Source organism: Manacus candei, unplaced genomic scaffold (genome assembly GCF_025592945.1).
Source record: "Manacus candei isolate 608988 ecotype Guabito, Panama unplaced genomic scaffold, ASM2559294v1 h1tg000005l, whole genome shotgun sequence".
In the NCBI taxonomy this organism is placed as follows: domain Eukaryota; kingdom Metazoa; phylum Chordata; class Aves; order Passeriformes; family Pipridae; genus Manacus; species Manacus candei.
Window position 1 is genome coordinate 5,139,508 of NW_026138053.1, and position 525,702 is coordinate 5,665,209.

Sequence of the window (525,702 nt, forward strand, 5' to 3'; positions counted from 1 at the left end):
CCAAAGACTATCCAGCAAACTAACTTAGAAGAAACAGGCAAGAGGGCAAAGGTTGCCACGCTGAGTATGTGCACAGTGAGATGACTCAAGGCCATGGAAGAATTATTTCATAAGAATTAAAAAAAAAAAAACAAAACACCAAACCAACAGTTGCCTCCTCTTCTGGACATCTGTCCCAAGAACATGTCCACAGGCATGTATTTCCTCTGCTTATATCCTACAGACTGCCCTGGACTGTGTCAGCAAACATTTAGGAACCTCTGCTAGATGCAAACCTGATATGCATAATTGTATTTCTAGACGTTACTTCTGCTAAAAGCCTTGCTTTTACATCTTACATGGTATAATGTGCTAGAAGCACATGCTCAGATGCATCTTTTTATACTGCTAGATTCTTTTAACTGTAACTCAGAGAAAATACTTGAATACATAATAGCTTAGATCTGAATCCTGTCAGGAAAGCTCAAGGAAAGCACAATGCTTGGAAACAGCAAGTCAATATTTGGAACAGGCAATACTTTAAATTGTTGGTGTGTTTGAAATATATCCTACTTTTTGATTACATGTCCTCCTCACAGTGTTCTATAAACATGAATCAGCTACAGATCCCTGCAAAATCCAGCCTTATCCACAATTTGTCAAATGAGGAAAAAAAAGGGAACAGAGAAATAATTCGCTTACTCGAAATAATGTAGCAAAATGGGTGACAAAGAAAGTGAAAGGGTCAAAGGCCTTTTCCTAAGATGTCACCTTCACTGAAAATATTTTCCCTGCTCTCTTATGCAATTAATTAAAAATAAATAATTTTAGCCAGGCTTTCAGGCAATTCTCTCAAATCTTGTGTAACAGACTGTGCACACGAAGACCAAGGCCCTAGAAAAGACTGCAATGCAGTGTTTTAGCCTATATTCCTTTGTCAACAGGGGCTTGATCCTTTTGCAGGAAGGTGGTATATAATAGTAAAAAGATCAAATATCAAGCAAGGGAAAGCTTTGTGAGAAAAGATGTGCAGACTGGTTGTACTCCCACAGGAGCTGTGAAAGACTGACAAGAAATAAACATCAATTCCACTTTCTCATGTATAGCTAATTAACAGACAGAAAATGTGGCAGCAGAGCCTGTTTCAGTTCAATCCTATCTTATGCTCATTCATAGTGCAAAGGAAGCCCACCCTTGATATCCCAGATTTCTATAGTATTCTGGTGACACCAGACCATTCAGCCCAAGGTCACACCATAAACTGGCAGCACTTTTTAAAACAGAAGACCAACTTGTCTCCTATTTATTCTTCAAAATAGAAATACAGTATCTGAGGCTAACAAAGCTTCATCATCCAAAAAACCAAGCCAACACATGCTCTGATTTTGATCTACCAAAATAAACAGTCCTTTAATACATGTCATAAACCATTCCTAACACACATCCACACATCCATGGATGGAAAATCACTTGCTATTATTGTAAGTTATTGCTATATTAAAAATAAAAAAATATTCCTATCTGCATAAACAGTTTATGGTTTCATTATCTATGTTCCTCCTATGATCCCATTACCTTCACTAATGAGTGTTTCTCTCTATTCACAGATAATATCTTTAGCTATTGCACTATAAAATAACTGGTTAAACCCTATCACTGATTACCTGAACTTCTTGCCAATGCTTCTTCTGCTTCAATTAAAGTCTCTAACATGCCTTCTGTTAAGTTGGGACATTTTCCAATTACAGCATAGCCATTCCAGATATACATCATTTCCTAGGGTCAGGGAGAAATGACAGCATCATTAATTACAGTTCTGCCTAAATGTAGTTGTCAAATACTTTAGTTTATCTCTGCATGATGAAAACGTTACAGGTTCCTTAAATAAAGTCAGTTTGTCAAAACATATTTTCTTTGTAACTGAAAACTTGTTACACGGGTTTTCAGAACAAATTAGCTCTGGGAGACAACTAAAGAGTTGCTTACTACACACAATACAAGGGAGATTGCTTGAATAGAATGCAAACACCATCTCACTTACAGATGAAGCAGGTAGCAACAAACCAGACTGGAAACATTCAGGCACAAGGTTAACTGTCCCTTCGTTAAAGTCTCCTCTGGTTTTTCAGTTCTGTCCTAGCCAGGGCAGTAATAACCACAAATAGCTGAAATGTATTGCTTCCACAGAAAAATATGAAATCTCAGGACAGCAAAACAAAAGAAAAAGAAAACCAACCCCCCTAACCTTTAAGCCAAGATTCAAACAAAACAGCAAAATTTTAAAACTGAACTGTAAGCCTCTTACATTTCTCAGGTTTGTTTGGTGTACCCACAGAAAGCAACTTCTTTATTACTCAACTGTTCTAAAAGTATATTTTACTAAAAACTATTGGTTCAATTCCTCTTTGTTATTGGGGTTCTCTCTTACAGTATATGACCAGATCAAATGTGCCCATTGCCACTGGCAATCATAAAGGATGGAAATGTTACATAGGCTTATGACTGGCCCTCATGACAAGTTGTTTAATGATAGATTCACAGAACATCCTGAGTTGGAAGGGACCCACAAGGATCATCAAGTCCAGCTCCTGGACCTGCACCAGAGCACCCCAAGAATCCCACCATGTGCCTGAGAGTGTTGTCCAAATGCTTCTTGAGCTCCAGCAGGTCTGGGGCTGTGATCACTGCCCTGGGAAGTCTGTTCCAGTGCCTGACCACCCTCTGGGGGAAGAAACTTTTCCTAACAGCCACCCTAAACCTCTCCTGACTCGGCTTCATGCCATTCCCACGAGTTCTGTCACTGGTCACCAGAGAGAAGAGATCAGCGTCCAATCTATTTATTCTATTTATTTATATGACCTAGTCTGTGTTTAAATTAAAATAAAATTTCTACATAGAATAACTGAGTTATGTAACTACAGTACAAAAATCTGTCAGGCTAGAATAGCTGAAACAGCATGTTAACCCCAGTCACTGCTGCTTTCACCATCTGGTCTCTATTGATTGGAAAACCTGTGCTGAGCTTACTGTACCTAGTGCAGATTCATTAACATGGTTTTGAAACAGAAGTATTCAAACCACATTCATTCCTGGGTAAATCCTCGAGCTAAGACTTGCTTGAGAATTCGCTCTTCTCAGCAAGCCCCTTGATAATGAAAAGAAAAATCCTGGAGATGAGATTCTGCCCCCAATTCCACATCCATAAAGTGCTTTTATCTGTTCAGCTGCGGCACCTGCTGCCTCAGAAACGCAACTGCACAGCGGCCAAGGACACAGTGCCCGGCTGCTCCAGGGAGAGATCCTGGTACAGAAACCTGCTCTGCCAAAATCCCACTAGGATAGCCCAGCCAAACCCCAGGTGCGTGTGCTTCTTCCTCTCTGAAACCTGAAAGGCACGTCAAAGTAACCTAATTATTTCTCTCACTTCAGCCTTATTAGTGGAACGTGGCCCCCAGTGAATACCCACGCTCTGCTGTAACAACTCTATTTCTTCAGAAGGCACAGTGTCACATCCCCACTGGTGGGCTGTGAAGTGGCTACTCACTGGGGTCTCCAAGAAGCTCTCATTGTTCTGGCATTTTTTAAAGAGTATTTACTAATTATCCATCTTTTTCTCAAACACAACAGCTCAAGGCACAGCAGAGGTTAACACCACTGCACTTGGCAAACCTGTGGACTCAAAACCCTTTTATGTTCTTCTACATGTTCTTTGTAGACAGATTTTTTTAAGTGCACCATGAACAAGGCAGTGGGTGCCTCATGCAGCTGTTCTCATCTGGCCACAGGGAACTGCCCAGCATCACAGGGCAAAAAAAATTAAACAAACAAACAAAAAAATCTACAGTTGCAATGGCTCTCTGAAGTGGCCAAAGGATCGTTTCATCCCGGCACCCGTGAGGAGCTCTGGAGAGCAAACTGCAAACATTCAGGGGCACATTAAACAGATGCTTACAGGCAGTCCCCAGTTCTTGCTTTGTTTCCTTGACACCTCCCCTCACTTGTACCTTAAAGTCTTCTGTTAGTAAATGACACGTGACAAAAGAGACCCAGGGCAAAGTTCCTCAAAAGGGAAGCAAAAGAAAGCTGTTGGGAGCACGCTGGTCTATAGCTGGAATAATGAGTTACACATGCAACACATTTACGTGTCACAAACAACTGGCTCAGTTCCCTGTGGCTGGTGCATGCCCCAGTTTTACAGCATTCCTCGCATTCATTTGGCTTTGCTTTGGGAACATTCCAGTCTCCTGCAGAGGTTTTACCTTAGAAACATGGAAAGACACTATTCTAATTATCTCGGGTTTATTTCTATAAATTAAGATGTTGAAAAGGGTACGTGTGTGGATACCTCTAACTTACCAAAGGTGGAACAGGCAAAGGAACAGGGTTTGGAGAAAGATACCGTCGTGCTTTCCGAATTGCAAACTTTTCTGTAGGCAGAGATTTCCCTGCAATTTTCAGTTTCAGAGTGGGAACAATCCTGAAAGTATAAAGGAAAACACAAGGAATTTTCCCTCTGTGAAAAAAACCCAAACATTCAAACTTAAAGAAAAAAAAAAAAATCAAACCAAGGAGAACTTAAAAAAGCTGTTGCACACTGGGCTATTGCTACCTCTGGGAAGCTGAGCAATACATACTCACAGAAGCTGTCTTTATGCAGGGCACATTTATGTCTAGGCTTCCTCTTTAATGAAGCAGGAGAAGGACTCTTCCCCACTGAAAGATTAAATTAGATGATGCACCGAACTTAAAAAGGGCTCATCTCTCTTCACAGACTAAGAAAGAGGCAAGCCAGCTTCTGTAAGTCTTCCTCCCATTCTCCCAGACTTAAACTATTCACTTTATAATGGATCCCCAGTTCAGTAAAATCTGCTTGTAATGATTATAAAAGACAGAGAAAACCTGAAAAGTATCATGTTGTAAGCACATTAAAAAAAATAAAGATATTTAGGTTTTATATAAAAATTGTAAACCCCAAAGTAATCAGATTTTCTTTGCCCCAGCAAGATTTAGGCATTTTTGAGCTTACATTAACACAGTGAGATTATCACTCGCATTTAACTCTTTTTTTATTCCTCTTGAACTCAAAACCCAAGAATCAAGTAGTACTGATATTCCCACTAAAGGAGGCACACATCTTGCAGCACAATTCATTGAAGGTTTTCACATCTTACATGCCATTTTGATTAAAGGAAACAACTAGAAAAGAATGTGACTATTACATGGAACAGCAGCAGCCACTGTATGACTGATAGATCTCATACCCTTTCCCTAAAGTATTTCCAGGCCAGGAGGAATCTGTTGTCTGAACTCAGGGTCCACTTTAGTCTAAAGGACATTTAACTCTGCCATTTCTTACCAATCCAATGCTATTTGCACAGATCTTCAAATCTGCACAATGAATATTTTGCCTCTCTTCCCCCAACACTGTGGTGTGAAAAGACAGTGAACTGTTGTAACTGTGAGCTTGCAAATTTTACCTAAATAATTCAGCTTCGCTGTCTCCAAAAGGGCTGCAGTCATCTGGTCCAAACATACTGAGATAAGCAGCTTTCATGTAAATATAAGTAGCCTGCAAATGCAATGAAGAATATCTATAAAGAAAAATGAATTTACAGCATCATCTTTATTGATATAAAGCACAAACCAGCAACAAAGTGGCAGTTGCTGCTTTTGCTCACAATCTTATAAAAATTTAAGCAAGAGGTATTTTAGAAATTGAATACAGAACATTGGTTTTAAATCACGTATGTCTTTGTTTACTTTGTATCAGCTTATAGTTTCTGTCCATATTCCAAGAACAAATCTCGTGCTTGTGTAAATAAGTTTTTAATACTCTTAAGTATACATGCTAGAAAACTTACAAAAAGGTCATGCTCAGAGAAAAAATTAATACTATACAGTCTATGTGTCCAATCACAATTTGCTATCATATCCTAAATTCTAGGTTCTAGAGTTCTAGAGTCGTTCCCTGTGGACTTCAGGAGAGCAGACTTTGGTCTCTTCAGGAATCTGCTTGGTAGACTACCATGAAATAAGGCCTTGGAGGGAAGAGGGGCCCAAGAAAGCTGGTTAATATTCAAAGATCAGCTCCTCCAAGCTCTGGAGAGATGAATCCCATCAAAGAGGGAGTCAGGCAAAAACATCAGGAGGCCTTGTGGATGAACAAGGACAAACTCAGACACAAAAAGGAAGCCTACAGAAGGTGAAAGCAAGGACAGGTAGCCTGGGAGGAACACAGAGAAATTGTCTGAGCAGGCAGGGATCAGGTTTTTAGGAAGGCTGAAGGCCTGATGTCTGGCCAGGGACACCAAGAGCAACAAGGAAAGATCCTATAGGTATGCTGGTGATAAAAGGAAGACTAGAGAAAACGTGGGCCCTCTCTGGAAGAAAAAAGGAGACCAGGTTACCCAAGATCTGGGGAAGGCTGAAGTACTCTGACTTTTTTGCCTCAGTCTTCATCACCAAGTGCTCCAGCCTCACTACCCAAGTCACAAAAGGCAAAGGCAGAGAGTGGGAGAATTAAGAACTGTCTGGTGTAGGAGAAGTTTGGGTTCAAAATCATCGAAGGAACCTGAAGGTGCACAAGTTCATGGATCCTGAGGGAGCTGGTGGATGAAGGTGCTTAAGCCACTGTTCATCATTAGTTGGGAAGTCATGGCAGTCCAGGGAAATTCCCACTGACTGAAAAAGGGGAAATGTAATCCCCACTTTTAAAACAGCAAAAAGGGAAGATGAAGGGAGGAAAGTTACCAGGATTCTAGATAGAAGAGCTTCTCCCTTTCAGATGTGCAGGGTTAGGCACCACTTCTAATTAAACTTATTATCCTGGAGGCACCGCCATGGCTCGCCCCACTCATCACCAGGAGAGCTCATATCCATAATGTGATGAAAGAAATGGCAACTTGTGCCATTAATTGCACTTTGTTGATGACACAACCAGTGAATACACAGCAGAACCTCTTCAACAAGCTGATCTTCATCTCCCAGCTGGGCCCAAAAGATTTCTGCTTGCCCACAGTCTGTTCAGATTTGAATGTTTGCAGTTCACATCACTCTATAAAAACCACGGAGGGCCAGGTTTTACTTTACAATCTCTATTGTTGAAGCTACAGAAAGTCAACTCGACTGAAAGTTAATAGATACTACAGGGCCTTTCACCCTTCTGCTCACTCACCTTTGACCAAGTGTTCTCTTTGCTCAGGAGGTCTGCATAGAAGAAAGCCATCTTCCACTGGCGTTTGTAGGTGAAGCACCACATCAGCTCCCAGTAACACATGTGATGGAACTGCTTCCAGTACTGCTGAGCCTCGCAGCATTCCTCATACCTATTGACTGCCTGCACACAGACATTTCCAAACACTGCCTTAGTCATGTGTAAGTGCACAAACAGCAGTGCTGTAACAGACACTGGGGCTCCAGGATCTGCCCACATGGCTCCTGCAACTTCCAAATTATTAACAGCCCAGTATTTCCCAAAATCACATCTGCTGGTTTCACACACACAAGAGATTCTTGGTTACACAGTCATCAACTTGCTAACACCATTAGCAAGTTTACCCTGCCACACATCTCATTCCTGGAAGTTATAAAAATTCTAAGCATAATCAAAATTAATGTTTGTGTCTAGGGAAATTAGGAAACCGAAGGCAGAGGACAGATGCTCAGCTGACATTTATTGCTGTGGTTCCACGGATTTCAAGGGAGCTACTGCCCTGCACACCAGCTGATACCCTGTCTCAGAGTATTTGGGACATGCATTCTCCATCTCCATAATTCTTTTAAGTCTTGTATGACTCTCCACTCAGACTGAAGGCAAAGGATTACCACTGGGTCTTACTAAAGGCACAACTTGCTTCAGGATAGGAAAGACAATGAAAAAACTGTGTCATTAATACTGGTGGACTAGATTAGCACCACAAATTGAGAAGGGTAGTAAAATGAGGTGGACAAACAAGTTAGTCAAAATAATTTTCAAAATTCCTATTTGTAATTCATGAACTACAAATTACATATAGGCCAAAGCCACAGGAAGCATTGGCCAAAAAGGAAACATCACTCCTGGAGGAGTTTTTCCAAAGCTTTTGAAATTTAATTTCCCAAGAGCAAAACGATTACTTACCGCATCAATATTACCCTTTAGTGTTTCTATCCTGCCTGCAAAAAACAGGAATATGGCTCCCTGTAATAAATAATAATAAAAATACAAGTATTCTGTAACAGTTTTCAAGCTGACCATACAGTCTAGATCTTTGTTATTTGGCAAGAAAACATTAAACAATCATACCAAATAAATTAGGATTCATTTTACCTTTGGATAGCGAGCCAAGTAAGGCTTAAGTAGTCTTTCTGCCTCCTCAACATTTCCTTTTCCTGTCCCTAGAACGCATAAAAATGCAAGTGATAAAAATAGTTAGGAAACAAAGAGAAAAAAAAACCAGGAATGCAAGGTACTGATTATCCATCCTCAACTGGTCAACACGGTAGGTTCCTCTCTCTGCTAAGTAAGGCATAAAAACAGGTTGGTGCTGCACTAAGGAAACAAGCAGGAAGCCCCAACAACATTGCTCTTACTGACTTGAAAACCCATTTGTAGACAAACATTTTGTAGAATGTTTTAGCAGGAGATAACAGAGAAGTATGTGTCAGTGGGAAGCTATCACCTCCCCCAAAAATTCAGGGATGACATATAAACATGAACAATGAATCCATCACTTACAGCCATTATTTTAACCTCCCAATTAATGCATCTGACTACTGAAGTCAAATTTAGCTCTCACAGCTTCCTTGGCTATCCCCATTATCTCCCTTCTTATTTGTTAAACAAACCTCCATCTTGAAAATTAAGACACTCTCTTCAGTTATAATCACTATTTTAAAATGACCCACAAAGGAGTTACATTTAATCTGGTTACGAACAAACAATTCACCAACAAATAAGTGATGGAATAGTCTTTTTCCCCCTCGTGTCCCACAAGAACTAATCAAATCCAAGAGTTATTATAAACAATCTTACCTAACACAAAGGTCATGAAAGTATGATAGCAAAGCAACAGCATGGTACACAGCACCGACCTAAAGCTGTATGATGATGCTCCTTCTTGAAGCTGCAGCAGACCATGTTCCTGTGCAAACAGAGAGAGGGGGACAAAGCATTGGAAAAGATACAGAGCTGAGTTTTGCTAATTTAACTTCTGCAGTGTCATCTTCAGATTGCTCACTCACCAAATTCCCAAAAAGGCACTGACATACATTGCTTACACAGCAGTCGAAGGTTAAAATACACATATTAATTTATCTAATAGTTTTTCATGGAATTACTGTGTAACCTGGAAAATACCTGATGACAGAGCAGCAACTTGGGATGTATTACATGGTTAACGTAAGAGAATAAGAGAATTTATCACCACCATCCAAGTTCTGCTAAACAGCATTCCAGAGAAAAACGAAGAGTTTTTAAAAGCAAGGCAAACCCCAAATATCACCATTGTGCAGTGTATCCATGTTTGTTGAGGTTCACTAGACAAGCAAGTTAAAGGTATTAAGGAAAAAAAATCTGCAACTAGCAGAGCAAAAGATATCAGGGCAAAAAGATGTTTTTAAGCATACCAAGAACAAAAAGAGCTTTGCAACAATTATTGGCCCACTACCACCAGTGGAAAAATACAAAAAGAGTATTTCTGTTCCCTTTTGGAAGAACTAAAGCAATCAAGTATAACGCCACATTCATATTCAGTGACAGCATGATGGATAACCAACTTCAAGGATTCAAGTTCCTGAGGCAAGAGCATTTATCAGCCCATTCCAGGACTGGTTCCATCATATCAACAGCAAGATTATAAATATGCAAATGTATCAAACATGAGATCTGCCTATTAGTAAATATGCACAGTAAGACATCCACTGTGTGCTGGGGAAAATTCTGTCTAACAGTTACATGATCAAAACAGATTTATGTGCTTTGTGTGCCCTTGCTGACTGAGGGGTGTTACACTACCACAGTTTTATCGCTTACTGTGTAAACACTGAAGCCTGTAATCATACTTTCATTTTCATCACACACATATTTTTTCACTTAACTAGTGTAGTTAAGTGTTTTCACATGAATACAGTTTTTTGTGGTTTTTTTTTTTAATCTTAATTTACAACATTAATTACTGTCACAGGGGAAAATACAACTCATATTTGCAGGTCTATTATAACATCTAGTTGGGACAAAATAATGAAAATAATGACTTGCATGACACTACAGAAGAAATTAAAATACAGTAAAATCACTACTGAAAAATCAATGACTTAATGGAAACCAAGCACTTTGCAAAATAAAACCCACTTCATTTTCTTCTGAGAGCACAAGTTTAATTGATACAAATAAGTAACAAAACATGATGTATTGAACTTCTGCAAACTGCCCAGATGAAAACCACAAATATTTGGATTTTTTAAAAAATAGCACTTTGAGGTAGAAGACAAAATATTCTATGGAATGAATTTTGGCAGAAAAATATTCCAAAGTAGATTTCCAAAGTACATTTTTCTGCAGTGAAAAGTTTCAAGTTTGATATTTCTCTGAGCCTTTACTGACATTGGCCTTACACTATTTGGTCTCTTCCACATAATACAGAAATACATATGAATGCAAATAGCACTAAGAATGATTCAGAAACAAATTCTGTTAGTCATACAGAATAATTTAATCATTTGTCAAAGTTGATCTCACATATTTTAGACTCAAAAGCGTGTTCTATCAGAGCCAAACACAAAGTTATCATCTGTATGGACAAGGAACAAAGCCACACCCTGGACAGCAGTAACTGGGAAGTAAATGGGTTAAGAACATTGCCCATTCATCAGAACAGGGCTGCAAATCTGACACACTTAAGCCCAAATTCTCAAACTGAGTAGTTACACAGGCATGGGAAGCTCACCAAGCAAGTCAGTTCACTTTGTGCTATGTCAATAATCCTATTTTGTCCAGAAGAGGTATTAAAGAGTGTTTACTTTTCACTCTGCCACTCGAATATCCCAAACTTTCTATATTAAAGTTACAACATAATCAGTAGACACAGATTGAATAAAAGAAATATAGAAGTAGTTGTTATTAGTATTACAACACTCGCTTGCAGAAAACGCTGCAACAAAGCTGCTTCTCCTCAAAAACACTCTTGCAAATTGCTGCTGTTAAAATCAGATCCCCAGGAAGGCAGGAAGATGAAGGGTTGTCCCTGGGAAACATGTTTTACATCCCACACTCAGTCAGCTGGCCTCCCTAGGCTCCCTCTGTGGCTGGCTGAGACAGAGGTAGCTCCTCCAAGGAACAATTTGGCCCAGAAGCCTGGGTCAGACATGAATCACCTTTTCAAGTACACACCCTTTCTCCACAGGGAGCCTCCAGAGATTAGCCAGCAAACCTCATCAGCCAAGGGAGGTGCCATGAGCTGGGCACTGTGCTGCTCACCGGGATCAAACTGAGGATCTCAGAACCAGAGCACAAGCAGCAACTACCTGAGCCTAAGGAGTAATTCTGTAAACAAAGTGTGCTCACCCAGTGACTGGCACCAGTGAGTACATTATATTTAATTGTTAGGACACACCTTCTAACCATAAATAACCCATAACTACTTCCCACACCTATGTCACAAATGATATGAGCAATCCCAGAACACTGGGAATGAGCTTCCCAACAAAGTCTATTACAGGGCATATAAAACAGATGTCAAGCCATTAAGTGTTTGTAATTTCTCAAAAATGACATTTTTGTAATTGCTCTAAAATGATATTAGCACATTTGGGTTTTGTTTTCACACAAAACATAAGCTACTCTGAAGGACATAAAGTATAACACAGAGCAGGGAGCAATGACACTTCTTAGGGACAACTGTGATCCAGTATGGGAATTCTCATCTTTCATCCAAGTTCCCCATAACATCCCACAGTCTCTCAATTCCCAAGACTGTCACTACATTATATTACATCAGTATCTTATTGATTCAACCCTTGTCCCAAAACATCCAATGCTCTGTCATTCAGGAATTCCTACATGAACAGTGGGGAATCCCACAGCGGATGCAGGACGAAAAAGGACAGTGCTCAAAATCATTATCAGACAACACTGAAGCTGGTTCATATTTATTTCAGCTGTTACTGACTAAAATCCATCTACTCTCCTGAAGCAAAAGCTCTTGAATGTTATTTTTAAATCACTCTCTTTTAATTAGGGATCTTGACAATGAAAGCAGAGCAAGGTCATCATTCATGTCCCATGACCTGATCACGTAACTGCAGGCTTAGCAAGGAGGTTGGATACTACTAACAGTTTTACAACAAACTGGCTAATTAAGCTGGTACACAAGGCATTTGAATGTATCCCATGAAATAATTTCAATTTAATCTTCATTTAAAATCTGAAGAGTCCAAAATGCACTTCGAAAAAAATGCTTAGTGGGAAACTGGAATTAAATTTATTTCAAATTGACACATCAAACGTATTCTTCAGCTCAGCTGTGTTGGGAAAAATGTCCTCCCACATAAAAGAAGTATAATTTGAAAGACACTCGTTCTATCTAAAAGCTTTCCTGCCTTCCCCTGAAATCATGCTGTCATCTGACCCTCTGACAAATTGCACTTAACATATGGTAGGCTCATGTCAAACTTCTACAATTTAGCAGCACAGCATTTGTAATTGTCTATAAAATAAGAACAAGGGTAAACATTAGCCTGAGACCTGGCAGAGGACTCAGTGAGAAAGGTTCAGTGCTTCCATGGGAGATAGTGCAAGGACTCTCCTGCTCTCCCCATGAGAGGTTAGTCATCCTTAAACACAGAAGTCCAGATAGAACACACACTCCACCTGCTGCCCAGTGAGGCAGACATGCTCCCAGCACAGTGTGTGTGACACACACCTCTGCCCACAAAACATTTCTCACAAAACTGGACAAAACTGCATTGAACCTCAATGCCCAAATGCAGGGCCGATGCTACTAAACACAAATAAGCCCATATTTTGACTAATGATGGAAAGGAAAGGAGCCTGAATAGTGAGATGGGCACAACCTGGCACATCTTGGACTGGAAGGGAACAAACACGGCCTCAGGCTACTTTTAATACTTTCTTGATCTTATCCCACCTACTATTCTGAGGCTCCAGACTGCTGTTAAGTTGATCATGTTGTCCACAGTGCCCACAAATCGCTTAGGAAGTAAAGGAGCTTTGGGCATGTCCTCATTTACTATCCAAAATGACATGTCTGAGAGACAAGGAGAGTCCCTAGGGGCAAATCTCCTGGCTTCGAGGCAGATTAGTCTCCTGGAAGATAACACAATGCAATTTTTTTATCCGGTTTTCATAAACACATGACCCACACCAAAATCAAGCTGTCCTCCAGTGCACTGCAGCTCTCTCAGGTAATCTGCAAACAGCTCAAGGCACAAACCATAACTTTTGCACAACCTGATGCTCACAGTGAGCACTTCATGGAAAAGAGTAAAATATCAAACACAGTGTATTCAAAACTCCTTTCTCCTGGATGGGTGCAACACATGACACACAAACTTCCCTCTCCTCCTCTGTCACTGCTTCTTTCACCTTCTAGACTCTTGTCTACTACTTCTTGTTGTAAGCTTTGTGAAATCACCACTGGAAAGGATTGCACATTCAATTGCAATTTTGCTTTTGGCTTTAGGCACCTGTTAAATGCAGAAAGACTTTTTAAGGCTGTTAAAATAAGTGACCATCAATGAGCCTTGATCAACACGTCTTACTCCTTTCTATGGTGTGTAGACAGCAGTTTTTGCTTAAATTTGTGGTAATCTAGGTCATGCTTCAGTGAGTTATTAAAAAAACTGTAATAGGAGCTGACTCATCAACACAAATATCAGCTCGCTCATAGTCATACAAGAAACCCCAAAAGAAAACAACAAACTCAATTAGAGGGACAATTTTCACCTGTAGTAGTAAGATGAGTGTTCACCAAAGTATTCTCAGAGCTTTGCTGGTACATGAATCACCTTTACAGTTCTAGGAGAATATTTTGCTTTAGATGCTCTTTGTTATTTTAACTGACAGGTGAAAGTATTTGATTTTTGCCTTTACTGTTTGTGAAATAGCTCCTGGAAATTTTTAAGTTGTAATCCACATTCTGCTCCTTGCTTTTAAACAAGACATTTTATTTTCAGATATTAGACCCTTCCTGTAAACTAATTAAATGATGATGACAGTCATTGACCTGTCAGGTAAGGCTGCAGCTCTGATAAACATTTTTTTCTTGAAACTTGTTTTATAAATAGAAAGCATTATAAAAGGCAAAAAAGCACTTACTCCTTTAGACAAAAGAATTTAGGTACCACACTCAAGTTAACAGTTGCTATTAAAGCAGAAATTAAATAAAGAGTTTTTTTCCCCCCCAGTCTTTGAAGTGCAATAGTTCAGACAAAAAATAAAGGAAAACTGAGCTGCACAAAAGCATCAGTGTAACAGAGTGCTTGTGTGATACCAGGGTGTTTCAGAGGGTTACAACTAATGGGAGGAAGAAGAGATAAACTCCTGTCTCCATTTTTAAATTTAAGAGTGAGAGGACTGTACCAATAATATTTAGCTCACATTTACCTTGTTTCCAGAAAATCCAACAAACTCCAGTAATCTCAGGATCCGTGCAGGGAACATGGACAATGTCTACAGTGAGAAATGCAACAGTTATGCAGTAACTTTCTGTCTCTCAGCTGCCTCCCACAATTTTTTCAAAGACAAGAAATAATTATTAAAAGTACTAAAAACATTTCTCTATGACAAATTCCTGAGTAAATGTATCCACCTGCTATATTTTAAATGCAATTTAAACAGAAATATCTGCTTAATATAGGGACCCTGTGTCCCTGGGATTCCCTGCACAGAAACATGTTTACACAGCACATTACTCCAGTATTTGGATGTTTCAGAAATTCTGGGTGCACACCACACAGTACATATTTGTCCTTGTGCAGTAAATCTAACATCTGGGCATGTGGCAGACTCACATAAAGCAGTGCAAGGAAGGGGAAGCACCAGGCACTTTCTGCAGCCCGTCCCCTGAGCAGTCACATCACCCCTCACCACCTCTGGGTCAATGCCTCTCTGACACACCAGGAACCATCTTGTAGCATTTGATCACCTGCTTTCTGGCCAGAACACAGGCAACAACAGCCAACAGTGGCCTGAGCAGGACCTCAATCCATCCCTTCATTCCTGTACCCCACCCCACCAACTGCCCTGCCAACAGCCCAAGCTCTCCAAGTGTCAGTTCCACAGAAAGTGGAACTCAGCCAACACAGGCAACTTCTGCTTCTGTGCAAGGCTTCTCCTGGCCCTCATCCCACATTGTGGGCAGCAGTCTCTGTATTTCTAAAGAGCATTATTATCTGATTTTCTTAGACCAAAGACTGTGATCCTGCACTGTCAGCACACATTTATGTTTTAACCACACGATCAGCAACACTGATGTCAGCGGAGCTTCTCAGGAATTCAAGTTAGGGTCACTTCCAGGAGGTAGCAGGACTTCAGCTCAGGATAAGAACTGTTGGTACGTACCAGATTAAATGCTCCAACTCCAAGTTTTACACCTCCCTCAAAATGAAGATGGTTCTCTCCTTTGACATAATGTGGGGACTGTATGAGACTGTCCAGCTCCCTGAAAGTGCACAAGATTCTGTTACATTTCAGTAATTACAATTCAGTAAGAACTGCAAAAGTTTTCTGCTACTTTTAATTCACTGTCATTAAGCAAATGTTTCATTCTTAATTTTTGTTTTATTTCATTTCGTCTTTTTTACAGTGTCTGCTGACCTTTCCTCCCTGAAAGAGAGTTTCAAAAGCTGTGGCTTTGCAACATTTATACATCCTATTTTTTCAAGTTTGCTCTTGTTGCAGATTATCAAGCAGTTCTGCTGACAGCAGGGAAGGGAAAAATGCTTTTTTATATCAGAAACTACATTGAAAAAATACCAATCAGTCAAAGCAAATAGAGCTTCATTTCCATATTTCAGTGTTTTCTCTGTTGCACCACACTCTCACCAAAACTGCAACCAATTATTTTTTCCCACACCGAAGGTAGAGTACAAAAATCATAACTGCTGGTGTCACATAAAAACTTTCCCTTTGTTAAGATACAGCTTTCCTTAATATGCAAGTTGTTGTTAGCATTTTTATTAGCCTTCTTTGAAGAAGAACACCCAAGAGTTACTACATTCATTAACATTTCGGTTTTATACAAACTATAGCTGGTCCTGACAGAGGCACAACTGAATATGCTTCCCACGGTGTACATTTTAATGGAATTTTTAGATTTTACTACTGCACTTCAAAATCATTTGCACATGTTGAAAGTGGCTCTGCATAACATACCTGGATGAAAAGAATTCTGCCTAAGCAGATGTTCTTGGCTTGCAGACACTAAGTAATGAGCATACTGTGAGTTCAGATAAGCAACCCTGCTTATCATTTGCAATAGCAGGCACCTCCTCTTTAGAGCAGAACTGGTGTACTTAACAAGATTAAAAGTCCAGCTCACCAAATATCACTCAGACAGTGGCATATGCTGGGAAAAGCATCCTCTAAGAATTGACTGCTCACAGACCTCATGATGTGGGGAGACTGCATCTGATTGCTACACTAAATAGCCTCTATTTCCTGCAAATTTGTTTAATCTTTGTTTGAAGCCATTTATACTTTACATTGCAAGCTCTTTGGTTTCTTGTCCTTTCATTTTATTTTGGTTTTATGCATTTATTATGGAATTACTTGTGCTTCAGCTACTGGTTTCAAATGTTCCAAAAAGCTGCAGCTACAACTATAAAAGAAAGGCCATTTCAACATGCCTAATGACTGTGTTGGAATATTTGACCAGCAGCACTTTTTACTGATAGAGTACACTTAATCACATCACCACTCTGACTCACCTGTATGTTTGGTAACTGTTTCGGACTTTGATGCCTCCCTTTATGAAGCTTACCATATTCTCATCCTGTTGGAATGGAAACACATTAGCAATATGAATTTGCAAGCATTATAAAGGTCTTTTGTCTTCTTGAGGTGAACACATACCTGGAACATAACCAGCATGACACAGACAATATAAACCTCTGAGACACAACACATGGATTCAGGATTTCCTTTCTGTATTAATATATTTTTTACTCCGCTTAGACACAGGCACTTTATTTTGATGCCTTCTGTGATCAGTTTAGCCCTTGTCACCTTTGGACCATCTGAATTTGCATTAATGAACACAAGGACTGTGCTAGTGAATGTCACCTAAGGTACATGCATTTGTGGCTCTTTCAAAAAATAGCTTTCTCTCATTTGTCCTTCAGCACAGTTCACACGGTGCCTAGTGTTGAGCTAGGAAATGCTCACAAGTAACTGCCCGTCCTCAGGAGTCTACAGAATATAGTTTCATATCCCAAAAAAGGAAACAGGGTCAGCAAGGTTACACAGGATATGCTCTTTCTGGCCTGAATACTCATATATATGAGATGGTAACATGTTACATTATAAGCTATAACAAACTGAGAACTTACAGAAAAGTGTATCTGAGAGACCATTAAAGATTCTTCTGTCTCCTAACTTCCTGGTGGCAATTTCTTGCCTCACTCATCATGTATAGTCTGTCATTCTGGTTTGTTTTAGTAGCTGCTGTTACTTTGAGACAGAAAGTCTGTATGTGTTTTAACAGAAGATACCATCACAGAAAAATCATAAGGAGCTATCTGGAGCAATGTGGAGAAAACCGCATAGATTAGATGAACTAATCCCAGTACAGCAAACACCAGGGGGTACAGAATACCTTACCATGTGTAAAGGTTCAGTTATATTTTCCTTTGAATGGAAAATGGAACAAGGAAAGAAGATGGTTTTAAAATGTTTATATTCAGAATGTTCATTACACCAACAAGAATAGTCAATGTGAGAATTGTCCAACCCTTGTAAAATGCTGAGATTAATTTTTATGTGTTTTCAATCAGATTTGGTCACTTACATTAAGCATCAAAATTAACCCCCTTCAATAACTGTTGGAACCAAATGCCTTTGTTTAATTTTTAGAACTAGTTCATGTGTTCGTGAAAAATTAAACACAGAAGAGGACAAGAAATTATTTTCTTATTCTTAAATCCTCCATATATCTATACACATTTTTAAAAACAGATACCGGTGAAAACAGTGCTTAAAACCAAGAGACATTGCTTTAAAACACTCATTTCTTACAGGCACTTCAAAAATCTCGCTTCCATGGTTTCAGACATCACCCAAATTGCCCCCTGTGCTAGAGATCCCAAAGGAAAATGGAAACACGTAGCTACACCTTGGCCATTTCAAAGTCCATCATCAGCACTCTAGAAACTATAAAAGCTCCTCAGGTTATGGGTGTTACTATGAAGCAGTAGTTTCTAGTAGAGGGACACAGCAGATTGCTGAAAAACGTTACACGGTCCATAAACTGTCACAAGCAACATAAATCAGAGCCCACCTGGCAACTCCCAAACACTATAAAACCACCACCTGCATTCCATTTCCTACCAGCACCACTGAGCCAAGAAACATTAGGCTTTTCTGACTGTGACTTTTATTATCCCCTCAATAGATGAAGAGGCCCACTTTTATACAGCAAGTACAGTCAAATCAAGAATAAAAATCAGTTATTTCAAGTGCGATGAACAATTTAAATTGCATGCTGGAGCCCAAGTAAGTACTGCTAATGTTGCTCCACCAAACAAATCAAGCTTCATTAGTACAGAGACAAAATTAAAAGAAGAGGGAGGACTCCCCTTTTTTAAAAAACAAGCAGCACTGTTAAGGAGAAATCATGTGTGGAGCCTAATAGCTATGCAGTTCAAGAACACACCAGTGGGAAAGCAGTCTTGGGAAAGCAAACACCAGCCAGACTGAAGCAAGAAATTCACTCGTATTCCAGCACAGCTTCAATGACCATTTCTTCTTTTATTTTTTAAAATCTGATATCCCAACACACAGTGTTTGAAAAGTGGTGCTTACTGCAGTCACATTTCACACGAGTGTGAAATGAGAGGGAGTAGAGAAGGGTGTCATTGGACACTCAGCACTGTTCCAATATCCAGACTTGATCCAGATGAAACAGCCTTACACCACCAGGTTAAACTACAGTCTTCTACCAGTTCATTAGTTTTAAAATAGGAACCTGTATGGTATGTACTTTTTTCCCCCCACAAGGCACACAGGAGTCCATACCTGGAGGAATGTGAGTGCTGCTCTCTGAAGTAAACATTCAGCATAGCAAATTTCTGCATGGATTTCCTCTAGTGTTGCACAGAGAGGAGAAAAAAACAAATCAATCAGTCAAAAAGTAATAAAAAAACCCTTAGCCCATTAATATAGGAATAAGATCACAAAGCTCAAACTGAGAAAAATATTATCCAAATTTGATGTAGTGTTTCTGTTCCAGACTAGTGATGTAATTCCAAACAGAAATGAAACACAGTTACAGAAACTTTGCGGGAATTTATCTGGTGCTTTCTATGAAATTCTGGATCTAGTACCTTTATAGCCATTTCAATACTTCTTTTTAGGTATGTCTTTACCTGGCAATTTTTGGGAGTGCTGAGTCAGCAATCAACAAAACCAGTGATTTTGGATGTGCTTATATATTCAGATTCACACACCGAGTGAACACTTACATCTGATTCAAACTGCATAAATAAAAAAAAAACATTATGCATGTGAGAGATAATATTACCTTCAGTAAAGTGTTCAAGGCTTTGTCTATGTACAAGGTTGTTGATAGAATCAGCTACTGTAGATTTCTTCCTAAATCTGCAGAAAAAGTCCATTTGGTCATTCTGAACATGAAGCATCAACAACAGAGAACAACAGTATCTTTCAGCTGGTCACCCACACAGTCACTAACACACCTCTAGTGCTCAGCTCTCTGTCATCTCACCACATACACAAACTTCAGCATATTCCACAGAGAACTCAGTCAACATGGTCCTCCTGAGATCTGTTTTACCCTTCATGCATGGAAATATGTCTTGATGAAGGAAGGGGATAAGGGGATGATTTATTTTGTGTGTGTATGGGTGCACGTCCATGGGGGTGCAAAAGCAGACTCAAAGACAGGGAACTGCAGCACAACCATCGCCCATGGGAACATTCTGCAGTGTCTGCACATTGTAAATAACAACTTCCAGACACTGCAGAACCAGGACTACAGATAGGACTGAAGTCTAATTGACAAGAAAAATCAGATATTGTGGTAAACTGAAGTTTTCAAGGCTAGACTGCTGAACACTCTAATTTGTGTGCTGTGACCTGCTAAGTGACTCTCCTCCAAGTGGGAAGTTGGACTAGATGACCTCTTGATGTCCCTTCCAACCTCCGTTTTCCTATGATTTCTATGAACTTACATTTCCTTTTTTAACCTGTATGTCTTTCAAACCTTTACCGAGCAGTAACTATTTACTGACTGAATTGCTCCAGTCTTACCTTTGACAGGTGGCTTGAGCTTCCTTCATTGTGTTTCCTGCATTCAGTATGTCCTGAGGATCAAATGTCATCATAGCCTGCATTTCCAATATGGTGGCATAAGTCAGGGCATGATACATGCTGTCTTTAGTTCTGAAAGCAAACACAAGGTGCAAAGCACAGCTGATTCGACTGAACTGTTGCTTTGAAAAAATAAATACAAATCCAATTTCAGAAATGCCTGATGGGAATGAGGTCTAAATCAAACACAAAGGACATGCAAAATAATTAAGAAACAGTAACAGATTGAGATTTCTACATGAAATCATGGCTACAGCTCTCCAGTTTCAACATGTCTGCTAAAATGTACCAATTCTGAGCTGAGGGTAGGTATTTAACAAGTAAAGCACAGGAATTAACCGCATGGCTCACCATTCAGAGACAAAAGAGGTTTTTTTTAATGGAATATCTAATGAATACTGCAACACATGACACAAATCCAGATGCTATTCTTCTATTTTGGGGGAGTCACTTAAGACAGACTCAAGGAGATAAGTAACACAATACTATAACCGTGGCCAAAACAGACTCTTCTTGAAACAGATCTTCCCACCAGAGGCATTAGAGTCTATGTCAAATATTATAGTTTTTTTCTCTTCTCCCCTTCTGCCAACCTTCCATCCCAATCTGTTCAACTTAAATATTATTCTTTGGGGTTTCAGATAGTGCCTCTTTTGCAGAAAGTAAAAAACTTTGGCATTAGTGCAAGTAAAACAATTAATTCCTATGTGCAGCCATTGCTGGCATCTTTCCTCTGACAGGGCAAAGGGTTTATACTTTGCACGTATTTAAAGCATTCAGCCAGTACCCATGTCTGGTATAATCCTCTGCAAATGTCTTTGGGCACTGAGATGTAATAAAGATGACTTTAGAAATATGTTGAAGGGCAAGCTCAGATAAATTCCTGACACAGAAACTCTCTGTAGGCCTTGCTAATCCACCCCTGACAAACAGCATGACTTAAGACAAATACTGCTAAGGAGCAACAACTGCTATTTTAATTGTTTACACTCTAGAACGGATCAGATAGCTCTGAATGGCAGGGAATACTCAAAAATACTTTCAGTCAAACAAGGATATCCTTTCCACAAAATCTCCACCCTCAGCACACCTGTTCTCAATACATCTACTTCAGGTGTTTCTCAAAACGAGCAACTCCATTTTCTTTTCCTTTCAAGGAGAAAGTGGTGAGCCAGCACTGTGTCCTTGGCAAAAACAGGGCTGCACTGAGAGGACTGTTGCTGTCAGCAGGATGAGAGAGGGGGTCCTGGGGTCCCTTCCAACCTCAACTACTCTGATTCTGTGGTTTTACTTTAAGGAGAAAAGCCAGACTTTAAAGACACCTCAATCCATTTAATTCTGCCCCTGGAAAAGCACTTGCCCCCCCAAGTTTTAATAACTGAACTGCGTGGAAAGACATCTTTAAGGATAACTTCAGACAACCCTACATTAAGCCATGAGCTAGTAACTCACCATTGTGACTTGGATGCCTCAAAGTTTTCTAATAATTCATATATTATTATGCCTTAATTAGTTTCCTCAATGGAGTACAACACCCTTAAGTATCCTTAGGAGTCCCTGATGTTTGATTACTATTTTCCAGAACTAAAAAATAAACCTTGTCTACAACTAAAGCAACCCCCTCTCATTGACGTTAAGCAATAAAATCACCAAAGAAAAGTACAAGTGATGATAAATCCTGACTTCCTTTGTATATATATTTTTTTGAGATCTAGGGGTTAAAATAATACTTAACAGACAGCATTAGACAGGTACCTGGTGCTTCCTTTGCTTCATACCATTAAGGGCTACTTTTTCCAATACACATGGCACAGACCAGGCTGGCTGCACTGAAGAATTTTGCAGTGCACATCTTTAAACTTCACTGCAGTCTGTGCTCTGTGGCTGCCCTTAATTCCTACTGGCCCTCACCATCTAAACCAATCTAGCAGAAGAGTCATTTTGAGAAATCACCTAGTGCCTTAAGTGCTATAAACCGCATGCCATGCTCACATCCATCTCATTTGCAAGGTAAGAAGAACAGAGAGATGACAGAGAAATTAGTTTAAAATCCAGTGGAGTCAGGACAGCTCTGTCTTGGCCTCACACATCATGATTCTTTCAGTACACTGATAATGAAAAGTAGGGGAAAAAATGAACCTACTACAAAATGCCAGCCTGATGAAGTGTTCCTTTTCATTTGATTATTCATCAGCCTCAGTGCAGAAAAACACACTTCACCTTGTATTCACTGAACTAAAACCCTTCCAGAGATTTAAATTCAAAGCACAAGGGAGGGAGTGAAATAGTACCCTTCCAAAATTACAGACATTTTCTTTCAAAATCAAAGCAAATAAATATTAAATTCACTAAATGCACTAAAAGGTAAATTGGTACTATTCACATTTATGTGGTGAAGATTTCTCTATCCAGTAATTTGTTTCTGATACCAAATCGCCCCTTCCCTAATCAATGGTTTCATCTATGTTGCTTCTAATATTTGAAGGAGACAGTAATTAATGTCTATCATTAGCCAACTGGTATTTATCAACATTCAACTTTTTATTTTCCAGGGGTTGGGATGCTGGTAGAAATGCAACCAAATATAACTTATCTATGTTATTTCTCCTAATCATACAAATGAAGTTGCCAGTTACATCCTGGTGTATTGCCGGGAGTTTTAAGGCCTGAGTTTTATATGGGTGGATACAGAATGAAACTTGATAGCTTTTAATTTTCCTTCTTTTGATTCCTCAGCAGCACTTTCCTCAGGACATTGTTGGAGTTAACAAGCCTGTATGACATCAATACAACTAATATTGTGATTAATAACTTATCCCAGTAGTTGGTATCACATGACTGAATAAGAGGATTATAAGTAATATCTTTAAGCACTTATGGAGTTCTGCCACATGCTTCTTCTCCAACTTTGGTGCAGCCTGCCCTTTCTTGGAGCTGGTTGGAGAACACTTTTATTCCTGCTTGAAAACAAGTGCTTAAGTGAGGACAGTGATAGCCCTCCAGCTGAAGTCAAAAAGCTGACCTCAGAATTAACCTGGGACTATTAATCTTTTGTGAAAAACGAGAGTGCCCCAAATCTTTTTTGTCTAAGCCATTTTCCAAAATTTGGAATCTAGTAAGTTCTTCCAGCTAAGAGGAGAAACCAACAATTAAGTCAGGTTTTGGCAGCAATTAATTTATGAACTATAAAACTGGTCTTCCAGACTCCAGGTATAAAAAGATAGAAAACCCTAGAAAAAACGACCTTTTTCATGTTCTTGACATTCTTCACAGTAAATAGCTAACTCAAGCTTTCTGCAGAGCTGTGCAACATATTTATCCAAACACTGTGTAGGGCTTCATTTTACCTCTGTGTGCTTCCCCTTATTCTTTCACCATTCTCAGTTAAATAATCACACCCTCTCTTTGTGAGATCAGTTCCCAAAGAAAGCTCCTCCACCCCACTGAACAATCTCATGTTTGATTTTGTTCTATAAGGGCAAGAACATTTCACCACACCATGAAGACAACCATTACAAAAGGCTGCCATTCCTTAGTAACCTCTTCAAACTTTTTAAAGATCAGAATATACAAGATAACATTTAATATTGTAAAATGGGCATATATCTAAAAATTTCAATGATAGTAACAGACAGTAAGAGAGCTCTACTATTCCACCAAGATTTTCATAACTACCTAAGCAGTAACACAATCTCTTCACACCTACCTGAGATACTCCCACATCAGATGACTGAATTTACCTTTCAAACACAGTCATTCTAGAATTAATACTTCACCAAACAACATCAAGTGCGTTTTGGAGTCCATTTTCAGAATAAAGTCAACTGCCTGGAATGAATCCTTGTCATATTGTTCCTATAATAGTGCAAGCAGCAACACACGTGGTGCAGCTCACCCAATGGTCCCAATAATTCTGTCATGAATTTATCTTATTTACCATTGTCCCAATTTGATTTGACACCACCAAACCATCAGGTGATTATGCCCTGCTTCCCTTTAAGATAATTATTAAAATATTAAGCATTTGTCCTGGGAAGGGAAGGGGACACCTCACCAGAATCAACTCTTTAATTTATTATCTGTTTGCAACGACACAAGGGCTAAAATCCAGTCAACATTTAATCAATTTACTGTGTCTTAGGGTTGAGAAGGATGATGGGATTTTTTTTCCCCACTCCAGTGACTGACAGTTCCAGTGTTACTCATGGTTACAGTTAATACATCATATATTGAAAATCACTGCTTGGTGACTGAATTTAAGGAATTTCTTAAGAGTTCTTAGATATAGTGTAAAAACTCCATATAAAAGATTAATTTAATCTTACTACAGAAAGCACAAGATAATCAGAACCCACTATTGTACAAAGATTGCTAATGATAATAAAGAATATTGACTCTAAAAGCTAAAAGGTAGCTCAGGAAACAAGAAAGGTTATATAACACGAAACCAAAACACCAGATGTATTTTTCTATGAAATTGGATCTCTTCATTATGATGGATTTGCTTTTCTAACAGGAAAAAAAGAGCTTTACCTCAACACAAGTCTAGACACCATCCTCAGATATTTATTTTTAAGCTGCTAGGAAAACTCTTCTGATTCTAACTCTCATACATTGCCAAATCTGCTGTTACCTGCACATGGTACAAATTAGTTGAAAATACACTTATTGTGGAAGCCAAATGTGAGTAATTTAATGAATCTGCACTAATGTAATACAGAGCGGAGTATCTCCTGCACCGTGTTAAAGCCGCAAAAATCTATGATACGAAATTCTTCACAAGCATATAAAACCTGAAAAGTATTTCTCTAAACAAAGATGGTATGTTTAGGGACTGTGGAAACCAATTTCAAATCTCAGCACACTAAAAGAGAACACCAAAGAACTGATGGCTCCTAAAGAAAACCCACAGTACTACCATGTGTGCCCTCTCTACAACTCTTCTCATTCCTTAAAGAGGTGGACTGTGTCCACAATGGATATCATCTGTGGGGAAATTTAGCATCCTGTTTCTTCACTGCACTCACAAAGATCACAAGTCTGTATTTCCCTCACTGACAGAGGTAACAGAAACATAACAACAGGTTAACATGAAAAATTATTTTCAAAATGGGTCTGCAGTGTGGAATACAGTCAGGCACAAAAACAGAGTATCAGCTCATGAACTACACTCTGCAGAGCCCAGCTAGAGCTGAATGAAAACCATATGCAACAGAAGAAAAATGGATTTACAGAAAAAAATGAGCCACAACCTCACTAACTTTTGCAGTGTTTTGGAAACCCCCTTCAATAAAATATCTCCTTATTTTATGCTAAGCACTGACTAAGCATTTCCAGATGGGCACAGGGGCTTTACTGCCAGAATTTAATGAAAACACAGTTTTTCTTCTTACTGCTTTTATTATATCTTCTGATGATATATAAACACTAAATAACACTGTGAATAAAGCCAGCATTATTAATACAGCTGACACTACAATTTATCATTAATGTCTTTCCCAGAATGTCCTTACATGGTTAAGCTACAGATTATGGCATCAAATATGAAGCTGATACCTCAGCAAAGCAGATATGTGGTATTCACTGTAGTTACCCAGACACATAGCAATTACCCACGAATTTTACTTGTTTCATATTCCAGTGTCCTAAAAGAAGGTATGATGTAATTTGCTGATGGCACAAAAATAAATGGAGCAAAGAGGGTGGATGGGTGGAGGGAAATTTAAATTGACCACAGACTGCAACTAGCCAAGAGCACAGGTAACGTCAGGACAGGGTATGACAGATCACAGGCAACAGGTCTGAGACAACAGATTTCAGAAACTATTTTATGATCTCACTGCTTGCAGCTGGGCCACTCATTAAATGTAGGGCTGCAACATAATTAGGAAACAGGGTGCATGACCACAACACTGAATTGCAAAATAAGCTGTGAGAAGGTTTCTGCAAATGGTTATTAAAAAACAATGAGCAAAAATAAGAATTCATACCTAATGTGTCTCAAATCTTCAATTCATGGTCAGTTGCTTATTTAGACACAAAGCTATAAATTTTCAAATTCTCAGAATATGCAGAAAAATATGGGAAAGGAGGTAAAATCAAAAGGTGACAGAGGATGGTTTTTATTCTTGAAGGAGCAAGAATCTCACATATTGCACTATAGCTGAGGGTGTCTCTGGACATCAATTCCTTCCTTCTGGTAGACACTGTTGATCAGTCTTGTTATTTACCCACCCAAGTGTAAAGCACTTATCTGTCTTCCCCAAAACTTAACACATCAACTTACCATCCCCTTCTGAACAAAAACCATAAAGACTTATCAATTATTAACAGAAAATCAGCTGTCTAGTCACAATCTCCTGAGAGATGGTGAAGCAAAGAAAAATAAACAGAGGAAAACTAGTAAAACTTATCAACTTACTTTGCTTGTAAAGAAGCCAAAGCATCTGAGAACTTGTTGTTAAGAAATAAATCCAGAGCTGCCATACATTCACGCAGTGCCACGTTGAGGTCTGATGTAGGTGACCTGCCAGAAGAGATAACAAACTCAGTACATCTGTTCTCCTTCTACCAGTGCATTACTGCTACATTTGAACCCCCCTTCTTCAGTTCCAGCCTTATTCCCATGCATAATCTGCTATTCCATTTCTAGTGACAGCCAAAAATGCAAGTGAATTCCACTATGTTTGTGGATTTTTTTTTTAAAAATCTATGCTCTTACTAACTAACATGTGAAAAGCAATTCTAAGTTTTCTATTTTCTGAAAGTAAGATAAAACTGCACCTACTTTACATAAGAACCTGGACATGCAGAATTTGCCATGTGGGAGCAGAGCAACTTGATGAGCTCAGGTACCAGAACACAGGAGCACAGGGTGATGATGCACATCTGACTGTAAGGCTTACAGACCACAGGCTGGTGACATTATGATCATGCTGTCACTTTAAGGATGAGACACTGTCAGTCTGCAACAGATTATTATACCAACTGCTGCTGGAACATCTGCATTAGCTCAGCTCATGTGCAGGATGTTCCTGTGCAATTGACCTCTACAAACTCACAGGTGGGTTAAAACCTCACATTGTGCTTGCCCCTGGGAACATCACTGTCCCTACAAAGTGCCTCCACACTCAAAGAAAAAAAAGCTGCTGCTGCATCTCAGAGTCAGAAGAGTCTCAGTGCCTTAGTCTGGCTGTACTTTTCTCCTTTACAACATTCAGATGTCAGCCTGACCCATCACAAGGGTTCTCAGCTGGTCTTTAGGTTACTGGCAACAGGATAATACAGACCAGCTGAGTTAGTTTGGCCCAAGTTCATCACCACCAGAACTGCTGGACAAAAAAAAATCCACAGAAGAAACAATAAGGCCTTGCACTAACAAAGTTAAGGTCACCTGGACAGTTAAAACATCTGCATTTAATGATCAAAGAGCTATACTGCACTAATATGTTGTATACAAGTCTGTACAAAACAGCCTCCAACAAAATACAAACAAATCACCATCATGTTCCTGACTCCAAACAGCTCTAACTAATGTGATCTATCTTGTGACTTGGAAACTGTGTTAGTTCCTTAAAAATGGCACAACACGGACTGCTGAAAGGAAAAACAGAAAGCAAAGTCCTGATATCATCTTAAGGAAAAGGCAGGGGAGCACAGAACTAGCAGATAACATCAGTAATAACCATCCACTGCAGCAGTGGTTTGGTTTTGGTTTTAAGAATAATGACTGCAAAGAAATAAAGAGCATAATTGTATATATGAAAAACTGGACTGTAAAATTGAGAGAAACATTATGTGACTTTGTTCATAGTGCCTGTTGTCATCACATTTCAGATAAAATGCAAATCCTTCTGTACCCAAGACGCTCTTCAAGTGCTTTGCAAATATTGATTAACCAAGTCTTGGCATCCATCTCATACAATATGCAACATCATGTCCGCCCAACTATTCTGAGCCCTACTTAATAATTAAAACTTTATCAATTATTGCTTACATGTACTAAAACTCCTATCTTCTTTTTTTTAAATCTGTGTCCCTGAACCAAATAGCATATTTAACATGATATAAAACACATTCTCATCTGCTTTAAAATATTTAGACTAGTAACATTTTACCTGGGTTTTTTATTTGCTTGTTTCTTGTCATGCAGGAGAATTACCCCATTCAATACAAATAAACCTTTTCAAAATATTCATTTGAAACAGGAGGATGACAAAGAAACAAATCACTGTTGAAGCTCAAAGCACAAATAAGATATTCATTACTTGGCATCTTTTCTGGAATAAGAATTAACAACACAGTGCCACCCACAGCAGCAGCAAAAACACAAGCTGCACGTTTCCCTCATGCTCCAAGGAAACCTGCCATCGGCTGTAGCTCCCAAGTCAAGGGCTTTAGACCTGAGCACAATACACACCTTACTTAAATGCTACAAAAATCGTCATTTGTCGCTGTTAGCAACAGGGAAGAAATACTTTAAACTCGAGAGTGCTCAGCATTTTAGCAAACTGATTAGTCATGCTTCGGTGGGCTGCAGATTCTCTCCTGCTTCCAGCAGCAGGATCAGGACTGCCTCTAAGCCAAATGGAAAATGCTGTGTGCTGCTCCTTACCTTTCTGCTGAGTCTCTTGCGTTTTCTGACATAGTCATTGCAAGCCCACTCAGCGTTCAGGCACGAACATCCAGCAGCACCCGGTGCCACTGAGCCAGCTGTGAGTGGCAGTCCCGCTGCGAGCGCAGGGCAGCGCCTGCTGCGGCACCGCACTCCCGATTGGACACTACGGGTGATACCACGGGAGTTGGGAGCATCGCCAGCTCACCGGCAGCATCCTACAAGGGAGCAGTCTGGATGCCAGCCCGTGACGCGTGAAGTTTGTCTATCGCTGGATCCCACTAATGGAGGAGGTGCTGGCGGCTGCCAGCGTTATCTCTGATCTTACAGACCTGTCTGCAGTGAGCAGCAGCATCACCACCTTTCATTCAGCACAAACCAGGCAGAAGCCAAATATCCCTGTAATTACAGAGCTGAGACAACAAGAATTACTGCATGTGGCAGTAATTGGAGCACATCAGAATCCTGCAAACCAGAACGAAAGTCAAACGAGACCAGCTGACAGGCAGGAGAACTGAGGCAATAACTGCTGCAAATGTGAGAAGCACACAGGCAAGAGAGACGAGCAAGTAATTCTTCCCAGCAAGGATTCTCTGCAAAACAGGCTTCAACCCATCAGCCAAACTACTGCTTTTTGTTAGTTCCTATGCCTTTGGGAGGAACTGACACTCTCCACGCTCTTTGTAAAAATCTCTCTTTATTGCCATGGAAAACGAGGAGAGTTGGCATTAACAATTTAATCCGTGGAGTGAGCTGATCTGGTTGATTTTGCCCAAAATAAAACAGTGTACGCTCCCGAACCGCTTTGCTGGCACATCAGCAGTACTGGCCCTGTCCATAACTACAGGTAGCAGAAGCTGCTCATAGTCCTCTCAGTATGACAGCTGGACTGTAAAAGTTGATCAGCTGTGATCTACACAGATAAATTAATTTCTCCAAGAGCATATAATGTAAAAAATTATCCACCTGCTAGATTACACAAAGCAGTGCCAATAATGAAGACATACATTGCTGAAGGAAGACCCAAAAATGATAAACCAGCAAAGGATAATTCCAGGAAGATACTCTGAATCCATTAACATTGCTGATTAAATCTCTTGCTGATTTTATGGCATCCTCTACAGGAAAAGCCTGTGCTGCATTTGGTATAAAAATTATTGTAACAGATCCACAGGCTGCCCCATTAATGACTCTATTACATTTTCCTAACAACACTATGTACCTGGGCCACAGCAGGAGATAAAAGACATTACCAGGGTTTATTTCCCCCCCAGTTGAGAATAAGTACTGGTTACAACTTAAAATTAGCTAGGTGCTTCCATGGTAGGATCATGAGCTACTCTGAAAAGATTATTCATCATTCTCACTAGCTTATTGTACAATTTCTAATTAATATTGTATTCCCCAAATAGACCTTAAAGCCCTGTATGGTGAAGGCTATGGCTGTTTCTGCCAAGTTCTTCCAGACTTGAATTGGCAGGTTTTTATTTGAATACCACTTCTCTAGAAACAATTATATGCTCAGACAACCTTCAGCATGAAACCTCTCCTTCCCCACACATAGCTCTGTCTTCTTTTGACTAAAGAAAACAAATCTAAAAAAACTAAGATCTGAAATGTTTCCAAATTTAGGCCATTTTCCCCTTGGGTTTACAAGGTTCTTTCCTTTTTTTGCTTGTTGGCAGCAGGTTTTGCAAGGATAGTCATATGGTTCTCCTTGTGGTTTTATTTATGAAATCTTCATTCCCTGCCCCTCCTTTTCAAAATAAAAGAATTATGTTTTCCGTGGTCAAAAGGAAGGGGATGGAAGACTTTTTGAGCATGGCAGTTACTTTATTTATGCATAATTTTACTTCACTGTGTGCACGATGTTGACTGTTTTCTTACTGTAAGTTTGCAGTGCCTAAGCTTTATGAATTGTCATTGGGTTTTACAGACTTCTTCAATAAAAAAAAACACCTTGAACCTTGCACTGTGCAAAATGGTTAACTCCTCAGTCAACCTATGTGATTATCAGAACTTTACAAAAAAGGTAAGTCTGAAGTTTGTGCCTTTATAGTAATGCTTTTATTAGTAATTCAAAAGCTCCTTCAGTACTGTGAAACACTGAAAGCAAGTTAAATCAGTCATATCCTAAAAGATTAATGCATTTCTCTGCCAAATCTGCCTTATCTGCATAAGTCAGCTGAGGTAGTGTGCAGGGGTAACTTCAGGTGGAGGAAGGGAATAAAATACAAAGAGTCAAGCAGCGTTGAGCTAAACCACCACTTCATGAGAAACCAGCACATGGCAGCCCACATGCTGGGGCCTCTGTTCCCTCCATTATCAGGAGACTCCTGGAGTGGAGAGCAGTGGACACACACCCTGTTTCCCCAAATACAGGTTAGTCCCAAACAGGTACAGCAAGTGAGATGCAAGATCAGAGAAAAGCATCTGATGAAATTATTATATTCCTATCCCAAAGAAACTTCAAAGGAAAATCTCTGTGATCACACCACAGATCTCCTGTCTCAAGGCCCTGAGCAGCACGATCTGGCTCAGTAACAACTGACACTGCTTTCACCTTATTCAGAAACAGTAACAAAGCTACTCTAGTGAATGCAGGGTTCATGGATGCAACACCTCTGCCACATTGTTGCCTTCTGCTCCTGCTGTCCCACTGAAACCCTTTTTTTTTTTTATTACTGTAATTTCAGCTCAAAAGTTTCCTGATAAGTAGTTTTGAGGTATTTGCTCTTTATTCTATTTTATATTCAACAGTTTGGACAATATGGTGTTTTGGCCTCCTTCACTCCCTTGGTATCAAGGGTTCTCTGTGTAATATACAGTTTCAATTTTTGCATGATAATGTTAATCTTATGTTATTAAAAGGAAGCACAAACACTCACAGTGGTGATAGAAACATTTCTGCATCTCTTTTAAGCCACCTGGCAGCATAACTTACAACTATGATGGTGGAGAGCTAAGTATGTACAAAGAAGCAACAATGAGCATTAGATTATCTCTATCATAGAATCATTAAGGTTGGAAAGGACCTCAGAGATCGAGTCCAACCCTTGACCAAAAACCACCATGTCAACTAAACCCTAGCACTAAGTGCCACGTCCAATTTATCTGTACAAAGAGGTTTAGAGGGCTGCTTTTTGCCATGTGGTCAGAAAAAGAAAGCAATAAATTCTTAAACAATCTCTTTACAGAATATTAAATGGAACTGAAAAGAGATTAGTCTCACATGCCCAAAGCATCTTCATTTTATCCAAAGAGAAAGGAGGATTAAAACCATATTAAACCATAAAACCATATTGCTCCCTACCAACACTGTGCCCCTCGGGCTACCAAAACTTCACCCATTCGCACACGTGTGGAGCCTCCCAGAGCACATTTCAAGGTCTGCATTTCAGTACTGAGGTATCTTCCCTGTCAGCCACGCAGCAGCCACTCTGGTGGTCACACTCCCACCACCTGAGCTGGGACCGAAGCCCCTTGGCAGCTGCATCCCCACACTCACGGTCAGACCAGGTTTCCTTACCGGCTCGACTCCTGGTTTCCCATAGCAGTCTCAGATGTGCCGATGCTTAAAATAACCTAATCTTGGTGCTACAGATAAATTACAAAATAACAGCACGAGCTGGTGCCTCTGAGGAGGGACCCGAACAAAGGAACTCCTGGGCTTTTATACCGTCACAGCCTAAGGGCGGGGAAAGGCTGAGGGTCATTGTCTCCTCCTGTATCTCTGAGCACGCGGTTCCCTGGATGGGCCACCGGTCCCCGGGCCCTTTGTTGTGCAAAGGGTCGGCAGTTCACGGCCTCTTGGCCGGGGCTGAGGGCTCCTGCCCCCCAGAGCTCAACCTGCAGCTGCACCCAGAGCTGCTGGCACCGCATGGACCCTCAACAGACCCGTCCAACACAGGGACACAACCTGGCTGGCTCATCCGTGGGCCACCACGTGTGTGGGAAGCACCACCATTGCTGACACCAGGATGTCCTTCCCACCGCTTGTTTTCAGAAAGATCACCACTGAATATAAAAACGCTTGCCATGAAGCCATTTTCTGTTCTCCTAATGCTGGATAATCAGAGACATTAGGAGATACCAGGGTTATCTCCTTTAGCCTTTTCAAGTTTGCCAGGTCATTCCTAAATCAACTACTACTTTTCTAAATAGATGAGCAATGTGCTGTAAATGTTATGAGGCTGAAAAAAATGCCTACATTCAAAGAAAACAAAAAGCACATCGCTTGGGAAGAATTCTTTTCCTCTTCTGCAAACATTTCCAAACCCACATGAGATCAGAAATAATCTTGGATGAAAAGAACAAGTAAGCAGTTCTCACAATAATTTGTTACTATTCAGTTTTCAGACAATACAGAAATTTCTTCCTAATTCAAAAGCAAATAAGTTAATGCAAGAAAATTAATTCTACCGTATCCCTTCCTGTCATATGTGCCAAGCTGGTAATACCTCAGCATTTATCTTTCTGAGTTCTTGAACAGTTTTCTGGCCCACGACTAAGACTCCTCGGCGCTGCAGAAATGCCATGACTTCAACAACAAAGCAACTGGAAAGGTTTCAATATTCATGTTCTTCAAATATTCTGCATAGAGACACAACAGTGATGCAATTCTGGAATTCAGGATCTCTCAGTCGGTATTTCAAGTTGCACATGGAGCATGACACCATTTATTTTTGAGGTTAACTCAGCTCTCAGACCACTGAGTTATTGATGCCTCAGCAATGTCAAAGGTCTTTTGCTAAGAAGACACTCAAGCTTTTGGCCCTTCTGTTCCAGCAAAGGCTCACAAAGCAAAGGGATGTGGCAAAGCAGACAAGCGAGCAGCAAAGAGACAAGGGAATTGGCAGACTTGTTCTGCCCTTGGTCCCACCATGATTAACTTGGACCAAGCAGGATCTAGGTTGCAATACATTCACAGTTCTCATCCTGTATTTGAACAGGCAAACAATGCAATAAATTCATTAAGATAGGTTTGTTCAGACAAATAAAAAGTATTGGTGTAATTTCTGCAGTTCCCTTTCCTTGTTGTACTAGCAGGACTGCTCACAGAGGGCTCAATGCACCACTGTGGGTGATTACTTCCAGTTAGTAGAGCTGCCTGTATCATATAGAATGAAAAAGACACACAATATACTCTGGCAAATTACAAATTATCAACCCAAGCATCCTGCAAATTGCACTAACCTAATTGGAACGTACAAATTAAAAATTACCTCACACAGGGTCAACACTGAAATAAAACAAATATACTCTGCATTTATAGGATAGCTGCAATTAAGAGTAAATTTTAATCAGAAATCAGACCACATTAATACTTAGCAAGCTTTAATAGTTCTTCTTTTTCAACTCAAATGCTCTATAACCTTTGTCACTTTGAAGGTCACAGGATTCATAACATGTTTTTTTTAAAGGTCTTTAGACAACCTTACAATACCCCTTGCTCTTTTCTCCAAGTCCTCTAACTTCTCACACTTTTATTGCCTCCAGCCAACCTACACTTCTGATATAGTTACCCTCAATTTTTAAAGGTCTAACTCTCATCTTATTAAAACTGATGAGAAATCCATAAGAGTCGCACTAGACCACTGTCATGCAATGGTATTGAGCACATTTAGGTACTCAGGAAACAAACAGAAAAGCATGAAGGAAAAGGGAAGTTCACCCTGCCACGTTCATGGTAAGAAGCCACAAAAAAAAATTTCTGAGATTTGTTTTTCTAAAGACTGCAAGATCAGGGTAGAGGTCTGTATTACTTCTGAAATAAGACTCAGGGAGAATTTAGGGAGGGATGTTATGTAATTTCCCCTTTTGGTTGAATTCTGCATTACCTAGCAATGCTAAAGGCTGACTGATAGGTAACAGGATAGTTACCTGTGCATCTTCAGCAATTTGTAAAGTCTGGTTTGTACTTGTTTACGCTGACTTAGACTTCACTTCTTTCCAACTTCAGTGGGGTGATGAACATGGAAAAGATGAAATACACATTTTGGCACAAAAGGTATTTTCCTTCAATACCGAAGCTGAGCTGAAATGTTTATTGGTTTGGTTTTTGGTTTTGTTTGGTTGGTTGGGGTTTTTTTGGTTGTTAAATCTGTGCAAAGCACAATTCCACTGCTGAACAGTACCTTAGGCTCTCATAAAAATAATATATAGGAATGACACAAAATACTTGAACAAATAGGGGACTGTTGCTTTGACTTTAATCATTGCTTTACATGACATTTCAGATTATGTTTCCTTGAGAGCTTTCAACAACCTGACTTTATACTTCAGAAGTCATCTGCAAAGCACACTTCACAGTACTTTGACCAATAACAATGCCACTTTCTCTCCAATTAAATAAAAATTCAAGCACAGCACTTCAATGCACCTTTATAACTCTCTTGAACCTGCCTACTGAATCAATACTCAAGAACAGAATAAAAGTACTAGTAGCAAGTTGTCTTGGCACTATGCACTGCTAAAGCCATTTTTGAAGAGTTATTCTCTGGCACAATGGCTTCAAGAAGAAAATGGTTATTATTCTCTCCATTTCAGAGCACGGAAACAACTAAGCAAGCTACTTGAGGATAAAAAACCCAAGAAATAAAAAACAAAAGAAACAAGGCTGAATTTGAACTTAGAACCAAAACAGTCTGGGATTTTTCTGTATTTTTTCCCTTTCTGACAGGAAACATGGATTGGTCAAAATTAAAAACTTTGATGCAGATGCAGTGAGAAGATTTCATCAGCTCAGGATGGCAATTTATTAGTTAGAGAGAAAGGTAAAATGACATGTATGTTCACCACTGCATTCTGTTTCATTTACATTTGAGCTTCCAGCCATTAAGTCAAGAATATCTGAATGACCATCCTAACATTCAGACTGCCTGCTGACCACTGTTTTTTCAGAAAAGATGACTGAAAGTTTTATTATCAAATTGAAGACAAGAGCTGAAAATCTGCAAAATGGGAGGTCATTTTTTGTCACCCCTACTCCAAAAATCTGGTGTTTACTTCTCAGTTCCAACTAATCCTCTAGACCATTGTGTCCTCTAACTATGACCTAATAATCTCAATCCATTCTCAAAACATACCTGAAGCCTAAGAAACCACAAGCCCTGAGAAAACATTGCCTAGGCGCTTAATGGTGGGTTTTAAAGGAGTGTTTTAACTAAAATGAGAACTGCAATGAGGAAATAGCATTATTTTCCCACAAATTAGCCAAAATCCGGATATATATGTTTTCAACACTTTGTAGCACAGTAAGTGAAACATCTGAATGCCTTTAGATCCCGGTGCAGTGTCACCCTGGAATGGGAGAGCTGGTTCCAGTAGATGGAGCTCCAGAAAGGCAATGAGGACTCAAGTTCTCCAACAGCTTCACTAACACAGACTTTCGGGACAACCTGCCCAATCTAGACAAATTCACCAAACTCCTTCCTGCTTCTCAATATTTTTGCAAACATTCTTCCCCACATTCAAAACCTCCAGAAGGACAACACAACCAAAGCCTGTCAGCCTGCTGCCACTGTCAGCACAAACACAACACCTGGAGGTCATTTAATGATGCAATTTAAAATCATTACTGCAAACACAGGGCCTACCTTTCCACCCTGGAGTTAAAAAAAAAAAAACCCTAAAAAAATCAATGGTCCAGTAAAGAATTATTAAGACAGAATATGGCAACAAAATTATATAAAGCTCCTAAAAAAAAAAAAATCACAGAATCATAGAATAGCCTGGGTTGGAAGACACTTTAAAGATCATCTTGTTCCAACACCCTGCCAAGGGCAGGGACACCTTCCTCTAGACCAGGTTGCTCAGAGCCCCATCCAACCTGGCCTTGAACGCTTCCAGGTATGGGGTTATATATATAAATACTAACAGACATGTCATTTTGGATCATTAGCAGGTCTAACAGTCTGGATTTTAAAATCCTATAGGATTTTGCTGCTTTAAATGCCACTAGACCACCTCCTTTGGTCTCTGTAATAACTCAAACATTAATATCAATGCCGTCAAAAATGAGCATAATTGAGTAGCTTATACAATCTAAAGTTTTCCATCATGATTTCTGCAGATGAACTAAAGTCTCGGGTTCATGTTTGCTGTTTTCAACTTAAAGATAAAGGGAGAGCATGCAGGCAGAAACAGAGCACACCACCGCTCCCAACACTCCATGAAGAACCATGAACGGACCCATTACCACTCTTCAAGAAAGCGATTTGCTGACCTGTCCAGAACTGCACTCTTAAAAGCTTCTACTCCTCCAGAGATTATAAAGCAGATTAACACAGAAGTCTGATGTCAAATGGAAAATCCACAAAGAGACCTTTAACGCAGCCATGTCTAAAATTTAACGCGCCGTCATCACCAGGGAAGAATGTTATTTACAGACTGATTCAGCTTTAGAAGAAACGATTCTCTCACACGCACACAAGGGAAGTTTATGTATTTTAGGGGCAGTGGGAGTGCACACCTGGAATGGAGAAAGTTATCCACCTGCAGCTCCTTCATGAAGGCGAGCAAGAAGGTGTTGAGTTACAGAGTAATTAATGCCAGTGTTGTGCTGTCAAGGTGTGTTGCAAGCTGTTCAAACAGGAGCTCAAGGAAAAGGATCTGGTCTTCCACGCTCTTCCACAGACATGACACGCTCTTCAACACCACTTTGAAGCCCAAAGTCAATTTGCATATAACTACTGAAGGGCTCCTGCTCAGGAATGTAATTAGCTTAAGCTAATGCTTTTGTCTAAGGAGAAAGTAAAAGCCCTGAAAGTGCAAAAACCAGTTTGTGCCCCCGCAGTCGCTGCGGTCGGGGCGGGGTGGGGGGTGGTGGTGGTGGTGTCAGCGAGCACACAGGTGGTCAGAGCCGGCTGCTGTGTCAGCCCGGTGGCCACAGCGGCCCGAGGGGTGGCCCGGTCCCCACCTGGGCAGCCTCAGGCCCGCGAGGATGAGACGAGGCGGCACCGACCGCCCGTCGGGAGCAGTTCAGCGGGGCCAAACTCGACTGAGCGCCCCAGACCCGGGGAACCCTCCGCCCTCGCCCCCTGCAGCACCCGGACCCTCCCTTCGGGGTGGGCTCATCCCACCACTCATCCCGCCCGGCACGGAGCATCCCCAGAGCGCCGGGGGAGGCGGCGCTGCCCCCCGGGACCCCCGGCCGGGCCCCCGCCCCGCCCCAGCCCCGTACCGGGCGCCGGCGCCGCCGGCCGGGCAGGAGTCCATGGAGGCGTCGCGACGGGCAGCGGGAAGGGCGGGCAGGGCTGGCGCTGCTGCTGCTGCTGCTGCTGCTGCTCCCGGCGGCCGCCGCAGCCGCCTCGCATGGTGTGGAGCGGCGGCAGCCGGAGCTCGGCGCATGTTCGGGCAGGGCCGGGCCGGGCCGGGCCGGGCCGAGGGGCCGCCCCCGCAGGTGAGCGGCTGCGGCAGCGCCCGCCCCCGCCGGGATGGGATGGGATGGGTTGGGATGGGATGCCCCGGGGTGACGGTACCACCGCAGCGCTCGGGCGGGACCCGGGCGTGTCGCCCCGCACCGGTGCGAAGGGCTCCGGGAAGAGCTGAGGGGAGGGCTGTGTACTAGAATTGGAGTCGTTCATTTCCCTCTGAAGAAAGAGCAGGAGGAAGATCTCATTCCTATTTAGCCAAAGTTTTAAGTTAGCCTGAGCTCTGTACCTGCTGCCACGGCGGGATGTGCCTGGGTGCACCCCCTGCCCCCAGCAGAGGGGTCGGCGAGTTGTACCACAGGTGTAGCACCCCACAGTGCTCACACCTCAGGTGGGTCAGGCTGTGAACAGATTATTTAACAATTTAATTTAAATTATTTAATTTGTTCATCAACATAAAATGAACAAGCAAATAAATATTTCATTTAAAAATGTAACTTACCTCTCTTGTTAATGAAAACTTAACCCGCTGAAATTGCAAGTAGATACACAATACTGGAAAAATTGTTTTGCTTTGGCCATTACATATGTTATAATCGTATCAATCACACAACTTCGGGGTTACGGGGATAAGAGTTCAGAAAAGATTAACAAAAGAAAGGAGCCTGTGGAAGGAAATGAACAGGGGAGAGAAGGCAAAGGTATACACGGCCGAGGGAGTGGCAGGACAAACAGAAGGACTGGGTTGACATAAAGAAACAATGGGCACATTAACAGGAACAGTGGGTGTAGAAGGTTAAAAAAAGAAAGAATTTATTAGCTGCACACTGACAATGTGGCTCGTGATGTGAGGAACAAGAAGGAGGTGGCAGGCCTGCCCCACACTCCAGTGCTCGGGGAGCAGCTGCTCCCACAGAGGAGCCAAGATAAGTGACGGGAGCACATCCATCGATTGAGGCATGATTCCTTAGTCTGACAACAGGCAAGACGTCATGATTGTCTTACCTAAATCAAACATTTATCTCAGTGACAAGCACCTCAACAGAGCTGTTCTCATACACATGCACAACCACCTTTCTCAACACAAAACACCTGTTTACATAAATTTAATTTTTTGAATTGTGAAGCTCGTACGTTCCAGCTCACAGCTTTCAAATGAAGCAAAACTTCCCGTGTAGTTCTGTGCTTCAGACACAGACCATTTTCAATAGCCAGACATATTTAACCTCAAGAATATTTTTATTAGTAACCACCCCTGAATATACTCTAAATTGCTTTTTACAATTTTTAAGAGTTCTATGTTGTAGTGACAAAGTTAAAAAAAGCTAAAACGGACAAATCTGCATCATTAGCTTAACTGCAGTATGAATTAGTCATTCCCTGAGGCATATTATTGTATGTTTGAGAATAGCTGTGCTTTTATATCTGACAGTAAAATAAATATTTTAAGATAAATGGATAGCATATTATGCAAAATTAGAGACTTTAAATATATGAGTATAACATTCAACAAGTACTTTACATGCAGTTTTCAGCATTCAGGATCACTGGTTTGAACCTCAACCGAGTTATTTATTCAGTAAAAGTTATTACTAGGCCCAAAATGAGATTCATACTCCAAACTCCTCAGAACTGTTTTGAACTCAAAGACCAATGCTCTATTACAGAAGAGCATTTAAAACCAAGGTATTAAATAGAACTTCAGATAAGTACAAAAAAATCTACAAGAAGGATTTTACCTAAAAATCCACTGAGTCTTTCAAAATTAGTTTTTTCTTTACAAGTGACTGCATCTGTTCATGTAGCATCCCAGGAGAGACTGCACTCTATAGAAAACAATCCTAATGACCTTCTGGCTTTGAATACAAGAAGTTCAATGCTACAGAGCAGAATAAATTATGAGTCTGGCCACACAGGAAAACCAGTCTGAGTGGATCAGGATGAGTCTGTCTGGTGCAAACCTGAGACAGCTGACAGTCTGCAGTGTTACAGGATCTCTTACTGGGACAGACCCCTGAAGCCAAAGGTAAGAATTTCTCCCTGTATTATCAGCAAACTAAATCCTCAAGCAAATACCTCGTTCAAAGCAGCACTTCTGTTAAATTCTTGATCTATTTCCAGTAATTTGTATAGTCCTGGAGTGCAACTGGCTGCTTATACCAGCAAAGAAAACACCTTATAACATCTCTCCTACCTACAGGATACCCACAAGTAAAATGGGATAAAATTCCTTTTACTCTGCACAGGATTGTCTTTCCAGATTACTGCAGTTGCACAATACACTATCAGACCCATTATCACTTAGAAAACAGGAAATGGGTTAGCATTAAGTGGTTTGGCCAAACTCATTTACTAAATCAGCAAGATAACTAGAAACAACATCCTGACCTCAAACAATGCAGCATTTTTCCCTCTACCAGCTACCTGATCACCTGCTCTAAAAACTAATGCTCTTTGTTTTCAGTTACAATCTAAGATCCAGGTAGATCTCTCCATTTTAGCACAGCAGGAATTTTGAAGTATTCTGAGCAAGGAACAGCAATGCAGCTGGTGTTATTTATGTGGTTTTTTGCTATGCCTGTTTCTGTAGAGGTTGTGGATGAAAATGACTGATACTACTGACCTAGACTTGATGGCTTGTCACCTGACAAATTAGAAGTTCCTTTCCATTCTTCCTGGGATAACAGTCATAGGCCAAAATTTACTGTGAAGCTTCCCACAAAAACCCCCAATGAGGAGTTCTCATACTCATCTATAGCCTATAAGCACAAATGGAAAATATTTCTACTTTCTTTTTTCCCCTCTCCTTGACTTCTCCCCCACAGGAGAAATTCCTTACCATTACACTGTCTTCCCTCCCTTTCTTTCCAGTTCTGCAGCTTTCTTCATTTTAGTCTCAGAGCTCCCTGGAAACACAACTCTGCAGAGAACTCAAGAGGTCAGTAACACTCACATGGGCAACTAAAGCTCCACTCTACCTACCAGAAGTGCAAACTTCAAACGTGCATCAAGAAGGATCTTCAGTTTGGGAAAATTACTGTCTACTTCCAGTATGAACTGCTGACTCTTTTCTTTAGTTTGACATTGCCTTTTGTTTTATAATTGTACAAGGCAAACAAATCCTCTTCCGTTCTGTCAGTATTGCAAAAACAGGTTACACGTCCATGCACACAATGGCTTCGAAGATTCCGGCTAAAGCATGACTGAAACATTCCAATACTGAACTCGTAATTCTGCAAAATATTCAAATTCTGAAACAGCCAATTTAAACTTAAGTAGGTGAATTAAACTGATGACAAGTTACTGTGGAAACAACAGGAGGCAACACAGTTCCGACAGCTGGATGCTATTTCTGGAAGAGGTGACCCACAGCGGGGGCATCAGGCGGCAAAGGCCAAAGAAATAAGTTAGTCCAACATTGAGGTCCAACACAACTCTGCTCAGCCCAGTGTGTCAGTTCCTTCATTAAGCACCATTATTGCCATTGTGTTCCTTGTCAATACTTCAGAGTGATGCAACAGATTTAACATAAATCCCCGTACACTGTCCAATACAGTTTCTAGTTTAGTGGATTCAGATAACTTGCCTTGGAATTGTAACTGTCAAGTGTCCAATGCATCTGCCAGACATGAGATAATCTCTCTAGAGTTCAAAGGTATCCTGTGAATGCAACAGAAACTTTTATATGACAGAACATCATCATATAGGAAGTCAGACAGTGAAAAGAGGATATCAAATTGTCAAGATGATTAGCAACCATCTTCAATTTCATCATAAAGAGTGAAATGGACTGTACACAGTTTGGAGGGGAAAGCTGGTTGAAAGCAGCACAACCAGAGGCAAAGTGCATCTGAGATGGAAACTTGACAGGAGACTTAAGAGAAAAAGAATGGACAGCCCACAGATGGCTTCAAATAGCCTCAAGAATGTGTGTGAACCTGATAAAATTAATGAAAATATTACATTGCCTAATTCAACTGATATCTCATTAAAAGAAAATAGGCAAAGAGATTTGGGTCCACTTAGATGAGTATATTAATTGATATATTATACTGTAACAAAAGGATCAAAGACACATGTAAATGGTTGTTGGAACTCCTAAACCTCTGACCAAGCCCTCTATGCCTTGACATAGGGGGACACATTATGCTGACAGACATATTCAAAAGGATCATATGTGCTGGGTCAAATTAAAGATCCCTTGAGCCCTGTATGTTGGCAGCAGCCAGTAGAGTATGCTTCCATATTTTCACAGATAAACCTTAAGTATCTAAACATTTGGGCTCTGTAACCCCTGTGCAGGCAGAAGACTCTACTCTTGCCCCCTCCTTGGACAAGAGAAGTCCAAATTTTCTTTGAAGCCGCCACAACTCCTGATGAAGCAAGTGACAGCTGGGGTTAGTGTGCACTTCAGCTAACCTTGAGATTCAGGCAACTTTTCTCTCTGAAAATTAACCCACTCCCACCAGGCTACAACCAGAATATCTTATATTGCACTACATTCACTTGTTGCTTTACAGATCACAGCACCCTCTTGAAAAAATAGGCAAACAGTTCACATTTATGTATTTAAACTTTATTTCTTCATAATTACAGGCTATTGTTAGAGTTTTTAAACAAAAGGGAAGTCTATAAATAGAGGCTAATCCCACCTGAACATGTTGTTTAAAAAAAACAGTTAAAACTTCATAAAGTAATGCCATTTTAGCTCACAGCAGTGGTTTGTTGGTAGTCTGAGTAAAAGTACTATAGTCAGAGTCAGTAACATGAAATGTAACATCAAATGACTCAAAACTTTAAATTCCGTAAAGGAAAGCAGGAATATATATATAATATATACATATAATATCGTGTTGGTCCACTGAGTATACATTTTTAACAAAAGATAAGAAACTATGTAATCCAGTTAAGCATATGATTTGCAAGATTAGTGTACACTCATTACAAAGATGTATAAGATAAGTTATAACTATTTAATACTTGCAAAATTTTAAGTTACTTTTTTTGAGCAGGTGTTTAAACGCTCATCTCCCAGTGCAAAAGAAAAACCATCCCAGTCAGGTTACTCATTTTTCCTGAAAAATTGAAAACCCTCAAACTCATGCAACAGCAGCATTGATAGGTAATGGGAAGAGCTTAAATATACTGAAACATGGCTGAGTTCTCCCCGTTTGCCCCAGTGCTTTGTGTTGAAACACTTCAATTTCCTCAAAAGAAATACCACAGATTAAAAGTGCAAGGAAAAAAATACCCTCTAGATGTTTATGCTGCTGCCATTGATTTTTCTTAGACAGGGCACAAGATTATTCTTTTTGGAATTATTTTAATGAAACTGATTTTCCAAATAGAATTCTTTCAAAATGAACAATAAGTTATTTCCATTAAGTTATTTTCATTAACATTCTATCAATCCTACTCTGACTCAGTGACCATTCAGAAATCATTCAGTTTAAGGTGCAACTATCAGTTGGCATTCAATAAATTACATATACAGAAAACACTGTTGTTAAAAAAAAAATAGAAATCAGACTACCAGTTTTTTCTTTCTATTCTCAATCCTATTTCAAATGGAACTTATTAACTTGCCAGTTCAGCTGCATATTTAACAGGCAAAAGTGGCTCAAATAGCAGTGGGGTCTCACAATTTGACAGTCACCTTAGCCAACAGCAAATGCACATGAATCTTCAGCTTAATTGCCTTATAAAACAAAATAACAGGTCTGTCTTAAAACCTATGACCATGCAAGTAAAAGCAAAGAAGGTTTCAGAAAGACACATTCTTTCTGATGTAGACTCCATGAAGATAACGTCAAATCCAACGTAAAATCTTCAATGAGGAGAAAAATCTATGTGCATACATATAAAATAAAGCACTCCACAACTCTGGCATTACTAAAACCTCTTTAGAAGGATAAAAGGTTTGCAATGACTAACTGCTTGATGGGAGACAGTCAGCCACGACAGAATAATTGCTGTGTTCGCTTTATGCTCAATTACCAACTGCTGATAGATTACAGTCAAACCACAATCTCTCTATCTGCATTTTAAACTGATTTGCTTTCAGCTGGGAAAAATACTTCGTTCTCCTGAAAACTTGAGAGAAATTGAATGCTAAACTTAACAGTTATTCAAACAGTAACCAAAAGGATTGAATTTAGCAGAAACATTCACATCACTTTCAGAAATTTAAAACCTTTCATAGTTTCTTGTATATATGCATTTTCTGATTAACATTTAAATAGGTTAGGTATTCAGGAAAAGGGACAAAACAGTTTACGTGAGATAAAATCTTATTCTAAACTTCATGCTTCTGATATTTCAGATTTACTGAGTGCAATAGCCAGTTCCAAGTCTTCTTGCTCTTGCTGTTTTAGTCTTGCCAATCTTTCTTTCTCTTCTCTCTCACTTTCTCTCTTAGCCCATTCAATCATGTCTTCCTCAGTAGAATACTGCATTTTGAAAAGACAAAATAAACCAGATTAATAACACAGAGATAACTAGGAGTGTCCAAGCCCTTGGTTTAAGCAACAATTAGAGTTTTTCAATAATTGTATATATTCTAATCTTCAAAATATTACTTGTTTTTAGTTGTAATACATTATTAAGATTGGCTTAGTCTAAGGTTTAAGAACTGCATTCAAGCCATCCAACTGATGTATTTTAATGAAATATGCCATGTTTCAAAATTCAGTATTAAGTTTCAAAAATGTTACTGGGCAGAAAGTGCTATAATTCAAATACAGTTTTATTTTGGATTAAAAAAAACCAGTCTATACAAAAAAACCTAAATAAATCAGAACATTTTGCAAAACACCCCCCTATTCACAGTATTAGGCCATCCTGATTTACCTTGCTTTCATTAGGGATGATTTTTCCAGGTGACAATAACTACAAAAATTTAGCTGTAGACTGACTGTTTCTAAATGTGTACATGAAAAATACTTCTGCCAAGAAGTAATAAAATAATAAAGTAACTGTACAGTTAGAAGCTTAGTAGTCATATAGAGAAAGGTCAGCATGATATGAGAGGGGAAAAAAAGAGATTATTTCCATGTATATTGTTGTGAACGGAACGTGAACTAAATATCTGCGGTACAATGATGATAAATTAGAGCCAGTTAATCTTAAATAGAGTTTAAGTAACTTAAATAAATTTATCTTAAACAAAATACAAAAGATTATGCTAAAGTTTGTTTCTAGTAAACATGCAGAAAAACTAAGAAGTAGGTGAAGTCCATGTGTTCATGAATGTCCCAACATTAACTCTGAAAGGGTTATCATATCATACTCCAGCTACTCTTTGCTTTGAGATCCTTCTCTGGGAAATAAATGTAGAAACACTTAAGTTTTCTCCACAGTTTACTCAATATTTTCAGTAATTGCAGCTTGGAAAGAATATTTTTTTCCTTCACAAAGATAATGAACATTTTTTACTTTCTCTATACAGTCTCCTCCAAATTGGCTTCTCAGTCCCTCTAACTAATACCACAGATCAATAACATTTCAGAAATTATCATGCTACAAGACACACCAACCAGTGCAAGTCTATTTTGAGAGCCTGACAATCCTCAGTTTACTTCAATCAAGCACATAGTTTATTAGGCCTGAACAGAAAAAAAGCAGTATGGTCAAGATACTGTAAATGCAAATTGCATTTAACAGGTATCAGGCTTGAAAGTGAGAGGATGCCTTTCAAAAATCCTACTTGCAAAAGCTCAAAAGAAAAAAATAATATATAGGCATGCACAAACCTTTAGATTTGCTTCTACTGCTTGGACACCACGACTTCTATGAAATGAATTCTGGTTATAAAGAGACACTTACTACTTTTTACTTAATTGAACATCAGTCTGGAATTTACTAGCCACTCAAAACTCAACAAATTATATTTCATTAATATACACTGTTAAGAGGCTGTTTATCAATATTTCAGTACATTAAAATTACGACCAAACAGTTCAGTGACAGCTAAACTAAAATCACATTTTGCTTTACTTTTAATTGGATAGTTAACAGTGTGCTTGTTATAGACATATAATTTTATCAGCACATGCTGATAAAATGGATAATCCCCAGAACACAGATATTTTTAAAGTCCTATTTTCTAACAGCTAGGAGGCCTCCATGAAAAAAACCTCATAAAACAATGCAATTTAAACATCAGTTATAACATTTTGCAGTACTTTGTTTTAGGACAGCCTCAGCTGTAAACGAAATGTAAACACTGTTTTAAATGGAAGCAATATCCCTTTTGTACATGGGATATGTTTTAATGTTTTAAATTAGACTGAAAACTTCAGTGTGAACATTTCAAAGCTGCCATTATAGTGAAACAAACGTAAAAAAGTGTTTACTCACAGTACTGAAGTTTGCAAAATTGTTGGGGTCAGCCTCTTTACTGATGCTGGTGGGAGCAAATGGATCACAGAATAGATTTGCTTCTTGTTCTTTGGGAATGTCTGGGGTGGGGAAAGGCTGAAATGGATCGCTCGGTTTAAAGGAATCTGAAGAGTCTATTTGATTGATAGGTCTTTTCCCTTAGATTAAAATGAATTTAAAATGAATTTAGGATAGCAGGTAATAATATGCCAAAACTTGTAAAAAAACCCAAAAAACAACCACAATTCAAAAGCTACTTGGGACGCAACCTCTTCCCATGAACTAGTGGAGTTGTAATTTCAGAGGAAGGGTTGACAGTTTAAAAAATGAGGGTTCATAGTTTCTGAAAGGGTAATCAGGTAAAAAGGAACACATGTATGTTAATGATTCAGGAACACAATTATATTTTAATTATTTTGGCAAAAGAATTCCTAACAGTTTTGAGCATCTATTCTATCAGCACAGTATTTTTTTCTGCTCATCAACTATCTGTGATCATTCCAGCATTTTTTTATTATTTGTTTGGATGAAGTTAACATAATTTCATTCAGAGACCAGAAATTTATTATCATATATCTCAGTCCTCAAAACTCCATGTCCTCTCACTATGCTAACACCAGGAATGAAAGAGTATCACAACAGACAATCACAGGCTGAATTATCTCAAGTTCTGCAAGTGATTCCAGCACCAACAATGGCTGTATTTTAAAAGTTGCTTCTGTTGCCATTTTTGATTAAAACTCAGAACTGAACCAAAGTGTTTATTATTTTGCATATCACTGTTACAAGTTGGTCTAAAAATTCTTTCATAAGACCAAAAGAGATTTTAATTTGGATTTAAAGAATACCCCCTCGGGAATGTATGATTTACTTAGACACTTCCCAGATAACCTTGCCATGATAGCTCTCACTCACTGATGATGTTCTATCTATAACTGATGGTGACATTGTGGCTGCCCCATCCCTGGAAGTGTTCAGGATCAGGCTGGATGGGGCTTTGAAGAAATCTGGTGTAGTGGAAGTTGTCCCTGCCCTTGGCAGTGGGGGTGGAACAAGATGATCTTTATGGTCCCTTCCGACTCAAACCGTTCTGTGATTCTATGATTCTATTACTGGCAAAAAAATACATCTTTCTTGAATGATGTGGGAGAAGCACTCCAAATGACACCCAGGGAATTTTATTTCTGCACAGGAAAGATTAATTATTGTAAGAATATAAAATATGCAATCTCTAAATCTTCCCCAAAATCAAGAAATGGGGGTGCTTATCAGTACCTAGAGAGGCAACAGAATTCAGAGGCAACAACCCTTCTACACATTTTCCTGTAGCATGAAGAATTAAGAGGAAGATTTTTGGGCATTTCTTTGAAAAAGCATAAAAAAGGGAATAATTAAAGCACAAAAAGGGAAAAATTAGAAATAAATACACTTAAGCATCTCCATTTTTTATTTCCATTAGGAAATCAATTTATTTGAAATGGCTATCAAGATAACCACATATTTAATTGTGCATATCAAAACAGGCTGCTTTAGTCATCTACTGTTAAGGATGCTGCTGTTCTGCCCCTAGAAGCTTGAATTCCAAAAGTGCACCACGTCACAGCCATTCCCATACAACCAAGTCAGAAATCCTTTTTCTCTTTAAATAAGGACCAATATCAAACATTCAAATATCATCACTTTCCATGTCAGCTGTTTTAATATTATTTACAATGAAACTGATGACTTGCAAGGCATTGGCATGAACCAGATCTCACACCAGCTTTAGAAACTAAACACATGAATTTAAAATTCAGTATTAACACTCCTATATCTGTGTTCTGCTTTTGAGGAAAATTGAATACTTCTTTAGGTTTCATGCTACAGTTTTCCAAAACACCTTAAAATTCATCCATAGAGTGTAATAGTGAAAAAAAATGATGCAGTAGAGTTTTTAAAGACAACGAAACAGAGGACAGAAACTTAAAAAGGAATACTAGTAACATACTAGTAACATGGTTTCCTATCTTGGCAAAAAAAATTGAGTGTGAGGAGTCCGTTGTAACATGAGGTTGTTGCAACTACAAGGTGTTGTTATCTTTGATAATCATGGTCTTTTCTGGATAGCAGAGTGGTTTGTGCCATGGAGTATCCCAGAGGACTCCACTACCACTGAAAACAGCCCAGGAAACTTGAGTTTATTACTGTTACTGCTAGAGACCTCTGGCAAGGCCACCTGGAAAAAGTTAATCTAAAAAGCTGAGCCAGTCATTTAACTCTATTTAATTAATTTTGCATTAAACATGGAGGTTTTGCTACAGATAAAACACAATAAATTCTCACTTTGAACATAATTTAATGCAAGATTCACAGTGTAACACTATCAGTAACCTTTTAATTTACAGCTATGCTGTGTTCTGGCACATACTCGTAGTAAGTTTTCTTTTTTCCTGTTTTCTAAATCCTTTGTCTCTTCAAACAAACAATGATCCCAAACACCATGCAAAATTTAACTCTGAGGAACTGACCAACAGATCAGGAACGGACCTGTTCCACATCTTGTTCATTCATTTTAGATTCAGACCCTTCACCATCCCCTCGTTGTTACTGTCCTGCTGCCAACACTCAGCAGCTGATTTTAAACCCTTCTCCCTGTCAGCTCTTACCAGGTGGTGGTGGACAGGGCCTGGTGGGAGTTCCTGTCTTAGGGGGCAGTGCAGGAGGAACATCCTCATTTTTAGCTGGTGGTTCCTCAAATAAGTTTTTAGTTATGATCACGCTGCTGACAGAGCCTGATGTGGAAGAGCTAAAAGGATCCTCGTTGTTGGCCTTCAACAAAGAAAACAGCGACATACACGTTTTCAGTGCAATGCTACTATACACTTTCTTCAAGAATAAAATATTAATTCAGAACTGAAAGTCTGGGCTAAGACAAAAAAGAATACTTTTGTTTGTTTTTACACATATCATCCACATACTCCAGAAGGTTGAAAATGAAGAAAAATCAGGAATGGTTAGTGTGTACAGCAATATAAAGCTGAATGCAGCTAAATATTCAAAAGTAATACTTCTGCAGCTAAGCTCAGCAAATTTAAAAATAAATACATAAATTATAGTATCACTTCAAAAAGAGAAAATACTTATAAAGCCACAAAGATTACACTGCATTCTTCACAGTGGAACTGCAGGACAAGAGAATTTACTACCAAGACCTCTTTTTCAAGAAAGTCAGCCTTTATAAATTTAGTAGTGGCAAAACTGTAATGAAATTGTTGGTAGAGAGTGTAAGCTCTGTCTTGTCACTGCAGTTTCATGCATTTTCTGTGGTAGCAGCAGCTTCACATTACCTTTGACAGCGTGCTGAAGTCAGCAAAGCCACCTTCAAAGGATTCGCTTCCAAACAGGGAGGCAAAGGGGTCTGTAGCTAAATACACACAAATCAAGCACACAGAATGATATTAAAAGCTAAACATGAAAAATGTTGAAAAAAATCCCACTACAAAATAGCAACTGTTACATAGTTTGCAACATAAACTAATTCAAGTGAAGTATTTTATGAGGTGAGCACTTCAGGTTATTAAGTAGCTTTTACAAAAACTCTGAGTGTCAGCTTCCAATTGTGAATAACAAATCTCCTGAACAGGGAGTAATTCAAAAGAAATACTGGTATTCTGTTTTCCTACGTTAAAAAAAGTTAAATTCCACTGAAAGTATAAGATAACTATACTACTGGATGTTCTGCTGAGATACATGTATGTATACACACAAAGGGACTTTTTGTGTGCATGCACCCATAAATATACATATATATATATAGACAGATTATATATATATATATGTGAACATGAACAAGAGTTCCCTTCTGACTGCAAGCCCACTCATGGAATCAAGTATCTGAACTTCTTATCTCAGTCTAATTCAGCACTACTCTTTCATTCTCATGTACCTCAAAATACATTAGAACTGCTATTCTACTGTAGAGCAGGAAGTGCCATACTCACTTCTGCACCTCTAGGAAACATCATCTTCCCTACAATTAAACTGAACAGGTTTACAATACAAAATCACATGTGGATTCATGTTCTGGATTATCACTTGTCAGTGCAGCTTGGGAAAACAGGAGACAAGAGTCTTCCCTAGAACATTTTTAGCCCTCAGATGAGAGAGGGTTGTAGCAAAACAAAAGGAGCAAACTGTAGCAGTAAAAATTCTTGATGAAGCAGTTACTCTATCCCACATCTCCTCTCATAGTACAAAGTTATCTTGTATGTTACTTAGAAGTACCAAGAAACCTCTGAAAACAACTCTAGTGGGAAGCAGTGTGAACCATCCAAATAGTCCAAATACTTAGATGAAGATTTTGTACCAGCTTTAGGTAAAGCAGAGGAACGTTTTTTGTGGAATCAGTCTTCAGTGACACAGGCTACAGATAAAGACTCAGTTCTGGTTTATAAAAATTCCCCCTCTGCAAACTGGCACCTTATGTCACACTTCATAGGAAAATTCAGAAAATACAAAAAATCCCTAAAATGCTTTGTTGCAAATTCAGTTAAAAGACTAAAAACAAAAGTACATAAAAGCAAATAAAAATAAACCCCAAGAAGTCTGATGTGTATAATCTACTTTTACCTAGATCATTTGATGTAGTAACAGTTGTTCCACCAGGAGCAAAAGGGTCATTCTTCTTTGATATCTCTGTCTAAAATAAAAAATTCCTTTGGAGGGAAATTTGTTTTTCAGCTTAAAAGATTCCTCAATCTAAGAATACAATCACGATTTATTTTAGCTTAGAAGTTTTAAGATAAAACATTCTGGAAGCAGCTTTTATCAGCATCAGAAAACCAGTCTGTTAACAGAAACTCCTCCTCACTGTTTTGATTAATTCTTTCAAAGGATGGAAAAAAGGTACAATATGTGCAACATACTTGGTAACAACTAATGCAAGAGTTAAGAATATCTACCACTCATTTTAGTCTCAGATTTCTACAATCAGAGCTATCTTCATGAAGATACAACTACAAGATAACAACACTCCAGAGGTGTGTTGTAAAGCATTTAGGATGAATGCATCATTTCAGTGCAGAGGTACAGATCTCAAGAATCCACTGGTAATCCCACAGCTCTGACCTCTTTTTTTTTCCCCTCTTTTCTACTTCACTTATTATCAGACTGTAATATGACCAAGAATTGGTTATATTAGAATATCAAGACTTTGAAAAGGACAGTGGGCCAAGTATTGAAGATTCTTGAAACCTAATTTTCCAGGTTGGATGTGTAGGCTGTGGTGTGTAATGTGACCTTGAGATCCGCATAACATGCACACCATGGGGAGGGACAGGACCACCACTGTCAGGTGCAGGGATTTCTCACTCTCATGGCTGCTGTGGGTGCACTTATCTTGCTTTCTAATCAACATGTATCTACATTTTATATATGTCTATGCATATTTTATACACACACAAAATTGGAAGTGAGGTATGAACAGAAACAGCAGTGAGAAGGAAAGGAGATGGCAAAAGAATGGAGACAAACAATGACATGAAGAATTTTAGCTGCTGAGATTGTCTATCAGCTTTAAATATTATATATTCAACAAGTTCTAGTTTGCACCAGAGAGGGTATTATGCCCAACTCTACCTTATCAAAGGCTCAAGACTATTCAATAACTGCTCAGCTATAATGTGGACAGCTAAAAGTTACATTGAAGTACACTTGAAAGAGGTACATTCAGTAAGAAGCTCCAATGAGGGTTTCAATGAGGGCTTCAATGACACTCATTAGAAAACCCCCCAAAAAACCCAAACATACAGCTACAGAATCATGTGGCTTTTCCACAGGGAAACCCCATACCACATCAGATTTCAGATAAAATACAGAACATACTTCTTGATCCTGTCAGCTATGGAAGCAAAAGTCAAGTCTCTCAACACGACGTGGTGAGGTTAATCTTGGGTTTCTTTCCAGGTTTATTAAGTTCCACCAAGTATCAACTGAGCTTAATTCATTATTGTCAAATGGTCTTAGCTGTGGAGCAATGAAGCTCCACAATGGAACATTTTTTTAAATGTTTTTATTTTTACTTCTATTTCATCTGTGACTATTTCTAGAAACTAGGACACAAAAAAGACAAGACAGAGTCAGGGGATCAGAGGTAACCTTTATCTGTATGACTGGTGAATATCAATTTTTTAAGGCATGTCTGAATGTACAAAATAGGTTATTTTGTCCAAATCACATATACAACAAAGTAAAAGGTATGATACCAAACTTACTGTGATATTATTACTGTTGTCTGCAGTGCTAAATGGATCAGTGCCAGCAGTCACAAAAGGGTCGGTGGAGGATTGTTTGAAAAAAGAGTCAGCTGCAAAAGGGTCTGAGCCTTTGAAGGGATCACCACCAAAGGGATCTAAAAAGTAAACATCTCCTTAACATTTCTGCTTGCTTTCCTTAGCTCGATATCCTAAAAACTAAACAATATATCGCTTTTTTCATACTGCCACAAAATGACACGTTTAAGATCAAGGACCTTTGAAGTATGAAATTCATCTGTGAATAATTTGTATTCTGTGATTCAAAACATCAGACAAGCCAAAGTTTTCTGCACGTCATGAAAACAGTGGTTCAGTTCCTAAATCATCTCAGCATATAGGTTCATTACCAAATCTCCTGAAAATGAAGCATTTTTACAGAACCTAATGTTTATCAAAACTCTCCTGGCCCTTCTCTCCTTTATTCCCCAGATGCAATCAATATTTCTTATCTGGCACTTGGTGCTCAGTGTTGTTTTGTTATTGCCTTCCCACTGGTTATTTTGCCTTTTTTTTGCCATAAATTCAGGTGGTAAAAGAGCTCCACTCAGGGTTGAGCAAATAATGCAATGACATTGCCTATAAAGTCAGTTTAAAGAGAGACTTCCCAACTTTTCTGTACTTAGTTCTAAAGGAAGTTGGTAGGTTAAGAGCCTTTAAAAGAACAGTCCTACTTTTTTGCATACAAAACAGGCAGCAAGAGTTTGGGGCCTTCTGTTTACCACCTTCACATACTTAAATCCCAACTAGGGGTACTTTCAGCAACAAGAGCGAAGTTCAGTGGCAATGGGCTTCTCTGAGAAGCTTTAACAAAGTGGTCAGCTGCTACTACCATATATATCCTACAGTGGCTTTTTGTGGCATTTCCACCTTTTTTTCTCCTCTGAAAGTGGTGACACTTTCCCCTACATACTAGTAGGAACCATTTAGGTTTCATTCTAGTAGGAACCATTTAGAAAAAAACAAACACGTTGGAAGTTACAAAGTTATTTACCAATTTTTCCAAAAGGGTCATCTTTGAAGGGATCACCTGTTTAAAAAAAAGGCAAATATTCATTAAGCAGCTTATTACAATCACGAAACACACACAAAAGCAGCCATCCAAGCTGCATTTCTGTTGGCTGTTGCCCACAAACACCCACTTTAGGCAGTATTTACCACTGCAGGCTAACTACTGGTACGAGTCCCAGTTTTGATTAATTCTCACAGGCCCTGTGGATTGTAGCTTCTAAGTGTTCTTTTCTGTACTGGATGCATGATTCCAATTACATCATTTCTACTTCCTCATCTATATCTGAGAGACATAAATACTGCCTCTTAGCTGTAGATACCTACCCTGAACATTCTGAGCACACAAAGCCCAAAAAATTGGCTTCTAACACACAACCCTTTCTCCTTGAAAGAAAGGCCTTACCATAAGTAGGACCACTTCAACATAAACAAAGATCAAGCAATGTCTACACAGAAACATCCAAGCTGTTTTAAATTAGTTTAATTTACTCACTAAAAATATTAAATCTGCACTGACATTCTTTCAGAAGCCAAGTGATCTGAAACAAATTTAGCTTGTTTTCCCTTCAAAGCGACACAAGCTAAATTGATCAGACCATGTTGATTCTGAAAGTGTGTAAAATCATATTAATGTGGCTGAAAACATCTGCTTCAGCAGCTAATTCAAATTAACTCCTCTTCTCCAACTGGCTCCATATAGGCAGATCATGTCTTCCATAAAAAATAAAAGCAGAGCAACAGCATTCGTCAGTGGCAAGTTCTTAAAATAAAGCTGAGCACTTCCCCAAGACGAACAGATGGTGCAGTTCCACATTACCTTTTCCTGAGTGCCAAACTCACCATAAGTAGGCCACAGCCATTCACTCCCAACCACCCACACCTCCCCACACCACAACTCAGTGAACCCTCCACTGACCCGTTTGTGGATTTGTGCTGTAAATTAGATTAGTGCCACCACACGTAATCACACCAAGGCCCACACCTTTAAGGCCAAAAAGCCACCAGGGCAGGGGGAGGGAGGGGTTGGAGTAAGAGAAGCACTCAGGAAGAGCAGTGAGGGAAAGAAGCCTTTTCACAGCTAATTAGAAAGCCCAAATGAAGGAAGGAGAAACACCCCAGAACACTCATTTCTATCATTTCTATTTTTGTAATGCTACTGACTCCACACTCCTGTCACTCACACATCTTCAGATTTGTTCTATAAAGAACAGTTTCAAGGTGAGGATGAGACTGATGTGTTCACAGAGGACCTGTTTCTGCAAGTCTGCACTTAGAGAGAAATATTTACTTACTGCCAACAAAAGGGTCAGACTGGAAGAACTCTAAGCTGGCTTCAGAAACTAGATCAGGCAAGGGATGAGATTCAGCATCAAATGGATCTTCCTGGGCAATGCAAAAGGAGAGAAAGGTATTAAATTTTTAAGACTTGCAGGGCGGAAACACTTATGTCATCTCCTGTTACCATTTAGTGGTTTCTTAAAGCTTAAAGCAAAGAGACAGCTGGAATTCAAAATTCATCAATGGAGAGAGCCAAAATATTTCTCAGCAACCTGCATGCTACAGGAGACAAAATGTTTTCATGACATCACACTCTAAAAGCAATAAGAAGTAACAATTTATTTATTTGTTTATCATGACCATGATCCAAGCCTGAAACAGTTAACCAGGACCTTTTTTAACTTACTTCTTCCTCCCCAAAACCTGGACAAACTCACTTTTTTGGTAATAGTTGCAGTTGGGGTCTCTTTCTCTTCTACAACAGAGGCTGCTGTTTCAGGACTATTCCTTATCTGTACAAGGATAAAAGCAATGCACCATAAATAAGTAAATACAAGACTGCACAAAAAAATTTTAAGTATTAAACAGAATCACAGAATATACTAAAGCATACTTCAAGAGGTTCATAGTTATTATAGAACATCCTGGAGTGTTCCATAAAACCTGTGAAAGTTTTAAAAAAATAAATCAATCAAGAATCTACTGAGACATAAGGAGGAACATTTAAAGCAAGACAGTTTTAGATTTTTTGTACTATTCCTTATTTCATTCTTGTTCCACCAAATGGAGACAGTTGCTCTCCTTTAATGTTAGTTCTACTATTCAATTTATGATATTTGCTTCAGAGATAAATACAGGAAAAAAATTATTGTCGCTTTGCAGGCAAGCTAAAATTGTCTCCTTTTCTGCTTATGAAATTTCAGATTGTGGAAACACAGTACCCCAGAAAAATACCCTGAAATTTCACTTGTGCAAGTGTTTAAAAACATAATCAATCTTGATACATTCTTAACTTATTCCAACTTCCCAGCTGCATTGCATCATGAATAAGCAGGCAAAACACTACTCACTGGAGACACACTGTTTGTTTGTTCCTCTTCTGCTACACTTTCTCTTTCAGCATTCTCGTTAAGGTTTGCAGTTTCACTGCTGCTGTTGCTAAGACTGGAATGATCCACAGTCCCATTAACAAGTGTACTATGTTGCTGGGAGTGCCAACTAAATTGGTTGTTTTCCAGTTCTTTCAGCTCAAGAAGTTTTGTCCGCACCTGTAAGCAGAAATAAATGTATATGCATCAGTATGGCATCAGTATGGGAACACATGGAAGCCAGTTTGTGACCATCCCCTCTTAAATATAACATTAATGATATGTCTGAAATTCTTTTTTTCAAAAGCAAATATAATACCCCCCCCCCGTTCTTTGCATCAAAATGTGAAGTGCGAGGGATAAGCAGAAATTGGATTTAGCAGAGGTGTAATGTGGTTGAAGGACACACCTGAGAACCTTTTGTCAAGAAGCAGACTGCAGCACTGGCAACATCAAGATTAGTTGCTTTGTTTCTACTCAAACTCATAAGAAAAGTTGCAAAGCTTTCAGGGGCTTTTTGTTTGTCTAGTGTTGCTGGAGGTTTTTGGTTGGGGTTTTGTTTGTTTTGTTTGGGTTTTTTTTTGGTGATTGGGTGGGGTTTTTTTTAGTTATGTACTTATAACTACCTTAAACTCTAAATTAAAAAGGCTGTTCTATTAGAACTCTCATCTTCCAAGAAGGAAAATTACATATTTGTCATCTTCTCCTACATGACTTTCCAAGTGTAAAAACTTCCTAAGCAGACACTTCCAATCACACCTTATTATTTCAGTGATGTGCTTAATGCAGTGCCTCACAGCAAACATCTACAACCAACCTGCCAGTTAGGAAGGAATTACTGGACTTGGCAGATTATGCAGAAGAATGAACACAGTTCAGATATTTAGGTGCCTAAAGCCCACTGAATTCTGCAAGGTCAGTCACCTAACAGAGTTTTCGTGGCCTTGCATGTGTCACAAGTCAGGTGACAGCAAAGACAACACCAGGTGTCTTTCAAATACACTGACTCAGACCAACCATGAGATAATCTTGCATAAAGCACCAAGGCACCTATTGTTCCTTATTTATGAGCCAAGAGCAATAAAATTAGGAGTACTGATATAAAACCTACTAAAAAAAGATCTGTATTACAGTCAAGCATAACACATCAGTCTCAAATCTGTTCATTGCAAACACCTCTTACCAGTATATAAACATTGAAATAGTACAACCTTCCCTCTACCTGTGATGAAACAATAGAAAAACCCATTTGTTTACTTCTCAGTTTCTAAAACTAGAAGCCAAATTTAAAAATGATGAATGTTACACAACTCTTCAGCAGAAGAAAGTGGTCTTGCATGAACTCTAGCAGTAGAAGTTTTTTTAAAAAATAAACTAGAAAGTTACAGATGTCAGTTGTGTGAAAAGTCAGGCATTTCTAGGGTTCAAAGCTCACAGGTAGGCTTTGCCTTTTGTTTTTAACTTGATAACAATGAGAGTGGCTAATACATTAGACAGGTGGCAACACAGAGGAGAACAATGAGGAAAGGGTGTGCAAGCTAATGCACCACTGAAGTAATAACAAATCACTGATTATAGACAGAAACTGAAAGTCTTCCACACAACAGCAGACACTTCAAAGCATAGGGCTTAAAACCAGGGCAGCCAAGTCTCTGCTTCTCAGTATCTAATCTCAACCCTTCTTATTCCTACATTCACTTTACTTTCCCCCCTTCAACAGTGCACTAAGTAAATGTTATCAGCAATTTTATACTGACTTCACATCAATTAAAGCATAGTGAGAATGTGCCCCAGGCCATGGCTGAGCATGAAAACTTAAATAACCAGTGGACACAGAGAATTTAAGTCTTCGTTATCCATTTTTCACCCATTACATTAAGACAAATTATTTTCTAAGTATAATAAATTAATCCCTTTTATTAACAGAATTTGGAGAAAAATCATGAAATATCTTGAGTGACTTAAATCAGCCTCCAAGAATCCTAACAGCTACTACCACAGAACACATTGTAAGTAACTGAAGACATGAGCAAACAGTGAAGAAAAAAGAAAGCTACGCCTTCCCCTCTAGACAAACCACACTAAAGGTTGGCAGCTCAAACTATTTTTTGGGGGGTGGGTCTTTCACACTGCCTTACTGAATTAATTTCCTGTTGTGAATCCTGCAGATGTTGCTGAAGAGGTCCCAGCTGTGCTTTCCCAGACTCTATGCAATGCTCAAGCTCTGCAGTTTCTTGCTGCAGGCGACTCAGCTCCTCTTGGGCTTTGGTCAGTTCATCTTCATAGGCTGAAATCTTTGATTCCTGGCTTGTTATTTCAGCCTTCAGCATGGCAATCTAAAGCATGAACAGTACTTCAAGTTAAAAAAAAACCAAACAAAACATCCCACACCCAAAAAACCAATCAACACTTCCAAACACATCTAATACTATTATTTATGACCAGAAAAAGTAAAAATCTCATAGCTATTGCAAGATTATAGACCATACCTGAATGAATTATCATACCTGATAATACCTGATATAGATCTGATACAGATTATAACTGAATGGACAGTTAATTCTCTGTTGGTCTCAACTGTTTTTCTGACCAACACAGACATTTTTAACAATGAAAAGATAATTTTAGATCTTAAGGAAATATAATACCTTTATGTTAGGAAAAAAAATTACGTAAGAGGTTATTTTTTAATCAGTAAGAAATCAGTTCCAGTAATTAGTGCTTCTAATTACACTTGCATTATACTTTTGAATTGTTTGTTTGCTTTTAACTTTATTTGTGTGCAAGTATATCTCAATATGTTTGTTGACACACTGATAATAAATTAGGAGGCCACTGAAGTGAGTGATGTATTTGCTATGCTCTGTTGCTCACAAAACCTTGACACTCAGGCTATTTATTTGTTAAAAGCTTCTTCTCCTGCCCCAACGACCATAACTCTGAAAGGCTGAGCTGTTCAAAACAAGGCATTTACTCTTCCAAGGGCCTTGCCCACCAGACCTTACCAAGTGGGCCTCCTCTGCACACTTCTGCCTGATGTCATTAAGTTGCTCTTCCAACTTGGCCTTCTGCTCATCAAGATCATTAAGGGTTTCCTGGGCTTCCTGTTTCTGAGCTTGCAGCTTTTGCAGATTACTGCTCTCCCGCTTTACTTCATCTTGTAGGTCCTGTAATAAAACAGATCAGCTTTACATTTGTTCCCTCTCTACTAACCGCTGAAGTCCGCAGCACACACTGCAGTACTAACTTAGATTTCAAAGTATCAACATATTATCTTTCAGAAGCCAGCACTGACAGCATGTCTGACAAGCAAGTATTCTCAAATTCTAATTTTACGACATAAAAATAATCAGGTTATTTGTGTTTTCTTTTCTCACTGAAGTACTGAGGATCATGCATCGAGACAGGTTAACAGGGGTTCATTTTGAATTTAGAAGTAGTCTTTATTCAGGACTGCTACATTGTCTCTGTCCCATGTTTCAGCAATATGTTTTACTGAGTTCCTTATTATGGACATGGACCTGTTGGAGCGAGTCTGGAGGAGGCCATGAAGGTGCTCTGAGGGCTGGAGCACCTCTCCCTATGAAGACAGGCTGAAATAGCTGAGGTTGTTCACCCTGGTGAAGTGAAGGCTCCAAGGAGACTTTAGAGCCCATTCCAGGACTTGTAAGAAAATTGGAAAGGGACTTTTTATCAGGGCATGGAGTTATAGGACAAGGGGGAACGGTTTCACACTGCCAGAGGGCAGGGTTAGATGGGGTATTAGGAATAAATCCTTCCCTGGAAGGGTGATGAGGCCCTGGCACAGAGAAGCTGTGGATGCCCCCTCCCTGGAAGTGTTCCATGCCAGGTTGGATGGGGCAAGATGGTCTTTGAGGTCCCTTCCAACCCAAGCCACTCTGTGATTCTATGATAATAGAAATTCTTTATTCTGCTCCTTCCCCCTTCAAAAACACATAGCCAAAACCAGGAATTGGTTTTAGGGACATTGTGAAAGACCAAAGCGGTGCATTATTAACCCAAATGCACTGCCTCCTAGGGCATTCCTGCCTCTAATTTTAAAAAAAATCAGCCAAAAACTTATTTTCCATGTAACAGTACTGGTAAGGAATTCACATTTCATACAACACAATATGGCATCTTTTGATTTACGAAACAGCAGCAAGTATGTGTCTTGTGTTCTAAGTACTTAAGTAGCATCATGTGGTAAATAGTTCATCATTTCTGAGCAACAAGAATGGTTATACTTCAAGAAGCTGCAGAGATAACACTGAAAAACATGTCAAGGAAAGAAATTAGGATGAAGAAAGAATCGTCAAAGTCAAGAGGAAGAGATAATACAGGGAGATCAAAAAGCATTAATACAAAAGGAAAAGTATTAGATGAAAAGAGAATATTGCAGCCTTTCTGAGAAAATATGGTAACTGAAGGAAGAATCATCAACAACAGTAAAAAATGAATAGAGATAAATAAAATTAAGGAGGATAGGAAAACAAGAGACATGAAATTCTGATTAGATCATACATTTGTGTGTTGCTCTAAGCTACGATCCTGCTGTCCTTTTTTAGTGGTGTTTTGTTTGGGTTCTTTTTTGTGAGGGGGTAGTTCATCCATGTGTGCTAACACCTCCCATAATGAGGACAAAAAAGCCAGACAGAAATAGAAAGGCATATGGTGCAAGTAGTCAGATGCTAGGGAATTAGGTAACCTCAAGACAACTGGAAGACACATCATAAATGCTTTTATGTAAAAAACCAAAGCCAAAACCATGCAAAAACCCCCCCAAACCAAAACATAGAACACCAAAAGCCCCCCACAAAACCCCCCCAAATCAAATTTGAAGTTCAGTAAAGGGTATGTGACTGGTGTACAGCAGCCAGCCTTGGTGAATTACTGGTTATTTCTAATCCATGAAAGACAAACCAGCACACAAACAAAAAGCTCTTACAGCAGCTACTGACTTGGATAATTGGGACATTCTTGATCCATTCATTTTTTACACTGCTTTGAAAAGCAAGTATCAGCTGACACTTAACGCAAGCAGTGGGGGAAAAAGTAACAGCTTAAAGAGATTTCAGCTGCTTTTTTGTGAAAGGAAGCAAGAATTCACATACATCTAAGCTAAATATAGGTCATCTCTACTCTTGTCTGTCCTAGGCACAGCAGTAGAGAAGCACTGAAGAGACCTGACTAAGCCTGATGGCTCCCAAAAGAGAAAAGAAGGAAAAAAACCCAGCCAAACCCCAAACCCACAATGGTTTTTTGTTCACATATGTTCAAATTAAACGTTGGAGTATACAAAGAATGGGTACAATATTTAAAGATACCTCTTCATGAAGCAAACCAGGCTCCAATTAAGCTTTGATTTCAAGGAACACCCTCAGCATAGAAGCAGCAATTAATGTTCAAGCACTGAATGAGATTTCATGGAAAAACCATGAACATATTTGAGGTGGTATAAACTGGCATTCTGATGGTAACAGTAATCCTTGCATTAGATTTATGATCATTATAACTCTTGGTGCTAAAGTAGCATAGGATAAGGGAAGTTTAAGGATCTGTATTTTTGCAGACAAGACAATGGATTTAATAGCTTGTCAGTCTGTACTTCTCCAAATAATTCATGTGCTAAGAACTGTTAAGTCTCAAAGAGGACAGAAAAGTTAAACTTCACTGACTTTCCAATGGCATTGGTGCACTGCAACAAAGAATAGAGAAATTCCAATGCTGAGAGGGGTATTTGGAGCATGTAACTTTAAGAAAACACCACACTCAGTCTATGCTACTAAGGCACTGGTATTTTAATAACACATTGAAACACATCAGCATGCTATGTTTTCCTGAAAACTTTCTCTGTCTTTGCTTTTTTGTAGCTATTTACATAGTATGTAAATTATTTTATAGAAGAAAAAATATAGAAGAAAAGAACTGTCATTCTTTCTCTCCTTCTATACAAATCAGTTTGATTCATCACTGACCATAGCTATATTTGACATTATAATTTGTGTCCATGGAAGGAATTCTGGTATCAGAAAGTCAGGAGTGTGATGCCACAAAACTAGCTTGAACCAGGGTGGAAGGTTAGAGAGTACTGTTTTTGTACACCATCTTTGAAATGTCACCATTAGAATAAAATCAAAAATAAAAAAGCATGAGGTAAAGATATCCTTAGTCTGCCACATTATTTTCTGAACTTCTAGAAAGTTTGTTGAAACATGCAGGTCCTCCAACATTCAGGAGCAAGAAAGGGACCAGAGGTGAAGGACCATCAGCTTAAATAAATGCTGCAGCCATTTCCTGTTTGATCCTGAATAGCTTGTGTGATTGCTAAGAAGGTTAAAGAACTGAGACAGCTGCTTCCAAAATTACTGTTCAGGATACAAAGGCTTAACTCGATGCAACTGATTCTGTGATGCTGCTGACTATCAAACACTGAACACACACGATGACACTGTAACATTCAAGGTAAGGTTTTTATCTACCTTTAGTGCAAAGACACCAGAGAACTCAACATGAACACACACAGATTCCAGCACACACTAACAAAATCATCTTGTGTGCAAAACCAGGAACAGCCATGGGGATTTTTAAGTGTGAAAGGCAATCTGCAGGGTGGGGAGGGGAATGACCGTGGCACACAGGGACAGAATCACAGGCATGGGCAACTTCTGCACGAATTCCTGCAGCTGCTGAAGCTGCCTTCCAGCATGACCAACAGGCCAGCACCTGACTATCTCCAGAGGTCAGACTATTAATTATCATCCAGGCTTTAAGGATATTAAATAGCCAAACACCAAATTCTCAACTGTTTTAACACATTAGCTCCTTTTCAGCCTAACCAAAATTAAAATGCAGAGATCGCTTGCACTATTTGCTCTTAACCAAATAAAGATTATTTTAAATAGTAGATTCCTAAAATAAATTTAGAAATAAATATAAGTGGTCAGATATCACACTGAAGATTTTTTTTTTAAAGAGCAATTTAAAATTTAATTGAAATATTGCTTTGCAGTACTTAATTTAGAGCTTGGCTAGACAGTCAGCACCCTAAACACTGATGCTGACTGTATAATTTCTAATGCCTGTAAAACACTTGTAAATTTAAATTTTACAATGTCATCCTTTTACATAAAAATCAACAGATTCTTTTTAAAATTCACTTATATTAGACAAAATTAACTTGAGGCAACATTCCTCCCAAGCTGGTAATTACTGAGACTCATAAGAAGCAGCCCAATACACAAGCCCTTTTAATTGAGCCACTTAAGTTTATTAATTAATTTACAGTGCTACAGTGTCCTCTTTAGTTTTAATTATACAGTAGATAGTCTTTTAAAAGAAAAAAGGGAAAGAAAGAAAAAAAATCTTTTCTTTTGTAATCTTTTTCATTTAAAACTCCATGCAGGCTATAGAAGCTCACACATTTATATAAATATACACACCTACACCAACCCACAGTCATGTAGAAAATACACTTCAAAATACATTCTTTTTCTTAGCCCCAATTTTTTTTTTTTTTACTGGATAAGTGACATGATCTAAAGATTCAGTAATCCCACCGTCACTAAAGCAGCACATGGTGCAATATCAGGTGTCTGAACAATAATTCAGTGTTTTATTTACCTGGACCTCACTTGTCCTCTGCTTGATGGCATCTTCTTTCTCCTTCAGGTCTTGCTCTACATTATTCTTTTCCCTAGAAGACCAGCAAACAATGCAAGAATACTTAAGAACATCAGCTACAGCAGGTACAGTTATCCAGCCCCCTAAGCCTGTATCTCTCTTTAAATACATAGTGAAACATTAAACACAAAAGATGTAAGGGATTTCTGCTTTCCAAATTATTTACAAGACAGAAGCCCACATAAGGGCTCTGCATAAACCCCCCTGTCTTTCCACCAACTGCACTCCAGTGATAAGAATGGCTCAAAAATGGAAGGGGGCGGGAGGGAGAAATCAATGAAATACTGTCTCCAGTGATCTCACTGTTGCTATGGAGCACTTGTCTAATGAAAACTGCTAGGAAAAGTGGGAGGGATTGCATCAGATTCCATCTATTAACCCCTGCAAACACAGCAATGCCTATGCTCACAGCAGCTAGGAAACATTTCCAGCAGGCCAATCGAGCTGATTGATGCCCTTTGCCTGTCAGATTTTAGACCCTTCCCTCGGGAAGCTCATGGAGAAGCAGGAAGGCTGGCTTGGCTTGCTGGAATCACGACCTGCTCAGAGACTCCACACGTAGTGATTTGCTGTGTCATATCAAGCCTGTCTCTACAGGCATTTATTCAAGTTTAAAAGTGACTACTGATGACAGGGGAATTATCATCAATAAATTCTTGCTAGTCAGACATAACAATAAGAAAGGGAAAAAACCAACATACTCCTCACAAGTGTTACTATTATTAAAAAAATCAAGAGTATCTCTCTCTAGACAGCATATGGAATCTTTTCTCCTTTCACAGATGCAGAAAAACAGTAAGCTCTACAGTTTTAACATTATCTTCTGTACATAGATATTTACTTTCATAAAGATTTTGTTAATAAATTAGCACACACATGAAAAGTTACAATTCGAACAATAAACTTAGCATTTCTAAATCTATCAAATTACATTACCGGTACATATTAAAATTAAGTAAATTCATATTTTAATAGCAGCAGATTGTTAATCTAAAACTATTTATTTTATTGTTTACTCCTATTTATACAGAAGAAAATATTTCTGTCTCTGAAGTAAAGCAAAGCTGAGGAATTTTTGTTTACTGCTAAGCCATGTACAATGGAAATTAAAAACAATCCAGATGTCAGATCTCAAACGAACATTTGCTCTGACAAATAATTACTGTAGATTATGTTCTGCTATTACTTATCTCACTATCTGATTAAAGAGCAACTTCCTGATTATGCCCAAAGGGAAGGTTTAAATGGGAGAAAAAGGAAAGATGTGGAAAAAGGAACTTTGAAGAACAAGGGTAGTTATTGTTTTGAGTGCGATCCTTCAAGTTTTGTAAAATTCCTCACTCTCCATTCCTCAGAACACGGAAATTCTAAACAAATCTTTACCTTCTCGATCACAGCTATAGCACACCCCTCTAGCTCAGCAAACTAGTATCTGTAGTATAGTTGTACTTAGATATTTAAAGCACTGCAACACAGGGTTGAAACAAGCTCTGTTGCTTTTGTTTCCATAACCTTCCATGAACAAAGGGTCTCAGTAAAGCACTTCCACAGATCTACATACAAGTCAGGCTGAAAAACACCTTCAAGCCCTCAAACACCCATTAAGCACAGCAGACACACAGACATATTAGTCCTGACTGAAGATAAAAGAGAATAATCGACTAGGAAAATAAATACTTGTTATTTTTCCTGCTTGGGTGTGAAAACTGAGCAAGAAATAGAACTGCAAGCAGGTATGTATGCTTATTATACAGCCTTTCCACATTACTGTCACTGATGTGCCTAAGAGACTGTCAGAGATGCAGATAACTTTCCTTTTATTTCAACAGAAGCCAGGTACCTAAACCCTTGAAATCTGGACTAAGCAACAGGATACAACACCCACCCACCGGCAGCTTACATGAGCCAAATCAGATCACAAACAATGAATTGGAAAGAATCAAGTGAAAGAAGTATTGTCAGGCAGAAAAAGAAAAGCTTAGGCAGCAGTCTCAGGCGAAGCAAAACAAGCTGAGTGTATATAGTCTACACATAACACATCCCCTCCTCCCCCCAGTAATGCCTCTTTGTTTCAAAGAAAAGACAACACAGACCTACTTAATTCACTAATTCTTCTGAATGCCTCCATTTCTTTTACAAACTATCTGGTATGCCCCTGTAGGAATGCTCAGCAACTGAAAGAACCAAAAACAAGTCACAAAATTGATTTACTGGATATGACAGATTTCCTGGATCATAAAATCCCTTAACACATCAGCACTTGAAAATAAGCAAAACCAAAAACCAACCCAAAAAGAACTGTGGTCTTGCCAATAAAGGACACTTGTAACCTACAATTCAAGTCAATTATTGAAAGCAATACAATTTCCCTATGGATTTTAACAGTAGTCAGGCCAGAAGAACCTTGTATCAAATACACTAAAAGCAATGACTAATTGATGGTTTCTCCCATGCAGATGCTTCATGATTTACCACCAAATAATCTTAGTAAATCCCTAAATTTAATACTAATTTGGGAATGGAATAATTTATAAATGGGAGCCAGCACATTACAAATATTTGTCATAGCTGAGAACTGCAGTCCCCCTGTCACAGCAGAGGTATTCAAGCCACTCAACCCCAGCCAGGCTGAATGACGGCCAACACTTATCATCACCTTAGTTACAAAAGCAAAAAAAAGGTATTTTCCATAATAAAGAGACAGATGACTACTCTCAGAGCTGGTAGAGTTATCTATTCTCACAGCTGCCCAATATTTCTTATTTTCACATACGTTTGTCATTTTGGGAATCCCTAATGTAGCAGTACTTCAGTTTGGCAATGCCAGAAAAAATGCCAAGGGTTTGCCTTGTTTCTTCCACTCTTTGTTCCCTCAAACTTCACAGCTGCAACAGCTCAGTTACTTCCAAACCAGAGGTTAGAAGAAATGAGCGATCCTACATTAAAATTCTTTCATTGCTTGGCTAAGATGTAGATCAGCTTCATGGCCCTTCTGACCTGGTTTAAATTCAGGACTCAATTTAAATATGAGTGTTGCTATCCAGCACATGTGAAGGATGGCACCTCTGGTGAGATATCCCAAGTTAAGCTCAACTACTTCACATGCTTAGAGGGCAATGTGGTACTGGTAAAGCTTGAAGAAATCCCACCAATCTGTGGGCAGTAGATAGTTTTGAATGCATGACTGCAAAGCAGGATTTGCTGGGGAAGAAAAAGGTTTTATAGCCCTAAAAAGAATATTAAGAACATCTGGTCTAGCCTCCCACAATGCTGATCAAAAAAAGCTTCAAATACCTTTCTAAAAATACAGTGCAACTGAAACAGAATTTAGAAACAGCAGTGCTAACAGGTTCAAAATGATGCGGATCCCACAAGGTCCCTAGGCAAATCATTCCCCCCATCAGAGGGGAATTATCCTCACTAGGAAGTGTTCTGCATTTTATTCTTCATCTGGTTCTCAACCTACACTTCCTGACATTGTACTTATAAAATTAGATTACAAAGCTATTGGCTACCAGAAATCTTGCCCACACAAACTGCCAAGCCACAAAGACATCACCTCTGTATTCTTTGCTCAGTCTTTCCCAAAGCTGTTTTCCACCCATTGTCATTCTTTTGGCCATTTCCTCTCCTGCCTTTTTTTTTTTTTCTGAAGTGCACTTCAAAAATAGATTAAATTTCTGTTACTGGGTCTCAGAAACACAGCTCTCTTGGATACTTCTCAATGGAATCACAGACTAGAATTCTTATGCGTTAGGTCCAACAGCTGAACAATGTATCTTGTTTAATAATGAACAAAAATAACTTCAGTTTAAATTACATTTTTATAGGACAACTATCAATTCTGAGAGTGTACTTCACCACTTATAACAGAAATGTGGATTACACTAAAGATGAAAAGTCTCCTACATTTACCACACTGTTAATCCTGTTCTGTTCTGAACCTCTAAATCACATAAATTTCCCCTCTCTAAAAATAAATACATATTAATAGTTGCCCCACCATATCTTCAACAATCTAATGTCACTCTAATGTGCCAAATGTTGTCAACATATATTTGCCACTGCAGAAATGAAAGCAATGACTTTTCAAAGGCCATGGTTCCTTCACACCTCACAGCAAGAAAAGAAAAGAAAACAAGTCTGAAACAGCCTGGGTTGCATGTCAGGCTGCAAGCCCACCTACTGAAAACCAACCTCATCTAAAAATTCATGCTAGCCAACAATTTATTTCCCTCTAAGATAGTAACAGCAAATATACACTGTTGTAAATCATATTTCAGGTTAATAAATGTACGTGTTCAAAACTGGAATTAATATAACCTGAAGAACGAAGGAAGGCAGAGCAGGGAGAAGTGAGGAAGCAGTGGGAGTAATAAGACAGAGAATAAGCAGCTGAAGTGAAAAACATTTATGCATTTAGGAAACAGACTGTGCTTTGACACATTGCCAAATTAAATCATTCCTGCAAGTGACATGAATTAGAGAGGCAGATTTCATCATGACAAAGCACCCTCACTTAAAAAATAGGAGAGTTTACTGTTCTTAATAGAATTTCAGTAGATTTATGATAGTAACAAAAAAACGCTGAAGAAAAATACCTGCTATGTCTGAAGAGTATGACGAAGACTACAGAAAATATATGGATTTGATTTTCTTAGTCACTTAGTCATCTTAATTACCTTAGAAATAATCAATGGAACCCAAGGGTCTGAAGACATCAAAACAATTTTTCTCAGTGCTACAGTTTATTTTACCAAACAGCAGACAAATACCTCCATCTTTACCACCATCAAGACCTTAGCAGAGGTCCATACACAAAGTCATCTTCCCAATTCCCACCCTGCATACTTCATTTTTTTCATCTCATTTCCTTACAGCCATTAAAAAAAAAGTCCTTAGAATCCCTTTTACAAATCAAAGACAACTAATACCAATTTATATCACGGTTCCAGCATCTTAAAGATCTGCTCCATTCACATCTACCAATTAAGAGGAACAACAGAGAATATTTCCACCTCAGGATGCTGAGATAGGCAGCTCTCTGAAACACGCCCTGAGGGCATGAGGGACAGACCCTTCACAGTCTTGCTGTCACTAAGTGCACTCATGTGAGTGAACAAAGAGCAGAAGTGTTAAGCAGTACTACAGACATGCTAACCATTTATTTCAGCAAAGCAGACTATTACCACCTGCTTTTCTCTCATGCATTGAATTGGTTTTTAAAAAACAGTAAATAGCACAACTGAATCTACGGCAGCTATGACTATTCCTCCTCTACATACCTCTGCAGGTCCACAATTTCATTGTTCAATGTATCAAGTTCTTTAATTGCAGAAAAATCTGCTACAGAATTCGGTCCTTGAGTATTCTGAAAGATAAAAAATAAATACTGTAAGTCTATAGCTTATGCTGTCCAACAAGTATATTCACTTTACTTTTACGGCAACATGAGCTATCCTCTTGTAACAACTGTTGGTAGTGTTGTATTTCAAACACTCAGTCTCAGAACACCCCAAACAGTACAGATGCTACATTAACAGTACACAACATACAGCCAAAGCACACAGAGACTTCAATGAGTTTGTCTCCTGCAAACCCTTGAAGACACCTCGCACAAAAGCACAGGACGACTTGGTCATACAAAAACCTATACAGTCTAGTTCTAAAATGAGATTGATCTTACAATTAATGTTTAGCTGGCTTCCTAGCATTCATTTCAGAGAGGTTTATTTACTATTGTATTTCTATTTCTTCATCTCAGTGACCCTCATGCTGCAGAGCACAGTTCAGCATGAACCTCCAAAGTACTGAATGAAACTTCGACAATACAAAGTCATAGATAAGTTGAGTTTCCATTTACTTAATGTCTTTATAACACAATGACTGTAATACAAATTATGTTTCAAAAAAGTACACGTAAATGGCTAGAGAACAAAAGCTGAAGACACAAATTAGCAAATGCTGAAATTGTTCTACTGTGCCTTATCACAACATGAACATGTTTAGAAAGCCAGTCACTGTAACTACCTTCTATAAATACATTAGTTCCTTCAAGTCCTGAATAAAGTCTTCCAAGTCAAACACAAAAATCAGAGGAAAAATATACACATATAATTTAAAAAGGCAAGTGATACTCTCAAAATAACACAAAAGTTTTTAAATGCTGAAGTTCTTCTGCAGATAAATCAAGGTGCTATTAACTATGTGTTTATTCAAGTTTATAGTCTGGGAAAAAAATAAAATAATGAGAGCCAAGAAAAGACCTAAACAGTAAATCTGAGCACACAGTGGCTAATAATATTATTCAGCAAAACTATAGATTATTCATGCATATTTTACTAGAAGAAATGGTATTAACTGTGAATAAAATCATAAAAACTTCCAAACATACAGCTACTCTTAAAACTGGTTAGTGTACAGCTTCTCAGATGGGCAAACTAGCTATGAGGTGATCCTGTTCTAAAAGAATTACACTGGAGTTTTGCAGCATTGCTCATGGCATTCCAATGAAAGTTTTTACTTCTAGGACAGGGGCAAAAGGAAGACATGGAACTATTAGCTACAAGTACAATGCCTCCTTCTCTCACCAGTCAAAATAAATCCTGCACAATGACACCGGCATCAAATTTGAACAAAACGTAGTTCAACCTTATTTTCAATCATTCAGGAGAACAGGTGTAGAGGAGAATATAAAAGCCAGCATTTTAGCTTCAATATAGAAGTTAACAAAGACAAAGTTAGAACTATATGCTACTATTCACTACACTGCAAACATGCATGCAACAACACTTTGAGTTTTTAACTCAAAATGGTAATAACAGTAAGTTCTTGACAAAATTCTTTGAGAGGACCTTGCATGGAAGTTTAAATTTTATGGCTTGTAATGCAAGTGGTGATTACAAACAGTTCTAGGTAAAGAAACACAGGAACAAGTGTTAAACTGCTGCTGTATCCCATCCATGGGATCTGCATTCAGGCCTCAAAATGGAAATAAAAGTTACACTACTGTGGTAATAAAATTCTGTAAGGGAATCAAACATTAGGTAACAGCAGCATGCATATATATGCAATTTAAACACCTATCAAGGATCACAAGTTAACTTTCCCTACTTCAAAACCACAATGGAATACATTTTACATACTGATATTTCTGCTACCACCTTTATATTGGTCAATTCAGAAGACAAAGCCTAAATTGTTTTTTGGGGGGTTTTTTACAATGTCAGCCACACCATATCAAGAAAACCAGCACAACGCCTATCTCTGCCTACTGCTCTTGTAATCTGAGTTCAAATCTTGAGCAATAATCTTGGGCAAAAAAGTTCTTTCATATCAACAAGACAGCACCTCTTTTGAAAAAGCTCAAGACGAGTTGAAGGTTCAGCTCAATTTAGTAAAAGCAATTCTTGTTGAGGCTTTACAAAGCTAACAAAGCTAACTTACCTTCTTTCACAACAGTCTTATCATTTATGTGAGGAATGAAAAGAAAAACCACATTGATGTCTTTGAGAGTGTTTTAAAATCAGTTTACACAGAATAGCAGTAAGCAACACTGATCTCATCTAATGTGTTCTAATCACTAAATTTTGTGCAATATCACCAGTAAAACCACGGTTATTACTCCTACTGATAACTGCCAGGGGGCTACTGCTCTGTCACCACCTCCCCAGCAATTTCACAGGTGTAAGACACAGCAATTTCTCTTTCCAGCTTAAGCAGCACATGCTGCCAACAGGAACAGCCACAGAGGTCTGGGTTCAAGGAAGAACCTCAGGGTTCTTCCAGATGAACAACACTGGAAATCACCAATAACTTGAGATTGGAACACACTGTGACACTTCAGAGAAGTGTTGTGATAGTTCAGTGACTATGAAGAGTCTTAGAAGGATGTTCATTATTCAATCAACAGACAGTAAATATTAGAAAAGCAAAGATTCTCTAACCTTGAGAAAGCAGAGTTAACAAACTGACAGAATAATAAGGATGAAAAGCAGAGTGGTGCAGAATGGAAAAAACAGTCCAAACTAGAAAAGAGACATAGAAAGGAAAGCAAACATACAAAAAAGATTAGTAGAGTTGCAAATAAAGCAAATTACTTTTTAAAAACAGAATGTAAAAACAAATTAGATACCAGTTACAGAAACTCAAAAGTAGCACCAAATTTTGAGTTTCGTTTTTTCAGGTGTGAATTTTTCATTCTGTTTAAGAAAGCTGTAGAATTGGATCAATGTTTTGCACAACCAAGAAAAGGTAACTCACATCAGACTTCATGATGTGTAAGTCACATCAGAATTTGTGATGACCACTACTATTCCAGTAACTACAACTCGAACTGCTCAGGTACAGTCTACTGCTGGATTAAGATAGATGGCAACCTATGACTATGAAGGTACCTAAACCATCTGTGAAGTATAAAGTGGAGGAGCATTTACTTCTAAAACTTTAAATACATAATTCTAAACTTTTAGTTCACATTGTTTCCAAAGGTATTAAAAAAGATCAACGTAAAAAAGGTAACATTAGGGGAAAAACACTGAACTTGTGCATGTCAGATGCAAACTGAAATTTCTTTAAATAGGCAGGATTACTCTTTCAAAAGAGAAAATAATGCTTTCTCAACATAAGATCTCTCCGCTTGGTTGGCAGGCATAATAAATGACAGCTTCGTTTTGAAACATGGACGGAAGTTTTTTGTCAATTCTTTGCACCTAAAACCTCTTTTCTTCTCCATATTATGATAAATTTAAATGTATGTCAGTACTTGAGGTGCTTCTTGTATAGCCTTTGAAATTAACATTATTTGTTTGAGATTTATACCAAAAATGCCAAACACATCCTTACCTTCTGTAAAATGACACCTCTGTCTGAAGGTGGAATCATCTCTGGAGTCAGAGCCTGAGGTGGATCAATGCCCTTTGTTAACTTCTGATTAATTAAATAGAAAGCCAAAGCAAACTGTTCCTTTGAAAGCTTTCCGCAGTCCTTGGTGTCACAGAGAGCCCTGCACAGAGATGCACACAAAATAAATCAAATCCTCATTTCTGCAAGTATAGCCCTGCCTATTGTACTTGCTGTCATTTAAAAATGTGAAACTTACAAGTCTACATCTCCTCTTCTAAAAGAAAACAATACAGATGTAAGGCATGGTACCAAACAGGAAACATCACTCAAGCACACACAGCCACCTTCTGTTTTCATGCTGAGGCCCACAGCTCTGGCCTGGTGAAAGGCAGAATCAGGGCTGTAGGTCACTAACAATACCTGAGTATTTAAGGTCCTCCTAAATTAAAAAACTTTCCACAGGCAACACAAGGTTATCTAAATTTTCCTACATTAGAGGAGATGTTAGCCACACCTTGGGGAAAAAACAAAGGTTGTTCCTATCAGAGTGACCTGCAATAGCTCATAGCAGGGAAAGAATTAAAAAAGCAGTGAGTGTAATGAATGCATTGCTGTAATGAATGTAATGCTGTAATGAAGGTACAGCTGTAAGGAAAGACAAGTAAGTGGTAGAGTGAGATGGGACATAAATCTTGCATGCTATGAATTTTATACAGATGATTCCTTTTACCAGTATATGGGTAGTATCAGTGATTAGAGACACAGCACCACTTTGATTCTTAAATACATGGGGTAGCTGAAGTGCAAACATCTGTTTGTAAAAATCTGTGTTCAGGCACTTTACCTCCTCCCTTAAGATATGGTGCATAGCATAAATCTGTTTTCCCCCCATTTCTGTCCAAAAGCAGAAGCAATAAGTTATCACTGATTATGCAAAGGCCATGCTATTATATACAAAAAGTAACTTACCCTTTCAAAAAAAGTCACCATAACAAGAAGAGAGAACCATGCCATGATCTAAACAGCTGTCATGGAAAAAACCTACCAGATATGTGCAAGTAGAGCAGAAGGCAGTCCTGTCTTCAAGAATAGTTCTCTGGCTTCCACACCTGACACAAATCCATCCATGTCCTTGTCAGTTTTCACAAAGATCTCATCGTACTTAATTTTGTCTGCAGGCGATACAACCCACTGAAGGGGGGGGGAGGATGAAAGGGAAAAAAAACCAAAACCACAATACTAAGATAGAGGCAGTTCTGTTTTCAGAGTTACATAATTCAAGAACTACAGAACAGATTTAAAAAGTGATATAGGTGCCTAGTTCATAACCAGTTTTATCCTCCAAAATAGAGACATGTAGAGATCCACAAGCACCTCCAGAAGCAAAGTGTTTACAGCAGTGAAGCACCAAGGCTGGCTGGAACTGCTCTGCCTCCTTGCCTATGCAATAAAAGCATTCCCTGGAGCCCTGATCTCCTCCCAGCATGGGGCTGAGCCCTCATCACTGTGCTCAGTCACAGTCCTGCTGACTGCCTGGCTCTATCAATCTTGTCCCCTTTACACAGCTGGAGAGCTTTAGCTGGAGGGACTGGAGAGCTGCTCGAGCCCAGACTGTTAATAGCTGGCGCATTCTAATTGTAGAATTTACCTCTGAACAAGGTAAAGATGGGAATTAGAGCCATTTCTGTTACTTGAGCAATTTTTCACAATACTCAGCTAATATAAAAATGTTTTTTTAGTGAAAATGGCTTCAAGTGCATGTATGAATGCTAATTAATTTCAGCACACATGGACACTTAGCAGATGACTCCCAAATGGAGCTGTGCACAAAACACACTGAAACTCCTCCAGAATGGCACTGTTTTGTAGTACATACAGCGAGATTTACCATCAGACAAGTAGATTGCCAGATTAAAACCTTGGCATCTCTAGAATTAAGGTGCCAGTTTCCTATTGATTACTCAAATATGGGTACCCAAATGTTCATCAAGCAGCATCTGATGCATTAAATACTACAGCTCTTACCTTAGATACCCTTACTACTTTTTTTCTTAGTTTGAATATAACAAGTTACAATCTTGTTGGACTGACAAAATTATAATCTTCTTGGAAAGTCATTTCCCAAATTCTGGAGTCTAAAATCACGAGGAGTAAATAAGATAGCTGGGGGGGCGGGAGGCATCAGGCTTCTTAATAATCATGTTCAGAACAAACATTAAATCTCCTGTGTATAGGTGGATATGCTGGACCTTTGGTTTCTTTTTCCCATTGCTTGTGCTTATCTATTCCATTTTCATTCATGTCTTCTCCAAATTGCACACACTCAACTGCACATACATGTCTGCCACAATTTGTTTTAAGAACTTGTCCATATTCAAATCAGTGTTCAGCCACAAGACTTTAGCTCTGCAGATGTGTACCTGGGCTACTATTTTTTTTGAGCTTGATGCCTTGAAATAATTTATTTTAAAATTACCTTCAAAATCTGTACTAAATAATATTCTTGTATCCAACCGTTTATATCTGAAGACACCTAGGAAAAGCTGAACAAGATAAATCTCACACCTCGCCATCTGGTCTTCCCAACAGCCTCCTAAAATTCTTCAACCAGGGTAAGAAGCAAACTAAAAACCTGTAGCAAGACTCTTTATACAGGCAGCCTCCAAAGAGCAGAAATCTTAAATTAAGAACAGAAATCTTTTAATCATCAATAACTTCAGAACTATACCTGTGTTAATGGTGTTTTGGCAGCTAAAATGCCTACAGGTGGCAAGGACTGATGAGACTCTTTGGTGGATGTTGAAGATGGAATTAATGGCATTGCTCCTGGAACACTAAGAGGTTTTCTCTTGGATGGTGGCACCAAAGCTGCAGGCAAGGACATTGGCACTGGTTCCTTCTCCAAAGCACAGTACACCAAAAACATGGCCTGAACAAGAAAACAAGGTGTTTGGATGTAAATATACAAGAATTAAATCTCTCTATATATACAGATTAAAGAATTAGTTAACAAATATCTTTGTATAATTTTTTCATTATGTTTCTCCTTTACAAGCCCCTCAACTAAACTGCAGCTTGTTGCATTCTGACTGTGTCTCAGTACTACTTTCGTTTCAGGTTCACTGCTTAGCAAATGAAGTTCAGTATTTTTTAGAACATTAAAATGATTCTCCTAAATATTATCAGGCTTGTACCATGACTTGTGGAATTTTATTTGAGAGAAGACTTCAAGTACTCAATATTAATGTACCACCATTTTCCCAGGAATTGCTCCACTTAGCATCTATTCTTTTGTTGTGGTCATCTCTTATTTACCGCTTCTTATTTCAGCAGTCCTGGCATAAATAGTGTTAAAATTCTAACCTGCTAAGAACTTCTGAAGAATTTATATATAATTTCTTCACAAAATTTTTTCTCAAGGGTACCTTGAGGCACTCAAGTTCTATAAATACTGAAGGTTAAGGTAAAACTTCCTCAGTGAAAAACACTCAGTGTCTCATGGGACAGCAGATCTCAGGTGTAAGTTTTTAATGGCTCATTTAGCCCTCAAAGAAAGTTACTGCTGTGTACTGAGAGACATTTAACAAACTGACAGAAACATTAAACAGTACTAGAACTTGATTGAGGTCTCCAAATAAAGATAATAAATGAACCACACTGTCAAAAATTAATACACAAGGCATCTATTTTAAACTCTGCCATCAGTATTTCAAAACCCCAGGAGGCAGAGGTACTTACAACTGCAAACTCATCTCTGTCCAACATTCCATCACGGTCAATGTCACTCAATTCCCACACCTGCCAAAAAAAAAGCAGAATGTAGGGATGCTTGCCTGAACTGCAGCATCTTCCTATTTAAAACCTCATTAAAAACAAACGTGAGAACAGCCTCCCTCCACCATATCCCAAGTTCTATTGAGATTAACAGCAGTAGTTTTCAGTGAGCAACCTACACTGTAGTAAGAGGTGATCTATCCAAATATCAAAGGAAATTTTACTTAATTTTTCAGTTTAACAGTTGCACATGTGTGGCCGTTCCATAAGATGGCATTAAATAGTTTAATAGTTAATTTAATAGACTCATTACTACAAACCTTCAATTTGAAAAACAGCTATTGCTGAGTGCAGCACAGGCATTATTTGTGAATTAACAATTAAGAAGATATTCTTACTCGTCCTAAGATATCCACTGGCAGTTTTGAGTTAAGGAGTACAGGTTTCACCTTATCCCCTGACAACAGTCCATTCACTGGATTTAGGCTGTCAAAAATAGCATCATACTTGGCTTTGTCTTCTGGCTGTAGGGGCAGAAGAAAAATATTACTTATGCAAACAGTCACACTCGTAGCCTAAGAAGCAGCAGTTCTTTCACAAGTACTTTTTTCTTTTTTAATAAACACACACTGCAGTTCCTGATGCTTATAAGAAAATATGAAAAAGATATTATTTTAAAATCAGCTAGAGACTCATCCAAAACCCACTGAGATTTCTCCTTCAATTATTTTCATGGCTTCAGGTCACTATTCCTTTTTTTTCCCCCTTTATTTCAAGTTTCTAAACATGAAGAGATTTCCCAAGGGTTAAGTGTTCTTATCAAATTAGGTCTTGTAGCCCAATTACAGATTTGACATGAATGGTAACTATCACACTTTATAAACTGTAACTACCAGTAGCATTAAATTTTTCTCAGAAAGACGTTTTCTTGCAAACCAGAAAACAGTTCTTGGTAACAGTCTGATATTCAGTTTACCTTAACAGCCCATGGTAGATCACTTGATGCTGTTCCACTGAGCAGCAAAGGACTACTGGTATCAGTCTAAGGAAAAACAGGGCAGGGAAAAAACCCACATTAAAAGAGACATGATTCTGAATTTGCAAAACCACTCCCTTATTTGAGAAGGTGCTTCTCAAAGCCAGAACTGCATTTTAGTCACTCATACCAAAATTTAGAGTAAAAAATTTAAAATGTTTCTTCCGTTAAGAACAACACTAATAGAGCAAATACCATATATTTATTTTTTCTTTCAAATTACACATAATTTTATATTAAAATCCCCACCAGAACATGTAGCATCTTATTCCACATGGCTTAATTTTCCCCTGTTGTAGGGCCCCACTGCTCTACAACTTCACCCTCTGAAGTGTTTGGTATTTATACCAAACCTTCCTAATTGTTCACTTAAAAGCAGTTCTTACTAATGAGTTCATATGTTCAATTAAAAGAGAAATCTTACAAATCTTGGTGGAGGAACAGGCAAGTTAAGACTATTCAGGGAAACATCCAATCCATTCTGTGCACACGCTACAAGTCGCAAAGCCACAAAAAATTCCTAAAGATAAAAATGAAATTTGGAAGGATTTATAATATGAAAATACTAAAATTTCAGAAGAGTTAAGAGCTTTCTAGTATTGTTATATACACAAAGGGTTGCAAATGGCTCCAAAAAACCCAAAATTGTCTGGCAGACATCACAACCTCCTCCTTTTGCCACCGTGGGATGGAACAGTTCCCTCTCCACAGACTGTTCTTTAAATCAAAGAGCAACACACATTAGAGCTTGTCTGTATCACCACTGATAAGTAAAGTCTGCCTTCACACTGCTCATTGCCACAATTTGGGCAGGACAGCTCCAAACAGAATGTACTAATGTAAAGTCCACCAAAATTAGATAAATAAGAATTTTGGAGATTTTACTAGAATTTTAATTTCTGCATTGTTTCCCCCAAGATTAAAAGGAAGAAGTCACCTTCTTAGTAAATACAGTACATTAAATCTTGAATTACTTCTCAGCATATTGTACTGCACAGCTACACAGTAGCCCATTTTATGACCTGAAGAGAAGCTGATAAGGCAGCTGAAGGCTATTTCATTTATTGTAGCTTTTACTCAGGTGGGAATTACACAGCTAATTCCAATTAGAAAAATCTGGGGGGGAAAATCAGTTAGAAAAACTGCCTGAACCAGAAATCTTAACTTTTAACTTGTATTATGAGTTTCTAATGGTCAGAGTAACCTAATACATCACAGAAATAATCATACCTGTTTGTTCAGGATACCTTTGCCATCAGTATCAGCTAAGTCCCAAATCTAAAACACAAAAATAATAGAGACAAAGTGTTCACAGCACTGAGAGGAAGCTGGCAAGTTCTCACTCTATTTAACAGTGCATTCTTGGAGGAAAGTTCATGTCTTAACTTTCATGGTAGCACTTACTTGTGATGACAAATTTAAATATTGTTTTAATTTCCACCACAAGCTACAAGGGAAGATCACATACCACTAAATATTTTAATTTACACAGGATACTAACTGAAGCAAGAGACAGGATAATTAAATAATTGTCATTAAATACCTTTCCAAGTACCAAATCTGTCAATCCAGACTTTTTCAAGAAAACAGCTGCATCAGAAGCTAACACTCTTCCAGCATTAGCAGAATCAACCTGGGGAAGAAAAACACCTTACATGAAAAACTCGCTTTTGAATTGATGTCTTTACACAGGCTCTCAAAAAGCTAGCAAAGAAGAATGCTCAAGTTAACAGTCACTTTGAGAACAATCTTCAGGCTTTTTGTCAAAAGCAAAACTACCTTTCATTAAAAATCATGTTACATTGCAATTAAGACATTTTGAACTAGCTGCTCCAGATTCAACATTTATAGGCAGACTTTGGAAGTTGGTATCTTAAACACTGCCAAATTTAACATATATTATGCATATGTACCTAAGCATCTTTCACCCGTGTTTCACTATGGTCCAGAAAAACACACTTTATCCTAAGACTCAGGGAGATAAAAATTTTGCTGGATGACTGAGTTTGGGGCAGAAGCAAGGAAGGTAACCCAAGGTAACCCAAGTCTCAAGCCAACACCCCAACAAAAGCACAAATCTTACAGGTTGTCAGTGAAGCCTTAGATTAATTCCACTTAAAAACTGATAAAAACACACCAATACATATGCAAGCAATCAAGTGTTCACTGCTCTAAGCTTCTAACCATCGTTTATGTCTGAATTTCAAGGTCTCCAGTAGTAAGTTTAAAGGACAAAGCTCAAGAATTTCTCAAGCAGATAGGGAAGGTTGTTCATATTAGGCCATCACCTGAATTACCTAATTAGCCCTTCGTAATCACAGGTTTCTCTTCTTGATTCCTGAAAAAATTTGACTTGTAAGGACAGAAATGTCCCAGAGTTTGATTACATTTCATTGTTCAGCTCTGCATTCATTACTGTTACAGTCTGGAAAAGAAAGCTCTGCTGAAGATCCCTTTACCACCCCACCAGAGGGAAATACTCCCTATTGGTGGCAGTTAAGGCAGACCAACCAGCATGCACTTCTCCCTGCATCAACAGGGAGATCATTAAAATACATAGCTATTACCTAAAAACTTTTCAAGTGGAAAAAGCAAGCAGAAAAACCTGCATCACCTACATGGTGATGTAAGGACAAGGGAAATAGAGGAAAAGCTCCAAGTCTTTGAGAGTCTAAAGCAAAAGGATGCTTAAAAAGGGCACAGTATGGAGAATAGGACTCAAGGGTATCTTCAGTCAATTCAAACTGTTGCCCTGAATACATCACACAGGTAGCTTGAAGATGATGCTGCACTGCACCATTTACAGTCTCACAGCTTTGTGTTTAAACAAAGACTATATTCAATATTGTGTTTGGAACGTCAGACCAACTGCCCAAGTTCACAGGTGCAGCACTCACAAGGTGCTCAAAGTAAACAGCTTCCAAAGAGGGGATTAGAACTGGCTGGTGAAAGCTTGGAGAATTTATCATTTGGAAAGAATGCTGCAGCAAATCAAAGTTGTCTGTAGACACTTCTGAAAGGGAATAAAACACTCAGAAAGCAATCCCAAAAGTGTCATTCAATGCAAAAGTGAAAACACCTTTTGTTTTCAACATAAGTAGTACGATTGTAATTAGGAGAGGTTTTTTCCTGTAAGTGAGGATTCCCTGATAAGGGCAATAAAATTACAAGCACTACAGCCTTGTAGTTAGGCTGCTTCTCAGATTTTTAAAATATCCAATTCAGTCAGTATGGGAGAGCTGTTCATCTTATAGGCAAAAGCCTGCCACAACACTGCATGAAATCCCCCTTTTCAGTGGAGTCAACCTTGCACGTAAGCACACTAATCTTGGCATCCACTCAGAAAACCTCCAGCCCAAGACTTCTCTTTCAGGAAAGTCACAAAACACCACAGTATCAGCTGTGTTTACTTTTTATTTCCCTACGTCCAACCCAGAGGAAGGTGACTTTAAGGGATTTAAGTAGGCTTCTGATTTAACCCAATATGGATATAGTTGCTTTTTTGTATCTAAATTTCAGTAACTATTTTTTTTAAAGAGCTGATTTCAATTTCTTTACAAATTACTGAGTCTTGAATGTTGGGATGGGGGTACTTATGTTTGAATATTACACTGAGAAGACTGCTGGTGTTTTGTCAGTTATACACCAGCTTGGCAGTTTTTTCCCTGATATGCAAAACTTAGTTTTCAAAGCTGTATCATTAAACAACTTCCTTGTTGCACCCTGTCTTTTGTAAGGCCAGGAATTATTAAAAGTCATAGACAAACACCTGATGTCATTAGGTCACAAGGTTACAGTGAGCAGTACTTCAGGTCAGGATTCATCAAGAATTCAGCAGCAGCTCAGGCACACAGCTTTCCTGCCACACTGCATCATGTGGTTAAGTAACTTCCTACTGCTTTCTGACCTGTATTTAAATTTATCCTTGAACCTCACACTGTTTTGGGAGTCAGTCTAGGAAAGGTTGAAGAGAAAAATAATTATTTGAAAGAAAAGTGTCCCTATTGAAAGGCTGAGATTCCAATCTCATTCTAAGTACAAAGGCCAGGATTTGCACCCATTGCACAACGCATTATGCCAGATGAATTACTTTAAGCTGGAAGTGTACTCAGCATCAGAGCTATTTCAGGTGAGAAATTTATTCTCACATTGCATGGAATGCTCTGAAGTACTTCTGGTATATACTGAAGAATAAACCCACTCTACCAGCACCATGGGACAGAGTGAGAAATGTCTTTCTAACATTTCTGTTCTGAAAGCTGACATCTCCTTATCTGAGGAAGGAAAGGCAAAAGTTCTTTAGTGCAACTGAAAGTCTTCAGACATGGTAGATTTGAAGCTACTCTTTAGGATAAATGCAGAAAAGAGTTCAGCTGAGCAAGTGAGAAAATTAATCCTCTGGAAAACAAATCCATTGGCACAACTTCACTAAGAGTAACATCATGTTTAAGGAATCCCCATTCCTGTACACTGCTGAGGCTGCTGGACAACAAACAGCACTCCAGTTTCACCAGGCTGTCTATTCCAACAAATGGAAGATGCTAAGTGATTTAGAAACCAGTATCACATTTGAACTTCAATTCAGTTTCTTTATCCAGTGTTTTGCTTCACATTTCAGTGGTTAAACAACTGCAGTCAGGAGGAAGAGACAGACAGGCACATGGCAAAGGTGGTGCATGACAGTGAGAGTCAGAAGTACTAGGAAACCTAATGTGCCTTTTCTTGTGCCCTTACAATGATCATCTTATAATGATATGGGATTCTCCTGAGGCTTTTAATCCAATGCCTAGAGATAAACACACAGTGGATTTGTCCATCAGACCGAAGGAAAACTTTGTGAGGGTGATACAATCTCCTTCAGCCACCAGGAGCCACCTGAACTTAGAGTGAGGTAAACTCTCTCCCCTTGTTTATTAATGTCAAATCTGCTACTCTCCTGTAGTGGAGAAAAACCCTTATTAAAGTACAATGGAAAGCTCAAACTTTTCAGGCATCGTAGCCTTTAACTGCTGTTTTATGAACTTGGTAATGGGACTAATCCTCTAAACACAATCCAAAAATAGAGCATGGATAGAAATCACGGTCTTGTCTCTTCCCCAACAGATAAGCTTACATTCTGATGTTGACACCCAAGGGAAGGTCCTAAATAAAGAGGTCATACACACTATATCCTGCCTTAGGACAAACAGACAGGAACACTACCAGTTGCACAAAGTTAAAAACCCCTTCCTATAAGGTTGTTTTTTTACAGGTTTCATTGATTATTCATTAGATCAATTAAAAAAAACCACACCTATTTTGAATTGTTTCATCCAGTCATGTAGTTTACATTTCCTTGAAATTTTTTATATCATATTTGTACAATAAAGCACATTACACACATGATAAAAAATATTGCTATTACAAAGTGGGTGGAACAGCTGGGGTTTTTTTTAATGTTTTTATAGCAATTAAGACACCTTAGTATTGCTGGGCCAAAATATAAAAGACAGGTGATAAATACAAATTATATTATATTTTATTTCTGTATATTTTTATTTTTCCATTATAAAGCCAAAATATTTGTATCTGTTGAGTGAAGCTGAAAGAACTACGGGCATTCTTTTTGCATTCAGTGGCCTTCTATCCAAATTTCACTCCTTACAATATCCTGTCAGCACCTCTGGGGATACTCCAAGACAGATGCAAGTCTTCCATGATGCTGCACTACAAACACAAGAAATGCAGCTTCACTTGAAAAAAGGAACAAAGAACATTATCTATACAGCACTTTCAGAATTTACTCCATTCCAAGAGCTCACAGTCTGTTAGAACTGTAAAGTGATGTGTGTCACTTGGCAGTTGCCTGGCAAATTGAATAAGTCATCTTACAACCAATATTAAATTTATACCAATATAGCTCAGGCCTAAGTTAGTTACTATACAATTATATTTTAAAGCAGAATAGTGCTCCTTGAACTTTTATTGTTCACACACTGTTGGCCAGCCTGAGTGCATAGCAAAAGAATATCAATTCTTTAAAATCAAAATGAGGTTTGTCCTGTCAACCAGAACATACATACCTGTCGATAGAATTTCTCATACACGGGATTTGCACTCGATAGCTGTAAAAGAGATGAGAGAGAAAATTAACCCTGAAGATCCACATTTCAACTCCCCTCTCCCTGGGCAAATAAAGATATAAAACACTTTCTACTGGTCTTCAAAGAAGCTTTAAGATTTTATATAATTCTATCTATTCTGTAAAATGATGAGGACTGCCACAACTCTTCACGCTGTAACTTTTAGAAGACTGACTTCTTGTTTTGCAGTGACACCAGCCCAGCTCAGATTACCATCACCGGGTCACCAGGTGAGGCTCTGTGAAACAGGAACTCTTGGGCAACATTGCCCACGGGCAAAAGCAGAAACCTGAAACGACTCAGGCTAGGAAGTGCTCTCTAATATTAGAGTACAATAATTTTATTTTGCTCTCCACTGCATCAGTGGAGAATTTAGCGTCATATGCAACCAGTCGGTAAAATCTTCAGTTATCTAAATTAAACCCTGGATTCTAAATCCACAGCAACAGGCCCACAGTAAAAGACAGTAATATTTTAACATTGTTTTTTGTAAATTGGACTCTTGTCAGGGACAACTTCTGCCTGCATTCCACTGCCACCAGGCATTCAGTGCTCACCTAAACTTAAGTGGACAAGCATAATACAGCTTCTTTGGAAAAGTCTCTTTCTTTATGAATTTATTTTTAAATCATTCTTAGAAACTCTAAAAAAGCCTAAGGCCTGAAGCAATGCAAACCCATACATCTTGGCCTACACCAAATACCCTTGCCCAGGGGATTCCCAAGAAATGAACTGTTAGGGTTACCTCTCTTCCCCAACATAACATCAGGCACAAAATCAGATACTATTTTCATGAAGTGCATGCTGCCTAAACCACAGCTGCATGACTGGGTGCATTTATGCAGAGGATAACCCTAGAATTACCACAATGTGTTGCCCTGACAAAGTCAGTTGTGAACAACTGAGCATAATACAAGTTAATTACACAATACACACTAAAAAAGCCCAAAGCACATAACTTCAAACATCATCCAAAAACAGTCTGTATAAATGGTGAACAGTTAAATAAAACGACATACATTTTCCTACAGCAACAGCAAATACAGTTGCTCTTTTGGCTAAGTACTTATACCTTCAGAGGTGTTCAAAGATTATTATAAGAGGAAGTTTGGCAGAAATCAGAGGTGTAGTGCAATGCTGATCAACCACAGAATGTGTGCAGTATCACCAGAACATCCTGAAAGACAAACTATACAGGATAGCTAGAAACAGCAGGAGAACTTCTATTCAGACCTTGCTATCTGCTTATTCAGCAAGCATACTGCTCCAGAGACACTCAGTTTCTGATTTTTCTGGGGGGTTTTTTGTTCATTTTTTTGGGGTTTTTCTTTTTGGTGTGGGGAGGAGCTGAAAGCCTGACAACAGGGACACACAACTGGTGACAAAACAACTGGTGACAAAAACAATTTGTTTACTGGGGGGTGGGTGGGAAATACCTCTCGCGTAGGCAGACAAGAAAAATTACATATGCTGGGAAACCATCATTGGTATTCACTGCAATACCTCCATTTTTATAGCTTAACCTTGCTCTGACTTGGCTCTGGTACCCAAAGACTTTTATTATTTCAGCCAACAACTAAGCATGCATTTACACAGCCCTTAAAAATAGCCTGACAAAATATATTCAAGTTTTGACAGCCCTCAGACTACCATAACACCAATACAATAAACAACTTCCAACTGCTCTTCAGCACTCCAAAGCACGTTGTCTTTTCTCACCTAAACCTCCCATGCTGTAATTACCAACTCACCTACACCTTGCACAGCAACCTAGAGGTTAGTTCTCTCTAACATTCAGGTATTTGATTAAGTACTATTTGTTAGAATGTAAAAGTCTAAGCACAAAATTAAAGCTCTGAGCAGAAAACTAGAATGGAGCTGGCCAGTGCACACACACTGGAACCATCAATTCTTGTGCATCATCCCTCTTGCTCAATATCACCCTTTGTTCAGCCAAATGTTTCATTATTACAGCCAAACTGATCGCTGTCACTCCTGGACAGGAAACACCGTGTTGAAGTCCTGCAATGAAAACATCAAGTGCAAAATAATCTTTTCACTCAGTACTTAAGAGTATGAGCCAATAATTCTTATTTATTTCATTACTTTTTCCAATATTAATTTTAACATCAGTATCACAGCAGTAACTGGAATTTCCTGTGATGCTGCATAGAATAATAGTAGTAAAAAGGCTTCCCAGACTATTTTACTAGTAACAGACTTGTTTTTCCTTCAAAACACAACCCACAATAAACCAACAGATGCAAACATAGTCTAGGATATTCTTCTGAGATAAGAAGAAAAATATCGTTCAACACCTTTTTTCCAAGTGCTGCCATAGAATTTACCTGGCAAAATTCTTATTATGGGGTTTGTAACAACCAATTGCAGAGTAAATTCAAGTTGTTGTAAATGCAAAAAGGAGGGAGGGAGAAAAGGTCAGATTCCACAGCATATAAAAATAGCAAGACATTATTATGACTCCATTTCAAAGTTGATCACTTCATAAGGGTAACGTGTGTTGTAGTAATTACAACCTTTGACACAAACCTATGAACTTTAGAATGCTAACCTAGCAAATAAAAAACACCTTCAGGGACACCCGTCTTTTTCATCTTCCGTTGTCAATCAAGCTTTTTTATCCCCATGTTTTCATCCCTCTGGCACACTTGCATTTAGCTGTAATAAGATACTATTACCAGCCTGTCCACCCCATCCAGCCACAACCTTCCTTCTACAGAAAAGTTTAAAAACAAACTGACAAACAAAAGTTTTCCACTGAGAAAAACAAGAACAACTTTCCCTTCCGACCCCAAAGAGATAGATGGGGAGAAACAAGCTATTCTGTCCTGATTAAAATCCAAAATACAGTATTGTATCATGATGCAAAGCTCTAGGACTCATTTGAAGAGTTTCCAGGACAAACAACACAATTTGGTCATAAATGTTTTCCATGTAGTCAGCCAGTCAAAAAACAGGTAAGTTCAAGGCAAGTTGGTTTCCTCACAATGCCCTTTCCAATGTCATGGTAAAGCCTTCTAGCACTTCCAATTATATAGCCAAGAACATCTTCTACAGCAATAACAAAGGTAAAAATAAGAAGATATTTACTATAAATTTATATTAAATACTCCCATGTACTTCAAAATTCAGCACTTTCCTTCCCATTGAACAGCTGAAGCATGAACAAGGACTGCTGGCTTATCTCTGCAGAGATGTCTGCCACTGCATAATTAGAAATGGTTCCATTTAATTTTCAAATTGCTACAGAAGATCTCCACCATCTTCTAATCAGTACTGAACAAAGCCTGCATAACATGAAAGAGTAGCTCCACTGCCTTTTCAGATGCAGCCACCCTCCAACGTGGTGGATGCGATACCAATCAGAAAAAATTAAGTTCTCTCTGCGTCAGGAGCAGTCGGCCTCCTCTACGTGCAGGTTTAAGCACACACATGCATACTCAGGTTTCTTCATCTTTTGGGCAGGACAGAAAGAGGAATGACAGGTCCCTCACTCCACTGAAAAGAATAAACTAATATCTTAATTTGATCATTTTGTTGATTCCTTAAAAAAAAAAATCAGAAGTTTGCCAGAGACCTCAGAATCTACATTGTACATAACACGTACATTACTGTGAGGGTACCATTCATACTGCAAGTATTTAGATCCTGTGTATTCCAGTAATAAGACGTTAATCCTGGCAACGTGTGCACGAGACAGGAATCCATCCAGCTCAGCCTCAGCTGTAATACTCCCATGTTTCCCTTCAACAACACAGCACAGCATTCTGGACTCTGCAACACAACACTGAAGTTTAAAATGAGACTTGCACCTAATTAGGATACAAATTGATATTACATGACTTTGTCTTGCCTACCAAAGCATTTCACAATGACTTTAGGACCACTACCACATTTCTCACAAAATGCATTTTATGACATCAGGAAGACAAACACAAAAAGGTATCTTCCTGTTCTCCCTGTATCTTCTTTACAGTCCTTCCCTGAACTGTGAGCTTCCCCCTCAATCACACATGGGCAGTTTTTCAGAATAAACCACGAGTTCAATTTTCAAGAGCAACAAGAAGTTTTTGAATGTCTGTGTTAGATCACCTTTCAACAACCATCTCTTCCCCACTCTCAACATGCATTTTCTGCATCTTCAGTTTTCTGTTCTTCCTCCCTAAATTCCCCACATGAAATAGGCCAGAGATCATTCCTGGAAAGTCAAAAAATACAACTCTTTATATTGCTTCCAGCTTAATTTGAGTTTTCCAATAATAAATGACAATCTGTGAGATAGGACAGGTCCTTCTCATTGCTGGTGCTTGCTTGTTTCCAAACTAAAGGCAGCCACAACAAAACATTCACGTGGCAGAAGTTCCCTTAGAAGTTCCACATTAAATTCACAGTCATGCTCAGACCATTACACTCCCTGAGAACAAGCAAGTGGCAACAAGATGTTGCAAAATGGGTTCAAAATGGGGAGATAAAAGATACTTCAGATTACTAATAAATTGGAGAGAGGAGGGGGAGATAATCCCCTTCAGTTTGCAACCCTGGTTCAAGCATACTTGGTGTAATAGATTCCACTACAGCTATGCGGTCCTGAAGCATTTTTACTTATCAGCCAACAGAACACAATTAGCACCAAAAAGTTTCAAATCAGTGAAATTACAGCTTTGCTATTCAAATAAAGGATGTGCAGCCCTCTCAGACACTGCAGCTGCAAAATCATGCGAAAATACCCTCATCTCATTTGGAAATACCCAACGTCCCAGCCCTGCTAAAGCACTGTCAAACCAAACACGGCAAAGGGAACAGAAAATCAGACATGATTGTGAGCCTGAGTGCAGGTTAATGTTCCTCTTACTCTCTGTCTGTGATGTACAGCAGAACATACTGCTCTGCACACTTTTACTGCTGGTGTCAGTAACTGATCTCAGTGCAGCCATCGCTACACTCCCCACCCCCATGCTGGCATTTTCACTTCCTCATGCTCATCTCAACAGATTCAGGACACTTCACCATTTGTTAGGACTCTCCACAACCCTGATAATTCCACAAGTTAGAACCTATGTTGAAAAAAATTATCTTTAGGCTTGCTCGACTTTCTAAGATGAGTCTTATGCAATGCAAGACGGAAAAAACCAAACAAACCAAAAAAAGAAACCCCTACACAAATGCTCAACGCACAGAAATAGCTTCCTCAGTTTAACCACTGATGTAAGCTGCAGTCACAATGGTTTTAAGGATACTGCCGATTTTTCTGCTTCTGTCAACATTATCACACTCGTATTTAGTCCCCCTTTCATGTGACCAAAAATAGTAAATAAATTCTACAATGAAAGGATTACACAGCCTGTAAGCAATAATGTCTTGCTGTAGAACACACCAGAGCAGACACTCTGCTCCTCTCCCTAAAACAAGAGCCAGAACAGCCCATGCCTTTAGATCAGCAGAACGAAGGCTGCTGCTCTGTGAAAACTTCTGTCCTCTTCAGTAAGCAGATGTTTTAAACTTCTTTCTTTGGCATGAAGACTGTAGAAAAAGAGACTCAGACAAGGCTAACTTAGCAATTTTAATATTAAAGCAAGCTCTCACAAAACCTGCCATACTTCAAAACTCTGTACCTTTAGACCCTTAAAGACACAATTTTCTCCACATATTTGAAGCTCACATTTAAACCAAACTATCCTTCTTTCTTTCCTTGAAGTGGTTGATAATATTCTCAAAAGTCAACTACATAAGTAACTGCAAATTGAGCAGCCTTGCTGCCAAATTCCATGTCCTTAAGCAATTCATGCTTATGTACCAGCTTTACTTTCTGTGAATGTCACAACTGATTCTCAGACTGAAGCATCCCAAGGCAGGAGGGTGCACCAACAGGCCTGTCTCAGGCTTATGTCAGGTAAGAGTGAAAATTTTTCATGTCACTGCTAAATGAAATTAAAAAGTATCAAAAAGTGCAGTTCATTAGCTATCGCAGCTCTAGGGAATAAAACATAGACCTAACAGTGTAGAATAACCTGCGTGAAGCGATTCTATTACCGTGGGGGGAAAAACGCAATCAACAAAGATTGAGGTGATGTGAGATCACCCGAGCACGAAACGCTGCCAAGAGCCTCCAAGTTTCAGGGCCATCACCTGCAAAGCTCTTCACCGTGAGACACCTGTGCGGGCAGTACGCGACAGCGGTGTCCCCACACCGAAACCACAGTAAAATGACTTCCAAGGAGCATCTTCGGAGACGTGTTTCTGTGACTACAAGGAACGAGACTCTGCCTCCCGGGCTGACCTGGCCATGTCCCCGGAGAGCCCCCGCTGCCGGTGTGTGGGGAGGGCAGCGCGGCGGCCGCGGGGCTGCCCCGGGCGCGGGCAGGGACAGGGACAGGGACAGGGACAGGGACAGGGACACGGGCACCTCAGCCCGGCGCTGTCGCCCTGAGCACCGCCCGCACCCGGGGTTCGCGGGACGGGCTCGCTGCGCTCCCACCCAGCGCCCCGTGTCCTACAGAGACAAAAGGCGGACCGCGGCCGCCGCAGCCCCGCGCTGTGCCCGCCCAGGGCCGCTCCCGCCCGGGTCTCCCTATTCCCGGGCACAGGCACCTGCGGCCGGGCGGCACTTCGTTCCCCGCCCGCGGCGCGCCCGGGTCGCGGCTCAAGGCTGCCCGCCCGCCGCCCCTCGCTCGCCTTCTCCCTCCCTCCCTCCCTCTCCCACACACACGGACACACCCCCGCCCCGCCGCCACCTGACAGCGGCGGGGCAGCGCTGCGGGGCGGTGGCGGCCGCACAAAGCCCGGGCCGCCCGGGCAGCCCCGCGCCGGTCCCACCCCGCCCCGGCCGCAGCCCCATCCCGGTACCTGTGCCAGGGAGAGGCGCGCGGCCATGCTGTTCCATCCCCCCGGCCGGGCCGCAGGAAGGACGCGCCGCGGCCCCGCCACTCGCCGCTCAACTTCGGCAACTTCCCCAGCCGGCCCCGGGCAAATCCCGGCACCGGATCCACGCCCGCCCGCCGGACGGAGCCGGAGCCTCCCCCGCCGGCTCACGGCGCCGCGGCCGCCAGCAAAACCGGGTGCGGAGCACGGGCGCTGGAGCCGGAGCCTGCTCGAGGCGGCTGCAGCAAAAACCCGGAGCCTGAACCCTCGGCCTGGTACGGTGGCCAACATTCCTGCTCCTGGCCTGCCCTTACCTTCCCTGTTGGCCCTGCTTCTGCTGGAGATGCTTCCAGCATGTTGAACGGTTACGGTTCTCCAGTCTAGTCATGACACAGGTGGGGGAAGTCCCAAAACAGGAGGTGCACCAGGTCTGGGTTTGGTTGCAACACGTTTGGGCACAGGGCCCAGGAGGAAGTGGCGCGTGAGCCCAGCAGGATGTCCTGACCCGATGCATCCTCTCCTGGCCCTGCAGCAGCAAGGAGCAGCCCTAGGCTCAGCCTCCTGCCTCCCTCCACTCACTGGAAATCAGATGCCTGCCCAGGCAACTCTTGGTTGTATATGTCCTTCTCCTGACTGTTTGTACTCAGGGGAACGGTGGGTCTTCTTGGAGGGGGAAACCAGAAGAAAGGAATGAGCTATCCTTATGACAGGAGAGACTGAGACAACACAGGCAGCAAGAGAACGAGGAGCAAGCTGGAGTGGGGAGCAAACTGCACCACATTCTCCAAAACTGTGAGAAATTATGGTGTATGGACTGGCTCAAAACGATACTCGTGTCACCACTTATTCACCTGCTCCTCCTGTACCTGCTCACTCCCACACACTGAATATTTCACTCCTACTCTGAGCTCTGCCCTACCACAGCACACATCAGTCACTGAGAGCAGAAAGAAAATGTTCCTATTTTTATACTTCACCCCAAGATGGATTAGGCACAAACTTAAATTTGCAATACACATTGGGAACAATAAGGGAAAATCACCAGAAGTCATACTTGATGATTGGAAAGGTTTCCCAACATGCTTTGTTTTCTTTCTTTGTTCTTAATTCTCTACCACCGCATTTTTTTCGTTCTCCTCAGCTCAGTTGCATGCTCATACCCCACCTCTGCATCCCATCATTCCTCAGCTGGCAGTCATCCTGAACTGCTCATCAGCTGTCATGAAACATGTGGAATCCCTCCTTCCCACCTCCTCTCTAATAAAGGTTTTATAAAAGTACTGCTTTACCGACCTGCTTCTCAGTCATTTTTTCAACAAAAGAAAAAAGACATGGAGGGGAAGAATATAAAAAGCAAACAGAATGGACATAAAAATATTCACACCATTCACATATGCACTGTCACGTCTCTACTCCACGTAACACTTATTCTCTCCCTAGAAAACACCACAGGCTTTTATAATTCCAGGCTGATATTTTTCTTCTTTGATTAAAATAAGAACACTATCCCACCATAATTAATACCTGGAAATTAAACTGGAAGATTGTAAAACTACAGCTGTGTCTCCTGGGGACGGCAGTGTTTGAGGCCATCAGTATTTGGGAGGGGGCCTCTCGGTAGGGATTTGGAGGTCCAGGGTTTCCGTCGGCTCCCATGATCTCATGTGTGTGCCCTTTGCTCTTGCAGTTGTTTTCTCAGTCTCCCAGTCTCCTTTCCAGGACAAGGAGAACGGCTACAGCTTGGCAGGGACTGGTGGCCTCTCAGGAGAGAGGTTACACCCAGGCTGATGTGTTCTCACTGCAAACAGAAGGCAAATGTAAAACAGGGACCTGGGACCCAGCTCTGGAGTTAGAGGCTTGATGTGGAGAGCTGCTATGAGGAGGATTTTTTCAGTAGGCTGTCTGGCTGAGCAGATGTGTTCTTGCTGCTGTTCCCTTTCTCTCTGCTGGGTATTGCATCAAGTGTTTCCCATCCAGTCCAGGACTAGACCCTCAGGTGCAGCGAGGCTCTGGAATAAGGGTGCTCTGGCCAAATGAACGCTCCCGAGCAACAAACCCCACCATTTTGTCCCTCAAACTGTGAAGTGTGCAGCAGTCCACTGCTCCAGAGAGCCTTTCCATACTGCTGTGGAGCTCTCCTGAGCAGAAGCAGCAGTTGCACTTGCAGCTTAGGAACTTTAGCAGGCAGTGCCAGGTATGTGGTTACGTGCCTTCATCCTGGCAGTGCCTACAGCACACTTGGCTCCTCTGAGAGACAGGTGGACTTTCAATCCTCACCCATGACCACTCTGTCCACAGTCAGAGGGCAAGAATAACTCATGATAACCACTGTGGCCTCTGCAAATTAAAATAATAATGAGTTTCATACAACCAATGTTGAATTAGTGTGGTCATGTTGTTCTTGATCATTCTGTGCATCTCACAGACAAATTGTCCTGGATGCCTCCAACCACCTGAGTTAAAACAACCAGCTCAGAGTCTCAGATATCTCTGTAACAACTACAACAGCACTTGTCAGCCTCCTGACAATAAATGATTGTACTGCAGGTTTGTACAAATCTACAATGACAGCTCCCAGAAGGAAACAGCTCTCTGCTTCTAAGCTGGAGCTGAAATGTCATCACTTGACATCAGGTCATAAAACTGGACTTCATACTTATTTTCTGCCAAGAAAAAAATTACAGCCACTAAAAACTGTTGGTAGGTTTGCAAAACAATGCCCTCCAACTGCCTTTCTGGTTCAGCCATGAGCAGCTCACTAGGGCTTGGCTAGGGCGGAAGATCTCCTGAACTCTGGAATTAGGGGACTTTCCAACTGTACCTCTCCTGCATTTGCTCCTCAGTGGAAATCTCATTTTTCTGTCTCTCCCTTACAGACCCCACAAATACTGACCTTTTGCAATATCTTCTGCACTGAGTATTGTGTTAGGAGTGGTAGGATTCTGTGCTGGGTTTTTGGGAAAGCTTGTTAAGAACATAAGAAAGTTAAAAGGTCAATGAAGTGTGAGAACTTAAAGTAACAGTTTCATCTTATATCTTTTCACTTCAACACCAGTACTCTTGCAGGAAATGTGTTTATCTGTAATTTGCTCTGTAATAACTGCTATATGTTGATTTTTTTGTCATAAGATCCTCTATTACAGGACGCTTGATACCAAAAGGACATGGAAAACAGTATTAGCATGCTAATATTTGTAAGTATAATAGGATTTCCTATGATTCTAAGCACTGACATTTTGACAAATGGGTACCAGATCTCAGTGATTTTTATTGTTTCTTTAGAAGGACAATGCATAAGGTTGTGTCTACACTGGACAGACAAGTGACTGCTAACAAATCAAACCCAGCTAAACGGTTAGTGAAGGCTGGGCCTTGCTGCAGTGCAGCAAGCACAGCAGCAGCATAACCATTTTGGTACAAATCCCCACGGTAAGACACTCTGTAAGAGGATAAAGCAACTTATTCTGGTACAGTTGAATTTGAAACCTGTGCTGCAGCAAGACAGTATAGAAAGGCCTTACATCAGTCAGAGTCAGACACCAATGACCTCTGTGTTTCATAAATCTCTTATGATCACCAAATGTGTTTGTTAGTAAAGCAAACACGCCTAAGAGCATTTTAATCATATCCACTGGTTTCCCTGGAAAAAGTGTCCATCCTTTCCTTTCTTATAGCCTTGTTTACCCTATGGATGAGCACACAGGAAGCCCAAAACATCACACAGGCATTTAGTATGACTTGTTCTGCTCGTTCTAGGAAAAGTGTTACTACAGCCCATGAGCACTGGAGGTTGAGAGGAATGACTCACTCCTGCCTCCTGCATACCTGAGCATGGAATGACGTACCCAGCCCTTTGGAATTCCAGAGCAAAGCAGATTAGTAGCTCCAGTATTGTATATACAGAATCAGGGATCTAAAGGTCAGAAGGATTAAACCATTTTGAGTTTTTCAGAACTAAAGGAACCATGTGCATGAACACACAAAATCCTGGCTTAAAAAACAGCCACTGTTCTATGGTCAAAGAACACAGCATAAGGGGACCTGCTCACAGGTAAACAGAGACTGTCTCACATTGCACAGGGTTCAGAGAGACCAGCAACACCCATCCTCCTGATCCCAAACAGCATTTTCCCACACCTGGATTATTGAGAGATCCCTCCTGAGAAATGAGGAAGATCATCATACAAAACTTGGATGACCTTTGGACTGAAGGCACCTTTTATCAGAAATCTCAGGGTACTTTCCAGGAGTAGTGGCACAAGCTGGTTTAGGGAGTCACGTCTGCAGGTGTGCCTTTAACTAGAAATCACCCCAGGATATGCTTTATGTGCTCTTTACATTTTATACACCTGCAAGTTTTCTAGACAGGGTTACAGATAGGCTGGTATGCTTTAAGGCTACACAAGAACATTACAATCATACAGCCTGACTCTGTCTGACCTTCCTACCATAGAGATCTGTTAATTTATGGGGGTTTTTTTGCATAAAACCTGTAATGCATGAGTCCTACAGTGTATCTTCTAGCAGCATGTCTAGTTACTAGAGTATGGACAGTGATCATTATGAAAACTGTAGAGGAATGATCTGCTAATTCCTCTCGTGCTGTGCTCTTGGCTTCTTAAGGTGGTTTGTGGGCTTTCAAAGTTTTAGCTGCCTTGAAAGTGTTTCAAAGTGGGTTGTGAGATGATCAAATTTATATAAAACTGTAACAGTATTAAAGAAGCACAAACTAGGATATTAAGGTAACTGCATATTTCTTCACCTCTAAATTGTTTTCAGATGTTCAGAAATACTTTAATATATCTGAATTTAACTTCTTCATCTGGCAGAAACAGAGCATACTATGGAATAATTGTACCTCTTTGTTTATGTAAAATGGTGTCATTTATACTGCAAATATTCAGAATCCCAAAGGCGAAAATTATTTTTGAACTGTGATAACCAGAACAAACAATCTTGAATTTTTATTAAGAGATTGGACTGCTATAGTTGAAAATAACCTGAATAGGGCTTGAGTGAATCTCTTCAAAACAATTACATTTGATGGAAGAGATGGCAAATCTAAAATGCAGCAGTACAGACCCATCTATGCCATTTTAAAACATACACAATTTATCTTTTCATTAAGACTGTAAGCATATTTTCTCAACCTAATTTATATGAACCAATTTCATGGGGCTACACCTCATGCTGCAAAAGAATAAGAGAAAATGTTGATATACACAAGAGGTCAGCCTGACCTCTATGTAATTAGCTGGATGACAGACAGCAGAGTGGCATTTTTAGTCCAAGACCATATTTGAAACCCAGAAAAATCTTCAGTAGGCATTAATTAGACATGATGTCCAGCTAATGTAGCAGTTGGAGATTTCACTGCTCCTTGAACAGCTTAATACATGTTCTGACAGAAACAGAACAAGCAATATCACTGCTGAAACAGCATCAGTCTTCATTATAAATTAAACACATCAATATTGTAGTGTGTGCTGTATATTAAACCAAAATGAGGGTTGAAAACTAATATGTTTACAAAGTAGCAGGCAGGAAGGCTCCTGCCACCAGTTTCTTCTGCTCCCTGTTTCCATAGGTATGTTGTCTATACTATAAATCCAGGGAATGTATGGCTTGCCTTTCTGAAACAATTATAAGATTATTATTTTTTTTTAGAAAATATTAAAAAATATAATCTACATACTGAATTCCCAACATTCCCCTAACCTAGAACTAGTTCACTCTGCACTTCGTAAAGATCATTAATTAATTTCAGAATTATAAGATACAAGAAGTAATTAGGTAAAAGAGCATATTATTGACTATTTGATAATTTTTCTTCTCATGAAATTGTTTGTCTGTAAGACAAACTCATGACTATTTATGACATGATGCCATTTTTATAGCATTATTGTAAATCTTGATACTAGCAGGTGTTTCTTACTGAGACTTTCCTTTCCTGTCCTCCTAATTATTTTTATCTTCTTATATATTCTTACCTTCTCAATTTCCTTTCTTATTCATCTAGTCCTTATTACAATCATAACAATGTAAATGGTTTGGGAAATACTAAAATAAAACAACACTGATGCAATAATGTTGGTCATGAGACAAAAAAAATAACTATCCCAAACCACAGTAACCTACTACCTGCAACCCAGTTTTCCAGCTGAGCAACAATTCAGGCACTAACAGCAAAACACACATTCAAGACAACACAATATTTGTGTTTAATTTTACAATAGTAGTTAAAAATTTTCTTAAACTTAAATCATACAAAGGAGACTGCAGGTTGCACTTTGTGAAATCTATCAAACACCACATTGCAATGTTCTTTCTGCAGGCAGAAGGAACTTGGTGTGAGTCTTTAGGAATCTCCACAGACACTCCTTCTGCTGTACTTCCCCTTCTCAGAACCACAATCCTGCTGTATGGCCATAAATGAGAAACCACCATGTGGATTATTTTTGATTTACAGCTCTGCAGCAGGGAGAGGAATCTCTTCTGTTACTTGGCCAACTATTGCACAACACCAGCAGGCAAAATGTTCCCTTAAGTGCAAAACATATAATCCCACTGGTGTCAACATGTAAGAGTAAGGAATGTTGCCTTAAAACCTCTCTTTGTTTTTTGGACTACTGAGTAATTGATGTGCAATTATATTTTTTCGTTCTTCTACATCAGTTTGGTCCTATGAATAACAGAATGTAACTTGACCGATGAAATAGCACCTAAAATATTTTCCTTTATGAAAAATGTTTTAAACACATAAATATGACTGCTAAATATCAAAGACTGAATATTCTCTTATTGCTGTAAAGCACGAGTGCAGTAAATATTCACAATTCAACATATGTTCTCATTTGGCTAAACACACAATGCAATTGAAACACAAAATATCCTTAAAGATAACCAAATTATTTGCTTAATGACTGATTTTTTTTGTCTAACTGGTTTTGTTTGGTTTTTTTTAAGACTGAGTTGCTGAAGTAATGCAGCAGTGATTCAGCCTTAATGGAATAGTTTAAGGTGTGCACGTGTCTGGTCAGATGCAAAAAGGTATTAATGGAATTTGAACTCCACCAGCCGACAAGGACTTGCTCACCTCTGTGTCACCTTATGTTCCTATCCTGTTATCTGTAATAAAAGATATTTCATCAGCTTCACCTGTTCAGCAGGTGAAGCTGATATATCTATAAAGAGATATAGCTATAGAACAGCTACAGCTATGAAAGTCTGGTGACCATGCATTAAAAAAGTTTCTTTAAGTGAGTTTTAGTAGCCCTTTAAAAAGGCATGGAAAATACCTCCAGTGTAATAATCACTGTGACTGTGAAAACTACATCATGTTCACAACTGGTTTTCAATCAAACTTGCTCAGTTTACAAATAAAATTACATTTAAATATCTTCTGGTCTTAAAAATGCACCACAGAATCTGGAAGACTCTGTTAACTCCCACTGTTATTGGTAATATTAATTTAAATAAAATGCACAAAAGCTGAGAAGCAATTGAAGAATGTATAGCTATCTACAGCAGATTACCAAAATTATTGATGATGATGTACAACTATCAAACCACCCAGATTTTTCAGATTCCCATATCAGTTTAATTTCTCAAATCAGTTTAATGACAAACAAATTTGACCTTCTTTAGAAGGACAACCCCCCCCCAGGTGCTCATGTGACAAATAGATATGAGGTATAAAAACAACACAAAGAACACTGAGGTCCAAAGGAGATAAGTATTGAGGTTTTAGGTATAAGACAGAGGAAGAAGCCATATAAGCTACGTAAGGTTGGATAGCTGGATGAGCTTTGCACAAATAGAGGATGTATTCTTCCTAAAAGAACCTCCATGATTCAAAAGGCATTCAAACTACATCCAAAACTGAAACATTCTTGATTGTCAGTCTCTTCCTGTTTACTGAAGATACAGAATTTGTTCCTGTTTAAATCAAGTTTACCCCAATGATCTTCCTTACAGAAATATCTGTAAAAAATAATTTCATGAATTTCTGTCTCCTTTCCTTGTGATAGCATTAATGATGGTAAATTACATACATACAGACGAGCATGAGAAAAAAATTACTCCAAATTCATCAGCAGAGCTACTTAATTAACTGTAAAATGAATATATAGATGAGTTACTTAATTTAACTCAACTCAATTCTTATAAACAGGGAATAAATCCCAGACTAAAAGTTAGCTATGGGTCTCCTACATAGGACTACAGAACAAATCCATTAGCTAGATGGTACAACTGCCAGCCCAAAAATACAAACCATACAGGTACCTTGTAGAGATCAAGGTGAAGAAAACCTATATTGTTGTATTTATAAATACAGGTATCTAGTTACTAACTAAAAGAATGAAACAGAAGATCTTGGGCAGGGGTTTGTGGAGGTTTGTTGTGTGTTTTAACTCTATTTATCATGTTCATCGGACAACAAATTGGAGCAGATCCTACAGTCAGGAGGCTTGAAAGGAGAGAAGTACTCAAAGATTGCTTCAGGACATGGATGAGGAAACTTCTGATAAAGTCTCTGACAGAAGCTTGGATTGCTTCCTTGGGTTTCTAAAGCACTACATGGATATGTTTCCAATCAGGTAACTGGAAAATACTGTATTTTTAATCTAATTCCTACTTCCAGAAATGTGGTAGAGGCAGGACAGGCGGCTTGGCCCATACGACAACTGGCACAGAGGAAAGCATCCAGATGGCATTAGGCTAAAAGAGTTCTCCTGCCCAAAACAGCACCTACGTCCTTGGCAGCTTCTAAAACCAGCACAGAATCTGGCTCTCTCCCCTTTACCATTATTATACAGCCTGACTTTCATACATATCTGCAGTTCTGTCCCCTGCCATTATGGCTTTGCAATCACTTCACAAACTGCTCATATGGGAAAAGCATTTATTCTACAAACAGGATTCAAAAAAGGAAAATTTTCATTAGACTTCTTTTTTCTTTCAGGTACCTCAATTTTGTAACATTGATGGAATAATGTTCATCAATTCCTGTAGCTCTTTTGGGATTAATAATTTAAAAAGCAATAGAACTTAATACTTGAGTGAGCAATGTAATATAAAGATCTATTTTTGAGCAGATGAGCAGATAAAACATATTACAAAAACTAAAATTCCTAAAATTTTAGGTGTTGCACATCTAATTGCACAAATGCAATTATGTGATTAAATGAACTGTGTGTGCCACTTCAAGTAGGAAGAAATATTTCCAAGCACCTGACTCAACCTAATATCATAACTAAGTCTCTTCATGCATATTGAATAAGATCTGCCCAAACAATACAATATATCTACATGTGGTCAATGCTCTGTTCACAATTTATTATAAACTATATTGCTTAACTCTGATCCTCATCTCCAGAGTTCTCAAACTTTGCTGATAATGCAAACAGTCTAGGGAGTTGACTAAAGCAAAAACTTATAAAAAAAGAAATAAAATTATCTAGAAGGAGAATCTGTAACAAAATTACATTTATCCCTCCAGTCTCCTGGCTGGTTCTAGATTTACCATTCCTTCCATCACTGCCAAAGTTGCTTCTTATACACAACTGCACAACTGCTATCCAAGTCCAAAGTTTTAGTGAATTCCATGAAGAGCAGATGGTCTTCTGTCAGTATCTCAGTATCTACTGCTTGCAAAGAAATCTCCTCTATCTCCAGCTAGCATGAAATTCAGCAGCTGCAACAATGCTGCACAGTGCTGATGAGAGGGAAGTAAAGTGTGTTCCCCTGAAAACTGGACAAGGAAATGCCTAAAACTGCAAGCTGACTGAAAGAGTAAAAGGAATTGAGTCAGCATTCTGGGGAAAGGAAGGAAAAGGGAGGGGTGGAACAAGCAGTATATTCTTAAAAAAAAAAGTATGTTCAAAGCAGATGACATGAAAAAGACAAGTGCTAGTAGCATGCCATAAATAATATGAAATTTACCTAATGCACCATTAAAGTTTATGGATCAAATCCTCTTTCCTGGCCAAGAAGTACTTAGTTGGTTATAGCATTCTGATTCACTACCCTGTTCACCTCTAGCACTGTGATGGGACCGGAGATGATTCATTAATGGAGGGAGCCAAATTGCAGCTTCTCTGCCCTTAAATCCCTTTAAGAAATGGTTTAAGTGGGTTGTAAAGCTGGTTAATATATTAGCTCTTAGTCCAGTAACTTTTCAGTCCAGAGAATTTCCTGAACCTTAGGTGGTTCTGTCTTGTTTTGCCCTGACAGGGGCACAGGACAGTGAATGTGGACTAAGGCTTTCCACTTCTAACCTCCCTTGGGTTTCTCCAGCTGTATGAATGCTTCAAGTTGTCCTAAATAAACAGAGTTCATTTAGATGTGTCATGCACATGTACATGCACGTTCATATTCACAGATCACTAAACTGCAAATCCAATTGCAATTTCTTGTGTTCAGGGGAAGTGTCTCCCTGGGTGCAGTGTGCCCTCCGAGCATTCATAATCTGAAACAGACGGCTCAGCAGATCAGCTGCCAAACACACAAGGCCAATTCAAATGCCATCCAAAAGTAAAAACGAAGTGGGATAAAAGTTTTCCTTGTCCCATTTTAGATTAACAAGGCCTATCTCCTTTCTTATTTTCTGCCTTGTTCTAGAAAACAAATTCAGTTTTACCGGCTACCAAGATTTTATAAAACATTTTCCAGTTTTTTGTTTGGTTTTTTAAATAAAGCTCCAGACCCTGGAGTTAAGAGCTTGCATGAGTTATTTGAGCTTTAATTGAAAAAAAAGCCAACAAGAAAACAGCAAAATATAGGACCTTTCTGGCCTTTAAGGTTGCCAAGAAAAGCTTGAAAATTAAGGTTGAAATGAACCCTGAAGGTTCAGAAACCAAAATTCCTTTTTAACATATGCTTTGGTTGGAAGAACTTAAGCATACATAAATAATTTTCAATGCCTGGAATATAAAGTCTACTGATTTCCCATTTAAACAATCTGATACATGGCACCAGAGAGTTCTTCCTAGCCTTTCCACAGAGCCCTCTGCCCAAGACACAACTTGCCTAAGCGAAGGCATTGTTCCTGCTGGCATTATTGTGCCTTAGGCAATGCCTTCACTGTAAAGTCAACTTAATTTAAAGCTACCATATGTCCTGATTTTCCCATATATGCCATTTTTTTCCATCTGGATTTTTTCCAGGAGGGTACACACACATACAACTATGAACATATATATATATATTTATGTCTATTATTTTGTCCATCTCCCAAAACTGTATCTAGGTGCCTGAATTTCTTAACATCAGCAATCCTGACACAGGATTATCGAATACATGCAAAAACCCCAGAGAATGGCAGATTTCATACTGCAGAGTTTCTCTGTACATGAAAAAAATCAAACATTTCCAAAAAGTAATTACACAGTCTGAGCACTCACACTACAGAATATGCCCATGTTGCTGCTGGGAACAGAAATGACAGCCATTACTTCAGTCAGCCAAGCACTACATGCTGCAGAGTATTACCTATGCTTCACACTGCACCACCAACACCACACTGATTATCCCCTGAAATGTCTAAAGTACTACAATACTACAGCTAAGGATTTGTGGGTGTAAAGGAGTAAAGCTAAAAACCACAAAGAAATCATACGTTAACTCCACAGTCAAGACAAAGGGTTTAAGATTGTTCCACTACCTATAAGAAAAAGAACACTGTCCTCCTTGTGCTTTAGAAATTCAGTGCAATCAGTAAATTTAATGCAGTGACTCTGTAGTAATTAAATGTATGAGACATCACCCCTGATATTTAACAGATTAAATTCCCATCCAAAAGTGCAAAGTCAAGTAGATGCAACATTTCACAGACAGAATGGGTTAATGTTATCAATCTGTAAGTGACAGTTGGATCAGGGAAAACTGTGGGTAGGATTTTGTTTTGTCTAAAATTGTCAGATATGTAAGCCAAAATCTGAAAGACTGACAAGACAACAGCTCACTTGCTACTGGTTTTGCTGTATTCAGAAGAGCTGCATCTTTTCTCTAGTTGGCAGATTAGAAACAGCATAATTAGAACTAGTCAACATAAACCAGAGAGTGTAATACTAATGGAACACTCAGATCCTCCTCCCTGCTTATGGAGTACGGATAGCAGAGCTTAACTGTAGGTATTTACATGCTTTAATCTCTAAGTCAATGTGATAAATTTTGCTCTTAATTATGTACATGTAACCACATCAACACCAAAGCAACACACAAGTATGAACAACTTTTGTCCTGTTCAGCCTGAACTGGAAACACCCGACTAAACCCGTGCTTTCCTTTGTTGGTAACTTATTTCCAAAGGCTTAAGGCTGCTGATCTGCAAACTATATTGCACAGTTGACCAATAAATTAAAACAACTTCTTGGGTATACCTCAAGTAAACACACCACAGTAAGAAATTACAACATCCTAAATATTACCAACCTCAGTTTATCTAAGAAAATCAAAGTTTCACTGTACACTGCAGACTATTTTTATAGTTAGACTTCCTTGTAAGTACATTCCTCACAAGTTTATTTTCAAAAACTAATTCTCTTGGGCAATGGAAAACAAATGATGTAACTCTCCATTTTGCCAGCTGTCCAGAGAATTCAGTTAACTCCAGCATTTAGAGATTTTAATATTAATGTTACTGTAGCATTTGCTTAGGAGTTATGTTGCAGTTACTGCTCAAATTAAATAGTTTATCAGGGCACTGGGAAGTTCACAGACTGAACTTTTGAAACTTGGAAGTGAATAAATGCAACAAGGCCTGGATTTTCTTGGCTTACAGAGTGAGGAACAGAGCTGCCCTGTGTGTGCTGCTGCCTACGAGCTGAGTAGGATTTCCTTTGTTTCAGGCCATGACATCTGGGTGTATTTCAACAGTTCTGAGCAACTTCAGCTTCAGTGAAAGTCAGTAAAACTGTTCATGTTAGAGAATGGGTAAAATAAGGTCTGACTACTGAAATGAAAAATTAGGCTATGATATCATTAAAGATCCTCACAGAAATTCCACTCTTTTACTGGAAAAAAAACCCTAACAACCCAAAACCCTCCTTAAAAGGATTTCTATACAGTTCCCCAGTGAAAATAACTCCCTTAATGAAAATAAGAACATAATATAAAAATAGCAGTAGTGGCTCAGAACAAAGGTCTAAAAACAGCCTAAACAGCCCAGTGTCCTGTCTCCAGCAGTGGCAACAGCCAGTACCTATGGAAAATGGTAGGAGTGGAATATGTAGTGAGACTGCCCTGAAGTCACCTGAGCTGGAGTTAATTGTTGTGAGTGGTTGCTTTAGTCTAGACAGCAGCTTAATGTGTCCTATAACACATCCCAGGCTTTAGTCTTCATAGTGCTAAGGTTGGAATCCTAGCCAGGGTGTGCTAGGGCTTTCCCTAATCCTTGAACCTGGGATTTCTTCCTACTGACACCAAGCTGCAGGAGGTGCTGCTGTGAACCAATTCTCACTTATCTGGAAATCAGATGTAGCTGCATTCTGCATGAGTCTGCTCCTTCACACATAGATGGAATAGTCTCCTGACAGCTCCCAAGAGCTGTCACAGTAGCAAAGCACCCATCTGCTTTCTAGATCAGGTTCAAGTGCAGATAAGGATTTTGGGGAGCAATCTGAGTTTGTTCTGCCAATTCTGGTGGCTACTTATTTTTCTTCTACTAACTCAATTCTCCCCTTCTTTGTTCATTTCTCATGGAAGAGAGAGAGAGCTGAGTAGGACAAAAAAAATAATTTCTGCATTTTTGATTTCATCAGAACAAGGAGGAAGCAAATCCTTTAAGTAGGCTCCAAAAAGGATATTTTAATTATCGAATAAGAAGGAAAAACCTTCTCCAATTTTTGATAGGATAAACCTTGCTACTTTTGTGTCTCATACTTATACAAGAAACAGTAACCTAAAAGAAAAATCTTTTTGGCATCCCAAAATGAAAGTAATATTAATTGAGGGCTTAAACTGTATATAGGACTCCTCCTACGTACAAATCCTTAGAGTGATGCTAGACCTAAAGAAAAATGATTTTACCGTAAATTCCAGAAGAAAATGTAGAAGGAGACAGAAATTGATTCTAAACTTTGTTTTAACAGATATCCTTTCATAGTTTCAGCTATGAAAATAAAACAAGCACTAGAGGCACACATTTGATATTACTTGTGTTTTATGATGGATTGCTCAGCTCTATGTCTCCTTGACTTAACTTCTATCCTTCCTTTCATCTCCTTAGATTTCCCACCCAGTATCCTAAAAATTAGCATGGTCAGACTTCTATTACTTACCTGGACGAAAAAAGACGCCCCCCCTCCCAAAAAAAAAAAAAAAAAAAAAAAGAGACAGAGAGGGAAAAAGATATTTTTTCCTCCAAATTTTAATATGACTTTGTACCAGAGAGCATGGATACTGTTCATAACAGCCTAATTGTATGCATATATTTTTGGGACCTATTGTATATGTATATACACTAGCTTTAAATACTACCCTTGATATTGCTGTATCTATGAATAACAAATAAATATCATGTATAAAGAAAAATAAACACAGGATATAATCCTTATGATTAGGGACAATACTCTAAAATATTAACTGAGTTCTTACCCTTTCCCTTGCTGAATTTGCTACACATCAAACTCAACTGTAAAAGTCTAATTTTTGTGAGATGATGATGATGTATGTATTGCATTCTCGCAGAACTGACTACAAAGAGCCAGTAACCTTATTTGAAACACATTAATAAGCCAAACACCATGAAAAAAGCGAAAGCTTTGGGAAAAGAGATTATCCTTATTTTCTTTTTGTACCAGTGGGCTGCATACCACAGCTGCAGTGAAGGGAACATTCCAGTTGAGCAGCATTCCTCCATATCTTTTCAAAGTCCCTGTGGAGGCTAAAGTAGAAATCACTTATTTGCGGTTGAGAAAATAGCAGGGACTTCTGCATTAAATTTTAAATGAATCCTGCCCAGAGGATGGTAAGATGCTTAAATGAAATGATGAGAATTCCCCATCTCAGCAGTGCATTAGGACGATAAAATGGGATTCAGCATGCTGTGAATCCTCAACTCCTGTACTCAGCAAAGAATCATAGACTCATACAATATACCAGGATGGAACAGAGCTCAAGGATCATCTGATCCAATCTTTCTTGGCAAAAGCACACTCTAGACAAGGTGGCACAGCACCCTGTCCAGCTGAATCTTAAATGTGTCCAAGGCCTGTAGATCTCAGGAGGAAATTATGATGTTATAAGTTTTATAATAAGACTACACAAAGATTGCAGTGAATTGTTCACCCTGCAGAACTCATTCCAGCATTTTTCTAGTTGCTAGATTGATATCCAGATTACCAGAGCTCAGCTGGAAAACAGCTTGTATAACCATTTCTTCAGTATAAAGCCTGGGTAATTTTTAAAATTATTTTGGACTAGATCTATACTATGTCGAAGTTACAGCATTTTTTAGAAGTTCCTTTCCATGTTAAATTTATATTGCTGTTAATGCCTACACCTCTGAACACTGAAAGATCTCAAGTGTGACTGGAACATGTGGGAGGAATTCTCTGCCCTCTGTTTAAAGTGAGTGCAGAAGATATCCACATTTCTTAATGGCAAAGCCCCTCAGGAAGTTCAGAAATGTACTTAGAGAAATATTGTGTCCCAAAATGTCAGGTTACACCTCCTGTGACTCCCAGATAATGTTGTTATGTCAAACTGTCCCCCAGAACTTCAATTTACTCTCATGAGAACACGCCAAAATTCAAGTTTTGTTATTGTTGCAGAGCTACTCGACTTTCTAGTGTCCTTAAAATGTGCTTCCTTGTAGACCTTGTAACAGGATTTGGTCATTAAGTGAGTCACTGGAATGGCTTAGCCGAGTACCTTCACGCCCCGTTTTTTAACACGAGCTGCAACATCTGACAAACCCCTCCCAGTCCTGTCAAGTATCGGTGCCAGCGAGGTGAGTCAGCTGCCTCTTTGCTGCATCATCCCCCTGACACACAGCACTAGAGGGGATTAAACAACTTCAGGCAAACCAAATCTTAGTTTCAGACTCATCCCTATCTATTTTAAATGCAGGCCTTTCTTAAATGGTGTCACATTTTGGCTGAGCATATTCCATTCCCATTTGGGGAAATGGCTCCAATATGCTAACACTTTCCAGTGCAGCTCTCAATGTGCCATGAAAAGATGAGAATCTGCAAGCTAATAATCTTTAAACAGTTCAAAAAGAAAAGTCCCTTCTCCTGTGAACTTATACCAAACACAGCAATAAGCAGAAACAGAACAAGGCTTCTGAGACCTGATGGCTTTAATTCCATACAACCTGTGGCAATTTGATTTTTCCCAGTGTACACTAATATGGAGTCATTTAGAAGGCTCAGAAAGGTCTGCTTACCCCTCAATGAGGTACCTCATCCCTGACCTAAAGGAATTTATGACAATTCATTAAGACCAGCTAGAAACATGATGAAAATGGAAAGATTTGGGAAAATTTATTTCTAAAGGCTTTTATTTCGTAGAATCATACAGGTATTGGCAAGAAAGGTGCAAGAGAATTATCTGTTTGCTTCAGAAAGCAACCACTGTCTTCCTCCCACTGTCTGGCTGATTTTTTTAATAAACATTTGTATTAAAACCCATGACAGTGTAATAAATCTATTCAGAAAATGTACTTACGATGGCACTTACTGTCATACTTGATTTAATTATCCTCTCTGAAGAATGACTGCTTGTAGGGTGAAGGTGATTCTCTCCCATCTATCTTCCTCTCCATAACACCCTAAATCAAACATAATTCTGAAGAAATAAAATAAAAAATGTTTAGGTTCTGACATAGTTCTTATTCTTATTGTAGTTAGGATGTGCATAGAGGGACTAGAAAATACCTTTAAAAGACAACAACAGGAGACTGAAGATGACACAGAATGTTCCATCTTCTACTTGATTGTACTTGTTTAGTGCCTTTGTTACCCATAAAAAAAATAAAATGGAAGAAATTTTTACTTGAATGAACAAATAAAAGACATTAGTTACCAACAAGCAGAAAAAGAAGCATTCACTATCAGGCTAAAACATAATTTCTTAATTATGATGATTGTGTTGTCAGTAGTTGACACACAGTGACCCGATAGGACAAGCAATACAAAATTAAACTACCAGCACATTTCTGAAGTGGGAAAAGAAAATGAAACAAAATGTTACTTGTTCTCTGCTCAAATGGCTTCCTTATGTTCCTCAAAACCCCAAGCAACTGCAGCTGCTGGGAGAACCTAAAGCCACTTTCACTGCTGCCAGTCACACTCCCAGACACCCTTAAGGAAACCCACAAGCCACAGCTTCATCACAGACGTTCTTGAAAGTTAGTTCAGCAATAATGTCAGGAAAATTTACAGCACAAAAGCATTTCCCTCTTAAAGAATCAGACATCCAGTACGCTCCTGCTTCCCCGTTCCCTCCACCCTGGTCCTTCACTGGTATTTGCTTCAATCTGCAGTACCTTCCTTTTGCCTAGAAACCATACAGATTTACACTGTAATGGCCATAACTGTAATTTATTTGACAAAGGAAAAGGTCATAGAAGTTTTTAAAAGTAGGGTGCAAGTTGGGATGTCCTGGAAAACACAGGAAGGACTGGGCATATCTCAGGTTTCCCCCTACACTTCTGCTGGGACAGTCTGAGTATTCCAGAAGCCACTTCATGGGCTAAACACTATGGCTGGTCAGGAAATCTGTCTATGGCTGGGATACCATGGAAGGATAATTTAATTGAGGCCTCTGTGTGGCAAGAGGATGGTGCTGGACAAGATTTTCAGCTGATGGAGCAGTCTGTGAAACAAGGTAACAGCTGCTGCCTTCTCCTCTGTTCTGTTGATCTCAGTAGTACGTTATTCTCTCAGATGACAGTAAGTACTAAATGTTACAGAGGGAGACATACTGCTCTGATTTGTGTCAAATAGGGAGAACATCACAATAAAACTGCCTATAGTTACAGAAAATAACAGCTCTTTGTTACTGTTCCAGATCGGATTCTGATGGAACATGCTAAAGCAAAATAAATTCTTCTACTAAGGAAGTTACTCACTCACTCCTATTTGAAGTCATTTTTTAATTGAAAATCATTGTTGCTGATGATTTAAAATACAAAGCATATAAAGAGAGATTATACCACAGTTTGTGGCTGACTTCAGTTTGATTTGTTTAAATGAACTAAAATGGTTGCACTTATCTTTCAAAAGAATTCGAATGGGCCCCTAGAATCATTATCAGAAGGATCTAACTAATTAAGCCTAATCCCTCAATAATGCCCTCATGATCCATGTTCAATACATAGGGGTGTAATCTGATAGACACAGAAGACAGAGCATCCTGGCATGCCATGAAAGTACATAAACCTGTATGATATTGTACCCTGGATGCCCATAGGTAATTTCTTATGTATTTATTTTAATTTGTGTTGGGTGTTTTTGAAAAACAATGATTCTCTGATCTCTGCCAAATTACCTAAAGAGAATATCCACATTACATTACTAAAAGAAATCTTGAGTTGAATTCCCCTGTAATACCTGTTAACACAACTTTTCCATCTACTCTAGGGTTTTTAAGGTTTGGATAAATTGAGCTAACTCAAATACATGTTTTTGCTAGTGGAGACAAATCTTTGGCACATCTCCCCTCAAAAAAAAAGCCGAAGAGAACAAAGAACTAGTAAGATATTCAGCCCAAGTTCAGCAAATTCATCCTCTGGCAAACCAAGGTAAATAGAAAGCTCATCTGTGGAGAATTTCTCATTGCAGATGCTCTGCCTACACAGTTAAGCCAAGGGGTTTTTTTGCACGAGCTCTTTGCATTGTTTCAACTCCTGTGGTATAAAACAGCCAAAGTAGTGATCTGAGATAATAAAGCTCCATTCCAGCTACAGCTTTAACTGGCAGCACTAGTAATGTTCTGGCACCATCTGATGTTTTTTGTTTTGCTTGCCTGGGTATAATCTCTAGGCAGCCAGGCTTTGTTTAGTCAGTGAAAACTAAAGAACAAAACAGACTACTAAAGTCGTATGCAGATTGAAAAAGAATGTTATCTAAATTAACAAGATGGGTTTCGATACCAGACTGTGTACTAGGTACCTTAAACTGGCAACCTTGTGCCTAAACACACCACCAGGTGACTCCCAGGGGCATCATAAAGTCAATGCTCTTAATTCCAATCGGTAACAAGATAGTAGCAATGTGACCTCTAAAACGGGGAGACAATTATATATATAATACATAGATAGATAATCTAAATATTTCTTATTTTTGCAAATCAAACACACTGCCTTTGAGTGATTCTTTTTCACAAAAGGGGCGATTTTCTGTTAAATTTAGTTTAACTTAGTATAAGGTTGCAGTGTTGTGAGACACTAAAGCTCCTTCAGCCATACTATAAAGGCATTTTGATATTAAAATAATAAAAAAGGGCTATATGTGGGGAAGGAAAAAAAGTTATTTCATGGACATGTCTCTAAAGACTGCATGACACAAACCTCATGGTAAAAGCACTATTTCTGCTGCTTCATTGTTGATCCCCAGGAAGGAACATGAGTATCGCTGTAGGTCCTTTGAAGTTTTTATGTTAAAGCACAACTTCAGTTCTTTACTCAAGTCAGAAGAGACCATTGCCAAAGCCATGCCTCGCACTGAACAACAGATTTGCAATTGTCTGTAGCTCCTGGGGAATTCATTCCACATTCTTGGATGAGTCCACAGGAAAGCTGTATCACGTTCAAGCCTTACCCTCCAAAGGCTACCTCAAGAGCTGGATGTTTTTCGTACGCTCTGGCCATGCAGCCCCTTCAAAGGAAGATCCTCAGACCCCACTGTTAAGCCCACTTTGCCTTAACACTTATGGCACTTTGGTCAGGAAACAACCGAGAGGCAGAGGGACAAGCACAACAGCGAGAGGAGCTAAAAGGTTCCAAATGGTGCCAAGTGCTTTAGAGAAGGAACGACGAGGTTCCAAGTATTTTAGGGGACAGGGTGACGCCCTCCCGCCCTCACACATCCGCAGCGCCGCGCCCTCACCGCCTCACAGCCCTCTCCCGGGCCGCGAGGGGAAGCCGCGCTCCCTCGGGGGTGGGATCCCTTAGGTAGCACCCCTAAATCCCAAACCCCAATCCCCAAAGCAGATCTCCTCACACCACAGCCTCCTGACTCCCGCCCTCCCCTCACGCCCGCCCTGGCCCCGCCCCGCTGGCGCGCAAGCCCCGCCCCCCGGGCAGTGTGGTCCGAGGCCCCGCCCCCTCGGTGCGTGCCCCGCCCCCTCCCCGCCCGGCGGCTGCCGAGCCGCTCCCCCGCTCCCCTCACCGAGCGCGCGGCGGGGCCGGTCCGGTGCCTAAGATGGCGTCTATCATGGAGGGCCCGCTGAGCAAATGGACCAACGTGATGAAGGGCTGGCAGTACCGCTGGTTCGTGCTGGACTACAACGCCGGGCTGCTCTCCTACTACACGGTGAGGGGCGGCGGGCGGGCCGGGCGGGCGAGGAGGCGCCGGGGAGAGACCGGCTGGGGCGCAGGGTGGGGGCGGGGAGGGGACTCGGGGCGTGCGGGCGCCCGGGCGGCCAATGAGGAAGGAGGAGGCGGCGGGAGCGGCCAATGGGAGAGGAGGAGGCGGCGGGCGCAGCCAATGGGGCGGCGCTGCGGGGATGGAGCGGCGGGGGCGGGCGGCGCTGTTATTGTTGGCGGCGGGAGCGGCCGCGGGATCCGCCCGGGCAGTGCCGGCGGCTCCGGGGCCTCGCTCCCACCGCCGGCCCGGGAGCCCGCTCAGCCCCGGCCGGCCCGGAGCCGTGCGCGGTGCTCGCCGCGGGCTGCTGGGTCCCGCTGCTCCCCGCCCTGTCCGGCGGGAGCTCGCCCTCGCCCCGGTCTGGGGGCTCAGCCCAGCCGGGGGGCCCAGGGCGGGGCCGCCTTCCCGCAAACAGCAACGCCCGTCCCCGGGGGCTCGTGCCTGGGGGCCGCGGGCTCGCAGGTGCTTCCCGGAGCCGGATCGGCTTTCCTGATTTCCGTTCAGGACTTGGCACTTCCAAACACGAACTTTTTAAGTGCTCTGTATTAAGAAACGGCGATATTTTCCTTCACTTTTTTTCCTTTTTTTTTTTTAATAACTCCTGACAGATCCAGCCTTGACGGCTTCTTCAGCTGCTTAATTCACGTTTTTACATAACTTACAGATATTGTAATGGTACAAATTCGTTTTATCGAGGATGTGCCCTGAACTGAGAAGGCTAACTGGGTGAGCCACATTCGTGCACCAAAGTTTTCTTCTCATGGAGTAATTAGTGTGTCAGCCTGAATAAAACACGTACAAATTAAACCTGTAGTAAGCTGTAATAGATTTACAGCAAATACCTTGAAGTATCCTGCTGTCTGTGAAGGTATGTTCATACAGAAGCACATAAAACTTTAGTCCCTAAATCTGCATTTCTAGGAGAGAACTGGTCTCCCCAGATCCAGGAGTTTATGAGGCTCTTGGCATAAAACAGTTGCTGCCTCCCAAACAATTTTGTTCATGTACATTTGAAATCCCTGACCTGGAACGTGGATGGAGAAATGAAAGTGCTTTTTTAGTTGCTGTTTAATGGCTGCTCAAATGTCAGCTCTGTGACAGAGATGAATTAGTGAGTGTGGTCTAAGTTGTAGTCCAAGGTGCAAAGTCATTTAATGCTCAGCTACAGAAATAGAAACATTTGTTGATGACTAGTGTGTGCAATTGTAATCCTGGTTATTGCACAGACTTTCATTACAGGGTCTTCAGTTGTTTAATAAAAATTCTTCTAATTCATTATTTTCTATAATTAGCTATCCCTATATATGCATTACACTTTTATTTTGCATAATTTGTTATGTTCTCTGTTAGTATAAGAATTTCTAGTTCCTTTTTTTAACTACCTGTTGTAAAAAATTCAATTTAGATTCAAGGAATAAAATCATGTTCTCTGCTTTATATGCCTTTACCACTAAGAAGTGACTGCAGTTGACATTTCCTTTAGATTGCTTTCCTCATCCATGTGCTGTCTTTTCTGCACATATGTCTGTGGAGTACTTGTCATGCCGTTCTCTAGACATCTGAAGTCATTCTTGTACCTAAGGGTGTGTGTGGTGCTGAAAACTGCCTGCCAAAAGATCTGGTTTTGCATCTCTTAATGTGTGCTGGCATGACTGCTCCCAGGGCTGCAGGATCAGCTGGAGCAGGGGTTGAAAGAGAATTTGGATTTAGTCCTAGTTGATCACATGCCTCACAAGAACTAATATTATCACTGAGAAGGTGGAAGGATACTATTTCCTTCAGCCTCACCTTTAGTTTTAGAGTAATAACTCCTGAATGGTAGTTTACACGGCTCATAAAGAACATAAATTTGGAATGTTAGCACGTTTAGGGGCTTTTTTATATGGGGAGAGAGCCTATTGTGAGTCTGTATATGCAGCACTGTGTTTTGAATTAAAGGCCGGTCAGGTACGCAGGGCCATGTGCTGTGTTCCCTCTGAGCCAGTTTCAGTCTGAAGCAATAGAATTGCTTTGCTCTGCTTGTGTGAGTGTGACTGGGCAATGTTTGAGCCTCTGTCCGTCCCTTCCCATGGCTGTAAGGCGTGGGTGGGGTGGGCTGGGATGGTTTCACCCTGGCTGCATGATGCAATCTGGACCCAGTTTTGCTGATAGGACGGATTACAGGTGTCCGATCAGCTTGTACCTGCTCATCCCCTCTCCAGGCTCCTCAGCCCATTTCAATCCAAAAAGCTGTGCATGCAGGGAACAGTTTCTCCAGCAGATCCAACAGCCTGTTAACCTTTGGCAGGGGAGCTATGGAAAAATGCAGGGTAATAACTCCTGACGCTGCTGAACTTTCCACCAGAGCCTGATCCACAAATATATTTCTTCATAGGCCTGTTCTTGCACTGTTGTATTTAGTCATTTTTGGTAGTTACTTAAAATAGGCTGCAGAAAAATGCCCTTAATGTGAAATAAACATTCAAACAGAATTAGTGTGCAGTCGTATTGCACTTCTCTGGGGAAAAAAGAAAAGGGTTATACTTTGTCTTTTGGTAAAATGAATAAAGGGCAACCTAAGTATGTTTTGAGTACATAGAGCAAAAGCAAATGAATTCAATTAAATATCCATTTCTAACGTGATTAGAACTTTAAAGGAGCAAGGCAAAAGATTTTACATCAAGTCTAACTCAGAAAAGAAAAAAGAGAAGTTAATGTTCACACTTATTTCTGTTTTCATTCGTATATTCCTTCTTCTCTACTTACTTGTATTGCAGTAAACACTAGTAGTACTAGTAGCAAATGTTTCTCACATGCATTTATAAGCTGTTTCACAAAGGACTTTCACAATGCCAAATTGTTTGCTTTTTTCCCACTTCTTCTGTAATTCAGCTGGTTTTTGCTCTTTCAAAATAGCAATGTTCATCCTCAAATTTGCTTAAAATTACATTTGTGTGAAGGTATTTATGAATTCTATATTTCAGAGAGTATGATCTGGACTCATCCAAATGCTTTCTTTACATGTTTTTGCTCAAATAAATGATTGTGTGGTATCACTAAATGGTCACCTTTTTTAAGAGCAAAATATGAAACAAATGATGTTGTGCCATTTTGGATCAGTTGGGCCAATGGCTTGACGAATTATTTCTTTTTCCCCCTCAGTAGTCTCTGATTTGTGAATTCACCAGTGTTTTCTCTTGAAGGGGTAGCAAATAAAAGTCTCCTGAAGCATTATGGATTTTCAGTGTATAGTTGGCTGCACTGACAGTACTTAACAGAGTCTCGAAGTGGCTCATTCCTGCCTTCTGCTGGCACAGGAGCTGTAAAGTTGTTCCATGAACTGGCTTCCAGCTGAAAAATAGCTTTGTACTGATTTATTTTTTTCAGCTGAATTTGTTCTGTCGTTTGTTTTGTGCATGTCAGTGTGAAAACGTGTGATGACATGCTGGAAGAGAGCATGAAGACAAAGGAATGGCCAGGGAGGAAGAGGGAGTTGAATGCAATTTGCTTTTTGTTTGTGTTTTCTGGCCGAAGTGCTGTCTTAAATACACATCAGCTACAGCCTTGATAACCCTTGGGAATCCTGCAGAAATAATCCAGAAAACCACTCAACGAGTAAAATCTGATTTAAATTCTTAGTTTAAGTGTACTCTTTAAATAAATATTTAAATTGTATAATAAATTGAAAGCAGAACTGGCATAGCTGTGCAAACAGTGCTAAACCCAGGGCCAGTACAGTGGAAGGTCAGTTCCTTAAAGTATTTTAAAACTTTGTGGATATTTGACATATGGTGGTATTGAAAGGAGAACTGATCAAAATGTTTTAGGCTTAAACAGCTGCCTTGCATAGTGAATGAGGGTTGCCAGAAAAAATTGTCGTGCATGACAGCTCCATAGTGTGTATTCTTGAAACCAAACTGGGGAGCCTCCCATCATCTTAATGGTTCTTGCACCAATAGATGCCTAAAGAATCTATTTAAGTGCTGGTCTTTTGTTAATCATCCCATCAAACTACGTTTAAAACATATGCTGGGTGAATGCTTTCAGGAGCAAAAACTGTGTGAAAACACTCGTTAGGAAGAGTGGTTCTGGTAGTATAAAAATATTTTTCCCCCGCATGCTTTTTAAAGATTATTACTAGTTAGCAACTTTAATACTGATTGTACTGTACTTGTACTATATTGAAGAACTGCTTGTGCATTGTACAACTCAGATATTGAGGAGAGGGACTCAAATTTTGGAGAAGTTTCATGAATCTTTGGTGGTGAACTAAAAACAAACCTTGTTGACTTGATTTCAAATGATGCCTCTGAAGCTGGAGTCATGGCTCAGTGCCCCTATGGTAGAGACTTACAGTTGAATGCTTTTTCTAAATACAGTTTCTCAATCAACAGCTACGTGCAAAAATCCCAAGAAAACAGGAAAAAAATACATCTGCTTTTGCACACACATTCCTTCTGAGGTCTCTGTTTTCCATTCTCAGATCAAGTGACACTTTTTTCCTGTAATAACTTGATTTGCAACATGCCCTGCAAACAGCTCAGTGAATCTATTAAAAACAGACAAAATTATATGCAAACTAGGAATAATAAAAATAATTCTGAATTTATGGGCACAGGATAAAAAACATTGATGGCTATTATGCAAAACTAAATTGAGTGCAACCCCTAGCATTTCCCATCCACACTGTAAACATATTTTGCCTATTTTGTTCAAAAGTATTTGATGGGTTAATGTTGTACTACTGGCACTCCAAACCACATGTCATCTGTCCCCTCAAAGCCAGCCTGTTGTTGGCTCCATTAATTTGATGTAGTTGGGTGCTTGTGTAGGATCTGGGGAGTTCATGGGCACAGTGGGCAAATCAGAATTCTGAGTATAGATCATGTGCTAACAGTGGATCAGTAATAAATCTGTTCACTTACCTGCAAAATCTCATCTATTGCATGTTTTTATGTTTTCTTAATTAGGCATGCAGAATAAAACCACTAGCAATGCAGAGGATCAGTCTTTGTTGTTGTTAGATTACAACTTAATTTAAGGTTTCTGCTATTTTAAAGTTCTTGATGCAGGTTGTGAATGGAGCTGAGACTAATGAGCTGAGACTAGTTGTCATGTGAGAGAGACAATTTAATGAATAAGCTTCATTTAAAATAACTAAGAATTATACAGAATGATCTTTTAGTAGCAATTATAATATTTAGAAACTTGAAAAGGTCAGCCTGGTGATCAGCACCTGGTCCTGTTGTTGCTATAGGCTGTTTAGTCTGTAGCTGTGCTTTTTGGGGGAGAGGCTGAAGGGAGGGTCCTATGATTGTGCTGTATCTCTTACACCTTTATTTAACTAAGGCTTCACATGTATTAGTTATAGAATTCTCTAAGCAGTTTATGCTCTTCTGTACCAGGACCCATAAATTGTTGCCTTCCCGATTTCATAGATACATGGCATCTGTTCATCTGTTGGGGTTGAATGAGCCCCAGTGGCACCCTCAGTTATCCCTGCAGTGTTTGGGTTCCTGCTTTATGGCTGCATCCACAAAAGTCCCGTCTTTAGCTGCAGAAACAACATGGCTGTGAGATGCTGTCCCTGGGCTCAGGGAGCTCCTCCTCAGAGACTGGCGTGTGCCTTGCAAGGGAGCTGAAGGAACGGTGGGCTGGGAACAGCCTGTAAAGTCTTTAAATTGTTGAGCTTTATTTCAGCTTGAAACATGAGGGTTGCCTTAGCATTAGATGAGAAAAACGACTATTATGGAAAGTGATCCAAATTAAAGCTTCTCTTTTAGATGTAGCTAAACCGCAAAGATCTCTGTTTATAAATAAAATACAGCTTGTTCCAGGTTCTTCATCCCTAACAGGAAATGAATGTCCCAAGTGGTTTTGCTCATCTGTGTACTTATGTTAGCGATTTCCATGACAGCACTGTGTGAGTCACAGATGCACCTCTTCAAGTTCTGTGCACTTCTGCGCAGGCAGAGCTCGTGCCTCAGGACTTTTGGAGGCAGAGGGCAGCTGGGGTTTATCTGAAACCTTAAACTTCCCATGCAACAGCTAAAACTTAAATGAAAGAAATAGTAGAATTTCCAGATAGGAAGGAAGGCTAGGGGCCTTTGGGAGTTAGGATTCTAATTTTGTTTTGGTTTGGTTTTTATAGGTAGACCCAGACATTGTTTTCATTTCTCTAAGAAGTTGTAGGTTACCTGAATTGCCTTATGCTAGATCAGTTCTGTATGTGATCAACTTCACTGTGTGGATGTAAAAGAGAAAGCAATAAAGGCCATATTATTTTGGGAGATACCTACATTCCCCCTTCAGTAATACTGTATAGCTTTGTTCATTTGTACAAATTTTTATTTGAGCTTCAGCTGAAATTTATCTCATATTGCTGTTGATTGTAGCTCATTCAAGTCCTTTATCATCAAAATCAGTACAGTGTGTATTGAAAGGTTTTGGAAAATGTAATTTTGTCTGGCTATAAAACTGATCACTGAAAAAAGACAGCTGCATATTAAAACTTTAAATATAAAAAGAAGGTAAAATGTGGCTTTTTTAATTCATTCAGAGATGTCCTTCTGCTGTATGAAATGTTATTCAATGAAATGAAATCACTCCTCAAAACAGTTATGGGCTTTATTTGTCCAAGAATACTTGATGAAATATAGGACATATCGGATAACCTAATTTCAACCAAAGGGTAACAAGGGAAAGCTGAAACTTGTTTAAATTATATTTTTTATAAAATCCTAGTTTTGGAGGTGGGGAGCAAATCTAAAATGTCAACTGAGTTCTGTTTTAAAGTCTTGTGCTGCAGCAGTCAGTGCAAGGTTTGCTGTCTGCCAGTGAGAGAATCCAGCATTTTGTGTGATGACAGCTCTGTGCTTTAGTGCTCAGGGAATTCAGATACTGCAATGATGGGTGCTTTATTCCAGTCAGGTAAAATGAATTAGATTTACCTCTTCATTATAATTGGTATTAAGCATGTAAATCTTTGTCTGAAGATGGTGACATTTTAAGTATATAGGCCCACATTCTGACCTGTGATTTATCTTGTGAATCTTTTTGCAGACTGAGAACATGATCATGTTGAAACTTAATTTCCATTCCATTAAAATGTGTACAAGAAAAAGGAGGGCTTTGACTGTATCTTTTGCACTGGGTTGATAGTCAGCCTGCATGGTGGAAATGAGGGCTGTAGGGATTCTGCCTTCCCTTGCTCAAGGACAAGCTCTGGAATTCCCTGCACTTGCTTGGTTGAGGGTCTAAACCAAACCAAACTGAATGTCTCCTCTGCTGCCTTTGGTTTTCCTGCCTGTGCCCAGCACAAGGAGCTGGGAGGGCTTTGCCTGGTGTGCGTGATCCGGGCAGCCAGACCTGATCCGGTTCTTGCGGCTGCTGCAAAGTTGCAGCCTCAGTCCAGATATTTTCTTTCCTGCTAGGATTATGCCAATATTTCTTTCAGAAACCACCAGAGGGAGTGATAAGCTCTCTGAAGTGTCCTCCCATTTTAGGAGAACTCTCAAGACAGTGAATATAAAAAGTAAATGTGAACTCTAGTGAGATATACCCTGAATATACACAGTTTCTGATGGGAAATTATTGGAGAAACTTTGTTACTAGATCCTTTCTTGGATTTGAGGTTTAAAAAACCCCTCCAAGACCTTCTCTATGTACAGGTTTTTATTCAGGAAATCTAAAAATAAATTATGTATCTGCAGAATACATTATGGATGCACTGCTGGTCTTTACTTCCATTTCACTTTAACCAGCTAACCTATATTGATGTGAAAACAAGTAGATTCATACTGATGGTTTCTAACATTCAGAAGACAGCTCTGATAAATTAGAGCCTGAATTGAATGGGGGATCAGCAAAAACATTATTTGAAGCCCCGAGTGGTGTATTTTTACATTATCTTTAGTGAATAGGACTTGCTGTGACTGCTTCATGCTTTCCTTGTAGCTCTATCTCAAATATGTAGAGGATGAAGAATAATTTGTTATTGTTAAGACTCATACTTCTTGTCCTGTCTTTTTTTTTCCTACTGATGTCAACAATATTTCATTGTCTTATGGCTTCAGCGAAAATAGGTCTGGTGATAATAAAATCAGTGTATTCTCTTGATGGAATTGCTAATATACTGTTGGAAAGAAGTGGATATTTCAGAAGATGACAGCAAGAGAATCTGTTCATGACAGTGGCAGCTGTTGTTTTCCTGACTTGAAAGAATGTAGTTTGAATATCTGGATGGTAAGAGAGAAGGGGTTGTATTAGACAGGACTACCTTTTAGATGAGGCTACAATGTCAAGTAACTTATCGTTTAAAAAATGGATATTCTGTGTGTGTGTGTGTGTAGTTAAAAAACAGCAGATGTTTTGAGTTTATCAGAAAACTGAATATTTAGGATGACCTAAATGTTTTCTTTTTCTTCTTTAGCTTAAATAGTTTGTGTGTGTGCTGCTTGGGCTTGCCTCTGTTGCCCAATAGCAATGGTTACTGACAAGTCTGCCTGAGTCAGTGGTGGGAATAGCTGAAAGTTCAAGTATCACAATTTCAAGCTAGAAGTGAGTTGGCTGTTTAGAATTCCCTCTTTGGGAGGTTGGGAGGGGTATCAGTGCTTCAAACAGATACTAAGGAAGAGATTCAGTGATTTAGCTGCAAGGTAGGTTAGTCTACAGGTTTGAGCACTGGTTATGGACATGGGAATCCTGTTTTCTGACCTGGGCTCTTACTGCTTAAATGGCTTTAAACATAACTTTTCTAACTGTAGTAATGAAAGTGGTCTGTACTGCTAGGAAGTAGGCATAGAAACTTGTCTAAAAATGGAATTTGTATCTGCATAAAAGGGATATGAATCGGGGAAACTTTCTGACAGAGATATAATTCCATTTGTACAATTCTGCCTGCACAGCTGGATTTTCTTTTGTGGGCACTTTTCTGAGAGTAAGAGAGAAAAGAGGAAGATGTAAATCAATATACTGCTCATTTTTAGTATTTCCCAAGTCCTTTCTTCTTCACTACTTTTTACTTTCTATATAGGTATGGACTGCATCTTATAAGTATTTCATGAAGGTATCTAGAATACTTCTTGAAGAGGGATATTGTGTTCTTATATTTTAAGGATTAGTTTTCCATACCATGGTATGTGTGAAAACTAACCTATTTTGTAACAGAAGTTGCATCTCATTTAATCAGTCAATAAAACATTATGCAAAAATCCTTTTCTCCATTGCTTTGAATAACTTTCTTCTTACTGTGTTTGTTAACCCACTGATCTGGGTTTTTTTCTGTTTCAGTCGAAAGACAAAATGATGAGAGGCTCACGCCGAGGGTGTGTTAGACTCAGGGTAAGTGTTGTTTTATTCAGTACTTAATGACTTACTGTGTATAATATGTCCTAATGGAGAGAACTGCAAGGAGACTTTGAGGTTTGGGCTCTGTTCCTGACTCTGCAAAATACTGAAATAGTGACAGTATTTAAAGAAAGAAACCATAAGAGGTCAAGTGATGTGCTGCGCTAATTATGTTCTGTAATTTATATAGTGTATAGAAACCTTATACATTTTATGATATATTAAAAAACATTCTATGACAGAGTAAGATGGGTAGCATATTATGAAAAAGTTTTTGCTTGCAGTTCTCATTCCTCTGTGTGTGGAGGTATATATGTATTATATATGTATATACATATTGTTCTGTGGTACAGGAGTCCTTGTGTCTTTCTGATTTGCCTTTCTTCTCTTACTGTGTTCTCCATCCTGCCTGTTTGGACACTCCTTAGGCCTGCCAGTTGACTCTGCTGGAGCTTAGTGAAACACAGGGGGACTGGAAAGGGAAGGGACAGCACTGCTGGCAGAGTTTTTGAAATATCAGCTGGGGGTGGATACAGATTGGAGAAAAGAGGTAAAGTGATGCAGACTGGGAAAGCTGCACATTACCTGTTTGAGGCACTTAAGCTTGGGACATTTAACCTTAAGTGCTGCTGTTGTAGCTTGAATTGGTAGCACTGAAGTGAGGTGGGAATGCTGCAGTGTCTTTGCATGTGCCCAGTTTCTACCTTGTGCTCATGCACACACTGAAAATATTTCTTGCACAAGTCCTTTTCCTATAATTTTTCCCATTTCTCATAGAACCTCTGGCTCCAGAATGCAGCAGCCTTGTGAAGAGCTGATGTAAACAGGGGGAAGGAGTCAGGAGGATAATGGGTATGAATGAGAGCATTTTGAGTCTTGAAGTAAGAGAAGTCTAGGGAAGGGGCTCTGTGTCTGACCAACACTGTGTTGAGTATTGCAGCAGAACTCTGCATCTTTCAGTTACTCCTTCCTTTTGTTGTTGCCCCTTTCTAGTCTTTCTGTGGCCTTAATACAGGGGTATCTGCAGTCTTCTGAGACTCAGAGAATCTCCATTCACTTGGATTCCAGATTACTTTTTTTTGCACTTTCCCTTGTTCCATTTATTGATATTTTAATTTAGTATGTCTCTAAGAGTAATGTAAGCTCAAACCATTGTCTAGAACATGACATTTCCAAAGATTCACGAGGATGTTTTTTGCCTTGGGCAGAAAAATTTGGTCTGAAAAACCATGTCTGCTTTAATAGTGCTGTGAGCCTGTCAATGTGGAGGTTGGCCTCAGCCTGCCAGTTTAGGAAATATTAAAAGTGAACAGTCTGTTCAATATTGCATGATCCATCTTTATATGTATTTAGCATGAAACAATCCCTTTATCTTCCCCCATCTGCCACTCTTCTATCACAAATTATTCTTTGGAGTTTTCTGAAGACTTACTGACTCCCCCAGCCTTTCTCTGAATATGTGTGGGGTTTGAGACTTTTTTTTGTGAGGGAGGAAGGAATCTTTCTTTTTTCTGCTTTTGTACAGCAGCTTCTCTGGCAGATGACAGTGATACTGATAGCTGAACAGATGGGTTTTTGCAGTCTGAAATTCTATCAAAGAGGTTTTCTGTTTAGAGTAATTGTTGAGTTGTTACTGTAGGTGTGAACATAAACAAACGTAATTTAAGCAATTTGGCTAAAATACTTCCTTTTCTCTTGAGTGGATTTTTAAAAGCTTGTTCCTCACCTTTTTGCTCTTGAAACACATATCATAGGCCTGAAGCTTCATCTTCAAATTCTGTTGACTGTCATAGTGTACTTAGAAAGATGCATTTATAGAGTGTCATCTGCACTATGCTTAAGTCCTAAAGTTTTCTGGAATATACACTTAAAATTGCACTCTAGTTTTTTTCGTTCCTGTTGTCTGCACAACAGCAGAAGCATGTTCTGTGCTTTTGGCTCAGACCCTTTGCCTCAGTGTGGCAGTTGCAGTGTGTGCCCTTCATGCAGGTTTGTGCTGAGGTCACAGGCTGTGGAGAGCTCTCCTTGCTCCTCAGTTTTCTCCCACACTCAGGATGGGGCAGGACTTGGCTGTCCTAGTCTATGTTTAGCCTTACATTAGTTTTACCTGTATTCTCTGGGGAGAATATCTTGGTCGTGTTCTTGGTGTCTCACTTACAGATTTTTGATATCTTTAGCCTGGAGAAAAGGAGGCTCAGGGGGGACCTTCCCTGAAAGGATGTTGTGGCCAGGTGAGGGTCGGTCTCTTCTGCCAGGTAACAAGTGACAGGATGAGAGGAAATGGCCTCAAGAGGAGGATTATATTGGCTATTAGGGAAAATTTCTTCATTGAAAGGGTGGTCAGCCATTGGAACAGGCTGCCCAGGGAAGTAATGAAATCACCATCCCTGGAAGTGTTCAAAAGATGTGTTGGTGTGGCACTTGCTGATATAATTTAGAGGTGAACATGGTGCTGCTGGTGCTGCTGGTTAACGGTTGGACTTGATGATCTTACAGCTCTTTTCCAACCTCAACCATTCTATTGGTTGAGGAAATTTATATTATACAACTTGCAGTGATCTTCAGATTTATTGCGTAGCAAAACATGTACTTAAAGTGCCAGACATTTTTTTTGGTATTGTTATGTTTAATAAAACCCAGATGATTCTATCAAAATGAATCTAACCCATCATGTCATGTCACTGGCACACTGCATGGTTGCCAGATAGTCTCTGAATGTAATGGCTGGTCATCTGGTGGTTGTTACATCCTAGCACTAAAAATATTCAGAATTATACTGGCTTGAGTACACTTTTTAGGGGCCTCTTTTATAGTGAACACAGAGCTGTCCATGAAAAGCCTGTATGGAAGATACTCTTGGAGAAGTTAATTGGTACATTTTTGGCCACGGAGGGAAGAAATAAAGTAGTTTGGAGCTATCCTTTCCTGCTATATAACCTTGGATTACATATGATTGGAGCTGTTTTTAAATAGAACCTCTTCCTGCCACTCTGTCTTGTGGGGCCTGTGGTAGTCCCAGCCATGCATGAGCTGGTCCTGTTGGCCACAGTCCTCATGTAGGGGCTCTGAGGAATGTGTGTGGGTAAGATTGACTCAGATCCCTCTGTCCCCAAGTCTGGATCAAAAGAATCCTTAGATTTTGGCCAGCCTGGTGATACCTGACCCCTGCTCTGCAGCTGCTGTGTGATACCTGGCTGAGTGAAATGAAGCACTGCTTGGAATTGACTGACAGGTGCTGGTAGTACTGTTACTCACTGTTTACTCTGAGACTAAGGGCAGAATTTACCCTTTCAATATGGGCACCTTCCAGTGCTGGCTGGCTGTTTTGTGGGAGGGGGAAGGATACAACAGATCCTGATGCTCTGTCTCCTGGAGAACAAGAGAAACTGAGTAAACCCACGGGTGATTTTTGAATTAAATTTTATAATTTATTGGAATTGTCAGAGGCCTGGAATGGTTCTTTCTTCAGTGTTATCTTCTCTTGGGTGAAACTTATTTATTAAATGTTGGGGGTGGGGGTGGGAATGAAAATGTGGTTAGATTTGTAAATAGCTAAGCACAGATGGCCTTTAACTCCGTAATTTATTTGCATTTCCTTCTAATAATTCATGAAGAATTAGAAGACAGAGCTAGTTGATTTTGATATATCCTGATTACTTACTGTTAATATTTACTTAGGGACTGAAAATTAGATCATGCAGTGTACCAGTGACGTGACATGATGGACCAAATTCATTCTGCTAGAATGATTTATTTTTTATTACAGAGTGGCAGATAAAATCAGGTCAAGAGCTTCTTTTTGTAGAGTATCTATGAATTACTATTTTTATACATGGAAAGTATATATAAAATATTGTTCCTCACTCTTCTTTAAAATGTAAGTTGAAATGTAGTAGAGAGCTGCTGCAGCATAAAACCACCTCCATTACAAAAGTAAAAGATGCATATTATTATCCAGAAAATAAGCTTTACGACCCTTTACTGTTTTTTTTCTACAACTAAAATTTTATTATCTTAAAGAACTGACTGCATCCTCTGACTAAACAGAGAATCTTTCTGCTCTTTACTGTCTTCGGTTGGCTTCTAATTTGTCAAAGCTTTTTAAATTCCAGTGGTGTAGTGATAGAGTGTGTGCTGCTGATGTCACTGCTTGCCTTATCAGGATTGTGTTCTTTGTTTCACAGGGAGCTGTGATTGGTATAGACGATGAGGACGACAGCACCTTCACAATAACTGTTGATCAGAAAACCTTCCATTTTCAGGGTGAGCTGAAAGAAGAGATTGTGTTTTTTTTTTCTTATAATAGATTCCACTTGCATTTGATGGATGATTTTAAATGTTTGGCAACAGAACAGCATGAATGAGCACAGTGAGAACATTCTGGATCCAGGGGTGCTGCAGGTTAGGCAGGGATTTGCATCTGCAGTGGATACATATGTGCTAGAAAGAGACTGTAGCTCTGGCAGGATTTAGAGATTAATAATGTAAAGAATAAATCACTCAAGGGGAGGAAGTAATGTGCTTCTGATTATGGGTTTCGCTTACAAAACATTTCTGATCTTCGTTATCAAGATACAATTATGCATTTCTGTATGAAGAGAATCAAGACTGGTCTGAAGGTTGCAATTTGTATCCAAATAGAACTTAATGCTCGCTTACGAGGAGACTAGAGGCAACATTTGGCTTAACGGTGGAGCTTTGCTTCAAGATTTACCAGCTTGCATTCATTTCATCTACATTTCTGTGTCTTGTCTGCCAGTCACCATTTCTCTGCTATTATCCTTTTATTCACATTTCCTAACACCAATGCCATCTGCCACTGCTATGTTTCGTCATTGCATGCTATGGCTCACCGGTAGAAAGGGTAAGGTCCTGTATAATTGTTATGTACTCCTTAAATTATTGTATCTGCAGCAGTAGGGCAAAATATTGTGCTAATATTGACTAGAGAACTTCTGCCTTCTGAATGTTAAAATCCTGGGGAAGTGTGATGAAAATATTTTGCAACTAACATTTGTTAGTCCTTTTTGCTTTTCCTCTAAAATGTAGTGACTAAATCATTTAATTGCTTTGCATGGAGCCGAAAATTGTAAATATCCAAGAGGCACATTTGCATTTAAACAGTCATATTAAATATATATATATATAAATCTAATCAATTCTATAACTTGGGTTGTACTGTATATATTTTTAAATCAGTGCTTTGCAAATGGGAGTTGTCATTAATACTGTTGTTTTTGTGAGACTGTTTCTAATGATAAATATTAATTGTACACCATATTGTCACTGGCTTCTGTATTCCTTGTGCTACAGTTCTTCCTAAATGCTGCTGCTGTCTGGCTTTTCACTGCATTAAGCCTCATAAACATACCTTCATAATGCTGAGCTCACAGTAATACTTCAATCTACTGTTCCCAAGGATAGCTGATAAAATGCAAGCTAATTGCTAATGCAGTAATGGAATGCTGTACTAGTGCAGTCTTTCAGTACTGTGAAGCTAAATACTGCTGAATATTTGAGAACTTGATACAGGTAAATCTAGAAATCTCTCCTCTTTAGTTACTAAGATAGACCTTTTTTAATAGATCTCATTTGTTTTATGCTATATTCTCCTTTGGGTGATCAGATGTCTTAAAACTGATAGTATATGATACAAGTAATGTTCCACTCTCAATAATATTGATAATTTTTGAACACCAGTTTTGTCACATAACATCTTGTGCTTTATAATCTCAATTTCTCTGCATTTCCTAGGATCTATGTATGCTCTTTTAATGTACAGCTAAGATCTTGTACACTGTTTTCTGTATTATGCTTTTTCTGTTAGCATATTATGAAGGTAACGTTGCTGATATCCAGGAAATTGTAATGCTACAAGCAAAGTGTTAACATATGTGGCTTTATTGTAAAAAATGTAAAAAGACAGGTAAGATATTAGTGCTGAGATATTTCAGTGTAAAAAAGCTCAGCAGAACTATATCTGTAGTTCTTACAGCCACTCTAAATGTATTCTCACCTCATGCAACCCTTATGTCATATTTATAGAAAACATTTTTTCATTATATTAAATTAATTCAGTGTTACACAGGCTTATATAGGATAGATTCTGGGAATAATTCAAGAAAACATACAGTATTCCTAACAATTTCTTTCTAAGATTTTTTATACCTGATCCAGATAGAACGTTTCTTCTGCAGGATAGTCATAGCTATAAATACATTCACCCTTTACAAAAGAAGTCTTCTACAAGAGAAGACTGCTGCAGAAATGGCAACTTTTTTAAAGATACAGTCACTTCTTTCTTCCTTACTGCCTCCTTCATTCTCAAAGTCAGCCAGGGATCCAAACAACCTGGAGCCTCCCTGGGAAAAAACCAGAACTTTAAAAAAACACGATTTCAAAGATTTGCAGATCTGTATCTAAGTTAGGGTCCCATCTGCAGTAGAACATTTTTTCTTTCAGGCTCCAAAAGAAAACTGTTTACATTCACTCAGACTTTAAGTACTGATTGGTAAAATTTTGCTGGTAGGCAGTGATAGAATTTGAATTTGGGAAAAGAAGGAAAACCTTAGTACTGGATTAATTGATTATATCTTAATGTGCACATCTGACTTAACACTCTAGAGATGTAAGTAATGAGGTGAAGGGCAAATAAGTCATTTAAAGTGTCTGATCAACTTCTCACATGGATGTTGATCCCATATGTGTATGTGTGTAACTGAATTTTCAAAGTGCTAAATCTCCAGCATCTCCCACTAAGATTTGCCTGTCACTGGATAATGATAAATTTTGAGTCTTGCTCGTGTATAGTTCATATTTTATTGCTGCCTCTGTGAGTCTTCCTCTCTTCTGTTCTCAACTGTGCTTCCTAGTGGCCACCCCTGTACTGAACATTGGTAAAAATTAAGAACTTTTTATTACAAATACAGTGTAAGTTTTGAATGATGACTGGGTACATCCCAAATGGGATCCATATATTTATTACCTGGTTATAAAAGAAAAAAGTGAATTGAATAGATATTGGCAGTAAAACAAACAGCATGTTTTGGTTTTACTGTCAGCTTAACTTTAGCTCTGCCAGAGTGCCCAGCAGATTTTTTTCCCCTTTATGTTATTGTTATGGACAGCTGTATTGATATCTGTACACACTGGAGGGTGAGTGGTGGCAGAATGACCTCAGAAATTTTAAAAGGTATTTAAAAGTTATGTATTTTATCTCCCGATTGGTCCTCCTTTGGTCATGCTATATATCCAGTTTCATGGTTTGCTTGTCAGGCTTCTGAATTAGGCAGATCTCAAAGCATTCCCTTGTTGGTTTGTTCAGTTAGATGCAAAAATCCATTCAAGTTGCTATAAGATATTTGGGATAATGCTCTTAGTTTAATTTACCTTCCTGTCAGAAGCTCTTTCTTGATAATATATTTTTCCTTACTGTAGTACATGTTCCATAACCTTCAAACACTGTGGGGAGTTTGTTTGGTTTTGTTTTTCTTTTAACATCTTCATATCATCACCAGACTATAAGCTCTTTCCATTTGGAAATGCAGCTCTTATCTCCTTCATATCACTTAGCTGTTCCTTCTGCTCACTGGGATGCTTGTGGCTTAAATTCAAGAGTGGGAACATGATGTTCAAGAGAGTCCAGCAAGGTTATTGTTGTATTTCTTCCTGATGTTTGATTTGCTGTCTAACCTGAAGCCATAATAGCTTTTATTTGGACTGAAATCCTACACTAAATGCACACTATGTGCAGAAAAAAGGAATTCAGATTTTTTAACTCCTACCTGAAAAACCCAGCTCTTATTTTTACAGCCTGCAGTACAGTTCCTTGGAAGGCGAATCAGTTTTGTCTCCTGCTTTGTGTAATAAAGGATTGAAAGATTGGAAGCAGTCCAGTGCATTGATCTGAGATTTTGCTTTAGCTTTTGTCTTTCCTTTCCTATGCCTGCCACAAAAGTATCTGAGAAATCAAGCATGAATGTTGCTGTGCAACTTATTCTCCTGTTACATGAAAGCTGTCAGCTGCTAAAGGTAGATTTCACCTTCTTTCCCATCCTTCCCCAGTTTTTAGCTTGATTTATGTCTGCCTACCATCCCAGCTGAGGAAAAAGGGAGATATGCACAGCAAGAGGCCTTAATGTTACAAAAGCAGGGAATTTTTGTTAATGTGGGAGACAGTTATTATTAAGGATATACTGAGGTCCACAAAGGGTTTAGTTGCTGAGCTGTATCAGAATTTGAGATTTTAAGTATTTGTATTAAGTATCAAAATTAATTATAGTGGTTCTATACCTGTGTTTCCCCACTACTTGGGAAAATAGTCAATATTTATAGTCTTCTACAAAACCTTGACATTGTCCACCAAATAGATGACAGGAAACTGGTTGCCCTTGTGGTATGAAGAGACACTTTAGTCTATCACATTACCCAATTTAAATAACGATTCATAAATTGCAACCTTTTCCCAAAAAAGGTTTTGAGAACTTTTTAATCTGATATTAAATGCCTACATTGCAAAAAAATGCCTAGTGAGAGATTTTGGTGTGAAATCCTGGTCTGTGCTGGTTTCCTCAGTGATGTTTAGTGCTGTGACTGCATCGTTTGTCCTAAGCTAATGTTTGCAGGGTCTTTTAGGGTTCTGGTGATGCTGCAACAGTGAATTCCCCTATGCTATGCTCAACTGTGCTTTTATATTGCAGAGGAGGATGAGCAGCTATGCTGAGTAAAGCTTCCAGCCTTCTCTTCATACATGTAACACCAGAGCTGAGCTACCTGTCCTCCTCCTTTTACCTGACCAGGTCTGGGCTGCACAAAGGTCTGGGCTGCACAAAGTTCTGGGCCTCATCTCATCCTCCACTGACTGGCAATACTGCAAAAATAGAGCTTTTGCAGTGATTTTTCTGTCCTTCCCTCTTTCTTCCATCTTCCCCCTTTTTGCTATTGATGTATTACACTGATACTTTGAGCAGTTGGAACTTGTGACCAGAGCACAGAGAGCGGTGCATGGTTGTGCTTTTCCTGCTTCACACAGCTCCTTCTTGCACCTGCAGCATCCTGTATTATAATTGTCTATACTCATCCCTAGAGTTTCCCATTTTTAATGGGACTCTCTGCACTCAGTTGTTGTGGTCATACATAAACACTTCTTGGATTTCCATTTCTTGAGGTTGAAGTTGCAGATTTCAAAATGTATGTTAAACTTCAAAGTAGCAAAGAAATAATACCTTGAAACAGTGTCTGTGTGAGGCATCCATTTGTTTTCTCTTTTCCTTCCTCTGGAAGAAAGAGTATATTTATTGCTTGTTACTTTTGGCATCAGTATGAGTCTGTTATGTGAGTATCTATTGGCAACTATTTTGGAAGGAGAGAAACAGTTAGAAAAGGTCTCACTCTAAGGAAGGGAGGGATACTGAATGGTTAAACACTCATTTCCTTCCGTGTTAACATGACATTCCAAGTAGTAATAAACTTGAGTTTAACCTGTTAAATTGAGAGCTATTTTGTTGGCTAAGAAAATAGCTATATTTTTCTTTTTCTATTTCAATTTTTTTAGTTCAAACCAAAATATGGTTTCTACCTCACATTAGTAGCTTTTGAGCTCTATCAATGTGATCTGCAATGGAAGAAGTTCTTTACTGTGAGGATGGTAGGCACTGGAACATGTTGCCCAGAGAAACTGTGGCTGCCCCATCCCTGGAATGTTCAAGGCCAGGTTGGACAGGGCTCTGAGCAACCTGGGATAGTGGAAGGTGTCCCTGCCCATGGCAGGGGGTTGGAATGATATGATCTTTAAGGTCCCTTCCAACCCAGGCCATTCTGTGGTTCTATGATTGATTTTAAATGCAAACATACCTTAAAAGCCATTTTCACTGAATATACCATATGAAATATTATTTAGTGTTACTATTATTAATATTTAAATATTATTCTCTAGTGAAAAAACAGATACTTTCAGATTGTCCTACGTTGAGAATTGTTTAATTACAAACTTACACATTGTGCATGAATTTCCAGAGAGAACTAATAGCAACTTGACTGTGTATTTCCTTTGTCACACAAAAGGTATGCAAACATACCTTTCCACCCAAAGGTACATTTATGGGTTGATTATAAAGCTTACTAAAAAATCTTTTGAGCTTAGGTAACAGTGAAAGAGCAGTTCAGTTGGTTTCTTGAGATCACAGATTAATCTTACTAATGCATTGTACATGGGAGACCTTTGGATGCTTTTATTTTGGGCAAATCTAATGACATCGTGTCTTGTGGCTGCACAGGAGTCTTCTGTAGGGACAGGGAGATCAGGCCAGTCAGACACCTGCAGAACAAAAGAAGGTTGATTTATATGTGTGGGTGGAGAATGGCATCAGGAGGAGAATAATGATTGTGACAACTCCAAAACTGTGGTATAGAGGAAATAAGGTTCAACTTACTGACAGATGTGGGAGCTGCATGTGTTAGAAGGGTATTTGTAAGCAATGAAATTAGTGTTTTGGTAGGCTTGTATGAAATGCTGCTTCATCTTGCATGTTTTTCTATGGTTTGAAAGCCCTTTCAGTGACTTTAAAAAGCAATTTATTTAGTCATGGAACAGTCCTTTGATGTGTGACTTTTCCACCTCATTGAGCACTACTGATAAAATCTCCCACCAATGAGACTGGTGGCAAAAATCCTATTGATCTCAGTATAGCCAGAATTTCATCTCTATCATCTGGTTATTTGTGTGTAAAGATACTACATTAGTTCTGCATTTGGCTGAGAAAATAGAGGAATTTTGCATACAAATCAGTGGAAGTTTTTTCAGAATGAAGGCTGCATAATTGACTCTATTGACTCTGGGCGTAATAGACTTTTCTTACTGAGTTCTGCCTGTAAGTAGGTCACAGTGAATGAAAATAAAATATGCATTTCATTTTTTGACAGTGTGATGTATTTGTAAGTAATCTAGTGATTTTTTTTTTACTAGTTCTTGAGGTTTTTCTTTCATCCCAATGCCCGTGTAGATGAACACAAAAAAAATAAGCACCAGTATGCTGATTCTGAGGTGATATGTTTTGTGTATTCTGTCTTCCAAGTACTGCTGTGCATGACCTAGAAATGCTGGTGGGAAATGCTGTATCGTGGAGCAGAGTCGTTTAACTTGTTTATATCTAATCTTTGGATGCCATCAAAGCTTAGGCTGGAAAAAGTAATCTGTTTTATGCTGTACTTTAACATTTGGTATACGTTATATAAACACATATAATCTCTACACAACAAAGTAAATATTATAGGAACTCCAAATTACAAAATTTATTCTCTATTTGGGAAATTAATAGAGGCAGAGAGCATTTAACGTAGTTGCATTTCATTTGCCTTCTTATCCTCATAGAATAGAACCTTTTACAATCCCTGCCATATCTGACATTGCAGTTTGGGAAAATCAGAGATAAAGGGCTATTTTGTAAAACAAAAGGGAGTTTTAAAGCACAATTTTTCTGAATTGCAGAAATTCCTCAGTAGAAGCAGTGATTCTTGGTTTTAGTATTTTTTTTCACTCTGTGATTTTCTCTTTGGTCAAATAATTGCTTTTCTTTCTTTGTAACACCTCTAGGAAACAGTTTGGATTTTTTTTTAGTATAAAATGGATGTTAAAATATCTTTTGAATAAGCTCAACCAGACAGATCACAAAAAAAGGCACATCTTTAAAAATATTGTTACCAAACTCACTGTAATGCTATGACATGCTTTTCAAGTGTGTTTCACTGAATTAGTTATAAATAGGACTGTGATCATGTTAAGTACCCCGTGGTTGTCTCTGATGTGCCTGAGATGTCACAGTAAATTATACAGGTGCCTTTCAAAGGATGCACCACAGACGCAGAGGAGTGAGGGGTTAAGCATATGGAACAAACTGTAATCTAGCTCATAAATACTAATTCTATTGAAAAAAAAGTAGAAATAGCTTAACCGACCTAATCACAGTAAATTTGCAATGTTTCAGCCACTAATGATTCCAGTCCCTTGCATATAGCAGTGATTATGCAGCTCTGTGTGGATTTAGCTTGTTCCACATGCAAATGTTCACTGCTAAATTGCAGTAAAAACTGAATTAATAATTCTGGCACTTAAAAAAGAGAAAAGCACAGGTAGTGCTAGTGTCCTCTCAACTGCAGATATAGCATTGCTATTTTTGTGGATAGTTGATGCCCTAGTACAACTTGAATTTCAGCTGACCAGATAATTCTTGCATTAACCCTTGAGACTAAGAACCACAATGAATATTCATGTAGTGCAGTGGGCTCCTTTGTTTAATTTCTAATTAGCATTAAAAACATTAATCACTTATAAACAGCTGAACTAGCACTTATATGTTTTTAAGTGCTAGCTATTTCCTCACATAGATGTCTCAGTGTTTCTTATTTGTCTTTTGTCACACTCTTATTCTAGAGTCAGCCTGGGGAAAAGCAACTTGTTTCTCTCTCTTGCCCCCTGCCCTTCTTTTCTTTCTAAAAATTTTGTGCCAGGAGAGACCAGATATCATTCCTCCATTTTTTAATAAGCACAGATACTAGTGTAATTCTTTGGAGTAGATAATAATTGGCTTATCCTAAATATGTTCTTGTCCCCTACCTGCTGAAGAAAGCCTCCAGCATTTGCAGATGCAGAGTGGATATTTTGTTGTGTGCAGCACTAACTTTTTACCTGAAAATATATTAGAGCTTTTTCTTTGGCCAAAGTTGCCTTCTTTAAATGAAAACCAGCTTGCATATCTAGCTTTCCCTACAGATGGGTGGATAATGATCTCTGACCATTGTGTGTAGATTTTTCCCATAAATTGTTTCTGAGTGTGTTGGCTAATCTCTTTTTTGAATGTCCATTGATTTTTTTTTTCATCAGTGATCTTTTGGCAGCTGTTCAGTTCTAAATTACTTTTACCATTAGGGAGCTTTTACTTGCACCTAATCTCACAGCAGCCATTTTGATTAGATTTAATATAACTTTTCTTGCAGCTCGCTTTACTAAAAACTGCATCCTACTGTTTTCTCCGTGGTTTCTTAAAAGATTCTATGGAGGAGAGCCAGGAGGATCTGCTGTTGATGATAGATGGTCTGAAAGTTAATCCAGTGTTCTGCACAGAGAGTGCTTAAAAGGTTCTGATGCTGTGTGTTTTCTGTGCAGTAAGCAGTCTTCTTGTGGCAGTGTTCCTGGATTTATCGTGGCCTGAGTAGCAGGATTGATGAGATTCATGTTCTCCCTAAGGATTGATCATGCTATGCCAGAGGTTTGCAATGTCTAGTATATGAGGAAAAAATACAGCTTTTCTCCTTCTGCTGAGCCCTGGTAGAAAGAGCTATAAAGGGGTCATTAGAGGAATAGAAGCTTCAAAAATGTAGTTTATTTATGAGCATGGGAAAGTCAGTTCCGTGTTTGAGCCGTAGGGATTGGTTGGTTTGTAGGTCTCCCCTGGTGCTGTGAGGCCTCTCTGTTCTGCTGCGGGTTCAGATACAAGTCATGATGTGATAACCTTTATTAATGGGCTACTGTATATTGAGATTAGTATTTAGCTAATACAGTGACCTCTTTTTGCTGCCAGTATGGAAGATCACAGGAATTCTGCTGCAATACAAGGATTAATTCACTGGTCTGCAGCTTAATTGTTTCTTTTTTAGTTTCAATAATCATGGGAAAAAGCCTTTAACATGAGATTTTTGTATCCTGTGAGTTACTTAGGAGCTCCTTGGTACCCCAGTTCTCCAGTAATATTAAAAAAAAACAAACACAGAAAACCAGAAAAACAAACAGAAAACACAACCAAGAAACCTTACACACACTGAAATATGTTAACCACTGTCATACATCTCAAATACTGATAGATACAGGTAACTATATATGTTATATATGTATTGACTGATAAAAGATGCATCAACTTAATTAATATGTCTGGCAGGACTAAGCAAAGGGGCCTGTTCTTGATTAGCAGAACCAAAGAAGCTAATAAGCATTAAAATTGATTCTAATTGACTTATTCAGTAATTGAAATTAAAGAGTAAGATATACTGTGCAAAAAGAGCAGGGTGTTTGTGTGTGCATGTGTGTACATAATGAGAAAAAAAATTAAAATTGTAATTTGCACATTGTAGGATGTATTTGGGCTAATGCAGTCACTGGGCAAGGTTCACGGGGCCTCTGTCCCTCCCTCCTGTCTGCTTTCACTGCATAATACACTTGTCCTCAGCACCTACTTCAGCTTCTCAATTAAAGTACAGATCACTAGTGGGTAGAACCCCGTAAATTAGAAGTTATCTCTAGTGAGCTTTTGAGAGTATTACAGATGGCAAATCCAGCTTTTTAATACTTGCTGCAGTCCCTGCAGAAAAGTTATTCACCTGCTGTTCTAAGTAGCATTTAATTACTTTAACTTCTTCCTGCAGACTTCCTCTGTGCATCTGAAAGCACTTTGGGAAGCCACTTTCCTTTATGTCTAGTTTTAATTTGTGCAGGTTAATGGTATTGTTACCAGAATACCGGTGGCAATTGATCGTGCTTTACTATTTTAAAAGAACAATAAGTAGGGATTGACTGGGAAAACGTGTATTTTTAGGAAAAAAAAAACCCTAGACAAGTTTCAAACTTTTACTTTTACTTTGTATGTACTGGAAGTTTTGACCCACTGCTTTGTGAGGCCACCTCATTGGTTAGGCTTGGACTAAATTTCTGTATTAAAAAGACATTCTTACCTATCTCTCACATACATTGTCAATTCTTTCCTGATGGTTTTGTTAACTTGGAATAATTAGTGTATATATACTGAAGTAAACACAATGCACTGTGTTTATCTTGATACTGTTTTCTTTGGGGAATGTAGAAAAATCTGCATGTTTTGAAGACCTGTGGTCTCAAACCTGGATAGGTTTGAGCTGCAGATTCCAAAGAATAAAAGCAGTGGAAACATAAGAGTGAGAAAGGGAACATTGAAACAAAGCATTTTGAACTGGAGAGTACATTTCAGTATAACCTAAAAATATTTCCTCTGAACTCCTTAACAAATAAGTCTGATAGGAATCTCAGCCCTCTGATTCATAATAGGGGCTAGCTCACTTAAGCTTTCCTTGCTTTTAACAGGCTTCCTGTTTCTTTTAAATACCATTTGAATGAGGAACTAGAAACAATTGTCAATAACTATTCTAAATCCATATATAGGCCAGTTTGTTTACAGTCTATTTAATGCCTGTGGAATTTTCTCTTCGTTCTTTACCTGGAGTCCACTGACTCTCTGCTCCTGTGTTTTTTAAACATTCTTAGAGCACAGCAAGGAACTCTTTCAAAGTAGTGAAGTGAAGGTGGTGTGTCTGTACAGGAGGTAGGGGTGAAGAAAAGAGGTATCTGGGTAAAAAAAAAGTGATGATAGTCCTTAGTCTGTTTCAATCTGTTCTTCATCTTGCTCCTCCAGCTCCTCTTCTCTTTTGTGCCCCCAGTCCTGTAATCCCCCTTTAATCATCACTTAATATATTGCTTTCTTAATTATCACTGTCTGAAACTGAGAATCATAATACTCTTTTATATATATAATATATGCTGACTTGGGTTCTTAATTAAAACTGTCTGGTGGTCTATTGCAGAAGTATGAAAATGTTCTTTTGTGTGTTGTTAACATATAATTTAGGTTTTATTTGGTTTTAGAGTAGGATTGTCTTGAGTTTAAAAAATGTTTATTATATACTTCAGGTTATTCTTTGTGCTTCATTATTCACACTGGTGATCTGTTAGAGGTGTTTGCCCTGTCTAATGAATCCATACCTGAAAGGCTAACTTATTCCGAGTTAGTGTCCACACTGAAGTAGAATTAATGGATAATCTATTACAGGTTGAACAGCTTCTTGTAAATATGAAAATTCAAAGAGGATTTAATGAATTAAGTGAGGACTGTCTGTGCAAACCCTCTTTGATATTACAGCCAGACAAGAGACAGAGCTGTAACCACTGAAGAATTTGTTGAACACAACAAACTGTGCCCTTGGCAACTTTCCATATTTAGTGTGGACATCAGATCTGTTTGTGTATGGCTTTTAGGATATAAGACTACATATAATTTATATCTTTTTGATACTTTTTCAGCTCGAGATGCAGATGAGAGGGAGAAGTGGATCCATGCTTTAGAGGACACCATTCTCCGCCATACCCTCCAGCTTCAGGCAAGTTTCACTTTCACTTTTGACTTGGTTTACTTTCTTTTTTTCAAAGCAATGAATGGCACAACTGCTAATATCAAACAAGTCCTATATAATATCTGCTTGTTCTATAGCCTGTACCATCAGATACAGTAAAACATCAGTTTGGGTATCTGAGATTAGGTTCAAGTCTGTTACTATTTTCTTGTCTTACTATCATGAGAAGTTAGTATAAGACTTCCCTTTATTAACTCATAATATATACAGTTAGCATTAACTCATATTTTTTTAGGATTTATATTTGTAATAAGGTTCCAGACTTAGTGTTATACATGTAGTTTGGAGTTTTTGAGTAAAACTGGGAATTAGTCCTTTTTGGGTCGAGCCTGTTGTGTGCTTGTACATCACCTAATTTTGAAATTAAAATGAGACAGCAGCACTGAACCTCTCTGGATGACAAGAGTGGTAAATAAATAGCTTGTGTTTGAATCCAACTGTGTAAGCTGAATATCAGTAGTTTTCTGGTCCTAAGGACAGATGAGTTGCAATGGGGATGGTTCTTAACACTAGTTATCTAGTTGTACATGTTGGACTAGATGATCCTTGTGGGTCACTTCCAGCTCAGGATATTCTATGATTCTATGATCTAAGATCAGTTTCTGGAAATGTTCCAGACCTGGACATGTCTATAGGACTTGCTAAACATTTATTTTTGCCCTGGGGAGAAACCCACACTCTCATGAAAGAGATTTTCTCATACTTGGTTTGTACCACAAAGGTGTCTGATGACAGTGTAGGAATCTTAAAGCAGGTATGCACTATTTGTGTTGAATAAAGGTTTGGGGTGCTTTTGGAATACGGCAAGAGAATTAGATCTCTTAACATTTGACCCTGCGTGAAGAAATACATAGTAAAATGCCCTAATATCACATAAAGAAAAGATAGATTTAGATGACATTTGCCCAGTGTAAAGAGTTGGAACAAACCTGAATTTGTCCTGTCCAACTTTAAGCACTTGTGCAGTCCCAGTCAACTTGCCTGTTAAAGAGTGGCTTTCCACCTTTTTTGATTTATAAAAGACCACTATAAATTTTCTACTGGATAGCAGATCCCTGGGTAAGAATTCCTGTTTGACAATCAGCTTTGTATCCCTAGTAACGTGCCATGGGTATTTTACAAGTAATCTCTCCATCTGGACACAGTAGCTGACCAGGGACTGAAGAACCCCAGACTGCAGTGGGTGTGAGGAGAGAGATTATCTAGGGAACAACATGTGGAGGTAGAAGAGCTGAGCCCCTTCCCAAGGGATGCCTCTTTCCCTGTCCTTAGTTTAGAAAGTGAATACCACATGAGTGGTTTAGGGTCTAAAATGAAGTAAAAGGAATCTGTGCCATTTCCTCCACCAGAAGATTTTTTTATGGCTTGGAGGTACAGAGCACAGGAATGAAACACCAGAGTATAGATTGGTTTTATCAAAATGTACACTTCTATGCTCTCTAGAAATGGTGAGTGTAGTTTTACTGGCAGAAATAGATTTCATGATTGTAACTAATAATGGAACTGTTTCCCATTACATAACTGTTGACACTCCTTGAGTTTTTCAAATGAGTAAAGCATATTTAGATAAAAAAGCCTAAGGCAGTAATTTATCTAGTAATGTTCGAGGGAATAATTAGAAGTTCAGAACTGCTTACTAAGAAACATCTCCTCCTCTCTCGTAAATATGTTTACCATTGAATGTGGTATGTTGTGGGCCACTGCTGTGCGCTCACCACTCGTTTTCATGAACCTTCCTCATCGGTCACGTACCATTTCTGTTTCTGAGGCCCTTGTTTGTGTAGTAGCTGGAACAGCGTTCAGTTACACCCCCACTCGGGAACTTCCAAGGTTTGCCATCTCCACAGATGGCTGAGCAGGCACTGATTTAAGAATGAAATACATCCTTGCCAAACCTCATTCTTTTACTGGTTAGGGAGAGGGGTCTCCATTGCTGTGGGAGGTACCGGTGGGACGTGCAGGCGGAGCGCACAGGGGACGAAGTTTCGGGGGGTGGCTGCTGGGCCGAGCGCAGGGCAAACCCAGGCACAGCCCCCGCAGTGTCTCCACGGCCGGCGTGGCCCTGCTGCGCTCTACCAGCGGCCGCTGCCCCTCCCTCCCTCCCTCCCTTTGCTCCGCGGGGCCGGGCCGCCCCCTCGCCAATCTCCGGCCGCCTTGTTCGTGACGCGCGGCGGGGCCGCGGCCGGGGGGTCCTGCCCTTCCCTTCCCTGCCCTTCGCATCCCGCCCCTTCCCGGCCCGCTGGAGGCGGCACGGCGGGGCCCGGCGGGCGGGCGGCCCCGCTCCTGTGCTCGGCTCCGCTCCCCGCGCGTTGCCCACCGAGGGATGGCCGGTGTGAGTAGGGGCGGCCGGGCACGGGCGCGGGCACGGGCACGGGCGGAGGCGGGTGCCGGGGCTGCGGGAGCCCCCCGGGGCACACCCTGCTCGGGGCAGCCCCTCGGCGCCTCTCGGGCGGGCGAACGCCCGCCCCTCTGGCCGCGGCGGCTCCAGGAACGGGCGGCGGGACCGGGAGCGCGGAGCCCCCGGGATGGCGGGACCGGGAGCAGCGAGCGCCGGCGGGTCCCGTGCGCCCGCAGGGATGCTCCCAGCCGGATACAGGAGCCCCGTGTACACAAACACGCCTTGCCCTCAATAGCGTTTAAACAAAACGGCGCTCGGTGTGCTTTCGCTTTCCTTTGGGCAAAAAAAGTCAAACGGTTTCTTTGGGGATTATTGGCTCAGCGGGATGAGGGGTTTGAGTGCCGCGGCACAGATTATTTTCTGTAAGGGCATTTTCTTGAGTTCTTAGTTTCTGTCGCAAACAGAAAGACATGTGATTGTCTGTCATACAAAACATTTATGCATGTGGTTTTGTCCAAGATAATGTATCTTTTCTGAGTCTTTTTTTTCCCGTATTTTCGTGCTGCTTTCAGTCTGCCTGTTCTGGGATGAGAGTATTCAAGTTCGGAAAGTCAGACTTAAAAGTTGCTTTACATCTGAAATGTGAGAAACTGTACTGAAACCCAGGTGGTTCGTGTGTTGAGTCTACCAAATCAGGAAGGATTACGAGTTAATGCGAGGTGGAAAGGTGAAATGGTGTCTGCGTGTTCTCTAGTCTGATTAGTCTTGCTGATTTTATTTTTGCCTAAATGTTCTACTGTGTTGTCCTTCAGGCTTTATAATAGAAACGCTTTTGAAACATGTAATAAAACACACTTCTTCTGCACCCCCTTTCTCCCCTGCTCCTCAGAGCCTAAACTGGCAAGAGTGAGCTACAGGCAAGGAACTGAGTCATAAATACACAGAATGAATAAAGGGAACCAAGCTGCCCAGAGGGCTGACAATTAGTAGTGTTGTATCCAAAGGGAACAACAATAGGGAGGAAACATTTCAGATACGCTTGTAGCCTAATTTGGCTGAATTTTGAAACTAAAGTCTGTTGTTCTGCTCTCTTTGTTTTCCTATGTACTTATGGTAAAGCTATTGCGAAAAATACACATAGTTGTTCTGGTATTAGCTTTGTCTGTTGAAAAGTCCTTGAACAGATGGTGCAATACTACTGGAAGTACCATTCTGAACCCACCAGTGGTTTTCCCCTTATCCCCCCAGGTTGTTGCTGCTGAGGCATTACCAGGCCAGTAGTTTTGCAGTGGCAGCACATCAGTTGCCTCATACCCACAGAAGATAAGAGGGAGGGTGTTCATGGGGTGAAGGTATATTGTAGCTTAGGTTTGTTGTTTGAGCAGAGGTGATAAGATATGTCAAATTTTCTTTAGTTCCTCAGCAGCATCTTATGTCAGCCAGCAGTCCCACTCAGACAGGACATGCTTCTGGTTGTCCTGTTTAGTGTAAATACCCTGCTTTCCTCACTGTCTTTCAAATGGCACCCTAGTGTTACAAGTACTTTTTGGTTCTGGAATTCTCCAGTGTGAAAACCCGTTGCAAGATAACTGGTGTCTTACAGGACCACAGTAACACAGTAACGTTCTTATTTGATCTACCCTAAACTAGTTCAGCCTCTGAGTGGACTCTGTACAGACAAAGGAATTGAAATTACTGTCAGTACAAAGGTGAGCAATTTCTTACCACTAAAAGTGAAAGGAATTAAATAAAAATTAATTGCTCTGTAGCTCGACAGCTCCATAATTTAAATAAGATGTTTACTTCCTCAATAGCAGACAGTAGAGTAAGAAAACTATTCTGAGAAGTGGATCTGTGATAGTTGCTATGAAGAGTGATACAATGGCTTAAACACCAAGTTACACCAGGGCTTCCCAACATGTGGGAGTTGGTACTCCTACTTTAAGCTGTCCTGTCTTACTTGTAGCAAAAAGGAAGAGGCAATGTAGCAAGAAGACCTGAATTTGGAACTGGATTCAGAACTGGCACAAATTAAAACTACTTTTCCTACTGCACTCCCTTTCCAAGTTTAGTTTTAACCTCAGTTAGTTTTCACATTGAGTTGCTTGTGTGGCAAGGTAAGTGTTTATGCTGACTCCAAAGAAAGAGCAGAGTAAAGGTGAGAGTAAACAACAGGGGAACTGATTTGTTTCCCCTTCGTTTATGTTGGTGTCACATGTTTTTGAAACTGTGTTCATAGTAGGGGATCACTTAGTATTACATTAACCAGGATTTTTTTATGACCTTTCTAAAGCTGCAAACAAGAATGAAAGGTAGAGTAAAACTTTCTTATATGTATTATTCTCTTAAGTATATTATATTGTTATTCCTTGGCTTTTTAATGCTGCTTCTAGTGTGAGTCAAGAATTCTTGCAAAAAACTAAGAACATGTTCTTTTACATTAATAATATATCTGGTATAGATGTATTTCGAGTGCTGCTGGAAGGGCATAGTGTTGGCAGGCATGTTGCTGTTTTCAGATTTTGCTAACAAAATAACTATTGATAGTGGGTAACCACCTTAGAACATATGCATTGTCTATGTTGATTATAGATCAATGAATAGATTATAGGTAAATAAAGGGTAGTCTGGGATATACTTAGTATTTGTGAGGTTTCAGAATTGTGACCTATGCTTTAAAGACAGAATTTTACATCAGTGTGTAAATACTTCTGGTTTTTGAACTTTCTATTTTCCTAGGAGACCTGATAATATCTGTAACTACACAGTGTTTGCCAAACATGTTGTGTTTTGCAACACAGAATTTTTCTTATAAGAATTGCAGTATTCTGACTTCTTGGAAGGCTCGTATGCTTTCCAGAACCCATATATTTGCTTTTAAACTAATCTTGAGACATTTACATTCTGAACTTTAAATAGTGCTTAAAAATCTAGCAGAGGAGAAAGAATAGGGTTGTTTTTGCCACAAAAGTGCTCTTGTTTAGTGGCTTACGAGTAGTGGTCCTTACAGGCAATTTCCTACTTGACAAAATCAAAGATGCTGTAGACAGGGGATGTGTTTTTGATGAGATGTTTTCCTTCCATCCACAACATTCTTATTGACTTCTTTAAACTGACTTACACAAGAATTTTTAGTTGGACTTGGAATCCTAATTAGATGAAGAATGTAGCAGAAGTGTCTTCAGAAAGATAAGAAAGTCTGCTCTGTACAGCTTTCTCTCTTCCTCCCCCAGCAGAGCTATTATTGTAATGCTTTTATTCAAGAAATGTATTTGAATTTTTTTGGTATGCTTCTTCTAAGGATGATGCAATCTTTTCATCCTATCTGAGTTTGAAAGAACTGGTTTAAATTAGGCTGAATTACTTTCCAGCATGGACAAGTTTTGAATGCAAATGCATTAGTGGTATGTGTGACTCCTAATTTGGTGGACAAGGAAACAACATGTAAATTCCCTTAATGCTGGCAGTTCTCTTGTGAAAATAAGGCTCATAATATGTATTTTCAATTGTGCTATTTTGTTGTTGCCCTCTTGTTTACCCCTTCCAAAAAAAGGATTGTGTTTGAAGGGACTAATATGGCAGGACTGTTAGCATGCGAGTTGTGTACTCAACCCCAGACCATCACGTAAACCCTTTCCTAGGATGACCATCCTGTCTACTTGCCCAGCATTACTAGGGATCCCACAGATTCCACTGGGAGACCTCTGACTGGGATCTAACCCAGTGTGCTGCTGGGCTCCACTTCCTCCTGCCTACCTACAAACACTGGGATTGAAATGTGCCCTGTAGAGTCTGGTCCTTAAGTTTTGATATGTCCTGAAAGGGAGGGTCATTCCAGAAGCTGTAGGAGGAAAGAAGGGATGAGGGAGAGAATGCTATGATACCTTATTCTCTTTTAACCAGTTGTTAACAATAGGGGGTTCTTAATGGGGAGGAGTCAGACACCAAACACCTTGTTTGGGAGGTGGTGGGCAGATGAGAAGTTTTTTAAATCACTTGCTTCTGCAACTGTTTTGTCTGGTAATTGTTAATTCTTTAAAACTTACATGGACAGAGTCATTATTGGAGGGAAATAAATTGTACTTACCAATAAATGTAGTTATTCAATGGAAAAACAAGTTATATCACTTCAGATAAGTACTGACAGCAAGATAGAATCAGTGTATTTCTGAAGATCTAAAATAGTCTGGGTTCCTTTTCTCTTCCATAATTTGAATTTTAGAATGACAGCATGACTTTAGCTGGAGAAGACCTCTGTTCCAAACACCCTTCTCCTTGTGAGACAAACTTGTACGTTAGATCAGGTTGTCAAGGGTCAAATCCAGCTGAGTTTTGAACTCTGCCCTCCAGGAGTTGAAAGTTCAACAATATCTGCAGGCAACCTGTTTTGTAAATAGGTGAACAGCATATAATACGGTTTCTCATAAAAATTTGATTGCTGGTTCACATGTAAAATTCCTAATTTAAATGTTTAACAAGCTGTTAAATGCCATTCTATGGCATTTAGACTCTGCTCACCCATTTCTTTTGAAGCCTCATTTCCTTCATGGCAGGGAAGAAGAGAAAGGCTCTCCTTTTTACTTATACCGTGTCTTTGGGTAACCAGATAATCAAGAAATAAGAATTTATTATGCAAATCTGCACTTTGTATATCTGCTCTGTCTAACTTACTGCTAGGTTTGAAATACTGATTGATTTTGTTTGCTATTTATGGAGGGGATTTTCTGTGCTGTTGCTTTAACTTTCCAATTATCATTTGGTTTTCGATTTTAAAACTATGTGAGAACTTAAAATTATTAACCTAATCTCATATAACAAAGACTAATGAATTTGCTCACTAGGTTATCAAATTTCATCTAAACAAACCAAGAGTAAACTAGTGAAGTGCTACAACTTTAAGTATCTTTGCTTCTTTTCAGAATTATTTTCATGTTTCATCTCTCTCCTCTGTCAACTTGACACTGTACTTGATTTTATGGCTTTCTCTTTATGTTGAGTGCAGTTTTAACTTTCTAATAGAACTTTTTAGGTTACAGTTTTCACTCTGCTTGATGTGGATGTCTGCTCAGTTGTAACACTGAATGTTTTGATCAGCTTTTCCCATATTGCTAAGAGCCTAAAATTTAAGAATGGCGTTTTATCTTCAAGCCACCACTAAAAATAACAGATAGTTACATATCAGTAGTCAAAGAGTGATCACTGAAATAAAAATCAGCATTTCGATGCAGCATCCAGGTAATATGCACCATAAACTATATTTCTGTGTATAGTATCTTCAGCAGAAATTTTCTGTATAGTTCATGTGGGTTTGGTATGTGAAACCTGACCTCCAGAATTTTTAACTGAGCTTGTAAGACCATTTGCTGAACTGATGGGGTTGGCTGTACAGACAATTCCATTTTCAGCAAGAAAATAGAAGACTAATTTCATATGGTTTCAGATGTAGTTTCAGTGTAATTTAAACTTGACTAGTTTGAGAGAGTGTCAAAAGTTGCTTGGTTGAGAGGACTTTCTCTTCTGCCTATTAGAACTTTTTTTGGCAACTCATTATACTGAGTGCTTTCTGTTTTTTCTTAATTTCTAGTCATTAACAAAACAGTTGCTTTCTTTTCCTCTCTTCTCCTCCCTCTTCCTTGTTTCAAAACACTGTTCCTAAATTTGTCCTGTGTGGACTGTATAATATGGGGTTAAGTGTATTTTCTTCATGCTGGTTTACGAATTAAATGGATTGATTTACTCATGTAGAGCTGTTGTCAAGATCTGGGTATTAGTCTGCAGCACAGTTTAAGATTTGGCCAGTGAGTAAAGAATGTATTTTCCAGTTGGTAGATTGGTTTATGTTTTAGGCTGTGTGTGATGCTGTGCACACAGCTGGATGGGGGAAGAGCAAATAATTCCTCTACTGCACACAAGTGCTGGCACCTCTAGAGAACCATAAATAAAGCCCTTAATATGATGGCCTGATATCATACAAAAATTAAAGAAACTGTCTGTTCTGACAGAGCAAACAATGCCAAACAAAACGTTGTGCTAATATGGAATTTTAAAAATACAGATTGCCCATCATCCGCACACGAAATACTTTTTCCCCACTGGCTGATCTTTACATGTTCAGACTCCTGATGTTCTCAGCAGTCAAAACAGCACAGTTCATGTTTCATAAGAGTTTGAATGGAAGTTGTCACGTTTGAGATCAGTGTGAGTACTGTGCAAGGATTTAGGCTAGTAGGAAAATTGTCACTGCTGTGATGTTTCTGTTATAACTGATGTTTGCTTCTTTATCCTTCATGGATTTTTTTTTTTCCTCCTATGTATGTTTATCTTGCAGTGTACAATTTTTTTCAAGCTGGGTGTGCTTCAGTATTTATTTTGCAGTTCCATTTGCATTAAAGGTATTATATAAATAAACCTTTCTTTAGTGTGTTTACTTAGTATATGTGCGTGAAAGCAGAAGTAATACATTTCAAGAATCCTCTCTTTTCTTTCCTCTAATTAAAGATGTGGTAACCCAGTGGGAATTTGTTTGGGTCTTTAAGTATACGGTGTATCAATTTAAAGGTAGGGATTATATGCAGAAGTGTGCTCTGAGTTTAATGAGAAAAAAATTTCCAAGCAAGAAAATATAACAGTAATCATTCTTGTGGCACTGATACTTTGTCCTTGGCAGTGTATGTGCAACAGAATCTCAGAATCCAAATACAGTGATAAGGATGCAAATCATTACAGCTGTAAAGGAACTAGGGCAGCCAGGACTAACAGCTTTGAACTTTTTGGCTCAAAGGTGGGTCCATGTTTAAGAAGAGATTTAGCAGTGCTTAGCTAAAAGCTGTGGGTTGAGCAATACTGTCTGAAGTGTGAAAAGTGGGTATGGTTTGGGCTTCCCTAACTAAAATGTATATGGAATCATAAGACAATCTTCAGAAAAACTTGAACTCTCCTATATATTTTACAAAGAAACTTTAATCAGTGTAATTTAAGAGGATTTGTTCAATCATAAGTAATGAAATACTCTGGCATGTGATGATTATACCCCCATTGAAAATGTGGAGCAATTTACTGCTACTGCAAATAGAAGCCAGATCTGTTCAGCTGTTTGCTTGTGTCTGCACGTGGCAGGAGGAGAGGCAAGGCAACATTTTCTCAGTCAGATGGCAGGCAAAACCATATTGTTGTTAAGATTTTCCTCCTCCTAAATACTAATTAAATATTTGATTTTTGTTTGTTTATTTATTTCCAGGGTGTGGATTCAGGATTTGTTCCCAGCGTTCATGATTTTGACAAGAAACTTACGGAGGCTGATGCTTATTTACAGATCTTGATAGACCAGTTGAAGGTATGGTGACAAAGTGGTGTATTTACTGTGTTGGGGGTCTGCTTGCCAGGGTGGTTTCAAGGTCAGGTTGAAAGGAAGCTCAACAAAGACAGTCAGTCATGTTTTGTGCTTGGCATATGTTCTGGTAAATGTGGGATGCAGAGAGATCATCTGGCTGACCTGTGAATTGGAGAAAACACACCTTTTGTATATATGAAGTCTGATGATGATAGAATTTTATTTCCTCTTCACTTTCTTAGTATGTTACATAAATTCTAACTAGTATTGAAATAAAGACATTTTTAATGTAGGTGTAAAAATTAAAAGTTATGAGTTAAGGGCTGAAAGAAGGAGTTAAAAAATTAGAATAGCTCAAAGAGATTTATATAAAATGGTTTACAGTGGCTGAAAGATTCTGTTTGATATATACCTTTATGGAAATGGCAAAGATGGGTTAAGCTTAATTGGAAAACGTAATTAAATCATTGTGTTGCTCCTAGCATTTTATAATCTAGAAAAAAATTTGTCAAGTAGTGTGTAAACTACAGCTGCAGGTAGTTTCAGACTGTTGTAGTAATGACAGATAATCTGTGCCTTGTCCTTGAGAGAAAACATTCTGTAGGAATGTTGTACAAACACAGTTCTTTTCTACTTTTTATTTTAAGAATAGATGGGAACGTGAGGAACAATGAGGTCGTACCTCTCAGTACACCTGGTTGAGAAAAACAACGCCTAGGACACTTTTTCCCATGACTCAGCAGGTTAAAATTGCTGTTGAGTTTGCTTCAGTTCTGCTGGGTTGGATTGTTTTTTTCCCCTGATATCATGTGCAAGTATTGCATGTGAGATATTCAGCAAAAACTCAGTTGGAGAGTAGGGCCAAAAATGAAGGCAGGGAAAAGAGATGTAAACAGAATTCAAAGCTGCCCTGAGGAGACTTGCTCAGGAGCTGCCTTGGTCTCCCACTCTGGAGATGTTGAGCACACTTCAGTGACAGAAGGTATTTAAATGTTTACACCTTCTAATTGTTATTTCAGGCCATCTGGGGGGAGGGGTATAGGATTTAATTAATAATGAAAGGAGAGTCAATTTGAGGATGGACAGAGACCAAGATCACAGTCTTTTTTTAGAAGCAGAAATCAGCCCTCAAGGGAAAGGGAACACATGAGTAGGTTTTAGGCAGGCAGTGAAGAACTGCAGCTCGCTTCCTAAAAATTACATCCTCTTCTCTGAGCAAGGGTGGGTGTGATGAACTTTGGAGCATTACTCTTAATCTTTTCTCTTCCTTGAACAACTTCATGATTACTTGTGTATGCACCTCAGAGGCAACTGTTAACTGTTTTGGCTCAGCTTAAATGCACATAAAAGCTTTTCAGTAAGAATTTGTTTCACTTTGCTTAGCTGCATCTCAGATATGCTTCCAAATCTTACATGATTGGAATCATGTACCTGGAAGGGTTGATGGGGGTTGAGGCTGTTTTGGTAAATGCTTCATACACCCCAAAAGTCTTTGTTGAAATAGAAGAAAGGCAGTTGGAGGTGTTTTGATGAGTGTCACTTTTATTACTTAACCTCACCTTTTTGTTCAAACCATGGTAAAATCATGCCAGGCTCAACTGTGAGATTTGGTCTCTTGCAGGACGGGGTAATGTGAAAAATTAGTTACAAATTTGTTATATCACAAATGCTGTAAAGAAATATTAGAACAAAACTGCTTTGGATCATAATACCAGGGTTCTATGACTTAAGTACTTATTAAATGCTTTTGGTTTTCAAATGTCAGTGGTTTTTTATATGAAAAAATAACACTTCCAGTATTTTCACAAGTATCTCTTTCTTTCAGCTCTTTGATGAAAAACTCCAGAACTGCAAAGATGATGAACAGAGAAAAGCAAGTACATTTTGTCTTAAATATTGCTTGTTTTGCTTCATCAGATGGATTTGTGCATCAATTTGCTCTAGTCTATAAAAATATAAAGTACAGTTCAAAATTATTGAGTTGTCACAATCAGTTAAAGCAATTTGAGTAACTGATAACATTTGTGTTGTGAATAGGTTGAAAACAGACATTTTAGTAATACTGGGTGTCACAATATCAAAAAAGATTTCGGTCTGGCAGAAATGATTACTCCTCTGCTTGCTATCCAACAGTTGAAAGCATTTTAACTTTAATTTGCTATTTTTTTAAATGTTTAACAAGGATGAGTGTTTAATTTTGATAGGAATTACTAAGGTGTTCTGAAAAAAAAAGTATGAATACTAAGAATCATGTATTTCCCATAGTCAGTGTGCATCCTGTGTAGGTCTGTGACTACTGTGGCACATGATAGAAGTCTGAGAGTACCACAATTCATTCACCTAAAGTGAGGATGCCAAGAATGTACTAGTGGGGACCACTACTTTTTTAATGAGGTTGTAATTCATTAAAGTGTTGTGTATTATTTTGCACTCCCCCCGTTTCATTTCAAAGTCAGGTTTGTAGGCCTGAGTTCAAGCACTGTTCAACAAAGGCTGGCACATACCTTTGGTGGTGTGGGTTCAGCACTTAAGTGTCCTGCTGGTTTCATATATTAATTTGTGTGGTGTGGAGGAGGGATTTCACAGCTCCTTATGAAGGGTTTATTACCGAGGAGTTGCTTTCTTTCAGCCAGTGCTGTAATTTCAGTATCACAGAGTAGGGAATTCTTTCATGTGTACAGGCTTTTAAAATAACTTTGAAGTACTTCTCTGTCAGTGGGTTTAATCTGTGGACAACTGACCACGAGAGTAAGATCTAAAGATTTTGTATTTCTCCTTTGGTGTGTTCTACTGGAAAGACTTGTCCTTTGATTTTGACCTCCCTCCAGATGCTACTTTGCAGATCAGTCAAGTATTTTCTTTTTCCCTGTGACAGTGCTCCTAATCCCTGGAGGCTTTCTGCATGTTGTGCTGACTTCTTTCTTTATCTCTGCAAGGTATCTGTGGAACAGACAGGCTGACTTATTAGAGAAAACAGGAGGCTCATTTAGAAGGGGTCAGCTTCCTCTGGTTTTAAATCTTGATGAGGGTTGCTACTACTATGGATTCCATTTATTCTCTATTAAAAATGAAAAAGACTTGGCAAAGCACTTTCTTGATCATGTCTCTTCCTGTACTAAAGCAGCTAAGAGGTTTTTTGATACGGTATTTAGCAGTTTTCCTGTTTGTTTATGGAAGTATGGTTCAGCTGTCTGATCATAAACCGAGTGTAACCTGCAGGATACTTCCATCCAACCCATAGTTCTTTCCTCTGAGGAAACAAGATTTGGATATTTGAGTGCTAAGTGCTTTCAAGTAGCTGAGTGCTCTTCTGCAACTGTTTATGGCCAGGGATTTCAAACCTGAGCTATTGTTTTTTCAAGTGCACAGAGCACTGGATGAACTAGTGTTTACTTACAGAACATTTGGTCTTTTAAAGATGATAGTGTAGGATATAGATGTTCTGAGATGCCTCAAGATCTCTTGGATATCTTCCTTCTGAGACTGGTGATCTCTTGAATTGGAAGAAGGCAGTGCAGATGTAGACTTGATGGATTTTGAAGTGTAGATTATCATGAATTCCCTGTGCTGTATTACTACTTCTGGCAGAAGTAGAGCCAGCAGTGTATGGTGGGATCATACACAACTTGCAGTGCTGCCAGTTTTGTTCAGTCTGCTGGTGGGGTACAGTTTGTGTACTGGATTGTGTAGGAAGGAAAGAAAGGTGTGTGAGCTGAGGGTACTGGTTTCAAGGTAGAGAGAGGACCTTGCTTTCTGACAGTGTTTGCAATGTTATTGCTGGGAATTCAGGTGAGCTTTTCTGTTCAGGGGTTGTGTGGTGATCTTGACCACACATATCGGGGGAGAATGAAACTGCAAAGCACCCAAAAGCGTGAGAACAGCAAAGAGGTGAATATTTGCAGGCTGGAATAAAGCTGACATTACTTAGCAGGATTTGGAAAGGAAGTGTAGCCTGCTTAAGCTGTTTGGTTCAAAACAAGTGCTTTTTGTGAAGTAAATCCAAGGCTGAGCACACAGATTTAGGTTGCACCTTACAGATTTCAGCTGTGAGTCAGCTGCCCCTATGTGCCTGTGCTGCCTCTCTGTGCTGGATGAGCTGATCCCTCTCTAGTCACATGATGGTTGAATGAGGCAAAAATCATGTTCAATGAGATAAAATTAGCCTTCTCAGTGATTTCATAAAAAATCAGATGTCAAGGAGGTGCAATGAGCAGCAAATAGATGGAGTAGTTTTGGCAGCAGCAGCCTGCAGTTTGATTAGATTAAATATGGCATGTGGCTGCATTCTGCAAATGTAAATCTGCAGGAAATTGATGTTTCATTTGAAAATATGTGTATTCATTACCTAAAACAAGGGGAACTGTCTTATTAAAATTTTATCTTCATCAGTTTTCAAAGACTAGGGATGTTGAAGAGGGAAAATTGTGATAAATGTTACTGTAAATTAGTAAATTGTACTGTTTGATTATTTTTTTAATTGATAATGTTTTATCTTCAACATAACTCTTTTTACCTGCTTATGATTTTGCTTACAATTTTTTATTGTCTAAATTATCAATATTACTTACTTTAAACAAGTTTAAACAAAAGATAATAAGAATAAATTTACAAGGGTTGTTGCAGTGTGTGTACATAGTAGTGTAGTTCTGTACAAATGGTGAGATGAGATGGGATAAAAGCATTCCCATAACTTTTCCTCCAAACCAACCACTCTTGAAAGCATGGAGGTTTTGTTGCAGTGATCATCCACTTGTTTTTCCCTCATCAATGTCATATCTATAGTGTGTTTGTGTAACATCTCACATGAGCAGAATTTACAAACTTTATTTTGTGCCTGCTTACATCACCATTCTAGAATAACACTTTGCCATGAAAATCCAGGAACTTCCATATCAGCCTTTGCTTAGCCCTAAAGAATAGAGCTGGTACTTCATAGAAGGCTCTTCCCAGGGGCTGAGTCTGTCTGACTTGCCTGCATTGTTCTCATGATTTTATGCACAGTATTCCAGTTCCATGTGCTGTGTTCTTGCAAGATGGTCATAGAGCACAAATGTGAAAAATACTTGATCAGTATGTATTATTACTACTAATTAAATTGGTCAACTCACAAAGAATTCGTTTCCACAGTGTTAAAAAAACAGTTGTATAATTTGTAGAAAGGCCTTGAAAACCTGGTTGTCCTGAGGTTTTTCCCATGTCAGATCCTCTGTGTGATCTTGGACAAATTTTGTCTGTACCTGTGTGTAAGAACAGCAATGTCTTAGTGTCTTGTTTGGAAAATTACAAATTGCATCATGTGGCCTGAGATCACTTTCATATTTTCAGCAAAGATGATTTCACTAAAGGGAATGAGATCACAGTTTGTTTGGTGTATAAATACTCTATGACATGTTGGGGAAAAGATAGGTAAAGAATGATCAAAACTCCTACAGTTGGCTGTAAAGCTTTGAGACTGAATGATTTCCTTCAGCTGCATCATCTTTCATCTGAGAATATCTGTGTGCTCGGGTACCTTGCCTATTCTATTTTGGTGCTAAAAGGCTCAAAACTTCACTGCTGTCATATTTAAAATGCTTTTTTTCAATATATGTTCGTAAAATTTCGAGTGGAAGTATAGTAGAGACATGAAAAACAAAAGCAAAGGGATTTTTAGCCGTTGGCATGTTCTCTGCTAGCAGCAGGAGTAAATAGAATATAACTTTGGGATGTGACATCCCTGATATGCAGTTTCCTGGATCAGCATGGTCCAGTCTTTCCAGTGGGGAAGTCTGAGGCTGGGTGCTGTTTGGCCACCTCTTGCCAATTAATCCTGAGGAAAATGTGCAGCATTTTCTGAGAAGATTGAGAACAGAGCATAACTGAAACATTTCCCCCGGGTATTGGCTGGGAGAATGTCACTGCATTTGTTTTCTTTTTAATCCACAGATTGGGACTGTTAGTGCCTGTAGATTTTTAGATGTATGTTGCTCTCTTATGGTGTAGAATTCGGCTTACAATGCCCAGTGAGGGAAAAGATTCCTTTACACACTTTGATTATTCAAGAATCAAGAAGTTTGTGACTCAAATCACATGAGACACTTGTGTTAATCAAAACAAAGAGGTCCTGGAATTGCATTAATAGAGGTTCAGTGCTGAGTCCAATTTAATAATTTTGCCTTCTGCAGACAGAGCCAAGGACATCAACAGGATGCATCTGCTCTTGAAACAGGTCACACTGATGTGTAGAGTGGCATGCAGATGCCTTTTGCATGCCTGAAGTGCAGTTCCACACAGGAAATATTTATGAACCAGTGTTTCTAGATAAAATTAAGTAGGCAGATTTCCAGATGCACTTTTACTGGAGGCTTAGAAAGAGCAAGAACACGTATGCACTGTTATTTTCTGTGATTTGTTTTAAACTGTGCTTAACTGCATATGTTTATTGGACTTGAATGATGGTCATGTCATGTAATACTGTTAAATATGCCACCATGCAGTACACTTTATAAGGATACAAACTGAATTTAGAGAGAATCTTTATGCTGCATTTCATTTTTTTGTTGATGTTATGCAAAAAGGAAGTGTAGACTTTAATGGGTAGATGTGTATAATGTCACTGCTTAGAAATTCCTAGCCTTGTCATCTTTAAGCTTTAATTATCAGTTTGACTTCTGTCTTGTCTTGAAAATTGTGTCTATATATGGAAATACTCTTTAACATGTTGGTTAAGGGCTTTTTCCCCTCCCCCAATATAAGATTAAAATATTGTGTTTATACAGTATTTAGGTCAAACCAGATGCTGGAAATTTTTTCTTTAACCACACTATTTTGATTTTTATTTTACAGAAAATTGAAGGTCTCAAAGAAACAACTAGTGTAAGTTTCTTTAATTTTTATAACTATTATATATAGATTCTGAAATTCACCTTGTTTTCTTGGAAAAGTTTTTAAAGCTTTTTTACAGAAAAGTGGGAACCCATGTTAGGTCCAACAGTGTGGTGGCAGAGGCAGCATGATTCTGGTACTGTATTCAGATTTATGTCCAGCACTTTAGAATCATGGAATAATTGAGGTTGGAAGGGACCTCTGAAGGTCTTAGTCCAACCCTATGCATGGAGCACCATCAGCTGGTTGCCCAGGACCAAATCTAGTTGGGTTTTGAGTAGCTCCAAGGATGGAGGCTCTTACAACCTCTATGGACAACCTGTTCTAGTGTTTGATCATCCCTAAAGGAAAAAAAAGATGTTTTCTTCTGTTTAAGGTGATGTTCCTGTTCTATTTGTGGCCATTGTCTGTTGTCCTGTCACTGGGCACCACTGAGAAGGGTCTTGTTCTGTCTTCCTTTCACCTGCCATCCCAGTCAGATACTGATGTCCATGGATAAGGTCTCCCTGAGCCTTTTCCTCTCCAGATTAAGCCAGCCCAGCTCTCTCAGCCTGTCTCCCCAGGACAGTTTACCTGCCTGCAGGGCTCTGAAAGTCTGGGGCTGACTTCCATTTCACCCTGAGAGCCTGGGCTGTGTGTGACCTTTGGAAACTTCAGTTTTCTGCTGCTGTGGTTTTGTATCTGGGGAAAAAAAGGGGAAGGGTTCTACAGAAGTGAGTGTCCATTTAGTTCTCACCCAGTATTTCAGCTAATATTCTATATAACCAATAACAAAATGTTAAGGGGTAGTAATACACATTTTTTTTCCTGTTATTTTTGTTTTCCTAGAGCATGGTAGAATCAATAAAACACTGCATTGTGTTGCTACAGATTGCTAAAGTAAGTACACTGTAAACTATTTTGAATTTTAATTATACAGCATTAATCTGTTTGAAAACAATTGAAATCTAAAAGTGCATTCTGTATGATCCAGGAGATAAATATATATTTAAAACCCCCAGTATAAGTTGATTTATCCTAGTATTTTAATGAACTTTCTGAAATACTGAATTCCATAGCAGACAGTCCTGTTAATGCTTGTGGTAGCAGTCGTGTTGGGGACATGTTCTCTCAGATAAACTTGTTTTTGCAGTTTGCTGTTAAGCTAAAGAAGAACTCAGACAAACATAAGGGTGACAGAACAGAAACTTAAGAAAACTCTTCTTTCTGCTTCATTTAAGAATGTGGCTAACAAATAAAAAACATAATGTAAACCATCTAAACTGGTTTGGAAAGGTTTGTCATAGGTCTGAAGTTCATGATGATGTTGGAACTTCTTGAAGTAAGATTATATTATTTGAGAATGCAGTATGGGTAATGCACTGAACACTTTTCACCTAAATGTTTTGGTAGTTTTTAAAATTTAGTGAGATTTGGATTTACTGTTTTTGTCAAGTTCTGCCCTTGCAGGTTTAGCATACTATATTTAGGATATGTTAATTCTGAGCTGATTATTTATTTCTCGTGACCAAAGTGAAGGGAGATGGTATTTTGCAAAGAAATTAATTTATGGTACTTTCAGAATTTCAGGCTGATTTAATCAGAACACATTCTGATTTATCCAGAGATAAGCATGGGCTCTTCATGTAGTCTAGATCAACTGTTTTTTGTAGCTTTCAAAAGCAACACTGCTGTTTGTCTTCATTCAGGATGCCAGATATGTTTTACAAAATTTTGAGCACAGTGAAAATTGAATTATTTAGAATCTTTCACTAAAAGGATCAGTGCCTGTTTTGTGAAATTCAGATTTCATATTAGTAATTTAAAAATTCTGAAGAAAATGTTTGTTAACAGGTTTGTACAAAACCAAAAATATTTTACAAGTAGTAGGCACACAGAAATAGTTTTGTGCCTCATGAATTTAGAACTAGAATGGTTTATTTAACATGCAGTGATACTACTTAAATCCTTCACTGGAATGGCAGCAAGAAAAGCCTTGTCAGTACTTCATAATTTGCTGTTATTTAGTACTGAGTATATTTAAAAGTGTTTTAGCACAATGAATCCAATAGACTATATGTTGTTCTTCAGGGATTTGATGGAGTCAGTTGTAATATGCTAATTTTCTTAGACAGCCGTGTGTGACCTGCTACATTGAAGTAGCTGTTGGAGAAACTGTGTGCAACAAATTACTTGCTCATTTTTCGTGAATTACTATATAAATTAATTTAATAGTTCTTACTTTCACAAGGGTTTAATTCCTATGAAATTTTACTCTTTCTTTAAAAAGCTCTGCTATGTAAATAGCAAAAGTGAAAGTGCAGAATTATAATCTGCTTGTCAGGTTCTTGATCAGAGCTGGTAATAGGTGGCTGTGTCAACTTTCTTTTTTCTGTTGAATATCAAATCCTATTTCTGCTATGTTTAAGTTTATTAGGGGACAGACAGATATGGCTGCTTGTCTTGCACTGATGCCAGGTGTATTTTGAAGTTGTTTAGGTGGTTTGCTGATAATGGACAAAACTGGGACTGGCAGATGTAGTTATTTTAGATCAGGTTCAGTACTTTACTGCTCCAACTGCAATGTAAGTATAAAGGTAGCTGGAGTTTGGGTCCCCCAAAGGTGCTAACACTTACTTTCTATTACACTAAAGCAGACCTTGAAGTCCTCCTTTCAGCACCAGTAAATGTTAACCAGTGTAAATAGATGAGCTTATCCAACAAGGAGTGGGGGTTTATTGTTTGGGGTTTTGCCAAACCATGTCTAAAGCTCTTGTGGAGCTGTTGAAGAGAAGGTGGTTTAAATGGGTGGCTTATGCACAGCTTATTGGAAGATGCTGATCCTGATTCAAAGAAACCTTTGGACAATCTGAAAAGCACTTTTATTACGGCCAGGGAATGCAAAGGGGCAGGTGTTCTCCCCAGTGCACTCCCCTGAGCCAAGAAATACCATAGCTTTTTATACAGTTTGAAAGTAGCAAGTTTAAAATTATCTTTACACACACACTTTTGCAGTCTGCCTTATCTAAATAGACATTTAGTTTTACCTCCTATTCTTACCATTATAGAGTAGTTACATAAAGTTTTATCATTTCAAGCAGTTTCAGGTTCCCCACCCCTCTCTACGTGCTAAAAAGCCTTCCCTATTCTCTAAGCTATTTTATCTCAATTGCCCACAGTTTGGGCAGAAACTTTTAAGCAGTTTTACATTTTGCAAAGTCACACTTACATCGCTAAATAGCTAAATTTTATTTCATTTTCTATTTCAATCCACATATAGTGAAAAACACCCTCTATACATTTTCCAACTACTTTAATAACCTTTTTTCTGCTTCATCTCTGCACATTCTTCTTCTCTCTCTCAGGCTACTCTACTTGTTGACTATATGGCAATTCTGTTGTCATTCCCTCCCACCTTCTCTATAAACTCTGTTGGTATCCTGATTTCCTACTGCTGTAGAAAATTTATAATGCAGGGATGTTTGGTTTGGGTTTTTTTACAGTTTTGCAAGCTGTGTGTGTATGATGCTTTCTGTATGTACAAATGTATTGTACCTGACTGATAGCTTTCTGTTCTTCAGTATTGAACCTTTTAAGATTCTGCAGGTTTTTCCCCAAAGTATAAGGCAAGTGTGGCTGCTGACTTACACTGCTGAAAGTAAATCATATTAACAGCACCCTGCACCCCATTTTTACTTCTACAGTGCCTTTCTCATTAGGAGACAGATTTGACAATTACCTTATGGTTGTCTGTGTACCTTGATATTGTTACCACTTCTCTATATACTCAGAACACTTCTCTGTTCCAAACATGCAGCCATTTATCGTTTGGATGATTTTGGTATATTGGGGCAAAGCTGGATTTTTTGTGGTTTGAGTCTTGTTTTGTTTCTTCTTTTTAATTGTGTGTTAAGTTGATATGTTTCATGGACTTTAAAACAAACCTCCCCTAGGATTTGAACAGTTAAATTTTCATCAAACTTAGTGATGAACCAAGTGTGTGATCATGCCACTGGTACTGAGGTGACTCATGACATTTTCAAGTAATGATATAAACACCAGCCAATTAGGAATATGTTAGAATACATACATTGCTTATCAAAAAGCAATCAAAATAACCCAAGTGGGGTGGACAGGTGGAGTATTTGCCCTGTGTTGTCCCCTTTGTGTGTATGGCAGTTGGAGGTGTCCAGCTTTGCTGATGTGTGCTGTAAAATACATGTAATGGTCTGCCAGTGATGTGGTAAACCTCAGTCTTAGAAATATATGTGTTTTATGAAGCAGCTTCTATAATTTAGATGTTTTGTTTGGCATCTGTGCCTTCTCTTTCTCACTCCATCGTTTCTGGCAGCCTTGCCTGCCTAATTTTGTGGCATCTCTGCCTTCCTTACCTTTTTCATACTGCTGATGGTGCATTACTGAGATGGGGTAGCAAGTGTCAGTACCAGTGCAGCATCTTCGTGGTTTATTTTGTAGGTCTTAGAGATTGATAACACAACATGGAAATTTTATGTGTTGGAAAAAAACCCGTATTTTGAATCCAGTGTTATTCTTCCTTGTTTGTTTGTAAATTTGCAACCCAGTGGAACTCTTTGCCCATGGTGTCATTTTTATCATGTGAAGCCTTCCTTAAGAGATGTCAACTAGCAGACATGGAATTTGAACAGCCTAAAGCCAGCTATATAAGCTAAGAAATAATGTATTAAGTATCAAAACACAAGTATGTGCCAAATTTCTTAATACTGTTTACAGCTTTTTTGTTCTCTTATTCCTCTTATCTCTAGCAACTGGAAATCCAGGGAAATACTTTGCAGACAAGTCTTAAGATTTACACTGGGCAAAGTTATGGATTGATACACTTACTAATATGACCTTTGCAGCAGGAGGGAAGAGACTTGGCTTAGTGTTCAGTAAAATTTATCCTGTTACTGGTACAGTGTTAAAACTATGCTGGTTGTAGATTGGCATTAACTTGGCTGCTGCTTATGTCATTTCCCCTGATGACAGGTGTTTTCCATACATTGCCTGCTCTTTCACATATGCTTCTAGGCAAAAAAAAAAAACCACCAGAATTGGAGATTTTTAAGTAATCTAATATTTTAAAATCTGGTGGATGCCAAAAATCAAAAGTTAAAAGCTTTTAACTGAGAAGGGCAGATCTGCCTTTCTAAAGCAAGAAGTGCTTTGAAAACTTGATCTGTGTCCCAATGACAGCAACAGAACTTCATGTTTCAGGGACTCATTGGTGCTGCAGACCATATTTGAGAGAGCTTTTACCTATTTGGGAAGAACCCACGTTGTAAAGCATAATCGTGCTCTGCAGTGGAGAGTGGGTATTTCTGTGGACAGGCCCTCAGAAAATGCTGATCTTCAGAGGTGCAGGGACTATGTGAATTGTGTCTTTGAAGTTTAGTTACTCGATCACATGATGAGGAACATTTTATGGCTGAAAATGTAAACATTCCTGAGAGAAACTCACTGTTCTCGCTTAACACAGAACTGATAAGTCATGCAAGATTGTTATGTTGATATTTTTAACATTTTTTCCTTAAGGACCAAAATAATGAGGAGAAGCACGCAGATGGACTTATAGTAAGTTTAAATCTAATCTCTATCTCCCTTTAATTCTGCAGAACATGTGAACAGAGACCTGAATTTCCACTCACTTTGCAACATGCTTCTTCCTTTCTCTGATTTACTGCTTCAAGTGTCTTGTTAAAATTCCTGTTGAGTCCTTAGCTCCTGAGGTTGGCTAACACCCTTGTCTTTAGAAAATAGAGTGGTCAGTTGTATATGGAATGTCTTAAATGGCAGTGTTGTGACTGAACACTTAGATAAAAATCTGCCGTGTGAACAGATGAAAGGGAATTTCTGAGATAGAAATAGTTTTGTGTTCCATCTGAAGTATCTTTGTGTAGGAAATAGATGTGTTCTCCGTGTGCTTCAAGTAGTTTGTCTTTTCTACAGTGCTGCTCCTTTGATGCAGAGTTGTGTTTTGTCTGTCTAAGCAGTGTTTGTTCTTCAATAGAACTTCTACATTTTTAGTGTAACTTCTGTCATTTTTGATTTTGGTCACATGTGATTTCCTTCATTCTCTTTTTGTCACTTGAGTACATTTCAGATACTTTTAATAGGAGATTGGTTTCAGTAAAACATAACTAAAATAATCAGTGTGTTCTCATTACAGCTGACAGTAATTCCCAGGCTTTATTTATCCTTCCATTACAAACAGCTTTAGCAGGGTTTTCTGGTATGAACTTTGAAGTAAAGCTGCACATATATATATTTTGGTTTCATGCTTATTGTAAATAAGATGATTACCTACTTACTCTGTGGATAGTCCCAAAATTCAGGTCTTAGTGTAAGGGCATAGGTTCTGTGATGTGCCCTGGAAAAGAGAACTTATGCAGGTAGATGTTTCCACAGGCAGAGGTCACCTGCAACTCAGAAATTTCATACAGATATTACAACTTAATATAGTCTGAATTTGATTAGCCACTAATATCATTATCTGTGGGTTGTATTATGGGGAGAAAAAAATATTTCTGTAAGAATATATTAACTGATGCATCAGTGATGGTGAAGACTAAAATTTCAATGCTGTTGAGGTCAATGTGAGCTTGGGCTAAAGGTCAGGATTTCACTTTAAACTTAGGCAGAAACATGATCAATGTTTGACACTGTGGTGAGATGACAGTCTTGTTTCTGTGTGGTTGTTAAGCTGTTATTAAACTCAGAGTAGGAAACTTTCAGGTCTGCCTTTGTCTGCTTCTAACCCATGAAGGCTTCCCGCAAAATATCCAACAAGAAATTCCAGTTCATGTTGCAGTACGGGGAATTGTTAAGGATAAAGTTACAATCCTGCACACAAAATCAGTGTTACTTGGTTCTTTCTTTCCTTTGTCACACCAGTGTTCTGTATAACATGGATTAGTTTCCCTAAAAAGTAAGGGAGGCAGAGATAGCAATAGCATCCTGTGTATCATAGGACAATCTTGATTTTTGAGTCTTAGCTCTGAAGATGTGGTCGTGGTTTTAAACTATGAACTCTATGGGACAGGGACCTTTGTTGCATGCATAATTCCACAAGCAGGTGAAGTAATGTTTAAGTGACATTGATTTTATGCTGGAATACAATGGAGTATCAGTATATGTACAGGATTATTTGTATATTGGTTAGTAACACCAGTTAAAATGTAGAAAGCTATTTTTATGCCTTTTTTTAATGGAGCTTTTTGTAGAGATAAAGAGGCAATAATAGGTTTGTTTTCAATTAAATAAATCCTGTGCTATAAAAAAAAATAATAAAACTCGTCACTGACTTTTAGAATCATAGAATATCCTGAGTTGGAAGGGACTCACAAGGATCATCGAGTCCCAACTCCTGGCTCTGCACAGGACAGCCCCAAAAATCACACCATGTGTCTGGGAGCATTGTCCAAATGTAGGATGAAGTTCAGAATTACAGTTAACCAGGAAAGGAGGCAAGAATGAAGTCTGCCTTTTGTAGGAAAGGCAGGAGGAAGGTTAAAATGAGCCCATTTCCCTCGGTTTGAGTGCAAATAGAAATTGAAGACTAAAAGGAGGGAAGAACAGTTGCAGATGCTCTTCTGTTTTAAATATTGATTTGAAAAAGAGGATAGAGATAAACATACAGACTAAATTTCCTAGCAAACTGAGGCAGAGATTTTCACAGTTCTGACATAGATGGAGGGTTTTAAACTGCAAGATTTTTGGAAAAGGTTTTTATGTTCCTTTTGTGCAATTAACAACCCAGATGTTCTGGTTGTTGTGTGTAAACATATATAACAAACAATGCTTAGATGATGGATTAAAAGATGCCACAATTTAGATTTCCAAGGGGTTCATTGAATAAAACCCCAGACCATACACTGAAGTCAGTGACTTTTGAGTGTTGAGTTGACCTGGTGCTTCATTTTCCAAGTGCTCACATTTAGAAATGAATTGAAATGTCCTCTGCAGAGCTGCACTGAACACTCTGAGCTTGCTTTGGGAAGAATTTTGGCAACAAAGCCGTTTCATGGCTGTAAACATGCTGATGATTCTTGTTTTGGTTTATGGGCTGAATTACTGTGGTCTGGACAAATTAATTTTGGGGGAAAAATATTGTTTTAAAAATGCAGATTACCTGTCCTAATTTTTACCGGATAATTTGCATCCAACTTTCCACTCTTTGCATGCAATATTTAATAATGGCCATTGGAAGGCATACCAGAAGCTAGAACTTGAAACAAGAATTCTTTATAGGATGCTTTCAAATCTGTAGCAAGCTCAATTTAGTGTCAAATCTGTGTGAAGAATCAAAATATTACCGCTCTGAAAGTATTTCTCATGTCCTCAACTGTCAATTTTTGTTTTGCTCTCTCTCTCAGGAATTCGCTATTCTTGCATTGGGGCATTTCTCGTGCTCACAATGTTCTTGCTGTTTGTGCTTTGTTTTATTTGTTTTAATTGAGGGGGGGGGGAAAATAAAAGTGCTTTTCTTTCTGTTGCCTCAGAGCACCATCAACCCCGTGGACGCGGTTTATCAGCCCAGTCCCTTGGAGCCGTCGGGGATCAGCGCGATGCCTTCCCAGGCGGTCATACCTCCAGGTAAGGGGGGGCAGGAACAACCCCAGGACAAACATTTCTGAGCAGAGCAGGTGTGACTACAACCCAGACAGAGAGGGGACAGGTTCTGTGTCACACAGGCACTTAGTGGGGCAGAGGAAGGGGAAGGAGCGGGAGGGACACGGAGCTTCCTCGGCCATCAGGTAGATCTGCCTCTGGTTCTGTGGATAAGCTGATGTCTTTTGCTTGCCCTGAGTTACATTTCTAAAACACTCTTTTAGAATAAATGAAACAATACTTTTCAGAAATATAAATGATTTTAGCTAAATAACTGCTTTTTTTTTTAAATGCCACATTTTCTAATAAAAACAGGAACAAGATAAAAGCGGTGGAAACACGTATTTTTCTGTCTGAATGGCTTTTATAGAAAAGAATTTAATTTTTGGAGGTGAGGTGAAATAACGTGGAATCCCCTCCTGAATTTTGGGTTTAACATATCAAACTGTCCCCTAGAACCTGCTCAGCTGTGCAAGTCAGAGCAGCGACCCTCCTCTTTGCCAGTGGGACCTGTAGTAGCATCGCTTGGAAATCAGACTCCAACACCAAATAGTACAGGTACAGTTCTGTGTAACTGTCTTATTGAACTACAGAAAACAACCCCTGAATATGTACTGCCTGCAATTAGTTATTAAGACAACTTTTTGTTGGCCTGCATCTTGCTTTTAAACAACACCTATTGCAGTGTTGTGTTAAAATCAGTTATCCTGCTCTTTCTCCCTGCCATGTACACACAATACATATGAGTATTACCAGTTTCCCTTCATGTCTCCAGCATTGCAATCTTACAGTAATTAGGGCGAGTAATTAAATGTCTTTAAACTTTACTGGTGTTTTGTGCTGTTCATTTGCCTTGTGACCTTTCTTTTGTTATCTGTTAAGTGTAACTCAGTATGAACGTGATAATTATTGCTTCTAATTTTTTAAGTTCCTTTTCTGACTTCACATCAGTTATTATTGATTTGAACAATCCTATTTGTAAGTTACAGCTGGTGGATTTTGAAAGAATTTGTGTTAAGTTTGTAATTTTTAATACTCCACAGGAAGTGGGCAGTCAGCACCAAGCAGCAGTCTCACCTCTCCAAGCCATGTCAACCTATCTCCAAATACAGTCCCAGATTTTTCTTATTCAAGCAGTGAGGATGAGTTCTATGATGCTGATGAATTCTACCAGAGCAGTTCTTCCCCAAAGCGGTGTCTGGAGTAAGTAGCTGACTGTGTGCAGTGTCTGCTGAAAGCAGTTTTTATCTACAAGGGCAGGGCTTGTCTGCTTGTAGAAGCTAAATAAGCAATTAACCCCGACTGACTTTAAAAAAATAAAAGGGAGGCAAAAAAGCCACTTTGTGTAACAGTGAGAGTACCCCCTCCCTCAACCACAGACAGATGTCTGGGAGGGAAGCAGTTTCCTCCTCTGCTCCTTCCCATTCCATCAGGTATAAATATTGACAAACTCGAACATAAACCAAATTTGGGAAGCCACCAGCTCAGAGCTGTAATCTGAGAGCAAATGCATTTCATGGGTGTTTGGTGCAGCCCTTGGTAAATGGCCAATTCCCCCTCACATTCAGTAAAGGACATTTTTGAAGGTGATACCCTGTCCTTAAAAATCTCTATTTACTCTTCTTTTTCTATGAATTGGAAAACTAATTTTAAGAGATGGTACACATTTCAAAGAGGCATTAGTCAGCTGTTTTCTGCCTTCAGGTGTTGTTAGCTGAGGCTGAAGGCTTTCCCAGTCCTTCAGCTACAGTCCATTTTAAGGTTTCTGTGCATTAGCATGCAGCACACGTATTAATGTCTGTCACTGCACATATATTAATGTCTGTCGCTAAAGTCCTTGTCTATGAATTTCAAATCATAATAATTTGGTCTGAATTAGTTAATTATGAATTGTGAGAATGTATTACTCTTCCTTAGATCTTCAGGGCCTGCTGCAGTCCTGACTCGGAGCAGCACAGGCAGCAGCATGAAACGTCCAGATACCACAGAGTCCCTCAATTCTTCCATGTCCAACGGCACCAATGATACTGGTGAGTGGCCTCTGTGAACTTCAGTGAGGAGACACTGACTGTTCATCTGTGTGTGAGCTCTGTCAATATATGAATGATCATATATGTGTGACAAGGTACTTAGGGAAATGATTTATCTACTGATTCTTTGCTAATGGAAGATTGATGAATTGTAGGATTTAAAAGCCTTAGTTTTTGATGGCTGTATATGTGCTAATTAAATACAGTCTGTCTTTGAAGGTTTAGAGAGGAACAAAAGCAATTTGTTCTTTCTAGATCTCTTCGATCCTCCCGATGACCGAGAGGATGATGGGGAAGGAGAGTCGGTGGAAGAACACAAGAGTGTTATCATGCATCTCCTGTCACAAGTTAGACTGGGGATGGATCTAACCAAGGTAAACTGGCTGGGTGTTCACGGGAAAGAGAGGGGGAGTAAACCAAATCAGTTCATTGTTATATAACAATTTAACTGCATATTTGTTGTAAGAGTTAGTTAAGTTGTGATGTCTTTAGCGTGGTATTTTTCAATTCAAGTTCTTACTGGAAGGGGAGAAATAAATGCAGAATAAATATATCCAGCTGTTAAATCTGTTTGGGAAAGTAGTTTGCTGTGGAAAGTGGCAGTTTCTCTTTGAACCTAATTCTTGGAGTGCCTCTGAAGCTGGGATAAGAGGAATGCTGTGTGCAGTAGTAATGTTGCTCTTGCCTTCAGCTTCCTAGAACAAAGATCTACAAGATCCCAGAGTATGGTGACATTCAATAAAGCATAAATAGAAGGGGGAAGCAGCCATATAGTGAATTGCTTTGCTTAATTGGGATCTTCATGAGTAAATAAGTTGCCTTTGTCTTTTGAAAGGCTACATGTAGATCTGGCAAGTAAAGGGTTGGATTTTTCATGAATGAGATTCATGCTAGTGTCTGTCTGAAGGCTGAATGAACAGCATTCTGAATGTCTTGGTCTTTCTAGGCAGCTTGGTTAAATTTAAACAATTCCTGGCTGAAAAAGGGTGGGAGAGATCAGTTCTCTCATTAGTTTCCTTAAGGGGATGACTTGAACTGTCCAGTGTGGAACACACAGTAGATGATAAAAAGATAAAACTTTTCTGGGGAAACAGCCAGCAGCTCACAAGCAAACTGCAGCAAGTTTCTGGCAGTTCTGAATAGGAGTTGATCCAAATTGTGTCTGTTTTGGGAATTCCTGGAGTAGCTGAAAATTACTGATCTCAAGCTGCCAAGAAGCATCATGAACATGGACCTTGTCAGCAACAGCAATCAACAGTGAGGCAGGCAGCAGATCCACAGGAATGGAACCTGCCATGCATTTGGGAGGCAGTAGGGAAGAGATTAACCTTCGTCTTGATAGAGACACATAACAGGATGTGACTGCATGAATGAGATTCTGACTGTAACTGAAAATTGACAGTGGACATGTAGATGAAATTAAATAATCAGTGAGACTGTAATTAAGAACAGCTTTTGATAAGCTCAGCCACATAGGATGTGCTCTAAGTGGGACTAGAATACATGTAAAACAACAGTTCCTCTTAAATCTTGGGTTCTGTAGAAGATGCCAACTGACCTGCATATGTCAGAACTCATTGCTAAGCTTGAGCTCACAATCAGCTTAGGGCACACAGAGCCGTGGGGGCTGTTTGCTATTTACAGTCAGTACAGTTGGCTGGTGTGCAGGATGTTCAAATACCTTCACCTGTAAGACTTGTTTTTCTTCACTCAGGTTGTTCTTCCAACTTTTATTCTGGAAAGAAGGTCCCTGTTGGAAATGTATGCTGACTTCTTTGCACACCCGGACTTGTTTGTCAGGTATTTGACTTTTAAGTAAAGCATTAACTGGTTCTGATATTGTTTATGGCCCCTGTGGGCTGTCGAAGTAAGTTGGTAGTTTTGAAGAATATTGCTTGGGTTTTGATATAAACTTGAAAAATGGTCAAAGCAGGCAAACTCCTGGTTGTGAAACAGCCAAGCATCCAGAAAGCTTTCCTGTGTCCAAGGTAGCTGCTTCTGTTTCATTTTGCCTGTCCTTCTTTTCTCTCTCTTTGGCCTGTGTAGCATCAGTGACCAGAAGGACCCAAAGGAGCGGATGGTTCAGGTGGTTAAATGGTACCTCTCAGCTTTCCATGCAGGAAGAAAAGGGTCAGTTGCTAAAAAGCCTTACAATCCCATTCTGGGCGAGATCTTCCGATGTCACTGGGTGTTGCCAGGCTCCGAAGGTGAAGATGACATGGTTAGTTCCTTGTGGTGTGTTTTGTGATGCCTAGAATGCACATGGGCAAATCCCAAAGCTTTGTTAACTTCCTCACTGAAATGGCCTGTGCTGTGTTTTAAGTAGCAAATCAACAAAACTTAAATGTTGAAAATATTCTTTTTTCCTGAGCTGTTCCATAGCACTGATTGCGAATTCCTTTCTTTCCAAAGTTCTGATTTTTTTTTCTTTAATTTTATTTTTTAAATCAGTACAGCCTGGTGGTTTTTTTGTTGTTGTTTTTCTTTTTTGGCTCCTCATTTAGGCTTTTCTCACCTTGGGAAGTTGTAAATGATGATGTGGGAAGTGCTGTTGTGAGATACTTCACGTAGCTTCAGTGTAGTATATCTAATTAAATATGTGATTGTTCAGATGTAAACCATGTATTTTTTTCTATTTAATTTGCTTCCCACCAATTTATTTGCTCAAATCTTTCTAATTTCTGAGGTGAATGTTTGCACTCCAATTTCCTGGCATAAAGGCAGTGTTGTATTTGTGCTTCCATTGCTTCTAACCGTGAATTACACTTTGCATTCTTTGCCCAGGAAATGAATGTTGCTTTATGGTTTTGTGGTACATGCAGTCTGATCATTATTAATATGCAGATCACACTATCTCAGAAGCAAAAATGAAAACTTTTTCTGCCACTTAAATATTATTTTGTAATTGGGTTTATACATGAGTCAGATTAACTGTTTTATTTGAGGACAAATAAATACATTTATACTTAAAAACAAGAGAATAGAAACACTGTTCTTTAGAAAGCATCATAGTTTCAGGACTAAGGGGTTATTGCCCATCAGCAAACTGACAAATACATTAAAATCACTGCAATACATTTTTAGAAGCTTTTAAACAGGGAAGCAGCTTCTCTTGGAAGTATCCAGTGTTTTGTAAGCACTGTCAGTGATGGAAATCCTCTGTCCTGTCCCACAGGAGCCGGTTTCGGAAGGACCAGTCCCTTGGGTCAGTAAAAGCAACGTAACCTTTGTGGCAGAGCAGGTCTCTCACCATCCTCCAAGTAAGTTGACAGTGACTTTGCCAGTAGAGGTGGATCCAGTAAAATCAGCTCTTGGTTTAAATCCGAGATTTTCATTTTCTCTCCAGGTTTAAAAGCTGAAAGTTATCTCTATAAATTGTTTTGCTGAAAAACTAATTGCAAACTCTCTTGCCACATAAGTATGAGATATTTCCTGATGAATGATTTGGAAACAATAGTATCCATGTCTTGTGCTGCTGTTTTTAATCCCTTTTCCTTCAGTTTCAGCATTTTATGCGGAGTGTTTTAGCAAGAGGATACAGTTCAATGCTCACATATGGACCAAGTCAAAATTCCTAGGAATGTCTATTGGGGTTCATAACATAGGGCAAGGTATGTGTGTGTAAATTTACAGTAGAAGAGATTTACATTCTGCAACTAGAATTTTTCATAATTATTTAAATTCATAATTTATATTATGCATGAATTATTTAAAGTCGTATTAAATGTAAGGAACGGTTGAATTTATGCAACTAGAGCTTATGTGTCTGGGAATCAGAGATTCCTTCCACACACTCTTGTGTGCTGAAATCACAATTTTTCCCACAAATACAGCCATCCCTGCCTTCTCCAGAAGCTGGGCATTCTCAGCATTCGTGAAAAATAAAGCTCTTCACCTTTCCTTTCCATGGTACCTGCTTGTAATGACATGTTTCAGGAGATCATTATGAAAAGTTTTGTAGAGGTTTTTGCTTAATAGTTTTGAAATCTATTTTTATTTTTCTCTACTAGGATGTGTCACATGCCTAGATCATGATGAACACTATATTTTGACCTTTCCTAATGGCTATGGAAGGCAAGTAAATGCTCTGTTTGGTGTTTTCATTTTTAATGCCTTGTGATATTTCATGCTTAATATTTATCAGTTGAGAGCTTATAACTGTGTACATACACTTATAATTGCAGGTCTATTCTCACTGTGCCATGGATAGAACTTGGTGGAGAGTGCAGCATTAGTTGCTCCAAGACAGGTTATAACGCTTCCATCGTCTTCCACACAAAACCATTTTATGGAGGAAAGAAGCACAGAGTTACAGCTGAAATTTTGTAAGCAGGTTTCTTCATATCACTTTTTTTCCTCCTTAAATTCTGATTTTTTCCAGGACAGTCAGGAGTGTAGAATACTGAATACAACAACACACAATAACTTACCTCATGATCACCTGTCATGGGTGCTGTTTTCCAGCCAAATTTGTGAGAGGAAGCCTGCCCAGGCCTGTGTGCTGCCTTGTCCTGCTCAGAAACATCCTCAGCTGATTGCCAGAGAGAACTTTTCTCTCCTGAGTTATCAAAAATGTCTTCATCACTACCTCTCCTAAAAATACAATACTGCAGCAAGCCTTGGAGTGCTGCTGTTCACAGTGTCAGTCACAGCTCTGCTGCAGGCTTTGACATATTTATTGATACCTGTGGTCTGGTGGATTTTGGTCAATCCCTGTGCACACACCCAGGGCAGAGAATTCAGTGGAGATTCCCATCGTACTTGGAGATGTGCTGTGATGTCAGTAAGTGGATGCTGACACAATGAGGTTTATAACTTGGTTTTAAATCACTTTTGGCACACTGAGAGATGCCACGTGAGAACTGGTGTCTGGGTTTCCCAGTGGTCTGGGGAAAGCAGCTCTGTGAGACTGCAAAACATCTTTAAGCTTAAACTTACCACCCTAATTCTGTTTGGAAGGCCTGTGACTAGTTTCCTAACTCCAAATGCAGATCCAGCCTTTGGGCAAGGCCTGACTTACCCTTATCAGTGCTTCCTTTTAAGGTTTATCCAATTAATTCATGGCAAACTGCTCCAGAACCCTCATCTCTTTTGTACTGGTGATGGACACTTTTAAGGGCTGCTATAAACCAGACTGAACAGCAACTGGGATAAAGTTCTGATCCTTTAGGATCTTTCAGTTCCTGTAATACAGCAGAGAAATGACTGTTTGTTTCTCTTTAGTTCTCCAAATGACAAGAAACCCTTCTGCTCCATTGAAGGAGAATGGAATGGGGTCATGTATGCAAAATACTCAACAGGGGTAACACAGCTTTATTTCTTTGTTCTTTCCCTTTTCATCAGAAACAGATTATTGTGCTTTAAAAGGCTTTGGGGGAGGGGGTTGTTGCATTTTGGGTTTTTTTTGTTGTTGTGGTGGGTTTTTTTGTTTTTGGGGTTTTTTTTGACAAACATTATTAGTTGGGAACTCCTGTGAGGCTGCCCAAAAGAATGCTGGATTCAGGATAAAAGCCCTGAAGTTACTTTGTTCATTTATTCTTAAGGAAGCTTGACTTTTATATGAAAACAGAATCTAAAGAATTGCTGCTTTTCATGTCTTTCCTGCCAACAGTATACTAGAGTGTGAGGATATATAAATTTAAAGTCTAGATAAAGACCTGAATTGTTTTTTTTTCTTTTTTTCATCTCCCACTCTAGGAGAATGCTGTCTTTATAGATACCAAGAAAATGCCTACAATTAAGAAGAAGGTAAGGAAATTGGAGGACCAAGACGACTTTGAGTCTCGCTGGTAAGAACTTCAGTTAACTGGGCAAATTAAGGTTTTATTTTAGATCCAGTTTGCACTACAGACTAAGGGTGCACTGACTCCAGTCAGTGCAGGGCCAGCTCTGCTCTCCCTGAGCCTTTGCTGCAGCAGAGCCAGGTACAGGCAGGCTGGGGAGTTAAGGGGGAAGAGACCTGGAGTTCTCAGTCACATCCTTATCAGGACCAAATGTTCAGGGAGGTCCAGAGAGCTCCACCCTGCCCTCCTCACTCCAGCAAACAATGCAGTTCCACTCAATATATACTGGGGGCTTTTCTGCCCTTTCTCTAAAGTGAGACCTACCTTGACTCAAACAAATACTACTGGCTCTTAGTCATTGCTGTGCTTGTACAACTTGTAGCCCTCTGCCCCTATAAAGCAGTCTCCATTCCAATTTCTTTTCTAAGCTTATGGAAAGATGTAACCTACAACTTAAAAATCCGAGACATCGACGCGGCCACGGCTGCAAAGCACGCGCTTGAGGAGCGGCAGAGAGCCGAGGCCAGGGCCAGGAAGGAGAGCGAGACCTCCTGGGAAACACGGGTGAGCTTTACTCCAACAGCACTTGTTCCTTTGCACTTGAGTCGTGAAAAGCTTACCTGTGGTTATTCCTTTTTCCCCAGCTATTCCATGAAGATGGAGAGTGCTGGGTTTACGACGAGCCGCTGTTGAAACGACTTGCTGCCAGTAAGCACTGAGTGGGTTCTAAAGCCAGAAAACAGTCAAGCCTTGGCTTAGCAAAGTTTACACCCGATACCAAGACAGCCGTCAGTTATCACGTACGTACCGATGGGAGAGCCTGACCCCTCCAGCTGCAGTGGTTCCTATCTCAGGGATACTGGACTTACTGATGCAGAGAAGCAGTTAATTAAACGGGAAGTGTCTTGGCTGTGCAGCTCCGTGCAGGGACTCGCTATCCTGGCAGTGTATCCAGGCTCCTGCCCTGCTCCCAATGCTTCCATAGCAGGGAGATGCTGGGCCGTGGAGCACAGACACTGTATAACCACTGTGAAGGCCATGGCTTTGGTATCAGTTGCATAATATTCCTGGGTCCTCCATATTTAAAAAGCAAGAAACAAAATGCAAGACATCATTTAAATCTCGCTGATGTTTGCAACGTGTAAATATGAGGATTCCTCTGATGGGACAGTTTGTTAGAAAATGCTACATAAATGTTATCTTCCACCTGTATGATAATCAAATCTTTTGGCATTTCAGTGTCTTGCCCAAAATAACTTTGTTATTTTGAAATTGAAATGTAACCATAGGTAATTCTACCCAATGCATCTTAAAGCTTCATAAAATAGATTTTTCAAACTTCTCTTATGGACTTTTTATTTATTTCATAATAAACCTTTGCAGCAAGACTGTTTTTCAGTTGAGTCATGATAAATTGATTTATGTGAAATGTATTTTTTTTTTTCCCCACTGAAATAATTCTTACAGCTAAACCTACTTCTTAAAGTAGTTAATGAACAAGCAAAAGGAGCACAATTTGCAGCACCCACAGGAGAATTATTCTGGACTCTACATCCAGCCTTGCCAGCACTTCAGGAACCTCTGCACTGCTGTGCTTTTGCTTGCAGTTAATAGTGGTTGAGTAAGTAGCTACATGTAGCAATCAAACCACTGTTCTCTCCACAGTTACATCTAGTTTTTATTTGATTTTATCTCAATGTTGTCTATGTTGGACATACAGAAAAACTAAAAAAGCAGTGTGAGATGGAAGCCTGAGGCTTTTCTTCCCCTCCCACCCACTTTCCTGGGTGGATTCTTTCCTGAGGAGCTGTCACTGCTGCAGCACTGCAGGGATGATGCACCAGCCAGTCTGAACACAAAGGCACAGCCCACAGCTCCGGACAGCTGGAGAGGAGAAAGTGGATCCGTGTGGAAGTCGGGGCCTATTCTTAGTGAACTTGGGAGATTGATGAGAGAGGTTGGCTGGAAACTTACTGGAGGAAAGTTTCTGAATGGGCATCTTCATCCCAGCTACCACTACAGCCCTGGTTTAATAAAAACAGGTCTGTAATGTTTTAAGTTGCAGAAAGCACCTGTATTACACAGCAGTGCAGGGCACGATGTCAGTTTTATTTTAATATTTTATGGTAAGGGAGAACATTCAGAGTTGATGTGTAGGCTTTGATGTCCTTGATGGAAGTAACGTCACTCATCAAAGAAGAGGGGGGCAATAAAGTAAGATGAGGTATTTCACCAGATGAAGAATTCTGTCCTGAGACAGCTGTAACCTCTGAGTCCCCTTCATGTTTTCCATATCCAATCACCTGGAAAAAAGTAACCAAAAGAAAAATTTGAATCTCATTCAATGTTCAAATTAAATTCAGACACTGAAATGCAATTCAGATAATTGGAAATGTAGAATATGTGGATAACCACCATAGTAAAAATTATATTACAGATCTTCCCTCCCACACCCTTACTCTGAAATTGTCACAGTTTGGCCTTCCAGAAGTTGGCAGCACAGAGCTGACAAACACTCACGTGTACACTGAGCACTTTCCTCTGGTTGCTTCTGTGAGCTTGGAACCAGCTGACCAGGTCTGATTGTGTAACAGACTTGAGAGCTTCAATCTGAAACCCACAGGAATGAGGTTTTAGTAGCACACTGGTGATTTAAGTAATTTTAAACATAAAAATGGTTTCTCTACGAACTCTATCCTATTGGATAAAAGAACCTTTTTAAAATAACATGCAGTTTTAGAATCAGTGTGTCACAGTAGCATAAATCCAATTTATGCTTTGCATTGGAAACTGCTGCAAAAAACAACCTGCTTTTTGTGTTCCATTTGGCATCACTTAACACAACCACAGCCACCCACCTCACGGGCCAGCCTGTCAAACAGGTACTGCTGGGTCACCACTTCATTCCAGTTCCTGTCCACTTCTTCTCCAAGGTGGGAATCTTCACATTCCTTCAGTTTTATCAAAGCTGTAACCTACATTGGAAAAAGACCAAACAATTAGTTTCAAACGGTTTTAAAACTCTCTTCATTTACCATCACATTCACTGCAGTTGGAAGAAAAGCCAAATTACATTAACAAGGTAGTTCAGTAGTTTCAAACTTGAATGTAAATGGCCAGAGAATGAATGTTTAGAGAACACTACAGAACAGAGAAAGAGGCATGATTTACAAGTGAGGCCTTTGTCCAGAAAACCTCAGAAAATTGCCAGATAGTTGTAACTGAATTTTGCAGTTCAAAGAAGAGCTTTTCAAGATGAAATTTTACCTGGGTGTTAAAAGCCTCTTCGGTTAAATCCTTGATTTTCTCTTCAAAGCAAGAAAGAAACTCCTCTATTTTCCTGTCAACCAATTCAGAACTAAAAGAGAGTTAAATAATTAAATTAGGAAGGGAAAAAAAAACAACAAACAAAAAACCAAAACCAACAAAACAATCCTGGGGTGTAAAGTAGCAGAACAGCCCCCTGACAGTACGGGAAAGTTTGGGACAGGTTCTCTTCCCTTGTCTCCTGAAAAGCTCATAGCTGAGAAAACCCAGTGTTCAGTTTTCCCCAGTATCAGGGAAAAAAGCCAGTGTTCTGATTTTTTTCTGTATTAAGTATTATTCAAACAGGGGCTTCAGGTAACCAGGCAGCCAGAGGAGCCACTACCCTGATGCTGTGGTATCCCCAGCTGCAGTCCTGAGCCTGCACATACTTATGGTGCATTGGATTAGGACTGAAAGAAAGAAAAACAATGTGATGTGATGGATCCCGAGGTCTCTGACACATTAAAACCTTCCCTGATGACACAGATCTCAGTAATGGAATTAGAGGCAGCAGTCCTCTCTGCTAATTAAACTTTCACTGACACAGCATTATTTTTCACAAGTTGCATACCTTTCAAATCACCCTTCACCTCTGGCAGGTCAAATACCTGTAATTCACCCCAGCTTTCAACAAAACCATAATAGTACTGTGTCTGCTGAAAGTGAGCCACAAGAACAGCTAGGCAGGATTTACAGGATTTGAGCTCTCCTGGCAGGATGGCTTCCAAAGGGCAGTGGGATATTTTACTGAGTCTTGGGATTACTTTTCCCTATTCAACTTGGGACTGCTGCAGTTTTCAGAACCTTAAGGCTATTGCTTTATTCAGGTGTTGGTTTTGAGTCAGGATTTTGTAACTGTCAGCACTGTCCCTTCTGACAGTCCCTTTGGGCTCTGACCTAACTCTCCTCATAGAATTAAGAAACCCCTCCCTGGCCTGAAACAGGCCAACTCTGAAATGAGAGCAGGTGCTCAGGTGTGACTCCCAGGGCTGGGAGTGATGAACATTCACCACAGAGCACTTACTTGTATTTAGTTGCCTGGGTTGCTACTGTGACAGAGAAGCCAAGGATCCCAGAAGTGTTCCTGCAGGTGGGGTACACGTGGTAGCTTAAAAGAAAGGATGAAACAATAAAGTTATTCCACAAGCACAATTAACTTTTCATTTACATGACAAGCTACAAGTTAAAATTATGTTGGTACTTTTGACAGAAAAATCTCAAATCTAAATGTTCTGCATCACTGCACCTCAGTGTTTGCTCATCTTTAGGAAATCCTTTTAAGCTTGGCAGAGTATTTGTGTCCCTGCAAACTTAATTCAAGCAGAGTGACAGACCTAGAGCTGTGAAAAGCCTGTTCCAGTTTCCTGAGGTGGTAGGGTGCCTCCAGGGAGGCTGCTCTGCACCACAGAGCCACTGTGAAAACAGCCCTGGGGAAGGGGAAGCTGATTGTGGAAGTGGAAGGAACAACTTTACGCTGAATAATTCCAAGTTAACCCACTGGTAATAGATGCAATTCTTACAGGAACCAAAAGCAACTTGGCCTGCAGCTTGTACTGATGGATGCTCTTGGTTTTGAGGTATGTTGCTGTTTCCATTACAATAATTCAGGAATTAGCCACTGTGCAGGAGGGATTTCCAGAGTAAAAATAAAATACCAGGGAACAGCAAAAGCAGGAGTGTAGGAGGAGGTGCAGGAGGATTCCTCCCCAGTGAACTCACCCGAGGGTCTGCTTGGTCCTCAGGAAGTCAAAGCAAGGCTCCTCCATGTGCATCTGGAACAGCACAAAGTGTTACACAGAAGTGACACTCCCCTGAAGCCCCTTGTGGGCTCCACACGGAACCCGGAGCACAGCAAGTGCTGCCTGTGCAGCCACAACCACTGAACTGAGAGGGCTCAGCACGGTGGGGTGGTAGCTCAGAGAACAGTCCCATCACTGCACAGTTTGGGGACCCCAACCCAAACACTCAGAGCTCAGTCAGAGGCAGCAGTAGGTACACACTGTCCCCTTGGGACCATTTAGCCCCATGGCCTTGGCTCCAAGGACTGTTTTCAGGGAAGAGTTAGGAGACACAAACACTGACTTACCACAAGCAGCTCCATAAGGGTGTATTCCCTCAGGTTCCTGGCACCTGACTAGAGAGAGAATGAAGAATTTAGGGTGATTTCTCGGATTTAAATGCCACAGTTCAGGTCAAGGTGACAGCTGTGCCACACACCTCAGCCTGAACTGCAGCACTGAGTGACAATTCACAGCAGGGACAAATGGGAAGTTCTGGTTTTCCCCAGGGGCCTCAGGAGAGTGGAGAAGAGATCATGAGATTAGAGGTGGGGACACCAGGACCATGGCACTAACCCAGCTATGGGCACTGGCACAGCCTGGGAGGGGAAGGTGCTGGTTTCAGGGAACCCCACACACTGTGAGAGCCCACCGGGGTTTGGCCACAGCGGAAGGGGCCTGTGCTGACATGAGGTGTCTGTGTCCCCTCTGTAACATTCCTGCCCACAGCTGCCAGAGGGAACAGGCCAGCACACTCCAAGCACACCTTACCTGGTAATAGACTGTCACCTCAGAGTTGGCATCACCTTTGTTGAGGGTTTTCACCTTACACAGCAGGTGGGTATTTGGCAAATCCACCACCCGGAACTGGACAGGGCAGGGATGGGCCAGGGGAGCGAACTGGAGTTTTCTGAGGGAGCACAAACAGCAAAGTGTCAAAACACCCACTCATGTCTTGGCCAAAACCAACATAACACCCAGATACTTCCACACTTGGTCTGACCTTATCTTCCCCTTCCCCAAAGCAGAACTATGTCTGCTTAAACTGCCATGGTTAACAGTCACCTCCCAGAAATACTGGAGGGAAGAAGGAAGTTTCTGCATCACTCCATCCTCCGGAAAAGACTCTTACCTTGATTATAGTTTCCACATAATAAGCAATTCAAGAGTCGAGATACTCACTGAACAACATAATTCAGAAAATCCTTTGCTTCCTAGGGGAGAAAACAAAAACATAAATTTTATTTAGGAGAGAATTATTACCCCAGTTCACAACCTCACACCACAGTGCTGCACTTCAGAGAGTGACCCCCAAGCAAAGACCAGCTGAGCTCTGTTGTGCCACCTCCATCCCTGTCCCCTTGCCTTGTCCCAAATCCTTCCAGACTCCTCTGCACCACACTGCAAAGAGAAAGAGTCTCCACCCTGCTTTTTGCACTGTAACTTTGCCAAAAGGAGAAGGCACGAGCCAAAGAGATAGCACCAGCCATCCCAACAGCAAAGGGTGGACATAGGAGGGGATCAACCCTCTCCTGTGCATGAACCTGGAGCTCTGGGAAGGAAACACTACAGGTATCTGAACTCCCAAAGAGCACATTTTCTTTAGGAGACTTTAAACAGGTCAAGGACAAACACCACCAGCTGGCACAAAATTCCTGGCACAAATTGTAATTGTGGGTTTCTCTCCCATGCACACAATGACACTGGATACAGGGAGCTAAGCCCCATTCCACCCTGTTTTATAAAGCCTGACAGGCCTATGTGTGCCCTAATCCCAGGATAGAAGCCTTCAGTAAATACTTCAGGTCAAGACTGACCTGTGAGGTTTGACCAAACTGTACAGGCACAATCCAATTTCCAGGATAAATGCACTTTGAGGGAAGCCTCTTCCTGGGGCACCACTGTGGAAATTTCTCAATATCAAATATATCCATACACCAAGCAACATAAAAAATGGTGGCAACAGGAGAAACAGATTACAGGTATATATCTACTATATTTTTCCCTCTACACAATTTAAATCCAAATTCCTGGAAACTTCTGTTCAAGCTGACAACTATGGACTGCCCATTGGCCCATCCATATGAGCACTCCTGAAGTGGTAGAGGAGAAACTGCCCTGGCCCTAAAAGACTCCAGACTGCCAGTAGAGAAGCAGCAACCAGCTGGGGGGTGAGGTGAGTGTGTTACAGCACATTTTAAGCACCAGTGAGTGCACAGCAGCTGCAGGGCTGTGCTTACTCTGCTCGTGAAGTTCCCTTGTACAAGACCCTCCACGAAGAGCTGGGACTTGAAAGCCCTGACGAAGTTGGAGAGGGACTCGATGGAGAGGCCGTTCATCAGCGTCTGGTACTTGTCGATCATGGACCACCGGCCGTGCTCCAGGATCAGGAGACGCACGTCCCTGCAGGGCAGGAAGGAAAACAGAACCACGGGACGTCAAGAGCTGTTCGATGCCAGAGATCCCATTTCTGACTGAGGGTTGTACTGGAGACAGGGAGAGGGTCCCCAGGAGCCCATGGGCTGGCTGTGCCCTCCCTCAGCACCCACTGCTGGCTCCAGGTCACTTCGGAAGAGCAGCTCCCTGGGTGTCCAACCTGACCCCATGTCTGATACACTCCTGGAGCTACAAGGAAACCCTGGAACAAGCCCCTGTGAGCACAGAGCAGGGATCCCTGAGCTCTTCAGCTCAATCTCAAACTTGCTGTGCAGCTACTGTCTGCCCTCTCCCAGAACTCACTTGGCCAGAGTCTCAGGTTTGATGAGGATGTTGAAGTATGTTTTCTTCAGCTGCTCTGTTATCATTTCAAAAACTGCTGGAGTAAAGCTGAAGTCAGACAAGTAATCAATGATGAGCTGAAATAGAAGCTGTAAAAGAAAAATTTTAAGCTGAGGTTTTTTGGTTTTTTTTTAAGAAGCAATTTCAACTTTATCCTACATAATAATATAAAATCATCCCTATTTGGTCAACATAAGAGACATCCAGTGTTACTAAAGCACATTCCTCAATTCTGCCAGATGTTCTTCACTCAACAGTTCTATCCCAAATGACAGTCAGTTTCAGAAGGACAGCATTTTTACACAGTGAATAAGCTCAATATCCCAAATCAATAGTAGTTTCCACATTCTATTGGAACAAACATAGCCTGGAACTCCAACATTTCTGTATTCAATATTCCAGTTTTTCCTTTGACAGCTGACTAGCACAGCGACATCACAACAGAGATGTGATTAAAAAAGAGAATATTCAGTCCCTGCTGTTTGCCTATTTGGCTTTTTCTGTTAAACCTCACATTAATAGGTGTGACAGACCACTGACAGTCTTATTAAAGCTCCAGTCAAGCTCTTGCAATGAACATTGGTGACTGTCTCCTCTGAACCACTAAGTCCTCCCATGTCTTACATGGCCAGCATTTAGGGAATGGGAACAGGGATTCCCCAATCCTCTTAGCAAGCCAGCAAAGAAAATCTGCACCCTAAATGAGTATGTTCAGAAGCTGGATCTCCAAAGTCAAATTGCAAACAAAACCTGTTTTCAGACGCCCTTCTCAGACAGCAAACAACCACAGCTTATAGGTGGAAAGGCTCTAACACTCTCTGTGCACGTGGAAGACTCAAAGCTCTTTTAATAAGAAAAGCTGTTAAAAGTGTTAATGAAGATACAGTCCTTAATTAAAGGAAGATTTCTCTTAAGTCAGCCAAACATCGGTAATTTGAGCTTGTGTGAATTTATGCATGTAAGCACAAGAAAAAGCACCACATTTGCTGCATTACCCTTAACAGAGACACAAGTTTTGCCATTTAAAATACCCCATCTAAGCATTGAAAGCTCCAGCTGCTCAGAGAAAATGCACACACACTAAAAAGCAGAAGGCATAAAAGGCATAAAAGTATTGAGAAGATGAGAACTTACAGGTAGTTTGTGATTGAAGCCTTTCACCCGGATGACTAAGCCATACTCTCCAGCCACCAGCTTGTATTCCAACTGAGCTACGTCTGCTTCATAGGCTGGTTCTCCAAGGTTGTGGGAAAGGATGTTCACAAATGTATCAAACAAAACTATGCTGGAGGGAGAAGAGGGCAGAGAGTTAATAAGAAAGAAATAAAGGATGGAATAAAGATAAAAGTCAAGCCCAATGAGTTTGATGGTACACACAGTGAGTTCTTGGATGGATACTTGAGTAAAATGAGATTCAAAAAGATGCTTTAAACAAACCCAGAAACAAAAGGCAGGTTTCCCTTTGTCCAGAAAGCACATGACACTATTTAAAAATTATTTGGACATTCAACTGTTCCTTGTAATGTATAAGATTCCAGCTTCAAAAGATTTAAGATTTCTCCAAAGTAGGAATGCACTTTGCAATGTGCCAATGCTGAAAACACTGAATAATCACAGAAAATGAAATTATTGTACTTTGTGTAAAGGAATGGGGGGCAGTCTTCAGTTATGCTGAAGACTTGAGTAATAAGATGATTTTTTTATCTCTCAAGATAATAATAATAATAATCTAGAGCAAATCAGGCTACACAACATGGAAAATGCAGTCCCTGCTCCCAGGTTTTTGCTAGTGCCCGGATTCCAATTTGAAGTTCAAACTAACAATGCCCCAAGAAAACAGATTTATAAAGGCTTTCCCAAAACATGCAGGCCTTGGCAGGCTTATGACAAATGAAATTGGTTCCAAATGGCAATGGCAGGCTGAGACCAACGAAGTGCAGCACACACAGAGCTGCAGCCAAGGTCTGCCTGACCCACAGCTGGTTTCCAGTGCTGCCAACAGCCCCTCCTGCAGGTTCCCAGGCTGCTGGTTCAGGACAAGACTGTGGACTGCTCCTTTCAGGACCAGCTCCTTCTCTAGACACTTTGTTCTGGTACTTGCACTGCTACTGTTACATTATTTTTTCCCAAACAAGCCCTGGGGAACAACACACCATTGAACTCCTACACATCTGTTTGCTACAGACAGGACCTGCTGCAGAACCACCCTCACCAAACTGCAGATAAAACCACAAGGAAAGTGTAAGAACATGAGAAAAGGACACCTTATTCTATTCCTGCTTAAAATTAATGTCTCTTCATGGTTTTTCACTAGGTATGGTAATTTAGTTACTCTGCAAGATAAGCATAAATAATATAATCCTCACTTCTCTGCAGATTGCTGTATCAATGGAGAGATCAGATGGAATCGAACATAACCTGGGGTGGAAAAAGAAACTTAAATGAGCAATTGTGTAATAAAAAGTGACAGCTTTCTAAAGCCAAATGTATTTGAGTCTAACGAAAATGGTCATTGAGCTGTAAGAATTTTTTTTTCTTAAATATTGTCATCATTAAACATCTTCTCTTTCTCACTCCAAAAATCTTCCCTTAAAAACACCAAACATTAGAGAAAAAAGCTGTGCTTTGCAGAACACTAACTCACATGGCATGACCAATATAAACAGAAAAACTCCATAAACCTTCTGTCTAAGAGACACTAAAAATTGTGACATTATGCTTGAAAGCAGCAATATATTTTCCACATTTGTCTCAGATCCAGGCTATATTTTTATATTATATTTATTTTCATGTGTTCTTTCCTTCTCAAGCCCTTGTCTCAGCATCATATTTTGTCTGTCCAATCCTGTTCACAGCCAGTGTATCTCAGCGATTCCACTTTTCAACCAGAGGTATCAGCAGGGTTCCTTTGTTGCAGGTACTTTACCTGCTTCTCTTTTATTGTAGCTAATAAACATATCAAAGGGACCATGGAAGAGCTGACAGCAAGCACTTAGTTTAAATGGTGATTCGCCTTCAAATAAATTCCAGCTGGTAAAAACAGGGACTTGCTATTCAGAAAGCCCTCAGGCATTTACCTTTTGGGATTTTGAATTTATCATCCTTTCTGTACCAGAGACAGCCTTGTTGTGTGCTGAGTGTTTTGACTGGATATTCTGTCTCAGGGCAGTCAGCAACTTTCAAAGCAAAGTCGGTGGCTAACAAAAAGAAAAACCAAACCAAAGTGGGTTAGTGGGTTTCACACACAACACAACAAAAATGCACCAAAGCCTTATATATCAAAAAATACCCTTTTCCCCTCCAGTTTTCTAAATTATTTGTGATAATGCTTTCCTGGACCCAAGGAACACCTATTTTTCAGTTCCACACCAGAATAGACGCTCAGAAGCAGTGCAGGAGTGGTGATACTTCATTCCATCCAGGACACAAGTTCTGGATTTCATTTCATTTGGTTTTGGCAACAAAGCCAGATGGTATTTAGATGCTTTCAAAACCATCAGGACTTAGCAAATAAAACTGCTCTTCTAAGGTATCTGGAGCTCTTTGTTAACTCTCAAGGCCTGCTGTTATGGATACATCATCTGTAAGTTTATACCTTAGAAAAATTCAGTTCTCACCCTTATAAACAAAAGAATATGAAATGAAATCCATGTGAACAGAGTGATCATGGTTTTTTAATTTGGAAAACCGGGTTGATGTTCAGATGGAAATTAAGATTGTTTCTAAACCACAGTAAATTCTCAAATTATTAGGGAAGAGTTCATTCATGCTCAGGTGCCTTACCTATGTATTTATTTTCTTCTGGAAGGTGTAAATCCTGATTTAACTCAAAGTCACTGGCCCATAAATCACTCCAGTACTTGTCAATATCTATTAAAAACAAGAAATGCATTCAGTTCAACAAGCAGGCAATGCTATCCTATTTCCTAAGCCAGTCATCTCATCTCTTTGCTGTCTCTGTGAAAAGTACGATGGGAGTTTCTTAATGTCACCTGGCTCATTGTGCCTCCTTCTAAATCCATTCCTACAAGATCTTCTGGAGCAGGACCGAAACAGTCCTATTAAAAAGCAAATGAAGCCTGCCTGCATTAGCAACCCAGCTACCACCACACCCTGTGCTTCGTTGTTGGGGTTCTTTCCCCTGTTCAGGACCAGAGTGGCAGCCAAGTGGAGGGCTTGGAGGGCTCACTGGGACTTCTGCCTCCACAAACAACTGCAGACTAGGGAGTGGGAATCAACTGCCACCAAACAAAGAACAATTATTGAGTGGCACAGAATATTTGACTAATGGTGGGCTCAGTAAAGCACTGAGGATTCAATTCCCTGCTTCCATTCACTTGTATGTTGTGTTGTAACCCTTTTACTGTCTCTACTGCATGAATCAGGCACTGCCTGAGTTTCTGCTGCTGTTTTACCTTCCACACTGTACTGTGTTCCAAACCACTTCTCTTTGAGGTGACACTGGCCTTCATTGGCAGCAGACAACAAAACCAGGTTGGCTCTCTCCGGGCTGAGCTGCTCCAGGGCAGCAGCAATGATCTGCAAGTTCAAGACAATATTGCAGCTCAAATGCAACTCTGGCTCTGCCTGACCCAGAAAAGACTTCTCAGTACAAACGCAGGAAGAATAAGAACATAACAAGCTTACCAAACAGGAGATTTGCTTTCTGAATACAAAAAGTGTTTCAATTAATACACAACCCGTGCCCACATTATGGTTAATTACAAATGCCTATACACATGCCTCTATTATACAATATGCCCCATATTTTCCTTACATCAAAACATATAATCAGAGTTCAAAGCATATTTACCTCAGGCTTGTATTCAAACAAGAGCTGGTCTCCTGTCAGAAAATCCTCCTTCTGAAACAACTGCATGTTCTCACAAAGGCTTTCCACATAGTCAACAGGATCTGTCTGTAAGCAAATAAATAAAGCTATTTGTCACATAATTAGAAAAACAAAATATCAGTTTTCTGTTCTGAGAAGAGCTTGACTAGTCAGGGATGTTGAGCATGAGTTGGATGCTGTGCTTGTTATGGCATTTAGTTTCAGTTATTGAATTAAATGTATTTCATAACCGTATCTAATGCTCCGTCTCCTTTGAGAATTAGACAAATCATCTTGGTAGGAAAAACCTTGATTATGCAGTTTACAGTCATGGGATATACTAGGTTAAAGACCCAGCAGAATGCACTCCTTGCCTCCAGGGAACACAAGCACAGTCCTGCAATTCAAGATGCTCTTACTTTCCTGTTGAACTCAATGCATTCCATGGTTTCTAATAGTTATTGACAAGTACTGGAGTGACTGAAGTCAATGAAGTGAGGCTTCTCAAATTATCCAAACTGTGTTCTCTTCTTTAAAATTACAGCATAAGAAAGTGAAATTAGGAAAAAATATTGAAAAGCCCCAAACAATTTGCAGAGCATTAATAATGGGCATAGAACTTCACACACAAGGGCCTAATGACTAAAACTGAGAGAGAGCCTACCTAGCAGGTAGGGAATGAAATAGCAACACTTAATTCTGTTAGGGAAAAAGCCACAATACTTCTCTGCCTACAATACATATTCTTTCAGCAAAATGCAGCCTCATTAAGTGCACAATTTATTTCTGGTGGAACAGAACTTTGAAAATGTGTTTCAAAATGACAACGAAATCCTTTTCATGGTTTACCTGCATCAACACAAAACTGGATAAATACCTGTTCCTGGTAGTGAAATTCATTAGCTTCAATCTTCTGTATTTCTTCCCATACTCTGCAAAGGAGGAAGAAGAGAATAAGAGTGGATTTTCTCCATTGTTCCACAACATTTATTAGGAATCAGAAAAAAGCAATCTTCTAGGAAAGGCATTAAAGGTGAGTTCAGTGATTCATTCAGGTACAAGACACAGAAGCCAGTATTAAATGTAATTTCCTTTCATCCAAAATGGCCTTTCTCAGCTGGCTGTTTTCTGAAGAGGAAGAGAATTAACTACAAAGAGTCAAAATCTGATACCAAATTAACATAAAGGTTGACATCAGAACACCACAGTCCTGACTTCCACAGATGTGGCTCAACAAATTTAAAAAATAAACACAAAACTGCACCCAACCTGGTGCAGTTCAGCTAGTTTCAGCTTACTAACATCAGAAATCAGATCACAATAATTCAAACTAAAAGTACCAAGAGATAAGCATAAACATTTAGAAAATTCCTTTTTAAAACTTTAAAACTGACATATTTTCCCCAAGGACAAGCTTTACTACTGATGTTTATGCTCTAGTAACTCTAGAAAAAGTGCAAACACTACAAATAGCAGACTAATGGAGAAGGATAATGTCACAAATATCCGAGGTAGTGGCAAACACTTGCCTTTTATCTGGCCCCCTCTTCTGCAGCATCTTCACATACTGAAATACAACATGGGCCACCTACAGACAAGAAAGGAATAGTCATTTTCCCAGACATTAGGAAAAAGGTAAGAAAATCAAGTTGCAGTCAAACATACCTCATAGAAGTGCTTGTAACCTTCATCAGTCAAGGTCACAGAAATGCTGAAGATGGAGTAAGTGGAGTTCTGTTCAAATCCTGTCTCTCCATTTCCTCCATATAATGCAAGAGCCCAAAATCTATGGAAGAGTTAAAGGTACTTACTAATTAATCATTTCAGCTTTATTTGAGCTTAGTTACAACTAGAGTATCATAGCTTTACTTCAGTGGTTTTCAATCCATCTACACTTTACACAAGGATCTTCCAACACAAAGATGTGAACCTCAGGATACAGAATTTAAGAAAAACAGTGAAAAAGCTAAGCTACCTTTTGGAGATCTCAAAGACCAGTCACAGATACTGCTGATCCATGGATCACAGACAAAAATCCATGCATTTTTTACTTGAGTCTACTGTCAACTCACAGAATACCACTAACAAAACACTGATACAAAAAGGCTGCTTTTATATCTATAGAAAATACATATATATACACTCAAAATAGAGTTTATCTATATTTTAATGACAGCAAAGCATTTAATAACCATGCTTTAAAAATACATACTTTTTCCTAAGGAAAGAAAGAACACTGCCTTTGCCTTCATGTCCCACCAGCCAGGAAATATAATGAAGAGGTTTCACCCTAAAAGAAAGTTTGCAGGAGATTAGATGCCAGGAGGTAACACATTTCCCAGAATGAATTCAAATCACCAGGCTAATGACTAAAATATTCACTGTCTCTTTCTTCATGGCAAGTTTTGCATTAGGATGCAAGGCAGCATTAGGATGATAAGCTAAAAATGTGGGAGTTCAGAACATAATGACTGATCTGAGTCAGTGAGGAATGATGTTAAAATCAGCCATGTACAAATTCCACTCTACTAAAGGAACCATATCTGCATCAGTTTAATTCATTTTTAAAATGCCTGCCTAGCTGAATCAAAGTACTCTGTCACACAAGTAAATGTGATTCTTTGGTTTTTTGGGAAAGGCAATATATTATTCACAGCATAAACACAGTAGAAGCATAAAATGCAGCACCAGCATACCTGTAATACTGTTCTTGTGGGGGAAGTGCCCAAGTGATGGTCAATGAATGAACTTTCCTGATTGGAACAACTGAACACAAATAACCAGATTGAATATAAATACACATGAGTAGACAGAGATAAGAAATTTTACATAATGCAGAAAGAATAGTTAAAAGTTATTCAAATCCACATAGAATTATTATACAAAGTATCTGGATCACGCAGAGAAAATCTGAAGTCAAGTATTCAGAACATTTAAATCTATTCCAACTTACCTCTGTAAAGCTTGTGAAATTCTGGGGTGTCAAAAGGCTGAGTCAGATGGCCAAAGCTGGGTTTGGGTAAACCACTTAAAAGCAAAATGGAAGTGTGATGTTACTGGCAAGGATTAAAGCCTACACTGAGATATTCAAAGACATAAGCACCACAGCTCTGACAGGACACCAGAGAGCCTGAAAATGGCCCTTAACCAAGGGTGCAGCTCAGGATCCACCCAGCAGTAGAGGCAACCTGGCCTCACCTGTACTGCCCACACAGCAGAGTCAGTAACGAGATTTGGGTACCACATCAACACCTCCCTTTCCTTCTGTACAAGGCAGCACCAGCAAAAAACTTCCTTTTGGAAAGCCAAGTACAATAAACAACTTCCTAAGTTCACCCTGGATTCAAAGAACCCTGATGAATTGTCTTGTAGGGAAGGAGGAATGAGGACAGGGGTGGTCAGGAGAGACAAATGTGTCTCTGTGTGGTATTAGGCTTTCATAAGTGCATTTCCAGGCACCACAGAAACAAACACCTTGCAAAAGCAGGAAATGGAAGGGGAAATAAAATGCTTTTCAAGTTAGCAAAGCTTTTCCAGAACTCCCTCTTTTAGACAGCACATTGCAGTGAACGATTAAAAAAGATTAACTTCTAACCCATTGCCACTCTAAGGATGACACTGAAATTCCAGATACGGTGTTAATTAATTTTGCTTCTAATTATTTTTGACACAAAGCAAAGATAAGCAATGTAAAATGATAATCTAGGTTTGAATGTCTTATCACAAAATCAAGGTATCAGCACATACTAAGCAAGTTACCACCATATAGCTCACAGCCTAAATAATTGTTAAGCAGAAACAAAGTCTTCCTGGCACAATTAACTCTGGTCTTTAATTTACAAAGTTGCCTTTTTTTTTCCCCCAGATAAGAATGTTAATTAACAAATAGTCATTTTCTTAGTTTCTCCAGTAATGGATTTTTTCTAATGCCATTTTAAGAACAGATAATTTTATCATCTGTAATGTCTCTATGCATCAAAAGAGTCTTACTTATTTGGGATCTCAGAGAAGATTTCTGTCACCCACTTTTCCAATGTATCCAGTGTTTCTAAAAAGGAGAGAAAAAAAGAAAGACAGAAATGTAATTTTCTGAAGATCTAAGACAAAATCTTATCTCACCAGTTCAGTTATTTTAAAGAGGCTGCAAGACAGTGTATTTGAAAATTGCAAAGTTCTAAATTATAAACTTCAAAGCTGTTGGTTTGAGCCAATTCTTAATATTCAAGGTATCTGTGGTCATAGCTTTGGGTTTGTATATAATGCTGAAATCCCAGGCTGATACGAATGGGATTTAAAGTTCAGTAGTGTCTGGAGTGACAGTGAAGAGGAATTACTGTCTTAGGGATCTACAAAATCACCAATACTTGCAACTCCTTCAACCACTCTCCAGATTATACACAGCAGTTTACCCACTCAAATGCAGTCCTGCAGTGCTAAGGTTTTCTTCTCCCCATCCTCTTTTTTTAGAAGAACTGAGTCAATAACCAGAAGTTTAAGTTTTAAAATAAAAACTTGGAAATTGCTGGTTTAAGCAAGCATTCTGAATTCCCAAAGTGATGCTGCATATGGTTAACAGCAATAAAAAAGGCTGGATGAGATATGGGGAGGATTCACAGTTTGTTTTAACAGAGACAAAACCACAAAGTTGACCTGACTGGTTATCAGTTACCACCATTTTCCTCTCAACTACCAGAAGAAACACTGCAGCCCACCACCAGTTTAATGATTATTCATCAATGCCCTAAGTAGTTTACTGTCTAGACAGAAAATAAAAAGTAAAGGAGAAGAAAAGAAATCCTACCTCTATTATTACCATGTCCATTTTACAGATGAGAATTGTAATCACTTTTAGCATTCAGTAAAACCCCTCCCTAAGAACAAACCTAACTTGAATAACTTCTAAGAAATTCTTCTACTCTCAGCAGAAAAAAACCACAAGTCTGAAGCTCTTTGCTGAAATGAAACTCAAATCCATTTGCATAGAATTTTTCAGTCTGTGTGGGAAAAAAATGAGAATCTCTATCCCTCCTAGAGAAACAAGACAACTGGAAGACAGAGTTTCAGTCTCTCACCACTTACTGTGGAGGTTTACTGTTGATGGCAGAGAAATCAGTAGCATTAATTAATTTAACTGATCTGACTCTTCATTGCTACAAGATTATTTTTGAAATGCTATCTTCGAGATTTTACCTTCTGTGTTAATGTGGAACTATTCAAGACCTTCAGCTAAACGACTCTCAAGAAGTGGCAGGATGACAATAACACAGCACAATTGCTCAAGACTTGTTTCATTTGGAAATCAGGCTAAAATCTGCATATAAATACCCTCTGCAGGACTGGACAATCCACTAGAATGGTCTGGGCTACAGCTGAACTGGTTCCAAAAGCACTACAACAGCAGCAATGAGGCTGTTTTTTAAGGAGCAACCGATGTTACCTTTAGACTGGACAACTAAAGTCATGTAGTGAGCAGAGTAGTGGCGCTGCCAGAATTCCCTCAGTCTGGTGTAGGTATCAATATTATTCATTTTGGGCTCATGTTTGAGTGTATCTGCATTACCTGGAAACATTAAAAGGTAGGTAGTTAGTTATCAAAGACCAGACATATCAAGAACTTATTTTCCTCCCTGAGTCATGGTAAAGCACATTAAAAATACTTAGTAGAAATCTGGAGTTAAAAGAATGTTAATTGAAATTTGATACCTTCCAATTTCTAGTTCTTACTGTAAAGCCAGTTGGTATTTCTATGGCAAGGAAAGACAGAGTCCTCTTGCATTATCAGATCACCCAATGTGTGTTGCCAGCTATTCCCTCAACAATGGAACTTGCAGAACAGCAGAGGGAAAAAGAGGGGGAAATATGATGTTCAGTGTATGTCACTATGGAATTTTATAAAAATTATCTACATTTCAAAGCTGGCCAACTCTAATACCCATCACACAGCAATTTACACAGCATGAGGGTGAGGGAACTGGGACTGTATTGTCCCAGAGAGGAAGAACACATTTCCCTTCTGCTCCCCTCACATGGCTGTTAAGGTGTAACTTCTGCAAGTTCAACAGTGAATTACTTATTCTGTAAAGCCTCCTTAGACACATATCCAGAAATAATTTATCTTTCCAGAAAATTTTAATAGTAAAAAACCAAGTCTAAGCAAGACGGAGATGACTCAGAGAGCACCACCTTTATGTTAACAGAAAGCTACATGATTACACACCTCGGGCAACCCAGCTTTAACATCAGCAAAAAGCAGTATCAGAGTGAAAACTATCTTAGAAAGGAGACAGCTGCTTTTATTTCCAACCATTTTACTGTAAAATGAATAATTGCTCTAATACATCTGAGCAAGGCTAGTGTTTGCTGTGATAAGATAGTTCATGTCAGTGCATCTAACCACTCAAATTTTTAAGTGGTTAAAAGTTTAACTATTATCACTACTTTATAACATAAATACAGGACTTACCCCAAAAAAATTTCTTCATAGGATGTCCAGGCCTGGCAAGACTCCCAAATAACATCTCTTTTCTGTTTGCATCAGAGGGCCTTGCTAGTTGATACTCTATTAATTTAAAGAATTTGCAGTGACATGCATCAACATTTGAGGTCATGTTTCCCCAAAACAAAGCAAAAATCCCAGCCAAACTGATAAGAAGATACACCACAGATGCAGCCTGGAATTTGTTTTAATGTATGATGAAATAGTGAAATAGGCTGAAAACAGGACTTGCTAGCAGTAATAAGAGGAAAAACGTAGTTCATTGCTGAGAAGAAAGAAAAGGATAAGAAGGAAGTGTATGTAAAGCCCTAACTTGTCCTGTCTGAATGCTCTCAATATGTTAAATTCAATGGGGACAAAAGGCCAGAAATATTATACAAGATCAGGCCCTGCAGCAAGAGCCAGAGAACAAATACAAACCTGCTACTACCATGCATCACACAGAACAAACTCTAGCCTGGTAATAAGAAATTGAAAGCTGAGCAAGATCGTTTCCAAAAATGCAGTTTTACGTTCGGTTTACAATAATCTAAATATGGGACTCTGCCAAAATCAAGAATTCACCCTCCTGAACTGCATTTTCCTGTTGCTGTTTTTGCTGGTAATAAGGAACAAGCAGAGCAGAGCTGAACACTAATTCTTCTGTCTGGGTTATCACACGGGCAGTTCAGGAGCTGACACCATTCACTGGGCAGCACATTCCCCCTGTCAGTCCAAGGGAAGGACAGGTTTTGCACCATGAAGGTGTAAATTGGCTTAAGCTGTTGAAGAACCACACCTTAACTCAAAGGCAGGTCCTTGTTTACACTGACACTTACCTAAATTTAAAGATCAAACTGCCCATCTTTCCTTGCCAGAAGACAGATGAAGATGATGACTTGGAATAAACATTTGAACCAGTTGGTATATCTGCCAACAACACTTTTTTTCTAAAACAGTGAAGTTCTATAGGCGATCTGGGAGTATTCATCACATATAAGGAAATCAACACTCTACTCACTTCTGTGCCTTGTTTAATTTCCTTCTGGGAAGCGATTTTGTAGTTATTCAAGCATTAGAATAAGAAGATAAGTAAAATCACCTCAACTTATTGTATTAACTCCATATATGACCGGAGAGAGCACTGGGATTATGCTGGAGCCAAAGGCATGTTGTTCACTGCAGAGCATCCAAATGATCATGTAAGTGCCCTGCCAGTTACTGCCAAACCACTTCAAATTATTAATTTCTAATACAAGAAATGAGAGGGTAAACTCTCACAGTGATGGCACTACATTCAGTCTTTCTCCTCTAACAACCACCACAGAACTTCAGCTGAAGAGTTTAACCTCTCTGACAAGTTAGGTGAACTTGACTGAAGTGCTCAGAAGGGTAGTTCAACACAGAAACCAATAAATAGTGTTACAAGGTAGGTTTTAAGAAGATGGGCTAAACACACAGGAAAAGATTCTCTTACTTACCACTGTCTACAGCCTCCACTTCTCGATCTATTGCATCCCTGATCATTAATGGGTGAATAAAGAACTGTGCCCACCTACAGAACAGAAAAATTCATATACTTTTCTTCAGGGTCTATTAGGCTAAGGCAAAACCCCCAGTAGTTAAACCCAACATCTACTCTTTTGGTTTCTAAGGTTGCTTGTATTACAAATGATGCAATTCTTGACTGCACTGTCTTAGAGAAAGATAAAAGCCCATTTTGTGATACCATGAGAAACCAAAGAGCAGGGCTTCCAGGCTCCATAAAGTGGGACTGAATTGGTTGGATACAGCATGATATGACACTAATGGGTGCAGGGTTATCTGCCTTTACACTCTAAGAATGCTCACACCATTTAAATAATAAAATAGTAAATTTAAATAATACTTGGTAAAATGTGCAGACGCTTGCTCTTGGTGTCATCACAGGAATGTTTTTTGATCAAAGTAAATTTGCAGTGGAGTCTCCTCTCCTCCTGAGATATTTTACAGCATCAAGAACATTCAGCTGTGCCCCCATGAATAAGTAATTCCTCTCACTGAAGGAAACCATGCCAAGAAAACCATGTGGAGCTCTGCTGTCCCAACATATCCCACAGCACAGAAGAGCAAGTTAAACACTTTCTGACAAAAGACACATACAACAGTGATTAACCTGGCTTGGGTTAAATGTCTCCTTTTGAGGCACACATTGTACTGTTACTTTAAAGGCTGCCATCCCACCCATCCTGAGGGATCGCACTTGGAAACAAACTAACAGAATATGAAAAAATAGTAACTCTAATCAGGACAGATATTTCAAAGGATGAGTCACTGCGATTCTGGGAGCACTTCCCCTCTGATCAGTGGTCACATTGCATAACATTTCTTCTATCATCAATGCTACCAGTTTAAGGGTGCCAAAACAATCAAAAAGCTGTATGCATCTAAGACTTACACATGGATTCGACATAATCCCACAGTGGCTACACCAGCATTACCTCAAAAAACAGCAACACACCCTGTGGGAAATAGTATTTCCACATATTCTGTATCACTGCTGTAGCTCACCAACAGCCTCGCTCACCCCAAAATGAAGAACTGCAAAACTACACCCAAGCTCCTGAGGCACATACAAACATTAATTAACACCTAACCACCATTTATATAAAGTCACCTGTCCAGGGCTTCTTTGAAGTACTTCCTCTGCACATCAAACTGGAAGACGGTCCGCTCGCAGTCGGTCGAAGCGTTGTCACCGCCCCCGTGTTTCTTCAGGAACGCATCGAACCCGTTCTCATCTGGGTACTTCAAACTGCCCATGAAAACCACTGCAACAAAAATCAGCAACATTACCCACATGACATTAACTGGTTATTCCTATGGCAACCCCTACTCAGCACAGTGTTACCTACAACTGACCCGAAGCTCACCCACAGGGGGTAACTACCAAATACCAACAGCCTGTGTGATGTGCCCAGGAAATGCTGTACTTTGCCTCTAACTGTGCCTGGCCTCAGTCAGGCAAGGACAACATTTTGTGATACATCTGGACAGAAACTTTGTGTGCCCATATTACTAATTCATCACCTTTGACTATGGAGATAAAGGTCTGTAGCTCCAGCCTGGTTTATAAAGCCATGGCTAACATGGTTCCCCTGAATTTTAACAGATAACAAAGAATCTTCCTACAAGCTAATGCGTGGCTTGCCAAAGGGTATGAGACACCTTCTCCCATATTAAGAGTTCCATGCTAAGTCAGTATTTTTATAAAATCACACACTCATGAAAATAAATTCTCAAATAGCCAAAATAGGAAATTATATATAATATTAAATATTACAGACATCCTGAGCTACATAGCACTCATTTAGCACTGAAGCTGGGGAAGATGAAATAGGAGCAGATACATACTATGTTCCAGGAAGTGTGCTAATCCAGGCAGATCTTCAGGATCAGAGAAGCTGCCAACAGCAACACAGAGGGCTGCTGCAGACTAGAGAAAATACAACACTCTCAGTAAAAGTGACTTCAAGGAACATTTCAGGAAAATGACAGAAGTGTAAGATGAATCAATCAGGACAGGCACAATAAAAAGGTCTAGTCTGAATGCCTAATCACAAGGCTTCAGACCTCAGGAAAGCTCACTATATATTTTTTCAGCCTACAGCTTAAAGTACATACCTGCTTTTCTGAACAGCCTCTCTTTCTTGTCTCTTCCTTTTCAGCCAGCTCTTCTAATTCACTGTCATCAGAACCATTGAAATCCTCATTATCTCCATTACTGTCCTCACTCTCATCCCCCTCATCACAGTCCTCATCATCAAAACCTTCTCTACCATCTTCGATCTCAGCTCCGGAATCATCATATTCATCACTTCCCTCTTCAGATTCATCCTCATCATCATCATTGTCCTCTTCCTCCTCCTCCTCCGAAGATGTTGGGGCACCATCCAAGTAATTCAAATCCGAAATCAAAAGTGCACATAAGCCATTTTGCAGCTTGATATACCTGAAAGAATAATTATTTACAATGAATACGTTCATCTCCTAAATCTGAATTTTCAGAATCACAAAAGTTTCATCATTTCCTCTAATAGTTCTGTGCTCTTCAACCGAGAGTGATTTCCTAATGAAAATCTAAAGGTAGCTAAGACTGTGAGTAGTTTTACAGCAGGAAAATAAAAAACTCTTCTGCTATTCAACAGCTGTAAGAATGAGCAGTAGTTCAGGGCAGCAGCAGAAGCCCTTCACCCCATAAGGTCAAACACACTGATTTTGGCTTTTTCTTCTTCCTTTGTGAAACTTTTAAGCTACTAGCACTCACTTCATGTACTCAGAATAGGCAAACCCAAACTTCAATAGTCTGTTATGCTTGTCAGGCTCTCAGAAACAAATATTACATGACAGAATGAAGATCTTAGTCCTTGCCTCTAAGTAGGTCCCAGAGACTCCATTTGATTTTATTTGATCAATGTTTGTATTAAATGGGGTCCACAGATCTACAGGCATGTGTTAGCAAGGACAGAGCTCCTCTGCAGGCTCCATTAAACAAGTCACAGAGGGTTGGCTGGGTTACTATCAAGAAGCAATAAAGAGTTCTCTGTGTGTGTGTTTACACAGAATTTTTCATATGTGTGTGCATATATATGCAGATAAAACCCCACAAGCCCAGTGTGCACCACTCTACAGCTTTTCATACTGGAGACTGCAAGCACCAATGCTCTGCACTACAAGAGCCCTCAGCAGTATTCATTTCCCATCAGATCTGGAGTAGATAGTCACAACTGGTCAAATTAGCCAGAGCACCCCTCCCAGGAGCTTGCACTGGCTAGTACACAAGGTGCAGAAAGGAAGGAATGCTGGATCCAGAAAATACTTCGTCCATTCTCTGAACTAGTGTGATATAGACAAGTGGTATCTAATCCAGAAAAAAACCCCAAACCAACAAACCAGAAAAAAAACAAACCCAAACCAAAACAAACAAAAAAACCCCAAACAAAAAACAAAAACCCCAAACCCAACAAAACAAACAAACAAAAAAATCCAACTAGAATAAAACAAACCCATGGTCACACCCCACACTCCCAGAAAAATCTGAGTTCCAGAGCACAGAATCACGGACTAGTTTGTTTTGAAAGGGGCCTTTTGAGGTCATTTAGTCCAGCACCTGAGTTAATATCAGATCAGAACTCTGCAATGTGGACTACTACAGCTCTTGGACTACTGAGTCTATGCAAAAAAGGTAACAAACAAATGTTTAATAGTTCATGAATCATGACCAGTCTCCAAGGGGAAGTGACAGCGTTTGCTCTAGGCCAGCAGGAACACGCCCAGTTTGCTGCAGGACTGCTGAGCAGGACAAGTCTGCTCCAATCCAAGGCAGGAGTGCACTCTGGTTCATTCAAACTGCAACACAGAGCGTGTAACCTGCAGAGGTGCTCTGACCAACTGCAGGAGGCACAGATAGTGCACATCCACGCTAATGTCTGGGAGCAAAGTTAATCCTCCATACATTTTGAAAGCCTGCCTGCTAACCATTTCCATCATGTCCATATGTCACACTCCTGAATGTACAAAGGGGCCTAAAATATACACTGTACACTCTGAGCAGCTCAGAGCCAGAGCCCCAGACAGTGACAAGCTAAGGCTGCAGCATCTTCCAGCCCAATCAGCATCTCCTTCTCCTCCACAACAACTCTCTGCCTCAGGTTCTCCCATGGAGAACACTGGCCTCCCAGGGATCAGTCACAGAAAGCAGAGAACAGAATGGGGCTATTCTCCCAGAGGAACAGTGTGCCATAAAGCTGCTCAGCCAGGTGTATCCAGTAGCTCTTGTTGATCCTTTCCACATACCCCCTTTAAGCTCATGGAGTAGATTATCCTAATTTGACATTACTCATCTGGAGGCTCGTGGGTGTTGCACACAGGACAGAAAGCACCAGCATCAAGGACAGGACTGAACCAGTTGCTGGTGGAGGCTCTCAGATTTCACTCCAGGACAATCTAGAACAGTTTAGGTCATACTGATCAGAGGCACCACCGACATAGGTGTTCTTTACTTTTTCCATGTTTCAGTCCAATGGAAAAGGACAAATGTAACCAATACATAAGTATCCATTAGTATGCAAATCACAGTAAAAAAAACACAATCACATAAGGTAGAAATAGAAGCAAGCACAGTCCAATTGCTTTTTTGAAGGACTATACAGGCACTGATGCAAATAAGGCTTAAATATAAAATAAAATTCAAATTCTTAAACGTACTCTTTAAACATCCTGGGTAAGTTTAAACAGGATTGTTCTCACACAACAATTTTTCTTATATTAATGACAATTGTTTAGAAGTTAAGATTTAAATACATACCAGTGTATGGTAAACACTGAGAAATGTTGTAATTTCCCAAATTACAAGCAATACAAGCCCATGAAATTCCACATGTAGATGACTTTAAATAAAACATATATTTCTGGTAAATACAACTACCCAATTACAGCTCTAATGAGCAAACCTAACTCTTATTATGACAATTATTTTGTCCCAACAAACTCACTTCTGAAAACACATCCTGCAATCTCTGTCAGAGCTCTTTTGGTTTTTGTGATCACTGTATCTGAGAAGGTAAAATATGACATTTTTCACTAAGTTAAGGCTGATGTCACCCTTATCTTATAAGCAAACACACTCTCCAAATGTCTATGTGCAGAGAAGGTTCCTGAGCATCAAATAGGGTAGTGACAGCCTTCAATGGATTTCCCAAGCTTCATTCACCAGTGTGCTGCTTCAGGTAGCAAAGGTAGAAGTTCCCTGAGCTGACAGCATCTGTAGCTGCTAGTTTTGCAGGAAGACAGTCTGCCACAAAGTAGCAAGAGTAAGAATGCCATCAGGAGAGGCAGGCAGAGGAAGCAGCAAGGAAGTAGGGCAAGAAGGGAGGGAGTAAGTTTCTCCCTAAGCCAATGGGCATAGTCATCTTCAGGCAGCCAGCAGGGAATTTCACTGTCAACCAATGTCACTGCAAATCCAAAACTCAGTTCCAGGCTCAGGCAGCAGATTCTCCATTGGCTGCACAGATTAGACATCAGGAAAAGCAAAGATTTAAAAAAAAAAAAGGCAATTCTAACAAGGGCTGGATCATCTTCTGCCTAACAGAAGATGAAGCGTCCCTTCAAGAATAAACTGTCTTACAGCATCCAAAGAGTTCAATCCCAGCTGGTTCTCGTCTCGTTGCTGTGTCTGGGCCACGGACGCTGTGAGCTGTGCTCAGGGAAGGTGATCCTTCTAATCACTTCCCGGGGTATTACTCGGATATATTCAAATAAAAACACAAGCAAAACGGCAGCCTAAAGGCACTGTGCCTCAACTCGCAGACATGTCTGTGTTAAAACTTGGAAGCTCATTTAAAACAGGAAGAGTTTTAGAGGCTGTTTTAAAGTCGGGATCTGCTCTGAAAATACTTCAACCGCATTCTGCACTTCAGCTGAACGCTTTCGGCGAGGGGCTGCGAACCAACAATTAACTGGGAATTGCTGTGCCTGGCGAACCCCCTCGCCAGGAGCCGATCCCCCGGCCTGTGGCAGCCCCAGGCCCGCTCCCGCACCGCCCATCCCCAGCAGGAGCACACCCGCGAACCCCCAGCCTCCTTTAAACAGACAGGCCCCCATCTCCCCCCGGCACCGGAACCAGCCCGAAGCCCAGCGGTGCCCGGGACACGGGGCAGACCCCGGCCCGTCCCACCGAGCCTCGTCCTCCCCCGCCGCCCTCACCGGTACTGCTTGGGGTCACTGGGGGACTTGACGATGTCGGGGTCGCCCAGGTTGTGGCCGGGGCCGCCCGCCCCGCGCTCCTCTTCCTCGTCCCCGTGAGGCGAGCGGCCCCCGGCGTCGCGGCCGCCCTCCGCGGCCTGCTGCTGTCCCACGGCCAGCTCGGGGCTGCCGTAGCCGCACGTCGCCTTGTTCCTGCCGGGCATGGCGGCGGCGGCGGTGCCGCTGCCCCACAGCGGCCGCACAACGGCCCGAGCCGGGCGCCCACCCCCCGCCCGCCCGCGGGGACCCCCGGCCGCCGCCCGCCCGCTCCGAGCGAGGGCGGCCGCCAGAATGCGCACGCGCATGGCCGCGGCGCGCTCCGATTGGCGCAGAGGCGGCTGCCAGGCGTGAGGGAAACCATGGGTGGGGGAGAGGAAAGAAGAGGAGGGGACATACGACCCCGTTCAGGAATTAGAAGCAGCTCGTGGAGAAATCAGAGCAGCGAGGGTGAGGCGGGAGGACGGAGGCAGATGGCGGGGGCTGCTCGCTGCGCCGTCGGGTTCCTACATGTGCGCCCGCCCGCCGGCTGAGCTGCCCCCCCCCCCCCTCTGGCGTTGGAATAGTCCAACAGCAGGCTGGTGGGAGCCGGCGGCTTCCTCTCATTGCCTTCACCGATTGGTCCGCCCCGCTGTCGCTCACTCTGGCAGGACCAATCAGCTGGCCCAGGCCGGGTGTGGGGCAGCGCTGGGCTCGGAGCGCGCCGGGTGCGGATGCTCCGGGCTGTGGGTTCCCGATGTACACACTTAAGGTGTATCCCGAACAGCTTAAAGTCTGTACCCGTGGCTGCTTCATAGAATAAAGCTCTATTCTTTACGTGACCACTTCAGCAGGTCCCCGCGTTTCCCAGTTCCCCGCGTTTCCCTTCACCCTCCATCCAACTCCAGTGACAACGGCAATGCCGCTTTGCCTCTTGGCTTGGATCTCCTGGCACACACTGCCGAGTTCCTGTGGGGAAGCTGCCAGTGCAGTTATCAGAGCCCTTCTGCACCTTCTGTACCGCTGCACACCTGCCCGGCTGTGCTTCCCTGTAACACCGGGTTTCCCGGTGCCCGTGCGGGAGCCGGTGTTGCTGCACAGGGGGATGGTGAACGCCAAGGAAAGGCGTCAGAGGCCAACAAATGAAGGCTCTCTGAGGTACAGGGGTGATAATTCCAGCTGAATGCCTACCTGATACTTCAGAGCTTTATTCCTCCACAAGATGGAAGCCAAGACCCATCTCTAATCCCAAGCTTTCCTATGTTTCTCGCTGTATCGTACAAGCCAAAGAGATGCTTGTGAAGAGCAGTCACATCTTGCTTTTCACATTCGAATACCTGTTTTTATCTTGTAGCCATGCTGTTCTACCAACACTTGCTATCCTGGGCCACTGCCATTCAAATGGAAGGCTCCATACAAAACCACACCACAAATTTTGTGTTTGTCTTCAGTGCAAGCAGGTTTTTGTGCAGGTTTTGGTTCAGTGCAAGCAGGTCTGTTACCTCCCCTGCCCTGACAAATCTCTGTCTCACCTTCTGCCATTACCTCCTACAAGTTAATACAAGTAACAATTCCTACTGACTCACTGCTGATATTGAAATCAGACGCAGGCCATTTAAGGCAAAAGGCTTTCCCTGTATTCCTTCATAGCAAATGTGAGATGAAGAGATACACAAACCACATATTAATGCAGAGATGTGTCAGTTGCCTGTGATGATTTGATTCCTTATTTGAAATAAACTCTGCAGAATTTCTGCATCAAATACTAGGTTTTTCTATGTATGCAATGTAGAGCAGGATAGAATTCCTGTCTTTTCAAACTGCCATGTAGCTACTTGCTGGTTTGTCCTGTGAAAAACAATTCTGCCCATCCTAGCTTGAAGGGCATGGAATGTACTTGTATTCTTTAAAAGAACCCATCTGACTTGACTGGAACATGGTGAAACACAATTATATATTGGGTAAGACAGGGAAAGGTCCTTTTTGGTAGGGAAAAAAAACCTAAGTAAAAGAGAAGAATTGAAATTCTCTTTCTGCTGAATGCATTTTCTGCTACCATTGAGTTGCTGAGCTAACAAATCATTATTTGCACTAAGGCACTCAGTTATATCTGCACAGCTCAAAATCATTGCTACCTACTGTGGATTTTTTATTATTATTTTTGCTAGTTATTTAAATTGCCCTAAATCCTGCTACTTCTACAATTAGAACACAGCACTGCCCATTTATTGGCCAAATAATCCTTGTAATCTTCACTCTGCTTTAAACCTATACAGTGATTCCAGATTGCCAGGGTCAATCATCACCCTGCCAACCAAGATCAATGTAGTTTGAAGCATTAAAAGGATTTCTTCTTTACACATGCCCAGGATTGCCTAACGCAAGTGATGCAGCTGACACAAGCTCTCTGGCCACACCCAGTGACTTCATTTCTCTTTATTTTGCAGTTTCAGGGGTTTAGATACAACAGCCACAATCCCAGCACTGCACAAATCACACGTTCAGGACTAAATCACACGCACCCAAAACACGTCACAGAAAAGATTTCCAGAAGAAACACACAAACAGAGGGATGAAACCCGTAGCACAATGAGCTCAAACTACCCCAAAGTAGTTGCATTTTTGTCCGAATTTTGTGCTTTTTCTTCTTAGAGCTATTACACTTTGAGATAGAACAGAACAAAATTACAAAAGCACTTACTAGTGTCATGATCCAGCACATTACAGTGCAGAGGGCAGGTACTCCACTCCAGCTCCTGACATCGGGAAGTCCCCTCAGTCAGAGAAATTCACAGGCCAAAGGTAAAGCCATAAAACTTTTCAGAATTTTCACCTTAAACTTCTCTCCACATCCACTTAATTTAAAAATATTTCCTCCCTTCAAAGAATGAAGCAACAAAAAAATTGTAGAATAACTCTTAAGAGGATATCTTTGTCATTTTTAATTCATAGTTATGTTTTATTAATCAATCTTCCTCTTTTTTAAAGTTATACTTCGTGGCATTTGAATCTGAAACCAGAATAACTATCCCCACACACACATCCATTTATCACAAAATTTAAAAAATAAATCAACAACAAATGCAGAGAGAAAATCTAATAATATTGGCACTAATATCTATAAAGACTCATATTTTGGCTCCTGGTATTTTTATCGCTCTGAGACAGTGCTATTCCAAGTCTTACAAGTCAGATTTTGCCTCCAACTAAGCATGGAGCAGCCAATTCCTCCTTTCCTTCATCCTGCAACAAATCCACCAGCAGGGAGTTGATAAGAGTAGATCAGACCTGGAGAGGTAAAATTACAGGACGTGGGAAAGGCTGCAGGACAGTCAGCTCTTGGGATTCTAGAAACAGAGGATTAGGGACATGAAGGTGCCAAACACAGCAACACTCCCAGCACCCTTCAAGCTGTTACTAGTGATGGGGGAGAAGTCTGGAGGCAAGGGGAGCCCTAGAAGGGCTCTCACTCCTTCACCCAGCACCAGCCAAAGCACAGGGTAATGCAGGTATGGCTGCAAGGCCTCCTCCTCTTCCCCTGCCTGGAAGATTTGATTCCTTCAGGTGTTCTTCCTCTATTTAGAGACTTGACACAAAATCCACCCCCTTTCCTCTTTGCTCTCTGAAGGACCTCACACTGTCAGACAGACATGCTCTGCTTTCTGCTCCATCATACAGGAAAACTGAGGCCCATGTCTCCAGGACAGCAATGACAACTCTCAAAATACCTGGGGATTGATTCTTTTTTTTTTGCCTTTATGTTAACAAAAAAGTATAATCTTGCTTTATAAAAGATTTTCCCCCATTTTCTTTTAGACCTGGTCCCTCTTAATTGGTTTTTGTGCTTCCCACTGTTCTTGACAAAAAACCTCTGCAATAGAGGAATTTATAATTAAAATGCAACATTCTCCATGGAAATAACATTTGAAACACCAAACAATTATTTTTCTTCAGTGTAACTCACATCCACACAAGGTGCACTTACAATAGTTTTTCAGATTTTTAAATTATTAGATGAGGAAATACATAATATTAACACTTCAGCACATTAAACAAACATACCAGTTTCCTACAACAGAGACTTCTGCCTTTGGACTACATGATAACGCACCACCACAAATGAAAATGTAAAATTTAGTCAGGAAGGGAGAAGGACATTTCTCAGAGTGAAGGGTCACTAGCATGAGCAGTTCTGCTGCGAAGGGGGTGGGTTATCTGTGAGTCTCATGCTCCTTCCAGAAGTGCCCCTGGAATTGTCTGATTCTACACTCTCCGACATCTTTTCACAGATTATATCCACGAGACGCTCAAACACCTGCCTCACGTTGATGTTTTCCTTGGCACTGGCTTCAAAATAGTCAAAACCTGTGGAAAAAGTGAGCAGAAAGTATCAATAGAGGCTGATGATGATGATGATTTTTAAAATACCATTTTTTCCAGAATGCACCTTAAGAAAATGAGATGTTACATAATTCTTAAGCTCTGTTGATTCCCATAATCTCGGAATAGTGAGCAGAAATTCTTCTAAAATTTATCAAGCATCAGTGAGATGCTATCTGATATTTATCAAAGGGATAAATGGATCCTTACTATCACCCTGGTAAGCACATCTGCAGATGATACAGACCTGAATAAACCCAGGGTAAAGGAGTCGGATTCTCCCCCTTTTATCCGTGAAGTCCCCTGGGCTGCAGCTGGTGACATGCCACCCCCAGCAAGGGGTAAGGAACCTTCCTAGGCTCCACACACCCCTGCCCAGGGCCAGGCTGGCTCTACCAACCCCTGCTGCAATCTGGCAAGAGCAGAGGCCAGAACGAGAAGGAAGATTGTGATTTCATTCCTTCTGCTGACCAACCTCTGCACTCAGGAGCAAAATGCTCCATGATTTGGGTCTTGTTTCTTCCCATTCTTTGTCTGTTTAGATGGAAAGCTCCTCAGGGTGATTGATTCTTGCACAGCACAGAGCACTGCCCTGACAGGAGGTTCAGCACCACTGAACTACACCCAACTTTAATTCCAGTGTCCAGTCACCGGCTCTTCACTGCAGTGATGAGCACGGATCAGATCCTCAGACACTGACCCTTTCTGATTAAAAAAAACAAACAAGCAAGGCTGGAGTTATGCCACGAAGGGGATGGCACAGACAGCTCTTCCTGCTGCTCCCTGCTGACACTCGAATCAGCCTCCCCCAGACAGCCCAAAGCCTGCCCCAGCAGCAGGAACGCGCTCAACTGTGAAGCATTTCCTTATCTTTCCAACTCCAGGGGCCTCAAGGGCCAACCAGTGCTTACAGTGGCTGTTGCTGCTGTTCTACCAGGTTATTAAATTGCCAGCAGCAAGAGCTGAGGCACCATGGAGAGTTTCTTTTGCAATAAGCTACATTCTGTTGTGCTGCATTTTGGGGATGTTCCACATTGCATCAATTTCCTTTGACTCTGCCACAAACAAAGGGAAAGATAATTTGTTTTAACTGATTAGTCTGCCACTGCCGGTAGGCTGAGTCACCTCGATGTGTGAGATAAGTAGGTATCCACCCCATTCAAACCCTTTTTAAAATTCAGGGGACAACCAGTGAAGTGATGGTGGAGCTGTTTGCCTCTTAATTAACAGGGGTGGCTCTCCTGCACAGAGTGTTGTCTGCCACTCTTGTGTCTTTGATGGTGAATAAAAATATACATAAAAAGCACAGGAAATCAGAGAACTGCACTTAGATATTAGTCAGTCCAACACTGACATCTCTTTTGGTTCAGTTCATGATCAGGCCAGGAGCAATTCCTTAATCTGATTAGGGAATTATTTCAATGATGTTAATGTCACTATACAAATTTAGATCAACATGCTGAAGGATAACCTTTATGTGAATCATTATGATGAACTGTAGCAGTTTAAGCAGTCGATAGCCAATTAAAGAGATTACTCCCAGCTAACACACAAAATAATTTCAGATAATGCTGCACACATTAACGTAGTTGCTATAAGGAAAAACTGACTGATAAAATCAGATCTATTTTTCAGCCCTTTTAAAAAGTGTTTAGTATTTTGGGAGGCTATAGAAGAGCAGGGCTGGGACAGCACTTCCCAAAGGATTCATTAGCTTTTGGGTTGCTCTGCACTGGAGTGTGTTTGTCCAGGGTGAGCTGGACAGACACGAGGACAGGTCAGGGGCAGAACTGGGGATTCTTCAGCAAAACAGTTTCCTACTGATGGATTCAGTTGCTATGGTAACTCTATGTGTGTGTGTGGTTTGAAGTGTCCCATACATAACGGATTCAGATTCTAGATGCCAAGTTTGTAATCCAACAAACAGAGGAATTTTGGGGTGAGAAAAAAAAAATTAGATGTCCAAATTGGAGTGAGAGTTCAAATAAAACTTTCTATTTGGTGTTACATTGGTCGGGACAAATATTCAACTACTAACAGTGTAATTATTCCTGCAAAATATGTGGACACACTTGCACGCACAACGTTTCTGAGAGTCTGCAAGCCAGGAGCCAAGTTTATTCACAGTAATATTTTCAAAAGCAAATTAACTTCTGATGGGTAAAAAAGAGCCCATAACTGATTTTGTAAACTAACCATGTCTCTGTTTGCTTTGATAGTCCTACATGTAAAGATGTATTATTACAATAACAATACTGATGGCTTTAGTTTGATATTTGCTCATTGTTTTTTTAATGATGGCAGTGCCTCAAGGCTCAAGTCACTGAATGGGACCCCTTTGTGCTTGCCATATGTAGAATTTACACTGGAAAGCTCTAAACCTGCAGGATTTTGCAGACATGCCTTTTTTTTTTCACATGAAACACGAAAAAATAACCTGATTGCTCTTAACTCTTTGTAACAGTGACCATCTTTTTGTTAAAATTTAAATTAATTTTTTAAACAGGATTTACTTGCTACTTTGAATTCTTTAACAGAAGATAGCAGCATAGTTAAATCTTAACACAAAGCCCTGATTCCATATTAAAAATATCATATATGCTATAACAGATAATGAAAAATGATAGATAAATACATGATAAACTAATATAATCTTATTTTGCTGTTCATTCTGAAATTTTCATTGCAATAGCAATTTCCTCTCAATGGAACTGTTTTGCTTTTTCTATCCCACATCAACAACATAATGTCATTTCCTTACCTAGATAAAGAAGCCTAGTACATTTTTAAAATATGTTTTACTCAATTCTACAGTCCTCATGTATAAACTCCTTTTTTTTTCACTGTTTAATTAAAAAAATAAATTCTTCAACAAAAATCAATGTTTGCATTGATTTGCAATGAGTACACGGGACTTGGAGACCTGGAGACAGAATTGTGTTTATGAAAACCTTTTCTCTTTTCATTCTGCTGAGCTAATAAAACCTTTTCTGTTCAGACAAACTTTATCTTCCTTCCATCCTCAGACATTACCTTTACAGATACAGCAACACTACAAGTATTCTACCAAGCACATCTTGGCCTACTGAGCATGAAGCAAGTAAAATATGGATCTGGAATATATTACACTTCTTAGTTGTGAGACTATTATTAAAGTATTACTCCTGAGGGGACTTTTTATTGTACAAACTAAAAAGAACACGGTATAAGGTAGTAGAGGGAAAAAGAGGTAGAAAGAAAAGCTTTCCACGTACCGAGCTGATCCGCCAGGTGTTTCCCCTTCTCCACAGGAACAATCCTGTCATCCTCCATGTCACATTTGTTTCCAACCAGGATCACTTGTGCATTGTCCCAGGAGTAAGTCTTGATTTGTGTGGCCCTGCAGCAGGTCAGAAAAGACTGTCACATTCCATCAGCTGTGCCAAAATAATCATATATTAAATATAAAAACAAGTACCATTAATGACCTGGCTTACACATAAAGGAAGGATGCAGACTCTGTAGTTCACAGCACCATTCTGTTTTACTGCTCCTTAATTTGGTGTGACAATAAAGTTTCTTGTTAAGACTTTGCAAGTGTTAAAAGATCATGAGATCCAGATAAAAAGCTGAACTGAAGAATTTTTGAAATCTAGGGACAAAAAAGCTTATTCTCCTTCAGCTGTCTTCTGTCAGAGGAATGGCAATCAATTACAGCTCTTCAGGATAATTGTCCCATAGAGAGAGCCATACAATAGATGCACACTTCATGCTGGATTTACAACTTCTTATAAAAGACAAAACAACAATAATTTAGAGTAGACAAAAAAAGATGCTCATTTGCTGCAGCACATTTGCTGTAGAGTTTTAGGAACACCATAAATACAGGTGGAAAGATCAAGTCATCTTTGCTTGAACAGGAAAAGGGGTTCATGGAGGCTGAAAATTGCATAGAAACATGGAAATAATTGCTAAAGAGAAACAGAAAGGTACCAAATCAGGAAGATATGAGATCAAGGCAAGGCTCTGTGAGCTAATATTTGAACCCAGCAGGATGAAGTGATACTTAAGGCAGGGAACAGCAGATGCAACGACAGACAGCAAGTACAGGACCAACGCTAACTTCAGTGGCAGAGGGGGCTTAGGAAGGAGCACTCAGGTGAACTTAGAGACTCTAGTGGAGCTCACTGCGGATCCCAAGTTGGTCTCTTTATAGTTTTTCCATGATGAAACTGAAGATTTTCCTCCTGTTTATCCTGAGGGCCAGTCCTCTCCCACCATCCTCGGGGAGGTGCCCCAGGGCCAGCAGCAGAACAGTATTAGCTTGGGGGCGTTCACTTTCATCCAGTTTTTCAGACCAGCACAACCTATTTGATCTTCTCCAAGTCAGCTCTATCTTTTCTGATTCTCTCCTTCCCAAAGGTAATTAGGCTGCTCTGCCAGAAGCAATACACTCCTTCCCAGCTCCAGCCCTCCTCCAGTCCCTAAATCACCTTCCACTCTTTGTCCCTATTAACCACCAAACCAAACTGGACACTGCACTTTCAGGCAACCCTGCCATTTTCTAGGAGAGCCAGGAGTCCTCTCAGATTTTTACTTCTGTTTAAGTTTGCTTGAACTCCCTTAACAATAAAGCACTTGATTCCTTCTTCTTTGAATTAGCAGGAGCCTCCAGCTCTGATCTACTAATGACAATTTTTAATTAGTTTGAGTTGCTTACTTGCCTTTTCCATGGAAAGAAGCCAGTGGTGTTACTTCACAGATAACTATGGAAAAGGGGGTCATTTCACTGTGCAACTTGCCTTGAAGAAGGAGCAGCCTATTTGGATTGCACTGGAAAACATAAACCTAACCCAAGCCCACTGCACAAGCCCAGACCCTTAGTGCAACACCCAAAAATAAACAAAGTCTCCGTGCAATGAAATTTTTTCCTCTTCCTAGTGCCCTCCTGGAAAGGCACTCTCTCCAACCCCAATTTTGGCTCCTCCAGTTTCACCCTTTTGAGTGACTCCAGGTAGACAAGCCCCATGGGAGCTAATATGAGTCTGTGATGAGCTTATGTGGGATTCTGGGGTTTCTCAAGGCTCATCACAGAAGGGGGTGACTGCAGAAATGAGCCAAAAGCCCAGGAACATGAAATCTCCCCAGTCTCCATAAGCAGTGGAGAGAAATAAAGTCTTCCCAGGTTCAATTTAAAACACCTATAAGCAGGCTCTTCTTCTGACTCCCAGTTCAACCTCTGGATACATTTCAGCCCCTGGCATTGGATGGGGACACAATGCCAAATCTCAACTATTTAAAGAGAATTACTTATCAAAAAGAAGCAACCTGCATGAAGGATCCCCCACAGAAACATATCCTTCTTGTTTTGTACAAGCTAGAGAAAAACCTCTTACAGAACACCAATATTTACTCTTATCAGGCATAAAGATCAACCAACCAAAAAAAGTTATGAAGAACATCTAAAGGTAACCCTGATGCCATCACAAAAATGGCAGCAAATTTCCAGAAACTTTTGGAAAGACAAATTACTCAACAACAAGGCTCGTGCAATTGAGATGTTTCAACAGCTATCAGGGTGAGCCCAATATACACACTGGGAGAAAGGTATTTCTGTGACAAAATAAAAATGCTGTGCCTTGTTTGTGCTGAATTCCCCAAATTAACAATAAAACACATTTTCTGTGCTTCACATGTGAACTTAGAAGAAAAATAGTCTCAGGTTCACAGTTACAACAGGAGGTATCAACAACCCAATTTAGAGATCAGCTTTAAAGACAAATAACGCTGATGATTTGTGAACCCAGCTGTCACTTATATCTAAGTTAAATTTTACCAATTTTTATTTTCCTTCTATGAAATTGTCTAGATTGTCCAAAGCAGAGCTTGCATAATATTTTCTATTTACTTTACATTTTCAAATACTGAATATATTGTAGTTCCAGTACAGTTTCAAACGAGGTATAAACCACTGATTTATCTACACACAAAACTATCAACCCAGTGTCAAATAACAGCTATCAAAGGAGACTACTAAAAAAAAATCTAGAAACTGAGCTGAAAGCCAGGAAAGCTAATTTAACCCTTTTACTCACCCTACAGGAAATACATCTTATATTCAAACAAAGTAATTACTTCTTTTCAAATATCAGGTAAACCCTATCTTTGCATTTGCCCATTTATTCTTTTTCTTGTAAAATAATCTGACTGAACTCTTGCCACACTGCAGTAAGGAAAATCACTCAGGCTTAATATTTTAAGGCTTCTCATACATGTTTTACTTTTTCCAGTGAACAGAAAAACAAGTCATGTTCCAGGTATTCCCAAATACATTTAAATTGTGTATCTTTCTCAGCAGCTTTAAGAAAATCATAATTAATTGATGTGATTGATGTGAATGAAAGAAAGACTCTACTTCACATTCATATACTACCTGGAGAGCTTGTCTAAATACTGATATACAGCCACAATCCTCCTCATTCAGGAGAAAGGGTGACTTCACTTGGTTTAGGAGAAGTATGAGTGACACAAAGCAAACCAGGATCCTCTTTAGGACATCTACCCATAAGAAGGGTGAGGTAAAATGATCTCCCAAGGGAGAAATCATATGGCAGACTGGAAGAGATATTCTCATTTCCCTTGTGGGCAGGTGAGGCCCGATCAGGAGGCTGTTAAAACAGTCATGTACCAACGAACCAAAGACAAAGGCTCTGAGCTAAAGGAGCTCAAGGAGGAGATATCTTAATTTTCCAGGAAGAATACAGTTCCTGACTGAAGACCAGATCCAGTGTAATTGGGTTTTTTATGCATAACTATATCATGCAGCATGGTGGGAGAAAAAAACCCACCAAAAATCCTACCTATTTGCTATGCTAGAAAATGGCAGAGGCTGGTATAGCAGCACCAGCATCAGACAAAAGCTTTTGTTTCCATTTCTTGTGCCTTCTGAAGTTTAGAAAGCAATTTTGCAGGCTGGAAAAAACCATCTCTCAGCTGCATGGCCACTAGAGGACTCTGCTGGCCCAGCGTTGCTGGCTTTGCTACAGCCCTCATCTCCTCTCTAGTGGACCAGCTTCAAGAAGGAAAGAAATGTGTCGATTTTATCCTCCCCACAACATAGTTTGTGCTCAGAATCTTAAAACTGGTTACAAAGATTCCTGACACACAGAGTGAAAATACACCGATGGTTCACCTCTGTCCTTTGGCTGACAAGGTGCTCTTAGCAAAGATATTCCTGCAGCTCCCGTGGCACTGGAAGACGTGAAGTCAAATTGACAAAACTGACCTTTCCCAATTCTTACTCTTGCATCAGTGCCTGTGAGGGAACAGACCTTAGACCACTTCCAATACAAACCTTCAGGTTAAACTTCACCTGCACAAACTTCAAAATAGTAGCAGGTCAAAGATTGAGATCTGGGGGTTTTTTTGCTAAGTTAAAACTGATAAGTAAAACTTACTAGAGCAGAACCAACATTCAGACAGGTAGATGAGCTGTGTGGTCATGTATATCTTGTTTCACCAGGGAGCCAAGCTGAAAACATTCATAGTTTAGTGAAAGATAGCCCTAGCTCACATACCTGCACTCCTATGGAAAACATCCCCATGCACACACTTGCAGAAGAAGCTTCATCTGAGCTTGGTGGAGCGTGCCACATAGAGGAAACTGGTTTTGGCAAAACCTTTGGGTTTGTGTTTCTAACAAGGAAAAAATTATTCCTCTATCACCAGCTGCCGCAGGACAGCTTAGGATGCTTCTGCAGTTCACCTTCTGCAGCCTGGTTCATGGTACTGAGACGGGTTGAAATTATTATAAACAACAAACCACATGGTTGCAGCTTTTGAGTTACAGCCTAGATTAGAGGGTACAGAATAAGTGTTCAACAGACAGCCAGGCTGAGCTGGATGCTCAGAACCAGAGCCACAGCCAGCACGTCAAATTCTCCCAACAGGTCACCCAGATCAGTGCAATTCCATCAGACTTGGGAGATCCCATTAACCGCTGCACTGCCTTTTTTTGCACCCTGACCACTTATCTGCAATACACAGCAACCGGGTTACAAGCAGAAATTATTGAGGGGACTCACAGGGCTACTGCTTCTGAGGATAAATGCAGCCTTTCCCCAGATCCCTGAGATCTGAAGAGAACAACCACTGTTAAACTGAATTGTTTTAGCAGCGTAGCCAGAAACCTCATAAGCCCAAATAATGCATTAAAGGATTAATTTCTTTATAATAAATTTAAACTTTTAAAAGCAACAAGTTCTATAGCATGCTCCAATATTTGAATTATAACGTTTTTATCAAAGTGAAGCTGTAGAACTTTTTTGAAGGAAAGTTTATAAATCAAATTACTTATCCCAGAGTTTAGATGAAGAGGAAAGAACATGGTGATGCAAAGCATTATAGAGGGTGGGATGTCTCATGTTCTCAACAAACAATTGTGAGGAGAGAATTGAGCAAAACCCAAACAAACCCAACAAAATCAGTATTTCGTACCAGTCCTGCACTGCATTGAAGGAGTCTTCACTGGTGATATCATACATGAGCACAAAGCCCATGGCTCCTCGGTAGTAGGCAGTAGTGATGGTCCTGTATCTTTCTTGTCCAGCTGTGTCCTGGAACAAAAAGGAATATTTAGGCTTTAAGACTTCAGTTCTCAGAAGTAGGAGTTGTAATTAGGTCCTATATCTACACTAGGGCAACCACTTTTTGTTATACATTTTAAAATTCTCATTTGCTCCCAACTGAAACGAACTCTACTTACATTTTAGCATTAATTAGGCTTTTGCATCAACCATGATTTGTTAAATGCATTTTGACATATGTAGTGTTAAAAAAAATACCAAAGATGCCAACTCTTTAATTGTTCTTCTCTGCCTCTGCCTCAGTGCAATAATAAAACCTTACCAGAGTTCACTGAAAGCTGACACCTCAAAGCAGAGGCAAAAGAAAACAGTCCAGGACTGTATCGGGGAAAAGACATTTACATGTTGCAATTCAGTGTCACGGTCAGGAAAATGTTCTTGAAAGAGATGCTGGGGCTGACTCAGTTCTTACCTCAGGTTAGAGATAATGATTAAAGTCCTGATGCAATGAACTTTACTATATAAAGTTAATTTAATGTGGAATATCCCAATCACAATGTCTGAGGTGCACATATTAATTTGAGAGTTACTAATCCTCTCCTGCTGGTTCAGCTTAATTCTCTTTACCTATAGAGCCCTGCAGAGTACCTCTACCTGTGTTTGTCATTTCTATGTTCGTCATTTCTGTGTTCAGCCCGGCAGCACAAAGGTGAAACTCTGGCATATACAACAGAAGAATTCTGAAAGACTCATGACAGCTAGAAAACATGTCAACCACCATCTGTTGGATGCCAATAACATTTATTCTTCACATTTTGCCTGCTTTTAAACTGAGGGATATTTCTACTCCAAATCAGCAGTTCTGCAGTCAGTCCATTCCCTCTGGAAAAAGGAGAGAAGTCGCAGGCTGAACATATCTCTCATTCAGGAGATATCTATCAGTTGAACAAAGACATTTCATCCATTTTTTGGCAAATGGCAGCTCTGTGAACAGCTGCAGGGAGGCAAAAGGCCTTGCCTTCAAAGCACGTGCTCAGCATGAGGTATTGACTGCTAGTTACCGTGCTGGTTTAGCAGTTCTGAAATGAGCAGTCCTTTAGTCTCCCAAGACCCACACTGAAGAAAGCATTTGCTGCCACTGGTTTAAAATGTGATTAAAGTTCTCTTCTCTGGAGAAAAAGACCCTAAAGGACTTATTAACCATGTAACTAGTTGGAAGAGTAAAATAAATCCATGTAGAGCACTCTTGCAGGAGTACAGAGATCAGACACAGCACATCACCACAACCCCAGGAGACAGTGGGTGGGAAACTACTCATCTTTAAAATCATCTTGCCCATTGTTCCCATACATGCAGCTTTGTTTTTGCTGCATGTGAGGCAGTGTTGGCCCTGCCAGAACACACGCCAGTCAGTCTGGGATCACCTGCTGTTCTGCACCAGAATATCACAGAGCCTCTCTGTAGGAGGAGAGCGCTTGTAAATAAACTCCTGACAGCTTGCTTAAAAGGCTCTGCCTATTGCACTACTGTGAGAACATCCATAGCTGTAACACACTGTGCATTTCCCAGTGGAGAGACTATGCAGCATGTATCTTGCCATTTCTCCAATTCTCAGGAAAAAGAAGGGATTTTTTCCTTTAAACTTGTGCATTTATTTCAAGAGGGGCTAGTCCACTGGCTAATCATGATGAAGCATCATACACTGCCTGAGAAAGAGTTTTCCTGTTCCCTCCTGACAAGAGGTACCAGAACAAGGTGAACTACACCTTGCAGCCTGAGCAACCTTTTCCTCTCCTGCCAGTGGTAAATCCACCACTCTTGTAGTCCCTGACAGCACATCCTGACTTGGCTGCTGAACAGCCATGACAACTATATCCTACCTATACTTCTTCAAGCAGGAAGGTCTCAGCAACAATAGTGTTGTTCTTTTATTCAGAGAGACATAATAGTTGCTTTATTTTAGCCTGATTTTATAAAGACATGAGGCTTATTAAATCATCAGTGTCCACACGTGCACTTTTGATCAAACTTAACTGAGGGGAAATGTTTTCAGATGTTCCTTACACATGTCACAAAAAATAGCTGGTAAGGTGAAGAGAGATCTTAAGCATACCTTAGCTGGGAAGAAAGCTTAAGTGCAATGATCTTTTTCCGATACCAGCAGGAGAAAGGCTCTCTTTGTGCCTCATTAGGAGAAAGCCCTAAATCAATATTAGTAACTTCACAGATTCTGTAACCAACAAAACCAAACAAATCCATAGGAAGTCTGGCTTCTTCACTTCTCATGCCCACACCATTGTTGTTTTACACCTGCATTCCCAAGTTCTTCTCTCTCCCAGATCTCACCTAGTATTTTCTCCTCTGTGTTAAACTAGTGCTCATTTTGGCTTAGGGCATGAGGCTGTGACTGGGCAGTAAGTGACTGCAAGACACATTGTCTGGCTACATGTGGAATAATTCGGAAAGAAATTAAATTTGACAATGGCTCAGAGCAAGGACTTAGCTCTGGGGACATATGTCCAGGCTGTCCTGGGAAGCAGCCCCAAGGGATGCTGAGGGTGACTTCCAAAACCTGTCCTGATACCATCTCACTGCCTCAGCTCAGTGAGGAATTGGACTCATCTGAGATAAAGGCAAATTATTGCCTGAAAGCTCTGGAATTTAGCAAATCTGGTTTGTTGATTGCAGTATTCTGCCTGTGACCCCCCCTGTGTGGGGGGCAGGGCCCCAGTTTATACAACAGTGAGAGATGGGGCTGCAGGAGGTACAGAACCCCAAAGGGCTACATGCATTTACATGGTCATAACCTGTTCTCTGGTGGACAGTGCACTTAACTCATTAGAAAGGTAATTTGCATATTCATACACTTAGGTGCCTGCCTCCTCAGGTTATCAAAGGGAGCGTGTTGTGAGGGAAAGGCATCCTATGTTTCATGGTATGTAAAGTTTATTGATAACCTTGCCCTGGTAGCCATGTGGCAGAATGCAGAGATGTGATTCACCTCCACGTGAGTCACTGATGCCTTCCTCGCTCTGTTTGACTGTACAGGTACGGAGCATGTCATCTCCTCTTACAGGCTTGTAGTTGCATTTCTCCAAATGCATTTGAATTGTTGTTATATCACCCTGAAATTACTTTTTTCCTCAGGTTACATTAGCTTTAGACAGCGATAAATTGGCTTAATTTTCTCGACTCACACCGTGAGCAACCCCCTCACAGACGCCTTGACTGAAATAAAATAAAATAAACTGCAAAATCTGAACTCACTTTCTTCAGCATTTACAATAATTGTCCTTACCTCAGTTTAAACCACCACAAACCTTAGCTAATTAGGCATTTCAGGTTTTCACATTCAAGTTGTTTATCCAATGAAGGAGAAAATAACTGACAGAGATTGCTCCCCTCCTCCCCCCCGCCAACTTGTTTGCAAGATTTCCAGGTAGACCACAAACTCATCAGAAGACAAGTAGATGAGGCACAGGCAGGGATCAGCAAAGAGGTGATGTAGCACTAATTAAGAGTCTAGCCAAATGCCTGGGAAGAAGAGCCTGAGCCTTCAGCATCCAGAAGCCTGCTAGGCTGTCCCTGATGAGGAATCAGAGAGCTTGGCTGTAACCAAGCACAGAAGCGTCTCTGTGAGGTATATTTACACCAGTATGCTAACAGCTCTGTTCTTCTGTAGCTATTGTGTGTGCCTGTCTTTGATACAAACAATTAAAAACACCCACAAGACCATTAGTTGGGAGCTCGAAACAGAAATTTGAAGGTTTCGCATTAATGAGCAATCAAAATTCAGTGTTTATTCAGAGGAGAAAAAGACCTAAATGTATTAGCATTGTGTGCAGATGCCCTCCAGTCACGAGATCCATCACATAAACATTTACAATAGAAGCACAACCAGCTTTTCTTAAATTTACTTGGCTGTCTCAGCAGAAACTGCAAGGTACTTACACAGAAAACATATTTGAGTTTTTAAATTATGACAGATGCCCTTTGCTGCAGGTCTGAAAAATCAGAATCCATGATTCTGAACCATCCTTCTTCTAGTGAAGATTTCCAGCTAGAAGTTCTTTGTTCCAAATAAAATGTCACTGAAACATCTAATCTGTACTGAATTTAATCCCCTTAGCACCATGACTTTTCTAGCAGTGTAAGTGACAAATAGCCTCTAAAGAAATAAACCTTTCCAATTTTTTAAAGGATTATGGTTTGATTTTCATGGGGTTTGGTTTTTTTTTAAAGAGGAATAATACTCAAGAGTTGCTTACAGTCCAGCTAGTTGGCAACATTTACAAGATGCACGTACTTAGCACCATCACTTAGGCTGCTCAGAGTCAGAACAGAGGTCACATTCACCCCAATAACCAGCACCCAGCACAATCTGGGGCTTCATCAGTTATGAAGGAGTTTCTTCTTCCCTGCTGTTCAGTGTCACATTGTAACACCTACGCTATAGGTTTTTGCACCTTTTTTACCTTGTTTGGAGTTTGGTCAGCCTTGGAGACGCGATAATCCACTTCCCAGTCCCGTAGTTATAGAGGCAACAAGTTGTTAGACATCAAAGTGTCAGGGAACATCTGACTCCTGCAAACACAGCTCAGTTCTCAGCAAGACTGGCCACCTCAGCTACCGTTCTCTACCTGACAGATAACCTGAAAAAGCAAGAAATAGAGGCACATCCCGAAGGCAGAGGGCTGTTTTTCCTCTATCTGGGGCTCAGTAACACTCGAGCCCTTTACATCAAGACCTGTTCACTTTCCCTTCTGCACGGATGAGGAAACATCTGTACTCCCGTGGCGCTGTGCTGGTGTCTCTGCTGTGAACAGTGAGGGTGCCACTGTGCCATCAATAACTCCATTCCACCCCACTCTGTTCCCATCTCTCCAACTGTTCATGCAGTCCTTTCCACTGCTGCCTTTTTCTGCCTTCCTCACTGGACTGAACTGGCTGCTCAAAGCAGCCTTTCATTACCTTTCAGAACTGTTGCAATATGAAATGTTAAAATTCTCATGACCTCCAGCAAATCTAGTTGTTTTGGTCACTGTTACTGATGTCTGCTGCAAGGTGGCTGGTATGTCCCATCCCACTACTCTCCTGTCAGGACATGCATTTCAGACATCTGGGACTGAGCCTTCCTTAGCTGGATGTTTCCCCAGTGCTGAGCACAGAAGGGATCTATTCTGCCATCGAAGTTCCCGGATGTTACATTCCCACATGCACATTTCCTTTGAAAAAGTAGATTTTTGAGTGGAAGCCACCAAGGATCAGATAAACAAAAGTCACCTTGAGAAAGAGGAAGGGGAAAAAAACAACCCACCCACCAGGTACCACAAGAGAGAGTCACCTTGGACAGACTAGGATGTGTCATTAATAAGAGAATGTTAACACGGAGCTTAGTGTTCCTGCTGGCAGCTAGAAATAGGAACAAACAGGCAAGCAAGATGAGTCACTGGTTAAGACATGGAAAAGATGTGATGTCATGAAAAACCTGTGAAGTTTCAATTGCTGCCAGGAGCAAAATAACACCTGGTTCCTTCAGAACTCAGCTCTAATTAAAATGCTCCAGTTCAACAGATCACATTAAGCATGTGGGGTTTTTTTCTCTCATTATTGAGTTCTCCCATTGCCCAAGAGTCACTGGAACCTTCTCAGACATATTTTGCTACCTTGAGAGCCAGTTTCATTTAAACAACATGTCAGAAAGCATTTCTGACGTGAAAAACCCTGTCTTTTTTGATAAAAGGCTCTATCCTTGCAAAGTGCTTTTCAAACATTCCCACATTATGGCTGTTTTCACTTCTACTCTTTAAAAGCTGTAAAACCAGTAGCCTTGGATAACTTCAGTACTACCAGTTGCAGAAACTTCACTTTTCCTATCCTATTTTACTTACCCTGTACAGAAGGTTCTACCTCCCTCTTTTCTCTAACATTGCCACACTAACTGCTCCCACCAGAGAGAGAGAAATTTTTTGAAAAGAGACTTTTAAAACATACAGAGTCTACAAGAGCTCATCAGTGTCTGGTCAGTCATCAGAGGCCTTGGTCACGTCCAACACACACACTTTTGAAGTTGTTGCCTGTAACTCAGTGGCTGAGTGTCCCTTCAAGGTGAGGCACCGCACTTCCCTTTCAAAGTACTTTTGTAAATGAAGCTGATGGACAAGGAGGAAAGGTTAATCCACCATTAAAACATTTCTGGTGGTAGGGGAGCACCAGCTCTTTTAACTTTTCTCAGCAACTCCACACCATGTAAAACAAAAAGTGAATCACTGAAAACGCAACAGGCTGCATTTGCTCAGCAGAATGCAATTCCCACACTGGAATAGGGCCAAGGTACTGTGATTGACACCACTGCTCACGACCTGCTAAGATGTTAAAAATATTATTTCCATTTTCCCAGGTGCCTTGAGATTGTAGGGAAGATTAGCAGCAGTTGCCTTTCCTGATCTGTCAGAGAGTAAGGAGGACTGGAATAGGGCTCTTGCTTATAAACATTATCTGCTCTTCTCATCTCTTTGTAGGTTGAGTTTTTCTGTTAGAGTATTTAAAAGCCAGTGCCTGCAAAGCTGAAATCACATTAAGAGGTACACACAAAGACTAAGTACATTGTGCATATTTCCTAAATTCTAAGTCTTGAAAAGTATTATTTTTCATTACTTGGAATTAATATGAGGTCAGTCTTATATTTTTGATTCTTCCTGATCCAGTTACCTTGATAGAAAAATAAAGAAATGGCAGTAGTAAAAATATGTAGCATCCACACCACATACCTACCTCAACTTCCATTTCTTTAGCTGCAAATAAACAGTGAACAAAGTTCAAAAGGTATATGATGCATTTGAAAGCCTATGCACTGTGGGCAAAAGTGATAAAACCATCAATGACATGTTTAAAAAAAACCCAAATCATTTAAGAAAATGTTAAGAGGCTGAGATTGTAGAATAAGAAGCTTTCTGGGCACTGAATGCATTATTATCATAGAATATACTGCTGCTTTGGCTAGATCTTTTCAGTTGTCCCACGTATATCCTTTAATTCTGTTAATCAGGACTGTAAGAACAGCTGTACAACACACAGATGTCTGAGCAATGTTAGTCACTATAAGCATTATTAATTAGCTGCTGTTGAGAAGCAGATAAATTAATCACGGCCAGAGCACTTCAGAAGCAGCACCAGGCTCCTGTGAATGCACCACCGTGGACATCCTAAATGGTCCTGCAGGGCAGTGGATTGACGTGCTTCGGTGCAGCTCCCACCGCGTGGGTCGCAGCAGCACTCTGCTCACCCCAGAGATGTACAGCAGGAAGGGAAATCTCAATACATTATGAATCAGCTGCCAAAAGAACAAGCGCACAATCTGCGAGGAGGAAGTTAAGTGATCTGCGGCTCAAATCTGTTTGAATTCGGTAGTCTGGTCCTTTGATCTGGAAAGGAACAAGGGCAGGTGAAGGGAATCAGCATCGCGGTGCTCCCGCCCTCCCTCCCCCTCTCCAAGGCACGCAGGCAAAACGGAGCAAGTCCCTGCTCTGAGAGCAGCCGAACAAGACTCAGACAGACTTCCCGGAGCCTGTTTCTGGGTGATCAAATGTCATGGTAACCGGCGAGAGAGCCAGGCAGCGAGAGGGGCTGTTCGCGGAGCCAGCTCTGCTCCAGGATGGGCATCGCGGCGGCTCCCGGCGGTGGTACCCACTGATGGTACCCACTGATGGTACCCACTGATGGTACCCAGTGATGGTACCCGGTGGTGGTACCCCGACCGGCCCCCGGCTCTGGGCAAGACCTTCACTTAAACTCATTTACAAAGCAAATATTTCGGTGTTTAAGAAAATCAATGACTTCGTTCCTGGAAGAGCTGTTGGAAATCCTGATGGTAAAAAAAACTTGGTGCTCTGCTAGGAACATCCCTCCTAGGGCTGGTTCTTATCAAGGGAAGATTTCAGCTTATTTAGTAGTGGATTAGGGCTAAATCTGAGCCTCATACTTCACAAAACCCCCCTAGAGATATTATGTCAAGGGGGTCAATTCTAAGACAAAGTGCTCAGAAATTCTGGGAAGCTGTTTACGATATCTTTGAGATTAAAATACCAAATTGAATTACGACCGTGAGGCAAGAAAATGTACTTTAAATTGAAGGGCAGCAGCTAGACAAAAATAAAATAACCAAGCTTAATTTATATTAAGAACAACATGCCAATAAAAGTAAAATATAATATTCTTTTAAGGTCTTTACAATCCTAATGTGTAATTTTACAAGATTTGGTGGAAGTGAAGAGCTGACGAGGCAATTTTCAATTTACTACCTCCCAAATTAGGAGAAAACCCCCACTGCTGAATTCAGGTGAGCATTAAACAAAAATATAAAGACATTGAAGGTTCTAGAAGTCAAGAAGGTAGAATGAAAGCTAAAAGACAACAAAACCCAAGAACAATTTGAACCTTGTAAATCAGAAGGTAAATAAAAAGGGAAAGAAAAAAGTACTCACTTCAGTGGAGTTTGAAATACATTTTCTAAATGCTGGAATTTGCAATAACAGATTCCTCTATCTCATATGTTTTTATTTGACAGAAATGTGCATATACTTTGAAAAGCAATTTAATAAATAGATCTGAAACACTAGTGACATGAAGGGGGGGTTGTTTAAATTCACAAAAAACATTTTAAAAAAATCAAATGGAATTTGAAACTCTCCAAATAAACTCACATTTCTGCTGAGAATATAAAGGAAGACTTTCAGCTAAAGAACAGCTATTTTGGAGTAGTCCTAAGCATCTTAAAATACAGGCTTTGTCAGCCACAAGAGTACCCGCATGATGATGCTCAGTAATAGCACAAGAAAAAGAAAATAATCTTCTACCATTTCCCGTAGTGTTTTCTATTATAACCACACAGACCAGATGTTAAACTCAAAATTTCATTGAGCAGCAGCTGCAGAGGGCTCCTGAGGCAGCTCAGAAAGCAGTTCTAGGGTGCCCTCGGGGCTGACGTGGTTACAGCAGATGCCTTTCAAGGTGTGAGGTCCTTTTCCACACTGTTTTAAGTTCACCCACCTCTGTGGTGATGACTCCTCCTTTCCATTTGGAAAGAGAATCCCGAGCAAATGCTCCTTGACATAGGTGTGAGATGTTTTGCTGTTTGGTAATTTTACTGTTTTATTTTCACTAATCACTTCATTACCACAACACCTCCCTGCTCTGTCTAGGCCACCAACTGCCTCTGGCCAGTGGACACATCCAGGGCCTAAGTGGCTCAAATCTTTCTGATGAAGAGCACATCTTCATATCTACCTTTTTAAGAAAGATAGAAGAAAATCACAGCAGATTTTCCAGCTGAAGAAAATGTTACTGGCATTCTAAAATGCCTCCAGGGTCACCTGTCCCCTGCCATTCACCACCCAGTGGGACTTTGGTCAGGCTACCAAGCACAGTCTACTGCTTGTACTTACTAGGACCGCTCAGCTCAGCCCAGATTTGGGGAGATGCTACTTGGTGATTGAACTTTGATATATAAAATAAGTCCTGAATTGTAAGGTCCTGCCTGCATCCAATGACCTCAGTGAAGAATCCTGCATAGGCAGAGGTCCTGACTCCTCTCAAATCAGACTAAATTTTCAGATAAGAGGAAAAGAAGACACAGCATTTTTCCACGTAATCTGTTTCTTGAAACACAGACCTCAGCCCAAGGAAAGAAGGCTGTAAAAAGAGCTGTTAATGACAACTCCAAACTGTCTTATTTAAAGCTAATAAAAATCCTGTGTGCAACAGGAACAGCATGAGATCATATTTGTACAGAACACTAAACATGGGTGATGCTGCACAGATCAACAAAAATATGGGTGGCATTAGTCTTCATTATATTCTAGCAATTTTATATTAATATAGCTTCATAAAGTAGGGAAACTGCACAGCATCACCCAAAGCAAGCAAAGGTCTATCAACAAATCTGTAATTGAAGCAATCACAGTATCAGGCACAATCTAAGCACAGGTTCATGCATTATGCTGCTTCCCAAATCACTCAGGCCCTCTGCCAGCAGAAAATTGACAACAGGCTCTCTGGACCACCGGCTCAGTTCAGCAAAGGGCAATTCTACACTCCATTACCGTCACATTTCTACAAACACTTCCCAGCTTAGCAGTGAATTTGTCATGTTACATTGGGAAAAACACATGCTGAAATATTTATCAAATGAAAGCAGCTTCCTTAGCAAGAACAAACCTCTGGGCAGACTGAGCTCCCCTGCTTTCACGTGTATCTATGTGATTTGTCTGCAGAAGGTGTAACAAGTTGATGTTTTGAGGAATACAAGTTATTTACTGTGGCAGAGATAAAAAGAAGGCTCTTAGGATTTTTTTCTTGGTCCCAGCCCAGTACAAATCACATCTCTTGACTGAAAGGGTGGAAAAACAAACTTTGGAGCAAAGCACAAGGCATAAGTGAGTGGAATTAGGTCTGCCAATGAGCTAAAGACATTTTCACAAAAGAGGGTATGACTTCAGCAACAGCATAACTGCTTCAAAACACTGTGAAACTACAATTAAATGAATTGTGCTTTCTGCCTATTGCTATTTTGCCTTACTCCAACATCAAAGAATTATAATTCAACCCAATTTCAGAAACTGTAGAGCAGCAGGGGAAGCTTTGGTGTTGGCTGTCTGCAGATTACCCTAATGCTTTATCCTAAGATCCAGGCAGCGAGTGACAGTATCTGCAGAACAGAATGATTTCTGGTCCTGCAGGGAACAGTTCCTGTTTCACTGCTATACTCATACCAAAAACACCATTCTCAGAAGAACGGAGTCCAGAGAACAAAATGTATCCCCATTGAAAGCGTTAATAAAATTAATACAAAGAACTGAAAGGAAAAAAACCCTTCTCTCTTCACACGGCACCCAGATCTACTTTCTCCATCCCATACACCAAAGGGAAGTAATTTCCCTTTACCAAAGGTTTTCTTTTTTATCTTCTGAGCCAGTTGAAAAATTATGAAAGCCACAATAATATGTGTTCTTTTGCTAGTTCTTCATACGGAGCCTGAAGGGAAAGCTGAAGACTTCATCCCTGTCATACCAGGACAAGCTGAAAGCTCCCATAAATCTTGGACAACCTTAGCCAGGCCCTCTTGGCAGGCCATGTGGTAACATCAGAGCTCATCTCCTGCCAACTCCTGCAGCTGAGAGAAGGGAATCCTAAGATCCAATCCTCAACAAGGAGGTTTTGCCACAGTTAAACAGTGCTTTGTGCCAGCCTTCCTTATGCTTAGCGACTGAAAATTTCCGAGTTCCAATTATCCTGATAAAGCAGGGCATAAATAAATATGCTGCAAAATTTCATCCGTGGTATGTACTCTTCCTGGAGTCAAACAGTCAGACAATAAGTATTAGATGATATAAAGAATAAACACTGTTCTAATCTCAAAGTGTCCTACCACATCACTAATGGTATCAAATCAAATCAGCCCTGCATTCATTAGGAATCAACAGACAGCAAATGTTATATAAAAACTCTCAGATAAGAACAGGCAACATTCTGGTACATGTTTAGTTCCTTTTAATTAGTGAACAGACTAGCTGCAGTCTAGCTCTTGAAATGAGATGTAAACATAAATGACCTCCACATATGCCCCATCTTTCAAACCAGCTTATTGACAGGAGCTGCAGGAACCACCTCTCACCCACACTTGCTTCAGTGATATGTCCAATTGTCTGCTCTTCAGAACTGGAAGAGGTTTTTTTGTGTGAAAAGAAGAAAAACAACAGGTATTAAAGGTGCATCTGGCAAACAAAGAGGTTCATCTCTGTGCCCATGAAAGGAAACAGGAGGGATGATACTAGAAATAAACCTCATGGTGAGGTGAGACACCTCCCTAAAAAGGGACAAACTGAAATAAACCAAAAGACCAGCAGAAAAAGATGATGGGAGGGCTGGCTTATCATGAACCATTGGAAAGGCAAGATGATGAGTTAAGTACAGTGATCATCCCAGGAAGTTACAAGGCTTGTTTCAGAAAAGGCACAACAAGGAGCTTCTTTGGGTAGGGTCAGGTCTCTTCAGCTCTGACAGAGGCCAGCAGGACCAGGTCTTCAGGAAGTCTCTCCTTCAAGCTTGGATGCTTGCAATTCCCACAGAACATTAGAAACTACAGATGATAAAGTGGTATTATCCTTGTCATACTCAATAAGACCAAAGAACTCTTGTTGATCTCACTGGGTCTAGGACTTGTGCCCACTTCACAAATTATATTTTAAATAGAGAAGGAAAACTCTTCAGTTATGATTATTTGGTAATCATAGACTTCTGCTTCTGCTGGTGGGTTGGGGTTCTTTTTGTCACTGGGGTTTTTGTTTGGTTGATTTTTACATCTTTGTGTAGAGTTTCTTCTGTCATTTCCAGAGGGTTTGGCCAAATTCAGCACTCACAGAGTCGTGAAGAAACCTGGTAAAACTTAACACATTCAAAGTAAAAGGTGCATTTAGTTCATTCTCTGTTTGTGTCCAAGAGACTCAGGTCAGGATTTGATGCCTTGTGACATATGTTTCTAACATGCAGCATCATCCTCCTCTTGAAGCTTTTCCATTTTGTGACCATAATCTGAATGTTTGACAAGTTCATAGCATGGTAATGCAGATTTTAGTACACAGGATGCTCTAAGAACTATAACTACACTCTGGAGAGGCAGAGTTGTCACCACCTCTACATCCATGTGGTTACTGAAAAGCCATTTCTCAGACATCATTCTCAGTTTTCAGGAGCAATGGATGGAAATACAACTAATGAAATTATCTAATGAAAACAGAAACTCAATCACAGGCTTCACATCGTGTCTCAGTTAGACTGGGCTTAGGTCAGAATTCTCGGGTGTTAACAGGATTCTTAAAACAAAGAAAATGAACAAGTGAAGGAAAAAAATCAACTAGGCACAGTTGAAATGCTTGTAAGTAGCATCTTTGTTTTACTGAAGGGATTGCAGAGGTTCAATAGCAGTATATAGCATCAGAGAGTTTTCAAACACACCGTTATAACAAAAGGGAAAAGAAGAAACTCAGAAAGAATGTGCTATATTACCTTGATATTGCCAAGGTAAACAGTTTTACAATCTTGTAAGAGAGATTAAGATCACAAGTTACCAGGGTACCATTGTTCCTTCCAGCTTCATGTTTTCAACACAAAATTAAATCCTTTAAAGGCAACACGGAGCTGTACTTTCTCCACTGCAAACTCATTCATCCTGTTCTGTGGGAAGCTGCAATAACCAGCACAGGATTTTCCGAATTCTTTTGTTCACAGGAGTCACCAGCTTGTTATTCAAAACTCACAATAGTTACAATTTGAAAGTGAAATAATCTCTGGACGCACTTTTCCAATGTAACTTCAGACAAAGCACCTGATCCAGATTTTGCTCTCCGGTATGCTGCTGCAGAAGCTGGAGCTTCCTGGGTTTGTCTGATCTCAGCTGAGATTAGCAGCTGATCTTCCATTTCTTCACTTGCTCAACAGCAACAAAGCCCTGCCAATTACAGAGCATGTTCCTGTCACTGCAGATGGACAGTGCCAGAGGGGCAGCTCAGAAAACGAGAAGAGAAAGCATGTCACAGGGTATTAAAGCGAGGGAGACAAGGGCACATTGCCAGGGCCTTTTAGGAGACCTGCTGAGTTTTTGTGAGAACAATTCTCTCTTCGCCAACCTTTTACCAGCAAGTATTTTTCTCCCAACTACAGAAACATCTTTCTGCCTCCATTGATTACTTCTGGCTACTTCCAGTGCCATTGATCTACTTCTGTCCCAAACTGGCTTTGCAGAGAAGACCTGAATTTTTGGGGCGTGTGAGAGAAAGACATCTATAGACATGAGTATGACAAAGCCATGTCCAGGACTAGTTTGTGTTCTTCCTAAGGAATGAAAAGTTGATATATAAAAGAAAAAAAAAACAACAAACAAACAGAAAAAGAAAAGAAGCACCAGCCTAGAGGTAGCTATTCATTCATACTGAAATACAGATTGGAGGTAGCTATTCATTTATACTGAAATACAGACTGGAGGTAGCTATTCATTTACATTGAAATACAAGTGGTTTTGGCCACAGAGAATTAGATTTCACAGTGTATTAAGACTACACTTCATTTGCCTTTACAGCCCCTCCACTCACTCTCCTGAATGAATACAGGTGTTAACTCACAAGCTATCCCTTCCAAATATCATCTACAAACTGCCTCACAGACACATCAAGGCTGTCATCTGCTAAATTCAGGAGGAGATACCACCCTGCTGCCTGACAGGAGCAGATTAAATATCAACAAACCTCTTCCTGATCTTAGCAACCGTGCTAAGGTCCCATGAATCACTCTCACAAATCACACGGTGAAAGCAGAAAAGCCAGGTTGTGTTCTGTGCCCAAGGCGGACACCCCACTTAGCTACAGAGCAACACTTCATAAGTCAGTGGGACTTTCTGCTTCACATGGGTGCTGTCTCCTCCTCTCAACACATCACAGTGCCTAAAGGTAAGAGAACTCCGGAGTTCTCAGAGTGCTGCCAACAGTGCAACGAGCACTGTGATCACCTGGGAGCTGCTGGGGGAGAAAGCAGCTGCAGCTCTGACACCTGTGGGCTTCTCCTACCTGGGATTTTCTTCTCCATGGGGGACGGTTTCCCGCCCAAGCACAAAGTTCAACCCCGCTAAGGAACCTCTGGAGGTGGGGGAGAAGCAGAGCTCCCCTCCTCCTGCTGCCATTCAATACGGGAGGCTCTGGTCTACCCAAACAAATGTTATTTACATGGCTCACCTTGGTAGCACAGGCAGTGTGATTACTCAAGTGCTGCATGAGAAACCCCACACAGAGATAGCTGTAAAGCATCCCACTCTCTTTCCTCCTCCTGAAGCAGCTGTGTCTACAGTGATTATTTGCATAAGTCACTCAGATCAGTTGCTATCAATTACTATGCTGTGGATTACCATTTAGGGTTCTTATACAAATAAGGTTTTATACCTCCTTGATGAAGTGGGTATTTTTGGCTAGGTGGAAATCACTCTGGGGCTTAGACATCAGTCGTGTCCAGAGAAGGGCAACAGAGCTGGGGAAGGGTCTGGAGTATAAGGAGCAGCTGAGGGAGCTGGGGGTGTTTATCCTGGAGAAAAGGAGGCTCAGGGAGGACCTTATTGCTCTCTACAACTCCCTGACAGGAGGTTGTAGCCAGGTTGGGGTCAGACTCTTCTCCCATGTAACAAGTGACAGGACAAGAGGCAATGGCCAGGGGAGGTTCAGATTGGATATTAGGGAAAATTTCTTCACTGAAATAGTGGTCAGGTATTGGAACAGGCTGCCCAGGGAAGTGACAGAGTCATCAGCTCTGAAGACATTTAAAAGACATGTAGATGTGGCACTTGGGGACACGGTTTATTGATGAACGTGGCAGTGCTGGATTAACGGTTGGACTCGATCTTAGAGCTCTTTTCCAACCTCAATGATTCTATGATTCTACGTCTCCCATAAGGAGAACTGCTGACCTGCTATGACACAACTTCATTTACTGATGTTTGGAGAGATTTTTATTTCAACCCATATTCGTAAGGGTGAGTCCAGTGGAGCTGGTTGTTCTAAGTTGTGTATTTAGAGTGAAGCATGTTTGTTTAGCATTTGCAGGATCACAATATCGATAAGCTGATAAGATTTTTTGAGAGTGCAGGAGGAATAGCTACATCAAGGAAAGAGTTACACTTCTTTACAAAGAGCAGCACTTCATACCTTGGTTGATGTATACCCACACAACACGACAGGAAGGCTTCCTGCCCATAACTGAATGCTCACAAGCAAAAGTTTTTAGCCTCAGGTTGGTAATGTTGCATCCAACAATTTCCTTTCTCTAAAAATTCTCCACTATGATATTATGCTTTTTTTCACTAAGCAACATGTACACAAACACCTAAACCTAACAGGTTCCAGTAAATTAAAAACTAACAGACCAATTTCAAAGACACTGGTCCAAGCTGGTCGCCTAGACCTCATATACCTCTGGTGGAGTTCAGCATTTTATTTGAACAACCTCCTTCTGAAACTTTTTAGATTCACCTCCTGATCCACAGGCAGGAGTTTTGCTAAAAAATGGCACCAGGCTACCCTCTTTCACCACAAAGTGTGGTACCTGAAGGGAGCACCTTGGCATGGGGGTGCAAAGCCCCCAGACTCCACCCTACTGTCTGGTTAGCAGGGGTTTTTTTTTGTTGGTTGGGTAGGGTTTTTTTACAGCTACCAATGTTACCCATTTCCTAAGGCAGAAATTCCTAGCTAGAAATACTCAATGTCCTAATTTGTACTGACAGGAGAATGTGTTGTCAAGCTGCAATCAGAATAATGCATCTCCTCCTGTTTGTCAAGGAGTAACCACTGAGGAAAATTTCAGAATAGCCCAACACATTTTTCCTGTTCTTTTCATGCATATGATACAAGCACTATGTATCAACTCTGCTAGCAACTGAAACAGTCTTTTAGACACACTAGATTGTTTCTCATTAGCATATCCTCCCATCAGTAATCAAAATCAATCAACTTAAATCAAACTAATTTTCCATGTGCTCTGTTAAAAGGTATACCATATGCTGTCTGAAATGTATAACAAAGCAAGACTGTGTTGCTGTAGGAAGCTTCTTTCTGCAGCTACATCTCACAGCAACATTGGGTCAATTTCCATTAAAATCCTAAGAAAATCTTTGTTTTAACTATTTTCAACCAGCCTCATGAAGCTCCAAAGGATTAATTAACTGACTTGCTGGAATTAGTCATTAGTGGTGCATCACAATACCTGCTGTCTCTGTGGGGTTCCATCGAGGGTTAAAGACAAGAACTTACTCTCTGATCAAACAGGACCTCTGAGAAATCACAATTCACAAGGCATACCCAGAGTCTCAGCTTCAGTAGCATTTGCAAGATTTATATGATGGTATTTAAGTCATCGCTTACTCTACCCAGTTAAACATCTGGCTGCTGTCAGATTTGCAAGGTACGCCGAGCTGGAATGCACCTGCTCACAACACCAACTACTTCTTAACATCATTTGTATTACAAGAATGCTTAGGACCCCTTCATCATGAAGCCACTGCTGAAAGGTCACTCAGGCTGGTGGAGCAGCACCTCCTGTCTCTGTCCAGGAGGATCAGGAGTGAGCACCAACAGCTCACAGCCAGGGGCCTGCAGGAACCACCACCCCAATCAGCACTATGGTTACCACCTCCCTACTAGACCATCTACTTTGCATTCCAGAAGACACTGGGTGGGTAGCCCTTCACAGCCCTGTGTTTGGGTTTTACCCCACAGTTAAGCTGCAGAACTAATAACAAGCGTAAGATGACACACCACCAGTGCGCTCAGCATCCCGAGGGACCAGGGGAGAGCTGAACCACCCTACAGTGCACTCAGTCCTCAGCCTCCCTGCTGCTCCTGCTAACAAAACCAGCTATAGAAGACTGTCCAGCGTTGGCTGGGAATTGTACAGACAGCCTGTTTTTATATTAAATGCATTACAGTTATTTTAACAGCCCTGTTCTAACCTGATTTCAAACAGCAGGAAGCCATTCCTTGCCTCTCCACTCTCCTTACTAGAAGCCTCAATTTGTACTTGATGAGATGACTTGTTTTTCTCTCAACTGATCACTGTCATATGCCTAACCAAATGTGTCAAGCAAAGTATTAGAAGGGATTCATAAATGCTAAACCTCTAAGAGGCTTAGGAGTGAGAAACATAATCGAGTGTCACTGCTGGAGGCAGAGGAGTTGTTTAGGAATTCTGATAAGCATCAATTCAGCGGATACTCATTTTTATCCTAGTTAATCAGAAACAGGAAGCTTCAGGAAACCAAAATGCTTCTCTGGCTCTGAGCTCACTCACTATAGGGTAGAGAAATCATTATGGGGTAAAGAAATCACCATGCCAGCTCAGATCAGCAGCTGAAGTGTTTCAGCATCTGGTCCTGAATAGTAGAAGCTTCTGATCCAGTGATCAGAAAAGAATGTTTCTAGAATAGACACAAAATTGCAGTGAAGTACAATTGCAGTGAAGTTTACCAACAGGAGAAACAGCTTCTTAACTTAGAAGCCAATCACCAATAAACCAGCTTGTGGTGGACCACCTCTTCAATACTAAAATATTCCTGTGTAACTGAAACACTAAAACCTCTCCTCCTTCTCCATGCAGAATCAGACAAATTCCACCTACTCTTTTTATGACGATGCTCTCAATTTAAAACTTTTTCTTAGCCCTATAGTTGTAATTTAAAGGACTTCACCCCTCACAGGTCCCTCCCTCACTGATGAAACTGTGATAAGATGCTCTCTGATCATTCTTACTCAGGAGCCTTAGAAATCTACAGTCATCACATACATAAGGCAAGTTATCTCCCATCTCAATGGCTGATAAATTTTAAGTCACATCATCTATCATTACTGCCAGCCTCTCCCTTTCAATGGTAACTAAGGAGTCATGGTAGAAGGACTGTAAATTCATGGGGTTTGGTCCCCCTCCCAGAAGGAATCTGTGGCTGGAGACTGAGCTCTGGGATGGGCTCACTTGGTGTCCCCTGCAGCTGGCAGCAGCACCAGCCCCTGGGACTGTTCTTTTTTGGTATTTCTACTCACACACCACCATGCAAGGGCTTTGTGAGCCAGAACCTCTTCCTGTGCACTCTCCTCAGCTTCACAGCAGAAGTACATTTCACACTGAGTACCCAGCTAGACAGCCCTGCTTCACTGCTGTGCTGCTGAGCTCCTGTTGGCTACCTGCAGGAAAATCCAGTCTGTACTTAATCTCTAAATTTGAAGGAATATTTCTTGTTTATTTTCATCCTGACTGCGATATTTCATGCACAGATACATGCTGTGCCACCAATCTGTAAACTGTCTTCCCACAGAAATCTGTCAAAAGGTCTTCACAGCATTGGGAAGGCAACTGAGCCCAGCAATACAGATATCTGATGGAGGCATTCCCTCTGCTGTCCTGATCTAGTTAACCAGCAATCACATTACCTTGCTCCTTCAATACCTCTGGGCTCACTTCAATTCACTTTGGTCTCTCTCAACTTGACACTATTGTATCTGTTGCTGTAAGATCCTCTCCAAAATAGAGTTCAATTTGACAAAGGGCTAAACATCTTCAACTTCTGTTTCACCAATGGAAACATACCTTTGCCCAAAACACATCTAGACTCAGAGGGATCACTGCAGCACTATTAATTTACAGTTAGTTGCAGGCTTATAGTGAACCATCTGAACGGAAGTAGGATAAAGTAGTCAACGAGAACATCAGTTATTAATCAATTTTTAACTGTCAAAACATGCACACATATAAAAATATTCTACACTAATAATCTAATAGCAAATTACTTCCTTGTGGTTTCCACAAGGAAAACATCCCTTTCCTTTAGTCACTTTTTGCACTCTTCTCACTACACCTATAGGAAGCTTCAATAGCACCATCAAATCAATATGGATGCACAATCTGCAAGCACTTGACTTCAAAAACAGTATTACTAACTACTTTCTACAGGATAAATGTTTCATGTTATCAAAATAATTCATAAGACATATTGAATTTCATGACTCCTTGCTGCTTTCAAAATTCTGTTTTCTGCCACAGACAATCAAGAAAAATCTCTAAATAGGTTCATAGTCTTCTGATCATTAAAAAAAATACTTTGCAATGTTACTTTGAAGGAGGAATTCTGCAGAAGTAGAGCTGGAGAACTGAATTATATTACAAGTCGAAAAAGCAGAGAGCGTGCTGCCATTCATTTTAGTCACTTCCAAGCTATTTTGTTCGAATCCGCTGAAGGCAAATTTCAGTGTAAAGTATGAAAGCTCAAGATCATCTAGTTACTAAGATGAATGCCTGTTAAATCTTCAGTTGGGACTATTGCCTTCATTTATAAAAACACAATTTCTTCTCCAACAACAGAATTAGCATAAGTGCTTACAGTCTTGCTCACAGGATCCACCAGCCATATCTTCTTTCTTATTTCAATCTGAGATTGACGTCAGCAGCATTCACAACCTTTTGAGAACTCATTCTCCAGTTTCTACTTAATTTGATGTCTTGGAACATTTATATGACTCACAAAATTTGGTCTTTGAAGCTTCAGGGCACAAAGATGGAAAGAAATCCAAAGGGGAAAAAAAAAAAGATTGCATTTAGTATAGTAAAATAATAGTAAGGAAAAAGAGATGGATAAAATACAGTCAGGTGTTATTTTTGGCAAGGGTTGTTTAGCAAAAGAAGCACAATTTTCATTACTCAATAAAACAAAGGAAGACAATTTTCTGTTCCATTCATTACTCAGAGTGAATGAAGAGGTCAGTCATAAGAGCAATATTACACTATAGGATTTTGCAGCAGCCTGTCAGAATTGAGCTATACTTTGGAACCACCAAAACTGAGAACCAAGGTATCAAACATCCTAACAGAAAACACTCCTTTACACAGAACACACGTCTGACTCCAGGAGAAAGCTTCTCTAGAGTCAGAAGCCCCTGTTGAAAACTGCTCCAAATTAAAAGTCTGAATTCAAAGGTCAATCTGTGCTATGCAGAAGTGTAAAACTTGAGAAAAGCTAATTTCTGAGGAGTAGGAAGTAATCACTGATGCCAGCGCATATTTCATTCCTAAAAACCCCTGACCCTTTCTCTGCAAACACAGAGGTGCTCTACATCATCTGGATGAAGGGAAGACTGTGCAGATGGGGAGATGGATTCCTGATTGTGCCTCACAGGGAGACAATCTACTCCAAAGCTTCCACTCTCTCAGGTGGAGGGTCTCTAGTTCCAAAACCGGGTCTGTGCAAGTCCTCCCCCTTTCTGAAAAGAGAACACTAGTTATATGAATCCCTCAAGCCTTGATGCACTGTCAAATTAATACCCTTATTGTTAATAATCAAGAATTTAATAGATGATATCTTAAAATTAACATGTCTGGGGAATCATTTCATTTAAAAAATAGAGATCCAATGAGTCATGACTACAAAAGTCACTCAGCATCTCTGTTTGAGAGACTATTTTGAACAAGTACCTTGTTGAGCAGACAGATTTTAACAGAACACACATGACTCACCTGTGGCATGAGGGCAATTAAATCTTTATTAATTTTTTTTATATCCATAAAAGAAGTATATAGGAAGTGAAAAATATCCTACTTCTCCTATTTCCTGAAAACATCCCCAGAGTAGTTAGCAAATATGATAGCCTGGGTTTATTCTCTATTTCCTGCACAAAAAAATACATTAAGAAAAGAAATCAATGCTACAATGCTTCTTGGCCATGTAGACTATAGTTAAAAAAAAAAGAAAAAAGAAAAAGAAGAGGACCACACTGCATGGATTCTGATGTAACCAACAAAACAAATACAACCTCTTCTCTGCCTTTGTATTAGGTGATAAAAAGCAGTTTGGTTTTGCATTGTGTTTTTTGGGTGGGGTTTTTTGGTTTGTTTTTTTTTAATCTGTGGTTTTTGAATCATCAAACTGACTGCACTGTCTCTCGCAGTTGTAGGGTAATACAATATTACACACTTAGAGGATGCATTTTCAGGGAGGATAAACAGCTGCCATTCCAGGAAGTTTAAAACTCTGGAGATTCCAGCTGGAGTAAAAGGGATGTGCAGGTTTGATATTTCCAGCACCGGAGTGAATAAACACCTTGCATGCAGTTAGTGGAAAATAAAGCTGTTCATTTCCTTCTGTTTGAGCACTTGGGTTCTGTAAATGGCAAGGCAGGTGGCTACCCTGCCATCACTTAGCAACACCAGGTTTTGACACGCAACTGGAGCTACTGCACTTTCCGATCTCCCGGCCGTATGGAGGGGAGAGGATTCCCACAGCATGTGCTGCAGATGGGAGAACTGACAAATGACTGAGCCAACACCACAGTGATGCAAAGGTGCTGTTGTGTCTAACTCACAGCCAGATTCTGCAGGTACCACCAATTCGGGTGAAATTTCACATTAAAACAGTAAATATCCTGAAGACCAAGGCCATTTCCAGATTTAGGTGAAAGATTATTCAAATTACAGTTTTGCCATGACAATGGTGTGGGTGATTTCTGCTGAATTTGTTCCCTTTAGATTTCTTGCAGTGTCTTGATAGAATTCTAAGTAACTCCTATGCATGTTTACATCAGAAATTTAGCAGAAAAACTGAAGTAATTTCAAACATGTCCAAGACTTGAGATTGATGGCCACAGCTTTGAACAGGCGACTGTGAAGTGGGGCATGTGCAACTCCAGAACAGTTGCAAGTGCATCACAGAGGCAGACCTTTATGCAGATTCTTCCCTTGGAAGAGTTTGCTTTTCCCTAAAATCATTAACCAGCAAAAGTGAAAGGAAACTATTAATTTTACACTTCCAACCCCAAAGCCTCAAGGGAGACCAAGTAGTTGTGACAAATTTACCTTACTAAATATCTTTGCAGTGGTGACCCTTCCTGCATGCTGTTTTCAAGATGAAGGGCATTCTTACAGAGGAGGAAATCCATTTTACTAGGATAAGAAGCCCTAAAGAGTTATGGAGTTGCAGCTGTTGCATAATTATAGCACAACACTTGGAATGAGCATCAGAATAAAAATAATGTTCATTTGGAGTTCCTATAATCGGCCAACCCATTCAGTTCTCTTCTGTGCTTCACAGTGTGTATCACACTCAGGAAAACAACCCAGGAAGGGGGTTTGGTGAGGAAGGGTGTATAAAAACAGGCTGAAGAGCTTTGCCAAATGCATTCCACCTTCTTTACGTCAGACAGCACTAAGCCCAGACACCAACCATCTCCCAGGAAGGCTGGAATCCACGTGGTGTTCATGCAGACCAACAGTTCTATAACAGTAGTTCCATCCCTGCAGAACCCAGACCTCCTGGGCTTGCCACTCAGAGCCACTCCTTGCTGCTTAGCAAGGCAGTGTTTGTGAGCACTGCTTTGGTTCTGTTTTCCACTGTAATTATGTAATCAGTAAAGGCATGGGGGTTTTTCTTTTCATGGTCCTGCTTTGGTTCTGCTCAAGTTTCACGCCAGTTTTCACTGCACTCACAGTTTTGGTAGTTCTATGGTCCAGCAAGGGCCACAAGAGGGTAAGAAAATATAAAGTTTAAGGTCCATCATTCCACTCTTAAACGTGAAAGACTTCAAAAAGGCATTCCTTAATTACCCTTGCCTGGTTGTAAACTTCCAGTCTTATTGTTCCATGTAATCAAATGATGCACCTGTGTGCTTTATTATAGCCAGAATATTTCTTCTCCAAAAAGCAAAGAAGTAAACTGACTTTCTCTCTTTTCCCCAGCTCTTCTTGTTCACTCTTAGGCACAACTCCATGATTTCAAATGCTGTTATGACAGTACTCAGCAAGAACTATCCTTACAGTTGGTGCAAGAGTGCTTACAAAGGTGCTCTCTGACCTCATCAAGAGCAAGCCAAGGTGCACAACACAGAGCCAAGAGAAAAGGACAGGAAAAGTGGCATAGTCTTCCAGAAATGGGTACAGCATGAGGCTAAAATGCACAGTGAGGAAGCAATTTAGCACTTGGTGGTAACTTCAATGGGAATGCATTTTTTAGCCTTTCAATAATGTAGGACAATCTTAGAGTTTAAAAAAATAATCCAAAACACGTTTGATGGGAGTTATTTCTCTTTCTTCCCTCAAAAAAAAAGAAGAGACCTGCAGTCCTGGGTAAAGGACTTTCCATGGACTTATCAAAGCTGACTCATGCCAGTCTACCACAATTTGGCACTTGGAGCACTTGCTTCCTCTCACAACTGGGAAGGCTCAATGCCTGCTGGCAGGCAGGGGAGTGGGATGCAGTTACCATGGCACTGGAACATGCAGCAACTTCACAACTGCCACAGCACTATCACTGACAGAGGGACCAAAGGAGAGGAAGCAGCAGGTGAATCTTTGAATAAGTAAATAACTAAAACCAGAAGCATGGTGAGTATTCTGCCTCATAAACATCCTATGCACAGATCCCCTGTATGTTCTGTTGTACTGCTCTGGCTACAACAAAAGCAGAGCAGCAGTCAGACCTCACAGGCATGAGCAGCCTATGTGCACACACATATCTACACACACTCCTCTCCCCCCATGACTTTCCCCTCTAGCACTGGTACAGATGTCTCAATCAGTTTGTCAGAGAGACCAGCCAGCCAGAATCTGGCTGGGAAAATACCATCTTTGAGCCTCCTTTGAGTAATAAACAAGTTTAATCACTTGAGTCTTATACCATGTGAAGGTACTTCAGGTAATGAAGCACAGCAGCTCATAACATAGTGTGTTTGTCTGCTCCACTTACACCTGCTCCCCCCAAAGTTTCAAACACTCCTGCCACCTCCTGTTTCAGTTTCTAACATAAATTAGTAGCAAAGCACTGAGTATCTGATTAGCAAATAAATGGATGCAAAGCAAAATTGGCAAAAACAGAGGAATTTTCAAACAAGATGCAAGTGCACAACAGAAGCACAGGATGCCACGTGTGAGCTGAGCAACACACTTGGGACTGGCAGCTCCATTTAGAGGGAGGAACATCTTAGCAATGCTGCAGAGCTCAAACTGTGACAGAAACACGGGATACATTAGGATGCCTAGGGTACACTTTTGGGCTGCAGTGGCCCTGACCATAAAATTCAAGGTGCTAAGCTGCTACTGAAAGGTATAACTAACACCAAACAGGATTTATGTTTCCTACTTTGTCACTCTCATTAGTATTTGCTGGGCAACTAGAGCAGCTCACCAAGATCTAGGTTGAGATCAGTGTCTCCTTGTAAACTTTACAAGAACTTCCAGTTCTCCACAGTGCAGAAATGTGCTGCTTTTTTGTCCTGTTTCTGGTACTTCTCACCAGTGTTTCTTTCTGTCATACAGGTCTGCAGAGCCCAATGCCTCCAACACAGCTACACACAGCAGTCAGCTGGGTGTCTGAGCACACTGTGGTTACACTGCAGCTTCAGTACCACTTAACCATGATAACCAAGTAAAAAAGGCCATTCTGGGGACCTGGTTATTAAAAGGAAAAAAAAAACCACTACAGATGTGTTAGATTGTAGATAGGGAACCAACACCACCGTTTTCCACGTGCTGGGAGGATCATCACACATTCCCCTTCCTAACAAATCAACATGTGCTTCAGGGGATACTCACACGACTTTCCCTCAATGTAACTGAAAACAGCCTTGCCAAGAGAAATACAGCAAGTCAGCACTCAGCATCTGGGAGCTTAGTTCACACTGTTTAATGAATCAGGATGATGCTGAATAGCTGCTCAACAGAAAATAAATCATGAAGTACCCACTGCTAAACTCCCAGGTAGTCCAGTTGTGCTACAGGGTACAATCTCTCATATCAGAAAACAATGGGGGGGGGGGGTTGGTTTCCTGGTTTTAGCTCTAAAATCAGCTGTTCAGCATCCTCGAGTGTTGCATAAACATGACACTGCAGCAGACAACACAATGCATTAAAGTTATAAATGTGAAGCCCCACAGTCTTTTTTGACCAAATGTGACATAGTTTAAGTAGTGCTCACTTGAGACAAATACTATGAGAGCTCATAAATTCCACCCACTGTATTATCTCATAACTGATCACAGCGTAACCAAGCATATTTAAATATAGAATATACCTAGTCATTATGCAGAAGATAACATTGTGAAAGAAAATAATAATGAGAGTGATTCTGATAAGACAAGGACAACAGGAAAATGTTTTGAGGCACATGAGTCTAAGACCTATGTAAAATGATTACAAAATATCTATTCTGAATTTCGGGTAAAAAAAAAAAAGCATTAAATGCAAAACATCAGGAGCACAGCAACCCATTTGTCCTCTCAAATATTAACTGCCTTACTACACCAACTGAGTAATTTCCCTTGAAATTTCCCACATACAGCTTCTCCTCTACTGGACAAAGTATTAACATCGGCCCATTTTCTCTAGAAAAGGTCCAAACCTTTGACCTACCAACAGCTCTTTATCAGATAACACAAACACACTCCACACTGCTCCTGGATACAACCTGAGACCTCTGAACACAATTTGTACCTTTTTTATTTTACTGAAATGCACAAAGCAAGGGCAAATGCTCCATATATGCAGTGACTCTGCAAAGCTGGAGCACAGAAGGAGATACTACACCTTGCAGTGAGAGCAAATCCAATATTGTCAGCAGGAATAACTGCAGTGGTAACAGAACTTAGACTGAAGTTGAATTTGGCCTTCACTATAATGCAGAGTTATAATGAGACAACAATGGGATTAAGGTGATTAACTATAAACAGAAATAAACCCTCCATGTCAACTGTTTAACTGCAAACACAGCAATGCCTTGCTCAGCAAGCTTAGGCTGTTCAATAAATTCAATAGTGTGAGGGATAACTAACCACTCAGGGGTTTATTTTTTAAGTTTTTCTTTTTCTCCCTTGTATCACTCCTGCAACTCTAATCTTAAAGCCCATTCAGAGTGGCATGAGCACCAAGTTCTTCTCAAAGCAGCAGTGTATTATTACTTGAGATGTAACCAAGACCTCGGAATTGAATTATAGACACTGTTATTGCATCTTTTCTCCAGTCAAATATTCTGCATTGTGTTTTAGCATCAGAAGTAGTGCTTTATGTCCACTCAACCACAATGATTCCCATTCCTGGGACCCAGTAAGTCCTTAATGCTGCAAATAAAATGTAATTCTTGACTCTCTTACAAGGATCAACCTATTCTTTTCACTCTCATGAATTTTTCCATTTTAGTTCTTTGTTTAAACAGCAAATCAGAGGATTTTACAACAGCTGTGAATTTACTGAGCAGAATCAGGCCTCTCAGATCCTTGGGGACACACACTGCTATTGCATCTATACGTTAAATTACAGAACCTTATTATCTCTTTTTTTAGAAACAAGTTTTGTGCAAGCATTCAAGCTTAAAGTCAGTGCTTGCAAGGAACTCAGCAAAACTATGATGGGAATGGGACGTCTGGGGAATAGATGATTCTCTCATCTGAAATGCATAATTAGCTTTTGGTTAAGTGTGCAATTAACATTAAAATTTACAATCAAATATGATGGTGTTCTAATTTTACCTCCTGTAAATGGAGAAAAAAAAAAGACTTAGTTACCAGTGTTACTTCTGTGAATCCCTTCTTATGAGATGAGCTGCTCAGTAACATCCTGTCATCCACGCGACAACTGATACAAAAAGCTTTTAAAAACACTCCATATTTGCCTTCTGGACAGCTACACAGCATGGGGTTTATTTTGGTTTGCACTTTTCTGTTTTGTAATGGTAACTGCCACTCAGTATAATTAGCAGTTGTCATATTTCGGTTCTTAAAGATCCAGAAAAACCAGAGCGATGTTGCTTTGTACCCTCTCCCCAGCTGTGCCTGAGAGCTGTAACACGTGTTCCACACATCCACTACAGCTAATCTCACACCCCAACATGTTTCAGCAGTTAAGACATGGAAACATTTTTGTTAATGGGAATGAAAGACCTTCATCCTAGTAGTGTAATTCCGATAAGTAGCAGCTTAAGAGAAAAATCATACTGCAGTCTAAATATGCTGCCTCTGAACATCACAGCCTTTTTAGCTGAAGCTAAATTTAATTGTATTTGCCTTTTACAAGGGGGGTTGAAAGTAGTTTCAACTGTAACATCAGCTGCCAAACCCTGTATTTAGTTCTGTTTATTATTAATCATGTAAGTGGTCATGTTATGTGCAGTACGTGCAACAAAACTGAGAGTCCCTTGTGCAGGGGGCTGTACAAAAGTGTAATGGAAGTGTAATCAAATGCCTCACACAAAGTATGTATTGTGTGGTGTGCAAGTGTTCTGGGTTCAACACTGCTCATGACTTTCCATCTGTTATTTTATGTTACTGTGTAAAGAGTTCATGTAATTAATGTAGCCTGGGCCAGCATTTAACCTCAGTGCTGTACTGCTCATGAGTTCTGCTGGTATTTCTACCACCATTATTAGTGGTACCAACAGACACACAAATGCACAGAAGAAGGGGGGGGGAAAAAAGAAGAAATCTCACCTTGCTCTCACCTAAAACTGAAATCACTTTTATTCATTCACCCTGCTTCCATTGGGATCTGGACAGAGTGGCCCTCTCTAGCTGCTAGGCAACCTGAACTCTGCATTAAGTATTAGCTGTTTGCATTTGCTAAGAATATAATAATGTTACCTTTGAGGTTTATTTATAATAAAAACCATACCTAGCTGAAAATATAATAGTTTTCCTTCAGTAATCAGTAATTAGCAACTCTGAGAATACAAAATTGTTGGTTAAGAAAGAAATAATCTACATGCACACCCCATGGCTCCTTACAAATCAATCACAAGGAAGATTCTTTATATGAAAGTATTATTTCAGGTGGCAGTGGCATAAAAAAAAAATCTAATCCAAGAATTACATTTATGTAGATATTAGAATATCTATATATCTATATATCTATATTAATATATTTATGTAAACAATCTTTTAAATTCAATATTTAAAATATTATAAAATCTCATCCAACCACAAAATTAACTGTCTCATACAGTTACTTTATATAACACCACCAGTTCTAAACAAGTCCGAAAATATTTGAAATTAAAACAGTCAACTCATCTTGGAGTTGTTTAAAGAAAGAAAGAAAAAAATAAAGGCCTGCAAAGCATTATTTCATGTAAGCCCACTCTGGACCATTTTACTTTTTTGTTCTCTAGCAACAGCACTGTCATTCTACCTTAAAAACATCATGAATATCTTTGCTATGTGACATTCCTCTCAAGCTAAAGAGATATTCCTTTCAAGTCTTTTCAAAGCAGACCATTTCCCAGCCTGCTTGGTCACTGCCACAACTGATAGGGCTCTTATTAAAATATCAATTTGGGCAATTGAGGCGTTAATGTCAACAAGGCAAGAGGCCCATCAATGACATCAAAATTAAACAGAGGAGCACTCTTTTTTGATCATTACATTTGACAGCTTGTCAAATCCTGATTCACAAAACACAGACTTCCTCAAATCCAGCAAACACAAAAGTGGGACTTCTGGCTTTAAAATGCTCCTCAATTTCTGCAGGAGATACAAAAGCTCGAGACAGGCCAGAAAGACATTTACTAACACAGCTGTCAATCTTCACACGCAGCTGTTTGGCACTTATTTTTCTCAGCTTTAAGAAAACCCGAGGAACTGTTTGTAGCTGGAGTACTGCGTCTGAATATCCTCTCTTCTGTTCAACACAGGCAACACTCAGCATAGAAAGTCCCGCTGATCACTGATCTCTCTGGATCACAGCACAGCAGCAGCAACTTCCCCCTCACCTTGAGATTTGCAGAGCACAAAACAAGGTTATTTGGCACAGCCCTTGAGCACCTCGAGTCTACCACAGCTGTGCACACTCGAGAGCTCCACAAGCACCCCGAACTCAGAAGGACCCGGCTCTGCAGACAGAGAGCATCAGAGGTTCCCAGAAGTGCTTCTCTCTGAATTCTGTAAAGACATCTGAAGTGGTTAAATTAAGCACTTGTACTTCTCCTTCTTCACTTGGTTTCACATTAAACCTGGCTTAACATCAAGCTCACGAGGAGCATAATTTAAAAAGTCAATACAACTGGAAAATTGTAGGTCAAAGCAAAGTGTTCACTGGGGCCACATAGTCCTACACTCATAGAAACTCAATAGCAGCTGTAAGTAGTTTTTTAAAAAGTAATTGGAAGATGGGTTGGTAAGAAAACTCTTCCTTCCTACACTTAGGAACACATAATTTTGGTATATTAATGGACCCCACTATTACTACGTGTACTCTGAAGAACACATTGAAATTAAACATATAATCTCAGGATGGGCAGGAGATAAACAAACACTGTGGTTTTAATAGAGGTACACGATGTTTTTGTTAAGGTCCTTGAATCATAACTCACATAAGGGACTCATGCAATGAGCACAGAAAGAGAGAAGAACAGAACACGAGTTACTGTGGAAACTGTCAAACACTGAATGAACCTTTTATTAAAAATAAATGTTAAATCAACAGTGTTGTTGGTAACTCCAACATTACAGGTCCTATAGATAGCACCCTCTGAGGAATCCACCTGACATCTCTTTCCATAAGAAGTTTAAGGTTATTAAAGCCTTTTTCCCCCCCAAAGCCTTCAAACAGATTTAATTAAGATTATTGCTTAATTCACTTTAATCCTGGAATCTCTGAAAAAAAACCCAAATATTTTATGGTGCTTTCTGTCTTGCTTTTACACAACTTATTAGAAAATTCCATGTTCCAAAATTAAGAAAGACCAACTGGACGAAAACCATCTTTAGTTGTTTATTGGGCCTGAAGTACAAACCTTTTTATTACCAAAACCCTAAATTAAATCAAACAGCTTCATGCCAGGTTATCTACGTTAGTTTCAATATCAGCATTTTTCAACACAAAAAGGATCTTTTATTAAGTAATTTGTTGTAACTTGTATCCAGCAACCCAGAAATAAAACGAATAATAGAGTTGTAGTTAAAAGAAAAAAAAAATCCTCATTTTATAAGCTCACTATTTATTGTGACAATTCAAGTTCACCACAATAAATTAAAAAAACCACGTGATTACTATAATTTTACATTTAAATATAATTATTAAAGATTAATTATAAATCCAGTGTATGTAAATCAATTACAAAACCAAGCTCTTAGCTGGGGCAGATTTGGGTAGAAATGCTTGGCACTGCTGAGCAGGTACAGGAGTTGCAGGAAGATACAAGTATGTATGTAGAGGACATAAACCCATAGTAGAAGTTATGTATAGAGTTCACTCACTGAGCACTCATTGAATTTCTGCTCGCTGAAAAAGTGCTATTAAAGAGCTCCAGACCTGCATAGAGTTTGTTGCAGTTTAATAGACACTGACTTTTGAGATCATAGAGCTGCTGCTTAAGACAATACCAGGGCTCTGACCAGCAATACAGAGAACTCAGCTCACTGCAGGAATGCAAAGATACAGCCACACAGAACTTAGGAACAACCAAAATCTACAGCAATCCAAAAATCTACTTCCAAACAAGCTATTTTTTACCATCATATCTTTGCTGGGATTAATATAAAGCATTTTTGAACACGCTGGCACTTACCCAAATCTGCAGCTTCACCCGCTTGTCATTTCTGTAAACTGTTTTCACTTTGAAGTCAATCCCTACTGTGCTAACGAAGGCTGGTGTGAAAGTGTCATCAGCGTATCTGAAGAGGAAGGATGTTTTACCCACGCTGCTGTTGCCAATGATCAGGAGCTTGAACATGTAATCAAAATTTTGGTCTGAAGTATCTTTCTGCCTGTATCTGGCATCTGTTACTGAAGCCATCTAAGACAATGACAAACATGGAAAAAGAACAGATTTAAGAGCAGTTCAGCATTTGTTTTCCTTAACTGTGTACCATATGTTTAGGTTACCTCTCTACTTTCTGATGTCATAACCACTATATCTGCTGAATAAAGAGGAACACACTTTGAAATCTTCTTTTAAATCCTGGCTTTAAATGTCTATTATTCACTTGTACAGCTAAGATTCCCAAGCCCAAGAAATACACCTGTTGCACTGCTTTGTGTTGAACAGAATAACAGATGGCTATTGCAGATTGTTCAAATACTCGTGGGGAAACAGCATTCTTTACTCCTGTGGCAAGGTGCCACTTCTGTTGCTCCAATAAACTGCAGTACTGCAACCAAGAACTAAAATCTTTGACAGTGCAGCCAACCGTGCAGTTCATCAAGCAGCCTGCAAGGTAAATAAACCTAAATAATTCCTTTTATTACTTCTGTGGAAAATCTGCACTTCTAGCACATGCACCACCACCATTTTAGCCTTAGAAAAGTTCTGTTCTCAACATTTACAGAAGAAAAAAAAAAGGCAAGAGGATAAGATGAAACACCAGGAATTTCAGCTGAAATTTTAACTCTATCCAACACCCATCTACTATCAAGGCTGCAATTGAAATGAACAGCACCTGCATAAAATATGAGGGCTCAGTGTGGCTGCAGGCAGCATGTGGAATGGATAAATTATCCCTTTTATTATGTGGTTGTGAGAGTTGTGAATTTTAGTGGAATGGGGAGGGGGGAAGATGCAGCCTCAGAGATCCCTGTGACCCTGAACTGGATTCAGAAACCAAAAAACAACAGCTGAATCTAAAATATCAGGACTCACTGAGCAACCCTGGCTGCTTTAATGAACGCAGCCCAGACAGTTCATGGGAGAAGGCAAGGCCCTGACTTTTCATCTCTGTTTGTACAGAGCAGAACACAACTACACAGACCAAATTACTACAAAGGAGGAAAAGGAAACTTTACCTTTTACTACCTATACCACACTTTTAATCTCTCATGCTGTTTCAAACTTTACCCCACATCAAACAACCAAAGGTCTTAGCTCCTTTTAACGACTCACAGGGTTGGCAAACTGGGGCAATGACAGCACAGGTCTGAGCAGCAGCTACTCATCCAAAGCAGGACCTGTGCTACTTGTGTGCAGTATCAGAAAGCATTGGGTGGAGACCCAAGACTCATCTTTCCCCAGCATTCAAGGAAATAATTTTCCCCTCAACTCAGATTCATAGGCACATTTGGGAACAAAACTCCCTCCAATGTCTATTCTCACCATGTGGCCAAATACTTTCCTTCTTACTAAGTCTCACCTGCACACAGGACTTCACTCATTTACTGAAAAAAACGCCAAAAAACCAAAACAAACAGTTCAAAATTCACTGTAATTAAACAGCTATAAACCAAAATACTGTCCAAAGGCAATTTAAATGGGGATAATAATTTAACTTAAATTCCCCACAGATGGGAACCGAACCAAACCCAACCCAGTTTAAACTTCAATACAATATGCAGGACGGTTTATCTCTAATTAAACACATGCACCTTTCTCACACAGAGAAGGGCTGGTGCAGCAGACATTTCGTTCACAGATTGCATTAACAAGGATAGTTTCTGAAGCAATTTATCAGTAGCTCAATAGTGAACAGCTGCACTGAATGCAATAAAATCTTCCCACAAGTGTTTCTCTGTAGGATACAAAACATTTTGATACACTCTTTTCTGAACTTCAGCTGCTATTCTGTCAGATTGCACAGCTCTTTGAAACACTCCAGAAAACACAGGAACAAATCTTCTTCTCATCAGTGTACCAGAAAACAGCTCTTCCACCCATGTGTTGTGTTCACAACAGAAATTTCTAAAATGAAGAATTCAGCATCTGACTGACTTCCATGCAAACACTCAGGCCAATGCACTCACTGCCTCCTTAATCTCAGAAATCTCAGCTGTAAAGATTATCTATCAGGTTGATTTGTACCATCACCAAGCTGGAAGACAGTGAGAGTTGTCCATTTCAGTAATTTATCTTCCCCGTACACATTGTAGTTTCCACAAATGCCATTGAGAACACTCGTGCACTCAAGTGAAAAAGAAAAAAAATAAATAAAAAAAAAATCTCTACTTCTCCATTCCACTCACAGAGGCTTGAAAAAAGTGAGAAGCCCTCACCACTTGAAGGCTGGTCATTTAAAGATTCAGAGGCAGACCTTTAACAAAGAAGTATTCCACTAATCATACAGGAATCAATATCTTCTTTCTACCTCTGCTTTCACAGAATCCATCCGCACACTCCAAGTTGATCTTTTACCTGAAGCACTGCTGCTTCTATTAACCCCTCTAGATTGCTCTAATCAGAAGTGTACCTGGCTAAGAATGTGACTTTCAGATGTCAGTTAAGAAAGCAATTACAGAATGTGGCCAGCTCGAGCAGCTTTGTTAGAAGCACAACACGGAAAATAAGATCAAATGATACTTGCACGGAGTGCGGGGCTGTTGTCATAGAAGCACAACACTCGCTGGCCTGTGCCTGCCTCTGTGCTGCGCTGGAGATGTTGCAGGTCAGCGCCCTGAATCACCAGAGGCAGCATCAGAGCACAGAGATTTCAAAGAAAATTCCAACCCCTTGCTTAAATTTGACTTTTCCCTTCCCCCACCCCAGTCAATAGAGTGGAACTGAAAGGACTTTTGCTCTAATTTCTGATTACTCCTCTCATGGTAGATCATGACTGAAGATGAACTCCACCAGCATTTGGGCTGAAAGTGTTCACAGGGCTGCCCCTGAATTGGTGCTGAATTCTGAAGCCAGGAAACAGCAGACCTTCCTCCCGTTCTCCCCTTCCTCTTCCTCACCTATTGTCTCACTCCTACTCCAAGCACTCCCTAGTCATGCCAGTCCTGTACCCCACAGAGAGCTGGTTCAGAGCACAGAGAGATCCCAGTTAAAAATAAATCTTCCTACAACTTCTGTTCTGCAGGGCTGTTTGTAAAGTTGGTTCAGCTCCTGATCCAGCACAGCTGAGGGAGCCAAGCAGAGGGGACAGAGCAGTGGGAACTGATGGCAGTTGCTATGCTACTGAGAGACAGGTCCATGGAATCACATCTCCTGCAGGCCCTCAGCACTTGGAGGAGGTTCTGCAGCAGCAGCAGAGGGGAACGATGACAATGGGCAGCTCCCTCCAAATCATCCAAACAGCCATTGTTCTCAGGGGGTTGTATTCCCTCCTTGGTCCAAGGCCATTTAGCTGGCAGTGTAGCCCCCTGCTCCCTGGGCACACAGGGACATACACGGTTCATTCAGGATGGCTCCAAATAGAGTAGCATCTCTGCTGTCTAGTGTTCAGTTGCAGAAGATCAGTCAAACACAACTGGCATGCAGAGGGCAAAGGAGACGCTTGTGAATGTTTCCATTTTGACTGCCTTGGAATAATCCTTAATAAAATACCTGTACAGGAAAGGTTTAGCCGCATTCCATAAAACCCATTACACGGGAGAGGAAAAAGCTGCCAATCAGATTGTCCTTGAGGACACTTCAGTATGAGGCCTTGCATCATTTAGTTCTCTGCCCGCTGCTTTGTAACTAAGAGCATACTAAAATTGACAACCTTTTTTCCCCCATGTGCTTTAGTAATGGGAGCAAGGTCTCAAACACATCCACTTCCAACTAGTTTGTGAAAATAGGCAGTTACGTAGCTATGAGATACCTTATTATTTCCCTATTGAGAAAAAAGCCTGCAGTGTGAGCTCATCTTTTATTAGACAAAGAAACCACGTAAGAGCAGGTTGCTGCAAATGCTCTAAAGCAATAAAATCTTAATCAGAGCTTATTAGCCACCAAAGAATATGTTCCTCGGTCAAGGCGGCTCTCCTGCATTTAGTTTCTATTTTGGTCTAATGAAGTTTAAAAGAAAAAAAACCTATTGCCCTAAGACACCTCCATGGGAAACCAGCCTTTGCTGCTTTCAGTGCTCACTGAAATGTGTCATACAGATGGATTCACACAGCTGTGCTCTTCAATTTGTGACCAACATCATGGTGAAGAATCAAAATAGTTTGTAGTGAAACACCAAACAGCATAGCATTCCTGCTCTTAGAAATCACTAGAAGTGGTCACTGCCACCCCTGTTGGCAGTGACTGTGGGCAGTGGCTGCGGGCATTTACTGCCCACAGCCAGCTTCAGTAAAATACATGAACTGTCCAAAGTGTTGGCTAGAAATCAAATGCTGTATCTCACCATTCATTTACTTCCAGGAAAAAAAGCTAAGGTTGACTCCAAGTGCTGCCAGCCCCTTGAAGTTTTGGCTACAAACTAATGGAGGGTGCTCTTCTCTATCCTCTCACAGCCAAGAAACAAGAAATCCAATCATTCCCATGGAAGTTACACATCTCTATTAGCAACCAAATGAGTGTGTTCACAGACATGACCATTTCCATGTCTCATTCTCTCTCACAACATTGTGAGAGTTTGGAAAAAAGTCTCCTTGTCTTCTGTCAGTCACCTCAGTTAACCATGAAACATGGTCACACTGATGCAACTTATACTTCAAACTACCCACTAACAAATTCAATTTCTTATGAACCTGTGTGTTCTGGACGTTACAGCTTCTGGGCATTTCTAGCAGTAAAAACATATTTTAATATGTCACTGCTTCATTTTTAAAGGTAAAACTTAAATTTCCTACGTATGTTTTGTGTTACACAGGACCAGTAACAATTTAAATGTGACTGTTTAACTGTTTCATCATCATCTGCCAGCACAGACACATTTTTTTGTTCAGGCAGATGAGAAGATGGGGTGAAACCACCCCCCTATATTTCTAAGAGTCAAAGATCTTATGACAGCTACTCCAGGCTGGGTCCAGTTTCTCTGTGTGTATGTCTGTGTTTTCAGCAATTGGGCCACTCTGTTTCTCCTGACACTCTTTTCACAGAGCTGCCAGTGTTAAATCATTCCTTTATATCAGAGTCCAAACGTCTTTTTTCCTACTTCCACAGTACTGTTTCTGACTTCCAGTGCTCAAGGTCAGCCAAGAGAGAATATCTAAGAAAGAAGTCGATGTCTATCAGTCTAGAAGGAATAAATGGTAACAGCAGACAACAAGAGAAGGGGCGCAGTCACGAACACAGCTGTACCTGTTGGACTCCTGGCTATCCATAGGCACTTAGGAGTGTGAGAGGAAGGAAAGAGATTACTAGACACACTCATTTGGTAAAGCAGAAATAATGAGCCCAAGTAAAGGTCAAAGTTTAAAAAAAACCCACATGCATTGTGCTAAAGTCAAATAGATCGCACACAGGCCAAGGCTCTTACAGAAACAAAGGACAGCAGCACTGCAGACAGCCCTGAAGATGCTAAAAGACTGTGGAAACTACTGTGTAAGTTATGTGGTAGGGAAGCAACAAAAAAGAGTAGATAAACCAAAAGATTTCTTAATCTCTGATATTGACAGTTTAACAGTAACCCCCGAGAGATGTTACTAACATGCAGTTTAACTTCTTTTTGAAAGAGTGAATATCTTGTAGGGTTTTATTCCCCAAAAAGAGTCTTTAAAAATGTATTTAAATTAAAATATTCTAGTTCACAAATTATACATCTATGTTAATTTTCTATTATAAAAACTCATTCCTTTATGTGCTCTGTCATTGGAAAATAAATATTTTTGTATTATTTTTCAGAAATTAAATTCTGAATCGAATTTCTATCAAGCAATGGAAATTTTTTACAGCCAATGTGTGTTGTCCTAGGAATAAAGCTCATAAAGGAAATAAGGCCATGACCTTATGGAGTCTTATACAAATGCTGTACTACAAGAGAGATTTATCAGAAGCAGAAAACAGAGTGTGAGCAAGTAACAAAACTGCTAATAAATATTGCAAGCAAGCGATAGTTACCAATTTAGATCTATAATCCATGAGACAGATGAAGGCTTTGCTGTGAGTATATGAATCAATAGAGTGGTCACACTGTTGAACCTGCGATGTAGAAGCAAAAGGATTAAAATGTTTGTGATAAAGGTGGATAATGAGAATATTAGGGAATAGTAGGTAGGAGACTAATGGGTAGGCAGGTTAGGCTGGGAGCACACTGCTGTGTAAGGTCTGAGCTTCCTTCTGGGAAGAGGAAAGTCCTGTAGTGTACAAAGAGAATAGAAACAGTGCTGGAGTTAGTGACAGATATTAAGATAGCAGCAGATATTTGGAGCCATCAGTTTAAAGTTTATTAAAGGGAGATTATCTTGATTAAGCTAAAATAAAATTTCCAGATCAATCTTACAAGTGGATGGAAAACCTTAAATAGGAATCATCACACATTTCCTGCAGAAAGGCAGCAAAGCAAATGGAACCAAGGAGCAGCTGAAATATATCTGTACACATTGGTGTTTTGCACAAAGCCTGGATAAAAGTCTACTGTGCTGCAAAGGCAACTGCAATAGGACATGGAAATGTCTGCAACTTACAGCACATCTATACACAAATAACTGCCTCAAAGTAATAGTCATTCTGGATTTAGAGCAGAAAAACATAACAGAATTTAGTAATCTTTTTTATGGCTAATACAATCTAAAGGCCAACTTTTTCTCTGGTGCATTGCCTCTCCAGTAACCAGGGCACACCACCTTTTGTCATTAACTTACATTATCTTGCCTCGTAGAGACTGACAAAACACGTGGGCAAACTCAGACCTTATGTAAACGAGCTGCAGCCACCTATTCCAGGTGAGAACTTGGATCAAAAGCAAATCCTTTCTCACGACCCACACAATTGAAAATCCCCTCACTTGGCAACAAGGCTGCACATTGCTCTTGCCCAAAGTATTGCACATTTTCTGGTATCGGTTACATTTCCTCCTCTTCTCATACCCCTGCCTTCTGCAACAGCTGCTCACTGTGACAGCCTCTGGCTTGCACTTAGTACCATCCAGAACTTGATTTTGGGGTGTCATCTAACTAACTCAATTGATAAATCTAGAACAAAGATAATTCAACTCTCTACATAGAAAGTCTATGTCTATTACTTTAAAAATATGAACTCCTCATCTTGTCAGCAAAAACTAAAATGCCTTTATTGATGACTCTAGAAGTCTCTACAAGAAGATGTTTGTAGTGGATTTGATCTGGAATTTACATGCTACAAATAAGTTCAATATATGCATGGCAACTGAAAGATAAAAAATCTCTAAGCAATGTCAGTGGTTATTTATTACTATTACCCATTTAGATTTGGGAACAGAGGCTTTAAAAAGAGCTTTAAAAAGGTTTTCAAGAACTTTCTGGCTGTGGAACGAGAGTCAAAAACCAGCAGATATCACCTTTTTGCCAACAACTCTCTAACTTCATAACTACCTTTAGTTCATCTGCAGGCTGGGACTGTCGTTAGGAAGATTTCCTCAAGCCAAATGTCTCTGTGTATCTGGAGCCAGGCCTCTCCCATTTCCTGCACAACGTTCAACATCCTCAAAGTCCATTTTAGAGCCACAACAAAACTCTCAGGAAGGAGGAATTAGTCACTCTAATTTTACAATGGTAAAAAATGTAAAGAAATCGAAGTTCCCACTTTTTTACTCTGTTCTATGAGTCTTTTTTTGAGTGTTTGTGACTCTTTTATCACCACATGGTTCTGTGACTATTGGCAAACATGCTACGCCAGAAAATAGAGAAAAATATCCCCTTGTAAAGGGGAGGCACTAACTGAGCCCAGCTCAGCTCTCTCCCGAGGGATGCACAGAACAGGGGATTTATATCCTCCTTACGCACCAAAGAGTGGATGCAGAGATTTCCACAATTCCCTGAATATTCCATTGAATTCTGGAACCCCAGGAGCCAGCCAACTTCTAGGCCTACAGAATCACTAGCTGAGGCTGACCCCAAATCCAGAGAACAGCATGCACCAAAGAGGTTGATTGCTGTTACAAAACTCACTATCACTAAAGCCCTTCCCTCCTGTCACAAACATTGCAGCGATGGCCGAGACAACAGACTTCAGTCTCCTTCTCATGGGCTCTCCAGCCTTGCAGCTCTGCCTCAGTTTCTCCAAGAAGGAACTGGAAATAGTGAAGTACTCCCCAGTATCTCACTGCTGAACACGCTGACAGTGACCTAAAAGAACTCTGGGCAACACACCAGACGAATCTGTATGAGCTCTGCTACAAGACACATGCGAGTAAGTCCCTGCTGATCCTTCCCCAGCTGGAAGGCAAGGCACAGCTACATTCTGCAGCCCTCCATGGAGAAAGCCATGATCATGCCCTCTCACAGTGGTGGAAGATAAGGAAAGTTCAGGTACCTGATGGAACTCATCCTATCTGTGATGAAACTCATCCTACCTGGGGCTAGAGTGAGACCACCTGCAGATTCAGGTAGACACCCCTCCACCAGCGTGCAGGAGACAGCACTACAGATTTTTCTGCATCACTGGGTCTGAAACCTTTCACTTACAGGTAAAAGCAAGCTGCTCTCCTGACCAAATCAGGTGACCAGAGACTGGTATTGTCCTGTAGAAACCACCAGAACCACACAGAGACAGGGCCAGCTCAGGATGCCTCTGCAGTGCTGAAGTTTAATTTGCTGCCTTTTATCCTCCTCTTTCAAGCAGAAAACTGGTGATGAATAAGTTAATTCATTTCTCTGTGCTATGATGTTCTCCATGCTGCAAAGTAAGCCACCTGCTAACTGGGATTACGACAAGCATCCCCCATTTCCCCTGTTTTAATTAGCTAATACTTCCAAACATAAATCGTAATGCTTACGTCAAATATCAAACACTATTGTGCTGCACTAAGCTAAGCACACATTTCCAGGAGCTCTCTAAATAGGCAGAACTTGAAGCACAAGATACATTTTTACAGCGAAAAACATACCTGAAATGATCAGTTCAGGATACTTCTCAGCGTTAGCCATTGAGAAATGCTTCAGAAAAACCTGCTTCCTCAGCCAAACCAGTAACAAACAGACATGGATCTGCTGGGGAGGGCCAAGTGGACTGCCCTTCTGTGGAACTACAACCAGCCAAGGTGATCCAAGACCCTGAAATGTGATGCTGAGACCTGCCCATTTTAATCTGGGATGACATCAAAATAAAAGGAAGGTAGAAAAAACTATCTCTGAACCATTCACAAGTCAACTAACATGACTATTACATGACAACAACAACTATCACGTTAACAAATACTAAATGTATTCCTTTGCTACACCTAGATGTAGCAAGAACTACTGTTGTAAAACATAGAGCTAGTAAGTGTTCTAAATTTGTTACCTGAAAGTGTATCAGATCTGCAAGGGGGACAGTAGGATTTTGTCAAAATTGCAAAGGAAGCTTGATTTAAAGATGGATTTGTCTCTCTTCTGACTTACACTATAAATTCTTCTGATAAAACTGTCCTGAAGACAGTGATCATACCAAAGGCTCAGTGAATGCATATGCAACCACTTCCAGGATAGCAAACACAAACAGCAGGAAATAAAAGCCTTTTAGTTATATACTTCCATACAGCAGCGTATGGATTCAATCTTGTACTCACTATAAACCAATACCAGTTCTCCCATGATCTGGGTACAGTTACACAAATCCAAATTAGAGTTCCAGTGACATTTTTACCTTGGGAGGAAAAAAAAAAACATTTATGTTTATTTGAACCCAGACCTAATCTAGGCTACTGTGAAGCCCCACAGACTGTTACTTGCACAGCTGAGAGTACAGCATTGGATCACAAATAAGTAATGGGAAACAGCAGGAGAGGTTGAACCCAGATTTGCCACCAAAGAATTGTACAAAAACACGTATTCTGAGGCTGCATTCTTATATTGTCTCAGGACAAGGGAAAATCCAGGCTAAAATTAACCCCCACTTTTTATTTTTTTGACAGGTTAGACTCAATTTAGGTCAGATCAACCTGATGCACTGCATAAGCACACAATATGTCATGCTTGTAAGAAGGAAAGGACAGCATGAAGGCAGAGCTGTGGGAAGCAAAAAGGTGGAACCACTCATGCTGGTGTTGGTGATATTGCCCTGCAGTCCCACAGCACAGCGTTACCCCCTGCATCAGATGAGCAGCACTGCTGGGCTGCTGGGAGCACGGAGAAAATACTGGGGAAAATAAACGTGTATTCTCAAAAAGTATGGGGAAAAAAAAGTGTGTTTTTGTACAGCAGATACTGGCCAAACTGGAGAGTTTTTATGAACTAAATTAGAATGATTGATCCGTTTGGCTTTGTGCAGTGGACTCACTGCCCAGGGCCGTAGGGCAGCGTGGGTGGACACCCAAGTCCGGTGTTGCGCCCGCCAGCAGCTCTGTGGTGGGGGCTCCGGGCGGGCTGTGCAGTCCGACCCCCCCGGGTCTCTGCCCTTCCCCAGCAGCGACAGCGGCGCCGCGACCCCCGGCAGTGCTTTATCGCTGGGTAGTTGTGTTGTTACCTGCTCGCACTCCCCAAGCCGAGCAATGCCCAGCGTGACGGGAACGGGCGGGTCACACACCAGCTGGAGAACAGCTGGGAAGGCCCCGCTCTCCAGCCTTCCCCCCGCGTCCCCCCGCCCCGTGCTCAGGATATTTCAAAGATAAAGGACTATTATATCGCCTCGCTTTGCTGGGAAATGTTTATTTTAGAGCTGGAAGTGCTATTGCCCTCTCTGCCCCGTCGCTCCCGAGAGCCTCCCGTCACACCGCACCTCGGGGGCGCGGAGCGCCCGCTGGTTCGCACCCACCGGCACCGCGGGCACCTCCTGCCCCCTGCCCCGGGGCCGGGCACCTCCTGCCCCCTGCGCCGGCCCGCGGAGCCCGGGGACAGCCCCGACGCACGGTGCGAGGAGGGTGGAAAGAGTTTTTGAGTCCCGGCGAGGGCGATGAGACACGGCGAGTCCCCGCCGGCAGCCCCCTCCCCGGTACTTCCGAGGGGAAGGCAGCGCCCCGACGGCGCGGGAGGATCCCTGTCCGCGGGGCCGCGGCTCTTACCTGCGGTGGAGAAGCGCCGAGCCTAGCCGAGGTAAGCGAAGCCAAGCCAAGCCAAGCTAAGCCGAGCCGAGCCGTGCGGGTCCCGCGGCCGCTGCTCGCGTGGCGCAGCCGCCCCCCCGCCGGTACCTGGGGCGGCCCCGGGGGCGGAGCGCGGCGGGGCGGGGGTGGCGGCCCCGGCTGGGAGAGACGGCCCCGGCTGGGAGAGACGGCTGGGGGACTCCGCCGTGCCCGGCACCGAGGAGCGGCCGCCGGTGGAAGGCAGGCAGGCAGGTGAGCAGACAGACGGACAGACAGGCAGGCTGCCCGAGCCCTCGGTGGCCTCAACCAGGTGCTCGCCCTCCGCCCCGTGCTCCGCTCCTGGGGATGAGAATCACCTCAGTCGTTCCTAAAGCCCCGGTGGCAGGGAAGACGTCCCGGGTACCACCCTAATTTGCCGTCCTTGTCTCACTTTCCACACGGTCTGGAATTGTCATTAGTAGAACTGTTAACTCTGAAGCCTAGTGATGGCACCTGTGGCATCAGGAGCTACATCTGAACTGATGAAAAGGCAGGAAAGTGAGGCATTGATTGCGATCTGTGTTTGCATGAAAGAGGTCTGGTGAAGGAGTTGCAGCAGACCCTCTTAGCTTTAAAATCCTCCAGACCCCAAGTTCAAATCAGAGACCTGATTGTGGTCTGTTCCTTGCTGGGAAACCTAAAAAGCTTTCAGAGATAATCCCCTGGACAAAGAGAACAAAATAATGGGCATTTTAAATGTATCTCTGACGTAACTAATGAGGTGCTTCCCAACCGGCAAGCAAAAATGGCAGCACGTTTCCCACTGCCAGGATTTAAGCAAGTTCCTAAGCACAAAGACAGGGTTCTTGAGCAGCTCTGAGAGAGAGAGGCACTTTGTAAGGGGATGCCAGAGCAGGAGCCACTTGAAGATACTGGATTTGCAGGGTTTCTGTAGTCAGGGAGAACCTTTGAACTCAGTGATTTAAAACTGGGGGCTACAGATGCCTCTACACTCTTCTACATCCCTCAGAACACTCCACTCAGTTCCCTCTCCACTCAGTCTCATTGTACTGTTGTGTTTGATGTGCAGCACTTTGACTCAGCTTGGACACTGCCCACACAGGACAGCGATTGTTTTGTCTACTTGTAAGAGCCTTTAGCACATCTAGTGATATTCAGCATCTGATCTTCAGTGATCTTTGGACTGGCTTGTATGTCAACCAGCCCTTGGAGCTACTTGAGCTTTATAGCAGTTCAACCACTTTAAAGGAGTCTAACAATTGCTTTTATTGCTTCATTTTTACCAGGGCAGTTGAGTAGTTGATGTGGTAGTGCTATACAACTGGCATACAACCAAGGTGTGCATTTTAGGAACAATCACAGGAACACCTCACTGCAGATCAGAGGTGCCATGCAGCTGCTCCATGTTACTCAAGCCCGAGCTATCTACCAGGCAGCTCAGGGGACAAATCTACCAAGCATCAGAGTGATTTTCTACCTTCATCTAGAATGACAATGTTTATTTGCCATCAAAACCACAACTCAAATTATTGTTATATAAGCCAGGCCCGGATTTAAGCCTTAAGTAAAATATCAGCTTTGTGTAGGCAACTAAATAATCAACAGCATAACAGAATCCCAGGTTCATTACAAAAGGTATTTCAAAGACAACCTAACAGGCTTGACACCAACAAAAGTCTTTCTAGCTCCTTGCAATCCTCTTGTTGCTCTGGGAAAGGTGATCTCCGCCTTTTCCAAAACCTGACTTCATCTCTACCCAACATAGTGTCTGCAGTTATGGAGATAATGCTTTTCCCTCTGCCTGCTGCCTGATCCTCAGTGTAGAGAACTCTTGTGAGCCAACAGCCCTATAAAGCACCAACACAGAAGGCAAGTGGTCATGAGCAGGTACCTGTACCTTTGATGCAACGGGCTCACTTATGACTCAGGCTCACTTGGGCATCTGCTTAGGGATCACCTGGTTTCACGTCCCATAATCGCAGCCACAAGCACAGAGCCACTGTTCAGCCTAATTTCCAAAGGCTTTTCCAGATTTCTTGCCACCCCTGAATCCCAGTGTTTACAAACAAGCCCTTTCTCCATCAGGGATAACCAAAAGAAGGGATGCACCCAGGTAATTAGGAGACAGGAGAATTTGTAGTGATTTTTTCTGTCTATCACTTTGTTTGGCCATGTTTCTATAATTTATGGAGAGAATATATTTTGCTCTCCTGGTGCACTTCCCTTCCAGGTTTTAACATTGTACAGTCATGAGCTGCTTACACAACTTCCAGTAAGGGAAGCCTGTGTTATTTTAGATTTATAGATGAGGAAATGAGGGAACAGGAAAGAACTCCCACAAGCTCACGGAGGTAGAAGGGAAGAGCAGATGTTGTGCTTTATCTTGTTTTCTGACGTGTGGATCTATCTCACTCTCTCACAGCAGTACTGAGAGCACATTTATCAAGCACAACACATATCTACTATCCTCCCAACATTTTTAATTCAAGACACTGCATCCTCACACAGTGCAATCGATCTAAGGAAACCATTTTAATATTTTTAGTTACCTCTTTTCTAAAAAGGGATTTTTTTAAATTAATGTATTTATTTATTCTTAAAGCAAGAGCAGCACCAAAACACTTAAATCAAGGATGAAGGTCTGCTGTGTGTAATGCTGTAAGAAGTAATAGTAGTAATGACCCTGTGTCTAACAGATTCATTGCCTAAGTTCATTATAAGCATTGGGCATACATAAACAAAACTGTATCCCGAAGTTTGGGATCCCACAGTTTGCACACGGAGTGGTGGTTTCAGCTCACTACCAGCTGTTATCAAGGGAAGCCAGAGAAAAACATGCCAACCTCCAGGAGAAAAAAAAATCCTCCTTTTTTGAATAGCACTCACCCGGGTGCTTCTTTGCCTCGGTGTGGAATAAAAAACACGTATAGCCCATGCTGTGCCCCAGGATGTGTGCAAATTCCATTCTCTTTAACAGGGCTAATGTACCAAAATCCTTACAAATGGCATTTTGAACATTGTTCATAATATCAGAAATAGCACAATAAAGTGACATCCAAATTTGACTGTGCTGCCAATGCAGCTTCTTTCATGCACAGCATGTTGTGTTGTGACCTGAAACACACTCAGAAAGCAGGGGGAACATCTGCAGTTCTTATCAATTAATATTTCTGCAGCATGTCTACCTACACCATGCTGTGCATGTGCAAAATGGCCAAAAAATGAATGTAGACCGGCAAATTATGTCTAATCAGCCAGTTGCTACAGCCTTAGCCAAACTCAGTCCAGACTGTTCTACCCCTTCAGCTTTGCCCAAGCTCCTCTCTCTGCTTCTATGGGCTTCTCTCCCTTGCCCTGACTTGGAGTGGCAGCAATGAGAGAAAGGGGAAACTCTAGGAAGTTGTCTCCCCTTTATCCCCCACATAACAGCAGGGACTTGTGAAATGGAGGAGGAGACAGCTGTGTTGGTCACAGGAATGCAGAACACGGGAGCAGCAACCACCCACTCGGTGATTCCATGCCTAGAACATACCCTGCCTGCTCCCTGCACTTTACCTGATGGGCCACTGTGCCCTGTCCTGGGATGACTGCCAGCCCAGGATGGTGTGTAACTGCCTCTCCTACTGGTCTGAGTCTGAACCTGGAATGCTGTAAGCACAGGTCAGCCAGTTTCTGCTTCCAATATAATTATGAATAGAGAAGTTTGGGGCACCTATTTTGTTTTCATCCCTAATCAAAGGAACCTTCTGCAGATTTAGCCATCACAAAATCGTGTCATGACATTTTTCACAGCCTAGAGAGGATCACTCAGGCCCTGTCCCCAGTGCCTGTGACAGGTCACAGGAGCTGGCTGGGAGTTGTCAGTGGAGATTCCTCCTCCTCTGCTGACGTGGTAGCACCGGGCTGGCGCTGTGGGAGTGAATCACCAGCTCTGGCAGGAGTGGTGCTCTTGGGACAATGGCAGGCCTGGGAACTGTGCACAGCCACTCCTTACTCTGGACAAACTTTGAAAGGAAAAGCAAACTGAGTTTATTTGACTAACTGCTTAACAAATCAGCACCTGTTTCTTCAAGGAGGAAAGCGGGAATGAGTTAATATGCCAAATAGTTTTGAGAAGAAGTGACTTTTACCATTTTGACAGACCTTCATTAATTGTTTCCTGGTTCCTTCCAGGCAGCAACCTCCCCTATCCAGTCAGTGCCAAAGACAACTTACACAGCTGCCTGGAAGGGGGATGCAACCATTTAGAGAAACTTCATCTTTGGCTTTGCTGTCTTTGAAACGAGCATGGATTTGCAGTGAAGTTCCCCTTTTCATCCCACACTCTGGATAGAGCTCTGCTCAGTGTAATTCCACCATTAGTGTTTTCTGAATCTCCATCCTTAGGTCTCAGGTTTTGATCCACCTATTGCACAGTTGTCAAGGAACAGCCCTGAAGTGGTTTTCCTGGTTGGGCAAACCCCATCAGGCGTAACACCAGGTCAGCTGCAAAGAAATACCACAGCATAATGCAAATGCAAATCCTCTTGCAAAAGCTAAGAGAAGTTTCATCACCTCCAAGGATATATGACCTTGTATTCATAGGGGTTTAATAATACTTCAATTCAGAGCTATTCATTACACAAGCTTTAAGGGAGGACAGTGAATGAAGCTCATTAGCAGTTGGATGCAGGCTGGATACGATGGCAGGCAGACAGCCACAGGGACAAAAGTGCATTTGAAATAGATGATCCCTAAACTCAGCATGCCAGGATGATAGACAGGACACTCTGGACGTGCTGGCATTCTTGGTTGTTGAGCTTTTGTTCCCTGCTGCTAAACATGGCAAAGGAAAGGTTTCTTGAGTCTCTTCCTTAGAGCCTGTTCAGCCTCAGGTGCAAAAGCAACCTCTGCTCCCAGGCAGCCAGATGGCCAGCTGCAATCCAGGCACTCCCTAATTAACTTTGGGTTTTTTTCCTCTGTGGGTTGTTTCTGCGAAAAAGGGAACTGACAGCATGTTTGTTTACAGGAGATTGATTTGGCTTGGCAGTTCCCTGGTCCCTACTAAGAATTTTGAAGTGTCTTTGGGTTTTGTTGTCACCTCACAGAAGGAGGAGAAGCTGAGAATCCATGGGGATTTCTAGGATGCATCTGAAGAAGTTATGTAAGTATGCAGGTTTACTGCAAGTCACACACAGATGGGCAGCAAATGAAACAAAGCTGATGGGGGCAAACTAATCTGAAACCTTAGTTACTGTGGAGTGCTGAGCTGCTGCAGTGTATAATTAAACACAACTACAGCAGACACTAACCTGCAAGCAGGTCCTCTAAGCCCTGTGGACTTGCTTGTGTCCATAAAGTCACTCAACGTATATAAAAAAACTGCTGGATGGATCCCTCTGCACAGAAGAAAATGCCAGCCTGATCTAGATGAAAAAGAAGAATAATTTAAAGAATCTGCAGTAGGAGTGAGCAACTAAAATGTCCAGGTACAAAGCTGACAGGTAGGAAAGACAAAAATATTTAGGTAACAGATTAAGTTCACCCTGCAATCCAGACATGTGAAACAGCTTTTACAGGAGTTAACTAGCTGCCCCTAGCAACCACGTGTGGCAGCACATATGTTGTGTTCTGCTGAGACCTCAGCTAAACACTGACCAGGCCAGCAAGTGCCAAGCTCCATCTTGCTACAGAGGACAAAAACAAAGTCTAGGAAAGAGCAAGTCAAAGGGAGGGTGGGGAAGCTGTGCCTGCTCACCATGGCTAAACATACAGAGGGTAGAGAGGATTAGTGAGAAAGGAGGCAGCCAAATAACAAAGGAAAAAGGATCACGGAATTTTTTTTCCTTCCAAAGTAGCAAGTCTGGAAGGCATAAAGTGCTGAAGGAGAGGAATTGTGTGAGAGAAGACATGAAGGAGAGTAATTTTGAATCAGGTTGGTCTTAAATATAAAGGATGAAGCACAGTGCTCACATCTGTCTCTAGGTGAAGAACTTCTTAAAAATTACTTTGAGGCCATGTTGCTTCTGACATCAGAGTGTTTTGCAAAGAAAGGGACAATTGATGTTCATCTCATGGGCTGTAATTTCGCTGCAGAGATAAGACAGGGGCAGAGCTGCTGCAAAGCTGTGCATGGAAAATCGCAGAGGTCCAGCCTGCTATTGTGCACTAGAGATTGGTTTTTTAATGATGATTTGTTGGAGATGAAAATGCAGAGTCCTCCCCCTGGTGGCAAGTAAAGAAAGCCATAGCAATGACTTTTTTAATCATGTCAATCTAAGGCTATAAATGAAATGAGCATCAGATAGGACCAATTTTTTATTAGGTCAACCGATACAGCTGGGGGGAAAAAAGAAGACAATTTTGCAAAATGCAGATCTGTTTTTTAGGACTTACATAGGTTTACTTTGAAGGCTAATACAACTTGAGAATAGTTACTGAGTTCAATTTGATCATTAATTTATTAGACCATTTGCAAGAGAAGCAGAGGATAAAGCCTGTAGAATAACTTTCAGCAGCTGATCAGGGTAATTGTGATGTGCAACAATCCCATTATTTCCACTGAGTCCTTCTCTTATAGTGGCCAATTGAGTTTTGGTGGCTAAAATCAGACACCAGACAGACTGGTATGCAAAGTAAAATTCTTAATGCTACTGAACAGTAATAATGGACTCAGTAGACAAGTTGGGTTTATTGTATATACAACAGTTTTCCCCACTTAATGTCCACAGATAGTTCTTCAGAAAGTATCTGTAGAAAATGATCTCTCTGTGGTTTTTATGGGAAGTTATGGCAAGTGCCTTTGGGACAGGAATTTTTGCTTTAGATGACTAATCCGGTGGATGAGGGGAGAGCAGCAGATGTAGTTTATTTTGGCCTTACTATGGCTTTCTACACTGTCTCCCAAAGCATCTTCATAGACAAACTGATGAAGTACAACCTAAATAAATGGGCAGTGAAGTGGATGGAAAACTGGCAGAACTGCTGGGCTGAAAGGGGCTCGTCATTAGTGGAGTACCCCTGGCTGGTACTGTAACACCTTCATTAACTACCTGGATGAACTGACAGAGCCCACTCTGAGCAAACTGGCAATGATACAAAGCTGGGGAAGAGTGGTTGATAACCAGATGGTTGTGTTGCTATTCAAAAGGATCTGAACAGGCTGGAGAAATGGGCAGGGAAGGTTGTCAGGAAGTTGAAAAAAGGGAAATGCAAAGTCCTTCACCTGGGAAGGAATAACCTGTGCACCAGTAGAGTCTGGAAAACAGCTTTCCAGATGAGAATATGGGAGTCCAGGTGGAGAACAAGCTGACCATGAGCCAACAATATGCCCACGTGGCAAAGAAGCCAACAGCATCCTGGGCTGCCTTAGAAAAAGTGTCCCCAGCAGGTTGAGAGGTGATTTTTCTCCTTTCCATTTCCCTTTTCAGTTCCAGTAGATAAACATTAGGTATCACCTTGTCCTTGACAGTATAGGCAGTGTAAGAATGGCTGAATTGTAATGACAAGGAATCTTCTTCAGCTGAGACATTCAACATTAATAACCACTGCAATATAAACAAAAATATATCCCCCTCTGCTTAAGAACAGAAAGTTATGCCCTTTACCACAAAACACTCTCTGCATGCTTATGTTTAAAAAGGTTTATTTTTTTTTTCACCCTGGTACAAAAATACAGTACAATGTGATGGCAAGGCATTGGCCAAAAAACATTCAAAGAATAAAAGGGGAAACCCCGTAAAGCTTCAACATAACCCACCCTCACTTGATGGAACAATCAAAAGGTGAGTGCATAAGGAAAAAGTTAATTTTCTGCCCAAAGGCAAATAAAAGTGAATCACACAGTTTTACACAAAAATACGTTTGCAGAGCTGATAATTTCACATGCTACTTGGACATTCATGAAATGTATTCTACTGGGTTACTGGCAGAATTCGTGTTTTGGGATATCTAGAAAATACCTGGCCTAGGAAGATGCCCCATTGATGGCAATGCCCAGTAAAAACAATGGGATCACATAATACCAGTGAGAAAAGAGGAATTCAACCCTGATTAGGTGTCAAAATGTTGGCTGCTACTAGTTTTTTCAATCACATTGTTTGTCCTCAAATAATATTCTTCCCTACACACCTCCCTTTTAACACCAAATATTAGTGGTTGCTCAAACACACAACGGGATGTGTTTGCACATTACCTAGTTGCAAATAATCATCACAGTGCAAACTTCCAGGCAGGAGGAGAAAACACTGTGACTGATGCATGTGTGTGAACTCCAAACAGGGTTTACCCTAACATTGTTGACAGGAGAATTATGTCCCTTCAGTGCAACTACATTCTCAGTCTGTTCAATCGTTTCCTTTTAGAGTTTTGAAGCAGTGAAAAATCATCATTTATCGTATCCATTATAGTTCATCTCCCAGGTGCTTTTGTTTGAAAGCATCACCTGTCAGCTTCTCCTGGGCCTCCTTCATCCCCTGGACAACTGAAAGATTAGATAAGAGAGATACCAACTATTAATCTCATGATGCAAACATCAAGGTGGACTGGTAATGAAAGTTATTTTAAAACAACAGTTATAGAACGTATATCTACAAATTAACCTGTGGGGAAAAAAAACAAACCACCATCAAACAAAAAAAAACCTCCAGTCCTGCACCATTTCCTCACCTATGTGTAGCTGGATCATGCAAATTCCACAATTTTCCATGCCACAACTGGAGACAAAGTTTAGGTCCTACAGACATAGCAGTATGTCTTAAGGTGAATTACAATTCTGAATATGGTTCCTCAGGCGTTGGAGAACCACTCACTCACACTGTACCTAACAGCTCCCAGTTATGCTGTAAAGTACCATCATTTTTCTCCTCTAAACAGTGAAGGTGTGTCCTCACTAAAAATGCAGTTTCAACTACTTTGCACATACCTTGATCAGCATTGGTATAGAAATACTTGTAGCTGGGGTTTCCTCTCTCATTTATGATTTCTGGATGGACTTTTCCACTGGGATCTATGAAACAAGAAATCCATCAGGAAGTTTAGGTGGTAACAATAAGAACCCAGTCCTGTGAGTGGACACAAGAGCTGCGGGTGCCTTACCCATGAAAAGGATTCTGGGGATATAACTTCCATCAGGACTAAAGGCTTCATCCTTGGGCTCTTCGTCATCCTACCAAAGCAAGACAGAAGAGAAGGAATGTATTAGCAAGATATCTAACAAAACACAACACTGCTTTTTTAAGAAACAACTTATTGCCTTCAGATTCCTGTTACCCTGAGCAATTTACATCTTGAACAGATGCCAAGTAACTGCAGGATCTTCCACTCTCAACGAAAGTAAGTTATTTTTACCTAAACAAGTATCCTCTGTGAAAATAATAATATTTTTTTTTCCTGTTAATTTGCATTACACACTCCACTTTGGTGTAGGAATGTTTGATAGGTAATGAGAGAATAAACATAAATTCCTTTATTGCAGCAACAGAATCACACAAGGCACAAACTGTTAAAGAGACAATGGCAGAGAGCCAGGTTTATAAATAGAATTAAAATAACCAGACTGAAGAAAACTCTTTTTAAAACAATGAGCCGTATCAATCAATCCTGAATGCCTATTCAGGAGTGCAGGATTTAGGATGTACACCAAACAGGATGTAACCAGTAAAGTCGGATTCCAAATGCTTAATTACCAGGCAGTAACATGGACACAGATCAGAAGACAGCCTACCTCAAGGTTGACCATAACAAAATTATGGGCAAGTTCAGAGATCTCCTTGGATTCAGCAAACTTTGGCTTTAAAGCTAATTAAGGGGGGGGGGGGAATAAAAATAAAGACATATGTAAAAACAGTGGAAAATATTTCAGATTTTCCAGCAGTATCAAAATCTCCACCCCTCCCTCTGGAAAGCTTTTCAATAAGCAGTGAGTAAATGGTATGTATATATCAAACTATTCAAAGCAGGGCTAAGAGCAGCAGGTGACTGAAGCAATTCTTGCTGGGCAGCCATGGGATGAAGCCTGACATCAAACATACATGGCTGTATATGAACCAACGGAACAGAGCAGAAAGCCTGCTATAAACCAGTATTGCCACTCAACTGCCTCATCCTTTAAGCTTAGCCATGACCCCCAGCTTGTTTTTTTGCAATGGCAGTGCCATATTATGCTTCTCCTAATGAAATAGTTACCATTAGCTACAGTCTGAATGCAAAGCTCATGTTTCTCATGGCTACGTGATTTGCATACCAAGATTCATTAGAAATTTCAGCAAGCTCTAGTATTAAATACACTTACCTTTGCAAGCTCCACACCAGGACTTGTGGATGATAACCATAAGAGGCAAACCACTAAAAAAAGGAAGAAAAAAAACTGTCAAAGAAAGCTTCCAGAAAGCCTCTAAACCAAATTCTGTTACGTGTACATTTTAACAATCAGGGCTTCCTCAAAGGCTCGATGTAACAGAAAGTAAGTGAGATGTAAAGAGATTCTGCTGTGTTCTAAGCTTGGCTTGCAAAAAGTTTTCCCAGTCTTAAAACATGTCATAAAATACTTTATTGTAACTGCTCACATAGAGGAGACTTTGTCTTTGGAAGACTTGCTCTTATTAGTTTAGATTCCTCAGACGCACAGCTGGTCATGCATTTTTTTACTGGATTACTGGAAATGGTTAGTGACACCAGCTGCTTGAGAGATCTTGGGATGGATTTTTGTGGCTGCTTATGGCAACCCAGTGGATGACAGTCACCTACCCATCCTCCTCCCCATTACAGCCCACATGTTTCAGTCACCTCCTGTGATCAAGACCCCACTGAGCAACCATTGAACCCAGTAACCCTTTAGCTGTAAACAGATATGAAAGGCAATCTCTACTTAGCAGCATTCAGTTATGATCTTTAGAACCAGAAAAGGGTAGAGAGGAAGGCATTAACATTTAGAGTCATTCAAAGAGAAGTTTGTGCTTTATAATTAACCAATATGTCATCACCTTCACATTGGGCTCTGTTTGCAGTAAGGAGTATGAACACACATTGCCCTAGTAGAGCTTGCATTGCATCCAGTGTCCCTGAGGATGAAAAACCACTTTTTTCTTCATTGTTTCTACAGAGTCCCAAATTGTTTTGCCTCTTTCTTGAGGACAGGCTGATTTACGTCTGGAAAATACACATTGTTCTTATCAAGGACCAGTGGTTCATGTCAAAAGAGTTCAATCATCTGGCAATTGGTACTGCAACACACTTTTTTTTAAAGAGAAATTTTCAAAGCAGATTTTAAATTTAAGTGCTCACAGCCTTGAAATACCAATTCTTAGTGAGAACTCACAGAGGTTTGAAATAATGAATGTGTTTTCTCAGCTTTATTCTCTTTACTTTGACTGGTAAGATAAACTTATTTACATCAAAACATTTTTGTAGTCAATTCTCAGTTCTGTAATGCATAAATCCCCCAGCAGTTGGTGTGTCAGACTGTACTATTTCCTCCCAGGGAGCACTACACATACAATTAAACCAAAATGACAATTTATGAGAATGAGGCATGAAGCATCCACCAGAAAGTGAGAAGTTTATCTGAACTGTACCTATTGTATCGCAAACCCCAAATTATTGGAAACTAAATGCAAAACTAAGCTACCCATCCCAGCTGGTATGGACCTACGGGTTTCAACAAGAACAGACACTGTCATTTTAGCTCCTTTTTCCTATGAGAGAACTCATTCTTAAGCAATTAGTGTTTTTAAAGGTGTTTAATGGTGACCTTGCAGAGAAAAGACACGGCGAGTTATTTCAATAAAATAGTCCTGCAGATAAATTAAGAGTTTAGTCCATTTAAGGCACACATTTTATTGTTAAACCTCTTTTGAGTTTGCTAAGCCAGCACCCTTTTGCAGTGTAGAGCTGCAAATCTCTCTTGGGTTCAGTCAGATTTTTTGAAACAGTCACATCCTGTTCTAGTTCTGGACCTGAAGTCTCTTCTGCAGTTTGACATTATCTGGAGGCAGCCCTGGAAAAACAATCTTCTTATTCAAGACATACAGTCATCACCTTTTGCGCTTTCACGTTCAGACACTACTATATTACTGGGGTTTATGTCTCCACAGGAGACTTCACTTGCTTGGGGATGCAACAGCTGCTCTCCTTTTTGACAGGGAGAATTCAGGGGTGTGGGGAACTGTATCCCTACAGATTCTCTCAGAAATAGCCTGCTTGGCTGCTGTGGGAACACAGCACCCAGAGCTGCTGCTGCCAAATATCCGATACACGACAGGTGGGATCCAGGCTCTGCGGGGTCTGCGTCTAGAAGGCGTGTTCCTACTGTCGCAAGTACTTCGACAACCACGGCCACTGCCACTGTTTCACTGGATGCTGCGGCTCAGGTACTGCAGGAACATGCTGGCCAGCTGGGGCATGTTCTCATCGCTGGGCTGCATCTTGGTGTAGGTGATGAACTGCCTGCGCAGCCGGCTCAGCTCGGCCAGGCTCACGGGCCGGCTCAGCACCAGCCCCTCGGCCAGGCCGGGGACGCGGACCGTGTCCCCGGGCAGCGCCCCGCCGCTCTGCGCGGCCATCACTGCGGCCAGCACGTCCTGGGTGACGCGGTCCAGGCGGTGCAGGAACTCCCCGGACTGCAGGGGCTGGGCGCGGGTGGAGCGGTGCGGGGCCGGCGGGGCGCTCTCGAACAGCGCGGCGCGGATGTCGCCCAGCGGCAGCGGCTCCTCCCCGCTCACCGTGAACAGCGGCCGGTCCCAGCGGCAGCCCGGATCGGGCTCCTCGAAGGGCGGCTCGTCGGGGCCGCCCCCGCCGCCGGCGCAGTGCAGGAGGCAGCGCGCCGTGCCCGCCTGCCGCGCCGCGCAGTACAGCTCGTAGCGGATGCTCCGCAGCTCGTTGCCCGCGTCCACGATCACCACGTCCCGCCGGCTCAGCCGCCGCTCCACCTCGGCCCGCAGCGCCGCCCGCCCGCCTTCCGCCTCGGACACGACGTGCGCGGCCCGCTCGGGGCTGCCCAGCGCGGCCCGCAGCTCCGCCGCCCGCCGGCTCTTGCCGCTGCCGGGCCGCCCGCACAGCACCACCAGCGGCATCGCCCCGCCGGCACCGACCCGGACGGGCGGGAACTGCTTCCGCCGGTCACACACACCCACACACGGCCCGCCCGCCACCGCCAGCACCCCCGGCCCCGGGGGGCGGCACCGCCGGGCGGGCTTCTCTGCCCGTGCGGGCTTCTCTGCCCCTTCGGGCGTGCGGAACCGCCGGGCCCCCGCCTCTGGCACCGGGACACCGTCCTGGCAGACATGCGGCTTAGAAACGCGACCGTACTAACTGTAGGAACGCTTGATCCCTGCCCTCGTCCGCACGGAACTTAACAACGAGACGTCTCCAGCATCCCCCGACACATCCACGCTGCGCAGTTTATAAAATTCAAATTGAAATCTTGAAACGTCCCAGCTCACTGGCTCTGCTGGATCTCAGCTGATGTGTCACAGTTAATTTCGTATAATTTTCGTATTATTTTTCATCTCCTCCTGACCTAAGGTCAGACTTAGGAAAACAAATCTACTTTTTAGGTTTATATTTTCTTCGTTATTAGTGGTTTCTCCCAGTCCTTCAGTAATGCTCAAATGCTGCTGAACTCAAAACAGTGAAAGGGTCTGTGCTTCCAACAGTGAAAGGAGAGGGTGTGGATTACACCGACCCCTTCCTGCACAGTCTCCTTGAGCAGGAATGCTCATCCTGCCTAAACCTGAGAGCTCACAGCTCACCGTGCGCCTCCCGCCCTCCTCTGTCTCATTTTGAAGCTTCCTCTGCTTCATTGCAAAGTAGTGCTACAACTACACCTGTAAATACGGAAATAATATTTTTTTCAAAAATATCCAATTATAGAAACTTGTAAGACCTCTGACACTGTATCGTCTGGGTTAATTTGGTATCTACACTAAAACGATGGATCAGTTTGAGAGCTGAACTCAAACAGCAAACCTGGAAGGAATGAGGAATTTCTGCTCATGTCAGTATTGTCAGATTTAGGTTATAAATTTAAAATACAAATAGAATTTATAAGCATACCATTTCCTTTCTCACATTTTAACAAGAAACAGAAGAAATTCTGAGGAAAATAATGTGTCAAAAAATAATTTTTTACCTTCTAAAAGACTGTTATTTTTAGAGTTTAAACTTAACCAAATCAGGTTCTATCAGTTCACTAGTTTGAAACTTCCAGACTTTTTCCTGCAGATTGGAACAAAATAACTTATCTCAGGCTGAGACCTCATCTATACAGGCATAAGGAATTTTAGGGAAGCTCTCAGCACTGCTGAGTTCAAGGGGATTGAGCACTCTATACACATTCATTTGTGGGTTTGAGAACCATACCTTTCTTTACTGTGGGAAAAAATTATTTTCTTCTCATTTCAAAGACATGCTAGGGCTTTGATGATTTAATTACACTGCAGTGATTAAACCTAGGTGGTGCCTCAGCAAAGATATCAAAACTCTGTATTTTCTCTCTAATAAGCTGTAGGGATCTGAAGTCTCCTAAACCATCTTCATTTTTGTTAATAATGACTCTTCTGTGGTTAAATTTAGGATTGATGCAGAACCTTTGTGAATGCTTTTAAAGACACTTTTCTGTATTTAAAACTAGCAAACATACCTGGCTGCTGCCTCTTTCTTCCCATCTTCTAGTGTTCTCCAATGAATATGATCTCCAAAACCTGCCAGAGAGAAGGGTTTATAAATGCTGCATAATTTAGTGTGTCAGCTAACAGAGGAAAACAGTCCAACCCTCAAGAGTATTTTCAACTTATTTTATATTCTTTTTTTGAAAGCCAACTACAATCCCAGTTCTGGAAAGACTTCTGCAAATACTTACAACCCACAGTCGTATGAGGAATCCCACTGAAATTAATTAACAAAAACATACCATCCTAATGAATATTTATATCTATATGCAAACGACATAAAAATCCCCCAAACGAATATTAAAATTGAAGGGCCTTCTGATTATTCTCCATTATTCTTCAATCTATGAACATTTATTAACTGACGAGTGACAAATTAAACATGTCAGCATTTGGCTTCCTAAATCCCACCGAATGTGAACTAAAGCAAAACTTAAAAATTCCTAGGCCAACATATGATCATTAATTGCTCTAAAACTATTATGCTAATTATTACTGCTGATGATAATTGAAGAGTAAGAAAGAACACCACTACAAAGATTTCTGAATGTTAGAGTGACTGAATGGCACAGGAAATATTTTATCCCATATCCAGATAACAAGTCTTGTTGTGTCAATTGACACAAGAGTGAGTCAGTGTATGTTTAACAGCTGCAAAGCAGGGACTGCCAGGGTTGGGATTTTTTAGTAGCCAGCAAAGCACATGGCCAAAAGCCACCTGGAGAGCTGAGATGAAAGAGATCCGGGAACTGTTTGAAGAGGAACACCCTTGGAAGACCTCCTCAGAGGTCTTATGGCTCCAGTAATTAACAATTAGTGCACTGGATGCTCAAACATCAGCCTTGGCTTGCCCCTTCCCATTGCTGAGGGTTTGGATTAGTCAGCAACCCCCAGGGTGCTGAGGGGAGCACATTTCGGGAGCTACACAGAGGCCAGAGCCCCAGACTGTCCAGTGCTGACACAGGGAAAAGTGGACATTGTAGACAACTATGGCAAAGAAGCTGGAGAAAGCCTAAAACAGAGTCAGCAAATCCTTGTGGCACCTTAATTCAGTATCCGGGAGGTGTGGACAGTTGGCACAGCATATTGCCTGATCTTCTCTCCTGATATGAACCACTGTGAACACATATGATGCAACACATCAAACAGATGAGCTCGCAGGGAGGTGGGGATGCCCTGTCCACGTCCAATCACACCCCAGCTGCTCAGGCAGCTTTGGACACAGGGCTACTTTTGGACAAGCTCAACGTACCCAAGCAAAAGCCAGTTGGATTAGCAGAAGTCATGTTTATCCAGCATATTGACACGTCAGCTATTTCAGTCAAAGGCCAAAATGTTAAAATAGGGAAAGCCTTTTATTGTTCTAGCTGGGAAACACTTTTTGAAAGCTTTTCTATACTTAAACCAAAATCCCATTTGTGGCAAGCTTCAGTATGTTTTTAAAACAATTACACAACACACTACGGAGCGTTTCTTTTGAATGAAAGTCATCTGGGGAATTAAAGGAGGATGGCTGGCTGGGATCCACACCACAGAGCTTTGCTGTCATTGATCGAATTGGTTACTACCGGTCCTGAGGAGGAGATTTGCCTCTAAGGCAAAGCCACCACCTGGGGTGAAGCTCAGGCGCTGGCTAAACCCGGCTATTAGACACGGTAATTAGTCAAGGAGCCTCGGTGAGCCAAGAGAGGAGTGAGGAGCGGTCATCGAGGGCAAGGGAAGCCGAGGGCGGAGGGAAGCGCCATTCATTGCCTGCCAGGAGCCGGCGGGGGCTGGGCGGGCACAGCGGGCACCGAGGGCTGCCCCGCAGGGCTCCGCGGAGCCCCTCGAAAGGGCGCTCAGCCGGGACAGAACCACGACGGCGGGGACGGTTCAAACCCCCCTCACCTCCAGCCCCCAGACCCGCGCTCTGTCCCCCCGCCCCCCGACGCCGCGGGCTGAGGGACCGGACCCGCGCCCGCGGCCGGGACACGAGCTGAGGAAAGCCCGAAGGAAGCGTTTTCCTGACCCTTTCCGAGCCCTCCCTCGGCGGAGGCGGCGGAGGCCGCCAGCACCAGGCACAGGCAGAGGACGGAGACGGCCACGGGCTGAGCCTTCATGGTGTCGGCGCGGGCAGCGGCAGCACCGGGTACAGCCCCACGGCTCCGCACAGCACAGGACCCGCTCAGGCGGATTTTTTTTTTTTTCTTTCCTCTTTTTTTTTCCCGTTTTTTTAAAGCCCAGGAAGTGACATGAGGCGGATGTGGGCGGTGCGCAGCCCTCGCCGCTCGGCTCGGAGGTGCCGGGGGTGGCACCCAGCGGGAGGGGATGGTGTGGGGTGTGAGTCGCCTGGGTTACTGCCCCTGGACAAGCCCAGGGTTATCCCGGCGGGAGCAGGCAGCGGGAGGGGTGTGTGTATATGGGGATCCGGGTTTATTTTCTCCTTTCCAAAATAAACGCTTTTGTCGCGCTGCTCTCCGGAATTGCCCACCTGTCGGGAAGGCAAAACCGACCGCAAAGCGCCGTGCGTGAAGGAGGATTCGCTAAGGGGGGTAGTGGAGCACGTGGTGACGCCTTTGGAGCCGCCGCGCCCCGGGTTTGGGTCACCAGCCACCGCTGCCTGACCGGGGGCACCCGAGACTACAGCGGGACACCGCTCCCTGCCCCAGGACACTGGTTATTACCCCAGGCCGCCATTCCCTGCCCCAGGGCACCGGGTGTCTGTCCCCCCCCCCCCGAGACTACAACTCCCAGGAGGTCCCGCGCGTCCCCTCTCCCGCCTCTATGCAAATGAGACTGGGCGGCTCCGCCAATCGGGGGGGCGGGCCGGCGCCGTCACGTGGAGGGGAGCTTCCTTTCTCTGTGCGCCTCTCTTTCCTTTCCCGGCCGCCATCTTGTTCTCGCCGCGTGTTGGCCGCGGGGGCTCCGCCGCGCTCAGGTGAGGGGTCTTGCTGCACCCGCGTCCCGGCGGCCCGCCCTTACCGTGCCCCCGGTGGCCTGGGGCGGGGGACTCGGTCCCGTCCCCGCCCGCCGCGCTGGGCCGTTCCCCGAGGAGACGCCAAGGGAGCGAGGCCCTGCGGCGGGACGATGTGCGGGGGCTGCCCTGGCTCGGGAGGCCCCGGCCATACAGGCTCCTGAGGGATCAGCATTGAGCCCCTCTCGCTCCCCGTGCTCAGGGGGTGCCCGGCGAGCCGCCCCGAGCCTCTTCTCCCGCCGGTGCTGATCCCTCTCTCCGGCACAAAGCACACGCGGAGGGGGCTTCCCCATCATTCCCGGGATCTCTGGTCGCTTGCTGGGGCACAGCAGCGGAATGCGTTCCTTACGGGAACCCATTACGGGAACCCATTACGGGTTTTTTTCAGGGTTTGCAGTCTTTAAAGGTCCCACTTGACCCGTGGAAGAAGCCACTGGACTGACTTCCCAGTCATTGAATGGGATGCAGGGCTTCCAGAGGTTCCTATGGGAAATCCGTCCAGATCTGAACTCACGGGGTTCAGAGCTCACTTATTAGTTACAAGTATCAGAGATTCATTATATGGAAGTAGTATTCGAAGTAGTTTAGTGATGAATCTCTCCCTGGACTCTCTTAAAGATAAGGGTGTTTCCCAGAAGCAGTTGTGCTGGTTTGGGTCTGGTTTGAGTTCAGTTCAGTGCTTCCGAAAGTAAATTGGCACTCTGGGAATTTACTGATGGGGAATGAAGTGTCTTGTTGATTTGTCTTATTGTGTCACAGACACTTCAGCTAAATGGCCTACTACAGGACCACTTCAGATTATTTAGGTTTTAAAGCTTTGTTTGTGTGTTTTTGTTGGACTCAGTGTTTTGGGTAGTGTTCTGTAAGTTTCGAAAACCCACCGCAGTCTTAGGAGTGCTTTGAAAATGGACTGTGACATTTTTTTTTCTTACTATTTTGATTGTTAACTTGGGTTTTGGATCTTCTTGTTATTTTTCAGACACATCACTATGAACCAAGAAAAACTGGCCAAGCTTCAAGCACAGGTCCGAATAGGAGGAAAGGTAAGAAACCCCCCAGAGATGCTTTTCAAAACATAGGCTATAGTTCACAGAAGGGGAAAAACTATATTTCTGAGACTTGACAGATATGTTTTTTGTGTGATCTGTATCATGGTGCTTCTACCTGAAATGCAAGTTTCTTTCAGTTCCCAACTGCTGGATTAGCAGTTTCCAGGGTGTAAGAGTTCTGTTAATTCAGTGACTTGTTGTGACCTGTGGAAGCTCCAGCTGAGCTCACCTGTTGGGTGTTCCAGTTCTGCCCTTTCCTTCTTCCTGTTGGGGATTTTCAATGTCCACTCCAGGCACTAACTCTGCATTGAGCTTTGTTTGTCTCTGAGCCAGCAGGTAGTTAATCTGACCAAAAAAAAAAGGCATGGAGTTTGTTCAGTGCGGGGGCCTCATCCCCTGCCAAACTTCCACAGAATTTTGCAAAGTAGAAGTTCCAAAATTGCTGTTAAATCCCTGTATTTGTGCTTCGTCCTGGAAAAAATAGAGTTCTTGGGGAAAATTTCTTATATTTTACTCAGTAGTAAATAGTATCTTTGTAATCTGGCTTGTAGGAAGGGAAAATACTGCTGCTATTTGGTGTCTTTTGGTCCTTTACATTTAAGAAAAACCTTAAAATTGAGACTGATGGCTAAAGCTGTAGGTAAAGGGAAATAGGACTATAGAGGCATCTCATAACTTGGAAGATGTTGCTCAGACTGTGGTAGGACTTTCACAATTAGTGTTGAGAAATTTTGGGCATAGCTGACTGTTGTCTCTTGATTGTTTCCCAGGGAACAGCTCGCAGAAAGAAGAAGGTGGTGCACAGAACAGCTACAGCTGATGACAAAAAACTTCAGAGTTCCCTCAAGAAACTGGCAGTAAATAACATTGCTGGCATTGAAGAGGTATAGTGATAAGTGTTTCCTGTTTGAAATTAAATTCACTGTATTGTTTTGGGGGTCATGTGGTGGGTTTTGCTTTTGTTTTTACAACAGGCTTCCAAGCAAAAACTTACAGGTCTGTTTATTGATAGACAAAGTTATTTGATTGATTGTTGTCTTGGTGAAATGAAATGCGTGTATGTACCTGGAGAAAGAAGGGAGAAGGTTCTGCTGGCCACATAGTGGTTACAGAAGGTAGTAAGCTATGTGTTGTGTGTGTGTGTCTTGCAGTCATCACAGAACAAAACTTCTCTTTGTTCTTGACTTTTATAACCTGATTCCCTACTCAGAAGAGCAGTAAGTGTGCGTGTTCTGTGCAGGCACATCCAGGGCAAGAGTTATGTGGTGTAGAATATAAAGAAAAGTTTAGAAATACCTGGAGTAAGAACTTGAGTCCATATTATTAAAATTAGGATCCTTTACTACTTTACAAAAGTTGCTGGAATTGTTTGCAGTAGTTACAGGAGATGATGTTTCTTAAAACACTGCAGAGACCCTACAGAAGCAGCTTCTGTGCTAATGTAAGTGGGAATGTGAGGGTATCAGATGTTCCTTGAATACCTCTAATTGACAGGTATGAATGAAACATGTTTTCCATAACACTGTAGGGAGTGACACTCATACATGGGAGGAGGAGGTTTTCCTCCATCATGAACTCAGTATTACTGTAGTGCTTGGTTAAAGAAGCACAGTATTTAATCTGTGATTAATTAATTTAAGCAGGATTGCAAGGTGCCTGCAGAGGTCACATAGTGCATTCTCTCTTCCAAAGGCAAATGCAGATTTTACTGTAGCAGCCTGGTTTTGCCTGTAGATTTTCAGTCCTCTCTTGCATAAACACTTATTTCTCTGTTTTCTTAAACTCAGTGTGTATATACTGAGCCATGTGAACCCAAAGAGTACACAGTTCTGGGTGTGTGTTTCGGTTTCCTTTTTCACACAAATCTCAGGATCTTTACTTAGACACAGTTATTAAGGATTTTAAATGTCTTGATGTGAAGACAGTGCAAAATGTTTCTGCCTTGATAGCTAGAGACAGAATTGCAGTATGTTGTGTTCAGGTGAACACAAGTTGACCTTGGTAAGCTTTGTGTAAAAGAGTTTGGAGAGGATAGCAATGTTGAGTCAAGCATGAGTTACTCATCTGTGTGGCTTTAAAAGGTTTTTAAGTAACAGGATGACTGCGCTTGAAGCCTTTACCATTTCCTTATGTGCAAAGGACAGGACATTGTTTAGTTTTGCAGGAAAGCAACACACCTGGTTTTCCTGTTCAAAACATATTTTGAACCTCTTCTGCTGTGTGAGGATTGAGAACTTGGATGTTTTTATATTTTAAATCTCTTATTTCTCCCTGTAATTTCTGCTAAAAACCTTGCTTATTAATTTTGTCACATGAGTTTAATACCACTGTTGTGTTGGATGGGTAGGACTTTCCTCCTTTGGTCAGACAAAATTATTTTCCACATAACCGTAGTTTAGCCATGCCCAGAAGAAAAACCTTTTTAACTGTCCATGCTGTCTGCCATTAAGTTAAAAAACACAACGTAAACCCATACAAATATGCCAATATAAACTGACAAAAGGTGCAAAGCAGGGCACTACACTGGCCATAAATCTTAATTCTTGGTGATTCAGAAGACCAGGAAAGAAGAAGAGAGCAGAATCACTGTATGATGTCCTTAGTTTTATAAGAGTCATCATGGAATTACTGGAATTTCCTGATAGGTGTCACAGGTACCTGTGAAAGGCAATGGCTTAAACTGGTGTGGCTGGGCTTTGTTGTTGGAGTTTTGAGCCTGTGAAGAGTCACCACAGAGCTGAAGGGTTTGGCTGGTTTGTTGGGGGGTTTCCCTCCCCAGACGTTCTTCACGTTAACACGTTTATACCTTGCGGTCTAATAATCTATGTGTATTTTTTTGCTTTTGTTAAAAATACACATAAACTGCATTACAACATATACTCCTTATGTATTTATTAGTATTCGGGTGAGTTCATTTTATGAAGGAACCATAGCTGTTAAATTCTGCCTCATCATATAGTATGTATGAGCCCATATTTTACCATTAACTTGTATTTACTTCCAGTTTAGGTGGTATTAATTCCAGGTGCTTTTGTCATGGTTATGTTATTCTCTTAAGAGGAGTGGTAGCTTTGTAATTTTTTATATTTTAGTACTTTAAATCTGGATTTTAATGATCACGCTCATTCCACAAGATGCTGCAACACTTTGGTAAATGTTATTACTATATTTAAACAGGTGAACATGATAAAAGACGATGGAACAGTTATTCACTTCAACAACCCCAAGGTTCAAGCTTCCCTGTCTGCCAACACTTTTGCAATTACTGGTCATGCAGAGGCTAAACCGATCACAGAAATGCTTCCGGGCATCTTAAGCCAGCTTGGTGCTGACAGCTTAACAAGTCTCAGGAAGTTAGCTGAACAATTCCCAAGACAAGGTAGGTCTTTTGGAGTCTTTCATAGCTGGTTTAAAGAACATACGAAGCACACTTAAAAGTTTTAACCCAAATTTAACAACAGTACGTGACTTCAATAAAAGTGCACACACCCTTGATTACTTTATATTTACCACTGTTGAGGAAGTGTAGGGTGGGGGAAAAACTTTTCTTGTTGATTCAAGATTATATAGGCATGCCCTGATTTAAAAAAATAGGTAAGTCTGGCATGCTGTTATTGCAGGTGTACAACTATGTATGGGAGACTACTTAGGAAAGCAAGTTCACGTTTTTACTTGGAAAAACTCAGCTGGTTCTTTTTGTCAGGGAACCGACTCTGTTTTCTTTGTTCCTGCAAAACATATTTCTGTTGTGATTATAGAGTAAGGAATATGTTCTTCTACTCCTCAATTCCCTTTGGAATTCAACCAGGACTTAAGAAATCTAATTAAAAAGGAGAGTTTTGATTGAAAATTTAAAAAATCAAATCACAGTTTTGACTGTGATTCTTGATTTTTCTATTTATTTTAAAACCTTGGGAGCATGAGGGTGTGTGTATATGTGCTATAATTATTATTGTAATTTTACAGTTCAGAAATGAAGATTAGGGACAATTCCAGTTAAGACTGTTCTGGCCATTAAGATGACTGTAGTTGGACACATTGCAATAGTCTGTATTTGGAACTGGATTATACATCACCTGTTCTAATGTTTTCAGCAAATAGTTATTCTTTCTAAATGAGTTTCAACTTCTTCCACGTTTCATGTTCAGAGTTTAAGTGAAAGTAAAGGGTTTCTTTTTCTTTATTAATAAGTAAAATACCTTTTAAAATTCAGAGGGGTGGATAATCATAAGCATATTTCATTTGATGCAACCTCAGTACCAATGCATGCTGTACTTTCTTTGGATAGTACAGTGAGGAAAAAGTACTTTATTTTTCTAGTTCTTTCATTTCTCTGTTACTTGGAGCACGATCTGTGACTGACAGAGTAGGTTTAATGCAGGACAGCTGATATGGAAATACTTTTTCCTACAGTTGTGGCCCCTTGGTAATTGAATCATATGATATGTTGGTCACTGATTGGTACCACATTGTTGTTGTGTTGAAACACATGACACCAGTTAGATTTAGTCACACTGGGGGTTTTCTATATCATTTGATCTTTTGCAAGCTCTGCATGAATTACCCCATAGCATTTGAAAATGGCCCTGCCAATACTTTGGCATAATAATGTCCACACATAGGCCTTTTGGTCATGCTGTTAACTGTCAATACCTGGTCATTTGTGTGCTTTTCACTATTGGGGAAATGCTTTCTTTTTTTCACCTGTGTGGTTTTTATTGTGTCATGTGAGTGTCCCTAATTCTGTATCATGAGAACTCAGCACCAAGTTTCTTTTTACAGTGTTGGATAGTAAAGCACCAAAATCTGAAGATATTGATGAAGAAGATGACGATGTCCCAGGTAGGCACATACACACTTTTATGTCCATTTAATGTATAAATATTTTGATTCATACACTGAGATATTTAGCTCTTGGTGTGATTATACTCCTCACTTGCTAAGAGAGGCTTCATATATAGGGCAGCATTAAAACATGGCTTTGAAGTCCAGCTTCGGAAAAAGGGTTTACTTTGTGCAAACATCTTAATAATTAAGTGAAACTAGGTTAAAAGACCTTCAGTGAGATTGAGCAGGTATCTGAATATCCAAACAGGGTTTTAGGGCTGCAAAATGACACAATTGGTATAGTTATCGGGTTGTTTTCAAATCAGAGACTGGAGTGGGGATTTTTATTTCTATAGTAGAAGAATAAAAGCTTATGTCACTATCTGAAAGTAAAAAAAATATGGTAAGTTCTTAATATGACAATGAATAACTGTCTTATTAATCACCACATCCTGCTGTATCTGTCAGTATGGTGTGTTAGCTAAAACAACACACTTGTGGATCAGAGGTTCAAATCTTCATGCTTTGGCACTGCTTTATTTCTTTGTGACCTTGCATAAAATTCAATTCTCTAAAACTTCAGGCATTCTTTAAAGAATGCAGATGCTTGAAACCCAACTACAGCTAATAGAGCACCTCTGAAAATCAGATCTTAATCACTGAATATTAGAATTTTCACTGTCTGAGTGTTCCTGTGTTTCTAGTTCTTTGTATGTGTCCAAATGATATTTTCTAAAGCCTTTTGAAATCTGCCCATAAGAAAATGATTTCCCTGAGTGTAGTTAAGTACTACTTAACCTCTCCTATAATATATGCATTTTCATTAAAGGTAATCTTATTGGGCATTACTGTATTAAATATCTTCATCTTTTTCAGATCTCGTAGAAAATTTTGATGAAGCATCAAAGAATGAAGCTAACTAAAACATTAATAGTTCTGGAAGCTGGCATGGACTAGATTTAAGAAATCAGCTATGTGGTTCCAAAGTTTAAAGAAACAGAGAACATCATCTGTTAATAGTTCAGTAATATAAATATTTTGTATTTTTATGATGCTGTTTGTTCAGCATTTTCTGTCAGTTGATTTTGCATTTTGCACTTACTCCCAGGATCTACTCTTTTGGTCAAAAAAGAAATGTCAGTGCATTTTGAGGGGTGTGTGTATGTGTGTGGGTGTACGTATAGTGGAGAACAAATTGGAGAACGCTTATTTAACCATTTCCCCTTTTCCTTTGGAAGTAGAAATAAAACGAATCTTCAGCATTGCTACTTTTGAGTACCACCAGATAGCGCACAGAAGGTAGTTAGGGTGAACTTTTTGTTCACATTTTGTGACCTGAAGGCATTACACCATTAACACTTGGGGTTAATTTGCTGTTAACTATTGTACTTGCGGATGTTTCTCAGTGTACACATTTGTTATCAACCCTGTGTTGATCCCAAATGATACCGAAGATGAGCTGTTTCAGCAGCTTGTTTGGTACAGTAACTTTTTTAGAACCTGGTCTCAGAAAAGTGTGCTTTTCTTAACCTTCTTCAGCTTTTTTTTTTTTTTTGTCTCTAACCTTTTGATACAAGCTGATATTTGACTCTTTCCGTGTAGGCTTAGCAGTGTGTTCTCCTGTTGGTTACTGGAGTATTTCCCAGTCAAAAGAAAACCAAACATTTTGGTTCTCTACTCTTGGGTCACTTCCTAAGCTTGGAGGTCTGGTTGGTAACAGTCCAGTGCACCAGTTTTACACAGTAACCGGTTTTTGCTTGAATAACTTCAAGCTGTTCTCTTGGCATGATTGCATTTACTAGCAGCTGATGATCCACTGTCATTCTTAGGGCACTAGGAATTAAATGCACTGTGTGAGCAATGCCTAGGGTGGGAGGAAAGAGTTGTTGACACTTTGCCTTGCTTCCTACTGGGCAGTTTGTGCAGTGATTAGCTCTAAAGGGATTTTTTTTTTTTTTGCCTGTAACTTACCTTGGCCTATAACCTACCTCTAGGTTTGGTGTCATCTATGTAGTAGCTTCTTACAAAACACAAATGCTCCTCAGGCATGAGGAGGACATTGGGAAGTACTGTTGGTACAGTGCAGTATTTATGACCTTTCTTTAAAATGCTTAATGTGAACCTGTTTTTTCAGAGGCTCTTTCAAGGTTCTTGATGTAATGTGCATTACAGTATAGTTAGACATCATCGTAACCTCTGTCAAGGGCAGCTGTGGCTTAAGAAAGCCATTCTGGTTTTGTTTTTTTCTACATCTGTCACTTAACTATGGCTTAATTGGAACATATCAGCTTTTGATGTAGGCTCATATGCTAGAGAACTGTAATAGTCCAAGCAAACAGTCCATGAGTTCTGGAGACTTCATGAAACCACAGAAGTAGAACTGTAGTGGTTTGTCCTCTGAACTCCTCGGTTCGTTTTACAGGCTCCGTTCCGTTTTTCCTGTTATATTTTATATACTACATGGATCTTACTACAAAATAAAAGTACAAAAGAGGAAATGCTTCCTCCTGTGTGTTGTCTGCTCCTCCCACCAAGGGCAGGTGGATGCAGCAGCTGTTTGGAACAGCACTGCATTCCTTGTGGCAGTGACTGAGGAAGACACATGCAGGACTGGGGAGGATTCCGGTAGGGCTTTAGGATTTCACACTCCCTATACCCACTCCTGTTTTCCCTATGGTGATGAATGAACCTTTGGTTTGTTGTATGGCTGATCAACTGCAGATGATTTGTGTCTATAAGGAGGAGATGTCTTCATTGGTGTGTGCCCAGTAACATGGAATTGCCTTCTGCTGCCTCTGCGAGCCCAAGCAGTAAAGGAAGGACACGAAGCAACAGGTATTTGCAGTGTTCTTCCATTTGCTTGAGAGGCGTGAGCAAAGACCCTTTCAAAGTAGCAACTGTACTGAGATGATGTATGGGACATCCCCTTCCTAAATACTAATCAGATACTGAAAATTCCTGCTCATTGGTTTCTGATGTAGGAAGTATGTCAAAAGTAATTTTGAGAGAGATTAAAAGTAAGCCTTGGAAACAATGATTCCATAAGTTTATATAGCTGAACTTTCTAATTCCTCCAAAATACTCACTTAGTTTTTTGCTCTTGGTCATGACAATTTATGTGTTAAACCCTCAGTTTTTCCTATGTTGACAACCAGTAAACTAACTATGCTAGCTTATGTAGTTCTATTCAGTTTTTTCACTGTATCTGGAAACAGTCAACCACTTACGATTTGCTGCTGGAAATACTAGAGCTTATCAATCATTAAACTGATTTTAATTAAAAGTAGCCCATCAAGGCTGTTGTGGGAAAAACTCTTTTTTCTTTGTATTTATTCATGGTATAACACAAACAGTGCTTGTACATGCTGATGGAAATGCAGGGTTATTAAAAGTAGTTTCAGGGAGTGTTGGTAAATAAAAACTCCCCACACAAAAGTGAACATGAAAATGTTCTTTGCTTGGCTTGAAACTGAAATATGTTGATAACTTGCTCGTATTTGTCAGCTTCCCATGGGAACAAGGAGTTGCTATGCGCTCCCTTCTGTCAGGATCTTCACAAGTAATGTTTTGCATTTGGTGTGTACAAGATGAGATCCAGAGGTCTTAGAGCTGATTTAATTACCGAGCAGTATGTTGATTTACCAGTGTCAGGAAGGAACTGAAGAAGCTATAGCAGCACAGTAAAGCTGTGCTGTATGTAAGAGATGAACTCAAGCCTCTCCTGAGGAATGTCCAGGAAGGATCCTCCTAATGTTCCCTGGAATCAGAGTGTGCTGCTCCAGATGGTAGGGATGTACAGAGGGGCTGAACAAACTGCTCCTTAGGTGAAGGTGAGTGAGTGAATTCTTCCACTGGCACTTCAGATCAGTTTGGTTTTATTACTTGAAGACAATACTGGTTTCTTCAGCAAAGTGAACAGACTTTATTTTGGAGATGCAGATTTCACTAATTCAATGATCCATGTTTTGTACTTGAGCAAATGAAGTGATGCAGAACAGAAGCACATCACAACAGCAGCCACAGCAGCTTTGCAGGAGTGATAGCAGAAATGCAGAGAATGGTTATTCACCTTCAACTGTTTGCTTTCCCATCAAGTAATGTTTTTTTATTCTTCACTTTCAATGACCTCTTTGCAGACACTGAAGAACTTAATGGATTTATTCAGGAACATGAGGGCTGCAGTGTCAATCAAGAATTCAGGTAGCCAAGTGGAGCAAGCAAAGAGACTAATTCTAAAATCAGTTGTCTTGGTATGTTTGGGTGGAAGCTTGGGTTGATTCCTAGGGCAGGGTTATTGGGAATTAAGCTTTCATTCACATCCAGCTCTGTGCTGGGCAAGAAATAACACTTGTACATCTTCCAGTGCCTTGGGTTGCCTTTATTCCAGCACTGCTCTGCCTCCTCTGTGTACTTTGTAAATAATTGAACACAAAGTGGATGTTTCTTAAGAGAGCTACATCTCTGTGCAATTGGTATAAAAAGGCTACTTCTACATAATAAACACACGGTATTCAGTGGGCTGTCAGTACTATTGAACACCCTCTCACTACACATCAGGCCCACAACTTGCTCAGATGCTGTTTTTTCTTGACAAATGGTGTCTGACAGATCCTCAAATATTGGGTGGCATTTCCTTGAACTTTGCATTTACAGGTAGATTTTTGTAGCTAAGCTAAATTAGTTGCCTCCTTGAAGTAAAAGGAGATTATCTGCTCATTTGAGTTCTTGAAGCTGTTTTGATATTTTTGATTAAGTATTGATGCTGAGGCAAACATTGAAACAAAAAATCCTGTTCCAAGGCCCTTTGACCTTTCAGTGCACGTGTCCCAGCTGAATAAAAGGAGTTAAGCAACCTCTTGCCCTCCCTTGCACCACCCTTGAGGCAGCTATAGTAACTGCTTATGTCGAAAGGTAATATTAGAAAATATTTAATATATTTTTAGATTATATTTAATGCAACTTAGCTGACAAAGAAGAGCCAGTGCTGAGACCAGCTCTCCACAGATATTGGGAAATGTGGCACAAACTCCATTTTGAGAACAGCAGATCTCATTTTGAGGCCATGTGTGAAGCTGGGAATTTCCGAGTGATGCAAATTATAACCAGATACAGGTAAGTGAAGACTTAAAACCTCAGCTGATTGTCATCAGGTTACCAGGCCTATGCATACCAAGAGTGAAGTTCTCTGAAAAGCTTTCACTAATCTCTGGCTTCTCTGCTGCCAATGGGGCAGTCTTCCCCTTCCTTTGCTTTCTCAAGCTGATGCCTGAGGTCAGCTGGACCAGCTTGCTCTGAAGCTGTAGCTTTGGAGCTCCTCTCATGTCCTTTGCTCACCCCCTGCCAGGCAGTGTTCAGTCTGTGTGAGATGAAGGGTGAGGGGCAGTGATTGCAGGCTCTGTTTGGGCAGTGGGGATGGGCAGCAGCAACCAGCCTCCAGGCTGCACTGAACTGGCCTTTCAGCCCTTCTGCTGCTGCTGCCTCTGCTGCTGAGGCTTGGCTTGGCAAGACTGGGGGCAAACCTGTGCTGCTGCTGCTGCCAGGATCCTACTGAGTTTGGGGAAAGGGAAGGATTTGCTGTATTGGTGACCATGTGGTCAGATACTGGAACTTGCAGCATGTTTCTAAACTTGACATTGTGAAACAAGGGCTCAGACCAGTTCACTGAGCCTTGTGAGACACAGGCACTGCCTGCACCATGGGCTGATAAACTGCAGCATGTGACCTCAGTGTGCCCTATCATCCTCTGCTCCAGCCATCCCTCTGCTCCACAGCCTTCCTCTGAGCCCATTTTGCATGTCTCTGTTTAGATGAATGCTGATTTATTGCAGCAAGCTGTTGAAGTTTTGATTCATCCTGCAGGTTCTTGTTCACTGAAAATCACTTTTTAAGTTACTTGCCGAGATCTTTAATAAGGAATTTCCACTTTTGTGACAAGATCTGGTTTCAAATGGGTTCTGGCACGTGGTGTTGAATTGAAAATAGCTGTAACTTGCTTACAGCATTGTTAGAGTCTCCAGGGATAATGATGCAACTAAAGCTTCTGCTCTGTTCATTTTGAAACTCTTGCTCTATTGCTGGAGACTCTGCTCTGTGTGATGGACAGTTGTAATTAGTGACACTTTTGCATGTTTGCTGTTTCTGAAAGAAAGCAAATAGGGCCTAAAATAATTTTTACTTTGAATAAGGATTTCTTCCCCTGTATGTCTTAAGTTTCCCACAGCCTGCTTCCTCAGCTCCACTGAAAGACACCATGTTTTCTCATGATCTCCTGCTGGATGTTTGGCTAATTTGCTGAGACTTCTATTTTGAAACAAAAGTGATGTTGGTCTTCTGAAAAACAGGGAATGTGTTACATTTTCTAGTCTTTTTTGTGTCACCTTTCTCTCAACCACTTTATTTCTGTGTTGTTGTAAATTATTAACTTTTGAACACAGAGATATTGTTGCCTCTAACTCTTCTCCTGCCCTTTGAGTTGCAGGGTTGCTTTTATTGGCAGCATGCACTGAGAAATCATGTTGGCCACTTACAGCCCTGAAATTGTAATAGTTTATCCCATTACATGGTGATTTTTTCCAGCTTGGTTCTCCTGAGAACCTTGAAATGGGTTTTCCATAAAAACATTCCAGCCACTCTTTTTCTTTTAAAGGCTATAGTCAAATTTGAAGGGATAATCTGGCCATTGTTTCTTGTGGTATACATGTTCTACCCTGATGATTTTGTAAATTATAGAGGATTTTTATTTTTATAATGCAGTCCGGGTCACTGAGAACTGGGGGAAGGAGCTTGCTCGTTCTTTGGCTGCAAGCAGACACACGTCATTAGCATCTTAACTGATGGAAACTTTTCCGTGAAAAATGCACACACTCTTAATGCTTTTAATCTGCACAAGCACTCCATGAGTTTGCAATAAGCTGTAATAAAAGGTTTAGGTGTCTTATACCTACATTTCCTCAATGGCTCACAGTACCATCCTCAGGAATGTATTCCAAGTGCACTCTGCTTTGTGACTGGTTGTTTTGTCATCTTCCTTTCTCTGTAGCTGTTGTGAGTATTGTCTGAGAACCAGAACTGTTGAATTTGGACTGACAGCACAGTATGCTGCTACTTTTAAACTGCTTGGGCCCTCGTGTTCATTATGATTCAGGATGGCAAGTATTTGTCAGGAAAGAACAAATGAACTAGAACAAGAATTCGCTTGCATTGAATAAATACGGTGAGCAATTCTTTTTATTAGTTCCTCTACTGAGACGTTAATCTGTGTTAAAATTTGTATGAGATGTGCCTTCAATTCTCACCCTTTTATGTTAACACTTAGATAAACCAAGATAGGAGAGAGGTGATTAAGTGCTTGTCCTCAACTATTCTTGCCCTCATAAGCAGTCCCATGAAAAATTGCTGTGGGAGGAATTACATGTATTGTCTGCTTGGACAATAAAAACAAGCTTTAACAGTTGTTCTTACCATAGTTAAGTAATCCTGTTAAAGCAGAAACATTTGCAAGTTTTATACTCAGGATGTCTTTCTGGTTTGGTAAAAGCAAAATAAAGGGCAGATTTCAAAGATGCCAAAGAGCATTTTTGTTTCTCTCCCTCCTCTCCAAGAAAGCAGCTTCCTGATGTATATACTTTTATTCTGCCCTATTTAATTCTGCATCATAGTCAAAATTGTTTGCAAGGGTTCTGGCTGGCTGAAATGAGGTACCAGGCTTTTTTAGCAAACTCGGAGCATTCAGCTGACTGAGGGACAAACCTGAACGACATACAAACATGTCTCATTGAGATGTTGAGGAAAGAGCTGGTCAGGCCTTCCCAAGTGTCTGACTCACAGCACTCCACAAAATCTCAATTGTGTGATTTAGCAAGTCATAAATAAGCCTGGGGTGGGTTTTTTTGTAGGCCTAATTACACCTGGTGAAGCAGTGTCCTTTTGCTCGAGCGGGGAGTTGCCACACTGCTGCAAAGGCAAAACATGGCCAGGAGAACAGAAAGGGTCAAGCAGAGCCATGGAGTTCCTGGGACAAGCAGGAGCAGTGTGTGTACTTGTGACCCCATTGTCTCCATGTGCACACTTCCTGGGATGTGGTGGTGGGGTTTGTCTGTGATGGTAAGTCTGAACCATTCCCTGTTTGCCAGCACTGCTGACTCAATAAATGACACAGTCGAGGTGAGCATGTGTTTTGTGGATTTTTTCTTTGTTGGTATGTTGGGTGGTTGGGTTTTTTCCCCCCCTCATATGTATTAGTGAAAGAAAAATGAACTGCTGGGGCAGCAGGCACACCTACCTGGAAGAGTGAGTGACTATTCAGCCAGATCTTTACATAACACCAGTGATGTTACTGCTTCTTTCATTCAGTTTTTTTGACTCAATGCAGAACCATAATGGTTTGGAAGGGACCTTAAAGGTCATGTAGTTCCAACCTCCTGCCATATTCCAGTGTCTGTGGGATTCCAGGCTCATCCAGTCCATCTTCAACACCTGGCAAATGGGAATTTTAGGTATGTTTCTTTGAATAAGGAACACAGCACAGGCTGGCATGTGAAGCATTTGCTAAGCCAGTGCAGCTGCAACTGATGGGATATTTTCTACCATTAGGGGAAATGAGTGTAGCCAATGCCATTCCAGCCATTGCTGGGCTAATACTTGAATCTCAGGGATTGCCTATTAAACACTGAAGGTAAGGGAAGAACACAGTTGCCATTAGTGTTGCATCAATGTATCGTGTCACGGGCCTTGCTCAATACTAATTCCTTGTTACATTATTTTCTGTAAAAAAAACAGAATGAAAGACAACCCTTTCCCTTAAACCTCCACAGGGATTGTGTAATGAATGAAACTGGTTTTCAGTAATTATGAATGGCAGTAAAGTCCACTTAGAGGGGTCAGGGATTCTTCCTTACAGAAATGACTGTAGTGTCCCAGCAGGACATGGACAACAGAATCCATCCCACTTATATTCCCTTTGAAGCAGACATAAAATTGTTTAATAATCACCATTTTGTGAAAGTTGCATTGAGATGTTTGTCATCCTGGCAAAGGGAACCATCCTTGTTTACTAAATGGCATTTTTACCAAGCTGAAATATTTTCTCAATCAAAGTCTTTAGTAGTAGGGAGTGCTTTGAACTCAGCTTAGAAAGCTCATTCTTTCTAGTATTTGAAGCCTTTGCCTATTACATAAATTACAGGCTTAATGAACTCCCCTTTGTCCCACATGTACATTATCTTGAAATTGTCTGTCTTCCCCAACCCCAAATTCATTAATCACCTGCACGCTGCCACAGTCACAGAGCCATGAGCCTGCCACAATTCTGCCAAATTTTCATCTTTCTTGTTTGTAACCTTGTCCTTCCTATTCAAGCCCTCTCTCTGAGGTATCCATTTCTGTGTTGCCATACCGGACAAAGTTCTGGCTCAGTTTTAGCTTGGCTCCCTCATTCGACCAAGAGACATTATTAGATGCTCAGCTTTTTGCAAACTATAGAGGGAGATGTTTGCTCACCAGGTGGGTTTTTTTTCCAGTGTGAAGCACTCATTTACCTTGGAGGAAAAGGAAAATCACACCAACTAAACAGAACTTTTCTTTCTGGCTGTCCAATAAAAGAACCACCTCGTTACTGAAGGGAGAATGAGGGAGAGGGGTTTAATTTCAAGATATTTGACTTCTTTCTGCAGTTGGGTACTGTTCTTACCCTTTGGTGCTCAGTTCAGGCAGGAGTTTTCCATCCAGTCTGCTTTCGAATTTTTTCTTATTTTGCTGTGCTACAGTTTACATAGAACTATTATATAATTTATACAAAGTCATTTCTTTTAGAAGACTGTCCTATAAACAGAATGAGGGATTTGGTATCAGGTATTATGAATGGGTAAACCAGTTCCACCATTTTCCAAGTTTCTTGAAACATAAATCCCTCTACAGAGAATTTTCTCTAGTGTCATATGTGGTACTTGAGAACCAGTGAAGGTGACTTATTTCTGAAGGAAAAAAACCTTTTTCTAAGCTTTTTCCTGTTTCATAGTTGCCTGTGTTGTAGCAGCCTGGAGGGAAGGTGCCAGTGCTGGAGCCAGGCCCTGTGTGTGCCTGTAATGACCACAGGCACTTAAGGCTCCTGTTCTATAACACTTCAAAATTATACCAATTTCAGAACACAGAAATTGTCATGTGAACATGATCTTCAGAGAGTAAATTAAATGGGTTATAACTGTCTTCCCTAGTGAATTTATGGTGTGGGGAATTTCATGTCAGCTCAGCTGACTGCCTCATTTTTCACTATGGGTTTTCCATTTTCAGTTAAGCTGTTGCTATTTAAAAAGATGACTTCCATGTCATTTGCAAAGCATGTAGAAGCTGGAGGCAGTTCAGCATTTTGACACTCTTAATTAACTGATGGCCTGTCATGAAAGTAGGGTGTAATTAAATGATATAGTAATTTTGGCCGTGCTGCTTTTCAAACTATTTTTATATCTCAGCAGAATAATTCAGGTGGTGACATCATGTCAGTATATGTCCTTCTCCTTCCTCAATGCCTACTCAAGAATTGTTGCTCATGGTTCAAAATAGCTATAAGACAATAAATTCCAACCAATTCTTGGTGAAAGAGGAAATAGAAATTAAAAAAATTTCCTGTCCCAGACTGTGGCCTGTCATCCTGTTGGGGTCTGTGAAGATGAGGTGCAATATGTGACAACCTACACATCCTGTAGGAGCAAATCACACATTCGGAGATCTGCGGAGTTTCCAGGACAGTCCAGATGGGTTCATGAGAAATGACGGGAGAAAATAAAGGTAATATTGATTGCTACAGAGCCTGAGCCTTCGGATACTGCTAATGATTTGAGTAAGATTGGATTTGGATTTGGCCCAAAATACTTTTGGCTAGTGAAGATTATACTGTCTTCAGCTAGAGGGGCGGGTGTTGAAATGGGAGTGCTTTTACTGGGTAAGCAAACATAGTTTTATGGAGGTATTCCAGGAGAGACATGTCCCTAACGCAGCCTGACAGTGTTACTGTTCAGAAATTAATGGGATTTGCCAGGAGCCAGTAATACCCACTACATTTTGAGCCAGGTTCTTTTGATGTCCATTTTCTGATGTGCTGCCCTGGGGAGATCTGCCATCTATTCATCTCTTCAATCCTTTAATAACATCCCTTGTGCCAGGAACATCAGAATGCTGAATGCCGTGACTGAGACGTTACTATGAATATGCTGAAGATCTTTGCTGGGTGTGCGATGAAACGATCTTTGGGGAATAAGTGAAACAAAAGAGTGTGTAGGATATCCTTTAATTCAATGAAGAATGTGGGTGGAGAAGTAATTGAAATGAACAAGATGCTTTGGATTTTCCTTAATGCCTTGAATACTTCGGGGTGTACTTAAACCTCTGTGTGTGTGTGTGTGAACCGTTTTCTGCTCAAAGAACTAATGAAAGCAGGAGCCCATGTTTTTTAACCTGCCCCCATCACACCTTTTCCCTGAGGTGTGGGCACTGTATTCCCTGTGGCAGTTTTGAGAGAGGAGAAATAACCCTACAAAGGATTTTAGACTTGTGTATGTCTGAGTGACAGCCACCTGCTGCTGAAAGCTACTGGAGTGGCTCCTTCCCTCTCCTTGCCCTCAGCAGTGGCGGTCCTTTGTGACCTTCTATGGCAGTCACCAGTTGCCTCTTTCAAGTGTGGTTAAACCTGAGCAACATATTCTTGAATTATTTAAGGGGAAAGGAAGATGTGCCTGCGATCTGCAGCACAGGTGTGTGAGCCTCTCTCCTTCCAAAGGCAGCTTGAAGTATTTTCTGCACAAAGGATGGTGTTTTTGATGCCCACTGCACCCACTGTCACTAAGAAGGAGTAGGGAGGAAAAGCCCAGGATGCCAGCAGCAGATAAGCCAAGCCATAAGGCAACAGTGTTGCCTGCAGAAGTGATGCTGCCAGATTCCTTCAAGAATAAAATCCCTTTTGTTGGAGTTGGACTCAATCACTCCTTGAATGGTTTAATTACAAAAAAACATTAACCAGAGCTAGAGAGTCAGGCATGTCTATGGATAGCAGCTATTCATTTATCTCTAGCACAACAAAGACAGGAAATGCTTAAGATAACAATGATCCAACTACATCTATCACTTCCTTTCAAGGAAGTTTCAGTTCCTTTCAAAAGAAAACCCTTTGAATCTAAGAAGACCTAAAGACTACACTCATACATATTAGATCAAACCCTTCTCATGAGCATTGAAAGAAAAAAAGATACTATACATGGAGGTCTATACTTTTGTTGTCTTACATCCTCAAAAAAAAGCCCCTCAAACAACAAAACCAACCAGACTGGAAGTATGTAACTGCATGATCATAGACGTTGTCAACTCTACACTTGGGCTGAAAACTTTTTCTGAAACGTATTTCCTACTTCCACCAGAAACTATGAGCTTCAAGCAGATTGTGTGCCTTCACTGCTCCAGCTGTCCCTCATCCTCTGCCTTCCCCTGCTCCAGCACTCATGCTGCAGAGAAACTTGTGATTAAAGAGAAATAGAAAATGTCACAACCTTCGCAGAACAAAGAAGGATCAGAAGGAACGTAGTGGAAATGAACAGAATCAAGGATTGTATAGAGGAAGATCGAAGGGCATTAAGTTAAATTCTGCAGTAGGGCATTTACATCTGATGAAAGAATATATTTTTGAAGTACCTCAATTAGTTCATGGAACTCACTGCTACAAAACGTCACAGATTAAAACAGGATTTAAAAAGGATTAGATGTTCTTCCCTATAAACTGTGTATCCATTTATATTAGTTAGGTACAAGAATGAGCTGATTTATTTCATTTGAATACTGAATCTATAAAAAAATCTGACAGCTGTTTTGGTCATGGAATATAGTTATGTTGGAAGAAACAAAAGACTTCATCAGAAGATATCACTTCAACATTCATAATAATGGGTTATTTAATAATACCTATGTTGATTTGATTTTTCAGCAGTAGATTTTGCACTGTATATAATTAAAATTGAGTCAAGTTTGAATTGTAGTGTTTTGATTTCTCTAAAATTGTTTTGTTCTTAGAATTTTCCTTGCATCTGAAGTGTTGACATTCGAGGGAGTGGATTTCTGTTCGCAAAAACAGTCATTGAAAAATCCTCCACAAAACATCCTCTGTGCTACTGTTTGCTGGTGGAATTCCTTTCTGCTGTGTCTGATGCAGTTTGTCCCCAGCCAACATATTGACTAAGTCTTGCCTCTAGGAGTGAGTGCACCAAGCACTGAGGACGTTCACTGAAGCCCACACAAATGCCTGAGTCTGTTATTCATGAGCTTGTAAGCTCCCTTGTAGGCTCACAGTTGGTCTGGTTTTGGAGAATCTCTGTTTAAAAATCACCCATTCTTCACCATTGTGTTTCCTATGGGCCATGAAGCATGAATACCTTGGTGGGATGTATGGAAAAGTGAATATGGCTTTTTAGAAAGGGCTGTCAAGAACTTAGAAACTTCCTTCTGGAAGTAGTGAGGGGTGCTGGTCCCTCCCTCCTCACCAATGTATCATGCTTAAGGCAGATTTTTTTTAGACCAAACTGGCACAAATTATGACTTTTATCTAAACAATGAGAGTCACAATTCTCAATCCACCATCCTCTGGCACAGTGCCAACATTACTCCTGGAATACTATTCTCTTTGGAAGAGTTTTATATGACTGAGGAAATTAAATAATACCACAGCCCCGTGACATCCCAATAAACATGAGATAGGATGCAAAATCAGGAGGTCTACAATTCCAGTACAAACTCTGAAAGGCATTTTTTGAGCAATGGGGAGCAGATTGCTGAATCCTCACGAGGCAACTAGCAGGTTTCAACTATTTGTAAGTTACTTTTAGATCTTCAAATGCTAAAAACACATCTGTCAGCATTTTAGGAAGATGAAGTTCTGAAGATGGAGTTACTGTCTCAAACTCCCATTCATTTTTGAACCTCAAAGTTCTTTTGTTTCGTTGAACCAGAAAGCACATATTTAGGTGATGATTTCATATCTTCCAAATGATAGCTTTTCATGTAATCATCATAATAACACTTCCCATGAGAGACTCTCCAAGTGGCTTCACAGACCTTCCTAAGGTCTCATGGAACTCTTACTCATGCTGTAAATATAACTACTTCTACTACACAGAGGAGAGAGGATCAGGCGGGTTAAATGTCACCCAGCAAGTCAGCAAAGAGTTGAACAAGAACCTGTTTCTCCCGATTCCAAATCCTGGCGAGTTTGTTGTTACTGAGCACAGACATGTTCATCTGGAACACTCTCACAAATACTTGAACCCCATGAGTATTCATTGAAGGTATTTCCATCTTCTGGCCAGAACAGGAATGTAATCAAAAAGGTACTTAAGCATTTCCAGGGCTTCCAAACACAGATGAATAAAAAAATAAACAGTAAGAATTAAATGATCCAGTTGCTTATTGTTTTCTTGTTAACTTAATCCTGTAATTGGCCTTATTGCTTAACAGGGGCTTTCAAATTACCTGAGCATCACATCTCATTCTCAAATATCAAGTCCAAATAACAACCCCTGAAAAGTTGTCCTATGAGTATTGGAAAAATAGCCGTTGTTTGCCCATGGATTTGTGCCACCCTCTGATCCCTTCCTTGCACTCACCCCAGCCCTGCCATGTCCACAACAACCCTCTTCCCACAACAACCTCAGCTTCCTCCACATCCTCTGCAAGGCCAGAGCAGACACTGATTACCAAAGTGGCTGCTGCCACACTCAGTATGTACCAGCAGAGTTGGACTGGCTTTGGCTCGGCCCCTCTGTGTCTGACCATGGATTGACACAAAACTTTTAAGAACTAAATTTCCTTTGAAACATCAGTTTTTCATCTGTGGCAGAAATTGGCCAAGAGATCGTAAAGATATGGGAAGGAGGGAGGGGAAGAGGAAGGCAAACAATTTAATGGAATAAGTGTTATTTCTTTATTAAGCTTGGGCTAATAATTTAAAATGCGTGCCAGAGGGAGAGAAAAAGAAAAGAATCAAGATGTAATTGAAGTCCAAAGCCCTTGCCCAAGTTCCCACATAAGTTTAAAACAGATACAGACACAGATCTCTTAGACCCTCTGGGCCAGTGTCTGGAATATTGGAGAGAAAAGTGATGGATATTTCAAGATTTAGCCAGCACAGACAGTAAGGAAGTGTTGCCCCCTTTTAAACGCACAGCCTATTGAGATTACTGCTGGAAAGGATTACAATGCAATCTTTTTTTTTTACTCCTAAGAATAAGTCCTATCTGGTGGAAAATGCATCATAGATTAATTAAGTGCCCATGTATTAGTGGCTTTATCGTATGACTCACTAATACTGAGTTAACCTTAATATAGGATTCTGAGGATATTAAGCTGAGGATTTTATTGATTCACATTGTTCTGGTGCAGGTAGTACTTGAGTGTAATGGATGAAGTCTGCACAAAATTTAGAAAAATCAAAGATCCGAGGCTGATGAGGTAATCAAGGTGTATTAAGACAGACAGCACAGGAGCTGGGCCAGTCTCTCAGCCACTAGAGGGCAAAGCCACAACATTGCAAACTTCGTCACCGCACCTTTCTAAGGGTGTTATCAAGGAGGGGTTGTTTTTTTACAACAAAAGCTGGTTAAATGATCACCAAGCCCTTCCCCATCAATGGCGTTAGTAATGAATACTTACAGTACCGTTTCTGTCGGTGTGGTGTGCAGGCAGTCCTTAGCAACTGCATGGCAAAAAGAAGCCAACATTTTCTTCCATGGAACTGCTAATAAAAGCTTCAGTCATCCAAGAGGTTTGGACCCTTTAGGTTCACAGCAGAGGCCTTTCCCACTTGAGAGCTTACATATCAGTAGAAGACTGAGCACCTGTCTCAGGAACCACATCGGGAAAGTAATGAACATTTTGCTGCAAGGTTTCCTAATTGTTTGATGGTACCAGATCAAACTGGGAAAATCCTGAATGTTTCCATCACTGACAGATTTTGGAGAGGTCCAGAGCCTTATATACAATTCCCTACCCAAGTCAGTCTTTGACCTTCTAATATTAAGTGTTCCAGTTCTTCTCTCCCCTGGTTCTTGCCCTCTCCTGTGCCTATGTCTATTATCAGTCATCTATTCTCTGCTCCTGCTAAAATTCCCACTCCATTGTTCCGAGATCAGGCATGGATCAGCTTTGGTGTGGACCTGAGAGACTGCTTGGCACAAGATCAGTATCCTGCATGTGAGTGGCCAGAAGCAGATGCCAGAGGAAGAGTTTAGTAGCAGTTTAATCATACAGTCACATTTGTCAGGAGTAACCTCCCAGCTCCCAGCAATGTATGTCTCAGACTTCCCAAGTGAGAAAAGTTCTCTTGGCATGCAATATGCTTCAAAGGCTTTGCCTTCTGTGAACAAGTCCACCCATCCCTTCAACCAGTGTAAACATTGCCATCCCCACGGCTGCTCCCATCATGTGCTGAGGAGCACATGAGCTGTGTCAGATGATGCTGAAAGGGATGACAGGTTGTTACTTCTTAGTGCCCAAGGAAATTGAGTTCTGCATAGATGAGCAAACGGAATCCACAGCTATGCTCACAGAGCTCTGTCTCATGGGGAGCAGACTTACAGCACTGAACTCCTGCTTCTGCTAAAATTTAGTTTTTACAGTCACCTGATTTTGACATTTCCAGTGCTGGGAAATCTAACTTGTCCCTTTCTAAAGTGTCTCAGTGATTAATTACCTTCCCTGGTAGAAGACCTTACTGAGAAGCTGAATACAGTCACTGAATTTTGGAAGTACTTAGAACCTGTGATTGAGTGACCCCTTCACCTTTTTTTTTGACACTGAAATAGATTGAACATTTTCACTTTCAATCTAATTCATTCTTATTCATCTTCTCTGAACCATCTTTTTTCCCCCTTCTATTAAGGAATTAAGGAATTTGGATATCAGACTTCAGGAGCACTGGAACTAGTACCAGAAAAATAAATACAGACATCTTTCTACATTATTCTCTTTATAAACCCAAGGACTGCATTGGCCTGTTGGCTACAGCACCACACCACCTGCTTATTTTCCTCTGATTATATGTGATGATTCTCCAGGTTTTTGAGCATTAACTTGTAAAGCACAAATTTTCTCATCCTATAATCACTGTCTTCATTCTTTGCTGCATGTTTTTACATTTGGCTTTACAGAAATGCATATTACTTGTTATCAAGCTGTCTCAGCTACTTTACAGTGTGTCTTGTTATTTATGAATCCCTATTGCTTACATCATCTACAAACTTTGTAAGTGATTATTTTGTTTCCTTAGAGCCATTAATATCAATTCAATACAGCATAGAACTAATTGCCAGAGGACCCAGAAACACATTCTTTGATGATGCCTTCTTATTTCCCCACTTTGTAACTGTCAGTTAGGTAGAGTCTCAGCAGTTTAATATGTGCTGTGATGAGTCTGTATCATTTTGACTTCTTAATTAAAATGCTGCAAGTTACCAGAACAAATGTTTTGCAAACCTACTTACCTTCATCAACCAAATTTGTAATGCCATTAAAAAATCAAATTATTTTGGCAAGATTTATTTTCCACGTTAATTTGCATTTATTGTGTTTCCATCCTTTAATTATTTTTTAATCAAGTAATGTAGATAATGTCCCATTATATTACTGAGAATTCTTGTCAGTCTGACAGGTCCTAATTACCCTGGTCACCTTGTTTACCCTTTTAAAATATTGGGACAATATTTCATCCAGTCCTCTGGAACTTTAACAGTGTTCCAAGATTTATTGAAAATCAACATTAATGGTCTAAAGATACTCTGTGCCAGTGCTTTTAAAACTTCTGGATGCAAGTTACCTGGATCTGCTGATGCCCAACTTCATTAGCTTCTGTTTAACATCCTCCTCAGTGCTTGTTGTAATGGAATGTATTTCATCATCATCACATGGTATTTGTATATCATCTGCCTCTTTCCCAAGAAATAGTTCTTGAGTTCTTCTGCCTTTCCTACACTGTTGTTAAACATTCTACTCTTTCCACCTAGGAAGAGAGTGAAGCTTTCATTAAGCTTCCTTTTCCCCCAAGTTTCTGCAACTTTCACCAAGTAGTTAAAAAATCCTCTTATTTGTTCTTAACTCTGTTGTTCAAAGATTACTCTTGAATCATTTTGAATCCCATATCAATTCCCTGGAACTCCTAGTTTTGTCTTTGTATTGAGTGTATGTCTTTGTATTGAGCCTGTAACTCTCTGCTGCTCCCTTCAACCAGGGCACCTCAGAGCTTCCCCTCACCTTTGTAACTGATCTTCTCACCTGTTTTCCAGATCCCTGCCTTTTGCAAATTGGAATATCATTTTCTATATGCTCTTCTTTATACCTTTTCCTTGGTAGCTTCTCCTAAAGAGCTGTGGAAAGATGGTAAAATACTTGGGAAAAGTGGTAGGAAACTCAGTACCAAATGTCTGTGCTATCATGTGGGAAACTATTGGGTGTGATTTCTTATGGTGATGCTGTAAAGGATCAGGGACATGGAAGAGCTGAAGATACTTCTTGGAGAATTTGTAACTGACACTAGCATTGAATGTGCCAAGTAAAAGGTCATGGTCCACATCTTACAACTTTGCTGGGGCTTGGGATAAAAATTATTGGTTTGGTTTGGAATAGTGTTTCTCACTATCCTTAGTGAAATGTTTCCTCTTGGGACAGTTGCAGAGGGAGCACAGCGAGAACACAGGATGGACAATCTGCCTGCATTAAGCTGAGGTGCCTGGTACCACAACTGCCTGGAGCAGCAATGTGGGTGTTGTGGAGTTTGCTGCTCCTCTAGATACTTCTTCATTAGGAACAAGTCATGTGGCATCCAAGATACCCAGAAGCAATGGGGAATGAGACCGTGTTCCATCACCTTAACTCACAGAGATGTTTCCCATTGCTCCTAACTCCTGTTTTGCATGCTTTCATGTGACAGCACTCTTGCAAAACAGCCAGTTATAATATCCTTCAGGAAAAACCTCTCAGTGTTTGGTGAGAAAACATTCCAATGGATGGTTGCATCCAGAGGGATTAAAGTAGAACAAAATTATGATAGTGATATGCCTCTGTGAGACTTTTGTAGATGGCAAACCTACGTGCTTGCACGCATTTGGCCAGAGGGTACAGAGTGTTATGTCACTCACCCTTTAATTTACTTCCTTTTTGTTTGCCAGGCATACTGTGTGTTTAGCAGTCTGAGGTGTTTCATGAGAATTGTTTTGAGGATGGTAATTGTGTATTGGACCAATCTGAAGCCCTCATCTGTGCTTCACAAGCATGACACCACTAATTGCTAAAGAGAGAGCAAGTTAGGGTTAACAGGGAATGCTTTATGGGAGAAAATAAATTCCATCTCCATTAACATGCTACTCCCAGCTATGATTGATGAGCATTTTTTTATCTTCTCAGCTCTTTGCCCATGGATTGATGATTCAGTTGATTGGGAGTATCTTGCATTTTCTGCTTGAAAAGCACATAGTTCTACCAGAATCAATGAATAAACATTAAGTGCTTCCCTTTCATTTCCAGCGGGATGGGCTGATGCTCTTGGAGCAAGGAGGCTTAGATTTTATCACCGAGGCTCATTACACCGTATTCCCTGACATACGGGGGAAGTTAATGGAGAAGCCTAACTTGCTGGAAAGTGATAGCCTGGAAGTGTGAAGGCCTGAGAAGAGGGAATGGCTGTGCAACTGCATTAGCAGCCACCACACTCGACTTTCCCTCCCTCCTGAGTTGCCATGGCCCTCCCGCAGCTGGAAGGTCACAGCACTGCCCGAAGGTGAGGGGACAGCGGCTCCTTCCCATTCCCCCTTCCTGAGCCCTTCCTGAGAGGGAGCTGGGATGAGGCATTCCCGAGGTGAGGGTCCCAGATGCGAGGGTTCCTGAGGCAAGGGGGTCCTAAGGCGAGGAGTGATGGATTCCTAAGGCTCTGAGCGCTCCTGCGGGAAGGGTGAGGCCGCCCGCGCCTGGCAGGGGCTGTGGGTGCGCGATGTGTCCGGGACGGCAGCCCAGCACTGTGAATCCCTGCGCCCGCCGGACCGAGACACGCGCGGGAAGTGACATTTCCTGGAGCTCCCGAGCGCCTGCAGCCAGGCGGGGAAGTGTCCCGCTCCCGGCATGGGCGGCCGCCTCCTCTTGGAGAGAACGGGCGAGGCTCCGGGCGCGCAGTCACGGTTTGGCATAACCTGTCAGCTCGCCATCGTGGCTCGCGTGAGGAACGAGCGCGTTCGTTTGTTGTTGTTTGGCGTGGCGTGTTTTCGTTTATTTCTAATTTCTGGAACCCTCTTTGCTGACGGCTGGACGTGCCTGTGAGCGGATGGCCCCGTGCCTCGCACCCCTCAGGGTGTCCCTCTCCGAGGGTGAAGGTCCTCAACGCGAAATGGCGAAATAACACGCGGACGGCTCCCAGCCGCGAGTGCTGCTGACCGGGGCGTGCACGGTCACGTTACACCCCGGCTGCGGCCGCCTGCGGGGCAGCTCCCTCGGTGTGGTGCGTGGGTGCCCCCCGGCCGGGCTACCGGCGGTGCCGCCCCCCAGCCCTGCGTGTCTATCTGTGTCTGTCTGTCTGTCTGTCTGTGTGTGTTTGCGTGGCTGCGGGTCCCGCGGGCTCGGCGGGACCCCGCGCGGGGAGGGCGGCGGTGCCGGCGCGGACCCCGCGGCGCGGGGCGGGGGCGCGGCAGCTCCGCGCCGCCTCCCCGGCGGTGCCGCAGTGCCGTGCGCTGCCGCCGGGGCCGGGCAGGGGGCGCTGCTGCCGGGCGCTGCGGCGGCCTTGGCCGCGGAGGCAGCGAGCGAGCCCGGCTGGCGGCGGCGAGGGCGCGCCGGCCCCCCGCGCTCCCGGGGCAGCACCCGGGGGATCCCCCTCGCCATGCACGCCCGGCGGCGCCTGCTGCCTCCCGAGGTGAGTGAGCGCCACCCGGCCCGCCGCCCCCGGGCCCGGCAGGCCGGGGTACCCCGCTCCCCAGGCCCCTGCCGCCCGCAGCGAGGCCCCGCGGGCGGGGAGGGCTCCGGCGCCTCCGCGGAGCCGCCGTGTCGCCGACAGCGCCGCGGGCCCGGGGGGCTCCGGGTGCCCCCTCGCCCCGCCGCCCTTGTCCCCCGCACGCCGCCAAGGGGAAGGCAGCGGTCGCTCCCCAGCCCTCCCCGGCCGCCCCGCTCCTCCGAGCCCCCTCCCCGCCGTTCCCCCTCCGTCCCCGGACGCGCGGGTCGGGTGACCCGCTCGCTCGGGGCACCTTTCTCCCCGCGCCGGCGATCCCGGGGATGGGGAAGGAGCTCTGGCTCCCCTCGGGACCCCGGTGTGCCGGCGCGGGGCAGGGCGAGGCTGTTCCCGGGCAGCCGCGGCCGCCGGCCCGGCGAGGGGAGGATCCCTGTTTGCATCTCGTGCCCTTTTTATGGCCTGATCTCCGCTCTCTCCCGGGCAGGGAATGTTACTTGCTCATCGCGATGTGTAACAAGTCACTCCTGCAATGGTGGTAGTGGTGAAGGGGGATGGGGAGAGCGGGCGGGATGCGTTTTATAACATCTCTAATTACGTGAAATTGTGGTCATGTCTCACTCTAAGAATAACTGGCACTCTTGGCATGTCGGACTTTTTGCAGAGGTGGGCTGGTTACTTGCTTATAAATGTTACGGCTAAATAGGTGCCTATGGCAGAGGGTGGCTCAAGAATTGTTTTTATCTCGTTAACCAGGCTGAGAAACAATTAGCAGATGGAAATTGATAGACTTTATATTTTCGTGTTAACGGTCTTGTTTATTTATAGACAAGATATTCCTTATTATTTTATGACAGAGGTTCTTCAGAGGGTGTAATTTTTACACGTATTTTCATTCAGTTCCAATATTAAAAGTTAACTGAATTCTGTGAATCTTATTTATTTAAGCGTGGTTGTCTCAGGTTAGAATTTCTGAATAACACTGCCCTCAATTTTTGGGTCCAGGCTGAATCCAAAACTAGAAGGAGCCCTGTATAAACAAGTAAAATAATAATAACAACAAAAAAGATGCTCTATGAGAATAAAAGCTTATATTTTCTTTGGGCATCATTTAGCTGACAACACAATGTCTGAAAACATTGTAATTAACTTTTATTAGCAAGTAATTTTTGATTGTGTGGAACGAATCCAAATTTTAGATATACCTTCAGTGGTTGAAACAACATCACAATCCTTTGTTACTGCCTGAACCCAGCAGTGTGCTGCTTTTTATAAAGTTACAGCATGTGATGCAAAATGAGAAGAACAGTCTCCTTGACCCAAGAGAGACAAAATTAAAAATCTCTTCAGAGGTTTGGGGAATCTGAAATGGAAGCTGAAGAAGGGTCTAAAATTTCAAAGAAGCCTCCCTCTAATTGAAGACCCGATCCACACTGTACAAGTTACCATGTTCTGACACACTGATTGGTTCTCTTTGCTTTATGGGGCCTCCCTTAGTGTGTGAAAAAGGAAGAAACCCACCCCAAAACTGCAGTGCTGACTCCTGATAGTGGGTGTTGTTTTTGTGTGTTAGCTCTGAGTCAGTTATGAGGCCGGGGATTAAACACTTTCAAAGACACACATTTCAGGATCTGAGGCCTGGGGCTAAGGCTGAGATGAAATACAATTTTTTTAGTTTGGCATAAAGTCTGACTGTGGTTGTCTCAGGGAACAAAGGTAGAGACTGAACAAAGATGCAGTATTAAAACTTGTGGCCAAAGAATGATAAGCTTTTAATGTCTGTTGTAGTCTGTCCACTAGCTGTGCCAGCTTTAGCAGAAAGCAGCTTGCTGGGTTTTGGCTCTACAGGCTATCTATAAAAAATTGCCTGGAAATTATTATGGTAAAGGATTAGAATGAAGTTTTGCTTTTGGATAAAAGTTGGCCAAAAATAGATTTTTGTGTATTAATGTTTTGTTGATCAGAAAAATCTTTTTGATGCACTAAGCTGAGAATCTTCCAAATAAAAGTGACTTTCTTGACCAAAAATCAGTTGAGGGACAATAGTTTCAGTGCAGTCAGTCCCTGTGCTGATGAATCAGTGACCTTTTCCAGAACACTGTTGTGAGGCACCAGTATATTCATAGGCTGCTTTGAAAGTTTTATATAAAGGCTGCTGTTTATTTTTTTAAGGTGATTGAGATTAAAGACTGAAGAAATCGAAAGGTGGCCTGTTTATAGTTCTATTTGTGATTCTTTAGGAGACTTGAACTTTGAAATGGACAGAAATGTGAACTGACATGTTTGGTTTTCCCTGCAGTTGTTTCTGTGAAACATTGAGAAATGTGTCCCTGCAATGATACTGTAGGTTTAGAAAGCTTTTTGTATCGATAAGAAATAGATAGTCAAGAGTAAATGACTGAAAGTAACTGGAAGTATCGAGTTTTAGGTGATAGAAACAGCTTTTACTTCTGTGTTGGCTTCAAGTGTTGGCTATATCTTGCAACACTGGGAAAATTATATCAATTAATGTAAATGGATGGGAAGTTATAAAAGCTACATCAAGGATCCTTCGTTGACATAGTAGTTTCTACTTGAATTAGAATTCAGGAAAATTAGAATTCAGCATACATATTCATACAACTTTTTTGACTACTAACTCGAACAAAACAGGCTATATAGTTATCAAAAGATTAGCACACTGAAAAATCAGTGTGATAAAAATAAATGACCATTATCATAATGCACACAAATATAATTTATATATAAAGAATCATATTTGTTTTATAGAGATAAATTATTTTGTTTTTACAGATAACTAAAGTACTTTCCTACTTACTGTTTGTTTGACTGGGTTTCACTTAATTGAAACAAAAGGACAGCACAATTTCTTTTTTTAAATTTGACTCAGAAGATTCTTTTTAGACATTGCACATTTGTAGATTTTAAGTTGCTCAGTTAAATCTTAATGAATGTATTTCTCAGCTAGTGTTTGTGGGAAGGAATGAGTATGAGTGTCATACTTAGGTTGTTAAACTCTGTCACTCTTTTAAATGTTAGTTTCTAGAGAAAATTGCAAGACATTGCAGATCCCAGGACATTTTCGTTGGGATTGATGGAATACCGCACTCAGTGCTTTTGTCTGTGACAGGTATTTGTTTTCTGAATGTGTTTTATGATGTTTTCTCCCTTTTGTATCACACACATGCAGAATTTGGGATATTTAGGAGTGCTACTATTCAGATTGCCATAGCAGACAGGTGGAATACGAGAAATACTTCTAAGCTGAGTTTATATTCTTTCAGTGAAAAATTCCAGTCTGGATTATTACTGGATTATTACATCAGTGATTATATTACTGTTGTACTACTAGAAGGGATAAGCAGGGATGTGTAATATTGGTATTTATTCTTCAAGAAATAACAGCCCTTCAACCTCAGCATCAAATAGGCTTAGCAGAGGAAAGGCAGAGGAAATCCATAAGGGTCATGACTAGAGAAATCTAATTAATTTAAAAACATAGGTTGAAGACAAACAGTGTATGGCCAGGAACTTATGGGTGACAACATTGGGTAAATTGTTCCTTCCCTATTCTTTCATCCAGATCTGCTCAAGTGAGAGGTGCCTTAAAGAAGCAAGTCCAGTCAGTTGACTTTTGCACAGACGTAGTTCTGTCACAGTAAAAAAAAAGGGTAAAAAAAAAGTGAGAAGCTATGTGAAAAACAGGTGTGGAGTCCCTGAAGCACAGAGAATCCACAGGTTGGAAGTGTGGAGCTGGAGTGCTCTCTGAATAGCTTGTGTGGTATCTTCAGTCTGAGTATAAACTAAGGCGAGAGTTGTGTTCATTACGAAGGCCAGTGAGGAGAGAACTTCAGGAAACTTTACCCTTGTTTTGCTTCCATGTAAAATTTGATAATTTGGAAATGTCAGTGTGTGACAGTTGGACCATATGTTGTGTTTTGAAGTTTTGGTGTCACTGTATTAAACTTTTCACGTATTTTGTCCCTGGTGTACATTGGGCAAATGAAAACATGGACTTCAGTGTCGGATTTCCACTTGCATTGTTTTTTTTTGTTTATCTCTATATTCTCAAGTAGCAATTACTAACTTTCATATGGAATTGTTTGCGGATAATGGTAGTGGCTGTACCTCTGTATTCTGTCTCTGTATTATATAGAGAGTATATACCAATATCTTTGTCTTATTGCTATACATGTTAATTATTACTTATATCTCTGATGTTTTGATGACAACTGAAGCTACACATCTACCTATGAGTCAGTGGAGTCAATTTAGTATCAGGTGTTTAAGGGAATACTCTGAAGATCTAGAAAAATTCCAGTAAGCTCTGCTAGGATCCTCCAGGTTTTTCTGTCAAGAATTGCACACCATGCTACTTGTATAGATTTTGCTTCTGATTCTATACTTCCCCCTCCCCCCTTTTCGATATCAACAAGGAAGTTTGATTTATTTTTTTTTTATTAAAGATTGATTGCTTAATGAAGTATAATCAGACTTCACATTTGGAAATGGTATTGCCAGTTAACGATTTTTCTAAAAATTTTTTCTGTTGGATTTCTGCTATGGTTTGGTTCCAAAATAGTAACAAAGGTGGAAAGCTCCCTAATGGAGGCTCGAGGCATCAACTGGTTCTTTAGACAGTGCTGCTGAGCCCTGGTCTGGGGGATGGCTTTGTTTATAAAGTAATGCAGTAATGGATCTTCACCAGTCTCTCCTTGGTTTTTGGTCCGACTGGAGCTGAACTGACATTCATAGTAGTTATAAAAAGCACTAAAGCCTAATAACAGACAAGGCTGAAAGTATTTGTTTGTTTTTTCTGCTATTATCTATGTTTGAAAATACTTCTATGTTGTAGAATTTAGTTTGGTAGCTATTTTAGGACTCTTCTCCAGCTATTTTTCATTAGTGACAGAGGAATTAGGCATCATCAAAGATGCTGTAAGTGTTTTCAGCCTTTCATTGTGTTGAGAAAAAAAATCCCTTGTCCATGTAAGAGTTGAAAAACAAATACTATATACCAAATTGTGACTATAATGACTGTAATGTTTCAGTGTGAATTTCACTTATTGACTTCTTGCACTTCAATTTTGCCGAAGAGCGGTTGTGGGCCTGCATAAAAAGGCAAAATGTTTAGTGCATGTCTTCAGTTCAGTGCCTTTTTGTTGTTAGTGAAGTGGTAGCTGGGAGGAATCTGTCCTTCCCTCTTCCCGGCATACAAAGAATCCAGAGGTCACTTCTTATCAGGTGATAAATTGAAATTAGGCCGTACTTAGAGCAGAGATTCATGTGAGCTCTGTCAATTACAGAAGTGCTCTAACCGCCCCAGTAGCACTTACCAACCTTACTTCTGCATTCATGCAATTTGTAAAAATACTGTAATTGGAAAGGTTTTGTTTACTTCTGTGAGATGCTGAAGCCTTTTTTATAAATAATAGAACTCAAACTTTACAAACGTGCTCTGAGTACAACATTTGTATTTTACTGTAAGTTTAAAATTTTATTTATGGAAGTAATATGGGTGAAATACATGAGCAAATTCATAACAGATTAACAGTGGATGAACACAGACTGGTACATTTTCCCAAAAAGTAGTCTGATGCATTTAAAAGGAGTTGGTAAATGTTCAGTGTAAGAAGAAGATCAAAGAGCTTTCTGAATCGCAGAATAACTTCTTTATCTGGAATGACACCGACTATTAGAGGAGCTTTTCTGTTTCCACATTCAGTTTTATTGTGTCAAAACTCTGCTTTGAACTCAGTGTACATGTTGACTTACCTGTTTGCACTCCAAGTGAGATCTGGAAGATTGATTTAGGAACACTAAAATAAAGGCCAAGCCATTTGAAACTATGAAACTATGAATTTATAGTGGATATAGTTGTTATAAATTCAAGAATTGGCATAAAATATGCATAAAATTTATTGCTTGAGCAGTTGGCCAGTCAGATTATTGGAAGTTTGCAAGATACTACAGGACAAAAGTTGTAGATGTTTTCAGATTTGTGAGGGTTTTCTTTCTTAGTTATTATTAATTGTACTTTTCTTACATTTCTTTTAACCTAATCAATGAAACTTTTCTCATCTGTTTCCTTTTCTTCCTTCTTTTTTTTCCATTTCTTCTTTTTTTCAGTGGTCAGATTTTAAGAGCAAGGTTGAAGAATGGTGTCATAGATATTAAAATATGGGTTGGTTTCTGGTGATGTGGGTTCCTCTGGTCTGTGGTGCTCAGACCTCATTGTGACCTTGGGTGTGCTTCACATCCTCTATCTCTGAGATGAGACTTCTGTGATGTGTGTGGGGGTGACAGGTAATCCCTGCTCCTGTCATCTGCCCAACGTACCTGACAGAATTCAGTTTGTATTCCTTCATCAAGTTCTGCAGCTCTGAGCTTTGCATATCAATTTAACCAAAATGTTTCTGTCCCAGGTTGGGAAGTGCAGTGCTAAAGAGGTGCACACTTTTTCCTCCAGGTGTGCTAGAGGAGCAAAGGCAGGTGGGCCTCAGTGGTCTGTGCAGAAGAGGGGTGGATGTCTGTGCTGGAGATCTCTTAAATGAGCATGATATGAGAGAGAAAAGTGTATCCTGTGTGACACCACTCCCACCAGCTGTTGAGTAGGGATAATGCCTACCTGCCTTTTGAGGACATCACAGGTCCAAGGAGCATGTTGCCTGACATCCTGCAGTACTGAGGATGGAGAACTGGGTTTGGTTAAGCTGATTCTCTGAAGTGTTCAGTGGTTCTTGGATTAAACCAGTGCAGCGTGCTGGTCCAGGGATAAAAGACCTCCCATCACTCCAAGTGAAACTGGGGAATCTAAAGTCCAGATTCATTTCTGCTGGCTGGGACTTATTTTTCATTCGTGATTCCTTAGAGTTTGTAAGTAGCAGGGAAATTCTTACACAATCTGGAGATGGAGAGAACTGTGTTTTGTTTCCAACTGGAAGATGAGTTGAATGAGTTTATAGTCTAAATCATATCCTATGTTTTATGTATCAAAGGCCTTTGAGATACTTTATTAGTAAGCATTTTTTCTACCATCAGTGGACTGAAAGAATCTTGTTTTCCTGTAGATGTAAATCCTTTTTGCCCCATAGTATCTCTTCCCTTGCTTTCCCCTCTGTATTTAATCTCATCTTTCTCATATAACATAGTAATTCTGGGGTTTTTTTCCAGAGCTGTGTGGGTACTGATTGCCCAGCAGGTTGCTGCTAAAATACATATAGCAGCTTGCTTTTCCCTCAGAGGACAGTCCTTTGGATTTGTCTTTACTGTGTAAATGCTATTTTTCATGACACACATATATATATTTTAAATATGAGCATAGAGAATAGTAAGTGAACAATATGATCCCATAATCCTACTTTCTGTAGGAGATTAAAGATGCAACACTTGAGAAGTGATAGCATCTGAACACTTAACCACTGTGTAAGTCCTCTTATTTGTGTTACTGAGGCTGTGAACGCTGAGTTCTCCTTGTAGGCTGGAGGAGAAACAAAAGTTACGTGGTTAAAATATACCCAGCAAACCAGTAATGTCAGTGTAATTTTTTATTCCCTATCTACACTGTAATGCAGATAAATGAACATTTAATATGAGTTGAGATAATGTAAGAGGAAAGTTCACTCTTTGTATATTAATTTTTTTTTCATTTATCTGCCAGTCTTTTGGAAATAGCACATTCTCCTGTGATACTGTGGGAGTACATGCTATAGCTTGGAAATACAGGCTATAGGTTGGAAATGGCTTGCTCCTGAGACCTGGGTTTTTAGAGAGAGGCACAGGTATCCCATTTAGACCCTTTTGGGGGTTTATACTTCAGCACACAGCTACTGTTTCTGTTTGCCAGTCACACTGATAGTTTATCAGAGCACACTGGTTGTCATCATGTCACAAAGGTACATTGTGAGTGCTCTATTGGTTAATTCAAAATGAGTATTTTAATGATCCCTTATTTGGGGAACTTGAAAGTATGTGCAAGGCCCACTTCTTAGGTTATATTATTAGCAAATTACTTTAAATAACATATATATTGAAGCAGCCTCTTAGCTGAAACATCAAATTGCACTGATTGTAGTAATTTCATACTGAGTTTTTGTATAAATGATGAAGGCAGAATAAAACCCCAGTGTACTTCATGTGTTTCACAGTTCTTTCTTGACTCTTATAAATGTAACTTTAAAAGGTTGTTACTTAAGCACCAGTCTGCCTTTGTGCTTTTATGCTTCCAGTAATTATATTGGTTTACTGGTTTAATAGCCTCTATATTGTATTTACCTTAGTTTCACTTAACAAGTCACCCATAAAATACATTTTAACCTATCTCTGGAATTTGCACATAGATTTTTTTTTTTATACTCCTGTAGAGTGAACCTGGGTTTTGCTGTGGTTGGCAATTAGAAATTGCTTCTGAGACTCATGGGCAATAGAGACCTGTATGTGTGGTGGTTTTATTCCCCTATTCTTTTCCTACAGTACTCCTTTTGGCTGTATTTTAATTTTTTTGTTTGTTTGTTTACTTATTAAACTTGATTCTGTACAGATGGCTTTTAAATGCTGTTGTACCTTCTGCTGTGGGGAAATATATAGTTGTACCTCCTATGTATTCAACAAAATATGTCTTAACTAGAGGTTTCAAGCATAAATGCTTGAGGGAAGTGGGTAGCTGTGCTGATCCTGGATGTTGAATACTGTGTTGAATTATGTGTCAAAAATTGCATTTCACACAGGCTGAAAGGCTGAAGGTTTACATGAGTTTGTGAAGGAACCATGATGATGGTGAATAATGATGAGGATGAGCAGGAGGCAGGTTGACAGTTACAACAGTGTCTTAGGATTCAGCTGTTATTTCGACCACGTGGGGTTTTTTCTTTTCCTTTTTGATATCCATTTGGTCTAAAGACTGGTTTCTGTTTGCAAAGTGGAGGCATCACCATTGCTATTGGTTTTGCCCCCACTGTTCCTAGACATGAGGAATAATATGATGTGGTTAATAAGGTTGTTTACGACTGGTATGTTTACAAACACCAGTGGCTCTGAACAGTAATGCTAACACATGGGGTTTCTCATTTTTTTTTAATCAGAGGAAGAAGGAAGCATGGGCAGGAAGAAAGAAAACAGGTGCAGGAAGAAGCGAATGAGGAGGGAATGTGAGAGGGGAAAAGAAGACAGACAGATGAAGAAAACAGGAGTATGGCACAGTCTAAGGAGGGGGAAAGAGGCAGGGAGTCATGGCTGAGCAGAATCAACCACTGTATCAGTGGACAAAAGAATCAGGGGTTTCTCAGTTTTGATTTATGTGAGAAATGTTGCATCTGATTTTAGGAGAATTTGGTGTTCCTAGACCTCTGTAAGATTTCTGATAACTGTGTTAATACTCATAACTCATTAATAATAAATGCCTTCAGATGTTTTTGATTTTTATCTGTTAAGCCTTTATTTCCTGTGACTGCCAGCAATGATACAGAATTATGGGCACTTAGTATTATAGCTGGAACTTCCTTGAGTCTAACATAAATTTCAGGTAAATGTCCTGATTGCTCTAGTGGTACAATATATCAGGGAAAAGAAAAAGGCTTTGCAGTGAACCTAAATGCAAGTTACTCACCGTTTCTGTTGGTTAGTGCTCAGTCCCTCCAGCACTGGTAAAAGCGTGTTAATGGACCTCACAGAGATGGGAATGATGCTCAGAAGTAGCAGTTTCAGTACACAGTGTTGCCATGGATTATTGAGTTGTATGGAGTGAGTTACAAGTTACAGATGACTTGAGACACTGTGAACATCAGCAGTGATGTGAGATCATGATCAGCAAAGTGAACTTTGCTACACTGACAACAATGTTTTATAATGTGCTTGGTGGAGTATGAATAGAAGGGTCAACACAAAGTGGCAATTAAAAGTTACTTACTTTCAGATAATTTCAGGTTGAAGGGAGTATGAGACAAACCCCCACAGATCTCTGAAAACTTATTTTCAGGGATGCATGGTAATCCAGCTCTACATAATGTAGGATTTGAGAAATAGTAACTGTTTGCTGTCTATAATTATGATATTTCTTTAAAATGTGTGTAAGATTTTAGAACTCTGTTGTCAGATGAGCAGAAATTGCCACTGTGCTGTTGGAAACTGCAGTGTGCTGATAAAGGTGGCTTTAGTAGCTGACTGATGCTCTTCGGTAGAAAGGGACTGTGGACTTCCAGAGTGTTTTTCTGTTCAGCTTGTCCTTTCTCTAAAGAGCAGCTGAGGGCATAAATTGTGTCACTTCTGGCAGCTTCTCTCCCCAGTGGGTACAACTGGAATTGATGGGCTGGTAAATGGTAGCAAAGCAGTTTCCCTTTTTGCCCATTGTCCTTCTCATCTGTCCCATTCTGGTTGTGTTGACAGTTCTGGTTTTATTATCAGGTAGAGATTTTGTTCACAGCACCCACAGGTATTGGCCCCTTTATAAAAAGGCCAATTCCTTGGCAGTGGGAGGCTTTTAATTACTGATTTTAGGGGACCTTATTGCACAAATCTAAGGAACATCTGAAATAATGTTGAGTCTATTTGGGTTTCATTCTTGTTTCTACCCTACATTAGAAAGAAGAAAAATTCACAAAGTATTAGAGTACAGGATTGATCCACTCTGAGATACATAGCACGTGGCTTTAAATAATTTTATTCTTCAAATCTGTTAAACACTATAGTCAAACTCTTGTTTCTCAAATATAGAAACATAAAAATTCACCCCATAACCTACTTATTCTGTATGTTTCATTTGTATTTGAAAAAAGGTAAGTAACAGCTTCAGATCAGTATGTTAAATGGATTGATTTTTTTAAAAATGTACGTTGTTACATTGATATTACATGGAATCCATGCACAAATTAAGAAACATGATTTCATATTAAATTTATGTTTAATGCATTAGCTTTTTGTGGTTTACAGTATTTTAAACTTGGGAGTTGTATGAAGCAAAGTGTTATGAAACTTTAGATATATAAACCAAATTTTGAACTGACCTCTGCGAGCATATGAGTAAGCTCAGGAAAGAATTTTCTCATTTTTTTCCCAACTGTATTCCTCTGGAAAAACTTGCGTGGAAGGCAGAATTGCAGTGTAAACCTATCTGTTTGTTCTTCCCAAGAGCAGGGATGGATCCTGTTCCAGGCAGTCCCAAGCAGTTACATAAGCAGGACTTGGTTCCTGTCTCCAGGTGCTCAGGGCCCAGCTGAGGCTGCTTGGTAGGGCTGGGGTTGTATCAAGAAAACAAATCAATTGGTTTCTCCTTGAAACAGTAAAAAGGGTAGAAAATGGAATTTATTTTCTACTGTAAAGTGCTGTAAAGCAGGTGGCCTTTCCAGTTGGGCTGCTTTTACTTTCTGGAGCACAAAGGTTGAGGATGCTGCTGGAGTTTTTGTGTCCCCCTGTTACTTTTGACTGTGATGTTTCCTGCAGCACCTCCTTGAAGTTGCTGCTCTTTTGAGGGCCTTACTGCTGCTCAGGATGCGTGAATGTCTCCTTATGGAAACTTGGCTAGAGACAAAAGTGAAATAATGGCTTTAAAATGGCGTGGGGAAAAGTCAAGGCAAAAGATGTAAATATCAGTGAAATCGTTAGAGAGACTGTTCTGCTCTAGGCATTGTCCAGCTCTGTTTGCTCAGTTGATTGGAAAAAAAGACAATTCAATGCAACATTGAAATAGTTTATCTTTGTCAGCATTCATGGGTAGTGAGCTGGTACAAAGTGTTGTATTACACAGAAACAGCCTGTCATGCCCCAGTCTGCTCTTTGGTGCATTTACATTGGGTAGTAGCAAATTATGGGAAGTAAAGCTGAAGGACACTTGGTCATCTGGAGCTTTTGGTGCAGGGAAAGGATTAGCAACAATTGTATCTTATTTATATTTGTTACATTTTATCTCTTGCTGCTGCTGTTAGTGTTTCTTTTGAAATGGGTTTGTGGTAAGTTTTGATGGGATTTTCTAATCCTGAGCTGTGGTTTAGACAACGTATTTTTAAAAAATTCTACTGTCATTTACTGAGTATCCTTTAATAAATTAGAATTTCGAAAACTATCATTCTCTTCTCTGGTTGCATTGCATGACTACTGCTTTGATTATTAATAGAACACTGCATTTTGAAATGTTTCATTTGGGGCCTAATCTGAAGTCCTTGCCATTGCAGGCATTTTCATGTGTGTGACAGATATTGGTACTGCTGTGTCACAAACTCTTTATAACACTCTATGACACTTAATAACCTTTGATTTGGCACACACTAGGTAGAAAGTGCTCCACATTTTGGGACAATATTGTTGGGGGTGTGGTAAATTGCCATTATTGCAAGCATTACATCACCTGAGTGAAGAACCTCCAACTTTTCCACTTGTGAAGATGTCGCTTCCAGAGTAATTAATCAGATAAAGTGATTTATGTTGTATAACTGATGTGTGTCCTGTTTCCCCTCTTGTTTAAGGACTCTGATTTCCTGTTGATGGAACCCCTTGCTGTGGGATTTCTTACTGCAGTTTGTATTCCTGCAGAGTTGGGCCCTGAGCACATCCATGTCCGGAGTCTCTGAATCTCCCATCTGATATTTCAGGGTGTAGACAAGGGATGAAGTAAAGATATCGGCATTGAAATGTGGATTTGCATTAGAGATAATGCCTAGTTCAACTAATCTAACCGTAATAAAGTGCCTTAAAATGGCTGCAAATGTCTCCCTGCCTACTCAAAGACATCTTCTCCCCGGTAGCACGTTGTAGAGGATCTCTGGTGTAGTTAGGAGTTGGATCTTTGCCAGTAGATGGAAGCATTTTTTAGCATCTCTTCAAGCTTTGAGCATTTTCTGCATTATTTTAACATAGTATCAGAATTGCTTCTTTTTCAGTCTCTTTCCATTTATTATAAGCTATTCCAATTTGTGCTACTTCAGATTACTTCCATTTAATGTTGTAAACACTTTTTACATTCCTTTTTTGTGGAAGATATTTCTAATTTTATACTTTTAGAGTTCTTTGCTTCTCTTCTTCATCACTTTTTTATTCTGTGCACGTCTCAGTCTGTCAAATTTCTCTTCAATTTCTGTTTTGCTTTTGCAGTAATTGGTAGTTGCCTTCTTGGAGTTCCTGAGGGAAATCAGACATGGAGGGTATAACCAAAGCAGCACCTGAGTGATGCCACTGTAGGGCAGGAGACAGAGATGTTCAGCAACCACTAGCAGAATAGATAAGACACTCAACTGCTCAAAGCAGCAAACTGGGCCAGCAGAGATACTGGGCCTCCTCCCTTTGCAATGATGTCTCAGTGGGCCCATAAATTTTAGGTGGAAATGTGTGTATTTTTTTTCAGGTGTGATGGAACCCCTTTTTTAGCAGTGTGTGTGATTCGTGAAAAACCTAATAATCCTGAGGTTATATGTTGTTGTGAGTATTCTTGACTCTCATTTGTAGTTATTTTTTTGTGCCAGGTTTTTATTTAAATATACTTCTCTTACATTAAATTCTTATTGAAAAAATAGTTTGTCTCTGTTGCCAACTTGTTTTGCTTTTTCATGAAATCCATACGTTATAATTTACTTTTTTTTTAATTGCTTTTTGTTTAAACATATTACATTCGTATCTGTAAGCTTGCTTTGATTTTTGCATTGATCTTTGGAAGGGAAAATGGCTGCTGAGAGTAAATGTTGAACTGTAAACAAAAAGCTCCAGGACCTCCAGGTAATAGCTCTTCCAAGCTTGCTTTGGAGACTGGGAGCCATTGATTAGATCTGTGTTCTTCTGTGCAGAATGGCTACGGACAAAAAAGTCATTACCTGGGAAGAATGGAACAAGGAGAGCGGAGCAGAATGAAAACAATGAATAATAAAGCTGCACTGTTGCCCTGAGTATCACTGCCTAGAAGGCTTGGTGGCTCAGGGCACTGGTGTCAGCACAGGTTCGGCTGGGGGTTGTTGGGTCTGATCCCTTTCTGATCAGGGGAGGTTGAACTTTGTGGTTAATGTGTGACTGGTTCGGGTGAAATGTGTCCAGTGTTCGGGACGCAGTTGACAGGCCTTGTCATAAATCCCAGGCAGAATTGTCATTAATTGATCTGTCTTTTCAAAGGGGTCATGAAAACTGAATCATTTTCCTCCATGAGAGGAGAGGCCATGGTGGTGGTACAGAGAACCTTCCCCACTGCCACACTACATGACAGGCCTTGAAAAAACTTATTCTGAAACCTTTCAGTGGAATTAAATTTCCTTCACTCCGTTTTTGCATGCATAGGAAGCCTGTAGAAGAACACTATAATAAGATAATATCTGCTATTTCTCAAATATCCAAAATTTATCTTAGTTTATAGAGGTGGAAGTATATATATAGCATCAGAAATTGTATACAGGAAGAGTTCTCTTGGCATTCAAAGCTGTGGGATTCTGAGTTTGGAAACAGTACTACTCAGAGTGTTACTGTTCAGTTCATTAGTTTCCTGGAATTATTACTGTAGCTTATTTCTGAAAAGAATAATAAACAACCCTGGGAAAATTGTAGTGTAACATTCAATATTACTTTCATACATGGAGAACTGATTTTTTTTTTTATTTTTAATTCTGTTCATTTTGCTGGAGGTTTAAGATTTTTTTCTAACATGCTGCAGCTTCATCAGAGCACTAATAAATATTTCAACTACCTAACAGGTCAAAATGCCAGCACCAGCAAACCTTAACACATGAATTTAACTTATCTTACTCCTTGTTGCACTTTTTTGTTATAAGCTCAGTCTGTTTTCTCTGCCCATGGCTGTGTGGGATTTTTGAGCTATGCTGACTGTTAAGATGCAGCCTGTGAAAATGAGCACCTGACCTACAGAAATGCTGTAGTTAGGAGAGCAAAACAGTTTCTTCTGAAGACCTTTTTTTTGGTCTTCCCTGCTACTGAATGTTGATGCCGTTGTGTTTTTTTTTGTGAGAAGAAACCTTTAGGAAATGAAGGGAGCCTAAGATTGTAGGGGAAATAATTTGAAGACAAAACCCAGTTGTTTAGCTCTAACAAAATCAGTGGGAAGCTGATGAATACAGTTTACAGAATTCAGAGGGCTGTGAATTTTTTGTTGAGTATCAAAGCTACTAGCTCTTTATTTTTGGAAGGCCTATTGTAGTGTAATATAATTAATTTCAGAGTCTGGTTTATAAATTGTTACAGTCAAGGTCATCAGGAATGCAAGGACAGTTGGAGTTGCTGCCTTACTCTGAGGATTTACAGTTAAGTGAAGAATAATAGTAGGTAGGCTGCAATGTGGGGTTTATTAGCAACATTTTTCACCAGACTATTGGAGAGCAATAGTGGCATAATGCACAGATCCCTGAATTTAAAGCTGCAAACCTAATCCAGATCCTTGGAAACTTGCAGCATTTGGCAAATGTGCCTGTGCTGACTGCAGTCATGTGTTGAAAAAAGCATGGTTTGTGGTGGAATTGCCAATCATAAAATACACATTTGTATTTTCTTTCTAGGATCAAGTAGAACACCCCAATTCAGCAGAGCTGGCTGGTTGTGCTGCAGTCACCATGAGGAGGCACGGGGGCATTCATTTCCTAACATATGTGTAAGAGAAAAAGGTAAGAGGCAAGTTCTGCTTTAGAATATAATACTTCATTATGTACCTGAAATACACAGGGGGTTATTGTATTCTTATGGATATATGTTTATATACATAGAATTTATGTATGGATGTATATCATATAGAAGATGATGGAGTATTTTTAACGTTTATTTATTTTGTTTTTTACCGAGAGTAATTGCCTTGTTTTAGTGCAAAGATTGTGTCTTCTTTTGTTTGGGAGAGGGGAGAGGTGGGCAAAGTCTTCTTGCTCAACCTGTGCTGTAGACAGATCTCATCAGTTAAAAATACAGCTATTCCTGGACTCTGAACAAAGTGTTCTTCACAGCAAAGGTGCTTGGCTGCTCCCCTGCAAGGGCAGGTAATACACAGATCACCAAAGGGAGCTGGAACAATGTTTGGACTTGACTATTGTTTCTTGGGATTGAAGGAAGTCTTCAGGAGTACCAGACCTAATAAATTAGTTTGCCCAGTTGATCTGTAGTTCCACGTGGTCATGCTGTGGGAAAATGACATTTTCTGGGTATCTGATTTTTATCAGAAAGAAGCAGCAATGTTTGGTTTCCGTTTGATCATATCCCTTGTGACTTCCATCTTAGGAGCTTTTCATGTATACTGTTGGTGAGGACTGTAATAAACTATTTGAACATTTTGTTTAGTAAGAGATTACTGAAACATGTAGGTTCACAGTTTCATATTGCAAGAGTAGGCTCCACAGGACAGCATGATAGAAAATCCTGAGATCTTATTCTGCTTCTGTACATACTCTCTGATTTTTAGGCCTTTGCTGTGAGGCTCATAGTTGTATGTTGATATTATTTCCTTTGGTGCATTTTTTTATTATAAAGTTTTAATGTAATTGTGTGCTGGTCGTCCACTGTTGAAGACAATTTGAAAGACTTAAGGCTGTCGGTTCCTGTGGTGAAAAAATCCTGCTGGTAATTTAGGATGTGCAGTGTGGAACATCGTGGGTTACATAATTCCTTATCACAGAGACCAAAACAAATCTGATTCTTGCTGCTTTGCAGGTGCAACACAAGGCCAGTCTCTTGGTACAGCTCATTCCTCAAGAAGGAGCTGGCATGTGGGATATCTGAGGCAGTCTCTAAGGTCAAACCTGTTCAGAAAAACATCTAATTTTAAGGAGGGTTTTTCTGTCCTTTATTTCTGTCTCCTTCCCTCCCCACTATTCAGCTAAAGTTTGCCTTATGTCTGAGTGCAGTGGTGATGAGGGTGGTGATTCTGGGTACATATGACACAGACATTCTGGGACATGCACCTTTGTACTTAAACATCAGGGGACAGTAGAGCATGTAAACTTCGTGAAACATAAATACTTAAGTTTTAGGAAAGAAGGTGGCGATAAGCCCATGCTGTTGTATGAAGAAATTGATAAGTAAAACACAGAGTTTCTGAATTATGCATGATCTGTGATCCAGCGGGAGCTTGAAAATAATCTGATCTGACAGGCTGCATGTTTTAATCTGCTTTTTGCCCTGGAAGACAGAAGATAATTCTGCAATGGGTAACAAGTGGTCTTGGGTTCTGAACTGACTATACCAGTGGATGGTACCATTGTATTAATCTTTTTTTGTACACACAGTTAAAATAAAATATATAACTTTAATATTTAATGGGGTTTTTTGCCTGTAGTTAATCTGTTCTGCCAAATCTTTGCATGGAGGACTGTATTTTTGAAAAACCATCTTATGCTTTTCACTCATTGGTAGTTTATGTCTCCTTCTCCTTGGACTGGCACAATATCCTCTCCTTCATGTTGTTCATCCCAATATATACTAACTTAGGAAGTGTCTCCTTTTTGGCAGCTTGCAACTACAATTGCCACTGAAATTTCTTCCTGATTTACTCTCAGTTTTATTCTCCCTTTGAGTTGTGTATTTGCTCCTGAGCTTCTCTCCATGCTATGACTTAGAATAGATGAGCAATACTGAAGAGTACAACTTATACAACTATTAAGGATCTTTTAAAAATGTCATTCCAACCTTTGTACTAAGAGGAACTTTGGGACTAGAATAATTCCAGAAGTCTTTATAGTGGCACCTGTGGGTTGCAGTCAAAAGTTTCAGAAGACCTGTAAAGGAGTATGCTTCTTTTTCTTTATGTTAGGTATTTCACAAAAATATTCAAAATAAAATTAAATTATAAACCACAGGGAAAACATCTACCTAATTATTACAGCATGCTGTGTTAGAGCATTTTATTTTGTGTTTTGATCTTGAGTTACTGGCTGTGGAGAGCTGAAGCATTAGATCTTCAACTGGCCAAAAAATGAGTTGCTAACAATGTATAATCAGGGATCTGTTCGAACACAAGGACTCGTCCTCCTTTTCTGTCAGACAGAGGGCATTAAGGACTTGTGTGGCTTTGGCAGTGTGTTTTGCCCTTGGACAGAAATTTCTAGAAAAGCTTCTGGGATTGTTGTGTTCTTTAGTATAATGATAATAATTTTAGATGTTAGACCTGAAGATTTGCAGCTGACCTTTTCTGAGCAATACCTCCTTGTGCAGACAATGAGATCTCATTTAGTGTGGCTGTCAGCTTAGTGACTGTGAGTTTAAAAATAAAAGGTTCTCCATATATCCTGGTACATCAGTAAGTGAAATAACAATGGTGATATAAAAGGTCTTTTCTCTTTCAGCTGGAACTCACGAACACAAAAATTTTGTGTGACGTTTTTCAATCCTGCAGTGCTGCACTGACAAATACTCTTCACATCACTGACCTCAGTGGTGGGACATTGCCTAGGAATAATTATTCATGTCTTCATCAATTGTTTGCTAGGCAGGAATGTTATTATAATGTAAATGAAATACGTTATAAATTGATGTGAAATTATATGGTATTTTGTACAAAACAGTCTTTTTGAGACTTCTGAAATGCAGCCTGTGATCAAGGTGCCCAGCTTTTCCATTGCTTGCGTTATAACCTGTGCATCATGTAAATGATATGGGCATGCATCTATTTTCTCTGCAGGAGTTATCTAAAATCCCAGATCAGAGGACAAATCTGGGAGTTTGTAAGCTGAGAAATCTAGTTTATCTCTGAATTTTTTTGCAAAATGGTCTTTTTTCTGTTGATGCTTTTTTGCAATTTTAAAGTTACGATTAGACTGGTTTACTTTAAAATTAACTCTTGTATATATCTTTAAAATGTGATTTAATCTGATTATAACATGATTTAGTCTGATTATATTAAAAAGCAATGTATTTATGTTTTATCATGATCACCCTTTGAAACAACCATCTATCAAATTTGAAGTCAACCATAAAAACTTGAAGTCTGCATTTTGTGATATTTTGGTGCACAACTTTGTACCTGTAACCTAATTATAGCTGTTGCCCATAACAAATACAAAACCACATTCAGTGCTGTAGTAATGCAAATACAGGTGGTTGATGTTTTCCTCAATCCAAGTATTCTGGTGGAGATGGTAAAGTATTGTTTTAAACTGGAAACTTCTCTGCTGTGTTTGTCGTGTCTGTTGTATCTGTGCTGTAAGAGAGCAGGTTTTTAATTAAGCTGTCTGGTCTAACACTGTTCCATACTGCAAAACAAGGTTCTCACCCTCTCCCCCTCCACTGCCTTATTTCACAACAGTGAAAGCCAACTCTGAAGAGAATAAGGCTGTTTTGGGTGATGCTCAGAGAACAGATCAAATCAAGGTCTCTCTGTGGTATATAGGTTATGGCACACATTTCCCAGGGAAAATGTCTTTTCTGGTAGTGAATGTTTGGAAAAATTGAATCTGGATGTCGTCTTGTTACAAGGCTTTGGAAGAAAGAAGTCCGTATTCCTACTGTTAGGGCAAAATGTTATTTATTGTGTGAAGATAGAAAGTTATGTAATGATTTAGGGTTGAGTTTTTGATTTTGTTTTGGTTTTTTTTTTTCATTTCTCCCTTGTGATCTTCCTCTGTAGCCCGAGAGCATGATGTTTTGATGACACTATTTACTTGTGTGCATTTTTCTAGATTTCCAGTGCCTGCCTTTCAGGGAAACCAGGATTATTAAAGCAGACATTTTAAGAGCCAGCACAATTCAAGTAACACCCATTAAGTCCCTTACCAACTTTTACAACTATGAATCTTTGAAGCATCTCTGGGAATTGAGGAGTGACACAGAATACTGCTAGGCTAGTATACATTAAAAAATCAGAAGCACAGGGAGTTTAAACTACTTGTTCAAAGCCACATGAGCTAATTGGTGGTAGCACAGAACTTAAAGTCGTGTCTTCAGATTGTTGGTTGGCCTTTCTGGTTCTCTAGACTGGTTTTTTCTGACTGGTGTCAGAGTAGTTTTGCTCTTACCGTTATGGTGATTCTGATGGCCAGACACATTAATGTGAGAGACTGGAGGTAATAAAATCCATAGCAAGTTTGGGGAGGTTGTTAATCTGAATCAAGCAAGTTTAAGCACACAAATAATTTTTATTCCTGGAAAATACTTTTGATTTATGTATGTAATGTATGTAAAATTTGATTTCCAAAGGACTTTTCCCCTTAAATCAGGACACTGGGTAGTGGAACACTGCTTGACTGAAGGTTAAGTATCTGATTGTAATTTTTTCTCTGGCAGGTTCAGACAAGGATCTGGTGGTCGTTCCCTGACAAATGGAGAACTATTTCCAAGCAGAGGCATATAACCTCGATAAGGTTTTAGATGAATTTGAGCAAAATGAAGGTGAGTCATTTTGAACAAGATTGTAGATGCACATCAGATGTATTCTACAGAGAGCAGTATTGAAGAGGCAGAGATCTGTGACACTCTTTTTGGTTTTGAGTTGCAAATTAATCTCAGAACTTGCAAAAAACATCTGTTAATTTTGCATGGTATGCCTTCAGTGTTTCTTAGTATTCTCTTCTGTTTCCATTAATCTTGTTTACTTTTGTAAAACCTCTCACTCTTTTAATAGCAAATGTTCTGTACACTTTTAAAGAAAGGTTTTGTGAAGCGGAATCTCAGTAGCAATATTTAAATCATTTATTTTAAACAAATCAGGCAAAACTTATTTTAAGCTTCTTTTGCAGAAATGTTTTATTAGATCACATAAATCATATAATGAAAGTTATCCTTGAAGCATTAAATTTTTTGCTTAGTCTAATTGCTAATTCTGTGCTGTCAAGGAAGTTGAACATTTTATGGGGGTGAGAGTCTTTCTAGGCACTTCTAGTGGTCTAAAGTATATTAATCAGTACTTTAAAGTTGCAAATTCAACCTGATACTAATTGATGTAGCTCTAAATTCCTGAGTTCCGGAAACACTATGCAATTACACTGCTAATGGTTGATCCAAAAATGTTGGTTATGGCAGGCGCGTTTTATTATTGTGCCCGTATTTGAACATCTCTGCATTTATATTTGGGGCATTCTAATGCAACAGAATTAATAGAACCTGTAGCTTCAGCAGGACAGTAAGTTCTCTTATTGCAACCCTTTTCCAGATGCCGCTGTCTCACCTACTGTGCTGGGTGCAAAGTGGAATCAGATCCTAGATCCGCCTTCTCGCCGCCTGTCGTTCAACCCAACCGTGGCCAACGTGAATGAAGCTACAACTCCTAATGAATGTCAGCAGAGAGTAAAGGCTTTCTCCTTGTCCCATTCAGCGACTACACCAACAGGAGGAGGGGATCACTGTGCTAATGGGAAGGATTTTGGCATAAGCCCAGAGACCCCAGCCATGTGGATTGATGATCAGGCAGCAGCAGACGATCAGTTGATTAAAAGAAACAGTAATCGTGATGATCAGTGTCACACTGTGGAAACAGGGGAAAAGAAGTGTGGGAATACAGCTTGCTTGCCAGAGGAGAAAAATGTGCTAGTGGTGGCAGTCATGCACAACTGTGACAGAACACTACAAAGTGGAGATTTGCTGGATTGTGAAAATTACAGCAGTGAGTCCCTAATGGACACTATTGGCTTTACACTGGATAATGAGAACCGACAGAGTGACCAGTTGAGTGTTACTGTAAATGGATCCATGGAAAAGGATACAGATACTGAAAAGCAAGTAAACAGGCCATGCACTGAAGATGACTCTGCAAGTCCTTTGGTTAATGCTTCATCTGAAAGCCTGAGCATCGCATGCCCCTCCTCTCGATTAAAGGATGATTTTAATGTGAGTAAGGATTCGCTGTTTTCAGAAGCTACAACTGCAGGGATCAATGCAGTGACTCTCTTACAGAGGCCAGTTGATGGTACTGTTAAAATGCAAGAAAACTGTGTATCAGTTGAAAATTTTACTAGTAAAGCCATTCCTCAGAGAACGGATCTAGAAGCTAAAAACTCTTCTCCCGGTTCCAGTAATGGAAGCTTAATTGTAGAACAGGAAACAACCCAGCAGCTACAGTCTCGCCTGTCTGGGCTCGCTGAAACCTGTCAGCCTAATGTGGCTGGAAGTGGCAATCACAAGGAATGTGTTGCAGAGCAGTTTGGCCCTGAGGATGTTGGTGCCACTGAAAGCGAAGTCATTGAATGTGATAAAAACCTCGGCACAACGGAATTGCTCGGCGTGGCAGAATGTTACCCTGAATCTCAGGAGATGACTAATTGGGAACTGACAAAGTTGAATGAGATGAACAATAAGCAAACTCTAGGAGAGAATGAAAGACTTTTGCAGACCAAACAGCCTGATGATGCATGTGGTAATAGCAAAGAAGGTGGAGATGGGGCGATGGAGGCAGGCATAGACTTAAAGGGGACTGGTATAGACGAGCTTGAAGGGCCCAGTCTCTCTGATGTGATGGCTACATCAGCAGCAAGCTCTCTGTCTAATGGTTGTGATTCCTATGGAATGCAGAACCCAGTTGTTGCTCATGTTCCAAAGACTTTACCCTCCAAGGAAGACTCAGTAACAGAGGAAAAGGAGATTGAGGAGAGCAAGTCAGAATGTTACACTAATGTTTATGAACAGAGGGGAAATGAGACCACAGAAGGGAGTGGTCTTATTTTAAACAGCACTGGTGACCACATAAAGAAAAATTATTTACATAATCTTTGCAGTCAGGTTTCATCCATGCAAGGGCAAACTTCACCAAAACCAGTGACTAATCTGCAATATATCAGTGTTCCTTTTGGTGGTGCAAGACCTAAACAGCCTACAAATCTGAAACTGCAGATTCCGAAGCCATTGTCGGACCACTTACAAAATGATCTTATTCCCCCAAATTGTGGAGGTAATAGTAAAAACAAAAATGTCTTTGGTAAGACACAGTTAGGGGATACAGCAGACACGTTTCCTGGTGAAACATCTTCAAATGCCTCTGGTACTGGTACTAATGGGGAACATTTGGATGAGTATGAATCTGGAGTCTCTAATAGTTCGTGCCTTGCAGTAGCCCCAGATAGTCCAGATAATGATCTCAGAGCTGGTCAGTTTGGAGCTCCAGCCAGAAAGCCTTTTACGACTTTGGGTGAGGTGGCTCCAGTGTGGGTTCCAGATTCTCAAGCACCAAACTGTATGAAATGTGAGGCCAGATTTACATTCACCAAAAGAAGGCACCATTGCAGAGCTTGTGGGAAGGTAAGTTCAGATTTTGTGAGTAGCTCAAAACACTGTTGGTTTTTTTTCCTGATACTGCACAACATCAGATCAGAGGGCTTTCTAAGCCACTGGCTATAGTTACTTGTGACATCTCTTCCTAAAAATCCATGTTTGAGTGAAGGGAAAAAAAGAGTTTCTAAACTCTGATCTATTTAGAGTTCTAATAAAGAATAACTGATTGTTATTAGCCTGTATGAGCAGTGTATTGGTTGCAATGATCATCATCATTGGGTTTATGTTGAACTCTTATAAAATGGCAAAGTGCAGGAAACTAGTTTACAGAAATTACTGCATCAATAACCCCATTAAAGATACTGAAACATCCTGCTTTGGACTGAAAGTGTGCTGTTGAATTGCAGGCATTCCTGCTGGAATGGCTGATCAACTTCGTTCTTTTCAGTCTTCTTTCCTAACTTTTCTCATATTGCTTACACTTCTTAAAATAATATTTACATGTTTTGAAACATACATTCACTCCTGGAAAAAAACCAGTAAATTATCTGTAACCAGATATGTGTGCACATGGTGAGAAATTTTGTAATTAAGACAACTAAAACATAATTTCTGTATCACCTTTTGTTGTGTAAGAAATATTTTAGTATCGAGGGGTTTTAAAACTTTTATCTTTGTGCCATCTATGTAAACACAAATTCTTATGTGATGAGTTTATGGTGAATGATTAACTTGTAAAGTATTTCCAAATATCTTTTTACTGAAATACATGTCAGTGGCATAAGTAAGAAGTTAGGGAAAAAATGATGATTCAAAAGCAGTGTAAACTAACACTCTTGTCAAGCAGGTATTAATTAGTATTTTAAAAAGAAATACTAAAACTAAGAACTAGAGTAAAGATAGCTTTGGTTCATTTAGGCCTTATTCAAAGTTTTCTGAAGTTGATTGAAAGACCTCCTGATTGCTCTGGGTGATAATTTTTGCTACTAGAAGAGTGCAGGAAAGCAGAATGATGTGAATAAAGGACCTCAAAGAAGCGCATCTATGAGAAAAGCTCAAATCCTCATGCCAACTGTTTCTGGAAGCAGAAACCCCAGGCTTACTCCTCTGTAATGGAATATGTATGTGTCCCTTCTGTCCTTGTGTAATCAAAATGCACAGCGTTTCATCTCTCACTGCAACACCAGCAGGTTTTCTTCAAATTTGATTTTGAGACATGCTGAACAGTCTTTCCCAGGACACTTTTAAAACCTAAGCAGACTTTCTTTATGCACTGGTCCAGGACTTCCAGGTGCTTCTGCCCATCCTGTTACAGGTTGGTTGCAGTGAAGTCCTGATGTGGAGCCAGTCACCACAGGTGATCAATAAACATCATATAAAGCACATGTCTGCCTTTTGTGTAGAGGCCTCATTCTTCTTCTCGTTGCAGTTAAGGAGAATCTGTAAGGCAGAATGTCCATCATTTTAGCTTTGATATATTAACTTATACTGTCAGTTATTTAGGTCGTTCTACTGATTTTGGTTTTTTTGAGTTTAACAAATATCACTTCAATTTTCATTTACAGTAATGTTTTCTAATTATTTTTGTGTTTTAAACAAGTTCATTGCTTGGATTTAATTGCTTCTTTGTAATGACTGTAATGAAGCCCTGGATTGCACAAATGAATGTGCAGAAGATGAAAATATCTATAAAAAAATAGATAAAAACTTCAATGCTAGAGCAGAGTGGGTTTTTTTCTTTTTTTTCTCTTTTTTTTTTTTTACATTATTCTGGCAAACCTTGAGAAGAACAACCAGTGTTGTTTTGGATTATATGTGGGGAATGGATAAAAGAAAAGGTCCCTCTGCTCTGTTTCTGAGCTGTGAAAAGTCACATAGTGGTATCAGTGTTAGAATAATCCTCAGAATGGATTGTTTTTAGAAGCCTTGGTTAGCTACTGTTTGTCTGGGCCAAATTTGCACAAGTGCAGCCAAAAGATGTGGCAGAAAGCACTGCTTAATAAATGCTGAGAATCAGTGTAAGTCAAATAATACTTAGCACTTACTGCAAATTGCTTCACATCCTTCATTCCTGTAAGGGTTCTGGGCAGAGAGAGACCAAAGGCTTTGACAGGCAAGCACTGATGGATGTGGCTGCAGTGGCTGGAGAAATAAATACCTGTTCTCAAGTGTCTGAATCTCCCCTAAGGAGCTGGGGAGGCATTGTCTTCAACTCTTCAATTATTTGTTTCTAGGAGAAGTCACAGGTCTCAATATTTTGAACACAAGCTTTAGCACAGCAGATTCTTTTAAAGCCTTCTCAGCATTGTGGCAAATCGCTGTAGTAGGGGTGAATGTACCTGTTTCATTTGGGAATGAACATTGCATTTAAAAATAGTTGAGTGGCACCTGGGAAGTCTGTCTCGATTTTTAATTTCAGGATAATAATTGCAAAGTTAATGGAAGATGTGAGCCTCATGGGATTGGTAGGAAGTAATACACTTACAGTAAATTTTGAATTAAGAACCTGAAGAACGTGTGTGAACACCTTCATAAATGATATGTATTTATATATAACTTTATATACAAATTATATGTATTTATGTACTTTATGTTGTCAGATGACTTTATAATCCTTGATAGGAAAACCAGAAAATTTGTGTGCAATCTTTTTTACCGGCAACCAAAACTATATTTTTCCACTAAAATATAAAAAGACCCACCAATTCCCCTAGCAACTAATGCTTTAACAACTCCCAGTGAACCTGAAAACCCTAGTAACATCAAATTTTGCTTTGACACTGCTGTTATTTTTTTATAGCATGATATACTGAGATAATGACTTGAGGATTATAACAAGTCTGACTTGTCAGTGGATTGTGTTCTCTGCATTACTGCTCTTAAAGGCTGATGCAGCCTTACAGAGGGTGCAACCTTAGAGAGGGTGTCCTGTCACTGTTTCTATTTTCTCTTTTAATGTTTAGATCATTGCATTTGGGAGCTTTGCTGAATGCACAACATGTTGTTTGATAAAGAGTCCTAAATTAGATATTAATTTGTGTCGGTCCTTCATTTATGGTTGAAGACATTGATTTTTCCATGTTCAATACTGAATGAACTTTTGACTGGAAGTTTTGCCGATGTCAAATGTCTCTAAAATATGCTGTGATGTTGTTATTAATATTCCCTAGAATGCTTGTAAATTGGGTTAAGGTGTAAATGCAGAAATCAGATTTTCAAAGTACATTTGCTTTTTTTTTTAAAAAGGTTTTTACATATGTGAAGAGGTGGGTTTATTTTTGCATGGAAATGCCAGTGTATACTTACTCATATCTTGGTTTTGAAATGTTTCACTTGACATAAGTAGGAAACATTTAAATTGGTTGTAGTTAGACAGGGTGAGCTCCTACTTCACATTGGATTTTCAGCGCTCAGGGTGAACTCAGAACTTAGATTTGCTTATTTTAAACATTTTCCACTAAAAGACTGCAAATAACAGGCTGCAAAGTAGTTGTAATTTGGTGTGATCTTTAACTTGTATGAAATTTAATTAGGCTTACACATATTTGTATATGAGAATTCTATGTAGTTTCTTGTCTGTATTACAGAAATAATGTTGCCGAAGTGATGGAGTAATTTGATTTAGAAAGCATTACAGATCATAGTAATCCACAGTGGATTGCAGAGATAATACCCACCTATAATTAAAATTTGAAATTCTCTCTTGCTGTGTGAAATCATTTGTTAGGTAACTGCTTCTGTTTCTAGATTTCCTGGGTTTGACACCCCCTTTCTGCATGAAATGGATGTTCATCAGTATCTTCACGTCACCTGAACAATAACCCTGAGGAAATAGTTTCTTTTTAAATAAAGAAAATATTATTATTTCAAACAAATAAGAAATCATTAGGGCACCTGACTTGTCAGTTCTACAGGATTATAAGAATGCAGTTACTGCTGTAGGATTATCTCTGCATGCAAGTGTGTGTTTTGGTGCACGAGCCACGCTCATTTTTGTGGTTTTGCTTGTCTGGAGGAAGCCTCAAACCTGTTCCCTGCCCAAGACTGAAGAGTTATTAGAGCTGGTTCAGGTGAGAAGCACCAGCTCTGCACCTGCATCTCCACAACACATTGTCCTCCTGGGCATCCATTGCCTCCTGAGCAGCCAGTGTGTCTAAAATGCAGTTGCTGACTTTTCTCCAGTGTTTTGAAGTTGTAGTGTTTGTAACCATGTCAATATGAGCTTTTTTTTTAGATAGATGGAGCAAAATTGTCTTGCAATACTGTCATTCAACTTTCTTAAATGTCTTGGTTTGTATGTTGAACACTTAAAACATTTTGATACTTCACTGTTCAAAGTCTCAGCTGAGGAACAGGTTGTTATATATGAAGAGATAAAACAATTAGAGTTGCTAATAGAGATGAATTGTGCTGCTGCAAAGAAAAATGATCTGTTTGAATTAACCTGTGCCATAGCAGTCTTATATATGTGGAAAACTTGTGCATTGATGTATATTTGATTCTAGAAAGTACTCGTGCTCTATGACTGAAGTTAATTCTGTGAATTACAGGGACTGTAATGTAGGGGGTATTTTTTACCCATTGTCATTTACGCCAAACATTTTAAAAACACCCCAGTGCAGTCTCAGGACAACATGAATTTCTGTTTTCCACAAAATACTGCTGCATCAGGATTAGTGGCACAGGCACGTTGGCAAGTATTGGTCACTGTGGCTTTAGTGGGAAAATACCCATAATTTACCTCTATATTCTGCATATATTTGCAGATATTCTGTTGTCCAAATCCATCAGTTTCTCCCTGTTTTTGCACCACACTTCAGTTGTTTCCCCTTGGTTCCAGGTGTTTTGTGCCGCCTGCTGCAGCCTGAAGTGCAAACTGCTGTACATGGACCGAAAGGAAGCCAGAGTGTGTGTGATCTGCCACTCAGTGCTCATGAATGGTAAGTGGAAAGAGAATACCAGATGTGGCACTTCGCTGGCTTTGTATGGAGCTGCAGTGATGCTATTTAAAAAAAAAAAAAATCAAACCACTTTATTTGTATGGGTAAGTATTCTCAAACATAAAGGTCCCTGGGAGGCCAGCGTGGAATCCCTGTGGAGAGTGGAGCTTTCTAAACTAAATATGGTTGACAGAAGGCAAAAACTGGTAAGGTTACAGTGAGTTTGAAAGCTTTTATTTGTGAATGGTCTACCAGGATTCTAAAAACTGTGATTCAGGGCTTTTTTTTTGTTTCCTTAATTCAGAAGCCTACTCTGTGGCCTTTGCTGCCTGAGTAGATAATCTGTTATACTTTGGTATGGAATGCCAAAGAGGAGAGTAATGCAGTTGTGCCTCTTCTAGATGATGCACTGTAGGAGATTGGGAAGGTAGTATTTATCCACAAATTAATCCAACTCTTCTTTCTCCTTAACTCCGTGGTACTGGACTGGGAGGTCTGGTCTAAAAATGGGTCCATGGATGTGGACAACTGAGTTTGGATTGTTGCTTTGGGCACATTACTGGAGAGTCTGTCAAACCCAGGGTGGTACTGTGGCTGAAAGCCTGGTGTGAGCATGGGACACAGGAGAAAGGTCACCAGTAGCTATGAAGCTGACATGTAGAACAAACAAAAAGTTCTGTTACCTCTGCTTGGAGTAAGGAAAGACTCAGTTTGGTTTTAACCAAAGGGCTCTGGAATGTATTTTGTGTGTTGTCCTTTATTGTATTAACACCATAGAGCTGTGGTGTCAATATGGGCAAACACAGAGTGTTCTTCTCGCTGAAGCCTGTGAGAATTTCCAGACCTTCCTGTGCTGGCAGATACCTTTGGGTAGGTGGGTGATTATCTGTCCAGTTGACTTATGTCCATGACACTGAGACAGCTGCTGCTGGAAGAGTCAGCATTCAGTTTTTATGGTTTGAATTGAGAAGGCTGAAAAATTGGATGAGGTTGAGAAAGGACCCATGTGAGTGTTTAAATCATGAGATAACCTGTCTCCTCATGAGAAATTCCAGGCACTTCATCTCGAGTTTATTAATGGGAAGGTGAATGGGTGGCTTGGTCTCAAGGTATAAATATATATTGGATAACTGAGACTTGCTGACAGAAGTTAATTCAGTGGTAGATGAAGGTCTGACAGGTGCACTCTAACATGTCATAGATAGAATAAGAAATCAGACAAATTCAGGCTCTAAATGCAAACTTTTAGCCATTAGGATAACAAACTATCCTGATAATTACTGAACAGTTTTCATGGAATCTCCTCTGCTGCAAATGATTAGTTAAACTTTGGAGACTTTTGTCAAAGATTGCTGCTGTAATTTTAACCAAAAATTAGTTAGGAAAATTCTGGTTTGTGTCAGCATTCAGACAAGGTAATTTTGACAGTATCTTTACTTATTATTGGATAGTGTATTATTTGGTCTGCAGCTTTCAGAAAGATCTGTTAATTCGTTGAACATCTAGACTAAAACACTAACCTTAGAAGCTCATAGCTTTATTTTTTCTCCAAAAAAGTTCAATGTTATGCAAGTTTGTTTGAAAGTAACTGAGTGTTTCATCTTGAGATGAAAATCCAAAATTAGTAGACAGTTTCTGTTATTAAACAGGAATCATTTTTTTTAAAAAAAAATTCCAAAAATATTAAATGTTTCAAACATATTAAAAATTAATCAGTGTGCAGTGGTAGGTTTTAATTATTAATAATTCTTTACTGCAGGCCAAATATGTAAGATGACAGGGAATTGTAGGTTGTAATATCTAGAAAATAAAACTGAGTCCCAGTAATGACGTTGAAGGGGTGGTAAAATGTTATGTTAAATTTTGAGTTGGAGAAATGAACACATTTCAAGGTGTACAAGAACAGGGAATTACAAATACACCTGGCCAAAGATGGATGCACATTGATGGCAGGGAGCAGCGACACCCCTACCTGGGTCATTCCGGGGACTGCTGCCTGCCCGGCTGGGCTGGGCCCAGCTGCCTCTGTTCTGTCCCTGCTGCAGGGCTTGTGGGGATGCTCTGGGTTACTGGTTAGTTAACCTGTAGCCTCATGGTCTCCAATCCCTCCTACTCCTTGCAGTTTTTTTGTCAGTACAGGTTTTGGGGGTATTGCCCCACTCAGTGCAGCAGGTGAACATTAACGTTTGCCCAGTCTTGGAACCGGGGTGGGAATCGCCCTTTAAAAGCATTTCTTTGTTTCATTTGGTTGCTCGGTACCTGGTTTGTGTTTCACTGGGTGTGGGAGGAGGGTTCTGTGTTTTCTGGCACTTTTCCATGGCCAGGCTGTGTTCCATCAGTTTCCAGTGCTATTGTTACTCTGTTTTCAATTGGTACCTATGCTGACTTGGCACTTCGCTTGATTTAAAGAAGGCTTTAAAAAAGTTCTGTTACTATGCTATGACTTTTCTAATAAAATGGTCCTACAGATGTAACTTTGTGCATTTTAACATTTTCTTCTTTCAGGACTTTTATTCTAAATGACACAGAATTGCTGTTTAAAAATCGCTTCAGTTTAATTTGTTTTCTCAAATGGAATTTCAATACCATTGACAGGCATTTCACTCTTGGTTTTGCAGGTTGATGGGGGGAAGAAGGAGAATTTGTGTTCTGTTGGTTTCTGTTTGGATTTTTTTGGTCTTTTTATTTTCACCTTGGTTTTCTAACAATTCATAGTCCAAGGAACCCAAAGATGTACATGCTCTGAGACCTTAGGTGGCACGATATTTATGCCTGACTCGAAGAATGTGTTCACTTATAACATACTAATATGGGTGAAGGTGCAGGCACACATCTGAATTTTCTGGTACCCTGCTACAAGCATTACTTACAAGTGAAAAAAGAAGTAGTACTGTGGAGATACAGTCTGTCCCTGTTTTGGATATTTGGAGATTTCCCTTAGATGGATATTTTTGACAAAGAAGTTTTATGTGTTATTCTTTGGTCAAATTAATTAAGGCTCAAGTCAAACCTTCCAAATTAAGAGCATAAGGAGTTTTTTTACAGTTAAGGATAAACTGTGCTGATGTGCCCTGTATAAAAAGAAATACAAGGTGCTTTTTATCATGTACAAAAGATAGATGTGCTCAAGTGTTCTGTGGGTTATGAAACATTTCTGATAGGAATGTGTGTCTGTCCATGCAGTTTGATATACATATATATTTATGTATACATTGAGTGTTTTCAGTAGAATCTTTGAAGAAGAAAGAAAATGGAGCATGAGGAACTAAGCACCACTCAAGTAAAAGTATTGTTATAATTTTCAGAAAATATTTCTTTATGAACTGGTAGTTTTATTGCACAGGGGCAGTACTGTTTCTCCTGATATGTTTTTTTTTCCCCTCAGTTACAGTCTCCTGGGCTTTCACATGAAGGGAAGGTGGCAGGGTCCACACCGACTGCAGCTGGGAACTTAACCCAGTGTTTTGGAGTGTTAGACACCTTCCTCTGTGTTCACGGTTCCTGTTCTCTGTTTGCTTTAGCTCAAGCCTGGGAGAACATGATGAGTGCCTCAAGCCAGAGCCCTAACCCTAACAATCCTGCTGAATACTGTTCTACTATCCCTCCTTTGCAGCAGGCTCAGGCCTCGGGCGCCCTGAGCTCTCCACCTCCCACTGTCATGGTACCTGTGGGAGTTCTAAAACATCCTGGAGCAGAAGGTAAGAGGACTTCTTTTTATTTTCAGTTCACCTGTAGCAAGAATTTGGAAAATATCTGCACTTCATCCATTCCAAATACTCTAGCTAATGGCAGTTGTGATATTCCTGCTGTCAGCAGAGACATCAGGTCTTTAAGGGCAAATAAATTGTTCTCAGCAGTTGTGTTTATACGTGGTGCTACCGTAGGGAATGCACTAGGTGATGTCTTAAGTCCCTTAAAGTCCACATTTCTATTTCTGTACTAAAAACTCACAGCTAATGTTGCTGTGAGATCTTAAATCCTGTTTCTCTTACATTCTCCCCAGTGGCTCAGCCTAGAGAACAAAGGCGTGTTTGGTTTGCTGATGGGATATTACCCAATGGAGAAGTTGCTGATGCAGCAAAACTGACAGTGGCTGGGACAACTTCCACAGGAACCTTGGCAGTGTCACATGATCCGTCAAAGCCCATGGCCAACAACTCTTTATCAGCAGAAGTAAGGGAGCCTTACACTGTTCACCACTCAAAATACCTCCTTGCCTTGGCCATGAACAGTATATGAGCAAGGAAATCTGCTGAGGCTTGTCTTAGTTTGTTGTACTGCAAGTGTCCTCCTTATTTTAATGTTTGCAGAGTGCTTAAAAGACCGTGTATTTGGAACTGAAGTGAGGTTTTATGGGGCAGAGCACTGACCAGTGTTTGTTGTCTGTGTGGCTTCCAAGTGTTTGGCTGTACAACCTGTGTGTGAAGGACATTTGTGTAATACACGTTTTTAAAAAGGTGTGTCATGGTCAGTAAGGAGTTTGAAACAGTAAGATTGTCATGGCATGAATCAGAAGAACGCTATGCTTGTCATAAAATGATGTATGCAGGCAAGTGCAGATATAGTGTAACAATGTGAAGTCCACCATACCACATGTGAGTGGAACTGAGACTCCACAAAAAATTCTGATAGGTACATACAGGTTTTGTGAAGAAATGGAGGTGTGTGGTGATAGAGAAGGGAGCTGCAACCTCTGTCTAAGCAGACTTTTCAGTAGTAGTTCACATACAGGAGTCATCACACGATCATCTATTGTTAAAGAGCCAAATTACTTGGTGTTGCTGGTTCTCCAGCAGACTCCTTCACCTACATCTGTAGTAATCTAGTAGTCTAGTCAGCCAACTCTTTCAGTTTTATCATTATTACTTTTGTAATGTTGTCCTTCCTTGTTGTTTCCTTCTTGTAGACTGATAATGCCTCTGTATTCTCGGGAAATATAACTCAGGTTGGCAGTCCTGTTGGCAGTGCAATGAATCTAATTCCTGAAGATGGGCTTCCTCCAATTCTCATCTCCACTGGAGTAAAAGGAGGTGAGGGTATTATTTGGCAGCTGGCTTTTATGCTTACCAGTTTGCAATTAACCTAATGCTTACTGTGTTTGTTTTAAAAATAAGATGCTGGCAATATGCTGAGTATTTGAGGAAATTCTCACTAATTTGCTCCTGGGTAAATTTTGGGACACTCATTTCCACCATTGGTCCCTGTGAGCCTCTAGGAAGAGCCTCACCTTGCAGTGAAATTCCTGTAAGAAATAAAACACAAAGCAAAAAGAATTAACTTCAGTCCAGAAATATGTGCTAATTTCTTCACTAATCGGACTGTGGGGAATGTTTCACACAGAGATAGATTTTAATTAGTCCTATGAATATTCATGTTCCCTTCTCTGAAATGCTGTTGGAACATCAACTCTGTCTGAGGCATCCCTGAGCACTGCATCAACAACACTATTGCACAACCTGGCCCACAGTGAAGCTTTTAGTCATTGTGATGTCCCCTCCCAGAATATCCAAATGGAGGAGGCTTAAGGAAATTAAAAACTAATTTTTAAAAGATGAAAAAAATGTGTATTTGTTTATCTGAAATTGCTTTCCACAGTCTGATTCATGACATCCTTTAATACATTCCTGGAATTAACTTATTTTTTCATCTCTGGGTTTTTTTATTCCTATTAAATATTTTGCTGACACTGTGCATTTCTAATGTTAAGCTGGAAGTAACCTTTTATTACAGAATAGTGTCAGAACCAAAATGTGAGCAGCATTTAATTTCAAAACAATCTGTTCCCTCCTGTGTTAGCTGTTCATATGGATGCCTGATTGTTCAGTCTCCTCCACAAAAAAATGAGTGAAACTGCAATATGCTTTTCAGCTTTCATATAAATACCCTCACATAAATTGTATTTTGTATACTTAGTTGCTGTTGTTTCCTATGCTGTCACATACTGAATTTTCTTAGCAGCATTTTACTTCCCATATTCTAATTCTATTAAAAATAGAAAAACAACTTTTCATATTGGAAAGCAAAATTACCTTTCTTTCTAGATAATTTTAGCTGGGAAGGTTATACATTTCTTTCAAAATCTGTTTTCATCAGTGCAGCTGTTTTTTGTTAAAGTTTAACACTGAGTAGATTATAATCACAGGGATGAAAAATTTTAATTTGCTAATCATCTGAGTCTAATCATAGAGCACACTACAGACATCTTTGGAGTTTCATGTTGGGATCCATTTTACACTGGATTCAGACCTTCCATGATTATAAAAAATGCTGTTTCATGGAGTGTTCCCCTCTTTGTTACCTTTGTTGTAGGTAATGCACAGAAAGTGTGAGCTACCTGGCAAAGGAATAGACCATGTGTTGGTGTTTGTAGTCCAGGACTGATGCCCTTCTGCTATACTGTGCCATAAATAACAATTTTAACTTCTTTGTGGTTTGGGATTTCAGTTGACACCGTGACACATTTCCCAATTTGATTTCAATTTTCTCCTTCAGTTGATACCGAAAAATAGTTGATTTGTGAAACAAGCTGCACCTTTCTAAAGGGTGTACAGAGGTTGTTACATAAGTGCTATTAAAGTTTGAAAATAGCAGCCTAGGAAACAATCAGTCAAGCCAGCAATACTTAAATAAGTGTTTATTTAAAAGGTCAAAAGACTAAAAAGCATCAGAATTGGGGTTGTCTGATTATAATGTGGAGTCTGTACCAGTAAGTTAAGGATTTCATTGTGTGTTTTTCTTTCACAGACTACGCTGTAGAAGAGAGACCTTCTCAGATCTCTGTCATGCAGCAGCTGGAGGATGGTGGCCCTGACCCTCTAGTATTTGTTTTAAATGCTAATTTGCTGTCCATGGTAAAAATAGTAAATTGTAAGTTTTTATTATTAAATAAATTTTGGTCTATGGGAGGGGAAATGTTGTATATATTATTAGTAGGAACAGCAGCATTTTTATTTGGTAGGATAGTCTCTGAAAATGTGCACACTTTGACAAGTTTGTACTGAACCATATGAAGTTAAATGACAAAAGGCTCTTTTCTGGTGATTTAGACATCAGTGCAGATAATTTTGTGTAGCAAATATAAACTAGACTAATAGAGCCTCCAGCTTTGGAGATCTATGTCTCCTGTCCAGCTTGGTAGGGCAGGGTGTTTTATAACTTAATAAATTAAGATGTTTACAAGCCTTTCAGCATCTCTTAGATCGCAGTACAGTGTTTTGCATATGTATAAAAATGTAATACATGATAGAGGTTTTATTGAAATAACTTAATTCTCAGCAAATGAACTGTGAAGCTTAGAGCATGTGTCTGTACTGACATTCATGTGAAGCAGAACAGCACAGTGAGGTCTCATGAAAAGACCTGACATTCAGCTCTCCATCCTAAGAGAGATATCACTGTTGGAAGCCGGTGTAGCTGTCAGGATCATGGGATGCACAGCCAACAGCCTGGCCTCTTCCCAGACCCCTTCATTCACACTTCAGTCTTGTCCTTTAATTTGAATACAGAAACTGCTAAAAGTCTACTCTGTGCTGTTAATCCCAAGATCTCACAGGGAGCTGTAATGCTCTGGCTCTTCCTTAGCTGTAAACTGGGAATTATGGAGCTGCCTTTGTTCTGGGCGTGCTTTTCTTGCACGGTAGCAGATTTAGGATGTAATTTTATCTGTGTGACCGATAACACAACAATACTTGCTGTAAAACTGCCTCTTGCAAGAGCTATCTTCCTGCAGTGAAATTTGGGGCTGTGCTTTGAAATTCCACTCTCCTGAGCCCTGTTTTGCCTGTGCAGACGTGAACAGGAAGTGCTGGTGTTTCACTACCAAAGGCATGCACGCCGTGGGGCAGCCGGAGATCGTCATCCTCCTGCAGTGTTTGCCTGATGAGAAGTGTTTGCCCAAGGATATCTTCAACCACTTTGTGCAGCTTTACCGGGATGCCTTAGCAGGTAGGAGTGCTCGCTGTTAAAGATGGTCTGGATTGGGTCATGCTGGCTCAGGTGCATTTCTGTCACAGCAAACAGCTGGTTTTGTATAGAAGGGTGTAAAAAGAGAATGAGGATTGAAGCCCATAGGGGGATGAGTTCTTATTGTTTGTTAGTACCCAGTGTTATCGTCATCTCACCAAACAAAGGTATTGATGAGCTGCTGGCAAGCTGGGGAGCTGCTCCAAAGATCTTCCAGCCAGGAATAAAGTTTTGAGAATTCTCGTGGATACTGTGTTCAATATCCCCAGACTAGGTAGTTCAGAAGTTTGATTCCCACAGTACCTGTGTATGTTGCCACATTATGGGGTTAATATTTATATTATAAAGTAATACAAATATATCTGTATATGTGTGCCTGGAATTATAGGGCATTGTAGACATTATCCCTGAATTTTGAATTTTTGTACCTCAGTTGCAAGATTTTTATGTAAACCTTTGGACATTTTACATCCGCTAAGTAAATAGGCTTCCACTTCTAGCTGTTGTTAGACTTCAGAATTCAAAAATCATTGCATAAGGAAAAATGCAAGTGTTTCGTTCCACTGATTGGAAAATAAGCTAGTTTTCCAGAGATGAAATTAGATCACATTAAGGTTATGTGCTGAAAATACCTTTACAAAGGGTTCTGCTTATAATTTGCAATGCCTTGAGAGTGACTGAATCCAGTAGTTTAATAAAATAATGAAAAAGATCTTTGTTTCCTAAAATGTCTTGATACAACAAAGGTCAGCTTGTTCAGAGAGGTTGCCAGGTTCAGAATGTATTATTATCACATGTGATAATGGATCTTGTGTACACTGCAAACAGCTACCTTTCCAAACCTCAATTCATTTGCAATTCTTCATCTTCTGATTATGTTATTCAGAGAGAGATAGATATGAAAAATTGCAAGCATGTGTATATAAATATATATATATATATGTATATTGCAGATAGAAATCCAGCTTGGTGTGTATATTGCTATGAAGTTCTGTATAATTACACTACAGAAATACATAATTTATAACTCCTACATAATGTATTTGGAATTCTTCTTTTAGTACTGTAGTGGTAGTAATTTGATATTCTACAATTCTACTGGTGCAAAGAGCTGCTTAGTATTGTACAATTCTTAATCAGAACACAAATGTCACTGTTTAAGAATTCCACTTAGTGTTTTCTTGTGATAGGACTTGCTCTGTGTTGTATTTCAGACATGAAGTACAAGTAGACACCTTCACTTGCAATAGAATTACCTCCAGGTTTTGTAGATCATGGCACCTTGGTGAGCTCCCATAGCACTTTGGAATGCTCTCCCAGTATTGATCCTTTTTTCTTTCCAAGGCACAGATTGTTTGAGAGGGAGAAGTATATGTCAACATATTTGTAACTCTGGCTTTTTTTAACTTTATCCAGGCAGAGAGACAGGATGGGATGCTACAGGGTTTCAGTTTGCTCTCTGTAATCCCTTGGAAGTGTTTAGCAGTTTTCCTGCTGTTGTATATGGAGCTGTTCATTCCAGAGGTCCTGCACCTCTCCTAGGATGAGATGATGGACATTTAGAGCAAATGAGAATTCCTATTAGAAGTTAGAGACTATTTAAAACTCTCTACCTCACCTTTTCATTTTTCATTACATAATGGATTGGCTTACATTTGTCATGTCATCAGGAAACTTAAATAAATTCTGTGGTGTTTTTTATTTGTTCCCTTTAGTAAAAATTTTCTTTTTAAAGCATCTTCTTAAAAATAAAAAAAGGCTGCACCACCCTGAGCCTTCATTAGTTTTGTTATGGGAAGTCCCCAACATTAAGCTGTGCTCTGGGTGTAGGACTTTCTAACTGTAGAACAGAGAGATTTTGAAGGAAAAATGGCATTTTTCACTATAGGTTGTGTGCATGTGAATTATAAGAAACTAAAGTTGTCAGTTAAGGCAAGTATTAGTTGCTGCTCACTTTTCATCACTTTAGTTTTCCTCTGGCCCCTCTGTCATCCAGCTCCCTGCTGTGTTGCTTCTCTTGTTTTGAAATTGGAAGCTAATGATTTCTGTTGTGGCTGTAGTAGTTGTACTGTTGTGGTAGTAATCCCATGATTATCCTTGTCTGTTGGCTATAAGCCTGACAGTGAATGGAAAAATGAGAACTTCTGTCCCTCTGAATGGGTACTTTGAGGCAGTTGGATGTGTTAATACAGCGCTGCCAGATCTGCCCTAGTGCATCAGCTCTTTGGTGGAATACAATCAATGCTACTGTTACTTCTGGAGTGAAAATGTAAATCTGGCAACTGCATGAAATGGCTTTGTGGTCACCCTGGGTTTGGGAATATTCTGTGTGAGGGTGGATCTATCCCAGACACAGTTTATGTATTTTTCACCCAACCTGGTTTTAATTAAATATGGTGGTAGCTAATGCAGAGCAGAGCTATAAAAAGGCCCAAAAAGTAGATGTTCTGAACAGAGAAAAGGTTAACTGAGTGAGTAATACACCCCTGCTTCTGTTATGTGAAAGGATGGATACAAAATCAAACATCAAATAAGGTGTGTGAGTCATGTTTGGAGGACTGCCACAGACTAGCCTGAAAAAGTTTTGGATACTGGCAGCAGCTACTCACTGATAGTAAGTGAAGCATTATGGCCTTTGCCAACAGGAGTAAGTTCTTTCCAAATTACTTGCTGATGTGTTTCAATAAAAAGATGCTCAGCATGGTCAGAACTTTGAATGTGGAGTTTCACATGATTTTTTCTCAGTGCTGGCATCCACTACAGATGTGTTGTGCCGTCAAGGTACAGTCGCGGTCTTGTCTCTTCTGTGGCTCTTTGTGGCTCTTGGTGTGACAGGGCCTGGGTTTGTGTTCCTTCTCCAAAGAAAATGTGCTCATTTGCTCTTGAAGAAAATCCATGTGGCAGGGTTGTTCACAGGTAAATACTGCTTTGGATCTCTTGCTGCAGAACTGGGGTGCTTGGGGTTTTCAGGGTGCCGGCACAGTGCTGGTACTTGGCAGTTCTGGCTGTTCCTGGTGACAGTGGAATGAGGCTGGACAGATGTGAGCTGACTTCCCTAAGCCTTCCCTGAGACTGGATGCCAATACCACCTTTGTGACCTGGTATTAACCAAGAGATAGAAGGATACATTAGGAATTTAACCTTACTATTTTTGGTAAAAGCACCTACCTGGCTTTACCACATATTGAGGACAGTAAAAAAAAATGCAGGATTCTTTTTTTTCCCTTCTACCTTTCCTGGTATAGACTATTTTATCTGAGTCCAGAAGGGATTGCCAAACAACTATGTAAAGTACATTGTCCATCAGAGGAAGATAACTAAGTGAAGAATTCAAACCAGCATGGATCACAGTTGAAGGGAAATCACATCAGTGGAGAAAAGCATGTTTTTTTTAAAGGACTTTGTAGAGATGCTCAAGATTTAAAGTCAAGGATAACCCAGCATAACTGAGAAGAGAGTAAGTATTGACCTCCTGCAGAACTACTTTAGATGCATCATGCACACCTAATGCATTTCCTAAATAATGTCAGTTGTCTGATGTCAAGTGCTGGAACTTAATAAAAGGAAAGGCACCTTTCTGCTCACTCTGAGATTACCTCTTTAGAAAGGAAGTTGTGATATTTTTTAAATTAAATTACATGCTTTTGAGAAGGATAGCTATTTTTGAAAGCTTTTTCTGACACCTACACTTTCTCTACAAGCTTCTGAAACACAGTTCTGTGCTTAAAATGTGTAATGGTGCAGTGGGTTGGGTTTGACAATGTAATAGCAGCTTCTCAGGGGGGCCTTGGCTTGGAACCACCTTCAGAGATGTGGCAGGAAAGGCTGACAAACCCTGGTCAGTGCAGAAATGTTTGTGGGGCCCAAAGAGGCTTTTTGACTTGGGTTTGCTGATTGAAAAGGGCACTGGAGAAGAGAAGTGTGTAGGAAAACACTTTGATTCTTCCCGTGCTGTCCACGTCCAGGCTCTTGCATGCTCTTATAAATAACAAATTGCAGCACAACTACCTAATCCCAGTAATTTGCCCTCTTAAAGCAGTGGTAACCTCTTGGAGCTTGCACTGTGCAAGCTACTCGTGTCAGAAGGAGTCATTTATAATGCTGTGGCTTATGGAAGGAAAGGGCTGAACAGCTGAGTTGCAGATTCCACTCTAAGGGTTTTTTTTCACGTTTCCGTTGGCTGAAAAATTCTTATTAAGGCATCCCAGGCGTGTGAGCCTTGGAGCTCCATCTCCTGAAACGGAAAAAATAAGGAGTCATCCCCTTCTGCTGCAGCACTTGGCACCAGTCTCGAGTGGAAATGTCTGATTGCTTTGTCATCGCAGTGGGCAGTGCCACACGTCTGGGATCTGCATGGGGCTGTACAGCTGCACTTTGCCTGGCCTCTTCCACACAGAAAAGGTGCAGAATCCCGTTCAGGTTGGCAGTTCACATCCCTCAGACACTTCAAGGGTAGAAAGGATTATTATGGTCATGTTGGAACCGAGAACCTCACCAAGGAATGTTACTATCAGGCCTGTAGCTTCTATTTGGGTAGGAACAGATGGGAAGGGGAAAAGGAATTAGAAATGAAGAAGAGGCGATTAGTGAGGGTAGGTGGGAACTGCAAAAGCAAATGAGTGCCAGCAGCTATTTTAGATAAGTGCAAATCTTCTGTGAGCACCAGTGGATACACAGATTTGCACTAGCAGGATGCCCAAGGTGGTGCATTGGTGTATTCACTGAGCAGGCAACAGTGTCACAGCACCCCTGACAGATGTGCGTGTGGCATGGGCAGGATCGGTGACTCTCAGCAGCTGACAACACTGGATGTGGCTCTGTTAATCATGTTAGGTGGACCAGTAGATACTTTTCATCAAGTATGCTCAGCTGAGCCACTCACTGTCTCAGTTGTAGCCACTCTGGGAGTTCTGGAGTTTGATCTGTCAGCTCTGGGTTGTGTGGGTCTGTAAAATAGAGGTTGGCTTCCAGGACAGTGACAAGCACTGAATGACCTGTACCCTGCTATGGGATGTCTGAGCTGCCAAAGCCCGTCACCTTCTAGCAGAGAACTTGAGAACTCAGTTTGTGCAGCACTTTGTGGGTACAGAAAAAAAAAGTCCACTAAGGTGCCTTCAAATTTGAATAATGAGGAAACCCCTGAGAATATTTGTTAGTTGGAGTATGAAAGGAGCCTTTTGTTCAGAGGCCTGGCAGTAGCTCTGTTTAAAACTGGACAGCCCAAGGTCAGGTGAAGGAAGCAATACTCACTGGTGATTGTGCCAAGGGCATCTGGAGGGATGCAAAGTAGCATGGCCACATCTCCAGAGGGAGGGCTGGAATAGCTGTGTTATTCTAACAGATTGTATTACTGAGGATTTGTTCGTGTGTGTGTCTCGTGTGTAAAAGGGAGAAAGGCTCCAGTTACTTTCCAGTGATTGTGCACACTGGAGACATGCACATCACTGCCTTGAGTTCAGATATACTCCATTATGAGGTGGTGGGGAAAGAGCAGAAAATCTGCTTAGCAGTCTGCAGGTGGGAAAGCCTGGGATTGCTGCAGGAGCCCAGGAGGTCTGCATGAGTACCTCAGTCCCGTGCAATTCCTCAGGAGTGGTGTGATCAAGCACACCATGCTCTCTGAAACGACTCGTGTTTTTCTTTGAGAGCAAATCAGCACTATTAATATTCACATCTTCCTATGGAGAATTGTGATCAGCTGTTCTGTACATTATTTGCACGCTGTTGTTGTCATTTGATAAAAGGAATCACACCATGGTTCTTTGCTTCAACGTTAAATGCTGTGTTGGATGCTGTAATAGCCTAATCAACATTCAGACTCAGTCAGCCATTCCAGTGTAAACATTTTTGGAAATTAAGAGCATCAAAGAGTAAAAATGTGAATAAAAATTAGTGGTGCTTCTCCCCTGTGTCTCTCAGTTGCATTTTACATTAAGTGTACTAATGAAATAAACACTCTTTTGTGTAATTCTTGAAATGACCCAGATCTCCAGTACGTGTCTGAGCAGGCACCCCAGTGGTTTGCCTAAATGGAAGGACAACCAGTGGGCATTAATTGTTTGACCAGGTGCACAGCCCTCCTTAAATTGCAGCTGAATAGAAAAGTTTGGTTCAGTCAGCAGCAGCTTCTGCAGTGGAAACCCCTTGAGTATCTGAGAGATACTGAAAACAGGCTTTCTGTGGGTGTTTTTGTAGTGCCAGGGGGAAGTTGCAGGAACCCTTTCCTTGGCAGCAATACTGGCCTGAGCTATCCTGTGATACCCTGTGCTCTCCCTGGCACAGGTTGCCCAGAGAAGCTGTGGATGCCACATCCCTGGGAGTGTTCGAGGCCAGGTTGGATGGAGTTGGAGCAACCTGGTCTGGTGGAAGGTGCCCCTGCCAACGGCAGGGCCTTGGAATGAGATGAGCTTTAAGGTCCCTTCCAACCCAGGCCATTCTATGATTCTATGAAACAGGCAGATCACAGGAAAGATTGAGGCAAATCCCTCCCTGCTCCCCAGGAGAGGTTGGATGTCTGTGTTGTTGTTTCAGGTGTGATTAGTACACAGAAGTGCTTCAGGAAGCAAAGTGAGTTTAATATGGATTTTTTGGTTTCCCTTCTGAAAAACTCCTGACATTCTTGATACAGGCTCTCAAACTAGTGAAGTAATGACCTTTTTGTTTCCATAGGTAACATTGTTGGCAACCTGGGACACTCTTTTTTCAGCCAGAGCTTCCTCGGAAGCAAAGAACACGGAGGCTTCTTGTACGTTGCAGCAACGTATCAGTCCCTGCAGGACCTGGTGCTCCCAACCCCACCGTACCTGTTTGGCATCCTCATCCAGAAATGGGAGACTCCCTGGGCTAAAGTGTTCCCCATCCGGCTGATGCTGAGGCTCGGAGCCGAGTACAGGCGTAAGTACCAGGCGCTGAGCTGCAGTAACTTCTGCAAGTTTGTCCACCGGGATGGGCCAAAAATTGGATGTCTTGCCCATCTGCAGTTTTAATTGGCACATGTCATAAATCTGAATTACCATGAAAATGATCTGCTGTTAATTTTCCCCAGAGCTTTTTCCCAGAACAGTTCAACAAAATAAGTTTTAGAATGTGCTTTATAGGGATTTGTAATTTTAACTTTTGAAGTTTCGGGAACAGTGTGAATTTTTCAGAAAATACCTACGTTGCCGGAGAGCAAAAAGAAAATCCTAAAATTTTCTTTCTGAGGATGAAGACTGTAGGTTAAACTTGTCCAAGGAAACGTTCATGTTAAAGATGTGTAGGGTTTTTTGTGTACCCATGAGGTTTTTTTAAGTAGTGCATTTATTCCCATCAATGTTTAGAAAAACAAACAGAATGCTCATATTTTGGATGTGACATCTGCTTTTTAGCACAGAAAGAAATGTTTTCATAGTGACAAACAGAAGTACCTGCTCTGACACATTGTGAAGCCGGGCTTTGCATCGTTTCCATAGCTGTGGTTTGGATTTAGGCACATTCCCATGTGCTGGGGCAGTTGTGACTGCAGGTCACTTCCTCACTGTCTTCCTGGAAGGTGCTGCATTTGTGTCCCAGGTTTCCTGGGTTTCCTTCCATCCTGTTTTCTGGTGGAACTGTCAGATTTCAGCCATTTGTGCAGCCCTGCTGGCTCTGCAGCAGATCAGATCAGCTCAGGAGTCCCTCTGGGCTGCTGGATTTGCAGAAAACATCTGCTGAGCATCCGCAGATCAGCCGTACAGCTCGGGCTCAGGGAATTCGGGGCATCTGGGATGTAGCTGAGCTGCTGCTCACAGACACGGGAAATTCAGCCCTTGTCGGTGCCTCAGGGCACTGAGCACGAGTTGGTCGCTGTGTGGGGGCTGTGGTGCTTTCAGACACTTCACCGGTGTGCAGAGGCTGGAGCTGATTTCCATCAGGAAATCCTCACGGTGTTAATTCAAACCTGCTGAGCACTTTGCAGCCCCTTCTGAGCACACTGGGAGCTGTGGAGATGTGTGGCATTTGGGGAAATCAGACTGACTGTTTGCCTGAGGATAGTTTAGGAACCTTCCTTCAAACATGTGTTTAGGAAGCCTTGGCAGTGTGTATCACTGCATGAGTCATGATCCAAGCATTGTGATGGCTCCTGCTGCAACATAACGTCAGGCAGCCAGATCCATACACTGCCCTCGGAATTGCATCACAGATGTTTTACAGGTATGGCCAAGCCAGCCAAGGAATGCAGGTATTTCACATTGCTGACATACCATAAATGGCCTTTTAATTGTTTTTGACATAGCCCTGTAGAGGTTGCAACCTTCTTATGAAACAATGAAAACAGCAAAGGAAATAATCTGGATTATCACTTGAATGTCACACCTGTCAGCTACAGAAGTGCAAGGCTTATGATGCTGTAGTGGAGAGCAGCAGGAGGGTTGTACAAAAAAAGGAAGAAACCATTTCCAAGGAGTAGTCTCAGAAAAGCATTTAGAAAGACCATCTTTGCCATCAGGGTCCAGATCACCAGATTCAGTCCTGCAGGGTGGCACTTGTCAGCTTTCCACATAATTATTCCTGTTTCTGGGGCCATGACACGTATGGAAGATGCATTATAGGCTTAAATCCTTCTGCCCTTTTGCTTTTCAAACACTGGACTCTCCAGCCTCTTCTTTAGTTGCTGCTCCCCACATTCAACTGAGGAGGTGGCATTTGAGTCTGGTTTGCAGGATCTTGGTATGTAAATTACAATCTGACCTGTTGTGTTTTGTTTTATTCCAGTTTATCCCTGCCCACTTTTTAGTGTCAGATTCCGTAAGCCTTTGTTTGGAGAGACTGGACACACGATCATGAACCTCCTTGCAGTAAGTGCTGCCGGGGAATTTGCATGTTCCGTCCCTGGGAGTCCCATCAGCGTGGGGAGAACTGAACTCCTGCTGCACTTGGCATCAGGTTTAGAAGATGCCAGGGGAGATAGTGGGGATTTGGATGAATTGCTGATAGTGGGTGTGAGCTTTCATCAGCACAGTGAATTGTAACCCAAATCAACATCCTAAACCTGGCCACCAGAGGATGTTTGGATGTTGAAATAAGAGCATTATTTGCTCAGATTGCTTCCTCAGAAGTGCTGGGTCATCGCAGTGTGCAGTCACAGCTCTCTGATTACACAGTACTTCAACTGAAGGGAAGTTATTATCTCTTCCTACTTTGCAAATATTTTCAATATAGAAAATTCTCCTTGAAGCATGACTTAAATCTCACTGCTGGAAAAACTAATATCTCCATCCAGTAAAGTAACAGAACACAGAGTCAGGTTGTGTTATGTACAGTGATGATATTCAAGGCTGGAGAAAATTAATTTGGATGTAAGAAAATGAGTGAAATGACTTACACTGACTTACAATCACGATTATGGTTTTTGTTTGTGTACTGCAATTACACAGGTGACAGGCTGTGGTGTCCCTGTCCCTCCCTGCCTTTCAGTCACTGATTACAATTATTTGAATGAGTTAACTAATAGTCACCAGGATAGTTATGAAACCTCCAATGTTAATGATGATCATTGTGCCTAACTTAAAAACTTGTTTTAATTACCAGGACTTCAGAAATTACCAGTACACACTGCCTGTGGTCCAAGGTTTAGTGGTTGATATGGAAGTCAGAAAAACCAGCATCAAAATTCCTAGCAACAGATATAATGAGGTAATGCTTATAATTCATACATTTCTCTACAGTTTCTTTGTGGTTGGAGTACCTGGGATCTAAAGGAATTTTTATTTTATTCACCACCACTAGGGAAAACTGCCTCAAAAGCAAATAGTAAGTGCAGGATGCACAGAGCTTTTGGAAGTGAATGAGGGTGGCTGCGCAGGAAGAACACAGTTCCATTCAGTATTAATTAAACTCCTACACTTGTCCTTCAGGTTTTTGAACTGTTTACATATAAAGTGTAATATGTTTGATTTGAGCAAATAGATTGACAAACTTTACACTCGAGGTAAACTAGGAAGAAAAAATGCATTAGCTTTTCTCATCTATGCTGCCTCTTCCCACTCAAAGCATTTTGTAGTATTTGTTGGATTGCTGATTATTTTACGTAAAATTTCCCTCAACAGCTAAATTTTATACTTGATTTCTGGTGTGAGAAAATCAATCAGCATCTGTAGGAGTTAGTGCTGCTGAGAAAACTGGGGGAGGAGGTATTTGAACAGTAATGAAAGAGAACAGTGGAGAAGGTGATTGATTTTGTGTTCTGTCTGAGGAGAAGGGGGTAACTTGGTACTTTGAAACCAATCAGAGCTGGGGAGAGAGCAAACCTCCCAGGCAAATGGTATTTACAAGAGTTCTTGTAAGATCAGAGCAGAATTGCAGCTTTATCTCAAGAGGGAATTCCCCTACAAGAAACATTTGAGTAAAATACGTGAGAATAAAGAAATTTATTGGGAAAAAAAGATGAAGTGTTCTTAGGTGAAGTTTGAAGAAGATGAAATTGATGAAGCCAGAAGATAAAGGGTCTGTTAAAAGGTGTTTTAATTTTTGATGCAGTTGTGAGGGAATGGAGGAGGTCAGGGAGGTTTGTGTGAATTCAGTCTGGATTGGCACAGCCTGCAGTTCAGTGCCAGCCCTGCCTGGCCTTGCAAGTTGTCAGCTCCACTTGTGTCACACACTGAGCAGGGCTGGGAGGGACTTTCTGGGTCAGGGGACCTAATAGCAAAACCTCTGCCTCATGCTTGGGTTTTCTTTCCAGTGTCAAGCAAGGATTCAACTTTTTAAATTGAGAAAGAGTTATTTATTTAACATTATTGCTTGTGATCCAGTTGAAAGGTTGAATTAGTAGAAATTTTTCATCTGAGTTTAGTTTAAATTAAGAAGAATTAACCACAAGACTTTTTTTCCCATGTAAAGCAGTATTTAATTGGAAAAGACTGTCACTCAAACTATCTCAGAAATTAAAAACTCATTTAAAATTTCATGCATGGATTAAATGTGGAGAATTCAGCATGTAATTAACAAATTACACATTAATACGTAGTTTTATATAAATACATATTTTTGTCTTCAAATTATTTAAATTTTCTACAACTTACAGTGATCCTTCGTTGCATGTTTAGTCCCTCAGCGAAGGTGACTGTCATTTCTTAATCGGTTGTCTTCTAATGAAGCACAGTTGCCATGTCCATGTGCTGAAGGCAACTGCTAAGCTCCACAAAGATGGTTGTCCTGGAGCTAAAATCTTCTTTCTGGAGCATGACATGATAGACTGGATAATGAAATACACTGTTGTCTGATGCAAAATCGTAATTAAGTTTCCTCCCCAAACATTACACCTGTGCACATTTGTCAGTAGTGAGCATCAGCTAATGTTCCTGACACTATAATTAAAGTTTTGTGTTGGACTGAGGGAGACAGATGTGTTGTGTGTAGCCTGAATGCTTATCAGCTCCAGGAAGGAGAGGGTGGGAGTTTGAGTGCTGCTCAGAGATGTCAAATAATTCTGCATTTTCCTTCTTGCCAGGGTTTTCACTGTGGGGGAATTTGTGTAATTCAGTTTGACTTGTTTTCTTTTAAGCAAACATGTCATTTTCGAGTTTGAAACAAATTCCAGAGCTAGATGACTCCCTCTGTTTTCTTTTGGATCAAAAATCACATAGTTTGTGCCTGCCTGAAGAAGTAGAGTGGAGAGAAGGAAAGGAACTATATAATGTACAAGAGTGTTTTGCCAAGGCATGTAACTTGGTGTATGTCAGATGATAAGTAGCAAAACTGAAGGGCAGAGGCATCACAAATATTATTGGATGCTTTCTGGAGGCCTCCTTTGCAGAGAATTAAAATTCTTTCTGGATATCTATGATTTGGATCTTTTAGAAAAGTATTTTACCTGGAAACATTAATTCCAATTTCACCAGTTCATTCGGAGAGACACTGAAGCTTTGGTGTCTGGTCCTGGCAGAACAGGATGAAATGGCCCCAGTCTGAGTGCCCATGTGGCATTTATGATTTTATGTCCTAAGCGACTGGAGTTGTGTAAACAAGCCAGATATTTCCTCCCAGGGTTTTTCTAATGTTTTTTTTTCTGTGTATTTTTAAAAACTTACATAGCTCAGCTATCCCTTACACCATTTATCTTAACAGCACAAAAGGTGGCACTTTAAAGAATCCAGGCAGCAAAAGACCTGAACCCTCTTCTCCAAAGCAGTTTGTGGTTCCGAGTGCTGAAACCTGACGTGGGACCTGAGCACTGTTGGGAAGCTTGCCCTGTCCAATTGAACAGCTCCAAGAACCACCTGTTTCTGGAAGTGCCTGCTGAACTGGGTGGGAATGCTAACCCTTTGTGTTTGCAGATGATGAAAGCCATGAACAAGTCCAACGAGCACGTGCTGGCGGGGGGCGCCTGCTTCAACGAGAAGGCCGACTCGCACCTCGTGTGTGTGCAGAACGACGATGGGAACTACCAGACACAGGCCATCAGCATCCACAACCAGCCCAGGAAGGGTGAGAGGGGCTCAGCTCTGCCTGGGTGCTGCTGTCCCAGCGCTGTGGGGCTTTGGGAATCGGTCACAGCTGGGTTTGGTTCTGTTAGAGGAAATCATTCTGAGCGCTGGCATTACTGCTGGGCAGCTCTGTGAGTTGGACCTGCAATGTGAGGAGTAGTAACATATTGCCCCATGTGCTCTTCACCCCTTGGTGCCTTATTCCCCTTGCAGAACCCATGAGCTCAGGTGTCAGGGGCACACTGCTATGCAGGCTGTGTGCAGCCCACATCACACTTCTGTGGGTCAGTGGTGCTGTTCTCACTTTGCCCGAGATGTGCTTCAGCAACTTCAGAGATGAAGCAAACAGAAAATAAAGCACAGAGCAGTTGCTCCCTTGTCCCTGTGGCAATGCTGTTGGCACAGGACAGCTCAGGACTTGCAGTGCTCCAGAGGTCACAGTGCTGGAACTGGCTTAGGCAACACCTCTCCATTAATAATGAGCTGGCTTTGGCATTATTGGAGGTGCAGGTGAGGTTGTGGTTGCCTGTGCTTGACCTGCACTATGTGAAAGGAAGATCAGATTTAGTATGAGAGAAAGGCAAATAGGAATAACCAACAACAGCAGCAGCAGCATTTTAATAATGCAGCTTCAGGAAACTTCTCATGTTCACCTTAATTAGACCATCTGATTTCCAGGCTATATTTTTGTTACAGTAGGCTGAAAGGCTGCAGCAGCAGTGTGCTGAGAATTTAAATGTGGGTATGGGGAACATTTCTGGCAAAGAAATTTATACAATCTCCAAATGAGAACAAGACAGAGGCCGATGCTGGTGTTTTGCAAGTGTCCCCAGTCATTCCAGTGAGTACACTGGCATGGGATGTCACTCAGGACTCATGGTCTTGTCTGACTTCTGTTAACTTCAGGTGGGGGACAAGAAGAGGGATTCCCAGAAGGAATTTCATGATGCTTAGTAGTCATTTAAGATAATTTTACTTTGTCAGATGGCTCTGAGCTGTGGCCTTGTCAGTGGGTTGCTGTTACAGTGCAATCCATAAACAGCTCACACAATCTTTGCCAGCTGTGTGGGAACACTTAGAAGTTAATTATGTACTTGGTTACCCAAAATTAGTAATTCTGAAATTTAGAGGTGTTTAGGCAGGGAGAGTGAGAGTGATGAAAGAGGAGCATTCATTAAGCTTGACAAAAACTGTTGTCCAGTTTAGAAACAAACTGGGTGATTTGCCTTTGCATATCCAAGCCTATGATGTGCAATACAGTCACCATAATTCCAAGCAGCATTTGTCCTGATTTAGGTTAATCACCTCCCTGGCTGATAGAGCTGTGATACCTGATTCTTGTGTAAGGCATTGCTTTACAAAAGCCTCACTAACCCTCTCCTGTGGTTGTTACAGTGACTGGTGCCAGCTTCTTTGTGTTCAGCGGAGCTTTAAAATCCTCTTCAGGCTACCTTGCCAAATCCAGTATAGTGGAAGGTAAGAACTGAACTGCTTCTTAAAACACATTGCTTTCTTCTTACAGCTCAGCTCTGCAGCTAGCAAGGCTCTGTCCTATGCCTTGGGTCTTGGGATCATCTTGCTGCTTCAGCTTTATCCTACTTTTTAGCAAAAAACCATTTTGTTTCCCCTAATGAGGAGGAATGTGTGCAGACGCTGTAAAACAGGGTTACAAGAAAATGAGGGTAAAATATGAAATACCTGGCTTGGGAGCCTGTGACTGGTTCTCTGGTTTGGGTTGAATGAGGAAATCGTGAGCCTAAGATATGTGGAATGTGTAACCCACCAACCAGAAGAGGAAACCCTGCTGAACTTCCTGTGCTACCCACTGCTCTGCAGTGTGCAGGGTTATGAATGTGCATTGTTTATGTGCTTGTGTGTGGGCAGAGGAGAACATGACAAGTTGAGATTGTTGAGCTGGTACCTGTCTGATGTGGTTTGTTGTCAGATCACAGGAACAGAGGAGTAGCTGCTGATGGCATATGCTGGGCTGGGAGCTGTTAATGCCTGTTACTGAGCTGCACAGCTGTGCAGTCACCTCCCTGTAGCTGGGACAGTGCAGACAGGAGTGGGCTAGGAGTTCTCCTTACGGCTTGTGGTGAGGGATGGGAGGTGCCCACACGTCAGGCAGTGGGCACAGCTCCATGGGGGAGCTGTACATGGGGGAAATGTTTCACTTCTAAGTCATTTCTGCCCTAATTTGGTCTGGAGATGTGGTTTAGTGGTGAACATGGCTGTGCTGGGTTAACGGTTGAGGTCAATGATCTTGGAGGTCTTTTTCAAACATAATAATTCCATGAATCCAAAGTTCTGTATCTGTTGCCACTGGCAGGCAAGCCCTGATTTCTCAAACTCTGTCACTGCTTCCAGTGCCAACGGTGGTGACAGCAGAATGGAGAGGGGGTCACGTGAGGGTGGCCTAGAGCAGGTGTCAAATTTTGAGGCAAACTCCTGTGGCCATTGCTGTAGCTGACTTCACCTGGGAGCTGCCCTTGCCCTGACTGTTGTTTGCCTAGTCAGCACTCAGCAGAGCTGCATTTTGGGAATATGAGAGTTCAGAAATGTTTTTACAGAGCATTGCTGCCCATGATGCCTAAAAATGAACATTAAACCTCTGTGTTGCAAGCAGAGGAAGGATGTTTGGTTTTTTTCTATGTAGGCTCTGTTTGGTGTGGCTTATCTTGGCTTATGAGGATTTCTTGGTTCCCCAGATGGAGTGATGGTCCAGATAACTGCTGAGAACATGGACTCTTTGAGGCAGGCCTTGAGAGAGATGAAAGACTTCACCATCACTTGTGGCAAAGTGGATGCTGAAGACCCTCAGGAACATGTTCATATTCAGTGGGTAGAAGATGACAAAAACTTTAGTAAGGGGTAAGTAGAAGAGCAGTCACTTGACACTGGTGACCGATTCTGTTAAAATTTTTAATTGATCTTACAAAGCACATGAGTCTTCAAATCAATAGGAATTAAAAGTCTGTGCCTCTCTTTTGAGTTATAAGATGCAATTAATTGTCATGAAAATGGAATTGAGATACCAGAGCTTTGGGGCATCAATTTAGAAAATTGCCAATGCTATGGATTTTTTGCCATTGCCAATATCCAGTTATTGGAAACCACTAATCTGTGTCCAACACTCAGTGCTGAACCCTGCACACTGTGGTCACTTTGTTCTCTTGGTGCTTAGTTTGCATTAAGTAGAGCTGGAAATAAAATTGCTGAACATCAACAGGATCTTTGGACACTTGATACTTAAGCCAAAAGAAAGGTGGATTTGGCAGCTTAAGTATTTATGTCAGTAAAGTGCTGTTGGGATGTATTTGATATTTAAGGACTCAGCACCTAGAAAGGGTATTTCTGTAGTTTCAGGCTCTCCAGATCAGTCTTGGGTTTTGTAACCAAATCCTGGGCTGTGTAAGTCGTGTTTCAGGTATTGCTGGCCTGAGGAGTTTACAAATGAACAGAAATCCAATCTGTATGAAACTCCTCTTTGCAGTGGTAGCACCTCAGGGAGGTACCTCCCCCAGCTCTGGAGAGCAGCTTTGTTGGAAATGAGCAGCTGGTTTGTGCACGTGACCCTGTTCAGGGGCTGCCCTGATTCCAAGGTAGTTCTCTCCTGGGCTCTGCCCAGCTCGTGTCTTCTGCTGCGTGGGAACTGACCCTTCTCCCTCCCTTTTGCAGCGTTGTGAGCCCTATTGATGGCAAATCCATGGAATCCATAACCAGCGTGAAGATATTCCACGGCTCAGAGTACAAGGCCAACGGGAAGGTCATCCGGTGGACAGAGGTGAGTCTGTCACACCCAACTGCACATGAGCCAACAGCAGCACTGGGGCTGCAGCCACAGCCTCCTCTGCCTTGGACCTGATCACCCAACTCACCAAAATGAGAGCAGCAAATGCTCCAGAACAATCCTGTGTTGCCTTTCCTGCCTGCGAGGGCAGATACCATGCCAGGATACAACATCCTCCCACTGCTGTTACCCCAGCCTGTGCTGCTCTGGCCCCCTCTGCTGACAGGGGTGTGGAACAGGGGGGGGACAAGAACAGCACTTGGTGACTGCATTACACAAGGGAACAGCTGCTTTCATCTGCATTTGAGTTAAAAGCTGCCTTTTTACACGGAGACAAATCTTAATATAAATTGTTTTTTAAAAATGTTATTTCGAGCCACCTTCTCTGAAATGGTTCATGTTAAAATGAAAGTGCTGTGGCATCAATCACTTCAAAATGCTTGCACAGCTGATGTTACCTGTGACTGTCAGCACACAAATGCTGATGTCAGAAGTTTTCTTCAAGTGTGTCACTCTGCAGCTTGCCACCTATGTGTCCTTTTTTTTCCCAGGTCAGAGGGGCTCAAAAGACAAGTTCAGTGGCAACGGTAGCTCAGATCTTCAGGCTTGTGCTAAAAATGTAATGTTTCTGAAATTACCATCTGTTTAAAAGCAGTTTTTCATTAAAACTTGGTGCAATACATACTGAATTTCCATAGTGAGGTTTTTGACCAGATCTCAGAGGACAGGACTATTTAAATCTTTCTTCTGAAGTTTTTTTATTTTTTTCTCCCCTAAGGTGCCTTGTCTTCAGGGGCTTTTGCTGGCCTTCTCTGAACAGCTCTTCTTTAAGTCTTCATTTGTAAAAGTTTAAATGGCATGTCAGTAACCCAATTTTCTAGAAAAGCCAAGTGTTATGTCTTGTGTTAACTCTTCCCTTCAGGTGTTTTTTCTTGAAAACGATGAGCAACACAACGGTCTGAGTGACCCAGCTGATCACAGCAGACTGACTGAAAACGTGGCAAAGGCTTTCTGTCTGGCTCTGTGTCCTCATCTGAAACTGCTGAAAGAAGATGGAATGACTAAGCTGGGTCTGCGTGTCACACTGGACTCGGATCAAGTAAGTCTTGAATAGTTTTGGTTTAACTGGGGGGTTGTTCCCCAAAGAGGGAATACAGCACGTTAACCAGAATGTTGAAGAAGTACCCACAGCAGATGCTGATCAGGTGGTGCTGGCTGTTGTTTGGTGTTTTGGGACATCTGTTAGAGCTGGAAAGCCAGTGCCCAGCCTGAATTAGCACAGGCTTGACCCCCATATGGCATGAGCAGCACCTGCTCTGTGCTCAGAGAAGGCTCTGAAGTGGCCTTTTCACCAGCAATTCAAGATAAGAGTGTATTAAACATGCTCCTGTGTGAGCACAAACCATTGCTCACAAGGTGGCTGCTCCTATAAGATCCCACTCTGCATTTGAAGCTGAGGAATGGACAGAAGGTCCCCTGGAGGGCTCCACAGCCACAGCTCTGAGCGGAGCTGAGTCCCAAAGGACAGCTGGGCTGGGCTGGGAGCAGCTGGACTTAGTGTCACCCAGCTCCTAAACACTGCACAGCTTAAGCTGATAATGCTGAGTGCGGGTCCTGCTGCTCTGGCAAAGCAGTAGAAAAAAGAGGCTTCTTTTGCCCAGGCAGCCATAGGAAACAGAAGTGCAAAAACAAGTGGAAAAGCTGCTTTAGTGCCTGCTCTACGTTCAAGCACCAGCTCCTCAGGCAGAGACCACAGCTGCTCCTCTCTCCCTGCCTGCTGACTCACAGCCTCATGCCCCTCTTAAAACCTGCTCTTACTTTGTATTTTTTAGGTTGGTTACCAAGCTGGGAGCAATGGACAGCCACTGCCCTCTCAATACATGAATGACCTGGACAGTGCCTTAGTGCCAGTGATTCATGGAGGGGCCTGTCAGTTGAGTGAGGGGCCAGTCATAATGGAGCTCATCTTTTATATTCTGGAAAACATCTCATAAGAGGACTTCATTTTCTGTTCAGACCTGTTCCAGCAGCAGTTGTATCTGAATCATTTGCACTTTAAAACTGGAAAATTAAGCTTTTGTTAACACTATTGGGGAAGGGGGGGAGGGGGAGGGACAGTTGTTCCATAATTCTAAATCTTCTATGCATTGTCAACAACCAGAGGATCAGGGCAGCTTCTATACTACAACATGGCTATGCTATCCTTGCAGCTAATCCACTTCTGTTACTGTTTAGAAAAATGTTCATGTTTAAAGACTTACAGTCCTGTACTCTCAATGCTCAAAAGGGTGCAAAGATCACTGGGGCATAAATAAAAAGTGAAACTCCAACCTTGTAGTGTTTGTAGATGGCCATGTAAGAACCAACAGCCAAGCCCTCCATTCTGACCTCATCACAACCTTTGTGGGTATTGTAGACACTGAACAGTAACGTTTACATTATTTTGACCAGACTATTGGTTGAAATACTTTGGAGAAGCCCTTGAGAACTATGGAAAGATTCCCCAGCCATAACTCCCTTTGTCTGTGTCCAGAGGAGCAGAAGGACAGGCAGGCATGTCTCCCAAGGTTCTGTGACCTGCAGTTGTGTGCGTGGAATAGGCTGGTTTACTTTGTTCCTCTAGTTACCATAAAGTCCCTCACCTCGGCAGGTTTCTGTAACGTCCTAGAACAACTCTGCTCTTCTGTACCTTGTTTACAAATCTGTATGAAGCAGAGGTAACATTAGCCCCAAAGTGCAGTTATATCTCGTTCCTCCCCCCCAGTAGGTCCTGCTTTCTAAAGCCAAGCACCACCCAGGGCAGCTGTGTCCCCTCCCTGCTGTTCCCGGTAGTGTAACGCCCGTGTCACGTATCCAGCTTGCACCTCATCCTGCAGCCCCTGTCAGAGCTTACCTGTGTAACAGTGTAGAGTGGCTGTTCCTGCATGTTCTGCTGAAAAAGGCTTTGTGGGCAGCTCTGAACACCTGCACTTGGCCCAGTGCTCTTAGTCTCACCTGGGAGGGCTTTGGGAAGGAAAGCAGCTGCTCATGTCTGCCAGGGCATTAAGAAGCTGAAATTGAGCATCAGCCAGAGGAAATGTGGTTCCATGTTCTTACTGTCTCCATGGAAAGCTGCTAACCAGTGGGAAGAGCTGTAAGCAGGAGAAGGGGTTTGGTTTGTTTAGCCATAGTCATGCAAAGTAGCTCTTGTGAGTCCCTGCCAGGAAGAGGGGTGAAGGTTTCTCCTCCTGTCTACAGAGATAATTTATTGGGGAAGAGAGGTGCTAATTTATGGTGAACATTTATGGTGTGTCAGACATTGCCTGGTCCCTCCTTGTTGTCCCTTCTGGGGGAGGCAGCAGGGCCTGGTTTGGTTGTGCTGTGAGAGAGTAACACCAGTGTCCTTTCCGAGGGAAAGGGGAGTGCAAGGCCCCTGGGAGACTGAGGCTCTAGTTTTTAAACAAATAAACACCACTGGCTGGGCAAGAGAAAAGGTAACTGCACATAGTGATGTGCACACAGCCCAGTGCCTGCACAGAGTGCATTTGGGAATAAATGGCTACTGCTTTTTAAAAGAAAAAGCAAAGTCTGACAAATCCAGTGTTCCAAATTAGAGCTGGTACCACCCCACCCTTGGAGAAGGCAGGCAAGGGAACTGGGGCCAACTCCACAAACAAAAGCTGGCCAGCAAGAGGTAGCCCACTCCCACACTTGAAAGGGTGTTCATCCAAGTGAAGCCTTACCTCTGGCATTTGGGAGAAGGTGGCTTAATGCAGCTCGTTTAAAGGTTCCTGCTGGGCAAAGCCTAAACTGTGACCCCTCCACTGCTCCTGCTGAAGTGTCTGTGCAGCCCAGCTGGGCTGAGGGCACTTGGATCCCCCTCTGCACGCTGGTCCTGCACTTTGGGTCACACAGCACTACACGGTGTAGGCACCATTCAGCACCTGGAAGAGCATTCCAGAAACTCGGAAATACTTCCTCCTAGAGCCTGCACTCCAGCTTTGCCACAGCAGCGGCTTTCCAGTCACTTTAGTTGCATTGTTATGCTCAATAATGCAGTAAAAGAGGTGAAAAATGTTTATCTTCTCTTCCTTTGCCCCAGAAGTCTTTTAGGTTCGGATTATGTTTGTGCAAAACACTATCAACTGGTGACTGACATGTTTGCTTCAACCATAGCCTTTGAAATGACCTTAATTACCATGTTGTTAAGAAATGAGTACTTGTTTAGAAAAAAATTGTACTTTTAAAATTCAGTTAGTTAACACTGCAAAAAACTGCATATTATATTTTTATTTTCAACATGTAGTTTTGTATATTAAATTTATTGAAATTAAAAACTAAACACTGTATTGTCTTCATCTGCTCAGAAGGACAGAGGCAGCACTGCCTGACCTGTCTGGACTCTGTCCTGTCTCCCACCCTGCCCTTCCAAACCCTCTGGGCAGGAGCACTCGGCTCCCAGCACAGGCACATCCTGCCCTGGGAGATCCCTGGTTTCTGTTCACTCAAAGAGATGTAAAAACACAAACAGATTTAGTACCACTTTTTGTGTGCTGATCAAAAGCATTCCTGAAAATAAGTCATGATCCAGTTTTCTACATGACAAAGAATGACTATTTTCCCCATCACCTGGAAGAATTTTAAAAGCCTATTCTTGTAGAAAGACAAGGAACATTTGGGAAGCAGCAGAGTTTAGTGTACTTTTTTTTCTTCTTCTTTTTTTAAATTAAAACCTCAACAAAACAAAGGATGAAGGCACAGTACCCTTCTGTGCTGAACAAGCAGTGCAGCAAGCACAGCAGACATCTGGTAGCCAGAACAAAAATGTGGGTCTGTAAACACCTGCTGCCAAGGAGCCCTGCAGCCTTTGGAACCTCAGGTGCCAAGGGTGTGCCCAGAGGAAGGACTCACACCACTAAATTGCTGCCTGACATCTCTCCTGTTTTAGGAAACAAAAAAAGACCCCAACCCAAACAGGCCTGGACAGGAGAGAACAGAAAAAGCAGTAGCAGACTGTTCACTGAACCACAGCAGCTGCTCGGACACTTGGAAAAAGGAATTCTGGTGAAGGTCTTACCTGTGACTTGACCAAAAAGCTCTTGCACTGCCTCAGGGAATTCTTAAGGGGCTAAACTTCTCCCACAGCACTCTGCATAGTTAATGTAACATTCGTCCTGGTGCTACATTAGTAGTCCCACATTAAGGCAACTGTCTATTTTGTGTAGACTGGTCCCAAGCCCTGCAGCAGCACTTCCCAGAGCCTCCCATTTGCCTTGAGGGTATTAATAAGCACTATGGCTGTTACCAAAATAGACATTAGGTTCAGTAGTGCATTCTTTAACATCTTTGGTGCTTGCAGCTTAGCAGCATCTTCTACGTTCCTTCAGCCCACGGCTTCTGACATTCCAATGGATCTGGGGGAAAAAAACACACAAAACCCATCAAAATTAGTTGCTGCAGTATATAACAGATGGTCACAACTCAAGGTGACATTACATGTAAAATGCTGACATGAAGGTTCTGGATGGTCAACTAGAAAAATCAATGGAGCAAAATTATTAAGCTCCAGTGATGGAAAGTGCTTCGGCACAAGGCCAAGTTGTTACTTCAGGTAACACGTCCCTCAGCCTGACTGAGGCTCACAGGACCTTCCTGACCTCCTTGGCTGAGAGGAAACCACTAAAAGAGTCCCTTTGGTGCCCAAATTCAGACTCATGCACTGAAACAAGACCTCTCAACCTGTCCAATTCAACAGCAAAGCTGTGGCAAACAGGTGATGTCACCCTGAAGCTGATGAATATTCACTTAACTGCCATTTATAACCACAAACCAAAATGTGCTAAGGAAGAGGGAACACAGAGGCTTTGGGAGATCAAGCAAAGGAAGATGGATCACTTATCAATCTTATTTTCTAAGTATTATTCTAAGTAAAGGTGACACCAGAAGCTGTCCCTGTATTTCAAGTGATTGTGAAGCATCTTTGAGATACAAACTAATCAGAGGTTCTGTAACCTCATTTATGAAATTATGTCAACTCCCCACCACAAATACAAAGAGGAATGGTATTGAAGCCAGAGCTGTGTAATTAGGTCAATGTCAACACGAGACATTATTCAAGCAGAGTTTATCTGTAGCCCTGTCAGGGCCTGCCCAGACTCCCTCTGGAGCAGCGTTCGTACCTCACACAGAACTAATGCTCCAGGACCAGCCAGTTTTCTGTAACTGTTTGAAGATCTTGACCACTGAGGGGCTCCCTGAGTCTCACTTTTACCTCCAGTTTCCCACCAGTGGGCTTCCTGCCATCAAAAATCTGGAAGAACCACAAAAAGAAGAGCAGTTAGTGCATATATGAATTACAATGTCAGAGTGCAGAGCCTCAGGCATCCTTGAATTTATCTGCCCACGATCCAAAGGTGACAGAGATCACCTGCAGGGATCAGCTGCAGTGCTGGGAGGGGTCACAGCCACGAGATTCCTCAGATTATAATTCAGCAGAGCAGGTCTCCTCACATCCCAGGCAAGGTACCAAACTCATCTGATACAAAACTGCCCACTGTACACACACAGTTATCCAAATATTCATTCATTCATGTTTAATGTTAAGTAGAAGAACACACCTCACCCCCAAAACATACCTCAATGATCTCTCTAACTTCACATTCTGTTTCCAGCTTGTCCAGTTTCAAGTGTGCTGTCCCCACCTGCTTGTCACTCCTGAAAAAGGACCTGTTCCAAAGAAACCTTCCTTAAGCTAAGGGTAAGGACTGTCAGGACATTAAAGAGAAAACAAGCCTAAGTCATCACTATTTGCTCCATCACCACATCCAGGAGGGCTGGGCAGGACATGCTACAAACCTGGGGGCAAGAGGCAAACCCTTAACACACCAGACTACAAGGCACGAGATAAAGAAGCACTCATTTGTTAATTATTCTTGTGCAACCAAGTTAAAGATGAGGACAGCACTGAAGAAAAACAACCAACTAAACCAGCACTTGGAGTGGCAGCAGCTTCTGTCCCTGCACAGAGAGACAAGGAAAACAAGCCCAGCAGCCAGGACAGGGCAATGCTCTGCTACGGGACAGGGCTGTTTAATGGGACAGGCTGAAGGACTTCCCAAGGAAGGGAATCTCTCAGCAAAACAAACATTTCACAGGCACCTGCTGCTTTTGGCACACTACTTTTAGGGAAAAGTCACATGAATCATTCTGTTTCATCTTGATAAATCAAAACATTTTCAACAAGTAGGAACATTTCAGCTATTGGTTTGATCCACCTTCATACTGGTAGTTTAACAGTCAAAAACTATCACTACAGAGTCTGGAGGCAGGAAAGACAACTGACCATGCCTGCTGTGTTTTAGATAGGAAATCTGCCCAGAATTCAGAATGTTCCTTTTTTATCCACCCTGTTTAAGAAAAAAACAGGCAAGCAAGCCAATGTACAAAAACCCTCCCAAAACACCCACCCTTCTTCCTTTATCATCAAGAGAAGATATTATCAAGGCAGAATTGACATTTGCAATAGAATCTCCATAAATTTTTATATGGAGCCTCATGATCACATCACTGGTGGCAACAGAAGACTGAGACTCTCCATCGATGAGAGTTGACTCACAAAATTATTTAGGGAAGTTCAGACTTCATTAGCTCACATGCTGAATACTTCCTTTACTTCACAAGCACCTTAAAAACCGAGGGATTACATAACTGTATTGCAGTGTGTGGGGCACTTTGCTCAAAATTTAGAGGATCAGCAATTCTTGCTGAATTTTTTAAAGCATTTTTTCTTTTTAAAATTCAAGAAACAATGAAGACTGGTTCATCCCTGATCAGTTCCAGGGGGTTTAAAGTGAAGAATGAGAACTTGCTCTAGGCTATGGCTTCAGAAACAGCTCTGGGGAAATCTTTTATCTTCAGAAGCTTTTAGGAGAGGCTCAAGGAGAGACTCTTCTTTTGGAAAAATACATTGCTGGGTTTTTACTTGAAAGTGTTGTTAAACTGAAGTTTAATATATATGACCTGAAACAAGTCTCCTTTGCTCACTGAGCACAAATAATTCTTGGGAGATGGTCAAAGAGCTATCAGAGACCCCAGAGCTACAACATCTACAAAGGCCTTTCTGAAAGTATTCTTCATTTGTAGTCTTAGAGAAAGGGAGGGAGCAGAAAGTCCTTAGGAAAGAGCCTGTATCACTTCATCCTCCCAAGGAGATGGTTGGGGAAAGATGATTAAAAAGCATTTTAAACAAATGTAAACACTTCACAGCAAAGGAAATCCTGAACAGAGAGAGTGGAGCAGTCAGGACTGACAGAAAAAAAGAGTAAGAAAATCAGCTTTTCTCTCTTCAACAGAGATGCAAAGGGATGATCTGGAGTAAAACAATAGGACTTCAGCTCACAAATTAAAACATCTACAACTTAAAAATCATCTTGGGGAACCCACAGATGATTTCTGCATGGCCCAAAACCAAAGAATAGCACAAAAAGCCACTGAGACAAAAACAGGTTATCCAACATCCCAGCCCAGCCATGGATCACAACCAACTCAGGGATTAGGGAATACAGGCCACTCTGATTTTGAGTAACTCAGTTATGAGCCTGGACAGAGGATGATTTCCCTGAACTATCCACTGTTAACATCCACTTCATTGTCCTGCTCCCTAAGATGAGGGCAGTCTCAAGGCAGTCTAACAGCCTGAGAACAGTGCTGGGGAAACACTGCAAGATCCAATGAACGAAACAGTATAACTACAGAAACAGAACACTAGTTCTGCCATCATCTGTCATCTGCTTTACTGCTGTTCATGTTTTGCTGCCACTTGTATGTCAATGTTCTGTCAGTTATCCCATGGAGCATTTACATTTTCTCATCCTCATGACTAAAACCAAACTGGGTAAGAATCAAAACAATTGGAAGTAAATCGTTGCCTTCTCCATCTCATCAATTCCTCTTAACACACTAATCCTCAACTCCTCTGTCAGTTATGAATCAGCTTCACTGAACTTGTGCCTTTTTTTCACCCCCACAGGGGAAGCTACAGAGCTCAGGCATGTTTTGAAAGTTCTCAGACATGAGAACCAGCCAACTCTTTATTGCCAGCTTAGAGACTGCATTGCACAAAGTTCAGCTCCAACACTCTTTCCAGCTATTCCTAGAGCAGCAGTGAGGGGGAAGCAAACCAAGGACTTACCCTTTATGAAATACTTCGAATTTAATCCCTTTGGACCGAATCGCTCGGCGGAAGCCGCGGTGATTCCGGTTGATGTTCAACTTGAACAGCTGGTTGTATTCTGCAGTTCAGGGAAAGAGAAATGAGAGAAAGCTGGGAATGTGCAGTACTCTGTTATATGCACTCCTCAGACTCTGACTCAGTTTGGCCCATCTGTGAGAGACATTTCACACCACATGAACTCCTCCTCAGGAGGCTCTTCCAGTCATTCCCAAGGTGTGTCCCTGTGCTGCAGCTCACCTGGCACCCCCATGTTACAGCAAGTTACTGGAGAGCCAAAACTGGGAAATTTAGGTTTTTCAGCAAGTAAATAGAGTGTCTGTGGATAAAAAAAAAAGGTACCAAATAATAAGGAAAAGGAACAGTAAGGTTGGAATGACTGGGAAGGGGTGTTTTGATTACATAATTAATACTGTTTCAGCACCAAATTCATTAATGAGTGTGGCAAGAATTGTGCCACCTTTTGATCAGAAAGGTTCACAAGATTGTACAACTAATGTTCCAAGACTTATCTGCTCTGCTACCCAGGAACAACCACCTGTGCCTGCCAGCCTGGAAACCCCAAACACTACCAAGGGGCTGCTCAGCCGGTGCAGAGCAAGTTCCTGGAAGATCTGGAACACAGCTTTCAGTTGTCAGACCTTCAGGACTTCTAATCTTAACAGAAAATATATGTAAACTCAAAAGATATATATCTATATATGTGTTGGATGGTGAATTCAAAGTTTTTCTGATACTAAATGGCTGCTCACTGCAAGAATTGGAAAAAAATAATAGAGGAATAAAATCAACTCAAGAGTGCAAGAGGATTAATTCTAAAAGGCATGATGAGTCTAACACCTGTACTCTATGGTAAGGCCAAAGGGGGATTTTCAAAAGGTACAAAGGAAGTGTTTTTGTTGGTTTCAAGACACGCTGTCTCATAAAAAAAAAATCATCTCTTTCTGCAATGATGCTTTGTCGGGTCTAGAAACATATCAGCCAATCAGCCAAAATCATGACAGAACTGGCAATCTCACAGGACACCAAGACTGACTGAAAAATATCTGATCCATGGAGATATTAAAATTAATCATTTAACTTATTTAATAAATAAAATTTATTTATCTGGCCCATCTGCCAGCAGAGTTGACAGCAACAGCTGGAGCACGACTGGTAACTCCACGATTTCACTAATCCAGGACACAACAACCACCACCAATGTTGGGATGAGGGTGAAAAAATTGCCAGTGCAGCTGGACTTCACCCTGCAACAAACCCTTTATAAGAAAGAAGAACACAGGTGGTGGGAGGCCCTCTGGGCTGAGTCACAGGATGAGACCAGCCTGTACTCTCCAGGAGTTCTTAAGGTGCAATGTTTTTCTCACTGTTCCAAAAAAAAAGTACTCACCTGGAGAATTGTTATTGTTAATTACAGGTGTTTTACTCTTTTGAGGTTGTTCCTATTAAAAAAAGAGACACACATTACATAAATCCATCAGTTATTGTTTTAAAATACAGAGTAGTGACCATTTTTATTATCAGCTCTACTTTATGCCTATACAAGAAACATGAGGTTTTAGGGGGTTATCTGAATGATAAGAATGGTACATTCAAGACTAAGATACTTGGATTTCTTTGTGGTAACAAGCATAGCACTATATAAAGAATAAGCCAAAACGTTACACTAAATATAAGAGCCACAGATAAGTTAAATGGTCACAGTCAATTCAGTGCAATCCCCATGAAGTCCCTGAGTGTGGCTGTTACACTCCATGGCAAACTGTGCACGTTCCAAGACGCCGCAATTCTGCTCTTCCTGCATTAGCTGGAATAATAAGCTACACAAGGAATTCATCACAAATCATTCAGGGAATTGCCCTACTATTATTTTGCCTGACAATCAATCTGCCACCAAAATGAATTAACTTTTAACCTAAAGCAGAGTACAAACTAAATCTCAGGGGAATGAACAAGGACAATGTGACCTAATTATTGCAGCTACTTTGCAAAACTGATTTCAGCTATGAAGGAGAAAGGTGGTGTATCTGACTTTTGGCTAAGCAGCAGAGATCTGCTTTTCTTTAAGTAAAGGAAAACAGATTGAAAGCAACTATGCTGATTCTTACTTATTTCACAGAAAATTATTCACACAGACCAATTCTGTTTCCAGCCACCCTGATGAGGTGACTCCTTTGTTAAGGCCTTGAGTAACTCAAACTGAAACACAAACCTGCTCTGACCATCACCAATTCCCCACAGGTAATTGAATGTATTATAGTGGAACTACTGCAAAATTTATTAGGAGGTAAAAGTCCAGGCTTTGCACTCTCCCAGGGCTCAGCATTAGTCCTGTAAGAGCAAGGTTTGGTTTTGCACTACACAGAAAGCAGCAAAGCCCCAGCACTTCTACTGACAATAAGACTTGTCAGCCCCTCCTCAGGTGCCCTCCCAGCTCTAAGGTTTGAGTATTTTTCAGACCAGAGACTGCTTTTACAGATGAAGGGAAGACACTGGGGAATTCCAAGGAAAGAAGTGATATATATGTGTATAGATATTTTTATATACATACACATACATACATGCACACACACACAAGTATTAATTAGTAAAGCCAAGAAACTTGTATGGTCCAAGACCTTTCTCCAGATACTCACATTTATATTTGATAATTAAATCACCAGGAGCCACATGCTTTTATTTGATGACAATGACTAACCCTTTCAATTAATTTCTCTAATTAGAAGAGATGCCCCAAAGCAGTGCCTTTAGAAGGGACTCAGAGGCAGATCACCCCTGAGGTGGCCCCTCTCCCCTGTAACATCACCTGCAGAAACAGATTCGGTAGTTCTGTTCCTCAGAAAAACAAATCTGCTTTAAAGGTAATTCCAGGCAGGATGCCTAGGAGTGTCTTCCCTTTCCCTGGAGCCCCCAAAGGCTCCTGCAGTGGAAGGGGTGAGGAACAGCAGAGCCAGGACACACTCACCGCACTTGGGTACTGGAATTCAAACTTCACAAAGGCATCCAGATCTCTGGGGGACACACCTGAGGGAGACAAAGCCAACCCAAACAGCCAATACAGGGGTTGCCATTGCATCTGGAACGCTGAGCAGGATTTTCAAGAGCATGTAACTGACTTTCAGCAAGACTCATGTCCTGTCTCTTGGCAGCTGAAAAATCCACTCATCAAACCCAAATCCATAGAAAGCTGGCATCCAAAGGAAAACACCTGCTTTTCTTTATGCTGCTGGTAGTCCTCAGACAGTCTAGCACAGAGGGCCTACAAGTCCCAGGAACACGGACTAAAGGCAGTAACATTGGCAGGATCCTGTCTATTGAAAGGTCAGAACACATCAAGGTGGTGCAATCTTAAGGCAGGCACTCATAACAAAACAGGAAATAACCAGGAAACAAACTATGACCCTGTTATGAGTGAACCTGGAACAATTTAAAGTTCTCCCCTCTGTGCAGATGGAACCCAGATTCTCTGTCTGCTTTTTAAAACACCGTTTAAAGTTTTTTTGAGGGGCTTGAGCACAAAACATAGTTATTTTATTTTAATGAGCATTGGTTGCAAAGGTCTTGATTCCTAAAGTGTCTTCAAGATTAAGAAATCTCATTCCCCACTACTTTCCTCACCTACTCAGAGGAAAGAGCCCCCCTGCCCTTTTGAGTACACACCTGGAGGAGCTGGTAGGTTTATCCCCCTGACGATAAGAAGGTGCATTTCTGTGCTGTTGAGCTCAGAAAATATCCTGTGAATAAACAAAAAAAGCATAATCACCCCATAGCCATCACCTGATCCACTACCAACTAGGATGCCACAGGTATTTGGCAGACCTTTTTCAACAGTGCACTCCTACAGAAATCACCTTCACAAAATACAACAGAGCAAGGAAAGAACACAAACAGAGCTAAAAATATCTCTCAGGCATGCCAGGAACAAAGCCCGAAAGGCAACAGGATTGAGGGAGAAATACAGAGGATGGAGGAGTGGCTGAAGTAACAGAATGTAAGAGATTAAGCTGGAGGTGTTTTGAAAAAACAACCCACAAGAGAAGTTAGAGAAAACTTCCTTGTATTAAAGTTGATGAGAGTAACCTTTCCTAACCCTGGGTGCCATCTGAGTTTGCTGAAGCCTACAATTCCCTAAACAAGAGTGAAAGATCAGAAAAGTCATTCCAGCCTGCCTGAGAAATCCTTTTGGTTTTCCACACCTTATCATTTTAAAGGTTCTTTCCTCAAAGTGATGGCTTGGAGGATCCATTCCTTGTGCTCGTGCAAGCTGGAGGATTTCCAAGTCCTTTTTACAGCCTTGTGCCAGTTTCTCAAACCTATAGAAAAGGAAAAAAAAACCAATAAAAAAGCTACACCCACACTGGAACATGAAACAGCATTTTGCCAGATACAGGCCCCAAAACTATCCCAGACCAGAGCTCTGAGAGCATCCTGGAAGTGCAGGAGTCATAGTTACTGACCCTTTCACACAAGGAGAAACTTTCCAACCCAATCCCCAGCATCCTTTGGGGTCAGGACTCAAGCCTGAAGTGACACTGTGGTATGACTAAAAGCAGGCACTGGGTCTTACCGAGTTGTTTCTGCTACGTTTCCCAGATGCATGAATTGCTTGGAATACTGCAAACACCTCTGAAACACAAACAGAACCAAACAAACACAGATGAGCCTCACACACACATTCATGATTGGAAGAGGGTTTTGAGGTTCATGACAATCTAATTTAAGAAAAGCCAAGAGTTCTCCCAAGTCACTCAAAAACATACACCATCCCATCCTTCAATCCCAAAGCTGAGTACAGCATTTCTTTGAGCTATTTCCCCTATTACTTTTTAATCACTTGATTTGTAGATATGAGGCTCGCCCAAGGACTAGTCTTAATCATTCATTCAAAAAACTATTTTCAAACTTAAGCATTCATATTTAACATTGATAATTTGATAGTCCCAAGCCTTCAAGCACACCCTCGGGCTTCAAATAATAAGAGAATCCAAGTCTGAAAATTCTCCTTTTTAGGACACACAAAACCATAAGTATTTTAAAAGAAAAACAAAAGACCCCACAGAAACAACGATATTATTATATTAATAAACCCCAGAGAAATGTACAAAAGAAACCCCAAAACATTTATTAAAAAAGATAAAATGGTCACCTCATGTTGGTCCTTCAGCAATTTTACAAGCTGTGCATATACTTCATCTGCTTTTTGAGACAGTCTGACATCTTCATGGTGCACAAAGATAAAATCACCCTCATCATCTGTAGGGGGTGATGGCAGCTGCAACACAAGAACACCACACTGCAGAGCTCTTACAGGGCAAAGGAAGCACTTACATGTCCAAGAATATGAAAAAAAGCAGAACATTACCAGTGCTACTAACCTTGGAAATGTCCACAGGTTTGCCACGTTTGGCTTGTTCAATCTTTAGGTCGAGGCCCTTCGCTGTTCTGAGATATGTCTTTGCCTGTTCCAGGTTATTTTCCCTCTTTGCTTTGATGGCCGCCTTCAGGTACTGTTTTTTCCTGTTCTCCAAGAATTCCAGCTGTTCCCTGACTGAAAAACAGTTGTACAGAAACCTTCACTCATCTGACACTGGCAATGCCCCTGAAACAGGTTTCCCATGTTCAGTCTGTAGCCAGGAAAAGTACAGTGAAAGTACAGATATCAAAGTACAATATCAAATATCAAAGTACAGATATCTTTGCAGAGTGCAATGAGGAAATGTCCTTATTGCAAAGGACATTGCAATAAGGGCATTTCCTTATTGCACTCTATTGTTTCTTGGACACTTTCAATTTCAAGCATTAGAAAAAGTAACAAACTTCCTTCTCTCATAGCATCCTTCACCAAAAACCTCATATGACTTCACAAGTGTCACAAGTGTAATTACAGCCCCTAATGTGCAGGCAGGAGACAGACCCCAACACAGCTGATTGGTCCAAAGCAGCAGCTGAATTCAAACTCTCAGCTTGCCATGGTAACTTCTAAAAAACAGCAAATATTATGAGTATCCTCTGGACTCATTCCTTCCCTCTCCCCTGACATGTTAGAAAAAAACCTCAGATGAGCCAATGTGCAGGCACATTCAGACATACTACCTCTGCTTATTTGTAATTCCTTGCTCTCTTAGTTTCTCATTAATTCTTAAGTCTCCTATTTCCTTCCCAAAACACTAAGGACAACTACACAAGTGAGGCTGCTTTTTATTGTACCAGGTTGGTGCATCCTGCCTCTTCCTCATGGGAAATGGAGCAGCAGGAGCTGATTACAGCTGTTCCCAAAGATATTCATGATGTATTCACCACTGCACTCTACCCATGGTTACACAAGCTGAACAACCCCTGCAAGAGATGCCTGTCTCAGCAAATAAACACCCCAGTGCCTCTCACACCATGGTCACTGCTGGCAGATGATGACCAACCTACCCCCATCCTGGAAGAAGAGCTAGAAGCTGTCCTGCTGCTGGGAGCAGTCTGCCCAACCAGCTAAACCCAAACTAATTAGAAAAGGGAGCTTGCCCAAACAGCCCTGAGACAACCCCTACGTGTGTTCTGTGAGGCTCACTCAGAGCACAGGTATTTTCAAAGAAAATCTGTGGAGCATGGACCTAGCTAAGCCACTAATACAACCAATCCCAGCTCCTGGACTTTCCTGGCATAGGCCTTAGGTGCAACTGCTCCATTCCACTCCCACACCTGCCCACGCTCTGCACTTTTCAGGAAGAAAAATACAGGACTTTTACAGTGGATTTATCAGCTTCGTAATTCTGAGGGGATAAAGATAACATGAATGCACTTTGCCTAGTGAAATAGACTTTTCAACAGCAAAGTACTGATATTTTGTTGGAAAAATCGTGTTGGTATGGTTTTGTCCAGGTTCTTGTTGCACGTACTGGTCTTATTTTAGAATACTTGAAATACCCAGGATCAATTACTGTAACACCAGAGACCAGGTATTATCAATTCCTTCACTGCATAAGTCCAGGGCAATTCACTAAGGAGATTAATACGTCAGTTAAAATTGCAAAACCCAGGAAACTCCTGAGGATTCATAGATTTTCAAAGCCAAAATGGACAACCACTACTTTAGTGGTCTTTATAAAACAAGTAATGGAGTTTTCTAGAGAGAAGATTTATGAGATAATCACAGGGGCACTGTATAAAAAAGCCTTTGCACTCTGCAGAAGAACCTGCATCAGCCAACTAGGCAGCTCTGCTTCATCCTGAGGGAATCAGCCAGGGAAGAACAGGAGGATGGGATTACAGTCAAGGCATCAGTGAGAGCCTGAGCAGTGCCTGTGTGTGCCCAAATCCCACCGTGAGGTGGTGGCTGTCCCTTACTATCTGTACAATTAATCTTGTGCAGACAACTGCTCAGTGACCTCAGCAACAGGCAGACCAGTGATTGATGAAGCACTGCCAGTGTGAGATCCCGGGATGAAGCAGCAGGCAGAAAGCAGTGTGTGATGCAGGGAGCTCCACTGGATCAATGAATAATTCACACTGGCAGCCCTTTAATGAGAGTATATGCAGAGTTCTACTGTGAGCAAGTTAAACATTATGAATCGATACACTTGTTACATCAAAATTAATTAAAAACTCAATCACCCATATAATTACACATGCTATCTCTGTGAAATAAAGCTGCATGGCTGGTCTGGATCTGCCCTCCAGCAGATGTACATACTGGGGCTCCTGTCAGAGGAAATCTATGCCACATACTCACAGGTTCATACCTAAACTATAATGAAAAAGTCTTTACCAAGGTATTAAACTGAACTACAGCAAACAACCTGCATGTGGATCACTGGGAATGGTGATCCCTTCACCTTACCAGCTGGAGGGAGATGATCCAGGGACTCTGCCTTGTCCAGGGTGGAGGGTGATGCAGCTCGTTTCAGGTGCTCAGGGGAGCTCTCCTCAGCTGCAGCAGACACTGGAATGGGCTTCACAACCTGAGTGGGCTTCCCAGGCAGCTGGGCAGGCTTCTTGGCCACTGGGGCCTGGGGCAGAGGTTCACTCTGACAAAACAAGGAGAATTTCACATTAAACACATAAAATCTATTCCAGAGCTGAGGACAGCACCCCAAGCATCAACAACCGTGGCTATCACTGTATCAGCCTTCTGGTATCCCTTTGAGGGGAGCATAGCATTCCAGAAGCAAATTTTAGCTTCTGGAGGTAGCTGACCTAAGCAAGCATCAAAACTCCACCACAGACAGAATAAAAATAATGTTGAACAACATTGGTGGTGATTTTTAAAAAAGCAGCTCCATGCAGAAAAAAAATCATCCAGGAATTCTCTCCATTAAAAGCTACTCGAGGTGAAAGCACAAACAATTGTCAATCAAATCTAGAGAGAGAAAGAAATCAAACCGAAGGCTGCTGCAGCCTGACAAAAAGCAGTAAGTGTTGAACATCCTGGGGAAGAACAAACATGGGAAGCTACTGGGATGCAGGATAAAAGCACAGATTTAAGTACTTTAGAACAATGTAAAGGGGTGGAGGGGATCTGAAGTGTTTGCTTTGAAAATAAAACCCACATACAAGACAGCTACGGAAGAGTCAAACCCTGGACTCAGACTCTGAGGGTACTGACTGTAACAACATCTCACCTCTCTTGTGTCCCCTACAACACAATGCAAACTGCAATTACTACTGAGATCCTGTACTCTTCAGACTTTTGGGGTCTTTTGGGAAATGTATTTCATCTCAGTACCCTTCCCTGGAAATCAAACAGCCTCGTGTCTGCTGCCACAAGAGACAGCATTTCAACTTTTACATATCCTACTAGGAAATACTGACCTCCTCCTCTTCATCGTTCTCCTCCATGTTTGCCAGTTTGCTGGCACTTTCCAAAACAGCGGCTATTGTGCTGCCACCATCTGTTGCTGCAACACCAGGAAGAGGGGGAAACCCTGGATAGGAAAGGAATACAGAAGTAGAGAGTTGCATATGACCTACACTCTGTCTTTCATATTTCTTGTTTTCTGTAAAACTATTTCTATCCAAATACCTATTATCTAATATATATTGGAATTCAGTGTAACCAGAGTGAGGTCAAGGCCACAAAGCCTTGCTAGACAAAGTCTGAGTGGTGGGCTTAAGATCAGATCTCTCCAGAAACTCAGGCTTAAAGGGATAGAGCAAAATGATGCAATAACAGAGCAGTTTTCCAAGCTTAGCAACTGGCAGCCAGCCAAGGAACCTCACAACCTCAAGACTTCAGTAGTAAAGATGTCCCTAGAACCAGCAAAGAATTTAGTCTCATTTTTTCCCCCTCTCACTGCTGCCTCACCTTAGCAGGTAGAGAGTCCAGCAGAAAATTAGTGCCACCCCCGAAGTAACAAACAATCCAGTGCTGACAGATGGGTAACACTCAGCTTCTGCTGAAAAGCTACTGCAATGCAGAGGTTGCAAAGTAAAACAGAATCGAAGTAGTTAAATGCAAAGTGTATGAAGAATAATTATTTTCATTGTTTTATTATTCTTTTAAGGATGGGAAGAAGATAAACTCCCACATAACCAGTTTAGTGTCAGCTTCAAACAAGAGACATTCAAAGTCCCTACAATAAAATGTCTTGAGATTTCTCTCATTTAATGTGTAGCGGACATTCTTGCTGCCAGTCTCATGAGAAGTATTAAGAAATAATGACTAAACTGCTTCTAAACCTGGAGATGGCTGCTCTGGGGACAGCACAAGTCTGAGGTACTCAGGCAGGCAGAACACAGAACCCTGTGCTGCTGCCCCCTGTGACATTCAATCCATTACTCAGCAGCATTTCTGTCTCCAAGGATGACAGGGCTGGTACTTGTCACCACCCAGATGCAATGAAAGGCACTGCCAGCCCAGGACAATTGACTTCTGGTTCAGTGGCTGCCTGAGGATTGTCTCAGTGTAAATCCTATGGCCTCTAAATGATGGCTGAAAACATGCAGCTCATATGTAAGGAAATGGAGGAGTTCTCCATGTTTCCAGAGGTGTAAATATGGAGTACCTCACTCTTACAGAAACTGGTGTTTACCAAAAAAGGGATTATGTTCCAGAATAAGACATGCTAAATGCCCTTTCATGGTCAGCTCTAAGCAGGGAACCTTCAAAGCAGTCCATGACCCGACAGAGCTGGCACTGCCCACCTTCCCACCACTGCAGTGCTGCCACTGCAACATCTGACAGTGACAAAAATGCCACAAGGTCCGTGTCTGTTCTAACTTAAAAAATCCAGGCATGGCTTTGCAGGGCCAAGTGTATCTTGTAGAAGAACGCATCGGGCACAACATAAAAGCAAAGATGCTTCCTAGGGGAGAAATGGTATCATGCAAATCAGAGGCAGAGCATTCACAGCTGAGCTTGCCCAAACTTTTACAGACACAGTACTCTTGTGTTCTAAAGAAGATAAACAGGACAGTGTCTCCAGAAGAAGGCTCAGTTCCTGCCTCAGTGTGACCATGGGCATGATTTGTTTCGTCTCTGTAGACTACTTTTACCTGCTATCAAACAGTCAATAGGTAGGAATATTCACCAGTGTCAGTGTTTGGGAGTACATCAGTAAGCAGTTTCACACACCATCAAACAGCAAGGCCACCCTACTCACTGAGAAAAAGAAGGAGATGTCCCACAGGATGAGGAGGCAATATCTGCAGACCCCTTCTGAGCCCAGAAGGTATGCAAAAGTTTAGGTATTAGGGCATTTTATGTTCACACTTACCAGGAGGAACAGGTAGCTCAGAAAAATTCACTTTTCTCCCTGCCTTATGGGCTCTTATGGCATCCTGGTATTGCTGCAATCAGGAAGACATACAGTGGAGTTGACTATAAATTAGCAATCATTTGTATTTAACCAGCACAAACACTGCAGAAGACTCAGTGTTTTGCTACAATACGCGCATTGTCTCTCTGTCTTTCTCCAAATACTTTCCAGCTTCCCTACTGGACCTCTTTTCAAACAGAAGGACAATACACAAATTATTTCAGCCTTGAAAAAGTCTTCAGCAAGAGAACTAGTTCAACTGCCTTTGCTGGACACAAACAGCCACAACTCTGGTTTTACCTTGGCAATCCTGTCGTGCATCCTGCCCTTCCGCTCATCCCCGCTCGCTCTGGCCTGTGCTGCTGCTGATTTGTACTTGTCCAGCCGCTGCTGCAGCGCCTCCAGCACCGTTTTTGGCTGCTGCAGGGAATCTTGGAATGAGACAGATAATGAAATGCTATATCATGAAGATTTCAAAACATACAAGCTGCCTTTTTACTCCCCCTTCCTCACTTTCTGCAGTGACAAAACCATCACTGGGAAGTTTTATTATGAACACCTTTGTTCTAAAGGAAGTTCATTAACCTTTACTTCCACTACTGATCCAGAATAAAAGTACAGATGGGGTCAGCAGCAAACAATACTCAGGAACATTAGGCAGGTTTACTCAATCCTGCTGCAGCTCAGTGGGACAGGGTAGACCTTAAAGTGCCTTCCCACTTTAAGTATTACTTCCACAACTTGCTACAAAAATCCAAAAGTCCTACCTGAAGCTTCTTTGGACTGAGGTTCAGCTGTTGCAAGATCCTGGGAACTTCCCACTCGAGATGGTACCTTTTGCTTGGATGCATCTTGTACGTTTCCTAAATTTTCAAGATCTGCAAAGCAAGGAAAGCAGGAAGTTTCACAGTGTGTTCCATGTAGAGCAAGTCAAGACATGATACTCAGAAAACCATCAATTTGATCACATCAACTTCCTGAAAGCTTTTTGGCTTCAAAACAGTATCTCCATGGCTAGTTAAGTCTAAGGTTCCCACTATTCAGAGCAAATGCTTTATAACAGAAAATTTCCAATGCTGATTTAATTTAGGTTAGGGCTGCTTGAAGAGGTAAAAACAGTTCAAGTATTCTAAGAATTCTCTCCCCAGAATATAACTTCTTATCTTGGCAGATGGAAAGAGTGAACAAGACTGCTAATTGACTAAAATATCCTAGTAACAAAAGATGTCCTGGAAAAGGGAAGAAACTAATACCACCAATTCAGAAACTCCAGTTTCTGGCATTGTATAACAGTAGGTATTTCAGAAAACTAAATATTATTTGCTGCAAAAGTATTGCAAGATTATGTGCTTGGTGAAGTTTCTCTGTAATGCCATTTAATGATCAGTTTATAACTTGTGTCATGAATCTCATGATTTACTGAAATAATCTGTCATTTAGTTTGTTAGAATAAAACAATCTACTAAAGGAGATTGTTTAAACACTGGGCTGCACAGACCAAGTATTAACCAGTGAGGATATGGTATCTACTTAAAAAAACCCCAAACTCTCTCTTACTAGGAGTAAGGTATCTTTAATATTGGTAACTTTCTTTAAAAAATTAGACTTTACTGCACTGCAATCTCTTCATTAATTTCTCAATTTGGATGTGATGAACTTCTGTTTAAACACATAACACTATCAAATATTACTTTAAGAATGTGCCATTATCCTTCTTTCCTTTCCACTTCAAATAGTGGTTATGATCTAAAGTTACAAAACCAGGAATATTAGACATCAACACTTACTTGAACCTGTAATTCACAGAGTAACTTCAATATAAGTAATCATACCTCATTTTCCATCATTGGCCTTGATTAGAATGTGGATATGCAGAAAGCCTTAGACCTAAATGATCTTCAGTTCTTTTTATAGTTGTGCAATCAAAAGCAGAATCACTCCATTACAGTACAGAGACTTCTGAAAAGGTTTCCTTAAGACAAACCTTACCCTGAGGAGATGGGGGCATATTCTGGAGGTCTATTGGCTGTCCACTGTCCAAAGCTTCCAAGACCACATTAAATTTCTAATGCAGTAAAAAAACAAACATAAGATTTATTCGAGTATGTCCAAGACTTGCCAGCTGCCACAATTAGTATCTGCCACGTGATGCCTGGGGGTACAGCAGAGAGGATGTTCAGCATTCAGGATTTTCTGTGTGCATACCTTGCCTGCCCTCATGTATTCCTTTGCTCTCTCCAGGTCCCCTTGCTGCTTGGCTTTTAGGGCTGCTAATTTGTACTCCTTCTGCCTCATGAGCAGCATTGCTCGTGTGCTGCTGCGCTGGAGATCTGTGAGGATGGACCAATGCTGAGACACACAGAGCACCCCAGATGTGCACCCCTTGCTGTGCCCATCTATGCCAACCCACATCTGAATCAGGCATTTTACAGATATTCTTCTTCCTCCAGTTAGAGGTCCTACCAGACCTAACAGTTCCACTTTTCCAATTTAAAAAAAAAAAAAAAATAGAAGGTCTTTCAGTCAATATCTCAAAACTATTCAAAGGTTGGAATTCCACATGTCAAATACTGAAGGAGAAACTGTAGCACAGGAAAAGTTAAGGGTACTGATACCATGCATATAAGAGCTCTGCAATAACAACTGATTCCACTGCCAGAAATTCAGCACTCCATGGAGAGCTCTGAGACATTCAGCAGGGAAGCTCCAATACAAGCAGTGCTTTGCTACACAACACAAACATTAGGGAAGAGGTAGCATTAAAACAGTGTTGCAACTGCTTCTCCTCTCAGGTCACAGTACCTGTTTCCACAGCAGGATAAGTGGCAGCACGACCTTGTAGAGACTCTGATTCCAGCTGCTCCACTGCCTCAGGAGAGCTCTGCTGCTCATCATCTGCAGCACACTCTGGGGAATCTCCTGAATTCTCTGGTTCCACTCCTGTGGCTTGAGATATGTAAGAACTCTTTCCTGTTGCAACAGGAGGTGGCATTTCTTCCTCATTGATTTTTTTGCCTTTCTTCACTGCAGCCAGCATGGTTTCCAGTGTCTGACAGAGATGGAACAACAATAGGCACTTCCATCAAACACATTACTAGCATAAAATCACTAAAACAAAAATTAATTCCCTTATATGTGATGGGATCTGTTACACACTACAGATTGCTGCCCTTCAGCCCCCTGTTTTTCTGCAAGGCCAACTTCAGCACCTGGGAAAGGTGTCCAGTTATATCAGAGCCACACAATGCAAAGGATTTGCTACACAAACTACATAAATTCAAGTACTTCAATACCCAGAACTACTGGATGTGACTCAATCAAGTTTATCACAGAAAGTCATCAAGGAAGCTGTTCATACCAACTGCAGAAGGATTTTATGTCTTTAAAACAAAATGAAACACATTGCTCTGAAAGGTCACTGCCTATGCGGATTTAGGGAAGGAAACCCATTTAATGCAAGGAAAAAATCCATTAAATACTAACAAAGGAAATGGAGCTTTGGCTGGTGACCCAGGGTAAGAAGATCTCCCCGTTTGCAACTGGGGTTAACTGCTGCTCCTTTTCTGAAAACCCTTCCCCCCCAAAATATTACCTCCCACAGTATTTTTATTTTTTAAATTTAATTTAAGGTTCAGACAAAAGATCACCATGAACTTGAATCCAAAACAAGTTTTACTTCTTGCATGTCCACAGAAACTGAAACAGAAGCACAGAAAGACAACGACGACGAAATCCCATCAGTGCCAGAATCACTGCTATTTTTGGTCAGCCATGACATTGTTTGACCTATTAAGTAACTGGCAGAGATACTTTAAACTGGCTGTGAGATTGGGGTTCAGACCAGTACAGCAACCCACACACGTGGGGGATGACAGACTGACTGGAAATGGAATTAAACATTAAGCTTAAAGTTCATGGTTCCAAGAACTACGTACAAGAGAGAACTCTACACCATTTGATGGCATATCATTGTGCTAATTAAGGAACTCTGACCTGTGAAGTGAGATCTAGTCTATTATGCTTGGTTACAATGCTTAGGCACAGGGAAACTCCCCTTCCCTGAAAAATAAAGGAAGTGGTAAACAGCACAGTAAGCTTCATTACCGGACAAAATAGCTGCCTTGCCCATTCCTCTTGCTCTCTGAAAGGTCAGGTGGTTTCGTGCACATTCCTTTCAGAGCTGGCAGGCAGGGGATACACAGGGACATTTTTCTTGGGCATTTCCTCCCCTGGGTTTGGCCTGAGTTGTTCCTCTTGTACCACAAGACACCTGGTATCTAGTGAGCCATGACATCCTTCTCTCAGAGCACAGCTCTGAGCTACAAAGCTTTGCTCAACAAGACAGAGCTGCTGCCTGAGGTGATGCAGGGGAGCAGATGAAAGCAAACAGGGAAATCCAGGCCCTGCACAGCAGTAATCACCAGGCACCACAACTCACTGCAAGCACGCCACCTGCCAGAAACCAGGCAAGGCTGGGGAACTGCTCTGTGCTGCAGCTTTTAATTGTCTGAATGAGAAATCCCGTTCTATTCATTTTCAAGCATGGTCAAGACACTCAGGGAAAGGCACCCCTTCCCTCTGTCTCACAGAACTGAGCAGAAGGTTAGTACCCAAGGAAAGGCAACAGGGATGAACTGGAATGTGTATGTCCTAGGAAAGCTCCTGAACTTTGCTTTAAGGTAACACTGAACAGTCACCACAGGTCCAATCCAAATCCCAACTGGTGGGTTTAAATCCAGCATGTACCACAAATCCTGCCCACAGCTACCACTACCCATACTCAACAGCAACAAAGTTCATGCACAAAAGGCAGCTGAAGTTACACCTTATCTGTGTATTTGCTGTATCAGGTTGGTAGTAAGAAACAACAAATGCTTTTAAAGTAACACAAGGTATATCAAAATCCCTCTCCCCCTTCAACAAATTCACACCCCTGGAAAAGACCACAAATTCATGCACCTGGAAAGATTACATTTCAGAGAACTGCCTTTACCTCCCCCTCACTCACACACCTGGTGAAGCCAACTCACCTTCAGGCCTCTCTCGTAGCGGCGGATTTTGGCCCCCTCACCCGACTCCCTGGCGTTGGAAATCGCTGTCCTGTAGTCAGCAATTCTCCTCTCCAGGGTCTGCTGTAGCTCACTGGTAACAGCAGGAAGTGAGGAGGTCTCAGAAAAAACAATAAAACAAGTCAAGAAAACTTATTTCATCCAGCTACACAAGTTTTCCCAGAGCACTGAAATACAAATACTCCTGTCCCACACCCGCTCCCGAGAACTGGGCGCGCAAGGAAGGAATAGCCCTAAAACAGAGGAGTGTTTGTGTGGCACTAATGGACCCTGGATCCACCTCTGGGCTTTCCCTCAAAGGCATCATAGAGAAGAATGGGTGGAGACATCTGGAAAACTCACAGTCACAGGGTAATTGGAGCCATGTGGTCAGTGAGTAGGTGAAGAGAACAGTAAAGTCTCTCAAACACGCACAACAGAGGGTGTGAAGGGGTATTTTGGCACAAATCCTGATTTTTTTTCCTTTCTTATTTTTAAAATATGCTAGTTTGCTCCCTTCTGGGCTTCAACCTGCTTCTGCAACAAGAGCTCTTTTTCCTCCTCCTACAGCCTGGAATTAGTTCAGTGACAAAAGCAGCCTAAGCAAAGTTATGGGTAGCTACTCTCAAACTCTCCACAGCTAGAGAGACCCTACAGATGGCTACTGATGTAATTACTGCCATTATCTCTACAGAAACTCTCTCAGTCTCATTTACTAATGGGCCCAATGTACAGGGGCACTGGAATCTGCAGCACACAACAAAAACACGCAGTAATTGAATAAAGGATTTGACTGCATGAGGACTAACAGCATTGGTTTCCACAGAGAAGACAGCAACAGTGCAATTTTCCCTTCCTTGGAAGACAGGAGACCTGTCTAAGATCCCTGTTTGTGATCCTCATACCAGCATGACAACAGTGATTCAGCAAAACTGTGAGGAACACGAAGCTCATTCCTACCTGTGACTGCAGCTCAGGTTGTTCATCCTCTGGTTCAGTTGGGGATGGCTCTGTTGCTATCAGTTCATCCTCACAGCTTCCTGTCTCACCTTCCTCCCCCAGAACTTCTTGCAATTCTGCCTAAAGTAAAAGTAAATGCCAACAAAAGGCTTTTCCTCAAAATTTTCTATGTTCTCAAAAGACAAAAATAAAAAATCTCAAGTTCCCAAATCTTTGGCTGGATCTTGAACCCAAGTGAAGAGTCTAAAGATCTTATATTCCAGCCTTTTTTTAAAATTTAATTTTATTTTTTATTTTTAAATGAAACTGGTTCCAGATGCCACTGAAAAGCCACACTGCAGCTCAAGATCATCACACAAATTTGTGGCTGGAGATCTGAAGTTGGAGAAGTTCAGAGAAGTGCTTTTACAGAGATCATGCAAACCTAAATCTGAAATTCCCAAAAAGCATCTACTAACAATGGCAGTCCAAACCACTCTTTAACATCTTTCCTCAAATCCTGCCAATTAGATTACTCACTGAAATTACCAAGAATTTCTTGGGAGACAATCTCTCAGGCCAAGTACTACTTGAAGCAGCAGCAAAATTGTGACAGCAATAACTTTAAGGAGAATCTCCCTGGCTGTATTTCACCAGCTGTCACAGAGTGGGATTCCTGCTGTTCTCCCACTTCTCTAAGACCCTCACACACAAGAATGTTAGTTAGGAAACTCTCTTGCTCTGGTGTGCAGGGGGTTGAATCCTGCAAAGACTTGTATCTAACATAATGCTTTTGCAGTATTTTAGCTTCTCACCACAAAGCTAACAAACATTTTTGCCAAATGCAGTTCTGTTTAAAAAAAAATACAAAAAAATACATACTAAAACTTATTGCTAACAGTTATGCATACCAACAGGTCTGTATCTTTCTCCAAGTCTTCATCATCTGCATCTTCCTCCTCATCTTCATTCAGGTCCTTCATACACTCTGCAGCCATCTTTTCAATATGATCCATGGGCAGAGGAGCTGTAAAAGCAAAGCACAAGGAGCCATAAACCATAAGTAACAGTTCATGCAGTCACTGGATATAAATCCTGAAGGAGTTGTTACCAGCTAAAGAGAGCAGTGACTTCCCCTCTTGTGTCACCTTTATCAGACAAGTTCATAGGTAAATGCAGTATATTCATGGATAAAGGTCAGACTGGGGAAGTCAGCATCCAGGAAAAGCAATAGTAGTGTTTCTGAGAGTAACAGTCAGGGCAGGCAGCAAGACACTTGCACATTTTCTGCCCTGCTGTCTAATGCCCATGAGATTTTGCCTTTTCCAAATCTTTCTTGGCTCCTTCATTTTGCAAGTTTGCTTCTGGTCTTCATCCTGAAAACTCTACTTAACTTCTCCTTGCTGAGTTCTCATCTCTGCTTCATGCTATGCCAACCACATCTTCCTAAACTATCAACTTCCCCCACACACTCTCAAAGGTGAAGTTGTTTGCACACAAATCCCAGCTGTCCGTGGAAATGCCTCTGATACAGTCATATGTCTGCACAGGGAAGTGACTCATCAGTGGCACAAAATATACATCTTCATGATAGAGCTTTACAGTCAATTTAAACAGATCCCACTCACTCCCTGCATTTGCTGTATCAGCTGAAAATTAACCCAGGTACAAAGCTGTTTCTGTTCAAATAATCTGATTTACCCTATCAGTGCTTCAGTGCTTATATTAAACATGTTGCAGAGTTTTGCTAAGGGTCAAATATATGAGCAACTCAGACACCAGGTCACATCCAAAGGAACTGGCTGTCCAGAAAACCCCATTAGAGGCAAAAATCCAATCAAGCCTCCTCAGAAGGTTTGTTCAGCTCTAATCCAGTGCACAAGTTGAGGCCACAATTTCAAACACACAAGTGGCTGCCCAGCCAGCATTTCTCAGTCACGGGGAGCAGGGATCTCTGTGCTGAAGATGATGCAATGGTACAGCTTTTGCTGCCTGCATGTTCAAGCTGGAGGAGGAGATCACTTCCCCAGCCCCATCAGAGCTCTAGGATGTAAATCCAGGAGGGAATTACTGCACCTTGTGCTCAGACAAGAACTGAGCACCAGTTTGTGTTGTACTGGATCCCTTTCTTCTGTCCTTTTTCAGACAGGATCTGTTTCTCCCCTGTCCCTACTGTATCCCCTCCTTTTTCCTCTCCATCCTGCCCTCACCATTACAATGTACCAGCTCTCCTGAGTCCCCAGTGCCAGCTGTCCAGTTGTCCATCTTCCACAAGCTTCTAATCTATACACTTCCAATGCTACCAGGAAAAGAGCAGCTGCCAATTATTCTGGAAAATCATTTTATGAGCCATAACACATACATTTAAAAAGCACAGTAAACATTAATTTTGCACTGTCTGAAGTTTCATTTTTCTCTTCAGAATAAAGAGACTGAAAAAACACGAGTAAGTGATATGATCAGGGTGAGAAGGAAGTCAGCACCTGAAAAGTTGACAACAATTCAAGAGCTCCTGATGCAGGTTCACCCTCAAAACATGCATGTTTCAGCCACGAGTAACCTGTGTCCAATGGCCAAAATTCTGCTATTGTGCTTTTTGTACAATTGTGCTTACTAGCTCTAAGAGTTAATCTGGAGAAGTGGAAATTATTTAGAATTTAGTTTTAGACAGAAACACCTCCTCTGTCTCTCATCAACTATGGTGTTTATAGAGTCACTATTTCTAAATATTTAAAAATCCTTCATTTCCCTGTTGCTCTGTGTTGCATTACAGGCAAATTACTGTAGAGTTGCAAATAAAGCTGTAGGTGCCCTAACCCTCCTTTCCAGCACCTCACACACCTAGAATCCAGGCTAGGTCCCATTTTCCTTGTCCCACCTCAACCACTTGCTGCCACTCCTCCCCTGCAGCTCAAACAGGCAGGGAGCACACCAGACCAAGGACCTGATCCAGCTGAAAGCCCAGCGCAACAAAAGTTTATTTTCATAGATCGGTTTCCTGAGCCAGCTCATCCATGTTTATCCACAAACACGGATCTGCTCAGAGGCAGAGCATGCTCACTAGTGTCCCTCTCAGCAGCAGCCTTGATTCACAGTAGATTCCAGCAATCCTGAGAAACACTGCATAGCTGCATGCAAACACTATCTGACAAAGCTAACAGATCCTTAAAATATCAGGAATAGTAACGATCCATTCCAAGAGACACACTAACCTCCCGCACAACACGAGCTACAGAATTTTCCCAACACAAGGTACAGGATTCTCCCAACAATTCCATCAGTTCCAGAATTTCCCTCTTAAAAATGGGATTCAATTTTGGTTACAGACTCCAAGTAACTAAAAATATAATGATCATTCAGTAAATTCATTCTTTAAACAAAACCAAAAGAACAACCAGATGACAAACAACCCACCCTCCAATTTCCCTTTAGAAATCATCCAGCACCTGCTACCTTTTTAGGACTTCATATGCTAAACAAGCATGTCTTAATTTAGTCACTAAATTGGCTGAGCCTCAGAGATCTTTTTCCTATGTCTACAAGAGCATGGAAAAAAAATCCTCTTACCCTTTTTGTGGAGTAACAACTTAAATCTTTCAAAGTAAAGGAAAGGGTAGTTGCAATTTCAGCTTCTACCAGTGACAGAAAACATTTTAGATAAACCTAAAGATTCTTTAGATGAATAATAACTTTGGATAAATTTATTAAAGGTAACTTTAATAAATTATCCAGGTTGCCAATAAATAAAATATTTTAACTTACTTTTCCCCTTTGGTTTCGATTTCCCTTCTTTTACTGGTGCTCCTGTGAGAGCAGCCAGCTCTGCTTCCAGGTCCCCATCATCCCCACCTTCCTCTGCTCCCAACAGCATCTCCTCAGGATTGAACTCTACAAACAGCCCCAGCTGGAGCCAAGGGAAAAGAACAATAAAGAAGAGTAAAAAAAACCTGCAGTCAGAACAAAGATGACACCCAAAAACATTACACTGCATGGATTATTTAGACATTTTCATGCATTCTGAATTCTGCTCTTTTTTTTTTTTTACAGCCCCCTGTCATACCACTTCTGTAACCAAAACAGTGCATACCAGGCACTTACAACTGATGCAAAGTACTTAAGTCTTAATAAGCCACAAATACTCTACACAAACTACGATTTCTTAAAAATCAAGCTTATTCAACAGTCTGGCAGAACAAGGTAAAATAAAATGTTGTTTGTTTTACTGAGCCTCATAAAGCAGATACCATCAGGGAAGTTCAGGGCAGTGCCTGTGACAGCTAAGCTAAAAAATATTCACTCATTGTTCACACACAACAGGTCTGACATGTGGGCACTGCAGAGGCTTCACCCTTATCTCTTGAAGAAGCTTTCTATACACAGAACTGTTCTGTACTCCTTGTTAGCTCGGTTTCTAAATCATGACCACACGGGAAGCACATGTACACACAGGGAAACACAGCCTTCAAAACCCAGCAATGCCCACACTGCACCACCCGGCTGGACAGATCATCAGCTCAGGGATAACATCTCAGGGAGTATATTAATAACAGCAAACACAACCCGACAGCGGGGGTTAGCACTCAATTGCACAAAACATGCCACAGAGAAACATCTTGATGTCTTGAGTCTAAAAGGCATTCTGCTAAAATGTTAGTTTATCACAATTTTTGTATTGCTGGTTAAGGTACTAACTGTCCCAGAAAAAAACATTTTAGTTGAAGTATGCTAAGCTTTTTTATAAACATGAATTAACTGAGTTAGATTCATCCTACGAGGTAGGTGGAGCAGCTTTCCCCAGACTTTTCCAAAGCTCAAGCCCCTGTTGGCTTATTGATCCTCACAGGGCCAAGGAAGCAGCACTTGAGCTTCTCTCCAGCACAGAAAAAAAACATCAGTTGTCATTATTACAAGAGTTAACAACCTTCTCCTGTCTCAAGGATCTGAAGTGCTGCAAGAAGCTGAACCTGCCTCAGTTTATAAACTAGTATGTGCAATAACTTTTTCTTTTAACCCTGTAGAAATTGAGGTGCTGGTGGCTACTGCCCTGAAATATTTTGTGTCCCTCCCTGAACTCTTTTATAATCCCAAAGGAGAATGTGAAGCATGGCTGAGAAACAGAGATTACAGCAACAGCACTCAAAATCATCAGCAACTTGTTTACTAGCCCAAATCCTGCCCTTGCCATTCCATAAGGCACTGGGCAGATCATCCAGGCACCCTCTGCCTTATTCATCCCCTGGCCATAGAACAAAACTAATGTATTTGCAGTCTGGGACAGAGTGGAAAGAAGGTCAGGACAAGATTTAAATAGGGAATATTTATAATGGTGATCTAAAGATTCAAGTTCAACGTGCAAAATGGAGCAGGAGCACATTTGATCTGTTCATTACCACACTGCAAGTGTACAAAGTGAACCCAGTGTAGTGACAAATTAAGTCAAAAACAGAATCCAGCAGCACCAGCTCCAGGTCTCTCAATCCATTCAGAAAAGCACATTTTCCAATTAAATTAATAATGTTAAAAAAAAGTTTAATACAACAGAAAAAAAAGTTACAAAAAACTTGCAACTGATACACTACTTAGCACAAAACGAGATTAAACTGAGTTAATTTGAAAGTGAACAAGCCATTTGTTTCAAGAAAAAGTCATCGTGCTGTAAGGCACACTGTGTGTATATATATATATGCACATACACATACATATATCTCTCCAGTCATTCCACCTGTTACTTGCCTCTATTCTACCTTTGAAGGTTTCTAAAGTTCCATTCAGCTTGTAACATATTCTTTACCTCTAACTATACTCTGGTTTTCTTCACTATTCTACACAGAATTTTGTCCTGGCTGTATTTCTAATTTTGACACTGTTGTCTGACTTCTCACACCTGTCAGCCCAGACTAAATCATGTTTCTCTCCACAGGCTTCTGAAACTATATCCAAAGGTAAACAGTATGAAAAAAACCCCAACACACAGACACATCTAAGCTCACTTTTAGCTACAGGGAAGGGACGTAGGCTTATCAGTCTATCTATTGCAAGAAAAAAATGACCATACACAGGGAAATTAAAATTAACTGTCTCTGGTTAGCAACTTATCGTTCCCCCATGTATGTTCCTGAAGTTGTTGCTTGATATTCTGGTTTTCTTATTTCTGCTTTCTTAGACATGTTAGGAAAGCCTTCCCAGAGCTACCGAAGTTATTATTAAACCTCAAAGTAGCTGGGCTAAGAAAATACTGTAAGCATGAGTCATGAGGTCTCATGCAAAGATTACAGCACTACAACATGTGGCTTCCCTCTGCTCCATATCAGCTATTTACTCTAAGAAGAATGCGTTAGAGGAGAAAGCAGGAAAACAGGCACCGCACAGTTTAATTTTTTTCATGGTCCTGCAGTTTGATTAAGGCATGGGAGATTCCAGCAGGAAAAGAGCAGCAAGAGCTCTGAACCAGCCTACCCTGAGGAGCAGCGGGAGCAGGAGGTTTCCCTACCTGCTCTGCAAGCACATCTCCCTGGCCCTCTGCCCTCCTTACCTGCTTCGCAACTGCAGCTCCCTGGCCCTTTGCCTGCGGGCTCTTTTTAGGTCTTCTGCCAAGCATGTTGGTTCATGAATTTCACAGGGCTGTCTCTCTGAGGGACTGAGAGCACACGAAACCCAAAGTCAGTACCCTGCCTGTCCCAGCGCACCGCGGGCCGGACGAGGGCAGGCAGCGCGGACTCGCAGCTCCCACCGGCACCCCCACACAGGAGAGGGCACAGCGGGGGCGGCCCCGCGGATCGCGCTCCCCAGGGCGCGGGGAGCCCGGCCCGGCCGCACCCCGCGCTCCGCCCGGCCCGGGCGGGCAGCACGCCGGGACCCCCGGCCCCAGCGGGGTGGGCTGGGAGCGCTGCCGGCCCGGCGCAGGGAGAGGCCGGCGGGGCGATGGGCTGGGGAAAGGACGGCGGAGGGGCCGCACGGGGACAGCCGGGCCCGGCTCACCTCGGCTCCGCTCCCGCCCGGCGCGGCCCCGGCGGCTCCGCGGCTGCGCCGAGGGGCGGGACCGGCTGAGGGCGGGCGGGCTCAGGCGGCTGTTCCCGAGCCTGGCGGCTGCTCTGTGTCCCAGCTATCCGCATCGCCAACCTGCGCTACCCGAGGGGACGCCTTTGAGGAAATCCTTGATATTAATCAATAAAAAGAGCTGGTTACCTGAACGACACGTTTCTTGCGGTATTTTTACGTTCTTGCCAGCAAAACAGTCTCCTCCGCTCAACCATTCAGCCCGGAGGGCAGAGTGGAAGTTCCCCTCAATTATGTCAAGTAATGAAATTTTAAGGACATTTTAACAATGTCAAGTATAAAAGTCACCGAGGAAAAGCTACAGAAACCACCAAGCCAAAGACAACGCAAGTCTTGACAAAGAAAGGGGATTCAGGCAATCCATTTCAAGAAACCCATTTCAAGCTCATATGCCTCAGGTGAAAGGGGACCCAGTTACCAGCACATAAAAATATTTTTAAAAACAAAGGAAGTTGGAACATTTAAAATGCTTTGAAATGAATGCTTTATTATTAAAAGGAGTGCTTTATAACATCAAACATTTTGGCAAAGCATTTTAATAAAAATACATTTAGCTATTTCCATTTTATGGACAGTTAAAAAAAATAAAAATAGGCAATATCTAAAACCTTTACACACAGTAAAAGGGATAAAATCTCTTTTGCCCTATTCCTCCCTGAGTGCATACATGACATCGTCCTGGCTGAGGTTCAGTCGCACCCGCATGTGAAGGTATTTATTGCTGGCCTCCAACAGCAGGAGCCTGGAGGCACCGAGCCTGGAGCAAATGGCCATCATTTCTGACACAGTGGGCCTCTGCATCCCTTCAATCCTGCACAGAGCCATGTGCTGGTGGTACACCTGTGAAAAAAGAGAAAAGGACACAGGTCATGTTTACATCCTGCTGCAACCGAGTACACCCAGGTGATAAAGAGGAGATATTCCTTCCCTCCACATCCATGGCAGGGGAGCAAAAACTGGCTCCAGCCTGTTCACATGAAATGCACACGCTGCTGTTCCTCGACAAAGTCCTAACAGTTTGTGCTGGAAGTAACAATTCCAAGCTATGCTTTCCTTTTTAATACCGCCAAAAATCAGAACACATAGCAACATACCTTTTCTGCTATTTTTTAATTAGATCATTTATCCGTTGCTGCCTCTTCTCCCCTGGACTGTGCAGACTGAAGCTTTTTGAGCAGTAAAAACCCCAGGTGGTAGCATTAAATTAGGCTCTACACCTGGCCTGGGCAGCCATGCCTCAAATTACCTTGCCATCATATTGTCTTCCATCAAATTTTACGAATAAAACCCCAAGTATTTAAATATTTACACTTTTGCCTGATAATTTTGACAGCACCCCTCTCTTTTTAAGAGAAACAATAAGAATACTCTGAAGCACGAACATACCTGTTGGACTGTTGCCTCTTCAACTCCTGCCCTGCGAAACTCTGCTAAAATTGCTTTCAAAAAGATTTGCTCGTGCAATGAGGCATTCCTGAATGGAAAAACCAAACAGACAAAAATCAGCTTGTGAAGTTTAGAACTTGAGAAACATCAGGAAGGGAAACTGCTTGGTAACTACATATTTAAATGCAGGTTGTTTTTCTACCCCAGTTTATTTCAGCCATTTTATTCCAGCCTGCAACTCTGGCACCACAAGAGATGTTTTTGAAAAAACAGCGCAGTGAAAGAGACACAAAGCAAAGCAGTTCCTCTGAGAATTGTACCTGATTGCATTTATATATGGTGATGAGAACATTTCATCTATGGCCTCGGTGACATGGGCCATCCCGACTATCTCAGGGCTTCTCTTTGGCTCGGCAAACTCACAGATCTCTGTGGCCCTCCTGCAGATATCGAGGCAGCGCCGGGCGTCACCCGACAGCGCCGCGACCTGGAAGGACACGGGACAGCTTTGGAGTAAAACTTCCCTCAAGTTCACACAAGAGTTCAGCAAGAATCAGTAGACAAACAAAACCCAGCCACCCTGAGCGCCCAACAGGAAAGCAGTTGTCACTCTGAGCTGCGTTACTACAATCCCAGATTCTAAACAACCATCTTATTGACCAAAACCAACAGCCTCATCTGGGCATCACACCCCCACCCTGATCTGGGCATCACAAATTCAAGGCTAAACTTTTTTTCTCAAACTACAGAAGTCAGAAGAAAAAAAAAAAATTAAAGGTGAGAAATTCACTTCAACACCAATAGTTTTCAGAGATACCAATTTAATTACCAATAAAGATCCTTACCACAATCCAGGTTCATGCCTGGGGGCGTAACACCAAAACCCTCCCCAGTTTTTCCACATTCATTATAATATTAAGAATACACTAATAATTTTAGTAGGTCTCAAAGAAATATCTGGGATAGTGAATTTTACATTTACGAGTGCCTGAAAATATTTAGGTGTCTGAAATTTCTGAAACTAAATACTTCCTTCCACTTGTGCTTTATAATTTTAATAAAGCTATGAACATTCACTAGATATACTATTGGCCTAGTTTTCACAGTAGATGCTGGTAACAAGCAGCCCTAGAACTCAGCTAGAGCCAAGAATGAGAAATCCTTTAGAAAATCTAATTGCAAGTTACATTCCTAGATTTTCTGAAGAAAAATCATACCAGAAAAACACTGCAATTATTCAGTCTATATCATTGCTATTATTCCTACAAAAAGGTGGTTCCTTCCTAACAAAACGTATTTACTTCTGACACGTTTATTCTTAGGTTTTTTTTATCCTACCATGATGTTGGATGTTCTGACAATTTTAATAGATTAATTTAATACATAGTTGCTGACATGCCACATTAACAATGCCCACATCTCAATTTGAGAAGCTACTGATCCCCAATGCATTATTTATTTTTTTGTACAACTGAGTATTAAGACTTGCAAACAGAACAGGTATTATCTATTATGAAAGGCATTAAGAATCTTGAGAAGGAAGATTAACATGGATATTTCCACTGCCACTGGCATACTATTTTTTCAAGAAGATCCAATGACTCACATTATGCCAAACACTGGAGAAACCTGACATCTTATCACTATGCATTATCACGACTCTTGCTGTCATGCCTCCAGCTCTTGGAATGTACTGCTGCCTTCACAAAGTGGGTGGGAAAAACAAGGACACTGCTTTAGCAATGTTTTCTGAGAAAGTACCCTGAATAATGTATGATCTTGTGCCCCACTTGTCTCCCATATAGGAAACAACCACAGAACCAAGCCCAACTACTGTTACAAAACTCTCTCCTCTGCCCTCCCACTCTTTACCAAGAGCAAAACGAAGAACTTGTATTTGCTCTGTGCTCACCTTTCTGGAAACCAGCTGAATTGCATCCTCTTCAAATGCCTTCACATCCTTCAGTCTGGATGAAATAATGTGCTGTAACTGTTTGTAGGTGTAGGGCTGGAAGGCCATTCTGGTGAGGCCCTAAAGTAAATGACACAACACAGGGAGAAGCGTTTGCAGTGCTGGAAAACTCCCAACTGCTCAAGCATGGCCTGTATGGTTAAGTCTTACTTTCTCTGGTAAGAGCAATCAGTTTTTCACATCCTTTCCCTCTAAGTGATGTGCTTCAATCAATCATACTTGTGAAATGAATGTGCAAATCCACAAAACTGTGACTCAGTGAGGACCACTGGCTGGACATCCCTACTGAAAGGCCTGAGGAGCAAGTGCAGCTGCTATTAGAATTCAAATTTCTCTTATAAAACTTTTAAACAAATCACAGCCCCCCAGTATAAAACTATTTTGATTACAACTCTTTACACTTTATTTTTTAATACTGTAGCAGCAGCAGCTGTGAAAAAATATTCATCTTTCCTTTAGCAAGTCTTGTCTAAGTGTATACAGTCTCACTATTGACTTCATATTAGCAATTCTTCAGCCAAGAATTAAAAATCCTCTTATGGCTCAAGCTAATAAGAACTGCTCTCAGATGAGGACAAATCTGTGTTTCAGATGGTGCACTGCCTTTCATATTCTGCAAGAGGCCTTGTATTTCTTATGCAAAATTCTTCTCCCTTGTGACTCTGTGGACTCAGCTGATCTGAAGTGGGTTTAGCAATTCACACTCCCGGGAGCTATTTTGGAGTCACAGAAGGATGGAGGCACAGAGCACTGTTTTTGCAAATCACTCCTCAGAACAGTGATGAAGAAATGACCCAGGAAAACATATTCAACACAGGTGTAGAGTGCACCCAACTTTCTGTCCAATGGGATCCAACAAGATCCACCAGCAGATGATGGCAAACAGAGAAGTAACTAAGTGCGTGGAATTAAAGGGGAAAGATCCAGGGAAACCAGAGCTCTAGAGTAAGCAGCTTAACCATGAAGCACAGCATTTGATTATCCAGATCTTTATATATTTAAAAAGACATCAGTATTAATTCATTCTTACACAGTGTACTTACAGAACATAACATCTCATTAAGCAAGGCTCCTAAACTTACTTTGCCAAGATTTACGTGTTCATTATCAGCCCTCTGAAGAGGGAATTATAAAAACCATTGTTCACCCTCTGATATAACCAATCCTACCTTTGTTCTGGGTTACTTCTGATTGCATCCAGTATTTAACCTGTTCTCATTTTAGGGCATAGGAACAGAACTGCTGGGACATACCAGCCTGCTGGCGACTCTGTTCATCATGATCCTCTCTGGCAGGTCCATGGTGTTGGCAATGGCCAGGATGATTAACTTGGAGTGCTTTTGGGTGGGCCAGTCAAACAAGTTGTACATCACGTTCTGTTTGCGGGTCCACAGCAGATCAAGCTGCAGAGACACAACAAGAACAATCAGACTGGAAAGGAATGGCTTTTATTTACAACACCTGATGGGGAGGGGAGGTTGAGAGAAATAACTCTGCCACTTTTCATATGATCCTGAACAAGCTGCCTCTGTTGTGCTTCCTTTGTCCTTTCACTAGTAGGGCTGCATTTTCTGAATTAGGGCTCTAATCTCTTTTTTGAAAAGCACAGTCCTACAGATGCTTCAATAGCATTAACCACAGCAGAATGATTAAACAGCTGGAGTTTTTAAACACTGCTGTGACACTAATACTACATCTGACAAGATTCAAAAGACCCTGCATGTGAGAACCTGAATTAGCTTACAGCATAAATAAGAGTGCATTTGATTATTATTTGAGGCATTTCAAAACTGGATGTGACTGATCACTGTAGAGTTTTCTCACTGGAAAATCAGCAGCTTCCAGACACAATACAGAAGAATTCTGTGGTATTTAGAACTACTACATAACTACTCATTCCATGTCTTGGACCAAAACAAAACATAAAACTGATGTGAAATCCAAGGCAGAGAACAATATGGCAAAAGGATACTTAGACTTTTTAGGAAACTGAATTTCACTGGGTAAGAGGAACTTGTGTGTTCTCTCTCCTAAGTCTGTTCCTTTGAGATATGATACACTCAAACCAGTCTTTTTTCCATCCTCCAAAAACTCCTTTCTTACGATATTTCAAGGGAAGAAAACACAGGATTTTTTGTCTCACCTCATCCACTATGAGCACTGTGGTTTTCCTCTTGGGCCCAGGTGTATTGAACAGTTTTGCCAACAGTACTGCAGCATGGGTTGCTGTCACCTTCTGACCTGTCAGTAACTGGACAAGGATCAAACAGTGTTGCAGGTTAATCACACCAACATTTATTTCCTATTCAGTTTTACCTTTCTCTAACAATCAACACCAAGCATCTGGAATTTTTTTTTCCACTGGGGAGTAAAAAACAGAAAAAGTGGCTCATAAGACACTCAGGTCTACCAGGAACTGTCCATGAAGGAGAACAGAAAGAAAACAACACATAGCTAAAAAGAAACACCATTGGAATTTTCTGGAATTTGTCTTCAAATCATTAAGAAATCCTGAACCCAGCCTCAAAGAACTCCAAACCCAGCATATCTCAAGGGTGTCTCTGAACACACACACCCACTGAAAACCTAAGTCAGCTGACAAGAACTGCCTGACTTCAGTAATCTTGAACTCCCATTAAATTACTCATGAATCATCAGCAGGATCTAGAACTAAACTTATTCCACTCTAAGCTAAAAAAAACCCTTCAATACCTTCTGCAACAATCTATGTGCAGAACAGATGAGCTGACCTCTTCCCTTGCAGGTCCAAAGACATCCAGAAATTAAAGCATGACATTTCAAAATTACACTATATATGCTGAATCAATTATTCATCAGAGTTCAGAGTCTCCATAAAGCAAAATGGAGATTGCATTTGAAAATTGTATTTCTTTTCTAGAATCCTGTATCAACTGACCTGAGATTTCATAATTATTAAACAGGTCAGAGCATGACAATCATGTATAATCTATACTTGAATGATGTTTCCAATTCAATCAGGATGGTCTGAATCTGTCATACAAAGCAGTTGGATCTCAGAGAATCCCGATCTACAGCTCTGGAACTCTGTATCCAATACACCAAAAAGAGTTCTGTTTGTTGTGGTGGAACTACACAATGTCTTTAACCTTATCTCTATCATCTGTCAAGGGCTTCCTGTGCCTGTACCTTCTCTCTACATTTCCATCTGACAGTGAGGCAACTCCAGGAGGGAACACTCCAGGATTTGTTTTAGTCATGCAAAGAAACATCAGCAAACTGGAGCTCAAGACTGACCTGCAGCAAGAGATGAAGCAAAAGCAGCAGCAGCCTGGCTCTTGGCCAGGGTACTTGGATAAGAGCTGAGGCAAAGGCACAGGATAAATAAGTGGTTCATATGACTATGGACTCCCCTGAGGGATATTTAACTGGGCTTGCTTAGAGTTCAGGACCCGTGGGGGGCAACAGTTTTCACTTCCAAATGTTTATTCCTTATTAATTTTAAAATCTTATGCTGAACGAGATAGGAACAAAGAATGTTAAAACGCATTAACACTACTATGACATAAGGTAATTGTCAGGAAGCCTTTCACTGTGCTGAAGAAACACAGTGACCTGGCCTCAATAAATCCCTCTGCAAGACACTGTCTATGCTGGTTTGAGGAAAGGATGCAAATATGGTAATTTAACTCCCAACTATGAGAAGAGGGATATTAGAACACTGTATGCCACTACCTGCTCAGAAAGATGTCAAACTTAAATAAATGGAGCAGAAGTTTATATGAAAATGGAATAGATGCTGCAGGAAATGATTTCATTTCCAGGTCACTTGCTTTAAGTTAGCCTAGACTTACAGAGCTCTTGAGCAGTTACTGTCTAATGCCTATTGGGTGATCTTAATCCGGGCCTCAGAAGGTTAATTCACACCCATGTAACATAAGCACAGTCAGTAGTCCCAGGTGGACACTGCAGACTAGTTTGTTTATGGATATCAGAAACACACTTTTGTTGACAGACAGTCCTTCTGTAGCTGAATTGCCATTATGACAGACCAGTTAACCATAAGGACCCCCTTAGTAATTATTCTACTGCTACACTGACTTTCAGAGTTGTCATCTTAGTGGCTGTTTAAGCACACATGTGAAGAAAAAATTACCAAATGGAAAATTTATAAAAAGAAGCTGGTTTAGATTTTTCTTAAACCTGACTGGATGTAATAAAGCAGGCTACTTCCCAGCCACTACCCTTATGCAGCAGAAAGCAAAACAGTTCAAGAAGTTGGCCAAGGCTTTAAGTCAATTATTTTCTAACCTGTTCTAAGATAAAAACAGTCTCTCAGAGGGACTTGGAAGTATTGATAAGTGGATCACTGGAACACTGGAACACATCGAGGATCTAATGGTAAGGCATAAAATCTCTTCTTTCAAACCAGAGAGCCCCTGACAAGGCTTTACTCACCTCTAGGATCTGCACATAAGCTTGGTGAGGGTCTGTCAGCTTCATGCCGTTGATCTCCACCAGCTGGAAGGGTGGCAGTTCATCATTTTCTGCAGCTTGCTGAAGGCAGCGAATCACTTCATGAACAGTTGCAGTTTTACCTGTTCCAGGCACTCCAGAAATGTACATGCACCTACAGCAGGAGAACAGCAGCCTGAGCAAAATGGTAACACTCTTGTGATGAATGAGCTGGAATTTCTGGCCTCTGACATGAGTCTTGAGTACTCCTCTGTCACTTCAGGCGATTCTCTATATTTCAGCAAACTGGAACATGTAACACACTGGAGGATCATGAGGATTTTTATTATTCCTGAAGCAATTAACGATCTAAAATACTTTATAAATGTAATTTGCCTCTTTTAAAAAAAATAAATGGTTCCCCAGACATATAAAATCGACTAATTGTATTTTGGTCTTTAATTGTGCAATAAAGAAGCCCATATTATTTCCGTTTCTTCTTAAGGAAGAAAAATACCAGGAAAATTCAATTAGGAACTTTAAACAATGATAACTTGTAGTGTGTATTGTCTCACTGCTTTTATGCCATAGGTAGGTTGGTTATAGTCTCCCAAACTCACCCTCCTGTACCATCAATGAGTTTGCTTTCCACAAAGTTATAGATATCCTGGAATTCTTCCTCACGGCAAGGCAGAGATTCTGGGACAGCAGAAACATGCAGCCTTTTGATTAAAAAAGAAAAAGAAAATTAAAATGGTAGTTCCACCTGAAGGGCCCACTGACATAACAAACAGCCAGATGTGGAGTTTTTCAAATCTCTTTTACATTCTCAAGTCTGAGCATCAATGTCAGGTATCTCAAAAGAAACAGCCTGGTCTCTCTATCTGCTTTTAATTTATGCAGCAATAAGGATCTAGCTGTTTTAATTCACAAACTATTTGTAAGTCAGTGCAGAGGTAGACTGCTTATAGAAACAGGGCAGACTGCTTATAGAAAACTGAGTTTAAAACCTAGCTTGAAAGACATGGTCAATCCCTAATGCCTTTTTTCCCTCCAATGTCAAGATCTACAGTGATACCTGTAAAGCTTTTTCGGACACAAAGAAGAGACAAATAGTGTACCTTTACAATCTAAAGCTGATAAGAAAGGTTAAAATCATCTGAGATTGTAAAAGTAGTACTGTAAATACAACTAGTATTTGTAAATCTAATATTGTGTTGTAAATCAATAAGGGCTCTTCTCATATCATGCATTTTTACCAATCTTATTCAATATGGTAAAGATGACATCCCCTACCTCAGCATAGCTACTGCTGTGCATACCTAACACAAATAAAGATGATTTCCTCCCCTGAGCACAAGTTACCTTAATCTGGCTTCTTCCAGTACACTGGCAGGTTTCTGTGCTGCATGGCTGCGCCTGGGAATTTCAGGAGTGGCATTCCGGGGAGTCTTGGGTGTTCCTGGTAAAGGCTGTAAAGGAGAATTACAACCTCAAACAGATTTCCTCCATGCAGCAATTTCTGTGGGAGGCTAATGATTCATACAAGTTTCCCAAACATTACTTATGCACAAACTACCCGGGGATGCCAGAGCACAGGATGGACAGAGAAACAGCCTTTACAAAGGGAATTGCCAAACATGCCTTATGGTGTTCTCTTCCTAAGAGAAAAAGGAAACTCGAAAGAGGGTGGTGACAAAGCAACTACACCTTTTAACTGTCTGAAGAATTTTCAAGTTGTTAATGCTTTTCTGAAGCACTGTGTCACAAAGTGATCTGGTTCTTAAGAGAGAGCCAAGCAAATAGAAACTGATCTATCTGAACTCCACTGTTCAGACAAAAGCCATACAGTATCTTAATTATTCTTCTTTGCTGTGCTTGCAACCTAGTTACACTAGGTTTTCTGTGTTAGACATTCATTTTCATTAGACACAGAGTAAAAATGAGCCATTGACACTAATCAGTATTCAGCACCTGGCTAAGGTGCTGAATACAGCCTTAATGAGCCAGGCCTAAGATTTCTGTAGCCTGGGATCCCATCTCCATCAGTAGCCAGGACACTATGAGAAACTGCTGATCATGCTCTTTGGTGAGGCCATGATGCTGCAGAGCATCCAAGCCAATATTTTCCCTGTTTACCCAGTTTTTTAATCAACATTGTCACAACATGCAAGCGGTTTATACACTTGCATAACCTACTTCTATCAGAGATTAAATTAATCCAGATAATGCTTCATTAAAAGCTAAGGGGTTCAGAAACTTAACTGTGGTACACAGGCATCCAGCATTCAATTAACTGGCTCAGAAATAATAAAAATAGCTCTTTCAGATAGAACCTTACAGTTTTCTTTGGGGTCTTTGCAGGAGTGTGAACCGAAGACTTGCTAGAAGATTTTGGGGTGCTGAATATTCTGCTTGATTTAGTTTTCTTTTCTGGTGTACAGGGCACATCCTCCTCCTCCTCCTCCTCTTCCTCGCTACTTGAAGAGTAAGAACTGTCAGAGCTGGACAGATCATCTTCCTGGTTCAACACGCTGTAATAAACAGAAAATAAAAAAATACTTACAAATCTAAACACTACAAAGCATCACTGGTACCTTTTCAGCTTTTTCTGCAGTTCTCATAATCAGCAAACCAACGTGTTTTTCACTTGAGCTGCTAATTTTCTGTGGCTATTTAACAGTTTGGAGGTTTAGAGGAAGTCAGTTTTCTGAAGAACACCATGAGTCAGCTTTATGCTTCTGAAGATAAGACAGTATTTACTCACACTGCAATTAAGCTGCACTCCTAGAACCATTTGCATTTCAATGTTACACCAGACAAACTCTCAAGGCTTCAAGCCATCAACAGCCATCTGAACAAGGTATCATGGATGCAAAGCTTACCTGATGTGCTGTGCAATGAGAGCACTTGTTCTCTGTGCACATGTTCTGCGGGAGCGAGGGGTCAGCACAGGGCTCTGAGTGCCCGGCTTCTGATGTCCAACTAAACTAGAAAGACAGAACACAAAGCTGTTTGTATTTCTTTGCATCACACTTGTAAAGACACACAGAAGGCCTTTCAAACTTCAGGCTCAATTGTTGTGGCTGCCAATCCAGCATGAATTCTTATTTGTCGTTTACAGATTGGCTATGGCATGGACGCTGGCAGCACAATTTCCCCCCTCTTGCACTCTCTCTTCAATATGTCTTTGCCAAGAAAAAAAACCCCACCTACAAAATATTTGCTATACTTGGCAAATATAGCACTGCCAAACTGAAGGGACAGGGGCTCAAAACAGTTGTGGTTTTATTTGGTTTAGAGGTGGGGGGTTTGCCTATTCTTTTTTAAGAGAAAGAGAAGACAAAACCTATTTCCTTTGGGTCTCTCTTTGATCTGCCCTTATGAATATATTTTTCTCCTTGTGTTTTGATATTCCTTCGTTGTCTTCTTGGGTGGTTCTCCTCCCTACTACTGAAATATTTTACTGTTAGTACAAAACTTTCCTACTAGTTCAAAGGACACGATGAGATGAATTTCAGATGCTTTAATTATTTGTTGATAGTTCTTGGAGATTTTTTTTTAGATCTGTAAATACAGCTGAAACGCCATTACCTTACCAATGAAAGGTAAACATTTTTATGCTCTATTGTAACAGACAAAAAAAGAAGTGCTAATTCCATTGTCACATCAGCATCTTTACTCTTGGAAAGGAGGAAAATTACTTATCTCTGGAAGTCTTTCATAAATGTATTTTAAAAGAACTACATGCAAATGGAAATCCCATAGACAAATAATGATAAAAGGGCCCTCACTTACGATATGATGTCATCTTCCACGAGAAGGTTCTTGGCTTTCTCACTGAAGTCTTTGGCCTTGGGGTAGGGGGACAATCGAATTGTGTCACTGAACCTCTCACAGGGCTCTGCAGTGTCAGATACTGACTTGGATTTATCACTGCTGCAAGGGATCTTTGGCGGTGAGCCTAAAATGTCACTTGTGAAAGTCACTTTTCTTTTAGTAGCTGCTGATTCTAACGGTGCTATGGCATCACGGTCATCATCCAAAAGGTCCAAAACTTCACTTCCCAGGAGCCTGCCTTTAGATCTTGTGGGACCTAGAAATCAAGAGCAAAATGAACTTTTGTCAGGCTTTATTATGGTTGGTTTGGTTAACTTTCAGAAGACATGGTCCAACTGGCTGTTATTTGAAGGAGATGGGTATTTCACTCCAGGAACAAGGAACTGGATCAGTAGAAGGCATGCACTTCCTATAAAAAAATTACTAAATAGAAGACAGACACATTTGTTGTTTTCTAACTCACCTCCATCACTTACAACTTTACTGAGGTTCCATGTTGAAAATACTGCATGTTACATAGGATCAAATGTGCTCATTCAACCAGCCCAATGGAAACATTTTAGTGCACCATTAAGCAGAAGATTAAAGACAGGGGGACGTTCTGAGACCAAGTTGGGCACTTCAGTCAACAAGCACTTTAATTTAGAATTATCAGTTACAAATAAAACATTTGCAACAGCAGTTGGATACACGCAGTAAAGTTGCCTGAAATAACAGACAAGACAAACAACTGATGTGCCCAAAAGGCTTGGGTTGATCCCAAAGACCTAACAAGGCAGCTAAAAATACTGATGTTGAATGTTACCACTGTTTAAACTACCTAAAATGGAGAGGCACAGAACATGCTACATTCAGAACTACCAAACGGAGGGAATATTGCCATATACATACTGCTTAACTCCAACTTCTTCCTTGCTGTTGGGGTTTTGATGTCATTGGCCGCTCTCTGTGATTGCCTCTCCTTAGCAAGGGAGGACTTGGAAACAGAATGTTTTGACTCAGCATTTTTTGGTTTTGTGGCACTCCGAACAACACTCTCTGTCTCTTTTTTCAGGGGTGTACAGTTGTCTGAAGGAATAAATGGTTCTGACGAGTCCAGGGTGCTGCCTTTTTTCTTCTTGGCTTTCAGCTTAGAGAATGTGTCTGGGGACAAAGCCTTAAAGCATTTCCCATCCCAAGATTGTTTTACGTAGAAAGTTTGTTCCTTGTTTGATGTAATAGGTAGTTCCTCCCCTGGATGTAGTGGTATTACCTGCAAAAACAGAAAATACCAAAGCACACACACATTAACATTCAGCTATTTTCTATTCACAGATCTTATTGTAACTCATGCAATCCTTCATTATATAAAGCAAGACCTTCAACCTACATTTACACCAGCATAAGTTTATTACACTACAGGACTGTTCCCGTTTCTCTCTTCCCTCTCTGTGCAGAGGGGTTGCAGTACATACCATGATGCTTTTAATGATGGTCTGTGCATCTATATCAGTGTCATAGCCAAGAACTTGGTCAAAAAACACCTCTTGGGGAGAAATCTCTCTTTTAAGCAGCTTCCTTTTATTCTGAGGTATCTCTCCAATATGACAGAACCACTGCACAACTGCACGTTTGTGCTGAGCACCTGGAACAACGAGAAGTCAGTGAATGTGAAGAATTTTATTGTCAATAGTTAGGGCTAGACCTTAATGCCTTCAGCCAAAATGCCATCAAGCATAGAAATCCTCCCTGGTGAGGAAGCATCTGGTAAGAGATTGCAATTCCCATTTTCTAAGCTAAATCAATGTTTGAGTTGAGACTTTTAAGGACCAAGACAACACTTATGAAGGGTCTCAACCACAAAACACCTGGAGACCAGCTCCAGACCACCAGTTCACTACCACAAATGAAGAGGTTCCTTATTTGCATAGATGTGATCTCCTCAAACCCCACTAATTAAAAACAGTGGCATAAAAGGAGAACTGAGACATTTCAGAATGTTATTTGTAGTGCCATTGTACTTTTAGAGGCCAGACACATTTTTTTCACTGCCTAACAAACCAGTACCTTGTCAAAGATATATAACAAAAGAAAAATCTTGTTTTCAAGGAAGTTCCATGTGTTTTGTTCCAGAATGAAAAGAATCTTCAGTTACATTACAATAAATATCTGTTAGTAAATAAATAAGTTGAGGTGATACATATTATGTTTTAAAAAAGGTAAAGAAAATTAGAAAACCTCTAAGTATTATTATGATGGCACAAAAAGAACAAAAGCTGTTCAAAGAAATCAGACATAGCCAATGAGGAGCTCCCCATTCAGACTCAGACATAGTCTTTGTATCAATCACCTCCCACGATGTATTTCTTCATATCTAGGAATAAACAAGTAGTTCTAGAAGGGACAGAAGCAACAAATCCCATTTGCTCAGCCCAGTACTTTTTTGTTAAATTGCCTGATGTCTAATAAGAGGCAACTTTCAGGGCTGCAATGCTCTTGCTCCATTTGAATTCTCCAATCTCTAAATAAAGCATGAACTTACACTATCTTCCTCCAGGACCATTTCTTTTAAATTAAGCAACTAAGCAAAAAGACTATAAAAATATAATGTCCTTAAACTCTGCATTTATGTATCAAATTTAGCCGAAATTAGCCATCGGTGCCAAATATTTGGGGAGTATGTGAATGCAGATGCAACAATTACCAAAGCTTAATTTTCTTAATAAATTAGGCCAGTGATACAGTGTTAATGCTAACTACCTCCCCATGAAAAGTTCACTTTAAAACATTTTAAGATTTCTCAGACAGAAAGTAAATTGTTATTTCTCTTACCATCTTCATATAAATCCAGGAGTTGTGCTACATAAGGCCGATCTGCATTCACCCCTTCTACTAGAATAAAGTCTCCAAGCTGTATACACGTTTCTGTTCTGCTGCTTTCTGAGGTAATAATGATCCCCCTAGAAAGGGATAGACAGGCAGATTAACAGAATTTCATACTCCTCCTAATTCACACATCATTAAACCTGATGGCCTGTCAACTTTACAGCTAGTTATAACCCTTCTCGAAAAGCTTACAATTTAGTTCCCTGATTAGCTTTCATACATATTTCAACTAGGCAGCTAACACTTATTCACAGATTTAATTAAATGCTTTCGGTTATACGTTATACAATTTATAATTCAAGAGCTTTGTAACAATGTTTTTTTTATATATGTATAGTGTCACAACAAAATGCTCAAAACCTTATTCATATTCTCACTGCCTGCCACTTTAACCTAAACAACGTCAGAAAGGTAAGGAAACATTCATTGATTAAGTTTCCCTGAGTAAGACAGAAATAAATGTTATTTACTTATACTGGGTAGTCCTCAGCTTTCTGTCTGAGCTCATGGGTTTCCCATACCAGGAGTAGATAAGTTTGCTTTGCTGCCGGGTGTTCATGATTCCCAAGGAGAAGCTAAAAAAATAAGCAAACACTTTTAAAAGAATTATTATTTAAAAGGAAAAGAAGGCAAGATGGAAAGATACACAGAAATGCCACAAACTCTTTCGGTGTGTAGGAAGAACGTGGTGGTTCGCTCAGAGAAGACCACCTTCCCCAAAGCCTCCAGACACCTCTCCCCGAGGGAGAAGAAAAAAAAGGAAGATATTTAGTAGTGAATTTTTACTCAACTCCTAATCAATTCCCCCGCCGCCATGGCGGGGCGGGCTGCGCCCTCCGGAGACTGAACCTCGCTTGTTTTCCACACCTCACTGCGATCGGGTTGGTTTGGTTTGTTTAATTCCTGTTTTCTAAGCAAGAATTTTCCTTGGAAACTCAGGGCAATGCCCTCGGTGCCGATCACCCCCCGCCGGCCCCAGCCCGTCGGTTCGAGCGCGGGCAGCGCTGCCTCAGGGACTGGGCCCCGCTGGGGGCGGCGCATGGCGGCACAGGGGACAGTGTCCGCCGGCTCGGACACCGAGGGGCTTCGCCGCCACCACAGAGCCGCTAACCCGCCCACCGCCCGCACAGAGCCCCAGACCCCCTCGCAGAACGGGTAAGGCTGGAAGGGACCACATTCACTCATCCGGTCCCTCCCTGCTCCAGCAGGGTCATCCCAGAGCACGTTGCACAGGACGGCGTTCAGAGCTGTCTGGGATATCTCCAACGAGAGAGACTCCCCACGTTCCCCAGGCAGCCCATCGCGGTGCGCGGTGACCCGCACGGGACACGCATCCCCTCCCTGTCCCCTCACAGCCCCAGCTCACCGCAGCCCTTCCACGACTCCCGCTAGCGCCGCGATGGAACTTCGCGCCACAGGCGAGGGAAGCTCCGCCCCCCGGCCGCGCGCGCGCACAAGGGAGGGCGGGGGGCGCCGCCATGTTTGTGGCGGGCTGCCCGCAGGTAAGATGGCGGCCGGCGGCCGCGCCCCGGAGGCGGAAGGTGCCTGAACCCCTCAGGGGAGGGGAGTTCGGAGTTCGAGGCTGAGCTCGGGGCCGGGAGCGGGGCTGTGCAGCCGCGACCATGGCCAACCGCACGGTGAAGGACGCGCACAGCATCCACGGCACCAACCCGCAGTACTTGGTGGAGAAGATCATCCGCACGCGCATCTACGAGTCCAAGTACTGGAAGGAGGAGTGTTTCGGCCTCACGGGTATGGCGGGCGGGCCGGGGCGGGCCGGGGGGCCCGGCGGGAGCTGCTGCTGACGGCCTGTCCCGTCCCTGTCGCAGCCGAGCTGGTGGTGGACAAGGCCATGGAGCTGAAGTACGTGGGGGGGGTCTATGGAGGGAACATCAAGCCCACGCCCTTCTTGTGCCTGACGCTGAAGATGCTGCAGATCCAGCCCGAGAAGGACATCATCGTGGAGTTCATAAAAAACGAGGACTTCAAGTAAGTTGTAGCACGATTTTTCCCGTTATTTTGTGCTGTTGTAATGAGTATCTATCCAAAACAGCCGGGAATACCTCAGTGCAGAGTTTAACTTTCATTGGGCCCTGATAAACTTGCTCAAAACCAAGTCTTTCCCCTTGCTTTTGAAACTGCTCACCTTGTCATTTGTATTTAGAGTGGCTTGCACTCGTGGTATGTGCTTCTGCCTGAAGTATTTGCAACAAGGTACATAAAGGGAGCCACGTTAATCTAATATTTTCTTCAGTATTTCTTTCATCTTTATCAGTGATGATACACCCATGCAGACATTTTATTTTTATATATATATATATGTATATATACACACACAAGCACTTGACTACACGTATTTTTCATAAACTTGAACACATGAAGGAGGAAATCTAAATGGCTGTGTATTCTGTTTAGTGTACTGATTCTCCCCAGAAACTTGTGGAAAAACTCTTCTTTTACTCAAACTGCTAACTGTGCAAAAGGCCCAGGTCCATGAGGAGGTTTCCTTTCCAGGTATGTCCGAATGCTTGGAGCGCTGTACATGAGGCTGACAGGCACTGCCATCGACTGCTACAAGTACCTGGAACCACTATACAACGACTATAGAAAAATAAAGAGTCAGAACAGAAATGGGGGTAAGAACTCCTACTTAGCTGTGGTTTCTTAGTAACTCTTTTGTTCAACTATCATGCTAGATAAAAGTAAATATTCTGTTTAGCCATGTAAACTTAAACAATTGTGGCATAACCGGCCCACATTACATAAATTGTCTGGAGTGTTTCATCTTTACTCTAGCCACTAATCTTATCTCTTAAATGCTGTTTTCACCCCCAGAATTTGAGCTGATGCACGTGGATGAGTTCATTGACGAGCTGCTCCACGAGGAACGTGTGTGCGATATCATTCTGCCTCGACTGCAGGTTGGGGAAAGTAGATGGCTATGGAATTCTTAATTGCATCAGGTTCAGTAGCTGTATCAGTTACTGGCTTGTTGTATAAGCTATAGATGCCTCCTTAGGTGTTTGTTCTTACTTGGGTTATGTTGGATAAAGTTGCCATTTCTCCTAGAAACGGTATGTTCTGGAAGAAGCTGAGCAACTCGAGCCTCGTGTTAGTGCTCTGGAAGAAGACATGGATGATGTAGAATCTAGTGAGGAGGAAGAAGAGGAAGATGAAAAGGTTGGTGAACTATTTTGGAAAGGGATAGTTAAAGCTGAACCACTTTAGAACACTTTATGGTCTACAATAAATATTTGAGGGGAGGCATCAGGAGGCTGCTGGCAACTCTTATCTCCCCCCTTAAAATATTTTCATATAAGCAGCTTGTGAGGATTTGTTAGATCCTGAAGCAGTTCTTGAATGCTCTGTGTTTGTTAAGCTTTTCTGTCTCCTGAAGTTCACAAATCTGGATCTGTTCTGTGTTAAACATATTTCAGGTAAATTGTTTTACATATATGTGTAATGGAAAGAGCTGAAGGTGATGATGAAAGTTATTATGACCATCACAGTCACTGCTGCTGTAGTTCTTCAGAATCAACAGTATGAGAAGTGGCTGTTTTAATTTCCAGTGGGCAGGTTTAGGCAGAACCACTCACATGAGATACCTGAGGAGGGGCAAGCTTGACTGCACGACTTTTGTAATTTATATTAATTGTTCAGAAATATTTACTGAGAGCTAAAAACCTTGATGAAACAAGACTTAGAGAACCTGCCCCCTCCTTGTTTGCAGCTGGAACGAATACCATCTCCCGACCACCGCCGCAGGGGATATAGAGACCTGGACAAACCCCGCCGATCTCCCGTTGTGCGGTACAGGCGCAGCCGGAGCAGGTCTCCAAGGAGGTGACGTGACTCTTCCTGAGCATTGTTTTTACCTATTCTACTGCAGGTGGCTGGAGCACAGAGGTGAAGGTGGCAGTTGAGCCAGAACCTCTCACACATCCCAATTCCTTTAGCCACTTCCTAAAGTAAGGAGTTGCAGTGCACAGCCACATTCAACCCCTCTGCCTATTTCTCCAGTCCTTCAGTAACCCCTGAACTTGCTGGCCAGCATTAGCTAAATTTGGCAATACAGTGAGGATGTTAAGGAGACACAAGTGCTTTGTTTTCATGTATGCCAGAGGCTGCAGAGAAAATCCTGGTAATTTCTCTTACTGATAATAAGCCAGGAAAAACTCATCACTAACCTCCCTTGCTCACTGCATGGGCCAGTCCAGAAGCAGGTCCTTGTGCAGCAGCCCAAGCACACACTAACAGGGGTACGGGAGGCCCTGGTGCTGTTGCCAGAGGATGTGGGAAATAAAACAGCTGGTTCTGCTAACGATTTTTAGTAATTTTTGCTTTTCTCCCCCAATTGCAGGCGAAGTCGCTCTCCAAAGAGAAGAAGGTAGTGTTTTATTCTGTTATTTAATCTTAGAACATGTGCATTTTTAGCACAACTCTCTTACAAGCGTCTCTCTTTTAGCCCATCGCCGCGCCGGGAGAGGCATCGCAGCAAAAGCCCGAGACGGCACCGGAGCAGGTCCAGGGAAAGGCGCCACAGATCCAGATCTAAATCTCCAGGTATTTCTGTCACTTGCAGGTTAACTCTGGCAAGTCTTTATCAGGAGAACGTTCACTGCAAGAAAAATCTGTGTCACGGTATCAAGACATGGCATCAGTGCTTAATCTGGCTGACAAAAGTGCTGGTTACATGAAAGCACAGCTGGAGAACTCCTTTAATGCACATAAAATTGCCTTGAGCGAGTCTTCACATAACTGCCAGGAGGTTAATTTGAGTGCCTAATTAAGGCTAGGGTTGTTCTGCCATTATCTAGCACACTTGGTCACTAGGAGCAGATTGCTTTGGCAAACAAAAAAGAATTCTGGGTCTGTGGAAGTAACTGTACCTTTTTATCTCACAGGGCATCACCGAAGTCACAGACACAGAAGTCATTCCAAATCACCTGAAAGGTAAAGGCCTGACCTATTTCTTAAGGGTATCTGTATTGCTGTAGCAGCTATTACTTGTCATTTAATCTTGGAGACTGAAGGTGGCTTTACAGTGTTGGAGATCTAGTATTTCACTGAGTACTTTTCTCAGTGTTGTAGTCAACATATTTGACTGCAGAAACCCCCCCTTACTGCTAAGGCTCACCTTGGTCTTTCAAATGAATTACTAGTACTGTGTCAGAGAGCTTTGTTTTTCTGTTTCAGATCTAAGAAAAGTCACAAAAAGAGTCGGCGAGGGAATGAATGACAAACTAAACCCAGCACACAGTTTAAGGACCTTGAACTGCAGTCTGATGCTGTCCTATCTGCTTTATGGGACAGCTGGATCTGTACTGGCTGCTTTAGCAGCCCATTTCTTCAGTCATTCTCTTGTGCGAGTCTTGTTTTCTGTTAGGATTTTTTTATTAAAAGGAAGTTAAGGATACTTTTTATGTAGTGAGTTAGTCATCCTTGTGATAGAATTTGAGGATTTTTTAAATTGTATTCCTTGAGACCCATAAAAGCTAGTGAAGAGCAATAAAAAAGGTTTGTCTTTCAAGGCTCCTGGCTGTTTCTTTCGTAATACTGTGTTTAGATGTTCCCTGTTTGAAGCTGCTTCATTCTCAAATCAAGGTGTTGTGTTCAGTTGCCAAGGAAGTGTCTGTTCCAGTCCCAGACACTGCAGAGCCACCAGCGCTGAGCTATCTCAGAGCTCCAGCACAGGAGAGGAAGCAAGACTGTCAAAATCCAGTGAGTTTACAAAAAACTCACTCAGAACTGCTCTCCAACACGCAGCTGTCACAGGTTCCTTTGTAAAAATCACCCTGAAGTTTAATCTGCTGCTTCTGCTGCTTCTCAGACAATTTAGAGGGTTCAAGTAGTACAAAGTGCTTAATTCTTTTGGCGCAAGAAGTTCAATATATATTTAAAGATAGCAAACCGCTATGTTGAGCATAGTTTGTGGCCTCCCTGAATATGACACTGATGCTCAGGTCTACCTTCTCTGAATCAAGTCAGCATTGGCAAGTGCCTGTTTTTTAAATGTAAAATAATTAAGGTCTTGCTGAAATTATAATTCTCATTTTAGTATATTTAAGTCTGTATTACAGGAAATCAGTTGTTAAGCCCTTGTGTACCACATCATTAGTGACAGCCTTGTTTCAGGAGGAGGGACTGACAGGTTTATCCCTGCATTTAGGGCTTAGAGATTCTCATATATTGCCAAGTGAATCCTGACAACCCAAAGAGTACACCCAGTGAATTTATGGAAAGTCCTCTTCAAAATTACTTCCCAGTACAGCATGAATTTTCCAGAGTATCTGCATATTATTTTGCAAAGTTAATGAACAGAAAAGCAGGTGTGCTCTTCCCTCAGGAATTTACAAGACAGGTCTACTGCTTGTATGACATGTTTTAAGATGCTCATCTTTCTAAGATCTTTAAGCCATTTTTGTTATTCTAGTTTCTTAATTCCAGTTAAAGCAAGCATACATACAAATAGGGAAGAGGAAAAAGTTTTATGTCCTTTTTTTGCAGTTTTATTTTTCTTTTAAAAAGTTTTTTGGCACTACATAGTTCTGTAAAGAATAGAAGTGACAAATTTTTAAACACATGAAATCCCCTTCTAATTTTATTTTTTTTTTAGAACAATATATATAAAGTCTGAAGCAACCAAAGTATGAATACAGCTAATAGAAAATAAAGAACTTAATTTTAAAAATTCTCTCTCTTTACAGTTTATCAAGATAAAACAAAACACGATTCCCCTTAAAAATAGGGTAATAAAATAGATGAAATTTGTATCACTCGGTTTTGTGATACTAGTAAAAACTATAGTTCATATCTATGTACAAATGATACAGTTTAAAAACAGTCTTAAATAATCTTGTATCTAAACATGTTGCATTAAGATTTTAAATCAGAACCTGAATTTTTTCCTCCCCTCCCCCCACCCACCCACAATCCCATTGAATTTCACTTTTTCTGTTGAATGTAATTCAGATTCAAGTGTGGGTGTCCTTGAGACAGAAGCGGGAAACGCTGGTTACTCTGCATCAGTGGACCAGCTAAAAGAAAATGGATCACAGTTACTTCAGCAAATCCAACATTTAACAGTGCTTGGCTACATTCAGTGTACTAATCTAACCTAGAAATAAAGCCATTTACTAGACTGACACAAATGCTATCTGTATAACTAAACCATTTAATGGGACAATGCAGTATTACTTTAATCCTATCTCCAAAATTCCCTAAGAATTATCAATACATCATTTTGCTGCATTACATCATATATTTAAGAGAAATAACTTGAGGATTTTAGATAAATTTAGGTTTCACTTGGAAACCCTGCTACAGCCAGTAGATTAGACTTTCGAAATGGATTTGCACCAGTATCTCATTTTATACCAGGTGACCCAGCAACATGTAACTGCAAATCCTCCAAGGCAAATTTGGGCATCGTTTCTCCTGTGGTGGAGGTCTTTTTCCTAGAGCCCTTCCCAGTCCTGCCAGATGCTGAACACCTTTACCTTTCACTGGCATCAGAAAGAGCTGAGATAAAGTCACTCCTTCAGAATACCCTGACTAACTGAACCTGATCTAACTTTGACAGCAGATGGGCTGGACTAGGTAACCTCCAGAAGCCCCTTTCAACCTCAAATTATTCTGTGGTCTTGCAAGTTTCTATCTATATAAGTCATTCCACAAAGCAAGGCACAAAAGCCAAATAAAATTAATTAGGACAAATATTTCTTCATATTTTTAACATGCTCAGGGGCCAATCATCTTAACCTCTGTTGAGGCAGAGGTGACTCTACAGTGAGATAGCAGCAAAGGAAGAAGAGGCCAGAAGTGCACCACACTGCAAACTGGCTCAGATTTCAGATTTTGATTTAACCCTTCCCTCCCACAAGGATTTCCATCCATCCCTCGAGGAAGCCGAAGCGCTGATTTGACTCTAGGATTCATTATGGTTCCAGGGAGCCTAGCAAGTGAAACATGATTCCTTGGCTTTGAAAGCCTTTGAGACAGTACAGAGACATGTTGCATGAGCTGTGGATGCACATACTAGTTCTAGTACCTTGAGGGTAGAAAGGTTTGTTCGGTGGGTAGCTGGCATTTCCCTGCTGCATGTAGTTCTGAGGCATATTGTAAGGCCACGCTCCTCGGAGGAGAGGAAAATGGGTAGGGGTCCCATGGTCCCAAGGGACAGAAGGAGGGTTCATTTTACCAAACTGTCCTTGGAAACCCTGATCTATTTTTCAATTGAAAGGGAAAAGCACATTGCAAGTTGAAATAATTAAACAGTAAGTCACAAATACAATTTACATCTTAAATAACAGTTTGCAGGGGACTTAATGTGATTAGTCTGATGTGCTACTTTTCTTTTAAATATACATCAATAAAAATTACCACCTAAATTACTTCATTATTCGCTATAATAGAATTTATTGGGGAGGAAGACAGAGGATGAATCAGTATTAAAATCAAGACCTACGATTTCATTATTCCTATGCCATTCTTATGATGAAAATACAAGGTCTGAACAATGTCACTACTGTCTGATCCCACACAAAAATAAATATCCACTGACATGAAAGCTGTTATCCTACTGCAAGAAATAATTCTCAGATGTACACTGGAATTTTACTAATACCTATATGCTTAAGAAACTTGCTATCTAAATCATCAGATCAACTTAAAATTGATTTTTAAAAATATTAAAATTGATTAAAATTGATTTTTAAAAATATAATTTGTGTACTTATTTCCAAAGTTTGTAAGCTATTCCATTTAAAATTCCAGTATCACTGCAACATTAAGGATGAGAAATCAAGCATCCAAAGAGGCAGGGCACACAACATGAGGTATAGCTCTGGAGTATGCATGAAAAAAAGTTGTCTGTCTGAAACTTCTAATGATCCTACTTGTGACCAGTTGTCTACTGAAAAGAAAATTTAAGTAGCTCCTTCCAAGTCAAGGTTATGTGAGCCAAGACCAAGTTTCCAAAAACTTAGTGTTCCTAAATTGTCCCAAGACAAGTAAGAAACCAAACCAAAGAGAGAGGAGACAGCTCATCTGTACTGTGCATCCACCCAGTGACCTCACCTTAGTGGCAGCTAAGCCAAAAAAGAAATAAAACTAATTAAATACAAAGAGGAGAAATACCGTGACTGGGAAGTAGTTAAAGGAGTGTGATGAGGTTGGAAATAGGTGGAAGATGAGGGATGGGAAAAAAAATACTGTGACTGACAGCACAAGAAAACTGAAGAATAGAGAAGAAACTAGAATTTGTGGAGCTTGTCTGAAAGAAGGCCTGAGAAAAAGTCAAAGCTGGGGTGGATGTGCAGAAGGGGACAGACAAGCCTGGACAGAGAACTAAGATCAGAAATGGAGAGGGAGGGACACAGCACACTGGAGACACAGAAAACACGTGGGTAGCAGTTTCTGTATCCTCTAAAATATATTCCCCACAAAGCTTTGAATAGAAAACCATGTATCTCCAGCACCTTAACATGTATTTGAAACTCACTGGTGAATTACTCCTCACCCAACAGTGTTAACTCAGCTGAAAATCTCCTGTTGCTGTTAATCACCTTACTAGTGAGAGAAGGGCTGGGGAGGAGACTCAGAATTTCCTCCTTGAGAAGAACTGCACCACTATGTTGTATGATGGATGTGGTTTTTTTTAAACATAGGAAGAGCTACACACTCAGAATAAAATCAGGAGACCATTATCATAATCTGCAAGATGACAGTTAAAATTTAGGGGCTGCCACAGTTCATGTTGCAGAGAAAACTGAATGGGCTGTAATTATTATATACTGTTTTTTCTCAGCCTCAAACACACTTGGCTTAGCTATGAGGCAAGAAGCTGTTGCCCACTTGTTGCAGGAATATGTATTTTCAGGAATCGACATAGAGATTATGGAAGTTGAGTGTGGCAGGATAAACTCTAGGAACAAAGGATGGATAAGATGATGTGATATTGTCCTAAATGCAAGGAGGCAATATTCAACTTGCACAGCTATAATCCTACCAGTCTCTAAGTTCCTGGTTGCAGTCTCGGCATTTATCTAATAAACTATGTAACAACATACTGATCCTACAGGCCTTTTCCAACCTTAATGTTTCTATGATTCTATGACACAACAAAACCATTATTTATCAGCATATTCACAGCAATGTGCTTTAGACTCAAACAACGATTAGGACATTTCTCAGTTGAATGCAGGATTTCTCACTGTTGCACAGCCATAAGGGCAGACAGGACCAATGCTTCAAAGTCACAGTTACAGAACCTGGCTAATTTTTTTTTTCCCATGAAGAAAATGTTAAGACACTGAAGGTAAAGGTTTAGTTTCTTAAGCATCATATTTAAAAAAAGTTGCAAGAGTTAGCTGTTCCTGTAACACTTAGCACTGGTACACAAAGTGCGAGAGGTTTGATACAACAGAGAAGAGTTACCTGAATTCCCCACAGTGCCATTGTTCACCAGTGAGTTTGGAGTCACAGGATTGTGCCAGTGTCCCTCATGAGAAGTGCTGGGGATTCCCATGGGCCTGGCAGCAGGCTGTGCAAAGATGATACTGGGATCATTCAAGCTTACACTGCTCTGGTTATTTGTGGTGCTGCTGCTGCCAGATCTCATAGAAAATGGAACATTTGTAGAATGAGGAGGGTTACCCGGTGCAGAGTGAATAACAGGCCCATGAATGGGCCAAGAAGTGTTGGGAAGCTGAATTTGGTGATGGTGCATCTGAAGCAGTCCCAGGTTATGCAAGGTGGAATACTGACCTGGGGGAGATTGGGGAAAGTTAAACAAAGGCAGCTGGACCTGATGGGGTGGCTGTGCACCCTGCTGTGGCTGTGGAACATGCTTAGACTGGGATATTGATTGTGGTTGAGTCTGGTTAATGGAGGCTGGCTGAGAGGAGTTCTGGGTAAACTGCTGAGGTTGTGGAGAGTAAGATGATTGATGCGAATCAGACTGGAGGGGAAAAAAAATGTATTTCTGATTAGTTCACTACTTATTTAACGGTGGGTTTCTTTAATAAGCACCCACTGTATTAGACTATTCATAAAAAAGGCAAAGCCCTCCCCAGCAACACCCCAAACACTGCACCCAAGTTCCTGCTGGTTTCAGTAAGTGTGCAGTTCCACTGACAGTGACTTTTACCAGCAGATAATTTGATTTGTTAATGTGGCACATCCCACCATGAGAAACATCATTCTGAGCAAACATTAGCCCCAAGCTTGTCATTAGACTACTCACACATCTGTTTCTGATTTTTAATTAGTGTTTTCCCCACCCTACTTATTTACTACAACCCAGAATCTCATTAACTAATTACCTTATTTCTAAACAGAGTGGTTCTTATTACTATACACAGTTTTTTAAGTAATTCCAAAGCTCCTACTATTTTTTCCAATTTTTAAAATCTGTTAAAGAAGAAATGCAAATTCCAAAAACCCAGTTTCAACCTTTATAACCTGATGTTAGGCCATGGCTAAAGGCATAGAAATATCAATTATTACAGCCTTGGCAGAATGTTTGCAAAGCTTTTCCTTTATCAGTAAAAGAAACAGGCACGAGGCCATTTCATCTGCTTGGAATTGCAACTAGGAAAGGAAGCACTTCAAGAACTGGAGTGGCTGAGAAAAGAGTTCCCCAATTTATCTGCCAATATTTAATACCAATATCTGGATTAACTAAATCTGTTTCTAAGCACTGAGACAAGATGCTGATGGCATAAGATAAGTGCCTCCAAAGAGGCAGTCAAATGACAGACAGGTACCTAAACCAGAGAGGATTACCTGAATCTCAGATCTCATCCTCCCCCCAAGATTGAGTCTTCTCTCCATCGACTACAGCACACAGCCAAGCTCCAAGTGCCTCAGCTGCTGTCAAACACCTCAAGTTAAAGGTCTCTGCAGCTTGTCCCTATCCATGACTGCTCCCCTGTCCATTTGAATTGGCAGTCACTTCTCTCCAATGACCAGAGGTCTGCAGGACTTCCCCATGCCAGAGCATTCCTTCTAGCAGCATGCTCTGTGTCTGTGCCTGGGAAAAAGCCCAGAAGGTGGGATTGCTCCCTGCTGCTATTCCAACTGTCCCTGTGTGAGTGTCTCCTATACCTTTCTATCAAAACAGGAAGAGAAGGTAAAACTGGGATTTGAAAGATGAGCACTAGTTTAACAGTTTAAATGCTATAAAAATAAAGCACATGCACAGATTACAGCCTTCCTGAAAGCATTAACCCACCATAAGCATGCACTGGACATAGCAGCAGCAGGACTGGAAGAGTGTTAAGCTCCAGCCTCTTGATCTGCTTCCTATTCTCTACCTCTTGCTTCACTAATATTCTGCCTCCCCATTCTCCTCAAACAATTCCTGCACAGCACATATTCATCAAGAAATCCTGGCCAAATGACAACCATGCAACACACGGAGAGTCAATGACATTCAGGGGACACAAGAATGTGCACAAGCAGTAGATCCAGTGCACATGTGTCTGCCTGTATGTGCACCCACATATCCAGCTTCAATTTCCCAAGAAGAAATACAAGGCTCCCAAAAAAATTCTCCTGTGACATGTTCAGCCCTTCACTTAAATTAGGGCTGTATCAATCCCTCCTTAGCAGCATATTATTATAGTAAAAATAATGTCTTAAGGTGTCTGTTACTGGAGCCAACATTCCAATAAATGCTTGCTGATCAATTAGAGCATTCCAGATCAGCAGCCCTGATTACTGTTTGCTTACTTGCCTGCTTCATTAGCAGGCACATGTTTCTGAGACTAACAGTTTAAAACAAATGAATTTCTGCTGTATTCTGTACTCCAAAAATATTAAATGCCAGCAGTTGTATTTGCTCAAATACCCTCTGCTACCCATCTACACTTAGAAGTAGGTTAAACATATTTTATGTAGTTCTACAGAGACTTGAACAAATTCTAAGATGAAACTACAAAAAATTTCCCCTTTGTTCTGTTTGTGGTTCTAGTGTTCTCTGGCAGACTTTTGATTGAAGTCTGATGCATCTGAGTTCCCTGTCTGTCCATGACAGTCCTTTTAAGACAGTCCTCTTAAACTATGGAGTCATGGTTGTCACTACCCTCAGTCTCCAGCATGTCAACAATGAGTTATGCTTTACCTCCCTCAGTAGCTCCAGAACACTGCCAGAATAGCTAAACACAAGACTTAGAAAGGCTTCCTATCTTAAATCTGTCCTTTCAGAATCGCAAGGTATCTCACATGAATTTTGACTATGAGGTTTCCACATCGAAAAGCCATAAATGCTCTCCAAGAGACACTGTTACAAATCAAAGTTTCACGAAGTGGCAGAGTGCAATGTTGTCATTATAAAGGCCAGAATCTGAGGAAATACACACCAAGCTGTTCCCAGCATGGCTGGTTTGCTCCAGCTCACTCCAACCCCCAGCTCATTGAACTTACACATTCCGAGGACTGTCTCGTGCGCAGGGGCCGCTCCACCTGCTGCTGGCTCACGGCCACCAGCTGGGAATTCACCATGCTCCGGACCAGCTGGGTGCCTGAGCAGGGAACAAAAGTGTCAATACAAACCACAGGTTACAGGTGACACAGAATGAACAGAACTGGGAGGCAGCAATAACTCATGTGACAGAGTAAATAAATCACTTGAACCTCTCCTTTAAGCAAAAATCTGTCCCTCTACTGGCAACAGACAGCACTAACAGGTACAGCAGCTAAACACAAAATCTATTTCTGAGTAAAACGAATTCTAGCATGAACAAGGCTCACTTTGCTATCAGGTGGGTTTCCACACTACTACTGTAAGCAGTGGCATTTTAAATAGCAACGGCAGAAACTTTCGGGCAAAGAAAGTAAAGGAAAAAAAAGAGTAAAGGATAACAGAACACAGAAAAGAAGCAAGGTTCCCTCTGAAGTTCTTTTACGAATGCTTTCTCTACTTTCTCAAGTAGCACAGGCACCTAAGGGCCTAAGCTGAATGGGTTTGCAATTAGCCAATCTCTAAGTACTATCAGGAATTGGAAAGCTGGATCTAGCCTCCTAATTCACCTGTACACTTTTTTGGTGATTTTTGGTGAAAATACATTTACTTACCTCTCACAGATGGTGGAGGGTTAGCTAACATTTGAGAAAGATTTGGAAGAGGAAATGCATTCAATTATTATTATTATTATTATTACTACTTCTAAATGCATCCAGTGTGAGTGGCAGACAGGTAATGCCAAACCCTGAAGTCCACTATACTTACTGCTGAGTACAGTTTTACCACCCATGCAAAGTAATGTCTCCTGTACTTCAGGAGACATTACTCCCCTTGAAGAAAAGCAACTCTTAGACTAAAACCAATGACTGAAAATTTTAGTTGCAAGATTTTTTTAAGTTAATTACCAGGTCTGTACAAAAACGTAGAGAAAACGGATCTCGGAACTTTCAAATTAGACTAACAACACAAACTAACTTACCTGGCATGCTGTTATTTCTCTGACGGGTCTGTTTGAATTCAGGACAATCTCTCCTAACATGACCCACATCCCCACAGATGAAACACCTTTTCTCTCTTGTTTCTCTGTCATCTTCTTTCACTTCTTTTTCATCATCTTTCTCATTCTCCTTTTTCTTCAATCTGAAGAATAATTTGTATTAGCAATATCACCAAACCACACACACAGACCCAAATCCCTGTGGAGTTGTTACATTGGTATGTTCAAAGGAAATGGTTACACAACCAACAGCTGTACCAGAACACAAATATCTCAGGAATCCCAGAAAAACACTTTCGGATTCTGGGCTGGTTAACAACCTGTTTGTATAAACTTAATGAACTTAGAAGCTCCTCAGACTTGTCCCAAAGCTGTCTGACTGTATTAGTGTAGAACTATGCCTGCAGTTAAGCAGGCTTAGCCTGCCAGGTAGCTTGGGAGTAGTTCTATGCAGCAATGCCACTGAGTCAGAATATACCCAAAACAAGTGACCTTGTAGATACAACCTCCCCCTGACTGGGGAGGACATATTTCTCTACAAGAGTGTCTGAGTCTAGACAGGATGTGAAAGAAAGGACCAAGGCTCTTTCAAACACTTTGTACTAATACAACAGGAGAAGAACTAGGGATCAGGAATCAAGACAAGAAGTAAAGGTCTTTTTCCACAAGGTAACTCTAGGATTGTTACATATTATTTTGTGAGCTGTATATACAATTTGACAGAGATTCTGTGTAACTGTGCTATAATAGCAGTTTGTGTGAAGAATAGATCACAACTTCTTTTCCTGAGGCAGACGTAGGGAAAAAAGTGATGCAATTCAATGTGCTAGTGCTTGTTCAGAGAGCAGCTGAAAGAAATAGTCCACCTGTGACCTCAAGAGTTCCAGTCCACGTTCATGTATCTTGAACTCCGATGACTGAACACAAGGCTGGAAAATAAGGACTTTGTAGTGGGAAGAAACCAAGAATCCTTCAAAGAATTATGGAGCACACAACTGACAATAAGGAGCACATGAAAAAAGCCCAGACTGTAATCTGCATTCTAAGGGCTTCAATAGGTTTTAGGAGGAGTCAGACAACCTTTGCATTAAAAATGCAAAGCTGTAAAAAATGAGAGGAGGGCACATTCTCTGTCAATTCCTGCTAAACTCTCTCTGGAGATACCAACCTGCAGGTACTGGAGACTCTTTTGGCAGGAGTTCTGGATCCAAAATTAATGAATGAAATCAATGTACAAGTGCGAGATCACCAAGTGACTGGCACCAATAGGATGTTACAGAAACGCACTCTGTACATTTTAACTATTCCTAGAGTTGAATAAATGAACTTTTACCTGTCTTGCACATGTATGTTATCAGATCTACAGAACAATTCAAATTCAACACTGTCTTCTGAACATGATCACTACAGGAAATCCATTTTAATACATGACAAACTGTGCAGCCAGGTAATATGGCCTCCATCTGAATGTTTACACTATGAAAAGATAATTTATTGATTGAAATTTTAAGTTAAGCTTGACTACATATTAACATATTATACACTTGATTTTACTCTGTGTGTGCTTGCATAAGCACTCTAAGACTTAAAGAAATTATGAGAAACTGTCTTAAGAAAGGATGGGAAATTGAAGATCAGATATGAAGCTTTGATTTTCTCTTCAATTCAGCGATTTTTTTTCACTTCCATTAAATCTTCAAATATCCAAATCTTTTCTGACTGAATCTCAAAGATTTTATGATAGCTTTCTATATTACTCACCTCCTCCTCTTTGGACAGTCTTTCATGTAGTGACCAATTTTTCCACAGACACGACAACATCTGTCATTGGGTGCCAATTCCCCATCTGTCAGCACTTTTGAGTCAAAAAAGTATTCCTATAAAAACACATCAGACAGATAAAATATATAAACCATTCACTTACAAGACTGGGAAATGGAAGCATAATGGACAGCTTTCATCTCCTATTGTTCCTTAAATGTTACTACTTCTTGGATTATACCTGGTTCCTTTTCTTCCCCTAGATAATGGCAGCTCTTGCAGACACATGGAGCAGCCTGGGCTAAAAAGGGGTGTTTGGTCTCAGGGCCAGAGGCTGAATTTGCGGAACAGCTCGTTCAGGCTCCAGCTTGCTGCTTACCTTCCACTCCCCAAAGGCTCCTCAGAGGGCAAGTTTGATCTATTTTGGTGTCTGAGTCACTGCTTGAATTCTTTTCAAAGGAGCCAATGTCCCTTCCCAAATGACATGATTATATCCCCCTGGACAGAACAAAGCTCAGGTGGGGAACAGATGGAGCATCTGCAGACTGACCTGTAATCCTCCCCTCCCCTGGAATTTGCTCAGGACAGCTGCAGTTCTGATGTGTGTCAGCACAAAGGCCACAGTTTACAGCCTCTGAGCAATATAAATATTGTGAAAGTACTGTCTTGCTTGAAAGACTGAAACAGAGGTACAAACTCAGAAAAAAAACACAGACAAAGCAAGCAAATGGAAAAGAGAAGATAGGGAAGGATGATGGGAAATAAAAGCTTTCAAAAGATTTTTAGAATTCATTACAATCATAAGCCTGGTTAAGAGTCACTGGGAGAAAATCCCCTGAACTGTTTTAGAAAACACCTTTCTAAGTTGATGTTAAAAGCACTAATTCCAGCTGATTTATTTGCTCATACTAAAAAAAAAAAAAAAAAATACAGTTGCCTATTACACCTCAGTGACTGGACCCTGGAGCACAGAGGAGCACTTTCTCCAATATAACGTTTCATGAACACATTCCTGACCTCGGTGTAAATTTTGAAGATCAACTGTTAATAAAATGGTCAATTATCATCCTTCTCCTTCCTTAAGCAGCAACTCTTACTATCCCCCAATTGGAAAAATAAACAGTGTAACATCTCTTGAATATGTTTGCTTTAGCTACACGAACAGCTAGTAAAGTTCCTAAAGCTGTTTCTGGGTTTTATAGCCAAATTTGTAGTTTTCTGCAATACTTAACATCACACAAGAAGTTTTATTAAAAATAAAAACCAAATTAAGTCTACTGTCCCCAAAAATACCTATCACCCATCCAACTACTCCTGTGAATTTTATATTGCAGGAGCCCAATACTAAGCTGTACATTTTATGCAGTATAATTCCATATATTGTGCATACCAAATTGATAAATACACACAAGAGATTTGCCTTGGGTGCATCAATTTAGTGGACAAAGGGAAGTGAAAAAAACTAAAGTTTTTAAAAGCTCTGAAAACTTACAGCTTCTCTTCCAACAGCTGGGTAGAATGGGGTGCCAAATAATTTTCTGCCATTGATAAATGCCTTCATTATGAAATTGGTCACTATTGAAGAAAGACAAAGTTATTAGAAAACAACAGAAAAGGCACAACTCAGTGAAGATTAATCATTAGCAGACATTAATGGCTTACTTTTTCTAGAGACTCCAGCACCGAGATTATGATTCAAGTCAAAAGGATCTGTGCAAAGAAGGGAGAAAACCAAATCCGTGTTGGAAAATACATGCTGCAACAGATTTGTTTTTATTTGAATGCAGAGAATTCCATTCTGAATGCATTCACAGAGTAGACTATAGCAAAGCAATGCTGAGTGTTTTGAAACATAATACAGTAAGAAGAGTGATTTACTGACATTTAGTAAAAGTTATGAGTCTAATCTTATTTTGGGAGCTGTAGGACTTTTTTTAAAACACTGCTGGTAGTTTCCTCACACAAAGATCCTGTGCAAAGAGAACAGAGTCTCCAGCACCAGAGTACATTACTCCCTCATTTATGGCAAGGCAACCCAGCAGAGCAGCACCTTCGATGGCAATGCATTTGGACGTCCACTGCTTCTCAAACGTCGTCAGCAGCTTCTTCTGCCGGATGCTGATCACGTACTCCTTGAAGTCAAATTCCTCAGTGTAGAATCTCAGCAAGCCCAGCCAGAGCTCTCCAAGGGATTCAGTGTTCTTCCCAAGGGAAGGCAGACGCTTCTTCTGCAATTGGAGACACCTTATGCAGCTACAGTTACTGAAGTACTTCTTCTCCTGCAATGTCTCTCTAATTACGAGTCCGTCTACCATGAATGGTCTGGTTTCATTTAGTTAAAGTAAGGTTAAATCACTACAGTTAAGACTAATTCTGGACTGTTTTTGAGAATAAAAAGTATTTTTCCTGCTTTATGTTATTTAGAAATGACTTAAACCAAGATAAAGCAGACACCCATTTCAGTAAAACGGGACTCATTTGGGAAGTTCTAATTATGGATATGGAAGTTTAATAGTCATATATTACACTGCTAGAAATTTATTACTTTCCCATAAAAACAAGGTTTAAGTTTTAGTGACTCTTCTGGAATTAGAATATTACCAATTCTTCCATGTCATCAAAGAAAAAAGCATTCCATCCATCCACCATTCTCTGTGGAATCTGTTTGCCATCAAATATCTGCCAAAATAGAGAGGGCACAGTCACTACTCTTAAGTCCAAGTCACCATAAAACACTCAGAGTTTTGCTGTTAAAAATAATACAAAAATAAAAATATTTTAACCATTTCTTCTTATACAGACAGAATTTCCCATTGGTAAAAAGTTTGAAAGTCTTTCTGCATTATTGCTGTACCTCTCTCAAATTATTTGGATACTTAATTTTTACTTGTTCGTTGCAACTAAGAAAACATGACTGAATTACCTTGTCAAGATTCCAACATCCCTCTTGCCCACAGAGTCTCTAAGGAGACTTTATATGATTTCTATTACATTTTGACTTTAGCACAGCCAAGGGGAAATTCCACTGTTATTTAAATGCACTCTCAGGGTAGCAATAAAATAACAACTCCCAACCACTACTAAAGAATCAGCAAGAAACTCTATGAGTCTCAGCTGCAACGCTTAAGCCAATTTTCCTCTTGCACAGAAAGTAAAAAAGTCAGAAAGGGATAATTTTCAGACGTGCTTGGGAGTTCCAGAATGTCTCCAGGAAGAGGCAGAGAGCTGTCTAATTTTAATTTTCCCCACCCATACAATGGAGGTACAGAACATTATTTTCTTTATAAAGTTTCCTGGCACACATGAAATATTACCTCTAAAGTTGTACCAAAGGTCAATTATATTTTTTTTTACCCCTTACCAAATAATAAAACAAACTTTTTCTCTTACAGATAAAGTGTTGAGCAATAAATAATGCTTCTGACAATAATTGGTTGAAGAGATGGACTCACATTTCAAGAGCATCTGGTGCAGTCTCACAATTACAATTCCCTTCTCTCCTTACCACCTGCCAATTTTTTTCTATCCTGTTCAGCATATAAATATCATCATAAGACTAAAATCCCAGAGTAAATGTAACAGCAGAACTTAGGCCCAACAGATCTCCAAATTTGATCTAATTTTCTCAGTAAGTTTTACCAACTAAAACCAAGTGGGAGTTAAGAAGCTGCTAATTTGAAAGGGCCCCATATTTCCTTCAACCCCCCTGATCCTAAAAGCCCAGACTTCTCATATTTGGTTTGAAGAAAAGGTGCATCTATTTTCACAGCTTCATCCTCTGCAAACCTACCTCCTGAAGAACTGGAATAACTGGTGGGTTTCTCTGCTGTAGGAAGTACAAAACCATAAGGATGTAGGCATAGGAGGACAGACTCCCACGGGATGCATCACCAATATCGCAGCGCTGCGAAAACACATTGCAAACAAAACACTGAATTCACATTTTATTATTCCAGACTAACAACTATGTCAGAGAGCAAACAGAAACCCCACCAGTAACAGCAAATACATTCACCTCATAACTAAAAATTGGTTTATGAAGCCTGAAAAATAAATGCTCTCTAGAGTCAACTGCCATCTGGCAAATCCACAGCATAACTGACTAACATAACAACAGAAAAGCTTCTCTTAGCCAAAATAATTTTTTTTTTAATTATAATGTGCCAAATTGAAAAAAACAAATCAAAACCCCCAAAACAGAAATCCCAGGTTTTGACACTGTAAAATTTAATTTTGCTAAACTCATGTTACTCAAGCTGTTTCTATGATTCCTTACTTTGGTTCCCCTTTCCCTTTTTTTAAAAATATAATCAACTAATAGGTAAGTATTTCCATGTTGTGCTGGCAACTTAGGCAATAGGTGGCATTTTGCAAGCATATACACACATCCCTAATGAACCACAGTCCAGCCTGCACAACACTGTGGAACAAACAGTCCTGCCCATGGCAGGGGTTGAAACTAGAGGAGCTTTAAAGGTCCCTTCCAACCCAAACCACTCTATGACCCTCTGATCATGGAATTACCTTACTATGCTTGAGGATCTTATTACAGTATAACCTTTCCACAGCACCTGCATCTAAGATATCCTTTGTTTCATGCCTGTGTCATAACAAACAACACATTTTTAACCTCCTAGGTCTGGAAAAAACAGGGATTCACAAATTACTTTCACATTAACAGCAGCAGTGACAGCTGTTCCCGGTTTTTCTGCCAGTGCAAGCAGAGGAGGAAGCATTTTGCATATACATTCAGCAGTGTAAATCCCACAACTTGGAAATTCGATCTTTACAGTAAAATTTTTAGAATGTACACAACAGTATGCAAGGTTACTAAAAAAGGTAAGATTCATTATTATCAAGACAAGGTATTTTTAATCTGGACACAGAAGAGACATGGCAATATTGTGCACTACTGTGACCACACCAAGACAACAATCACTCCTTGTCTTGGTGACAGAACAATGAACATGTCCATTCTGGCACAAAGTTATTTTATTCATCTTGAGGTATTTTATTACATGAACTTCTGGTAGCATGATGCACTCTCCATAAGCCATTTTAGATTTGCCCCAGTTCACTAAGCTTTCTTTGGATGTATCTGGGGAGTGTATTTAATAGTGCAGCTTGAATAAAAAGCAACACCAAGTTTCAACTAGATCATCATAACAAAAGCTGCAGCAGCTTTGGTATTTGGTATTTCCAAACTCTTAAAGTCAGGTGTATGTCCTAGGCATATCTAGTAGAGATTCAGGCATTCATCCATCACCCCTTACCTATCTACTCTTGACTTTTACATCAAGTAAAACAAGGCAAGTACACCAGAAGAAAGAGGTAGTAATCCCTGGGCTTGTCCCAGATATGGACACAGCATTCTACTGTCTCCTTTTCAGTTGGTATTAGTAAAAGGCAAACTTAGTAGCAGAAAAACCTGTGTTACACAAATAAGTGCTTTCTTTTTCTATTACCTTCGCAAAAACTTTCATTGTGTAGCCCAGATATTGCACTCTAGGGTCAATAGCTGCATATGTAGCCAGCATCCTTGTGTTATGCTGTGCCTGGAAGAAAGAAAAGTAAAATCAAACAGGTGGGAATGTGAGCCATTACAGAAGAAATTGTGCAATTTTACTGTGCTGGGTGAAAGCTGGAAGGAGCTGTACTATTCCTGCTGGCAGACAGGCCATAGGGGATGTGGCACTAACAGCTTTCAGAAGCATCCACAGAAGAAGGCTTTCTGTGCCATGACCTGCTCTGCCATCAGGTCATACTTGGTTGGGCTGAGGGTGTGGGCCACTGAATTTAAATAATGCAGGAAAAAAACCCCAAACACACAAAATCATTTTCATTCTGATTTCAAAATTATTCCCTCGAATGACTGTTTGAGGGAGGCAGAAAGAATGAAAAAGTTTTCTTTGAACACAAAAGCCAAGCAGATGCTCACCAGTGTATTGTACAAACTGATATCTCCTTCTAAGCCACTCCGTCTGTGTTCAAACTTTACTATAGGCACTTTGGCTGTTGTTATAGGCAAGATGTTCCTCAGACCTGGGGAAGCAACACTTTAGTACATAAAACATTTCCATTAACTACATTTATAGTAAATCTAACTACAAAACAAGTAATATTTTAAAGCACCTACCTGGATGCTTCTTAAGAACTTTTGCCAAACCTTCTATTATTTCTTTACAGTTTAATTTCTAGGAAAAAGAAATATCACAGCTTCAGATATTAAAACATGGATCCTATTCCAGCAAGCACATTTATTATCACATATATTTCGAAGAGGAGAAGTCTATGTACTGGCAATAAGCAAGCACATGGATTTAAGTAAAGTGGTGACTCTATGCTCTATGTGCAGATCTTCAGTACACCAGCTGTGTGTCTATAGGACATTTAAGTAAAATAGGCTATATCTTGCTTCAGTTGTGCAGAGTGCCACAAGCTAATGTGCTACTAGCAAATCCTACCTTTTCTGTGGACAGAAATCTAAACTGAATTAAAAATCTTAAAGAATTCTTGAATTTAAAATAGCAGAGTTCATCAATTTCAAAACTCTTACCTCTGCGTTTTCATGGCCTTCCAGTGTCATGCAGATATCGAGATCACTGTCCCGAAATCCAAATCCATTCTTTGAGGAGCCAAATAAGCAAAGCCTGGCTTTGTCTAATCAAAAGTATACACAAAGAAAGGTATATTCTATTACAGCTTAATGGTTAAGTGCTTACTATGCAATATTTCTTAACTGCAATGTGCAGGTGCCCCTAAAAATGAGCATTAAGAGAGAGTTTCCAATGTCACTTCAAAGACCTCAGCTTTGACAAAGGAGGAAGCATAATACTTCCAAAATTATTTACAGAAAGTAAGGCAGGATAAAGCCCATGTAATTTTTTATGACTGAGGTATATTACAGAGTTACTATAATCCTTAAATGATAACTCTAAATGTGGTGCAATGTATGTGACAGCACTTTGCTGTTTTAAACAACTCAAAATAATGTGCAAACCCAGTCACCAGTACAGCTTCATTCCATAGATAAGACAGAGCTACTCTTAAGGCAGCCCAAGCAAAATTTCCAGTTCCACTCATACTCTTTCTAGGTTGTATATTTTTCCTGTGCCAAGGTAAATTTGGTCAACCAGTAAGTTTTTGTAATCATAACATACTCTTAAAGAAGATACAAGCAGTAAGATTACTATACTTTATGGAACATTCTTTCCCAATTTCTTTGTTTACAACACAGTATTACAGTGTCTTTTCAGTCTTGTAAAGGAAAGGAAAATTACGTAGTCAAGAGGAATACCTTCCTAACAGCAAAGAATACATTTTTATGTTCAACTGAAATCAATGCTAGGAAAATATATCTAACACCTATTCAAAGCTTTTTTTCCTAACCTTTAATAGAATTGGAAACCTTAAGTCTTTCAAGGTTTTGTACGAGGTCTCAATCCTCAGCTGCTGCCAGTAAGTGGAGGCACAGCCAGTGGATGGAAGTGGAATTCACAATTCCTTGATGACAGGCCAAATACACAGAATAGATAGTCTTCCCCAGACTGGAATTCAGGACACATGGGTTTGGTACTTGGCTCTAGCACTGTTTTACACCACCTACAAAAAAATCACTTTGCATCTCTGTGCCTTGACCGCCATCACTGTAACAAGACACCTTTGCCTGTTTTATAAAAGGGATGTGAAGATAAACTCATTAAGAGTTCTAAGACACTTAAACACTGGTGACTAAGCAGCAACAGCCCTTGGCCCATGACCAAAGGTAGCACTAAACCCAACCAAACTTTCTTTTTGTCCTGACTGCAACAGTCCTGTGTCTGCATTACTACTCTGGTAGCTCTTCCTCCACTCTGGGGACATTTCCATGGAACAGCATGAAGGGATGTTCAGTGTCAAGTCTGCAAGACAGCTTTCCATACAGAGGGAAAAGAGATGCCACTGCTTAAAGCAAGGAAAATAAAATGATACAATCATATCTTCATGCTCTGGACACCATGACTGAAGAAAGCATTACCAAGAATCACTACCTACTGTTACATACCGTTGTACTCTTTTCGAATGAATCTTTCCAAACTTGCCAGTATTTGTTCTCTGTTCTGTTGCTCAGATAAAGGAGGGGATAATTCATCTAAATAAAAATAAGTTAAAACACAGTCAGATGTGAAACTCAGCTACCTCTAAAGTCTCTTTCAGCTAATTAAAAGATTGGGATTTTTTTCTGTTATGTTTACTTTGCTTAAATATGTATTTTTCTTTTTATATCATTAGAGTCTTCAGGGTTTTATTTCAAGATATCGGATTTCACTGCAGTTATTCAAATACAGAGTGGCCTGGTGGGCACCTGGTATCCAGCCAAGGTTAACCACCACAGCACCCAAAAGGGCCTTTTCCCAAAAGACACCACAGAATTTGAACGAGTGCAAAAACCAATAACTTTCACAGATCCTGTGAAAAATCCCACATAACATTAGTTTTTCAAATCTGTTACAAGGTATCACAGCCAGGAATTATATGAAAATTAAAATACTGATCAATTTGCAGACTAGGGTACCTGGAAGAGCTTCTCCCTACTGAATTATAAATAGTTGTAAATAAGTAATTTAGTCATACAGTTTTTATCTTTTCCAGGTTACAGATCACAGCATACAGTGGAGTACAAACACTTTCTGAACTTACCAAAACATCTTTTACACACTATATCAAGTATTTCCCGAAATCTGTCTGTCATTGGTGGTAGTGGTTTTAGATCAATTTTCTTGAAATCCTCTGGGCAGTCATTTTTGGAATGTCCATCCCGTTTGCAGATGCTGCATACTATAGTTGGTGGCTTTTGGGGAAAAAAAGCACACAAATGCATTTTTTTACTTCTAAGATAGTTGAGCAGACCTAACAATTCCAAGCAACCAAGAACATTTAACATATGAACAACAACAAAGCCTTTGGAAAGAACAGACGACCTCTCAGTAGGCTGCATTAAGATCTCACAGTGCCTAAAAGCACCTCGAAATTCTATAAGTAAGCAGGAGAGGAAAGGGGAAAATAACCCACAAAACAATCAAAAAATAAACCCCAGGATCTGCGTGTGTGCATAAGACGGGGGCAACAGACCATCTGGTCCAAATGGGGCACAGGTTGGTGTTTTGCAGTCCTGAATAACAGGTTCTCTACAAGGGCCATTCCCAACACAGACTGAAACAACCCTCCTGCCATCCACCCACCCACAGTCTGAGAGATTTAAAAGTCACAGCCCCCTGCCCCACGGCCAGCACTGCTCACCTTTCCTGAAGTAAAAATAAACTTATCAAACACATAATGCATTTCTTCTGTGGAGAGTCTGCCTTCATCTTTGAGATCCTGGGGTTCCCCCCCTGCTGTGCAGAGGGGCGAGGTAGCTGGTGTGCCAGTGCACTTCGCCTGCGGAGACGCCTCCGGGCCCGAGCTCTGCCTGCTCTCGGCGTCAGAGAAGTCATTGCTCGAGTTGGTGTCCTCAGGCTGATGTTCACTGCAGTTACAGTGGGGGCTGAGCTCACCTTCAGTTACACAAACTGAGATTTCTAAATCATCCCTCTCTTCTGGTGATTTTTGCTTTAATTCACAGCATTCGTTAGAAATAAGGGATAAAGCTTCTTCTTTGTCTTCATCGTAACTAGAGTCCAATGTTGGAAGGAGCAAAGAGTCCATGTCCTTGGAAGTACAACTTTTGGCTACAGCTTCTACCACTTGATTACATTCAACTTCATTCTCTGGTATGTTACATCCACTTCCTATATTTTGTTTATCTACAACATTTTCCTCTTGTGGAAGGCAACAGTTTGCTACAGGCTCTTCAGATCTTGTGGATTTCTTATTATTAATTTTCCCTTTTTCTTTTTTCTTGGTATCTGGCTTGGATTTAATCCCATCTTTACCTTGTGGACATGCAAAATATTTATATGCTGTCCTAAATCTCTCCAGGATGTACTCAAATACCATCTGGCTATTTAGACTTCGTGCAACATTCCTCTTAAGTGCAAAAGGATCTAGGAAGAAAAGAAAAAAGAAAATTTTCATTAGTAATCTTTAACTTTTACATTTCACAAAGTAGCTGAAATCCCTAAATTATTATATAGAGGTTAAAAAAAACAAAACTGCATATAAAAAACAAAACAGAACTGTTTTGGATATACTTAAGAGAATGTGAGGCCCACAAGTTTTTTTTAGAATCCTTCCATACAAAACACGCTCATGTGCAGCCATGAATGGCTGACTATCATAAACCATTCTAAATAATGTTATTTTAAAAGAAAACCAAGGGTGTATTGTACCATTACAGTATGAGCAATTTCTAAACTAGAAATTAAAATGAACATATGAAGACAAAATAAAAACAGGTCTGCTAGAATCTTTCTTTGTCCACTGAAGAAGGATTTGCATTTCCCTTAAGAAATTAATTTGTCTAAGAGTAACATTAAAGTTATAAGGATTACATGAACCAACCTCACCGGGTTTCATTCCTAGTCCTTCCTAGTGATTTCTAGATCAAACATGTTTTCCAAGCAAAAAGAGTACCTGCATAGTTGCCATAAGTTTGCCTGAGAAGATAGTACCAAACTGAGATTCTGTTACTTCATAACTTCAGCTACAAACTTAACATTAAAAAGTCAAAAATGAAAAATTAAAAACCATAAAGCAAACAAAAACAACACAAAGAGACCAACAACAGCAGGTCTGAGAACCAGAATGTAATCTGGGTTTTTTTTGAAATTATTTCCTGTTTCTTCCTCAATTTGTCCTGTCATTTCCATCCCACATGTTGAACAAACACTAATTTCACTAAACTCTAACTAAAAGTGATTGAGGAAAAGAATTAGGAGAGAAAACTAAAGTCACAGGAGCATCTCAAGACCCACTACTCAACATAGGCCTCAACAATTCCTTGCTTGTTTTTCTGTTTTAGTTTTCCTTCTCACTCTTCTTGTACCTTATTGACTCATCCTTCAATGCACCTTTAGTACCTCATTCTCTGTCTGTATGATTCTCTTTGTCCTCTCCACCGCCTCAAGTGTTACAGATAAGCCACTTCAGCAACATCTCTAGAAAGTGTTCAAAAGTCGTTATTTATGCTTTTAGAAAAGTATCACCTTACATGGTTTCTTAACCTTCCTCAAATATCCAATTTCTCTGTTCTTAAGGCCAATTCAGAATGCCATTGCTCTGTGACTTGCCCCGTTTTTTTTAACAGGGAAAACTTGTCTTTAAACAGACTAAGTAGCTGACAAAATATATATTAAAAAAAAAAAACTTATTGTCCAGACTTCTTGAAACAGACTGATAAGTGCTAGGTAAATACAGAAGATAATGCAGGATGAATACAGAAGCAGAAAGGATGATCCTACCTTCAATGGCTATTCGCCTTTTAGGCCAGTTTTTATTCTCTCTGGTTAAGAGCTCCTGTACCCGTATGCTGATGACATATTCCTCCAAAGCAAATTCCAGTGTGTAAAACTTCAAAAGTTCCAACCACAGTTGCCCCAGTGAAACTTGGTGAGGGGTTTTGAGTGATAAGAGAGACTGAAAAACATGGACAAGAATGCTCAGCTTCAATAAGAAATTAATATTCCCCTTTTTTTCCCTGGTTCCACCCAATATCAATGTCTAAAGATGAAAAAACAGGGATAAGAGGTAGCAAATGTTTTTCAATGAAATAAAGCCATGACTTACAATCCCTTGTTTCTCCTTTCCATTACTTTGGTTGTCCACTTCTGAGCTTGTTGCCTTCTTGCCACCACCTTTTTGTTGCTCAACTTTAGCTTTACTTTCTGCTCCAACTGAGTTTTTTGCTGCACCGTTTGTTGGGGGTTTGTACTCCCACCTTACAAACTCATCATCTTCTACACCCTTCAGCTGGTGGTCATCTGGCCTCTTGGAATCAAAGCCTTCAATCTAACAACAATTAAAGTGGCTCTGAAACAAGACTGTATGTAATACATACAACCAAACATTTTCACCAAAGGTAACACTGACAATTGTGGTATTTATACCCCTCAAGAGTAACTGGTGTCAGAGGAATAAATTCAGAAATCTAAAGAAGAAAATAATTGCCTTTTGTCTAAAATACAGAATGACACAATTGCAGAGGCTACAGCAATTGCCTTTTTAAAAAAGTCTTAAGAATCATCAAACATCATCTTTGTGAGGATTAATTACCAATGCATTTTATTTACAATTTTTTTGGCAATCGAATTCCGTACATTTTATGAGCTTGCAGAACACAGAGATGTTGTCAACAACTTAACAATAAGGTCACTATATCACCAAATCACTTACCCAATTGCCCAAATAGGATGGTAAAATACGTGGTTTTCTTTGTTGAAGAAAAAATATCACCATTAAGGCAAAGGAATATGAGGGAATGCCACCTTCAGCCTGACAGTCAATGTGGCAGAGCTGTAAGAGAACAAATAATTACATCTCTGATGTAAAACCAGCATTTTAATTTATGATCTGGTTTATACATTGCATTGTATGCAGTACTTGAAGAGAAGAAATGACCATTATAAGCACTGAGGATAATTAAATAACTTACTCTAGCCCAGTAGCGGAAAGCCAAAACCAAAGGAATAAGGACAGGCTCCAGTTTTCCAAGTGCAGCCAGCAGGTCAGTTGTAAGGCAAGCCACATCATTCCTAGCACTTACTTTACATGTCAAACCACTGGAATGACAAACATAAAACAGATAAAGGGTTATCACTCTGTGGATACAGATGATGCCTGGGGCACAGGGGAAGGTGGGGCATCACACCCACCATAACAAAAACATGAGGCAGTGTCTCCCTATGCAAGAACCCAAATTTTTGAAACAAAAGCTACAGAACATAGTAACATTTTCTTTACTACTAACTCATTTAGAACTTACAGAAGTTAATTATAGCTAAAAATATAAAACAGCATTAAGAATTTGCTCTAAGTTCTGCCATTACTTAACTGTGCTATCTTCCACGATTCAACCTTCAAGTATATTGTCTACATTCCAAACACTGAAACAAATAAATAAATACTCCAGACTTGCTGCATATTAAGAGTTGGTTAAGTCCACAAAACAGCTCTCTAAAAACTTTCTTTTTGCTTCTCAGAATAATTATTCCTATCCTCTTACAAACACAGGAAAAGATATGTCCACCCCTGTTGCCTTTACTTCCCCAGAGTTTCAACCAGTACCTCCAGCCAGGCAAGCAATCCTGTTTCATTTTGGAGGTTGCTGCTTCTTAGGAATTTACTGAAACTATCAGATGATGTGTCCTTTCTGGCAACGTGGATCTTATAAAATGTTTTTAAAGCCTTGGCTTAAACTGCTGGCAGCAATTTTAAATAACAACTGAAAACCATTCCACTTTTCCCCTAGTTAACTCCAAGTAGAACACTATTTTCAGACTCCTACAACTGAGTTTTATGGAGCACAAAAACAAAGGTAGCTTTCTTTCTAGATTACATTTTCAGGTATGAGCAATTCCCTTTTAACAGCAATGTCAGCTCAATGTTACAGCAACAGTTCTTGTCAGCAGTGCAGGCAACAGCTGCTGTGAGCAGCAGAGTAGAAACTGGTATCTCCTTAACACTCCTTTTCAGTGACACATACCTTTTAACATCTTTGCAAAAGACAACAGGAACTTTGGCATGAAAATCTGACTCCACATCTGAGTAGACAGCTAAGCAAGGAGAAAAAACAACATTTTGCTTCAAAGTTTTTAACAATTTTCCCAATTCTGTTTTGAAAACTATTATATTTATACCACATTTTTTCAGAAGTGCTGCACAGCTAACCAGTAAGCAATATTTTCTGGTTACTTTTGATGCTCACCACCAGTATCAAACAGCCAGGCTGAGTTCCTGACAGAACAATGAGGTTACAACTTCCAGAAGGCTTGTAAAAATTCTCACTCATGTTCACATGCAAGTGGAAAGCAGCTTTTGAGTTTACTGCTGAAAATTTCTTCGACAAAAAGTTAAACACTACAAAAAGTTTTTTATCTGGCATCTAACACTACTGCCTACTGCCATAACTTCTGACAATCTGAACTGGACTAACTGGGCTGCCATTCTCTTGCTGCAGCTTCTCATCTCAGTCACACAAGCACTGGTATTAATAAAAATCACAATCATAAAAACAGCTCAGACACTTTGCTTGAAAACTAATCCATCTTTTTAAGTTTACAGAAAAATTAAGCATAAAAACATCCAAGCAGCAGATGGAATGTTAAATAGAAATGAGATGCAACTAAAAACTCACCACTGTTCTTCAAGATCTCAAGCACCTGGATCAGAACATCTGGCTGACTCATCTACAAAATCAGAGCAGGTTCCATTATTTAGACTAACCTATTTTATTTTACACTTTATTTAAAACTACTTGGGTGGCACAATTAGTAACTCTACGTTCTTTCATAAAAGTCAAATCAGGTGTCAGTATTAATGAAAAAATTGATTGTATCTGTCTGCACCATGAAAACAGATGCTAATAAACATATCAGCCAGCTTTTTACCAGCCTACATCTTCTCTAGTCAACACTTCTGTTCCAGTTTGTATTAACAGGTTCTATAAAGTTAAAACAAAACACTTGCCATATATTCAACTATTTCAATGTCAACATATGCCACTAGAAATGCACAACTACACAGAATTTAATGTCAGTGCTTTCCCAAGGGTTTTTAAAGGTTATGATTTTTAAGCATGTTTTCTTTTCTCCCCAGAAATCAACTTAAGTGGTGTTTCAAAGATAAGCATAAATAGATCAAAGAAAGGCTAAAAAATCAGCACCACCTTTGAGTTTTTGTGAAAAACTGACATGGCACACTCCACATGCAACTGTTTGAAAAAGGGCTCAGTTCTGCTTCCTGACTGCAGGATCATTTCAACACGCCCTAAGTATGACCCCAAACAGGTACCTGGAATTTCACTGTAACATGTACAGTCAAAAAAAGGGCAAGTTCAGCAGCTGTGCCTCTAACAAGAACATGCTGCTAATATCATATACTAAACATGAACCAACAGCTTCAATATTTAAAGGTAAATTATGCTGGTCTGCAGGAATTTTAACCTGTACTTTAACCTGTAAATTGGGATGTGGTATTTAATTGCAAGTGACTAAACCGTAAAAGGAAAAAATGTCATTTCTAGCCCCAACTTTAAAAGGGGGGGAAATCAATGCCTACAAGATTTTACAGTCTGAATCATGAGCACGTGAAAGCACATTTATCCAGAGTCAACTATTTTCATATTGCTTCAATGCTTATTCAAAAATTTAGAAAAAGGCTAGCATAAGATTGTCCAGAAAAAACAACCCAAGAATTATCCATAGCACAGCTGACACCAAATCAAAGATTAGATGCTTTGTGATGCCCCCAAGAGAAGATAAAGGCTATGGAGTTGAAATAAATGTTGATGACCTTGATCTAAAAAACAGTCTTAGTTAATACAAGATAATATCTACACACCTTAGGGGGGAATTTGATATCGATGTTCACATCGCTGGTCTTAAAAGCGAACCTGGTTAAACAGGAGCCATACATCCTCAGGGAGCAGTCTACAGAGAGAGAAACAATTATTTAACAGCTAGTAAATACATTTTTCTTTAGTGGATGATGCATACTTTGCTTTCAATACTGCAGCTCACAAGTGGCACTCCCAGATTAATGAACACTGAGCCCCTTTCTCTGCCCTGGGAAGGTCAGTCATTTCCATGACACAGCATCACAGGAGAACAAATCATTCAAACATTCAATTACACGTCCAACAGTTTCCAATCTGTTTTAAAGGTTTTTTTGCAATAGTTCTGTTTGGTTTTAATATAAAACTACATATGAAATAGTAATAACTGTCCCTGTCTCAGTGCAGGACTTTTTGTAAAAGCTTCTGTTAACTCTAGCTCGATTCTTCTGCAGCACTTGGCCAATTCTAAAATTCTCTGGTGCCTCACACACTTTTGTGTGAGGTACCAATCTGTTCATCTCATCAGCAAGTTCCTATGCACAACTCATTATGTACCATGCACATAAAACATAATTTCAGTATAATCTCAGGCAGAGTCCAGAATCCATTCAGTGAGTTTGGAGTTAATACAGTTAACTACAAAGGTGCAGAACAAATCTGAACCAATTAGGAAGTATCTATTCAGGAATAATATAAGCATTGTCATTCCACTCCATAAACAATAACTTATCCCTCTTCATGATACAACTTTTGGAGATGAAAACTTTCCTGTAATATCTATTAGGGTCTCACATATTTAAAACAGCTGAAAATTGAGACTGTTCTCAATCTCTCCCAAATCCAACACCTGTTCAAGCAGGGTCACCTAAAGCAGGTTGCCCACAAATGTGTCCAGTTGGGTTTTGAAAATCTTCAAGGATGGGGAGTCTGCAATCTCTCCAGGCAACCTGTGCCAGTGTTCAATCAGCCTCACAGCAGAAAGGGTTTCTTGTATTTTTTCTTAGGACCTTTATGTGTGACTAAACTCTCTCAATCAGAAAATTATTCTTAACAGAGAAAATAAATCTTACACATACATAGCTTCAAACAAACCTATTTTTCACTACTTAGAAACCAGTCCTCTCAAAATGAATGTCTGTATGGTTAATAATAATGATTTGAAATTATTTACAAAAGCTTTTCATAGTAGTAACAATTTTTGCATAGTTCTAATGTGAGCTCAAGAGAAAATCATGCCAGAGCATTCCGTGTTTTCTACACTGTTTATTTATTCAGTTTTTCCCAATTTACAACTTAGGAAAACACATTCACTAAAATATAGCTGGCTCTGTAAAGGAGAAAAACAAACTGTCATTTACTATTACAGACTCCCCTTCCACTACTCCTACACCTCCACAGAAGCTCATCAGTCCAAACAAGTCAGCCAGACAAGCAACAATACAATAATAGTTTTTCCTTAGTACTTATGTTAAAATGTTATGTAAAAAAAGCTTTGTCTTATCCTAATATACTATCAGTGGGAAATTCAATAGCATGTTGGAACAGAAGTTTGCACCAGAAGCCACATTTACAGAGCAAACAGATCAGCAAAGCTCCACCCTACAAACCCCTGTTCTATTCAGCACTTTATATTCAAGAAAATCTATTTAACAGAGCGCCTAAAATTAAAGCTGATTATCCTGCAGTTAATAAAATCTTTCTTACTGCTGTATTTTTATAGAGCAAGGGGAAAAAAGAAGGTATTTCTAAAATAAAAGGACAGTATAGAACAATATCCAGTTTCAATATAAATGAAATAAGAAGTCTGAAAACTTTTTTTGGCAATGAGATTAATATTTTCTTCGGTATCAGATGATCTAAACACCAAACCACTGTTACCATAATGTCAACATCACCACAGCTCCAAAAATCTGCTCTCAAAGTCCCAGTCTGTTAACAGGAGACGATGGGAAATCAATGCAAAGAAATAAATGTCAAATATTATCTTCTTTTTGTATGATCTCACCACTCTAAAGAGGATCAATAGCTTCAATGAATACATATCAGAGAAAAGGACAAATAAGCACAATTGTATTTTCCTCTTTTTGTATGTTTTTTAATTCCTTTAAAATCAACTGCATATATTAATAGTGTATAATATCAAGATAATTTAACCCCAAATTCATTGATTCACCATTAATGAAGGCATCAAAATCTATGTAAAAATAAAGAAAAATTGTCACCTAAAGGAAAGGAAGAACACTGAATACCTGGTAAGGGCTGTTGAATAATTTTCTCCATCTCATTTACAATCTCTTGACGAATTCTGAAGTCCTCATCTGAGATGCCTTGTTCATGTGCTGCCTCGATGAGGGTAAAACTCAGAGCAGCCAACTGTGCAGAAGAGGGGGGTGGGAGGGCCCGCAGCTCATTTTCCTCTTGCTTTTCCTGTGTAATTATTGGATAATAAAAGTAATAACTAATATTTGAAGGAAAAAAGGTTATCTCATGCTATTGTATGATATCAGAGCATACTGTTGCCTGCTTGTGTTCTCCTATTTACATGGGGTCCTGACCAAAGGCAGGAGCTCTGCCCAGCCTAACAAATCCAACAGTGTGGCTCACAGGAATGGCAGCAGATGCTCAGGTCTAAAATAGAGAGTGGTGTTTCACAGCTGGCAAGTGGGGAGGAAATCTGCTGTATTCCGTTCCTGAGCCACATTTTCTGACAGTTCTGAAACAGGATTCATCCAAGAAAATAAAAAGCTGTAATTGTTCCCATATAATAAAAGTAACTGAGCTGGAGAAGTCATACTGGTTTCTTGAGAGTGGATTATACTTGAAGGAAAGGTATCAGAGGCAGGAAAAGTATTCCTAGCTCCAAGGAATTTTTATAAGTTCAGTCCCATTGCTGCTTAAACAGCTGGTGCCAGAAAGCACTGGGTTTAATGCATCTAATCCAACAGCAAGAACAAGTCAGATTCATCAAGTCATTTGGGACTAAGTACAGCAACCTCTTGTTTCATAAATTCACTGACTAAATGAAATGTGACTGACAAGAGAAATAAATAATAACCATAACATAAAGCACTAGGAAAACACAGTAGAGTATGAAAATGTGTGCTTAGTTCTAAGGTTGCATCTCTCAACTCTTCTGTTCTTATTTGAACAGATTTAGCATAAGAAAGAATATGGGCATTTTTAAAGGGTTTTTTTACATCACTACTTTAGGATTTTTCCTGAGTTGGGAAACTACAGCTGCTGCTGAGCTTATTTGATAGTCTTGTATCTCCTAGAGCTGTACACAGTGTATTTTATGAAGTAACATTCAGACAGTTACATATGTATCACTATAATGTGGCAGGGACATAAAGCCATTTGGAGACAAGTGTTAAACACGGAAACTGCTCCCTGTGCCCCAGCATTCCATTCAGCAGCACAGAAACCTCATTCCTCAATTCTTATCTCCATGTCCAGATGAAAAGCATGGTAAGAAACTGTTTTTATAACAAACATGAGGCTGGTTCATTCTTTTTTCCATGACAGTAAGAGAACCAGAATCCTTTACCAGTATCACTGAATACAAAAAGGTTACTTTCTGAGATGTAATGGATTTATGGCATCCAGAGTTTTCCAGGTTATGACTTGTACAAATTATGGAATTAAAGCATTAATAGCAAACAGAAGTATGGTAAGAAATACACAGGAACGAGAGACAGTAATTTGACTGAAATTTGGGGAATGGTTGTAGAAAGACTAATTTTAACCATTTAAATCACAAAACCCAACACACTGGGAAATTTGTAGCTCTTCATCAGCACTTACAAAAACAGGCTGGCAGGAAAATCTACGTACCTTTTATTGGATTTCATGCATGTAACAGTTCTTTTGAGCAAACCACACCACCATGGTGTCTGATAAAGAAATTGCTTTTCTCTTTGTAAACCTTAGAACTGCTTTTCATATTAAACATATTTATAAACCCAAGCAGATGATGAGTGACTCAGGAACTGTCTCCCTCCATCCTGTAACTACTAAACTTCACAAGTCAGACTAAGTAAAAAAAAAAAAAACAACAAAAAAACCAACATTCCCAACCCACCTCTAGTCCCTGGAGATCCTATGACCAATGACATTACTTTTGGAAAAAAACAGAAAAACTAATTCTATTTCTATATAGTACATATATGTCTCACTTAAGTTACCTTGCATTCTGCTACTAAAAGTATGATGAACTGCCCACTACTCAGAGACACTAATTCAGAAGCAGTGACCAAAAATGTTCTTTCCTCTCTGCCTGGACAGATCATCAAGCCCTTCCTCTCAAACAGAAAACAGAAATTTGTGCATCTCTGCTCAGCACACAAACTTTCACCTAAATGAACATGACCAAAGAAAACAAACCATATAACAAAAAATCTATTTTTCAAGAAAAAAAAAAAAAAGAAAAAATAGCCCAAATTTTATTTAACTTACCATTATATTTTTCTTATGCCGTTTTTCTTTAATATGCTTGTGAGCTCCCTGGATGTTTTCAATGTGAACTAAGCAGAGCTTGCATAGATACTGACAGTTGGTGTATTCTGGGGAGCGCTGAGGAAAAAGGGACAGAGATTAAAAGAAAATGTTTCTCCCAACAGTGCCTGAAAAACTCAATACTTTGAATAATAAACTGCACGCAATACTTTTAAAGTCAAGGTGCTTTGCAAACATTCAGTAATCTTAAAGAAAAAAAACGGCAGAAATGGGATTTTTACCTGTATGGCAAGTGGGGAAAGAAAGGAAAGGAAGAGAGATGACTAAAATATGATACTTCTCAGGACATTTTAGTGAGGGATGATTAAGATTGAAGACTTTATGCTTTCTAAGGCTGACCTAAAGGCCAGTAAACCATTCCCTTGACAGCTCAGGCTGACAATAACAGGATTTAATAAACCCCAGCATTTCCCCTCCTTTCTGTGATGAGAGAACAGCAAGTATTCCTCATGTTACCCACTCTTTGTGTGCTGACAGCTGGTGGTGGGCTTTGGCAGCACATCCCCAGCACTCTGTGCAAGGGCTGCAGTCCCATGAAAAAGGGAGCGAGGAACATGACCACTCACTAATGACACTGAAGAAGGTGTGATCTCTGATGCTGTTGCATTTTGATGACTAATCTGGGATGCCCAGAATTAGAGAAACATGCAGAACAAGCACCTTTATGTACAGACAGGCTGGGAGAGGTGGAGTACAAATGGAGAGTGGCCACTGGGGAGACCCGAGTCTGCCAGAAGCTGCCAAACTCTGGAGATGATGGGGAAGAAGGGAAATCACTGTTCTCAGAGAGTCCAAGAGAGGATGCTGTGGAGTTTATTCAGCCAGAAAACCATTAAGATCTACTAGACTAAAAGGCAGAAAAGGGGAGGCGTTGTTTGCCAATACCTCACTTCACCTGTCTCATCCTGCACTTGTATTTTCTAACCCTACTTTACATTTTCATCTGAATTCTAATACATCTGTATTTCCCAAAACCAAAAAGTACACTGAAAACAACAGATGTTTAAGCAGTGACATAACAATGAATGAACAGAGAACACCACTTTAAGACACTAAAGTGGACCACAGGTCACTTAAACAAATTTTGACTTACCATAAGGAAACCTAAACCACTGTTAAATTTGGGCAGGTTTTTTCACTTAATGAGTTTGACCTTTTGCTTTTGGAAAAAAAAAAAAAAGTCTGATGCTCTCCAAATGCAGAGTAAATATCAATGTAAAATAATAGTGTCATTATGCTTCACTTAGTAAGTCTCTTCATCCTTATTTTCTATGAGACAGATACCCAGTAAGATGAAATTAAATATCCATTCAGAAAACAGCCAATAGACAGTTACACTTGACTAGCTGGGAAGATTCACGTATTTGATACCTGATGACTGAAGTAGTTCAGTAATATTTTACCACTCTTCTATAATAAAATGAGTATCAGCAATGAAAGTATCTTAAAAATCTGTGTATTTCTTTACAATATTGATCTGCTGTATTATGTCAATAGATGTTGCCAGAAAGGCTGAATCATGTAACAACTTTTATTTTGCCTTTATTGTAAAGACTTTTTTAATCCTCTAGTTTTGCTTAACTGCTATGAAAGGGGCATAGCAAGACAAAAACAGCAAGATAAAATGTTACAGACTACTACCTGTGTAATATAGATGCATTCAAATAAGCCAGGCCTCATGAAATTTGTCCTTGGATATTCAAGGAGCTAATCTATAACAGAGCTAATTGTATTTTGAAGAATGGGAAGGTTCCAGATCACAAGCAAAGAGAAACTTATGAATATCTTTAAAAGTCTAAAGAAGATGAGCCAAGGAATTAGAGACCAGTCAGAAATAGCATTCAGAAAAATACTGCAATAAATTATTAAAAAGTACACAGGGACAAAGGTGACAACCTGACCTGCTCCAAACAAATTGCATTAACCCAAACTTAGGGTTGTTTTTTTAAAAGTGCTTGAAGAAGCAGCAGCAGATGTTGTATCTAGAATTTTACAAAGTTTTTGTCACTTGTCACAGTATCAGTCTCCAAAGGAGACCATAAATACTACCTAAATAAAGAACAGTAAGGTGGCAGCAAAACTGCTCAGAGAACTGTCCTCAGAGCACACACACCTAAAAGCATGTGCCAAGAATTTTTCAGCAGGGGTCCTTGTGGGGTCAGAAATATCCACACCTTTTTGAAGACTTGGGAAATGCAACAGAGGGTGTGCTGACTACAAATGTGAAAGCCACAAACTTGGGAGGGGATACAGAAGATGTAAAATAAGAAAAAAATCAATAATTATAACAAATTAGAGGAATGGAATAAATAAGCTGCCACTAAATAATACCACAGCAAAGTATCATTCCTCCTTAGGTATTGCCAACTGCAAAAATCCAGGGCTGGGAACACCTGATGGAGCATTTCTGAAGCAAGTTGCTAGTCAAACTACAAGCCAACATCCTATTGCTGCTAAAGAAAGCAAAGATGCTAAACAAAAATGCCACATTTCACACAGATGCAGCCAGCTTTCCTCTCTATATGTAAGACTTCAGCTGAAATGGCATGTCCAGTTTAGATACCAGTTACACAATGGGTGTCTGCAGAACAGCAACAAGAATGAACCACTAAAAACCCCCAAGACCAGTGAAAAAAGACAGTCTACAGAAGGGAAGATTGGAAGAATGGTAAGGATCTTCCAATGTGCAGGTGATGTGAAAAAGAAGTAATAAACTTATGGTTATTTTCCTAGGACAACATAAGAGGGATTAAAACACTAAAAGATATACTTGAATTAGACATTTAGAAATGTTGCTGGGTTGCTCACACTGACTTGGACATTGTTTCACTGGGGATACTATTAAGAGCAGTTTAGATGTAGATTTGTAAGCACCCATCCCCAATATGGGCCTGGGGAGAGGCTGATATACCAAAGAGAGCACAAAGTTCTTCTCAACCCTGCATTCTGAATTGCCAGGGAACCAGACTTTCCAGAAAATCTTATGTAAACAATGGAACTGGAAACCTTTAGGTCTGCAGAGTTAAAAAATCCTGTTCTACAAAGGCTACATGTACCACAAAAGGAGCCAGAAGTTTCCAATCCATATCATCAGCCACAATGACTGACCAGTCAACTACCAGGGATAAATCCTAGTCCATAAAGTGATTCATTATTAAGAAGAAAAGGAGAGACTGTAGTAGAAATACCACCCAACCAAAACATGGTGATGATAATGAGAGAGGACACACATTTTCTTCTTTATCTGATAAACAACCCAACCTACTTTTTCAAGTCGGGAGATATAATCTCTTTCCAGCCGTTCCTCGGCTTGTTTCAATCCCAGTTGCTGTTCAACTGTCAGATTGGATTCATCAAGAACAGCAGTGGTTTCTAAATAATCTGCTTCCAAAGTATGTTCTTTTGTTGATTCAGAATTCTTGATTTTACCTACAGAAAGAAACAGTTACTTTCTTCAGAATAACTCACAGAGAGGAAAAGTGAAAATTAGATAAGAGCCAAGCACAAATTAGAGCTACATTCCAGGTTTTTTTTCCCAAAGGCTGGTGAAAATCACCTTAAATGTTAGAATCTTTCCAGTATATTAACCAGTATTTTAGAGAGACTTCAGAGACTAGTCTGCTACTGAGAGTGCTATCAAAAAGAGTTTAAAAAATGGTAGTTTAATTTTGTGTTTCAGTCATAACTTCACAGTCTCTTATTAGGGCAAGAAAGTAGCTTTTTTTTGTCATGCAGAACAGAGTATGCAAGACCTTGATGCCCTACTGTAACAGATATAAGAAATATTAGGCATAAAATTATTTTACACAGCACATTTTAAGGGAATAAGTCATAGAACTGCCCTAAAGCCATTCACCCATATGACCTTACAGAGTCAGTCATCAGGCATTTCAGGCCCTCAATTTGGAAGCTGCTGGAGCTGCACCTGAACACACTGTGACACTTCACCACCCACAGCTTTGGAACGCTGCTGCTCCCAAACACAGGGCAGCTCCCAAGGGCCAGTTCCTCCAGATGCCTATGGATTGGTCATAGGCCACTAATCTGCACAAACATCTACATCAAACTACTCCTGTCATTTTTACATAAGCAAAAGTGAGGGCTACTTGTGCTTTGTTCTTTTTTCTTTCCTTTCACATGAGATCTGTGCCCCCAGACCAGAGAGGAATCAAAACTGAATAAGTTTCCAAGCCCTGGTTTCTCAGTGACAGATGGTCCCCACAGTATATGATGGTGGTGGTCTACAAACAGCTGACTGATCACAGGATGCTGCCACTTCAACCTGTTTTTCCTGTTCAATTTTATTAAGACAGCTAAAAAATACACACTTTACTATTTTCCTACCATTTCCATACAAGCAACTGCTGTACAGGCAATATTCACAAAATTGCCTGTAGTTGTGGGAAATACTTCAAACAGAAGGTCTGTACTGGTATGGCATATTAGAGATGAAAAACGCATTCTAAAAGAGTGTGACAAATCCTGAACTATGGAATTAACCCGATGAGACAAAGCCTGATCAATATATTTAATTTTGACATTAAAAAATACGTATAAGAATTGCACACTCATAAGGGTAACTGCTGATGGATGATACATATTCCAGAGCTTCCTAAATCAAAAAGCCATCTGCCAAAACCTATTTTCAACATTTTTAGTAACCAAAAGAGCACAACAGTCACAGAAAAAATAAGTTTTTTTCCCCTACTTATGATAAAGAATTTTTCTTACTGATTTTTCCCCTCTGAAAAGCAGTAATAACTGGCATTTCCCTAAGTAGCAATGATATTATGAAGGGTTCCCCCTTCATAAGGCACTACGTTCACAAAATTGCCTGAAACCCACACACGCTAAGTAGCTTACAAAGATGTTTAGGTCTCAGGCATAAGAAGAAAGGACAGCTATTATCATAATCTCTTGTTCTCCCAGCAAAATACTTGTATTAACAGTATGTTCTCTCTAAATGCAACCAGCAACTTTCTCTGTGTGAAGAAAATATTCCAACAGAAATATTTCAAAGCCCTTTTCAGCCTGTTCACAAACGCACCAGAAGAAAATGGGATAAAGCAGTGTTAAATAATACTCACTGAAGTCATCAGGCTTATGTTCCATTTTCCTCTGATCTGCAGCAGCCTTACCAGGATCACCAGTCTGATCAACACCAGCCTTCAAAGTAGGAACTCCCAGTGGATTTTCCAGCACCAGTTTCCCTTTCTGTGTAGCTGTTAAGCTTTCCATTCCGACCCCATTCCCTGAAACATGGGAGCCTGGAGTGTTTTCTCCCACTGCTTGGGCTTTTGTCTGTTTCAGGTTTTCCATTGCTGATGATAAATTAGAAAATTTTTTTGCTTTTCCATGACTCCGATCCTGAACGTTTGATCCCATATCTTTAGTTCCAGGAATACAACTATTTACTTTGCATGATTTATTTTCCCCTTGTTTTTCAGAACAAACATCATTTTGTTTGCTTTTTTTGCTGCTATTCCCACTTGGAGAACTTCTCCCAACATCCTTCACAGATTTGTCATTCCTATTATGTTTGTAATTTTGATTAGTTGTAACTTTGACAGGTTTGCCTTCCTCACAGACAAGACGGACAGACTTCCTTGGGTCATGATTTCCATTCTTTGAGCTCTTGGCCTCTTCCATTATAGTGAAGACCTGCTTCTCCTGTCTCTTGAGACCACTTGAAGTGCAATTCTTCAGCAATTTGCAGTTGATTTTAAATCCTCTGTGCAGGCAAGGATCGTAGCTGATTGTCTACTGAGGAAATAATGAGAAGACATGTTTAAATTGAAGGAAAAAATTAAAGCTCTATGTAGACAGCACATTAAATAAACTTCTCTAAGGGAAAATGTAACTACAAATTATTATAGGAAGCATATTCCCCCCCCCCCGGGCATAAGAGAATTTTCATAATACATTCGGTACTACAGTAAAACTCATGAAAATGTTGATCATCTTGATTTGTATTTAAAAAAGGAGGGGATATTAAGAAATGAAAGATGGCAGAACACTGCAAAAAACACTGTGATAAACGTGCCAACAGCTTGCTTTTTTCTTTCCTTCCTATTTCTGGCTTTCTGAACAAAAATAAGAACCAAGATGTCTGCAACTACACTGGAAAAAATGAAAAAAAAATTAACACATCTAAAAAATCCCACTCAATAAATACGCAGCTCAAATTAGCCACAAGAGAAAACTAATTCTGTTTCCAGCAACCAAGCTCCATTTTATTAACTGATTTCAAAAAGCATTTAGAGATATAATGTAAAGCATTAATAATAAACCTGACTGACCACCTGCCCCCACAGATACTCAGCAAACCTTTGACACATCCAGCTCTCATATAAGTTAACTGCCAACAATTAAAAGAGATTTTGCTTAGCAAAGATACCCCACAAATAGTAAATATTTTGTTTAGCTGCAGATTAACTTTACTCAGAGCTTTAGGTGGTGTATAATCATCTGAGCTTTATGTTGGCTGCAGCTCAAAGGCTGTTTCCAATGGGAAGTTATGAGTAAGTAGGTCTGTTTGTAAGGAATTATTCCTATTAATATAGAAAACAAAGGGGGAGAATCTGTAACAAGAAATTAGATTTTGTTATAAATAACCTTGAGATAACAATTAAAAAATTATGAGAATGAAGTATTAGACATAAAAGAAAATAAATTTTGTAAAACTACAGCAAGTGCAGAGTTTCCTTCCTATCCAGCTCATATCTGGGAAGTAAATGAATGATCCATGGAAACATCTGGGTTTTAGAGAACCCATCAAAACAAGTAGCTCATAATTTAGTGAAGAAAAGGAATAATAGAAAAGTCTGTGAATTACAACTATTAAAAGTATCACAACGTACTTTTGTACTTTAATAATAAGAACCAGAAGGAAGGATCAGACTAAAAAAACCACAAAACCACCTTTCTGAATATTATCAGTATAAAAGAGAGTAACTTTTTTTCAGGCTATATAATACAGTTACTACCTCTCTCTCACTTTAAAGAGACACAAATCAGAAAATACTTCAGGACACAAAGCACATACTAAAATGGTTATCTAAAGTCTCTACTGAGATAATTGAAAATACATATTATCTTTCAAAAATGAAAAGCAAAGAAACGAACAAAACCCACAGGAATTTTCCTGAAGCTGATATGAGTACCACAGTCTTTAGTAAAATAAAAAAACCTGAAAAAGAAAAAAAAATAAATCTGTACTCCTAGATTTGTTCCAATGGCTAAGTATTTTATCTCAGAAACACATTCAGTTAATATTACAGCTATTTCCTATTAAACACTGACTGCACCTGGCTCGTACTTCTGGATCAAAAATCAAGAAGATTAACCAGTATTTGCCTCTGGACTGTACTCTGTCTTTCCCACAGCAATTCCTGTCCAACAGCAGCAGGATCCTGCCCACCTGTCCCAGCACTGCTCAAGCCCCAGGGTGTGAGGAGAGCCCAGAGCCCCCCAGGTTGGCTAAACTTGGATGACTCCAGTGCCAGCTCCATGTAAAGCTCTGCTCTATAGATGGCCAGTGTTACACCTCTGGACAGGACGGCACCGTCTTCACACTCTACTACTCTACTGTGCGTTTGGCTTTTTTAATGTAACCAAAGAGAAAGCTGAGTAGGACTTTTCAAATGCTAAACTATTTCTTATGTTTCACTCGTTCAGCCTCAAGAGGAAGAAAAAACACCCAAACCAACAAAAAAAGCCCCCCCCCCCCCATCATTTCTGGTTCGTTTCTGACCCCACATCCCCCTCAAACACCGAGGCCGCTCCAGCGCGGGGCGGCACCGACCCGACCGGAGCAGTGACACCCTGTCTCCAACCCGGCTACTCACTCCCGGCTCCTCGGGCTGCTCCTTCCCTGGGCCTTCTGCAGGGAACCAAACCGGAACCCCAATCCAGCCTAACATAAAGCTGGCACCGGGAGGAGGAGGAGGAGGAGCACGGCCGGTAATAACAAACAATTGGCAGGGTGGGGACAACTCCTGTTGGCACCACTTCCACATCAAAGCTGCCACGGAACTCCAGCACCGCAGGAAAAGTGGGGCCTCGGTTTGCTCTGCTTTTTGTATGTGTCAAGTTGTTGGAGTCATATTTGGAAAGAAGGTTTTTAAAAAAATCCACAAAAATTATTCAAATTATTTGATCTCATTCATTCAATAAAATACACAGTTATATATTCAAAGAGAATATATAATCTTTAATCAAACGTACAAACGTGATGGGAAAAAACAACTGAGGAAACTTAGTAAAAACTAGAATCCAGCTAATAAACTGAGTACTGTGATAATATTACATATCAAGAGAGTGAGTGTAATCAAATGTAAGTAGCTAATGTTAAAAAAACCCACAGATATATTCCTTATTCCTGAGAAATATGAATAAAGAGAGGTCATGACATCTCATAAGACAAGAATATTTTGTATCCCCAAAAAAGGTAGGAGTTCCACAATGAAATGCTGAATCTGAAATGCAAGTGCAATAATAACGTTGTTGAATTTGGAGATTTTTTTTTTGCTTTTCCCTTTTTTTTTTCTTTTACTCTTTAATGCTGAAATGATTTAGCAAACAAAAATTAATTTAAACTGCAACATACTCGATAGTGCCAAATTACCATCTCACAAAGAACTGCAAAGTAAACCAACTAATAAAACTTAACATGAGAAACAAAACAGAGACCACTCCTAAACCCAAGAGGGTCTCAAAAAGATTCCTCTGTCAGATATTGGCCATCTACATATGAGAGAGGGGAGAGAGGGAAACAGGGAGAGGGAAAGGAGTGCCTCTGAAAAAAATAACACAGTTGGAAACAAAACACTGGAGTGTAGTGAATCAGTGCTGAGGTGGCATCTTTCTAGAAACCTGGATGGCACATCTTGTTCACAGGCTCAGGCTCATACCAAACTGCCAGATCTGGAATCAAAGAAGAATTTTATTCCCAGACGGGCTGGCAACAAAAACAGAGCTTTTCACCTAGGTCTGCAAAGTGAGGTGTGATCAACCTGTTGAAAGCATCTCAGAATATTTCATTTATTCACTACCCCGGAGTTACAGGGGACTTGGTTTCCTTTGCTTTCTGAAAGTACAGTGCCAGGTACTCCTCTGAACTCTAGCCCAGCCCTTGGCTCTTTTTGAAAAATAATCTGGCTGAAATACAACAGCTTGAGGTCAGACAAGATACTATCTGACCTCAAGCTCTAGAAAACTATTAAATCTCTACATACCTACAGCAACCGAATTAAAAATGTTTAATATTAGCTTCGCTTAGAAATAATTTTAAGCTCACGAAACAAAGGAGTGAGAGTGTTTCACTTTCATTTCTGCCAGTTTCGATTCTTTCCTCCACCTCTCAGACTAGCATTAGAAAATTCTACATTTGAATTGCAAAAACTCAGCGTGAGGCTTACTTTCAAATAGGGGGGAAAAAAAGCCAAAAAACTTTGGAGAAGCTATTTCTACCCATTTATCTTTCCACTTCTTCCTCTCAAAGTTGTTCTACTGGACTTAACTCCCTCAAACACATACATTTTGGGTCAAACTTTGACATAACAGGGCCTCTTCAAAAATATAGGCCAAGTTAAACTGTGAGCTCTTGCATTCTGAGCTGCTCTTCTGCAAAGCATTTCTTCTTAATCATTTCATTAGGAGCAGAACTGACTGTACCTGGTTTTTTGTGCTCCCCAGTCACAGTCTCGCTCACAGCCCTTTGGGCAAACAGAGGAGACGTGCTGGGGCTGGGGGAACATAACCATGGACTGGTTTGCAGCTACTCCCTACGAGAAATGTAACTTCCTCTCCTTTACCGAGGCAGGATTGTTCCAGAAAACACTCACAAACTCGATGATCTTCTGACATTACTTCGAATATGTTCTAAAACATGGTCCCAACTGGCTGAAGGTCCAAAAGTAACCAGGAGAGTAACTGAAGGGAAAGAGAATGGGCTTGCAAGTTTTGTTTCCCCAGGGAGTACTCGATTAAGTATAAACAGTGAAAGTACTACAAACATAAGTGCTATCACTCTCCTTCTATAAAACATTCCCTCCTTTGAGATAGGGAGATGTGTATTTTATCCAAGGCCTGCTTTTATCTGCCCCATTATGACTGTCCTTAAGCTCAAATCTCCCAGTCAGCCCTCCCACAGTAAGTGGGGTGATTAACCTCAGTGCCCCCCTCACCTCTTTACCAATATAGCCCAGCTGAACTTCCTCCACAAAAATAAAAGGAAATTCTGCAAACAAAGGTTACAGCCAGTCAGGAACAACAGGAAAAGTTGTCTTCTGCACTCTGTTCATATTGCAGCACAGATAATGTCCACAGACACCCCTAATATGCTGGGGAAGATGGGCTTTTCTGGACTGTTTACAGCCTTAGGCCTATTTTTCTGTCTGAGAACTTCTACAAACCATTCAAGCCTCTCCCATGTTCTGTGTCAATAATTTTAAAAAGTTATCACACATTTATGTTTGTTTTATGATGAACAAGACATAACTTAGTACAAACTACTATGGATTCTTGATATTTTTCCAAAGCACTTAAAACTAAAACTACTAGAGATTACCGGGCACTAAAGCGCCTCAGGCTCCACCAGCACTAAACCCATCGGTATTCTTAGTAACAAACACAAGTGCTACACAGACCTCCCTGTTATTACAAACTATAGAATTTATCTTAGTAAGTATAATACTCCAAAAAATCTATCTAGAAGAAAGCCAGTACAGTGCACACAAAATTTAACAGACAAATCAGGGATGCAACAAAACACACTCTGGGCTCAGTGAAAATACAGATCTCGGTAGGAAACTGATGCTGTGTTTACAGCGTGGAAGACCAAAAACTTCCAAGGAGTGATCACTAGATTAACAACTGTGTATACATAAGTAAAAATATATACAATTGTAACAGCATGATATCTGAATTACAAAAGTACTGCTGAGTAACTGAAGTAACAAGAAAGGCTTTGCTTGATACAAAACTTAGTAACTATGTCAGTGCAAATATCTTACAACTGAATTACGAAATGAGCAAAATCTGCTGGATGTGAGATCTGTAAGGGATGTGCTTGTTACACACCACTCTCTGCATTGACACTGTTTTTCCTACAGCACAGGGTGACTCACAGAGAAGGTGAGAGAGAGGCACGTCACCATCACCCAATGCCAAGAACACAATTTCTGACCCTACTACTGCTGCTGACTCCCATTCCAAACTGGGGAAAGCCATCCTCTGTCACACCCGCTGTGTAACTAAGATACAACAGCTTCCTTACCTCTCCATTTCATACAGGCTTCTCATGCTTTAGTCCATTTTGGTTCTCTTACTGGGTTTTACTTCACAACTGACTGCAGCAAGCACTGGAGCCAGAGGAGAGGAGCACCTGCCTCAAATCTCACGTATGCTGTGACACACATGCTGTGATGAGAGCAGAAACTGCTCCAAGGTACCTCCAACTTTAAAAACAAACACACACAACACTTCAAGCCTCTGAGAAGGTTGGAAAAACACAGTACAGCAAGGTTTAAAGCCTTTCAGAGGCTAAACTGGCTTCCGGAGACCTGAACGGATCATGAAACTGGCTTAAAGAGCAGCCACACACTGAACTCAATTTATCCAACTTGCTCTTAACCTCCCTTTATGTGGTGCTTATGCTACATAAACATACAGCAGCAAGTATTTGTGGCACCTGGATCTCATATTTAAACAATAATGATCCCTTCACCCCAACTGGAATCCTTGAGGAAGGGATGGCCTTTGAACTACTTCATACCAGTCGCAAACTTCTTGCTGAAAAAAGTATTTCATACATCAACAGAAATAAAAAAAAAATAAAAATCTAAGAACATCTCACAAATTGGTTTTTTCCAAAGATTTGCTGAAACCTTAGAATCAAAATTATGAGCCAAGGATACAGTATGAGTACATCTGCATGTATGCATGCATTTCTGATGAAAAGAAAAAAAGTAAAAATTAGATTCGTGTGCATTGTTACAAAATTTAGGTAATTAGTTTTTAGGACTTCTAAGTTAAACAATTTATCAAACAATACACAAAATCTTCCTAATGTGCCAAAAGCACCAGAAATGTTGACTTTCACTAGATTGCTTCCATTGTGTGAATTAATCCACTAAGAAATTGCAGGATCCTTCTTTCTGTGAGTTCTCAATACAAGTCAGTACCGGTATGACATTATTTCATTAAGCTAATGACAAAAATAAAGTTAATTTAGTAGAAATGCTTTGTAAAATTTCAAAAGCCAGTATTTCAAAAGTAGAAAACAGGATATACTCTCAGCTGGGCAAAATTCTGAATTGCCTTACAGCATCACTATGAACACACAATCTGACAAGCAGATCCACACGACATTTTACAGGAGCTCCCCAGGGATATCTTGCTTTCAAGTAGGACACAGGGAAATCCCGCTCCCCTTTCTTTCTCCCCACAGCAGCAATTCCCTCCAGGGGAAGAAGCAGGTAAATGCCCTGCACTGTGCAGGTGTTCCACAGCATCCAGCAGTTTCTTTTCCACTGCAAGCTGAGGTAGGAGAGAAAAGCCCCAGCTGTCCTCTGTGCAAGAGCAGAACACAGAAGGAACTTTCTGATCCCTTCGTGTTTATCTTCTGGGAACAAATCCCAACATGTATGTTCTGGGAAATTGCAATTTTATCCCAAAATTAATTTTATGAAGGTATTTTCACTAAAGTTAAGTAGAAAAATGATTAAAAAAAGCTCAGTGCAAAATTGGCGTTTGCAAAAGAGACCTCTTACTCCTAATATAGCACCTTCTGCCAGATACTGTAATTAAGTCATACTTCCATGGCTGGCTTACTTTTCTTGTCACGGAAATAATTATGTCATAACTATCTGGGGTCAGACTATCCAAAGAGCACCTACTGAAACTGGAAGCACAACTCAAACCCATAAAAAAACACATATCCTCTATTTTCAAGCAAATGCAATGACCCTTGAATCCAGGACACGTTTCAGGAAGCCAAGTGACATGGAGGTGGCAGGGATACAAAAAAAAATTATTGGATCCATACTTAGATACAACTATGTTTTTAATGTACTAATCTCTACCTTAGCCTAAATCCGATTATATTTTTTCTCTGCATGTTCCGAGCTCACCCTCCTCCTCCCAGAAACAACCTTAAAAGAGAGGAGGCCTCAGGTAACATGTCACATTCAGCCAGCTGGCAAATCGCAACCTATTGCAAAAGCGGCAAAGTCGTTCAGCTGTATTTGTACATAAAATAAGCCAACAAAAGAGCACGACCACGTCGGCGAAGAGATGCCCGAGTGTCACATCATAATTCACGGAGAGCGGAGGGGGCACAGCCGGCCAGGGCAGCCCCGACACGGGGCATTTCCCCGCGGGCCCCGGGGGTCTCTCCCCCCGCCGTATTTAATCGCACAGGGCGTGCGAACAACAACCCGCACGCAGCAGCTCCAGCCCGGATGCGCCCCGGGGGCGGCCCCGGCCCCCGCTGACCTTGGGGCGGCCCCCGCGCCGCGACCCCCGGCGGCCCCCCTGCCCAGGCGCGGGGCCCGAGGCCGCCACGGGCCGTCGAGGCGGGGCAGGGCTGGGCGGGGGGCGCCGGCGCGGACAGGCCCCCCCCACCCGAGCGCGGCCCCTGCCGCCCCCGCCCCGAGCAGCCCCCGGCCCCGGTACCTGCGTGCGGCGCTAGCGGAGCGGACGCGGCGCCCCCGCCATGCCCGGCCGCGGCTGCTGCAGGCCCCGACGGCAGCGCCTCAGTCCGGCCCGGCCGCCATGTCAGCCGCGCCGCGCGGTGCATTGTGGGGCGAGGGCGGGGGGAGCGCCCCGGGGGCGGTGGCGCTGAGGGCGGCGGCGCTGAGGGCGGCGGCGGCTGACAACGACCCGACCCGGCCCGGGGGGACCCCCGGCCGCCAGGGGAGCCTCCTGCTGCCTTAGAGCTCCCCCTTGGCTGAGGGGCCGACGCGCCCCGCTCCCCAACACTCTCGGCGTTCAGGGCCTCCCTCCCCCAGTGCCACAGCAGCAAGCGGGGATGAGGGAATACGCGGAATAAGCAGCACGGTTTTTTCTTAATCCCCCCCAACAGCCATCCTAATTTCCCCCCTCCTCTTCTCAGCCCAGGCCTCTCCTTACGCATAAAATCATCAGGGTTGGAAGAGACCTTTAAGATCACCCAGTCCAACCATCCACCCAGCGCTGCCACTGTAACCCTTAAAGCACTGAACCACATCATCCAGCGCCACATCCAGGCGCCTCCTAAACACCTCCAGGGACGGTGACTCCACCACCTCCCTGGGCAACCATTCCAATGCCTGATCATCCTAACAGTGACATTTGTTTTCCTAATAACTAATCTGAATCTGCCGTCTCAGTTTAAGGCCATTTCCTCTCATCCTCTCACTGCAGGCACGGTAGAAGAGACCGGCCCCTCACCACAATCTCCTGTCAGGTGGTTGTAGAGAGCGATGAGGCACCTGCACCCCCAGGCCCCGTGGAGCTGGGTTAGGGCTCCACGGAGCCCCACGCCACAGCCCCGGCCTTGCTGCCCCCTTCCCCAGGGCTTCCCCTCCTCTTCCTCTCCTCTCCAGTCGGTGGAGAAGGGCAGGTATGCCCCAGAGACACTGAGGAAGTGGCTCCAGGCTCCCTGACCTTGGCTACGGAGCTGGCCCCAGCAGCAGCCCGGGACAGCAGCTTGGCCAGCACGTCTGCTGGCAGTCTGCAGGTCTCCAGAGAGAAGAGCCAGCCTGCCAGCTCTTAGCAGTGCTGGACGGTGACCTAAAGGCACTGGCAAGTGCTTGTCTGAAGCAAATCCCTCTGTGAGCCACTACTACCCCTTTTTGGCACTGAAATGCCATGTTGGCACTTGAGGCTAAGGAGGCCTTTCCAGAAAAACAAGGCATGTAAAAGATTAGTCTTGAACTACTATGGGGGTTCAAAGGAAAGTATTAAAAATAACAAGAACAGGAGTGCTGGAAACGCTGCCTCAGGGAGTATGTGCAGGTAAACAAAAGTTGCAAAATCTGTAATACTGGATTCTATAAATACTGACGATTCATACTTCTGAATGTATTGTGAAGTCAGCACAATCCTGACTAGGGGTAACGTGCTATTTTTTTGGTTCACTTGAAGTTCACACTTTACAAAATCAGGACTGGATAACTCAGGGATGTACTACAGAGGTTTCACCTTCAGGAACGTGAGCCAGGTCAGTCCAGGGCAGCAATGACAGAAACAGCAGTGCTGCCCTGGGGCCAGCTCAGGTTAACTGGGTGGTGGTTTCAGCCAGTCCTGTTTGACAAAGATTTTTATTAGGTTTCATAGGTCAAAGAGTAAATTGCAAAAGTAACCTAATTATACTTGCTGCTGGATACAGTCCTCCTAGATCAACATTTAGACATGCTAGTGAGCAAACACACACCAGTTTGCAAACCTGACTAGCATATTTCCTTCAAATAGTTGGCTAGACTTTAATATGAAATGTTAGTGCAGTTTGGCTCTGAAAACTTGAACCATTTATAAAGCCAGGAGTCTTTGACATAGTTCCTCTCTGTGTTCAGGAACAATGCTTCCTTCTTTGCTGATGTTAAAGAATGTTTTATTGCAGGGAGCAGTATAGAAACATGGCAGTAAAAGAGGAAGCTGAGTTCTACTGCCAGTTGGCCATTATTTAAAGAATTCCCAATTCAGTGCCAGTGATCAAAACCTTTTAGTTTCTGGGCTCAGTTTGTAGGACAAAATAGAATCCCGAAAGCCACTAAATTTTATCTAGAAATCAGAGACAATAGACATAAAGCTGTAGGAAGCAGATTTTATAAAGTGCCTTTCCAGAGCACAACTTGATTATCTCCTGTTGCAGTATGACACCTCATTTTCAGTCCCATACCCAAAGTACTATAACATTACGCCTAAAAAATGTAGAAGTGTATTGTAGATTTCTTTTTCATTTTCTGGCCAAAAAATGCTGTTGATCACCATCGGAATGATTTTTAAAAATTATTTTTAGGATTTACTAGGTTTTTAACATCTATTTAAATGTATCTACTGCATTAAGGCCCTGTTCTCTGTCTCTAGCTGTGTTGGAAGAAACTCTAAAACTTCTTAGATAATTTACTTATCAAATGAGGAAATCATACTTGACTGTCATCTCAAGGATAGGTTCCTGGTCAATACTACAGCCAGGAAACTTTACAGAAAGATAGAACTTATCTGTGAAGAACTTCAGGTTCTTAGCAACTGTATCTTCCCAGCATAGTACAAGATTTTCTATCTATATATTTTTGTAGTATATTACCTTGTTTCTTGATGTTGGATGTCTACTTAAGCTGAAATACATAAAAAAGATGTGAAAATCTGAAATGCTTAAAAACTATAATTAAATTTGTCAACTAGCTATACATGTCTTCTTCACTTACAGTAATGCCAGTCATGCTTGAATTACCTAAGCAAATTTAATCAAAATGTCAAAGATCTACCAAAACTCAGTTAAAAAAAGAAAATAAATCACCAAGTGAGATGACAAAATGTAATTTGCTCTTCAAAAGATAAATTTCCAATATGCCTTGGAGGTTCTACTTAATTGTTTTCTGTAAATCACTGCATTTTGCTTTTCTTTGCCAAGAACTATCAGAATCCCAGCCATGGGTGACCAGTTTCTTGGGCCAAGAAAAAAATCAATGACCATTTAATGCTTTCTATTGTTGATACTTTATATGTCCAAATCCTTTTCTTCCAGCAGGCATAGGAGCAAAATTGTACAGATGGCAGGTTTTTGTTGCAGGCAACCCAAGAATGACATCAGTGCACTGAAGCAGTGGTTCGGTTCTGCATGTCTGAAAACTTCGGTACCAAATTCAGTTCCTCATCCTTAATGCCTCTTTCTTGCTTAAAAACCCTTTGGTAATGTCGTTTCCCCCATACCACACTGTAGGATCAGCGCTGTGGCCACTCACTGCTCCCTAAACAGGAGCTTGTAAAGATGAATTTCCTGCAGGCCTGGTTCATGTGGTGGTGTTCCATGTGATGTTCTGCACAGAGTGTTTGTAGTTCTGGGTTTGCTGACTGTAAGCTGGGACTCTTGTTCAGAGCACTCACGTCAGTAACCAATAGCAACCAAGCCATTGGTATCCTTTGACATTACACCGTAGTTACCAGATGCTATACTTAGTACACTAAAAAAAGGCACTTGCAAATCTGTCAAAAATCATAACAACTCTATCCCTTATTTTCCCAGGACGTAGTTAAAGCAGGAACTTTAAATCTGACTGGATTCCACAGACTGTTCTCGAGCCGACCAGTACTTTAAAACCACGTACAGTACTCAATGCACCACTGCCACCATGAAATGCTCCATGTCAGAGTGCGTGGATCCTCCATAAATCCATCCTGCTGAGGTTTGGTGTGGACAGAGCTTTAGGAGTGCTGCAAAAGGCCGATTTGCAGCAGCCGGTCCTTTGCGGCGGCGCTGTGCCGGGCCGGGCAGAGCGGCGGCGGCCGTGCAGCATGCTGGATCCGGAGGGCAGTGTGGAGCATCAGCCTTCCCCTTCCTTCCCCAAACTCCTGCTCATCCCTCTAGCCATGCTCCTCGCAATTGCAGCGCTCCTGCTCTTAGCCTTTTCCGCCACGCGGCAGAAAGAGCCTGATTTTTACACTTTCAAAGTTGTAAACATCAGGGGCAAGTTAGTCTCCCTGGAGAAGTACAGGGGCTCGGTAAGTCCCGCGGTGCTGGGCTCTGGCCCAGGCTCACTAACAGCCAGTCCTTGCATGTCTGCGGGGCGAGAGGGGGGGAGAGAGCACAGAAACTTGGGGCACAGTCTCGTGTAGGTCTGGGTTTATCACTCTTTATCTCACCACTCTACCTGAGGGCAGTGCTGCCTGCATGCTGCCTGGGTGCCGCTCCCCACATCTCTGCACTCCTGTTTAGCGATGATATCTAGTTAATACAGGCTCCTTCTCAATAAATGTTTGCAGTCTAACCCCTGTGTGTGTCTGCGTCTTCTCCCGGGGCAGGCGGCTGCTGCCTGTAGACGTGGCAGGCAGGGAATGCTCCCCGCCTGCTGTTCTTGCAGCAGGATGGATTGCACTGGATCGTGGCTGTTCACTTGGAAGCTCAGGAAGTTTGTGTCTTTGTGTAACTTACTTTTGGAGCTTATTTCTGCCTTTTAACCGCATGACTTCTTGTATATTATTTTTACTTAAATCCCATTCCTTTTTAATGTTCTACATTGAAAAGGAAGGGATTTAGTCAATGGCTAATGGAGTAAACAGATTTCACCGTAGTTAGTGAAAACGTGAGAGACATTATAAAGTAGTTATTGTAATATCAGAGTGTAATGAAATTGTAACATCGTGCTATTCCTCTTTCGCTTTTTAGTGCGTGAAGAAGGGCACGTAGACACACATATACTTTATGATGTCTTTTAAATTTTATTTACATATTACTTTAAGGAGTTTTAGGCAGAGCTTTCCATGCCATTTTAAAACAGTGTCCTTGACTATACTGTGATTTTATTTTAGTTTAGGTAATTTAGTTTTTCAGTGGTTTGATCATCTAGAAAAGATGGTCAGTACCTATGGAAGAGTGATAAGGGAATTTGGCACACTGAAGGCTTAATACTATAAGCTCTTATGGCCCCACTCACAAGTTACAGAAGCTAAAATCAACATAAATCCCACAAGTGCACTCAAATGACACATCTGTGACACTTGCAGGCAGTCCAACAGCTTACCTGCTGCTCAGAAAGGCACCACCTCTTCTCGCTTTTGCCCTTAATGTCCAGTATTGTGTTTTCACCTTCCTTTTCCCCTCCTCAGGTGCTTCACTGAGGTGTCTGAGCTCACTAGTGCACAGCAGCAGGTCACTGAAACATTGGCAGATAGACAGAGAAGGCGTATGGGGAGATGCACATTTTCCTGAGCTCAGCAGAAAGGGATACTGGTGGAGTTGGAACAAATGACAGGACTGAATCTTACCTGGTCAAAGTTCTCATCTCCCTCCATGCACAATTCAGATACAGCAGAACTGGTCCCATGCCCACTCCAATATCTCTAGTGGAAAAAAACATGGAAGCTGTTTAATATTGAGCAATATTTGTGCTTTTTTAATCAGTTCCTTCCAAAGGCTCTGTCAATAAATCCTGCTACTGGGGCATGTTTTGTCTGCAGGTCATTGCAAATCTGAATAAGCAAGTACCACCTGTAGCTTCTCTACCTCGGGGCCAGAATCCACACAGAAAGGAGTTAAGGGGGAACTCAGAATTCCTTACAGAGAGCTGTGGGTGTTCATCCCCCCTGGAACAAGCTGCAGAGCCTAATTTGGAATCTTATGAACAGGAAGTTGGGGGGGTGTGCCTGTATCCCAGTGCTATGATTCCAGGCCATCCTTGAGGCATGACTGGTTTCGTAAGGGAGAGATCTAGATCTGTACCTTGGGAGAGGGAACAACATTGATGAATGGTATTCCTTGATCTCTGCTAGGCCACATGGAATAGTTGATTCCAGAAAGGTGATGACCAGCTTCTGTGTGGATAAAAAGATTTACATTCAGAAATCCTATTGATGTTCAGGCCAGCTGCTCTTTGATAATGCACGAGCACCATTTTAAAGAAAATTGCAGCAATAAAACACATCCCTTTCTGTCATTATGTTGTCAGAACTCGGTATCAAGATAGAAAAAGGTTAATTAAAACTCCCATTTATTTCTTAAAATAAACTTGCTTAAATCTGCAGTTAAATAAGTAGTGTTAAGGCGTAGGTTTATCATAATATTTTAAAGCTATTAAAAGCAAATAATATTAAAGTACTACGTGTGTGCTGGTGGTGTTCTAAAGAAAGTGAGTCACTAGTTACCTCCTGGAACAATTGTCTGCTAATTGCCAAACCAGCTTTTAACAGCCTTAAGCTTTCTGGCAGATGTAGAGAAGACATTTTCTTCAATTCAGTCACTCAACTAATTTATTTAAATAGCTACCTAATTGCTAGTCAAGAAAATAACCGGGAATTGAAAAAATCCAAAAGCTTCCAGACTACAAAAAAAAAAAAAAGTGTGCTAATTCTAAAAACACAAAAGCTGTGCTAAGTATAAACAATCAGTGCAATTCATGACTTGCAGAATCTTTCTTCAATAACTCATTATTAATATAAATTTTTGCACATTCAGATCACTGAAACAATTTTTTCCTAGTAGCGATTGATATTATATCAATTTCTATTTGAGTTCATCTTAATAAAAAAGTACCCTCTGTTATATAGTATAGAAGAAATAGACTAACAATTATGCAATAACAAAAATTAAATATATCAGAGAACAGTTTGTTGTTTTTTTCTGAAATAAATGTGCACAGACATAATCTCCCCTTTAATAAAAATACTGAAAATATGTAAGGGAGTACTCCCTTTCTATGGGGGTATTATATTGCCAGAATGCTAGAAATTTGGCATATGTGCTACAAAATCAGGTACTGTGTGACATGTACCTGGAAGCAAAGACAGGAATGACTATAACAACTGAGAAAAAAGTATCATGAGTGGAATAGACCCCAAAACTGTCTGGTTTACTGTGTTATGGGAGAAGGCCATGGTTTTTCCGGGCTTCTATACTGATGTTGACCCCTCTACATTAAAAATGAGGGGCAGTGATACGTGGCTGGACAAGAATCAAGAGGATCCAAACAAGCTCAGTTTTCTATCTAACCTATCTCCCTACCTAATTCAAGAATCTTTCATTTTATGATCTGAATCAGATATGCTGTAAGATATATTCTTACCAAAAATAGCGCCTATTTGGGAGTCAGAACTCCCAAGCATCAACTGTTCTCTGCTGGTTTTGTACCTGTCTTTGATATAATAGTCCCAAGCTACCCCAGAGCTGAGTACAGTGTGCTGAGGTGGAATTAAGCAGCGTCAGTGCAGTGCCTTTGGAAATCCTGAACCAAAGGTACTATAATCACGTAAAAGCATCAGGCACTATAACTACCTAAGTATTATTTTACTATTGGAAGTAATGCCAGGCACTTTGGATCAGAGCTCCCTGCAGTCTGAGTGTGTGTATTACTGAGTGTGGGTAAATGCAGAGAACAGCATTTAATTACTGCACAAATACTGCTCTTTTTTCCGTGGAGGTAACAGCTCTGTGAGTTGGTGTAAGCTGACTCTTATGGCTCAGGTGGAGCCAGTTAAGAATCTCCAGGTCTAAAAACCCTGCTGAAAGATCCACAAAGGGTTACTTGAAGATGAGACCAGACTCATAAATCTGTTCAGGGACCATTCCCTCATGGAGGCACCTTGGTGTAAACATCAAGTAAACCAGGAAGTCTTTTTGCAGTGTTAAATAAATGAGTTCACTATTAGAATGCCTGGGTTTTCTAAGCAAAGGGAAAGACAGGATAGTGTTAAGAGGTCAGACAAGAGCTGATAGAGAATTCAGCTTAAATGAAATGATTTTTGTGAGGTCCATGATGAACTGTTTGCACTGCACACTAGGTGGTGTGCTTGACCTGCACTCTCAAGAGCCTAAAGTCAAGCATACTGAACTTAATTTAAAGCATTAATAGTTGTAAGAAGTCAAAGTACAGCCTCTACATGAGAACAAAAAGAGTGACTGTTATTTATTAAAAATAAAATATAGACCAAAAAAATCATCACATTTAATCACTTCTAGTACCAGACACTTGAAAGATTACTTGGTAAAGGTTTTTAAAGAATAATTTTAAATGTTCCTTATGAAATACCAATAAATCCTGCAAGTTTTGATTATATGTGTTAGTTACACTTCTAGGAGGTTTGCACTATTAAATTATGGAGTTCAGTGGTGGAGAATTCAGTTACAGGGAGAGCATTTTTCTAAGGAAAAAGAAGCATAATGTGTTTGCTATACAAAAAAGTGCTGTGTGTAGTTTCCTTCTATTTTGTGGGAAGTTGTCTGGAAGTTTGCACTATTTGCGCCGTGAGCTCTCAAGCCTTTCACCACCATGCCAAATAATCACTGATTTTAAACAGCTGTAAGTTAAAATTGATTCTTTTTGAGTGAATTCTTTCAAGCCCTCTTTTTGCTTAAAATCAAGCAAAAGTTATAAAAGCTTGATTGTTTTCATCTTTCATATCTGTTTTAATATGAACACAATGCCTACTCAAGCTTATTCCCCTAAACCTCCAATGATAAATTCTTACATTTCCACACTATTTGGGATAAAGTACCAATAGATGTGAATACAATAAGGTATATGAATACTCCTGCATCATGAAAATGCCAAGCCTTAAACTATATTTTAAAAAGCTTCTAAAATTTCATATGAAAGAACTACATGTGACTTCAACTCTTAGTGGTACAATTTATCTTTACTTCATTCTAAACTACAGTTATCACTATGCTTGGTAAATCAGATTATTTGAAAGGAACAGAACTGCCAATAGTTATTTTTTGTGGCCAATATATAAGTTCTATTTGAAATGCTGACAGTCTGCAACAGGAATTCATCATAAAATTATTATATCTTCTCTCAAAAAAATCTACTTACGTGCCACATCTTCGAGTGTTTTAGGAAACTGAATTTAAAATTTCAGGCAGAGCTTTTAAATGCCTGAATGAAAGTGATGCTTTGGGGGCTGGCTGGGTGGCTGCAGGTCATATTTCATATGCAAGTGTCCAGGGAGTGCTTGGATTGTGTTCTGTTGACACTACACCACAAAGATTACACCAACTTGTGTTTTGTGAGATTACCTGTCTTCCAGGGAGAACAGAGCCATTCCAAAACCACTTTAAATTCAGGAGCTGGACCTTGTGAGTCCCTTCCAACTCAGGATATTTATGATTCTCTATAGCAATATACCTACACAAGGTAGAAAACACAAACTAAGTGTTAATGTAAGAAATTATAAACACCAACACCCCGTTACCTTTTTCTTTACTCATTCCTACCCCTTCCAGGCCTTTCATTTTATGATCCCATACCTTACCCAGCTAAAGGCTTTTATAAGCCAGTTTGTTTTCTGGCCTTAAAACTCCTATTTACATGTAGTTATTTATTTTTTGTATACTATAATTTCTTTGACACGCCTTATTTCCCTAATTACTTTTATATTCTACATGAAAGTATTAGAATGGACTCAATTTATGTAGGATGAGCAGCAACTCACACTTACAAAATTTGTGAGAGTAATAAGAACTATGTCTAATAAGAAATCCCAAAAGTTATTTAAGGATAAAATATCTCAAAAACCAATGGAAAATTCCTCAAAGCTTTGAGAAACTGTGTCAGTTCAGGGTGAGGTCACTTATTTTCTCCAACAAATTCTTGGTGGAACCTGTTCCACACGTGCCTTTATTTTCCTGTGGTGCTCACCTGTGTGTGATACCTTCCTCCAGCTGGATCTGCCTGTTGGTAATATCTGAATGACACCATGTCCACAGGTTGGACATGATCCACCACAGGAAAGATCTTAAAGGATAGTGGGCAGTCTTCACTTCTTGGAATCTCTAATTGAGGCAGTAAATTTTTGTGAAAAAAACTGTTGTCATTTTGTCTCGACTGAGTAGATTTACTCTAGAAATGGCGGAAGATTTTGCAGCCCATTCTGCACAGACCAACTCAAAATCCTGTAATTACTTCTATTAACTTCCAGGTCATTTAACTAGCAATGATAAATGGATTAGCCAGTTCTGGATGGGTACTAAATTCTGCACAGGGAAAGATGATGCAGAGCAGATGTTTCACAACAGATAAATAAAAAACAAAAAATACATTGGTTTGCAAGTTTCTTTCATGCAACTTGGTCTATCATAGCTGAATGGGCACTTCTTGAATATGCTTAGAAACTGTCCAAAGGGCAGAATGGAGAAATATAGATTCTCTGAAAACTAAGATTGCTTAGAAGTTTATTGATTATTTTCATTGTTACCAAGTAGGAATACATGAAAGAAATATTAAATGTTCCTATTGTTAACAGAACTCGATGTAGTTTCAAATATGTATTCAGTCACAGTTCTCTAGACATTCTTTCTTTTTTTAAATAATCTGCATCCCAGCCTACCTGTTGGAAAGCTGACGTGTCTAACACATTTTTCAATCTCTCTTCAGGTGTCACTGGTTGTCAACGTTGCAAGTGAGTGTGGGTACACAGACAGCCACTACAAGGCCTTACAGCAGCTGCAAAGGGACCTGGGCCCCTACCATTTCAATGTGCTGGCCTTCCCCTGCAACCAGTTTGGGCAGCAAGAACCAGACACCAACAGAGAAATCGAAAGTTTTGCGCGAAAGACTTACGGTGCCTCCTTTCCCATGTTCAGCAAAACCACAGTCAGCGGGGCTGGAGCAATTCCTCCCTTCAAGTACTTAATTGGTGAGTAATCCAGAACACTGGAGGGTTGTTTCTTAAGTGTAGAATTCGTCTGATACAAAATAACATCTGACAGAAAAAAGATCCCTATGATTGTGTTCACAGAGTTGGCGGGCTCAAAGAGGTCAGAAGTCACGTAGCCCTTCTCACACAAGGCAGGATTTCTCTCTCTGTCACCTCTGACAGCTTTGTCTTACCTTCTAAAAAGATCTCCAGAGTTGAGGACACATCAGTAACAGTTGTCCTGTAAAAGCTCATCTAATAAACCTCTACATAGGATATAGATTTTGAAATATTCCCCTGTATACATCCAACACCTGACCTTCCGTTTTCTGCTTTGCAGCCTCGTAAGTGCTCCTCCTGTGACAGGAGTGCTGCAGGCTGGATTTATAAGATTCATCTCAAGAGATGTAGCATAAGTGGAAGCAAAGCACCTCATAATTTACTTCAACAATCAGAAAGTGAAACTGGGCACTAAAGGATGTCCTTGAATACTCCCTTCCTCACTCCTCCCCAAGTGTTGGAATAGCCATGTCCAGTTCCGCCGGTTCCAATCTGCTTTATAGCACTGACACCTGAAGAGCTTTGCAGGTCCTTAGCAGCCAGCTGACAAAATATGTTGTAAGGCAGGATATTCTTTATCAAGGCACTATTTTTCTTGCACTGAACAAACGCTCTAAATACCATTTAAATGCTAAATTAAAATGTCAGCCTTAACCCAAAGTGAAGGAAATGTCTTCCAACAATGAAATAAAATAAAGCTCAGTGTGACACAGAATTCCTTGAGCTCCATCCTGCAAGGACTGTGTCGCTGCTGCTTCTCTGCAGTGTTTGCCCACATACCACTGAATTTAAATGAGTAGTGATAATATTTGTGACTGTCCCAAGCACACCTCCTTCCAGGTGTCTGTGGTGGATCTCTCTGCTAGGCAAACTTCCCTTTAATCTTCTTCAGGTCCTTCCGTTTCTGTTTTCCCCAGTAGGGTTGTTCCTGCAGACATCTCACATGAAACTTGCCAAACTTGTGTTTCCCTGTTGTCCCACAGGAAGCAGGAGGCTGCTGGAGGCAGCATTTAAGCAGCACAGTGTAGTCTGGCTGTGTCTTGGTGGTACTTTGAAATATCTTCTAATTCCTCATGAGGTTTTGCTCAATGTATAATCAGTGGAAAAAAGATGCTAATTTGTCTGTAGCATCTGTACTTGTGCTTTTAGTGGGATGAGGTGCCTGTGCTAATTGAAAATCCTGAAAATTTTATTAGTCACGTTGCAGAGCAGTGAAGGATAAGAATTCAACTTGTGTAAAATGAGTACGTGGCCAGGGAGGGAAAAAGTAGATGAGTAGGAGGAAACCTGGAACAATTACTTTGTTACTTCATGTAACATTTGTTGAAACAATCTTCTGAAGCACCTGACACTGGGTGCTTTCGGAGGGAAAATTCTGGGTAAGCAAGTAATCAGTCCTGGTACAGCTACACTGTTATGCCAAATACCATTTTCCTATCAAAGTCCACTGTTTCAGGTTTATCTGGGTGGCACAGACACACACATGCCCTCACACACTTTAACACCCATTCTAGTGCTTTCTCCTGTCTGTCTGAAGCTTCCCTGTTCCCATTAGTCTCCAGGGGGCTCCTGTCTAATTAAAGCTCCCTGTCTGTCAGAAAATTAATCTTGTTCAGTCTGAACTCCCTATTTTACATTCCTCCTTCCTCTGAGAGGGTAGTCATCAAATTGATAGGAACAAATGTCAGGAATTGCCTAATGTGTTTTTCTAATATTTCACTTTTTCGCCTGTAGGTTCTACAGGAGAAGAACCAACCTGGAACTTTTGGAAATACCTGGTGGACCCCAATGGGAAAGTAGTAAAGGCCTGGGACTCTACTGTCTCTGTGGAAGAAATAAGACCTCATGTTACAGAACTTGTAAGAAAAATTATCCTGAAGAAGAAAGATGAATTATGACTTTCAAAAATACCAGCATGCCAATTACATCTCTGTTGAGAATTAGGACGGGTCTTTGTCTTTTCACATTCCAAAAGAGAGAATATGGGGAAGGGAAATTAGGACCAGTTGAATCTATAGTCACCATTCTAAGAATGTAGAAAACAGCAAGTTAGCATGGCCTAAGTAATTTAAATTTTTTTCTCCAACTGAATTCAGTTTGACCTTTCTGGGAAAAAAGAAATTCTCAGTAATTGTTTCTTCCCCAGTTCAAGTTATTCATTGTGGGTAACACTATAGGAAGTCAGTTAATGTACTTGTAGGAAGAAGACTCAGAATAATGAGAATTTCCTAACTGGGTTCTCACTGATATCTACATTTTTGTTGTTATGTTTTGACACAAACTGAATAAAATAAAGAGTAAAAAGTGCATGATTGACTCAAGGCATGTGCTAAGGAGAGAGACAAACCAGGTACCTTCAGCCCAGGCAGACTTGCATGGATATATGCCTTTCCAATTACCACAGCCAAACATATTTCATTTAATCTGTCTAGAAAGTCATTTTAGAAGGGCATTGGGGAAATAAAACTATTAAATAGAAATGGAAGAAATATGAAGACAAAATCTCTTTAAAAATTCTCCACAAACTATGGGAAGAATTTCTATATTTTTTCACCAAGTAAAGACTAACTACTAGATGATATTTAAATAGTCATTTGAACATCTGTAGGACCAGAGCCTATAAGAAATGGCTGTTTCTTCTGAGAGCATTTTGTCTTAGAATTACTCTCGCTCATAAAACTCTCATAAAACTGATGTTAAATTTATTTTACAATTTATGACACCATCCAATTTTGCTGCATGTACAGACAAACACTAGACAATCAACATCTTTTCCATGGAGTTAATTTTCGCAAATATTTAATTCTTACATAATGTTACCTGGTTTAACACCACATTTATGTTACAAATTATTAATGTCACCTTTTCAGGCATCTGCTCAGCTCTCAGCCTGCAGAACTCCTTAGCTCACACTAAAATAATAACACCAACAATTGCAGCCTCATTGTTCCTTGACAGAAACCCTTTGAAAATCTTGTCAGATGAACTCTTTGTGTCTTGACAAAAACACAATGTTCCCATGCTCTTAACCCCAGGATGCTTTAAGAAGACTCTAGTCTTGTCCAATTGCGGTATTATTGACAAGTGAAAGCTTTTTTCTGCTTTTTAATGTTTTTTTTCAGATAGCACAAACAATGTTTGTCCATATAGTTGTCAGGGCCCAAGTGTACAAATAAGCCTTAATTGACCTGACCACAGTAAGGATTTTTTCCAAGTCATCACTGCCATTAAAGCTCTTCAGTGTCCAAACAGGCTCTAGGGGAAATCAAAGGCAAGTATTGTGGCCTGCACTGGTTTGCAGAACAAGAGGGGAGAGGAGAGATGTTCTGTGGAGCTATCTAAGGAAGTAAGAGCTTGAGGTACTTTAGGATTTCCAGAAAGACCGTGAAGGGCAGAGATTTGTACTGGACAAAACAATCTCAAATTGCCTGAAAGAAGCTGAGAGTGAGGTTTTTTTAGTTTTTAGTGAAAAAAAAAAAAGGGAGGCATGTGGAAGAGAGAATAAAAGGAAGAAGTAATAGAAGAACAAAAGAAAAAAAGATATCAAGTAAAAAGGAAGAAATGAGAAGGAAATGAAAAGACAGTTTGCAGCCAAAGAATCTTTGGGACAAATGGGGCACAGAAATGTTCCAGTCTGAACATTGATACTAATGAGTATGTTCCAAGCTATATCAGCTACTTCTCACTTGAACTGTAACTTAAGAGTGCAGGAAATTGGTGCTTGTGGCAGTGAATGTCTGTATTTTCCTCTTCTGGTGGTGAGGAAAGCGAACTCTATGGTTGATTCAGTCATTTAGTCTATTCTTACAGGGATCACTCTAAGACAATGGTTGCTAAGGATATCACATAGAGAGGAAAATCAGATTCAGCTGATACTGTGCTGGGATAGAGAACCCAGCTGCTACAAAAGAAACTCTTTATTATCCATAGACTGTTTTTCTCTGTCCCTTGATATTGATACAGAGCCCCAGCATTCTGTTAGCAAGTGCTGCAGGGCTCAAAGTTTTCCCCTTAAGAAGTATGGTTCTGTTTTATAACTGAAGCCTGGATGAGCCCAGACCAGGCTTTTAAAAACTTTTTAGGCCCTTTTATTTCAACTTTGTGTGTCCAACTTCAAACAGAACTCTGGATTTACATAGAAACAATCTCCCATTCTCCACCAGACAAATTCTACTAGTCTAAAGAGATGCAATGGCAAGAATCAGTTGGAAAGGTTTTATACTATATGGACAAATATTGTTTGTGCTGCTTTTAAAGGCATTACAAAGCACAAAAAAGCTTTCACTTGTCAATAATACTGCAATTGGACAAGACTAGAGTCTTCTTAAAGCATCCTGGGGTTAAGAGCATGGGAACATTGTGTTTTTGTCAAGACACAAAGAGTTCTTCTGACAAGATTTTCAAAAGGTTTCTGTCAAGGAACAATGAGGCTGCAATTGTTGGTGTTCTTACTTCAGCAGGAGCTAAGGAGTTGTGCAGTCTGAGCAGGTGCCTGAGTGCAAGGAATAACTCCAGGCTGGTGACTGTTAGAACTGAGGTTCTTACCAGTTTGGCCATTTAAAGAGAACTAAGGTAAGTATCACATATGCAAGCCACGAACAACAGCAAATGTGAACAGGCACATGATTTTAAGCACATACCTACTCTTTCAGAGGTTAAAAGAGTTGTTTTCATGATTAAATTAAGCACACGGCACATATTCCATCCTTTGTTGCACTAAATCAGTTTGTAGAACAAAGGCTTTGGTCTTTTAATCAAAGTTATGGAGTAGAAGTAAATCTTCTCAGTTGTAGATTAATTCGTCTCTAGTCGTGCTCCAAGTCCTTTAGGACTCAGAAGACTTGCAAATTACACTGCACTGGGTTAGATTTGGCTGTTGAGATTGGACAGAGAGCATGCAGAGATCAGAAATGACTTTCTTTGCCTCATGAGTTCCAACACTGTTTTAATCTGACAGGGAGATCCCCTACAGCAAGTCCTGAAACCTGTAAACCAGCTCTGAATATTTAGCATGAAACATTTTTCCTTGCCACTTATCTATTTTGTAGAGACAACATCAGTGTGCATTAACAGCTGAGCACCTTGATGCATGGAAAGCAATTACCTTGATCACCTAAGACTTGGTCTCCTACAGTTTGCAACTTTAAAGGTGTAAATTCTTGGCATGTTGATTTAAAACATAAACTAAGCACCCTGACATGATTGTGTGCAGCCATGTGCCCCCTGTGGCAATGCCACAGGGAGAAGAAATAACTTTAAAGCCTGACTGTAAGTTTTAAGTTAGACCAGGCTCTTTTGATCTTTCAAAACTTTGTCTCATAAAGAAGGTAAAATCAGCCCTACGTGTATTCAAAGCTCTGTTTGAAATGGAATGTGCTCCATTGATATAGAGCAATTGAATGAAGTGATAGAGAGGGGTTTAACCCCCTCTTTTGGCATTATAAGGAGAACAAAACCAAATATCCTCATTATCCTTACAGCCACATCTGGTATTTTAGTTATATACCAGGGACATTTCACTTGAATTTCTATTGTGATTTTAGTCAGAAATCCCAGTGGCAAATCAGACACAATTTTTCAGTTTATCCCATCCAACACATCAGCAACTCATTCAATAAGTTGCTGACCATAGTCAGGACTTTCAGAAGACTGTACATCCCTTTGGTTAAGCAAACAAATTTGATGCTGTCTTCAATTATTAGATCAACCAAATACATTCTCTACACATGTAAATCTATACTGCACCTTCCCATAGCACCAGATGAAATTTTACAAGCTTCCTTCTGACTCATTCACAGAAAGAATCAAATAAGCAGAGAAATTAGGTGTTCTCTGTGACAATTAACAGATTCTGCAGTAAAAACATCACTGACAAAACACAAAGGTGTTTACAAACCTTTTGATGGATGAGATACTGAAAGCACCACATTTGAGAACTAGTTCTTAACCATATTAAAGCTCCACAGCACAGAGCAGAAGGAAATCACTGAGCTGTACCCAGCCATCATCTCAGAGGTGATCTAATGCTGTGATCTAATGCTGCACAGCTCATTCATCTGCCCAGGCAGCTCACTAACACAGTGATGGCCACGGCAGAGGAGGAGAAACAGCAAAACTCAGCTACATCTTTTAAGCCAGCCCTTGGCACAGATGGCAGTGGGGCCTGTCCAGTGACAAGGGCTGCCCTTTGCCAGCTGTCTCTGCACAGGAGCTGAATCAGCCCCAAGGAACTTTCCACCCTTAGCCTAGAACACCTGATCCCAGCTGTCAGTCTACCTAAGAGATTAGACAGGCTGTTTTATCACAGCACTGCAAGATACCTGCTCCAAAGAAGATCTTCTAAAGTAACTCCAGAAAATGAGAACAGTCGAAGGATCATTTGAGTTTTAAGTAGGCAGACCTGTATTCTGGAAGGTGAGAGGAGGTAGGGAAGTTTTTAAGATGGTTCTGCTGATGGAGAACAATAGAAAGACTGAAATACGATTGGTTGGAGAACAAACTTTCGTGACACCTGATTTATAAATGCAGTTCTGGGGAACACTTCCCCATCAGACAGGAATTACAGAAATTCCACCTTTAGGGAGCTGTAGTTTCAGCTTCCTTAAGTGAAAGATGCAGTAAGGAAGTTGTTACTGTATTATATAAAATAATCCTCTGGCTTTTTTGTCCCTCTTGCTCCGAAGGCATTGCTCTTTCACAGTTAGTGCTTTAACCTGATTTATATGATAAATCATTATATTTTTATTTATCAAGCAAGTAAATCTGACAATGATGAATAAAGAATAGCTGGCAAGGAAAATATCCATGACCCACAAATTGTTCATCCATCCTTTAAAAAAGGGCACAACAGTCAAATTGTTCTTGTAATGAAAGAGCTTGCTGAATTCCCTGCATAAGTTATAAATCAACTTCTCTAACCCTTAATTAGAGTCACACCACTCATTCTGATTTGTCATTACTTCTGTGTTCAAAATACTGTTTATTTTCTTACTGGTATTTTACTGTCCTCTGGAGAGACCACTAACCACTAGAGATATATAGGGAAATGTTTTTCTACCATATGAACATTTTACATTTGAAAACTCCTCTTCCAAATCCAGACACAGTATTTTAAGTTTTCAAGGAAAAATAACCCCCAAACCATCAGTTTGGTTAAACTGAAACATTTAGTTGCCCACAATTGATGAGAAACATTTCAAAGGTGATATTCATGTTTTCAAACTTTATAAATAAAATATTAAAAGCGAAAATAATTTCAAACCAAGAAACAGAATCTAAATGGCAATATAAAGAGCTTTGATGATCTTAAAACTTAGAAAATTGATTTTGTGAATTTTGTCAAAACATTTTTCTGCAGGTTTCAGCTTGGGGAACAGTCTGGTTAAAAAAAGTTGACAATTCCTGATATCAAAATGTTCTTTTGAAAAAGTTTTCCTTGCTTCAGAGGCTGCCAATCTATTCTGCCTTTAGCTACACTGAAGTGGACAGGAATATATCATTGAGTAAAATTGCAATCTCTGAATCATTCAGTTTTATTGAACACTGGGAATTGCAAGACACCATTTCTAGTTGTTAACTGATGCACAGTAAATGTGCTTGTCAAGCCATTAAGAAACTGGGAAGAAAGAATTTGGTGAAACAGCTTCAAAAACACAAAACATTTCAAAGACCTCACTTAGAAAATAATATCATGTAAATAATCCATGCAATAAACATGTAATCAACATAATTTTAGTAATTTAAATAGAAGAAAGGGCATAACACAGGGGTTTTTTTTTAAGATTTAAAAAGTTAAGAGAACACTAATAGACAGCCAACTGGCAAGGGATAAACTTCTCCTAACTTTCATGTGGGAAGTTGTGTGCAATAGAAAGGTGTCATTTATGTCCACATGGGAAATTCAGGAGAAATTGTTTCAATGCTAGAGGAAGATCATAGAGCAGAGGGATTCTTTTGTTATCAAGCACTACTAAAAAGCTGTGTTACTGCAGGTATGGCAAGTGCATGTATTTTGTCATCTGTCAGGAAATTTCTCTGCCCTGTGAATATTTACTCTGGTCTGATTTAGTTCTCTGTCAATTCTACTTGTCATTTTAAAGTTCACTGCTTTTCTAGCCTTTCACCTCTGACCATTTCTTTTGATTCTTTTCCTGATGTCTCTTTCTGACATAATTAAAGTTGAAAGCCTCACTCCACAAAGTATCACCATACCTATGAAAGAGTATTCTTAAAACATCTGTTAGTAGGTCAAAACACAATAGATGAAAAGAGGAAAAGGAGCTCAGTGGAAGGTGCAATAATTTGAAGTCATTTTATTTTCTCTTTCTTCTGGTTTAGTTCATAATCAGTGTTGATTTTCTCCCTTTCTCTATTAACAGCAGGACAACAAAGGATAAAAGAGATATTTAGGGTCCCTTTGTTGGCAGTGTTTTGAAAGGGGAATCTTGTCAGGATGGAAGAGGATCATTTGGTGCCAGGATTAGATTAGATTTTAGCACAATGGACTACTTTTATGTGGTGGAATAATTCTGGCCATACTTTTGTGCTGTAAAACTCAAAAGATGAGCCTCACCCTCCTGTGCTTCTGCTAGAAAAAGCATTCCACCAACACAGCAGAAATTCAGTAGCCTAGTATCAAGGACAACTGAATATCTCTGAAAATCTCTGAAAAAATCTTTCATGAGTCTGTCCTAAGATATGCTCCTCCTTAAGTTCTGTACCCAATACACAAGCTCAGTAACTGCTACAGATGGCAAAATCAGTGAACAAACATACCCAAGTCCACTGTGCACCCCAGTCTCACAGGGAATACTTGTCTGTGTTTATTTTATATTCTGCAAAACATAATTTCTAAGCACTTCAGTATTTATTGAAAGTCCTCCTGAAGAATTCTTGTTCAAAGTCCTATCTACTGGGCTGAAATGCACCTGGTCCTTCCAAATAAGCTGTACTCTGAACTCCCTTTTGGAGACCCAGTGCTTTGTCAAAGGCAACATCATTTTATTCCTCCTTCCAAAAGCATTTTGTGTGCACTAAAGCACTGCATGGGAAAAACCTGCTGCAGATGTCTGCATCATTTGGTGTTCAGACTGAGTGCTATCAGTGTTGGACTTGGCTCCCTGCAATGTAAATGCCTCTTTTCTGATACTAAGCATATGAATTAATCAGTCTATAATCTTATTTTCCTCTCATTTAATGGAGTTGAGAATACTACGCAAAATATTTGTGAGTGGACTAATGAGTGAATAAAATAACATCCTATGTGGAGACTGGTTCTTAAAATATAGCATATAATATGAACAGAAGTCATAAATCAAGAAACAAACCATGCTGTGTACCAGCAACAGCTACACAGATGTGCTGGAAGGACCAGGGGTTTAGCATCTATAGAGATCTGGGTTTTTTGTGTGTATTACATTACTAACAGCCAGTTATAAATTTGATTTCTTGTACATCTCTGTTGGCTTGAATGTCAGAAATGCAGGAAATCAGCTGTTCTCAGGAACCAAACTCATCTTGAGCCACAGCAACCAGGGAATAATGAAGTAAAAACCACTTGAAAAAAGTCTCTTGTGCTTCCAGCACGTCACTGTCGATGCAGTTTGGTTACCAGTCTTTGTTCATGTACTTTAGGAGCTTCCAAAATAAGTTAAAACCCCCCTCAATATATACAGCAACTCTCATAATCACATATTCCATTTACTGGTCCCCTTTCCTGCTTGCATTAATTACCTGTTGGGAAGAGCAGGATGACGTCTCTGGGACTAGATGGTGACTCATCAAAAAGTGACCTCATGGCAGGGGACTGATTTTGTTACCACTGCTCTAAATACATTTCAGCTCCCGATTTATGAGCTGAATGGTTTGTTTTCTAAAAGGAACAGACAGTAACACATTCATTTTTCCCAGAAAAGCAAGGAATGCTCAGCACTCTCCCCCCCCTGTCAGGCCAGGTTTGCTTTTGCATAGGCTGTAGCAGGGAACCAGCACACTTGGTATTTGTCTTCCTTTTCCATTCTCGTGTGGGAGATGACTACTTTTAAAATTGTTATTATAATAATTGGTGCAAGACTTAAATACAAGCACTGAGATGAGATGACACTGCATTATTTTGAAAGAAAGCCCTCAGAGTTCTTTACACTTAATATCATAAAACCACAGAATATCTCTAGTTGGAAGGGACCCATAAAATCATGGAGTCCAACTCCCTGCTCCTCTCAGAACCATCTCATTCACACTCTGCCCAAAACCGTGGAGAATTTCCAGATATAAGGGCTACTTTTGTAGTATAGTTAGGCTTTCAAAATTTCTACACCCAAAAAATGATGTGGAAAGCCTTAAAGGTCAGGAGGATTAGCATTTGTGTTTGGCTTTATATAGGATGTTGGCTGTAATTGTTTATACAACCACAGTTCTTGCATCTTTTTCTTCCTTTTTTTTTTTTTAAACAAGATCTCAGATCTCCTGAGAACAAATTACAGTAATATAAAACCATTACAGATTTCCTATAGGCATTCTCCTGAAACATAAAAGAGATTAGAATTTAGAGTGGGAGTTTCTAATGTAAAAATGTCTAGTGTGATAAGAATTCTGAATTTTAGATCTATAATGAGATAAAAATTCAAATTTCCATTGGAATAGGCAGTGCAGTACCTGTGTCTCAGCCTGAACATTTTGAATGTGAAATTTAAAATGCAATGCAATTATAAAATAGCAACCAGTGAAGCAAATAAAAGAATTATTGAAATTCCATCTTCTTTTATTCTTGTCTTTCTTTACTTTGGTACAAATGCTGATTTAAAGTCAAATAATAAAAAGAATCACATTCATATGTGTGCACTCACAGCTGAGAGTTATTGCACTGGTGCTGAAGCAAAGTGGTTTCATGCCATATATATATGTTTACAAAGCTGTGTGTGTGTAAGATGGAAGCATTCTGTACCTTATTCTAAATTTAATCTGTACTGAATGTAATGAGGTTCAAAACAAAACATGAAAATTTTCAGTGAGATGAAAAACAGGAATGTTTGTTACTGATGGAGGAACTAAAGTAATAATAAGGATGGTAAAAGTGGAACATTTTTAGTCAAATACAGTAATAATTATATTCTTTTACTGTAACTTACAGAAACCTCAGAGCATCATGAAAAAGGGCTTGATATTGATCCTATAGATGAAGCAATTAAGCATGTCAGTGACACCATTTTCCCAAAAGCATGTAAGAAGTTAATGAAAAGCAAAGGACAGAATTTAATCTTCTCCTTCCAAGTCTGTACAGACGTGTCTATCACCTTCAGCTAATCCAACAGGAGAAAGGAAGCTACCAGGTAAATCTGAATAATTTGGCAGCAGTTAAAGTGAGAAACAGACAGCAACAAATGAAGTAATTACATTCCCTTCCATAAGACAAACAGCAATGCTACTGTAAATTAGGCTAATTTAGCTTGATTCTGCTTTGACTACTTCTGTTGAGATGTTCATCATATCTGACAGTGAGCTGTGCTGATACATTCCACTTCAGTAGCAACACAGAAACAATTTCTGTCAAAATCCTGGTGTGAATTCCAGGTAGAATGGTGAGAAGATACAATATAGCTACAGCTTCATTCAATTCCTAAGAGAATATTTGATTATAAGACAGATCAAATGAACCATTCATCTGAGATGTGACTGGTGAGCATTTCACTGAAGCAGGACTGATGAGGTGGAGACCTGACCAAGAGCTCACCTGGCCCAGCTTCAAAAGGCCTAGTGTGGCAGTAAGAGTGATTCCATTAATTACAGATTGCATGATAATGAGGGATGGATAAGATTAAGAAGTACCAATCATGTGCCTCAGTTGCATTTTAATAACTATTGTGCAAACGTAGTTGAGTTGAAAGACCTGTGGTGTCTCAGAGACATACAAACCATGTAACCATCAGATATTGTTTGGAGTCTATATTCATTTAATGTTCTGAACCATCTGATCAAAGAATAGGCTATGTAAGGTGTTCTTAATAAGAATATACCTTTTATTTTTCCTTTGGCTTAGCTGTTTGTGTTGGACAGCTGGTCCTCCTTTCCACCACTGAAGTAAAAATGATTTTGAAAAGGAATAAGGCTTTCTAATTTCAGCCAAAGGAAACTGATTCTCTTTACAGTATCCCCAAATCTAGTAGTGCTCCAAAGGTGGAAAACAAACTCACTTTCAGCACCTAAAAAGAGGAATAAAATTGATCTTTTGCAGCTAGAAAATAAAACTGAAACTCTGTCAAGAAAACAATTGCTCAGAAAGGCATGTCCTTGCTTGTGACTAACACAACAATATCAGGAATGAAAAGTCCTCATATCACAGGGGACTGGACAAATGAATTAGTATCTGTGAAGCAATCAGAAGTATTACCAAATACCATGGCTGAAACAATTCTGTATTCCCAGTAGGTATGGTTAACATGCAGTTGATAAGCTTTTGACCAGGCATTTAAAAAGAGTAACAAAATAAAATCCTTAAAATCTCCATTGCCAAAGGAGATGAAATCTCTCAAAAAATAGAGTATGATCATGTTATTAGCTCCAAGTCTGGCAAGTGTAAATTCTAAGTAACCTAATATTCTTTCAATGTGATTTTGTACATTTGAAAACAAATAGAGGAAACAAGAGCAAAATTTCATATTTGCAATAACATGAGTCATCCGAAATATTTCAAACCATCACATGGAATTTTGCCACATGAATTGATGAAATAAATAGGTCACTGTCATCATATATGTGAGAGAGAACTCACTGAATCATACATTTTCCCATAGGAATTAAAGATACTTGCTGATAGCAAAGGAAGAGGGACAAGCAGGAAACTTGGGTTCTGTTCCAAGCTTCCCAGGCAGAGCAGGGATTCCCTGTTACCCCAAAGACTGATCCTCTTTGCCTTGTCCTTTCAATTTGCCTCTTTCCTACTCCCATCTCTTCATCCCAGCCCTGTTCTCTCCAACTACCAAATCCCAGCCCCTGATTCTTATGTTTATCATGCCAGTTCTAGTTTCTTACCCCAAGTCTTTGGCCTTAACATCTTCCTTCACACAGGACAGGAAATTTCAGTCCCATGAAAGTTCTCTATGATGGCCAAGTGAGAGAAAGGATTCTGAGACAAGGCACACAAAAATTTGTAAAAACTATTTATATAATAGCATAAAAAAAATCAGCTTTTGATATTTTAAAAATATTCTTAGTAGGACTAAATTTAAATTAGTGGCCTAAGAGCTTGAAGAAAATGAAGAAAATTAATAAGCTTCAGTTTGAGTTTACAGCAAAAATGGTGGGAAGAAGTTTTATTGTAATACTTTTTCACTGATATATTGAAGTCAATGCTTCAAACCTGTTTTCTTAAGTCTTTTCCTTAAATCTTAAGTTTCAGACAAGGTAAATTCAAACTGTGATAGAAAGTGACAATTCATTATGAGCCTATGAATCTATAATTTTTTATTTTGTCTATTAAGATAGAATAAATGCTGGAAAGATCAAACAACTTACATGTTTTACAAGTGATGTCTGATGGATATCTTGCTTAAATAGTATGAAATAATAGGCCCATCATTTCTAACTGTCTTGTAATTGAGTAACTCAGTTTCAGAATTACCCCCATAATTATCCCCTACATACAGAACTGCATACTTGCTGGAATCCTTTAAAATTTGAATCCTCCTATTCAAGTAGAAGTTGCACTACAACATATAATTTGTTCCTAAAATTACAAATAATTGTATTTTACAAGTAGAATAAATAAAAGCAAAGTCAAATGATTGAGGCAGTGTCACATTCCTATTTTTTTGTAAGTAAGGACCATAAATTTTCTACGCCTTTTACTCAGAAGAGTAAAATGAATATTCCTCTCTGAAAAGGAAAAAGAAATGAAAACCAGTCCACAAAGACAAACTGCAATAAAGAGTGTTTGGTCAGGTTCATTGTTGAAAACTGTATTATCCATCTGATTATTTTATTTCTGGATAGAAGAGTAAGTGTTAAAGGGTAAGAACTACTTAAGTGAGTCATTATTCTGAAATATTTGCCAATTACAGAACATAAAACACTGTAGATACTGAGGGCCACTACACATACAAAACCAAACTGCTTATCAGAGCTCCATCCTCACCTCAAAATTACCAGTGCCAGCTTCCTACTTCACTGTGTTTCACTGGTTTTTCCTCTTCCTTAAAATTTTGACTGAAGCCTCTTCTTACTTCTTGATGCTTAAAATCACTTTCTTATTTTTCTTTGTTATTTAGTTCTGTGAAGCAGAGATGGTACAAAGGCAAAATCTATACTATATATTGACTGGAGGAATCAGCTAAAGAATAATGTGCATGAAGGACAGCTAAAATGACCAGAAAAATTGGTAGGCTCTAGAGTGACGTGAAAAACTCATGATGATACTTCATAGGTGTGTCCACTTGCACAGAGAGGATCTCCAACTACAAACTCTTCTGCCCAGAGGTGTCACACAGCTCCATTGCTGTCACAAATGGACAGAGTTCAAGTGGGGCACACACCGGGGAAGCAACTTGCTCACAGCTGTGCATTGGCTGAGTTGAGAGCAGAACCTAAGGTGCACCATGACCCCTTGAGACACTTCAGTCCTTCCCTAATGCACAGGAGTGCCAAAGCAGACACTCCTCTTTATAATGCTCCTCACATCGGTCCTTCTTTTTTAATCCTCTGAGTGACAGCATCTCACAGTACTCCAAGTATGCACCACTTCAAACTTCTGTTCCCTTTTCTGTTCTGAACCTTATGCTGTCATCTGCCTTTCTGAATTGCCTACTACTCGTGTGGGATAAAACATGTTGCCTGCACTAACTCTGCTGTCAGTTTAAGTTTTTAGTCCTAATCAGAGCTAGTTATACCATCTTGGCACGGCAATTTTGTTTAATTGCATAATTTGCCACCAGATTACTTTTGAGAGTAATTTATGCAGCTCTTTGCCTATTAATAATTAGATTATGCTCTTAAGGAAAAACTTGCCATGTAGGTCTGAGGATTGATGCTGATCTGACAGCTCTATTGGTAATTCACAATGGATTTTCTGTTTATTAGAAGGTTGGCTGGTAGAAATGTGTCCCATAGCTGTTAATGAAAATGCCTGTTGTCAGCTTTTCTCAGTGGTCAGCACAGAGGCAAAATTCACTATGAGTTGTCTCTAAAGGGAATGGCTAAATCGAAGTTTAGCTTCTCCCTCAAGCCCCCTTTGCTCTAAGCTGTATTGGCCAGAGGAACTCCTGTAATTTGCTGCAAAATGAAAGCACCCCAGTTCTGCTGGCCAGCATAGTGTGGAGTAAATAAGTAAATAAGAGGCTGTATGCTTTTCACATGAATTGTAGTTTAGATGAAGATTACAAAAATGCTGCTGTTTGAATTATTGCATAGACAACATACACATATTTTTATTTATTAGTTAATTGGGAAGGCTGGAAAACAGTTATAAGAAAGAGAAAGCCAAAGGTGCAGTTCCATGGCACCAAGTATTTTGGAAAAGGGCTTTAAGTACAGCCAAAACAACCTCTTGGAAGCCAGTATGAGTGCCAGTGAATCAGTTACAGATTTGCAGGAGAGTCTGGGTTGCAAGCATCCGAGAAAGTTGGCACATTTTATCAGAATTAGAGCTGGAGCTTCACTGCAGAAGAGACTCATATTCACAAGGATGATAATTCAGCACTCAGGGAATAGAAGTATCTTGTTGTGGATACAGTTCTGAAAGCTGCTCCTGAATTACCTAGATAATTTGTCTGTTACTGACACATATCCTGCAAAGGTCTTTGATCTGTGTTTTTCTGAAAGCTGGATGATCTCACTGTTAGGTTGAAACACTCCTCACTCAGCAGAGAGAAGTGCTGTAGGGATCTGTGTAGCAACTTAAACATATTTGTAATAGTGAAGAGAGAGCAAGGACAGCATATTTTATGAGTTTCAGACCACTGGCTCTTACTGGGAGAGGTCTGTATTTTGTAGTTGGAACGAAAAAAGAAGTTGATGTGGTTTTCTTCTGACATAAAAGATGATGCACATCATCCACTGGTCAGTGAAGAGCTTCCCACTCCTACTTCAAATCCTGAATGTCATCAAAAGAGAATGTTTTTTTATTTCAATCCTCCAGCACTTACATAGTTAACTCAGTCACTGAGGTAGATAAAGTCAGTTCTAATGTTTCAAATAAATCTTTCCAAATAATTGGAACAACAGAGCATGCTAATTATTGTCACCCAATAATCACAGCAAGTATAAACTGACTGCATGATATAAATGAGTACATTGATTGCTAAAAAAAAGATTTTGCCACCTCAGAACATTTCAGCTTTCTTTGAAACAAAATTTCATGAAGTTTGGAGAAAAAAATCCACCCTTACTCCAACTCTGTCTTATTAAGTATGAGTGGAAATTTGCATAAGACTGAGCATAAAACTGTGATAGCTAACTTTATTTGTTTGAAATCACTGCAGTAATAATTCTGAGAGGAAAATAGCTGAGTTCTGAATAATAGGAAAAAAATGTCCAAAAGTAAAATAACAATGTGAAGTACAAAAATAACCAAGAATGTTCTATATCTCTTGACCACTTGATTTGGGAATACTCAGTTGAAAAGGTGAATTGAATGACTCCTGGAATCAATTCTCTCTGCCTTGGTTGTTGAATTTTGGTATGAACAGAACCCTGGTGGAAACAAACCAAGGATAAGATGAGTTAAAAAAAAACAACAAAGGGATAAAGAGAATCAGAGAGAAAAACAAAGATAGGAATTCAGGTTTTGGAAGAAAATAGTTATTAGCAACTGAACAAGGTACATGAAGACATTTCAAAAGACTAATACCTATTAGACTGGAATTAGATGTTTCTCCATCCTGGGAAGTTGTAGGACTTACTTAGGTCTGTGTTTTGGACACAGTAATGACAACGTCTCAGAAGTCTTGAACCAGTCTCCAAAACCCTGACATTTACCACTGTACTTCTTGGTTTCAACCACACCACACGTTGTTTAACTGACTGGTGCATACACACCATCAGGCCAACCAACTGATAGCTTTTGAGCTGAGATTCACCCATCCTTCCCTCCTTAGAGACTCTCCTCAATCACAGAAAAACAGTCCCCATGTCACTGTGAATCAAATGACCAGGAGATTGGTCTTTAAAAAAAATCTCAGGTAACACAAGAGCCACAATTAAATCCTAACATGTACTGACACTATTGACATAACTGAGGTAAAAAGGCTGCTTTCTGGCCTTTGGTAGATCATTTTTCTGTACACATTTCAAATAAGTCAATCATAAAAATCATAAAAATAATTGATCTGATTGTATCTGATTTCACCTGAACAACACAAGTGTTCAGGTGAAGTTACAACTCTCACAAAATCTCATAGTTATCCAGCCTTTTTCTTTGTTGATGTTCAATATGCATTGATCCCTCCCAGACTCCCCTTTTCTGGAGTCTTTGCACCAGCCACATCACTGTCATTAATCCTCTCACTGTGTGCAGTGCATCATTAAGTGTGGAGCCTGTTTTTGAGGTACCTAAAGTCAAATTCTCAAATTGTTCAAGCTTAACAGTTTGATAATTTGAATCTTCCCTGACTCTTCATGTATATATTTAATACTAGCAAGGCAAATCTGTAATTCAGCAGAAAGAGTCAGACTGAATTTCTGACTTCATTTCACTTGATGCCAAGTCAGGGTTGATTTCACAAAATAAAACCAACCAAGCAACCTAAGAATATTTATACTTTTTAGCAAGTACAGTCTAATACAGGGGGACTGCACGTAGTATTGGAAGGATTCAGTGTCAGGGCTCTAGGTAGCCACCAACAGGCCCTGACCAGCATCATCTGGCTCCTCACAACATCCACACCCTCTGCCCGTTGGTCCAGGAGCCACATTTAAGCTCAGCTGGGGCAGCCTGACCTTTCCTAAGCTCAGTGTTGTCTCCTGCTATCCTGGATTGCTTGTTAGTCCTCCTGAATGAACTTTAGACCTATGCTGTACGTAACTTGCCTCCTGCCCTGTCTCCTGGATGGACTCAGTATCTTACCTTGCCTGGTGCTGCTGATGGTGCCCATCCACCAGCCTGTCCACCTTCAGATCCTGCAGGGCTGCACCTCCCTGAGCTGCCATCACTCCTGGCTCTTACTTTTGCCCGACAGCTGGAAGATGACGCTCCCACTTGCCTGGAGTTCATCTCAAGGCAAGACCTGAAATCAAAGTGTAAAGTGCTAGCTGACTTAATGCGGTCTTACTAGTTCAAGTCAAGCTCTATTGATATTGCATGACTTCCCTTCCCCTCTAAAACCTGAACTTTTCCTTGAGGAGGTCACTTGTGTGGTAAAGCACTTGATCCAGGCTCTCCTGGATCTAGAGGAGACGGTAAGCGTCCCATTGCTCTCCCAGAGGCTTCTTATCACCCTTTTTTCCACGAGCCAAATCACATGCAGAGAGTGCACTACAGGCAGATGTGTGGTCTGGAGCTGAGATCTGCTTACCCTTCCCTCAGGAGAGGCTCTTCCATACAGGTAACAGTGACTGCTTGAGCCCCAATTTTTTAAGAAAAGTACCCTGAAATGCCCTCTGGAAAGAGTAGGAGATTGATCTCTCAGAAACATTGTTTTACGTGAAGCTTTTCCCCCAAGGGCTTCTGAGTACAACAGAGGTGGGATCCCTCTCCACGACCTCCCTGCTTTGGCTGCCCTGAGACCCCACCGAGGCGACGGGTGAGGGCGGACCCCCTAAACCTCTGCTCGACGTGTGACCCAGCGCTGAGGTAACACCAAGCCCCAGGCTCTGAGGGGAGCAGCCCCCGCACACAGCCCCTTCCCGCCATTCCCTCCCCTCAGGGCGCGGGCGGCTCCCGCCGCTCCCGCCTTGTGGCGACCCCGGGGGGGGGCGTGGGCGCGGCGGTTCCCGCCGCCAGCGCAGCCCCCTGCCCGCCCAGCTCCGCCCGCCACGGCCGCCTCTCTCCTCTGCTCTCCTCTCCTCTCCTCGCCTCCCCTCCCGCCCGGGCGCCGCCGAGCCGAGTGGCCGGGCGGGCAGGGGCACCATGAGCGCCGAGTGCAGCAGTTACCTCAACGCCGACAAGGTGCTGGTGAGCGGGTTCAGCTGCCCGCGGGCGGGCGGCGACGCCCGCGCCGTGTTCTGCTGCGGCTTCCAGGACGTCAAGTACTGCTGCGATGACCCCCACAGCTTCTTCCCTTACGAGCACAGCTACATGTGGTGGCTCAGGTAGGGTCGCGGCGGTGCCTGCCCGGGGGGGAGGCTCCGGGCGGGCCGGTGAGGTATTTGTAGCCGGGAACGCTTTCGGGCTGCCCTTGTCCCGCCGAGAGTAGCGGGAGAGCGGCATCTTCAGCTCGGAGAGACTTTTGCTTGTGCCGGGGTGGTTTCTGAAGGAAACAACTCGTGGTCTTCGTAAAGGAAGCGCTGGGAAACCCTCGGTGCCTCTGGATGGAGCACCTCGAGTGTCCCCCGCCCTTCGGGTGTGAGGGGAACAGCAGCCTCGGGGCCCGAGCGTGTAAGGTGCTGCGGACATAAAGTTCCCAATGACTTTAGCTACTTTTCCATGTGTGGTAAAGTCAAGCACTGCGTAACTTTCCACTTGAAAGATGACAGATAATCAGCCTGGTGCTCTCCCGGGGCAGTGCGAGGGTCCGCCTGGCTCCGGCAGTATCTCCAGCAGAGAGGAGAGCTGCACACAGCCAGCCCGGCTGCTCCCTGATTCCCCTCGGGCTCCTCAGCATCCACGCTGGCAGTGTCAGGATGTTGGTACACCTCTGCATGATGCTCTCACTATGTTTCTTATGGACTTGATATCCTTGATTTTGCCAAATCCCTTTCTGGGCTTGCTTATAGCATCTGCTTCTGCAGCCCTGGTGGCAGCCTGCTGTTTAAAGATACAGACTTTTATCTGTTTTATATTATTCCCCACTAGTTTTCTGAAGTGCTCTCTACTATTAGTATTGTGAGATTTGGTGAAAAGCAATCGCATGTTCAGTTTATGCTTGATGTTTAAAATTTTATTCGCATTTGGTGCATCGGTTCTCAGCTTTCACCTCTCTGAGCTGAACAGCCTTAGTCCTTTTGGATTATCATTGGGGCAGGTGCTGTGCCCCACTGATGGTTTTAGTTGTGTCTCATCCGTACTGTTTTTCACTCCACAGTGCTGGAGTTGCATGATCAAGATGTGGGCATGGCAAGGTTCTACAGAGTGGCAAAATGCTGCCTCCAACCTTGCTCTGAAAATTCTTCCTCTTGGCCAACTTTTTGTTGATGTCTTTGACTGCTGGTTCACATTGACTCTGATTTCAGTGAGCTGTCACTGATGACTGTAAAACTTTCCCTGAGTTCAGAACATCCAATTCTGAGTTCATTGCCCTGTAGGCTTGGTTTTGTTTATACATTGCAATGTTTATACATTATGTTATGTACACTGAAACTCATCTACAACACTTTTGCCTGCTCACGCAGTTTTCCTCAAGTCTTCTAGCATTCCTTGCCCTCATAGCATTTGATCACTTCTAGGGACTTAGGATCAGCAGAAACTCAGATTTCATTCTTCACTACGTTATAGATGAAGATACTGAAGAAAAGTCAATCTCAGTGACTTTTCTTTACACTGAAAAGAGCCCACCTAGCCTCGTGCTTTGCTCCTTAGTCTTTTAAGCAGCCTTAAATCTGTAACAAAACCTTTCCCTAAGCCTGTGTCAGTTCAGTCTTTTTAGCCACACCTTCAGTGTGGGGCTTCGTCAAAAGGTTTTTTGAGACATCTAACTCTGTCCACTGGGTTCCTCTGTCCATCTGTCTATTTACACCTCATACACTCCAGCAGGTTAACAAGGCAGTGTTTTCCCCTCGTAGAAATGCTGACTCTTTTATTAAAGATTTTATGTCAGAAAGCTGCAAGTGCCAGCAGCTTCCTCTGGGCTGAGCGTGGTGAGGAGGGGGATGGGAGTAGTGGCTTTGCCATCAAAGGACCTGTCCCTCATATTCAGGCAGGGTGAGGGGGGGCATCATGGCCTGGGAATAATAGCCAGGCTCAGATTCAGCACTCAGTACCCTGACATTGTGTTTACCTCTTGACTTGATGATATTATTTTTTTTCCTCACCTTTCTGTCTTGCGAGGGGTGGAATTCAGGTCTGTAGTTCCTGGGTTCCCCTCTAGAGCCCTGTTTCAGGTTGGAGTTACACTCCCAGGCTGCCAGACCTCTGTTAGGGTGGCCTTGTGTGATGATGGGGTGCACACCTTGGCCAGCAGTTCTGCAGTTTCACATGTGAATGCCTTCAGGGCTCATGAATGAATGCTATCCAGTACTGTGGGCTTATTAATTTAATTGGTCTAATATTTAACATATTATTATTTAAAATCTACTTTCTCTGCTACAAGGAGTGGGTTGAATATGGGGATCCCCCAGCCATTCACCACTGTGACTGACACAGAATTACTCAGCTTCTCTGATGTGAGAAGATGTCTCCAAGTGTCCTTTTTTTACACTTATCAAATACTGTTTTATTGTTATATGATATTTTTGCATAGTCTGATGTTTTGATCACAGTAAACCTTCTCAAGTACTGAAAGATTAAGTTTAAAAGGTTTTGCTTTTGCATGTGGATGATGTGCTGCAGTGAAGACTGATAAAGCTTGATCTTTTCTGAAAGTACCTCCAAGAACTGAATCCCATCAGAGGCTTTAATGAAACACCTCTCTGAAGGGTCTTTCTTTACAAAGATTTTCTAGAGTCTGAGAAGTGACTTCTTAGCCTCCACCTAGGTCAGAAATTTGGGCCCAGACTTTGAAACCTAAGGACTTTTTTTTTCTTCTTTTCACAGTGGCCCTAAACTGCTAAAAGGACTGAAGGAGGTTGCCATTGGTGGGGTTTTGGTTGTGCTTAACTTCTACCATAACTATCTATATCCATTGCAGAAAAGAGGTGAATAAATACAATTTACCTCTCTAAGCAAGGTTACTGAGTGGTGAGAATTGAAATTTCTGTTTTCATTAGAGTTTTCAGGAACAAATCCCATAACTTTTAGTTACTAACACCGATAATGCTACAGTATTACAGCACTTTGAAAACTGTATACATTTGCACATGATAGTTCCATTAGGAGTTTGAGGAAAACATAACAATAACATTTTTTGGCTTCTCAGAATGTTTTGGTGATCACTGCCTTGCTTGTCTTTGTCTCAGGCAGTTACTTATATCGGTTTGTAACAACAATATGTTAAAATAATTCTTATAATGCTTCTTGCAGCCTTTGAAGACACACTTTTAAGACTTAAAACCCTTAAAACTATACAAGAGTTAGCCAAACTAGCCAAGGTAAATCTGGAGATGGAATGTGCTGAGAAAGGGAATGGAAGCTCTGATGGGGTAATTGTTTCAGGTTTTGCTTTACTCCAGAGCTTTAGGTTCCTTTTTCTAAACCTTTGCTTGATTCCCCCCATGAGTTTGAAAGCAGTGACTGGGTGCACCACAAATGGTTGGTGATATTTCAGGGATTGGTGACACACCAGGTGGAATTTCAGGAAACTATGCATATTCCTTCTGTGTTTTTCCTGCTGTGGGAGAGGCATTGCCAGAGCGCTCTGTAGCCAGCTCTGACGGCAGCAGGTCATGGAGAAGCCAGCAGCCTGGGCAACCTAAAGCAATAGTCACTTGCAGGCCTATGCTATTCCTTTTATTTTCTTGCCAAATCTCTACTGCCTGTACTATGTTTAGAACCAGACACTGCCCTATCCCTTAGCAACATGGAACCTTCTTTTCCCATTCCACTCCTGCAAAAACTGTGGTATTTGACAAGTGCATCCTAACACTCGCTGTACTGGGAGCTGTTGGACAATCATAAATAACAGACCTTTGAGCAACTCTGACACATTTAATATTTTCACCAGAATTTATTATATGTAATTAATATTATTCTTTCTTGTGGTTTGGTTTTTTTTTTACTGGTATTTAAAATGAAATAATATGGTATCTTTTTTTTCTCTTTGTTAGAATGTATTTCTTGAAAAGCTGACCTCAGCAAAGAAGAGTGAAGGGTGCATTTTTGCTCTCTTACAACAGTCAGGAGCCCATGGAACAGGGAAGGCAACATTAGGGAAAGGCAGGGGTATGCAGATTTCACCAGAAGGTTATGCAGCATTGGAAACAACAGAACACAGATGCTAAAAAAGTCTAGTGAGCAAAACACTGAGCAGCTCAGCCTCCAGAGCTGTGTGCTGTGCACGTACATGCAGTCATCACATCTGCTTTGCCTCCCAAGCTGAGTGGAAGGGAAGAAATGCTGAACATGTAGTATTTGTACTGAACTGCTGCAGTTAAATTCAGCCTTTTTGTTTCTCATTGTTTTAAAAGATTTTTAGAATTTTTTTTTGCACTCTTCCGTTAAGTTTTATTTTGCAAATTTAATGGCATCTGTCAGTATCAAATAGAATTATAACTCCATTCCAAAGCTGTATCTTTTTAGTTTCATATAATAACATATATTTGATTAAAATTTTGTCAGGCCACATATAGATGTTGTTCAAAATGCTTTATTAATTAATACTCTTGACCTAATGCTGAGGCCAAGCTTTGCTTGGCTGTACAGATCTCCAGGAGTCCGTTTTGGCTTTCCAAAATAGCAAATCTTTTGTTCCTCTATGCCCACTCTTTCAGTCTCTTGAGTATATTTATCTGTTTGCTTTGCAAATACTACAGACAACACGTCACTGCAACAATGGCATTAGGAACATTTGATTCACTGGGATCAGATGACTCATGAGCTTCCTTTTAGTGTACCAGTGGGCAACACTGCATCTGCTTAGCCAATATTTAAAGTTTCCCTGGCTGTTCTTGGTGTGGATGGATTAGTTTTATCAACTAAAAGTAACAGTGGGTGTGTGGTGCTGAGCATCCACTGACAGAAATGTCAATGACCCACTAAGCAGCTCCCTGGACAGCAGCTTGGGGAGCCCTGGGGAGGCTGCTGGCAAGTGGAGCCTCTGCTGAGCAAAGCCTTTGGCTGTGCTGCAGGCCTGGATGTGGCACTTGGTGTAACTGTCATTGAAATGTGTGGTGTGGCTGTATCTTTGTTGTATGTGGAAAGTAACTTGGGAGAGTTCTGTTTGGATCTTCTAGCAAACCTAACATTGCTCACGTTCAAAGCATTGAGTGAATACTGCCAGGCCTTCAGTGCCATTTTTATGCTTGATCATTGCTTTCAGGTTGGGTAGGTTGTCAATGCAGAGATTTTCACTTGCTAATGGGGCCACAGCTGTGGGCAAGAAGGACTTTTTAAATTGCTTGTTGAGTGTCTCTGCTGTCAGAAGACTGATCTTGAAGATACACCCAGAAACCTGTAGATGGTTACCATGTGGACTGCTGAGGGCTTCAGACAGCTCATGTTTAAGGTAAAGGCTGGAAAATGGCAAAATGGTTTTAGTGAGGCCTGTTTGTTTTTGATAACAGCTTTAACTGCAAAAATAGAAAGAAAAGATCCTGGTTAAGAAACATCAGTGTTTAGAAGTATGGAAAACACTAAATTCTTCTGAATTAAATAAATTAAGAAATAACCACCCATTCCCAAACTTTAACCCAAAATTAATCTTAAAGAACTTAACCACACCTTCTAAGTGGGTTGATGGCTTCAGCACTTTGACAACAGTTTGGTATTGAAATATTGTTTGTTTAAAAAGAGTAAGTACAAATTGAATTCTGATTTCTGATTCATTTAGGAAGTGGAATGTTTGGTTTTGTGCTGCTGATCTCCATGTTTTGGGTGAGATCTTTTCATGTTGCTGCTGGAGCACGACAAACACTTTTGGTGGCACATACACTGTGATGTCTTTAACCTGGAGAGTTCTTCAGGAACTGTTTTTCTTTGTCACTTGTAACTCCCAAAGCATCTTACCCAAGTTGTGTAGTGATGCTGAGGGTGCATTGTGCTGTACATTACACAACTGTGCTGTTATTGTCATCTTCTACACATGCATGGAGGAGAGCTACAGCTGAGAGGTAACAGATGCCTGAAGAGAAAAACCTGTAATCACTAATATATGCTTGATCTCTTCAGCTTTAGGACAGCTGACTCTGCTGAGTGTTTGGACAGTGGTGAGCAACCTCCTTAGTACTACACTGCAGATCGTAATTTAAATGGAATCTTAACACAGAGCTTGTATTTTCGCAACAAAAAAGCACAGATATGTGTTTCTGAAGAGCTTGTTTGTATTACTTGGTTGAAATGGCTATTCAGCCTCCTGTAGTGGTGTGTATTTCTTCTGTTTTGTCTATTTGGGTCAAGGTGTTCCAAGTGAAAATGCAAAAATGAGGCCAGAACCCAGCTGAGATCTCTGACTGTAGGGTCATACTCAGATTCCATATTAAGCAGAATATTGCTTGCCTGCAGATCTTGTTTGAGCCAAAAAACAAGAAGGAAAAATTTGCTTGGTATGTGCATATATGCACAAACACATTACGACACCCTTGTTCATGCAGATGATGAACACCATGACAAATCTTCAGAAGGGTAAAGCTGTTCTTTCCAGAACTGGTCGTTTTGCTGATAACAAATTATTTTATTTATGCTAAAGTGGAGCTAAATGTTGCACAAACCTCATTAATGAATCTGACCAATAACTCATGATAAAGTCATTCTGATATCTGCTGTTCTCATGCTGATGGTTTTAAGAGTTTCTCCTGTGGACAAATCTGTGCTGGTGCTATGGGAGCTCGTGGAGAAGCTTTGTAGTAGCTTGAATTTAAAATTCATAAAAACATCCCAAGGCACAGTTCTTCCTATATCTCTGCAAGGCCACAGTAGAGCTGACTTCTCACTGATAGCAGTGATATATAAAGGCATATTTATGACTAGAGGATGGAGCTGGTAGAATTAAGAACATTCATTTATCTTCTCTCCTTTTGACGTCTGTCCAAATCGTAAATAGAGCAGCAATGGAAGGATTCTCAATCCTCAGACCCTTCATCTGTGACCAAAAGGCTGCTGTTTAATTTCACCAGAAGTCAGCACTTTGACATGGACTGTAGAATAGAGGACTGGAACACTGAAGGCATCAAAAGACCCAGGAGGGGATAGGGAATGATAGTTAGACTGTGCTGTATTGAGGCCTTTATTTCATCAAGAGCATTTTATATTAGGAAAAGACTTGAAAAGAAGGGTTGGAAATAAGGAGAGGTTTCTGTATATACATACACTGTCTCACTGTGTGCCTGTGGGAGATGTATAAAGTAACTTTTATCCTGCAGGAGTAGTATCTTGATAAAACCTACATATTACTGTATGTTTGGCCTGAGAAATTAAGTTCCTGCTTCTTTGGTGCCTTTGATATTGTGTGTAAACTAATTCAGCTTTAGTTTTCCTTTTACCATGACAAGGATCATGGGAGAATTTCACTGATCTTAACTGGAGATTTATTGCATTAACACAAAGGCACACCAGTGATCACAGTACTCTGTCCTTCTCTCCAGAGCTGCTCACAGAATTGAATAACATGGCTTGCATGGGTTTCATACAGTAAAAATGGCTTTTCAGACTGAAAATACAGCTTGAGTAGTCATGTTGTTTGAGCTGCCGGGAGCCCTAGAATCCCTCTCTGTGTGTGCATGTGATATTATGCTTTTCTAGGAGTATGCACTGCACTGAAGAACTTTTTGATTTCTGATGTCAGTTACTGCATGATATTACTTCTGATTTTCATAAACACACTTTCAATCAGACTCAGCAGTAGCATGCATAGGGAACAGGAAATGTCACCAAGGGCCAGATGTTCAAATCCTGAATAATGACATTGACCCTTCTGAGGACAATGAAATAACTGCAGTTTGTGCTGTTTAAGTATTGAGCTCCAAACTTTTGTTTACAGGAAAATACACAGTCAGTCCCATGCCTGAGTACAAGTAAACTCCAGACATCATCCTGACCGTTGTTTTAATGGGTACCCCAGGCTGTTTGTACTCTTAATTTCTTTGTTTTTCTCTCCTAGTGTTGGAGCTCTCGTGGGCCTGTCCATAGCAGCAGTGGTCCTCTTCGCTTTTATCATCACTGTGTGTGTTCTCTGTTATTTGTTTATCAGCACCAAGCCACGCAGCAAACTGGATACTGGTTTAAGCTTGCAGATGGCAGGTAAGACCTGTTGTTTTTGATGTACATAATCACCTGCAGAGGAAAAGTCTTATTCTGTCTTTAAATGGATGTGGAGAAGTCCAACAGTGTGTGTTTTCTTTCTGATGGGGACCTCAAGATGTAATGGAGCTGTCCTGCTGTTTTACCTTCTGTGTGAAATCCGGACCAAACTCAAAACATTTAACATGAGCTCAGTATATTTTACTTAGTTAGGCATTGGAAGTTGAACAAGTTGAAAAAGGGAAATAATTCTTGGGAAAAAAGTCCCCTCACCTCCAGTTTTTTTAATTTATTTTAAAATGCTTCTCTACCTCCATGGCAGTAAATGACAAATGAGTTACTGTAACTTAGCCTATTATAGAGCAGTAAGCCCCCTCCTGAGTGTCTAGTTAACACAGTCCACTTCATGCCAAGCTTCCTATGTCTTATTTTTTTCTCCAGAGGATGCAGGTTTTGGTCTAAAAGTAGTTCTTTGGGCCATCAGGAACTGCAAAGCCTCCCTTTGGAGCTGTGTAAGCTGAGCAAGCTGCTGAAATGAGTGTTGCACATTCAGCAAACTGCTACTAATCTGCAAATTGAAAACTTCACACTTGTCCTGGAGAGAGAGTGGAAATCAGACCTGCTACCTAGAACAGCCTAAATAAACTCTTGGGTGGGATGAACAAAATGCTCTGGTGCTCCAAGATGGTTGTGTTCTAATTATAGACTGCCATTATGCTTTTCAATGTGTCGCAGTTCAACTTCTTCCCTCAAGTTTTCCTGCTATGACATCAGCTCTTAATCCATTGCCAGGACAGCAGTGCTGTTCTCCTCATGCCTTGCATTTGTGTTTGGCACATGGGGAGCTGGGAAGGAGGCAGATGCCGTTGCAGTGCTGCTGCCACATGATTCCATCTTTCTATTCTGAGTTGGACCCCGCTGCAAACCCACATCCTGCTTGGGCATTAGAGGTATTCCTCTTTTCCTGTCATGAAGTGAACAACATCCCAAGCTCCCCCACTGATGACCCAGCATTCCTGCAGGCATCCCGTCTCACGATTCCAAATGTTATGAGCCCAGGAAGCTGGGAGATCTTTGCCTCTTCCCAGCCATCTCCTGTGTGCTTTGGGGCTTTGTTCAGGCTCTGTTGCTTTGCATTTAAACACAGCTTTGGCTTTGCTCTCATCCTGTGTTTTTCACTTTTATTATTCTGCTTCTTTGGCTGCTCTGAATGACAATTATTTCACATCTAAGCCCTGATAGCTTTAGCTGTTCATGAGATGGGCTGCTGGAAATTGAAAGCCAGTTGCTTTGCCTGTGAAATGCTGAAGGATTTCACTGACAAGCCTGAGTGCTTGTTTTCATCATCCTTGGGTTTCTTTTGCATGGGAGTCATGCAAGGTCTGAGTGTCTGAGGACATGACTAGGTCTGAGTGTCTGAGGACATGACTGGTTAGCTGCTTTCAGGCCTGGGGAACAATGAAAACAGCCTCTCTCCTCCTCTTCCAGTTCTTCTGAGATCTGAGCATAATCATATCTAGACAATAAAAACGAATTAAAAAATTAAAACAGTTTTTAGAAGCTTCAGGAAACTGCAGACCTGGGGACCAAGAGTTTTATCTGAACTCAGTTCAACTCAGCTTTTTCTAAACTAGCATAATCTTACCTTTAGGTGAAGGCTGTGTGGCACATTAGATGTTGTGCAACATCTGTATCCCTGGAGCATTCAGAGAGCATTCATTTCTGAAGGCAGTATTTTTTATTGTGTTCAATTTCATGCATAATACATCAGCTCACTTAGAGTTTTGTACTTCATTAACCATACAATTGATTATTGTATGCCTTTCCTACCTCATGGAATAGTTAAAGTTGGTCATGGTTCTGTGGGCTCATCCAAGATCCCCTAAAGAAAGAAGTGGAATAGTTGAATTTTTACAGAAATAGTTTCAAGATTGATCATAAATTTAGCAATAAAGTGGATGTGAAGCCTTTATTAAAGTTTCTGATTCTGCAAAAGGCAGATCAACTGGAATTTGCCTCTGTTTAGTCTTGGACAAATGGTCTTCAATAACACCAGCCTCTGCTGGTGCTATTACAGACTGGGTTCCTGAGTTAACTAAGGATGTTTTAGCCCTAGCAAAAATTAACATTTTAATCTGAACACTGAATTTCAAGAAAAATTAGCTCAGTCACTGGTATAGAGAAGGAAGAACCCCTTAAATGTTACTGGAGTTACACAGTTCTATTTGTAGTATCATAGTGTAGAGTGCAGAGTTGATCCCTAATATGCAAGACAGTCTGAACAGGCAAATGAGAAGACCCTGCATTTCAAGGAACTGACAGCCTAGTGTCTTGTCAGATCAAGTATTTCTCAGTAAAAAGCAGCAATGTACTTTATTACTCTTTCAGTGAAATCCTCTCCTTTTACAGACAGTCTCAGCTCTTTACACCTTGCTTTTGCATCGTTTGCACTCTGCTTACAATGTGAGGTTCACACAGGCTTTGGCTTGAGAGCTGATGTTCTGCCTTGCCCAAGTGTCAAAGGGCTTTTCAGCTGTTCCTCTCTATCCTCAAAGCTGCCTTGCTGAAGTAGGGAGATGCTATAACCCAGGAGACAGAACTGCAGGGAACTGTCACATTTTTAATGCTTTGTGTCAGTTTAGACATTAATGTCCAGTGGAATTTTGAAGGGACATCACTAACCAGAAGACCTTCGTCCTTTTGCTTACATTACCTCTAAAAACCAGCTCTAAGACTGGCTTGACACAGGAATTGAGCCATGCTTTTTGAGACCAAGACTACTCAAATCCTTGGAGCATACTTCCTCTTAGCATAGTGAACTTGCTTTTTAATTATACAAGTTGCTCTTTGAGCTCTTTCTTTGCTCTTTAAGCTCTTTCTGAGAGAAAGGATTTTTTATTGAACTCATTTTTTAATGTTGCTGTTACTCCCACTCGAAGGCTGGAAAACTATAATGCTGGTAAAAAAAGGTGCCAAAGAAATCCATGCCCTGAGCATTCAAACATGGATTTATCCAAGGTAGAAGGGAATTTGGCCATATGCTTTGTTCTTCTAACCAAAAGCTTCTCTTTGTTCAAAAGGTTTATCCCCTTCAGAATGTAGGGAACTAAGAAGTCAAAAGATTCCAAGTGTTTCATTAAAGCCAAGTGAATAATGCTGGAACATCCCCCAGTGCTGGAGACAAGGAGGGCTGAGGAAACATTGCCTAATTGTCAGGAGAGGAGGTAAACAGGCAGAAAAGGAGGAATCTAAAGGCACATCTGCTCAGCTCTGGGGAAGGGTGCACACATACTTCCCTTGGGCAGGCAGCTGATGGGAGAGGAGGGACCATCTCTGCTGGCTCCTTAGGATGGGCTTTGCCATCAGAGGTATAAAAGGTAGATAGAGACTCTCCACCTTGGTGACTTAAAAGTTTTTAAACACATTTTCTGAGTTGCCCCTGTATTTCTTCCAGATCTGGGAAGACCTTTGAGGTGAGGTGTTCCGTATCACTGCAAAGCAAGAATAGCAAATTGTATTTTATGATGGTAACTGGTATTTCCCTTAAAACTTAGCACAGGAGGACCTCTGTAATGCATTCAGAGTCAGACAGCAGGGACCTTTGGGTTGGAGTGTGAAGAGAACTGTGACCTTGTAAATTAATCAGAAGTGCTGGGAAAAATGTGCTTTAATAGAAGTTATTAATTTCTTGTTCTTGCAAAGCAATGACATCATAGTATGCAAAAGTTCGTGGTTTCATTTAATTAAAAGGAAAAACTCAGCTTGAAAAATAGCCAGATGACCTTCCTGTCCCTATTTCTCTCCTTAATTAAAGATTCCTCATGGGGCATGATGCAAATACTTGAGATATTCAGATATTTTGATGAAAAGGTACCAAAGTCTCACACATTCCCCTTCTTAGTTCAGCAGAATTACCTGACTCTTGGTTCTGAAAGCTGCTGTCTGAATTCAGACACACTGCTTGGCTTTTGGAGTGTGCACTGATAACTTTGCTTTCCAGGTTTATCAGTAATGGCAACTATATACTCTTCTGGTAGCTGGCCTTAAATTTTCCCCAGTCAGGCTACTTTTGTCTTTGCCAATCATCTGCCTCAGATTTGTATATGGGGAAAAATCAGCCAAATGGGCTCAAGTGTTCAAAAAAAAAAAAAAAAGAAGAAGATATTTTCTGGTTTGGACCTGGGAATTCAAATTTAGTGGAGGGTACATCACTAGGAAAGATTAAATTTGGAAATGTTTTTATTGGACTCCTTAGCTTTTAAATTTCTGAAACCTTCTTGTAGCAGTGAGATTTTTGCAGCTTATTAAATCAGGTTTTTTACTGCAAAGATACCTATAGCTGGTGTAGGCTTCAAAAATAAGGTGCCTTCCTCTATAACTGAGTAGAATTTTTTTTTCTTTTTTTACTTTTTCTGTTTGTTTTTTATCACAGCTGAAATAACTCATGTAGTTGGTTTCAACTGAGATCTTGGCTTAAATCCCATTTTGACATCTTTGAAACCAAACTGCAGCTTGTTCAATTCAAACAAAATAAAGTGCAACTTTCAAAACACCTCAAAACCAAATAATTCCTTTGCCCAATTTGCTTTGTGTCAGATGTTTGGTTTTTTAATTAAAATACTAGTATTCTCAACTTTTCTTCTGTTTTGGATTCAGGGAACCTGTTTTTTAATCCCTTCCCTATACACTTTCTCCTACAGAAGTACACTGCCCTGTTAAGCTTTTCAATTCTCTTTGTTCTTTGTGTTGGCCCAAGCAGTGGAAAAGTGGAAAATGAGGTCCAAGACAGTGCTGGGCTGGAGGGTGTTGGGAAATATAAGGAAACTTGGCTTGTGAGGAAGATTGATGAGCTCCATGAGGAGACTTAGATGAGAGCAGGGAGCAGGGAGAGGTTTGGAGCTGAATGTGCCAGGAGCATGTGGAAAAGGCTTGGGACTAATGGAGTTGAGAGCAGCAGAGCAGGGAAGCAACAATTCCAGAGGGGTTGGAGAAAGCCTTGGAGGGCCAGGGAGTGGAGCAGTGACTGTGGGGGGGCTGGAGAGCAGGGTCAGGCTGCTTGGGGACATGGAGAGGGAGCCTGGAGGGTGGGAAGCAAGTGGAGATTTAGGGCAGTGAAAAGTGAGAGGAGGGACTCAAAGTATGACCTGTTGTTCATGGATACAGGGAATAGCATGGGAAGCACAGTAGCAGGAAATTAGGGTGGGAAACAGAACGAGGAAAATGGGAAAGGAATGAAAGAATGAATATCAGGTAAGAAAGAAAATAAATTGAGTTTAAAGTGTGGTCAGGAAAGTCCTTCTAGAGCTTTGCTTTCCCAGCTGTCAGGAGGTATCAGTGATGCTGGCAGAGCATCTCTTGTCCCTCCCTGCAGGGCTGCCTTTGCTTTACTTATTCTGAGCAGTTGGGCAAACTCAAGTTGTCTGCACTGAATCCAAAGATTCCAACCATTCTGCTCCAAGCAGGTGTCTGGATCAGTTAGCCAGTGGAATTGTAATAAACTATTACTTACTTTAACCTGTGAAGTTGTGCTGTGGAAAACATTTGAATGCTACTAAGTGTCAAAAGCAAAGGCTCAAAAGGTGGGAGTTGCCAGAACTGCAGATTTTCTGGGCAACTGGTGAAATGCCTAACTAAAAATGGCTTTATTTGCTCATGTCATCACTTTAATCTTTCTGTCAGACATGGGTAACATTTCTTTCATGCAGAGAAACCTCCTCACACACACTCACAGTGCTTTGGGCTCACTGGGTGGAAGGTGCAGTGAAGGCAGTAGTGATCCAAACTGATCATGTTTGGAGAGGAATGAAAGTTTGAGATTTCTGACTTACTTTCTTGAATATGGGATTTTTTTCCCCATGCAATTTCTTGTAGCAGACACTCTGATTCCCTGCTATAAGTCCTACTTATACCACAGTGCTGCTACATTAAACTACTCTTCCCTTTGATGTTTATTCCTTTTTAACACAAGTATGCTAATAATTGTAGCCTCCTGGAGGCTCAGAAATGGAAAGTGGAATGGTTTTGATCTATCCTCTAAAAATTGTAGAAGATTCTAGTAACTGTGTTTTTTTTAGTGCAGTGGGCACATCTGTATATTACTACTTGGAACTAAAAGAAGAAGAATACTGTTAGTTCTACTAAAAAATGCTTTTGTTTTACAGACAGTGAAACCAGAGGGAGTTCAGTATGTTAAAAAACAGAGGCACTGGATGGATTCTACCAATGCTGTAAAGAAAATAGGTACTGTGAGAACACTTATTTTCATCTCACTCTATTGTATTTGTATATTCTTTACTCTGTTTTATATGGATTCCATAAAATACCATGATTCTTTCTTTTTAACTTTCTGAAAAGCAGTGGCAACTGTCTCTGATTTATTTATACACTGCCCTGATGCTGCCCTTGCACAGGGATGTATCTGCAGAGATTTGGACAGTCCTTCCACAGACAAATCTCTTCCTGATTTACTGGTACATGAATACTCCATCATGGTTATGTGCCAGAGAAGATTATATTCCCCTTATGCTGTCTTTGTCCTTTCCCTGATGCTGTCCTGGATGCACCAGAGCTTATACTAAGGAGGCAAACACTGTAACTTATTCAGAATTTCTTTAGTGATGAACTGCTAGAAAGTCTCCTGTGTGACAAAGGGTGAGAGCAGTGAGGTGTCTGCTGGGCAGTTTAGTCATACTTTGCTTTGGGGGGGATGCCACCTGTGAGTGCTGAGTCAAGTCTGACAGAGAACTGGAGGGGGTTACCTTGGCAGAAACTTGATAAAAACCAGTGCTGAAATCCTGTTTAAAGGTCATACTGCCTATGACACAGACCATGCAAAATAGTATTTAAAATGTATACCAGGAGAGATGAGTTGTACTTCAGGCTTAAGAGGAATTTATCAATAATGCAAAGGACTTCAGGTGGCATGAAACACACATTTTACTTTCTGCAGGGGGTGAAAGCTCATGGCTAGGCAGGCACAGAAAGTGAGAACAGCTGCGGATCAGCAGTGTCTGTCACAGGAAAAATAAGAGGTTCTCCTTGCTCAGCAGGTTGTTCTCAGATAAGCAGGAAAGGGAATGTGTCAGGAGTTCCCTACTTCATGTATTTTCTCTTGTACCCTTAAAAAAAGCCACCCTGTGCATCCCAAGTGCCAATGCACCTTTCTCAGTGCTCTTTATGGGCACAATGGGTTGGTTTGGGCTGCTGGTCCTCATAAAAATACTTCAGCGTAACAAAATTCATTTCAAAACTCCCAACCACCTCCACACATTTTTCTTTCTGCTGTTGCAAATGAAATGGCTTGTGGGAGAAAAATGCCATGGGAAGACTAAAATGGATCCTGCAGTCAGAAAACCGTCTGTAGTGAGAAAATCCGAAAATATCTGAGGCAGGTGCCAAGTACTGAGACGAGCTGAGGCCTGGGAATGTGGCATTGCTTTCTGAGGGCCATGAGCCTCTCATTTCCTCATGCTTCTGCTTGCCTGCCTTCCACTGTGGCAGAGAAGCTCCTGTTTCTGGGGTGCCCTGAAGTGCAACCTGCAGACCACTATTGCTTCCAGGGAGAGAGAAACAGGGAGAGAACGAAAGGCCAGCTGCAAAGGACTTCTCTAGTGTTTGAATGTGTGCATTATATAAAGACAAAAAAATTTAGAGCCTTTTTTTGTGCATGAATTACCCAACTCTTTGTGTTGGCAAAATGAGGCTGGCATTATCATGAAGACTCAAAATACCTGAGACCTCTTTTGGAGCTAAATCCAGGAAAACAACGTCCTTAGCCTGTGAGCCTTTTTCTTCCTGATCCACAGTGGAAGAGCTGGAAACTTTATGTGAAAAGGAAAAAGGAGGCAAGGATCTTCTCTGAACCTCAACAGATAATATGGTTAAGTGTTGGCAGAAATTCCAGGTCTCAAGTTGCTTTTTGTCCTCTGCTTTTCAACTCTGCTGGTTGCAGATTCCATGCCCACACCTGTCATGGGGAGCCACTCCACACTGCAGTGTTAAGCCAGACTCCATCACTTTCTACTGCTGTGAGAAAGCTACAGGTGCCAATTAGATTTGATTTAGCATGCAGAATTCCTCTGCCAAATTCATTGGGTTTTAATTAGGAACAGGACCCCTGTTACAACTGGTGTGGTTCAACACACAGTTCAAGTTTGTTTGTGTGTTCTTTTCCAGCAAAAGGGCAAACACAGCTTTTAGCTTTAAAAAGGGAAAGGAGAGGAACTAGGCAGCTGGAGGCATTGCTTCTAACTTAGATTGATAACATATTGCATTATTAAACAATTGAGTTACGCACAAGAAAAATGTGACACAGATTTCATGAAGACAAATCACGACAAACCAGTGTAATTTTTCTCTTTGTCAAGGTAATTTTGCCTATCAGATAAGTGAGAACAAGTGGCTATGACTACAGATCTTTATGAAAATGCAATCAAAGAGAAGTTTTCAGTGACTCATTCTCAAACACATTTTTGGAGGGAAGAAGGATGTCTTGGTGCTCTATCCCAGTTCAATAGTAAGAGCTTGGCTGAAGGACTAAGGAGGATATGTATAAAATTTATGAATGACACCACCCTGGGAAGGGTTGCAAGACTCTGGGGCAAAACTACCTTTCAGAATTATCTCAGTGCCCTGGAAAGGTGTTCTGAAATAAAAAAGGTGAGATGCAATAAAAAAGGAGAAACCAAACCCTCAAATATACATAAGGGAGAATATTTGACTAAGTAATAAAGAAATGCTTCCTAATGTCCAGTCTAAACCTCTCCTGATGCAGCTTTGAACCATTCCCATGCACCCTATCACTGGATACTAGGGAGAAGAGATCACAGAATCACAGCACGATTTGGCTTGGAAGGGACTTTAAGCTCATGTCATTCCAACCCCCTGCCATGGGCAGGGACACCTTCCACTAGACCAGGTTGCTCAAAGTCCCATCTAACCTGGCCTTGAACACTTTAGGGATGGGGCAGCCAGTTTCTCTGGGCAATCTGTGCCAGGGCCTCACCAGTCTCTGCCACATTCCCCTCCTCAGGAAGCTGGAGGGATGTCACCTCTCAGCCTCCTTGTCCCCAGACTAGACAAGTCCAAAGTCCTCAGGCACTGCTCATAGGACGTCCTTCCAGCCATCCTTCCAGCCCTTTCTCCCTCCACTGGATGCTTTTGAGTACCTTAACATTCTTCTTAACTTGTAGAGCCCAGAACTGCCTCCTGTATTCAATGTGAGCCTCACCAAGGCTAAATACAGTGGGATAATCCCCTCTCCTGACCAGCTGGTTAGTCGGTGTTTATCATGCCCAGGCTGGGGTTTGCCCTCTTGGCTCATCCTGAGCCTGCAGTCAGCTAGATGGCAGTCCTGAGGAGGAGACAAATCTATGTTTATGTGCATGTCTCATGTTTTCATTTAAGTTGGTCAGGAATGTATAACCATCTTCAGAGCTTTAAGCAGAAAAAAAATCCAGAATCTACAAAAGGCATCACTGATAATTCAGATAAGCATCATTCCTCTTAATGAACGAGTACTGAAGTGATGTTCTTTGCTGGTTAGGATGCTCTTTGCTGCCAGTTGCCATCTGCCTTGAATCCAAAATTTCATGCTTCAGAACTTCTGTCAGTAGCTGAATTAGCTGAAGTTTTCCAGCCAGACTTCAGTGCATGTCCATTTTTTTGCATATCCAGAAGAGCATTTGCTTCTAAACCCATCTGTACCAACAGCTGTTGTGCTTCACCTCGGAATCAATCCTTCTTTAATGAGCAGTAGAGTAATTTATTTGTAAAGAAATTTCTCAAGTGTAGTTTGGAATATATTCTGGTGTCTTTCAGGATTAAAGGCACACATTGTGAGTATGTCTATCATTAAAAAGAAATTAAATGTGTGGTTTAATGTAGGTATTAGTGATGCATTTTCCACAAGGCACTGCACAGAAATGTTAGATGAATGACTGTCTGCTAAGCCTTTTTTTTTTTTTGTTTTAGCCTCATTTTGCCTTGAGCCTTTGCCACAGGCAAGGGGAAATCCTCACTTTCACAGCGTAGGAGCATCAACAGAGCTACCCATCCACATACACCCCCAGAGGAGGCATTTAGTGTTCCATAGCTGTAGTAATGCCCTTCAGAGGTGTTCTTCACATCATAAAGGTTAGGAATAGAAAGATGTACTTGGAAAGAAGTAATGCCAGTGAAATGGATTGAGCTGTGTGGTTTGCTCTGGTTTTTTTGTAGCATCTTCTTATCAACTCTGCTAAGCAGCAGAGGAAAAAACGCTTCCCCTCTTCAGTCTAGTTCTGAACTCTGATTGGTATTTTGCAGATACAGAGCTGCATCCTTCACAAGGCCCCCACCAGAACAAGCTGCTGACAAAGCCAAGTGGCTTCAAGAGATTTCCTAAGCTGCAAGGATGGACTGTGACTGAGAACCTGACTCACTCTTCCAGAGGTGTTTCCTGGCTATTACAGCCACTGTGGATAACCAGAGGCCAATCTGAAGCTGTGCCTGCATATGTTTGTGTATGGTTCTGTACTGAGAAATAGTATGTTTTGATTTGCACATTCCAGCTACTGCTGTCAGTCGTTTTCATGCAAGTCGTTGTCTTTACCCTGTGCAATCCCAGTGAGATGACACAGTTGTCAAGCAGAGCAGAATTTGGCACACCATGTTGACCAAGCTTTATTTGAAGCTTTCCCTGTGTGCCATCTTAATGTGGTGTCTTCATGTCATGAACACGGTTGTCTTTGGTCCAATGTGACTGTTGGGTGCACAGACCAATGTGAAAGCAGTACCTCAATAAAATCTGGCACTTGTGTTGTATTTTTATTAATTGATCATTTCCCCCACACCTTTTCTTCCTCAGAAGATCCTCACAAATCTGGAAATTATTTTGACAGGAGAATTCCAACAAAAGGTGAAGTTAGTAAAGAGTGAATTTTTGCAGGGAAGTTCTGGTTTTAACTGGAAGCAGTATACACTGAAATGACTCGAAATAAACATCCACAATTGTTTTGCAGATTCTGCATCAAAATACGTTGGAATCTTTCTTGTGAAGCAAACATAAAAATTTTCAAGTAGTATTTCAACTTGGAGCACTAATTTGTGAAGTGTTGCATTCCTTCAGGTAATCAAAGAGCTCTAATTGCACATTTTATTTCCCCAGAAGTCTCAGAACAACCAACACAGCCTTAACTGTCATATTTGAGTTTTCAAGTCTTTCAAGCTCTCAGTCCTGAAATTATGAACGTTAATGATAATGATTTCTTTTTGTCTTGTGAGAATTCTTTATGGTGAGTGATGAAAAGAATTTCAAAAATATTTAACCATGCTATTGATGTTAAGGCAGTAGACAGATTATATCTTCCATTTGCAGGTGAAGCCTGAAATATTTACTTACCATGTCATTTTTTTCTCTGGTTATACTTCAACTTTTTAAGATAAAATCCGTGTCTACTCTTTGGGAGTGACAGCTTTTTGTGTGATAGTCCTTGAAAATTAAACTGTAGCCATCTGGTATTATGCATCAAAACCCCAAAGTGCTTCTGATCTAATCTACTCTTGTGTGAAATAATACACCAGTGCCTGCAAAAAAAGTAGAGAATATGGTGAATGTTCTTTCAATAGCTGTTTGCATATAATATCTCACTAAACTGGCATTTGCCACTGCAGCCTTCTAGAAAATTGAAACCACATTGGATGCACAAAGAAAGTATTTTTATAACAACTGAACATAAACCTCCAGCCTCATAAGTTTCTTGATTTGGGCTGTCAAAGAGCAGAAGGGAAAAGGATTTATGATTTTTGCCATGTGGTTTCCTTTGAGGATCCCAGCCCTGAGATACACATTCTAGAAGCATATGCTTCCTTTTGAACCATCAATAAAAGGCTTGTGGAAGATGAGAAAAAAGAGGATTTAAATTATTTTAACTGCATACAAACCTGAGCTAGCACTTTAATTTTTAGATTGTAAAGTATTAAAGATATTTAAAGTAACAAAATATAGTCTGTTTTGAATGTTGCAGATCCAAATAGCTTTGATTCTTTTTTTCTCTCAGGCAATTTCTAAATCTTTTCATTCCTCAGATGAGAAGATTGTTTTCCCCTCAAATATTGGGCTTTTTATTCATTTTGAATATCTTAAGATACGGAGGTAACAGAATAAAAAACAGAATGCAAAAAAAAAAAATGCTTTAAATCTAATGCCTGTGTCTAATGCCTGTTTTTGTTTTGTGTTAGGAAAATCCATTTCTTTGCCCTTTTAGGTAGTTATTTTGTAATTGAGGTATTCTAAATGTCACCAAAAAGTACCTCCCACGCTGGTTTGATTAGGGACTCAGTACACTGCCCATAACAGCTTTCAATGTGCAGTCACAACAAGGGTGACTCCCTGTGCTTAATAGGCATAATAAGGCTTAATGTACTCGTTAGGCATAGCCCTAATTTTTGCCCTGGGAACATTTTAAGCTTAAATTGCTTAAATTACTATAGTAGAGCAAATTCAGGGCTGTTGTGCTGCCATCAGCTGTACAGAAGCTACTAAAGCTCACAGAAGTTTCTATGAGTATTTTTTATTGTTCGTCAAAGTTGGGGAATTTTTCTAATCCTAGGGTCAAAATAAAAATGGGAGAATTGTGGAATAGTATGGAATAGGCCTCTTGGACTGTGAGGTGTAGAAAGTGTGTTTGCCTCTGCACTTACAGATGCCAGTGGAGCAGCACAAGCTGCAGCTCCTGATGGATTTCCCTGGGACCAGCCTGATTCCCACTGGCACTTCTGGGGCTGGCTGCATCTTTTTTGGAGTTCTGCTGGCAGAAGTGGCAGCTCACTCCAAAGGGATCTGCCTTTGTCATCCCTACCATTCTAGATGTTGCAATATTAACATCTGGCTGTTCACTCGTATTATTTCACTGACTTTGGGTCTAAGCAGAAAATGCCTAATCAGTAGTCCCATACAATCAATGAAGTATTTAATGTCTTCGATAATTAATCACTTTATTTAAGTGTAATTCCTAAGGGCCCTATCTTTTTCAACTTCTAAATTAGGGAAGAAAGACCAGCAAAAAGTCACAGTTTTACCGAATGAAAATAATGTCTGTTTTAATTATTTTCCTAATATGACAAATGCTGGAGATCCTCATGACTGTTCCATGGCTCAAGTTGTGGAAAACATTAAGCAGGAAGAGCATAAAAATTCAGCTACTTCCTAGGAATACAAATGAGAAGCTTTTAAGGTTTTTTTCTGTTAGCCTGAAGCTCACAGAAATCCTGTCTCTTAATTTGAGGTAAGGAATTTAAAAGTTTTTCGAATAGATTTAGAAGTGATTATAGTTATAAGGTCAGAAGAATAGTCAATTAGGAGGTGTTTGTGGAAGATGTACTTGTTCTTTTCATATCCATTTGTCTGGAAGTTTAGAAAGTTAAGAAAAAGTATAAGTGGAGTTCATATTTTGAAAGACACTGAACAGTGGGGTAAAGATCCATTATATATTGCAATAAAAGCAGAGGATGAGAAAATTTTGCAATGGACCAGTTTTTGGAGAGTCAGCTCAGCCATATGAAGCTATTTCTGGTTCAGAAAAAGACATCTCTGCTACACTGAGAAATTGAAAAAAATGAAAAGCTGATCTGAACAACCACCACCAGGATCTGTCCGAGTTCCCAACATCATTTATTTCTGGAGTAGGTCTTTCAAAACACATGCTGGTTTCTAGTGCTCAGTGGGATTAGTGCCCTTAGCATCCCCCTTCTGTCACTCTGTTGTTCCTTAATGACCACAAGAGTGTGATCTACAGGTAGAGATAATTGATTTATGTGTGTGTGTGTGTGTGTGTGTGTGTGTGTGTGTGTGTGTAGAGCACATTTGTTTGAGATGCCTTTGTGTGGGAAGAATCTATCCAGGCATCTCTGAAATCCCTAAGTCTATAACCAATATACTGAAATTTAGATTCTACATATTCTTTATACTTGCTGCTAAAAAACATCTTTTCAGCCCTCTCCTGTATTCCTATACTTTTTCCAATCCATCTCCTTTAGAAAAACTGTTGAAGAGCTGTGTTTTGTACACAGAGTACATTTTATGGCAACAGCAACACAGAGTGGTGAAATCCATTAGTGGAAGCAGCGTAAGTACAAAGAAGTGCATATAAGCACCTTTTTTGCAGTTGATGTTTCAGGATGCTTTAGCTGAAGAGTATCTTATGAAACCACAGCTTCGCTTTCCCCTTGGTTTAAAAAAAAAGCTACTGGCAAGAAGGTGTTCAGGCCCGTGATGTTTTTAATCTGCTCCATCAGCTGTGCTGAGCATTTTACTGGCTGGGTCATACAGTGTGACCTAGAGATTTAAAGGGAAAATGGGTTGTTCAGGCTTTGGATGGCTGTGGATGAACTTCTGCAGAGGGACTTGGGGTTGATGGGACAGCATCCTGAACTTCCTGAGCCCCCATCCAGGCAAAATCTCTATCAGTTCCAAGTGGGTGGGCAGAAGCAAGAGCCAGGGTTTGTCCCCAGAATCAGAGGAGCACAAGCAGATGGTTTATGAAAATTTTATGTTGTCAATTCCACCAGAAAATCCTTGTGGAAACCAAACCTCACATCAGAACCATCCCTGCCCAAAGCTGTGACTTCCTGCAGGGAGAGCAAGATATTCTTCTAGTTCCTGATGAATAACTACTTAGTTCTGCAAATGAATGTAATGAAAGTGCGTTTTCCTTAATGAATGAACTGCAAAATTAAATCAGTATTTTTCAGTCAACTACAGCTATTTCAGAAAGTTGTGTCTGCTCCTTCCACAATGCTGAATCAGAATGTCAAACCAGCACAACTGAATTATGGGAGAGGAAATAAAGTAACATGCTGAATACCAGCAAGTTACTTTAAATTGCCAGTGCCATAACTACCTGTGGGGAATGAGAACAGTCAAGGCATAGATTCAGCTGGAGGAAAATTGACTCAGAGTGACTGATTTGCAAAGTTTCAAGGCTCAATTTTTCATCCCATCTGAGCTTTATAGACTGGTTGCACCCTTCAGTCTGTTACTGGTTTTGCTACAGGGATTTTTTTAACTGTGAAGAAGTGAGGGAAAGTAATTGAAGAACGAGTATTTGTGCATTTGGCTTTTAAAAAGGTGAAGGAACTTGTTGATTTTCAGTGCAATGTTAGTTTGCATTTTGTTGTTCTTAAAAATAGATCCCAAAATCCTTTCTACAGAAGAGAAAATATTGCAGCCAAATAATTTTTCTTTGCATTTTTAAGCAGAGATGAGTACCTTATTCCTTATTTAATGTGCTGAGAAACATGGTGCAGTGACTTTATTGTCACATGAGGTTGTAATGGAGTGTTTTATATGGAATGAAAAGCCAGAAATTTCAAGTGAAATATATGGCTTTATTTGTGATGAAGGCAACAAAGTCAGAATCTCTCCACAATTAACAGGTAACTCCAAGAAATAGATTATGTATTGATGCAATACATTGTTTTTTAAAAGTAGTAATGAATTGAGCCATAGTTGAGAAATCAAGTACTAAAGTTGTTGGCTCTGGTGACTACATGTACAGATCACCTCTGACTAATATGTTTCGTCATATTAGTCAGGACAATTTATTAAGTCCTGTAATTTGTGAATATTTCATATTTATTTTCTCCATTGCCATGGGAAGGCAGGAGCTGGGAAAGCAAAGGTCGTATCTAAGCTGTATTTGTGCTGGTAAAATGAAGAGGTAAATGCACCTAAGTCAATATATTAGGGATGTGCATTTTGTTTTAGAGATAAAAATTGCATTTTTCATCTCATTTCTTTCCAGGTAAGAAATCTGAGAGTTCAACCTGAGAATGTGCAAACTTCATTCCTAAGAATCCCCACCATATTTAATTGTCTAAGATATAATTTACTCTATCTGATGCAGAGTCATTGCTCCTAATGCAGATCAAACTATGTCTGTCCCTTTCAGTAGAAGCAAAACTGGGACAAGAAGAAATCCTCACTGTAAACACAGTCTTCTCTCTCAAAGCTTAGCCTTCAGCCCTGAGGAGTTAAGCTCCCACCTCAGACATGGAAGCCTTTCCCTCACAGAAGTGAGTATGAATCCCAATCCTGCAGCACAGCCCCACCTCCACTGTTAAGGCGAAATGTAGGAGGGTTGAGACGATAAGGAAAATAAGTAGCTATGAACCTACAAGTGACCAGGAGTCTGTGGAGTGACCTAGTGTTTGGCCAACTCAGATACACGTGCTGCCTTGGCAGAGCTTGGAACTTGGAAGCAGGAAGATGTTTGGGAATGTATCCAGCTGCAAAGGGCCCATAGAGAAGGATGATGCTGGCACAGTCTGTGTGGCAGGTGATCATGGGTTGTTTTCAAGTGTTTACTGCATTTTTTGATTAAGAAGTGATCAGATCATTTGGGGGTGAGAAGGAGGGAGTCTGGGTCACTCATGGATGGAAGTTTGGGTTAATTATTAGCAGCAAATTGGCAGGGGAGGGAAGGAAAAGGGAGGTAGAAGAGGAGGGGGCTGGCATGCTGGGACTACAAGAGAAACCTCTAATTCTTACCCCCCCTTCCCCTCTGACTCTACTTTTCATTCATGAGTGGTGATTCACCTTTGTCTCTTATTATTCTCTCTTCTGTGTATGCATTTAAAACACCCAGTCAGCATGGAAACTACCTCTCATATAAATGTCATCTGTTCCATGGAGACAGAACCAGAAAGATCATAAAGTTACAGCAAATCTGTGCCAGCCTCACCGGTGAGTTACATGCAAGAGATTTCCTTGAAACTTTGATGAGTTTTTGGGTTTGTAGTTTTGGCTCTGCTCTTCCCTGTGCTCCCTATTAGCATGTTAATGGGTGGCCTTTGGTGTAAAGATCCCTCTAATACGTCACAACTGGAGAGCTTGTTCCACTTGAGAAAAATAATGTTCCTTGTGGGTTATCAACAGGCAATGTTTCATATTTATCAGCTTGGCAACAGCAGGGAGTATGAGGAGCTGAAGAGTCCTCAGTGGTAGCACGTAATAAAGTAAAATAAAGTAATTTTCTAAGTTATTTAGAATATCACAATATCTTAAACGATACTACTAATAATAATAATAATAAAAAGAAGTTGTAAAGTGGTTGCACTGAGCAGTCAATCTCTAGTGTTAGATCAGGGATGTGGAAAAATTCTTTAACTCACCAGCTAACAGTTAATTATGAACCAGCCAAAAATGAAACCATCGCAAAACATAACGCTTTGTGCAGCTGCTTACGTGTCTTGATGGAATAACATGAGGATGCATAAGATATCCCAGGACAGAGAAAAATGCAGGTGCAGAATTCTGTTTTGGGGATATAATGGGACTAAATTAAATCTAGAAGTTACACTTGGGGAATTCAAACACCCACAGAAGGAATTCACTGGCAGATCATTGAGCTGTATCTGAACAGTGCTCAGCATCCATTGCTTATCCCACATGGTCACATACAGAGAAAGGGAAACAGAGAGGAGCAACAAGCTTGCACAATAGGAAGGGGTGGAGTTAGGAAGGACTCTATGACGTATCAGATAACAACCTATGGAAGGCATCTGGTCATTTACACCAGCGATAAAATCTTGGAAATTGTGTGGATACGCCCTGTGGAGGGCACTGGCCAATACACAGCCAGGTCCAGCTTCATCATAATCTGCAGAAAGTTCTGTGGCCCAGGCTTGTTTTGGACGAAGTTGTGAGGTGCAATGCCAGAGATACACTATCTGTTTGCTCATGCTGTTTGAAAAGCGCACAGAGAAAGAGGAAAAGAAGGACCAGGTAAGACAAAACGCTTCTCCACTCAGAGCTTATTGCTCCAGAGAGGATGCAGGTGTGCTGCGGCAGCCAAAGAATTCAGGGCAGGTTGCTTTCATGTTTCCTTCTGCACATGCCAAAGCTCACCCTGTCGTGCCCAGCAATGCCTGCAGCACAGTCACCCTGTGATTGCTCTTCATGGCAGCTCACACAACAGATGATATTGTCAAGTGCCCACATCCAAACCTTCACACACTTCTGTACTTTTTCTAATGTCTAACGTGGCAGCAGAAATACGAAAGAAAGATATTTGGGAAAGTTATTTTCAGCCTTACAGATTTCAAATTCTTCCTGTTTCTGCCTCAGGAGGAAACAGTATTTGTGCAGGTTTCAAGTCTCACAGCATAAGATGATTCAGGGAAAATTATTTGGAGGTTTGGATTCTGGCTCATACCTCCCCTAACATTTACACTTTTCCGATTTGTTCTTCTTTTTCAGGAACACAATGTTCAGTTCAGTACCTAAAACTCTGGGGTTTGGCTGGAAAATATTAGACTAATCCCTGATAACTTTCAGAATATAAGATCATCTGAACATTTTAAAGGTATGCCTTGAAACCAGTTTGGAATGTGATTATTTGAACAAATGTTTGGGTAACACACAGGCTTTCCAGTCTAATGAAGGAAGAATAGGATCCGCCAGTACTAAAGACACATAAGAGCCTTTTATAGAACAAATTTTTAGGAGGCAGGAATGCTGCACATGCTTAAGAAATGAACTGAAGGAAACACCCAGGAGCCCATTCTCTGGCAGTTAAGGAGCAGACTTAACGTATCATTAAGCATAAATTGAGCCTGAGAATTATATCCATGGTTACCCATTTTTTGGTGCTAATGAGAAGCATAAGTTAAAAAAGAATAGTATTTCTTAATAAAGCAGAAATATCATCACAATCATTGTTTCTTATTTTAGCAGAAGGAAATATAGTAGTTTCATGGTGCAATTACATTATTAAAAGCAATTTAAATGTCATTGTGTTTCTCTATAGACCATAGTTAATACACGTCTAATATACCAAGAATGTTGGATCTTGTACTAATTCTGTCCTCAGAACACAAAAACTTTAGACATAGAAATCCTGAACCCCTGAGTAGCCACTAGCTCTCAGAGTTGGGAGTTTTGCAGAATATTGCTTGTTTTCATTGCAATGGTCACTTCTCACCTCACTGCTGCTGCTGTGACTGGGGTTCCCAGGAGCTCTGATCATATTCTGAAGCCTAAGAGTGCCATTAGACAGGACTAAGCATTCCTTAGACTTTTGCTGTGTATACTGATTCTCTGCTTCTTCCCACACTTCAAAATCCTTTGCTCCATCAGGAGACACTGAACTTCATGGCTGATGGAAGTGCCCAGGGCTCTCGGTGTGAAGAAGGATCCCCAGCGGCACAGGGCAGCTTGGTACAATAGCTGTGAGTAGGTAGGAAAGAGGAAAAATACACACAAGCTGGTACATAACCAGCACTGGGCTGGGCAGGGGGTTAGAGGTGTGCAGTGAGGGACTCAGGTGAGTGTACACTTCTGTGACACTGCTATCCCAAGAGCTGCTCTGAGGGCAAGCAGTTGCTTTTCGGCTGCCGAAGGCCCAGAGCTGCAAGTTCCACTTTGCATCTGCTGACTCCCTTTCTTCTGCATACCTGCATCCCTGCAGATGATGTCTGTAAGATGTCTCCCTGGAATGATCAGTAAATAGGTCACTAGCACCAGGGATTAGACAATGTGGCAAGAGAGGAGGCTGCTCTCCCCCAAACAGCAGCAGCACTCTCCAGCCAGTCACAGACTTGCTGCCAAGTGCGGCGAGCGGAGAACCCTCAATAAATATGTTCAGACATTTTTATTTTCTGTGTACTGAGGCTGAACAAAATACTTAAGGACTACCAGGCAAGCATAGCATGCCCCAGCCAAAATCATTTCCTCCATTATCCGTAGCATTTTCAGCAGGAAAAAGTAATGAGAAATACTTGGCTATTTTCAGCTGCATCTATTCAGTCTTCTAGAACTGAATGATTTAGCTGGATGCTGGAATATCAGAGTAAAAGTCTCTTCATCCCTTAGTGCTCTGAGACCAGTCATGCTGAGCTTCTACTTCCATTGGGAGCTCCTATAATATCCATCAAATATTTTTCAAGTCTGTATTTAAACTCCTAGGAAAATACACTCTTGACTCTCTCCTGGATGATGCTGTATGGCCCTGAGTGCTGCATCTGTGAGTCAGGAGTGCATTTCTGTAAGCAGAAGGGGCCTGATGCTGCCCTTGTATGTAGGGCCTTTCAGAACCCCTCAAGTCAAACCTTTCAGAACCCCTGCTCTGATTGTCTCCAAACAAAATCAGAATTTGGCCTTGAACCTTAACTACATATTGTGATCCTCCTAAATTCATCACTTTTTTGTCTTCTGTGCTTTATTTTCTCAAATAACTCTAAGCATATATTTAATTACTTGTACTGTGGGTGTGCATCAAGGTCTGGGCCAGATTGTCTGCTTGATTGTTCTTGGTAGTACCTAGTCCCTTTCCCCACACTCCTTTTCCCAGCTCTTCCATCGTGTTACAAGAGTAGACAGAGAGTGAGGTTTTTATAAATCCACTGAATTAAGATCTTTTGGGGAGAGGGAAAATAGAGTTAATTTAAGTATTTTTATACAAAAGAATAATATTTTTGTCACCAATGTTTGATGCAACTACCACTATTGATGTACCCAAGTCCCATAATGTACAGGGAATGTAGAATTATAGTAATATTTCATTATTTCATTGTATTTTCACTCAAAACTTCCTATTCATCCAGGGACATCCTAAGTACCTACTTGAAACTCAAAAGCACCTAAGTGATGCAAGTGAACATGTAGAAGGAGAGATCCACTGGGACATTCGTGGTGTGTAGGTGTTTCACTGCAGTTGACTTGGTGGCATTAACACTTCATGCCTGGAGACAGCCTCAGATGCTTACCTGTGTCCTTCCTATCTCAAGCATTTCTTCAAAAACTCATCTGTGTGGGTGATGGGATGGCAGGAAATCAGGGGAAGATAAAGTTTCTCTAGCAGTTCAAATGGAATGTGAATGTTCTTTTAAAGGGTACCTTGATTGCTTTTCTGTGCCCCAGTCTGCCCAGGTGTGAGCAGCAGTGAGAGGCTGGAGGTGTGCTGCAGTGGTAGTGTTTAGCAGTCAAGTATTGTCTGTTTCAAATTACTTTGCTCCTGAACCCAGTTATGGTTGCTAAGTGACAAAAACCTAATTGTCTCTCATGACTTTGACTAAGCCAAGCATTTAAAACCAAGAAAGTGCAGTGCTAAGGACGATGCAGCTCTCCTGCTGTCCATATAACAAACCAGCTTTGGTACTAATCTGTTTTCTAGAGCAGGCAAAGGTGTTTGTTTGCTGTTCTTCTCCAGTAACTTTATTATTCCTGAGAGTATTATAGAGAATTGCATTAATTGCTATGGTAATCGTAACAGGAAGCAATTACTTTCAGCAAATAACAATTACTTCGGCTTCCCAAATTTGTTTGTGACCACATCTGGCCTTAATCCTAGATTTATAACAAACATTTTTTCTGGAAATTAAAAAAGGAAAGACATTGCTGCTCTGTGGTGGGGAGGGTGAGCAAATCTGCATGTTAGGGATCTTATCCATGGCCAAAACCCAAGGACATAAGCAGATACTTCAAAATCTCTTGACTTTTGTGAGCATCTCATCTTATTGTCAGGGGTGGCTCAGGGCTGCTTTTGGTGACTGGTAGCTCGGTGTAGACAAAAATGCAAAATACCTGGGAAAAGGATTGTATCCATGTAAAAACTGGGACTAGCTTGGTTTCACTTAAATAATCCCTAATGTTGTTCTTACTTTCCTATCTAAGGACTTTAAAGAAGGCACCTATGTGAATACAGATTTATGAGAAGAAATGAGAATAAAAAAACATTGCAGGGCATGTGTTTGCTCTGTTAACATATGACTACAGTGATGAAATAGCATAGCATTAACAGTACTAGAACATTACAGAATGCCTCACAAATTAAATTCTGTCTAGAGATCAAATTCCGTAAGTTAATAATGTGCATAATAGTTTTCCCTTGTGTTTCTTTTGCAATGTTTCTTTAAGCAATGTATTTTACCCAGTAGTACTTCATAAACTGTTTTGGGTTTTTTTAATCCACTGGGCCTCACCTTGATTGAAAACTTGTTGACAAACAGCTCCAGCAGTGTTTGGCTGTTCACAGCAGCCTCCCTGAACATCACTAATATTCATTTAACCTGCCAGAATGAGAACCCCCCAAACTGCTCATTACCAAGGTGCTGCACTGTTCACACAAGTAAACTGAAAAATGTTTAGTCCTTGCTTTTCCTTGGAAAGATGGATGGTGTTTTCTGCTCTATTTGTGCTCTCCAGTGCAAGACCAGCCCTGGAAAATACCCAAGGGCATGTTAGGAAGGGATGTTTTTGTCCAGCCAGGATAAAGGTGGAGCTGGAGGATCGATAAGAATCGATGCCCTGTTTCTCACCTCCCTTCCACATTCAGAACTGTTCTTCAGGGATTCCAGAGCAGTACAATCCATAGCTGGAGGCTGGAGTCAGCACAGCAGGCTAAGGAAAACATCAGAAAGCTCCCATTAAGTTGGCTTTACTAAAATCTTCCATATGTGCTTGGTGGCCCAGGCTCGGTTTGCCGTGACACAAGTAGTCCCCAAATCCCTCAGCTGTGGTTCATCCTTGTAGCAACTGTATTTTCATTGGAGAAAGAGCTCTACAGTGTTAAATAATGTTGATGTTTTTCACTGCTCCTTATTTCTAGTATAATAATTTATGGACCTGGGCCTGATGGGCAGAGTAAGTGGATTCCCTGAGGGTTTGCTGGCTGAGAACATTTGCTGAGCCCTGAACAGCACAACTCATAAACAGTATGTTAAGGCCATGTTTGCTTTTAATCTCTGCTTCTCTCTGTGTGCCAGCAATTTGAAGGAATAATTGACATTGTCTGGATACCTGAGGGTCTGCTTACACTTTTTATAAGCAGACATGATCTCACCCTGTGCTTGCTAGGAAAATACCATCTCCCAACAATGGGTTAGCAAACCCTGACTCTGTGCTGATAGCAGCATGTGCTGAGCTTCAGGACTGTGCCCTATGGCTCACAGCCAGCCTGGAACACAGGCTGGGAGAGCTGAGGAGAAAAGAAAGATGGACCAATCTTAAGGAAGTTGAAGTGAGGTTTATAAAAAACAGACTGTAGCCTATTTCTCCATCAAACCATGTGAATGAAGCACTTTGCTGCATCTCCAGATCCCTGAATGTAATTAAAAATTGTGCTTGGTGTAAATTAATGTGATTGGAGTCAGAACTCATCTTGCTAGGTGCTTTCTTTAAATGAAATATAACCTAATTATACAGGCCAATTATCAAAGAAACTGTATCATAACTCCCTTGGCACAATTCCAGACTCTGATCCCAATGGTTTATTGTTTGAATAGTGCAAGGCTGCAAGTTTGTACACCATGTGATTTTTTAAGTGATGCAAAAAGTATGTGAACTGTCATTGTACACATGTTGTCTTCCAACACCCAGTTTTCAAATAGCACTTCAGTTTTCCAGCTTTATTTATGTGGCTCAGAAGGGAAAAGGACTGAAATAAAATAGCTTTTCCAACAAAGGCATGTAACTAGAACCTCACATTCAGCCACTAAAGAATTCCCCGATGGCCAAATGAAAACTGAAGAGTGTTGAGGGATATCAGTGATGTGCTAAGCCAGATCTGCCTTTGCCTTCCAAATTAGAAACAATAAGAACTAACTGAGAAAAAGATAGCTTCAGTCAAGTAGAATTTTAAAAGATACTGAATTGTTTGAGTGAGGTAAATTCACTGGGAATGTGAATTAATCAGCAATATGGATACATAGATCATGAAAACTGAACTGTTCAACAAAATTGTAGCAATGTGGGTTTTTTTCCTCTTCCCAGACAGCTAACAAATTGGATCATCTCTCTGAGATGAGAAAGTTGCATTCTGATGTGCCAAAGGATTACAAAAGAAGGTATCTAAAAGTAAAGTCTGGGTACTGCCACTGCCTTGTGCACACTGAGAGCTGCTCTCCAGTTGCCTCCCTGAATACACCAGGCTCTTGGTACCTAAACTCTCTGTGTTTACTTGGATTTTTGATCAATGTTGTGGTTTTAATCAACAAGACCAAATAAAGAACTTGAAGCACAAATAATTGGTAAGATACTGTACCTGGTATTGCAGGACAAGTCAGACAGTAAGCTATCCTATCCCTGAATTTATAAAAGCAGCTCTAATTAGCAGGATTTTAATGGAGCTGCCAGATTCTGTGCAGACCATGTGGTGTCCTCCTATGGAACTGACCCAGCACCCTCCAAACATAAAGACTGAGCTGTTGTAAGTTATGTGACCATCTTTAATGTTGGGCATAAAATTCTTATCCAAAGGCACAAGAAGGCTCATGATATAGGATGACTACATCCATAGAACTAACATCTGACTGTGATCCTTCCAGATAACCCAGTATCTTACTGGAAGAAGAAAGCATATCATTTCAGTAGCCAAACAGTATAAATTATAATGAATTATCCTTTGAACAAGCTACTGATCCTCAATGTGTATATGTACATTTTGGGAATATGGGAATTTTAAAAGTGTTTCCTAAGTGTATATCAAGACTTCAGTGAAGTGCTTTCATCTTTATGTTATGCAATGCAAATGTAATTCATTTTTGCTATTCCTATTGCAAGTTTAAGTGAATAAAAAAAAACAACTCAGACTTTTAAAAATCGTAGTATTAGCATGAAGAACAATAGACATCTTTCTTTTGGCACCGTGGGAAAGCTGCAACAACCATTTCTTTAAAGAAAAGACATAAATGCCATTAATCTAAATTACCAGGGAGCAGATGTGGAGGCTAACTAACAAATCATTTGCTGTTACAAAATAAAAGCATCCTTTTATGCATATGAGCATCAGTGATAAGGGGATAGTTAAGAATACATTAAGAAGCTTAGGATGCCAGTTCACTATCCCGGGTTCTTTACCATGATCTCTGTGACTTTTAGTTATTTCGTCATATCCATGTGGTAACTTCATTGTACAATCCTGGAAGACTGTAAATACAAGTGAGAAAATAAGGTGGAATCATACAGTGTTTAAGATTTAAAAAAAAAAAAAAGAATTAGGCAAACTTTAAATTTACATTAGCCATAACCCCCAACCCAAACCCTGCTGGACAACCCAAGAAATCTGTGTAAAGGGCAGTGTCTCTCCCAGCATCAGGTGTGGCTATAACATATGGCTTTTCATTATGGATTCCTCTGACAGTCCTGCCAGGTAACTGCAGTTAACTATTACTATAATTAATCTCTCATTTTTAAAAGACCTCATATTGGTAGTAATGATGTTGACTGACAGGGCCCCCTTGCAGTCTGCAGTCCTAGTTAAGGATTGCTGTGGATCGTGACATGAAGGGAACGCTGGATGGGAGTGGGGCTCTGCATATGTTTCCCTTGTTAAAAGCCAAAGCCAGTCAAGGGGAAGTAACAGCTCAACAGGAGTTTTATACAGTGTGGACTTCTGGAACAGATGTTCTTTCAGACTAGTGAGTGAGGAAGGGCAAAGACAAATATAAACTTCTCAGCAGCCTGGCTGTGCATGATTCAGTATTCATTTCAAACATCAGGATTGCTGAATTCAGGATTGCTGACTTTCCATCCTGAACCCATGCAAAGGTTCATTTCGACCCAGCATCTGCCTCAGTGTGCCCACCCCTAGGTGCTTTGAGGGAAGGAGCTTAAACAAAACACCAGTACATGGCTAAGGAAGAGTAACAATGTGCCACTGGGGGAAGGAAGTTTCTTTAATCTTCCTGCAGTTGTCCTGAAAGCAAGAATTCTTGCTTATGTGTTGTAAAACCAAGCAGATCTTTTAAAAGCAAAGCAAAACAGATACAGCTGCGAAGGGTACATTTGTCTCACCTTATTTTAACGATCTAAAAACTAGCTGGTTTCAGCTATTTGTCCACACTTCTCCTTTAGCCAGTGAAAATAACAGACAGCAACCAGCACTTGGCAGTTCATCCTGGCCCCCTGGCCCAGGAGAGAGATTTCACCCTGAAGCAACATGTGTTCCTGCATTTGCTGTTGGAAGGGACCCATGTTGCTGTCTTGGAGCAGAAAGCATCCTTTCAGATATTTATAGGCAGGTGAGATGAATCCCAAAGGCAAGACTGTGTGATGTGCTTACAATTAACAATAGGTAAGCTCTGAAAAGCAGAGACATCCTTAAAGAGCTTTGTCCATCTCTCACAGTTCCCACAAATGTTGATGGAAAATATCAAATGCAGGTCAAATCATACTTGGATTAAACAGAAAAGCAAACATCCGTTGATACCAAAACGAGTAAGCAAGGACCTAAAGCTGCTGGTAGCTTTGCCTCAGGATTCTCCCTTTGCTCCTGCTGTTCTCCAGCAAAGCCATCAAACATTTGCAGAGTAGCAGAAGGGAGGTGACTCTGGGGCATGGGTGACCCTCTGAGAGTAGCAGGGGGGAGGCATTTAACATTCAGTCACAACTGATGTGTGACATCCCAGCAGAGCTGTGGGATGGCACCCGGGCATAGAATCACAGAATCATTTGGTTTGGAAAAGACTTTTGTGGTCATTGAGTTCAACTGTTAACCCAGGACTGCCAAGCCCACCACTAAACCATATCCTTAAGTGCCACATCTACATGTCTTTAGTGAAAATCTGTTGTATAAGGAGGTGCCTCAGGCTCAGAAATGTTGAAATTGCACAGATTAATTTTTTTTTTTTGCCTAGTCTGAATGGAAGAAATGCACTAAACCATTTATTAATTTCTGAAACACATACTAAAAAAACCAAACAAAAACTTGCTTTTTGAGAATCGCTAATATCCTTTACCTGTGAAGTGTTTCTCTTCTTATCTGGAAATATTTTGAGCATGTCAGAAGTTTAGGCTGCTTTAAAGAGCGGTTATGAAATGCAGAGAGCGTGTAAAAAGCAATGTAATGGTCTGCTCGAAGAACATTTTGTCTTCTGACAGTCACGTTCTGACCACATTGATCACAGCAAGGCATTCCTGCTTCACTGAGTTTCTTTTACTAGCTCTTGTTCATGGTAAATAGACTTTTTATTTTATAACTGCACATTGCACTTATTCTCACACACCATCTGCAGTTTTCACTGCTTCTCCTTGGTGATTATTCCTCTTGAAAGGAAACAATCAAGAAAATTATGGGGCAGCATTCACCATTAATCCTTCTTGCTTTTCCTTTAGGACATTCCTGAAATGCAAATGTTGAGAACAAGAAATGGTTCAATACTCTTTAAGAGGGTCAATTAGATTCCATCAGGTAGCCAGATATTCCTAGAGAGAAAATCTTTGTTAATAATAAAGACATCTGGCTTGGATTTTGTAGCACATGGTCCAGTAACATCATGGAATGAAAGACTGGGAGCTGACGTGGCCTTTCTTCCCTGCCAGATTTGACTCTGGCATTTAAAATGCATCAACTGAGTTTGTCTTTTCTGCCAGCTGAATTCTGACTTGAAGACCTGTGAGCCAGATTCCCTTAGGAGAGAGACTGAATTTGAATGAGTTGGAGGGGATCAGCATCCACTGTATAGTTTATGGCCCCTTACTGGAACTATCAGTTTGTCTTCGATAATTCAAAATTTGAAGCATGCCAATTACCTTCCAAAGCCCAGAATGAAAATGGGTCATGGGTTTAGCATAAAACCTAATCTCAAACAGCAGCATTGTAACAAGGGTGATCCTGTTGTGATGAAATCTGAGCCAAGGGAGAAGACTACTGCTCTGAAGGGCATGTCCACTTTGGCTTTGCAGTCCAGCATCTCTTCCTCTCAAATAATGCAATTCCATCATAATCCTAAATCCTGACAATGTGTAACAGGAGGAAGCAGTGGGAGTGTCAATTTTAGGCAAAGTGCTTAATGCACTGCTGCCCCAAGGAACTCAGGCAAGAGCAGACCTGGGAAGGCACCTTGGCTGCTCTCAGCCCTTCTCAACCTCTCCACTGGCCTTGAGCACTTCCAGGGATGGGGCAGCCACAGCTTCTCTGAGCAACCTGTGCCAGGGCCTCACCACCCTCACAGGGAAGAGTTTCTTCCTAATGTCTAATCTAAATTTGCCTAACTTAAAGCTTCCTGGAGAATTGGTGTGTCCATGTATAGGCTCATCACGTTTCAACAATTCTCTTTCTGACACGTCCTTCCTTAGCATTGAGATATCCCACCCTGGCATGCCCAAAGGGCAAAGGTTTTATGCAGCATGAGCTCTTCACTGAGTTTCTGCATTTCCCAGAACCACAGGCTCAAGGTGGGTGAGAAGGAGTCTTAGGCTTTACTACAGTAATAAGTAAAATACTGTAACTTTATCAAATAGGGCCTCAGTCTGGCCAACTGGAAGGCCAAATCCACAAATTCCAGGTGCTGTGAGAAGTTGGTTATTTCTTCCATAATGTTTATTCCTTCCCTGGTTGCACAATTTTAATCAGTGTATTAGGAAGATGCTCCTTGATCAACAAAACACCGGAGAACTGGTAGGTTCTAATGTCCTTCAGTGACAAGAATTGTCATTTTGCAAGTCATCCACTGTGGATTCATGCTGGGAGGAGCAGCTTTAGCTGGAGGTTGGAAGCGCAGGAGTCTGTTGTGATACAGAGAGATACAGGGAAGAGTGGCTTGTGCAGAGGACTCAGCCACTCCAGCCAGCAGTTATGGGGGAATTAGTCTCTCAAGTAAACCCACCCTTAAATGGCTGTGGGGTTTCAATGGAAGGGCACTTCAACTTCTCTGCATAAGCAGGAATAAAGTCACCTCCTCTTGAAGCTCATGTCCAGCAGAATGCTATTATCGAGTTGTTATTTCTGGAAAAGAAGAGCAAATCACAGCCTGATTTTACTCTCATATGTGTTTTCAATTTCCCAAACGGGGGATTTCTATTTGCAAAAACCTCTGCCCAAAATTCTCATTTTCCCCTTGCACCTTTGCTGCCATGCCCAGCTGGATGCTGGTGCATCCTCCAGACAGTGTCTGTGATTATGATCCTGCAACATTTTGAAGAGAAGTGTGGCAATTTTCTGTGTCAGACCGATGCAGTAATAAAAAGGCCGTTTCTGTTAGACTATTTCAGGTGAAGTACTTGAGCACTGCTCATTCCAGCATCCTCAGCTACAAAACAACACTGTGCCACATCATGAAAAGTCTCCAAGAGAAGGCAAACTGTTCTGAAAGCAAACACCAAGCTGTTCTGGGCAGGTGTAACAGCACAACCACCAGCTGTGCTTTGAGATGGACCAGACGGAAAGACTTCGAGATTGACAAATGAGAAGTCCTGATGGTATTGGGACTAATCTAAATTCCTGCATCAAAACCCTGTGGAAATGGGGGTTAGTTGCTACAGCAGTTGCAGAGACGGAGCCAGTTGCAGATTGAGGTGCTGTGCAGCCCCTGCCACTGCTGCAAGACGCTCCAGAATAGCTGGAGCAGGGAGCATGGCTCTCCCTCAGCTGCTGCAGGGAGCAGGGGCTTCTGCTGGCAAACTGGGCTCAGAGTTTTGCAGCTCCGGACAGAAACTCCCCCAAGGCATGTCTTTAAGCTGAGAGAGATACTTGGCACTGCATCAGCTTTGTGTGTTCCAATGTAAAAAACATTGGCAGCTCAGGATTTTACAGATCCGTAGTGAAGAAGTAAATGATCACATGGTGGGTAGAGCTTGGGGCAGTGAAGGGTTGTTTCTTGGTAACAAAAAAAAAAAGAGGGAAAGTTGGAAGCCAGCATTTAAATGAAGGTGGAAGAGAGGTAGCAGAGAGTGGCTTTCCCAGTGCAGGGGATCCATGTGCTGTGGATGCCGAGTGCCATGGGCACTGCACACCCCTGATCTGTGCTGGCAGGAGCCTGGGAGCTGGAGAGCCCACCTGCCTGAAAAGGGTGTGTCACTGCTCACCTCTGCTCTCCAGCCACAGCCTTGCTGTGACCCCCTGGGCTTCTTTCCTGGAATTTGTCTTTATTCTGGTTTTAGTTTTTCGTTCTGTCTTTCCCCTTTCATAGTGCAGAGCTCCTGAGCAGAGCTGCCCTTCCACTCCTCATGGATGTCCCTCCCACAGCAGCTGCATCTTAAACAGGAATCCAGCTGAAGCAGCAAGTAGGTTTTGCATTCTAAAATCCAGAAACCTCCTCAGTAATTCTTCCCAGATCTCCTTTTTCCCTGTGTTTATTGCTATATGTGTGTTTTCCGAAGCACAACCCACATGGAAACATGCAGCATATTTAATTTGGACATAGTCTCAGAGCTTCTTTGCTGCAGACAGAACTTGTTCAAATGAGTAAAGAAATACATTTGATTCTTTGAATTGTACAGGGTTGTTTTGTTAGCCACAGACATCACCCACAGCAAACATTTTTAATTAGTGTCTCTCTAGCAGTCATGTTATCTGTCTCACTTGCCTTACTTTGAGGACAGCTAATTTCTGTGTTTATCTGGGCTTCTTGGCAAGTCCATGATGTGCTAATGAAGAGAGAGAACAGTAATGGTGCTCAGCACTTACACAGCACTTATTCCATTTTGCTGCATAAATATTAATTGATGAATCTTCACAAAAGCTCCAAGGAATAGATTAATACTATTATCTTTCTGTTTAGGGAAATAGAAGTAGAGGTGAAAGACTATGAAAAGGAAACAGAAGTGCACAAATGTACTTTTCTAAGCTTTTTATGGCTTATGGAAGAGGCCTGTAGATACTGTTTATAAATTTGATTACAGTTTATATTTAGGTGTTACAGCAAGATTAAATCTTGCCTTCCTCTGGCTTTACTGGGAACCTGACAAACAAGGAGCAGAAACATCCTTAGTATTTAACCAAATGATGAGGAAGTTAAACCATCAGGGAGGACTTTTCTTCCAAATGGTTTTATTTCAACAGGCATTAAAGATAATAAAGACTTGGAAACAATTAATAAAACCCACTTATTGCAGTTAGACACTGCTCCCCTGCCAGGCTACTTTCTTCAGCAATAATCATCCTGCTCCCCCATGCACTGCCCTGCTGCAGTCCTGGCTGGGTTGCTTTTGGGTCAAGTGCAGGTCCCCACACCACAGTCCTTGCACCTGGATTTTGAACAAAATGAACAAAAAAAAAGACACCTGGTTCTGGAGAGATGATAATCACTGGCTGTTCTATCATCCAGCCTTTGAAAAGCTCCCCAGTACTTTTTTAGTAACATTGAATGTATTTAGTTCCAAAGAGTAGAAATTAATCTCTCCAGGAATTAAGACACTTCATTCTATGATAACATTACTGTCCTTGAAGAAACACAATTCACAAATTATTTTTATAGCTCGTATTCCTTGAGAGATGCATTTGTCCTTTCAAAACAGAGACATTATGCTCTCAAAATCCATTTTTAATTGAAAAGCCTCCCACTGCCTCCATGCAGGTGTGGATGTTTTCTGATTACCACTAATCAAACTTCAGGGTTGATGCATTTCCCGTTCAAGGGAGGGCAGGATGTACTCATGTTAATAGAAGAGAGGAAGCAGTGTTAGTCTTGGGGATTGAAACGGATGGGTTTACTTTGACTTCCATTGAGTTTGCAGAAAGGGAGCAAGAATTTATTTTAGATAGAGCACATTCAATTAGACACAATGCTTTTATATATACATTATACAATGAAAAATATGTTTACATCCTTTGTGATGGCTACTCTGCGGGTTGAGCTGTGAGTGTCACCATGTCAGTTTGTCACCTCTGTGTCTGAAGGGTGGTGCTGCAGCATTTTGTGGTTTAGCTTGTGAATAGCACAGCTGCACGTGGGGCAAAATATGCAGCACAGATCCTAGAATGACCAGAACAGGGGACAGGAGAGCCTGGTGAGTCCCGGCCTTACCCGCCAAGGCAGCGCACACCTCGCAGCTCTGTCAGCACACCCGTGTGAGGGTGAGCCTGGGGGTTTGGTCAGAGCACAGGGTTAAAAATGTCATTCGTGTACAGGAACCAGAGCTGAAGACAGATTAAAGAAAACAAAGCACCTAATCTTTAGTTAGTTATCCCTGGTTTTAGCAAGTTTGTCAGTATTTTCTGCCATAGTACCAGTAACTATAAGGTAACTTAGAATTTCCAAAGCTAAAAGTGGTGCTGCCCACTGCTCTGATCCATGTTTGTACTCCAGGTCCTTTGCAGTAGCCTCCTGAGTACAGAAGATTTTTCTCCCCAGAGTCTTTTCTCTGAGATACCAACAAATGTACAAGTATTACTTTGACATCATAGGTAGACCTGAATTCTTCAAATCTTCCCTTAATATACACCTTGTGTTCCTTAGCTAACATATTTTACTTGTTTTCTCTCAGGGCTGCTGTGGTACTTTACAGATCATGTATCATGAGAAGCAGTGTTGTGCTCACACCTTCATAGAGTTGTGGCTTCCAGCTCATTGTGAACCTGGCACTGAGTCTCTGCTGGTGGTTTTGCTGCCTGTATTAGGTAAGTGCCTTTTCTCAGTTCATGTTCCTCTCTCCACCTCACTTACTATTAGTCCTGTAGTCCTGCCACCACAGACATTTAAGGTGCATAATGACCAAAATCATTTTAAGAGTTCTTTATTTTCAGTAAGAAAATGTACCATTTTCTCATGTAGCTGTTGCAGCAAATGTTGCAGGTAATTTCTTTCGCCACTCTGTGATGAGCAAATGTTTGGGGGAAACTGCCACAATGCAAATCTGCACTCACTGGCCTGGAGCCAGGGTAGTGTGTGCCACTTGTGGACTCCTGTCATGTCTGCTGCCTTCTTTGACATTCCTCTAGCCAGCTTAATGCTTTGCACTTTTTGGTTCCTGAAGGAAAACAGTGAAATTACTTGCAGTGACATCCCAATAAATTTTCATTTCAGGAAATTAAACCACAAGTGATTGCAGCACAAAGAGGCTGTTAGTGACTCATGCTGTTTCTTTTGTTTTGTTTTGTTTTATTTTATTTTCCCAAGGACACCTGCAGAAAGCAATGCACTTAAAATGGTTCATTTGACCAAACTGGCCCCATTCAATCTCCTGGCAAGCACAGGAACCACAAAACCCATCAACGTAATTTTGTTTTTTTTAAGTGAGAAAATGCAGATGTGTACTTTGTCAGTAGGGACAAATTGAACCTCTCTGTATCTTCTAGTCACTCCAGACCATTCATAGGCAAAAATCTTTTTAAACATCCCTCTTCTTTGCAGACCTCCAAGTACTTTTGGGAAGAGTGCCTTCCCAGAAGGGCCTGGGAGTTGGCTGTGGGTCAGTAAGGGCAGGTGGGTAGGGCTGATCTCTTGTATGAGCCCCCCAGCTTTTGAGAGACAGGATTAAGGCAGAGACTAAACTACAGTAAAAAACCATGGGATTCTAGAAAGTATGAAAAACATAATTGTCTCATCCCTTTGCTTTTTAATGGAGATTGATCCCACTAATATATGCAAACAGATTGACTTCTCTTTTGAGTCCCTGATAAAATGTGTTTCTGCAGCTTTGCCTTTCCTCAGGCTGCATTTGTTACTGGTGTCACTGAATCATGATGTTGAGCTAAATGGAAACACTACTCTGTTACCCCTGGTGCTCCAACTGGTCTGTTCCATCTCCATTGGTCTGTTCCATCCACAGGGATCAACCCGTGGTCAGAGATGCTCCCTGAGGGCACTGCTGTACTTGGGAGGCCCATGGCAAGGCAGGGCAGGAGCTACAGAGATTCTGGCAATCCTTGCTAGTGTTTGCTGGAGCTCCCAAACCAGCACTTGGGATTTTAAACTGGGAGCTCTGAGACACGAGGAATGCACTGAATATTAATTCCATTATATGTATGACTGAAGCTTTTCTGGGGAAGGTGATAAGGCAGCACTGACCTGATAAGGGCAGCTCAGAGTTTTAATGCAAAAAGGAAATGGCAGACTGTGCAAATGGGATCTGGTGTTTTATTCCTTGGAAATCTAAGAGAATTGTGTCAGTGAAAGTGGTTTGAGGCCTTCTGCTAAATTAGGTGCTTGAAAGGAAATGATCTGAGTTGTCAGGTCATGCCAGGAGCCTTTTTACTGAGCTGGGGGGGTGGGTGAGTTCTGTTTGCACATGTTCCTCACTGGGCTTCCTCTGATTTCCTTTGTCTGAAATGAGAGGTTTTGGCTGAAAAAATGATCTATGAAGCCATCTTTCAAAGGACAATGTATTCTTCTCTATTCCATCTCATCAAACAAACCTTCAGATGTCGTTTAACAGATTAGGGCTGGAAAACCATCTCGGGCTGCTTAGTCACATCAGCAGCTTTGGCTTTTTAGGTTTGCTTGCCGGGGCGGTGACAGAGCAGGGCTCTCTGTGCCAGCAATGGACATGCTACCACAGATCCTCTTTTCGGGGGAACTGGACCACAGCCTTTGGAGAGCTTTCACTTTCCAATAAAAGTATTTTAAATAAAATCAGGATTTAGTGCACTTTATAGCCCCTCTAATGGAACAGAAACTGGGAGCAGCAGGTTTCCACTATTTTCCTTTCCTCTAATTGCAGGTATTATTCAGTTATCTGGGACTTCTGATACAATCTTTGCACTGGCTTGAAAATATCAGCGTATCACATGGCAGGTAAATCTCTTTTCTTATCAATAAATAAATAAAGCAGTTAATTTCTAGCATATCATTGCAATGACAGCACTAACAATAAAAATGGAAGAACAGTTACACTTTACAATTGAAAGATAAATCTGGGCTGATCCTTACCACTAGTGTAAGAAGCTACCCTCATTTGTTCTGCCTCTCTCTCTCATTGCAATGAACTGCATTTTTACCCTAACCCTTTGCTAGTTATCTTTTCTGATGCTGAAGAATCATATCTTGTCTGCACCTCCCAGAATGCTGAAAGGACTGTTGTGCTTCACCTGATTGCAGACAATACCCTACTGTAGTCAACTTGAACTAAACAAATGTTCAAATCAAGTAAGGCTTCCCCTAGGCTGCCAGGGCTCCTGCATCTGTGCTTCTGGGTTCTTCTTGCTTGTTTGCATGTTGGTTTTTTACTAGTTATTCATTGTATTTGTGGTGGTTAAGGAAAATATGAGTTTTCTGCTGGGCAGATCAGTAAACACAGGAAGAAATTGCCTGCAGAGACTTTGAAGCCTCTGGCAGAGGTTAAGCAGGGCAGATAGCTCCAGGGATGATAAATACAGATAATTCTGCCTTGGGGCAGAGAAATAGACTGCATAATCACAAGACTGTGCCCTTCTAGCTCAGTTTGCCCAGGTTTCTATCTAACACATACATTATTAATCTGTATATTAGTGTCCCATGGCGATACATTTAAATATCACTCATCCTGCAATAAAATTTGATTTCGCCAGGAGAACGTTCATACAAAATTACCTTGTGCTATCTGCAAGAATGAAAAGAGTATGATTTATGCATCTAAATACAGTGATGTTTCCATCACAGAAAGCCAGGGAGCAGTGGCTGATGTTCTGGAGAGCAATCCTGGGGTGAGGGTGCATTGCTGTGCCCTGCGCAAGGTTGGGGCGGCCTTCAAGTGATGCCTCTTGAACAAACCAGGAAAAGCAGAGCCCCAGGTTAATGACAAAGGATTGGATCACTGGGAATCAGCTACATTTGCAAAACAGACAGAGAGAGGCTTTGTAGAAATACAATTGAGAATTCAGTTTGTTTCATAGGAAGATAAAAGCTGCCATGGGCTGAGCTGGTTGCCTGACTTGATGGAACCACTCAGTGGACCCCCAGCACTTCCATGCTCTTGGATTCTGGGCAGTTCTTTGGTTACAGCTACTGGATGCCAAAGTGAAGGAGAACTCCAACACTTACTGTGCAGTGAGACCCTGCAGTTTAACCTCTTTGGCCTCTGAAAAGAGAGGTTTCAGCCCTCACATCTTCTCAACAAGAAATGCAAAGCAGGTCACGCAGGCTCAGCAAACCAAGCTGCTAATCACCTTCTCTCTGTTCCTGAGCTAGGCAAGAACGCTGCAAATTCCTGTAAAACAATTAAACCCTGAGTACAGCTCCTGCACCAATGTCCCATGTTCCTCCTCCCCTTCTCTGAGCATTTCTGGTGGGCAAAGCCAGCAATCCCACTGACAAAGATAGGATCCATCAGCCTGAGCACCAGGCATGTCCCTGAATTCTCAGATTTGTTCATATTTGTATCTGGTATGGCCACCCCAGAACACATGGGGAAAAATAATAAAAGCAGCAGAGCCTTTCTGTATTTGTGACTTTTCCTCTTTTTCTCTCAGTACAGGTTAGTGGTGTCCTTATTTACTTCTGTTATGCCTCAGGATTTGGTGCTTATAAATCACAAGTCCTGACCACATTGCCAGCTACCTACTGTACAACTCTTCATCCATTCACCACATTTGTTGCCTTGGCTTCTCAATTTTCGTCTGAGATATGAAGGTTTCTATTCATCTCTTGGACCTGTGTTCTTGCTTTCCTCTTCTGCTCCTGCCATTACGTTGGTTTCCAGTTTCCATAGAAATTGGAAGCCTCACCTTGCCCTCTGAATCAGATGCCCTTTGTTACATTTCATGGCTGCAGACATTAGTTTGCTCCAGGCACTTAAGTAAAGAAAAAGATGTATTTGATTCCCTTCACATAAGAGTAATTTAAATGAGAGCAGCCTCGGACTATGGAGGGACTACAGAGGGCAGGTTGTTGTGCAAAGGTCACTGTGTTGAGGCTTTAATGAAATGGAGTTTCACAGAGCACTTAATGGCAAATGAAGGCAGGACCTTGAGGTCTCAAGAGGAGACAAGACTATTCTAATTCCTCTAATGCAAAAGCAACAACGTCCTTAATACAGAAAGCCAGAAAGATTAAGAGACACTGATTAGAGCTCCCAGGCATTAGCTGTGTCTGCTGTGACCTGCCCCTCCTGTCAGCATGAGGCTGCCTGTGCTGGTTGTGCCTCATGATGTGCTGCTGCTGCTGCTGCTGCTGCATGTGGCTGTAAATGCATACCTGTGGCTGGGACAGCGAAGGGAGTGTGTGCTGTCTCCTGTGCAGAGAAACAAGCCCCAAAGCTCACATCCTGTTAGCACTTCTCTGACAAGGCAGTGGCCAACAGAAATCCAGAGATGACCTGGAGCAGCACCTGGAAGGGAAGGGTGCAGCAGGGCAAAAATATGGAGCTGTTGCCTACCAGAAACCTGTCCAGCTGTGCTCCCTGTGCTCCTGCAGGAATGAAAGAAAAACATCCTTTGCCCAAATGCTAACTATTACAGGCCAGCACTGGTAGCCAAGGGAACAGTCCTCTCACAGGAAAATAAGAAAAGCACTGCTGAGCAGCATGTGGAGAGGACAGCACACAAAAGGCTCATCCCATCCTGAGAACATCTGGGTTTTGTTGTGGGGCTGAGGTTGGGGTATTTTTAAATATAGATGTCTAGTTCTAATCTTTTATCCATTCAGAGCACTTAGACTGCCTGCACTCTTCAGCCTTTAATGGATTCTGGAGATGATTCAAACATCTCTTGCAAACCCATCAAGTAAATGCACAACTGGATCTGAACTCAAAAACTTGCTCAGTTTCCAAAACTCAGACCTGTGTATGTGTTTGTGTGTGTGCATGTGTGTACGTGTGTGTGTGTGTGCCCCTACCCACTGGTTCAGGCCTGGCTGCAGATGACAAGTGAAGAAGCCTGTGAAGAAAGACTACATTTTTGTCCCAGCCCTCGCCTCCTCTGCCCCACAGGAGTTTAAACCTGGCCCTTATTTGATAAATGCACATCAACAGCCATGTGTTGGTGCCATAGGTGCATATTCCTGCTGGGAGTTTCACTCCTTACGGATTGTAGAGGAATTAACAGAGAAGATCGTGAATTGTGAAGGATTTCCGTTTCAGGTTGCCCAGACACCTTGCAGATATCTGAGAGCTAATTTGATCTGATTTGGGATTATATTCCAGCAAATATCTGAATAAGCCATAATCTGGATTTGGTTCCTTTGTTGAACAGCAAAATAGTCTTTGGATTGCGATGGTTTCCTTTAGGAACACCCATAGCTGGGACCAAGCTCTGGAAGTCATTATCTGTTTATCTCCAGCATTAACAAGGTAGTCCAGCATCTCTAAGGACTCGTAGCTGCCTCCCTGTTGCACACAGTGTTACTGCGGCTCTTGCTACACTCTGGAAGCGTGAGGGAAGAAAGCAGTTTGATATGGGCCTTTCCTGGGATCAAGAGGTACTTCAGTGGCCACATTGAGTTACTTGTCCTTTTCTTTTACTGACTGAGCAGTGAGAAAAAATAGAATTCACTTTGAATTAATTAATCAGATGATCTTATTTTGTATAAGGATGAGTAAGTTCTAGCTAGAAATAATTTCTCTGCTATGCAGTTTATTCCAGATCATTTTTGTTGTGAAGATGCCTTTCTTTTCAGACTCTCAGGTATTTTGATCCTGTTTTTCTTCACCAGCTCTGCTATGAACTGACTTCTTGGAGTGCTTGGGTCAAGCTGAGTTACACTCCAGCAGTCCTTTAAAGCAATCACACAGGGCCCAGGTGAGGGAAGCTGATGCTTGATGTGCTGCAGAAAGTGTGCAGAGTCCCCTTGGTTTTAACTGGATTCATGGGCTGAGCAGTGTTGCACTAAGCAAGTTCTAACAAGAAACAGCGTTAATGTTTGGCACTTACTCCTTCAAGCCTCCAGGCACAGAGAGTACCCGATCAATTCCTCTCCACACATTGATCTGATCAATGTGCAGTGGGCAGGACAAAAGCAGAGAAACAGCCCATAGCCCCGATTGCACAAGGACCTTTCTGAAAGCAAATTTTCAAGCATTAAGCTTCAATGTAATTAGGTTTCAAGGTTGTGTCTGCCTCCCAGCCTCACAATATCTCTGGTTCAGCCTAGTGAGCAGGAACTGAATCAAAAAGCTTTGGTTTTTCATACTTACACATCAAAAGATGTTTACTGACTTTCTTTTTGTCACCCTATGTATGCCCTCAGCAACATTAATGCCCTCTGAGTGCACTAAGAAGCTTGAGCAATGTGTTTTCTTGAGCACCAGGTGCCTTGGCTTGCTTCTCTATGCCATTTTCCCAGATTGTGTGTGTGATTCTGGCATTGCACCCTGGCAGAGGACCTTGCCTTTGGCTCTCCAGAGGGCAACAATTCCACTGGTGCTTCTAAGATATAAAACTTTTCCACAATTTGGCTCAAAGCTCTCATTGATTGGTGCAATGTATCTGCCTGTGGGATGACAGCAAGTGTCCTCAGTCAGAACTGCAAAATACTGAGGAGAGACAGTAATTGAAATCAAGTGGAGGTTATTTATTTATTCAAATCATGGGTCAAAACCCTTTCTTGAGATTGTTCCCCGAAGATTGTAATGGGGAAAGTAGTATATATATAATATTTCTAGGGCTCTGCTATGGTATAAATATAGCCTTAGGCTGCAACTTGTAACTGCACAGTGTCTAAGGCAAAATCATACTGCATTTGAAAGGATTGAATGCTTTACATTCTTACCTAAAGATCACTAGGGTACAGCTACAGCATAAGAAAATGCTCTCTGACCATAGGCTTTAGTTTAACACACATATTAGAATGGCATTAAATTAGGAAAGAAAGTTCACAGAGAATTAGAAGCGATCACTAGACATCACCTATCTCCTATCATTTATAGAACTATATTAACTAGCTGTTAATTTTTGTTGCAGTTTAAGCCATCAATGGATCAGCACTGTCACTATGGTGTGATAGTGTGATCTGGAAATGTCCATAGCCTGCTGTGGGAGCAATGAACACAACAGTCAGCAAACATCACACTCGAGCATTTCCTGCTGCAGTACACAGCAAACAGAAATTACCCAGCCAAGTACAGAGATGTTTTGCTTAACTCTTAAAGGGTGTGGGAAGTTTTTACTGTTTGCTGTAACAAAGCCTTTGTGCTGCTCCTATGGAACCATCACTTGTATTGAATTTGTTCACAGATTCTGTGGCTTTTATAACTGTGTCAGTCCCTGGCATTCTCTAGTGTCAACCCCTGGGTTCTGAGGAATGTGTAAAACTCACAAAACCCAGCAGAAAAGAACTTAAAGTAAGCTCAGGGTTTCAAATTATATCTGATCTCTCTGAGGGCCTTTGGACCAACTGCAGAACAAATAAGTAAAATAATGCTGTAGAGAAAACTCTTCACTCAAGAAGGTACAGAAAATAACTTCCCTGAAGGTAACTAAGCAAGGCTGCTTGTGGTGTTGACAGTGCCACAGCTTCTTATTTTCTGTTCAACAGTTATTGATAACACTTGTGCTGAGGTGGCTATCACATCTTTCTGGAATAATACTTCATAAATATTATCTGAATAACATTCAAAGGCCAGTTTCCCATCTCAGTGTTTCTTGGCTTGCAAAGAATTGACAAGTCCTTGCCATGATAAATATGATTTGGAGAATAATCAGTTTGGGCCCCTACTGGCACCGTGTGACCTGCCATGAGCCAATAGTCATTCAGTGCTTTGTCCTCCTGTCCTGAACTACAGAGATAATCCAGGTTTCCTTCTCAGGATTTTGCAGGAAAGATTATTGCAAAGCAAAGAGAGTTTGCTTTCCTGGGCAGGAAGCTCTATAGGAACATGGCATGCTTCCAGTGGCAGGAGAGCTGGAAGGAAACCAGCCCATTTCTTTTCACTTTTTCTTGTGAGACAATGAAATGCTCAGACCAGGCCATTACGTGTCAAACAAGGACTATCAGAATAAGGAACTTCTAACACAAATTCAGGTTAGTTCAAGTCATGAAATTACATCATGGCCAAACAATGAACATTTTCTTTGATGTCTTTCTTACCCCAACTCCATATGGAATGGCTCTGCGAGCTGAAAAGGACTCTGTGCCTTGTGGTTCACTGGGTGAAGTGCACTAGAATGCTGTGGATGACAACTGTGGTATTAACACGGAGGAATTTCATCTTCTTTCTTTCTTCTCTTCCATCAGAAGCCTCTCAGTTGCTAAGAAAAACTCTCTAGGGTTGTTTAAAGCACTGTACTTCAGTCTTGCATAGACAGAATGAGATCCTACAGAGAACTTCCACCATACTCATGAATGGGAGTGTATGCATGTATTACAATTATGCTATTCACAAATCCCCATCTGAAACCACCACTCCAAAGTGGCCTAAATTTTGTAATTCCACAATAGCACACAAATTTCCTACTAGTTGATTAGGGAGAAAAAGGATTACAAAAATACTTTATAAAATATTAAAAAAATTTATTATGGTATTACAAACAAGACTGAAAAGGTGTGTCTGTAAGAAACATAAAACATATTCAGAATGAATATAGCAATAGTAATTGTAAGTAGTGTTAGGAGTAGAAGGCAATAACATCAAATCAGAAATATATGATATAATCTGAAATTAGTGTAATTCGTGGTTATTGTACTTGCTTCAAGTGTGAATACTGAAAAATGAAAGCACTGGGAGGCTACAGACATGGCAAACTAATTCAGACGTTGAAAATTTGGCACAGAATTGATCCTTAAAGTCTTCTGAGTCTTGGAGAATCTGTTTTGTGAGGATTCTAGGCCATATTGCTGATCCAGTGTCTGGAAAATCAGAGCAGGACACCAGCATTTACTGCTGAAATATGTAGTAGGGACTTTGTACAATCCTGACTCTTAGCCTGTGCATCTCTGGATCAGGGGTGTCATTATGGGTGCACACAATTGGCCCAATAGCAGGGTCTGAACTGGACCCCTGGGTGTTACCCCAGCACAGATTATTGCAATGATGACACAACTGATATTGCTTGTTTTCTAATGTGTTTCTTGCTGTGTCATGACTCCTTTTCCTCTCTCTCTTTTTGCTTCCCCCTCAAAAAGGTCAACCCTGAGCAGAACTGTGTCATTCTGAGGTCTAGTGGATGAGATGCTGGGAAG

The 525,702-nt window shown here is 40.8% G+C and overlaps 15 protein-coding genes across 42 annotated transcripts in view; 6 read left to right on the forward strand and 9 right to left on the reverse strand.

Moving 5' to 3' along the window:
• TTC39A (tetratricopeptide repeat domain 39A) overlaps positions 1 to 38,841 on the reverse strand; it is a 45,464-nt gene extending 6,623 nt beyond the window's left edge. For 2 of the 4 annotated variants that reach the window (XM_051799738.1, XM_051799765.1), the window contains exons 1-15: positions 38,323 to 38,841; positions 26,946 to 27,050; positions 20,465 to 20,596; positions 19,716 to 19,792; positions 19,211 to 19,278; positions 16,906 to 16,970; positions 15,539 to 15,638; positions 14,582 to 14,647; positions 8,993 to 9,101; positions 8,288 to 8,355; positions 8,099 to 8,158; positions 7,154 to 7,315; positions 5,457 to 5,548; positions 4,336 to 4,456; positions 1,644 to 1,755 (exon numbers count right to left, since the gene is read on the reverse strand). In XM_051799738.1, the coding sequence (XP_051655698.1) occupies positions 1,644 to 1,755; positions 4,336 to 4,456; positions 5,457 to 5,548; positions 7,154 to 7,315; positions 8,099 to 8,158; positions 8,288 to 8,355; positions 8,993 to 9,101; positions 14,582 to 14,647; positions 15,539 to 15,638; positions 16,906 to 16,970; positions 19,211 to 19,278; positions 19,716 to 19,792; positions 20,465 to 20,596; positions 26,946 to 27,050; positions 38,323 to 38,489 (1,504 nt within the window). In that variant the 5' untranslated portion in view covers positions 38,490 to 38,841. Of the gene's footprint in view, positions 1 to 1,643; positions 1,756 to 4,335; positions 4,457 to 5,456; positions 5,549 to 7,153; positions 7,316 to 8,098; positions 8,159 to 8,287; positions 8,356 to 8,992; positions 9,102 to 14,581; positions 14,648 to 15,538; positions 15,639 to 16,905; positions 16,971 to 19,210; positions 19,279 to 19,715; positions 19,793 to 20,464; positions 20,597 to 26,945; positions 27,051 to 29,138; positions 29,658 to 32,667; positions 32,768 to 38,322 lie in introns of those variants that run through there. The other 2 variants (XM_051799755.1, XM_051799746.1) reach the window with 2 other exon arrangements.
• A 4,225-nt stretch (positions 38,842 to 43,066) lies between these two features.
• On the reverse strand, positions 43,067 to 111,360 carry EPS15 (epidermal growth factor receptor pathway substrate 15). 6 transcript variants are annotated; one of them, XM_051799495.1, is made up of 28 exons: positions 111,236 to 111,354; positions 110,018 to 110,124; positions 107,780 to 107,855; positions 107,583 to 107,690; positions 83,958 to 83,999; positions 79,439 to 79,528; positions 79,126 to 79,173; positions 78,320 to 78,415; positions 77,836 to 77,901; positions 77,258 to 77,383; positions 76,824 to 76,883; positions 75,814 to 76,014; positions 74,131 to 74,276; positions 73,086 to 73,245; positions 69,527 to 69,612; positions 64,182 to 64,254; positions 59,564 to 59,725; positions 58,697 to 58,894; positions 56,541 to 56,738; positions 55,908 to 55,982; positions 55,485 to 55,575; positions 54,176 to 54,211; positions 53,143 to 53,279; positions 51,500 to 51,569; positions 50,218 to 50,294; positions 49,537 to 49,699; positions 46,871 to 47,049; positions 43,067 to 44,961 (listed from the first exon to the last, which is right to left on the reverse strand). In XM_051799495.1, exons 4-28 carry the CDS (start codon positions 107,649 to 107,651, stop codon positions 44,815 to 44,817), a joined length of 2,796 nt encoding a protein of 931 aa, XP_051655455.1. In that variant the 5' UTR covers positions 107,652 to 107,690; positions 107,780 to 107,855; positions 110,018 to 110,124; positions 111,236 to 111,354; the 3' UTR covers positions 43,067 to 44,814. The 6 variants fall into 6 exon arrangements, with proteins under 6 accessions (XP_051655455.1, XP_051655440.1, XP_051655450.1 ...); XM_051799480.1 differs by having other exon boundaries at positions 107,571 to 107,690; XM_051799490.1 differs by lacking the exon at positions 110,018 to 110,124 and having other exon boundaries at positions 107,571 to 107,690; positions 111,236 to 111,360.
• On the forward strand, positions 111,260 to 171,257 carry OSBPL9 (oxysterol binding protein like 9). 6 transcript variants are annotated; one of them, XM_051799544.1, is made up of 24 exons: positions 111,260 to 111,379; positions 120,701 to 120,751; positions 124,942 to 125,020; positions 136,854 to 136,930; positions 146,539 to 146,634; positions 148,457 to 148,504; positions 153,457 to 153,486; positions 154,324 to 154,374; positions 159,028 to 159,066; positions 161,994 to 162,087; positions 162,559 to 162,660; positions 163,146 to 163,305; positions 164,020 to 164,132; positions 164,388 to 164,506; positions 165,847 to 165,932; positions 166,179 to 166,353; positions 167,308 to 167,392; positions 167,633 to 167,743; positions 168,143 to 168,206; positions 168,317 to 168,457; positions 169,356 to 169,434; positions 169,830 to 169,921; positions 170,344 to 170,479; positions 170,560 to 171,257. In XM_051799544.1, the coding sequence occupies exons 1-24, from the start codon at positions 111,269 to 111,271 to the stop codon at positions 170,632 to 170,634; spliced, it is 2,214 nt and encodes a 737-aa protein (XP_051655504.1). In that variant the 5' UTR covers positions 111,260 to 111,268; the 3' UTR covers positions 170,635 to 171,257. The 6 variants fall into 6 exon arrangements, with proteins under 6 accessions (XP_051655504.1, XP_051655521.1, XP_051655512.1 ...); XM_051799552.1 differs by lacking the exon at positions 111,260 to 111,379 and adding an exon at positions 119,584 to 119,653; XM_051799561.1 differs by lacking the exon at positions 159,028 to 159,066.
• A 746-nt stretch (positions 171,258 to 172,003) lies between these two features.
• Positions 172,004 to 197,185, reverse strand: NRDC (nardilysin convertase). The gene is made up of 31 exons (XM_051799446.1): positions 196,827 to 197,185; positions 192,747 to 193,074; positions 192,477 to 192,558; positions 191,740 to 191,893; positions 190,565 to 190,638; positions 189,072 to 189,167; positions 188,046 to 188,168; positions 186,599 to 186,656; positions 185,562 to 185,635; positions 185,305 to 185,374; positions 184,821 to 184,898; positions 184,274 to 184,394; positions 184,138 to 184,196; positions 183,486 to 183,540; positions 182,591 to 182,695; positions 182,193 to 182,316; positions 181,561 to 181,647; positions 180,855 to 180,974; positions 180,144 to 180,195; positions 178,912 to 179,062; positions 177,739 to 177,866; positions 177,240 to 177,402; positions 176,182 to 176,213; positions 175,771 to 175,909; positions 175,308 to 175,355; positions 174,941 to 174,993; positions 174,246 to 174,329; positions 173,183 to 173,273; positions 172,774 to 172,890; positions 172,436 to 172,525; positions 172,004 to 172,218 (listed from the first exon to the last, which is right to left on the reverse strand). The coding sequence occupies exons 1-31, from the start codon at positions 197,168 to 197,170 to the stop codon at positions 172,024 to 172,026; spliced, it is 3,495 nt and encodes a 1,164-aa protein (XP_051655406.1). The 5' UTR covers positions 197,171 to 197,185; the 3' UTR covers positions 172,004 to 172,023.
• Positions 197,186 to 199,267: 2,082 nt separating this feature from the next.
• On the reverse strand, positions 199,268 to 252,228 carry RAB3B (RAB3B, member RAS oncogene family). 3 transcript variants are annotated; one of them, XM_051800036.1, is made up of 6 exons: positions 252,088 to 252,219; positions 247,032 to 247,112; positions 240,897 to 241,124; positions 209,697 to 209,815; positions 204,476 to 204,600; positions 199,268 to 201,206 (listed from the first exon to the last, which is right to left on the reverse strand). In XM_051800036.1, exons 2-6 carry the CDS (start codon positions 247,050 to 247,052, stop codon positions 201,019 to 201,021), a joined length of 681 nt encoding a protein of 226 aa, XP_051655996.1. In that variant the 5' UTR covers positions 247,053 to 247,112; positions 252,088 to 252,219; the 3' UTR covers positions 199,268 to 201,018. The 3 variants fall into 3 exon arrangements, with proteins under 3 accessions (XP_051655996.1, XP_051656006.1, XP_051656015.1); XM_051800046.1 differs by lacking the exon at positions 247,032 to 247,112 and having other exon boundaries at positions 252,088 to 252,228; XM_051800055.1 differs by lacking the exons at positions 247,032 to 247,112; positions 252,088 to 252,219 and adding an exon at positions 243,505 to 243,607.
• Positions 252,229 to 259,712: 7,484 nt separating this feature from the next.
• On the reverse strand, positions 259,713 to 268,987 carry TXNDC12 (thioredoxin domain containing 12). The gene is made up of 7 exons (XM_051800147.1): positions 268,759 to 268,987; positions 266,723 to 266,783; positions 262,376 to 262,428; positions 261,809 to 261,882; positions 261,181 to 261,250; positions 261,008 to 261,091; positions 259,713 to 260,566 (listed from the first exon to the last, which is right to left on the reverse strand). The coding sequence occupies exons 1-7, from the start codon at positions 268,847 to 268,849 to the stop codon at positions 260,487 to 260,489; spliced, it is 513 nt and encodes a 170-aa protein (XP_051656107.1). The 5' UTR covers positions 268,850 to 268,987; the 3' UTR covers positions 259,713 to 260,486.
• On the reverse strand, positions 263,808 to 265,192 carry KTI12 (KTI12 chromatin associated homolog). Its single transcript, XM_051800026.1, has one exon. It carries the CDS (start codon positions 265,152 to 265,154, stop codon positions 264,432 to 264,434), a length of 723 nt encoding a protein of 240 aa, XP_051655986.1. The 5' UTR covers positions 265,155 to 265,192; the 3' UTR covers positions 263,808 to 264,431.
• A 548-nt stretch (positions 268,988 to 269,535) lies between the features above and the next one.
• On the forward strand, positions 269,536 to 278,077 carry BTF3L4 (basic transcription factor 3 like 4). The gene is made up of 6 exons (XM_051800173.1): positions 269,536 to 269,667; positions 270,683 to 270,746; positions 271,523 to 271,636; positions 273,930 to 274,131; positions 275,535 to 275,594; positions 276,456 to 278,077. The coding sequence occupies exons 2-6, from the start codon at positions 270,693 to 270,695 to the stop codon at positions 276,500 to 276,502; spliced, it is 477 nt and encodes a 158-aa protein (XP_051656133.1). The 5' UTR covers positions 269,536 to 269,667; positions 270,683 to 270,692; the 3' UTR covers positions 276,503 to 278,077.
• Positions 278,078 to 296,332: 18,255 nt separating this feature from the next.
• On the forward strand, positions 296,333 to 353,070 carry ZFYVE9 (zinc finger FYVE-type containing 9). The gene is made up of 19 exons (XM_051799420.1): positions 296,333 to 296,496; positions 311,997 to 312,101; positions 316,699 to 316,803; positions 317,564 to 319,641; positions 324,455 to 324,554; positions 328,076 to 328,252; positions 328,558 to 328,727; positions 329,461 to 329,584; positions 331,299 to 331,421; positions 332,343 to 332,498; positions 339,186 to 339,410; positions 341,250 to 341,332; positions 342,066 to 342,170; positions 344,810 to 344,960; positions 346,355 to 346,435; positions 347,668 to 347,830; positions 348,638 to 348,743; positions 349,672 to 349,848; positions 350,582 to 353,070. Exons 3-19 carry the CDS (start codon positions 316,734 to 316,736, stop codon positions 350,741 to 350,743), a joined length of 4,251 nt encoding a protein of 1,416 aa, XP_051655380.1. The 5' UTR covers positions 296,333 to 296,496; positions 311,997 to 312,101; positions 316,699 to 316,733; the 3' UTR covers positions 350,744 to 353,070.
• CC2D1B (coiled-coil and C2 domain containing 1B) lies at positions 353,064 to 381,751 on the reverse strand. Of its 2 annotated transcripts, XM_051799530.1 has the most exons (25): positions 381,668 to 381,751; positions 381,222 to 381,326; positions 378,452 to 378,593; positions 375,601 to 375,716; positions 374,711 to 374,830; positions 373,733 to 373,870; positions 371,505 to 371,751; positions 370,908 to 371,032; positions 370,692 to 370,767; positions 369,470 to 369,580; positions 369,003 to 369,133; positions 368,661 to 368,733; positions 366,757 to 366,869; positions 365,786 to 365,972; positions 363,333 to 363,505; positions 363,104 to 363,229; positions 362,525 to 362,583; positions 362,154 to 362,270; positions 361,618 to 361,691; positions 360,923 to 360,981; positions 359,348 to 359,399; positions 357,919 to 358,018; positions 355,364 to 355,454; positions 354,908 to 355,038; positions 353,064 to 354,142 (listed from the first exon to the last, which is right to left on the reverse strand). In XM_051799530.1, the coding sequence occupies exons 2-24, from the start codon at positions 381,285 to 381,287 to the stop codon at positions 354,919 to 354,921; spliced, it is 2,616 nt and encodes an 871-aa protein (XP_051655490.1). In that variant the 5' UTR covers positions 381,288 to 381,326; positions 381,668 to 381,751; the 3' UTR covers positions 353,064 to 354,142; positions 354,908 to 354,918. The 2 variants fall into 2 exon arrangements, with proteins under 2 accessions (XP_051655490.1, XP_051655498.1); XM_051799538.1 differs by lacking the exons at positions 353,064 to 354,142; positions 354,908 to 355,038; positions 355,364 to 355,454; positions 381,668 to 381,751 and having other exon boundaries at positions 357,919 to 358,276; positions 381,222 to 381,646.
• A 461-nt stretch (positions 381,752 to 382,212) lies between these two features.
• On the reverse strand, positions 382,213 to 397,648 carry ORC1 (origin recognition complex subunit 1). 4 transcript variants are annotated; one of them, XM_051799513.1, is made up of 18 exons: positions 397,609 to 397,648; positions 396,713 to 396,817; positions 396,189 to 396,316; positions 394,832 to 395,001; positions 394,269 to 394,629; positions 393,336 to 393,633; positions 392,423 to 392,527; positions 391,879 to 392,071; positions 390,903 to 391,009; positions 390,158 to 390,259; positions 389,541 to 389,712; positions 387,247 to 387,354; positions 386,357 to 386,506; positions 385,044 to 385,163; positions 384,738 to 384,827; positions 383,452 to 383,618; positions 383,132 to 383,219; positions 382,213 to 382,585 (listed from the first exon to the last, which is right to left on the reverse strand). In XM_051799513.1, the coding sequence occupies exons 2-18, from the start codon at positions 396,799 to 396,801 to the stop codon at positions 382,391 to 382,393; spliced, it is 2,643 nt and encodes an 880-aa protein (XP_051655473.1). In that variant the 5' UTR covers positions 396,802 to 396,817; positions 397,609 to 397,648; the 3' UTR covers positions 382,213 to 382,390. The 4 variants fall into 4 exon arrangements, with proteins under 4 accessions (XP_051655473.1, XP_051655475.1, XP_051655479.1 ...); XM_051799515.1 differs by lacking the exon at positions 397,609 to 397,648 and adding an exon at positions 397,034 to 397,243; XM_051799519.1 differs by lacking the exon at positions 384,738 to 384,827.
• A 66-nt stretch (positions 397,649 to 397,714) lies between these two features.
• PRPF38A (pre-mRNA processing factor 38A) lies at positions 397,715 to 401,772 on the forward strand. Its single transcript, XM_051800013.1, has 10 exons — positions 397,715 to 397,994; positions 398,072 to 398,231; positions 398,757 to 398,878; positions 399,078 to 399,163; positions 399,312 to 399,422; positions 399,973 to 400,085; positions 400,603 to 400,629; positions 400,708 to 400,805; positions 401,147 to 401,195; positions 401,439 to 401,772. The coding sequence occupies exons 1-10, from the start codon at positions 397,865 to 397,867 to the stop codon at positions 401,479 to 401,481; spliced, it is 939 nt and encodes a 312-aa protein (XP_051655973.1). The 5' UTR covers positions 397,715 to 397,864; the 3' UTR covers positions 401,482 to 401,772.
• Positions 401,773 to 402,614: 842 nt separating this feature from the next.
• On the reverse strand, positions 402,615 to 446,276 carry TUT4 (terminal uridylyl transferase 4). 4 transcript variants are annotated; one of them, XM_051799401.1, is made up of 30 exons: positions 446,130 to 446,261; positions 437,540 to 438,212; positions 435,718 to 435,881; positions 432,393 to 432,509; positions 430,187 to 430,364; positions 427,943 to 428,031; positions 426,738 to 426,789; positions 426,087 to 426,156; positions 425,037 to 425,163; positions 424,778 to 424,897; positions 424,172 to 424,393; positions 423,847 to 424,021; positions 421,748 to 422,490; positions 421,148 to 421,298; positions 420,513 to 420,599; positions 419,025 to 419,128; positions 418,605 to 418,662; positions 418,407 to 418,510; positions 417,934 to 418,023; positions 416,259 to 416,372; positions 415,070 to 415,147; positions 414,519 to 414,696; positions 414,131 to 414,178; positions 413,961 to 414,043; positions 412,469 to 412,584; positions 410,690 to 410,850; positions 409,671 to 409,768; positions 406,680 to 407,202; positions 404,293 to 404,466; positions 402,615 to 403,279 (listed from the first exon to the last, which is right to left on the reverse strand). In XM_051799401.1, the coding sequence occupies exons 2-30, from the start codon at positions 438,099 to 438,101 to the stop codon at positions 403,188 to 403,190; spliced, it is 4,878 nt and encodes a 1,625-aa protein (XP_051655361.1). In that variant the 5' UTR covers positions 438,102 to 438,212; positions 446,130 to 446,261; the 3' UTR covers positions 402,615 to 403,187. The 4 variants fall into 4 exon arrangements, with proteins under 4 accessions (XP_051655361.1, XP_051655371.1, XP_051655351.1 ...); XM_051799411.1 differs by lacking the exon at positions 446,130 to 446,261 and adding an exon at positions 439,587 to 439,601 and having other exon boundaries at positions 437,540 to 438,215; XM_051799391.1 differs by having other exon boundaries at positions 402,616 to 403,279; positions 437,540 to 438,215; positions 446,130 to 446,276.
• Positions 446,277 to 446,316: 40 nt separating this feature from the next.
• Positions 446,317 to 459,585, forward strand: GPX7 (glutathione peroxidase 7). 5 transcript variants are annotated; one of them, XM_051800080.1, is made up of 4 exons: positions 446,317 to 447,452; positions 449,185 to 450,158; positions 456,524 to 456,785; positions 458,580 to 459,585. In XM_051800080.1, exons 2-4 carry the CDS (start codon positions 449,952 to 449,954, stop codon positions 458,741 to 458,743), a joined length of 633 nt encoding a protein of 210 aa, XP_051656040.1. In that variant the 5' UTR covers positions 446,317 to 447,452; positions 449,185 to 449,951; the 3' UTR covers positions 458,744 to 459,585. The 5 variants fall into 5 exon arrangements, with proteins under 5 accessions (XP_051656040.1, XP_051656060.1, XP_051656069.1 ...); XM_051800100.1 differs by having other exon boundaries at positions 449,188 to 450,158; XM_051800109.1 differs by having other exon boundaries at positions 449,683 to 450,158.
• A 16,236-nt stretch (positions 459,586 to 475,821) lies between these two features.
• On the forward strand, positions 475,822 to 495,249 carry SHISAL2A (shisa like 2A). Of its 2 annotated transcripts, XM_051795056.1 has the most exons (4): positions 475,822 to 476,081; positions 483,836 to 483,975; positions 490,137 to 490,215; positions 494,281 to 495,249. In XM_051795056.1, the coding sequence occupies exons 1-3, from the start codon at positions 475,900 to 475,902 to the stop codon at positions 490,166 to 490,168; spliced, it is 354 nt and encodes a 117-aa protein (XP_051651016.1). In that variant the 5' UTR covers positions 475,822 to 475,899; the 3' UTR covers positions 490,169 to 490,215; positions 494,281 to 495,249. The 2 variants fall into 2 exon arrangements, with proteins under 2 accessions (XP_051651016.1, XP_051651026.1); XM_051795066.1 differs by lacking the exon at positions 490,137 to 490,215.
• Positions 495,250 to 525,702: the final 30,453 nt, after the last annotated feature.

Coding starts and splice junctions, on each gene's coding strand:
- EPS15 (XM_051799459.1), bottom strand. CDS start 91,187: ATGTTGGCCACCGTACCAGGCCGAGGGTTCAGGCTCCGGGTTTTTGCT. Junction 56,739..58,696: donor CACAACAGGAAATTAATTCA/GTAAGGCAGTGT, acceptor TTCTGCTTACAG/GTGCGGACAAAACTTCTTGA. Junction 50,295..51,499: donor TACTACATCAAATGATCTAG/GTAAAAGTAGAT, acceptor GTGTGTATTTAG/CTACAGACCCCTTTGCCTCC.
- OSBPL9 (XM_051799544.1), top strand. CDS start 111,269: ATGGCGTCTATCATGGAGGGCCCGCTGAGCAAATGGACCAACGTGATG. Junction 111,380..120,700: donor GGCTGCTCTCCTACTACACG/GTGAGGGGCGGC, acceptor TTTCTGTTTCAG/TCGAAAGACAAAATGATGAG. Junction 125,021..136,853: donor GAAAACCTTCCATTTTCAGG/GTGAGCTGAAAG, acceptor ATACTTTTTCAG/CTCGAGATGCAGATGAGAGG.
- NRDC (XM_051799446.1), bottom strand. CDS start 197,170: ATGCGCGTGCGCATTCTGGCGGCCGCCCTCGCTCGGAGCGGGCGGGCG. Junction 192,559..192,746: donor GAGGCTGTTCAGAAAAGCAG/GTATGTACTTTA, acceptor TATTTTCTCTAG/TCTGCAGCAGCCCTCTGTGT. Junction 184,899..185,304: donor CCACAAGAACAGTATTACAG/GTATGCTGGTGC, acceptor ACTTTCTTTTAG/GGTGAAACCTCTTCATTATA.
- RAB3B (XM_051800036.1), bottom strand. CDS start 247,052: ATGGATTATAGATCTAAATTG. Junction 209,816..240,896: donor GGGTGAAGCTGCAGATTTGG/GTAAGTGCCAGC, acceptor TTTTTGTTCCAG/GACACAGCTGGACAAGAAAG. Junction 201,207..204,475: donor ACACCTGGCGGATCAGCTCG/GTACGTGGAAAG, acceptor CTTTTTCCACAG/GTTTTGACTATTTTGAAGCC.
- KTI12 (XM_051800026.1), bottom strand. CDS start 265,154: ATGCCGCTGGTGGTGCTGTGCGGGCGGCCCGGCAGCGGCAAGAGCCGG.
- TXNDC12 (XM_051800147.1), bottom strand. CDS start 268,849: ATGAAGGCTCAGCCCGTGGCCGTCTCCGTCCTCTGCCTGTGCCTGGTG. Junction 266,784..268,758: donor CGAGGGAGGGCTCGGAAAGG/GTCAGGAAAACG, acceptor TCTCTCTGGCAG/GTTTTGGAGATCATATTCAT. Junction 260,567..261,007: donor CTATACCAATGCTGATCAAG/GTATGTGCAAAG, acceptor CTAATCTTTCAG/TTGTCCAGGGGATGAAGGAG.
- BTF3L4 (XM_051800173.1), top strand. CDS start 270,693: ATGAACCAAGAAAAACTGGCCAAGCTTCAAGCACAGGTCCGAATAGGA. Junction 270,747..271,522: donor AGGTCCGAATAGGAGGAAAG/GTAAGAAACCCC, acceptor ATTGTTTCCCAG/GGAACAGCTCGCAGAAAGAA. Junction 271,637..273,929: donor ACATTGCTGGCATTGAAGAG/GTATAGTGATAA, acceptor ATATTTAAACAG/GTGAACATGATAAAAGACGA.
- ZFYVE9 (XM_051799420.1), top strand. CDS start 316,734: ATGGAGAACTATTTCCAAGCAGAGGCATATAACCTCGATAAGGTTTTA. Junction 324,555..328,075: donor CCACTCAGTGCTCATGAATG/GTAAGTGGAAAG, acceptor TGTTTGCTTTAG/CTCAAGCCTGGGAGAACATG. Junction 347,831..348,637: donor GACAAAAACTTTAGTAAGGG/GTAAGTAGAAGA, acceptor TCCCTTTTGCAG/CGTTGTGAGCCCTATTGATG.
- CC2D1B (XM_051799530.1), bottom strand. CDS start 381,287: ATGCTTGGCAGAAGACCTAAAAAGAGCCCGCAGGCAAAGGGCCAGGGA. Junction 371,033..371,504: donor TTATCCTGCTGTGGAAACAG/GTACTGTGACCT, acceptor CCATCCTCACAG/ATCTCCAGCGCAGCAGCACA. Junction 366,870..368,660: donor TGAGCTACCTGTTCCTCCTG/GTAAGTGTGAAC, acceptor TTTCCTATCCAG/GGTTTCCCCCTCTTCCTGGT.
- ORC1 (XM_051799513.1), bottom strand. CDS start 396,801: ATGAACACCCGGCAGCAAAGCAAACTTATCTACTCCTGGTATGGGAAA. Junction 393,634..394,268: donor GAAGAAGTTGGAGTTAAGCA/GTATGTATATGG, acceptor CTTGATTTCTAG/GTCCCACAAGATCTAAAGGC. Junction 382,586..383,131: donor AAGAGGCAACAGTCCAACAG/GTATGTTCGTGC, acceptor CTTTTTTCACAG/GTGTACCACCAGCACATGGC.
- PRPF38A (XM_051800013.1), top strand. CDS start 397,865: ATGGCCAACCGCACGGTGAAGGACGCGCACAGCATCCACGGCACCAAC. Junction 398,879..399,077: donor GAGTCAGAACAGAAATGGGG/GTAAGAACTCCT, acceptor TTTCACCCCCAG/AATTTGAGCTGATGCACGTG. Junction 400,086..400,602: donor CGGAGCAGGTCTCCAAGGAG/GTGACGTGACTC, acceptor CCCCAATTGCAG/GCGAAGTCGCTCTCCAAAGA.
- TUT4 (XM_051799401.1), bottom strand. CDS start 438,101: ATGGAAGAGGCCAAGAGCTCAAAGAATGGAAATCATGACCCAAGGAAG. Junction 424,394..424,777: donor CATCCTATTTGGGCAATTGG/GTAAGTGATTTG, acceptor AATTGTTGTTAG/ATTGAAGGCTTTGATTCCAA. Junction 418,663..419,024: donor AAGGCCATGAAAACGCAGAG/GTAAGAGTTTTG, acceptor TCTTTTTCCTAG/AAATTAAACTGTAAAGAAAT.
- GPX7 (XM_051800080.1), top strand. CDS start 449,952: ATGCTGGATCCGGAGGGCAGTGTGGAGCATCAGCCTTCCCCTTCCTTC. Junction 450,159..456,523: donor TGGAGAAGTACAGGGGCTCG/GTAAGTCCCGCG, acceptor ATCTCTCTTCAG/GTGTCACTGGTTGTCAACGT. Junction 456,786..458,579: donor TCCCTTCAAGTACTTAATTG/GTGAGTAATCCA, acceptor TTTCGCCTGTAG/GTTCTACAGGAGAAGAACCA.
- SHISAL2A (XM_051795066.1), top strand. CDS start 475,900: ATGAGCGCCGAGTGCAGCAGTTACCTCAACGCCGACAAGGTGCTGGTG. Junction 476,082..483,835: donor AGCTACATGTGGTGGCTCAG/GTAGGGTCGCGG, acceptor TTTCTCTCCTAG/TGTTGGAGCTCTCGTGGGCC. Junction 483,976..494,280: donor TTTAAGCTTGCAGATGGCAG/GTAAGACCTGTT, acceptor GGTATTTTGCAG/ATACAGAGCTGCATCCTTCA.